General features: G+C 37.0%; 12 protein-coding genes, 3 long non-coding RNA genes and 1 other non-coding gene across 23 annotated transcripts; 8 read left to right on the top strand and 8 right to left on the bottom strand.

Annotated features, from left to right (window-relative positions):
- Positions 1-11,010: 11,010 nt before the first annotated feature.
- Positions 11,011-12,994, bottom strand: LOC105444235. Its single transcript, XM_011678197.2, has 4 exons — positions 12,928-12,994; positions 12,284-12,341; positions 11,463-11,696; positions 11,011-11,200 (listed from the first exon to the last, which is right to left on the bottom strand). Exons 1-4 carry the CDS (start codon positions 12,937-12,939, stop codon positions 11,130-11,132), a joined length of 375 nt encoding a protein of 124 aa, XP_011676499.1. The 5' UTR covers positions 12,940-12,994; the 3' UTR covers positions 11,011-11,129.
- Positions 12,995-24,140: 11,146 nt separating this feature from the next.
- Positions 24,141-32,471, bottom strand: LOC115926542. Of its 2 annotated transcripts, none has more exons than XM_030991332.1 (4): positions 32,450-32,471; positions 31,820-31,877; positions 30,982-31,215; positions 24,141-24,232 (listed from the first exon to the last, which is right to left on the bottom strand). In XM_030991332.1, the coding sequence occupies exons 1-4, from the start codon at positions 32,459-32,461 to the stop codon at positions 24,162-24,164; spliced, it is 375 nt and encodes a 124-aa protein (XP_030847192.1). In that variant the 5' UTR covers positions 32,462-32,471; the 3' UTR covers positions 24,141-24,161. The 2 variants fall into 2 exon arrangements, with proteins under 2 accessions (XP_030847192.1, XP_030847193.1); XM_030991333.1 differs by lacking the exon at positions 24,141-24,232 and adding an exon at positions 30,639-30,743.
- A 6,469-nt stretch (positions 32,472-38,940) lies between these two features.
- LOC115926541 lies at positions 38,941-40,608 on the bottom strand. The gene is made up of 3 exons (XR_004065074.1): positions 40,550-40,608; positions 39,873-39,930; positions 38,941-39,061 (listed from the first exon to the last, which is right to left on the bottom strand). It is a non-coding gene; the product is annotated as an uncharacterized LOC115926541 (long non-coding RNA).
- A 2,305-nt stretch (positions 40,609-42,913) lies between these two features.
- Positions 42,914-45,009, top strand: LOC115926540. The gene is made up of 3 exons (XR_004065073.1): positions 42,914-42,973; positions 43,540-43,597; positions 44,888-45,009. It is a non-coding gene; the product is annotated as an uncharacterized LOC115926540 (long non-coding RNA).
- Positions 45,010-111,656: 66,647 nt separating this feature from the next.
- On the top strand, positions 111,657-129,272 carry LOC763713. 5 transcript variants are annotated; one of them, XM_003725735.3, is made up of 6 exons: positions 111,657-111,766; positions 115,381-117,285; positions 118,104-118,250; positions 118,414-118,560; positions 122,422-122,575; positions 129,088-129,271. In XM_003725735.3, the coding sequence occupies exons 2-6, from the start codon at positions 115,407-115,409 to the stop codon at positions 129,233-129,235; spliced, it is 2,475 nt and encodes an 824-aa protein (XP_003725783.2). In that variant the 5' UTR covers positions 111,657-111,766; positions 115,381-115,406; the 3' UTR covers positions 129,236-129,271. The 5 variants fall into 5 exon arrangements, with proteins under 5 accessions (XP_003725783.2, XP_011672102.2, XP_011672103.2 ...); XM_011673800.2 differs by having other exon boundaries at positions 129,085-129,271; XM_030992179.1 differs by lacking the exon at positions 111,657-111,766 and adding an exon at positions 111,825-111,843 and having other exon boundaries at positions 129,085-129,272.
- A 4,599-nt stretch (positions 129,273-133,871) lies between these two features.
- Positions 133,872-138,596, bottom strand: LOC582389 (glycoprotein 3-alpha-L-fucosyltransferase A). Of its 2 annotated transcripts, none has more exons than XM_011673803.2 (2): positions 138,541-138,596; positions 133,872-135,251 (listed from the first exon to the last, which is right to left on the bottom strand). In XM_011673803.2, the coding sequence occupies exon 2, from the start codon at positions 135,147-135,149 to the stop codon at positions 133,980-133,982; it is 1,170 nt and encodes a 389-aa protein (XP_011672105.2). In that variant the 5' UTR covers positions 135,150-135,251; positions 138,541-138,596; the 3' UTR covers positions 133,872-133,979. The 2 variants fall into 2 exon arrangements, with proteins under 2 accessions (XP_011672105.2, XP_787434.3); XM_782341.5 differs by lacking the exon at positions 138,541-138,596 and adding an exon at positions 138,350-138,534.
- Positions 138,597-145,280: 6,684 nt separating this feature from the next.
- Positions 145,281-154,015, top strand: LOC115926801 (E3 ubiquitin-protein ligase RNF185-like). The gene is made up of 6 exons (XM_030992178.1): positions 145,281-145,366; positions 147,962-148,606; positions 150,318-150,449; positions 150,973-151,027; positions 152,375-152,495; positions 153,824-154,015. Exons 2-6 carry the CDS (start codon positions 148,347-148,349, stop codon positions 153,919-153,921), a joined length of 666 nt encoding a protein of 221 aa, XP_030848038.1. The 5' UTR covers positions 145,281-145,366; positions 147,962-148,346; the 3' UTR covers positions 153,922-154,015.
- An 8,507-nt stretch (positions 154,016-162,522) lies between these two features.
- Positions 162,523-212,086, bottom strand: LOC115918801 (probable E3 ubiquitin-protein ligase HECTD4). Its single transcript, XM_030991197.1, has 23 exons — positions 211,941-212,086; positions 186,834-186,949; positions 185,870-185,973; positions 185,126-185,287; positions 184,201-184,355; positions 183,641-183,884; positions 181,741-182,008; positions 180,776-181,045; positions 179,305-179,576; positions 177,668-177,834; positions 176,696-177,146; positions 175,772-175,899; positions 172,913-174,975; positions 172,280-172,382; positions 169,818-170,054; positions 169,156-169,346; positions 168,303-168,569; positions 166,497-166,649; positions 165,945-166,120; positions 164,465-164,617; positions 163,889-164,076; positions 163,087-163,282; positions 162,523-162,819 (listed from the first exon to the last, which is right to left on the bottom strand). The coding sequence occupies exons 1-23, from the start codon at positions 212,072-212,074 to the stop codon at positions 162,523-162,525; spliced, it is 6,495 nt and encodes a 2,164-aa protein (XP_030847057.1). The 5' UTR covers positions 212,075-212,086.
- Positions 212,087-213,654: 1,568 nt separating this feature from the next.
- LOC100890523 (probable E3 ubiquitin-protein ligase HECTD4) lies at positions 213,655-267,650 on the bottom strand. The gene is made up of 38 exons (XM_030991196.1): positions 266,777-267,650; positions 265,505-265,728; positions 264,877-264,985; positions 263,626-263,764; positions 261,462-261,623; positions 260,474-260,660; positions 259,393-259,551; positions 258,063-258,176; positions 256,858-257,007; positions 256,204-256,437; positions 253,709-253,784; positions 253,319-253,402; positions 252,344-252,514; positions 251,697-251,814; positions 250,648-250,851; positions 249,657-249,869; positions 248,898-249,007; positions 247,717-247,909; positions 245,662-245,781; positions 232,354-232,458; positions 231,744-231,907; positions 230,866-231,033; positions 229,437-229,632; positions 228,498-228,599; positions 227,723-227,811; positions 226,791-226,981; positions 225,565-225,682; positions 224,113-224,233; positions 222,900-223,066; positions 222,129-222,275; positions 220,231-220,378; positions 219,305-219,498; positions 218,394-218,680; positions 217,214-217,376; positions 216,648-216,726; positions 215,942-216,132; positions 214,688-214,823; positions 213,655-213,921 (listed from the first exon to the last, which is right to left on the bottom strand). The coding sequence occupies exons 1-38, from the start codon at positions 267,502-267,504 to the stop codon at positions 213,670-213,672; spliced, it is 6,513 nt and encodes a 2,170-aa protein (XP_030847056.1). The 5' UTR covers positions 267,505-267,650; the 3' UTR covers positions 213,655-213,669.
- Positions 267,651-267,914: 264 nt separating this feature from the next.
- Positions 267,915-267,986, top strand: TRNAE-CUC. The gene has a single exon. It is a non-coding gene; the product is annotated as a tRNA-Glu (tRNA).
- Positions 267,987-271,260: 3,274 nt separating this feature from the next.
- On the bottom strand, positions 271,261-303,085 carry LOC105439859 (ataxin-2-like). 2 transcript variants are annotated; one of them, XM_030992177.1, is made up of 21 exons: positions 302,782-303,085; positions 293,922-293,988; positions 291,206-291,262; positions 288,622-288,693; positions 287,384-287,540; positions 286,287-286,426; positions 285,139-285,227; positions 284,276-284,512; positions 283,211-283,555; positions 282,406-282,566; positions 281,326-281,448; positions 280,863-280,906; positions 280,004-280,308; positions 279,333-279,405; positions 278,527-278,704; positions 276,933-277,165; positions 276,229-276,349; positions 275,209-275,534; positions 274,296-274,743; positions 273,816-273,898; positions 271,261-273,348 (listed from the first exon to the last, which is right to left on the bottom strand). In XM_030992177.1, the coding sequence occupies exons 1-20, from the start codon at positions 302,829-302,831 to the stop codon at positions 273,852-273,854; spliced, it is 3,273 nt and encodes a 1,090-aa protein (XP_030848037.1). In that variant the 5' UTR covers positions 302,832-303,085; the 3' UTR covers positions 271,261-273,348; positions 273,816-273,851. The 2 variants fall into 2 exon arrangements, with proteins under 2 accessions (XP_030848037.1, XP_030848036.1); XM_030992176.1 differs by having other exon boundaries at positions 278,527-278,707; positions 302,782-303,084.
- Positions 303,086-310,575: 7,490 nt separating this feature from the next.
- On the top strand, positions 310,576-355,588 carry LOC115926800 (ecotropic viral integration site 5 protein homolog). Its single transcript, XM_030992175.1, has 9 exons — positions 310,576-310,728; positions 311,864-312,442; positions 317,100-317,199; positions 317,740-317,847; positions 329,712-329,933; positions 347,374-347,514; positions 349,832-349,946; positions 352,726-352,880; positions 353,336-355,588. Exons 2-9 carry the CDS (start codon positions 312,153-312,155, stop codon positions 354,884-354,886), a joined length of 2,682 nt encoding a protein of 893 aa, XP_030848035.1. The 5' UTR covers positions 310,576-310,728; positions 311,864-312,152; the 3' UTR covers positions 354,887-355,588.
- A 9,947-nt stretch (positions 355,589-365,535) lies between these two features.
- Positions 365,536-373,688, bottom strand: LOC754313 (RPA-interacting protein B). The gene is made up of 7 exons (XM_030992174.1): positions 373,302-373,688; positions 371,176-371,370; positions 369,188-369,245; positions 368,609-368,720; positions 367,536-367,599; positions 366,408-366,545; positions 365,536-365,763 (listed from the first exon to the last, which is right to left on the bottom strand). Exons 1-7 carry the CDS (start codon positions 373,386-373,388, stop codon positions 365,734-365,736), a joined length of 684 nt encoding a protein of 227 aa, XP_030848034.1. The 5' UTR covers positions 373,389-373,688; the 3' UTR covers positions 365,536-365,733.
- Positions 373,689-434,552: 60,864 nt separating this feature from the next.
- LOC105444500 (adhesion G-protein coupled receptor D1-like) lies at positions 434,553-441,760 on the top strand. The gene is made up of 5 exons (XM_030991195.1): positions 434,553-434,638; positions 436,029-436,182; positions 439,566-439,632; positions 439,840-439,906; positions 441,668-441,760. The coding sequence occupies exons 1-5, from the start codon at positions 434,576-434,578 to the stop codon at positions 441,758-441,760; spliced, it is 444 nt and encodes a 147-aa protein (XP_030847055.1). The 5' UTR covers positions 434,553-434,575.
- A 56,779-nt stretch (positions 441,761-498,539) lies between these two features.
- LOC115926539 lies at positions 498,540-500,463 on the top strand. Its single transcript, XR_004065072.1, has 4 exons — positions 498,540-498,567; positions 499,146-499,275; positions 499,915-499,956; positions 500,383-500,463. It is a non-coding gene; the product is annotated as an uncharacterized LOC115926539 (long non-coding RNA).
- A 40,546-nt stretch (positions 500,464-541,009) lies between these two features.
- Positions 541,010-552,329, top strand: LOC105438682 (adhesion G-protein coupled receptor D1-like). Its single transcript, XM_030991193.1, has 9 exons — positions 541,010-541,024; positions 541,753-541,906; positions 544,635-544,701; positions 544,892-544,958; positions 546,979-547,067; positions 547,684-547,813; positions 550,772-550,813; positions 551,247-551,333; positions 552,211-552,329. The coding sequence occupies exons 1-9, from the start codon at positions 541,010-541,012 to the stop codon at positions 552,307-552,309; spliced, it is 750 nt and encodes a 249-aa protein (XP_030847053.1). The 3' UTR covers positions 552,310-552,329.
- The last annotated feature ends 24,387 nt before the right edge of the window (positions 552,330-576,716 follow it).

Below are 576,716 nucleotides of genomic sequence, written 5' to 3'. Positions count from 1 at the left end.
AAGTGCGCCAAGCATCCAGAACTGAATCAAGGTGGTATTACCCACAACACATATCGCCATATATACTTCAGTGACAAGCACAAGCTTCTCTATTGTTTCATCCCGAAGGTCGGATGCAGCAACTGGAAGAGGGTGATGATGATTTTGAACGGGAGCAAGAACAAAATCAGCGAGATGCTACCTAACGAAGTCCACGAATTCAACGGCATGAAGCGCCTCGCCGAATTATCGCGCACAGAGCAACAGCAGAAGTTACAAACATACAAGAAATTCGTTTACGTGCGCAATCCGTTTGGGCGCTTGCTATCAGCCTTCAATAATAAATTCGGGGATGTTGTTGGGTATCGAAAATCCCAATACTTCCAGGGTTTTGCCAAAACTATTATGAAGCAATTCAGATCGCATGCAACAGCGACAGAGCTAAAAACGGGTGAAAACATAACTTGGACAGAATTTGTAGAGTTTTTGACACAGTCCGAGCGGCCGTTCTTTGACGACCATTGGGAAGAAATGTTCAAGATTTGTTCACCATGTACTATTAAATACGATTACGTAGGCCATTTAGAAACTGTTTCAGAAGACGCAAAGTATATGTTTACAGATTTGCAGGTAGACTGGTTGGTTGAATATCCATCTAAAAGCAATAGTCACCCAACGAACAGCAGCGCTAAAATGGAAAAAGCTTTTCAAGATTTACCCAAAGACAATTTACAAAAATTGTGGAAAATTTACGAAAAAGATTTCGAAATATTTGACTACCCAAAGCCAGATTTCATTGAAGAATATTAGGTAAAGACGGAACGACTTTACCAGCAGGGCGTGTCTTTTAATCCTTGGTTGTATTTTATTCACTTTGATAATTACATTTGTAAAGTAATATTTTTCCCTTTATAATTGGTACTACAGTGCGTCCCATAAAAAACTATACACTTTTGAAATGGATGCCGAATTAAAAAAAATATATGATTCTGGGGGAAAAGTTTGAGATGTATGTAAAGCTCATAAACCCAACTTTCATATGACAACAAAAGGTCCGAAGATAATTCATGCTTGGGTGAGCACTGCTCACTTTTGTAAAGGGTATGGAAATTAGGTTGCGCAGGAATTAGCCTTCCAATTTGTGAGAGGTAAATCCTTTGGAGCTTACAAAATTGAGGGTGATATGATACATTCATGATTTGCTGAGTGAATTCCATGGTTTATTTAACCAAACTTCAAAATTTTATGCATGATTGAACAGGAATTGCATTTTTTTGGTAGCATTGTAAATTTCCCTGGTAGATTCAGTGGTGTGGCCATGGGAGTCAGGATGGGGTGATGGTACATGTTGTAATTTCCATGTTACAAACTTTTTTTTTTCTCTTTTTTTTTCATCTGTGACTTTGAATAAAACCCTTCACCAAGATTGTGCATCGAAAGAGGAGGTGGACATGTGGGCCATTGAACTGGAAGACTTTGATTTTTAGTTTCCATTATCAGATATTTTCTCTTACAAGATGGATGAAACAGTTGTAAAATTGAAAACTGAATAGAAAGACTGACATGTTCATTTTACAAATGTGTGAATTTGTGTTAAACTTGTGCGAAACTCAAGTGCTAAAATGACTGGTTGGTTGGTTGATAGATTGAGTGATTGACTGAGTTATTGATTAATTATGATCGATTTGTTGAATAATTAAATTGATTGAAATACTGAATGGTGATTGAATGCTTGATTGAGAGAGCGAGAGAGAGAGAGGCATACATGTCCTCTTGCCCCTTATCTCATCTACCCAACAAAGTCCTACCTTACATTTCACCTCCCCTGCACCATGTACCATCACCCCGTCCTAACTTCCATGAACACACCACTGAGTCTACCATGGACAGTTACATTGCTATACGGTAATAACAAATGCAATTCATGTTCACTCATGCATAAAATGTTAATCCTATTAACCACAAATTTCACTCAGCAAACCCAAACTCATCACAATTGATCATAAAATTGGTCATATCATCCTCAATTCCGTACGCTCCAAAGGATTTTACCTCTCACAAATTGGAAGGCTAATTCCTGCGCAACCTAATTTTCATACCCTTTACAAAAGAGAGTAGTGCTCACCCAAGCATGAATTATTTTCGAACTTGTTGGTGTTATATGAAAGTTGAGTTTATGAGCTTTCCAGACATCAAAAAACCTTTTCTCCAAAGAATATTATATTTTTTATTCATGAGCCATTTGAAAAGTGTATAGTTTTTTGGGGACGCACTGTATATTATCGTACCAATCAAAGATAGAAAAGAGCTATGTAAATAAACATTTGCGTTACGGTGTAGCGACGAATTATTTAAATGTATTTGGACAAACACCACGTTCACCCCCGCCCCTGCCCTCCCTTTGATATCAACTTCATCAAATAGAAATCCTTAAATTTGTTTTGCATTTCATATCCATTGCATACAGGGGAAAACATATAATCGATGAATTGTTAAGACTATATTGCGTATCATAAAACTTGTACCCAACTTTGGTAGCTTCTAATTAACAAATTATAACCTGTGACCTTGAATCACATTTCATGATAATGGGCAACTAGTACAGTGCTTAAAGGTAATACAAAGTTTCGGCATGGGGTCATAAATTCGGTTCAAATGAACATATTGGAAGCATATGCGATCAGACAATATTCAATAAATGATGTCGCGGTTGAAATCGAGTCAAAAGTTATGAAATTGAAAATAATAAACGCTTTATGTTATAAAGCTCCCTCTCAAGGTCAAGATATTAATTAAGCTATAAAACAATGTTTCTTGACTAAAATCGACCGATTAGCTATTCCCGTTTGGGAGTTATATATCACAACTACATATCTAGAGATTGTTATGGTCGCAGCTACCATTGTACGGCCGTAGGCGCTATTTGAAATTTATCAAAATTTACCGGGAGCACCGGTAAATTATTATAATCAATTTTTCTCTAAAGCAGAAGTGTTTTAGGGGCTTACTTTTCGAGTGCTTATAATACATCACAGGGGCATCTAAATATATCAAAATTGTAAAGAATCACTATCCACCCAATTTTTGAAATTTCCCAAAACTTTGTATTACCTTTAATGGTACCATATTCATAATTGTGGATGACTGAGCACCAGGCTTCTCAAAAAGTATTGTCAAAATCCTCTTGCACCAAGTTTAGGCTGAAGCAATGAATGGGGGTTAAAAGCCATTAAGTGTTTTATATTATTGCAAAAACAATAGGTCATTTATTTACATTTACTATTAGGCAGTTATTTATTATATTTATTTATTTATTTATTTATTCATTCATAGCAACCAAAGGATTGGATTGATAATACATACATTTCAACATGATTATGAACATTATTAAATTGAGTACAATGAAATTGATAAATTATGAATATAAATACATATAGATCATTAATACAAAGAACATTACAAATCATTCAGGTATATCATATTACAAATAAATAATTACAAGAAAAAGGGAAACAACACAAACTTAAATAGACAAGAAAAGGGGGCAAGAGAGGGGAAAAGAAAAGAAAGTAAAGAAGTGAAAAAGCTGCAATGATCAATCAAGTAAACGCTACATCCAAATATCGAAATAAATAATATAATTATAAAGAAAGTCAACGTATGGGTATAAACTGAATAACTGCATGTACTGAATAATTATTTCAAATTGATACTCTAAAGCAAAGATAATATATATATATATGATTAAAAACCAGCTGCATGTGTCGGGGTACAAGTTCAAAAGAATATTGAATGGTTGAAAATGTATATTGCACTAATTACCTGCTTATTGTAAATTATACGCACACGAAGGGATGAAACTATTCTTCAATCGGTTTGTTTTACACCTGGGCAGACGCACTTGTTTACTTTTCCTAAGGTTATATCTTGTCTCTCGTTTTGGTGGAAGAAGGTCATTTAGTTTGTGTTCAGGTTTCTGTATTTGGTTGAGTAATTGCAAGCACATATTATTTCTACGATCAGCTAGGGAATCAATTTTCAGTACATTTAAAGCGTCAGTATAAGGTAGGTTGGGGTGATTATTCTCAGGGCACGTTTTTGTATTGATTCCAATAAATTAGATTGCTCTTTGGTTAGGCCCCCGTGAAAGACTTGACATGCATAGTCCAAAACAGACCTTATGCGAGCTTTGTAGTACCTGCACAAATCGTCTTGAACAAGACCGGCTCTACGTAATTGGACCAAGAGAAACAAACGACTTACAGCCCTTGCATAAACCTTTCCCACATGAGTATTCCAATTCAATTTGTCATTGATCCATAATCCTAGCAACTTTTTTTCTTGGACACAGTCTACGGGTTTGCCATCAATGGTAAGTGGATGAACAATCGCATCTTTAGTAAAATTTATTACCATTTTATTTGTTTTCTGTGGATTGATCTGCTTATCATTGGTCTTTGCCCATGTAAGTAATTCGTCTAATGCTCGTTGTAAGGAACACTGGGATTCTACCTTACAGATATCATACACAGTGGTATCATGAACATATCAGTTTGTGTTTGTATATAAGTGGGTGGCTCATGTGTTGATTGGTTGTCCGTTATTATCTGAGTTTTTGTCCCTTCAGTAGTTAATAGCTCTGATATGTTGGCTGTTGACGAGCTGTTGCTTCTGCAAATGTTTCTTGACCGTTTGTCGCAACAGGTATAGTGTCTGTTGATTCGTGGTTCTCTTAGATATTGTTCCTTCAGTAGTTGATGGTTCATTTGTTGTTTCTGGAATAGTCGTTTCTTCAGTGACCTTCTGTAGATTAGTGGTTGCATCAACTGATGTTGCTTTAGTAGATGTTAGACAAAGTAGTGAGTGCAACCTGGTCGATTGATGGACGAATAATGGCGGTGCTGACATTAACAGGGAAGAAAAAACAGATAAGATCACATTGTGACTTGAAACTTATTTAAATAACATTTTGTGTGCAGCCATGTAAGTTCATGGTGCAATAAATACTATCCAATGTATATGCTGATGATGCTAAACACTGATATATATTATTCATTGTAGGCTATCGGTCTCCTTTTTATCAAACTATATAAACTTTTGAACTCTTAAACGTATGTTCTTTTCATTGTGTTAATGTGTTTATTTACCCGTTTTTTTTATAAATATGTCTCTCCGTACGTTGTATCAAAGTGCAATTAATAGCTTAGATTTAAATGCAATATCAAATGTCTTATCACCAATGAATGATGAGGAAAATGGCCTTGGGATAAGTCAGTCTTTTTTCTTACCAAATGAATTAAACAAAAAACTTTCTTCCGATAAAATAAATTCCATTAATTTTTCAATGATGCATATTAATTGTAGAAGTATTTTGTAAAACATGGATGGTATTTCATCATTGTTGAATAATTTAGATTTTCAATTTTCTGTCCTGGGGATCACTGAGACTTGGTTGAATGAAACCTCATCAACAGGGCTGTGCAACGTTTAAGGTAATAATTTCATTAATATCAAGAGATAACACAGGAGAGGTGGAGGTATTGGAATCTATATGAGAGATACATTAGTTTATAAACGAAGAGATGATTTGAATATTGATAATGATTCATTTGAATGTTTATTTGTTGAAATTGAAAATGTATCTGATAAAAATGTAATATTGGGTGTAGTCTACAGACCTCCTGATCAGTCTATTGAATTATTTTTTGATCAATTATCTTCTGTTCTAAATATTGTAAATAATGAAAACAAAATAATTTATTTAATGGGGGATTTTAATATCAATTTGTTATCAACTGTCTCTTCCCAAAATGAAATTCCTTTTTGAACTTGTTTACTTATTTGTGTATGTACCCACTTATTCACAACCCTACTCGTATTACTGATCATTCCGCAACATTATTGGATAATATTTTTACAAATGATATGAAGAATAAATTTAGTTGTGTGATTTTGGTTGATATAAGTGACCATTTCCCTGTTTTCAGTATATCTTATTCCAATATAATTAGTGAAAAGAAAAAGCATATACTTAAACGAATCATGAATGAAAGAAATATTATTAGATTTAATGAACAAAATTTCAAAATTTCTACGTTTATATGATGAATGCTTTCCCTTGCAAGAAATAATAATTAAAAGTAAATGCATGAATAAGCCATGAATGAATAGAGATTTATTAATAAAGATAAGGAGAAAATGGCGTTTATACAAAAGGTACCTAAAGTCACCCACTGAATATAGGACAAATGTGTACAAACAATTTAGAAAAAAAATTACAAATGAAATTTCAAAAAATTAAGTATCAATATTATAAAAATATTATAAAAAATAAATTTAATAATGATAAGGGTAATATGAAAGCAACATGGAAAACTATAAACGAAGCTCTTGGTAGTCAAAATCATGTTCTAAACAATATATTGATGAAATTAATGTTGATGGTAGAAAAATTACAGATAAAGATGAAGTATCAGAAATATTTAATGAGTATTTTGTAAATACTGGTTACAATTTAACAAATAATGTTCAATATTCTAAATCATTTTATCATAAGAATCTTAAAAGAAATGATAAAACTGCGTTTTTTTTTTCTCCTGTTATTTGTAAAGAGATTATTGATATTGTTTGTTCTTTAAAAAATGGAACTAGTGCCGGATATGATGAAATCGATGTCGGTGTCATTAAAAAAGTCATTCATATAATTGCTCCACAATTAGTTCTATATTTAATTCTTGTATTTCATATGGTGTGTTCCCTACTCAATTAAAAATAGCAAAAGTGATCCCAGTTTTTAAATCAGGTGATGTTAGTGATACAAAAAAAATACCGCCCAATATCTGTCTTACCTTTATTTTATACAAACGTTTGAATGATTTTCTATTTTCATGTAATATTTTGTCTGATAATCAATATGGTTTTCGCTCCGGATACTCCGCATCGATGGCGCTTCTTGAATTTATTCACAAGCTTGTAAAGCTATTGATTCTAAAGAATACATGGTTGGATTGTTTCTTGATTTGAGCAAAGCCTTCGATAAGTTAGATCATTTTATTTTGTTAAGCAAATTGGAAGATTATGGAACTCGTGGAAATGTATTAATAATAATAATAATAATACATGAGATTTATATAAGGCCATTATTCTTGTTAATTAAATGCTCAAGGCGCTTCAAAATATTAGGGAACACATTACATCATGACAATGAATCGTGTACATTTACATAAGAAAGAAAATGCAAAAATGAAAGAATCAATGAATGTCTGTCTTCAAAACGCAAAATTAAACAAATGGGATTTAAGGTTGCTCTTAAAAGATATTATTATTATTTAAGAGTTATTTTTTGGACCGGTCTCAAAATGTAGTTATCAATAACCATAAATCTTCAAATAAGCAAATTCGATGCGGAGTGCCCAAGGGTCTATATTGGGTCCATTACTTTTCTTGGTTTATATAAACGATATCATTACTAATTCTAAACTCTTACAATTTATTCTTTTTGCAGATGACACCAGTGTGTTCATGTCTGGAAGGGATCTGAACATGTTATTAGATACATTTACTGTCGAATTACATAAATTAAATGATTGGTTGTTGAATAATAAATTAGTTATAAATATTGATAAAAACTCAATTTATGTTATTTACAAACAGAAAAGTTGAAGATGATAACTTGATTATTCATTTCAATGGACAAGCTATATTTCGTGTTTCTTTTACTAAATTTCTTGGTGTTTTATAGATTGACATGGCATGAGCACATTGGTGTCATATGTAATAGAGTTGCTAAGGGAGTTGGTATTATTTATCGATTAAGACAATTCCCGAGATATATTTTGATTATGTTGTACTATGCCTTGATAATTCCACACATTAATTATTGTAATATTACATGGTCAAATGATTCTGATTATTTTATGACGAAATTATTTGTATTACAAAAGAAGGCTGTTCGAATAATTTACGAAGCCCCGTTCAATGCAATTTTTTTAAAAACAATTAAAGCTTTTTAATTTTTATGATATAGTAATTGTAATATTGCTATTTTTATGTTTTATGTGTTCGAAGGGTTTACTGCCAAAGTCCATGTCATGTAAATTTACATTCAATTATCAAATACATTCTCATGAAACTCGTAATGCTGGTAATTTTCATTTTCCTAAAATCCGTACAAATGTTTCAAAAATACAATATTTTTCAAAGGACCAGTTTTATGGAAAAATATCCCGTTTAATATGAAAAACTCCAATTCAATTAATATTTTTAAACGATTGTATAAATCCCATCTTTTATCATTGTATTCAATCTCAAAATAAATGACGTCACGTTTCAGTTAATGCACTTTGTAATGTATTCCCCCTCCCCTTCCCTTCTCCCTTTTCCCCCCTTTTGTATTGGTGTTTAGGTTTTTGTTAAGGGGTTGACGTTCATAAGTCTAATTGCCCTTTTTGTTAACTCCAAATTCCCATGAAATTTTGTTTACTCCTTCCCTTTGTATTTTTCTTGTTATCGATTTTTATCTGTATATCATGTTTGTATGTTTTAATGTTTTTATGGAGAATGAAATAAATTAAATTAAATGAACATCCATGTTAACCTGAATGAAAATGTAAAGAAAATTGACTGTCAATTCGCGAACTTAAAGTGACTCGGTAACATTGTTGAAGGTTGAGGAAAGAATTGCGGAATTTTTTTAATGAAATGTTACTAATTATCTTCATTTTATTGTACTCATCCTCTAGTATGCAAACATTCCTGGAAAAATTCTCGAACCACAAAGATATTAATGTCAATGGTTTTCTAGGAAGGCGTCACTGTACAACACCCTCTATTTTAACAGTAAATTCTCCCGACCATTTTCGAATTTTCCCAACCGTTTTTCCAGAAAAATAAGACATGAGACAGGCTTGTAAAAATCTGTTAACACTTACATGTCTGGAATGGTATATACAGCCAATTCATTGCTTTGTGAGGATTTACATTCACCTAAAAATTAATAAAATTGTAATAATGTAGTTGGGATAATTAAGGTATCGATCAGATCAGTTTTGCCCGATATTTATCGTTAATAATGGACTGTTTTCACTCAAACTTTCAGATTATCTTTAATTGTACATCTAGCATTGACTTCTTTACCTTACCACCGGTGTCTTTCATCTTTACAATGTTACCAAGTCCCTTTGAATGCCCGGGTTCACCATTCGACATTTGACAACAAATTTGAACGAATCTTGGCACACGCGCTAGACGGAATGAATTTGAATAATAAAAGTGCAAAATTCCGTGCCAGATACTCTAAATGGAATGTCTGAAGTATATTTTGGAGTGTCTCCGCCGAAGATGTGGTTTGTGCTAAATTGAATAAAAGATTGAGTGAGTATATCTAAAAAATATCGTAAAAATATTTAATTACACCTGATAGTTAATTAAGATAAGGTGGACGATGTTGATGATAAATTAACATAGAAAATCACCAAACGGGGTAGTTGTCATTTGTTTTGGCACTGTCAAGTTTATAAACATCTGTAAAATCAAACCACTGCCAAGCTGTCAAAAGGATCATTGGTCGGCAGAACAAATGAAAATATGGAAACCAGAACCCTTGCCGTTGGAAATAAAGTCATAAACAATAAGATATTCATTCACAGTTTTTTATGTTTATAACATGAACAAGATTATTCGATACATGCTAGAATTTTTTTTTTTTTAATTCTCAATTATTTCCTGAGTTACAGTTATTAGGGTACAGACTTTCAACCCCAAACTTGTTCAGTATTTTACTCCCGCCATCCAGCTCTTCATAAATAAAAAAAAATGTTGTTGTTTCTTTAAGATAACAGTTGTATTCCTAATCACTATCATTAAATGAAACCATTTCTTTTGTATCCTTTAAACTGTAATTTGAAGCGATCGCAAAATGTCTCTCTTAATTCCCCTGCTCTGTCTATCTCTATCTTTCAACTCTCTCACTACCTCTCTCCTCTCCCTTTCTTTCTTTCTTTATCGACACTCTCATATTGCTTCGTTCTCTCTTCTCTAGGTGGTTTGTCCCATATCATTGCATGCTACGTTCCTCTCTTCCAAATCACTCTTCAATATTGGGCTGGTCGTAGAACAACTAAACTCTTGACGATTAAAAAGTATATATTCACGACAGTTCTTTCCTTTGGTTAGAATTTTATTTCAAAGAAGTAGTATATGCCCTCATATTAGTATATTGCTTTAGTTTACAACTTTGCTGTTATAACTATAGTAAAAAAAAATTATTAAAAAAGACTTGCCAAATTGAATATGTGCCATCGACTTATAATACAGATAGTACAAACTCAGAACAGGAAACGAGCCTGTATACAAATATGGTGTATTAAGTATACGTACGCATATCAAACTGTATAAATAATAACATATCCTTGAAACAAAACAAAATGCTGAACATCAGATTGAACAAAGATTGGAAATTAGCCAAAAAAGAATTTGATATTATCTGGCCTAGGTTACGATAATTATTGAAAGATAAAAAGATACCAGATATATATCGAAGATTGGTCAACCTTTATAGAACGATAATTCGAAAATCGTCATTTGGGACTGAGAAAATGAAATAACCCTTAATACTGCATAGTCTAAAAATGAATTACGTTGATTTTTAATTAAGATACTAACTAATGTTCTTTGGTAGTGCTACCCTGGATGCCTGCTTTTAATGTAAGATTAGAAAGAATAAGTTATCAGTTTAGACTGCTTGAAGCTGATGTCACTTTGTTGTAAATGACATAGCAACAAAGATTTGAATTTACTTGTCTTAAATTGAATGAATCACATAAATTGTGAATCTCTAATATATATTTTGATTAGGGCAGTATTATGTCAGTATTTAATCATATTGAGATTGCAAACAAAATTGAATTTATTATGCTGCTCAATGGCTGCCGGACTCATGATTAATTGGGCAAAAAGAATTTTCATTTTCAGTTTAACTTAATAAAATTTGGTGTGGACTTTAAAAGATTATTATTATTATAAATAAATAAAATTAGATTTACATAAATACAAATTCATATAACTAGCAGATGACAGAACAAGACTCTTTGATCTCCTTTCAAGACAATATTCAAGGTAACGACCTTTGACATGTCATGGAGATGGCCTTCTTAGTCTGTTTCACTAGACTCAACGGATGATTCAGCAGAGGCAGAGACGGAGGAGGAACGCCTAAAACGAGCTGTATAGGATGAGAAAACACATCAATTATTTCCTTGAATATACCGTAATCTATTAACAACTCATTATAATATCAATCCGGCAGATCGTTTGATAAAGTGACATCTGAGCAAAAGGTTTTAATACGACATTTAGCCCCTGCAACAATAATGGCTCCTAGATGAACCGAATGTCTAAATAAAATATAGCATCCCCCCCCAAAAAAAAAAAAAAAACAACAACAACAACAACAACAAAAAGGCTACTTCGGCGATGTTCCTTACCTGAAGCGGGACACGAGACAACTCGGATGCAAACGCTCTCCAAGATCTTACAAGCATCGGCAAAGTTCGTTTCACCTTCCTCTTCCAAACACACCTGATTATTATCGGCTGACTTCAGCAAAGCCTGCTCATCAGCAGTCACTAGCCCGGGAAGTCTTTCTTCACAGTCGTTCATCACTGTTCTGTATCTATCACAGAGGGCTTGAAACTCCGAAGTGCGATCGGTGGTTTGGGCTAAAATTAGGAGAAAGTAATGTGAATTTAGCAATCGCAATGACACTTTAAGCAAAATAACTTTATGTTTATAACCTGTTCTCCAATACTACCTCTTTTGAATAAATTTTTGTTTTATATCCACGTACAACGACTGAACATTCAATTGAGATGAAATATACAGTCACAAATTATATGAAATGTTTGCAAATCATCCCTCAATCATGTCAATTCATGGAAATAACATTTGAATCGCACAACCCCCCCCCCCAAACAAACAAAAAATCGTTAATCATTAACATGAATAGCAATACCAATTTAATCGTTTGAATTCATATCAAAAGTAACTTGGTGTCACCTTACATATTTACTGTGAGACGGAATATTTGATGAAATATGACTTCTGTCATAACCATAGAAAATTAGTGCACTCCATCCTCAAAAAAATATTTTTTATATTGAAATGTATTATTTCCATGTAGAATACATTTCACACTTTCCTATGAATGACGTTTGTACGCAAAGAGGCCGAAGTGGTATTATTTATTTCATCTTCGTTCTAAACTCATAATAAATCATGATAACATTTTAATAATAAGCGTTCCTACCTTTGATTTCCAGTGTAACAAATGCAATGAGGCACAGGCAAAGGGACAGAGTTTTTACCTGGAAATAAAGAAAGAGCCGCGTCAAAATCAATGATTTGTCTCGGATACATTCCGGGAGTATTTATTACTGCAACAAAGCGGTATAGAATTAAACAAAAAAGTGCAATGTAATCCACAGAGAATGTATTGCTTGCATGAAGATTTCATCCGTGCAAATAGGCAAAATAAGAAAACATCAGAACCTCCAAAACAATTTCGAAGTTTGCCGACAGATTGTATATATAATTTACACCTCCGTTCACACAAAGAAACCTCATCAACATCAATGCTGTTCTTCTTGATGTGCCTGCAATCATTATTACCCCAGCAACTGCTGGTATGGATTAATTTCTTACCAGAGGACGTAAGTATCTGGCTGGGATTCGAACCCTTAACCCTAGGATTGAGAGTATAGGTGAATGAACTATACCATGACACCATTGTAACAACACAAAACATAACAAATTTTTGTATTACTATATCACATGCCATCTCTTAAGTAAAATGCCCTTCCCGAATTGAGATATACTAGTTTGATATTGATAATGAAGCTAATATCAGAAACGAGATACGTTAGGTCTGTAAAAACCGAAAATTGTACTTACTACTGAAGCCATGTTAGAAGGTTCGTTGACTCGAATGCTTTGAATCTAGTGAAGTATCGAAGAATGATGAGTGAATGATGAAACAAATCATTTCGCCTCCTTTTATAGGATCTAAACAATAAATATTGTGATGAGTGCGGGTCAATTCATGCAAATTGAGACAAACTTTTCCATGAAAATAATGTATAATTGGTCAATTAAACTGTCATTTCATATTTTTATTATCAACTAATTTAAACTGTCATTTTGTTTTCATTAGTCAAGAGTTAAACTGTCATTCCACAATTCAAACCACCGATTAATCACGAAGCAATGACAGCTGAAGGATATACAAAATAATAACCATATCCACCTATTGAAATTCATAACGAATAATTAAGGATGTTCTACAAACACAAGAATCCCTAGATTGGCACGGTAATTGCTTCACCGATTTCGTCAACACTGTTATATTATAACATTGTCTGATCAGTTATACGTAATAGCTACCATTGAAGCTGAAATGATATTGAATACATGTAATTAATTGTTGTTCATATCAACCAACGTTTTTGTAAGGAAAAAATATCCAACTAAATGAAACATATGATGATATTGATAATAAAATAAATGGAAATAAAAATAGTAATATGATGATTATAGTAAAAAAATAATGATATCGATAAAATAATATTAACAATATTACTAAAATGTTAATAATAATATCAACAGTAATAACAATGATAATTAAAATATTTATTATGAAGATAATATATGGTGTAATTGGGGGGGGGGGGTGGGTGGACAGTCGGTCGTACTACGTTGATGAAATGCAATCGGGACAACAGTCCAGCAGGGGAATTAAGAGTGATTTTTTTGTGATTATTCCAATGACAGTTTAAAGGATACAAATAAGTTGTTTATTTAATGATATTAATTAAGAATAAAACTACTATTTTGTTTGGAAGCATTTATCATCATCATGAATTGGTTATTGTCGGGAGTAAAATAGTACATATTGTAAGAACATTTGGGGTTTGGGTTTACTGTTAAACCTGTAAGTCTGTACCCTCAGCTGTAACTAAGGAAATAAGTGGGATTTCAAGAAAAGGAAATAGAAATTATTATAAAAACAGGAAATTGAAAAGTATGTTAAGGTAAAAGCATCTTGTTCATGTTATTAATATAATAAACTGTGAATAAATATATTATTGTCTTTGACTATAATTCCAGCGACAACGGTTCTGGTTTCCATAATTACAATTGTTCTGCCAACCAATGATCCCTTTGACAGCTTGGCAGTGTTTTTACTTTACAGGTGTTTATAACATCCACTGTGCCAAAACAAACGACAACTAACTCGTTTGGTGATTTTCCAAGTTTGTTTATTATCAACATCGTCCGCCATATTTCGATTAACTGTCACGTGTAATTAAATCTATTTACGATATTTTTAAACAAATGTTCGCTCAAAGGTTCGTTCAATTAAGCGTAGACGTCATTTTTGGTGAAGACTTTTATTCAAACTATACTTCAGTCATTCAATATAGAGTTTCAAGCATGGGATTTTACCTCTTTTTTCATCCAAATTCATTCTGTCTAGTGTGTGTGCCAATATTCGTTCAAATTCGACGGTAATTGTCGAAAGGTGAACTCGGGCATTCGAGCTCACGAATGGGCAGTCAATTTCGTAACATGTTCATTCAAAGTAAGATTAAGATGTTGTTTATGTAGGCCCTATCATTTTTCAAATTTCTGAAAATTAAATAATGTAGATTCATTTTGTTACATTGTCGATATCAGATGCACTTTCGACAAGGCAGGCTTAAGGAAGACTTTTATATGTTATGTTTCCCCGTTTTTCTTCACTTCTCATACTGTACGTTAGATCAATTGCCTCAAAATTCTCTTCCCCCTAATTAAAAACAAACAAAACTAACTCTTTTTCGGGCAAGAATTGACGTTGTGCTCATGGTGGGCGTCAAATCGAGGATGGACATTTATCTCGATATTTTCACGGGGTGCACGGCAAAGTATCAGTCGTGTATACATGTAGCAAATTTTATGAGTTTCTTGATACCATGTTTATGCCACTGATAAAATCTGAGTGTGTTTTTTGTAATGAACTGAAGAAATGAAAGTAATGAAAAAAAGACTTTATCCAAGAGAAATAAAATGAATAGATCAATCAATACATAAATACAGCATAACATTTCCAAGACCAAAATCGTTATTATTACTTTCATGTTTTAATACTCAATTTATTTCAATAATTATCGTTTTGCTTTCCACCCGGGAGTATACAAATATGAATTTAATAAAGAAAATTGACTTCAAAATTAGGTTTAACATCAAGTCAAACTTTCTGAAAATTTCCTCTCTTTTTTTTAAAGGATCTTCTAATCATCATCGTTGTGCTTAGTTATGCCTCCTCAGGGATGCCAGTTAGAATTGATCAGAAGGCCTGAAAAACATACAATGAGCTATTTTGTACCCCCAACAAAATACTATGGCCTGAAAATAAATCACCAGGGCCTGAAATTAGGCTTTTGCCTGAAAACTGCCATCCCTGCCTTCTCTATTCTTCAACTTATAATTAAAACTGATTCATTCCCATGTAAAAATTTATAATACAAATGTACAATGTAACATTCGATTTCTGCATACATTGTCACATCCTCAGTTAACATACAATATCTGTATAATATTGTTTTATTATAGCTTGCCTCTCTTCTTAGATCTCTCTCTCTCTCTCGCTCTATCTCTCTCTCTCCCACCCACTCTTTCTCTTTTTTATCTCCCTCTGCATGTCTGTCTCTCTGTCTCTTTTTGTCTCTCTCTCTCTCTCTCTTTGTATCTGGTTGAACGACAGATGATCCGCGTAACACTGACCTCATCATAAATACAACGTTGTACCAAACACTAACCCTTACCCTAACCTTAACCCTAACCCTAAACCCAATAGCAACCCTAGTCATAAGTGACCCTATCTTTGAAGAAAAAAGTCAGGGCAGTTTTGTTGTACTCATGTTTTTATTGGACATCAAAAACAGAAACATGCAGCACAAAGATAACAAATAATGATTTACAATTGTCGCCAGAGCGTCGGAGCGCATCCTCATCATTTCTCTCTCTTTCATGATACCACCTCTTCTCTCTCTCTCTCTCTCTCTCTCTCTCTCACACACACACACACACTCTCTCTCTCTCTCTCTATCTCTCTCACACTCGCTCTGTCTCTCTTTCTTTCTCTAGCTCTCCCTCTCTCATGTTCTCTCTCTTTCTATCTCGCTCTCACCCTCCCCCTCTCTCTCTCTATTGTCCATACCATCTCCCCTTCTCCTCCTACCTGTCTCCTCTTCCTTTTTTTCTTTAACGACCCTCTCCTATCGCTTCGTTGTCTTTTCTCTAGTTTTGTCCCATCTCATTGCATGCTTCAATCCTCTCTTCCAAATCATTCTGCCATATCGGCCCGATCGTAGCACAACTAAAGTCTTGACGATCAAAAAGTATATATTCACGACAGTTCTTTCCTTTGGTTAGAATTTTATTTAACAAGAATAAGTATGCCCTCATATTAGTCAAAGACTTTAGTTTACCAGTTTGCTGTTATTAACAAGTTATTAAAATCAAACCAAATCAAGAAAGAACAAAATTAGTATGTTCATCAAAATAAAAAACAATAATATCTGCAATCAACTTATAATAAAAAAAAGTATCTATTCAGAACAGGACACTACTCTGTATAAAGCATGTTGTAAGTACGCAAATCTAATTTGTATAGAGAACAAACTAAAGTCAACACAGATTGTAAATTAGCCAGAAAAGAATTTGAAATTAACTGTAATAGATTACGATTAGTATTAAAGTATTAGATCATAAATAGGTACCAGATATATATCAAAGATTGGTGAACTATAGAACGATTAATTCGAAAAACCTAATTTGGGTCTGAGAAAATGAAATGATCCTAAATACTAAATAATTTACACAAAAAAAAAATAATATTGATGTAAGTAAATTCAAGTTTTAAATACCATCATAGATGCCTATTATAAATGTAAGATAAGGAAGAATAAGTTTATCATTTTAGTTTGCTAGGAGCTGTTTATCACTTTGTTTTATATTACATTAGAATTAAGAATTTAGAATTGTATTGACTCTTTGACCCCCTCTCGGGGTATGGGAGTACAAACAAACATTGAAGTATAAAAAGCAATGCATACAATTCTTAAACATTATACATAGATAATGACACATAGGTACAAACGATAATAGGTATATAGGGGATGAAAGTACTAACGTGAACAATGTAACCAACTAGTAAATACAATATATACATACAATGTAGATAGTAACAATTGATAATAGAATGTATAAGTATAATGCAGTCTATTTACAAGCTAAAGAGTAAAGAAAGAAGGCTATAGCAACACAGATGTTAATATACCAATCACGGATGATGAAGGCTTAGCTTGAATTAAATTAAAAACACTATTATGAAACTTTAATATCTATTTTGATGAGGGCAGTCCCGAGGGCATTACATTATATAGGCATCTAATCATCTCAAAATGGCGGAATTAATAGGCCTACATTATTGTTTAATCATAAATACGTAAAATTAAATAAAAATGAATAACAATAAATTAAACTTCATATAACTACTAGGTGCAGAAGAATGATCTCTAATCTTCTTCAAAGACGATATTTGGCGATGGCTTTCTTAGTCTGTTTCACTAGACTCAACAGATGATTCAGCAGAGGCAGAGACAGAGGAAGAACGTCTAAAACGAGCTGTATGAGATGAGAAAACACATAAATTATGAGATACTGTAATCTATCTAGGACTCACAACATGTACGATGAATACAATCAATCCGGCAGATAGTTTGATGAAGTAACATAGGAGCAAAAAGTTTTCGACATTTTTCCCCTGCGACAATTATTGCTCCTAGATGAATCGAATTCATAAAGAAAGTATACCACTCCCACCCCCCCCCCCTCCCCCAAAAAATAGTTACTTCAGTGATATTCCTTACCTGAAGCAGGACACGAGACAACTCGGATGCAAACGCTCTCCAAGATCTCACAAGCATCGGCAAAGTTCGTTTCACCTTCCTCTTCCAAACACACCTGATTATTATCGGCTGACTTCAACAAAGCCTGCTCATCAGCAGTCACTAGCCCGGGAAGTTTTTCTTCACAGTCGTTCATCACTGTTCTGTATCTATCACAGAGGGCTTGAAACTCCGAAGTGCGATCGGTCGTTTGGGCTATAATTAGGAGAAAGTAATGCGATTTTAGAGAACACAATGAGATTTTGTTTATAACTTGTTCTCCAATACTCCCTCTTTTGAATCAATATATCTTTTTATGAATCCACGTACAACGAAGGAATATTCAATTTAGATGAAATCACAGTTACAAATAATATAAATTTCTTGCAAAATCATCTCATCAATCAAAGTGCGATCGGTGGTTTGAGCCGTAATTAGGAGAAAGTAATGTGAATTTAGCGATTACAATGACATTTTAAGCAAAACAGAATTTTGCCTGTTTTCCAATGCAACCTCTTTTGAATCAATAGGTTTCTATATTTTTAATGCACGTACAACGACAGAATTTTCAATTTAGATGAAACGGATAGTCACAAAACACATAGTATCCCTGCGAAATCATCCCTCAATCATGTTTATAATATTGGAATCGCCGTAATAATGAAATCCGTTATGAAAAATATCATTAACATGAATAACAATACAAATGTATTCGTTTGACTTCATATCACAAACAAATGATTGCATAGTTAGTTACAGGCTTTACAAATAAACTTAATGTCCCCTGATATATTTAATATAAGACAGAATCTTTAATAACTATTGAAAATTATTGCATATTCCATCATAAACATGATATTCATTATATTGATATATATTATTTCCATGTGAAATGCATTGCACAGTTCCCCATGAATGACGTATGTACCCGAAGAGACACAAGTGGTATTATATGTCATCTTCGTTCTAAACTCATAACAAAACATGATAAAATATAAATAATAAAGATGCGTTCTTACCTTTAATTTCAAGTGTAACAATTGCAATGAGGCACAGGCAAAGGGACAGGGTTTTTACCTGGAAATAAAGAAAGAGCCGCGTTAAAATCAATGATTGGTCTCTGAAACATTCTGGGAGTATTTATCACTGCAACAAAGCGGTATAGAATTAAACAAAAAAGTTCAATGTAATCCACAGAGAATGTATTGCTTGCATGAAGATTTTATCTGTGCAAATAGGCAAAGTAGGAAAACATCAGAACCTCCAAAACAATTTTGAAGTTTGCCGACAGACTGTATATATAATTTACACCTCCGTTTACACAAGGAAACCTCATCAGCATCAATGAACTATACCATGACACCATTGTAACAAAACTAAACATAACAAATTGTTTTATTACTATGTCACATCCCATCTCTTAAGTAAAATGCCCTTCTCGAATTGAGATATACTAGTTTGATATTGATAATGAAGCTAATATCAGAAATGAGATACGTTAGGTCTGTAACCGAAATGTGTACTTACTACTGAAGCCATGTTAGAAGGTTCGTTGAATCGAATGCTTTGAATCTAGTGAAGTATCGAAGAATGATGAGTGAATGATTAAACAAATCATTTAACCTCCTTTTATAGGATCTAAAAAAATTAAATTTGTGATGAGGGCGGGTCAATTCATGCAAATTGAGACAAACTTTTTGTATGAAAACAATTTACCTTTGGATAATTAAACTGTAATCTCCTATTTCATTATCAACTAATTTAATCTGTCATTTTGTATTTCATTAGTAAATAGCTAAACTGTCATTTCACAATTCAAACCACCGATTAATCACGAAGCAATGACAGCTGAAGGATATACAAAATAATAACCATATCCAGCTATTGAAATTCATAACGAATAATTAAGGATGTTCTACAAACACAAGAATCCCTTGTCTGGCACGGTCATTGCTTCACCGATTTCGCCAACACTGTTATTATGACAATGTCTGATCAGTTATACGTAATAGCTATCATTGAAGGTGAAATGATATTGAGTACATGTAATTAACTGTTGTACATAGCGACCAACGTTTTTTTAAGGAAAAGATATCAACCTAAATGAACATGATATTGATGATACTAATAATTATAATAATAATAATAATCATAATAATAATATTAACAATAATACTAAAAATGAAACAAATAATAATAATAACAGTTCATAAATGATGATTTTGAGAATTATCATAATGAGCAGCAAAGCCTTGGCGGGGGGGGGGGGGGGCACTCAGTTGTACAATCAAGCAGGGAAATTAACAGTGAATATGTGGTAGTTTAAAGGATAAAAATACATGGTTTATTTAATGATGATATTTGAGAATAAAACTTTAAACTCTTTTTGAAGCATTTATTATGACAAATTATTTATTTTCGGGGGTAAAATAGTAAACATAATGTGCAAACCAGAACATTTTGGGTTTTGGGGTATCATGTGAAACTTGTAAAGCTCTACCCACAGCTGAATCTGATGAAATAAGTGGGATAAAAGAAAAAGGAATTACAAATAATTCAAAAAAGAGGAATTAAAGATTCAAGTATGTAAAATTATCTTGTTCATGTTATTCATAAAATAAACTGTAAATGGATTATTATCTTATACTTTAATTCCAGCAGCAACGGTTCCGGTTTCCGTGAGTGCATTTGTTTTGCCAACCAATGATCCCTTTGACAGCTTGGCAGTGTTTTTACTTTACAGGTGATTATAACATCAATCGTGCCAAAACAAATGACAACTATTCCGTTTGGTGATTTTCCAAGTTTGTTTATTATCAACATCGTCCGCCATATTTCGATTTACTGTCACGTGTTAATAAATTTATTTACGATATTTTGTAACAAATGGTCGCTCAAAGGTTCGTTCAATTAAGCGTAGACGTCATTTTTGGTGGAGACTGTTATTCAAACTATACTTCAGTCATTCAATATAGAGTTTCGAGCATGGGATTTTAACTCTTTTTCCATCCAAATTCATTCTGTCTTGTGCGTGTGCCAATATTCGTTCAAATTCGACGGTAATTGTCGAAAATTGAACTCGGGCATTCGAGTTCACGAATGGACCTTCAATTTCGTAACATGTTCTTTCAAATTAAGATTAAGATGTTGTTTATGTAAGCCCTATCATTTTACAAATTTCTGAAAATTAAATAATGTAGATTCATTTTTTTTCATTGCCGATATCAGATGCACTTTCGACAAGGCAGGCTTAAGGAAGACTTTTATATGTTATGTTTCCCCGTTTTTCTTCACTTCTCATACTGTACGTTAGATCAATTGCCTCAAAATTCTCCTCCCCCTAATTAAAAACAAACAAAACTGACCCTTTTGGGGGCAAGAATTGACGTTGTACTCATGGTGGGCGTCATTCGAGAATGGACATTTATCTCGATTTTTTCACGGGGTGCACAGCAAAGTATCAGTCGTGTATACATGTCGCAAATGTTATGAGTTTCTTGTTATCATGTTTATGCCACTTGATACAATCTGAGTGTGTTTTTTGTAATGAATTTATTAAAATAATAATTAAAAAAGACTTTATCCAAGAAAAATAAAATGAATAAATCAATCAATACATTGAAAACAGCGTAACATTTCCAAGACCAAAATCGTTATTATTACTTTCATGTTTTAATACTAAATTTATTGCAATAATTATCGTTTTGCTTTCCACCCGGGAGTATAAAAATATGAATTTAAATAAAGAAAATTGACTTCAAAATTAGGTTTAACATCAAGTCAAACTTTCTGGAAATTTCCTCTTTTTTCTTAAAGGATTGTCTAATCATCATCGTTGTGCTTAGTTATGCCTTTACAGGGATGCCAGTTAGAATTGATCAGAAGGCCTGAAAAACATACAATGAGCTATTTTGTACCCCTAAAAAACACCCGAACTATGGCCTGATCATAAATCACCAGGGCCTGAATTCAGGCTTTTGCCTGAAAACTGCCATCCCTGCCTTCTCTATTCTTCAACTTATAATTAAAACTGATTCGTTCCCATTTAAAAATTTATAATACAAACGTAACATTCGATTTCTGCATACATTGAAACATCCTCAGATAACATACAACATCTGTATAATATTGTTTTATTATTGCTTGCCTCTCTTCTTAGATATATATTGATCTCTCCCCCCCCCCCCCCCCTCTCTCTCTCTCTCTCTCTATCTCTCTCTCTCCCACCCACTCTTTCTCTATTTATCTCCCTCTGTACGTTTGTCTCTCCCCACTCTCTATGTCTGTCTGTCTGTCTGTCTCTTTTTGTCTCTCTCTCTCTCTCTCTGTTTCTGGTTGAACGACAGATGATCCGCGTAACACTGACCTCATCATAAATACAACGTTATACTAAACACTACACCTTACCCTAACTTTAACCCTAACCCTTAACCCAATAGCAACCCTAGCCATAAGTGACCCTATCTTTGAAGAAAAAAGTCAGTGCAGTTTTGTTGTACTCATGTTTTTATCGGACATCAAAAACAGAAACATGCAGCACAAGGATAACAAATAATGATTTACAATTGTCGCCAGAGCGTCGGAGCGCATCCTCATCATTTCTCTCTCTTTCATGATACCACCTCTTCTCTCTCTCTCTCTCTCTCTCTCACACACACACACTCTCTCTCTCTCTCTCTCTCTCTATCTCTCTCACACTCGCTCTGTCTCTCTTTCTTTCTCTAGCTCTCCCCTCTCTCCTGTTCTCTCTCTTTCTATCTCGCTCTCACCCTCCCCCTCTCTCTCTCTCTATTGTCCATACCATCTCCCCTTCTCTTCCTACCTGTCTCCTCTTCCTTTTTTCTTTAACGACCCTCTCCTATCGCTTCATTGTCTTTTCTCTAGTTTTGTCCCATCTCATTGCATGCTTCAATCCTCTCTTTCAAATCATTCTGCCATATTGGCCTGGTCGTAGCACAACTAAAGTCTTGACGATCAAAAAGTATTTATTCACGACAATTCTTTCGTTTGGTTAGAATTTTATTTCAAAGAAATAGTATGCCCTCATATCAATCATAGGCTTTAGTTTACAAGTTTGCTGTTATTAACAAGTTATTAAAATCAAACCAAATCAAGAAAGAACAAAATTAGTATGTTCATCAAAATAAAAAACAATAATATCTGCCATCAACTTATAATACAAATAGTACCTATTGAGAACAGGACACTAGCCTGTATAAAGCATATTGTAAGTACGCAACTCTAATTTGTATGAAGAACAAACTAAAGTCAACACAGATTGTAAATTAACCAGAACAGAATTTGAAATTAACTGTAATAGATTACGATTAGTATTAAAGTATTAGATCATAAATAGATACCAAATAAATATCAAAGATTGGTGAACCATAGAACGATTAATTCGAAAATCCTAATTTGGGTCTGAGAAAATGAAATGATACTAAATACTAAATAATCGACACAAAAAAAAATAATATTGATGTAAGTAAATTCAAGTTTTAAATACCACCATAGATGCCTATTATAAATGTAAGATAAGGAAGAATAAGTTTATCATTTTAGTTTGCTAGGAGCTGTTTATCACTTTGTTTTATATTACATTAGAATTAAGAATTTAGAATTTTATTGACTCTTTGACCCCCTCTCGGGGTACGGGAGTACAAACAAACATTAAAGTATAAAAAGCAATGCATACAATTCTTATACATTATACATAGATAATGACACATAGGTACAAACGATAATAGGTATATAGGGGATGAAAGTACTAACGTGAACAATGTAACCAACTGGTAAATACAATATATACATACAATGTAGATAGTAACAATTGATAATAGAATGTATAAGTATAATGCAGTCTATTTACAAGCTAAAGAGTAAACAAAGAAGGCTATAGCAACACAGATGTTGATTTACCAATCACGGATGATGAAGGCTTAGCTTGAATTGAATTAATCACACTATTATGAAACTTTAATATCTATTTTGATGAGGGCAGTCCCGAGGGCAGTACATTATGTAGGCATCTAATCACCTCAAAATGGCGGAATTAATAGGCCTACATTATTGTTTAATTATAAATACGTAAAATTAAATAAAAATGAATAACAATAAATTAAAATTCATATAACTACTAGGTGCAGAAGAATGATCTCTAATCTTCTTCAAAGGCGATATTTGGCGATGGCTTTCTTAGTCTGTTTCACTAGACTCAACGGATGATTCAGCAGAGGCAGAGACAGAGGAAGAACGCCTAAAACGAGCTGTATGGGGTGATAAAAACACATAAATTATGAGATACTGTAATCTATTTTACGACTCACAACATGTACGATGAATAAAATCAATCCGGCAGATTGTTTGATGAAGTGACATATGAGCAAAAAGTTTTCGACATTTTTTCCCCGCGACAATTATTGCTCCTAGATGAAACGATTTCATAAAGAAAGTATACCACTCCCCCTCCCCAATAAAAATAGTTACTTCAGTGATGTTCCTTACCTGAAGCAGGACACAAGACAACTCGGATGCAAACGCTCTCCAAGATCTCACAAGCATCGGCAAAGTTCGTTTCACCTTCCTCTTCCAAACACACCTGATTATTATCGGCTGACTTCAGCAAAGCCTGCTCATCAGCTGTCACTAGCCCGGGAAGTCTTTCTTCACAGTCGTTCATCACTGTTCTGTATCTATCACAGAGGGCTTGAAACTCCGAAGTGCGGTCGGTGGTTTGGGCTATAATTAGGAGAAATTGATGTGAATTTAGCGATCACAATGACACTTTAAGCAAAATAAAATGTTGCTTATAACCTGTTCTCCAATACTACCTCTTTTGAATCCATAGGTTTTTATTTTTTTAATGCACGTACAACGACAGAATATTTAATTTAGACGAAACGGATAGTCACAAAACATATGAAATTCCTGCGAAATCATCCCTCAATCATGAAGATAATATTTGAATCGCCGTACCAATGAAATTCGTTATGAACAATATCATTAAGTACATGAACAACAATAACAAATGTATTCATTTGACTTTATATCGTATACCAACAAATAATTTAATAGTTAATTAAAGATTTTACACAAAAAAAATTGGTGTCGCCTAATATATTTACGGTGAGACAGAATCTTTAATAACCATTGAAAATTATCGCATATTCCATCATAAACATGATATTCATTATATTGATATATATTATTTCCATGTAAAATACATTGCACAGTTCCCCATGAATGACGTATGTACCCGAAGAGACCCAAGTGGTATTATTTGTCATCTTCGTTCTAAACTCATAACAAAACATGATAAAATTTAAATAATAAAGATGCGTTCTTACCTTTGATTTCCAGTGTAACAAATGCAATTACGCTCAGGCAAAGGGACAGGGTTTTTACCTGGAAATAAAGAAATAGCCGCGTCAAAATCAATGATTGGTCTCGGATACATTCCGGGAGTATTTATCACTGCAACAAAGCGGTATAGAATTAAACAAAAAAGTGCAATGTAATCCACAGAGAATGTATTGCTTGCATGAAGATTTCATCTGTGCAAATAGGCAAAATAAGAAAACATCAGAACCTCCAAAACAATTTCGAAGTTTGCCGACAGATTGTATATATAATTTTACACCTCCGTTTACACAAGGAAACCTCATCAGCATCAATTTTGTTCGTCCTGAGGTACCTGCAACCATCATTACCCGAACAACTATCCCTGGGTAGAGAATGGCAAATATGGATTAATGTCTTACCAGAGGACGTTAGTATCTGGCTGGGATTCGAACCCTTAACCCTATAGGATTGAGAGTTAAGTGAATGAACTATACCATGACACCATTGTAACAAAACTAAACATAACAAATTCTTTTACTACTATGTCACAACCCATCTCTTATTAGTAAAATGCCCTTCTCGAATTGAGATATGCTACTTTGATTCTGATAACGAAGCTAATATCAGAAACGAGATACGTTAGGTCTGTAACCGAAATGTGTACTTACTACTGAAGCCATGTTAGAAGGTTCGTTGAGTCGAATGCTTTGAATCTAGTGAAGTATCGGAGAATGATGAGTGAATGATGAAACAAATCATTTAACCTCCTTTTATAGGATCTAAAAAAAATTGAATTTGTGATGAGGGCGGGTCAATTCATGCAAATTCAGACAAACTTTTTTATGAAAACAATTTACCTTTGGTTAATTAAACTGTAATCTCCTATTTCATTATCAACTAATTTAAACTGTCATTTTGTTTTTCATTAGTAAACAGCTAAACTGTCATTTCACAATTCAAACCACCGATTAATCATGAAGCAATGACAGCTGAAGGATATACAAAATAATAACCATATCCAGCTATTGAAAATCATAACGAATAATTATTGATGTTCTACGAACACAAGAATCCCTAGATTGGCACGGTAATTGGTTCATCGATTTCGTCAACACTGTCATATTAAGACATTGTCTGATCAGTTATACGTAATAGCTATCATTGAAGGTGAAATGATATTGAATACATGTAATTAACTGTTGTACATAGCGACCAACGTTTTTTTAAGGAAAAGATATCAACCTAAATGAACATATGATATTTATGATACTAATAATTATAATAATAATAATAATTATCTTAATAATAATATGTATTATCATAACAAATAATGATAATGATAAAACAAAATTAACAATAATACTAAAAATGAAAAAATAATAATTAAGGTAGTGATAAATGATGGTTTTGAAAATTATAATAATGATCAGCAAAGCCTTGGCGGGGGGGGGGGCACTCATTTGTACAATCAAGCAGGGAAATTAACAGTGAAAATGTGTGATTACTTCCAGTGATAGTTTAAAGTATATAAATACATGGTTTACTTAATGATGATAATTAAGAATAAAACTTTAAACTCTTTTTGAAGCATTTATTATGACAAATTGTTTATTTTCGGGAGTAAAATAGTAAACATAACGTGCAAACCAGAACATTTTGGGTTTTCGGGTATCATGTGAAAAGTGTAAAGCTCTACCCACAGCTGTAACTGACGAAATAAGTGGGATAAAAAAAAAGGAATTACAAATAATTAAAAAAAGAGGAATTAAAGATTCAAGTATGTTAAATTATCTTGTTCTTGTTATTTATAGAAGAAAACTGTGGATGGATTATTATTTAACACTTTAATTCCGGCAGCGACGGTTCTGGTTTCCATGAGTACATTTGTTCTGCCAACCAATGATCCCTTTGACAGCTTGGCAGTGTTTTTACTTTACAGGTGTTTATAACATCTACTGTGCCAAATCAAATGACAACTAATTCGTTTAGTGATTTTCCAAATTTGTTTACTATCACCATCGTCCGCCATATTTCGATTAACTGTCACGTGCAATTAAATCTATTTACGACTTATTTGAACGAAATGTTCGCTCAAAGGTTCGTTCAATTTAGCACAGACGTACTTTTTGGTGGAGACTGTTATTCAAACTATACTTCAGTCATTTAATATAGAGTTTCGAGCATGGGATTTTACCTCTTTTTTCATCCAAATTCATTCTGTCTAGTGTGTGTGCCAATATTCGTTCAAATTCGACGGTAATTGTCGAAAGGTGAACTCGGGCATTCGAGCTCTCGAATGGGCAGTCAATTTCGTAACATGTTCATTCAAAGTAAGATTAAGATGTTGTTTATGTAGGCCCTATCATTTTTCAAATTTCTGAAAATTAAAAAATGTAGATTCATTTTGTTACATTGTCGATATCAGATGCACTTTCGACAAAGCAGGCTTAAGGAAGGCTTTTATATGTTATGTTTCCCCGTTTTTCTTCACTTCTCATACTGTAATAGCTACGTTAGATCAATTGCCTCAAAATTCTCCTCCCTCTAATTAAATCAAACAAAACTGACCCTTTTGGGGGCAAGAATTGACGCTCATGGTGGGCGACATTCGAGGATGGAAATTTGTCTTGATGTTTTTCACGGGGTGCACGGCAAAGTATCAGTCGTGTATACATGTAGCAAATTTTATGAGTTTCTTGTTATCATGTTTATGTCACTTGATAAAATCTGAGTGTGTTTTTTGTAATGAACTTATTAAAATAATAATGAAATAAGACTTTATCCAAGAGAAATAAAATGAATAAATCGATCAATACATTGAAAACAGCATAACATTTCCAAGACCAAAATCGTTATTATTACTTTCATGTTTTAATACTCAATTTATTTCAATAATTATCGTTTTGCTTTCCACCCGGGAGTATAAAAATATGACTTTAAATAAAGAAAATTGACTTCAAAATTAGGTTTAACATCAAGTCAAACTTTCTGGAAATTTCCTCTTTTTTTAAAAGGATTGTCTAATCATCATCGTTGTGCTTAGTTATGCCTCCTCAGGGATGCCAGTTAGAATTGATCAGAAGGCCTGAAAAACATACAATGAGCTATTTTGTACCCTTAAAAAAACACCCGAACTATGGCCTGATCATAAATTACCAGGGCCTGAATTCAGGCTTTTGCCTGAAAACTGCCGTCCCTGCCTTCTCTATTCTTCAAATTAAAATTAAAATTGATTAATTCCCATGTAAAAATTTATAATACAAACGTAACATTCGATTTCTGCCTACATTGTCACATCCTCAGTTAACATAAAACATTTGTATAATATTGTTTTGTTATAGCTTGCCTTTCTTCTAAGATAGATATTGATCACCCCCTCTCTCTCTCTCTCTCTCTCTCCCACCCACTCTTTCTCTATTTATCTCCCTCTGTACGTTTGTCTCTCCACACTCTCTATGTATGTCTGTCTCTCTGGCTCTTTTTGTCTCTCTCTCTCTCTCTCTCTCTCTTTGTATCTGGTTGAACGACAGACGATCCGCGTAACACTGACCTCATCATGAATACAACGTTGGACCAAACACTACACCTTACCCTAACCTTAACCCTAACCCTAAACCCAATAGCAACCCTAGCCATAAGTTACCCTATCTTTGAAGAAAAAAGTCAGGGCAGTTTTGTTGTGCTCATGTTTTTATTGGACGTCAAAAACAGAAACATGCAGCACAAGGAAAACAAATAATGATATACAATTGTCGCCAGAGCGTCGGAGCGCATCCTCATCATTTCTCTCTCTTTCATGATACCACCTCTTCTCTCTCTCTCTCTCTCTCTCTCTTTCACACACACACTCCCTCTCTCTCTATCTATCTCTCTCACACTCGCTCTGTCTCTTTCTTTCTCTAGCTCTCCCCTCTCTCCTGTTCTCTCTCTTTCTATCTCGCTCTTACCCTCCCCTCTCTCTCTATTGTCCTTACCATCTCCCCTTCTCTTCTTACCTGTCTCCTCTTCCTTTTTTTCTTTAACGACCCTCTCCTATCGCTTCGTTGTCTTTTCTCTAGTTTTGTCCCATATCATTGCATGCTTCAATCCTCTCTTCCAAATCATTCTGCCATATCGGCCTGGTCGTAGCACAACTAAAGTCTTGACGATTAGAAAGGATATATTTACGACAGTTCTTTCCTTTGGTTAGAATTTTATTTAACAAGAATTAGTATGCCCTCATATTAGTCAAAGACTTTAGTTTACCAGTTTGCTGTTATTAACAAGTTATTAAAATCAAACCAAATCAAGAAAGAACAAAATTAGTATGTTCATCAAAATAAAAAACAATATTATCTGCCATCAACTTATAATACAAATAGTACCTATTCAGAACAGGACACTACTCTGTATAAAGCATGTTGTAAGTACGCAAATCTAATTTGTATAAAGAACAAACTAAAGTCAACACAGATTGTAAATTAGCCAGAAAAGAATTTGAAATTAACTGTAATAGATTACGATTAGTATTAAAGTATTAGATCATACATAGATACCAGATATATATCAAAGATTGGTGAACCATAGAACGATTAATTCGAAAATCCTAATTTGGGTCTGAGAAAATGAAATGATCCTAAATACTAAATAATCTACACAAAAAAAAATAATATTGATGTAAGTAAATTCAAGTTTTAAATACCTCATAGATGCCTATTATAAATGTAAGATAAGGAGGAATAAGTTTATCATTTTAGTTTGCTAGGAGCTGTTTATCTCTTTGTTTTATATTACATGAGAATTAAGAATTTAGAATTGTATTGACTCTTTGACCCCCTCTCGGGGTACAGGAGTACAAACAAACATTAAAGTATAAAAAGCAATGCATACAATTCTTATACATTATACATAGATAATGACACATAGGTACAAACGATAATAGGTATATAGGGGGTGAAAGTACTAACGTGAACAATGTAACCAACTAGTAAATACAATACATACATTGTAGATAGTAACAATTGATAATAGAATGTATAAGTATAATGCAGTCTATTTACAAGCTAAAGAGTAAACAAAGAAGGCTATAGCAACACAGATGTTAATATACCAATCACGGATGATGAAGGCTTAGCTTGAATTAAATTAAAAACACTATTAGGAAACTTTAATATCTATTTTGATGAGGGCAGTCCCGAGGGCAGTACATTATGTAGGCATCTAATCATCTCAAAATGGCGGAATTAATAAGCCTAAATTATTGCTTAATTATAAATACGTAAAATTAAATAAAAATGAATAACAATAAATTAAACTTCAGATAACTACTAGGTGCATAGGAATGATCTCTAATCTTCTTCAAAGACGATATTTGGCGATGGCTTTCTTAGTCTGTTTCACTAGACTCAACGGATGATTCAGCAGAGGCAGAGACAGAGGAAGAACGTCTAAAACGAGCTATATGGGGTGATAAAAACACATAAATTATGAGATACTGTAATCTATTTTACGACTCACAACATGTACGATGAATAAAATCAATCCGGCAGATTGTTTGATGAAGTGACATATGAGCAAAAAGTTTTCGACATTTTTTCCCCGCGACAATTATTGCTCCTAGATGAATCGAATTCATAAAGAAATTATACCACTCCCCCTCCCCAATAAAAATAGTTACTTCAGTGATGTTCCTTACCTGAAGCAGGACACGAGACAACTCGGATGCAAACGCTCTCCAAGATCTCACAAGCATCGGCAAAGTTTGTTTCACCTTCCTCTTCCAAACACACCTGATTATTATCGGCGGAATTCAGCAAAGCCTGCTCATCAGCAGTCACTAGCCCGGGAAGTTTTTCTTCACAGTCGTTCATCACCGTTCTGTATCTATCACAGAGGGCTTGAAACTCCGAAGTGCGATCGATGGTTTGGGCTAAGATTAGGAGAAAGTGATGTGAAGTTAGCGATCACGATGAGACTTTAAGCAAAATAAAATGTTGTTTATAACCTGATCTCCAATACTACCTCTTTTGAATTAATTTTTGTTTTAGATCCACGTACAACGACTGAATATTCAATTGAGATTAAATATACAGTCACAAATTATATGAAATGTTTGCAAATCATCCCTCAATCATGTCAATTCATGGACATGATATTTGAATCGCACTACCCCCCCCCCCGACAAAAACCATAAATAAATAATTTTTAAAATCGTTAATCATTAACATGAATAGCAATACCAATTTAATCGTTTGAATTCATATCAAAAGTAACTTGGTGTCACCTTACATATTCACTGTGAGACGGAATATTTGATGAAATATGACTTCTGTCATAACCATAAAAAATTATTGCACTCCATCCTCAAAAAAATATTTGTTATATTGAAATGTATTATTTCCATGTAGAATACATTTCACACTTTCCCATGAATGACGTTTGTACGCGAAGAGGCCCAAGTAGTATTATTTATTTCATCTTCGTTCTAAACTCATAATAAATCATGATAACATTTTAATAATAAGCGTTCCTACCTTTGATTTCCAGTGTAACAAATGCAATGAGGCACAGGCAAAGGGACAGAGTTTTTACCTGGAAAAAAAGAAAGAGCCGCGTCAAAATCAGTGATTGGTCTCGGATACATTCCGGGAGTATTTATCACTGCAACAAAGTGGTAAAGCATTAAACAAAAAAGTTCAATGTAATCCACAGAGAATGTATTGCTTGCATGAAGATTTCATCTGTGCAAATAGGCAAAATAAGAAAACATCAGAATCTCCAAAACAATTTCGAAGTTTGCCGAGAGATTGTATATATAATTTCACACCTCCGTTTACCCAAGGAAACCTCATCAGTATCGATGCTGTTCTTCCTGAATTGCCTGCAATCATTATTACCCCAGCAACTCCTGATATGGTTTAATGTCTTGCCATATCATAAGTATCTGGCTGGGATTCGAACCCTTAACCCTAGGATTGAGAGTTTAGTGAATGAACTATACCATGACACCATTGTAACAAAACTAAATATAACAAATTGTTTTATTTCTATGTCACATCCCATTTATTAAGTATTAAGATATACTAGTTTGATATTGATAATGAAGCTAGAAGCTAATATCAGAAACGAGATACGTTAGGTCTGTAATGGAAAATTGTACTTACTACTGAAGCCATGTTAGAAGGTTCGTTGACCCGAATGCTTTGAATCTAGTGAAGTATCGAAGAATAATGAGTGAATGATGAAACAAATCATTTAACCTCCTTTTATAGGATCTTTAAACGATAACATTTGTGATGAGGGCGGGTCAATTCATGCAAATTGAGACAAAGTTTTTTATGAAAACAATTTACCTTTGGCTAATTAAACTGTAATCTCCTATTTCATTATCAACTAACTTAAACTGTCATTTTGTATTTCATTAGTAAACAGCTAACTGTCATTTCACAATTCAAACCACCGATTAATCACGAAGCAATGACAGCTGAAGGATATATAAAATGATAACCATATTCAGCTATTGAAATTCATAACGAATAATTAAGGATGTTCTACAAACACAAGAATCCCTATATTGGCACGGTAATTGCTTCACCGATTTCGTCAACACTGTCATATTACGACATTGTCTGATCAGTTATACGTAATAGCTGTCATTGAAGGTGAAATGATATTGAATACATGTAATTAACTGTTGTACATAGCAAACAAGGTTTTTGTAAGGGAAAAATATCAACCTAAATGAAACATATTATGATATTGATAATAATATTAATAAGTATAATGAATGATGAAACAAACCATTTAACCTCCTTTTATAGGATCTAAACAATAACATTTGTGATGAGGGCGGGTCAATTCATGCAAATTGAGACAAATTTTTCCATGAAACCAATTTATCTTTGGTTAATTAAACTGTAATTTCGAATTTCATTATCAACTAATTTAAACTATCATTTTGTATTTCATTGGTAAACAGCTTAACTGTCATTTCACAATTCAAACCACCGATTAATAATGAAGCAATGACAGCTGAAGGATATAAGGCGATGATAATAACCATATTTAGCTATTGACGTTCATAATGAATAATTAAAGGTGAAATTCAAAGAAGATCACAATTATGTCAACTAATGTATCACTAGAAACTGGTAAGCTAACAGATGGCCATCGGACAAGTTTTAGGTCAACTACATATCGGGTGATTTATAAAAAATACAATAGCAGCTGGGATATACGAGAGATTCGCCGGAAAAATAACGATGTTTTAATGACGTCACTATATGGACCAACACTACCCAAGCAGACGACATCCCATAGAGAATGAACATAATTGCAAAGCTATTATTTCTTAAATTATAATGAGTTTAGTGTATATAAATGTAAGGCATGTCAAACCATTCAAAAGGGGATATGACCCGATTCTGATAACTAAAATCTTTTGCTTGTAAATACACAGGATAGGGGTTAATTAACAATCAAAGAAACCAGACTTTCAAATTGAAAAGCCCCGGAATGATATTAAGGACGGCATTTGTTCCCTCTTGAAACGCCGAACATACCCCGGTGTGTGCAGCTGAATATACAATGGCGTCTTTTTTTGTTTACAAGCGACAGATTCCTTTATTTTTGTATCGCTGCATTTGTCATCGAAATAAAACCATGCGCGGGGTTTAGAGTGAGGCCATAGATTATACATTTAGCCTGACGGTAGTGAAGTAAGAGAAAGAAGTCAAGAGAAGATGAAAACACAGGCACTAAAAATGTGTGAGATGTCATGGGACATCGTCTGCTTGTGCAAGTCATGTCCATACTGTGATCTCACATATGTCAGCAGCGTTCGGAGAGCTCTTCAGGTGCTATTCCGGGGCTGTATTTAAGCGTTTTGTATTAAATTTATAATAATAATTGCTTCGAATGTTTCCAAGCATTGGATTTTGATAACCTTGTCGAATCAAAGTTTCAACTTTGCAATAATGAAAATAAAGTTATTAGTTTTTAAAATCAATGAATATCTACTTTAAGGATGTTCTACAAACACAAGAATCCTTGATTGGCACGGTACTTGCTTCACCGATTTTGTCAACACTGTTATATTATAACATTGTCTGATCAGTTATACGTAGTAGCTACCATTGAAGGTGAGGTGATATAGAGTACATGTAATTAACTGTTGTACATAGCAACCAATGTTTTTTGTAAGTAAAAAATATCAACCTAAATGAAACATATGATAATATTGATGATAATAATAATAAGTATAATAATAATAATATTTATTGTCATAACAAATAATGATAATAATAAAAACAATAATAACAATAATATTTATTGTCATGACAAATAATGATAATAATAAAAACAATAATAACAATAATACTAAATATGAAAATAATAATAATAACAGTAGTGAAAAATAGAGATTTTGAACATTATTATGATGGACATGAAATAAAACGTGGTTTATTTCGGGGGGACAATCAGTTCTACAATAAAGCTGGGAAATTAACAGTGAAAATTTCTGATTACTTCCAATGATAGTTTAAATGATATAAATACATTGTTTACTTAATGATGATATTTGAGAATAAAACTTTAAACTCTTTTTGAAGCATTTAATATGACAAATTGGTTATTGTCGGGAGTAAAATGGTAATCATAACGTGCCAACAAGAACATTTCGGGTTTTGGGGTATCATGTGAAACGTGTAAGTCTCTACCCTCAGCTGAATCTGATGAAATAAGTGGGATTTTAAAAAAGGGGGAAATAAAGATTAAAGTTTTTCAAATTATCTTGTATATGTTATTAATATTATAAACTGCGAATGAATATGTTATTATCTTTGACTTTAATTCCAGCGGCAACGGTTCTGCCTTCCATAATTACATCTATTCCGCCAATCAATTGTCTTTTTGACAGCTCGGCAGTGGTTTTATTTTACATGTGTTTATAAACTCCACCGGTCCAAAACAAATGAAAACTAATCTGTTTGGTAATTTTCCTAGTTTGTTTTAAGATCGTCTGCCATATTTCAATTAACTGTCACGTGTAATTAAATTTATTTCCGATATTTTTTAACAAAGGTTCGCTCAAAGGTTCGTCTAATTTAGCACAGACGTCATTTTTGGCGGAGACTGTCATTCAAACTATACTTCAGTCATTCAATAAAGAGTCTCGTGAATGGGGTTTTACACTTTCATCATTCAAATGAATTCCGTCTAGCACGTGAGCCAAGAATCAATCAAACTCGCCGGCAATTATTGTTGGAAGATGGATTCGGGCATTCGAGTTCGCGTATTGGCAGTCAATTTCGTATAACATATATAACAATTACTTTGGATGTTGTTTTTGTAGGCCCTTGATGTTTTTTGTTCAATTCCCTGAAAATAAAACTATTTTGATCTATTCCGTTCCAATATCGATATCGGACCATTATATGCTAAATGAAGGCCTTGTAAATGCATTTTGTGTTTCAATATTTCTCCATTCTCACAGCCACATAAGATCAGATGTCTATCCCCCAACAACAAAAAATCAACAACAACAAAATAAAAAAATAAAAACATGCAGAATTTTTTGGGGGAGTAATTGACGTTGTGTTAATGATGGGCGTCATTCGATGGTGAAAATGAACGACAAAGTATCAATTATTAAACCATCGTGTAGATATTTTGTCTACATGTAGCAAATTATGAGTTTTCTATATTCATATTCATGTAACTTGATGAAATCAGAGGGTATTTTTAGTAATGAACTTATTCAAATAGCCGGGAAAAAGACTTTATCCAATTGAAATAAAATGAATAAATTAATCAATACATACATACAGCATAACATTTTCAAGACCAAAATCGTTATCATTACTTTCATGTTCATTACTAACTTTATTTAAATAATTATCATTTTGTCTTCTAACCATGAGACTAATTGAAATATGACCTTAAATTAAATATATTGACTTCAAATTAAGTTACAAAAAGTCGATCTTTCTGGAAATATCCTCTTTTGTTAAAGGATGTTCTAATCACCATCGTCGTTCTTATTTATGCCTTTTCTATTCATCAAATGATAATTCAAATCAAATGAATTCGCATGTAAAAATGTATATTACAAATGTAACATTCGACCTCTCGGTACATTTTCACATCCTTAGGCACTATACAATATCTGTATGATATTCTTTTATTTCAGCTTGCATCTCTTCTTTTTTAAGATAGACATTGATACCTCTCTCTCTCTATCATTCTCTCTATCTCTCCCTCCAACCCATTCTCTCTCTCTCTCTCTCTCTCTCTCTCTCGGTATGTCTATCTCTCCCCCTTTCTCTCTCTATCCGGTTGAACGACAGATGCTCCGCGTTACACTGACCTCTTCATATTAAATGCAACGCTGGACCAAACACTACACATGCATTACCCTAACCTTAACCCTAACCCTAACCCTGGACCCAATAGCAACCCTAGCCATAAGTAACCCTATCTTTGAAGAAATAAGCTCAGTACGATTTTGTTGTACTTACGTCTTTATTGCACGTGAAAAACAGAAACATAAACATACAACAGATGGATTAACAAATAGTGATGTACAATTGTCGCCAGAGCGTCGGAGAGCATCTCATTCTTTCTCTCTATTTCATGATACCACATCTTTTCTCTCTATCCCTTTCTCTCTGTCTGTCTATCTCTCTGTGTCTGTCTCTCTCTTCCTATCCCTTCTCTTCTTTTTTTTTTGTGCTCTCTCTCCACTTCTCTTTTACCCTTTATCCAGGCTCTTCCCTCTCTCTCTCCCATTCCTTCTCTTTCTCTCTCTTTCTATCTCGCTCTCCCCACCCCTCTCTCTCTTTTTTTCCACGCCAACTCCCCTTTTCTCCCTACCTCTCTCCTCTCCATTTCTTTCTCTATCGACCCTCTCATATTGCCTTGCTTTTCTATTCTCTAGTTTTGTATCATCTCATTGCATGCTACATTTCCTCTCTTCCAAATCACTCTTCAATATTGGTCGTAGCACAACTACATTCTTAAAGATCAACAAGTAAATATTCAAGACAGTTTTTTCGTTTGGTTAGAATTTTATTTCAAAGAAATAGTATGCCCTTATATCAATCATAGGCTTTAGTTTACAAGTTTCTTGTTATAAATAAGTTATTAAAATCTAATCAATTCAAGAAAGAAAAAAAATAGTATATTAATAAAAAAATAACATCAATAAAACTTGAATATGTGCCATCAACTTATAAATACAAATAGTACAAATTCAAAACAGGGCACTAGCCTGTATAAGTTATGTTTTTAACTACGCAAATCAAATTTGTATAAATAACAAAAATATCCTTGAAACTACAGTTAACACAAATTGAAAATTAGTCAGAAGAGAATTTGATATTAACTGTCATAGATTAGGATTATTATTAAAGGTTTTAGATCATAAATAGATATCAGGTATTTATCAAAGATTGTTGAGCCTTATAACAACAATTCGAAAATCGTTATTTGGGTCTGGGAAAATCATTCTAAATACTGCATAATCTACACAAAGAATAACATTGATGTAAGTAATTCAAGTATATGCCATCCCAGATGCCTGTTATAAATGTAAGATAATAAAGAATAAGTTTATCAGTTTAGTTTCCTTGGAGCTGAATATCACTTTCTTGTATATTACATTAGAATTTAGAATTTAGAATTGGATTGACTCTAAACCCCCTCCGGGGTATGAGAGTACAAACAAACATCAAAGTATAAAAAGCAATGCATGACTTGTGAATACAATTCTTATACATGATACATAGATAATAACACAAAGATACAAACGATGATAGGTATTTAGTGTATAAAAGTACTAACGTGAAAAATGTAACCAATTAGTAAACACAATGTACAATGCAGATAAAGGCGATAATAAAATGTTTAAGTATAATGCAGTCTATTTTAATATACAAGATAATCACGGATGATGAAGGCTTGACTTAAATTGAATGAATTACAGTATGTGTAAGACTCTAATACCTATTTTGATTAGGGCAGTACTATGTCACCATTTAATCATCTTGAAGTCGCAAAATGAATTGCATTTATAATGTGTAGGTGATTAATATATAGAAATAGATTGAAATGAATTACAATAAATAGAAAGTCAGATGTCTAGCAGATGACAGAACAAGACTCTTTGATCTCCTATAAAAACGATATTCTAGGTAACGACCTTTGACATGTCATGGAGATGGCCTTCTTAGTCTGTTTCACTAGACTCAACGGATGATTCAGCAGAAGCAGAGACAGAGGAAGAACGTCTAAAACGAGCTGTATGGGATGAGAAAACACATCAATTATTTCTTTGAATATACCGTAATCTATTAGCAACTAATTATAATATCAATCCGGCAGATCGTAAAGTGACATCTGAGCAAAAGTTTTTAATACGACATTTTGCCCCTGCAACATTAATGGCTCCTAGATGAACCGAATTCCTTAATAAAAATATACCAACCGCCCCCCCCCCCAAACTAACAACAAAAAATGGCTACTTCGGCGATGTTCCTTACCTGAAGCGGGACACGAGACAACTCGGATGCAAACGCTCTCCAAGATCTCACAAGCATCGGCAAAGTCCGTTTCACCTTCCTCTTCCAAACACACCTGATTATTATCGGCTGAATTCAGCAAAGCCTGCTCATCAGCAGTCACTAGCCCGGGAAGTCTTTCTTCACAGTCGTTCATCACTGTTCTGTATCTATCACAGAGGGCTTGAAACTCCGAAGTGCGATCGGTCGTTTGGGCTATAATTAGGAGAAAGTAATGCGATTTTAGAGAACACAATGAGATTTTGTTTATAACTTGTTCTCCAATACTCCCTCTTTTGAATCAATATATCTTTTTATGAATCCACGTAGAACGAAGGAATATTCAATTTAGATGAAATGAACAGTCACAAATAATATAAATTTCTTGCAAAATCATCTCATCAATCAAAGTGCGATCGGTGGTTTGAGCTGTATAATTAGGAGAAAGTAATGTGAATTTAGCGATTACAATGACATTTTAAGCAAAACAGAATTTTGCCTGTTCTCCAATGCAACCTCTTTTGAATCAATAGGTTTTTATATTTTTAATGCACGTACAACGACAGAATTTTCAATTTAGATGAAACGGATAGTCACAAAACACATAGAATTCCTGCGAAATCATCCCTCAATCATGTAAATAATATTCGAATCGCCGTACCAATGAAATTCGTTATGAACAATATCATTAAGCACATAAATAACAATAACAAATGTATTCGTTTGACTTCATATCACAAACAAATGATTTAAAAGTCAATTACAGGCTTTACAAAAACTACTCGATGTCCCCTAATATATTTACTGTAAGACAGAATCTTTAATAACCATTGAAAATTATTGCATATTCCATCATAAACATGATATTCATTATATTGATATATATTATTTCCATGTGAAATGCATTGCACAGTTCCCCATGAATGACGTATGTACCCGAAGAGACCCAAGTGGTATTTTTTGTCATCTTCGTTCTAAAATCATAACAAAACATGATAAAATTTAAATAATAAAGATGCGTTCTTACCTTTGATTTCCAGTGTAACAAATGCAATGAGGCACAGGCAAAGGGACAGGGTTTTTACCTGGAAATAAAGAAAGAGCCGCGTTAAAATCAATGATTGGTCTCTGATACATTCTGGGAGTATTCAACACTACAACAAAGCGGTATAAACTTTTAAAAATGAAAATCAATGTATTCCACAAAGAATGTATTGCTTACATAAAGATTTTTTTCTGTGCAATTATGAAAAATATGAAAACAGCAGAACTTCCTTAACAAAACAAAACAATTTTGAAGTTTGCCGACAGATTATATATATATATCATTTTACACCTCCGTTTACACAAGGAAACCTCATCAGCATCAATGTTGTTCGTCCTGAGGTACCTGCAATCATCATTACCCCAACAACTATCCCTGGGTAGAGAGTGGCAAATATGAATTAACGTCTTACCAGAGGACGTTAGTATCTGGCTGGGATTCGAACCCTTAACCCTAGGATTGAGAGTTAAGTGAATGAACTATACCATGACACCATTGTAACAAAACTAAACATAACAAATTATATTACTACTATGTCACAACCCATCTCTTATTAGTAAAATGCCCTTCTCGAATTGAGATATGCTACTTGGATTCTGATAACGAAGCTAATATCAGAAACGAGATACGTTAGGTCTGTAACCAAAATGTGTACTTACTACTGAAGCCATGTTAGAAGGTTCGTTGACTCGAATGCTTTGAATCTAGTGAAGTATCGAAGAATGATTAGTGAATGATGAAACAAATCATTTAACCTCCTTTTATAGGATCTAAAAAAATTAAATTTGTGATGAGGGCGGGTCAATTCATGCAAATTCAGACAAAGTTTTTTATGAAAACAATTTACCTTTGGTTAATTAAACTGTAATCTCCTATTTCATTATCAACTAATTTAAACTGTCATTTTGTATTTCATTAGTAAACAGCTAAACTGTCATTTCACAATTCAAACCACCGATTAATCACGAAGCAATGACAACTGAAGGATATACAAAATAATAACCATATCCAGCTATTGAAATTCATAACGAATAATTAAGGATGTTCTACAAACACAAGAATCCCTAGATTGGCACGGTAATTGCTTCACCGATTTCGTCAACACTGCCATATTACGACATTGTCTGATCAGTTATACGTAATAGCTATCATTGAAGGTGAAATGATATTGAATACATGTAATTAACTGTTGTACATAGCGACCAACGTTTTTTTAAGGAAAATATATCAACCTAAATGAACATATGATATTGATGATACTAATAATTATAATAATAATAATAATCTTAATAATAATACGTAATATCATAACAAATAATGATAATGATAAAACAATGTTAACAATATTACTAAAATGAAAAGAAAAAAATAATAACAGCTGATAAATGATTTTGAGAATTATCATAATGAGCAGCAAAGCCTTGGCGGGGGGGGGGGGGACACTCAGTTGTACAATCAAGCAGGGAAATTAACAGTGAAAATGTGTGATTACTTCCAATGATAGTTTAAAGGATATAAATACATGGTTTATTTAATGATGATAATTGAGAATAAAACTTTAAACTCTTTTTGAAGCATTTATTATGACAAATTGTTTATTTTCGGGAGTAAAATAGTAAACGTAATGTGCAAACCAGAAAATTTTTGGTTTTGGGGTTTCATGTGAAACGTGTAAAGCTCTACCCACAGCTGTAACTGACGAAATAAGTGGGATTAAAAAAAAAGGAATTACAAATAATCAAAAAAGAGGAATTAAAGATTCAAGTATGTTAAATTATCTTGTTCATTATATTCATAGAATAAACTGTAAATGGATTATTATCTTATACTTTAATTCCAGCAGCAACGGTTCCGGTTTCCGTGAGTGCATTTGTTTTGCCAACCAATGATCCCTTTGACAGCTTGGCAGTGTTTTTACTTTACAGGTGTTTATAACATCAATCGTGCCAAAACAAATGACAACTATTCCGTTTGGTGATTTTCCAAGTTTGTTTATTATCAACATCGTCCGCCATATTTCGATTAACTGTCACGTGTAATTAAATCTATTGACGATATTTTTGAACAAATGTTCGCTCAAAGGTTCGTTCAATTAAGCGCAGACGTCATTCAAAATAGAGTCTTGTGCGTGGGATTTTACCTTTTTATTATCCAAATTCATTCTGTCTAGTGCGTGTGCCAAGATTCGTTCAAATTCATCGGTAATTGTCAAAAGGTGAACTCGGGCATTCGAGTTTGCGTATTGGCAGTCAATTTCGTATAACATATTTCACAAATACTTTGGATATTGTTTTTGTAGGCCCCTGATGTTGTTTTTTCGATTCCCTAAAAATAAAATGATTTAGATTTATTCCGTTCTATTGTCGATATCAGACACGCCTTAAACATGGTAGTCTAAATGAAGACCTTGTAAATATATTTTGTGTTTCCCTGTTTTCTCCATTCTCACAGCCTAATTAGATCATATGTGTATATCGCTCATGCCAGTCAGATTTGACCCTCCTGGCGCTCCCGATTATTACCCTGGCTTTATCACGGCTGCCATACGGCGCTCTGCCAAATTTAAAAACTATTATGTAAAGAGGATCCTACTTGAATGAAATAACGGTGTGACGTAAAATTGGTAAGCAGTTGTAGTAACACTCAGAGGAAAGGAAGTCAATTAATTTGGGAATATCTTTTATCATTTTTTCCACACGGTCATAATATCATAGATATTATTACTTTTTATCCTTCAACTGTCAGCTTCTACCTAACGCAGAATGAAAAATAAATGGCCTTTAAAAAAAAAGGAAATTGCAGTTTAACTGTTCAATAATGAAATACAAAATAACAGTTTGATTATTCAATAATAAAATACGAAATGATAATTTAATTACTCAATTATAAGTTGTTTTCATGGAAGAAATATGATTTGACTTTGCATAAATTGCCCCCCCCCCCCCCCCCATCTCAGATTTGATTGTTTTAATATCCTTTAAAAGGAGAAGAAATGATTTGTTTCATCATTCAGTCATCATTCTTCGATACTTCACTTTACTCAAAGCATTCGACTCAACGAACTTTCTAAAATGGCTTCAGTAGTAAGTATAATTTTCTTTCGTTTTATACACATGTCAAACATGTCATTTCTTATGTAAAGATTGTGATAAACATTCTCAAACTAATGCATCTAAATTATGCTTGCGATTTGATGGCAATTTGTTAATAACAACTTTTTTTATTTGCATGCCTATCTGCTGGATTTGTTTTTGTTAATGTATTCGACAACGGTGACACGACATAGTGGCTCGTTTATTTAACCATTAATCCTTAGAGTTTAGGTTGCGAGTTAACGTTCTTTGCCAAGATATTAAACTACATTTGCCACCCTCCACCCAGGTGTTAATGAGTATCTGGCAATTGCTTGGGATATTTAATTGCAGGGTTCTCATGAATTACATCACTGTTCTTGTAAACTAATCTTTTATATTATTGAAATGTTTTCCCTCTTTGTTCAAGTAAAATCTAAATGTGAGCAATATAATACTCTATGAATTTCATTAAGATTTGTCGTTTCTATTTGTTTCTGCTGCGACTTGGAATACTCCAAGAACATGTTGCAGGCAAATTATGTTGATGCCTATTATTTGGTTTCTTTTTTATTTAGGTAAAAACTCTGTCCCTTTGCTTGTGCCTCTTTGCATTTGTTACACTGGAAATCAAAGGTAAGAATACATCTTCATAATTTCCTCTTTTTTTAAAGTCTGAAAAAGAGATGCAAATTAAAGTCACTTTAGTCTTTTCGGGTATAGACGTCATGCGATGAAAATAATTATTATATTTATTCTAGATAGAAATAATGCATACCAATAATGAACATTGCTTTGAGGATGGAATGAAGGAAATTTCATTCTTGATTATCATTTCACCATGATACAAATATGTATATGTATGTATTTGGTCTCGTTTAATTTACATAGAGCCCCAAGAGCAACCTTATTTTAATGGTTGCCGGTGTACTCTTTTAAAATAATTACTCAATAAATAAATAAACAATAACAAATCAATGGATGTTTAAGAGTAAATTAATCAATATAAAAATGGATAAATATGGAATATATACATGTATACTCAGGCGCGGATCTACGGGGGGGGGTTAGGGGGTTTAAACCCCCCCCCCCCTTGGGCGGCCCAAAAAAAAAAAAAAAAAAAAAAAAGGGAAAAAAAAGAGAAAAAAAAGAAAAAAAGAAAGAAAAAAGAACGCACGCTGGAGAGAAACCCTTTCAAGTGCAAATATTGTGAGAAGATATTCAACTCATCTGGTAACTTAACCAAACACATGATAACTCTGGATATAACTGTGTATTTAACTGTTACTTGATTTAAAAAGACGTTATCATGCACTGCTTTTTATGGTCTCCATTGTGTTAATAGATGCCAGGAAAACATCACTTACGGGGTTCAAATAAACACCCACAAAAAAATCGGCTTGCCGCTTCGCGGCTCGTGGACGATGCTCCGCATCGTCATTATTTTGGTCAAACCCCCCCTTAGCAAAAGGCTAGATCCGCCCCTGATACTTCATATTTGTACAAGGTCATTAGATTAGACATCGTTTGCTTACGTTCCGAAAGCCTGTAATCAAATTAAGCTTGTTTATTTTACTCTTTATGGGGTGCTTTCTCAATGTTATGAATTAACATGAATCTAACATGAATTCATTAGCGTTAACTTGACATTTTTAACTAATGTTTATTATATCGTTTGCCTACATTTCATTCGCTAGACGATTCGAAAATCATCATGAATAGAGGGACTATATTAACAGAACTGACAATATACTTGTGACTTTTCATGTATATAATTCAGATTGAATATCCCGTCGTTTTACGCAGAGCTTTGATTAATTTGTTAAATCAAATGAGGAAATAATTGAAGTACAGATTCTTTTAAAAACCTTGTTACTCTTTAAAAACCTCATTGCTTTTTCTAAAATACTTTTCCAATATTAACAGCCCAAACCACCGACCGCACTTCGGAGTTTCAAGCTCTCTGCGATAGATACAGAACAGTGATGAACGACTGTGAAGAAAAACTTCCCGGGCTAGTGACTGCTGATGAGCAGGCTTTGTTGAATTCCGCCGATAATAATCAGGTGTGTTTGGAAGAGGAAGGTGAAACGGACTTTGCCGATGCTTGTGAGATCTTGGAGAGCGTTTGCATCCGAGTGGTCTCGTGTCCCGCTTCAGGTAAGGAACATCACCGAAGTCCCAATTTTCTTGCCCTTTGGGAGGGGGTGTATTTTCTGAAACTAGACATTCCAAGTTTTCCAGTAATGAAATTCATTTTTAAATTCAGAAGAATCTTCTTAAATATCAGGTTATATACTAGGAGAAATCAATAATATCCATTGAGAAATAAAATACCCCTCTCCCTTCACTCTTTAAAGAGTAGAGTCAGATTGTAAAAAGTAATGCTTTTTTTTTTTTTGGAGAAAATCTAGGTCAAAAGTTTGCTTGTGAATATATAAAGTCACGAATTCTGTATGAAATAAAAGAAATGAATTCATGAAAACATTAGAAAAATAGCGGTCATATTTTTTTCTCAGATTGATCCGAAATTTTCCACAGCCATAGTTATTGTTTTTTGATTTATTTCATCATTATTTCAAGACATACTGGGCTAGGATTAGGGTTGTAATTAAGTTTTAGGTCCGGTGTAGAGTAAGGGTTAGGGGTATTCTTTTTCAGGATGGAATTCGTCTCGTGTGGAAAATCGTCTTAGGAGTAATTGTAGCCAGAGCATTTGTCGTAGATATTTTGCCTCATGGGTACATAGACGATAATATTTGATCCTTTAACACGTTAACACCTTGCATTATTCGCATAAGAATAGGGAAAAACCCTGGTGTAGTGGTCCACCTGCACACCTCCAATTAGCTATACCGGGAGGAGAGACCCGAGGGTTACAGTGATTTAGTTCGCTTTTCGCCTCCCAGGCACAGGTGACGCCAAACACTTAATTATAATAATGATAACAGATGTTATAGTAGTAATTTATGGGTTGCAGATGAGCTGTTGAACATCTTTAGGGTAAATAATTGATGTGTTTTCTCATCCTATACAGCTCGTTTTAGACGTTCTTCCTCCGTCTCTGCCTCTGCTGAATCATCTGTTGAGTCTAGTGAAACAGACTAAGAAGTTCATCGGCATGGCGTGTCAAAGGTCGTTACTTTATTGCCTTGGAAGGAGATCAGAGAACATTCTTCTGTTACCTGCTAGTTATCATCGCCACGTAATCTCAATAGTTGAACTTCAGAATTCCTCATAAATTACGATATTTCAGAGTAATTTTATGTATTTATTCATTAACTAGCCTTAGAAAATGAAATATGAACCTGAAATAAATCACATATCATAGTTTTTAACTTTGAAATGCTTCGATTCGAACAATAACCAATCAAGATTTGCTGATACTTGAATACATGAATAATTTGTATACTGAAACTATAAACGTTCATATCGTAATATGAACTTAAATATTTGTTCATTTATTTACTCTTTTCTTAAATAGATATTGAATCAGAGAGATACTGTCCGTAGCTGCATCGTGTATTTGTTAAAGTTTAATTACTATCGATTTGGTGTTTTTATTTATTTACCAAATATTTATCTGACAAAAATATTGTCAAAATGATACTTATTTTAATCATGTATTTGTACAAAGTCTTCTATATTTTGTCTATCAGGGTTATATTTCCAAATCGACTAATTTATAGTGTAAAATGTATTTTTAACTTCAAAGAAATCATGTTTTCATATTCTATGACTATGTCCGGTTTCTGCTGAAATAAACTATACACTTCAACCAAAGATCATTAACTTTCTTCTGTATCTATTCGACTGTTTCAAATGTGGAGAAGTGTTGTTTGTATACATCCTACTTCAAATAGTAGATTTAACATGAAATGAATCATAGCGTGTGAAAGCATACAACAAGAACATCAATATAAGTTTTAGATGAGAGAGATAAAAAAAAAATGTGGAGAACGAGACAATATCATGCATGGAGGATAAAGAGCGAAAGAAAGAAAGAAAGAAAGAAAGAAAGGGGAAGGGTGCAACAAAAGAAGAAGATACTAGTTGAAAGAGAAAGAGAGAGAAAGAGAAAAGGAGTTAAAAGAAACAACTGAGAACAATGGTACAGTAGAGCGAGAGAGAGAGAGAGAGGGGGGAACGAGATATCGATCGAGAGAGAGAGAGAGAGAGAGAGAGAAAGAGAAAGGAGTTAAGAGAAACAACTGAGAACAGTGGTACAGTGGAGCGAGAGAGAGAGAGGGGGGGGAACGAGATATCGAGAGAGAGAGAGAGAGAGAGAGAGACAGAGAGAGACAGAATGGAAGGTGATGAGTCATAGCGAAGTACCGTGATTCTCGCTGTACACTGGGCCTCTTTTCGGCTGCTACGCGTGATCTGTTCTGATCAAGCCTGTGAAGGAAATACTCCTGCATGCCAGCAGTTCAACCCAATGCTTCCACATGCTGCGTCAAATGAAAGCGCCAGTCGCTGACGCATTCATACGTTACGAAATTAGGCCTTGTGAGCTGCGTTGTGACTTGACGCCTAATGTGCAGCCGTCGTTAGACGAGGCGTCATACCAGTGCACCAAACGATTCCTTAGGAGTTTGTATTATTAGCGTACCGTCACAAAAGAATAGCCAAATCAGAAACTTCGCGCAAGACCAAGAGATGGACCTCAAGATCTGATACTATCTGATAGGATAACCACGATTACTCCACAATTAAGACCACGATTTCAAACGTGGCGCCAATCGTGATAGTGGGAACATAGCATTACTAACAAGCCTTTATGATTTCTTAGCAGCCAGGTAAAATAACCACTGCTAAAGCATCACTCCCACACCCATTTATACCCACTAACTGTTATGTGCAACAGAATTACGTACCAATGCAGACCCCCGCCCCTTCCCTTTTTTGTTTCCGGGTAGGTGAATTCGCGTGGTGAGCGCTAAAATGCACTCAAAGGTAAACTTTTTAAACTTGGGAAATAATTAATGCTCACATTCAAACCGTTATAACATTATCAGTATTATGAACTAACTGGTTTTCGAATAATTTGTTTAAAAGGTACTCTGTCCCATTTGCAGGCCAAAAATGAAAAGGTTAAATTCAATGGCATTTGAAAAATAATACTGATTTAGATAGAAATGAAAGGGCTTGAAAATGTCTTTAGGTGGACAAAAAACGACCATTAGTTGTCGGATCGACATAGTGATTACAATCACTAAAGTAATAGTCTGATTTTCAGATCTTTGTACCGAATGGTCGTACGTTTTGTGCTGCGCAAAGATTCAATCAGTTTCATTTTGGCCATTACAAGAATTGGATTATTGATGTAGACAAATGCTCATGTACCCTTCACAGCTCATTTTAAGTATGTTATTATATTAACAAACAAAAGAAAGTCAGTCAGTCCCTCAATAGTGTCTGACAGTAAAGTCTAGAGGGTAAGCAGGTTTCCTTACATGATTTGAATATTAGGACACTCCTAACATTTAAATTTCACAGATAGGACTTATGTGACATGTTAATGATTTCTGCAAAGTTCTACAGAATTTTATTTTTGCTGCAAATAGGACATAGTACCTTTTAAAGAACCAGTACCAACGTTCGGGAGAAATCGATGCCACCTACATGTATGTATCCTTCCAAATCTAGAGCCTCAAAGCTTGCCGCATTATTATAATTCAATTAAAAATGTATTCATAACATATTCAGACCTTTTTCATGCCGGAAATATTCATGAAGATAATGTGATGAAGCTCGATATAAAATTGTCTGACAGTGCATAACGGTCTTTTTAGATTTTAAAATCTATCATACCTCTTAATACCAGCTTATTTCTTTCGTAACGTGCATTTCAACGACAACAAACAAAGATTGACGTTATCAGTATCTATACGTTAATGCTATCCATAATTTAGATCCACTCAACATGTGTATTTTCCCCAAACAAAAAAAGTACAACCCACATCTTTAAAAATCAACGGCGCTGATAGATACCCCGATTTCATAATTTATAAATATCTCAAAATCAAAATTCATGTGTAGAATTACAAATTTAACTTCATTATAGTTTTCTTGTGAGCATTATAATAATTTGTTTGTTTATTTTTGAAGAAAGTTTCAGTCAGGACATAATGGTGACCAGAATGATGCTTAAAATTGCTCATTAATTTGGTAGGGGTGAATGTAACCTTGTCTGACAATTCACCTACTAAACCGAGCTTATTTCAATTGTTTTCGTAGGTTTGTAGTTCTAAAAATTTAATTATTTCGATGATACATAATTCCCAAGGTTCATAATTCCCCATTTTTATTGATCAGAGAGATTCTTTAACCCATCAGTTCATAATTCCGCCGTTCGTTTTTTTCTAATAACTTAATGATAAGTCGAAAGATAAAATAGGGTTCTCTCTTCCGAAAAGAAGAGAAAATATTTAATTATCACAATTGCAAACCTTGAGCAATGAACCCTTTTTCCTTTAGAAAATTCAAATAAACGAACCTTTGAAAGTACCAACCTTCGGGAGAAAACAATGCCATTCATTATTGTACAGAACCGTCGAGGGCATTAACGTGTGACGCGTTATTGGTTTTGTTTAATCAACGAAGGTAATGTGAAAAGTATCGATACCAATCAGGCTAATTGTCTATATATTACCTATCAATTTAATCAGCTTGTTTCTATGGTACCATGCATTTCAATTACACAAATTGTCGATGCTATTAATACCTATCCTCTTAATTCTATCCAATTATTTTGATCCATTCAACATGCTTCTTTTAAAGGTAAAGTCTGTTTTCCCCAAACAATTATAATAATACAACCCCATCCCTCTTAAAATCATTTGCGCTGATAGGTATTCCAAATCTCATAATTTCCTACCCACTTTTAGCATGTTATTAGCGTAACATGCATTTTCACAAACAAAATTATGTATTTTATTTTCCATTCCTCCAAACAAATTCATCGCCGCTAATACCTATCTAACAGAGCTATCCCTAAATTCGATCCAAAATGTTGATGTTTCTGAGATAAAGTGCGTTTCTCTCAACAAAAGCAAAAAATAAAATAAACAAACAAATATTATAGGGGCTAATAGTTATCTCAAAGAGCTATCCCCTCATTTGATCCAAAAGGTATAGTGTGTTCGCTCAAACAAAAGCCAAAACTAACTAACACAGAAACAACAATCATCGGCGTTAAAGGGAGTGTAGCATGGCAAATACTGGTAAACGCCATCTCTGTCTTCTTTTGGACAAGTGCACGTAAACGAAGTGACTTGGTTATTAACGGTAGCCAATGACTTAATCTCGACATGGTCAGCGTTCTCGAAACAGACCGACGTTCACCGCTAAATAATTGTGAGGATATAGCCGGATATACTTGGAAATTTATATTGAATTTTACATCAGCTAAAAGCGGTTCGTTCAACAATTCTAGTGAACTACATTATATCATTTGAATGTGGGAAACTGCGACGATTTTTGTCTGTAAGAACAACAAATTTCGTCAATTTGTTAGACTTTGATCTGTTTGAAAATCAAACCACGCGCATCAACATAAGGCGCATCCAAGAGGACGCAAGGACTTTGCGCTGAAGGGCATCTCTAAGGCGCATCTCTAAGGCATCTCTAAGGCGCGCCAAGCATCCATCTCCATCCATCTCCGCTATTAATCAGGTCGGGTCAGTCCTACGTCATCAATTTCTCGATTGTTTGCACCCAATCATCATGCCTCCTAAGAAATCCCAAACCATCACTAACGACGATTATATCGACATTAAGTCAGAACTACGAAAGTTAAACGAAACGCTAACCTCGCAACTGGCTGAGATCAAATCTGGCCAAGATGAGCTAACTAGGTCTGTTGAGTTCTTCAGTGGGAGAGTAGACGAACTGACAAACGACATTAAGACGCTGAAGGACGACAACAAGTCTGTAAAAAAGGAAAACGCGGATCTAAAGCAAAAGTTGTCAGCACTAGAGAATCAAGTGAATGACCTTGATCAGTATCATCGGAGAATTAATCTGGAAGTGGCGGGTGTATCAGAACAGGAAGGCGAAAATGTGAGGGAGTCGGTATTGAAAGTTTTGAAGGTGGTCGCACCAGAGGTGAACTACACCGACATTGATGTATCCCATCGTCTAGGCCGCAAGAGGGAAGGTGTTTCTGGTTCGAGTCCAAGACCAATCATAGTACGATTTACAACCAGGAGGGTGAGAGATGAAGTGTATGCTGGTCGAAAGAAGCTGCGGGAGACAACTACTCGGGAGCTGGGCTTCTCAAGAGATGAGAGGATGATTTTCATCAACGAAAATCTTGCCCCGGCAACGAGGTCACTACTGAGGAAGGTGAATGAGGAAAGGAAGAAGGCTGGCTGGAAATTCCTGTGGACTGTAAATGGCACCATCCTGGTGAGGAAGAACCCCAATATGCCACCGATAGCCATCCATCGAGAAGAGGATCTCAACAAATTAAGTAGGGCCTAGTATGCTTCTGCCTTGTTGTACATTCATAATTTTATCTGTAAATAATGATTGACTTTGACACGATGACGAACATTTCCAGTGATTCTGATAATGTCACACAGGATATATTATGTGCTAATAATGATGAATTGAAATGTGGATTGGATCCAAATGATAATGCTTCGGGTCTCATTTCCTCAAACTATTATACTGAGTCCTCGGCCAAAAATATTTTCAAAAGTATAACTGATTCTTGCTTGTCTATATTACATCTTAATGTTAGAAGTCTCAACAAGAATTATGAACAGTTTCGTTCGTTTATAGATAACACAGGAGTTCCCAAAAATACAGTATTAGGCGTAACTGAGACGTGGCTTTCAGATCAAAATAATACACTGTTTTCTCTCCCTGGATATGATATACTTACAAATAATCGTACAAACAAAATAGGTGGTGGTGTTGCATTCTTTGTGCCAAGTCAATTTGAATATGTTGTAATCGAAGACATGAAAGTGATGAATGAAATTGCAGAAACTTTGTTTATTGAAATTACTGATCGCAATAGAAGAAAAACTATCTTGGGAGTTGTTTATAAGCCACCTCAGAGCAACCATGCTGATTTTCTGGACACTTTGAATAATTTATTACACTATCACTCCGTTCAAAACAAAAAGTGTATCATAATGGGAGATTTCAACTATGATCTCTTAACGAGTGATGCTAATATTCATGCACATGATTTTTTAGAGACATTCCTCTCTGCCTCTTTCTTGCCACTTATTTCTAGACCCACTAGAATAACCAATACTTCGGCAACTCTTATTGACAACTTTTTTTCAAATGTACGCTCTGAATTTAAAGCTGGCATAGTTCTGTCAGATATTTCTGATCATTTCCCGATTTTCATGTATTATTCAGAACGATTTCAGGCAAATAACTCTCCTAGTGATGCACCTAAAAGACGTGTATATAATGACGAAAACCTATGTGGATTGAAACTAAGCCTAGAAGAAGAATCTTGGGATGACGTATTTAATACAGATGATGTTAACCAGTCGTATGAAATCTTTATTGGAATTTTTATGTCTCATGTAAATCGAAATATTCCTTTTTCTAAACCCAAGTCTAAAAATTATAAGAAGTCACCCAGACTACCTTGGATAACGAATTCGATTCTACGTTCAATAAATCGAAAAAATAAATTATACTATAAATATATATCTAAATTAACTGATCAAACACGGTTCCAGTATACTAATTATAAGAATAAACTTACAGGAGTGATACGTACTGCTAAACAAGATTATTATCATGATCAATTCAATCGTTGCAAAAATGATCTTAAAAGAACATGGAAGATCATCAATTCTACCATCAACAATGGATCAAAGCATTCTAAGATTACTAAGCTTAGACATAATGATGCAATAGTTGAAGATGAAGTTCAGTTGGCAGATATTTTCAACAATTATTTTTCTCAAGTTGGTTTTAATCTTGCTAGGCACATACCATCCACGTACCGTTCATTTCACCACTATTTGGGGGAGAGAAATGAAAGTTCTATATTTTTCTCTCCTACGTACCCACAAGAGATAATTAAGATTATATCTGGCCTAAAAATAAATAAGAGTGCAGGATTTGATGAAATTGATAACAACCTTTTACAGAAAACTATGAATTATATTGTTGATCCTCTCGTTTATATATTTAATTTGTCATTATTATCTGGACATATTCCAGAATCAATGAAAATTTCGAAAATAATCCCAATTTTCAAAAAGGGTGACAGTACATTAACAAGTAATTATAGACCAATCTCATTGCTTACAACCTTGTCTAAAATCCTTGAAAAGTTGGTCCACATACGGACCATGAGTTTCTTTAAAAAGCACAACATCCTCTCTGATACTCAATTTGGCTTCCGAGAAAAGAGTAGCACTACCCATGCCATACTTTCTTTAGTTCAAACGGTTGCCAAAGCTATTGATCAGTCTTCTAATACGGTTGGTTTGTTCATAGATTTTTCTAAAGCATTTGATACTGTTGATCATGATGTACTTCTTTACAAACTTTCTCACTATGGAATTAGGGGAAAACCGTTGACGTGGTTCAAGAATTATCTTAAAGGGCGCTCCCAGTTTGTTTCGCTGAATGGTAATTTCTCTGAAAGTAAACCTGTCCTTTGCGGAGTTCCGCAAGGAAGTATTCTTGGCCCACTTTTGTTTATTATTTATATAAACGACATCGAGAGGTCATCTTGTCTGCTTCAATTTATACTTTTTGCTGACGACTCAAATATTTTTTTGTCACATCGCGATCCAGAGCAATTGACGCAAATACTAAATAACGAACTTAAAAATGTGGCAAATTGGATAAAAGCAAACAAACTGTCACTTAACTTAGACAAAACTAGTTACATGCTATTTAGTAATAAGGTTGCAACTTTGCCTAATTGTATAATTTTTGATGGTACTGTCATTCAAAGGGCCCGAACAACTAAATTTTTGGGGCTAGTTATTGATGAAAAACTATCTTGGAAAGCGCACACTGACAATATCTGCAAAATCATTGCTCGCAACACTGGTATCCTTAGTAAATTAAGACACTTCCTACCCCATTATATTATGTTATCCTTGTATTCTACGCTTATTCTTCCTTACTTGAATTACGGACTTATTGCCTGGGGCAGTGCAGCAACTTCCCAAATTAATAGACTCTTTATATTACAAAAAAGAGCGATTCGTATTATTAATAATGCAGATTTCCGGGCACACACGAATAATCTTTTTCTGAATAATAACATTTTGAAAATTAAAGACTTGTATATTTTTCAGCTTGGACAGTTAATGTACAAGCTCAACACTAAACAATTACCTTTGCCTTTTAATGATATGTTCGTAAGAAATGATTCGATTCATAGTTACCTCACTCGCCAGGCGAGCTCTTTTCATTTACCATTAAATAGAACATCTTTTGCACAAAAGACATTTGTTTTTTACAGGTCCAAAACTGTGGAATTCTCTTTCAAATGATATTATACAGTGTAATTCGATACAAATTTTCAAAAGGAGACTTAAAAGCTTTCTTCTGAATAGTTACTAGGCTATTGCATTCCCCAATCAAATATAATTTGTAGTGTGACTTTATGCAACTTTGATTATTTCTCTTTATAAACATGTATGTATTTATCAATGTTTTGCGTTTAAAAGTTTTTTTTTTTTTTTGTATTACTGAATCAGTTACTGTTATTATTGTTGTTTTTGTTTTGTTTTCTCATAAAATGATAATTCATGATAATTACTTTTACAGGGGGGCTTACACCCTACAAGCTCTGCTTTTTAGTCGGCCCTCCTTCCCTTTCAATTTCATGTTTATTTTTTAATGTATTGTATTGTGCAAATTGATCTATATGTATATAAATATGTGAATATGTTAAAATATACCATCATTGTAAATATGAACGATTGAAAGAGGAAAAAATAAATGAATTGAATTGAAAATTGAATTGAAATAATAGGGACTTTTAGAGTAGGGGGTTTTCGTTTGTCACGTTGACATAGTCGACGTCTAATATGTGACGTCATTTCCGCGATCTGCGCATGCGTCGGGTCGTCTGGCGTCGTCAGGCCACATTTGCGAACCCGTTCATCGATGATTTGAGGTTCGTCAGAAAACTAGTGACCCGTCGTCAGAATGACGTCATCTTGCTACATCGCAGCGTAAATCAGAAAGTAAAAACAGAAAGAGAAATTGATAGAATGATTAAAAAACAAAGAATAACATAAGGAAAGACAGAAAAAAAGTGTGATAGAATGATAAAAACAAAGAATAACATAAGAGAAGATGATAGAAGGAAAAAACAAAGGCTAACATAAGGGAAGACAGAAAGAGAAGGTGAAAGAAGGGAAAAACAAAGAATAACATAAGGAAAGACTGAAGAGAAAGTGTAAGAAGGAAAAAACAAAGAATAACATAAGGAAAGGCAGAAAGAGAAGGTGAAAGAAGGAAAAAAAACAAAGAATAACATAAGGAAAGACAGAAAGAGAAGGTGAAAGAAGGGAAAAAACAAAGAATAACATAAGGAAAGACTGAAGAGAAAGTGAAAGAAGGAAAAAACAAAGAATAACATAAGGAAAGACAGAAAGAGAAGGTGAAAGAAGGAAAAAACAAAGAATAACATAAGGAAAGACAGAAAGAGAAGGTGAAAGAAGGAAAAAACAAAGAATAACATAAGGAAAGACAGAAAGAGAAGGTGAAAGAAGGAAAAAAACAAAGAATAACATAAGGAAAGACAGAAAGAGAAGGTGAAAGAAGGGAAAAAACAAAGAATAACATAAGGAAAGACTGAAGAGAAAGTGAAAGAAGGAAAAAACAAAGAATAACATAAGGAAAGACAGAAAGAGAAGGTGAAAGAAGGAAAAAACAAAGAATAACATAAGGAAAGACAGAAAGAGAAGGTGAAAGAAGGAAAAAACAAAGAATGACATAAGGAAAGACTGAAGGGAAAGTGAAAGAAGGAAAAAACAAAGAATAACATAAGGAAAGACAGAAAGAGAAGGTGAAAGAAGGAAAAATCAAAGAATAACGTAAGGAAATACAAAAAGAGAAAGTGATAGAATGATAAAAACAAAGAATAACTTAAGAGAAGATGATAGAAGGAAGAAACAAAGAATAATATGAGGAAAGATAGAAAGAAAAATGATAGAATGATAACAACAACAATAACATTAGGAAAGACAGAAAGAGAAAATGATAAAGAATAGACAATGGAAAGATCGAAGAGAAGATGGAAGAAGGAAAAACAAAGAATATCATAAGAAAAATAGAGAGAGTATAATAGAATAATAAACGAAGAACAAAATAAGAAGTGAAAGAAGGAGAAAATGAATAAGCGCGTGCGGGGCCATTACGTCATCGTGTAGAGAACGTGTGTCAACTTAAAACGAAAAGGGTTATAAGGTAGTGAACAGGACGGGTGTCTGACGTCAATTTGCATCGTTAGAGGACGTGAACGCCGTCCTCGTCCACACAAACGAAAAGCCCCTATTGAGTGGACGAGAACACGACGAACGCCGAATGATCATGCGTGTCAACGTACTCAACTGCCCATGTTGACTACAGTTAGAATTTTTTTATATTGCACTCGACGATATACATGCATGCAGGGAGTACCACTTTGAATATGACGGACAAAGAAAGAGGACAAAATATACAGTTCCTCATTCTACTCTCAACAATTGCTGTGGTAGACAAAAGAACATCCCTTCAGTGGTATTATGTAAAAATGTGTAGAACAACAGGTGAATATGCATGTGACACCTGTTCTACACATTTGTACATAATAGCAGGGAAGGGATGTTCCTTTGTCTACCTGAGGAACTGTATATTTTATGCGCACGCGGTATACTAGTACCTTGAGCATGTCTATGTAAAGGCGCTATATAAATATCGATATGTATGTATGCATGTACTAGATTTAGGAAAATCAAGGTTGACGCATTCTCGATCGCCGACTGAGACGACGTGACGCATGCGCAGTGCCTTAAAATGACGTCGCACGTTGCAGTCAAAGCTGTCGACGTGCAAATCTAAAAGTCCCTATTTTCTCACGAATTGGGCCCCCTCCCTCGCCGTCGCCTAGATCCGCCTCTGCATATCGATGTCGTTCTCATACGAGCTTACCGCCTGCACAGAAGGAAAAACGTTTCATTAACTATTTAATATTTATCGAAAGTAGATATCAAGTCATATGTCTCCTGCGATATAGCCTACAGTTTACACCTTACGATTATTATTTTCTGCCTTTCTGTAATTAAGCACCTGTATTCTTCGTTCCCGAATTTGTTATATGTTTTTCTCCAGAGAAAGATGTTAGGTTATCATCGTGCTATTTGATCATTTTTGGAAGCTTTTAGACATTGATCTGTAAAATGGTAAGTGTTTTTTCTCTCAATCGTAGTGTAATGGCCACCATTAATCTGATTTTAATTACTTGCCATTTAACTTGTTGTCTGTTTCAATACAGTGTGAGTCCAAAAAAAAGTTTACACCTAGGACATTGCTAATTATTTAAAAAATCCTCTACGAACAGTAAACTCTTATACATCTTATGAAAGAGTGTTTTATCCCAAATCATTTAGGGTCATTTGTGTGTGGTATGTGTTCACGCTTGGATGAACATGATACATTGTTTAGGAGAGTGCAAAAATCGACTTGCGCCAAAGTAATACATGTGATGTTTGAATATTGACAATTAAGATTTGAGTTTTAATTCCGTCTTTGCAGATCCAAATAACATCCCTAACAAAATTAATCATGCAACACATATCAAATGTCAAAGAAAATTTCTGCGCGCTTGTGCGTGTGCGTGTGACTTTGTTTCTGCAAAAAGGAAATGCAATGCATCTCATTTGATACATTTAATTCATACCTCACTCTGATACTTTGGCGCAAGTCGATTTTTGAACTGTCGCAAACAATGCCTCCTGTTCATCCAAGCGTGGACACATACCACACAAAAATGATATCAAACGATTCAGGATATAACACTCTCTCAAACATGTATGATAACCTTTCGTTTATAGCTGACTTTTATAATAAATGACAATTATCTGAGTGTTTACTTTTTTAGACTCACACGGATTACATGATGCATTAAAAAAATATAAATGTGGGCGACAAACAATAAAAAGAGAATAGAAAACACAAATTAAACATATCATTTATGACTTAACCAGAGGTAAGCAATGTTCGTTTGAAAAGGAGAATGACTGTGTGGTTCAAGTTTTTTTTGAAGAAATATAATTGTACATGCCACTTCAGCCAAAAACAGCCAAAGCTTAAGTTAGACTGGAGTCTTCGTAGTGACCTTTCTATACACATTTTATAATGTGCTAACTACGAACTTGTCTAGTGGGCAAATTCCATGCTCTCTTCAGTTAAACGTCCCAGTATGATCTTCATCAGGGCTATAAGAAGAAAGAAGAAGAAGGATGAACAAAACATAAAATAAAAACGAAGGAAGAGAAGGAAAAAACAGAAGAAAGTAAGAATATAAAAAAGAAAAGAAGAAAAGAGAAAGGTTTTCGTGGCCAACTTTGCAAAATTTTAAATCCATTCAATCAAAATTGATTTATCCAAGTCTTGCTATTCAAAATTTTATATACAATATTTGTGCATTCTAATTCGCGTTTGATTGAATCAAATTAGCTTGTTTCTCATTCGAATTCATGGGTTATGTACGCTTTTCGTCAAGCGTGCCTATATTTCAGAATGACATGATCTGATGATCACGTAATCATGCCCTTTATACATTCAAACCCAGTCTGAGCATCCAATTAAGCATTTTGTTCATTTAAATTACTTCCATTTCTCTGATGAATTTGAATGAATCCTGTATGGCACATGTGCAAGATGGTATTAACTGAATCATGAATAACCTAGGGGGCAAACCTCAATTTTCGGTTGTTTGTCAGCTGGGATGTTGAGTAAGTTTGTTCGGTTTGAACGCGTTCAGGGCACCTCCCTGCACAATTTCTAGGTGGACTACCTTGAAAATAGGCTGCTGGAAAAACTATTGTTGAAATCTTTTGGAGATTACTTTTTAACGGAACTTCATTTTACAATGTGTGACAAGTCATATGAAAGAAAATTTAATTCAATGCAAGATGATATAACATTTAATAGGATCGGAGATAATTTGCATTATAAATTTGAGCCCAAAATATAATTTATTTTTACAAACTTTCAAAAAATATGAATTGCCCTAAAATTTCTATGTGTACAATAAACAATTACTTACTTGGACATTCTTAAAAGATGTCCATTAATACTTTTAATATTATATTTAAATTTTTCAAGCTCATTGCTTTTGTAACAAAACAGTTATAGCGCTCGAAAGTTAACGCTTTGATATGACCTGAAATGACAATTTTGGTTAATAAGGGCTGTCTTCTCCTTAGCAATGGTAACATAGCTAGATGAAAATAAAATATATATCATAAAGCAGATGAATATTTCAATAGGAGGTATGATGTCAGGTGATGCAGTCTCTTCATATTTCAACGATATATATCTCTTAATTCCCGTTGGTATGGTGATAATATCCATATCAACCGATAAAATATGTGTTCTCAGAAAACAAATTTGACTATTTTGACTATCGGTTCAATAATACATAAAATAAGTTCCGATTCCAAGTGACAGACATGATTGCAGTCCGAAACATGTACATGGTGCATACCTGAACCTCCTCCCTCCTTTGAAATGCCCCCCCCCCCCCCCACTAAAAAAAAATTGGGTAGGGGGCAATATGTTTTCTAGGGCATGGTGTGTTTTCAACAAAGATGTAGGTTATCGGTTGAGTGATACATAAATAAGATCTGGATCTAGATGATAATCATGAATTTAAAGGGCTGTAGCATGACGAGACTACGTGTCCTATAATGCGGGGCCGCCATAGTGGGCACATTCAAAATGGCCGCCATCTGAGTTAAAGGTCAAGTGTCGTTCCACAAGGAAAAGGGCTAGTACGATAAAAGCTTATATATTTATGGGGGTTCCGGGGTCAGCGAATCTGATTGTAATGTTCTTGCATCCATTGAGGTCTCCTTTGGGCTGTCATACTGGTCATATTGATGAAAGTTCTTACCCACACCAAGCACTTTACCCGTTTCAGACTGCAGATCATGTCTCTCACCTGGAATGGTGATCCTCTGACCAACGACTATTTAAGCACATTGTGAAAAGTGGAAAAGGGAAATTCATGAGAAAAGTTCAAATGAGATCTCCTTCACGAATGCCACCAGCTGCTAAATGACCAGATACCACAATAAAGTAAAGATGGAAGAGAGAGATATATCATTATATGTGTTTTCATCGAAGATATTAAAGTATATATTTTGTTTATATTTTGACTTACAAATAAATAAATGAAATGATCTGAAATTAATTTCATCTATTAGTTTGACCGAAAGCCTAACATGGTTTCTGGGAACACATGAAATGTTATAAACCTCCATTACCTGACATCATACTTCCTATCGAAATAGTCATCTCGTCAATGATAACATCTATTCGCGATATATTCTGTTTTTCATCTAATTATGTTACCGTTGCTATTAGTAAAAGACATCCCTTATCAACCAAAATTGCCATTTCAGCTCATATCAAAGTGTCAACTAAATTTTTACAAAAGCAATAAACTTGAAATTTAAATATAATATTGAACATATTTATAGACAGTTTTTCAAAATATTTAAGTATTTAAAGTACTTTTCACAATTGGATTAATATGGGGCAATCTTATGCTCGAAAGTGTCATGCAAATTATCCGTTAACCTCTATCACGTGTTACATCATGTATAAAATTTAATTTCCTTTCATATGACACCTCACACCTGGTAAAATGAGGTTTCGTTGAAGAGTAATCTCCAAAATAGTTCAACAGTAATTTTAGAAAAGGGCCACATTTTTTTTCCAGCAGCATATTTGTAAGGTAGTCCACTTAGAAATTGTGCAGGGAGGTGTCCTGAACATGTTGAAACCCATCGACCTTTTACAACATTTAATTTTCAAAAACCTGCTTTGCCCCCTAATAACAAAAAATCCCTTGCCTGATCCCTTATATTACATGACAGTCTACACCAAAATATAGAATTGAATCAGCGTTAACCAAATTTGCTAGATAAATTCTGAAATAGGCCAAGAAAACCTATATAAAATACCGATGACAGATGTGATAGGCTCGACAATTATGTTACCTTTGGAAATACATGTATGTGTTGTTCAAAGTAACGGTAATTGCTCTTATACATTACTTCGTGATACTCATCATCATCATCATCATCATCATCATCATTATCATCATCATCATCATCATCATTATCATCATCATCATCATTATCATCACCATTATCACCATCATCATCATCATCGTCATCATCATCATCATCATCATCATCATTATCATCATCATCATCATTATCATCATCATCATCATTATCATCACCATCATCACCATCATCATCATCATCGTCATCATCATCATTATCATCATCATCATCATCACCATCATCACCATCATCACCATCATCATCATCATCATCATCATCATCACCATTATCAATATCACCATTATCTTTGTTGATGTCGTTGTTATTGTTGTTCTTGCTGTTATTCTAGTTTTCGTTCTACATGATTTAAAGCAATATCACTATTTATTTCTAATTACAGTCTAAAGACCAAAAGAAAGGTGTATTTTGGAAGTTGCTGTTTGGTACCGTCACATTTTTGTCCTTCGGTAAGTATTTTTCTATCCGGCATATTTTTGGGATTTCATGAATGTTGCTGAAAAATAGTTGGCTTTCAAAAGTAGCGAGGTACAAAACCTACGTTATTAGTCTGCAAGCAGAGTCTGTAATTTGACACTTTATAAAAATTCCTAAATCCGGGGCAGAGCCTAGATCTGCCTGTTTCTACTGTGTCAGACAAGCAGCTAAATTACAGAGCCAGTTTCTTTTTGCAGACATTATTACACAACAATTGACAAGGATTTTGTGCCCCCAACTAGACCTAGGTGGCATTTCAAACCAAATATCACATTCGAAAAAAGTCTCCCTAAAAAATGTTTCAAAATATATTACGAAAAACTGCATCCCCAAGATAGGGGAGAGGGTGGAAGGGAAGGAGTAAAATAACGGGAAGGATGAGGAGGAGAAGGAGGAATAGGAAGAGGAAGAGGAGGAGGATGAAGGTAGGGTGGTGACGATTAGGCTCGAGGAGGGCTATATGATGATGAGTAGAGGAAGGAGGGAATGAGCAGAGGAGGAGGAGGAGGAAGATTAGTAGGTGGAGGGGTGGAGAGAAATATCAGGGGGGGGTAGGGGAAGGAAGAGTAGCAAGAGGGGAGAGGTAGAGGAGGAAAACAGGAGGAGAAGAGGGGAGGCAGGAGGCGAAGATGCGTAGGAAGAACAGAACAACTATCAATTAATTGTCTAATATATTCTTCACAGCCTTGCCTGTGTTATCGGATCGATCCGAGATGGCGAAGACAACTTGTCCAGACGGGTTCGGCCTAAATTACACTTTGCCCATGTTCCACAAATGTGAGATGAAGCAACTCCAGGATGGCAGCATGGTGCAGAGCATTCCCAAACGTATACCTGTCCCTTCTGTCGCCGCCGGGTGCAACCGAAGGAAGAGTAAAGAAGGGATCCCGGGAGGGTATAATGTATGCAGAATGCCGGGTAGGTTTCATGCTTTATTTATTTTTTGTTCTCAAATATCAAATTAATTTCTCGGTTTAATCAATAAATCGACATGCAGATAACTTATTTTTTTCAATGGTATTTAAAGTTGATATCTACTCATAATTTTTACTACTACTACTACTACTACTACTACTACTACTACTGCTTCTACTACTACTACTGCTTCTATTACTACTACTACTGCTTAGTCTTCTACTACTACTACTACTACTACTACTACTACTACTACTACTACTATTACTACTGCTTCTACTACTACTACTACTGCTTAGTCTTCTACTACTACTACTACTACTACTGCTTCTACTACTACTACTACTATTCTATTACTAGTGCGGCGACGACTACTTCTACTACTACTACTACTACTACTACTACTACTACTACTACTAGTAGTAGTAGTAGTACTACCACTTTTATTACTACTACGACAACTACTACTACTAATTATAATAATAATTATAAAATGTAATAATAATTGTGATAATAATAAAAGCATCATGATTATATTAATACAAATAATAATTCCAATGACATGTTTAATATAGTATTGATACTTATTATTTTGATAACAATAAACATATATAAAACAAAAACAACATGAATAAAACATCTTTAGAAATATGTATGTCGCGAAATTATTGTCACATTATGACAAAAGGAATATTTCTTTTTCATACATAACAATTTTGTATATGTTCTTCCTGTTTTAACTCAATCGAAGGTCGAAGAGATTTCAGGGTACAAATTTTGTGTTCGACGCATTAACATTGCCATCCTAATTTTTCAAACCTATTTAGATAATGAAAGTGAATCGTTGCATCCGAAAAGTAACATATACTGTTTAATTAGAAAGCTGTTCAAACAGCGAGGAGACTTGACTATTAATCCATTAAAAGCAAATTCATTGATATTTAATTTCAGGCTACTAGGTGGTAGAGTATGTATTATAGATGGTGCATAATTATATTGGTTGGTATTTCGTTAGATGACGGTGGAATAGCTGACGAGTTTACTACAGCTGCTGCTGTTCATGATAGTACTATTCAGGCGCGTACGCAGGGGGGGGGGGGGGTGTGTGTTTTTGGAGTTGAACCACCCTCAATGTTTCTGTCAGCAGCGGTTCCAGGGGGAAAGGGGGCGGGATGCTGAAGGTGGGAGGGGGGGGGGGGTGAACATTTTAACGAATTGGGGGAAGAAAAAAAATAAGTATTCTTAATCCCCCTCCCCCTTCCCCCTCCCCCCCCCCCCCCCCCTCCAATGAGCGAAATATCGGTCGGTGCGATTTTTTAATTTGCGGGGCCAAGAAAATTATTAAAAAATGAGCTCACTACCCCTCCCCCCCCCCCATCGCCCACTGACTACTACTACTGCTACTTCTAATTATAATGAACCTACTACTTATACTACTACTCCTACTGCTATTACTATCTCTATTCCCCCCCCCCCCCCCTAAGGAAAAAAAATCGTTTCATTTAGGACAAGGCGACCTTTTATGTATCGCGTTTCATTTCATTAGAGTAGCGGCAGGACGCTCTTGATAGGGCAAGGTTAAACGGGTGTTGGTTCAAGCAAAAATTGTTCCACATCAAGTTGTAATTTGAGATCACTAAATCTATATAAATGTCCAATCGATTGTGACGTAGTCAGGGATAACTCTCCTGTTTGTCGTATACATAGACTAACAAATCATTTATTGCCGTTTTTCTCTTAAGGGCCCTCTTCCTTGGGGCACTACTCAAAATATAATTATTACGGATAGCATACTAGCATCGGTCCCCTAAAAAGAATTACTCTCGAACGTCAAACATTTCAGAGAATTTAACACCAATCTAAAAGTCGTCCGGTGCTACGTCACAGTAACATTACCGATTCAGCGAAATCGAAGTGTCGTACGTATAGTAATTACAACTTTAAAAAATCATAACTTTCTTTTTTTGTCCGATTTTATTCAAACTTTCACAAGTCTGCTTTTATGATTTTTTGATGTTGTTTGTTTTAATAAGTAGTCATCTTTAAAGGTTAGATTCGAGCCTAATCCTAACCATAACTCTAACCCTAACCTTAAAGCCAAATGCAACTCTAACCCAAACTATACAACTATGACAACAGCCAGAAACAATGGTCGTGGGAGAAAAACAATTTTAGGTCACCAAGGGCAGTGAAAATCACTAGGCAAAACTGTGAATTTTAGAAGGGGCACTGACACAAATTAAAGGGGTATAAAAAAAACTATGGAGTATGGTTTTCATGTCCTTTGACATATTCAAACCCTGGTAAAAATGCATAAGCATTAGTCTTGCTCAATTTCTAAAAAGCCCCAAAATATAACTCTTCACACCAAATAAACCAAAATGTAATGATAGTTGTTTTGATCAGTTTGGATTTTATCTCGTTTCTTACTTATTTCACAGATTGTGGCAAAAACCTCTGTAAAAACGGCTGGTGCGAGGAGACTATGGTAGGCTACAACTGTCACTGCTCAAGTGGGTTTCAAGGGAGACACTGCGATAAACGTAGGTGTAATATCATAGGCGTATCGGGGGGAGCGGAGGGGTGGCCAATTATTGAACAAAGAGCATGAAGAAACTTTATATAGGGGTAAACTAAAATTCCGTAGTTGCAAGATAGAAAAGAAGAAGAAGAAAAAAAAAGAATAAAATACCTCGCGATCCTCTTTCGCAACTTTAAGATAGAAATGGATTCCCACAGGAAAAGTATTTAGCGAATTTGATTTTTTTTCTTCCCCGATTGTTTTTTTTTTTAATGACTAGGCACTCCCAAAGATGTGAACCCCCCCCCCCCCCCACCACCGGGAAAATTATTTCAATGGTAATAATGTTATGCATCGTCATTACATCAGTTATGTTTCTTTTATTTTTAGAGGTGACAGTGTTAACGACCGAAAGGATGGCCAAGCCCACGGCGAGCCATGCGACAATGATACTGAAACGCTTAGACACAACGACTTCCCAAATCACCACTACCTCTAGTATGTATGAGTAATAGAAACATTGAAATGACGCCATGCTTGTGATTACCCAGGGACGTGATAGAGAAGGACTGGAATCAAGCCCCTCTCCTTTGACCCCATGCTCCACGCCACCGAAAAGTTATGCGCTAATATGCAACTGTTGACCAGGTGGTAAGATAAAAGAGCGCATCAAATTTCAGGATTTAGAATTCCTACAACAGAAAATGGTATCACAGCAACTGTTCGCTGCCCCCTTTCAATGATTTCTCATCAATTGTTAAATGTGTAATGAGTCGAACAAGCGAACACAAACTTGTGTAATTTCATCCTTTTTCCAACTTAAAAAATACAGAAAACACGCGAAAACACGCATTTGCCAACTTATAGTTAACGAAGATTGTATATCATGGATTAACTAACGGGACATTAAAACACGCACAAATTAGCGCATCATCCTTAAATATTGAGTTTTTGCCAGGATGTAATTTTTCTTTTACCAACTCTTGCACACAAATTATAGGAAGGACGGAGTTCTAAATTTGAAAATTTGTTTGATGCACTATTCCCAATACAATCCCCAACTTTTTGATTTACACTGACATTTTGCCGGTAATTTAATATTTTGTAATAAATGTAAAACTGGTGCCGGGCCTCCGAAATTCCCCGCAGTGGAAGCGCGGTTCAGAGCATGGAACTTCAAAGCCAAGTGGAATGTTACACATCCCATTGTTAGACTTTAGAACTCACGAATGCGTTGAATAAATTACAAGGGTTTCGCCGGCTTGATTCCAGTCCTTCTCTATCAGGTCCCTGGATTATCTAACCATTATAGCCCCCTCTCTCTCTCTCTCTCTCTCTCTCTCTTTTGCTCTCTCTCTCTCATTGTTTTGTACGTGTGCTTTAATTTTTCATAACTCTGAACCTTCAATTATATCATGATAATTTAACTCAGATATGTTTGATTAAAAAAAATGTTTCAGAGTTAACAGAATCATTGACTACGGACGCGACGACCAAGCCCACGAAGAGTCCTACGACCACGATGTCAGACACAACGGCATATGAAGAAACCACCACCTCCAGTAAGTAAAATAAACAATGAAATGACGTCATGCATTAATTTATTATGATGTGTCTAGTCACTACTCCTTGCCTCTCTCTCTCTCGCTTTCCCCCTCTCGCTCTCTCTCTCTCCACACCTCCTTTACCAGCAACCCCCTCCTTCTACTTTCTCACTTTCTCTCGCCCTCTCTCTCTCTCTCTCTCTCTCTTTCTCTCTCAGTCTTTATCTTACTTTTTTGTTGATCCTTTCCTATTACTGGCGTCGCTAAAAAAAGAAGATTTTTAAAGGGGGATGTACCCGTCTTATTCTTTGCTCACGAGTTTACCAACAGCAAGCACGCCACAGGAACACATTTAGATATTCCCTTCGAATATTGAAAAACAACACCGCTGTTAAACCTACACATTTGCTGGCACAATTCATACTTCATAGAAGAAATAAACTGATCGAATTTGTGTTTTAATAGAGCTAAATTTTCTTCGTTTTGGTCTTCAAACCCTGATCGGTCGTCATTCCTAGTCTCATTGTTTTGTAAGTGTGATTTCGTTTTTCAAAACCCTAGACCCTCAGTTAAATCAGGATTATTTAACTCAGTTATGTTTGTTTTAAAAAAATCAGAGTCAAGAGAATCATCGACTACGATCGCGACGACCAAGCCCACGACGAACCCTACGACCACGATTTCAGACACAACGACATATGAAGAAACCACCACCTCCAGTAAGTATATAGGAAACAATGAAATGACAGCATGCATTTGATCATTATCATAATTATGTCTAGCCACTCCCTCCCCCTCTCCCCCTCTCTCTCTCTCCCTATCTCACCCTCCACCCTCCACACTCTCTCTCTCTCTCTCTCTCTCTCTCTCTCTCTCTCTCTATCTCTCTATTTCTCTATTTCTTTATCCTTTCCTTCCAAGGGCATCGCTAAAAATTTCTTTTGAGAGGGGGGGGGGGGAGGAGTACCCGTCTACTTTTTTTAATGCCATGAGTTTAATGAAAACAAACACGATACAGGAACGCATTTAGATAAATGATTTGGCAAAAACGTCCTTTCGACTTTGACAAAGCACCACTAAATCTACAAACATGCTGACATAGTTTATACCTTACAAAATAAATTAGCTGTTAAAATTTATGTTTTTATGAAGTTAAATTTTCTTCGTTTTAGTCTTTTAAAATGACTCGATAACATTGTTGAAGGTTGATGAAAAAACTGCGTGATTTTTGTATGAAATGTTACTAATTATATTCCTTTTTCTGTTCTAACTCTCTTGCATGCAAACAATATCGAAAACAAATTCTCAAACCACAAGGATATTTATGGTTTTCTTTGAAGGCGTCACTGTCCAACACCCATTAACAGACAATTCTCCCTTCCCACCCATTTTTGAATTTTCCCAACCATTTTTCCATGAAAGCAAGACAGGCTTTTAAAAATCTTTCACCACTCAAATGTCTGGATGGTATAAATAGCCAATTCATTCTCTTGTGACGATTTACACTAACCTAAAATGTAAATAGATTGTAATAATATAGTCGGGAGAATTTAGAAATAATCATTTTCCCCAATTTGTATCAATTAATAATGGTCTGTTGTCACTCAAACTTTCAGATTATCTTTAATTATACATCTAGCATTGTAGTCACTACCTTAGCGCCATTTTCTCTCATCTGAACAATGTTAACAAGTCCTTTAAATCCTGTTTAGGTGTCATCAAGGGCATCGCTAAAAAATCTTTTGAGGAGGGGGGGGGGGGTGTGTCCGTCCTATTTTTTTTTGCCCATGAGTTTGATGAAAAAATAAACTCTGAACCCTGAATACGCCACAGGAACACATTTAGATAAATTATTTGGCAAAAACGTCCTTTCGACTTTGACAAAGCACCATTAATATTATCATTTCTAATCTGATTGCAGGTTACGTGTGCTTTCATTTGTTATAACCCTGCAGTGGCGTACACAGGATTTTTCAAAGGGGGGGGGGGGGGGTGGTTAACATTTTTAAATCGGGCCGAAAATTTCCCAACGCCTCAGCCAGCCGCTGAATAAACGGAGGGGGGGGGGGCGGGTAAGAGAACTTTTTCGTTGAATCAGGGGGGTGGTGAGGTCACTTTTGGGGGTCAACTTTTGGTACAATTTTTTTTTTTTTTTTTAAAATTACAACAAATAATGAGGGGGTGGGTTTCATCAAAAGTCACACACATACAAAAAGATTGAGAGGGGGTTCAACCTCAACCCCCCCCCCCCCCCCCCGCTGTGAACGCGCCTGTAACCCTGAACCATAAACTCTATCATGATCATTTAACTCAGTTATGTTTGTTACCAACTTTTCAGAGTCATCAAAATCATTGACTACGGACGCGACGACCAAGCCCACGACGAGCCACACGACCACGATATTAGACACAACGACATCGCAAGAAACCACCATATCCAGTAAGTAAGAGAAACAATGAAATGGCTTCATGCATCTGATTACTATTATAATAGATCTAACCACTACCCCCTTTCTTCTTCTTCTTCTCTCTCTCCTCCCCCCCCCCCCCCCACTCCTCCCCCTCTCTCCTTTATAATTGAAACAAATTCTCAAACCACAAGGATATTTATGTTTTTTTTAAGGCGTCACTGTCTGACACCCATTTACAGTAAATTCTCCCTTCCCAATCATTTCTGAATTTTCCCAAGCATTTTTCCATGGAAGTAAGACATAAGAAAGGGTTTAAAAAATCTTTCACCACTTAAATGTCTGGATGGTATAAATAGCTTATTCATTCTCTTGTGACGATTTACACTAACCTAAATGTAAATAGATTGTAATAATAAAGTTAGGAGAATTTAGAAATCGATCAGATCATTTTCCCCAATTTGTATCAATTAATAATGGTCTGTTGTCACTCAAACTTTAAGATTATCTTTAACTATACATCTAGCATTATAGTCACTACCTTAGCGCCATGTTCTCTCATCTGAACAATGTTAACAAGTCCTTTAAATCCTGTTTAGGTGTCATCAAGGGCATCGCTAAAAAAATCTTTTGTGGAGGGGGGGGGGGGTGTCCGTCTTCTTTTTTTGCCCATGAGTTTGATGAAAAAATAAACTCTGAACCCTCAATTATATCATGATATTTTAACACGAAATTATGTTTAATAAAAAAATGTTTCAGAGTTAACAGAATCATTGACTACGGACGCGACGACCAAGCCTATGACGAGTCCTACGACCACGATGTCAGACACAACGACATCGCAAGAAACAACCACCTCCAGTAAGTATGAGAAACAATGAAATGACGTCATGCATTCGATCATTATCATAATTATGTCTAGCTACTCCCCCTCACTCTCTCCCTCTCTCTCCTTCTCTCTCTCCCTATCTCTCCCCTCCACCCCTCCACACTCTCTCTTTCTCTCTCTCTCTATCTCTCTCTATCTCTCTCTCTCTCTCTCTATCTCTGTCTTTATTTGACTCACTATTTCTTTATCTTTTCATTTTCAAGGGCCTCGCAAAAAAAATAGTTCGAGAGGGGGAGGGGAGTACCCGTCTACTTGTTTGAGTTTAATGACAACATACACGCCACAGGAAAGCATTTATATACATTATTTGGCAAAACGTCCTTTCAACTTTGACAAAGCACCACTAAATCTACAAACATGCTGACTTAGTTTATACCTTACAAAATGAATTAGCTGTTAAAAATTATGTTTTCATGAAATTAAATTTTCTTCGTTTTAGTCTTTTAAAATGACTAGGTAACATTGTTGAGGGTTGATGAAAAAACTGCGTGATTTTTGTATGAAATGTTACAATTATATTCATTTTACTGTTCTAACTCTCTTACATGCAAAAAATATTGAAAAAAATTCTCAAACCACAAGTATATTCATGTTGTTTGTTAAGGCGTCACTGTCCAACACCCATTAACAGTAAATTCTCCCTTCCCAATCATTTTTGAATTTTCCCAACCATTTTTCCATGGCAGTAAGACATAAGACAGGCTTTTAAAAATCTTTCACCACTTAAATGTCTGGATGGTATAAATAGCCATTCATTCTCTTGTGACGATTTATACTAACCTAAAATGTAAATAGATTGTAATAATATAGTCGGGAGAATTTAGAAATAATCATTTTCCCCAATTTGTATCAATTAATAATGGTCTGTTGTCACTCAAACTTTAAGATTATTATTAACTATACATCTAGCATTATAGTCACTACCTTAGCGCCATTTTCTCTCATCTGAACAATGTTAACAAGTCCTTTAAATCCTGTTTAGGTGTCATCAAGGGCATCGCTAAAAAAATCTTTTGAAGAGGGGGGGGGGGGGGATGTCCGTCCATATTTTTTTTTGCCCATGAGTTTGATGAAAATATATACGCCACAGGAACACATTTACATAAATTATTTGGCAAAAACGTCCTTTCGACTTTGATAAAGCACCATTAATATTATCATTTCTAATCTGATTGCAGGTTACGTGTGCTTTCATTTGTTATAACCCTGCAGTGGCGTACACAGGTTTTTTCAAGGGGGGGGGGGGTTAAAATGTTTAAATCGGGCCGAAAATTTCCCAACGCCTCAGCCAGCCGCTGAATAAACGGGGGGGGGGGGTAAGAGCACTTTTTTGGTGAATCAGGGGGGTGGTAAGGTCACTTTTGGGGGGTCAACTTTTGGTACAAAATTTTTATTTTTTTAATTTTTTTTTTAATTACAACAAATAATGAGGGGGTGGGTTTCATCAAAAGTCACACACATACAAAAAGATTGAGAGGGGGTTCAACCTCAACCCCCCCCCCCCCCCCGCTGTGTAAGCGCCTGTAACCCTGAACCCTAAACTCTATCATGATCATTTAACTCAGTTATGTTTGTTACCAACTTTTCAGAGTCATCAAAATCATTGACTACCGACGCGACGACCAAGCCCACGACGAGCCACACGACCACGATATTAGACACAACGACATCGCAAGAAACCACCATATCCAGTAAGTAAGAGAAACAATGAAACGGCTTCTTCTCTCCCCCCCCCCACTCCTCCCCCTCTCTCCTTTATAATTGAAAGAAATAACATGGACATAACATGAATTTGCCTAAATTAGAGATGGTAGGCAAAATTTCTTTAGACATTGATTATTAAAGCTGTAATATTTGCCATGTCTTTGCATCTATCTTTATAATTTGTCTTCTATTGTCATCATCATCGTTCTTATCATCATCTTTTTTTTCTTTGAACCTTTCACTTTCTACCCCAATATTCAAATTTGTCTACTTCCTTAAAATTAAGAAATGTATATATTCTCTTCATCTTTTTAGCATGTTCTCGGAGTTCTCCGCTGAATTGTAAATTCGGCGGGTCGTTGTACAATTTCAGCACTTCGGAGATGACTCATGCTTCCGCGGTTTCAGCTTGTTCCCAATACGGATCCCATCTGGTCTTCATCGAGTCGCAAGAGGAACAGGACTTCATCGTAAGTTTTGCCAGCGAGGATTCCTGGATTGGGCTGACCGGACCAAGTGACAGCGATGCAAGGTGGCTAGACGGATCAAGTCTTAGCTATAGCAATTTCGAAAGTAGTTCCTTCAATGACAATGGAAATTGTTTTCGAATTACAAAATATCGTGAATATTGTTGGCATGATATGGATTGCTCCAGACAATATAGATTCATTTGCGAGAAAGAAGTGGGAATATAAAAATTGGATTTGTTTCGTTCAATTTTTCATACTACCTGGTTGCACCACTGATTGCATCTGAGCACTTGGATAGGGACAAGGGAATACCCCCACCCCCCCTCCCCCCCCCCAAAAAAAAAAAATAATAATAATAATAATAATAATAAATAAATAAATAAATAAATAAATAAATAAATAAATAAAAAATAAATAAATATTTTTTTTTTTTTTTTTTTAAACAGAGTTTCGTTCATTAATCACTTTTATAAAAGTCTATCGAAATTATAAAAATACTCGATTATGGTTTTTTGTCGTTCCATGCACTAATTTTCACATGAAGAGCAATACAAAAATTGTTAAAGAGATGTTAATTTATGATGTTTAAAAGACGGATCACTTTTTATCTTTACATTCAAGCAATTTATTTAAAAATGATAATCATATTGATTATTAGCATTTTTGACGTGATGTTCTTTTTGTGTTTTATGGATCTCATTTGTATTGCAAAGAGACTTATTTCAAACTGCATTGTATAATAATATTTAGTGCTTCACGAAATGATGAAACGTCAAAGATATTCGATTACAACATCAACGTGAAGTTTGTGTAGTAAAGTATTTCATCATCATGCTGTGGCCTTCACAAGAGCACGCCATGCAACTCTTTCACCTGTCATTTGTGTTGCACCTTTAATTCCTTGTCCAGACACTTTCTTGATATCATCAGTCCAAAATATTGGTGGACGACCTCTACCCCGTTTTCCTTCGACTGCTCCTTGCAGTATTTGCTTCTCAACACCTTCAGATCTGCTAACAATGTGCCCAAAATAGTTTAGTTTTCTTTCCATGATTCCCCTTCTTTTCCAGGACCCACACATTTCTCATTTTATCTTTCCATGACACCTGCAACAGCCTCCTGTAGCACCACATTTCAAAAGCATCAACTCTCTTTCTGTCATTCTTTGTTATGGCCCAGGACTCACTTCCGTAAGTATCAATAGAGAAAGAAGTTGCTTGAAGCAGACGAACCTTCAGACGGAGAGATAGGCCTCGGCTCTTCCAGATGTGGGACATATTCTGTACTGTTGATCTCGCCATTGCCATCCTTCTTCTTATCTCTGTGGTGCTTTATAGGGTCTAAACAATTGTATATACACGTATACATATCCTTACCTATACATATGCCTACTACATTAAATATACATATGCATTTAGATATACTATACGTAGACATAGACATAGACATAGAAATATACATTTAACAACTAAATTATTCATACCCTTACCGTGTTGTATATTTTGTTAAGTATATGTGAAAATTAATTTTGTCCAAATTTACATTTCTTAAGAAAGTGACATATTACAGTTTACATCTAAAAGCATTCAACCAAGGCCCTAATTTAACCTGTCCTATTATTATTGATTTAGGAAACACAGTCAAATTTACAAGGGGTATAAGTCATTTAGTTCAATTTGTTGACTGTACATATACAGTGAACAACTAAATTATTAATACCCTTACCAAGTTTTTGTTTAAGTATGTGAACAATTATTTTCCCGTTTATTTTTTTTTGAGAACGTGACATATTAAAAGCTTACATCTAAAAGTATTCAACACAGGCCCTAAGTCAACTAGTCCTCTTTTTATTCTTGAGTTATGAAACACAGACAAAACCATCAAATTTCCAAGGGGTGTAAATCATTCAAGATTCAAGATTCAAGATTATTTTATTGGTCTATGCATGCAAACATTACATAGAAATTTTGCTTCCAATAGCTTTTTTGAAAGTGAAAATACAAACGATAAACAATACAATATAACATTTACCAATAGAAAACGATGTACCTAAATATGAATAATTATTTATAATGTGCATGTGCCCCTCAATTTCATTTTGTCTATAATTGACATATACAGTAGGCTTGTGGATGCACCATGTGAGAGAGAGGGAGGATTGAGGAGTCCAATTAACATACGTCATAAATTAAAATGTCTCATAATATTTCCCGTCAGCTTCCACCCCCCCCCCCCACCCCCCCCCCCCCCCATCCGCTAGCTCTCCCTCCACAGTATCCAGCTATTAACTGTATACATATACATGTTAATACACATATAAACACACCCCCACACACATAATATACACACGCATAACATGTAAATACACATATACGTATATATATATATATATAATGAATTTGCATATCTGTCTGGGTCTCGAGTAATGAGCTCATGCGTAAGATACGACTAGAACCAGTGTGTAACGAACAAAGAAATACTAATTTCAATGTGTCAAAATACACGATAATTCATGACATTATTTTGCGTTCCAGTGATACATTGGCTACATCATTGTATACACACTTCATTGAGCAACATTGTTTAGAAATGGCATGTCAACATCCTTGTGACAGATTTGGGTTAAAGAGTGGAAACGTTGGTATCAAAGTATCAAACACGAACATGACCGAACATGACTTGAAAGAAACACACATTTTTAAAGCGAATGAGAAGATTACTTATGAGCTTTTTTGATAATGAGGGCATGAATGATACCATCTTTATCATAAAATAATGCATGGTGAAATATTGTCGATGTTGAGGGTAAAAGGGCATATTTTAGTTCGTGAATGTTCTGCAATTGTAATGAACAGTGCTTTTAGGACTGCCTGAGGTTTTTAAAAGAGCAAGTAGTGGACGTCTTTTTGATGATGGTTTTTATTGATTTTGGGGAATAGGCCTATCTGAGTTTGTATGCCCCTGTCATCCCGAATAGGGTTTTCGCCCCTGTTTTTTGCAACTGCTTATTTGAAAATTGCTAATCAGCACGCAATGAAAATATTGGATATTCGTCTTTAAAAGCTTACTTTTTTTCGGATGTGATACGAACGTAGACACTGTTTTACCAATATCACAAATGAATTTTACTTGGCATTTTTAAAACAATGTTACATGTTGAAGCGTGTGTGGATTAGTAAAATCCAAGTATAATAATTAAAAATATTACTTCTACTCTATAGAAAGGAAGAAAACATTTGTATACAGCTCATAGTTCGGACACAATAACCGTTTGTTTTTACTGGGACGAAATTCCAAAGGAAAGGCTGCCATGAATAGTAGCCTCTATTTTTTCTTAAAAATTGTATCATTCGCTATTATTATAAGTTTTATCAATATTATCATCATTGTTTTTATTATTATTATCTGTAGTATATTGTTACAATCATTATTTCTATTATCGTAATACGGATGAAGATTATTGCTATAAATATTATTATCATATTAATCATCATTAGTAGTATCATCATTATTGCTGTTATCATAATTATTAATCATTATTGTTATTGCTATTTTATTATCATTGTTATTATCGCTATTACTTTCCAAATCATTAATGATATGTATCGTTTGTAAAGTTGATGTAAATAGGCAATCTTGCTGCAATGGGTGTCGCCAATATTACAAGATTGTTCATAGAAATAGTAGCAATTAGTGATTAAATAATTATTGTCTGGCGCGTATTACCTTAATTGCAATTACTTTACTGTCAATTGTGTTTCATAAGAAGAAGAAGAGGGACACAAAGCACATTAGAATATGGGGGAAAGAGAAATTGAGATAATTTGTAATGAAAGAGATGTATAATTCAGTAAGAGTAATTAAAAGGGAGAGATAAGGAGTGAGAGGTTTAGAGATAATTGATTTAAAGTGATAGAAATTTGACTTGAAAGAAGGATATGATAGAGGGATAGAATATAAAAGGAAGACTCCGAGAAAGATTGCGAGAATATGAGAAGGTGATAAAGGGAAAGATTTATTTCATGGAAGAGAGATGGAATTTTTTTTAAAAGAGAGAATGTGAGACAACAATAAAAGTAAGACATTTCTTTAAAGATGAGTGGTATAAAAGAGTGAGCTGATTTCAATTAAACAGATAAAGAGTGAGAAATGTAAGAAGATGCTAAAGACAGAATCAATTTAGTTGAAAGAGAGGTATTAAATACAAAATAAAAATAGATCGAGAGAATGCGAGGATATAAAATGAAATTATATAATTTCTTCGAGTTATATACAGCCCCACATCGGGAAAAGATGTCATCATCAAATAGCTTATTCTACCATGAACTACTTAACAACTCCGTTTCTCCTCGTAATGCTTAAAATAGTTTTCTCCGCTTTAACTGCATGGGTTTGGATATTCATAAGAAGGCTAATAATAAAATATCGTTTACCATGTGCAATGTTTACCCAATCCGAACAATTTCTAACAACAATTTCTACCCCCTAGGGCAACTACCCTTTAGGACGACTACCCTCCCGGGACAACTACCCCCGGACAACTACTCCCAGACAACTACACCCTAGGACAATTTCCCCCGGACAACTACCCCCTAGGACAACTACCCTCAAGACAACTACCCCTACGACAACCATCCTCTAGGACGATTATACATAGGATAACTATCCTAGGGGTTGTTGTCTAGGGGTAGTTGTCCAGGGGTAGTTGTCTTAAGGGTTAGTTTTTCGGGGGTAGTGTCCGGGGTAGTTGTCCTAGGGAGTAGTTGTCTGGGGTAGTTGTCTGGGGATAGTTGTCCGGGGTAGTTGTCCTGGGAGGGTAGTCGTCCTAGAGGGTGGTTGCCCTAGGGGGTAGGTGTCCGGATACGGCTTGCGAGCAGTTACGTATTGTTACGAGCTATTTACGGACAAATCAATCCGCGGACACTCGTAAGAAGATTTTTGACATGTCAACAAATTTGCCTCTCCTTTCACGGATCCTTGAATGTCTGCGAGTTGTGTCTACTTTTCAATTTGTCTACTTGCATTCATTAGGTCTGATATATTTTGCCCTGCAAATTAGGTGTAACAAAATAGACAATGGATCAAATGGTAGTTTGTCATTAGGTTAGAGCCTGTAGGCCTACATCATACCGTATGAATTTTCATTTTAAATTTGGTGTATTAAACAAAACGGCTACTCTCTATGTTAAATATTCAAAGAAACCACACTTTCAAATCGAAAAACCCCGGAATGATAGCAATGACGGCATTTGTTCCCTCTTGAAATAATGCCATGCGCTAGGTGTTTAGAGTAAGGCAATAGATTAAACATTTAGCCTGACGGTAGCTAAGTAAGAGAAATAACTGAAGAGAAGATGACAATACAGGCACTAAAAATGTGTGAGATGTCATTGGACATCGTCTGCTTGTGCAAATCATGTTCAACATGTGACATCACACATCTCAGCAGCGATCGGAAAGCTCTTTAGGTCCTATGCCGGAGCTGTATTTAAGCGTTTTGTAATTTATAATAATCGTTACTTCGAATGTTTCCAAGCATTGAGTTTTGCTAACCTTAATTGTCCAATCAAAGTTTCACCTTTGCAATAATGACAATAAAGTTAGTTTTTAAAATCACTGAACCTTCTCTTTAAGTTGAAATATGTTGATATGATCTTTGTGCATGAATTTAGAGTGTATTGTGTGTGCGCGTTTGTGTGTATGTGTGTGTGTGTGTGAGAGAGAGAGAGAGAGAGAGAGAAAAAAAACCTCAATGCCATCCATTATCCTACAAAAGCCAGAGAATCCAAGCGTTACGCATGTTTAGAATTCAATTATATATGCATTCATGAAATATTCAGACTTTTTTCGTGCCGGAATTATCCATGAAGGTTAAATTTGGGGGTCGTCTTTTCTCTTGGCAACAAGACAACGCTATACATTGATTTGTAACCTACTACAAAACAATTTTTGTTCTCGCTGTGTCAGGGAGGATGAGGTAACCTTACTTTTACTGTTCTTCACATCAGCAACCTTACATTTTGTATTCATTCATTATAATCTTCTCCCCATCCATGGTAGGGTACCCGTGCTAGGTCATGATCAGTTTATCCAAAATCTGTATCAAATATATATATATATATATATATATATATATATATTCAATTGTCCAGCCAGTGAAAATTAGATAATTTTTCAAAAACAATAACTGAATGACAAACACATGTAAACCTTTGGTAATAATGTACATATTATAATAACGAACAAAACATTTCTATACAAAATTTTTATGAATTTTAAGTATTATCTTAACTATCTGCAAAAAAAAGTGCAGGAGACCGCTTTCATAAGCAACGCTTTACTAAGGATGGTGGCATTAACAATAAAAAATCTTAAGGTGCAATTTAAATGAAAATACGTTCATATGACCTTTTTCTATGTATGTGTGTGTGTGTAAAATAGAGAGAGAGAGGGGGGGGAGACAGAAACGATGATATTCATATCCTACCAAGCAAGAACATCCAAGCGTGACGCATTATTGGAATTCAATTACATGTATTCATGAAATATTCAGACTTGTTTCATGCCAGAAATATCCATCAAAGGTTATATGATATGATGAAGGTCAATATCAGAGTGGCTGACGGTGCACAAGGTCTCCTTTTTAAACAATTGTTAATGTTTCATGTCTCTTAATGCTTGTTTCCATCCTAACGTGCATTTCAATGACAACAAAATAACGGTCGACGCCATCAATTCTTTTCTCTAATAATGTCTCATAGTTACGATCCACTCATCATGTTTCTAAGGTATTACGTGTGTGGCCCCCCCCCCCCAAAAAAAAACAACAACAACAACAACAACAAACAAACAACAACCCCTATCTCTCTAAAAAAATCAATGGCGCTGATAGATATCCAAATCTCATAATTTCTAAAGGTCTGAAATTTCATTTCCATTAGTCTTCTTCTGAGCATGGTTATCATGTGTATGTTTATTTTGAAAAAGTTTCGGTCGGGACAATAATTATTACGATGAGCCAAATGATGTTCGAAATTACTCATTAATTTTGTTCGGCCGAATTGTCGGACAATTCACCAACTAAACCGAGTTTAGTTCATTTTTTGTCGATGTTTTATCATTCTTTCGAAGATACATAATTCCGAAGGTTCATATTTCCCAGAAAGATACTTTATTACGATCAATCTAATTCTGGGGTTCGTTTTTTCCAAATGCTCGTCATTTCAAAGGTTTATAATGAAAAGTCAGAAGATGAAATAGGGTTCTTTCTTCCGAAAAGAAGAGAGAATTTTTAATTTTTACAATTACCTCGTTCAGAGTTAGTGGTGAGCCCTGTTTAATTTAGAAAAATTCGAATAGTAGAACCTTTGAAGGTACCAACCTTTGATAGAAAACGATGCCATCCATTATTTTATCAGCGCAGGTGCATTAAAGTGTGACGCGTTATTGGTATTTGTTTAACCAGAAAAGATAATGTGATAAGGCTCGCTTTAGAATAGTCTGCTTGTCTTGTATCATATTAATTTAATCAGCTGGTTTCTATCGTAACGTGCATTTCAAGAACTCAAATGGTCGATGCTTTAAATATCTATCCTTTAAAACTATTTCATAATTTTTATCCATATGTTGACAACATGTTTCTAAGATAACGTGTTTTTTTTCCCCTAAACAAGATAATACAACCCCACCACTGTAAAAAAAATCATTGCGCTGATAGGAATTCCAAATTGTATAATTTCCTAACCACTAAAGCATGTTATTAGCATAAGATGCATTTTAAAAAACAAAACATGTATTTTCTGCTCCTCAATACAAGATCAATTCATACCTCAAGACTCTCATGATTTAGCTGAATCTTTTAATTCTTTTTTTGTTCAAATAGGGCCAAAGCTAGCTGAGAAAATACCCACATCTGGTAGACCCTTTCATTCGTTTCTCACACATTCCAACCAAAGTTCATTATTTTTAACTCCAACAGACTGTTCTGAACTAATTATTATTGTCAATAATTTTAAGAATAAAAAAAGTGCAGGTGCTGATGGGATAACTAATTTTCTTTTAAAAAAGGTAATCGGTGTGATTGCCCATCCTCTTGCTCATATTTTAAATTTATCTTTACTAAATGGTATTGTACCTCAAAAAATAAAAATTGCTAAGGTGGTTCTTATATTTAAATCTGGTAGTAAAGATGACTTGAGTAATTATCGCCCAATTTCCTTGCTTTCGTCGTTTTCAAAAATCTTAGAAAAGCTTATATATACTCGTACCTTTCAATTCATAACTAAATTTAATATATTATCGTCATCACAATATGGTTTCCGACGTAAACACTCCACAACTCATGCATTACTCATGTTCATTAATAAGATTGCATGTGCTATTGATAATATGTCCCATAGTTACTATTGGTATTTTCCTGGACTTCTCCAAGGCCTTCGACACAGTTAACCATGACATTCTCTTACATAACCTATCCCATTATGGGATCAGAGGGAAGGCCTTGGAGTGGTTCAGGAATTACCTCACAGATAGAATGCAATATGTTAATTTAAATGATCATGACTCATGTCTACGACACATCACTTGTGGTGTCCCGCAAGGATCCCTTCTTGGTCCGCTCTTGTTTCTACTTTACATTAATGATTTCCAATCTTCCTCCACCATTTTGTCATTCATACTTTTTGCCGATGATTCCAATATTTTCTTAAGTCATCCAAATCCAAATATTATTGCTGACGTTGTAAACAATGAATTACTATCTGTTTTGGAGTGGATAAATGCCAATAAATTATCTCTTAATGTGACTAAAACGAACTATATGCTTTTCAGTAACTCCATAACATCACTACCTGGTAACGTTTCCATTAATGACACAAACATTTTATTTGTTGAACACACAAAATTTCTTGGTCTTGTTATAGACTGTAAACTTAATTGGAAAATGTACGTTGGAAATTTATGTAAACTTTTATCACGAAATACTGGCGTCATCAACAGACTTAAACACTTCTTTCCTCTTGATGTCCTGTTAAATCTATACTCCACCTTATTTTTCCCTTATTTAAATTACGGTATTTTAGCCTGGGCAACTGCTCCAAGACTCAACTGCATAGTTTATTGGTCATTCAAAAAAGAGCCCTGAGAATAATTCACAATGTTGGTTTCCGGTCACATTCTAACATCTTATTTTTCAACAATAACCTTTTACATGATTGTGTCTGATATATTTCTCTATAATTTGGGTATTTTCATGTATCAACTTACAACAATTGATTTGCCTGATTCTATTGCTTCTCTTTTCTTTAAGAACTTGGATATTCATTCATACCCTACCAGGAAAAGTAATGATTTTCACATCCCCCTTTTACGCACTTCATTTTCTCAAAAAACAATTGTGTATACTGGTCCGTCTTTTTGGAACAATCTTCATCCTGATTTACTTCACTCTTCTTCTATTCATCAATTTAAATATAAACTCAAGTTACATTTGTTGAATGCATACAATAATAATGATGACTAGACATTTTATGTATAATGTTCTTTTTTTCTTATAACGTGTACCATTTTACAATTCATTTTACAATTCATTTGCAATTTTAGGCGTTCTTTTGCCTGTGTGACATAAGTTAAATTTTTTTCAGGAAAGGAATGAATAATTCATGATTTCTATTGTTCGGTTATTGTAAACGTTCAGGTGGTGCAAACATGTGTGGTAGAGATAGGTGCTTACTCTGCTATTTATTGGCTCGTTACTCCTCTTCGTTTTAATGGATTTCTTTTTCTTTCTTTTTTCTGTATTGTATTGTATTGAACTCGCAAACAATTATTTGTCAAATTACTGCCGTCTTAATTTTAATTGTGTACCTCTCGCTACAGTAAACATTTTCTGTCCCTGTTATTTTTCAAGTCTCCTAGGAACCTATTCTTTACAAGCTCTGCTTTTCTATAGGTTCCTGCACATTTCACAGTTTGTACTTTTGTCTGGGTTTCCTTTAAATGATATTAGTTGTCAAACAAATGTGATGATTACCTTGTCAATTAATATAATCATTTTTTTTCGTTAATTATGAACAATATGTATTTTATGTATGTTTTGTTATCTGTATTATTTCTGCATGTGAAATGTGAAATCAATAAAACTCAAAACTCAAACCTGTTTAACACAGCTATCCCCTAAAATTCGATCCTACACTATGGATGTTTCTTAAATAACGTGCATTTTCTTAAACAAAAGCAAAAGCAAATAAACAAACAAATATTAGCGGGACTAATACCTTTGTCAAGGAGTTATCCCCTTATTCTATCCAAAGGTATAATTTTCTGAGAAACCTTGCATTTTCTCAAGCAAAAGCACTCAAAAAGGAGCAAAGAAAAACCAATCATTGGCCTTTAAAGCTACCCCGTAACGTTTGTTCACTACACGTTGCTAAAGTAACGGGTACCTTTTCAAACAAAAGTAAAATAATAATAATAATAGCTAGTTCTTATATAGTGCTTTTCCGGACCGAAGGCCCTATCAAAGCGCTTTACAGATATATATTACTACCCCGGTCATTGGATTCAGGCTTACCCGCACACAATGTATACACATTCTCCACTCCCTGGGGAGCATTCCAGCCAGGCGTCATTTTTACAAGCGCACACTTGCAGAGCTATCCTTTAATATATCCCATAATTTCAATCCACCAATCGTCATCATCTCATAATTTGTATCTACCAGATGGCAGTATTTCCTTTAGAACCTATCTGTTCATATCGATTCCGTTTTCATACGAGCTTGACACCGGCAGAAAAGAAAGAAAACGTATTTTCCATTTACAATGGGCCGAGCGTAGATATCAAGTCATATGCCTCTCGCGAGTTACATTGATCTCCGTTGATCGATCTCATTAGCTTACAGTTTGAATCTTACGCTTAATAATTCCCGACTTTCTGTAATCAGACAACTGTATTCTTCGTTTCCGACTTTGATACTTTGTTATCCGAGAAAGACGTAAGGTTTTGATCGTGCTGTTTTATCATTTTGAGAAGCCCTTCAAGATAAGATGGTAAGTGCTTTAGCTTTTTTTCTTGATCGTAGTGAAATGGCCACCATGAGTCTAATTTGATTTCATTGCCATTGTACTTGTCAGTTTTAATATAAGCATATACATGACACATTTCGAAACAATACGATGTAATAAATGTGTACAGCAAACAAGAAAAAGAGAATAGAAAACAATTAAACAGAGGGTCATGCTATAAACAGAAATGTTTGTGTGATAAAAAGGAGAGTGACTCATGACTTAATGAATAATAGCTGTGCGGTTCAAAGTTAAAGAAATGTAATTGTACATGCGACTTCAGCCAAAGAAAGCAAAGTTTGAGTTAGACTGGAATCTTCGTAATGAAAATTCGATACACACTTTATCATGTGCTAACTACAAACTAGTCCATTGGGCAAATTTCATGCTCCCCTCAACTGTTCATCGTCCTCATTGGATCATAATAAGGCCGAGAAGAAGAAAGAAGAATAAGGATGCAGAAATTGAAAATAAACAGAGAGGAGGAAACGAACAATAGCAACGGAAGAAAACAAGACAATTCAAATTCATGTGTTATGTATGCTTTTCGTCAAGCTTACATACATTTCAAAATGACATGATCACGTAATCCTGCCCTTTATACATTTATGCAATGCAGAATGAATTGAATCATACATTACCTACGAGGCAAATCCCAATGTTGTAATATTTTGTTTAGGTTGACTCCATTTTTGTCGGTGTGAACGTTATAATGGCACCTCCCTGCACAATCCCTGCAAAAAATTCATAAAGATTAATATCATTCAGCAGGATCACGAATAATTGGCATTGGTTATTATTATAATTTTGAGCACAGAATGTGATTTTTTGTTATCCTTTTTTTTTTCTCCAAAAAATATGAATCGCCCCAAAATATATATATTTCCATATTCATACAATTATGCCGACTACCTACTGGGTATTTTTTTTTAACTGTCCATAAAAGAGTTTAATATTATACTTATGTTTTCATTTCATTGCATTTGTAAAAAAAACAATTAATGCATTCAAAAGGTGATCGATATAACTCTCTTAATTCCTGTTGCTACGATGATAATATTCATAGCAACCGATAAAATATGTGTTCTCAGAAACCAAATTTGGCTATCGGTTCAGTAATACATAAGATAAGACCTGATTCTATGTGACAGACATGATTTGAGTCTGAAACATGTGCATAGTTCATACCTACTCCCTCCCTCCTTTGAAATGCCCCCCCCCCCCACCCACCCACCTACTGACATGAAGAGAAATTTGTGATGGAGGCAATAATGATGCATGAAATCTTTTGAGTGGTACATAACTAAAATCTGGATCCAGGTGATACTCATGATTTCTAGTCTAAATAGGAAGATAATAATAATAATAATACATGAGATTTATATAGCGCCATTACCCATTTTAATTAAATGCTCAAGGCGCTTCAAAATATTAGGGAACACATTACATAATGACAAAGAATCGTGTACATTTACATAAGAAAGAAAATGCAAAAATGAAAGAATGAATGGATGGTAAAATGCATAGTTTACATTCTTTCCCCTTGTGTGACCTCATATCCAGGCAGCAAGTTGCCAAAAATTAACGTCATATCCGACTTTGCGGCTAAGTGCTTGAATACATCTTGTCTTGGGTGTTTTACATGACGAAATAACATGTTTCCATAACAAGGCGTAGATTTGTAGGGTCAAAAACTTGTCAAATTATTTGTTTTTTAAAACAACCTCAACTCGACCTTCTTTTCATATCTCGTAATTTATTCAGCCCTTCTATAGATCTAGGATCAGAAATGACACATTTCTATTTCAACTTTTGTTTATAACTCCAAAATATTTGTTCTTCTTCAACGTTTTACATATATTTTTATCATCACATACATAATTATATACAGTGAGAAGAAGACTTTATTATACCTGTTTCTATCTTACCAAGTATTTCTAAAGTCTTAGAAAGACTGACTTATGATTTTCTAACAATAAATAAACTGTTGTATGAAAATCAATATGGTTTTAAAAAATTTCATTCAAAGGAGTTAGCATTGTTACAATTATTTGATAGAGTGCAAATGCCTTAGCTGATCATAAGCATGTTATTGGAGTATTCATTGATCTGAGTAAGGCATTTGACACTCTTGACCATACAATACCTATACGTAAATTGGAATACTATGGATTGAGGGGTGTTGCTATACAATGGTTTAACAATTATTTAACAAATAGAAAACAATATGTATGTTATGATTCAAAAGAATCAGAATTAGTATCTATGAACGTGTGGAGTGCCACAGGGGTCAATCCTCGGCCCTTTGTTATTTTTGATATATGTAAATGATATTTATAATTCATCAAATGCACTACAGTATATTTAATTCGCTGATGACACCAATGCATTTTGTTCCAGTTCAGATTTTCAGATCCTTTTAAGAAATATTAACGCTGAATTACCAAAATTATCAAAATGGTTTAGAAGTAATAAACTATCTCTTAATTTAAAGAAAACAAACTATATATACTTTCAGAACAAAAAAATAACGGTATTCCTGATATTTAAAATTACTTTGGATAGTGGATTATTGGAAAAAAAGGATAGCACAAAATTCCTTGGTGTTTTGATCAATGAAAATCTGAGATGGAATAATCATGTAAAATATATTTCTAATACTATTTCACGTAATATTGGTATTCTCTGTAAATTGAAATATTATGTCCCTTCCAATATCTTGTTTATGTTATATAATTCATTAATACTGCCTTATATTTCATATTATAACATTATATGGGCAAATTCGAAAAGCAATGTTGACGCCATTTTACTGTTACAAAAGAAAGCCATGCGTATATGTACTGATTATTCCTATCGCGACCACACCAATCCCTTGTTTTCAAAACTAAAAACTCTAAAAGCTGATGATATAAATATTCTACAAATAGCACTTTTCATGTTTCGCTTACAAAATGGTCTACTACCTGCATACTTTCCCCCATTGTTTAATTTGAATAAAACCATCCACTCTTAACTACGAGGCAAACTGAAAAAAATCCATTTAAGAAATCCAAAAACCGCATTGGCTCTCAAATCCATTAGACACGCCGGCCCAGACATCTGGAACATTGTATTATTTTAAGAAGGCAGTTAAAACTATGTTATTGTCTAAGTATTGATCCTGTCGTGTGTAATTTTACTGTATTCATGTTCGTGTGCACATTGACTGTATATTCAACAATGATGGGAAATCGTCCGTGACCTAGCACCGTTTATCCATTCATGAATGAACCTGCATTCAATCAGCAGATGTATGAGATTTATAGTATTATTACCAACGCTCCTTCTCTCCCCTTTCCTTTTCTTCTCTGCAAGTCACACTCTTTTATATTTTATTTTGTATTGTTGTATCTTATGAAGCTCTCACACTCGTCGTGTAGGCCTACCGTCCACCTGCCGGGCTATTAAAAAAAACAGAGTCAGAACGTTGGGTTTGAGCGAACTTGTCCCCGGCCGCAAAAAAAAATTCATAAAATTAATCTTTTCACCGTTTCGTTGCCATCTTCTGACCGTTCTCACCGGGCGCATACGGGTGTTGAACGTGCTTCTACCGTCTTCACCGCCCAGATTGACTTTTGTTGAAAATGGCCGTTTCCATACCGGGCCCATACCGGGTCTCGAACGTGTGCACCGGTTTGTAGCAGCCACCTACCATCACTTAGCGTCCCTCACCGCTCGGAGCGTCCTGTGAGCGAGTCCCCGGACTGCTGACGTTCATGACACGTTCACAACCCGCTTACAACCCGTTGCAGACGGTGGATTTTTGTTTGCCCGTTCATCACCGTTCTGTAACGGGTTATGAGCGTGTTGTGAACGTGTTCATACAGTGTGACCGTTTTCATAACGTATTCATACCGTCCTCATACCGTTCAACACTGTCCGCTTGCCGCTTACTTGCGGCCGGTGCCAGCCGGCCAAAGTTTTGAACATGCCCAAAACTTTCGCCGGGTCCCACCGGGTGTAAATAAGCGCCAACGCCCTATTAACGTGTTGCCCGCTTTGATAACAAACCACCGTGTGCCCCCGCCGTTCTCCACCGTCCGCAGACATTTTCGCGCACGGTGGCACACGGTAGGCCTACACGGCATAGTGTGAGAGTCACTTTACTAAAAGTAGCCTGCTCTGCGGCCGGGCGGCGAGTTTATTTTCGCCCAGGCACCGAGCGGCGGCCGCCGGGGCACCGCTTGTTTTTAGGGCATCCCTCGGTCGCTGCTGAAGTTTTAGCGCGGAGTTAAAATTCGGGCGGCGCCTGCTCACTTTCACTCGCCGCCCAAAGTATGCTCGGTGCCCAGGCGGTCGTCGTCCAAGCACCGACCTAATCGAGCGATCGCCGTCGAACGATTTAGGTCAAAAATCGAAGCCGCTAGGTCAAAGGCTGCTGAGCGTTCTCCGCCCGGTCGCCGCCCGGTCGCAGCTGGGAGATCAGTCGGTCACTGGGCGGCGAGTTCAAAATCGGTCTACAGCCATAGCTGGTCACAAATCAGAGCAGCGACCGACCGATTAGTAGCCTGCTCGGTCGCCGCTGGAATTTAGGCATCGCCCAACGATTTTTGTTGTTTTTTGTTTTTTGGAGAAGTCGAGCAGGCTGTAGAACCCCAGCGATGCCTGGGCGATGCCCTGTCGATTTCCCGTCGGTCGCCGGTCAATTTTAGGTCAAAACTGGGCGACATCGGAGAGCTTCTCCGGGCGGCGTCCCGGCAGTGGCCGACCGGTGCCTGGGCGAAATTATGACCATAGCATAAATGCCAGCAGCGTCCGAGCAGGTTACTACTCGGTCGGTCGCTGCTCTGATTTGTGATCATAGCTTTAGTTGAGGGCTGCGGTCCGTCAAGCTACTTTGCTTATTTCTGTAGCCCTCCTGCATCTAATGTATGTTAATATGCATTCAATATATTTGTTTAATTTCGTTTATTATCTGTACAAATACACCTAAAATATTTGTATCAAACCATATTATGTTCAAGAAAGTGTATGATGAAGAAAAAAAAGATGCAGAAACGAATAATTCAAATCAAATCAAATACAATAACCATTAAAAGCCCATCGACATATTCACTTGATGAAATTCATGGGTAGCAACATAACAAATGCTTAGTGATAGCATGGGCCTACTTCGTAGTAGATCCATGGTTACAGCATCTTTCTGCCGACTTTCATGCGTCTCTTTGTAATGAGCAAGTCTATATACAAAAAATTTGCGTTCTCGATAGTTTATCACCGAATCGGCATGGTTGTTGCTTAGCAACCAAACGCTCCTCACAAAGCGATAGTGACTTTGATGAAATCCAATAAAGTCGGACGAACACAGCTCAGCAAAGTTTATAACTGAAAAATGAATTATATTATATAATGCTTTAACACAGCATCCTGTCTATTTCTTTAATTTAAGTCTCATATTATTTCAGTGATGTCCTGATAATTGGTTTCTTTCACATGCATGTAGATTAGATCTTGATGTAACATTTATTTATCCGGATTTAAGCCATATATCAGAGGGGAGAGCGGATAATGACGGAGCTTTCCCCGTATCGTTTGATTCTAATTATATTTTGAAGTATTTGTGATTGATTTATCCAATTTAATGTACTTTTAACATTAATAATGCTTTGCACCAGTTTATCTTATTCATTTTGAGAGTGTGTGTGTGCGTGTCTGAGAAGACGGGGGCATTGACATGTCACAGAAGCGGTAGTGGCGTAGGATTGCATTTTATGATGACTTTTACCAATGTCTTTCTCCTAAAAAACAAAATAAACAGGGAGGCGTACAACTTTTCAACCAAAACCGTCCAGTATATACATGCGCATATCGAATATGTCATTTTCTTTCTTTTGGTACGAAAACAATATCTGTAAGTATTGGATTGGCCACAGTTCTTATAATGTAGAGTGTGGAGGGGGCGGGGCGGAAAGAAGGAAAGCACACGTACTTACATATATTTTCACTATAGTCTATTAATTAAGTTTTCCAATGCCGTGTGAAGATTCTTTGATCTCTTTTTCGTTTGCAATTTAATTAATAAATATTGCTTCTCACAAAGTGCTCTATTTTTTTTCGCACGAGGGAGAGGGTCACATAAGGGAGGGGGGGGGTGCTAATAATGATCTCCACTATCCATTATCTTAATGATTTAGACTAAAACCCATAATTTTCATCTGGTTCCAGATTTTATTTTAATATGTATCACTCATTATATCGCCTACATTTCTAAACACACACAACATATTGCCCACATCCCAAAAATCTCTTGGTTTTAATGAAAGGGGGGGGGGCATTACAAAGGAGGCAGGGGTGAAAGTTCAGACCAACACCAAGCACTGTATGTTTTAGACTGCAAATCATGTCTGTCACTTGGAACGATATGATCGTCCGACCAAAGATTCTTTAAGCTCATTGTGAAATGAGGAAAAGGAAAATTCATGAAAAATTTCACATGAGATCTCCTTCACGATTGTCACCTGCTGCTAAATGACCAGATACCACAATAAAGTTAAGATGAAAGAGACTTGTATCTCATTATCTATGTTTTCATCGAATATTATATAGTATGAATATTGAATATTGAATATCTTGACGTACAAATAATAAATTAATGAAATGATCTGAAACTAATCAGGTCTAATTTTATATATTAGTCTGACCAAAAGCCTAATTTGGTTTCTGGGAACACATTATATATTCGTTGCAAGGTATATTATTTACATATCAGCCGGAACTAAGAGAGATATATCATTAATATAGTATGAAACTGCTTTACATTACATCATACTTTATATCGAAATAGCATTTCCTGTCTGATAGCATCTACTCGCGATATATTTAATTTTTAATTTAAATTCCAAATTTGCTGGAAAACTCCGCAATACGCCAAGAAAACCTATATGAAATACCGCTGACAGATGTGAAAGTCTCAACAATTATGTTACGTTAGTAATACATGAAAGTGCTGTAGAAGTAACGATAATTGCTCTTATACATACCATCGTGATAAGCATCATCATCGTCATCATCATCACCATTATCATTATCAGTATTACCATTATCATCCGTATCAATATCACAATCATTTTTTCTGTTGTTGTTATTGTTCTTGTTCTGGTTCTTGTTGATTTGAAACTACATCAATATGTCTTTCTAAATACAGGCTAAAGACCCAAAGAAAGGTGCATTTTGGAAGCTGCTATTTGGTACCATAACCTGTTCGTCTTTCGGTAGGTATTACAATTGTATTGTGACTTTACATATTCGTTATATTTTTATGATTTCACGAATGTTGCTGAAAAATACTTTGCTTTCAAAATTACCTAAATAAAGCAAGTTAGGAGTGATGTGTAGAACCTACGTTAGACCGCAAGCACAGATTGTTATTTCACAAGTTATCACAATTCTTAAAGCCTTGGGCAGAGCCTAGATCTGCCTGTTTCTGGCTGTGTCAAACAAGCAGCTTATATTTCAAACTATTTTAAGAAACACTGCATCTCCAAGATGGAGGAAAGGGTGGAAGGGAATGAGGAAAAGGACAAGGAGGAGGATGAGAAGGAGAAAGAGGAGGAGGAGGATGAATGGGAAATAGTGGGAAGATCAGGGATTAAACTCGCGGAGGGCTATATGAGGATGAGTAGGAGATGAAGAATGGGAATGAGAGGAAGGAGGGAAGGAGTAGAAGAGGAGAAGGAAGAAGAGGAGTAGGAGGAGAGGGATGTAGGTAGTAGGAGAAGGAGGATGTGGAGAAGGAGGCTCGGGTAGAACAGGCGTAGGAGAATAAGAGGACCACTAGCAATTAATTTGTATAATATATTCCTCACAGCCTTGCCTGTGTTATCGGATTGGTCCAAGATGGCTAAGACAACTTGTCCAGACGGGTTCGGCCTAAATTACACTTTGCCCATGTTCCACAAATGTGAGATGAAGCAACTCCAGGATGGCAGCATGGTGCAGAGCATCCCAAAACTTATTCCTTTCCCTTCTGCCATTGGCGGGTGCCACCGAAGGGAGAGTAAAGAAGAGATCACAGGCGGCAATAGAATATGCAGACTCCCGGGTAGGTTTCATTTGTTCTCAAATGTCAAATTCATTTCTTGGTTTAATCAATAAATACCTTGCTGATAACATGTTCTTCAATTATATTTTTAAAGTTTGATATCTACTCCTAACTTCTTCTTCTACTACTACTACTACTACTACTACTACTACTACTACTACTACTACTACTACTGCTGATACTACTACTACTGCTGCTGCCACTTCATAACTGAAGTGGCTACCCTGGGTAAATAAAAGTTATTATTATTTTTATTTATTACTAATATTACTACTTTTGCTGCTACTATACTCCTACTACTACTACTACTACTACTACTAATACAAGGCGCGGCGATTCGGGGGAGACGGGGGACAATTTTTGTTTTCAATTTCTCTTAGGGGGGATCGCTCCCCCCCCCCCCCCCGGAAAATTTGAAAAAGTGCGGGAAAAAAAGATGTATAGCAAATACTGACTAAAAGACTGCAACACACTGTTAGGCTCTGGAAGGCCCAAGAGAGCAGCGTTTAGACTAATATAAAAACTTTCTAAAATTTATCTACTAAATACTTACAACCGTTCGGACAGCGCACTAATTACCGGCAAGTAAAAGTACAGTGTGACAAAGGATATTGCTGGATTGTTTAATATAGTTTTGCTAAGGAATGTAATTTGACTCTTACTATATTTTCGTGCAGATTCTGCTAAAAGCACCAAATTTGGCCCAGAGGTGGCTTATACCAAAGTATCTCTTTGCTTTAATATAATACACTATTACGATTTTTGCCGGGCGCCAACAAGGGCGCCCTCTGGGACCGCCATTTTGGGCGAATCCAAAATGGACGCCATCTGAGCTAAAGGTCAAATGTAGTTTCAAAGGAAAAGTGCTAGTAGGATGAAAGTTGATATATATATATGGGGTTTTAAGGGTCAGTATCTGTAGGGTCGTAATTGTTGAGACTTTTACACCTGTCATCAGTATTTTATATAGGTTTTCTTGGCGTATTTCGGAGTTTTCCAGCAAATTTGGTAAAGGGTCATTCAATTTAGTGTAAACAATATTTTTGGTGGAGATTGTCTTCTAATTTAGGGGATGTTGTGAAAGGTCGGTGGGTATCAACGTGTTCAGGGAACCTCCCTGCACAATTACGAAGTGTACTACCTTAACAATATGCTGCTGGAAATAGATACGATAGATACGAAGTCGCGATGCATACGCCCCTAAAAGCAGGCTGCGGATACGAAGTTCGTATCTAGAGAGCTTGACATTTTGTGTGTGAAAGATTATGTCTGTTTAAACGTGTTTTAGACGTGTTTAAACACTGGATGAAGCGTGCGCTTTGAATGATATGGCATGACCTTCAATGCGCAATAATGGCACTACTGCGCATTTTACGAGCAGTAGTTAATCACGAAACGATTAACGATCGCACCGAAATTTCTGTGTGTGAAAGACTCGTGATTAGTTTAAACACGTTTCAAACACGTTTATACTAATCATGTTTATAGAATTTTAGCTGTGTGTGAAAAGGCTGTTAGTCAACTACTGCGTGCATGCCTATTTTATAGGCTTTCCCACCAGCGCACTTTTACGAGTATTACGGCAAAACTGGCCAGGCTAGCATGTGAAAAAAAATATTCGCCTCCAGGGGCTGTCATGCTGGTCATATTGGTCAAATCCAAAATGGCTGCCATCTGAGCTAAAGATCAAGTGTAGTTTCAAAAGGAAATGGGCTAGTACGATGAAATTTGATATTGGGTTTTCAGGGTCAGGGATTCTGATTGTCATGTTCTTTTATGTGAGTTCTCCTTGGGGCCGTCATGCTAGTCATACTGGTCAAATCCAAAATGGCCACCATCTGAGCTAAAAATCAAGTGTATAGTTTCAAAAGGAAATGGGCTAGTATAATAATTTATATTGGGTTTTAAGAATCAGAGAATCTGATTATTATGTTCTTTACTATGTGATGTCTCCTTGGGCCTGCATGGTGGTCAAATTGGTCAAATCCAAAATGGCCGCCATCTGAGCTAAAGATCAAGACTAGTGTAGTTTCAAAAGGATTTGGGCTAGTATGAAGAAAGTTTATATGTATATGGGGTTTTCAGAGTCAGGAAATCTGATTAGCATGTTCTTTTACCAATGTGAAGTCTCCTTGGGGCTTTCATGGTGGTCATATTGGTCAAATCCAAAATGGTCGCCATCTGAGCTAAAGATCAAGTGCATCAACCGTAATATTGTAGTAAAAGCTACCTCTGGGCCAAATTTGGTGCTTTTAGAAGAATCTGCACCAAACAACCCCTAAATATATATCCCTAATAGCCCCGACTACTACTAATGACTAGTGCGACGACGACTACTACTACCGCTTCTATTACTACTAATACTACGACGACAAATACTACTGATAATAGTAATCATGATAATAATTATGTAATAGTAATAATAAGGATGAAAAAATATGATAATAGCAATGAAGATAATAATTATATTAATACATAGGATTATAATAGTAATAATAATAACGACAACAAAGTAATGATAATTATAACAATTATAACACATCTTTAAAAGATTAAGCAACGAAATTATTGTCACATTATGACAAAGAAAAATATTTTCTTTTCATAACTATGTTTCATTAATTTTGTTTGAACTCAATCGAATGTCGAAAATATTTTAGGGTACAACAACTTTTCCCGACGCAATGACATTGCCATCCTATTTATTTAACCTAATAGATTATGAAATCGTTCCAGCCGAAAAGAAACAGCAATCGTTTAATTACAAAAACTAGTACTGCTGCTGCTACTGCTATTACTATCTTAATTTCCGAAACAAAAATCATTATATTTAGGACAGGGTCACCTTTTTCTGTATCGCAATTTATTTTATTAGCGTGCAGGCAGGAAATATCTAGATATGACCGGGATGTAAGATTCCTGCTTCTACCGGACATTGCTCCACGTCAAATTTTACTATACACTAACCAAGTTATTAAAAGGCGATACAATCTTTCTAATAAGTACACTTGTATGAAAGCAGAAAAGAAAAGAGAAACCGAATTGCTAAATTTTGAAACAACGCGTATTAATAATAAAGGAGTTATGAAAGATTGAAATTTGAGATCAATAAATCTATATAAATTTTAAATTGATTGTGGCGTAGTCAGGGACAAAAGTACTCTCCCGTTTATTTATTTATATTAATATCCGTTTTTCTCTTAAGTGCCTTCTCCCTTGGGGCATTACAAAAAACGGATAGCATACTATCATCGGTCCTCTAACAAAAGCTCTCTAAGGTCAAACAATTTGACAAAAAATGCGTGTTGACACAAATTTAAAAGTTGTCTGGCGCCACGTCAAATTGACAGTACCAATTCAGCGAATTCGAAGTGCCCGTATACGCATAGTGATTACAACTTTCAACAATTCAGAACTTTCTTATTTTTGGTCCGATTTTATTCAAACTTTGACGAGTGTCCTTTCTGATGTTTTCCTATTTTTTTAAAGAAGTGGTGTCTATAAAGGTTGGATTTTCCTGTAACTAGAAAACGTAATATATATAACCCTAACCCTAAATCCTGACTCTAACTCTAACCCTAACCTAAAAGCCTAACCTCTATCCCAAACTATACATTTATCTATGAAAAAATAAAGCCAGGAACCATTTGGTCTTCGCCTGTGATATTTAAGCCCTGGTAAAAATGCATTAAAATTAGTCTTGCTTGTTAATTTGTCAAAAGCCCGTAAATCTAACTTTTCACACCTAACAAATCACAGTTTAATGATAATTTGTTTATCAGTATTGAGTTTTATCCCGTTTATTACTTATTTCGCAGACTGTGGCAAAAACCTCTGTAAAAACGGCTGGTGTGAGGAGACTATGGTAGACTACAACTGTCACTGCTCAAGCGGGTTTCAAGGGAGACACTGCGATGAACGTAGGTGTATTATAGGTGTATCGGAGGAGGGATGGCCAAGTAATGCACGAAGAGCATGATTAGACTTTTTACAGGGGATAAACAAAATGTCCGTAGTTGTTTTACTTCCACAAAGCTGTTTTTACTTGCACGTAGTTTGCTGTATCTGTTATTAGACATTAAACATACAGTATACACTGAACCTCATCAGTACGACCAGGCGCGGATCCAGGATTTCTTAGGGGGGGGGGGGGGGGAGGGCCCAAATTTGAAATTATGCGAGCCAAATATTGGTACGTAATGGTGACCAGAAATCGCGTCATGAGCAAAAACGTTTATTTATTTATGTATTATATATATATATATTTTTTTTTGGGGGGGGGGGTGGACAGATTAAAAATCCGCATAACCCCACTCTTAAATACGGTCAGATGTGCATAATTAGATACCTGATTTGTGACACTGGCAGGTCAATAGTTAGCGTGGGGTCCAGGGGTGGAGCCCCCGGAAGCTTAAAGGTTTTAGGGAATAAAATACGGTCAGATGTGCATACAGGCGCCCGCCTTAGGGCCCCTCGTGGGGTCGACGAGGCGAAGCCCCCGGAAGCTCAGGTGTTTTAGGTATTAAATTACCGTCAGATGAGCATCTAGTAGGTTGGGTCCAGTTGGCAGAGCCCCCTCAAACTCAGGGGTTTAGGCATTTAATTACAGTAAGTTGAACATTTTGATACCTTATATGTGACACTGGCAGGACACTTGGTGTGGGGTCGAGGGGACGAAGCCCCCAGAAGCTCAGGGGTTTTAGGCATTTTATAACGGTCAGATAGGCATTCAGGGACTCGCCTTAAGGGGCCCCTGGTGGGGTCGAGGGGCGGAGCCCCCTGAAACTCAGGGGTTTTAGGCATTTAATTACAGTCAGATGAACATTTTGATACCTTATTTGTGACACTGGCAGGACAGTACAAGGGGAATCAAGCTTTTTGCCAAGGGGGGGGGGGGGGGGGCGGTTGACCCAATGACGATGCAGAACATCGTCCACGAGCCGCGAAGCGGAGAGGCGATTTTTTTTGATTTTTTTTTTTTTGGGGGGGGGGGGGGTGCTATTTTGAACCCTCGTTAGTAACGTTTTCCTGGCATCTACTAACATGCGGAGCATCGTCTACGAGCCGCGCATAGGCGAGGATATTTTTGTTGTTGCTATTTTGAACCCCCATAAGTGATGTTTTCCTGGCATCTACTAATACTGTGTGGGTGTGGACACATGATGCCGTTTTTCTATGCATATCACATTTTCACTTGTCAGCCCATAGGGGGGGGGGGGGGGGTTCAACCCCCTAACCCCCCCCCTCCCCCGTAAATCCGCCCCTGACTAATTGGCATGAGTTCCGCCCCAGAAGCTCAGGGGTTTTAGGCATTTAATCACGATCAGATCAGCATATTTTGATACCTCATTATTATGTGACATAGGCAAGTCACTTATTGTTTTCTTTCTTTCTCTCTTTCTTTCTATTTCTCAAAATTAATCAGGCCAAATATCAAATATCAAAGAACATTTGTGCGCGCGTGTGTGTGTGTGTAACTTTGTTTCTGCAATAAGCATATGCAATGCATCTCATTTGATACCTTCAATTCATTCTCTCACTTTAATACTTTTGCGCAAGTCGATTTTTGCACTCTCGCAAACAATGTCTCCTATTCATCCAAGCATGAACATATACCACACAAAAATGATACCAAACGATTCCGGACATAACACTCTTTCAAAACATGTATGACAACCTCGTTCATAGCTAACTTTTAAAATAAATGACAATTTTCTGAGTGTAAACATTTTTTGACTCACAAGGTATATCATGATCATTTAACTCAGCAATGTTTGTTAAAATCGTTTCAGACTTAAGAGAATCATCGACTACGAACGCGACGACCAAGCCCATGACGAGCCCTAAGACCACGATGTCAGACACATCCACATCACAAGAAACCACCACCTCCAGTAAGTAACAGAAATGATGAAATGACGTCATGCATTTGATCATTATGAAATGGGTCTAGCCCAGGCGCGTACGCAGGGGGGGGGGGGGGGGTTTGGGGGTTAAACCCCCCCCTTTGGAAATTTTTTGTGTGTAAACCCCCCCCCACAAAAACCCTAAAAACCCCCCCCCCCCCTTTCTTTTGGATTTTTTTTTTTTTTTTTTTTTTTTTAATATTAAAAAAAAAAAAAAAAAAAAAAAATTATTTCCCCATGGCCGACCTAAAAAAGGTGACCTACCCCCCCCCAACGGAGCAAAATGTCAAATTTCCAAATTCGAGACCAAAAAAAAAAAAAAAAAGTGTCTCTTTTACCCCCCCCACCCCCCCCCCCCCTCCACCCCCCCCCCCCCCCCCCCCCCCCCCCCCCCCCCCCCCCCCCCCCCCCCCCACCCCCCCCCCCCCCCCCCCCCCACCCCCCCCCCCCCCCCCCCCCCCCCCCCCCCCCCCCCCCCCCCCCCCCGCTTATTCAGCGGCTGGCTGAGTCGTTGCGAAATTTTCGGACCGATTTATAAATGTTAAAAAACCCCCCTTGAAAAAATCCTGCGTACGCGCCTGGTCTAGCCGCTACCCCTCTCCCAACCCACCCTCTCTCTCTCTCTCTCTCTCTCTCTCTATCTCTCTTTCATATTATAGGAGATGCGATAGCCCAGTAGTAGAGCAGTGGTCTCGTAACCGGGAAGTCCCGGGTTCGAAGCCAAATCGATACGCTAGTGCGCTTTGTAAGGCATTAATCATCATTACCAAGTCCTTCGAAAAGGACTTAACACCGTCGGTCCCCTTGTTGCTTAATCACAAGTATGCACGTGTTTTCTTTGCAGTCAGGTTAACCAACATAAAAATAAACAAACAATATTCACAAAAAAGAAACTTGTCAAAAAAGTGTGAATGAACCTAAATTTACGATGGTAAGCTGAAATTTATTTAGATTTCTATTTGTCTTTGCATTTAAAATAACAATAAAACCAATTATTATTATTATTATTATCATTATTATTGATTCATTATCATTTGTATGATCATTAGGAGTATTAGTATTATCATCAACATCATTATTAACCTTTGTATTATTTGTATGAGTATTATTATCATCCTCATTATTATCGTTTTTGTTGTCGTCATCATTATCGTCATTATTTCAGTTTTACCCAAAACAATTATTTGTCTACTTATTTAAAATTGAATAATTTACATATTACTCTCATCTTTTTAGAATGCTCATCTCCTCCGGTGGAAGTTGAATACGGTGGGTCGTTCTACAATTTCAGCACTTGCAGGATGAGTCATGCTTCCGCTGTTTCAGCTTGTTCCCAATACGGATCCCATCTGGTCTTCATCGAGTCGCAAGAGGAACAGGACTTCGTAGGTGGTGCTGGGAAGAACCGCTGGATCGGCCTGACCGGCTCAAGTCTCAGTGAGGCAAGGTGGCTAGACGGATCAAGTCTTACATATACAAATTTTGACAATCTTTCGTTCGAGAACAATGGAAACTGTTTTCGATTTGTATATTTGTATCCATATAGGTGGCTTGATAAGGAGTGCTCCAGACAATTTACATATATATGTGAGAAAGAAGTGGGGATATAAACATTGTATTAGTTTTGTTTCTTTCAATTTCCCTACAACCTCGTTGCACCACTGCTGATTGCATCTGAATATCTAGATGGGGGCGAGGGAAATTTAAATATATACTATATACATAATATATAATTATTATATATTTGTATTATTATTATATATGTATATAATTATGTATATAATGTGTGTGTATATATGACAGAGAACTCTCCCAATAATTTTTATTTAAATTTTAATTATTAATCATTATTTGTATATATATATATATATATATATAATCAGGGTTTATTGTTTTGTCATTGTTTGTAAATGTCTATCGGAGTTTGTGGTTTTTTGTCTTTTCATGCAGGCTTATTTTCACATGAAGAGCACTGGAAAAATTGTTAATTTATGATGTTTAAAAGACGGTGCACTTATCAACTTTACATTCAAGCAATCTAAAAATAGCATTAGTGGCGGTTTGTTCTTTTTGTTGCAAAGAGACTTTTTTCAAACTTCATTGTATAATAGTGCTTCATGAAATGATGAAACGTCAAAGCTTTGTTATTACAACATAAGTCCAGTTTGTGTAGTAAAGTTTTTATAGGTTCTATGATATAACTATACAAACCTGTACACATAAACATACCTGTACATACATACACCTAAAAATACATACACACAGGGGCGTACGCAGGATTTTTTCGAGGGGGGGGGGTTAAAATCTGGCCCAAAATATTTTGCTCCCGAAAATTTGAAAATCGCGCCGGCCGAAAAGTCGCTCAGTGGGGGGGGGGGGGGGGGGGGGGGGGGGGGGGGGGGGTAAGCGGACACTTTTTTTTTTTTTTTGGTAGTCCAAAAAAAAAATCGCAACGACTCAGTGTTTTTTTTTCGTTGGGGGGGGGGGGGGTAAGGTCACTTTACGTTAGCCGTGGGCATAATTAAAAAAAACAAACAACAGGGGGGGGGGGGTTTAGTTTTTTTTAGGGGGGTTTACACACATAAAAATACCAAGGGGGGTTTGAAACCCCAACCCCCCCCCCCCCCTGCGTACGCCCCTGCATACACATATACCTAAATACACATACGCATATACATATACATAGACGTACACACATACATAAACATATACATGTAAATACACTATTATACATTATGTAATAATGCATATAATATCTGTATGTGGTATCGAGTTTAATACAGATACGACTAGAACTAGTAAATAACTAGTGAAGCGTGTGTAGACTAATGCAATCAAAGTATAATTTAAAAAAATTACTCCTACTCTATAGATTGATTGATTGATTTTTATTCGACAAGCTTCCAACATACAACAATATAAAATAATAACAGATCAAAAATAAGTCAGCTTGAACAGGATAACCCACGAAAGCTCGAGAGCTTATTTCCAGTGGGGTCCCTTACAGACATGTATAAAAATTAATAAGTTAAGATAGTAATATTTACAGACAGATAAGAAAATTAAAAGAACTACTTATTAAAGATAATAATAATAATAACAACATTAAACTGATGATAGAAATGATATTTAGTACAAGAAGAAAAAGAAGAAGGAGAAGAAGAAAAAGAGGAGAAGGAAGAAGAGGAAAATAATGATGAATTTGTAGAATTTCTATAACGTACGAAAACATAAGTATATATACAACATGAAAAAGTATGAACCTACAGAAGAATAAAAATTTCAATCATATAACATGTCATTCACTTCTCTTGTCTGACTGTCAAGTATTAGGTATTCCTTTAATTTCCTCTTAAAATGATCATAGTTTCCTATTTCTTTTACACCATTGGGAAGGGAATTCCAATGTTTTATGGCATTGTAATAAAACGAATTTCCAATACTACCTACTTTTTCTGGTAAGTTAAAGTTGAATCGTCTATTTCTTGTATTATAATCATGTACGTCAGTAACAAGATCGAAGTTGGATCGAATATAATGATTCGACCTAGTATGATATATTTTATGCACATGATGCAATACGAGTTGTTTTGATCTTTGGTCGACTTCAAGAAAACCAGCTTTAGAAAGTTCGCTGTAGCCAACATGAGTTCTTGGACCAGAACAGTTGATAAATCTCACCATTTTGTTCTGTATAATCTTCAACTTCTTTTGATCTGACTTGTTTATGTTACTATACCATGCAGGGTTAGCATAGTCAAATAAACATTGAATAAGAGCAAAACAGAGTGTACGTCTTGCTTTTAAATCCATACAACTTTGATATCTGTACAAAAATTTCAGACGAGAATTTGCTTTTTTTACAACTGATTCTACTAAAGATGAAAATGAAATTGCGCTAGCCAACTCAATGCCTAAATACTTCACAGACTCTTTTCTCTTGATTGCTTGATTATTGTGTGTCACTTTGAATTCAAATGACTTTTTAGAACTACTTTTAGAACAAAATAAAATGCTTTCTGTTTTTCCCAAGTGTAGAGAAAGCTTATTATCAGTCATCCAATCGACACACGTAGACAGCTGTTCACTGAGCTTTTCCTCAATATATTTAGGATCAGGATTTGAATAGAGTAGTACGCTGTCATCTGCGTACAATAATAGTTTGAAGTCTTTTATACAAATACACATATCATTTATATAACTTGAAAATAGAATTGGGCCTAAAATGCTTCCCTGAGGAACACCGCAAGTTATAGGCATTAGTTTGGAACGAATATCATGAATGGCCACTACTTGGTGCCGATTAGATAAGTAGGATCTAAACCAATCTAAACTTGCCTTATCAAAACCCATTAGTTGTAACTTCTTCAATAAGACGCAATGATTAACTGTATCAAAAGCTTTTTGCAGATCAAGGAGCACCATACCAACAAAGCGCCCTTGGGAAGTTTCTCTCCTCAAATAATCAGTCAAATGAATTAGACATGTTTCAGTCGAATAATCATGTCGAAAACCAGATTGAAATTCATAAATTATATCATTTTCTTTGAAGTATCTTTCAATTTGAACACAGACCGATTTTTCTAGAATCTTTGATGCTACGCTTAAAACACTAATAGGTCTATAGTTGCTAACATCAGTTTTATCTTTCTTTTTATAAAGTGGAGTCACTTTTGCTATTTTCATATCCTCTGGAAAAGTACTCGTCAAGATAGATAGATTCATTAAGTAACTTAGAGGCTTAAATAAAACCTTCGCACCATCTTTTAGAAATTTAGCTGGAATCAAGTCTAACCCAGTACTTTTTGATACATTCAACTTACGTAACTCTTTGAAAACAAATTGTTCACTGATTGGTAATAACTCGAAGCTGTTTTCACGTACACCTTTCTTTCGTAAAAGTCACGAATACAATCATTGTCTGCGCTGAAAAAGTCTTTGGAAGGGGGGAGTTTGTCTACTAATTTGGCAGCCACATTTGTGAAGTGAGAATTGAATTCATCAGCGATGGCCATCTTATCATGACATAATTCCCCATCAATTTTAATGACAGATTCTTGTTCTTTTCGCTTCTTATTTTTCAATCCTAAGCTTTTTAGATTCTGCCAAAGTTTTTTCGAATCTTGTTTATTTTCTTCGATCTTGTTTTGTAAGTAAACGAGTTTAGCCTTTTTCACCTCTCTTTGGACCATATTTCTTAATACTCTGTATCTTTTATAGAGCTTCTCATCTTTTGCTCTTTTCCTCCATTTTTTGTATACTATATTTCTCTCTTGAATTAGGGAAAGAATATCTTTAGTCACCCAAGTTTCTGATCTTTGTTTTATTCTTATCCGTTTCAGTGGCGCTATCATATTCAAATTTGAGATAAAAACATGTTGAAATATTGACCATGCCTCATTTACATCTGTACAGTCAGTTATTCGTGACCAATCAACAACAGATAGTTGAAGATTGAAAGACTCTTCTGTATATTTTTTCATGGATCTGATATCATTAGTCCTGTGATGACCTATAGCCAGTCTAACATTTTTCCGTGTACAGAAAGTAAAATAATGGTCGCTAATACCTAGATCAATGACACCACTTTGACTTATTTTATTTTCTTTGGTACAACCAACATGATCCAATATAGAAGAACATGTAGGTGTAACGCGTGTTGCCTCTTTAATGAGTTGACTAAACCCATGAAGACTCAACAAGTCAATATATTTTTTAGCCAGTGGCGATTTGCGAAGAAGACAAATATTCATGTCTCCTAAAAGAATTATTTCGTCATCCTTCTTTAATGTATCAAGAATATTGGACAATTTCTCGATAAACAAATTGTTTTTCGGAGGTCGATACAGAACGCCAACAACAATTGGTTTTGATCTTGGTATAAGCAAATTTATCCACAGAGATTCCGTATCTCTAGTACTTATAGCATCCATAATATTAAATGCAATATCATTTCTGATATAGAAACATACACCACCTCCAGAGCCAGAGGATCGATCATGGCGTATGATTTTATATCCGTCTATTTCAATTTCTTCATCATTTATGGAATTGTTTAACCATGTTTCAGTGAAAGCAATAATAGACAGCCTTTTTCTTTTAAAAAGAATTCTAAGTTCCGATATCTTGTTTAGAATAGACCTCACATTAAGGTGCAAAAAATGAAGACCTTTAATTTTGAACTTTTCTTCAAATTCTTGATAAAGAGAAGTGTTTTCATCTCTGAGGTTTGGCTGAATTATTCTTGCTATCGCTTGCTTTTCAGGTGTAACGCGCGTTACCTTAAAATAGTTTTCTTTTAGTCTATCCTCGTTTTGGCTTTCTTTCTCTAAACAATCGTCAGTAAATATTGAGTCACAAAAAGATGGCAGACAACATGTTAAACAATTCCACTTCTCATCAGGGCATTCATAATATAACCTGCGGTACTCTGAAAAACTGATAGCTTGACAATTAGTGTGAAACCATTTTTTACAATAAGAACACAGAAGGCCGTGTTGATTACATTTGACTGGCTTATCACAGTTCCCACAAGGGAACTTATATTTTCGACCGTCAACTATAATTTTCGGATCATCACTAGATTTTGTCAAACTTTCATTTAATTCAATACCCTTCTTACAAATTGAAGATAATTCGCCCAGTCTTTCATGTCCACCTTGGATGGTCTGAAGGCTGGTTTCAGTCGTGACCTCTGTTTGACTGCACTGAAATCCAAAGATTTCCCAGAAACAGCTTCGGCGTAGGACTTTACGGGGCTGCTTTTTCCCTCATCAGAATGAAGACTCTGGTTTTCTCGGTAGATGGCTTGATGCCGCCTTGCTCCAGGTTCACTGCCTGTAACTTGATCGGACGACCGTTGAGTCCAGCCATGGCCTCGTGTTGTCGGTTGGTCAGCACTGTTGATGAGGTGTTTCAGGTTGCCTGCCAAGATTCGTTGACCGGCTCTGTTGAGGTGAACGCCATCACGCCCGAGATGCTGCTCGCTGATATCATTGTTGATGATGAGGCCCCATCTGTTCTCGCTGGCTGCCAACTCCATCAGATAGTTGATCTCATCAACCCGCTTCTTGTCCGCTTCACTCTCCCATCTACGATGGATGATCGTAGAGACTGAGACGTTAAACCCCTCGGCAGCAACAGACTTGCCGAGGTCTGTGATTTGGTGGCAAACTTCACCAGCACCCTCAGAGATGTTGTTGGTGCCAGCGTGGATGATCAGTTCTCCCCCTGGCTTGAGAAACTCGCAAGGTGAAGAGGTGAAGATGTCTCTCACTTTTGCACCGGGAAAAGAGACGCACTTCACGTTCTTGCTGCGGGAGAGATGTCTTCCGTCAATGTGTTTAATCATGGAATCACCGACCACAATTACATCTCGTTTGTTGCGGATCACACTATGTCGGTGGCGGTATCCCTCTATCTGCTCATGGTATGGTGGTGAAGTAGAAGTAGTACTAGTAGGTGTTGACAAAGATCGGCCTGAGCTGTCATCAGTTGCGTCGCTGTCAACAGTTGCGTCGCTGTCATCAGTTGCGTCATCAGAGAGAACTTCAGGATGGGTGATGTTGGTTTTGGAGAACAACTTCAGGTGCTTGGCCTTGTATTCATGAAGTTGATCTTTCATTGGCATTGATACACTCTTGGCACTGTTGTCTGATTTCGTGTTCTCGGATAATATTTGAAACCGGTTATGCGTAGCAATTGTCGGGAAATATTTGGTGGTAGGCCTAGATACTTGTTGTTGTGCCCTCAGATTCCCTTGCTCCTTCTCCTTCTTCTTCTCTGTCTCCTTCTCCTTCTCCCTGTCCTTCTCCTTCTCCCTTGCACTACATCCTGACTTATGGATCCTGCTGAGTATCGTCGTAGAAGTAGAAGTAGAAGTAGAAGTATGCTGTTCGAATAGATTGTTGAACTTCTTCTCGATAGTATCTAGCCTACTATTCAAGCCTTTCATTTCACTCAGTACATTATGCAGTAGTTGTCGGCAGTCTGCGTCATCATTGAAGACATCATCAGGCTTTTCATGTTTATCTTCATCTACATCACCAGCGGCATTAGTGTTCCTTATTTCGTCTAGGCCTACTGCATTTTCTAGTCTTTCAAGAAGGATCGCCTTTACTCCGTTTGTATGCATACCTCTTTTCTGTAACTCAGCACGTAGTTGCTTCACGCGGAGTCCACGTAAATTTGTTGGCAAAGTTTCCATGATTACGTCACAATAGAAAGGAAAATATTATTTGTATACAGCTCATAAGTCATAGTTAGGTCACAATAATTGTTTGTTTTTCGGGTTTCCTTTTTACTAGGACGAACTTCCAAACAGTTTCTATTACAAGAGAATACTATGAATATAGTAGCCTCACTGAAATTATATCTAAATTCGATTTATCTTCTCAAAAATTGTATTATTCATTATTTTATCAGTATTATTTGTATTATGAGTTTTTTTTATCATTATTATTGTTGTTTTGTTATTATGATAGTAATAATAACGGTTAGCATTATTTTTTTTATCATAATCAGTATTTTTACCATTATTATTTTTAGTGATAATTAGATTCATTATCATTATTATTGCTATTCTATTGCTATTATTTTCCAAATTAATAAGAATTTTTATTGTAAGTAAAGCTGATGTAAATAGGCAAGTTTGATAGGGTTACCATTATCGTATAGGATGATTAATTTTTTAAGTCGTTGAACTTTTAGTAACATTAGAAATTAAATATCTGTTTGCCGTGTATTAATACAGTTCATTAGTATTATCAATTGTGAGTTACAAGAAGAGATACACAACACATAAGAACGTGTTGACAGGAGAAATTGAGAGAGGTTTCCATGAAAGAGATGTCTAATTTAGCGAGAGAATTCGAAAAGAAGAGATAAAGAATGAAAAAATGTGAACTTGAGATATTGACTTTTCATGAAAGAAGGATATTAAAGAGTGATTGAATTTGAAAGGAAGACTCAATTAAAGATTGCAAGACTATGAGTAGGGTACGTGATAAAGGGAGCCCTTAATGGAAGGGATTGAGATCATTGCGAGAAGAAAAAATTAAGAGTGACCGAATGTGAGAAGATAATAAATAAGAGATTTATTACTTACCGTCTTACCTAGCCGGTGAATAACCGGGGTGAGGGGGGGGGGGGGGGGGGGGGGGGGTAAGAGCTCTATTTGTTTAGGCCTAATTCGTGAGAAAATCCGGTTTATAACAATTTAAAAAAATTATCGGGGGCCGGTGGCGGGGGCAGGCCCGTCAGGACCCCCCGTGGATCCGCCCCCGGCCCCTCTTGGCAAAAAGCTAGATCCGCCCATAGGAAGACCCAACAAATATACAAGTAGAGCACGTGTATCTTGGCTTTGTTGCTGACACTTTGCTCTGTTATTCATCTTTTTAGCATCAAATAATCAAAGCGATATGTAATTTGCCACAAGTTAATAGTGGTACCATGAGAGGAATGTGTTAAAAAACGAGGAAACTGAGGAATTAACGGACTGTTTCAACTTTTGTATTGAGCCATGTGGTAAGAATCTTATCTTCAGCCCCACTAACTCAATATTTTGTTGTAACTCGTGTGTAATGTGTGCAAAGTAGTGGATCTGTGACTCTACTCTGGGCTTTGTGTATGCAGTTATTGTATTTATACTTCAACCTCTACTTCACCTCTACTTCTACTTCTACCATCAATCTGTTACAACTATGGCTGACAAAACAAGATCGGCTAGGGAGAAGAAGGAAACTGCCTCTCTCATTCAGGCAGTCATGACCGATATACTTCATGATGAGAAATTTATGCAGCTAGTCTCAGCACATGTTGACTCAAGTCTAGCTAGATTTCAAAAACAGATTGATGAGCAAGCGGCCATGATTCTACATCTTCAGGATGCTTCCACCGAGAGGGAGAGAAAGCTCGAGGAGTCAATAGGAAGGCAGGAGGCAAGGATCCTTGACCTTGAGCTTTCTGAAGAAAGAAATAGAAAAGAAATTAAGCTGCTGAAGGAAAGCCATGATGGCACGGGTCAACGATTCAGTCTGCTGAGAAGGGATGTGAACTCCCAAGAGCAATACAGTAGGAGAAACTCTCTCAGATTTTTTGGTATCCCCGAGGTTGAAGGGGTGCCTTCAGAGGATGTAATAGTTGATCTGGTGAACACCTCCCTTGGCGTTCACCTCCAGAAGGGGGACATAGACCATATTCAACGGGTGAATTCCGCTATTAAGCCTGGTCCAAAGGGTCCAAGCACCATAATTGTCAAGTTCCTGTCGTTCAAGAAGAGGAACGAGGTCCTCGGGAGTCGACGCAAGCTCGCGGGTACGAGAAAATCCATCCAGGAGGACCTCACGCGCGATAACGCCAAGCTCCTCAAGATGACCCGTGACCATCAACGGGTGAAAGCTGCTTGGACACGGGATGGTCGAGTCATCGCCTTGTTGCCAGCAACCGATGGCAAAGAAATGAAGAAAACCATCTTTTCTGAAGCGGACTTGGCCAGGCTCTAAATTCAACCTTTGTCTATAAATAACTTGATAGCTCTTGCCACATGATATTTAAAACATCTCTTTTTATTTACTACACTATTGGTACTGTTGTTGTTTTGTTTTTTTCTTCATATGAATTGTCTTTTTACTTATCTGCGCAATGTATCCTGTGCGCAGTTATATATATGTTTTCCATTCTGTTCTTTTTTGTCTTCCTTTCCCTGTTTATACCTTCCTTTTTCCTCTCCAACTTGCTGTCTCATATTCTATATGTCTCAAGTGTTTATCTTTCTAGTTGTATTTAAGTTAGCTAGCCGTTTCCTTATGTCTATGTTATCAGTACTCGTGTTTATCCTGTCACCTATCTTGACCGATCATGGCTCAAATAGATGACCATAATATTTGCAATTTTCTTGAAGCTAGCTTGAGTGATATCAGTGACAGCATTGAAAATATTTCTTTAAGATGTAATTATTCTACAGAACAACAGTTCTTTGAGTCAGTTAAAAATGCCACAGATAAAGAGCTTTCCCTTCTTCATTTTAATATCCGCAGCATGAGTAGAAATTTTGAACATGTGACATCATTTGTGAACAAAATCAGCTCAGGCTTAACTGCCATTGGTGTCACTGAAACTTGGTTCACCAATGAAAATGATGCAAATTTGTTTGTTATTCCAGGTTATAACTTGTTAAGCAATAGTAGAGTAGACAGACGTGGTGGTGGTGTTGCCCTTTATGTTCCGTCTGGGCTCGATTATCGAGTATGTCACGAGCTTAATGTTATGACTGAAAATCTAGAAGCTTTATTTGTTGAAGTCTTTATTTCTGGTAAAAATAATATCGTAATTGGAGTCGTGTACAGACCTCCCAATGGTATTTTGAACATTTTTTTGGACGAAATGCAGAGAGTTTTGGAAAGCCAGTCACTTAACGGTAAATCCTTATTTTTGGTTGGAGATTATAATATAAACCTTTTACAGCACAATGTTGATGCTCATGTTGATGATTTCCTGAATTTGATGTTGTCGTTTTCTTTGTTGCCCTTGATAACAAAACCAACAAGAGTAACTGAATCCTCTGCTACTCTAATTGACAATATCTTTAGTAACTTACAACCTTTTCCCTTATCTACTATTGTTGTGTCGGACTTGTCTGACCATTTTCCTGTGTATACTGTAATTCCTTTGGGAAAAAAACTTGTAGTCACCCATAAGAACATTTATGTTAGAAGAAACACCCCAGAAAATATTAATCAGTTTAGAGAGGCGTTATTGGCGACAAACTGGAGTGATGTTCTTTTGAATCAGTGTGATGAGAGTGCCTTCGATATTTTCATGAATAGGTTTTTATTGTTGTATGATGCTAATATTCCAGTAGTAAAGAGTAAAAACAACCGTAGAAGAACTCCACGTATGCCGTGGGTCACCAATGCTATGCTGAAATCAATAAATAAGAAAAATGAGCTGTTTTATAAGTATAAGAAAGCAGGGACGGTAGCTCTAAAAAGGAAATATTCCGTTTACAGAAATACTCTGACTTCTGTGCTGCGTGCAGCCAAAAAACAATACTATTTAGCACAGTTTAAAGCAACTTACAATAATATCAAGGGCACGTGGAAGGTGATAAGAAATGTATTTCAAAAAGCATCTAAAGTAACAAGTATAATACAAATGAATATAGATGACCAAATGGTTGAAGATAAAAATATTATAGTGGAAAAGTTTAATGAATATTTTTGTAATATTGGTCCGAATCTGAAAAAAAATATTCCTAACAGTCAAACTGATTTTCATGATTACTTAGTAGAACCTAACATGCAAAGTTTATTTCTGGTGCCCACAAATGAAGAAGAATTGCTTGGTATTGTTAGAGCCCTCAAGAACAAGAAAAGTCCTGGGTATGATCATATTGGGAACGAACTTATTAAGCAAGTTATTGTCGGTATCCTTCAACCACTAGTTCATATTTTTAATTTGTCTATGTCAAGCGGAGTTGTACCGATAAACATGAAGATCGCAAAAGTTGTACCAATTTTTAAAAAAGGTGACTCTCAATTACTGACAAATTATCGTCCGATTTCTTTGTTAACCTGTTTTTCAAAAATTCTGGAAAAAATTATTTATGTAAGAACTATAACATTTTTAAACAAAACATGTGTCTTCAGTAATTATCAGTTTGGTTTTCGGGAGAAGCATACAACAACACATGCAATCTTACACCTTATAGATAAACTTGCTTCTGCCTTAGATAGTCGCTTACACACCATTGGTACATTTTTAGACTTTTCCAAGGCCTTTGATACTGTAGACCATGAAATTCTCTTAAGTAAATTATGTCATTATGGTGTCAGGGGAGTCGCCTTGGATTGGTTTAGAAGTTATCTAACTGAAAGAAAGCAATATGTGTCCTTAAATGGAATTGACTCTAGTCCCCAAAAAGTAACATGTGGTGTTCCCCAGGGATCCATTTTGGGACCACTTTTATTCATTTTGTATATTAATGATTTTCAACGCTCATCAAGTGTATTATCATTCATATTTTTTGCTGATGACTCAAGTGTATTTTTTTCTCATAGATGTCCACAAACATTGTTGAAAACTGTTAATGAAGAGTTTCGAAAAGTAATGAAGTGGATTAATGCTAATAAGTTATCCTTGAATCTTCAGAAAACTAATTATATACTGTTCAGTAATTCAGTTAATATTTTGCCAGGCGAAGTGGCATTCAATAATAACCCAATTGAGAGAGTAACTTCAACGAAATTTCTTGGAATATACATAGACGAGAAACTGAATTGGAAAACTCATGTGGACAAATTAAGTAAAGTGGTGTCAAAAAATACTGGTGTTATTTATAAGTTGAGATCATGTTTACCTCGAGAGGTATTGTTCATTTTGTACTCTACTCTTATTTTATCATATATCAATTATGGTATGTTGGCATGGGGCAAATCATCCAAAACTCAAATCCACAGGCTTTTTGTTGTGCAGAAGCGGGTTATTAGAATAATTTGTAAAGCAAATTATCGTGCACATACAAATCTACTTTATTATGAAAACAGTATTCTAAAACTAGAAGATCTATATTCAATGCAACTTGGAATGCTCATGTTTAGCATTCACTCTGGAGACCTCCCTCCTGCCCTTGCTCAAATCTTTAGAAGAAATAACCAAATTCACAGCTATAATACTAGACAGGCTTCTGCTCTCCATTTACCATATGCAAGGACAACCTTCACTTTGAATACACTAATGTCCACTGGCCCCAGGTTCTGGAATTCACTTGATACTACCATAACAAATGCTTCAAGTATCTCAGTTTTTAAACGTAGACTTAAGTCATATTTTCTTGACAAGTATGTCGATGACACATGAATGTGTTATCAAGCTTTATTGTTAGTGTACTGTAGCATATTTAACTCTACTCTTGATCTTTTTTTCGTTAATTCTTGACTTTGACATATAACCCCCTTTATCCCTTTTCTTTTTTCTTCTTCTTTCTCATCTGTACATACTACATATACCATATATTCCTACTTGACCTCTGCACTCAGAGAGCAATAACTCATTGATGTCTCGACTTGGTGTCGGCTTGGGTTTGTCCATATTAGATCATATTAGATGCAACGTTGGGTAGTTGTTCTCTGAGAGTATTTTGTAAATAGTTTTATATATTCCATATTTGTTGTTGTATTCATAAATAAGTTATCTTTGTCACATCATATGAGGGGGCCTTAACTTAACAAGCTGTGCTTCAACCAAGGTCTCCTCGTCTTCCTTTGTTCTACATTGTACTGTTATGATTATACTCTATTATATTTTGTCACATGTGTTTTCTGGAAGACAAATAAACTTGAAACTTGAAACTTGAATGAAAGGTGAGAGAGATCGGTGTCTATACATGTAAGTACGTTAAGTGCACGCGCAAACGTTGAAGGTTGTCTGCTGTACTTGTCGAGCTGGCGTCATACGTAAACGTGGGAGTGGATGTCCTGAAATAGTGTCTACCATCTGTACTTGTAACTTGTAAGGCTATTTATTACACATTCATTAAGAGATTCTAAATTAGTCAATGCCGAAGTCCTTTCTCACTCGCCAATAATGTCATTCTTTCAGTCGATAAGTCCAAATCTTAATCATGCAGTCCCATATGATGATAATTTTGTGTGCATGAAGCTAAGAATTTAGTGTAGCAGTGCAACGCAGACCCTATCCTGACTGTGTACAGACATAGACTAGGTCTATAGCTGCATTACTATCCTGGCTAGCTGTGTATTACCGGTAAAAGCCGTTTTTATCGATTCTCTACATTTCAAACACCACTGTATAGTGTACACAACCGATTTCACTCAAAATCGGTACTTTAATTGGGTCTAGATCTAGTCTAGATTACTACAATTGGATCTAGATCTAGATCTAGGGTCTACATCTAGACTAGATCTACATCTAGTGACAATAATTGATGACATGCACCTAAATTAGAGTCTAGCAGTAGACTCTAATACAATTTGTTCAACTTACCGAAGTATTAGAAAGAATAATTTAAAAATTCAATTAATGAATCTACTTATCTAGCCCTAGTCTAGGGTCTACTGTCAAACTTGCTGATCAGCCACATCGTCTTTCTTTGCGTGCATTTGTGTGTTAGGTCTATGTGTGTATTGACTATCATGAGTGCAATTCTTCTGCCTTTCAACATGTAGTGCAGTACCACTCCAGCAAAGCATGGATCTAGAGAGGCCATGCTAATGTGTATGGTGCAGTGCTAGACTCCTACTAGAGGTCAATACGCATTACTTAGCATTGACTCTATGCTTTGCTGGAGTGGCTGTGTACTATTAAAACCTGTTCTATTTTATTGTTCTCAACATTTTCAAACAACTCCACTGATTTCACTCAAAATCGGTGCTTAATTAAGTGACAATTGGTGACACCTAAATTATAAATAGCCGTAAAATGCAACTTTTTTCAACTCTAAGTTAGATGTGTGCATGTTCTCTTGAGCCAATAAAACAGCCAGGTCTCTCAAAGCAGTCAATAACTCAATTCTAATGCACACAATGAAACCGATGTGGCGCTGATCAGCAAATTTGACAATAGACTTACAATTTGAATTTTTATGCCTCCGCCACCGAAGGTGGTGCCGGAGGCATCATGTTTTCGGGTTGTCCGTCCGTACGTCCGTCCCGTTTGACCGTTATCACAATATCTCAAGAACCATTTAAGATTTAAACTTAAGACTCGGGAATAGTATTTATCACCATAGGAAGACGATCTGATTAGATTTTGGAGTACGTAGGTCACAGGTCAAAGAGGTCAACTTATGAAATTCCTTATATTGAGTTTGTTAGCGCGATATCTCAAGAACCATTGGAGATTTAAACTTCAAACTTAGTGATAGTGTGTATCACTATAGGAAAACAATCTGATTACATTTTGAAGCACGTAGGTCAAAGGTCAAGGGTCATAGAGGTCAACTTATGAAATTCCATACATTGAGATTGTTATCATGATATCTCAAGAACCACTGGAGATGTAAAAACTTCAAACTTAAGGATAGTATGTATCACCATAGGAAGACGATCTGATTAGATTTTGGAGCACGTAGGTCAAAGGTCAAGGGTCACAGAGGTCAAGTTGTGAAATTCCATACATTGAGATTGTTATCATAATATCTCAAGAACCACTGGAGATTTAAACTTCAAACTTAATGATAGTGTGTATCACCATAGGAAGACAATCTGATTAGATTTTGGAGCACGTAGGTCAAAGGTCAAGGGTCACAGAGGTCAACTTATGAAATTCCATACATTGAGATTGTTATCATGATATCTCAAGAACCACTGGAGATTTAAACTCCAAACTTGTTTAAATTGCTCTATGGCGGAGGCATCATTTTCGACTGCGCGCAGTCAAAATTCCATCTAGTTAAATTATTCTTTTTAACATTGATCAGTAAGTTGAAAAAATTGTATTTTACTGCTATTTAGGTGTCATCAATTGTCACTACCGATTTTAAGTGAAATCAGTTGAGTTTTGTACAGTGGTGCTGGAAATGTTGAGAATCAATAAAACAGCTTTTAAAACTCAGCCAGGATAGTAATGCAGCTATACATGTATGTGTGGGTGCATGCAGGACCATCCCATCGCATTACCGGCGATAGCCTGGCGCAGATAAACTTTAAAATGTCTGATGTTCATTCAAACATTTAATATACATTTCTTGTGGTACATTTTCGATGTCGCAAGTAGGCCTATTGTGAAAATATCGTGAAATAAAAGCCAGCTCTTTGTTTGTTATAATGATTAATAGCCCGGCAGGTCAGGCTTAATTATCCCAAAAATGTTTTGCCAATTTGCTCTTTTAATTACTTTTTAGTTTATTTTTAGTTTCATCAATTAGAGTGAAAGTTTTAGATTTGATGCTTGCCATGGGTATAATGTTATTTATGTTGTGAAGATTTGTAGGATGCACCATCATCATCAATTTGTGTCTTTTTCACACCTCACATGTAACAATTCATTGGGCCATTCCTAGTAGCTCGGCAGGCTTATCCCAAAAATATTTTGCTCTTTTATCAGACAGTTTTAGATTTGATGGTTGCTAGTATGGGTACATGTATATGTTATTTATGTTGTGAACGTTGGTAAGATGAACTAGTGCTGTAAGTCAGACGCTATGTTCGTGTTCGGTTCGGTTCGGCAGAGTTCGGCAATTTTTCACCCGAACTTGGTTCGGTTCGGGGTTCGGTAGAAATAGCAAGCAGCGTTATAGCCACGGCGGTCGGCACTGGGCGGGCTGGCCGCCCTGCCAAGGGCCGACCAGCACGGAGGACTTCTGCACACTGCTTCCGACTAGCACGAATTTCACATTAAAAAACTGCTCTAAACGTAATTATTTGTGAAGAAAAATACTACTTACATTCGTATTTACGTCTTGAATCGTGTTTTATTTTCAATTTTAAAAGAATCATGTTTTCAATTCGTCGATAAATGATATTTTTTAAAGATTTTCCGAGACGGTTCTTGTCTAATTTTAGAGTCATGAAAGCTGCTATCTTTAATAATAGAGACTCAGGCTCGTCAATAACTGTTTTTTATAAGTTTTTATTTTCAATAGGAAAAATATAAAAGCCCTATTTTTCCTAAATAAATAAATACCATACTATGATATATATTTATTTCATTATTTATATTGTAAAATTTGTCCGATATGGTTACAATTTTTTTTTTTTTGAATGGGTTTGAGCTGAACTTGTTTTGATCACGCACATGTATTCTTGTTTATGGCTTGCGATCGCGACGTAGCGTGGTTAGGATTTGGGATTTAAATGGTGCCAGTGAAGTTGCGCCCACCACTGGATAGGCATAAATCACAAAGGCGGAAAATGGGAAAAAAGTAAATATAAAATGAGCAATCATGACATGAAAATTAGATACAAAATGACAAGTTTATTAGCTTGCAAAATGGTTTACATTTTTCTGCCGAACATCTGAACCAGGCCTTTGCGTTCGGTTCGGTTCGGTTCGGTTCGGAAGTGCCATGTTCGGCGAACTTCCGTTCGGTTCGGCGGTTCGGCTACAGCACTAAGATGAACCATCATCATCATCAATTTGTGTCTTTTTTTCACACCTCAAAGGTAACAAGACCCTTCCTGGTTCTGCAATGAATATGATGGATAAGCATCAGAGGAGCAAGAAAGAAGATTCAAAGGGAGGGGAGAAGAAAAGTCGTCGCAAGTTGTACACCCAACCCCATGAGCCCCAAATTCCTTTTGCAAATGGTCAAGATGTCTCTGGGTCGATGAGGTCAGCAGGAGTGAAGGAAGCTAGCTGTAGCTCCTCGGCTGAACAAGCGTTGAGTAAAAAGAAGCAAGGGTCCACTAGGAAGTATGTTAAGGATGAAGACGATGTCTTGGGGAGCGATCGCGATGTCTTCGTCAAACCTCATATGTCGCCAAGGAGAATATTCTATGGAGCGAAGCCCAGTTCAGCTGAGAAAAAACGACGTCATACAATCTCCATGACAAGAGATATGAAGAAGCTTGAGGAGGCTATTGATCTGAAGCAACGAAGAAAGAAAAATAAGAAAAATGGAAACATCAAAGCACAGACAGATTGCAGTCCTTTCAAGGTACCTCTCAAAAAAATGGGAGGAAAGGAATCGGTTGACAGAGCAGGATGTCAAAGAAAGAAGTTGAACAAATTGAGTTGTAGAAAGAGGCACAACAACTTGGAAGAGGGAGAGACCTGTATGCAAGATGAAGCATTGACAATGACATCCAAGCGGAAAGAAGATGGACATTCCTCACATGCATCCAATCATGGCATGTTAGGAAAACATGGAGTTAAACCAGACAAGGGCTTTGAAAGTTTGGATGAATTGTACAACCCAAGTCAGGAACTCTTCACTGATACTGAGTCTGGAAATGAGACAGACACTCAAGCCAGCGTGCAGAGAACAGTATCGAGATTCCTCAGTTCCCAGGAAGCTCAGAATGACTTCAGGGCACCCGACTCCACCATGGTCCAAAGATCTTCCCTTTCTGCGGGTGCCGGTGACACAGAGTCAGACGTCAGTGAGAGCTCGGATGATGGTGAAGCAAATGAGACTGCCCTTGAGAAGGAGATACATAGCTTCTTCAAGAATGAGAAACAACAGTCTCCAAGAGGTCACAGAGAAGTTGTCCTTCCATCGGAAGTGTCACTGACTCCTATCCAACAGGGAACGGTTGATGGAATATCTGATGAAAGTGAGGTCATTTGTGCAGGACAAAAGATGCAGTCACATAATGAGCGTGATGATGTTATGGATAAAGATACTAATCATAGTACCCCAGACAGCATTGGTGAGCTTGAAGATGCTCAAAGACTCTCTGACGATTCTTCAAGTACCTGCAGCCAAGATGTGGCAGTAAGTAAAATTGTGTTAGGGCAAGATGATAGGGATAATAATAACAGTGGAGATATTGTTCCTAGAGGAAAGAAGTCACAGAACCAGAAACAGATTACTTCACAGAAATATGGGTCACAAACAAACCAGGACGTTGAAATGGCTGCCACAAGTGAGGACTCAGAAAACTCATCGTCGAGTGATATCGAAGTAGGAGAATCAAGTGATAGGAGTCGCACGCCATTCCACTCCACTCCTGCAGAACCTTCTCATTGTCCTCAATTGCCAAAAGAGCAAGCACACAGTGCAGTATCCCCATCTCTACCAGTGACAGAAATAGGAAAGCAGATGTTTAGGTTGTACTGCCACAGGAATACCACTCCCCGAATTCTGGAAGCCCTCAGGGCCTGCGGTAGCATCGATGGCAATACTCTGGCATCAGCAACTGTCGATAATGGGCCGACATGTAGGCCTATTGAGATGATACATGGCAAGATCTTTGAAGGGGCAGCTGAAAGGACATCATCTGAAGTATCACTCGATCTCTTTGAGGACAACTCTAATGGCATTGATGGGGATGTGGAGAAAAAGAAGGATGAACAGTTGACCAAGCCAGCAAGTCTGGATAGTGCTATTAAGAGAAAGAGATCAGGTAATTCACCATATATCACCATACCCTGCCACCATCATAATCTATTTGCTAGTCAGCTAATTGCATGCTCTTCTTTGTATTCAATTTTGCATTCAATTTTGCATGATTACTTTTACACAGTGTAATGTTCTGTGTCTCTCTTGTTAATAAGCGAGTTCGTAAATAGCTCTGGACCGCTTGACCCCAAATTATCCACAGATCTTAGACACGATGGATACTTCCCACCTGTGCATTATAGAATAATCACTGCCAAAGTGATGGAGGTGCTTCATAAATATCTTTTGTTTGCCTCTTGCCTCAATTATTAATTTCTATACTCTCTCTCTCTCTCTCTCTCTCTCTCTCTCTCTCTCTCTCTCTATCTCAGTCTCTCTACCCTTCCCCTTCCATACTCTCTTTCACCTCGATTGTTTATCTCTTTTTTTGTATAAAATACACAGATGAAATCTTTAGGTATTTCATTAATCCCAATGTTTGAAATTTGTATCTCTCAGCTCTTTAACATTTCAATAATTTCAATTTCATTTTGATTGCATCATTCCAATAAACCTGTTTGTCCTGTATATTTTACCCCTTATTTGCATATTTGTATATTCATATTTGTCAAATAAATCACATTTAATGGATTTTTTTAATTTGTATATTCCCTACAAGCCAATAACGTTTTTTCTTTTTTTTTCTCTCTTCTCTTCTTCGTCTCCTCTCTCTCACTCCCCCCTCACTCACCCTATCTCTCCCCGCTCTGTTTCTCTCTCTCTCTCTCTCTCTCTCTCTCTCTCTTTTTCTCTCTCTTTCTCTCTTTTGTTTGTCATATATAGCCAAAGATGATACAGAGACCAAACCAAAGAAGTCAAAGAAGAACAAGAAAAAAAGGAAAGTGACAGCTAAGCCAGGAGATAAAACTTTTAAAACTAGACTTAAAGTCATCAATGGACCAATCAAAGGAGATGCAAGAAAGAAAAATGGTATTTACTGTTTATTATTTATGTCTTGTGTCTAGCGCAGTGGCTATTAGATACATCAAGATGAGTATAGATGAGCCCCATAACACGCTCTGTTTCTCTCTCTCTCTCTCTCTCTCTCTCTCTCTCTCTCTCTCTCTTTCTCTCTTTTGTTTGTCATATATAGCCAAAGATGATGCAAAGACCAAACCAAAGAAGTCAAAGAAGAACAAGAAAAAAAGGAAAGTGACAGCTAAGCCAGGAGATAATACTTTTAAAACTAGACTTAAAGTCATCAATGGACCAATCAAAGGAGATGCAAGAAAGAAAAATGGTATTTACTGTTTATTATTTATGTCTTGTGTCTACCGCAGTGGCTAAAACATCAAGATGAGTATAGGGCCCCCATAACACAAAGCTTAAAGGAAGTGTAGCTTGGCAAATACTGGTTAACGCCATCTACGTCTTTTGGACAACTGCACGTATTAAACGAATGGACTTGAATAACGGTAGACAGCGACTTAATCTCTACATGGCCACGGGAAAGACACGTAGTCTCGTCAGGCTACTCTCCCTTTAACAATTGATTGTGGGACTGATTGATCAAACGTACATCAATTGACTGAGTTATGGTCAATTGCTGACATATCTTTTTGTTAGAGGGCCCTGGGGGGGGGGGGGATGTTTCACAGAGACTGAGATCGACTTAAGTTGGACTTGAACTATGGCAGGCCATTCATGCCATTAGTTCCTCTAACCATTCCTGGCATTCGTTTCTCAAAGGACATATTGTGGTCACAAATCTTCAGAATTTTTTCTTCAACATTGAAATATCAAACGTAATTTCTGTAGATTTGTGACGTCCCTTGCATACAATTAACATGTGAGCAAACATTTTGTTTTTGTGGAAATCAAATCAATAACTTTGGGTTGCTATAACTTTTTATTGAAATGAGATATAAACCTCTTTTTTACACAGGATATTTTCCTTGTACATGGGAGAATTCCTAAAAAGTTACAAAAAAATTCACCTCTCTGATTTTGATATGGAAAATAATGTTTTTTGGTAAAATTCGATATTTTGAAAAAAATCATGTTTTTACTGAAATTTGCGATTTGTTAATCAATCCCAAATTCGTTAAAATTGGTATTAAATGTAGGTAATTTCATTCTCTTTCATATGACACCAAACTTACGGTGGTTCAAGGTTTCCTTAAAATATTATTAACAAATACCTTTTTTCGTCCAAAGGGCCGCTTTTTTGGACACCCCCTCCGATCTAGGGGTGTTCACAACAAATTGAAAAAAAATACCTCTGAAATATTGTGTATCATGATAAAATCTTTCAAATAAACAATGTGTGCTTAGTTTATGCGGTAGTGGCAGGCAACTCAAAAACTAAGCATGATATTTGACTTTGGCCCTCCGCTTATATGGTGATTTTAAAGCTCATATAAAAAGAGAACGAGAACAATTATTTTAGACCTTTACCAGGGCTTGACCTTCTCTTTCAGAAAAAAAGAGTGCTTTGCTCAGAGGGTATTGATTGTTGGACACAGATGAAGAAGTAGATACCAGAATTTCCAAGTTGATTTGTGAAAGGATCATTAAGAAAAATAATTGCTCTCAAGTGGTTGATTGTCAAACTTACCTCATCACCCTATGGGCCATTCCATGAGAAGAAGGACATGACATAAAAAAAAGAAATGTACCTCTTATGTTAATTCTTTGATTTATCACTAACCTTATGCCATGGATGTTCATAAAACATTAGGGCCTTTCAAATTCAATACAATTTAGTTTTCATTTTTGTTGATTTCCTAAGATCTCAAACCATCATCAAAAACGCACATGTGGGACTGTAGATGAAAAAAAAACAATTTATTGCAGATTACACAGGATTCTTGTAATATTTTTTCCTGAAAATTTCGCTAAATGGAAAAGATGAATATATTTCCATATTCTAAGGGGTCCTGTGATATTTGATCTATTACATAGGGGTGAAAATGGCCTCCGGACAAAATGTAACGCGAGTTACCGTAACGTGAGTTACCGACATATTTGCTTCCTGCATTTTACTAGTCTATTCTTTCTTATCTTTAATATTGTGATCTTATACTAGTAAGTCACAACCTACTATCAAATTAAAGTAGGAAAGATTTTGTCAAGATTGTCTAGTATGAGGAGAAAAGAGGGTCTCATAGGATTGACCATGTCCTTTTTTTGTAACGCGAGTTACCGAAATTCAATAATCCAAGAATCTAAAAATGTTTGTTCTTCAATTTTCTTTTTTGTTTCATTCAGTTGTTCTATATCTACCCTGTCCATGTTTGAAAAAAGTATCTTGTAGATCCTAGCAGTTCTTAAGACATAGGCACATTATCGTGTCAATGTACCCATTAAGTGTAACGCGAGTTACCATGGAATGGCCCCTATTCAAAAGGGTTCGATTGCAGAGTTTCTATTATAAAAGCTCGCTTCGATTTAGATGTCAGGGTCAAGTGGTTTAAAGATACTATGGCCCTTTTGCTGCCAACATAAAATTCTGTAGAATGTTGCCAGAATTGTGAATATGTCATCTACAGTGTATGTCATATCTCTGAAATTTAAACATTAGCAGTGTCCTGTAGTATTCAAATTATGCAAGGAAAGCCGTTTACCTTCTAGACTTCACTGTCATACTATTGGGTGACTGACTGACATCTTTTTTTGGGGGGTAATAACATACATAAAATGAGCTGTAACGGGTACATGAGCATAATTTGTCTCCATCAATAACCCACTACTTGTAATGGCTAAAATCAAACTAATTGAATCTTTGCGCATTACAAAACTTACGACCATTTGATACAAGGGTCTGAAAATCAGACTATTACTAAGGTGATTACAATCACTTATGTCAATTCGACAACTAATGGTAGTTATTTTTCAACAAAAAGCTTTTTTCAAACTCTTTTATTTTGAGGGAAGCTCTAAATAGGTATTGTTTTTCAAATGCCATTGGAATTTAACCTTTTCATTTTTTGACTTGTAAATGGGACTAATTACCTTATGAAGCAAGGCATTTTATCTTAATTGCTTCTTTTTGTTTATGTGTATAAATGGGTCCCGGATAGGAATACATGCAAACGTTAATGTGGTTGGATTGGCATACCTGTATGTGCTCTTGTAAAATGGCTCCTGGCCAGAATAATCCCCAGGCTGTGGAGCATGTGCTCTTTCGTGTGTGGATTAGCAAATGAATCCAATGACCAGGGTAATAATAAATACAATCTAAAGCGTGTACAGTAGCAACTAGTATGAACTAATTAAAGGGCAATTCCAAACCAAAAATAACTTACTTTCAATATACATTGTATATCAATATAATATAATGATATCAGTATAAAGAAAACAATTTGTGGATAGTGAGGCAATGATGTCAAAGACTCATGAGTGAGTTGCCAATATGTCTTGTGATTTTCAAAGTTTTTCATGTCATTGAAAATTCATAACTTTCTTATAAGTTGTCCGATTTTGCTCAAACTTTTTTTGATTGGTTTGTTTGATTTTTCTGCTTCTATTGAAAGTAAGTTATTTTTGGAGTGGTCTTGCCCTTTTAATGCGTTACAAATGTCAAAAATAATTATATTATGTTCTTGCAGTTCATCAAGTTTTTAACAGGATTGTTTTGTAGCCTCCAAAAGGTTTTATTTTTAGCTTTCAAGAACTAAAATGCTCACAGCTCTGGTATGTGTTTTTTCTTCCTGAGTTTCGACTGTTTCAAGGTAAAGACCAGTTTTGGAAAGTCCCCCTCTCAAAAAGTGAAATGGAAGCTCTTATTACCAATCATGTGAAAGAATACGTTTTGGCTAATATACAGTACCAATTTTGCCGGGGAAACCGCCTACAATCCGCCTACTAATTGATATATTTGGTAAATTATTATATCTGTTTGGACCTGATAGATATCGCGCACGTGTCACGCACGTGACGCGTAGTCCCATATACATCTGTCTGTGTACAGTGCTTGTAACTTCACCAAGACTGGGCCAAATTTCTTATCATTTTGTGATTCCAGAACCTTACAGTACACACCAATACTTATATGCTAGATCATCAACCTTTTCTGATCGATTCCACAACGTTTCACACACAATGCAATCGCATGACCAGAACTGATCTTTACCTTTAATTTTTTTTTTCTTTTCTCCAGAGTACAGATGGAAGCGAGAAATGAGAGAACAGTCAAAGTGCCCTTGGAGTCCTATCACTTTGGAACCATCTTTGGAGTCTGACCTTGGCGTGCTACGATGTCTCAAGGCAGCAGCTAGGGCAGTACTGAATCAACGAGTAACTCACCTAGACAGGTACATGCATGATATTAATACTATATGCTGTGGAGTTCAGTATAGCAATAAAATATACCATGCACCGAGAGGCTCTGGTCGAAATTATGGACTATTGGAGATGAAGGACATTATAGCACTATGCCAGTCACTGTTTATCCATAATTTGACCAGGACCTCAAAAAGAGTACATTGTATATTTGAATTAAATTCTTCATCAAAAAATAAAAAACTGAAAATGTACTTTACAAAGAATGACTTCTGAAAATAAATATCTTACTTGCACCTTTGTCCAAAGTACACACATGCTACGCTTGCGATGAGCACTGCGCATGTCATATTGCTTGTAGTGGCGATATCGCAATAGGCCTATTGCTATAGCTTTGAATGATGACTTCAGGGTATAACCAGGATATACCCCATATTGACGTCACGCAATGTCTTCTTTTTTTCTTCTTCATGTTGGAAGTATTTCATGGCCAATCCTTGCACTGCAATTATTTTTTGATGTTTGGTACAATGGTACATGTATAAAAGGAAAAGCTTCAATGAAATCATATAGTGCTGTAGCCGAACTGACGAACCGGATGGAAGTTCGTCGAACATGGCACTTCCGAACTGAGCCGAACTGAACCGAACGCAAGGGCCTGGTTCGGATGTTCGGCAGAAAAATGTAAACGTTTTCGCAAGCTAATTAACCTGTGATTTTGTACCTACCTTTCATTTACTTTTTTCCCATTTTCCTCCTATGTGATTTATGCCTGTCTAGTGGTGGGCGCAACTTCACTGATGCCATTTTAATCCCAAATCCTGACCTCTGCAACGTCGCGATCGCAAGCTATAAACATGAATACACGTGCGTACGAGGCGCTGATCAAAACAAGTTCGGCTCATACCCAATCAATTAAAAAAATATGAATTTTATTTGTAACAATATCAGACAAATTTTAATGTAAATAATGAAATTAATATAATATATATTACAGTATATTTATTTATTTATTCAGGAAAATTTGGAATTTGTTTATTTACCCTATTAAAAATAAACATTTATAAGAATAGTAATCGAACGAGCCTGGGCTGCTATCTCTGTGTATTATAACATTTACATCGGTAAATTCAATATGGCAGCTTCCATGACTCGTAACATTAGACAACAACCATCTCGGCAAATCTTTAAAAAATATCTTTTATTGTCAAATTGAAAACATGATTCTTGTAAAATTGCATATAAAACACGATTAAAGACAGAAATATGAATGTATGTACTACTTTTCTTCACAAAGAGTAACGTTTAAAGCAGTTTTTTATGTGAAATTTGTGCCAGTCGGAAGCAGTGTTTTTCATCAGGAGTGGTGGGCAAAAGTCCTCCTTGCTGGTCGTGCCTGTCCGGCCGCGTCTTTTTTTAAACCTAACCTTGTCAAGCTGCTATGCATATTAATATTTGAATATATGAATATTTGCGTGGGTACGGTGTGTTGGAGATCAAAATTAAATTGGCCAGATTCTCGACTAAACCAGTATGTCGCAATAATAATGGACAACTTATGACCTGGGTAGTCGTTTGTTTACGGTAAGCCACCCAATTTTCTTGTAATGTCATTCATTTTAACTAAAAATAGCTTTGCACTTGTAATAATTGTATGAAATCTCATTATTTGATAAATTATCGCATCGGATCCTGTGTGCGTGCGTATCATGAATATTTATGACTAGCGCATGACGTATAGTTCCTATTGAGCCAATCAAATGCAGCGATAGGATGGCAAGGTTAGGTTAAAAAAAAGCTGCCGCTCGGCCCGAATATTTTTTATTTACATGCTAGCGAGGGGAATTTCTCGATTAATTCCAATGAAACAGCTCGCGAAGAGTCTAGACTGCATCGGAGAGCTCGCTAGTGCTAGTGTGAATTTACATCGAGGACAAAATTTGCTTAACTTTTTCTTGAAACACTTGAGTGGTTATGGAACCTGTCTGTATTTCTAATCTTCAAATATTAATATTATTCTGCATCAAATATAAAATATTTGATTTCTTCTGTGGTATGTAAAGGCATGAACTTATGTTAATACATATCACCATAGCCATTGTAAAATCATATATTGATTCAAACAATTTTATTTCTCATGCAATAGAGAAAAGAGGAACTAACTAGAAGCAGAGCTTGTTGAAGTGTTAGTTCCTCAGTTGCTGTTTTACAATATAACATGAACAAAGTATGCTTGGAAAATCAATAAATAGAAAAAGTATGTAGCTAAGAAATTATAGCTTTTTGGGGAAAAAAATAAAAGAGAGGAGAAAATGGAGGAAAATAGTAGAAGGCAAAAAGAAAGAAAGGTACAAAAAGGGAAAATAAATGATTGCACAAAGCTCTAGAAAAAGGAGGTTAGATCAGTAGAAAGTGGGAGAAAGAGATTGAGTCGAGAGTCAAACAAACCGATACATGTAAAATGATACATGTAAAATATAGATTGAAGCAATTCTCGTCAATTGGCTGTAACCTGAGTGTGATTTATATAATGGATTTTGAGTAATATTTGCATCTACCTGTAGTTGAAGAATAGATACAGTGCATAAACTGGAATATATGGAGATGTGGAGAAATCAATTGGAAGGAAGTAACGAGGAATATTTTAAGCAAGGGAGACTGGGAGATGAGGAAAGCAAGAAGTTATTGAAATTGCGAGATGACTCGTGAGATAGCCTTGCATTAATGAATCCTTTATATAATGTTGTCTTGAGAGAAAGTAGACAATTTTTTTTTAAATTGGAGATTAGTGTAAGTATTAGAAATATCGGAAATAGAATTAATGCGAAAGTTTTTTTTTTTTTAAATCGAGATCAATACATGTAATTAGATGGGGGGGGGGGGAATCTCCAACTGGCATTTATGTGCGATGTCACACGTACGCGTAACGCATGTCACACAAAGAAAAATGAGAAGAAAAGAGAGTATAATGTAAAAGAGAAGAGGATAGAGGATAGATTAGAGGAAAAGGAGAGAGACAGAGGGAGAGAGAGAGAGAGAGAGAGAGAGAAAGAAAGAAAGAAAAAAGGAAGAACATGACACTTAAATTTACACTTAGGCCTACAGATTACATTTTCAACTGATTTGGCTTGACATGTGCCTAAGAAGTCTGCGGACGAAAGTACAACAATACGAAAACAGAAGTTATATAAAATTGTCTTTAAGAGAGAAAGAGAGGTTACTGGTACCTATTTCTAAAATGAAATGAAAGGGGCTATGTGACTTTCAAGGAGGAAATTACAATTTCTGTAGCTCATGACGACTATTTAGAATTTCCTAATTTTTTTAAAATTCAAGACTCCTGGCATAGGCAAATTATTTACCCAATTTCTTGCCGTCTGCTGCCTCGAGATCACTGGAGCGAAGAAAGGTAACAATTTATAGCAAGAATCCCTACCGGTATTCAGTGAAGGATTTATCCTTTTTATTATTATGTTGTGTCCAGCACTAAGGGTTTGTTCCACTACTTGCTGCCTAATCTGAGGGCTCTTTGTGCTCTTCAAGGGATGTATTAGAGCGGTAAAAACTCTAATCCACCCTTGAAGTTTAAATTGCACTGCCCCTATTCAGTGTGCTCTTTTCAAAGAGCACCACAAGCCCTCAGATTGAGCATTCCATCTCATAAAATTGTCTTGAAGAGAGAAAGAGAGGTTACATTGTATTTCTAAAATGAAATGAAAGGGCTATTTGACAAGAGCCCTTTCATTTCATTTTAGAAATAACCTCTCTTTCTCTCTTCAAGACAATTTTCTCTCTTGAATGTCAAATAGCCCTTTCATTTCATTTGAGAAATAATCTCTTTTTCTCTCCTTAAAGCAATTTCTCTCTCGAAAAGGCTCTGCCAGGCCCCTCAAGCATAAAAACAATACAGCAATCAAAATAATTAAGACAGTGTCCTTAAAATAGGGTCAAGCTATGTTCACATATTGCACTGAGAGATATAGCAAAAAAGGAGAAAAGGAGATAGATAAGAGGGAATCGAGAGGAGGATAGTAGAAAGAATGAAGTAAAAGGTAAACAGGTAACCATGGGAGACTGAGAAGAGGGAGGGGGGGGGGGGGGGGTGGAGAAAGAGAGAGAGAGAGAGAGAGAGAATTAGAGGAAGTATAATTACTGTGTATGCAAAATTACAGTTCATAGTGTCACATTTACTGTCATTCATACAGAATAAAACAGTACAATCAATGAAGTTATACTTTTATGGGAATGGGAATGCGCATGCGGAAATTGTGAGTAATGCGTATACTATCAAAATATCGCACTAAAGATTTATACATACTATATTTCAAAACCAGACTTTGAACACGTAATGTGTGAACTGCAGTAATGGTATCTTACTGAAGAAGGTAAAAGATAAATTCAATCAGACAAGGGAGGAATCGAAATGAAAGAAGGAAAGAAAAAGGCAAGTGAGAGAGAGAGAGAGAGGGGGGGGGGGGGGGTCAAAGGTCATGGGGTCATTATATATGCAAAAATAGCCTGTGATCGCATTATCATAAGAACCGATGGACGGATTACCATCAAAGTCAGGACATGTATCTATCTTGCAAAGCAATGAAATGAATAGCTTTGGAGGTCATGAGGTCAAAGGTCATGGGGGTCATTATATATGCAAAAATAGCCTGTGATCGCATTATCATTAGAACCGATGGACGGATTACCATCAAACTCTGGACATGTATGTATCTTGCAAAGCCAATGAACTGAATAGATTTGTGGGGTCATGAGGTTAAAGGTCATTGGGCTCGTTCACATCCAAAATCAGCATGATATTAATGCTGATGATAGATACAGTTAACAACTAAATGATTATACCCCTTGTAAATTTGATGCTTTTTGTGTTTTTCATAAATCAAGAATGACAGATGGACTGGTTGAATTAGGGCTTCTGTTGAATACTTTCAAATGTAAGCTTTAATATGTCACATCTTTAAGAAACACAAAATTGGGACAAATCAATTTTTTTCTTACTTCAAAAGTCACAAAACTTGGTAAGGGTATGAATAATTTAGCTCACTGTAGATACAGTTCAGCTTTACATATGAGAAAGTACAACACACAGACTGATGTAGACAAGAAGTGAGTAGAGGAACTTGAATGTGAATATTTATATTTTGAGAATATGAGTGGATATGTGCAGTGCACCTTCAGTGCGATAATTCCAATGTCATTGATTGGCATGGTGTACTGTAAGTATCAGATCTCCAGGGACCCGTTTCACAAAGCTCTTTTTATGCCTCCGTTACGAAGTAACCGGAGGCATTATGTTTTCGGGTTGTCCGTCCGTACGTCCGTCCGTACGTCCCGTTCTCGTGATCGCGTTATCTGAAGAACCAATTGATGGATTCCTGCCAAACTTTGGTCATGTATGTATCTTACAGAGCCGATGAACTGAGTAGATTTTGGGGTCACGAGGTCAAAGGTCAAAGGTCACAGGGCTCATTATGTATGCAAAAACAGCTCGTGATCGCGTTATCTGAAGAACCGATTGATGGATTCCTGCCAAACTTTGGTCATGTATGTATCTTACAGAGCCGATGAACTGATTAGATTTTGGGGTCACGAGGTCAAAGGTCAAAGGTCACAGGGCTCATTATGTATGTAAAAACAGCTCGTGATCGCGTTATCTGAAGAACCGATCGATGGATTCCTGCCAAACTTTGGTCATGTATGTATCTTACAGAGCCGATGAACTGATTAGGTTTTGGGGTCACGAGGTCAAAGGTCAAAGGTCACAGGGCTCATTATGTATGCAAAAACAGCTTATGATCGCGTTATCTGAAGAACCAATAGATGGATTCCTGCCAAACTTAGGTCATGTTTGTTACTTGCAGAGCCGATGAACTGAGTAGATTTTGGGGTCATCAGGTCAAGGTCAAAGGTCATGCGGCTTATTATGTATTCAAAAATAGCTTGTGATCGCATTATCATTAGAACAGATTAATGGATTCCTGCCAAACTTAGTTTATGTATGTATCTTGCAGAGCCAATGAACTGAGTAGATTCTTGGATCATGAGGTCATAGGTCAAAGGTCATGGGCTCATAATGTATGCAAAAATAGCTTGTGAACGCATTCTCATTAGAACTGACAGAGGGATTACTATTTAACTCGGGACATCTTGCAGAGCCAATGAACTGAGTAGATTTTAGGGTCATGAGGTCAAAGATCAAAGGGTCATATATGTATATGAGAAATTGCTTGTAATCACGATATTCTGAGAACCTGTTAATGGATTACAATTGAACTTGAAATTGACAAATTTCTTCTGTTTTGGTTTGTTAAATTGCTCTATGACGGAGGCATCATTTCGACTGCGCGCAGTTGAAGTTCCATCTAGTTTCAATAACAAATGATAAAAATCAGTGACAAATCTGCTTATAACCAATCACAAGCAAGGATTTCAGTAGCTTATAACAAAAACTGTCATTTGTCACTGATGGCAAGTTTTGTGAAACAGGGCCCAGGTTACATTGCAATTTTGTTTGTTTCTCATGTCCTAGCAGGGATGCAAACCTAGAGGAAGAGGACCAGGACACTGGGACCTTCGTCAATCTTTTATCGTTTCCTGATGTGTTCATGACGAAGAAGAAAGACCAACCGTCCTTTCGCAAAGTACCACCAAGTGAAATACAAATTTTGCATGGGTTATAAGCACCAGTACAACTGTCTTTTTATGATTTTTAGTTGTCCTTGTAAGAATTCAGGGACCCGTTTCACAAAGCCTTTTTTCAATGACAAATGACTGAAATCAGTGACAAATCTGCTGATAACCAATCAGAAGCAAGGATTTCAGTAGCTTATAACTGAAACTGTCATTTGTCACTGATGACAAGTTTTGTGAAACGCCCCCTAGGTTGATGTGAATTTGATCAATACCTGAAAAGACTAAGAGTTTATCATTTCTAGCCAGTTAAAAAAGGGCAAAAAATACTCTATGTATCTGGGACACCCAGTAATTGCCACAGGAATGCATTCAGGGCCTGGCAAGTTATTTTCAGAGCATAGTTTAGACTTTTGTGTGTGTGTACAAAATAGCTCATTCTAGGTGATTTTCAGGCCCTCTGATCAATTCTAACTGGCATCCTTGTTGTCATACAAACAAGGATTTTGTGTGTGTGGAAAAGGAGGATTACGCTTCCTTGAATTTGAATAGGTTTCAAATAATGAAGTAGATGTGATTTTATATGTTTTGTAGATCATTTAATTATTATTTTAGATGATGCTGAAAAGACAGATTACATGTTCCTCTGGTGCTGTTTAATGATACATGTATAATAGAAGTGTATACAAGTAGATATTTTTGTAATGCTTTTTAATATATGAAGGAAAGAATCATGAATGAAAACGATTATATTTAACTGGAATTTACCATTTTAATTGTATGATTTTATTTTTTTGTCAACTTATTACAAAAATATAATAGGTGGTGAATGATTTGGTAAAAAGAAAGAAGAAAATAAATAATGGGAGGAAAAAGAATGTTCAGAAAGAAATTAGGAGAAAAGAGTAGTAGTGCACGTACAGAATGTCTGTCACACACTGAATACACTGCCTAACTTGAAAATCAAACTATTTACAACTCAAGAATTATAGACTTTCAAAGCTGGTAGGGGGCTTCGTTTTTTCACACAAAATAAGTAAATATTTTCAGCCAGGTATGTGTGAATTTTCAATTTTTACGAAAATATTTTACAATGTTTTTAAAAATATATACCACTTTCGAGTGCAGTGCCTTGTGCGTGTAGTGTCACCCCTGACAAAATTAAAAATGGACTTTCTTCATATGTTCCATTTAATGTAGACCGATGACCTTACCATACAGGTTAGCTGTGACCTTTCTCATGGACGTACATTGATATTAACGTTGCAGTATTTTTTCGTTTGGGAGATAGACCAAATCTACAAAATTTCAGAGAATGCTTCAAAAAGCGTTAAATAGTCATTGTTTTTTTGATAGCCACCAATTTTACATGCATGTAAAATTGGGAAAAGGTAATTTTTACCTTATTTTTCCATTATATGGCAGGTTTTTTTCCGGTGAATAATCAATATTGTTTTTGTTTTGTTTTCTCAAGAACCGCTTACTCGATCTTAAAAATGTTAGTAGCAATATAAAGGATTCAATGATATCTTTCATACAAAACCAAAATGTTGTTTGATGTATCCTTATTTTGGGGGTGCTCTACCTAATAGTTGGAACATGGGTTTGGAGGAAGAGAGAAGGACAGGAAAAACGATTTTTGGAAGCATAGAGGAGTTCATATACCAAAGTGAAGAGGATAAGAATGGAGAGTTGAGAGTGAAGAGGAAAATACAAGAAAGAGGACTTACAAGGAGTAAGGAGGGTGAGACAAGAAAGATGAGTTTGGGAAGTGAAACAAAGGGGAGAAAAGAAAGGATTCGGAAAGGAAGGAGCTAGGAGTGAAAGAGAAGAAGGTTAAAGAGAGGAGTTGCAGGAGGAAAGAGGGTATAACAAAATTTAAAAGGTGAAAAGACCATAGATTATAGTATGAAAGAGAAATTAAGGAACGAGAGTAAGAGGAGAATGAAAGAAAAGAACAGAAAAGGTAAGAGAAAAAAAATAAAGGCTGTTCAATATAGGGAAATTGGTTAAACAGCATCGAATGTAAAGAAAAGAAAATGTGACCACGGTAAACGATGGATTGTTTTTTTCTTCATCTGCAGTCTGAGGCTCTTTCCTGCTCGCCTCTGTTCTAGAAACCACTCGTTCTGTCTCATCTTTATTTCAACCTTTCTCTTTCCTATACACTATACATGCATCTCCCCCTTCCCAAACTCGCCTTACCCTTCCCCTTTTTCCTCCCTTTACATCCATCCTTCTTAATCTCTTTTATCTGTAATTCCTTCCAAATAGACTCTACAGAGGGATCAGACCGAAGTTCCAAATAACCCACCATTAGCCAGCTAATGTGCGTTTTCATCAGCCCGTAGATGCAATTAGCGGACTATTACCGTCCGCATAATGACTTTTTGGTAACCTCTCTCCAAATTGTTTTTAATCACTCATGCGTAAAATATACATCATAATTATGAGTTGCATCAAAAGAAAGAGGAGGATATAATAATTGTGATTAAGTTATGGTAAAACATCGATAATTCTCGGTTTCGTTTTTTTTGATAGGACGCACTATATTTGGGAAATATAGCGGGCTAATTTGCTCCCGTCCGAGCTAGTGAAAACGCAATTTCGAGCTTCGGGAAAACAGCAGATTATTTTGCAACTTCGGTCTGATGAAGATAGGCGTGATGTATTTCCAAAAAGTTGTTATCTCATAGCACCCTCCTTTAATGTGATTGTATACCTTCGATCTACCAACCAAACAGTAGAATCAATGATAGGCCTATATATAGGATTTTATTGAAATCATAACACATCAAAAACCAAGAACAAACAGTCCGGAGACTGACACCTAGCTGTTTTGGGTACAGAATAAAAATTAAATTAAATATACATAATAAAATTGCTATATTCTTCTTGCATTAATAATGGGTCATATCGTTAACCTTTATCATAATAGTACCTTTGTATACTTATGACAATATTATAACACTTCAGTATTCTAATCATTCTATTTCATGTGCCACGTACTATCGACCCAAAGTTAATAATCCCGCTTTCATTTAATGCCCTTTGCACACGAGACGCCATTTGCCTGACGAAGGATGGCTACACGAGTGACTCTTGCGGTTTTGATTGATTGATTTTATTCGCCAAGCTTCCAACGTATATTACAATATACAAGAATAACAGATCAAAATCAAGTCAGCTTGAACAGGATAACCCACGAAAGCTCCAGAGTCTATTTCCAGTGGGGTTTTGGGTACACCATGTACAAGTGATATCGTAAAAGACGTGAATGAAAAAGAAAAAAATAATAATACTCTTTTAAAGTCCACTCCAAATTTTATTAAGTTAAACCGAAAATGGAAATTCTTTTTGCCCAATTGATCGTGAACCCGGCAGCCACTGAGCAGCGCCAGATCGACGTTGCTCTAGAACGCGAAACAAGGTAGCAGCAACTCCCATCTTTTAACGTCTTTTAAATAATATTTAAAAACTAGACATATAATACTTGTTTGGAACAAGTATAGGTGGGCTGGTCATCTTAAATTTGAGACAAAATAGAGCAAAAATAAGCGAGATACTGCTTAAAAATGCTTAAAAAACAATATCATGTAGTTTCATGACGTGAACGAAATTGACCTTCTATAGGGATAACGCAAATTATGAAATGCTTGACATGAGGCCTTTAATCGAGATTTTCACTATGATGACGTCATCAAAATGAAAAATGGTTGTTACTGCGCTTGTAGAGAATTGTCTTAGCTACAACATATCGAAATTTCAAAGAAAATTGATCAATATTTACAGAGATACAATCAATTTTACATAAATATGCTGACGTCATAATATGCAAATTCGTATTTTGAGTTCCAAGGCCATTGTGATGATGTCACGATACACTTAATGGCCAAATGAGACACGAAATCATATCTCCGACTCATACTCTATCAGAATATGAAAAAACATTGAGGATCTCGGTGCATTCCAAAGAGCTACAATGGATTTTGTATAGGCATGTTTTTGCCCATATATGCTATGTATTATAAGAGCTCGCGCGCACGGACATTTATCTTGAATGGACGCTCATCTTAATATTAATAGTCATAAAGAGATGAACATAGTATCAAATTGTTTGAACAAATATGGGATTTATCATGAAAGAAAAAAAAATGGCGATTCTACGTTGTGTAATGGTGTTACGCGCGAAAACGCGCGCGCATGCGCGTGTGCGCGATTTTTTTATAAAATGCTTAAAATGATCTGAAACGTATGCAAAATAAATTAAAGACGATTTTGGGCATTTCAAAATTTTGCGCGCGCACTGACGCGCGGACGTACGCGCACGCGCGCGCTTTTTGTCCTGAAATTGACCGGACTGATATTGACCTTGATCATGATTAATATGAATGAGAAACGGCTTTCGGTTTTGAAGATATGACCATGAGTTGATTTTCAGAAAATTTCACAAAATGGCGCCTAGATGACGTCATCAGTCAAGGTCAAGGTTGACAATTTTCCTGTGCTTTGTTCTGATGCCTATACATATGTGTGCTAAATTTCAAGGTATTTGATTGAACCATTTTCAAGTTATCTTGCTCACAAAAAAGTGGGTCGAAATAAGAAAAATAAAGAAATAATAATAAAGGCAATTTTAACAACATTATAAGGTGGTCTGTATTAGATACAGCCCACCTGAAAACATTACTTTGGATTACTGGCGCGTGCCTCATTCAGTAGGTGATGACGTAATCGAAATGACACCTCATGCGCAAAGGTATACATTTAGAATTCATCCATATTGCATATTAATTAATACGAACATGAATTCCACCACCATTCATCCCAATCTGGCACCTTTCGATTTGTGGTTACGTCAGTACCTATCTTCATTTCGTCCTCATGCATTCGCAGGAAAATGGGACAAATGTTTTCTGTCGCGAAAAGATCCGCCATTTTGATACTGACCACTGTGCCAAGTTTCTTCCAATCGAAAAACCGGTTGTAGAGTTCATCGTTACCGTCTAGAAGTTTGATGTAGTCTGCTAGCTCGTGCACGGAAGTGAAATCATTGACGTGGATAAAAGAGTTCGGAGGCCCGACCCGCTCGTAATCCTCTCGGGCTGGTCCGTCCACGATGGGCACCGTTCCACTTGCTAGGCTTACGAAAAACTGTTCAGTGATGAAATCGCGACATCGGCTGATGTCCAAGGCAAGGGAAAACTTGTAAGATCTGACTTTCTCCTCGAATCCCTCTGACTCGGTGCATGGTTTGGAGTCAATGCATGCTTCATACGTGTCGATTGGTACGAATTCTTGTAATTCTTTGATGAAGTTGCCGCGCTGCCAAGTCGCGAACTGGTAGTCTGCAGCTGGTCCGATCACGATATTCTTTTTTTTCGTTGCCCAATTTCGATCGTCGTCTGCTCGTACTTCGGGTCTCGTTTCATCATAGTGACCAAACTCTACAAGGAAATCGGAACCTTGTCGATATGTCATGATGTAGTCGTAAGAGTCATTGTAGTATTTCTTAGGTGGGATAACACCAGGGCTGATCATCGAAGGGCTCTCTCGGCTGAAGAAGACCCACTTTTGTCCCCGCGGACGCGCAGAATGCATCTTCTTCCAGCTCCACTTCGCCTCAGGAAAGAAAACCACTCCATCGCTCACTTTGGTCGTGGAGATGTTGGTGTTAGCGATTATGGATGCTTCGCACGGCACGCCTGGGCAGTGGAATCGAATGGCGTCATCTGAATATCCGTTGACATTGCTGTTTGTCCAGAACTGCAGTTGCCTGGTGCACTTCGATGTCAGCACTGGTCTTTGGAAAAATGAATAGGATAGGATGTCGTCAGAGTAAATGTCTTTCGGCCGGGCTTTCGGCCTCCTAATTGGCTCGGTGGCCCAGATGACCAAACACCCTACGGTGGAGAGACAGATCATCCCCAGCGCAATGAACCTCCTAAGGGATATCGGCCTCATTTCGCGTTGAAATAGGCCGAAGCCGCCTATGAGAAGAACTGAGCAATTTAAAGAGTAAAAATGTGAGGATCTTTCCCTTCCTTTCCACACCACAGCCGCAGTCTAGATGAGAGTGAAGGATGAAGAAAGAAAAGAATACGTTTGTTAATCACAAGATACACATTCAACACGGTCGCAACGACTTTTAGTCATCAGGCGCGTACGCGGGAATTTTTCAAGGGGGGGGGGGGGGGGGGGTTAAAATTTAAAATCACGCCGAAAATTTCGCAACGATCAGCCAGCCGCTGAATAAGCGGGAGGGTGGGGGGGGGGGGGGGGGGGGTAAGAGACACATTTTTTTGTTTTTTGTCCCAAAATTTGGCCGATCGATATTTCGTTTCGGTGGGGGTTAAGGTTAGGTGTTTCGGGTCATCCATTATCTTTTTTATTTTTTTTTATTAAACAAAATCGCAAAAGGGGGGGGGGGGGGGGTCACTCCAAAACAGACATAAACAAAGTCAAAGGAGGGGGGGGGGGGGTCAACCCCCAAAACCTTCCCCCTGCGTACGCGCCTGCTTGCCATGCATTGTTATATTCCTTCCCTCCAGGGATCTCGAGACCGCAGAGAGCCAGAAATTGCATCATGACTTGTCTGGGAAAAAATCCTTCACACGGTTCCCTTATACCCTTGCTATACATTGCGTCCCAGAAAAAAACGTTTTATCATAACTTAATCACAATTGTCATTGATAAATGACACATATTTGTAAAGCTTAGAAAGAGAATTAAACTATCTACATTTTGATACCAATTTTAACGAATTTGAGATTAATTAACAACGCAAATTTAAGTAAAATGAATGAAAAACATGATTTTGTTTTGTTTGTGATTTTTTTTCGAAAACCATTATTTTCCATATATCAAAATCGGAGAGGTGCATTTTCGTAACTTTTCAGGAATTTGCCCATGTACAAGGACACTATCCTGTGTAAAGGGGAGGTTTACAATCTGTTCAATAAAAAGTTATATCACTCCAAAGTTATTGATTTGATTTCCACAAAAAAACAATAATTTTGCCCACATGAGTATTAACTGTCATATACGTGTATTAGTGTATTGAGGACCTGTTTGGTGTGTTTACATTTTAAGGTAAAACCTCTAATCACCATGGATTTGGTGTCAAAAGATGGATAATTAAAATATCTTCAATTTGATATCAATTCCATTGAGTTATATGTAGTGTGTGAAGTACATGTGTACATATTGAGCCAAAAAGGTGCTTTTTTTGTAAATATTTTGTTCGGGCCCTCTAAGTTTGGCCAGTATCTCGGTACATAAACTAAACAAAAGTGATTGGACATTTAGTAGTGCAGAAAGTTCAAAGGATTTGAAGCGCTGAGTCACTGAGTGTAATTGATAAATATTTCTTCTGTACTCTGGGATGTTTCAGGAAATGTGGGCATTGGCAGTTGACATTTATATTTGTTGATGTACATTGTACTCTTACAACTTCCTCTTTTACTTCATTTCTTCATGTTTCTCCTCTCCGTTTTTGTGACTTCATGTTATCTTCTGTTTTCTTATTTTTTGCTGCCCAAGCAATCTGACCATATACATTTCAATATTGACAAATCAGTTGTAACTGTATTTTATGTTTAACCCATTCTATTCGAAAAATGGACTTTCTATTTTAGTCTAAAAAAATTGACTGATTTTCATTAAAATAGGTATTTTGATAAATGTACTCCAATTGTTTCAATTTTCAAAACAAAATTTAAAAAAGTAATCACAAAGTGCGGCAGCTTTATTGCATTGCCCAAGTTATTGAATTGCAAGCTCGGCTTCTGCCGAACCTGCTAGAGCACGCCTGCCAAGATTTGGCTTCTGCCGAACCTGCCAGAGCACGCTACAAGGTTTGGCTTCTGCTGAACCTGCCAGAGCACGCTGCCAAAGTTCGGCTCCTGCCGATCCTGCCAGAGCATGCTGCCAAGATTCGGCTTCTGCCGAACCTGCCAGAGCATGCCGCCAAATTTTGGCTTCTGCCGAACCTGCCAGAGCACCCTGCCAAGATTTGGCTTCTGCCGAACCTGCCAGAGCACGCTGCCAAGATTCGGCTTCTGCCGAACCTGCCAGAGCGCATGCCGCCAAATTTTGGCTTCTGCCGAACCTGCCAGAGCACCCTGCCAAGGTTCGGCTTTTGCCGAACCTGCCAGAGTAGGCCGTCAAAGTTTGGCTTCTGCCGAACCTGCCAGCTAGAGCATACCGCCAAAGTTCGGCTTCTGCCGAACCTACCAGAGCACGCTGCCAAGGTTTAAACGTACAAAGGACTCAAGGTTTCAGATTTAAAAAGGACCAAAAGTGTGTCAAGTTGCATTTTACACATTCCTGCATGGGCATTCATATAGCATCATTCTTTCAGAGGAAGAGAGCTGCCTTTAATGGGAAGCTTCTCATCTTCCAAATTCTTTATTGTTTTATTGAAGATGATTTTTTGTGAGTTTGTTTTTTATTTCACTGGTTCCACAATCAATCTATTGCAGGATAAACAATCTAAAATGAATTATACAATTATCCACGTTCTCTCGACATACGATTCCCATACCAGAGCTCAAGTTTAAGCTTGAACTATGCTATGGCACATATAGGAGCATCACTATCCTGGTTGTGTAGTAAAAGCTGTGCTTTTGATTCTCAACATTTCAAACACCACTGTACAAAACTCAAATGATTTCACTCAAAATCGGTACTTTAGTGACAATTGATGACACCTAAATAGCAGTAAAATACATTTTTTTCAACTTACTGATGTTAAAAAGAATAATTTAAAAATTAAAATTGTAAGTCTAGTGTCAAACTTTGCTTACAGCTGCATCGACATGATTGTGTAGAGTCTATGCGAAATTGTGTGGTGTGTATATTTGTGTATAGACTTCTAGGTCCCTGCCTCACAGCATGTATGCAGTGCTAGAGGTCAATATGCATTAGCATTGACTATCTCCCTATATATGCTTTGCTGGAGTGTGCTATGGCAGAAACATTAGTGTGGTGCATTCATTCCAACTCCCTGATTATACTAAACGAAAAAAAAGGTTAATAGTGTTCTGACTTAAACACAGTCAACACAATGCATTACTGATACCACCTATACTTGAAAAAGTTATAAGTATGAAGTCTCTAGTTGCATGGTTTTCAAACTGCTTATACCATAATTAAAAGCTCACCTTCTCACTGCATGGCGACGTAAACAGCTGATGATTTTATGACCACCAAAGTACAAAAAATGTCTCAATATCCTGCCATCATTATTATTCTGATAGTAAACTTTCAACTCATCTTGCTCAGGCCACGGCCGCGACTCTACCTTAACCACAATTTTATTCATTCCTTCTCTTAAACCTAAATGCCAATTTACCTTTGTTGTGTACGTGGGTAAAGAAAAGCTTTCGATCGAGTTGTGTTGTCAAGACCTGACTATTATCACCAACGCCTTTCTTTTTGATCGAGGCTTTCGACCGTCCTTTTCACTTTTGTCGCTTCATCATTACGTAACTTAGCGAACGCATGAGGAAGCATTCGTACAAGTCGATATATTACAATATACCACGCGTGCAATATACAGTACACGTATACACTGTAAACAAATAATAGTCTAAATAACTCAATAAAATTGAGGAAAAGAATTGCCTTATTTTTATTAAGTAAATATTACCTACGGCATCTTAAGTAGAATTTACGTATTTTGCTGAATACATTTTTACTCAGTTAAATCGAGTTACATTAACGTAAATAATTTAAGACAGTATTGTAATCATTTTAGATAATTAAAAAAAAAGCTATGATGGGATTACATATGGCACGATTTGGTACCCATCTAATCTAACAAGTAACATCCACTAATCATTCACTACTTCTATTTAAGATTTAACCGTATATATATATCTACCACCATCACAAACTATTACATACGCTTCAAATCGACACATATTGAAAGGCTCCAAATTTTATATATACTTGATCGTAGCATCTTAAAAGGAAAATTGGTTAACAATTTCCTGAAATATCAAATTTTTATTTGTTTTGGACTGGGTAACAATTAAAAATTGTCTTGTCTTTGCTTAGCCATTTTAAATGAATTAGTAAATGTTTTAAAGTCCTTAAATTTTCATTTAATCACAAAAAAGAATTGTTTTATTTAAAAAAAGAGTTTAATTTGGTCTTAATGAATATTCATAAATTATGTAAATATTTCTATTACGCACTGCATCGGTCCTTACTTTAAAAAGATAAGAATAATCAACATAAATTGTTTGAGTAATACGTATAATTTCTGATTTTTAGTTAAAATTACTAAATTAATACAAGCTGAAATTACTTAAAGTTCTTATGTATTTTATTTTACTTAAATATTCCACGTATGTTCTACTAAATTGAAAGTTTGAGTTAGCAAGACTTAAATTTAGTGCGTAAGTGGCAAAACTAATGTTTACAAGTAAATTCTACATGGAAAAAATACGTAAAAATTAACAATGAACAAATTATTTTTTACAGTGTACAGATTTATCGTTGGCATTGCTAAACTTTCAAATGGAGGACCTAATAAGTAGTTTCTTTTATTTATTGTTTAATGTTGCTTGTATGTTTTCTTTGGAACATATCATACTTGCATCTCTCCTCTCTGAAGCGACACGTTAATTGTAAAACCATTTCATTTTCCCCTGTTCATCCTCCGTGTTCGTCATAATGCACCCCGGCAAAAATATGCATTTTCATCTTGAAGAGATTTTAAATGAATGACACATATAGTCTAAGCTATCTAGTCCCATTCGTAGTCGCCCATTTCAGTACATCTGATGACTATGGAGCTTGAATCAGATCAACATCAAACAAAATATCATTGTATAATTATGTCAACGATTCACAATTAGTTCCGGATATAATCCATTATTACTTGGTAATTAGGTATATATACATACTTTGGAAAGGTCTCAATGTCTCGTTTCCTTTTTTAAATTTTAAATGAAGGTACTATTTAAGAGGGGGATACAGCAGTATCTGTTGATTTATTGATTTATGTTATTTTCTGTATTTATATCTATTCATTTGATTTACATAACACGTAGATTTTCATTATTTATACGTCTCTTCTTTTGCTTTTTGTGTTCCTGTGATGGTGGCAAGAAAATATTTTCAACTGAATGAGCAGTAATAGCAGGCTTGACGGACGGCCATGGGTTTTGTACACGAATGTGTTCGTACCTATACTATTTCTAATTGACTCGTATAAATTATACAACAGTTTTGACAGTTTTTTTTATTTGCCTCTATAGTGTTTTTTTTCGAGCAAAAAATGACTTATAACACGTCACGTTTCAATGGGATTTTGACATTTTGAATTTTACTCGTGCGTTTTTAATGGAATTTTTTGACGTTTTGAATATGATATGTAGGCCTATTTGCTTGTAGGACTTAGATTTTTTTAACCGAAAAAAAAGTGACTTATAACACGTGTGTCTATGGAAAATTGACTCTTTGACTTTCTTTCTATACTTCGTGTTTGACTTTCAGAGGAATAAAAACACCGTTGGAGGTTGGACAATATCTATTGTTCGATCCTTGAACTAAGAGAAGGAACAAAGGGTATGTGTATTTACCCATACTATGATCCTTGCACAAAGTCATACGGTATGCAGATGATACTACTATGGGTGCGTTCAAGCGATTTTTTGAAGGTAGAATCACAAACATACTGCGGGAGAGCGTTCAAGCGATTTTCATCAACGCTGATTCTAGCTCATTTTAAGCCCAGCCACTGCGCATCACACTGCGCGCAGTTTGACCCAGGTAAAGGTCAACTTCGGCGCGCGCTTTCTGAAATTGTTTATGGCCGACTGTCGGCTGCTGTTTTAAAACAAAGAATAGCACAAGGAAAGAAAGAAAGAAAAAGTTGAAGAAAGATTAAAACAAGGAATACCATAAGAGAAAGTGATAGAAGGAAGAACAAAGAATAAAAAAAGGAGGGACAAAAAGAGAAAGTTGAAGAATGATTAAAACAAAGAATAACATAAGACTCAGGAGATAGAAGGAAGAAACAAAGAATAACATAAGGAAAGACAGAAAGAGAAGGTGATAGAAGGAAGAAACAAAGAATAACACAAGGAAAGACAGAAAGAGAAAGTGATAGAATGATTAAAAATACTTGAGAATAACATAAGAGAAGGAGATATAAGGAAGAAATAAGAAATAATATAAGGAAAGACAGAATTAAGAAAAGGTGATATAGCAGGAAAAAACAAAGAATAACATGAGGAAAAAAAGAAAGAGAAAGTTGAAGAATGATTAAAACAAAGAATAATATGAGAGAAAGTGATAGAAGGAAGAAACAAAGAATAACACACGGAAAGACAGAAAGGGAATTAAATTAATATCAGAATCAGAGAAGGACTTGCATCGACTTTTGGATGTTGTCGTGAGAGAAAGTGACAATTAGAGAGGACCGTCCAAGAAAACGGAATGAATGGTATACCATCATTACCATGCTCTCTTACAACAATCAAAACAAGCCACCTCTGCTAATTACCTCTGGACCACAATAAGAGGCTAGAGGCGAGCAAGAAATCAAGAGAAGGTTATTGCACTTCAGTGGCGGAGCAAGGGGGGAAACGGCCGCGCCCCCCTCCCTATTGGCGGCGCAAAAAAAAGGAAGGAAAAATAGAGGAAGAAAAGAAGAGAAAAAAAGAAAGGAACAGAGAAAAGACAGAATAGAAATCCTCCCCTCCCTCCCCCCCCCCCCCCCCCCCCCCCCCCCTCCCTCCCGCCCTCTCCGGCGTCGGAGGCAGGCACGTAGCCAGAGTTTGATGTTTTTTTTTTGGGGGGGGGGCACATACATGTAATCGATCGAGGTAAAAAAAAAAGGGGGTCTAAAAAAGTTCAACCGATCTTGGAAGAAAAAAAATGGGGGGGGGGGGGGGCCCACTCCCACCCCCATAGCTACGTGCCTGGTCGGAGGGACCGAATTCGTGTTCCCAAAATCTCCGGTAAAGGGATAACTTATCACGCAACAAAGTCCGGCCCGTACTGACTTAACACACCGGAGATAGAGGGGTGCTTTCAAAGAGAGGGAGCATGCATACGCGTACCCTATAGTGGGGGGGGGGGGGGGGGAAGGCCAAGTCGGGTGGGAAAGGGGGTAAGACAAGGAAATGTAGCTAAGTGACAGTAACGACGAATAAGGGAAAAACTTAATCGGGAGATTTGGGGACATTAGTGAAGGCTTGGGAAACGTTATTGAATAGAGGGGGCCGGCCGAATAAAATCTCGAGCCACGGATTCAAAGTTAAACGTTAGAAACAGCCCCTGCTCTACAAAGGTCATCACTCTTTGGTGAGAAATTTTAAAAGGGCACAATATTTTGGGTGTCTTTTAAATAGAAGCTGTATAATTATACTCAACAGTCTAATTTTAAATTAACGGTAGAGGGGCCGCTTCCCAACTCTTATTTTGCCCTTCATTATTTTGGCTTCAGCTCATACCAACTCGCTTGAGCTTGTATTTGAACTCATGTTGGTAGTAATAAATTATGGACAGGGGCTGCGATCCTGGGCCCGCTAGGAGAACAAGTCCCCCAGGAAATTTAGAAATAAAGCTAGAAAGAAATAATGGCGGAAATAGTGGGCTTCTAGAATGCATAATTTCAGCATTCAACATTGCAAAATCTCCCTTGGTCGCTAGTCGCTACACCCCTCGCCCAATAACACAACATTATGATATGACACTACGCCCACGCTGCCGGCCGTGATTTATCCATGGTTGGTGTAATAGATCGTTTTTTGTTTTTTTTTAAAGATGATTGGTAGTTTTTGGTACTACAACGTCGGAGAATAGCGTTGAAAAGAGACATAACTAACTAACTAGCTTTTCGTTTTGTACTCATCAGAGTAAAACGCAAGAATGAAACAGGAGGCCGAAATCGGTCACTTTTATAAACGAATTTAAAAGGAACAAGGCGCGAATATAACGAGCGCTGATTGACTGTCTAAAGTAACGGTAAATGAGGCTTATGCCAGCCGGTTATACCGGATTAAGAGTAGTTAATTAAGAGGATTAAGAGTCGAGAATGGAACAACGAATCATCTTCTTTCTCTAATAATTTTATTAAACTATGAAAGGTCAAAGCTTCCGCGCTTCGTGCGGGAGGGAGAAGGGGGGGGGGGGGAACTGAATTCAGACAAGGATTAAGAGTCGAGAATGGTAAAACGAATCCTCTTCTATCTCTTATAATGTAATGAAACATCAAAGCTTCCACGCTTCGCGCGGGAGGGGGAAACTGAATTCAGACAAGGATTACGAGTCGAGAATGGAACAACGAATCATCTTCTTAATAACTTCATTAAACTTTGAGAGGTCAAAGCTTCCGAGCTTCGCGCGGAGGGGGGGGGGGGGACTGAATTTAGACACGGATTAAGAGTCGATAATGGTACAACGAATCCTCTTCTTCCTCTGCTTCGTGCGTACGTAATGGGGGGGGGGGGGGTCGACAGCGAGCTCACGGTCCGAATAATGTTTGATATCTTTTCTCGTTTATCTTGGTGATAAATAACACTTTCACAAAATACATTATGCTTAATTTTTTGCTCGCTCTCTAGCCGAATTGTGAAACCAGAAAATTACTTTTTGAGGCAAGAGGCTTCAGCCACCCCCCCCCCCAGAAGAAAATGTCAAAAATTGTATAACTTAATTAAAACGGGGAACTTGATATCGGACAAGAGACGTGACGTGAGCCTGCCCCCTTTCCAAAATTGTGCCTGCTTGTATAGGTACCGGTATGGTGCTTCTAATATGACCTTGATCCGCGCCTGCACTTGCAAAATCAACTTTCTCCAAGTTAGAAAACATCTTAAAAGCATAAGAAGCTGAAGATGAAGACGAATAATACTCTCTAAATTTGAAAGTCTTATTTTTAAATCTTAAAGTCTTACTTTTAAATCTAACAGAGACTGATATTAGTGACGAACCCTTTGGGATTTAAAATAAGTCTAAGCTAAGACTTGAAATTTTAAGTCCCTGAAAAGGTTTAAAATTTAAGTCAATTGGATTTATATTTCAAGTCTTTTAATATTTATTTTAAACCTTTCTTGGATTCATTTCAAAAATAAATCTAAGCTAAGACTTAAAATTTTAAGTCCCTGAAAGATTTAAAGTTTAAGTCAATTGTATTTATATTTCAAGTCTTTTAGATTTACTGGTCTAGCTAAGCCATTAGAACCATTTGGTAAAACTTCCAACCAATTGAACGGCAACAACACTTCAACACTGGTACGTCTGTATTATCAATGTAAAGGCATCGGTAATAAGTAGACTTATACATAATTTAATCAATCGATTTTTTTCTTCATATACTTGTATTTTATTGAAATTATTTTAGTTTATAGTTAATGTTTCCCTTATTCATGTTTAATTAAATGGAATTCATACGAAGTAGCGAAATGTCCTAATAACTTGTAATTTATATTTGTAGTATTTTCGAAATGAATTGCATATACCTAAATCATCAGTAATTAAGAAATATGCTGTTAATTCAGAAAAATTGTTAAAAAAACATAGATCTGCACGCACCCCATATTCAATATGCAAATTAATTGGTGTCAGCTGGTTCAACTGGAAATATGCCAACAGTCAGTCATCAACAGGTGCAACTGGAAATATGCACATCTTATTGGCGAGAAGTTTAAGTCTTTCCAAGATTTATATCTAGAAGCTGGTTTCGATAAAACTTTTAGTCGAATTTCCAATTTATTAAGTCTCAAAGACTTGAAATATTTTAAGTCTCAAAATGGATTTAAAATTTAAGTCCTAGAAATTAAGAGAGTTTATAAGAGGTCGACAGCTCAGCTTCTCATGTTCTTGGGTCATGTTATTCTAAAGAATGGTTTGGAAAATCTTGCACTGACTGGTTTTCGACATATGGACTCTTTTTTTTTTGATGCTCTTTCGGAAAATGAAGTTCAAATTGAGAATTTCTAAAAACAGATATTTATGACCTCATAGCTTCGGTACTCTTTAGGTCATTGCACTTAGGCGCAGGTTTGACTGGTTTCTCCCTTAGCTTCGCTCTATATTCAGCCTAAAGAGGGCGTTTTCTCAAACACGTAATATCATGTACTGAGCAGCAACATAGTAGGTAAAGTCACTACGAAATATCTGTCTTTTGATCTGGAGTGTGTTCAGCACAAACGATTAGGGTAAGATAGTTTTCAAAATCATTGTTGGTAGTAATTCTTAAAATCTTTGTAGTGTTAATTTGAAAATAATATGAATAAGTAATCAATAAAGAGCGTACTAATGTAATGCCTATCGGCCTCCTTAGCTTTGAATGCAGTCAGCTGCCAGCCTGCTGCAGCCACTGCCTAAGCCCTAGGCTAGACTGCACAGAGCGCGCGTCGCGTCGGCCGGGGGTTGATGGTGAGACGGTATGGAGGTGGGCACTGCACACTCCATCAAAGCATATTCTAGAGAGTCATTGTGTGTGTGTCCATTGTGTTTTTTACAGACGTGTATCAATCAGATATGATTTTTTTACCTCTGGGGACCGATCTTTAAACGTCACCATCCGAAAGACGTGACTCTGACTCAGCTTCGAACCTGCGTCCTCGGCTGAATCAGTTTGTAACTTCCGCTTTTACTTAGCTGGATTACAGGCGCACGCCACAATGCCTAGACTAGTTGTGTATTGACCTTTATATCCAGCACATAGACCCTACAAAGAATCTTTTAATCTGATTGGTCTAAACGAGGTCACATGATCATTGATATATTTACCATCGTGAGTGAGCTAGGGGTGTGCAAAGCCAAAAGTACTATCACACTGCGATAGTACTTTTGTACAGTATTTTTTTGCTGCTGCCCCACTTGCCCATTGAATAAGCATAGCGAAGAAGGTTACGCTAAATGTCAGTGTTTTTGTTAAGGGTTAACTTAAGGCCAAACTACAAGTCAACGATGCTTAATTTAAGCGTTAAAAAAGTCAAATGCGCGTGCTTCTACTTTATTACATGTAGTCTATGCATGTTGTGCTTTGAACATAAATCATGTAAACTTGAAACAAATACGACTATACAACTGGTAAATAAGACCAATCGATGCATGTCATTAATGCGCGATAAAAGCAAAACCATAGCCATGTATGATGTTGTGTTGTGTGCTAAAATTCTTCCCATAGAGATTGCACGCATCCCTATGCAGTCTATGTGCATTGCGCGACCATGCAAAAACAGTCTTCTTTTTTTTTTTCAATTCGAGATTTAAACCTTTATCTGTTGTGATCCTGAAGGTGATACTCAATAAATAAGGTGTCATATGAAAGAGCAGGTGAATTCCAATATTTCCAAAGGGGGGTCATCTCGAAATTCTAAAAATATCTTGGTCAAAACGGCAATTTAAACATTGTGTCCTGGCTATCTTTGAGGTTTGCCACTTTTGAGATATGACGCCCCGATCGATAAGTATGCCCAGTCCTAAGGAACAATTCTATACGCTTATATTTTCGCTAGCCCCCAGGGATCACAAAGGATTACAGTTTAAAAATACCCTTCCCCCTATTTGGTGGATCAGCTAATTAGGGGGCGTGCTCTCCGCTCAGTCCAAACCATGGTTACATCGCGTAACATCTCCGCGTACAAACAAAACCTGACATTCAATTACACATTATAGTAAATTTAAGTATGGCTAGCCATTCGCGCAATAAAACCCGGAAGTGAATACACGTTATAGACAATGGCAATATCGCAGAGACAACGTGCACGTTGTCTCTGCGATATTGCCATTGACTATAACGTGTATTCACTTCCGGGTTTTTTGGTGCAAACGGCCAGCCATACTAGTCAATGGCAGGTATCGCAGAGACGACGTGGCTCAAGCTGAAAGTCGCGCATTCAGCTTAGCAACATGCGTACGATATGCATACGCTTGCATATCGCGCGATACAGCTGTTTGGCTTAATTTAGCAAAATAACATCACTCTGCGTGAACGTCTTTTTCGTCGATTCTGACCAAAAAGATATGAATTTACCAGCGTTTTGGAGGGGCTGTAATGTATCTTTTGATAGAAACATCGGTGAGACTTCAAATTTGAAATGTATTATTCTGATTACATTTTTTATTCAAATATCAAACAAAAATGGTGAAAAACGATCCCAAATTGAAAATTGAAAAATCGTTCAGACACCCTAGTATGATATGTTAATATGTGTCGACAAGTTCATTGTTCTTTCAAATTTTTACCACTTTTATTGACTTATTAACTGAATTGAAATGCTCACGGTTTTGAGCAATGTTGCCAAAATCATTCAGCATTATTGGAAGCTAATTATAAGTATTTGTAAAACAGACAATATCAGCCTTGAGCTCCATTTCATGTTTTTAATGAATTTAATTCAATTTATTTCAATAATAATAACAATGCAAAGGTCTAGAAATATACCATACAAATGTGATTGAATTACTATTAAACACTGCTCACAAATTTAAATGAATGGAACTACAGTCTGTATTTACTATGCAGTTAAAGCACATCTATATTCAGCATACCCCTTAAAAATATATTTCTGTTTATATATTTAATTTCATTTCATTTCATTTCTCATGTTGTTACATAGGCTATACATTGGAAAACAAAGTACAAGTTTTTTTTTTTTTTTCAATAATACATAATAAATAGCATGAAAATAAGTGGTCAATATAGAGTACTGATTTAACTGGTTATTCGTGTATTCATGTAACTTGCCTTTTAAATAATGAAGACCTTTTTTTCTCTGTCTTTCATACACTGTACATCACAGGTACATGTACTGAAGAAGGTCATAAATCGAGAAAGCAACTTCCTCACCAAACATTCAAGATTTTCTACTACATAGTGATAAATGAGATGACCTTTCTGTTTGCACGTCTGAGCATCAGAAAGAGCTCCTTTTGGATGGAACCCTCACTTTCTTCTTTAGTTTTGAGTGTGCTCTTCATTCAATGGATATCTAAGAGAACGCTAGCTTCCGAGAGATATACATAGGTTTCCACTGAGTTCTTCACTTCGGGTAAAGACGCCTCCGTTTTTCAACAAAGAGGGATAACATCGGCACAGGTGCCGTTAGCATATTAAAGTTAATCTTCCGATGAAAAACCATACTAGCAGTCATCAACATCAACATGGCGTTATAGTCTCCATTATGAATGATTCAACACTCAGTTGATGAGCAGCAGATAGATAATTCATCATTAATTACATTTATTGACAAAAATAGAGGAAAGGACTCTGCAATTTATAACCCAACCATGGCTAGTAACAGTACAGAGGACGGTAACCAAAAACCTAGCAACGGAGCATCGGCTTCCACGGAAGATTCCACTAGCCAAGAGAGCTTGTTTGAATGCAACATTTGTCTTGATACTGCCAAGGATGCAGTCGTCAGTAGATGCGGGCATTTATTCTGGTGAGTTTTTTACAGTCTTTTTTTGCTCCAACCGAATGGGAAATTAGATTGGAATAGATTAAAATCAAAGATAAGGTAGGATGATTTGTGACAAACTACGCTGAATCGCCATTTGCTCGGGGCTTTATTTTTTGTCCAAGATGGAGCGAGTTAGGGCTTGGTTTGTGACTGGGCGATAGGTTAGGTGTACAGGTATTGTTGGTCAAACAGTTTTTGAGCATCAAGTAACGCCTGGCTGGAAGCTCCCCAGGGAGTGGAGATTGTGCACACAGTGTGTGCGGCCAAGTATTGAATCCAATGACCGGGGTAATTCTGTAATTAAAGCGCTTAGAGACATCATAGATGTATTAAGCGCTATGTAAAAGCGGAATTATTATTTTTATTAAGGGTTTGGGTATTGATTGATTGATTGATCAATTTTTTTTCATTTCATATAACAATTGTTTGCACAATAAAGAACATAGTTTACAAAGTAAGTTCAAAATTATGAAATGAAACTGGAACCTACTGGAAAGCATAGGTAGCTTGTTTTTGTAGGTTCCCAATAATAATGTAATATAAATATTATTTTCATAAATCATTTCAAATTGTCTTAATAATCAGAGTAAAAATAGATATAATATAATAACATATTTTTATAAACCCTTTAAAAGTATTTAAATAGTTGAAATATACAAAAAGAACAGAATTACATGTACAAAACGGGACACGAAGGACAGGAAACTGACCTAATAAGATAAGACATGACGTGACAAAACAACTCATAACATTAAAATAGATCATGCAAAATTACAGTAGACCCTCCTGAATGTTGACATACTGTATAGTTTGATGATGATTGTTTTAATATACATGTACATGTACATGTACCTGATGATTGCTAAGAGTAAACAACCAGGGGAACGACTGCTGTAAGTCCTCTCTGAGGGACTTGGTAATGAGGATTTATGATTCACCAAAGGGTATGAGCGCATCGATTTGGTTTTGAGCCAGGGACCTCTCGATCGTTCGTTCATTCGTGTCTCCTTAGATCAAGATTAATGTAATCTTGATCTTTGGAGTAGTTGCTACAACCGGCCGTGTCAGACACGTTGCCCTGGGGTGCGAGATAATAAGACCAAAGCCATGGCACCTCCTATAGTGAAGTGACATTTTATACAAACACTGTATGATTGTTATGACTGTATATTTTGTATTTTTAGTTACCCTGTAAAAGATTTTGAAAATTTAGCCTTTGGCTGCAATGATATTGTATGAATTATTAAAAGGTATAGACCAGTTTTGGAAACGCCCCCCTCTCAAAAAATGAAATGAAAGTTCCTTTTACCAATCATGTGAAAGAATATGTTTTGACTAATACGTGAGGATACAAATTTTGCTGGGAAACCACCTACTAAGTGATATATTTGGTAAATTATTATAGCTATCCAGTCCGGATAGATCTAAAAATGTATCGCGTAGTATACATCTTTCTGTTTACAGTGCTTGTAACTCTACCAAGACTGGGCCAAATTTCTTATCGTTTTGATGATTCCAGAACCTTGCAGTACACACCAATACTTACATGTACACTACATGTATATGCTAAAGTAGATGATCAACCTTTTCTGATCGATTCCACAACATTTCTTTCACAATGCAATTGCATGACCAGAACTGGTCTTTACCTTTAACTTTAAAATACATGTATTTCAATATCATTCTCTTACAGTTGGCCCTGTCTATACCAGTGGCTTGAGACCAGACCAAACAGACAAGTGTGTCCAGTATGCAAAGCGGGCATCAGCAGAGACAAGGTCATTCCATTGTATGGACGGGGGAGTACAAATCAACAAGATCCCAGGTATTTAAGTGAAATTGGTTTCTTATTGTAAAAGCTTCAGCAGTTACAAGTCAAAAAGGGGGTAATTACATGTACATCTACAGATTTGCTTTATAGTGTTTGGATTGGGCATATAGTATTTTTTTAAAAGAATACCAACAAATACAGACATGTACTGAAGCTTTCGGTCTTGCATTCATCAAGCACTCACCAGAACTGTGCAGAATGAATCGCAAGATTAAATAGAAAGGGGAAATTGGAAGCTAAGGGAACACATAGTAATATAAATAGAAGCTAAAAGGATGATCTTAACGGGCTGTGTTATTTTCTCTTGTACTAGTTGGTCTCCGACATACTACTCAACCTCATGTCCGCTTGGTCATAGTTTGAAAGCAATAATCGTGAACTTGGCTGGTTGAATGTTGTTGACTTTCATTTGACTGCCACTTTAATGGTTTGGTTGCCGTTTGGTAGCAGGCAAGTGGGTTGAACTACCTTAGAAAGACCATGATCTTATTTTTTCTCTCTTTCTTTGCGACTTCAGAGAAAAGATGCCGCCAAGACCACAGGGGGAAAGACTCGAACCAGAAACACAAGGGGTAAGCACTGTCTTTGTATGTCCCCCCCCCCCTCGCCCTCTTTGCAATGTTACAACAGTTCTAAAGTGTACAAAGAACATGCTTTAGTGACGATGGCTTTGTGTTCAATATCTACACTAATGGGGCATTGCAAGAAAGTTGCCATTGATTGCAAGTTCCCAAATTTGCAATTGATGCAATGGATTGCAACTCAACTTTCTTGCAGCACCCCGCTAGTCTCCTAAATTTCCTAGGATTTTGTACGGATTAAAGATTTAACAATTAATTTAGCTAACAAGATCTAGCTTTTATCCCCCCCCCCCCCTCTCTCTCTCTCTCTCTCTCTCTTACTAATGGGGCGTTGCAAGAAAGTTGAGTTGCGATCAATTGCAAATTTGCAATTAATCGCAAATAAAAAATAAAAAGGCGACGCGTGCCTTGGGGATTTGCAATTGATTTCAACTTTCTTGCAACACCCCATAAGTGTCACAAACCCAATTTTCCAACTTCAACACCAGACCCATTCCTAACTGTTAAGCCTTTAAACCCTAGCTCTGTCTTTGATGAAATAAAGCCTGAGGCAACTATTGGATCACTGTACACAATATGCTAGTTCCATGATGTACAATCAAATCAAATTTAATGCATTCATTTTTGTTAAAGTGCCTTGTTACACATTAGTTCAGACACCTCGTCAGCTGGGTGGCTGAAGGGCGTTAGCGCGCAAGAGACTCGAAAACTACTTTTCAACTTATTCACATTTAAAGATTTGTTTTATATTTAAACTGCTTTCCGTCCCGAGACTAATATAAAGACTAATAGAAATGTTGTAGTAGAACACGGCCACAAGTTTTCCTCAGAAATAAGTCAGTTTTATAAAAGTTTGAGGTGATTTAGTGCTAACGCCCTTCTGCTTAAAGTTTCATTATTGACCTGAAATTCGGGCTAACGCCCTTCTGCCAGGCAAGCGACGACCTGTTATGAATAACTGTATTTCAATAATCAGAATACAAATTTCATACATGATGCATTGTCCAACCTATCAATAACTAATGTATGCCATTTGTATTTTGACTATTGAAATACAGTTACCGGTATTTGTAACAGGTGAATTTAATAACTCTTCAATTTTTCAAAAAATGCACAAATTTGAGTACATTTTGAAAAATGGTATATTGAGAACAAGTTCTAGAGCTCCATAGTCCTTATCTTATGTTTAAAACAAATTGAAGAAAATTAAACACCATGATTGTTTGTTCAAATATATATACATGTATGTAAGTAAGTTAAGTCACAGTATCAGTATCTTTGTTTCTCTTCTTGAAGAAGAATATTTATTCCATTTATTTTTTGTTGTTATCCATGCAGCCCTTCCAAGGTTTTGGTTTTGGAGACGGTGGTTTCCACATGTCCTTCGGTATTGGTGCCTTTCCTTTCGGTTTCTTTGCTTCAACATTCAATCTAGGAGACGGCAGAGTTGGTCATCCACGTAAGTATGAAATAGACGGGGGTCAGTCATGGTTCACACAAGAAATACAGTCAACCCTGTCTATTAAGACCACCACGGAAAACACAGAATGTGGCCACTATAAACAGGTGGCCTTCCTGGACAGGTTCTACAACACATATTTTCTCTCTCTCTTTCTCTTTCTCTTTCTCTTTCTCTCTTTCTTTCTTTCTCTTTCTCTCTCTCTCTCTCTCTCTCTCTCTCTTATGAGGGAGACAAAATGCATTGTCACTGTAGACTGGTGGCATTTATAGAGAGGTGGCCAGTATTAAAGGCAGGTTTGACTATATTTTATTGTAAAGATTTTGAAATCATTAAATTATTTGACCATGGGCAAATGGGGAAAATTTTCCTAGACAATCTCATGTTTCTTTTTGTATTTTTATGATATAAATGCACTCCATTTCATTGTTGTAAGTACATGTGCATTGTCCAAATGTTCTTTTGCATACTTTTATCAGTACATGACTGCCGCTAAATTTCTTTTTTCTTTGAATAATGTAAATAGTCATATATTGTTGAGTGGATTGTGCATCCTGACTTACATGGAAGTTGTACTGTATAAGTCATGGTTATGAAGAAAGTGAAAGTGCGAAATTTGTGAACATTTTAACTTCCTGTGTGCTTCCTGTAGAAGTATTGATAAAGTATTGATGAATGTTAATGGTCGTCTCATCATCACATAACAGTATATGATATTGTATGAAAGAGGATAACACTTTGTATTTTACCTGTTGTATACTTTGATATGTATTATGTTTGAGTCCTAAATAATGCAAACTTAAGACAGAAATTATGGTTTCAATAGTACGTTGAATACGGCGGCTCCAATCTACAATCAGGGGACTACGTCCTCAGTAAGCACGAGATATACAGTTTGGATTGCAAACACAACAATATGTGCAGATGTTTGGCTGTTTTTATTGTAAATATGACATTTGGCATTAGACTTTTCATTGTAATGTGTTTTATCGATAATGACCCACAGTTGACATTGAAATTTCAAGTGCGAAAATATGGAGTCTAGCACATGTACATGTACATGTAGTAAGCCGACTCCATTAATATAAGCAGTATTAAAAAAAAATGTCATTAACTTCTATTTTTCTCTGTTTGCTTCATCATCTCTGTATCCTCTCACTCTATTACCATGTCAATAACATATCAATACCCACACCGGCACAGAGCCTTTTTATAACATAACTCATTTATTGGCTTGCAGAGGGGCAAAATAGTTTTGTATAATTTTAAGTCCATTGCCAAGGTATAATTTCCAAGGAATCACTTCAATTTTTTTTCTTCTCTTGCAGCCCGTCCACAAGTTCCTAGCAACCCGGAAGAGCAGTTTTTATCCAAGGTGTTTCTGTGGGTTGCATTTCTCTTTGTATTCTGGTTGCTGGTCGCTTGATATTTGTTGAGCCTCGAGGGACCACCTCATTACTGCTTTGAGCCAAGCTTTCTTCAGGGACTCCTACGACTGCATCGATTTAGTGCAGTTAAAATTCATTGTATGTTTTCAGAAGGATGGCGTAGTCTGGCTGTAGATGGCGCTTCTCAAGAGCCTCACTCGACAGCACTGAAAATGGTTTGTGGGCAAAACACACACACACACACACATCTTCATGTTTTCGAGCAAGTACCTTGCATGGAAGGTGCGCTCTAGTGCAGCTTATGGGCGATTACATGCATTATGTCTTGTATGATATATATAAAGCCTCTTTTTCCCTTTTCATTATGTGAGGGGTATCAGAAATAACCATTTACAGTCAAACCTGTCTATAGCGACCACCCAAGGGAAACACAAAAAGTGGTCTTTGTAGACAGGTTCTTTTAGTACATGTTTCAATGAGAAACCATTTTCAAGGGAAACAAAAAGTGTGGTCTTTGTAGACAGGTGGTTACTAAAGCAGGTTTGACTGTAATAGTCGATAATCATGCCAAGAATTTCTGTGGATATTTTGATATTTCATTTCGGGTTGAAATTAATAAATGTCATACATGTACATGTATGTTGTATGGGACACAATGCATAGAATCTCCCATATGAAACATGTCACTGCCCAGTGAGAGTCTTGGAGGCCTGATCCTGACAACGTCATGACTTCAACATACATGTACATGTATATGGTATGGAAAGAGCAAAATTCTTACCAATAAAAAAGATTATTCCATGGCCAAAGAACACCCAAAGAGCACTCATCAACAATTAACTCATAGCCTGATTCTGTTGAAAGCATTAATATATTCCCATATACATATAACTGCAGTCTTGCAAATCCCTCATATTGACGGTGGCTACACATTTACTGTCATCTGTTTACATATAATTCTACTGCACTAAATACACAGTAGCCATTGTGGCTTGATGGCAGTCCTGGTGAAATTGGAATTGTATATTGGTTGTGTCAAATATTATTCTTAACGGTACAGTTGGAAAAAGCGTATCTAGGGGGTGCCCTGTCGAAGCTTGCTAACTGTCTATATATGTTGAATTTAGATTATATACTTTATTTTATATTCTGATTATATTGTAGTTTAATTAATATACAATTTCTTTTTCGTGGTATACTCAGGGTATGAATTGGCATGTCTATTGGTAAAAAAAAAAAAAATTGTGCATAAAGCTGGGGCATATTTTGCTCATGGTCCAGATTTGTAGCAACACTGAATTTTTGCTGTTCAATAAGTATTGCAAATATTTCTTGTCATCAAAATTCCTAAAAGGCCAATGCCTACAATTCATGAAAGTTGTCTGGGTATACCATGTGAAAATGGGTTACCACTTTGAAAAAGGTTGTGCAAAGAAAAGTAACCTGGAAGTATTTGGTATGTATGGAAACCATTATCTTAAGCATACATGTATATTTTGTTACTTTGTTGATATTTGATACAGTGAATTTTGCTTGTCGGTACAATATAGTCTCAGTATGCTATATACAATCTTAACTTTGTATTGTAGAGCTGTTCACAATTTCTTGACATATCACCAGGTGCAAAACCAATGGCAGCACATTTTGAAGAGCTAAAATGTAGTATGATTGTTATAATTTCTCAGATGTAATATATTCTTTCCCACATGTATGACATTGTTGAAATATGGTGCTGTTTAATTCCTCCTTTCCTGCAAACTGGTTGCCTTGGCCCCGTCTTATAAAGAGTTGTGATTGATCCAAATCAAGCGCAAGTCCTTCTAATCAGTCACATTTTTGCAGTCCCCTATCTCTCATGTACATAGTTTCAATTGATATCAGTCGCAAATAAGTTGCGATCAATATCAACTCTTTATAAGATGGGCCCTGGACTGCAAAACTATTCTGTAGACTCTGTATTTATTCGAAGGTCGACTCCAGGGGGGCGTTTCACAAAACTTGTCATCAGTGACAAATGACAATTTTCGTTATAAGCTACTGAAACTGCTTCTGATTGGTTATCAGCATATTTTGTCACTGATTTTTGTCATTTGTCATTGAAAAAAGGCTTTGTGAAATACTCCCCAGCAGTTCATTGCATGTTCCAGATTTCGTCCAAAGCAGGAACAAGTTGTAAGAAAAATGCTGATATGGGGCTTTGTGTAATGATTGGTGTTGCCTTAATATTCTATGGCTGTCATTATTTTGTCAAATTATTTCATGATTGGTGATAACGGTATTGTGTAATCATTGGGTTCCAAACCACGGACTGTTGTTGATAATGGGTTTTAAGTTATAATAGGTAATACGGTAACTACTTCTTCAACAATCATTATTTTGTCAAAGTATTTCTTGTGATAAAACACAGAAGAGGTTTAGGTTCTGCTTGGTGATGATCTCAGTAATTTGTTCTTTCTTCAAAAGCAGTGGAACATAAAGAGAGTAGTGCATATCATTGTCATCCATTTTGTTGTGATATTTCATGGAGACTTTGTTTGCCGACCCCTCAATTAAAAATGATGTATCAATTCCTGGCACTGATCAAATTGAAGGGCAAGACATGAAGAGTTCATGTATATATTCTGCCATTTCAATTCATCTTATCTATCAGCTAATGACAGAAAAGTGTTCAAGTTAAAAGCATTGTTTGCATAGCATATTATTTTGAGCCTTACATTTACTATTACAAGTAAGAATTTATGGTTATCCGACATTTGTTCCAACAAGGTTCCGGGCTTTATTCGTCAAATTATAGGGTTAGGGTTAGGGTTGCAATTGGGGTTTTTTAGATTACCCGGAAGAGTTTAGGGTTAGGTACAGTGTTGGGTCTAGGGTTGGAAGTCATTGGTAAGTGTGGGAAATGGACTTGAATCATTTGCCGCAGAAGCAAGCGTCGTAAAAGCATGTCAGGATGAAAGCTCAATATTTATCTCCTTAACTGCTCATCACTCGGCTATTATACTGTATGATTTATTACCTAAATATGATGTAGCAGATATGATTTCTTCTTAGTTTTCAATATTCAGTTGAAATTCCTGCTGTGATGTTGGATTTATCTTCTGTCATTACCAGAATTCAAGAGGATCTGTTTTTTTTAATTGATTTTATTTTGTTATTCTAGGATTTTAAACCCACGGATTACTGAATACTTTACTGGTCCCGTAGGTAAATAAATGGATTTATACATGTATGTATAATTGTCCTGCCATGGACCTAAAGCTTTACATGTATATCACATATTTTGGGTTGAGAGCCTAAATGGCATTTAATAGCTCGTGTCAAAAGTTGTTAAATTCTTCTGGTTCTCGGAAAGGGGGTGTTTCACAAAACTTGTCATCTGTGACAAATGACAGTTTTTGTTAATATAAGCTAGTGAAATCCTTGCTTCTGATTGGTTATCAGCAGATTTTCACAATTTTTTTTTTATTTGTCATTGAAAAAAAGGCTTTGTGAAACACCCCCCTGGTGTCACATTTTTATACCCCAGTCACAACCAACAAGTCTGACCCCAGACCGACCCCCATACCACACACAGGATTACATTTACCTCGAACGTCCAAGAATCGGTCAGTTTGGCGGTGTGACCGACCTTTTAGAATTGCATGTCGACCTTCAAATTGGCAACAATAATATTTAGATGAATATATTATAAATGTACATGTATGTTTATATCAGAGGAAGTTCTGTTCTATGTAATGTACATACATATTTATGTATGAGATGTTGATCAAAATAAAAAGAGAAATACATTATCTCACGGACATTAAACTTTTTGTACGTATAGCTTATTGTTTTGTGAGGCTCATGAAGTTAGCGAAAAAAGGGATAGTATGTAATCGAGGCATTACCATATGTACTCTACAACATAGCCACTGACCGCCCTTTGAAATTGAATGAGCATATGTACAGTACTGTATATGCAGATAATCAAATCTGATTGCAGTGATTAGCTGGGCAAAGATCTCATTTAAAAGATAATTTCAAAAAATTAATCAGGATCTGTTTGCTTAAAGGGATAGTTCAGTTCTGTTGCAGAGGGCACTACACAAATTTTTTTTTTTGAGAGAGATAATGAAAAACTGAGTGGCAAATTTGGAAGAACATAATATTTAAACGACAAAATCATCTTTGTTTGATCAAAATCGGTTTAGAGACGGCTGAAATATAACAATTTCTAATACTTGTGTACCACCACAAATATTAGATATTTTGAAAAATTTGAAAAAAACGTTGAAAAAAACGAAGTAACGCCTTTTACGTTGTATTTCAGCCAATGCCGATGTTGGCTTTTTTGTTGGCATTTTCGCGTTGCATATATTACCCACAATTAGCTGGCTCATGTTTTGTTATTTTTAATTAAAAAATTAGATAAGAATAAGAGCAATAACCATGCACTTTGAAGGCATTTGCGGTCTGAAAACAGAACTCAACTATCCCCTTAATTAGGCGTTGACAAAATATGAATTCTTCTATTGGGTGAATGTTTTATGGCTCTGAATCGAAATTTATTGTCCCAAACTACCCATACATGTATACACGTATGGAGCAATATTTGTTATGTTTGTTTAAAGGCAGTTTTCCCCGTCGATATGTGCTCAAGGCTCAGGCGTCCCAAAGCTTAAATGAAAGTACAAAATCAAGCCATATATCTTATGTGAAATTTCATTTATTATACACCTCTGACTACAGTCAACATACTGTGAATATATACATGTTGTACAAAGTTACAGCGCTCCACTATACTTCCAATATACCTCTTCTTCAATCCGTCCTACACCACACTACCAATACCTAGCACGTTACTGAAAGCAACGGGATAATCATAATTTCAAGTTAAACATTCCCACAACTGATATCAATAAAATATCTACCAACAAAAAAAATCAATTCCAAATGTAAACATGCAGTCTACATACATGTAATTATGATGTTTCATAGGAAATACATCTTGTCTAAAAAATAAGCAAACATAAATCAAATAACACTTGTTTGCAGTTCATACATTTCCAGGATTCTTAAAGAGCTAATTGGCTCTAAAAACAAAATTCATTGCATTCATACACGCAGACACAGTGCATATCACATCTATTTCAATAATTGACCAATCTCTCTTAATTGCTAATACACAAGTCTCTTGAGAGGCTAAATGCTCGATGCAAAACAAACACCTCAAAAAATTCACACATCACACAATAGATATACATGCATTTAAGTACTAATTACCCAAGTAATTTGATTTGATTGATTTTTGATGATTTATTCTCATCCACAAATTATCAAAAATCAATCCCTCAAATGTAAATAAATAGTCCTTCTGACAACCTACAAGGGTATTTCACTAACTATCTAGTACAAAACGGTCAAACAAAATACCAATTTTCTGTCCCCAAAACGGGCTTGTACCACAATGAGGGATGCATAAATAAATCGAGCTGTAAGTTGGTAAACATAATGTAACAAAGAAATATTCAAACTGAGACAGAAAACATCTTCTACAAAAAAACATCCCCTCCCCATTTACCAAATACTGCATACAATATCAACAATTGCCTCGTACATGTATCTTGCACACAAATCAAACAAATACATGTTCATGTAAATCTATGTTAACATTCCTGCACCGTTAATCACAAAATATATGTTTAATACACATTATCTAAATAATATTATCGTAATATTAAATGGCAATAAAATATTCACTATGAACAAAAAAAGAACTCTAGATATTAACATTTCAGACCATCATAAATGCAAAATCTAACTAGGTAATGAAACATATCAATCAACTATTAAAATACTATATTGCATGTATAGAAAATACAGAAATAATCAGATAAATCATTCAAAATATGCAAGCAGATTAATACCATTCATAACTATTGAGCTATTCTACTAGAAAATGCTAAATTTTGGGTTTCTTAATCCCTTCTCCGGCAACAGTTCTTATTCAATTATCATAAATGAACTTTCAAAAGTGTAATTCTGCTACGATTAATTCTTAAATTAGGCATAGAATCTATCTCGAGTACAATGTAAGTAATAAGTATTTGAAAGAAAAATATATAACGTGAATAAATAGAGGTAACAATAGGTGCATTTGCTTATGTACCATATAAAAGTTTGCAAGCCAATTAAAGGTTGAAAAACTTTAGGTTTTCAATTAAACCAATCAATTGTTTTTCCATAATCTATAATGTTAACATTACAGCTTTGGTCTACCTAGAACTCTATTGAGTTTGCAACACAAATATGTATATCAAACGCAATTTCAAGCTTTCTCCTCAGACGAATTGTGTTACCAACATCAAATTTCAGTACGATGGACTTTTAACAAGGTTCTAGCGTACATGTAATTCCAGTTATGGCAACTATTCACGTGTATAATTTTTGTGGAAGATTCAATTTTCTAGCCAAATAGCTACAATTTCATTATTATGTTTCACGTGCACACTCATTTTCTGCGCAGGCTATGAATAATCATACTTCAATAGCTGCTTTCATGTTAGTACAATCATAGCAAAACTTTTACTTAAATACCAAAAATTGTTTTCTTCAAAAATCCTTGTAACACACAAATCAATCTACATGTAAGAAAGTCACCCGTTATATATTCAAAATCCTGCTATACTTCATCTGCTCCCCCCCCCCCCTCCACTCAGTGTTATTTAGGGTATGCATATGCATGTTCCCAGCACCCCCTCCCCCCCTTTCAGTATACCGGTAAGTCGGGTGTGTAAAGTCAATACGGGTAGATCTTTTTCTTTGTTACGAGCCAGAGATTTTGGGAACATGCATGCAGTCCCTCCATTTTGTGTGTTGGAACAAATGGGAAAGTTGTCCACTACTACATCCCAGAGACCAATTTGAAGAGCCCATACCTGTAGTGATTACAACTTTAAAAAACCAGTAACTTTCTTTTTTTTTTGTCCGCTTTCATTCAAAATTTTATCAGTCTACTTCTCTGATTTTTCTGCTTTTGCCTACGGTAGTTTGAGATCAAGGCTGGATTTCCCTTTAAATATACATGTATGAATATGTAAATGTTTAAATGTTCATTTAGTAATTGGGCTAGCATTCAGAGTTGGATATCGAGTGTGGTATCTAGTATTACGCAGCTGAAAGCACAAGAGATACTAGAAAATATGATTGAAGTCACATAATACGAAAAGGGGATTACGATACACATAATTGTAGAAGTGGTCTGAATCCAAAAAGAAAGATTCAAATTCTATTTTGTTCTTATTGTGACTATATTGTGACTCTAAGCACAGACTTTGATTATTACAAGTACATGAACATTAAGTACTTCAAAGATTGATTTCAAATATCATCTTCAGCAAAGTATCTACATATTCAAGGATGATGACTAAGATCTCAATCTACAATTAAACACTAGCTCAGTAACTTGGTAAAAGATGTTTTTGTCTTGTACTGCTCTCTAAACAATTGCTACTGAAAGACATCAAACCTACATAGTACAGCTCTCAAAATGATGGATCATGAATGCATTCTGATGATGTACAATACATATTTTCATGATATACTTTGGATCATGATTGCATTCTCTTGATGAATGCATTCTGGTGATAATTGAATGCATTATGATAAAATTGTGAATCTTGAATGCATTCTGATAACGTGTGAATCATGAATGCATTCTGATGATAAAGTGTGAATCATGAATGCATTCTGCTGATAAAGCGCCTATACTATGAACACATTCTGATGAACTGTTGATTACGAAATGTAATGCATTCTGATGATAACGTGAGAATCATGAATAAAGGCTGATGATAAACTATGAAATCTTTTGCTGATCGCATTCTAATGACTAGCTGTGGATCATGAATGCCTAATGATGATGAAATGTAAAACACGGAAATCCAATCATTGACTCATTTCTCATATGATTAATCATGATGGCATTCTGATAGAAATCTGTCATCTCTGAATGCCAACCACTAAGAGAGACTGCGACATATCATCATCCACTGAGTGGGTCTTCCCTACAGTTGATGGCATACAGTAGCTTCTCTTTCATGACAGCCAGGGTTGAGTACTGTGGTAGCTTGATCATGAACATGCACGTCTCTACACGGATGAAGCGCTGGTCTGGTGATCCTGTAGAGACACAGGAAAAGAGGTTGAGAGAGAAAGAGAGGTTGAGGTTGAGAGAGAGAGAGAGAATGGTCAAACAATATTTTGAAGAATTTTCTAAAGTAAACAAAAAATGTGGACTAGAATAACAATTAAGTGGCCTCATCCTAAATAAAATATTGATGTCACATTCAAATTTCCACCTGAAAGCTTGGTAAGAGCAGAACAAAAAAACATAACAATGGGCAAATTTTCAAACTACACAGACTAATTTTGGAAAGAAGAAAATTCCAACATTTATGTGATTGAAAATAATACATATACATACTCTGATGAGGGCAAGATGAAAAGCTACTTTTTGATTTTGTACTACAACTTGAGATTTAAAAGTTAGAATACCATATTTGTTCATGTCCCTGTATATATACTATCCATAATAATCTTAAAATGTATATTTATGTATATTTTGACGTAGTAATAAAATATTTGATTCTTGTATAACATCACATATTAACAACATCTCTATGCATTTCCAAAGAGCTTTGGATTACTGAATGATTCCCATCAAAAGACTTACCACCAGGTCCATCGGGCGGGGCTATCTTCATGGGGTAGGGTGGCACATGGGCGGCGTCGTTGCCCCCCTGTCTGCAGGGACAGGTGCTGGGGATACGCTCCTGGTTGCAAGCAAACTTGATGAAGCGGCTGAGCTCCTCCTGGGAGAAACTCTCCAAGGCTTGCCAGAAGAACTCAATGTGTGTGTCTGTCTCCACCAAACCAACCTGGTACATGGTGTGAGCCTAGAAGCAATCAAGAGAAAAAATATGCATTTATGTTAAGTTCTAGATGAATGTACACGACGCAATGCAGCATCATTTACGAGAGGAAGGAACATCAGCGGGCCCAGCTTTGTCCCTTGCGGAACACCGCATGTCGTATGTTTCTCCTTGGAGATACAGGACAACTTGGGCACAATTAGTCAAACTGTATGAATTAGATGGCATTTTTGGGACACTTGTTCAATGGTTTACAACAAAGTGCTTGAGGATACAGAGGACAGTACTGACCTTGAGCATGGCCAGGTCCACATGTGGTCTTCCACACATCCTGAGCTCCATGTCCGCTGGGGTCATGATGGAGAGGAGACGGTGAGGGACGATGGACGCTAGCCCGCAGCGGATGGCCAACATCCTCTCGGGACAGACCAGCTCTCTCAGGCGAAGCTCCCGAACCTCAGCGATGTACTCTCTACGATTGCTCCAGCTGTTATTTGAAAGAAACAGAAACATTTATTCAAAATTGCTTTTGATGATTAACTAACTCTGTTCACTTTGATATTCCATATGTGTTGTAATTTGTAGGTATATTTGAACTTTTTTGTTCAGTTTAATATGTAATTATTTATCAGTTTATTTTGTTTGTTAAAGCGCTTAGAGACTTTGATGGTAAGCGCTTTATTATGATTAGTAACGTTTTTATTATTATTATTATCAAGAAATTGTGATAGATTTTCAACACACATAACTCAACATGCAAGAAAATGGAGCAGCAGGCTAGGGGGCACCCTTACAGAGGATTGTTATGTTTTTAGGATTGGCCGAATTTCACTCCATTTGAAAAACTACAGGGCTCAGTTAAACCACGCCTACACAATTGATCTCAAATTCATTTAACAAATCTAAAATCGGAGGACTTTTTCTTTTTTTCCGCATTGGGAACATTTTGGTTAACCTGTTGAAGAGAGTGGTACGACAAACACTCTCCCTTCAATACCATCTGGCAACAACCAAATTGAAACGTAAAATCATCAGGACAAAGCACTCGGAAGCAGGGATCTCAAGTACAAAATAAAAAGAAGTGAAACCTCACCTGACAGGAATCTCATGACCGTTGGGACAGAGTTCCACCAGATCTCCCATCATGTTAGGATACTCAAAATGAAGGCTCATTCCAGCGCACGCTGCTCCTGGACTGGAGAGGGAGTCCTGGTCATGATGATGGAGATAGGCAGCCACAATGACTGAACACACAGCTGAGAATTCCTCCTCAGTTTGTGCCTGTACAAAAGGGAAGGGAGTAAAGATTGCTTTTAACTCATAATAACCTAGCACAAGATTACCTGAAATGAAAGTAATCGGAAATGCATTTTTGAATAAAAATAAATGCTTCTCCGTCTCGATCAAGTGATGTCCAGACCTTGAAGTTTAAGTGCATTTCATTGATTTGGAAAGAAGGTTTCTGGTTATTAAGTTGACTCGTTGAGTACTTTGAGTTAACTCCAAACAATCTTATTTAGTTGAAATTAAGATGAGTAAATGTAACATGTGAAATGTAACATGCAGAAGAACTTGATAGTAATAATAAAAACTGAGCATTATTATTATTATGAACAAACTAATCTTCACAAGATTTTATCAAATACCAAACCTCATCTGATAAACTAACCTGCTCCATCTTCTGAAGGAATCTGTGAGTCGCAATATCAGCCTCGGCTAGGTCCTGGTCTGGGTCTAGCGGTTCTTGGACCAGGCACTTCCAGAAGCTAGGCAATAGGTCCAGGGCTAAGGGTATATCAGCCCTCATGGCTATACCAAGAAGCTGATACAATTAAAGGAGATCGAAGATGATGTAGATTCACAGCATTTATGTGGTGACAATGTGACATATTTCTGTTTCCAAAGTACATTCCTAAGGGCAAGCTCTTTCAAAGAAGGAGATTACAGATGAAGCCAATATTTTCCCATACATGTACATATATTTTTGCAGATGATAAGGACACACAAATTTGCAAACGTCTTGTTTTCAAAATAACCAACAAATCTACTTATATCCACTGCCAACCCCTTTTCCTGTATTGTTAACTCGTGACAACAGCAAAACATTTGCCAAAATACATCCTGGTTGGAAACTACGGTTTAATCGGGACCACGCAAGATATCAACAGCACTGTGTGCACATATTTGTATGAAAGTGCCACTTACTGGCATGCTTTCCCAGAGGAGTGGAGAGTTTACGCATTAAGTGCTGAACTTTAAAGTTGCTCATGAGTGGGTATATAGAGGGCAGCACATGGACGAACGCATAGGAGCGTAATACCTGTTGGCTCAGTGTTATGCAGTGATCGGCAAGTTGCCTACTTCACAAACGACTATTTACCCATGCATGAACATCTTTAACACAATCCAACGACAAGATAATAATACACTTAACGTTTTGTCTACCGGAGCATACATGTAGACAAATACATGTACATGTAGACGAAAATTAAACTAAGTCGTGGGTAAAAATATATCTATTGCCATACATATTTTACAGATCAAATATATTCATCAATTCACTTTTTAAACTGCAACATGTACAAGTTGCATTGAAATTTGTTTTTACACACATTTGCTGGAAGACATCTGAATGTTATGTGTCCTTCTTAATGAACAGAAATGTCTGATAAGGGTCATGTTTGTGAGATCTTAAATTTGTGATCACTTTTTTCATGACCATCATCAGGGACTGAAACATATGAATACAAAGGCGGTTACAGGGATAATAGTGAGCACCATCCCCCCTTGACTAAAATAAAAAAGAAGAGGATTAGGGGGTAAAAATGGCATCCAACAACATCCCCCCCCCCCCCCTTTTGAGTAAGAAAAGTTTGAAAAAATAGGGGGAATAGGGAAAAATAGGGGTAAAATTGGGAAAATAGGGGTAAAATCGGGGAAAAAAACAAAACAAAACAAAACAGGTAACAATCAGGAAGAAAAAGAAATCAGGAAAAAATTTAAATATCGGGAAGGCCTGAAGTTATTAATATATATATATTTCAGTACCCGACAAAGGTCATGAAATAAAGAGATCAAAAATGTGAGAACTTGCAAACAATGATTCTTTTCTATTTAGTACTGTATGAACTGTGGTAACATTGGGTTACCTGTCCAAAGAATAGAAGCATCCTCTCTTCTGGGTAGGTCATGGGGTCAGGTCGAAGGATATAGCGCCCTCTATATTTGTCCATTGCACCGCCACTTAGACATGGCATGAGGAGGCGGAGCCTGTCGCCGTGGAGCTCCTGCGTTACCTCCCCCAAGAAGTGGCGGAAAGAGCCGCCTGGAAGAAAGATGGAAACAGAAAAGATTTACTGATTGTTGAAAAAATAGGGGACCTTCGCCATATGTTGTATCTGAAAGGCGCCTGGACCAAGCTGCAAGCATTTGCTCTAGATTGAATATTTAACCATCTATTAAAGGGATTGTTTAACAATGTTAAATCTGAGATGCACGGCCCTACATGTTATCAGTGTCTGTGATATGGTATTATATTGAAGCCCTAAAAAAATTGTGCTTCAAAATGATCAAGAAGTGCCTCAAAACAGCAAAAACCTTTGAGTGACTGGTTTTACCATACTCGTTTTCCCCAATAGACTGTAGTGTTTTGAAAACAGTTTGGAAAACAAGACCAATGTGATTAGAAAATGATTTCTTACTTGTTCCATGGACTTCCTCTCCGACCAGCTTGACATTGAAAGCGTACGTAGGGTCGCCACCACTGGCTATCTTCACACACAGCTGAGAGGAGTACACATTGGCAAGGGCAGAAGCAGCTTGGCAGAAAGTGGGTGATTTATCCTTAGTTGATGCTGCAAAACAAGCAAATAATAACATAACAATTTATCATCATCTGAGCCCCCGTCTTAAAAAGAGTTGCGATTAATCAAAACTTGTTGTGATTGATATCAATCACAACTCGTCGCCTGGCTGGCAGAAGGGCGTTAGCTCAAATTTCAGGTCAGAAAGCAGAAGGGAGTTAGCACTAAATCGCCTCAAACTTTTATAAAACTGACTTATTTCCGAGAAAAAAATTGTGGCCGTGTTTTACTGTTTGTTGTTTATGTTTTAAACAAATTTTCGGGACGGAAAGTAGTTTAAATATAAAACAAATTTTTAAATCGAATAATTCGAAAAGTAGTTTTCGAGTCGCTCGCGCGCTAACGCCCTTCTGCCACCTGGCCGACGAACTACATACATAAGAGATAGGAGACTGTAAACTTGCGATTGATTTGGATCAATAGCAGCAATCGCAACTCTTTACAAGATGGGGCCCTGGATACTGTCAAAACACAAGACTTGGTTAAAAACTGTCAGCAGCTATATTACGACACTAATTTTTTAAAATGTGAAACGCAAAAGATCAAGGACTGTCATTTGTCTCCACTGATCCACTTTGTACAAGATTATAGTTACTTACACCTTCACACAATCTAAATTGCAGCAACATCTGGTATGAAACTTTTTATGTATATGTACAATACAGTAAGTACAATAAGAATATGTTACCTTCTATTTTCGATAATATGTTCAAAATAACAAAGGATGTTCATCCATATTACACAAGACATGCTAATGATTTATATATTCCATTGTTAAAATACCATACTTCACGTAGATCAGTTAAATATTCTGAATTAATTAGTTGGAATGCAATACCTACCGATATAAAAATGTACCCATCTGTTGCCTCATTTAAACGTAAATACAAGAACTATTTAATGAAGGAATTCCTATCGTATGTTTAATTTAATTAGCCTGTACTCATTTGTTTATTTATTTACTACCCATTGTTTCTTTTCTCTTTACTTTGTATTATTATCTGAGGACACTGGAGCACAGCCTTTGAAAGGCCAATGGCCTCTGCTGGCTCCTCCATATTCTTTGTATTATTTATATCTATATATTTGCTTATATGTATAATGTATTGTTAAATGTATTTTTTTTACGAGAAATGGAAATAAAAATGAACTTGAACTTGAACTTAAAATCAGGACCACTCACAAAATTCACAAATATTTCTGGTTTTACAATCAATTATGAGAACAAAACATATGTACATGTACCACTGATGTTGAAGAGCATTTTCCATCCCATGAAGAAAGATACAAGTACAACAATACCAAAGCTTCATTTTACAGAGGACTTTATAGCATTTGCATATTGCCTAGTACTTCGATACCCTAGCAAAGCCTTCAGAAATGCGATAGCTCAGTCGGTAAAGCAGTGGTCTCCTAATCCGGCGACCCGGGTTCGAAACCAAGGCGATGCACTAGTGCCCTTTGGTAAGGCATTAATCCTCATTACCAGGTCTCTCGGAGAGAACCTAAAGCAGTCGGTCCTCTGGTTGCTTACTAACGAGCATTTATGCTTTCTTAGCTGTCAGGTAAAATAACCACCACTGCACAAACACTTTTAACATAGCATAAGAAAATGGCCTTGTCTAAAATGGCTACAGGACTTACTTCCTATAACCTGCAGTGGGTCTAGGGAGACTTCGGGTGCCGCCGTCTCCACGTTCCTCTGTGCCGTGGCGTCCAGCAGCAGGTTGAAGAAGCGCACTTTGGTATCGTAGAACAGCCACTCCCGCGTCCGGGACAGCAGCGCTGCCGTGCTCTCCAGGAGAGACTGCGAGGGTCGAAGGTCAACCAGCGGCAGGAAGTGATGCTCCAGGTTGGCATTGAGGGACTGGAGAAAGGCGTAACGTAGTCTGATCGTGGCTATCGGGATGCCTGCATAGTGGAACACAAATTAGTAACATGTTAAGTACAATGTACGTCATGTAAAGTACAATGTACGTGTACCTGGCTTTTCCCCAGCTCATGCATTAACTGAATGTGAGCCACTAGTCGACTATCTTAAGAATAGATTCACATACGTACAGAGGGCAAGCCTGAGGTGTAATCAATGTTATAAGATGATGAAGCGGAACCTAATGAAATGATTGGTTGAGAGCGTACATGTGACCCTTTATTTTGCCTAACACTTACTTTTATTAATGACCGGTCATTAGTAAATACTTATGACCGGTCATTAGTAAAATCAAATTATAAAACAAATACAGTAAAAGAGCATTTTTAAAATTACCACACTCGGTACCTGTGATACAGTCCAAACACCCTCGGTTATTGCCTCAGGTGTGTTAGACTGTTCCTAAGGTACCTTACATGTATGTGGGTGATTCTTACTTATGCCCTCACTGCTGTGCATTATTTGTATAATAACCCACTCCTTATAACAGTTCACTAATGTAACTAAAAGAAACTGACATGAGTTATGAGGTTTTAAAAACCCACAAACAATACATAAACCCTGTACCTGTCAAACAGCTATACTGAGGCCTAGCTAGGTCGGCCTCCGAGAAGACCAGCTCATGGGGATGTAGTCGAGCTGGTGTGATGGCAAGTTTGAGACATAGCTCATTGGTGTAATGGACTAAGGCCTGGTCTTGCTGATAGGTCCAGGACTGTTGAGAGGCTACGGCCTTGTTCGGGTCCTCATATCTGGTCCTGCACAGACAAAGTCAAGAGATTTCATCAGAATGGTTTGGTTAAGGAAGAAACCTGAGTGACAGTTTCTGTGTTTTAGTCCAGGCACCTTCCTGAGATGAGAACTAGTAGCTGCCTATCTGAGGAAGGTGTCTAAACTTTGACACTGAAACTGTCACGGTTCAATAATTTGGCATGTGTCGAAGAACTCTTTCCTAATTCTTTACAGTAGATTGCTTTGATAACGTTGTGTATATCGAAATGATGAATAAAATCATACGGTCATTACTGAACAATAAATGTTAACAAAATTGATAAGTACTTGTAAAGGCACCTTCCTTAGATGTGTACTAATGGCTGCCATTTGAGGAAGGTGTCTAAACTTTGACACTGAATGCTGAACAATAATTTTTAAAGAACTGACGATTACTTGTACGTGTAACACATACAAGAGAAGGAAGCTAGCAGTCCATTTGGGAAACAAATTCCAACCTTTCAAAGTGAATATCAAATCCTGTCGCCAGTAGACCACGCCAGAGTGAGCACACATCTTCAGTGGCCTTATCCAGTCCCATGCATAACAATCCATGTAAGTTGAGTCCTTTCTTGAGCACCTTCTTCTGACTGCTAGTCTCCTCCATCAAGACTTTCTCCTTGCTACTCATGTCCTTCAGACTCGACCTTTTGTCCATGACCTTCACCTTTCTCTCCGCTGTAAATGATGGCGACCTATCATAAAGATAATGAAATGAAACAGTAGAAAAGATACCAATTGCAATACCAATACCGGATTACATCGAACCGAGGGAGCGAACTACAAGGAGGAGTCAACAACAACGATACATGAGACTAGGCTCTTCAATGGACACTTACAAGTTTAGTTATTTCCCCAGGACACTTAAGGACTGGGACGAGCTATACCTCAAATCATCGTCAAACTGCCTTCTTTGGAGCAGTTCAAGGTGGCTCTTGAAACAATTTAGTTCCCTTTTCAGGAACTGTACCACATAGAGCTGTATATAACAACTCTATGCTTTACCCTCATCTAGATGCTAAACAGGCGTTGATGAGTATTACCATAGAAGTAGAAAAGAGTTATTGCATTTTTAATACATGATTATCCTTATCCGGACATCTTGGATCTACATGTACATAAAGAAAAGTATATTTAAAACAGCCACATACAATCATGTGTACAGTTAACAACTATATTATTCATACCCTTAGCAAGTTTGGTAATTTTATTCGGTATGTGAAAAATTGTATTGTACCATTCTATGTTTCTTGAGAATATGACATGTTAAAGCTTACATCTAACAGTATTCAATAAAGGCCCTAATTCAACCAGTCCATCTTTCATTCTTGAGAAAAACACAAGAACATCAATTGTACAAGGAGTATGAACAATTTATTAGTTTTAATTCTGTATATAATCAGAGCTGCCAACCTTGTGCGACCCAAAAAGGAATCATGATGGCAAAAAAAAGGAATTTCAAGCAAAAAAAAGGAATTCATAAAAACGAAACTTACAATGTATAACCACGCGCGACACACTTCCAATGTAGAAATGTTCATTCATCATGCATTTGTTTCCATACAAGCAGGTAATTTTTTTGGTGGTTATTTTGGTATTATCAGCATTTCATTTTTTATTGAATTTGTGATCAAATCACTATTTTAGGGCAGTTGTTTGACGTGCGGTATGTACAAAAAGAAAATTTAAACAAAACAAAAATTAAATTAAAAAATTGTTAAAAAACATATTTTATGAACAAAAAAACTTAATACCGTAATTTGGAGGAAAAGACAGAGTAATTCCGGCAAAAACGGAATGGTTGGCAGCTCTGTTTAATCAGGAGAGCCAGGAGTGTCAAGTCTGACAGACATGAGCGCTTTACAAGAACCCACTATTGTTATTACTATTATTATCCATGTATATTCAAAACTTTTGTCAAGTGAGTGATGTTTTGAAGGGCCACAGACTATAATGGATCTTTCTCGGTTTCATACATTTACATCCACATGCGGGTATTTCATTCAAAATCGCTTCTCCCTACCGAGGTGAAGAAAAGCTAGTCTACAGGAAAAGGAGTCTTCTGTGAAGTCTGCTAAACCATCAACTTCAAAAAAGCTGATCCATTTGGGATATCAAAAAGTACAGAATTCTTTTTTTTCTTCATGAAAGTGAAAAAGTATCTTTCACTTAAATATATATTTATCAGAGATTTTATGGGCAATCAGGATATTTTTTCATATTCATTCCACTAACTGATTCTAAGAAATGTGCTATAGTGACCACCTGTCTACAAAGACCACAATTTTTGTTTCCCATGAAATGATTTCTCATTGAAACATGTACTCAAGGAACCTGTTTACAAAGACCACCTGTCTACAAAGACCACAATTTTGTTTCCCTTGAAATGATTTCTCATTGAAACATATACTAAAAAAACCTGTACATAAAGACCACCTGCCCATAAAGACCACTTTTCTTGTCTCCCTTGGGTGGTCTTCATAGACAGTTTTCACTGTATATTCAACTATGATAATGTAGCATAACTGGCCCAGTGAGTTAGTAAGATGTAGAGGGCGTTATAGTTAATTGTGAAATATATACATGTACATCATGATATGTCAGTCAGTCAGTCAGCGTTGACCTGTCGTTGCGTTGCGACAGGTCCGTTACAAGGAACAAGTAAAGTTACTTGAATTGCAGATACAGTGCAAGTGTTGTTTCTTTAGTCCTGTCAGACATTCAGTGATTGCGGGAGTAGGTGAATGAGAGCTAGTCCACGTTTTTCTTACACGATATACTTTTGTGAGAGCCCACTGAGAGATATAGTTGATGATTGATTGTCGAGAGCGTGGACCGGGTTTTGAGAGACTTCAAGGCAGAACGCTACCCCGGCAGAGCCTGGTTACGCCACAATAATTTAAGCACAGAGAATACTTACTTTCCCTTGGGTGAGGTGAATTCGGGACTATGTCTCTCTTTGGTCATGGTCTTGCTTGGTCTCTTACCAGAGCTCTTGCTGCTGTCTTTACTTGGTTTAGTGACTGCATGGATGGTATCATACAAGAGGGATCAATCAAGGGATTAAAAACACAATCAAGGGATTAAAAACACAATCTTCAGACCATCACATGCACTCAACTGCAAATTATGATTCTTAAGCAGTAACTTGGACCATGTAAAGAGAGAAACAAGTATTAAAATCATCCCTGCATGCAACTAGTATAAAAATGAATTCTTTAAAAAACAATTGTTTTGGAATGATATTTCATTCCTTTTTTGTAGTGTCATGGTGAATATCAAATAAATAAGCATCGACTGATAAGCACTGGTTCGCCATAACATCTCATCATTCCTTTCTAGATTTTTTTTCTGTAGAAACCACTTCCAAAATAGAGTTATAAGCACATTTGCACATGAAAGAAAGATTAATAACATCAATAATAAAGACATCACCATTTTCTTTCATATTGTAAAATCAATATATATATCAATGTACAAATCATTCAGCACTAATACATGTACATTACTAATCAGCACAATACGCATTTATGAGCAATAAATGTACACCAACCTGTTTTCTTCTCTTTGATTTCCGGCAGTAACACGCCATACTTCTGGATGATATCACAGACGAACTCCTCCACCGTCATCTTGGATGGATGCATGGTGCTGAAGAACTCTAGGAGCAGGTTTCCTGGACAGGTGGAGAGGATCTGTTCTTTGGAGAGGCAGATCTCAGGGTGGGCTGCATCCGAGTCCTGGCTGGGTTTGGATTTGAAGTGGGAGCACCTGACACAGCTGTTGAAGATGTCCTCTAAAGCTGCCGAAACCTGCTGGCCCAGGGATAGGTGCTCAGAGTGCTCGCGAGGCAAGAGCTTGTGTCTCAGGTAACCTACCAAGGCCTCCATTTCTGATGGTTCTGTGAGGAGGGAAGGAGTGACTGTTGCAATGGTGAGAACATCCTCTCCAGTGACACTCATCATGGAGTCATTGTCAAACGGAAGGGATTCATCCAGGATCCTACTATTTAAGAGAGCATGCTCGATATCCTCAACCTTGGCCTTGCTGCGCACTTCAATCACCGCATATCCCTGAACAAAATTCTTTTTACTGGTGGGTTCTGGCTCACTGCTGGGTTCTGGACTCGACTCTTCACCCTGTTTGGCATCTTGGTTTTCTGGAAGACTGGTTGAGGGTTCAGATTCAGTAGTCCTTTCAGGTTCATGATATTCCACAGCAGATGGGTCCTGGGGTGTTTGCTCAGAAGCACCCTCTTCAGTGGTGGTTGTTGTTGCACCAGCTGGTGGCAGCTCTGTGTCCTGTGCCTGTTGGTCTTTAGGGTCTGCATCAATGGCAGTTGGTGGCTTCACCTCTTCCTGGACAGGAATCCAGATTTCATCTCTGAAGAGACCACCAGCTTGATTACAGGCCTTCAGAAGTGCCCTCCTTGCTGCTGGTTCCTCCATGTTTGGTGGTAACCCTGAGATCACCACTAGCCTGGAGTATGCAGTCGGTGTCTTCACACTCTGGTGTGCATCCCTGATGGCTGTCCTCATGGATGACTCCCCCTGCGGATCCTGACTGTCAAGGTATCTCATGATAACATTCAAGGTAGAAGCGCGATGAAACCAAAGCATATCCTCTGGATTGTTCGCTCCATTGGATGATGCTTCACCACTGTCGCTCTCGCTGTTGTGGGGAGTCCTCTTCTGCTGTCCAGCTCTCTTCATCTTCGGTCGACGTTTGCGGGATGTGACCTGAGGGCTGGACCGTACCAGCTGCTTGGGGCTCACCATTGAGGCTGGTCGGAGAGAGGGAAGAGTAACCGTTACTGAGATAGAAGTCGAACCTGTCTGAGGCGCCGAAGGGAACTGATCAATCTCCGACATAGCCAGGCAGAGTTCCATGAGGGCTTGGAAGTAGGATGTGTGCTGTCCTGGAGTCACTGGGCCACTCCCAATCACAGCCAAAAGTGCTTCCTCATCGAACAGCTTCCCAAGCTCACTGCGGAACCTTCTCAACTCTGCCAGCACTGACTGCGGAACCATCGTGATGGGAGAGGCGCTTGCTCCATCCTCATCATCCACCTTGCGGATGAGCCTCAAGATCTGAGCCATAATGAGAAACAGGTGCTCCTTGATGACGGCCGGCACTGCTGCTCGACCAACATACCCACTGAGCAACTCCAGCACCCTGATATACACAGCCGTCGTAATCTTCATTGGCTTCTTCAGGATCTCCTCCCGTTCCCCGATGCTCTCTGCCGCAGGGCGCAACATCACATTGGCATGGCACTTGACCCGTTGGTCACCCATCTCCTGCCGACAGCCAATCAGTGACTCCACGAATACCATGGCCAGTGGGAACTCTGCAGGCAGCCCATGGAGGGTCATGACGTAGTTTGGAGCTGGGGACACGCCTGCTTTGACGTGGATCTTATTGCATGGTAGCACCACGGATGGATAGGGATCGACGACATGGGAAGACGGAGCTGTGAGTCCTCCTGAGGTGTTGAGGGTGGCATCGGCAGGATAGCTCACCACCTCTACCGGTGCCACACTGCCAGACTTCTTGACCCTCTGTCCCATGCCATAGCAGCTGACCCTTGCCCAAGGGGCTTGGTATAGAGATGACCTAGTCATGACAACAAGAAAGTAAGGAACATACAGTACATTATATTATAAACTTCAAACTTTTTTCATTTACATTACTGTTCTTAATGCAAAAATAGCTTACTATAAAAAAACGTCATCTAATTCAATTAATTTATTAAGAGCCAGCATTTCCATTTTTATTCATTTTATTAAATCAGAATTAGTGTGCTATTCAATATAAAACCATCTTTTAAAGCGGTACTTCACTACTTGTACATGTACATGTAGCTACTTGTGCCCTCTATACAGCCAACAATGCCTAAGCGGTACCCGTTGATCCCCCATGGTCCCCTTTTTCTTATCTTATTTGAGAGCTGATTTGATGAGATAACCACCTGCCAGTGACCAAACAAGAAGGTCTAATCCCTTCTGGGGGTGTTTCAGAAAGATCCTAAGTTGAACTTATCTCTAAGTTGGACTTAACATTTATGGAAAGCCGTTAGCATCTTTGAAAATATTTTGTAAAAGATATTTTAAAAGGCAGAAAATGTTGATTCAAATCATTCATGTACTGTATTCTATTATCATGGGAGATTTCATGTTCTTGATGTGGAATTTATAAAAAGTCTAAAATAATTCAATTTTTGCTTTTGAATGTATTTTTTTAAAGGCTACAAATGGCTCTACATAATATTTGAGTCGAACTTAGAGTTAAGTTCGACTTAGGATCTTTGTGAACCCCCCCCCCCCCCCCCCTCCCTGGTCAAACTAGTGCAGATAGGCTTTAATAAAAAGCAGAATGAAGACCTACAATGTACGAGCATGTCAAGACTTACTCTCTGTGAGATGAAAGGATATCTCTCTTACAGCTGACAACTAAACCCACGGCATTCTTGAAGAAAAAATTGTTGTTGATCTTTGCTCCAATGGTAATTGACTCTACATCGAAAGCTGGGAAGGGGTCCTGTGAAGAAATAGTCAGGTTGTGTGAATAAAAAAGGGTACAGATTTGTGGTCACAACAAATTACTTAAATTTGATTTATCTTCTGACTCTTCGATACTGTGAAAACTGGCCACCTTTACAAAGAGTAATTAAAGAATGGGTTCATTTTCAGCTACTTCAATCCAATTGACAAATATCTCTACAAAGAATTTTTTTTCTTCATAATATGAATATTGCACAGTTTGAATAATAACTAAAAACTAAAAATCCTTCAAAGTATGATTTATGGTTATGTTAAAGATAAAGGTGAGTTCTGGTCATGCGATTGTATTGTAACAGAAAAGGTGTGGAATGGATCAGAAAAAGTTGATCATGTAGCATGTAAGTATTGGTGTGCACTGCAAGGTTCTGGAGTCATCAAAATCAGTTATAAATTTGGCCCAGTCTTGGTAAAGTAAAAAGCATTTTACACAGATAGGATTACACAAATGGTGTCGGGGCTAGCTTACCTTGATGTCCTTATCTTTCTACGCTTATTACTCAGCCAGTATACATTTTCTTCCAAAACCGTTTGGCACACAACATTTATTTGTAATCTTAAACATTCAGTGTAAGTTTTGTTTGATTCTGTGAAAATTAATTTTCTTTTTTTTTACCAGAACTCAAGTTTATCTTTAAGTGACATACCTGTAACACAACTTGGGAATGTCAAACATCAGAAGAGTTTATCATTCTGCATTCAAGATCCATGCAGAAACATGACATTGTTGCAATACGTAGACTTGAAACACAATTTTACAAATCAAATACATTTACCTGAAAGATTCCACATATCTCATTTGTCAGCTCCACGAGATGCCTCTCTCCTTGCTGTGAAGCTGTTGCTATGGAGATAGCAAGCTCCCTCTTGAGGTGTGGCAGCTCTTCCGCTCCGTAGAAGACGGCGGTCAGACTCCTGGTGATGATCGGAGCCAGGCTGTGACCTACGCCGCACGAGGTCAGGAGGGAGCGGTCATGGAGTCGTCCATTCTGCTGCGATGACGTCAGCAGCTGGTTTGACAGGAGCTGGAGGTGTGAGATGTGTTGTCTGGCGCCACCATTGGCAGCGAGCGGAGAGGCAGAGGAGGGGTGTTGCTCGGTCGGTGAGAGTGAAAGGGTACATGGGATGGCTTCAATGACCTCGGGGCTTTGGCAGTGAGAGAGGAACTTGGTAAGGGCTGTTCGACAGTAGAGGCGGGCCAACGACGATTCCAGTTGCAGAAGTTCCCTGTGTTTCAAAAAAATTCAGATAGCACAGAATCAATATGGATTTGGTTTCAAGCATACAGTGCAACAGCTACTTCTTGTTCTTTTATACTCATCTCTAGAGCCCCTCAATATAAACGGTTGCATTTGTTTAAAGAAACTGACTTTGAAATGTTCAGAATTTCACTTTCAGGTCTTTAAATAAAATTATGGAGTTGGGATTTAAATTTACAAACGTTTATGCAAGAGGCCTATACATGCAGTTAGTAAATTTCAGTGTAGATATAAAAAGATTTACTGCTGGCTTTGGTTGGACATATTTTGAGATTATGAATCGTGATAAAATTGTAAAATTACAAATACAGGGTCCCGTCTTAAAAAGACTTATGATTGATCCAAATCAATCGCAGGTCCTCCAATCAATCGCAAGTTTGCAGTCTCCTATCTCTTATGTGCATAGTTGCGATTGATATCAACTCTTTGTAAGACGGGGCCCAGGTACATGTATGCACAATTACAGACTTGATGGTGCATCGATCATACCTGTGCAGCTGTATATTTGAGATGTCAATGGACGTTGTCCCGGTCAATGAGCTGCTGACCCGTCGCATGCCAGCTAGAGGGCGCTCTAACATGTCTAGCGGGTACCAGTATCTCACCAGCACACCCTCGCTCCTCAGGTAAGACTCCACCTGAACTAGTTCATGTTGCTGTATAAAAACGAAAGGATTTGTTTATTATTTATTTTCTTTCTAATTAACATACAGTGTATGTCCAGAGAACTTTCACTGCATTCTATTTAAAATAAATGTCTCAATAACAAATCCCCAAAATTAAGCGTAAGTCTAACTTACTCGCAAAGCCCCATTGGTAAGAGAGAGAGAGAAAGAAAGAGAGAAAGAGAGAGAGAGAGGTAGAATAAAAGCTAGATCTAGTTAAATTAATTTAACTGTTAAAACTTTCATCCTATCAAAATCCTAGAAAATTTAGGAGACTAGTGGGGCGTTGCAATCGATTGCAAATATCAGTTGCAAATTTTGCAACTTGCAATCAATTGCAACTTGTAATCAATCGCAACTTTCTTGCAATGCCCCATTATAGTAATGGTACAATGTATTATTTAGCCCATCAAAATACATTTACTGCAGGAGTATACAACAGGCATTCCTCCATAATGCGAGATGACCGCAAAAGAGGCTTCGAAAAGAAGGCATTTTTTATCAGGCTGATAATAAAATAAAACAAGAATATAATTATCATCCTGTATGACTGAAAGTTCTTCTTCATTATAACTGTCCTAAACCCTCTATAATTCTTCTCAAAATAAAAATGTACATGTATATAAGAAATTATTTTGATTTGCCTCTTCTAAATAAGTGTTTAAGAAAAAAAGTCAATTTTAAATGAAGCAGGTGATTAATTACCAAATCTAACCAAAAATGCAAATTTGTATGTGAAAATAGCGATTATAAATTGCATACTGCATTGCCAAGTCAGAGAATTAGTGAATATTATAGTATTAATGACTGCTTTGAGAGAAATAGTTGTTTTTATACGCTCAAGGGAAAGTTAGAATTGTGCTATTGCCCGAGGCGTGCCGAGGGCAATAGCCCAATTGCAACCTTCCCGAGAGCGTATAAAAACAACTATTTCTTGAATATTAAAGCAGTCATTAATACTTTTATATGCCGAAAACAAAAGAGTCAACTAATGACACCACCTTGGCCTTTCTCTAGTTTATCTGCACGGTTGTTTTTTATGAGTGTATCTCTGTATATTCTTCGCACACGTACGGTATCCTCGATCGCTCAAAACATAATTTTAACATGTAAACCTATGGGTAACCATGGTTACTGGGATTTTAGAACTATTTTTTAAAACTATTACATGGGTTTGGAATTTTACCGGGAAATTTACAGGAATAGTTAAAGTTTATGAATGCAATTTCGACCAATCAGATGGCTAGATTTCTTAAGTGAGGTATATAATTACAGTTACATCGTTCTTATTCATGAACAACCAATTGTACTGCTTTAGAAATGGAATTTAAAAAAATTCAGATTCTTTGCTCTTTCTACTTATGCACAATGTGGAACTCCTAGCATTCTGGATCAAAACATAATAAAAAATAACATCTCTAAAAGGAGACAACGAACTGCTACGCATCGATTGGCTCTTACCGAATCCACATTCAGGACGACCCCCGAAAGTCCTAGGGTCTTCAGCATGCTCCTGATGGCGTACTTGGGCACCAACGTCCCTCCTGCGACACTGGTGCTCTCCTCACCCAGAGGTCTGATCATCACCGTGGTACCCTTGCGCACCTTGTCGATGGTGAACTTGGCAGCCTCCTGTTTGACGTCGTCGATGGTCGGGAGGTGGAGGTCTCGGGGGATGCCGCCGTTCTCCTCGTACAGGAACTCCACAGTCTGACGGGCGATGTCCGTCATGCCTGGGAAGGTGAGCGAGACATTGGAATTGTCATTTTCATATAAATATAAAAAATACATATACATATATATATATATATATACAGCCAAACCTGCTTTAGTGACCACCTGTCTACAAAGACCACATTTTTTGTTTCCCTTGAAAATGGTTTCTCATTGAAACATGTACTATAGGAACCTGTACATAAAGACCACCTGCCTATAAAGACCACTTTTCTTGTCTCCCTTGGGTGGTCTTTATAGACAGGTTTCACTGTGTATATATATGTACATCCTCCTTCAATTTGACAAGGGTTCTAAGAAGGTGCATATCAGTTGTCTCACATTTGCAGCCATTGCTCTAACAGCATCCTTTGGCAATCGGAAAACTAGCAGCTAGCTTTAGTCTGCCAGTACAAGTCTGAGGAAGGTGTCTAAACCCTCAACATTGAAACTGTTTCACAGATAAAATGTCTCATAGAAGTCTTTTAGAATTATTCAAACCATTCCTTTTTAAACAGTCTCATACTGTATGTATAGAGAAGTAGATAATAAAGCATGGAATTATAGGGATTGGGTAACTTTGTCTCAGATTCTGAAACAAAATCCTGTATTTAGCTCATGCTGCAATGATAATGATAAACCTTTAGGTCAGTCAAGAATCCCATGACTTTTACAAGCCGATTGCTTGTCTGATTGTCGAGATATTTACGATTGGAAATCAAAATTCAATTTTCGTTTTCCTAACAGTTTTTATAACATTACAGTCTATTGGGGAAAATGAGTAAGGTAAAACCGGTCACTCAAAGATCTTTACTTTTTTGAAGCACTTCATGATCATTTTGAATGTTACACCATATCACAGACACTGATAACACGTAGGGCCATGCATCTAAGATTTAACATTGTTAAACGATCCCTTTAACAGTCTCATATGTATAGAGAAGTAGATCATAAAGCATGGAATTAAGGGTTGTTAAACATGACTAAGAGAGTCTTGTCAAGACAGTCCCCTTAAAGTTTGGCCAAGGGAGAATAGACCTCCCTGGAAGGTCACTGACAGGTGGTTATCTCATCAAATCAGCTCTCAATTAACATTAAAAAAAGGGGATCATGGGGGACCAACAGGCACCGATAAGGCATCGTTTGCTATATAGAGGGCGCAAGTAGCTATAAGTAGTGCAGTGGGGCTTTAAAGTAAACCAAGACTCTTGCTCCTCACCCAGCTGCAGAGCTCCTTTAATCTGTTCCAGACCGGACCTCCTTTCAGCCTCGTTCCTGAACCGTCTCCTGATGACAGGGAACACCTTGAGTTCCCAGGCCCGGACTAGGAGGGCCACGTGGTCCTGCTGGCCTTCCCCGTCCCTCTCCTCCTCATCAGAGTCATCCAGGGCAGAGGATAGGGCGGTCTGGTGGGGGGAGAGACCTGTCGTGGTGAAGTCAGCGTAAGCACCGGGTAAGCTGTAGAGCTGAGACTCAGTGATGTCATACTCTGTTTGAATAAATGAATGAAAGAAATACAATATTTGTTAATATAAAACATCTTTAATAATTTTCAGGTACTGTAAAAAAGTCTGCATCATCGCGAAAGGGAAAACTGTGACATAACACCCATCTAATTTGTGTCTCTGTTCATTTTCACCCTGCTTTTATGGCAATGTGCATTATTTTGACAACCTTGATCATACGTGATGATCAACGATGCTTCAGAAAACTGTTCACGGCCAAGTTCACGTATTTTTTTTTGTCTGATCATGGAATACAGGTGTACTTTGTTTACATTGATGATCCTAGCAACTCTCATGAAGCATAACTGCAAGTATCACTGAAATGAATGTCTGCTCATGGATTATAAACAAACTGCACCACCTAGAATCGAACTACAGACATGAGCGTCCGCCTCACATCTGGGAGGTCGTGGGTTTGAAACCGATGAACACGTCCCACTGGAAACTGGAGCCCTGCACGGGATGAGCGCGTCTTTGCCTTGGCTGAGATATAATCATCTGAATAAATATATTTCCTATGGGAACTCGGTGTTATATGCTCTGGCTCCTAATGGTTAACTTTTGATGCTCTTTCGGAAAATGAAGAAAAAATTGAGAAATTCTAAAAAAAGATTTTTATGACGTCACAGCTTCGGTACTCTATAGTAACAGTATGTGTAAGTCAGAAGCTAAAACCTACCTTTCTTTGGTTTCTGTGGTGTTGCCAATTTGAAGGAGATCCCTGCCACAGCACTGACGGTAGGAGACGCCTGGTCAGCGGATGGGGTCGTGGGAGGGGAACCCTCCTTGTCACTGTCACTCTCCGCCTCCAGATGGAATGGAAGAGCCCCAAAGTTGGCAGTGATCTCTTCCAGAGAGTCCGAGGACTCTAGGGTCGGCGTGTGGTGGCAGTGGCCATCCACGTAGGCGAAGGGTCGACTCCCAAAGTTGGCTCGAACCTGGGTGTTCTGCTCAAGAAGAGGTGGAATAATAATAATAACAATAAATAATACTCAGTTTTTATATAGTGCTTATTAGAATGACTAAGTCCTTCCAAACTTGGAGATTATTACCCCGGCTTTAGCTGTGCTGCCATTGTGGCGCTCTAGCATTTCAAAGAATTGATTCCTGCCAGGTACCCATTAACATCACCTGGGTTGAGTGTGGAAGGAAAACATATTGCAGGCAATCAATGTCATCTAAATGTCATAAATTTATATACCTGGGCCCTGTCTTACAAAGAGTTGCGATTGATCCAAATCGATCAAAACTCCTCTAATCAATCGCAAGTTTGCAGTCTCCTATCTCTTATGTACATAGTTGGATTGATATCAACTCTTTGTAAGACAGGGCCCTGTTGTCTATACCAGGGGGGTGTTTCACAAAGATCCTAAGTCGAACTTATCTCTAAGTTGGACTTAAAAATCATGGAAAGCCATAAGCATCTTTGAAAATATTTTCTAAAAGTTATTTTGAAAGGCATAAAATGTTGATTCAAATCATTCATATTTTCTATTATCTTGGGAGATTTCATGTTCTTGATGTGGAATTTATAAAAAGTCTAAAATACTTGAATTTTCCCTTTTGAATATATTTTATTTTAAGGCTACAAATGGCTCTCCATAATTTTTAAGTCCAACTTAGAGTTAAGTTTGACTTTGGATCTTTGTGAAACACCCCCAGGTGTTTTTTAGCAATTAAAACAATTATGGGTTACTTGAAAAAGATCAAGCAAGTTTATCTGTTATCACAGGTTATACCTGTGATACAGTGTATCTTTAGGGAAAAATCATTATATGTAGATGCTTCCTTCTCACCCAGCTTTGGAATGAACACAAATTCTCATAAATTACCCAAATAGCAGAAAGTCTACTTGCATGAAATGGACATGTACAGACAGCAGTTACCATTTTCTTGCAATTTCAAACAAAGACCACATTTTAAAGGGATTGGGTAACTTTTTCTAAGATTCTGAAACAAAATCCTTGATTCCATTCATGCTGCAATGATAATTATAAACCTTTAGGTCAGTAAGGAACCCTGTGACTTTTACAAGTTGAATACCTGTCTTATTATCAAGATATCTATGATTGGAAATCAAAATTTCATTTTTTCGTTTTCCTATGGTTTTGATATTTACTTTTTTGAAGCCCTTCATGATCTTTTTTTAAGGGCTTCAATAATACACCATATCACAGACACTGATAACACGTAGGGCCATGTACAGGTGTATCTCAGATTTAACATTGTTAAAGGATGCCCTAAAGCGACCACAATCTGACCAGACTTTGATTAGGGTTGTCTTACTCCTTCACTATTTTTCAATTCTGGAAAAACCACTTTGAGTTCTTCTTTTTTTAATTCCATGCCAACCTTGCCACACTTTAAAGCCCCACTGTACTACTTGTAGCTACTTGCTTCCTCTATTTAGAAAACAATGCCTAATCGGTGACCATTGGTTCCCCCCATGATCCTCTTTTTCTCATGTTAATTGAGAGCTGAGTTGATTAGATGGCCACCTGTCAGTGGCCACCCTGGGTGGTCTAATCCCTCCTAGCCAAACTTGTACGGACGGCCTTTAAATTCAACCCTAAACCTACCTTCTTCTGGACGTGTACCACCGGCCACAGCCCTCCGCTGACCTCCTCCAGGGTAGGGGCAAACTTGTGACCGTTCAAGGTCATAAAGATGTGACCTGCTCGACCCGACCCGTTCAGAGGTGGGGGGTCGTCGTTCTGCTGCCAGCCCATACCGATGACATCTCCGACCTTGAGAGTGATGTCCAGACGGACGCTCTTCCATCGCAGGAGACTCGCCCCGCTGTAATGGATGGCATGCCCACTCCTGTATGTAAGAGAAGAAGAATATTTCAATGGCTGACTGTTTTGTTTGTTAAAAAGAGAAGGTTGAGTTCTGGGAAGAGGTGAAAAATAATTTGCAAGCGTTATTGTTATTTTGCAAGTGTGGATGAACATCAGATACAAAGTGTTCCCTGAAAAGCATGGCTCTTCAAATGCCTTAATATTCTAGATATGTCATGTAACAGCATAAAAATTCCGTACTAGTTGGCAGCTCTGCCCTTCCAGTTTGACTTTTTAGGGCTTGTTGGGGCAGTTACTGCAATAAAGAAAGGTATAAAGAAAGCACATCTCCTACTCACACAGGGAAGAGTACAGTCCCAATAGGGTTGGTCCAATTGTTGGCACCATCCTTCTTTTCAGCGGGCGGGGCCAGGCCCATGGATACGTTAGGACCAGAGTCTTCGGCAGCATCGCCATAGGAACAGATCTCAAGCTCCCAGTAGAATGAGGTCGCCTGTATTGCAATTAAAGCAAAAAGTCAATCAAGAAGGATATTCTATGTACATGTTTAATCGCATGGTCCAAAGTACAGAATAAAATAATATGAAACACCTCGAGAATTTCTTGTACTGTACATGTAAGTTTTTAATTTTTTTTATGAAGGCCACAGACTAATTTTGACATACAATTGAAAAAGGCAAAATATTACTATGGAGGTGAAGATATGTTACATAGAACAAAGTCCATGTTTATATGCATTATTTATTAAATAAAATAAGGATATTTGGATGCAAGGCGAGAAGTTTTGACCATTCTTTAACTAAATCAAATCAACACTTTTTCAGTCCATACATTAAAAATAACAATATTCCCTTCTTGCAAAGCGCACGTCTCATTATGATGTAACGTCTCTACATGTTTCCAAAGAGCTTTAGGAAATTATTACCTCAGCTATAGCTCTGGCAGCGCAGAGTGCATATAAAGGAATAATCCTACCAGGTACCCATTTTTCATCACCTGGGTGGAGTGTGGCAAATGTAGTTTAACATCCTGCCAAAGGACGTTAGTGCTGTGGCAGGGATTTGAACCCGTACCTTGTCATTCACAGTCCAGAGACTTATTCACTGGACCATCCTACCTCTACATTGTCTAAATGTTTAGCAGTGATTTATAACTAATCTCTATCACTTCTTTACCCAGCCATTACAAAACTCCAAAATTGAAAATGTCAACAAAATTTGTGTTTTATCTCTTTCACCAGGCTCACACATTTCATAGGTTTACCTGATGAGGCACCGCCTGAGTCGCATAGCACATGACACCGGCCGGCAGACCACCTGAGGTCACAGGGTCACCCAGAAAGGTCAAGGAGGTCATGCACCGAGAGAAGAGACACGCCTTGACTGGTGGGTAGGAACGGCTGGGGTCGAGGGTCATGTCGTGGACCTGGAAACAGTGAGTTATGATGAAATGTATGAGTAGAAGTAAACCTTGAACCACAAAGATATTTTTTTTAACCCTTTGCCTATGGACACCACATGATCCCTGTATGAAGCCGATAGGAAAGAAGGAAATCAGTAGCCAATTGATTAATTAATCAATATTGTTTCTCCTGTACTCATTTACAATGCTGGTAATTAAAAAGATGAATTTCTAATCTTATATTTTAGGGTAGTAATATAGTGAATGACACAGACTTCTTCAGTAGCTTTCACAGTGTTTGCCAATCACCTTTGGTTACGTGAATAACCATGAAAGGATTCTGATCATAATCTGTTGTTCCTGGATTGCAGCAAACTAGAAAAGCTAAAATCGCTCTCTGCTCTTGAACTCCATAACTCCTGTATCGTTATCACTGTACAGGGACCCCTTTCACAAAGCCTTTTTTCAATGACAAATGACAAAAATCAGTGACAAATCTACTGATAGCCAATCAGAATCAAGGATTTCACTAGCTTATAACGAAAAATGTCATTAGTCAACGATGACAAGTTTTGTGAAATGGTGCCAGTATTACAATCAACTCACACTTGAGATGCTCTGCTTGGCTGGAGGTGTAGGGGGCCTGGCACAGTCTCTATACAGCATTCTCAGCTTCTCACACTGGGCTCCTAGTACCTTCTGCCTCTCCCCTGCCACGGAAACATAGAGATACGTGTGTCACAGGGCATGTACATGAAGATGGTACCGTATGAATACGTCTCTTTCCTGCCACAAGGGCGTTTCATGCTGCTTTACAGAATACATGTACATGTACTGTACATGTATGAGTAATAACATGCTTTTGGCTCTAAACAGACAAATTAGCCTTTCTTTACAGGAAATAAAAGGTATTTGAAACATTAGGAAGCTCTTATTGCACATCTATGGACTATTTTACATTTAGCATGATATTACATGTATGTAAAATTAATCACAAGGGTTTTGACAGCAAGATAAACAAGAAACTCCAAAAAGCCTAATTGTGATATATTTCTGCGCAATATGGATTTTTGTAGTAAAATTTGAAGATAGGCTTGGCCCAAGTTGGTATGAACTTTATCATTGATGAAGAAGGGTGTTTGTTATTTCAGAATAATCAATGGCTGTCAATTAACGTGTGCTAACTTCAGAGGCGTATTTTAGTTTATAAGATGATGAAGCAGATCCTAATCAAATGATTGGTTGCCAGCGTACACGTGACCAGGCATTTATTTTGCCTGACACGTAATTTTACTAATGACAGGTCATTTAGTAAATACTAATGACCTGTCATTAATAAAAACATGTTATACAAGATCATTTTATAAAACAAATAATACACATCATTTTGTTCAGGCATTAGTAAAATTACCCACACCCGGTACCTTTAAAACAGTCCAAACACCCTTGACAATTGTCTCGGGCGTGTCGGACTGTTCCAAAGGTACCTTGTATTGTGTGGGTTATACTTAGTAATGCCCTCACTGCTGTGTATTATTTGCCAGGAACTGCAGAAGGGATTTGAACAAACCTGTTCCGCATTGTTGAGAGAGTGACTTGAGCACCTCCAAGGGGCGGTTGGTCTGCATCACAAACTCCGAGGCAAAGTTGGAGTCATTCATATGATGGGCAAGAACAGCACAAGCTCTGTTGGTTGGCAAAAGACAGAGGTTCCAAATATAAGAAAAACATTTTCTCTACAAAGATTCTAGTTGCAGGGTGAGACATCACTAAGTCTGCCAATCAAATCAAACAATGATTTAGTAGTAGCCTGTAGAATAGTAATCTATACAATTCTACATCTTTAACTAAAATGTAGTATCTTTACTATTTAATTTCCAAATGAGAGATGTCCCCAAGTTATTCAGTTGCTAAAATATGTAACTATGTACACCTGTATAAATGAAAATTATCACTATACACCATGTACTTTTGTAAGTACAGTTCCGCCTGCGATCAACGTCACAGTGGATCGCGCGCATACGCGTGCACTTGCGCGCGAACGCGATTGATCGCGATCAGCTTAGAGCGTGGAAAACATTGCTAAAATGTAATGCAGTCCTTCCGTATGAAATGTCGCCCTCTGTTGGCGATAGTTTGCTTTTTTATTTTTGTCAGTTATTGTTGCTACTTACGCATAATGTTGCGGCGGGAATCTCAAAGTGAAATCTAATCGGCGGGGAAAAAATATATTAGACGTTCATTTTTTGACTAAATTGAAGGCGGATGACTTTTGAATTCGCTAAACCAAAATTAAATCGGTAGACTTGTTATCTAATGAGACGCAATATTTATCTATTTTTTCAAAAAGCTATTTGAGTTGCGGCGGGAACCTCAAAGTGATAACTAATCGGCGGTGAAAAAATATATTAGACGTTATCTTTCAATTTCGATTTAATTTAAGGCGGTTCCTTTTTTAATTCGCTAAACCAAAATTAAATAGGTGGACTTGTTATCTTATCAGACGCACTACTATTTTTCAAAAGACGATTTAAGTTTCGGCGGGAAACTAATCGGCGGACAAAAATGTATTAGACGTTATCTTTCTATTTTTATTAAATTGAAGGCGGATCCTTTTCAAAATATCTAAACCAAAATGAAATCGGCGAACTTATTTTCTTTTATGACGCAATATTTGTCTCTTTTTCCAAAAAACGATTTAAGTTGCGGCGGGTCTTTTGGGGGAATTTTAAAGTGAAAACTATTCACGTGACAGTTGATCGCGCGCATATGCGTGCACTTGCGATAGCAATCACTTTAATGCATGGAATTGCTAAATTGAATGCGGCACTTAAGTGAATACTAGGTTATCTTTCTTTAGGCTAGTTGATTAAATTGAAGGTGGATCCTTTTCGAACTCTCTAAACCACAATTAAATTGGTGGACTTGTTATCTTATCAGACGCAATACCTTTCTATTTTTCATAAGATGATTTAAGTTGCGGTGGGAATATGAAAGTGAAAACTAGTCGGTAACGAAAAAATATGTTAGACAATATCACTCTATTTTTTATTAAATTGAAGGTGGAACCTTTTCGAACTCTCTAAACCAAAATCGAATCGGCTGACTTGTTATCTTTTATGACGCAATATTTTGTCTCTTTTTTTTTTGGAAAAAAGATTCAAGTTGCGGTGGGTCTTTTGGGGAATTTTAAAGTGAAAACTATTCACGTGGCAGTTGATCGCGCGCATATGCGTGCACTTGCGATCGCAATCACTAACTTTAATGCATGGAAAACATTGCTAAAATTGAATGCGACAGTTTAGTGAAATCTATGTTATCTTTCTTTAGGCATATTGATTAAATTGTAAGTGGATCCTTTTTTAATTCGCTAAACCAAATTAATCGGTAGACTTGCTATCTTATAAAACGCAATATTTATCTATTTTTCAAAAGACGATTTAAGTTGCGGGGGAACCTCAAAGTGATAACTAATCGGCGGAGAAAAAATATATTAGACGCTATCTCTTTTTCAAAAAATGATTTAAGTTGCGGCGGGTCTTTTGGGGGACTTTTAAAGTGAAATATATTCACATCACAGTTGATCGCGCACATATGCGTGCACTTGCGAACGCAATTGATCGTAATAATTTTAATGCATGAAAACATTGCTAAAATTGAATGCGACAGTTAAGTAAAAACTATGTTATCCTACTTTATGCCTATTGATTGAATTGAAGGTGGGTCAAAAAATTGTATTTCTATACCCCCCATTCACATGAAATACTAGTAGCGGATCTGTATCTTACCGCGTAGCGCGGAAGCTCGGACGTTTCATTAAATTGTTAAAGAAAGAAGACGATTCGTTGTACCATTCTCGACTCTTAATCCTTGTCTAGATTCAGTTTCTTTTGATGTTTCATTAAATTATTAAAGAAAGAAGACGATTCGTTGTACCATTCTCGACTCTTAATCCTTGTCTGAAATCAGTTCCCCCACCTCCCCCCCCCCCCTTCCCGCGCGAAGCGCGGAAGCTTTGATATTTCATTAAATTATAAGAGAAAGAAGGCGATTCGTTGTACCGTTTTCAAATCTTAATCCTTGTTTGAATCAAGTTCCAATTCCTCCGCGCATATAGCGCGGAAACTCTGAAGTTTCATTAAATTATTAAAGAAAGAAGACGTTTAGTTGTACCATTCTCGACTCTTACTCAATGTTTGAATTCAGTTCCTCCCCCCCCCACCCCTTCCCGCGCGAAACGCGAAAGCTTTGACGTTTCACTAATAGAGAAAGAAGGCGATTCGTTGTACCGTTCCCGACTCTTAATCCTTGTCTAAATTCAGTTTCCTTTGGCGTTTCATTAAATTATTAAAGAGAGAAGACGTTTCGTTGTACCATTCTCGACTCTTTACCCTTGACTGAATTCAGTTTCTCCCCCCCCCCCCCCTTCCCGTGCAAAGCGCGGAAGCTTTGGCGTTTCGTTAAATTATTAGAGAAAGAAGATGTTTCGTTGTACCGTTTTCGACTCTTAATTTTGTTTGAATCAAGTTCCAATTCCTCCGCGCATAGCACAGAAACTCTGACGTTTCATTCAATTATTAAAGAAAGAAGACGTTTCGTTGTACCATTCTCGACTCTTTACCCTTGACTGAATTCAGTTTCTCCCCCCCCCCCCTTCCCGTGCAAAGCGCGGAAGCTTTGGCGTTTCGTTAAATTATTAGAGAAAGAAGATGTTTCGTTGTACCGTTTTCGACTCTTAATTTTGTTTGAATCAAGTTCCAATTCCTCCGCGCATAGCACAGAAACTCTGACGTTTCATTAAATTATTAGAGAAAGAAGACGATTCGTTGTACCGTTCTCGACTCTTAATCCTTTTTCTTCTTACGTCCTCTTCCTTTCTTCTTTTTTTTCTCTCTCTCTCTCTCTCTTTTTTTTGGGGGGGGGGGGGGCGGGCGACCGCCCCCACCGCCACACAACCCCATGGCTACGCGCCTGTATCCTCTCTGTTTCTTATTCCTACTCTCTACTTCTTTTTTTGCACTTTTGCGCTTCGCGCTTAACATTTAGCTTTTAGATTGAATAAATTGAATAAATTCATCAATTCCTGATGAAGCCGTATGAGCGAGAATTCAATTTATTTTTGTCTCATATACGGTTGTCTCATTTGCGTATGTATCATGAAAATGAGATAGCAAAATGTGTATATTGATGGTCATCTTGCGAGTATAATAACCGTTAACTACTCTCATCGGGCTCTCATTAATTTTTCTCTTCATTTTTTTTTGATGGTAATGTACAGGCCACCCCCACCTGAAATATTGGGGGAGGGGGGATATATCCCCCACCCCCACCCCCCCCCCCCCCGGGATCGACACCCATGCCCTATTTTGTATTAAATTGAAGGTGGATCCTTTTCGAACTCTCTAAACCAAAATCGAATGGGCGGACTTATTATCTTTTATGACGCAATATTTGTCTCTTTTTCAAAAAATGATTTAAGTTGCGGCGGGTCTTTTGGGGGGACTTTTAAAGTGGAATATATATATATTCACGTCACAGTAAGTTGATCGCGTGCATATGCGTGCACTTGCGAACGCAATCGATCGCAATCACTTTAATGCAACTTTAATCAACTAGGCTAGTTGATTAAATTGAAGGTGGATCCCTTTCGAACTCTCTATTAAAACCAAAATCAAATTGGCGGACTTGTTATCTTTTATGACATAATATTTTCTATTTTTTAAAAGATGATTTAAGTTGCGGCGGGAATCTCAAAGTAAAAGCTAATCGGTGGCGAAAAAATATATTAGACGTTATCTCTTTTTCAAAAAATTATTTAGAGTTGCGGCGGGTCTTTTGGGGGGACTTTTAAAGTGAAATATATTCACATCACAGTTGACCGCGCGCATATGCGTGCACTTGCGAACGCAATCGATCGCAATCACTTTAATGCATGAAAACATTGCTAAAATTGAATGCGACAGTTTAGTGAAAACTATGTTATCCTACTTTATGCCTATTGATTGAATTGAGGGTGGGTCAAAAATGTGTATGCCTATACCCCCCCCCCCCCCCATTCACCGTAAATCATAGCGGATCTGTATCTTACCCCTATACTGATATTTTCAAGCTCTCTTCATTTCCCAGGTTCCTCATATGATCTACATGTAGGCCTACTAGGTTTTTTTTTTTTAATTGTCACTTTTTATTGATAACAATTCAAAAGTTCTAAAGCCTAGTGCCCACTGTGCGATCTGAGCTTATTATTTATCCGATTTTTCTCAAACCTTCACTAATGTGCTTCTTTGATTTTTTTTCCATTTGTCCAAGCAATCTGCTTTATAAAAGGTTAATTCTCCTTTAATGATAATTCATTGTAGGCCGCCTACATGTGACGCCTGACAGAGTTGTTGTACCTGGATATTTCTACATCATAGTCGAGTGACCAATATGCTAATTTGAGATTCACATAGGTCTAGATGTATGTTTGTCTGTTTAAGGGCAAGGAGTTTTCTTATTATTTCCTTTGTCCGATTTGATAGTTCAAACTTTCAACTATATATTTCTTTGATTTTTCTGTTTTCGCACAATTACAATTGTTACTCGGGTTGGGTTCCCCTTGCATTTATGTAGCTAGTGTATTAAAACCAGAATTGGATCATTTACGTAAAACACACGTAGATCTATATATACACATCTCAATTATCAAGATTATACCTAATTACGTATGCACAGTTTGCTTTTCTAGTCGCATGCATATCATGCGCACATGCCGGACATAATTACACACACAAGTACTCAGAACATTTATAACACACGCGCTACATACACATACATACAGCATACGTATGTGAAAAATCCATAGAGATATATACTTAATAAGTAGTATAGTGTTTAGTAGTATATATCTCTATGGAAAAATCACACTTGCACACATACTAGACGCGCATTAGTACATAGTCGCACTGGGGTCAATGCATAGTCGGTCGTCAGTGCGCTATGCACACAAAATAGAGCACGCTGAGTAATGTTATGAATGAGGTCGCCTTTTCAGAGAGGTCAGGTCGTAGTCTATTTAAATGACGCGTTTGAGCTATATATTTCTGATATTTAGACAGGGTGGCTAATTTCCCTGATAGTGGTGGTTCCATGAGGCCCTGATTGGTAACAATAATATTCGATATCAATTATGAATATAAACTCGTAATAGCAAAAACTCAAAATACAGAACAAAATAAATATAGACCCGAGACCTGTACAAATACTTTGGTATCCTCGTATTTGAATATAATTTTTTGGGAAAGGAAATATTGTTGCGTATTTCTCAAATCTTAATATAGATCCTATTATTATAATATACATGAATTTAAACTAGACCGTAATTATTTTTTGTAATCCGATGAAAAGAAATCATGAGTATTTTTAGACTATCAACAAAAACTACAAGTAGGCCTATAGCCTAGGCCTGTAGATCATAGCGATAGATCTTTAGTTTTGGAAGCTCTTATACAAAGTATAGAGAGACGATTTTGACTGCACACATTTGGGGTACCAAATTTATTTAGGCCTATATACATAGAGTATTATCACAAGGTAGTATTGCCACTCAAATCACAAATTGACTATAATAGCAATTGATATATAAGCCTACATGTACGAAGTATAAATAGGCCTACAAATATCTTAAATAATAAGGCCCCTGAAACTCCGAGTCGATTGCGAGTTTCCCGTCACACCTTTTCAGCTCATAATGAGGCAACTATTTCATTATTCACTATTCATTATTTGAAAATTCTTTGAGTAGAACTTTTTACGTACCCTTTATTCAATTTTGTTGGTTCAACTTGTGTACTTCCTGTTTGTTAAATAATTTCATGCATGTATTAACATCTTATTAATGCACATTGTTAGTATTATCTTATTGTGGTAATTTGTATTGATATTAATACAAACATTAACAACAAAAAAACAAAAACCCACGTATACAAGCTATATAATAGAAGAGTACTTTTAATAGTGACATGTGTGAAAAACCTTTCTAATTCTACACTATAACATGTCACTTCCAAGATATACATGATGCACAGCATACATACATATGATTTACTTAAAACATAAACATAAATTGCGCTGTTTTAAATGTTTGATTTGATTTTTCCAATTTCTTTATCCTTTACTGACCTCAAATTTTGTTATTTTGGGGCTTATGTTTTAGAAGTAAATATCATTGTAAGGTTTATTAGTGCATGATGAAGTCATTGAACAATATGGTACATGGTATCGATATGTAATCGATCTCAAAACAAAAATTAAAAAATGTTAAGTAAAACAATAGCCCACAAATTTTAAGAAGATGTAGTTCTGTTGTGTTTGATTTGAGACAATTCAGAATGTGTCTCCCAGTGGAGGAGGTCGCGAAACTGTACTAAGGAATCACGACTTGTATTGCTGCAGTTGTTACCAGACCTTTTAATATCAATTATATTTATCGCACATTTGGTCAAACTGTTATTTAAAAAAATATAAATTCCAAGTACGGTCCTGGGGAACATTTGCTTTGTTCCTGTGTTTTAAGTTCACATTCTTCACCAATTTTAAATACCACTACAAGTCAGGCGAATAGCCGCGGGTGGGGGCAGTCGACCCCCCCCCCCCCCACAACAAAAAAGAGAGAGAGAAGAGAAGAAAAAAAGGGAGAGGACGTAGGAAGAAAAAGGAGCATACAAAGACAAGAGTTGAGAACGGTACAACGAATCGTCTTCTTTCTCTACTAATTTAATGAAACGTCAAAGCTTCCACGCTTCGCGCAGGAGGGGAGGGGGGGGGGGGGAACTGAATCCAGACAAGGATTAAGAGTCGAGAACAAATCGTCTTTTTTCTCTGATACATTTAATGAAACGTCAAGCTTTCGCGCAAAACAATGGATTCTGAGTGGGGCATTCTGGCTGCATTCCGAATGCCAATTGCATAAATCCGTGACGCCTCAGGTCAAAGGTTACCTGACAAAGTAATTAACTATTGGGTCTAAACAATTAAAAGATATCGTATTGCCTAAAACATCTAAAACATGGGTCGATCAAGGGGCGGATCTAGCTTTTTGCCAGGTGGGGGGGGGGGGGGGGGGGTGATTAAAAAAAAGTCCAAAAATCGCGCCGTTTTACTGTTTTTTTTCTGAGTGGGGCATTCTGGCGACATTCCGAATGCCAATTGTATAAATCCGTGACGTAATTAACTATTAGGCCTAAAAAATAAAAAGATGTTGTGCCTTAGGTGCTAAAACAGGGGTCGGTCGGAAATCTTTTTTTTTTCTTTCCTTTTTTTTTATCGCCCTTTTTGGGCTGATATTTTTCAGTTTTGTATGTTTGTTTTTTTTTTTTTCTTTTTTTGTTCTCGCCCTCTTTGGGTTGCTAATTTTCAATTTTAAATATTTTAATGCTTTAAAACATGTGTTTCAGCGACATCATTCCATTCATATCTTTTCACCTTATACTAATCCATGGTTTACAATGTTGTGTTGAGACAACACTCTCTGCTTCCCAAGCTGACGAAGTTGTTTTCAACTACCTGTAAAACTTGTTAGCAATGTGAAGATTGTTGACAAATTGTACAGGTGGTCCCGGGCAAAAAGTGGTCTCTTTACTAACCAAAGAAGGGACCGAAACTGACACAGGAAAAGACAGCCAGACAGTTTTGCATGCAAGAGGTTCAAATCATAGCCTATCACAAAATTTGTATCTAAACTGGCCCGCTTCATAAAATATGCTCTTCATTCCTGTTTCAGTCCTGGGGATTGTTCCAAGTGTATGTTTGTATCCGTTTTTTGAGTTTGAAATGAGTCAAATCTGACCCCCAAAAAATTAACAATTCATATACATTCATATACTGTATATCCATGTTTTAATCCGAGTTGTACAATATACAAAGTTACACACCAACTTACACTTTCTGGAAAACTTTAATAAAGAAACAATATTTGAATAAATAAACACAAATACATGTGTGTTTTCTTGCACACATGATTTCATCCACTTCTGCTACACACCGAATTGTACTTGTTTATGAAAGCACCAACATCTCTGGAAGTATAGTCTTCCTGTACACATTCTAGTTTTTACTGTCTATACTAAATGTCTGAATCAGGCGCGTACGCAAGGGGGGGGGGGTGGGGGGTCGGACCCCCTCAATCTTTTTCTTTTTATAAAAGAAAGAAATAATAATAATTATAAAAAACTTGTGCTTAAGGGTGACCAAAAAAGGTGACCCCCCCCCCCCCCGCTTATTCAGCGGCTGGCTGAGTCAAATCTTGGACTCCCCCCCCCCCCCCCCAACAAAAAAATGCTTCCCCCCCCCCTCTTCATTATATGGCTCTTCCTTTATGTTTAAAAAAAAAACTTTTTATTAAGCATTACTTCTCACGTCGGATATAATTATTTGACAAAATTATGCAAGGAATAGATCGCATACGATCCCATCTGATTGCAGCTGATCGCAGTTGATCGCAGACAATGACTGTGTGTTCTGGTAACATTGAGGCTTGTGGATAGTTCTCAATGTTGTAGGGTAGGTTTGAAGAAGAAAAAAAAAACAGAACCCTAACGTTTGAGATATGGGGAGACATTATGGGGATGTATGAGAAGTATCTGTTATGGGTGGAGATTCCTTTTCGAAAGGTTTACAAACGTAATAGTCGGGGGCTAGGTTAAGCCTCTCCAATGTATAGTTTAAATAAAACGACTATCGATCGATCTTTCCGTATTGTAGCTTTGTGCTTAAATTTCATTGGCATTTATATTCCCTTTTAAAGATTTATTTAATTTGACGAGACCCCTTCTCCTCCATTATGATGTAACTCCAAATTGTAATTTTTTTTAAGAAAGTACACTTAGTTTATATGGTAGAAATGTCATTTTGTCATGAAAAATACTCCAGGTAAGATGTATTCCGGCACCTAGCTGCATACTCGGGGGGGGGGGGGGGGGTCACAGAAGGGGGAGGGTGCACATTCTGAACCCCTCCATTCATTGTCTTAATGATTTGGACTGAAAATCATGACTATCACCTGGATCCACATCTCAATTTATGTGTCACTTAGTTATTGACAGACTCTTAGCCTGCATCATTTCCGATCACACATCATGTCCTACACAACATACTGCCCCATCCCAAAATTATTCTTGATTTTATTGGTGGTGGGGGGGGGGGGCATTTCAAGCGAGGGAGGGGGTAGGGCGAAAGTTCTGAACCACACCATGCACGAACATAATTATTTAAGACGGCAAAATATGTCTGTCACTTGGTACAGGTCTTATTTTATATAGTATTTGACCTATATCCTGATTTGACTCTGAGAACACAATATATCGGTTGTTAGGCATATTATTATCATAGCAACATGAACTAAACAATATATATCATTAAAGTATGATGAAAATGCATCATCTGACATCACACTTCCTATCAAAATATTCATCTGCTTGGTGATAGCATCTTCTCGCGATATATTCTATTTTTCACGGCACTATGTTACCGTTGCTAAGGAGAAGGCCCTTAGCAACCAAATTTGCTATTTTGGCTCACAACAAAGTGTCAACTTTAGAGCGCTATAACTTTTTAGTTACAAAAGCAATAGACTTAAAATTTGGATATGATATTAACCATCTGGTTTCTAAGCATTTTATCAGCAACTTCCAAGTCAGTCAAACCACGATCGATAATGTAGAAAACTCTCCATTAGAGAAAAATCAGTGAAATTATTGTCTCATTTTTAATTTGGGCTTTAGCACTTTGATAAAGTCATTATCATTAAGTACACCAACGGAAAGAAAGAAATAAATGAATGCCAATATCACAATACAGCGTTTGAGCAATATAAAGAGAGACAGATCGCGGGAGAGAGCGAAGCGAAAACTATTAAATATCGCTGATGTTACCGGCTATACAAAAAGTAAGCCAACGGAAAGAAAGAAATGAATTAAGAAAATGAAGGGGCCCGGCCCCGTTGCCCCCACCCCACTCCTCTATTGGAAAATCCTGGATCCGCCACTGCTTCCTCAATTTTGTTTATTTCCTATCTAAATGGTCCGTATGCTCTAACGATTGAACAATGCTGTTCTCATGCCACTCTGTATCGTTGTCCAGTCACAACAACGACTTACAAATAATGACAGATTTATTACATTCCAACCACAAGTATGTCCTGAGTCGGCGCTCTTAGAACAAAGGCGCGTATAATAATTATGCGATATTTTGAACTTTGGTGTTGATTGACATGACACCGCATTTCAGATAAGCTATCGGCCTATACAGTGCCTCCCAGAAAAAAAAACGATACTGCAATTAATTTTAATAGGCTTTGTCGGCCGGGCTTTCTACACAAAATGTATATTCATAGTCTGCTTGAGTTCGAATGCTCTCACAGAAATAGGGATATTCTTTAACGACAAGAATTGTGTTTGAAAGAAAAGGGGAATCTTTGGAGGATGCATGAATGTTTAACTCAACCCCGAAACACCTGGTACGGTGAGTGTACATTCTTCCGTTACGCTTTTCAAAGAGCTAGAGCCATGAGAATGATCTGTCGATTCATTTTCAAAGTACCCTTTAGCACTATAAAGTTTACAAAGAACATAATTTGTGTTTTATCTACCTGCTTGTAAAATTTGAATAGGCTTTGTCGACCGGGCTTTCTACACCAAAATTATAATTGTTGTGCCTTTTACCGCTAGACCCTTTTTTCTTCACGCGATTGCATCTGATCGCAAATGAATGCTGTTGCAATGAGACTATACACGTTTGTAAACCTTTCGAAAAGGAATCTCCGCCCATGACAGAATCTACTCATACATCCCCATATTATGTTTCCTCGAATCTCAAACGTTAGGGTTCTTTTTTTCTTCTTTCTGTTCTTCAAACTATTGAGAACCATCCACAAGCCCCTACGTAACCAGAACACACAGTTATTGTCTGCGATCAGCTGCGATCAGTTGCAATCAAATGGGATCGTATGCGCTCTGTTCCTTGTATAGAAGATTTTCAAGCTTTCCGCATCTCTCTCCCCAGCCACATTTATAATTTTTCATCTTTGCTGGGCCGGATTAAACTGTTTGGATGCGATAGCTGAACAGTGTGCTCTTAATATAAAGGCGCCAGTCGGATGGATAATTTAAATGAAATTTAAGCATAAAGCTACAGTACGGAAAGATCGATTGATAGTCGTTTTATTTAAACTATTATATACATTGGAGAGACATAACAAAATTAAGATTCATAAGTCTGCTTGAGTGCGAATGCTCTCACAGAAATAGGGATATTCCTTAACGTCAAGAATTGCGTTTGAAAGAAAAAGGGAATCTTTGGAGGATGCATAAAAATGTTTAACTCGACCCCGAAACACCTGGTACGGTGAGAGTACATTCTTCCGTTATGTCTTTTCAAAGAGGAGCCATGAGAATGATCCGTCGATTGATTTTCAAAGTACCCCATAGCACTATAAAATTTACAAAGAACATAATTTGTGTTTTATCTACCTGCTTGTAAAATTTGAATAGGCTTTGTCGACCGGGCTTTCTACACCAAAATTATAATTGTTGTGCCTTTTACCGCTAGACCCTTTTTTCTTCACGCGATTGCATCTGATCGCAAATGAATGCTGTTGCAATGAGACTATACACGTTTGTAAACCTTTCGAAAAGGAATCTCCGCCCATGACAGAATCTACTCATACATCCCCATATTATGTTTCCTCGAATCTCAAACGTTAGGGTTCTGTTTTTTTTCTTTTCTTCAAACTATTGAGAACTATCAACAAGCCTCTACGTAACCAGAACACACAGTTATTGTCTGCGATCAGCTGCGATCAGTTGCAATCAAATGGGATCGTATGCGCTCTGTTCCTTGTATAGAAGATTTTCAAGCTTTCCGCATCTCTCTCCCCAGCCATATTTATAATTTTTCATCTTTGCTGGGCTGGATTAAACTGTTTTGGATGCGATAGCTGAACAGTGTCCACTTAATAATATAGGCGGCGGTCGGGGTGGATAATTAAAATGAAATTCAAGCATAAAGCTACAGTACGGAAAGATCGATTGATAGTCGTTTTATTTAAACTATTATATACATTGGAGAGACATAACAAAATTAAGATTCATAGTCTGCTTGAGTGCGGATGCTCTCACAGAAATAGGGATATTGCTTAACGACAAGAATTATGTTTGGAAAAAAAAGGGAATCTTTTGAGGACGCATTTAATGTTTAACTTGCACCCGAAACACCTGCTACGGTGAGAGTACATTTTTCCGTTATGTCTTTTCAAAGAGGAGCCATGAGAATGATCCGTCGATTGATTTTCAAAGTACCCCATAGCACTATAAAGTTTACAAAGAACATAATTTGTGTTTTATCTACCTGCTTGTAAAATTTGAATAGGCTTTGTCGACCGGGCTTTCTACACCAAAATTATAATTGTTGTGCCTTTTACCGCTAGACCCTTTTTTCTTCACGCGATTGCATCTGATCGCAAATGAATGCTGTTGCAATGAGACTATACACGTTTGTAAACCTTTCGAAAAGGAATCTCCACCCATGACAGAATCTACTCATACATCCCCATATTATGTTTCCTCGAATCTCAAACGTTAAGGTTCTGTTTTTTTTTTCTTTTCTTCAAACTATTGAGAACTATCCACAAGCCTCTACGTAACCAGAACACACAGTTATTGTCTGCGATCAGCTGCGATCAGTTGCAATCAAATGGGATCGTATGCGCTCTGTTCCTTGTATAGAAGATTTTCAAGCTTTCCGCATCTCTCTCCCCAGCCACATTTATAATTTTTCATCTTTGCTGGGCCGGATTTAACTGTTTTGGATGCGATAGCTGAACAGTGTGCTCTTAATATAAAGGCGCCAGTCGGATGGATAATTTAAATGAAATTCAAGCATAATTGCGTTTGAAAGAAAAAGGGAATCTTTGGAGGATGCATAAAAATGTTTAACTCGACCCCGAAACACCTGGTACGATGAGAGTACATTCTTCCGTTATGTCTTTTCAAAGAGGAGCCATGAGAATGATCCGTCGATTGATTTTCAAAGTACCCCATAGCACTATAAAGTTTACAAAGAACATAATTTGTGTTTTATCTACCTGCTTGTAAAATTTGAATAGGCTTTGTCGACCGGGCTTTCTACACCAAAATTATAATTGTTGTGCCTTTTACCGCTAGACCCTTTTTTCTTCACGCGATTGCATCTGATCGCAAATGAATGCTGTTGCAATGAGACTATACACGTTTGTAAACCTTTCGAAAAGGAATCTCCGCCCATGACAGAATCTACTCATACATCCCCATATTATGTTTCCTCGAATCTCAAACGTTAGGGTTCTTTTTTTTTCTTTCTGTTCTTCAAACTATTGAGAACCATCCACAAGCCCCTACGTAACCAGAACACACAGTTATTGTCTGCGATCAGCTGCGATCAGTTGCAATCAAATGGGATCGTATGCGCTCTGTTCCTTGTATAGAAGATTTTCAAGCTTTCCGCATCTCTCTCCCCAGCCACATTTATAATTTTTCATCTTTGCTGGGCCGGATTAAACTGTTTTGGATGCGATAGCTGAACAGTGTGCTCTTAATATAAAGGCGCCAGTCGGATGGATAATTTAAATGAAATTCAAGCATAAAGCTACAGTACGGAAAGATCGATTGATAGTCGTTTTATTTAAACTATTATATACATTGGAGAGACATAACAAAATTAAGATTCATAGTCTGCTTAAGTGCGAATGCTCTCACAGAAATAGGGATATTCCTTAACGTCAAGAATTGTGTTTGAAAGAAAAAGGGAATCTTTGGAGGATGCATAAAATGTTTAACTCGACCCCGAAACACCTGGTACGGTGAGAGTACATTCTTCCGTTATGTCTTTTCAAAGAGGAGCCATGAGAATGATCCGTCGATTGATTTTCAAAGTACCCCATAGCACTATAAAATTTACAAAGAACATAATTTGTGTTTTATCTACCTGCTTGTAAAATTTGAATAGGCTTTGTCGACCGGGCTTTCTACACCAAAATTATAATTGTTGTGCCTTTTACCGCTAGACCCTTTTTTCTTCACGCGATTGCATCTGATCGCAAATGAATGCTGTTGCAATGAGACTATACACGTTTGTAAACCTTTCGAAAAGGAATCTCCGCCCATGACAGAATCTACTCATACATCCCCATATTATGTTTCCTCGAATCTCAAACGTTAGGGTTCTGTTTTTTTTCTTTTCTTCAAACTATTGAGAACTATCAACAAGCCTCTACGTAACCAGAACACACAGTTATTGTCTGCGATCAGCTGCGATCAGTTGCAATCAAATGGGATCGTATGCGCTCTGTTCCTTGTATAGAAGATTTTCAAGCTTTCCGCATCTCTCTCCCCAGCCACATTTATAATTTTTCATCTTTGCTGGGCTGGATTAAACTGTTTTGGATGCGATAGCTGAACAGTGTCCACTTAATAATATAGGCGGCGGTCGGGGTGGATAATTAAAATGAAATTCAAGCATAAAGCTACAGTACGGAAAGATCGATTGATAGTCGTTTTATTTAAACTATTATATACATTGGAGAGACATAACAAAATTAAGATTCATAGTCTGTTTGAGTGCGGATGCTCTCACAGAAATAGGGATATTGCTTAACGACAAGAATTATGTTTGGAAAAAAAAGGGAATCTTTTGAGGACGCATTTAATGTTTAACTTGCACCCGAAACACCTGCTACGGTGAGAGTACATTTTTCCGTTATGTCTTTTCAAAGAGGAGCCATGAGAATGATCCGTCGATTGATTTTCAAAGTACCCCATAGCACTATAAAGTTTACAAAGAACATAATTTGTGTTTTATCTACCTGCTTGTAAAATTTGAATAGGCTTTGTCGACCGGGCTTTCTACACCAAAATTATAATTGTTGTGCCTTTTACCGCTAGACCCTTTTTTCTTCACGCGATTGCATCTGATCGCAAATGAATGCTGTTGCAATGAGACTATACACGTTTGTAAACCTTTCGAAAAGGAATCTCCGCCCATGACAGAATCTACTCATACATCCCCATATTATGTTTCCTCGAATCTCAAACGTTAAGGTTCTGGTTTTTTTTCTTTTCTTCAAACTATTGAGAACTATCCACAAGCCTCTACGTAACCAGAACACACAGTTATTGTCTGCGATCAGCTGCGATCAGTTGCAATCAAATGGGATCGTATGCGCTCTGTTCCTTGTATAGAAGATTTTCAAGCTTTCCGCATCTCTCTCCCCAGCCACATTTATAATTTTTCATCTTTGCTGGGCCGGATTTAACTGTTTTGGATGCGATAGCTGAACAGTGTGCTCTTAATATAAAGGCGCCAGTCGGATGGATAATTTAAATGAAATTCAAGCATAATTGCGTTTGAAAGAAAAAGGGAATCTTTGGAGGATGCATAAAAATGTTTAACTCGACCCCGAAACACCTGGTACGATGAGAGTACATTCTTCCGTTATGTCTTTTCAAAGAGGAGCCATGAGAATGATCCGTCGATTGATTTTCAAAGTACCCCATAGCACTATAAAGTTTACAAAGAACATAATTTGTGTTTTATCTACCTGCTTGTAAAATTTGAATAGGCTTTGTCGACCGGGCTTTCTACACCAAAATTATAATTGTTGTGCCTTTTACCGCTAGACCCTTTTTTCTTCACGCGATTGCATCTGATCGCAAATGAATGCTGTTGCAATGAGACTATACACGTTTGTAAACCTTTCGAAAAGGAATCTCCGCCCATGACAGAATCTACTCATACATCCCCATATTATGTTTCCTCGAATCTCAAACGTTAGGGTTCTTTTTTTTCTTTCTGTTCTTCAAACTATTGAGAACCATCCACAAGCCCCTACGTAACCAGAACACACAGTTATTGTCTGCGATCAGCTGCGATCAGTTGCAATCAAATGGGATCGTATGCGCTCTGTTCCTTGTATAGAAGATTTTCAAGCTTTCCGCATCTCTCTCCCCAGCCACATTTATAATTTTTCATCTTTGCTGGGCCGGATTAAACTGTTTTGGATGCGATAGCTGAACAGTGTGCTCTTAATATAAAGGCGCCAGTCGGATGGATAATTTAAATGAAATTCAAGCATAAAGCTACAGTACGGAAAGATCGATTGATAGTCGTTTTATTTAAACTATTATATACATTGGAGAGACATAACAAAATTAAGATTCATAGTCTGCTTAAGTGCGAATGCTCTCACAGAAATAGGGATATTCCTTAACGTCAAGAATTGTGTTTGAAAGAAAAAGGGAATCTTTGGAGGATGCATAAAATGTTTAACTCGACCCCGAAACACCTGGTACGGTGAGAGTACATTCTTCCGTTATGTCTTTTCAAAGAGGAGCCATGAGAATGATCCGTCGATTGATTTTCAAAGTACCCCATAGCACTATAAAGTTTACAAAGAACATAATTTGTGTTTTATCTACCTGCTTGTAAAATTTGAAAAGGCTTTGTCGACCGGGCTTTCTACACCAAAATTATAATTGTTGTGCCTTTTACCGCTAGACCCTTTTTTCTTCACGCGATTGCATCTGATCGCAAATGAATGCTGTTGCAATGAGACTATACACGTTTGTAAACCTTTCGAAAAGGAATCTCCGCCCATGACAGAATCTACTCATACATCCCCATATTATGTTTCCTCGAATCTCAAACGTTAGGGTTCTGTTTTTTTTCTTTTCTTCAAACTATTGAGAACTATCAACAAGCCTCTACGTAACCAGAACACACAGTTATTGTCTGCGATCAGCTGCGATCAGTTGCAATCAAATGGGATCGTATGCGCTCTGTTCCTTGTATAGAAGATTTTCAAGCTTTCCGCATCTCTCTCCCCAGCCACATTTATAATTTTTCATCTTTGCTGGGCTGGATTAAACTGTTTTGGATGCGATAGCTGAACAGTGTCCACTTAATAATATAGGCGGCGGTCGGGGTGGATAATTAAAATGAAATTCAAGCATAAAGCTACAGTACGGAAAGATCGATTGATAGTCGTTTTATTTAAACTATTATATACATTGGAGAGACATAACAAAATTAAGATTCATAGTCTGCTTGAGTGCGGATGCTCTCACAGAAATAGGGATATTGCTTAACGACAAGAATTATGTTTGGAAAAAAAAGGGAATCTTTTGAGGACGCATTTAATGTTTAACTTGCACCCGAAACACCTGCTACGGTGAGAGTACATTTTTCCGTTATGTCTTTTCAAAGAGGAGCCATGAGAATGATCCGTCGATTGATTTTCAAAGTACCCCATAGCACTATAAAGTTTACAAAGAACATAATTTGTGTTTTATCTACCTGCTTGTAAAATTTGAAAAGGCTTTGTCGACCGGGCTTTCTACACCAAAATTATAATTGTTGTGCCTTTTACCGCTAGACCCTTTTTTCTTCACGCGATTGCATCTGATCGCAAATGAATGCTGTTGCAATGAGACTATACACGTTTGTAAACCTTTCGAAAAGGAATCTCCGCCCATGGCAGAATCTACTCATACATCCCCATATTATGTTTCCTCGAATCTCAAACGTTAAGGTTCTGGTTTTTTTTCTTTTCTTCAAACTATTGAGAACTATCCACAAGCCTCTACGTAACCAGAACACACAGTTATTGTCTGCGATCAGCTGCGATCAGTTGCAATCAAATGGGATCGTATGCGCTCTGTTCCTTGTATAGAAGATTTTCAAGCTTTCCGCATCTCTCTCCCCAGCCACATTTATAATTTTTCATCTTTGCTGGGCCGGATTTAACTGTTTTGGATGCGATAGCTGAACAGTGTGCTCTTAATATAAAGGCGCCAGTCGGATGGATAATTTAAATGAAATTCAAGCATAATTGCGTTTGAAAGAAAAAGGGAATCTTTGGAGGATGCATAAAAATGTTTAACTCGACCCCGAAACACCTGGTACGGTGAGAGTACATTCTTCCGTTATGTCTTTTCAAAGAGGAGCCATGAGAATGATCCGTCGATTGATTTTCAAAGTACCCCATAGCACTATAAAGTTTACAAAGAACATAATTTGTGTTTTATCTACCTGCTTGTAAAATTTGAATAGGCTTTGTCGACCGGGCTTTCTACACCAAAATTATAATTGTTGTGCCTTTTACCGCTAGACCCTTTTTTCTTCACGCGATTGCATCTGATCGCAAATGAATGCTGTTGCAATGAGACTATACACGTTTGTAAACCTTTCGAAAAGGAATCTCCGCCCATGACAGAATCTACTCATACATCCCCATATTATGTTTCCTCGAATCTCAAACGTTAGGGTTCTTTTTTTTTCTTTCTGTTCTTCAAACTATTGAGAACCATCCAGGGTTCTTGTTAATTTTTCTGATAGCAGGCTATTTATGATTTACAGGAGGCTACTAAAATTGCAAAAGAAAAATCTCTGTGCGCGTAGCGCACATCACCATGTGCGCGAAGCGCACATCACGAGCGCGAAGTCCCTTGCGGCCGGGGTCCAGGGCCCGCCCAAGGGCCCTGGAAGCTTTAGGGTTTAAGATGCTCTCTGTTGCTATCTTAGCCTTATTTTTGAAGATATGACCACACTGTATGAGCCATAGTTTAATGATAAAGATCATGAATATTTTGGCTGAATAACTTACTTTTCATATGATATACAATATGAAATGAAAATGCTCCATTATTGTTTCTGATAAATCAATCATATTTGTGATGAATCTACAATTTTGAATTACATGATAATGATACAAGGTAGTCCTGGGCAAAAACGGTTAACTGACGTTTACAGGACCTTGTCAGTGAAGAAAATTGTTTGCGATAAAAAATTAAAAAAATTGGAACACACATAAAAAAAATATGACAAAATTGGATTGGTAAATGGTTTGCAGGTATGTGACAGCTGTCACAGGGGTCTGGGGGTGTTACGCCCCCAGCAGGGTCCAGGTGCAGTGCCTCAGTCTGGAGGGGAGTCTCCCCTGAAGGCAAGCCCCTAGCATTTCAAGATCTCCCATTCAGATTCTAGAGACCTTAGAAGGAAAAATCTTGTCAATTCAATCAGAATGTATTAAACTTTTCTCGCATATTGAAATGTAATGTGACACATGTTTAATATTCATGTACCTGAGGCTGAAACTTTTTGCAATAATTACATAGTGAATGATCATTCCATTTCTGAATCTGAGGACTGGCTAAGAAGATCCTCATCCAGACCTAGGATGTCAAGGGTGGACTTCACCTCCTGGTCTTCAGCTTCATCTTGCTAAAACAACCAGCCCCCTTCTCTCTTTTCTCACCCTCTTTATTCCCTTCTCTCTGCAATGTGTTCATCGCTCATGTACCTTTTCTTATTACTGCACTCTCAGCTCACAACTTTCTAAATGTGTACACATTCGATGGTCAGTTCCTCTCACATCCCTTCTCCCCCGAGTCTCTCTCTCTCTCTCTCTCTCTCAATATTAATATCCATCCCTTGCCGACTCGCCCCCTAAAATAATGTTCATATATAAATAAAATACAAAAATATTGATAACAATAATAATTGAAGTTTTAGAAATATCAATCAAAAAAGTCTTGGATATTATTTGTGAGTAATTTAAGTTTTTGATCATTCTTCAATTCAGCCGATTAACACAGCCACCCTTTCTTACTTCGATTTTCACTCATGTCCCTGCCTCGTCCATGCAGGGACATGCAGGGACATGCTAGCCCATATGCTCTCTCAGTCACACACACATGTACACACAAACCTCCGGCGCCGAAATACACTGTACATACACACAGATGGAGAGCTCATGCTTGTCACATGCACACATGTGGGCGTGGCTTCTTGACCTCCCACTGAACTGAGTACGGTGAAAGCACGCGCGGTCACCAACCTGTAATTTATGCTGGTATCAAACTCCACCCACATAGCTAGAGAACCTTCCTGATTGGTCACTAACTTGGATCAGCTCATTGCAGGGTGTGTCTTGGGTGTTTATGTGATACACACTTCCACATAATTTCATATGGCAATGATATACATGCAGGGAGCTCTCTCCCTGACCGCCATGTGCAAACATTGCATTGCAAAGGCATATATAAACACGTCACAGATCAGCTAACTTCACAGAGTAACTTTGCAAGGTTAATCATGATATCAAATTCAGATGAGGAATAATAAGACATGTTTTATGTTGTTTATTACTGGTCTCTGTTTATCAGGATGACCCAATTTGTGCCATAGTCCGGGGCTGGGAATGCTCAGCCCGACAGTCTGAAGATCAGCAGGGTTCCGAGCTACAGCACTATTAAAAATACTGTATTTTCACTTTTTCAGATTATTATTAAACGGTTAAACGAAACCGCCCGTATACTTTTAAAGGTTAACCGTTTAGCACAAAAACCGTAATTACTCAGGCTTAGAAGACATCGATGTCTGCCGTTTCGATTCCATTTTAATTCGACTGGCGTGCGATCTCGGAGATAAATTCACTCAGCTAGCTCAGCTCGGCTCACAACGCGCGCTTTTCTTGCGTAAGCTAGCTTGCCGGCCTGCGCTTGGCTCTGGCGCACTGGGCATATACTAGATAGCTCTGCCCCCGCGTGCGCCGCGCCGCAAGTCCATATTTTAATAGGGTTTTATTTTACGATCGTTTCGGAGACGTTTCATCTCATTTCTTTACGACCGTTTTCACAACCCCGCGCTATGAAAGCGTGTCTTCGTGAAGCTTGTGATAACAGAAATTTGAGATAGCGACTTGACCGAATATGATGTGATTTTTGTATTATTATTTTTTTTTTTTGGAGAGGCTTACAGCCGGCTACGATTGCCGTTACAGCCGGAAAAAATAGCCGGTTGCCGGCTATTAACAAGAACCCTGCCATCCACAAGCCCCTACGTAACCAGAACACACAGTTATTGTCTGCGATCAGCTGCGATCAGTTGCAATCAAATGGGATCGTATGCGCTCTGTTCCTTGTATAGAAGATTTTCAAGCTTTCCGCATCTCTCTCCCCAGCCACATTTATAATTTTTCATCTTTGCTGGGCCGGATTAAACTGTTTTGGATGCGATAGCTGAACAGTGTGCTCTTAATATAAAGGCGCCGGTCGGATGGATAATTTAAATGAAATTCAAGCATAAAGCTACAGTACGGAAAGATCGATTGATAGTCGTTTTATTTAAACTATTATATACATTGGAGAGACATAACAAAATTAAGATTCATAAGTCTGCTTGAGTGCGAATGCTCTCACAGAAATAGGGATATTCCTTAACGTCAAGAATTGTGTTTGAAAGAAAAAGGGAATCTTTGGAGGATGCATAAAAATGTTTAACTCGACCCCGAAACACCTGGTACGGTGAGAGTACATTCTTCCGTTGTCTTTTCAAAGAGGAGCCATGAGAATGATCCGTCGATTGATTTTCAAAGTACCCCATAGCACTATAAAGTTTACAAAGAACATAATTTGTGTTTTATCTACCTGCTTGTGAAATTTGAATAGGCTTTGTCGACCGGGCTTTCTACACCAAAATTATAATTGTTGTGCCTTTTACCGCTAAAGACCTTTTTTTTCTTCACGCGATTGCATCTGATCGCAAATGAATGCTGTTGCTATGAGACTATACACGTTTGTTAACCTTTCGAAAAGGAATCTCTGCCCATGACAGAAACTACTCATACATCCCCATATTATGTTTCCTCGAATCTCAAACGTTAGAGTTTTGTCTTTTTCTTTCCTTCAAACTTACCCTACAACATTGAGAACTATCCACAAGCCTCTACGTTACCAGAACACGCAGTAATTGTCTGCGATCAGTTGCAATCAAATGGGATCGTATGCGCTCTGTTCCATGAAACTCATGTGAGCGAGAAAACACACATGTATTTGTGTTTATTTATTCAAATATTGTTTCTTTATTAAAGTTTTCCAGCAAGACAAAGTGTAAGTTGGTTTGTAACTTTGTAAATTGTACAACTCAGATTAAAACATGGAGATACAGTGAGTTCAAACATTCATGTATTTGATTATTGTTTGTTTTTTGGGGTCAGATTTGACTCATTTCAGACTCAACAAACGGATACAAACATACACTTGGAACAATCCCCAGGACTGAAACAGGAATGAAGAGCATATTTTATGAAGCGGGCCAGTTTAGATACAAATTTTGTGATAGGCTATGATTTGAACCTCTTGCATGCAAAACTGTCTGGCTGTCTTTTCCTGTGTCAGTTTCGGTCCCTTCTTTGGTTAGTAAAGAGACCACTTTGTGCCCGGGACTACCTGTACAATTTGTCAACAATCTTCACATTGCTAGCAAGTTTTACAGGCAGTTGAAAAACCTCATCAGCTGGGAAGCAGAGAGTGTTGTCTCAACACAACATTGTAAACCATGGATTAGTATAAGGTGAAAAGATATGAATGGAATGATGTCGCTGAAACACATGTATTAAAGCATTAAAAACTGAGAAATGCAGGCCAAAGAGGGCGAGAAAAAAAAGAAGAAAAAAAAACCATTAAAAACTGAAAAATATCAGCCCAAAAAGGGCGAGAAAAAAAAGAAAAGAAAAAAAAAAGATGATTATTTTCCGACCGACCCATGTTTTAGCACCTAAGGCACAATATATTTTTATTTTTTAGGCCTCATAGTTAATTACGTCACGGATTTATACAATTGGCATTCGGAATGTCGCCAGAATGCCCCACTCAGAATCCATTGTTTTGTTAGAACAGAATATAAAACAATGAAAATACACTTTACAAACAAATATGCAAGTTTTAATAAGTGAACCCATAATTATTTACAAAAAATTTAAGTACAAAATAGAATCATAGTGACAAAGTGAGGTGGAGAAGAAGAAAAAAATCTCACTTTTTATTTCTCTAGCGCAAGTGAGATTTTCTTTATTCGTTTCTTTCTCTCCGTCGGCTTAATTTTTGTCATGAAAGCCGGTAATATCAGCGACACTTCATTGTTTTCACCAATCTCTTTCTCTCACTTTTTATTTCTCTAGTGCCAGTGATATTGCAATTCATTTTCTTTATTTATTTCCAACGGCTTAAGTTTTATCATGAAAGCCGGTAAAATCAGCAATATTTAATCGTTTTCGCTTCTATCTCTCTCACTTTTTGTTTCTCTAGCGCAAGTGATATTTGAATTAATTTTCTTTATTCATTTCTTTCTTTCCGTCGGCTTAATTTTTGTCACAAAGCCGGTAATATCAGCGACAACTAATTGTCTCCGTAGGGGCAACAAAGTCTTGTCGATAATTATTGTTTTTAGATCTCCGTAGGGGCAACAAAACCTTGCCGATAATTATTGTTTTTAGATCTCCATAGGGGCAACAAAACGTTGCAGATAATTATTGTTTTTAGATCTCCGGAGGGGCAACTAAACCTTGCCGATAATTTTTGTTTTTAGATCTCCGGAGGGGCAACAAAACCTTGCCGAAAATTATTGTTTTTAGACCTCCGTAGGAGCAACAAAGTCTTGCCGATAATTATTGTTTTTAGATCTCCGTAGGGGCACCTAAGTCTTGCCGATTATTATTGTTTTTAGATGTCCGTAGGAGCAACAAAACCTTGCAGATAATTATTGTTTTTAGATCTCCGTAGGGGCAACAAAACCGTGCTGATAATTATTGTTTTTAGATCTCCGTAGGGGCCACAAAGTCTTGCCGATAATTATTGTTTTTAGATCTTCGTAGGGGCAACAAAACCTTGCCGATAATTATTGTTTTTAGATCTCCGTAGGGGCAACAAAACCGTGCTGATAATTATTGTTTTTAGATCTCCGTAGGGGCAACAAAGTATTGCCGATAATTATCGTTTTTAGATCTCCGTAAGGGCAACAAAACCTTGCTGATAATTATTGTTTTTAGAAGTAGAAAATTAAAAAAAGCAGGCATGCATGATCTAGATAATCTTCAAAAAGGGAAAACAATCAACGTATTAATGAGGAAAACAAAATTGAAAAGGGAGAGATATTTTTAAAACACCCCCGCTTTTTACTGCCGTTTTGAACGGAATCGAGCGCTTTTGTAATACTGCCGTACAGAATATCGCGCCTCTTTTCTGCCGTAGAGGACAGTATGCGCATTCAGTGATAACGCATAACAAGCGCGCGCGATCGCGCTCATAGTCGCGCATTTTGAGCGCGATCAATTGCGTGCGATCAGTGTGACGTTGATCGCAGGCGGAACTGTACATCTACTTTGAATTTCCAAAGGGCATAGTCTACCTTTTTTAACCTTCTTTTCATAACTGGACAACACGTAGAGCTGATCTCCGCCAGCACACGGCACGTGGCCATAGCCTGGCTGTTCCCATCATCTACAGCAGGGAGGGGTACAGTCAGATGGCACATCCCCTGACTGTTGAATGATACTATGCGTAGCATGGGGCACACCCCTGGCTATCAAAGGGGATGGTTACTAACATGGGACACCCTCCCTCTGTTACAAGCTTACCTTGAGCTGATCTCTGCCAGCACACGACACATGGCCATAGCCTGGCTGTTCCCATCATCTTCAGCAGGGAGGGGGACAGTCAGATGGCACATCCCCTGACTGTCGAATGATACTACGCGTAGCATGGGGCACACCCCTGGCTATCAAAGGGGATGGTTACTAACATTGGACACCCTCCCTCTGTTACAAGCTTACCTTGAGCTGATCTCTGCCAGCACACGACACGTGGCCATAGCCTGGCTGTTCCCATCATCTTCAGCAGGGAGGGGTACTAGCATGGGGCACACCCCCTGCCCATCCTGGGGGAGGAGGAGGCTGTGTAAGGCCATTACCAGTTTCTCAGTGATTGACAGCTGCTGTAGGGGAAGTACCTAGAGAAGAAAATAAAACATGGATGTAATTTTCAACTGCTTGGATTTTTCATAGTAGAGAGTTTCTTTAATGAAGATTCAAAAGGCAGTATATAATACAAATACTGACAGCCAGTTTTGTTGTTGTTTGTTTGTTTGTTTTACCTGACTTCTATTAAAGACAGCATGTGTATGTTTGTTTAGTAAGCAACCAGGGGATTGTCCTCTCCAAGGGACTTGGTAATGAGGATCAATGCCTTACCATAAGGGAGTAGCGTATCGACTCGGTGTTGGACCAGGGACCTCCCGGTTACAAGACCACTGCTCTACCACTGAGCCAAACCCGTCTCCTTCGGGGGGTCACAGGTAAAACTTTTGCCCTCTGTGATATCAAGACTGTACTAAGCCCCCTCAAAAATATCAATATTAAAGCCTATCTGCACTAGTTTTGCCAGGAGTGATTAGACCTCCCTGATTGGTCACTGGCAGGTGGTTATCTCAAAAATCAGCTCTCAATTGACATAAGAAAAAAAGGAACATAGGGGATCAATGGGTACCGCTTAGACATTGGTGGCTGTATAGAGGGCGCAAATAGCTACGAGTGGTGTAGCCCAGCTTTAATAAAAATGAAAATACTTACGATGTTCTTAGGTGGTTGAAGCCTGCTGACCGATACATCCATGGGGTTGCTTATCTTGGGGATGTCATCAGCCTCGACAGAAACAGAAGCAATGCCCTGATGTTCAGCTATACTCAAAACATGGGCCTCTAACGGTACACACCCATCTCCAATGATCTAGATAAGTGAAACACAAACAACTGTTGTTAATTTAAAAAAATAGATGATACACAATTCTATTCTATTCTACTCAATTCCATCAATGAAGAGGAGGACGCAAGAAACTTAAATATGAATAAATCGTAACAGTTTATCACTAACATAATCAACATAAATAAATCTATGAATTGAGGCAATTCATTGGGACTGTTTAACAATATATTCAATTTGATTTCATTTGTATTCTGATTCCCAAAACCATACTAAATCATGAGATAAAACATTGTCTCATTGTTGCAGCAAAAAAATAAAGGAGGTTAAAGATAAGCCTTCATCCAAACCAATCTGCCTGTTACACCAGGGAAATTGCCCCAAATTGTAATTTGTCAAAGATATACATTGTAGAGTAAGGCTTTTGGTGCAGTTTGGTTTTACCTTTTACTAAGATTTAGGATTATGGTTAGGGTTAGGTATAGTTTTGAGTCCAGAGTTGAAGTTAGGAACTTGATCAGTATAAGAGAATGATGCCGGGCAATTATCACTAAGCATATAGAGTGGTGAAGTGTGACGTCATCAAAAATCTATTTTGGGAATTTCTCATAACATTATGAGCCAGAGCAATATAACACTGAGTTCCTATAGCAAGTCTTTTTTTCTGATGGTCATATCTCAGCCAATACTTAACATCTTCAATTGGCTTTCGACATTTGGGCATTATCTTTGATGCTCTTTCTAGAATGAAGACAAATTGAGAAATTCCAAAAATAGATTTTTATGATGTCACAACTTCGGTAATCTACATGTATAAAGCACAATTCCTTCCAAGACACCCCCACCCCACTTCTCCCACATGACTAACCTGAGCTGTCGATCCCATCTTGACACAGTCCTGGAATCCACCCAGCGCGCAGAATGCTGCCACCACTTGACGGCAGGTGGAGAGGAGCTGATCGATGCCTGGACCTTGCGGCTGAGAGGCTAGGAGGGCCATGTGGCTTGCTTGCTGTGATACAAGCACAGGCACTTGACTCAAGGCATGTGATAACACCTGGGTTGAGAGAAAAAAAAAAATTCTTTCAGATATGCACTATTAAGACACAAACTTATATTTTTCGCAGAAAATGCAGTTATTAAAAAAAGTTTATGAATGGGGGAAGGATTAAGCGCCTAATAAATGTTATGTATTATTATTATTATTACTTCCATTTTTCCCAGATTAAAAGAAAACAGATCAAAATCATATCTGAACATAATGTAGTATCAATATTACAGAAGCAGATGAGGATGCAGGTGAAACTAATCAAATTTAAATAGGGGGGAAAAGATACGGAGCTTCAATGCATGTGTCTATTTTTATAAAAACTCATATTGTTATTCAAACGTATTGAAATAGGGTCTAGATGTGCACTAAACATATTGCAGAGGCATTAAAATTGCATTATTGTAGATCATTAAGTAGAGATGGTAGATTATTGGAAACATTTACATATGTACATGTTCATGTACATCAATACTTCCAACAACTACATGTACACATGTATTCTACAGACAAAATTCAATTCAATTCCATTCAATGTCCAATGTACATGTACTTTCAACATGGACATTTGTTTCCCTCATATGTAAAATAAAAGCATAGTTTTATAAGAACAGAAATACAAACAAAACATGGATACATGTTGTTCCTTAAATTACATCTTTTAGCTGTCTTCATGCATATTTATGTATTATAATTAAAAGCATGAAAATATGAAAATTGTGTGAATTCATACCAAAAAAATATTGAAATTAAAGGTGTAGAGTATAATACTGACCCTCTCCACAGCAGAGGCCCAGATTTGAGCCGTGTTACATTCTGGTGCTGTGAGCAGGCTGTGCATGAGAGCTATGACCTCGGACGCCATACTGTGGGCAACATGGCCGCTGATGAAAGGTCGCACAGGGTCAGTTCTACCAAAAAAAAACAGAAGAATGAGTTGATACAGTATATCAATATATGAAGAGTTTAATTCCAAGAGGAGCTAAATCCATTTGTGTAACTTGAGAGAAAAAAGAATTTGTTTACCAGATTTTGTACAGGTGCTATAGAAAAGTGACATTAGAAGGTGCATTTTTTCATAATTGTTCCCAAAATTTAGGTAAATACTTTTGTTGAAGGAGGTACCGAAGTAAACAATGTTCTGATACCAATAAATCAATTTTTATCAAAAGTGGATTTAGCTCCTTTTGGAATTAGACTCTTCATAAAGTCAGAACACAAAAATGACTACATACATGAAGCATACTAATTACCAGTAGGCATTTTCTATAACTTATAAAACTGGATTCAAAGCTGTGTTTTTAAAATGAATTTGAATGATGGAGGCAACAAAGCTCGTCACTACTACAGCAGTTTTGAAGGTAGTCTGAAGAAAGGATGAGAAATAAGAAAACCCATGATAATTATAAACTTTTAGGTCAATCAGGAACCCCATGTCTTTTTACGAGCCGATTGCCTGTCTTATTATCAAGATATTTATGATTGGAATCACAAATTTTGAAAACCGTTTGCCAAACGGTTTTCATAACACTACAGTCTATTGAGGAAAATGAGTATGGTAAAACCAGTCACTCAAAGGTGTTTACTTTTTTGAGGCACTTCTTGATCATTTTTAGGTGCAATTTTTTTAGGGCTTCAATATAACACCATATCACAGACACTGATAACACGTAGGGCCATGCATCTCAGATTTAACATTGTTAAACGATCCCTTTAAATATATTTTGTACTGAGCAAGAAGGGAAGCTTTGCCGGCAATTTGCTCAAACTTCCTCAAAGATGTCATTGACAAAGCTGTTCATGATGGTCATGGCCCGACTGGGTTAGGGTTAGGGTCAAAATATGACATATAATGCTGCTGAGAGCGAGTAGTTTAGTGTAACCTCCCATTCAAATCTCCATATTTCACAGACCAACTTTTCTTATCAACATACATGTAAAAACAAACAATCTATACTGCTCTGTAATAGTCATGATACATTTCTATGAAATTATGTGGAAGGGGGGGGGGGATTTGGGTCAATTCTACCTTGCAAGTTCAGCATTCTTTTCCCTGCAGACAGCTTCAGCAGTGACCTTCAGCTTTTCCTTGTTATTATTCTCATTATCGGTGGTCTCTGTCGGAGCTCCCACGCTCACCAAGAAGCCAGCTTGAGCCAGCTTGCCTGCTTTCTGGATAGCGGTAGCCGCGTCCTCGGTAAACAGCTCAGCCTTGCCATTCTAAATAAACAGAAACAATGACAAGATTCTTATTATTAGTGGTTTCTGTTGGAACTCCTACACCGACTACGAAGTCAGCTCTCTTGCTTTTTGTATAGCCATAGCCGCATCCTCTGTTAACAGCTCAGCCTTGCTGAGAAATTGAGGAGAATCAAATTGGTTCTAGGTTTTAAAACCTAATACCATGTTATTACACTGTATATTCTGACAGCTAATTGATTTTTACATTTCTTGCTAAAAGACAAAATCCATTTTTCTTGACAGATGTATCCAGGATTACAACCCATTTGCATGAACATGACAAAGAAGATTTGCTCTGAGAGGAAATTAAGATGGTGACCAGCTACTTGTAATCTTTATCATTTTCACCTCTTACATGTATGGTAATAGCTTTGAATGATTGAAACAAATTTCATAAGCTGTTTGGATAAAGGAGAACATACATGTATGGAGACTGTGTTCTGATATACTTCTAAAACTATACTCAATCAATTGCGGGTGAGAATTCTACTTACTGTATGCATGTTACGATCCATGCGCAGCACCTTTTCCATGTTAGCTCCACTTCCCAGCCTGAATGGACGACCCTCAGAACTGTAAAAAAATGATGATAATGCCTAAAGTAATCTTTCTAAATGTATGACCATTTGCTCAATATTACAGTAACAAGTATAACCATTTGCTCATCAAGGAAATAAACCTGATCATCATCATCATCATCATCTTAAAACCCCAATACAAAATAACTCACCTAAAAATTTTACATTTTAAAGTCAAACTTGAATTGAATTTGACATCATTCCACATCTCAATTTGAAGGGGAAAAATAATAAAATGTGTATTCAGAAAGGCAATACCAAGGTACAAAAAATTGTGCTATGGAGATTCTGATATAAATATAATAGGATCATTTAAGAGTTTCGTGGCACTTCTTGAAATGCAACCAATGATGAAATAAGGTTTTTGGGATTAATCACTTTAACAGTGATATTTTGCATATAATTTCATATGTTAAATAATTCATATTTCATGCCCCTTGGGCGAAGGTGAAAACAAACCAAAAACAAAATTCATCACATACCTCAGAAGAGCCTGAATGACTTCCCTAGATGACTGGTCTTCCCTCTTGTGAAGGAAGACAGATAGGCGGCCATCTTGGTCCTCCAGATCGTCCTCTCTATCAGGTATATAGCTCACTGATGACAGGTGGCCAAGCTGCTCTGGGGCTAGGATGGTCTGACATCCTGAGGGAGAATTAAAAAAAAATTAAATCTGAAATGAAATCTTTTTAATATTTCATTTATTTAATTTATTCATTTCACTCTCTTTTAAAAAATATCAAAAGTATATTCATGTTCGTTCATTATCAACATAAGATAAAAGGAAGTGGGAAATCATGAAAGCCAAAATTGGCTTGATGAGAATGATCCCCAAATAAATGCTAAGCATAAACAAGATACAAACTTATTATATATAAAATACATAGTACATAAATTCACAACAACAGAGGACAGAGGAAAGATAACAAGGTAAAGATAGTTACAGGAAGACAAGAAGAGAGAGAAGATAAGAAGAAAGGTGAGGGTTCAGTGACACACAGACGTAACTACATATTTTGCCAATATGAGTATTTGCTATCAAAATGTTTAGAAAAATGTGGGCTTTCCAGGAAACACAAAGACTTAACTCCACCCAACACCCCATTGAAGTCAATGGCAAGTGAAACATAGACATAGACTCCTTAAGGCCCAAATGCTCAGTGACACATAAACCACTTTTTTTTCTCAAAATGGCCAAAATGGAGTTACGTCTTTGTGTCACTAACCCTGTGAAAACATTCCTGGGATTTCTTTTTTCCATCCAATCTAACTTTTCTTCATTTACAATGTGTATTGTTTCTACAGATGGAGATGGATGGATTCTCAATTCAAGAAGAGGTGATTTTATTTTTCAAAAAGATAAACAACAGTTTTCATCAGGTTTATATGTTGCTTTAATATAACAGACGCATTTATGTGCCGTGCACATACTTTTGCTTCATGCAATTACCGATTGTGAAAATAATCTTCTAATCAACATTTACTTGGGAGATTACAGATAGCTTAAAAAAGAATACATGCTCTTTTTACATACTAAAACTAAATTATAAACACAAGAAAGACAAAAGTATCATCAATCGAGTTAACTTATCCTACCAAACACTATCAAATAATTATCAATGATGCAATGATTGGGTGAGTACCCCCATACTCTCGACATACCTGGGACTACACAATCCCCGAGCTTGGCTAGTAGTAGACTGGCGATACGAGCTGGGGGGTCGCTGGTAATGACGCCCCCTTCGCCACCGGTAGCCGAGGCCAGCTCCGCCCCCCACGCTGGGAGCTGGACATGGGCGCAGTCCTGGGCACTCATCAGGGGGAGGGCTACGCGACACAGCTGGAGGATGATGAGGACCAGTTTGGGGGAGGGGCGCTGATCAAGGAGGAGGGAGAGGAGCTTTGAGACGCAGGCTGGCTGGCTCAGGATAGCACGACCCATACGACTCCTAAATGGTGAAACACAAAGAGAGAGTTCAATGTTCACTTTTAGCAAATGTACATCTGCACAGCTAATCGCTATGCCCAGGATAGAATTTGTTGGAACGTCATCAACAATAGGGTCACAAAGGGTCCGTCATGACTCGTAGGACGACGACGACAGTCAAGAGAAGCAGTCATCACCTCTGCATGTCTTTGCATGATTTTGCTCAATTTCTGTACCAAACCATATTATACTTTGCTATTAAACACATGACAATGTGAAGCAATGTTGAACACCAGCTGTCTTTGATGAAAAATCTTGCTAAAAGGACGTTGGCATAAAAAAAACATGTTTAAAAAACAACAAATTCAAAACTTGTCAGAATTAAAATGATTGGACTTTGAAAGCAAAACTTTCACTTTTAGAAATGGTTACAATTAGAATATGAATACATGTATGTCATTCATGTGCCAACTTTACAAAGCAAAAGTTAGATGTCTGTTGAGCCAAAAGTACATGTAGGAACCCGATGTTATACAGGTGTACATATGTTTTCAGATTCAAAAAGAGAAATTGAGGGTTCATAACATGACTTTAAGGGCCATAAAAAAAATAAGAATGGTAGTCAAGCTCATATTTTTCAGCTCACCTTGAAAGATTATTGAGCAGACTTAGAACCTCCTGCAGAGCCTCGCTCCCTGCAGCCTCGTTGCCGCAGCTCTCCGTCGCTCGAGCAAGGTGATTGGTCAAGAGCAACGACACCTGACGAGCAAGACCAGCGTAGCCTAAAGCATCCTGGGATACCTCGTCAGTTTCCCATGATACACAGCGATTGGCAAGCACCTTCAATGAAATACAACATTAATTGTTATACAAAAAAGCTCCTGACATGAAAAGATGCAAACAGATTACCTACAAGATCTAATTATACCCTATACACCTTCTCGTAGTCTAAGATCATCACATCAACATCTTCTTCAGATTCCAAGAACAGGGGAGTGTTTCACAAAGCCTTTTTTCAATGACAAATTTAAAAAATCAGTGATAAATCTGCTGATAACCAATCAGAAGCAAGGATTTCACTAGCTTATAACAAACTGTCATTTGTCACTGATGACAAGTTTTGTGAAAGATCCCCCATGAGTCTCTTGGGACGAAAGGGCTTTCTCGGACACAGCAACTTTTCTGTGGAACAAATTTCCTTTGGAGTGGAGAACATAAACAATTAGAGAGTTTCAAATCACAGGAATACGGGCTTATCCAGACTCTCATTTCTTTTCTTGTGCACCTTTAAATAGAAGTTCGAAATAGGACTCGGTGGAATTTGACATTTTTATCTCCTACATTATATACCTTTGACATTTTTACCTCTGATATTTTTACCTCTGACATTATTACCTCTGAAACTTTTACTTCTGACATTTTCACGTCTGAAATTTTTACCTCTGAAATTTTTACCACTGACATTTTTACCTCTGACATTTTTACCTCTGACACTTTTACCTGGCACCCTAGATAAATGGTGCAATACAAATGCCTATTATCATTATTAGTGCTTTTGGCAAATGGCCTTACCTGAAAGCCTGCCCAAGCCAGAGCGGAGACCCTCTGACCGCTGGACTGAGATTCTGGCCTTGATGGTTGACCTGACGAATGACCAAGACTACATAGTCTGTCCAGTAAGCTGACCAACTGACTGTCCACAAGGCATTTCTCTTCACTCCTGTTTAATGTAGCATACAAAAGGAACAATGAGCACATAATTTCATATATTTTCTTGCAAAATGAATTGCATTTTAGTTCTAAAGACACTGCATAATTCTCTCATTCCCGTATTATAAATAGGCTTAACCCTATTTAGCCCGGGGGGGGGGGGGGCTTGAGAAGCCCCCCCCCCTCGACATTTTTCGCGATAATTTTTTAACGCAAGAAAATCTTGCACTGAAATTTTGTGACTTTTTTCTTTCGAGTCTTGCGCAACTTTTGAAAGAAATTTTTCGAAAATCGGACCTACCATTACAAAGTCACGTGTCCTTTTGTCTTCGCATGTCAGCCCGAAAATCGCTCATTTTTGTGATTTGTGTACAAAACATATGGAAATCTCATTTTTCAAATAAAGAGGTAAAACATTGGTTATTTGGTCTTGTTTAGATTTTAGGTGTTTATTTTGGGGTCAAAATAGTTGAATTATAGTTGGAAATGAAATAAAACAACAAAAACAATAAAATACATAAGTTAAAAAACAAAGAAATACATAAGAAATTATCAAAACAATAGATAACATAAGGAATAACCCTGGTTTTTCAAATTTTTGTGTTGTATTATTATTCCAAATGGTCTAACAAATATATGTAGTGAGAAAGAATGCTTAAATATGAATAATGTCTGATTTATGGGCAAAAATGTGAATTTAATGACCTTATTTGCATAAATTACCATAAATATGCAAATGAGTGAATTTTTCAAAAAAATTGAAATTACCATAGTATTCTTTACACTTCACTTGACATGTATGCAAATTTTCGCGGCGATCGGGCGTTTCACGGCCGAGATCACAGGGGGGGGGCCTGAGAAGCCCCCCCCTGGGCTATGCAGTTTCAAAATAGCCCGGGCTAAATAGGGTTAACACAAGGAACATCCAGTAGAGGAGTCGTTGTCTAGTGGATAACGTCATCCAACTGTGAATCACAGGGTTCATGATTCATGTCCCTCTGCCGCACTATTGCCCTTTAAGGCCCGGTCTCACCGCCAGAACTTTGCTGGAGCGTTCCTTGAACGGTAGGGAGAGGGGGCAGAATTTCGACAACGCTCGTCACCGCTCACAAAATTGGAAACAAATCAAAAACACGGGCGTCGTCTTAGCAGTGCACCGCTGAAGCCGGCGTTGCTTTAGCGTTGGTTTAACGGTAGCGAGCGTTGGTCCCGCTCCGACACCTCCATACCAACGCCAAACCAAAGTTCATCACCGCAATGGATCGCTGCTTCAACGCCCGACACCGTTCCAGCAATCCTGTGTCCGCTCGTAAAACGCTTACAACCGGAAAATTGCCCGCTCCTCACCGCTCGAAATATTTTGTGCAGCTCAAAACTTTCGGAGCGGTAGGAGGGACCATCAGCGGTGGCCGAGCGTATACGGCGTTGCCTTAACGGGGGCCAACTTCTGTTAAACGGTGGTGAACGTTTACGAGCGGTGATGAATTTTTTTCACCGCTCCAGGAACGCTCCAGCAAAGTTCTGGTGGTGAGACCGGGCCTTTAGCAAGAAATCAATCTCCATTCTCCACTCTCCAACCAGGTGTAGTAAATTGGTACCTGGTAAGGATTTATTTCTTGAATGCTTTTATCACTTTAGGGCAGCTGGGCTACAGCCAGGGTAATACCACTTATTTGTAGGCATGTATCTTGTGGCTTTTTAAAGATATGTTTATCACAACAGCTCATTTTTAAAACTTTTAATTCAATCTTTTCTCATACCTTGTGTATGGGATGGTACAGAGCAGCCCTATACTGTAGGCACAGTCTGTAGGATGATGTGTTGCTTGCTGGACGATGGCTGTCATCGCATCCGCAAAGGCTTGTCTGACGGTCTCAACGAAACCTCCGCACTTCAAGTCCTCTATCCTGTGGTGATAAGAGCGGATTAAGATTTGAGATTAATAACAGAACAAGAAAAATCTTGTATCTAGCAGTTTGAAGTTTCATCAATGGGGGTACACTGTGGAACATGTGAGCAAAGAAATCAGAGCTGATTACCTATGGGACTCAGGATTCTAAATGAAACAAGGCAAACGCCAAGCGCTGTCTCACCAGCGTCTGTAGGCTATGCAGGCAAGGCGAAAAAGTGATATTTCTATTTTATTTGAATTCTCATATATCAAATGATATTCTAGCCCATACTCAGACTGAGTCCTGAGCACACATGTATATACGCCTCTGTTTCTTTCCTATTCTTATCTTGTTTGGTGCTTGTGTGGTGTGTTGATATTATATTTGGATTAGTTTTGTGTTGTTTTGTTTTGATTTGTTTTTGTTATTGTTTTGTGTTTGATTTGTGTTTTGTTTGGTTTGATTATCTTCGTTTGTTTGATTTTGTTTTGTTTTGTTTTGTTTGGTTTTGTTTTGTGTTACAGGGATGTCAGATAGCATTAGAGGGAAGTTCAACAAACTTAAAATCACTATAAATATGTCTGGTCAAATCTAACACATGATTAGTCATCTTGACAAAGCACTCATGGTCTTAGTTACCTAGGCCCTTGTTGCAGGACAGATGTTATAGCGGTCACTAGATGAGCATAGCCCTCCGAGTGACCAGCAGTGGTCATCAGCTGATGGGCATGGACCAAGGCTTGCTGTCTTGACCATCCGCGCTGACGTCTTGCCTTGACCGCTGACAGAAACTCATCCTTCGATACCTAGAAATATGAAACCATAAAAATAGTTGATTTGATACTCATGTAGATTAATGCATTTATCATTCTTTCATAAGTAAATTCTAAGATAATAATTCTGTAAAGCCATAACAAGCATATTCCCCATATATACTTCATGTACAGTGAGACAGAGTTCACAGTTTGACAGAGTACATGATGAAACTATCTACCTACACTGTATATTCATATAGGCTACTGCGTTTTAAAACATTAGATGTTAAATGTACATACTGTGGTCCTCATTCTATTGTCTTTATGTTTTGTCAAAACTTCCAAGTATATTCCAAGAATTTGGTAGTTTTTAAAAGAAATATGTAACGAACAGGAGGAGTAGAAGGAAGTATGAAATGCAAAATTTTCTATCAAAGTTGGGACAAGGAGGTCTGAATAATGCTCATTATCATAAATAACCATCCCAAAGAAGAATCAGAGAGATTCTATGGTAGAAGACCTACAATAGCATCTTGGAAAATTTACAATAAGGCATGGACTAGAGGCAGCGTGGAGTATCAGAAAACAGCATGGCCTCAGAAGAAGAATACCAACAGAGTATTAATCATTATTATCTATATAAGGCTCCCAAGTGGTACAATAAATCAGTGTATTTAATATCTTTAGCACAGTACCCGGATGACTGATCAATATTGTTTTCATATTGCTCAGTCATCCTGAACTTCAACTATAGATATTGATGTCACACGAAAACAAAATCATATTTAGTAAGGTAAGTCAAATTTTGTTATTTCACTAGCCAGCCTTCTATAGATAATAATAATAATATTGTATGGCTTTGTTTTTGTGTGATAAAAGAATATATTGCTCTCGCTTTGAAAATATTGGACTCGTCTTCGGCTCATCCAATGTTGTCATAGCGAGAATTCAACTCGTCCAATATTGTCATAGAGAGAGCAATATATGCTTGTATCACACCCAAAGCCATTTCAATATTATATAATTATCACTGTCACTGTTACTACAGTTGTGTCATTTTATTTTTCACTACAAGATTTAGAAATGAAATTGCTTACAGCTTGAGTAAGTTTGGTTCCTATGAAGGCGAATATTTCATCTAGTAAGTTGGTGAGGTTCTGGTTGCGTTCTGGAGCGCCGCTGTATGCGCTGCTCCTGGATCGCCGCATCTGGTAAGGTCTGAAAAGATATTCAGGGTGAGGAAGAAAATGAAAGAAGAATGAACAATTTTGGACTAGAGCCCATCTTGAGCAGGGCCCAGATGCACAAAACTTACTATTGATGGTAACTTTGCCATCAACCGTAACTACCATGGAGACCTTGATTTTGATTGGCTGTTGAGCCCTGTTACCATGGTAGGTGCCATTGATGGCAAAGTTACCATCAATGGTAAGTTTTATGCAACGGGCCCTGGTTTCATTGAAGTACAATGCTATCTAGTGTATACTACTAATTGAAAAGATAGATACATGTATAGTGTAACAATTACATTTTTGATTGCATACATGTACATATTTTTAATAAGTAGACAAATACATTTTACAAAAAGAGTTGTAATACTTAACATATTGAAAATAATGTTCAGAGAAAATGAAATGAATAAAATAATTAAACAAAGAAGAAATAAATAAATGATAGGGTAGAATATGAAGGATACATTAATAAACAAAGGTTAAGGAATAACTGTATAAACAATTAAATTATTCATGATACCCCTTGTAAATTTGATGTTTTTGTGCTTTTTGTAACTCAAGAATAACGGGCTTAAAAAAAAAATTAATGGTAAGAATTTGTATTATGTCACATTCTAAAGAAGAACGTAAATCGAGACAAATACATTTTTCACATACTTCAAAGCTTGGTAAGGGTACAAATAATTTAGTTGCTAACTGTACACATACATATATGTAGCTACATGATGAGTAAATGTTATGTACATGTACCTTTATACCTTACATAATAATGAAATAAAACACTGTATCTGATGAATGAAAATGTCAAATATGTAGAGTTTACCATATTGCTACACCTCATGTAACAAGAGATACTTGTAATTGGAGAAATGTCGACAGGAAAAAAAAGATCGAGACAGAGAGAGAGAGAGAGGGAGAGGGGGAGATATAGAGTGGGGAAAGAGAAAGAGGGGAAGGAGGAAGAAAGAGGGGAGGAGGAAGAAAGAGGAGGAGAAAGAGAAGAGAGAGAGAGAGAGAGAGGGGGGATATATAGTGCGGGAAAGAGAGATAGGGAGAGAGAAAGAGGAGAAGAATGTAGAAAGAGAAAGAAGGGGGAGATGGGGGAGAGAGAGAGAGAGAGAGAGAGAAGAAGGGGAGGTGGGTAGAAGGTAGAGGTAGAGAGAGAGAGAGAGAAATAGAGAGGTAAACAAATATATGAAGAAAAAAAGGAAAAAAGAGAAAGGAAAAAACGGACAAAAGCCAAACAATACAGAGACATTGTACATGTACATTTGAAAGCATCATACAACATGCATTTCATTTTGAATAATTCTCTACCTGGTGGTCGATTTATCAGAAGCCGTTGGTCTAGCTTTTGTGAGATCGGCTGGCATGGACAGACTTCTGGAGAATTGACTAGTACTGGTAGAAGTTTGACCTCCATTGCCTCCATTCCCTGCATCGGTCACAAGAAGAATAATTGAACATTCATGCGTTACACGTACATGTGCATGAACTACGAATTCCTAAATCTTAAAGTACACAGTTGAACTAGTCTCCTAAATTTACTAGGATTTTGTTAAGATTAAAGTTTTAACAGTGTAATTAAGTTAACTAGATCTATATCTATATACCCTGAAATTGGAAGCCTCAAATGAAGGTTACCCAGATTACACTTCAGTTTATGAATAAATTGTGCACATTTTCTATAAATTCCACGGTAGACACATTCTACATTCCATAATCATTATTCAAATGATAGATTTCAGTTGCATTTTGTAATGCACTGTAATTACTACTAATGTACATGTACATGTATGCTCATTCTCACAAGCAATTAATGACATTGCCTGATTTATCTCAGGCTGAGGTCTGCGGTAACTTTGTGTTATATATGTACCAATATAAAGCTTGATGCCCTTAGTTAAAAATCAGTCAAGCAACCTAGATTTGAATCACGCAGAGGACATGGTGAATACTTTTAGAATCCTTACAATTGTTAGATTATTTCCGTTATCATTAACTCAAATATGTTCATATCATATTTGTTCTTGGGAACCTACAAACTCAAGCCATGCTTTCCAGTAGGTTCCTGTTTCATTTGATAATTTTGAACTTACAAACAATTGCTATATGTAGGGGTGATAGTGAGCACTACAAATAAAATAGGTTTTTTTGTTTTCCCCTCAACCACACCCCCCTTGAGTAAAAAAAGAGAAGAGGATTTGCGGGAAAAAATTGCATCTAATAACATTCCCCCCTTTCGAGTAAGAAAATTGGGTAAAAATAGGGCAAAATAGGGAAGAATAGAGAAAATAAGGGGTAAATCGGGAAAATCAGGATAAAATTGGGAAGAAAAAAAATCTTGTAAATAAAAAAATAAAAAATTTTAAAAATCTGGATTTTTTTTTTTTTTTTTTTTTTTAAATTGGGAAGAAAAAAAATTGGGGAAAAATCGGGAAAAAATAAAAAAAAATTGGGAAAGTGATTTAAATCAGGTTTTTATCAGGCCTGTTTATGAAATGGAATAAATTAGAATCAATCAATCAATCTACATGACTCACAAGGTAAGGTACCCAGCTCGTCACCGCCTTGAGATACGCTCCGACCGATGCTAGATGACCCATTTTCCGTTGCTATGGCAACCTCCAAGAGTGCGTTGGCTCTATCCAAGATGGCCGCCACCAGTGCCTTTGTCTTGGTCATCTTCAACGAGGCATCCTGCTCTGACTTGCTCTCTTCTTTCATTTTGTTCCTACAGAGGGAAATTTTAATTTTACATTGTGATGATACGCGGAACATACAGTACATCGTACATGTAGCTTTAGTAGGCTTAGTAGGAACTAGGTTCGACTAGCACTTGTGCTAACTTCTAGTTCCCATTAACAATTTCACATTAATATTAGCAATACACATAATTATGTGCATATCTTGTACATTAAATGGTATGTAGCTCTATCTCCAAATATATTTTTTAAGCCATAATTACTGTTCAATCAACATATGTTTTCCTTGTTGTATACATGCATCACTATTATTCTTTGCATTGTATGATTGTTCACATACTGTTATCATTGTGAAATGATGTTCTGGGAAAATTTAATTCGAGTATGTGACAGAAGTTAGAACTATAAAGAAACGGAACACACATATAATAAGTTATAAAACCCTTCTTGCAGTTGGTTTGTCTGAAAATCAAGGATCAATATGAAGATGATGCAGCCATTGCTATGGATATATTTCACAGTACAATGTATTTCCATTGTCATCAAATAGGAATGGGAAAACTGGACATTGCATCATCAAATAACATGTATGCTATATCTGATTGTTTCATCACATCAAGTTTTTTAACATTTTCGGCTCAAAATGGCTTTACCAAAACAAAAAAAACGCCATAAATGCACAACATTGGTTTGTTTTGCTCAAAACAATGATTTAAATGTAAATAACCTGTAAGAATTCTAAAATTAATTGATTGAGTATAAAACATTACCTTAGTAATTTGACAGCCTCTTCTCCACTGGTAGTTTCACAGTCAATACCCTTGATGAAGCAGAGTGTCTCAATATCCTTCTTTTTGTCCTGCAGAAAGGATGAAAAACAGACAGAAAATATGATTTACTACTTGAAAAATAAAGGCAAGTTCTTTCAATCTCAACTTCTCCACAAATACACGCACTTCTCACTGTCGACATACATGTCTATAGAATCCAGCATATTTTGAAAATATGAGATAAAGTTTTGCATGCATTGTTTTCTTCATTTTGTTTAGCAGGGGAGAATGAGCAGAGGGAAAAGAAATATTCCAACTATCACTTGCAAAACCATGCCCACCATAGACATTTTCTAACTGCAAAAGAAAATCCATGTTTATGGTAAAAAATATAGTATAATATCTTTCTACAGTAACAAACTGTTTAAATATTTAATTAAACAGGGAGATCCAAAGGATAACACACGTGATATCTCATTTCACACAATCTCACACTAAACACATACATGTACATGAATATTTGATCATATCTTTAAAACTTTATTACTTTCTAAGATCCATTATCAATAATGATCACATCACAAACTTGAATAGCACATTTAAAGTGACTCTGTAACATTGTTGAAGGTTGATGAAAAAACTGCGTAGTTTGTAACTCTCTAAAAGGCAACTTTCAGATGATCTTTAATTGTACATCTAGCATTAAAGTCACTATCCTTAGCACCATTTTCTCTCATCTGAACAATGTTACCAAGTCCCTTTAATATTGTCTCACCTCTTGAAGATGGTAATCATTGAAGAATGGTTGAGAAGCTTCCGTTTCAGTCTTCAGGTCATCAAGTTCTCTCTCCCAACGTTGCTCTAGCTCACCAATGAACTAAAAAAAAAACAGATAAGATACAAACTTATAGAACATTTTCTAGTATTGTATCATAATAACTATAATAACTATTACATAACTTTTGAAATATTTGATCCAAAGGTTTACAAGGACTCACTATTAGGGTTCTTTCCAGCTGTTCACTCAGTTGAACCCCTCTTCCACTGTCTTAACAACACTACCTTGCCCACAACTGCTGAAAGGGATATGTTGAGTTCTCGTTTCAGACCATGAATGCCTTCAAAGCGCATGGTTGTTACTCTTATTCTTATTTATGACATTTCTAGTGCTCTTTTAGGACCTAAAATTGCTATGAAGGTAAATTTAGACCCCAAAATGTGTGAAATTTGGCCAATACGATGATACCAATTCAACTCCACTTTCAACAAAAATATGGTGACTGTTAATTAATTAATGATAACAATACATAGGCCGGCTGATATTGAATATTATATCAACACGAAACAGCCAACAAAAAGCTAACATCAGCATTGGCTGGAATAAAACGTATAAGGCACTATCTTGTTTTTTCAACGGCTGGTTCAAATTATCAAATATTTGTGGGGCACCACAAATATTAGAAATTGTTATATTTATGGATATTTCAGCCATCTCTGAACCGATTTTGATCAAACAAAGATGATTTTGTCATTTAAATTGTATGCTCTTTTAACTTTGTCAATCAGTTTTTCATTATCTCACCAAAAAAATTATTTTGTGTAGCGCCCTCTGCAACAAAACTCAACTATCCCTATTACTATTACTATGGGCAATGGGACTTTTAGTACCCTTACACAGCAGTTGTTTCAATATTTTAACCTGGGCATAACTTACCATAAGTTGTCTTTCCAGGGTATTCACTCTGTTGAAGACCTCTGCCACCATCTTGACAAAGCTACTCTGGCCGGGGCTGCTTGCGGTAAGACCTCCCTCGGTACCGCTCAACGAGTTCAGCATGGGTTCAAGGTCAAGTAGTCTGATGGCTGCAGACACCAAGGTCTCTTCAAGGACAACAGGGTTGATGGCATCTCTGTGCACACACATACAAGTGGGGAAAAAATGAGGAGCCCATCAAGTTTTAGATGACATTTTGACAATCTTTGGATTTTTTTCATTTTTAAAAAAATTTCCTCAGTGATTCGCGAAGGAATAGCTTTGTTCCAGACAGGGTTTGTGTCAAAACAAAGGGACAGCAGGGTCGATAGCATCTCTGTGCACACACAAGAGTGGGAAAAGAAATAAGGAGCACAAGTTTTAAAGCCCCACTGCATTACTTATAGCTACATGTACTTGTGCACTCTATATAGCTAACAATGCCTAATCGTCGACCATTGGTCCCCCATGGTCCCCTTTTTCTTATGTTAATTGAGAGCTGTTTTGATAAAAAAAACACCTATCAGTGACCGTGCTGGGAGGTCTAATCCCTCCTGGCCAAACTAGTGCAGAGGGGCTTTAAATGAAATGTTGACAATCTTTGGATTTTTTCCAATTTTTTTGAATTTCCTCAGTGATTCACGAATGAATAGCTTTGTTCCATACAGGGTTTGTGTCCAAAAAATGTGTGCAATGATTACACCTAGGCTGTATATATCAATATGATTGAGATTGATAGACATTTATTAATTTTTTTTGTACATAGCGAATGAGAGAGGACCTCGAAGATAGATCACAGAGTCAGCAATGTAATCGATTGCAACTCCACAAATTTTAAACTTTCTTATTCTCTATCATAACTTGCTCAAACTTCCACTGATCTGTTTCTATTAAATCATTTTCCTCTTCTATAGTAGCCAACTTAATTTCATGGAAAACTTCTCCTTAAAGGGATTGTGTATCTTTGTCTCAGATTCTGAACCAAAATCCTGGATTAATAGCTCATGCTGCAATGATAATTATAAACCTTTAGGTCAGTCAGGAACCCCATGACTTTTACAAGCCAATCGTCTGTCTGATTATCAAGATATTTATGATTGGAAATCGAAATGTCAAAAACCGTTTTCTTAAAGGTTTATATAACAATACAGTCTATTAATATACAAATAAATATGGCATAACTGGTCACTCAAAGATTTTTTACTTTTTTGAGGCACTTCATGATCATTTTGAAGCGTAGTTTTTTGGGGGCTTCAATTTTACACCATATCACACACACTAATAATACATACATGTAGGGCCATGCATCTCATATTTAACATTGTTATATGTCTTTAGGACTTCATAACCACTGAAAACCATTGGGGAAATCACTGTAGCAGGGTCTTACTTGATACTAGGCCTGAGGAAGGGAGCAGCCCTGCCAGACATTGCCCTCAGTCTCTGCAGCTTGTCCTTAGAAAGCTTGAGCCTGGGTAGACTGGTGTCCGGTACCTTCTCTTTACTTCCAGAGGATGGACCTGTTGTAGGTTGCTGTACCATCTCATGCCAAGCACACCTGCAAGATGTAACAACAGTCTCGTTTATTGTAAGAGTTTACAATGTATAATGTTCACAAGTGTGTGCCAGTGCAGTAAGTGACACTTGGGGAACCAAAACCAAGAGCAGGGGAAAAACTTGTAATACCAACTATTTAGCATTATGATTTAGAGACAAGACCAAGACCAAAATGTCATCAAAAATCCTAGACAGAGACACTGCCTCTTGCTTCACCATCTAAAAATACACCTGTCAAATATACATGTATTCTAAAATATTCTTTGGCAATTCTTTTCAAGAAGACATTGCTGTCAACTCTAAATATCATCCACTGAAAGTCAGATGACATAACCCAAACATACTGATGAGACTGACACCTGACCAATAATTGACCCTCCCCCCCCCCCCCCCGAAAAAAAAAAAAAAAAAATATGGAAAATGAAAACCTCCCAAGTGTCTAAGATTTTGCCTATTGTCTTGGGAGTCAGTTTCTTGGTGTGACCAGGATTTTCAGTTATAAAAAGAAACATTTTATCTCTTTGCAAATGAGGTCAATGCTGTAGAAAGAAACAACTCTTCCTCATTTTCAACCATTTCAAAATGGAAAATGCAACAAATCTTGTGATATTCATGTATTCCAATTCTTAAACTGGCTGTTTATGTTTTCTTTTGATTATCTTGACTCAAACTAGAGCTAAAGAAACTCAAGAAAAATACTTTTCAAATTACCTCTGAATCAGCTTGGAAGACAGAAGGGCGTGACAGCGCTCCTCCGAACCTGTGACCTCTGGTCCTTCGTAGAGAACCTTGAGGAGGCTTGAACCTAGAACTGTCAGGCCTAGTGCCAAGTCAGCTACAAAGGGAAGTCCACTGGTGCAGTCCTCAGATGATTCCTGCATCCAGATTACATGAGGAAATACATCAGTAAGTGTTATGAAAGAAGCAGATTCAAAGCATTTAAAATAAGATATCATAATGGAGAGTCAACGCATAATGCATACGGATCAGTGCAGTTCACGGTATGCCAAATTATCAAAGATGAAGGAAAATCCCTTTTACTTTAGAGAATTTAAAAGCAAAAATAACTTTGTGTCAAGTATTCTTTTCATTTTGGACAAGAGAGATAAGATAGAATATTTAGTTGAAAAATAAAACAACACCAATGATAATCTGGGTACCCTACCTGAGCTCTGACGATGCAACTGAACCCCTACAGGGCCTTGTCTGGTGTGTTGTGCTCACGACCACTGCTCATCTCAATGTCAAATGTCACTTTATCCCCTTCAACCTTATGAATAAACCTTAAAACCTTAATACTGCACTCATCGTGGTACCCTACCTGAGCTCTGACGGTGCAACTGAACCCCCACAGGGCCTTGTCTGGTGTGTTGTGCTCACGACCACTTCTCATCTCAAAGTTAAATGTCACTGTATCCCCTTCAACCTATAAAATAGAAATACGGAAGAAGAAAAAATAATATTTACTGTGTCACACATCCAATGTATAATTAGACAAGTGTTTGACATATTTGTCAATATCTTTTTTCTTTTTTTTTCCTTTTTTTTCCCTTTTTTTTTTTTTTTTTTTTTTTTACTACAAAGCATTTCTTTTAGTGTGTAACAGTGTGAAGATCAAGTGCATAAATATTTCATAATGCTGACAAAACACCTATGAGACGTTTCACGAAATGATCTGCATTTAAGAATTAAGATACAAAAAAGGGGGGACATAATTGCGAAATGATCAGCATTATAAAGATGTTACAAAAAAGGGGGATATAATTGCTTTCAAATTACATTTACCGTAATTAACGGTGTATTAACCGCACCTTTTTGCTGCCGAAAAAAATTAAAAGTCGGGGGTGCGGTTTATACACACGGTACACCAAAAAAAAAAAGTTTCGATTTATGCCCCTCCACCTGGCGCTATGCCTGGCAATGTCTTACAGCTCAGTAATCGGTGTGTTGACTCACCACTTGGAAACTAGAACAACACTCAAATTTGTCTGTCATCTTGGTTTGAAAGTAATCTTTCTGATAGATTTCAATATGTAGTTTATAATAATAATTCCTCCAATTTTTCTTCTATTACACAGCGTATCACAAGGTTCTATCCTAGGTCCTCTACTGTTTTTTAAGTCGGCAAATTTTTTTTTTTTTTTTTTTTTTTTTTTTTTTTTTAGGGCGAAAAAAGAGGGGTGTGGTTAATACACGAGGGCGGTTTATACAACGTTAATTACGGTATATAGAAAAATATCATACAGTTTTTTAAAATTTTATTTATTTGATTTGTTGATTTGTATAATTACTGCTATTTGTATTTTACTTTGGACAGATATTCATCCTTTAAAACCAATACACTTTAGGAAATGCATTTTCCATGTACATACAGATAAAAAAGAACAAATTATGCAACAACATGCGGGCCTCTTTCCTAAATTATAAATTTACCTCTGTTTAGAATCTAAATATTAGTCTTTACTTGGCTGCACTGTTCTCATTCTAATCATATTTTCTATACCACAAACACAAACACAGATATACATACACACACATGGGCACAAACACACACACATTTAACTTCAAAGAAAATGAAAAAACGTGTTTTTCTCTGAATTCCACATCCAGGGACACAGAAACTAAGAAATAGGTTCTCCACCCCTGGATTGACAGTTTCACACAAAAACAAAATAAATAATATACATGGAATTCACACTTCCAAGAATGGAAATTCCACCGTGATGAATTTAATTATAAAAAATGAGAAAAAGTGGTCAGTGAAAGTTTTTTAAAAAATAGAGTAGAATTCCCCTTTAAAGATTATCATGTACATGTATAAAGTCAACTGAGAGTAAAAATTATTCATAAAGACTTAAAGTATTACTAAATACCATAAGTATCTTGTGAAACGACTGTTTAATAGATGAAATCATCAATTAGGAATTAATAATCACTTTGGTTTTTATTACCCACCCACCCACTCTTCCCCCCCCCCCCCAAAAAAAAAAAAAAAAAAATTAAAAAAATGGCTACATGCAGAAAATTAATCTGACCAATGTACAATGTACATACATTTAACATCTCTGGTATAATTTTTTTTTTGTGCGATCAAAAAGAACTACATGTATATACTTTGGTGAAAATGAGATCAGCAATATATATATATATATATATATATATATATATATATATATATATCATACATTATTTCATTGTCCCAAACAGCAAACAGTTGTATAATTCATGATGTAATTTTGTCTCGCCTGCGCAGCAAAAAGCGAGACATACAATTTAGGCGCCGCTTTTCCGATTGCGAAGGTGGCATCAACATGTATTTTTAGTATAATTTTGAAAATATAAGTTCTTATTCAATAAAAATTGGACTAAGGGGTTATCAAGTATCCCCAATCATGTCAGTAGAATTTCAGGTCACAAAGTCAAGGTCAAAGGTCATTTCAGGTCAACAAACTTAGACTATGTTGTGGCATCATCATCGAAGGTTAAGTTTTTGAATTTTTGATATAATTGTGAAAGTATAAGTTTTTATTCAATGAAACTTAGACTGAAGGATTATCAAGTATCCTCAAGAATGTGAGTAGAATATCAGGTCACTAAGGGTCAAAGGTCATTCCAGGTCAACAAACTTAGACTATGTTGTGGCATCAACATCAAATCTTAACCAAAGGTTAAGATTTTGAATTGTTATCATAATTTTGAAAGTATAAATTCCTATTCCATGAAACTTGAAGATAGCCCTAGCGGTTATCAAGTATCACAACTCATATGACACAAATTCCAGGTCACAAAGTCAAGGTCAAAGGTCATTTTAAGTCAGTAGACTTGGATTATGTTTTCACAACTTAAGATGAGAATTAATAAATCAATGTTCATATTCCATTAAAGTTCAAATTATAGTAAACAATTCTTCTGATGATTCTTAGTCAAGGATTTCATTTGGGGGGGGGGGCTGCTAATGGGCCACCCTGCCTATAAATAATGTCCCAACCTCAATTTCTCATCATATCGAATTTTGTAATGTTTCCCTTGTTATTTTATACAGAAATTTATCATCCCTTATATCAAGAATGGTTTTCTGTAGTAGCTTTTAGCGTGTTGGTAAAAAGGAAAGAGATAAGAACCAGTTCCAGTATACATACAATCATCTCCTATTGACTACTATTAAAACTACAGACAAGGAAGGAAACTGCGATTACACCAAAGGTCAAAAATATTTTGGTAGAAATTTAATCTGCCTCACTTGGTAATACAAACAATGTACACTGTAGTAGCCAATTCATTTTGGAAAGAGTGTACTTACAATGTGGTACATTAATAGCTAAATTACAATACATGCAAGACATAAAGTTTGAGGAGACTTTGTATCATATGAAGTGCAAATTGCTGTTCCATTTCCAAGGAGTGATCCTAATCAAAAGTGGATCATTATCAGCACCATTAATAGTCATATTAATTGCTTTGGGAAGCGCCCAAAATCCTGTCACAAAATTTCAATGATTTTGGGTAGTAGATAACTTAAAGATAGTCACCACTCGAAATTGATGTGAGATTTTGTGGAGGTGTAGAGGTGTTGTGGTTTAGTGGTTTAGTGGTTTGGTGACTTGACTCTCGATCTAAGGGTTAAGGGTTCAAATCCCAGCCTGACCCTAATGTCCTTTGGCAAAACATTAATGCACAATTGCCACTTTCCACCCAGATGTAAATGGGTATTTGATACGCCAGAGCACTACATTCTTGGCTGTCCGCTATGACTGGGGTAGTAAAGTGTCATGGCATGACAGACATGTGCGCTACATTTAGCATCCAACATGTTTTTTTCTCCTCCAGTTGTTTATCACATGAAAATCTGTTTGACACATGCTGTATAAAAAAAGAGAATAGCTGTGAGGTCAAAAATTTGTGCTAATAATAATAATAATATTAGGTGGTTCTTGTATAGCGCTCATGTGAGTCAGATTTGACCCTCCTGGCGCTCCCGATTATTACCCTGGCTTTAGCACTGATCACTGATGGATGAAATGCATAGAGCATTATCTTATTAAGACCCTATCCAATGAAAATACAACTTGATATAAATGGAAAACTGTAGAATGAATGTAGAATACAAATAAAAAGGAATAAAGATGTATGGAATTCTCTACCTAACAATATTTGAAATATATCACCAAACTCCTTTAAAAGAGCACTTAAATGTATTATTATTTCACAGAAGTAAGATATTACTTAATACATATACCAGTTCTCATTAGTTCTAACATAAATTTAATTCTCTTATAATCTATAAGACATTTTACTAGACTTAACAATATACTTTGTAAATATTGTACAGTAATAGTTCACAACCCTTTAGGAATTTTATTTGTCACATATTATATATTTGAAAGGCGTTGTAACGATTCAAGCTCTATGCTTATATGTTTCATAACCTCTGTGTGTTTATTCTTTAAACTGTATAACAGTTGCAACTTGTCTTTGATAAAACATTGTTATATTCTTTTTCATGTGAAATCAATTAAAATGGATTGTAAAATTGAAAATGATTTGTTATATTATTCTTTTTCATGTGATGTTAATAATTATAACAATAATAATAATCTTTTAAAGTCCACTGCAAATTTTATTAAACCGAACATGGAAATTCTTTTTGCCCAATTGATCGTGAGCCCGGCTCTATCCATTATACCGTAGCAGTAACTCCCGTCTTTTAACGTCTTTTGGTTTGAATTGTGAACATGCATAATAAAATTAATAAAATTATTGCACAAAAGCAAAGTAAAACCTCATTTTCCGCACCCCTCCAAATTACAGGTCAACAGGGGTCAAATTTGTTGAAGTTACAGTGACGACATAACATGTAGAGTTGTGGACCCCATACATGTAGGTTCACCTATGTAGCTGAGGCAATTCATGAGCCGTTCTTTATAATTAATGTAAAGCAATTGTGAATATACGTACTCCACATAAGATGATGTCATCGAGTCGAGATGTCTACATTAAACTGTAACCTGCAAAGTTCAATTACTAGAATTAGCAGGGATTTTTGTTGGCGGCCTTTCACTTTCCTACTGAGAAATTTTTGCCTCGATTCCATCATACTAATAACAGGAAAAATAAAGAATTTTGACAATGACTGCAATTTCTGTCGGCATGGTACTACTTAAAAAATGACTAGTTTCAAGGTAGGGCAAGATAAAATGCAATGTGTAGAATTCTGCCAGGAAATATGTAGAAATTGTGACGCAATGCCATAAAAGGTCTTTCCTGCCTTTATATAATTTCCTGAAGCACAATTTGAGCCAAAAAGATACCGGTAAGCAGAAACCCAAACCCACAGGAATTTCCCTTCGAAACCCACTTTTCCAAAAAAAATTACGTACCAGTAAAATCACCCACTTCAACAGGATATCAAATGAACTCATATAGTAGTCTGCAAATCTAAACCCACATTATCAAGTATACTCTATTCTGCAATGGATTATAAAAAATCCCTCAAAACCATTTAAAAAAGCTTCATAAAGAGACCACAATAAAGGATCTCAAAATGATCACTTTCTTTGCTTAAGGTTGTTTACAAATAAGTTTGACAGTATAATAGATTGTTTTCTTCATATAAATGTAGATTGTTTATTTGCAGAACATTAAGTGACAATACTAAAAAGTTTGTATGACAAGACTATCTCAATTACTTTCTGCTTTGTGGTGATTCCTGTTTCCCAGAGCAACATCCTTCCCCATAAAACAACCAGGAACCAAACTTGGTATATAAGTGGGGGTGAAATAAGCCACTGATCTAATGACATTTTGCATTGTGACACCAATTACACCAGCCCTTAGGTGCTCCCTCAAGCGTTCTGAATAACATCGACAGAATACTTGTCAATTGAGGCTCTGCTTGTCTACCCCCTATTAGAAAGCAGTTGACAAAAGTGAAGAGGTACTGGTAGCGAGCGGAGTGAACAGGGTGTTTATATGTAAAAGTGGACAAGTAGCAGAATTCAAGATGGATCTAGAGAGTGGTTTTGAAGAAGCTTTCGATGAGGACGTCTACTCGAACATGACGTCTCCCAACGGGACGAACTTTTATGTCAACTATCCGACGAGCGTGGTGCTGTCCATTGCCTTCTTGATCATGACCGTGGTGGGCATTGTGGGTAATGTCTTTGTCATAGGGGCTGTGATTTTGTCGAGGAGACTCCAGACGGCCATGAACGCCTTTGTGGTGAACCTTGCCGTAGCTGATCTCCTGGCCTGCATCACCTTCCCTACCCAGTCGATGGCGTTGCTTGGGGTGGGGTATATTCCCGTGGGGATATGTGTGACAACAGCTGTCTTTGACATTACCTCACTTGGATGCAGTCTCTTCACCGTTACGATGATCGCCGTCAATCGCTACATCCGCATCACCATGACGATGAACGTCTACCAGAAGATCTACACTCCTCAGAACATAGCCATCATGATCGTCATGTCGTGGATCATAGCCCCTATCTGCATGATCCTGGCCTCTGGGAAAATCTGCGGGATCTTCCTCGTAGAGCACAACGCCCCCTTCCTGAGCTGGCTGGTCCCAATCTTACTCGTCGCGTCCCTCGTCACCATCCTAACCTGCTACATCCTCATCTTTCTCTTCCTCAAGCGCCACGCGGCAACATGCATGGCAACGTCCAAGCGCCTCGACATCTCCATCACCAAGAACCTCCTCTACGTGGTCTGTGCGTTCTACGCCTGTGTCCTCCCTTACGTTGTAGTGGTCACGGTCACCAACTTCTATTACAGCAACGCTTTCCACAACGTCTATACCGTCTTCATCATCGTCTTGAACATGAACAGTGTGGTCAATCCGATCATCTATGCGGCGAGGCACCCCATCTTCAAACCAGTCTTTGGTTTCATGATCAAGTGCCAGTGGTATAACATACCAGAGCTGTCCCGATTTGCCAGGTCGATCGGGAAGGACCAGAGAGATGGTTCCTCCTTGGACAAGAGCTATTCCAGTGGTGTCAAAACAGAGCTTACTCAGGACATGGCATCAGCATCTGTGTGATGTACTGTACCCATCCTTCTTACTCTTATGTTATTATTCGATATCAAGGGGTCAGTGACACAAAGACGTAACTCCGTTTTGGCCATTCTGAGAAAAAGCGGTTTATGTGTCACTGAGCACTTGGGCCTTAAGGAGTTAAGTCTATGTTTCACTAGCCATTGACTTCAATGGGGTGATGAGTGGAGTTAAGTCTTTGTGTTTCCTGGAAAGCCCACATTTTTCTGGACATTTTGATATCAAATACTCATTTTGGCAAATATGGAGTTACGTCTTTGTGTCACTGAACCCTCGATATGCTCTGATTGGAGTATGATGTGCCCATTTTATTGACATTTCTTGCCTCTGTCATCTCTTTAACCATCTTCATATTTGGCATCAAATCATTTCCTATAAATAATAATAATTAACAACATTTGTATAGCGCTTATCACAAAATATGTCTCTAAGCGCTTAAGAAAAATAGAAATAGAAGGAATTACAGCCAAATATTAAGTTATACATAATAGATAGTGGACAATCGAGGGGGCTGCATGCATATGCAAATGAAAAAGGCTATTTAACCTCAAAGCTTTTGTATGACCGAGTATACCATCGAACCAGATATGTTTGCGACAACAAATTTCACTTAATGTTAATGATGGTTTTTCGGGAGGTAGGGGGAAGGGAGAGCTGCTATGAACTAATAATAATAATAATAATAATAATCCACATATACTTATTATGGGCTGCTAAATTTTTTGGTAAATTGCCAATGACTATGTGGTGATAAAGGAGATTCTACAATACCGCACCACTTGTAAAAATCAGGGCGGAAGATTTTGGTTACCGGTATTGGTATTTATGAACCTGTGTATATAATGTGCATGTAGCTTCTAATTTGTTGTTGAAATTTAAACATGCAATTATCATAGGCACATGCATGTATGGATTTATGTCTTCTAATCTGATGTTGAACATGAAAACTGCAACAATCTACATACTGTACAGGTGTATGCAGAAAGTGGAAATTATTATCATTTGTAAATACATCGATACCTACAGTATGTTCCATACAGCTCAGTATCACTATTAAACTAACTGTAGTTCAACTTCACATCAGATTTCGCTCCTTGTACCATCTATTTGGAGACAGAAGAGCGTTTAAGTCATACAATTTTACTCAGAATTAAAGAGAAGGTTGAGTTCTGGGAAGAGGTGAACAAATAATCTGTGAGCGTTATTATTCTTATTATGCAAGTGTGGAAGAACATCAGATGAGACATGTTCCCTGAAAAGCATGGCTCTTCAATTGCCTTCATATTCTAAATATGTCATGTACATGTACATCATAAAACTCAGGGGGAGGGGGGGTAGGTTTTTACGCCACGTGTTCGTGTAGTCCCATATACATCTTTCTGTGTACAGTGTTTGTAACTTTACCAAGACTTGGCCAATTTTTTATCATTTGATGATTCCAGAACCTTGCAATACACACAAATACTTATATGCTAGATGATCAACCTTTTCTGGTCGATTCCACAACATTTCTTTCACAATGCAATCGCATGACCAGGGAGGTGTTTCACAAAGATCCTAAGTCGAACTTATCTCTAAGTTGGACTTAAAAGTTATGGAAAGCCATTAGCATCCTTGAAAATATTTTGTAAAAGTTTTTTCAAAAGGCATAAAATGTTGATTCAAATCATTCATATTTTCTATTATCATGGGAGATTTCATGTTCTTGATGTGGAATTTATGGAAAGTCTAAAATACTTGATTTTTCGCTTTTGAATATATTTTATTTTAAGGCTACAAATGGCTCTCCATAACTTTTAAGTTCAACTTAGAGTTAAGTTCGACTTAGAATCTTTGTGAAACACCCCCCAGAACTCAACTTCATCTTTAATGCCTTCTGGCTCCCAACGGATGAAATGTAAAAGATATGAGATGAAGTTCAGACTACTGGTAAACAAATTATTTTCTAACTACAGGGGGGCGTTTCACAAAACTTGTCATCAGTGACAAATGACAATTTTTGTTATAAGCTACTGAAATCCTTACTTCCGATTGGTTATCAACAGATTTGTCACTGATTTTCGTCATTTGTCATTGAAAAAAGGTTTTGTGAAACTGGTCCCTGATTCCTTCAAAGGGATAACTTACAGGATGTAAGGACTATCGTATCTAATTGAACCTTTGGTCTGTTATATGTACTTCTGTGATCATATATCATTCATATCATCAACCCCAAGCCCGAAGGGTGTTAAGTGTCAACTCAAATCATTTTGAATAGAGTTAACATCCTTTTTCGGCTCTCAACAGAAAATACATAAATTTCTGGGTAGTTTGTTCTTTTTATAGTCAATCTAAGAGGGCAGAGAAAGAAAGGGGTTGGCCAGTTATTTTGTATTTTTTCTCTTTGTTAAATCCATTTGTACATTACTTACTGTATATCATAATAAGCTGTATCTAATAAAATATACAGTTTGAACATATATTCCGTACTCTCGATTTACTTCTTGTATTTGCAGGCTCTATACATGTACATGTACAGTACATGTACATGCATAGTAGTATACAAAATATATAAAGGATATTAAAGGCAAAAGCACTGTAGGTGTATAATGTATCATGCATTACCATCTGGACATGAAATTGATGACTTTCCCCTTGTTCATGACCCAGCAAAAATATGACAATAAATCTGTTTTGCCAGACCTTTACAGATGCTACTTGAAGTTATGAAATGGTTTGATAAAGCTAAATTGTAATATATTGCATATACATGTACTGTAGGACGCACTTTGAACCCCCCCCCCCCCCCCCCCTCCCCCGAGTAATTTGTCTGACAGGTAATCCAAAGCATGAACTAAATTTAGCCTGGGCGATAAATCAAATCATATAATGGTCTGCATTGGTCTCCTCTTTCAAGTTCCAACTCTTTACCTCATTTCAAATTTTCAATTTGACAATAAATCTTTAATGCCAGATCTTTACAGGTACTTTTAACAGTTTTGAAGTGGTTGAAAAGATTACTGAAATATTCATTACTATTTCTTTTTTTTTAATAAGTTTTTGTAAAATGGTCTAAGTATAGTTTTAGGACAAATGATGTTGATTTTCATTGAGAACAATGAGGATTACAGATTTACAGGACTGTATTATATTTTGTAAAATCGTTATTTTTAACTTCAGAAAGAGTGTGATTGCCTGGGTAATACTAGTAATTTGGGTTTATTATTTGTGTTAAAGTTTTTAGTACGTACATGGTAGTGTACATGAAACAAAAATTTTTGCATGAAAACAAATGTTTACTCTAAATTTAATACAACATTGCTACATGTACATACTTAACTGTCCCAAATGAAAAAAATGGTACGTACATGTACATGTATCACGTACGTGTATACTGCACAAAGAAACGATATAGATTTGTATATGTTAAAAGAGACTTACAATATGCTACTCACAGATCAATTAGACTTTAGTGAGTTTTATATCTAAAAGAAGTGTAATAGATGTGCTTGCTGTTTACAAACAGAAGACTCACTGGGGGATATGCATTAGAAAAAAAACTCTTTGTGTGAAAATAATTATTTCCTCTAAATATCATACAACAATGCTTCATACTTAACTATCCCAAATGAAACAGATCATATTGTTTGCAAACAAATTTGAACAAGTATGGTTTTAAGGGTTACAGTTGATAAAGCATGACAATTACATCAGAGAGTAGAAATATTCATAAGCTGAGTCACAAGGTATTGTGTGTCCATAGAATAATGAGTTTTCCTTCACAGGTTCTGACAAAGAAGCCACCACATCCTATTACACCTTTGTTTATTTGATTCAAATTCCTTGAATCTTAAAGCAGGTCAGACAGAGAATTGTCAAACAAACACAGCCAAACCTTTATATAAAGACAGCCCAAGGTAGTCAAGAAAAGTGGTTTCGATATGTGCGCTATATAAGAATCATATATTATTATTATGTTATATTAGGCAGGTGGTCTTTATGTAAAGGCTTGTGTACTACATGTACATGTTTCAAAGAGAAACCACTTTCAAGGGGGGAAAAATGTGGTCTTCATATCTAAACAGATGGTCTTTCTATGCAGGTGGTCTGAAGCATGTTGGACTGTACTGATATTTTGTTTACCATTGTCAATCAAAAATGAATTGTACAAGACTTGGCAGGAAACTTTTAATAGATATTAAGAGGCACCCCTGCTACCAGCCCCCCCCCCCCCTCCCCAAAAAGGGATAATTTACCTTACACATACAAATCTTACAATTGGTTTTGAAGGGATCATACACTGTAAGTCTATGGTACATTGTACATGTACATCTGTCACAATAGATGAAATTATACATGTACCATTAACATCAACTCTACAGATAAATATACTTGTACATTTTTTTGTGTGTAATGCATACTGTACATGATCCTTGCAGATAGAACAGGTAATTTGATCAAATATTTGTGATGTATTTACCGGGTAATAATTTCTATATTTCAGGCCTTAAATTTCAATATTTTTAGGGCAAGGCCACTTTTCTGTAGGGCACATTCCTATATTACAGCACAAATAGGAAGAATTGGAAAGGGCACAACAAATCTCCAAGGCCAATGAGAGGGGCATCTAAGGCCATGGCCTTGGTGGCCTTGGATTAATTTAAGACCTGATATTTATTTTATGCATATAAAAATCAAAAGATACAATTCGCAAATTGTGTACCATAGCCTCAACAGAGATCGAATAAAAATTGAACTTGAATCCCTCAATGTGTTGCCAATTTAAGGGTTTTGGCGCTAATGCTTCTTTTTTAAAATAATTTCTGACATCAATTGCAATTTAGTCATGAAACAAAAATGGAAGCAGTGTGTGCAGAAGTTTTTGCTCTATCTACTCATGCATGCATCATGATCTGGCATAATTTTGATGGGCTCTGAATCAAAATTTAATGCGCCAAATCACAAAATGTGGAAAGCCTGTCATAAAAAGGGGAAATCCCCCCTGATATCAACTTGATTTAACTAAAAGCAGACAAATAAGAGAAACAGGTCACAACAGTGTGATCAAAACCTGATAAAGGATTTAGAAAGTTATGAATTTTAAAAGTTGTAATCAATCCAATGGGAAATTTTGTAATCTTGCTAGCTAGCACCTCTGAACTGGTTTGTACAATAAATAAATGAATTAATGAATGAATAAATAAAAAAATAAAGAATCATTTTTCTTGAAATCTTTAGTAATTAAAGAAGAAATGGGAGCGTTTCACAAAAAATCTATTTGTGGGGTACCAACCAGCATTTGATTGATTTCAAATATTAAAATGCAAAGTTTTCCTATTCTTTACAGGACCCTCTTCTCGATCTTATACAGATACAATGTACCCGTATATGTGCCTTCCTAATAGCCTGCTATCGTCAAAACCAACCAAGGTGGATATTCCCTTTAAAGTGAAGGCCGAATGTGCTGGTATGATCAGTGCTACCAACACCGTAATAAAATAACTATTTGAAATAAATGAAGGGTCGGTGGGTCACTATTTAAACCTGTAATCATATCTTGAAATGTGTAAGCATTGTCGTATTTAATTTCACTGTAGATGTATACAAGGTTTATGCTTTCAAATGTCGCTGGAAAACCAATCTAGGTCTTCCTTTTCATGGCTTTCATCTTTATCAGTCAGGCTTTATCGTCACACTGAGAAACTTGAGAAACTTTCTATGAAATGTATAGGACATCCTGATATTTCCTAGATAGCAATAGCATGTCAAGCATTGCAATACTGAGACGTACCATCTTTTGTGTACATTACAATTCAATACCTTCCTAGAATTACCTGTAAAGAACCTATTCTTTAGAACACACCTACTGGTATAGAAAGTGAAATCTTAATCTTTTAGGTTCATGACAAAAAGTATTAAATAGATACTTCCGTGTAAAGCACAAGTTACAAATACTGAAAAATGTGCCAAAGGCCAACAGTTTCATGATGATGAGAATGGTGACAATGTATTCATTGATGATGAGCAAGTTTTATGATGAAGGGGGAGGAGGGGGAGGGGAGGAGGAGACGGAATAGTAGAAGGAAGAGTAGGGGTGGTGGAGGTGTAAAAGGAGGATGAGGAGGAGGGGAGAGGCAGAGGCAGAGGAAGAGTAGGAGACGGAGGCGGAGGGGAAGGAGGTGAGGGGGAGGTGGAGATACAAGAGGGGGGGGGAGAAGAAGAAGGGAGCAGAGGAGAATGTAGAGGAGGAGTAGGAGACTAGGAGGTGATGTGGAGATAGAGATGAAAGAGGAGGGTGCAGGTATTTTGTTTGCTGCACTCTGATGAGGATAATACATACCCATTTTTTTTTTTTTTAAAGCAATTTTGTTTTATTTCTCCAAATGTGTAATACAAACCATAACATACAATTTGAAAAACCTGATGCTCATACATCTGTTTTGTGATACACACTGTATATATATATTAATTTATCAATCAATCAATCAATCAATCAATCAATCAATCAATCAATCAAGCAATCAATCAGTCAAGCAATCTATTGGTTGATAATCTTGGACATTGGACGTTGTGTCGCCAGTATTTCCTTACCTTGACCAAGTCTTTGGGCCAGCCTGACCCAAGCACACTCCTGCTTCCGTACCCATAAGTGTTGCCTCCATACTCCACCACTTTCCTGGAATTGGTGTTGGGTCCAGCATAGATCACGACCTAAGTCGGAAAAAATGAGAAAGAAAAAAACGATGATTACATGTTCACTGACTCTTAGATTACTGCCTGGGTGGGTAAGCCTAACTCAAACCCAAGTTGTCCCAGCATACCCTAACCTTTACCCTAACCCTTATGCTAAACCCTACCCTAACCCTAAACCCCAAACCTAGACCTAACCCTAAAACCTAACCCTAACCCTAAAAGATTTCTTTAAAAATTCAATCATGCCAGAACAACTTGGCCCCGTATTTGCAACCTCCCCAGGTCCGAGTTAGCCCGACTCCCCCAAATCACATTGAGTGAGACCCTTAACTATATTTCATCTGTTGAGAGCTGAAAAGGCAGTGGGTGGTATTCTCATAAGTTAAGCCGGGACTAAGTCCAGACTAAATAATAATTTTAGTTCACACTTCAATGGAATGCTAGGTTTCATCTTCCTCCTTCAATATTCATGACAGAGATAATCTACCAAAGACTTGGTGGAAATTCAGTTCATACTCATATTATCTTTTTCTTCCCATTTCATTGCAAAATTATTTTTTTGGACACTTTTCATTGAAGGATTAAAATAATCTGTACAGGGTAAATGAGTTGGCAACAGGCACTCCATAAAAGTGTGGACCATTAAGTTTATTTCCTTGGAAGTAGAGGTACATGTATTAGCACCCTTCTGGCTCCCAAAGGACAATATTTGCTGAGACAACTCATTACATGTACATAGGAATAAGTCTGACATTTTCATAGTTTGGGGGGTTATCAAAAGAATTTTGCTTTGGATTTCAGTGATATCAAATGCAAACGGAGTTTCATTATATAGATAGATAGATAGTCAAAATTATTTCATTTGTCATAAAAAAAAACATTTAGATAAAATAACATATAGAATCGCATACATAAAAAGACAAAATAACATACATTACAAAGACAATCATACAAATATAATATACAGCATAAAGGTGCACGTAATCTGGACAAAATATAGGGAAAATTGAGTATTTATGAGAATGAGGAAACAGCAAGAAAGGAAATGCCTTATTAGTGCTGCCACCTACACAAAAACTAAAACTGAAACTGAAAATTAGAAATTAGGATAAGATGAGAGTATAATCGGAGTGTTGGCTCAGTCAGTAGAGCGTCCGCCTCACAACCGGGAGGTCGTAGGTTCGAACCCCGGCCGCGTCATACCAAAAGACGTTAAAAGATGGGAGTTGTTGCTACCTTGTTTGGCGTTCAACAATAAGGGATAGAGCAACGTCGATCTGGCGCTGCTCAGTGGCTGCCGGGCTCACGATCAATTGGGCAAAAAGAATTTCCGTTTCGGTTTAATAAAATTTGGAGTGGACTATTAGGCTATTATTATTATTATTATTAACAGGACCAGATTGAAAATTTACAGCATAAGAATAAGCATAGATAATAAAAACAAAAACAATTGTACAAATTGATCCTCAAAACTTGCAGTCAAAAGAGCTTTGCATCAAGTAATAAGAGAATAGATTCCTACTTGTATAGTTTGATTTCAGCGTTCTGTAAATTCTTGTATTTCATTCTCAGGAGTGGAGAATAAAAAGCTCTGTTACATGTATGTCTTTCTTTAGTGCTATTCTTTGACTTTGAAGTACTGGGAGTGTTTCACAAAGACTAAGATCGACTTTAAGTTGGACTTAAATATGGCAGGCTGTTCATGCCACTGGTTGCTTTCACCATTGGTCTCTCAATTATGATCTTTAGATAATTTGTTTTCCTTCAATAATGAACTATCAAAAAATGTAAATTCTGCAGATTTGTGACCACAATTGGTACGTCCCTTGAGAAACCAATGCCAGTAAAGGATGAGAGAAAATAGTCGCATTAACGGCTTGCCATAGTTAAGTCCAACTTAAAGTCGATCTCAGTCTTTGTGAAACACTCTCCTGATCCCCCCTTTTTATTTACCTTGTCATAGTCATACTGCGATGCACAGCGAGGCTCAAACCTCAGATACAGACATCTTGCACCAGGGATGTGTACAGTCTCTCTGAACTTGTAGTTATCCCTAACAGGGTGAATGGTCTCCACCGTCTTACCGGCAGCCCACGGGGCTGGGATTCGCAGCTTGGTCAGGTAGTTCTCACAATTCTTCTCACTCCTAAATATGTGAACAGTGTAATAATTAATAAGAACTTCAGGCAAACTGGTTTAGAAAGGTAATAATTACAGTATTCTGTACAGTAGGCTTACGATTGCACCATGTGGGAGAGGGGGAGGATTGGGGAGTCATGAAAAGGAATGTTGGTAATCTTTCTTGAGCTTATAGTTCTAAAGAGAACGATAGCGTCAGGTTGGAGAGGATGGTTAGTAGGAGTGGCTCGATGTTTCGAACAGGTTGACTATCCGTCATCAGATTACAGACTCCCCAATCCTCCCCCCTCTCTCACATGGTGCAACCGTAAGCCTACTGTATATCTACATCACCATGCAAGCCATTACGTATAAGCAGCATCTAACAGTATGTTCTTCTATAACCATATCACAATAAGATAGACACCTCTGTGCCCTTCCAAAGGGCTTTAGAGAGTACCCTCCTGCACACGGCCACTGTGCGTTAAAAAAATACCCACTTACAGCACCTGGGTAATGAGGGGCATATGTAGATTATCGTCTTGTCGTATGATATTAGTGCTGTGCTGGGGCTTGAATCCCTGACCTTCATATTACTGTGACACAGTCTGTTAGCCAATGGATGTTGTTATATAAATTTGTATCAAAAGGTATCTAACATCATCTGAGCACACTTACAGGGATGGCTGGTATGACCACCTGTCAAGAGTTACCAGTTGATACTAGGGACCTGTTTCACAAAGCCTTTTTTCAATGACAAATGACTAAAATCAGTGACAAATCTGCTGATAACCAATCAGAAGCAAGGATTTCAGTAGCTTACAACAAAAACTGTCATTTGTCACTGATGACAAGTTTTGTGAAAAGCTCCCCTGGAGTGTCTCGGGTTTGCAAAGGCACAATGTACACAAACAAAGAAGAAACAAAAAATTGTTTGGCAATACATATGTCATGGGGAACATTGGGGGGGGGGTACAAGCTTGTATCATGAGAATATTATGAAGATTGAAACTCACTTGTCTTTGATGTGACTGGCGAGAAGGTCTGTGACAACATCGTGAGGCTGAGAGCTGTTCTTATCCATCTTCTTCTCCTGATAAGAAGTGTTTCCTATTGCCATGGCAACCTGCCAAACAGAAGAGTACATTTAAATAAAAAATATATGGGTGAAATTTTGAGATCTCAACATGTCTATGAACAAGTTTATTTGCACATGAAGTGATATATCATTGCTTAAATTTGACCAAGTTTGGAGTAATTAATGACTTATCACCTGTTCTTTTATTTAGGACTATAACTTGCACATTCTTATCTTGTTATCTAAATCATTTTACACCTACATGTTCCTATATGCATGTGCATATACCTTTGTTTATAATTTTATTTAGGAGGGCGTATATTAACATGTTTTAGAAGTGATGTATAAATTACCACATAATTAAGACTGGACAAGCACAGCTTAAGAACTACGCAAAGGCTAATACTAATTCATTGCAGATGAAAAGTGCAGACATAAAATATTACACAACCGCAGAATCAAAATAAGACATGCATTACCATCATAACTGGGTGATATAGCCGTATTGCCTTTCATTATGAACAATAGTTAATGAAAAGTAGTTACCAATATGAATCATTAACATTCAAGTCTTCACTGATATGAACAATCCTTGTAGGAGTTGAACAGAAATAGCAAGTTTTTATCTACAATGTAGATAATGAAGTTGTGACTTCAAAACAAATTTAAACAGAATCTGTGATTACAGACTACTTACCTGACTGATGAGGACCACAAGTCTTACAACTTGCGGGACCAGGGCTTCAGCTAGGGCCAGACTGCGCAGGTTAGGATGACGTAGGGCTGTGACTAGACCCGGTAGGAGATAGCCCAGGATGGTTCCCTTCACTACACGGTCCAGGACCTGCATCTGACTGGCCTGACCAGAGTTCATCAGGTCATTGCAGATGCTCAGTAGAGTCTCAAGAATCTGAAAGTTGATCGAATGATACAGATTATATATGCTTCAGCATTAGGCAACCACGCATCCCCATCTTCACCATCATCACTACTATCATCACCATCATCACTACTATAATCACCACCATAATCATCATCATCATCATCATCATCATCATCATCATCATCATCATTACCATCATCATCATCATCATTACCATCATCTTCACCATCATCATCATCATCATCATCATCATCATCATTACCATCATCATCATCGTCATCATCATCATTACCATCATCATCATCATCATCACCATCATCATCACCATAACCATCATTACCACCATCTTCATCATCATTATCACCATCATCATCATCATCATCACCATCACTGTCATCACCACCGTCATCATCACCATCACCATCATTACCACCATCTTCATCACCATTATCACTATCATCATCATCATCATCACCATCACTGTCATCACCACCGTCATCATCACCATCACCATCATTACCACCATCTTCATCACCATTATCATAATTATTATCATCATCATCACTTTCACCGTCATCATCACCATCATCATCTTCATCATTATAATCATCATCTTAAGCAGCAGCAGTTTTATTATCAGCAGAAGCAGCAGTAGCAGCATAACCATCATCATCATCATCATCATCACCATTATTATCATCACCATCAATATCATCATTGTCACCATCATCCTCACTACCACCACCACCACCACCACCACCACCATCAACATCACCATCACATCATCATCATCACAAATTCTCACCTGTTCACATCCGTTGAAAATCTTAGTAGCCAGCTTGAGGACTGTGTTTTCTACATCCTTTGAACAGGGCTTGAGAGAGGTAGCCCCTTGAGGAGTACCACCGGTGGTGGTGGTCCCATCCTCCTCATTCTCATCACTCATGATAATGCCTTGCAAGGTGTGTATCTCCAGTGATGTTAGGAACTGCTGACAAGGGCTGGCAAGCTGTGCAAGCAATGAGATTATTATTATTATTATTATTAAGTATTTGGCGTCACCATTGCCTGGGAGGCGAAAAGCAAACTGAATCACTGTAACCCTTGAGTCTCTCCTCCTGGTATAACTATCAATGGGGGGGGGGATGCAGGGGTTTCCCCTACTCTTATACGAATAGTGCAGTGGGTTTTCAATGTGCAAGGGTGATGACTCTCCTCTACATAGGGCCTCAATTTAACGTCCTATCCGAGGGACGGTTTTCCCCTTAACATAGCCTGCGTCTATGAGACAATAGGAAGATAGGGATGGGATCCACTTTCCATTCAAAGTAGTTTTATATGTAAACATTAGATGTTAAGACATGTAGTATGCTCAATCTACACATACAATTACAGTATACAAAACAAATTTCTTAGGTCACATTAGAACTTGGGAGGTGGGTATCTAAAAAGAAATCTTTGGCAGGTGGCAGGAAAAGTTATCCCTCTATTACAAAGTGGAATGTTGTTTCTTCTTTTTGATCATGCTATAGTAAGAAAAAAATATTTCAGTTGACGATATTCTGGACTTGGCATTTCATTACTTATTCAGAAAAGATCATTACACATTGGCCCAGTAACATAACAAATTACAATTGATCAAATCTTCTTCAAATTATGTATCTCCTTCGATCAGTCGTAATTTTTTTTTAATGGTAACTTTTTATTAAGTTTCTTTTTCAGATGGACACAATGCATGGCAAGATGGGATTAATTACTACAAGATTGGAGATACAACAAATTTTCACAATTGATTGTAAGTTGATTTTTTCATTTTACAGGGCCCAGGATACATGTAAGTTAAGGTTTACTTACTGGTACATTAGATGTGATAGATTCAGCTGGTTTATTCCTGGTGAGGCACTGAGTGAGAAGTTGACGTGATTCCCTCTCTGATATATTCATGATCAACTGGACCAACCCTTCATCGAACCTGATGAAGAAAAGATTATCAAACTGTCAGACACCATGCATGTACATGTACATGATTTCCAAGTCCATTTTCTAATTTTTAACCTGGGAACAAAGAATATGATGAGTTTTCAAGTATGGCTACATGAATATAGCAGAAAGTAGGTGTTTTAGACATGACAAAGGCAATAAGTTTCTCCGACAAGAAAACAAAGATCTTTTATACATATTGAAATTTGAACAGACACTTTAATCCGTTTGAGATTTTACGAGGTACAGTTATTGGTAAAATTCAACTTGAAAAAAAAATCAATTATTCTGCACACATTACGTGTTCAACCTTCCACACAAAGTAATGCCTTGCAATTATTACCAAAAGACTGCAATGCAACTGGTACTTTTAGAATTCACATTTCAAATGAATATACACAAAATCAGTCCAAAGAGTTATTAGCTGCATCCTTCCCAATAGGAGGCTCGTGGGTCTCCATCACTCAAAGGAGACATATCATCATCAAAATCATCATATTTATCATAAAAGTGTTGCTTACTTGTGAATGGAGGTCTCCTTGCAGGGAGTCTGCCTCAGTTGACGAGCTAGCTCCATCAGGATCATGTCCCGAAGCTTACCCAAGGAGGCCCGAGAGTCTCCCTCACTCAGCAGCTGACGAAGGAGACCGTTCATCTGATCGGCACCATTGAAGAGCACCGAAAGGCCAGTCCTGTAAGATAATAATGAACAGTTAGAGCCAAAACATTCAAATGCTCATTAACTTGGTCAGTGGTACAGGCAATCTTGATATACATGTAATTTAAAAGTAAATGTATAAGGGGTAATAGTGCACACTAATCACCCCCCCCCCCCCCCCCCCCCCCCCCTCTTTGAGTAAAAAAATTGGGGAAAATATGGAAAATGGGGGAAAAATAGGGAAAATGAGGGAGAAATTGGGAAAATTGGAGTAAAATCAGGAAGGAAAAAAAATTGGGAAACCGATTTAAATCGGGCAATTATCAGGCCTGATGTATGCGATTAAGCAAGAGATATTTGGCCATTCATATTCATCATGCAGTACACTTCTTCTTTGGGGATTGGAATTTCATTATTGTGTGCAAATATACATTCATGACTTTCACTATGGTGAGCTCAGAATATCATCAGATCCAATCACGTAACAATACAGAGACATAAATCTTAATTGTCAACTGTGATAGACCAGAGGTAGACCAGTGATCTTCTAACTGGGATATCCAAAGTTTGAAAGTACATGAAGGTTGGTGCACAAATTTCTGATAAATGGTCAGACAACATAAATCACCAAACACTGACGATTAAGGCTGAGTACACTCCCAGGCTTACAGGCGAATACTTGAATACTCGGCGGCCATTTTTTTTTTTTTTTTTGATAATATTTTATAAATGATTTTTTCATAATTTTTTTTACAAACCCCTAATTTGTTTTACACGGCAGGAAAAGTATTTGAGTACTTTTCGCAGCCTTACTGACGATACCGATGCTGTAACTTACTTGATGACATTACAGGCTTCGGTTATCAGTCTCTCAGCCCTGAACTTCTCATCTGTGGATGTCAGAAGACCCCAGACCAGTTTCCTTGGAGGGAAGAGTAAGAACAACATGGTAAAGATTAAAGCTATAGCATATCGTGGCAAGGAAATTTGTATACAAAAACCCTGTAAATATAAGCCCTGCCTAAAACCATGAAACATACCTTGCATAGGAACAACACAAATACATCTACATTTAAAGATGAAAAAGAGAGGGCAAATATTCTATGACAATATACAAGTTAACAATATCATAACATAACTGAATTGTCCGACTAGAATTCAGGAAAGCTGTAAAATAATACAAATAATAAAAAGGAATGTGCTGTATTGATTTTTTTTAAAAGCTTACCTGGTCCTTTCCAAGATGTTTCTCTCATCCAAGTGTTCTGGATTGAATGCATGTGACTTGAAGACAACCTGAGGAATAGATCATTGAAACAGAGAATATAAAGTTACTCTGTATTAAACATTGCCTCAGATTCTGAAACAAAATACTGGATTTAGCTCATGCTGCAATCAAAATTATAAACCTTTAGGCCAGTCAGGAATCCCATGACTTTAACAAGCTGATCGCCTGTCTGATTATCAAGATTTTTAGGATTGAAATCGAAATGCCATTTTTTGTTTTCATCAAAGTTTTTATAACACTACAGTTTATTGGGGAAAATGAGTATGGTCAACACCGGTCACTCAAAGATTTTTTACTTTTTTGAGGCACTTCATGATCATTTGAAGTGCAATTTTTTGTAGGGCTTCAATATTACACATCACTGACATTGATAACCAAGTAGGGCCTTGCATCTCAGATTTAACATTGTTAAACGATGCCTTTAATCGCTATATCTTGTCAAAAAGTGACCATTCACTGGCATCAAAATATGATTTTGAACTTCCAAGAACCTCCTCTACATGTATATCCCATCAATTAACAACTAAATTAGGCATACCCATTGTAAACTTGAATTTGTTGTGTTTTTCATAACTCAAGAATGAAAGGTGGACTGGTTGAATATCGGCCTTTATTGAATAATTTTAGATGTAAGCTTTAATACGTCACATATTCAAGAAACGTAAATTGGGAGAAATAATTGTTTTCAAATACTTTGAAAAATAAAAAATCTTGGAAAGGGTGTGAATACTTTGTTAACTGTTTGTACATATGGTCAAGTAAACACCTCTCTGCAATCAAGTGATATACTGTTAGAAAAGATATGCCCTACAATTGTATTGACAAGCTGAATTTTGAAATACAATTGGTGGTATCATTTCTTTCAATCACTCATGAACGTTGGTCATCCCCTTCCAATAAATGTAAATCCGCTTCATGCAATCTTGACATTACATAATATGATGAAAGCTAACTAGAGTTGTAGCAATGGTAATAGTAGAGTCACGGAGATGAAAAGTAACTTGAAATAGAGACTCTGAAACAGAGCCGGAAAACCAATCGTTTATTAGCCTTTCAACTGGCAGTGATGGGTCACCTCTTGCTGGAAACCATGCAGTCTATTGCTCAATACTAGAACACATGGCTAGACATCCTGTAATTAATAGGCCCAAAGAGGAAGGCGACAGGTCAAAGAGGAAATGGAAACAACTCTTTCACTTCTTGGATGATAAGGACAGGTCAGCATGGTCATTCTAAAGCCTAAAAGGCTGAACCAAAATGTTTAATTGCAAAAAGACATGGCAATGTACCCTTGGGGGGGGGGGGTGGAGGGGGTAGGCACTGTAGGAAGTGAACAAATATAGGACAATAAAGTGAAATGTTATGTGGTCTCTAAAAATATTAAAATTCTGCATAGTAATGGGAAGGACTCAAAATACAGTACACATCTGTCGACAGAGACTATGGGAGACAGAAAAGATAGCCACTGTACAGTGGTGGCTTTTCTAAGCAGGTTCTGCAACACTCATTTCTTCTGAGAGAGAAACAATATAGGCCATCACTTTATAGAAAGTGGCCATTACATGTATGGCAGATTCAAATAGACAGTCAAACCTGTATATACGAAGACCACTCAATATACAGCCGTGCATAAAGTCTTCCGTCTACGGCTGATTGTCAACGAAACGGAGTTAAGCCTTTTGTCAATTCTGCTTGTTGCTACGGCAGGCAGCAAGTGAAAACAAATTTGTTTGATAAAATTATGGAAATGCAAGTACTACTTCAAACAAACAGAACTTTGTCATTCCTTGCTCATTTTTCCTGATTAACTTTCTAGAAATGTGATTTTCTCTTTGAAATTCAGATACCGTCCGCCAAATGACTTTTTGGTTTCCTCTCTTCAAATTCATTGTAATCACTCATGTGTGACATATGCATCATATGAGTTGCATCAAATGAAAGAGGAGGATCTAAGCTTTCCAAATATGTGTCATTTTTTAATTATAAATGTGACTAGGTTATGATAAAAGATCGATAATTCTCGGTTTCGTTTTTTCTGGGACGCACTGTACAGATGGCAACTATAGCACTTTTTTGATGACATGCGCATACTAATTGATATGTAACACCTTACAGGTATATCCGATTTTGACGAAAATGGTATCAAAATGTGCGTAAGACTCCGAAAATTTCGAGGGGCTCCCCCCCCCCCCCAGTACAGTAAGGGTTAAAGCCCCACTGCACTACTTATACATGTGTAGCTACTAGCGCTCTCTATATACATGTAGCAAACAATGCCTAATCGGTGCCTGCCAGTCCTCCATGATCCCCTTTTTCTTATGTGAATTGAGAGCTGATTTGATGAGATAACCACCTGTCAGTGACCTTGCAGGGAGGTCTAATCCCCCTGGCCAAACTAGTGCAGACGGGCTTTAAAACAGCTTCTACAAGAAAACATACCTGAAGAACAACCAGCATGCACTGGATGATAGGCAGGTTCCTTTCTTCCACAGCCTTCTCCAGTATAGCACACAGTCTCCTGAGATGGGTGATTGGGGGCGGGGTCGGGGCGGCCAGGAGCCTCCCCAGGGCGGGGCTCTGGTACATCTCGCTGTGTACGTTGTGACAGCTGGAGCTACCCACGTGGTGTAAGAGCAGACCCACCACCTCTGACACCTCCAGCATGTTATCTGTTGGGTGGGAATGGGTTAATAAAATTAGGAGATAAGAGATTGTGATTTCTTGAGAATGTTGCTACAATCTAACCTGCTTTAGTGACCACCTGTCTACAAAGACCACATTTTGTTTCCCCTTGAAAATGGTTTCTCATTGAAACATGTACTAAAGGAACCTGTACATAAAGACCACTTTTATCCCTTGGGTTTCACTGTATTACTATTCTGGTAAAATTGTTATTGGGAGAGATTTTTTTTTTTATCTTTAATAATATTAAAGCTAGAAATCCATGGAATAGAGAAATGATTCAAAATCATTCTGAATTGTTAATCTTGCCAAACGTATACCAGTAACTTGTAAAGTCATGTATATCTAACAAAACTTAATTAATGGCAATTGCATTCACTGGACAACTCTTGCGAGCACACGTTTACCTTGTGGTGCTCTGTCTGTGAGTGGAGGTTGCGGTACTCCAAGCTGTTTACAGACATGGTGAGTGGCTCTAAGCCCGGGATTCTGCCACTGATCCACCCAGTCTGGAGAACAAGTCCAGATTGCGTTGTTCAGCTCGTCATAGCAGATACCTAGAGAATGAATGAAACATGATAATAATATTCCGCTTTATAAAGCACTCAATACATCTACAATGTCTCTATGTGCTTTACAGATATACTGTTATTATGATGCAAACGGTCCCATATTGTTCTACTAATACATGGATCAATATGTGCGTGTGTATGTGTGACATGTTTTGAAATCCATGCATGATCTACATCAATTTAAGTGTGAATATCTAACAGGATGCGAAATGGAGGCAATCGTTAAAATCCCTCCACAGCAAATCTCAGATGTTTGAACAAATAGCAGAGAAACAACTTGGAACTTGGAATTTACATCCTGTAGATATCATCTTCGAGGGACAGGGGCACGTCCTTGACCCCTACCTTGACCTTCTAGGAAGCAGGTACGTCCATTCTATTACAAAGATGATGATAGTCCCCCCCCCCCCTTCCCCCATCCCCCTACCCATATTGGCGTTTCAGAGGAACTGAATCGCTTCCTTCACCCAAACACCTGTGTAATATTAAATATTTTAATTTTCTCTATTTCTCACTTGTTTAATATTCCAGTTGAGGAGAATCATTTTGTTTACTGCAGCAGTTAGCAGTGCCTTTATCTTGCTATTTATCAACTAAACTCAATGAAGAGAATTCTAAAAGTGCTTTCCAAAACAAGAAATGTGCTATAAATGTGTGAAAGATTCCACATGGTTCTCTCCAAGTAAAAGTATTATGTATGTACTTCCTAACAAAACATTCTGATGCTGTTAATGACCTGCCAGTCAACTCTGCATCAAATTTATAGAGGTTCGATGTTGTATTTTGTAGGGTTTCAAATTGTCTTTTTGTTTTGTTTAATACGTAATTGTTTATCATTGTATTTTTAGCATGTTATAGCATTTAGAGACTTTGGTGGTAAGCCCTTTATAAGCACCGTTTTTTTCATTATTTTATTATTATTATTACATCATACATCATCTGTCACTGAAGCTCATTAACGCTTCATATTTTTTTAAATCTGTAATTCCAAACAATACCTTCACCCCTTTGTGATTCCAAGGAGATTTTCTAGACCTTACCTAGACCTTGTACATTTGAACCCCTTGCAATAGCACATGCAGGGGCGTCCATCAGCTCTAGCTTGCTGGTCAGGAGACCGTTTGAAAGATTGAAACAGATGCTTGTCGCCAATGCTGCATCAAATTTGAAGAAGAAGCAAAAATGTGAATTAGCCCATGATAAAGCAGGTGAATAATGTTTGGTGAGCTATCAGATTATCTGAGGTTTCATAGTGTAAATTAGAATCATAGAGCACAAACATACCAAATTGTGATTTCCTTTATACTGCATATTCATCCGTTACCATTTTTGTAAATGAGACTGCTCTTGGATATTGCTAAATATAGGTTGTAACAAATACTGGTGATCAAAATACTAGGAGGTAAATCATTGCATCAATGTCATTACTTTATGCTGAAAATCAATTTGCTGGAAAGCTGCTGTAAAACCCAAATGGTATGCAACATGACTTGTTCTGCAAATTGTTACGAATGAGTTTTCTCTTTGGAGGATACTTTTTAGTCAACTGCAAAAATTTCAGTGTCATGTTTCACTTCTCTTGTGTGGCATGAGAATATGTCCCTCACCTCAAATAAGTAAAATTATCCTGTATGTGAGAGTTTCTGTTTCTAAAGTATACCATGTGAGTTAAAAAAAAGTTTACACCTAGAAAATTGCTAATTATTTTTAAAATCATCTATGAACAGTAAATTATTATACATCTTATGAAAGAGTGTTTTATCCCAAATCATTTGGTACCATTTTTGATTGGTATGTGTTCACGCTTGGATAAACAGGTGGCATTGTTTGCGAGAGTGCAAAAATCGACTTGCCCCAAAGTGATGCCTACAGTATGTATTATGTGGGGATTAGCGGAGTGAGAGAATGAATTGAATGTATCAAATGAAATGCATTGCATATATTTTTTGCTCAGGGCAAAGTCACACACACCCACACACACGCACACAAATGTTCTTTGATATTTGATATCCGATATGATTAATTTTGTTAGGGATGTTATTTGGATCTGCAAAGACCGAATTAATACCCAAATCCCAATTGTAATATTTAAACATCACATAGGCAACTTTGACGCAAGTCGATTTTTGCACTCTCGCAAACAATGTCTCCTGTTCATCCAAGCGTGAACACATACCACACAGAAATGGTACCAAATGATTTGGGATGAAACACTCTTTCATAAGATATATAACAATTTAATGTTCATCAATGATTTTTAAATAATTAGCAATTTTCTAGGTGTAATTTTTTTTTGACTCACACTATACTAGTAAATTGTCAGCCATGCCTTGACGGCAGAAATTAAAATATTCTTGTTTTCCAACTCACTTCTGAGCCCACTAAGGCCTGCGGTAGTACTGAAGAGAGACCGAGTAGCTGAGCTGCTACCACCTCCAGGGGGCGACGTCACAATCACCACGCTACTGCCGCAGCAGTAGATAGGTGACCTGCGCAGGAGTTTCAGGGTCAGGCCACAGCTGGTAGTAGCTGTATAGAGACAACGCAAGGAGCATATGAGTTCAGACACATGTAAACATGCTCTTCATGGATACCACAAATAAATTTAAATCTATTTTGTTCTATAACTCATGTAACAAAATTCAAAATAGGATGTCCAAACATTGCCAATGGCATTAATAATAATAATAATAATATTTCATTTTTATATAGCGCTTAAAGGCCCACTGCACTACTTGCAGCTACTTGCGCCCTCTATATAACAAACAATGCTTAATCGGTGACCATTGCTCCCCCATGATCCTCTTTTTCTTATGTTCACTGAGAGCTGAGTTGATCAGATAACCACCTGTCCAGTGACCTTGCAGGGCAGTCTAGTCCCTCCTATAAACTACGGCAGATAAGCTTTAATACAAATGTCTCTAAGCGCTTTACAAATATACTAATACCCTGGCAGTTTTCACTAAAAACTATATTACAGAATTCATATGCTCTAATTCTTGTTTTTTTTTTGTTGTTGAATATTGATTTTAAAGAAATTGGAATGACTGGGAGAAGGAAAGAAATACTTTGATATCTCCAACATTATATTTAGATTTTTAAGTTTTCTTAAATTTGGAAAGACAACAGGGAAGTGTTTCACAAAGTCTAAGGTCGCCTTTAAGTTGGACTTAACTATGGCAAGCCGTTCATGCCACTGTTTCCTCTCACCATTTACTGGCATTGGTCTCTCAAGGGACGTACAAATCGTGGTCACAAATCTTCAGAATTAACCTTTCTTGATAGTTCGTTATTGAAGGAAAAAATATTATCTAAAGATCATAATTGAGAGACCAATGGTGAGAGTAACCTGTGGCATGAATGGTCTGCCATAGTTAAGTCCAACTTAAAGTCGATCTTAGTCTTCGTGAAACACCCCCCTGGATACTGTTAAAGCTAAAGCAATACTTACAGATCTCTTCCCTGCCGCCTGCATTGCCGTTGGAGTTGGTGAGTTGGGCTAGGGCAGCAGCGTTACCCGGCCGAAATGTTCTCAGTCTTATGAGCAGAGGGTCCGTCACACCCCTCACTACGTCCTCGTTCCTTACTAGTACTACCGATGGTCTAAGTGGTTCAGCAACAACCACACCATCTTGCTCCTACAAAGATAGCATTAAATCAGTAGTGATTCATGATGCAAATTGGCAACAAATCTCAATTGTTTTACATATACATGTATGAGATCTTGGGCCAGTCGTGCAGTTTGAAGTCCTCCGATCAAACATAAATTTAAATGGCCTATCTATTATGTACAGAGTTGCAACTGACAACTGATATCATGTAACCATAGATTATTCATCACTATACACGTACATGTTAAACAAACTTGAAAATATGAGCAGTATATGATTCATCATGACTAAAAGAAAAGAAATACCTTAAAAGCGGATAGAGCCCACTCACGGAAAACAAGAAATATGGTCTTAATAAAGCAGCCAGTCTTCCAGTGCAGGTTTCAATGAGAAAACTTTTCAAATGAAACACAAAATGCGGTCATTTTAAACAGGTGGTCTTTCAAATAACCAGGTGGTCACTGAGGAAGGTTTACTTTCCCCTAATTTTCTTGCTCAAAAGGGGGGGGGGGGGGGGGGGGGGGGGTTCCCTCAACCACGCCCCATTGAGTAAACAAAAAAAAAGAGGATTCGGGGGGGGGGGGAATGACATCTAACAACATTCCCCTCTCCCTTTTGAGCAAGAAAATTAGAGGAAAATAGAGGAAAATAGAGAAAAATAGGGGAAAATAGGGAAGAATAGAGAAAATAAGGGGAAAATCAGGATATAATCAGGAAGAAAAGGAAAACAAACAAAATCAGATAAAAAAAAAGAAGGAAGAAAAAAAAAAGAAGGAAACTGATTTAAATCTGGTAATTATTAGGCCTGTTTATTACAAAGAATGTTACCTTCATGTTCAGAAGATCAGCCGTGACAGGTTGACCTTTGCCACTCTTGTCGGGACCAGGAGGGCACCAGACCCGATAGAAGTAGGTGCCGTCACTGCAAAGCGAGACGGTGACTTGAGATGCATTTACCAGAGACTCAGGCATCTTCACATTACCTTCCACCTGTATCAAAAGAAAAAATAATAAATAATAATCTTTTAAAATCTACTCCAAATTTTATTAAGTTAAACTGAAAATGGAAATTCTTTTTGCCCAATTGTTGGTGAGGCTGGCAGCCACTGAGCAGCACCATATCGACGTTGCTCTATCCCTTATTGTTGAACACCAAATAAGGTAGCAGCAACTCCCTTCTTTTAACGTCTTTTGGTATGACGTGGCCGGGGTTCGAACCCACGACCTCCCGGTTGTGAGGCGGACGTTCTACTGACTGAGCAAACAACACAGGGAGTATCTGAGATGTCACTAAGGGTCCTACTCATAACCAAGGATTTTCATTAGAGCATAATATCCTCTTTGTTAAAACCAAGAACAGGGATTTTAGAGGGGGGAAAATGGCATGGGAATATACTCCCCGACAAGGGTGAAGATAATTTGTTAATAAATCTGTCAATGCATACTTTCATCTCAATTGAAGTAGGTTCCAAGTCACCACAGTGAGATAGTGACTTGAAAAAAAACACTCATCATAGTCTCATACATCATTAGAAACTTGACTATTGCACTATAGTGATGGTAAACACTTTTGTTATTTACTCTTCTGGGCATTAATAAATATACTTTTTGATATTTTCCTCTATATTTGGTTACTCAGTACAAAAGGCAAAAATTGCTCAACCAACTTAACCATGATACCTCAACATCTAGAATCAAGTAGATGGTAGCTATTTTACAAAGTTATGTTGATAATACAGCCATTAAAGCGCCACTGCACTACTTATAGCTACTTGCGCCCTCTTTTTCTTATGTTAGTTAAGAACTGATTTGATGAGATAACCACCTGTGAGTGACCATGCAGGGAGGCCTAATCCCTCCTGGCCAAACTAGTGCAGATAGGCTTTAAGTGTCAGCTACCAGTATTTCAGAAACAGAAATGAGGCACTGAATATATCAGATTTTGTCTTTTTACTGCCAGAAAGGCGTTAAGTCTGCGTGGAAGTGTAGGAGTTAAAGGGGAAGTCCACCCTGAAATTAAGTTAGTTTTAATAGGAGTAGAAAAATGAGAGAAACAAGTCAGTGAAAGTTTGAGCAAATTCCGATTAAAAATAAGGAAGTTAGGATTTTTGAAGTTGTGATCAATCAAACACAAATTGGCAACTCTATGACGTATCATGCGAGCTCAACTTCCATTTGCTCAGTACTAAAAAAATCTAAAATTTTCATTTTCCCTCAAGAAAAATTTCAACCATACATGCACACTAAATATAATAATTGCAAATATGTTTCTATACTCCCCCTGCAAGGAACAAATATATATTCCGTCATCAATAACGAAGAAAACATGATTTTATGGAATATTATGCACAAAGCAAATGAAGGAGAGCTCGTATAATAAGTCACAGAGTTGCCAATTTGTATTTGATTGATCACAACTTTAATAATTCATAACTTTCTTATTTTCATTCAGAATTTGCTCAAACTTTCACTCACCTGATTTTCTTATTATTCTGCCTCTATCGAAACAAACTTATTTTGGGGGTGGACTTTCCCTTTAACGCCTTTCTAGCTCTCACAAGACGATATGTGAAGACATTATTAATTTAAGAATAAAGACTAAACTTGACCCTGTAACCGATCATCCCATCGTTGGCTGATCAGGTGAAATCGGATAGTAAATTCTGATCGCCGATCAATGAAAATGATCGGGGGAGAAAATGCTTTTTTTTTCTTTCCATTGTCATTATAATCCAAGATGGCGGCTCGCATGTTTTGCCTCTTCTCTTTATATTATCAATTTCAAAGTCATGAAAAGGCACTTGATATCAACAAACATGGTCTACAACAACTCCAAATGACAAATTAATCCCAGCTTTGCATGTTTTTTTAGTATTTGATAGCCCAAAACTTAAAATTTTCGGCATTAAAAAAATGTTTCTGATAAATTGAAAAATTGAACCGATACTTTTGGCCGATACCGATCAAAGGTGCTCAAACTAAACTCTATTACCTTGAGAGTGTCTCTGTTGATGACCGACCCTAGGGATTCTGTCTTAGAGTCTGCCTCCAGAGGGCGGTGCAGCAGTATCTTGTCCGTACACGCAATCCAGCCTACTGGAAGGTCAGGGTTACGAGTGTAGACAAAGCCTCTGAAGAAGAAAAAAAAACATGGGAAAAATTGAATTAGTGAAGAGCGCCAACAAGAAACTAAATAAAGACTACCATACTTCAATTGTGGCTCTAAAGCAAACAGATATGTTTCAGAATTATGCGAGATTTGTACAATAGAAAACATATTGTCATTGTCATTATTTTTGCCAACATCACTTGTCTTTTTCTGATTAACAGATAATATTTCATCTTTTTCAGTGCATTGCTGGAATTTTGAGCTCAAATGGCATAAGATTTGAGGAACTCTTTATCACATAATGTGCATTCTCATTTTAAATCATACAATCAAAAAATAAACATGAAGCACTTAAAATCTCTTCATACTAAACAAAATGGCTAAAATGTATTCATTATTGCATTGCAACAGACTTGCCACTGCTAGTTTTCTCTTTCTTTTCCAAGCTGAATTTATTTTCTGATATGGGAAAAGTGCAAATGAATAGGCCTACAAGTAAAGCAACAGGACTGACATGCCCTCAAATGATGAAAACCTGCGAGTAAATCTTTGTACCTCTGCAAGAGGATTTACAATGTGAAACATGTTATACCTTGTAAAACTGTTAAAATGTCACACAAATACTCATCAGACCTTTTTATTTTATATTATCCTCTTGTTTTCATGCGATATCAAGAAATACTCAACAATGTAAATTTCCTGAATGCAGATAGAGTCCCAATGACCCGTTTTCTGTAGTCTTTAATACTTGACAGACTGTTCACAAAACAATCAGTTATCATGTCTAGGGGGGTGTTTCACAAAGATCTTAAGTCGAACTTTAATAATGCTGAGTTGGACTTAAACATTATGGAGAGCCATTTGTAGCCTTAAAATAAAATACATTCAAAAGCAAAAATTGAAGTATTTTAGACTTTTCATAAATTCTACACCAAGAACATGAAATCTCCTTGATCATATAAATACGAAAATATGAATGATTTGAATTAAAATGTTATGCCTTTTACAATAACTTTTACAAAATATTTTCAAAGATGCTAACAGCTTTCCATAATTGTTAAGTCCAACTTAGAGATAAGTTCAATTTAGGATCTTTGTGAAACACCCCCCAGAAGTAAAACTGCCATGACTCACCTTAGCGTTCCATGTAATCCAGATCCAATCTTAGCAAGACCTTTCCCCCTTGCGTTCGTACAGTACAGAAAGACACCGTCACAGGCCAAGCTTCTACCGATACTGGATTCTACAAGCAAATCATTTAAAGATAAAATTGAGTTCCAGGCATGTGATGGCACATTGAAAGGTCTGCAGATATTTGTGGTCATTTGTAGATAATGATAATGGTAAATAATAGTAGAGTCTTGTATCATAACGCTCATGTGTGGCACATTGCCACTCCTGGTACTTCAATATTACGCAAGTACCCATTTACCTCATCTGGATGGAGATTGATGTAGATTTAAAGGGAGTTTAGCTTGGCAAATGCTGGTTAACGCCATCCACGTCTTCTTTTGGACAACTGCACGTAAACGAATGGACGTGATTAACGGTAGTCAGCGACTTAATCTCTCCATGGTCAGCGCTATAGTTCGCGAAACAGACCAAAGTTCTCCTCGTCATGCTACACTCCCTTTAATGTAGATTTAATGTTGCGACACATTACTAACTACAAACTGGTCTATTGGATTTTAGGTGGTCAATGGAAGTGGGGCAATCACTAATTTTGAACCTTGATTACAAGTATGGTGAATTAAACACCTACCTTTTTCTTTCTCTTTGTCCTCTGTTTTCTCCTCTTTCTCACCCAGCATATCCTCAAATCCCCAACACACGACGTGCCGGCTACCATGGAGGTAAGAGGGGGAGCCTGGCCCCCCTTCAAGCCTCAGGAGTCTCTGGAGGATGTCAGCTATGGGCAGTGGGCCTATGGATGGGGCAAGCTGTTGTAAGAGGTGGGTGGTGTGAATGAACGTTCCTGTAGAGCCCCTGTATTATCAAAGGCAAAGAAAAAATGAAATATTGTAAACAAAGTTGAAAACTGAAAAGCATGTAACTTGCCAACATTCAATGAGAAATTGTTGAGTATACAATTTCATTTTGTTGTATTAAAGGCCAAGAACAAATATTACTAGTTCCTTGTTCATTTCATTTTGATTGAGAAAATTTTTCTGGGTAGATTTGTATGTGACCACTATGAAAGACACTACACCACAATATCCTCTTTTAGTTGCTGAAAAGGCTTTTGACGAATACCAGCATAGACATACATTTCCGTTTAATTGACCTGCTATGGGAGAAATGTAAACACATTTTGGTCAATTAAATACATTCCTCCACATAAAACAAAGACACAAACAAAATGCATCATTGACTTTTGTGACTTAATTGCCCAGTTTCACATTAAATCATTATTTTATGTCTACACACAAAATATGCACTTTAAAGTCTGAAATTTGAAATTGAAATTTGAAATTCGCCACACCAACTCGGACGTCTATGCCAACTCATATTTCTCAAGGACTGTAAGACATGGAACAACCTACAACAAGCAACCATCAACCAAACCTCCCCGCTCTCATTTAAAAATGCAGTTGCTAAAGAACTTTTTTCAAAAATGTAATCGTCCACCCTCCACCACCTCCAGTCAAAACTCTTCTTCGGAGTATTTAGGAGGATAAGAATCCAAGATCCAAGATCCAATACAAAGTTTGATGAAAAAAACATGTGAACCCCTCTATAGGACCATAGCTATAAAACTTTGCATCGGAATGATCAGAAAGCCTGAGAAAGGTTATATTTTACAGAATCAGCATTATTGTAAAAATGTAAAGCCAAAGCCAAAGGTAGTCTTTTTTTAAACAGACTCATGAAGCATTACAAAAAATTTTAACTTTATTTTTAACATTAAGTCGACCTAAATAATGTAATACTAATAATAATGACTCATGAGAAAAGCAATCAAATCATGGCCGATGTTCCAAGTACCACAATCTGACCATATCTATTTTATCTTTTGTCCCTCTTAGATACAAACCTTGCGCAGGCAAATGCAACCAATGCAGAGGCAAGTAGCTGGCGTGGTAGTTGTTGAACATGTTGCTCTTCATGTGGTTCCACATTAGCTATTACATCAATCTCATCACTTTCACCAAGCCAGGAACTCAAAAGATTTTCCAGTCCATCTAAACAGTCCGCAGGTTCTTTAGCAAGGCTCAGTGGAAGACAATCTCGAAGGCAATTAAGAAGCAGAACAGCAGTTTCACTGCTTAGCTCTGGATTTATTCTCTGCTGTGACCGAAGAAGTGGAAACAGGAGGAGTAATCCAAGTCTGCTTGAAAAGGCTGCTGGTTCAGCACCGTGCCAAGTGACTTTCTTCAGCAAGCTCAGGCCGCCAAGGCCGGCGGCGCTGGCCACTTCCTCTTCACTGAATGTCTCTCTTTCCAGCTGCTCCACATTATTAGATATTTGGCGATGGGCATTCCATAACCCTTTCAGTGCATTTAACCGGTATTCAAGAAGTCTTGAGTAAGCATATATATTGTTGTGTCTCTCACAAACAGAAACTAGCCTGTGACTCAATTCAGTTGGATTTTTCGTGTCGAAGGAAACGACTTCGTCAGAGCTGTTTTGCGGGCTTGCGTTGTTGATATGTTTTGGCAAGTTAACAAGATCGCTTACCCGTAATAAACCGTCATGTAAAAACAACGATTCTTCGTTCACTGATAGCCATTGCGTTGTATCTGTTACACAGTTTGAAGACATATTGAACACAGACCCGCAGACCTTCTCAGAAATGCCTCCATCTAAATGGCAAAAGAAGATTATGCAGTTACATTCCGCCGAAGTCTAACAACAGTATTTTTCATTGCACTGGAGGCAGCCATTTTGCTATGTTGTGAAAAAGGGGTTAGACTATTCCATTATCGAGGGAGGAAATAAGAGTTATGAAGGAGGAATTCAAATAGACTAAAAGTGAAGAAATATGATAGCAAAGATCCATCAAAATGATAATTTACAACTTAGAGAATGTTTTTAATCATTTATTACGTTCTCCCATTTTTATCCTCCCTTAAATAATTAACACTGTTAACTCACCAATCTCCTCTGAAATGGAGTAGTCACCTTATTAAAAGAGTAATATTAAGAATATAATTCCTTCTCCAACATGGAAATCCCATATGGTCTAGTGGTTAGGATCCGGCGCTCTCACCGCCGTGGCCCGGGTTCGATTCCCGGTGTGGGAACATCTCACATTTTTGTTTTTTCAATACATAATGAAAGGACTTTTCCTGCCCCTCCACATAAAAATAAGCAAACACAATATATCTACATCGAGTAAGGTTGATCATTATGTGATTCCACATTATCCTATTTTAGCAAGCCAGTAAAACTCAAAAAGTTTACAGCTTTCCAGTCCTGCAATACATATTTAAGAGTAAGTAACAAGTAACAATTGTTAAGAGCCTTATTTAGGCAATATTTTGGTAGGTAAAAATACAATAATGTCTGTAAGCAACAAAATCTGCAGCTTATGAGGTCTATATCTCATATGTAATTTTGGTATTAACATATCGCATCACAGAATTATCCTACAGGCTACACTCACTGAATTCTAATCCTAGGCCTAATGTTATTCATAACCCTAATCTTAATCCTATCTTAGCTAAACACCCAATCACTATTACATCCAGTAATTTTAAGAAGTTTACGAGCAACATTTCATCAATCTGTTGGACAATATAATATAGGATGAATATTCATGATTGTATATATTTATGGTTTGTACAAGTCATGAGGATCTGTACATTTTAAAGCTAATTAATAGAAGGCTCATTACACATGTTTTTCACCTCATCTTTCCTGATATATTCCTCTTACTTACTCTTCCTTTCTTTTTCTTTCATTCTTTTCTCACCTTTTGTTGATTCTTGCTCCTTGCTCCTATTCCTCATTCACCCCTTCTTTCTTTCCATACTCATTGAATTGTGATGTAGAGTTTTTAATATGATATTTTTATATATATTATGTCATAGTCCTTAGACTATTGTAATAAAACCCTTCTATTTTATATGATGAGTGCTATTTAAATGATTTGTTTTTGTTAAATTCATAGGCAAAAGAGAATGCCTTAATTTTGCTCAGTGTCCGGACACAAGAAGCCTGAAGCCATTGTCACCAGAGCAAATGTCCAAGCACTGTAATTTCACCTCAGCGTAGCTTATACTTAAAGGTCCATAATCTAGCTACTAATTCACTATAATCCAACCCTGTGTCTATTCATGTCGAAGGAGAACTTAGACCTACATGCATATATTTCTCCTAGCCCACAGACCGAAACTGAAATAAAATGGCATGCTATATTTATTACACGTTTTGTGTATATAAAATTTAGGGTACCAGTATTTGCAATCTCATGCTTCTCTTCTCTCAAGTCAACCACATTGAATTTACCTTCCATGTCAAATGTGCATGTCTATAGAACATTGGAAACAATGGGTATGCCCAATTAAGTATGGACATGGTCTACTTACTTTTGAACGCAATATACCGTGCAACAAGATATGCTACATTGCATGTTTGTGCACATATCTTTCAAGTCATGTGATAGCTTTTCAGCCAATGGGATACTCTGAGTACTCTCTAACAAAGAACCTATTTTGTACAGTAAATCCTGCTTTAATAGTGACCACCTGTCTACAAAGACCACTTTTTGTGTTTCCTTTGGGCCGTCACGATAGACAGGTTTGACTGTATAACAAATTGTGAGTGTCATGTGACCCCATTTCAGCCGATAGGATACTCGCTAAACAAATCTATGGCTGCCTATGAGGCCATAAGGCCTATATGTATGTATTGTTGATGGCACTATTACAGCCTTTATGCGGGTGACCAATGAATGAATGAAATATCCCATTTCTATCAGCTACATATACAGCCTCTGATCTCCATTTTAATGACCTACAGATAACCCTGCATACCTCAATCGCAATTGTGTTGGACCAAATTATGTTAAACATGTTATTTGGTTATGCATAATTCAACTATTTATCGCGGTCCCAACAGATTCAACTCGTGCTTCACTCACTCACACTGCAATGAAATAGGGAGACTTTTATTCTTCATATTCTACAGTACATACAAACAAAAATAAATCTGAAGAAAGAATAACGAACAATCAAACAGCAAAGTAAGTCTCAGCTTGTTTTATTCGGTAATATTTTCTTGAGAGTAAATCAACAGCTTCGATAAGCTCCATTCACATGCTCTTATTCTACTGATAATTCCAAGTTTTAAAAAAAAATGAATAGAACCTTTTTTATATCAATCAAATCATCTTCTTTTTTCTTTGACCGACAGGTGCATAGATGAAATAAGCTAAAAAATGAAGATGGGAAGTGAAGTTACAACTTAAGGTTTGTAAATTCATCGTTGGCCATTCTACACATGGGATGTACATTTCCTTGTGTCTCAACCTTTAACCTCAAAATGGATCCTTGTAAATTGTAATCATTATCTAAGAAACAGCACACCTCTGACTGATTGATTGGCAATAATTCACGGCCTTCTTGTACCGAGAACACTACATATGCATGGGGGGCTAATACTATTTAATAACTGTTACTGAAGGGAATACATGTATTGTCTGTTTGTAGCCAGGAGGACCTACAATTCAGAACACAGACTTAATGCCCTTTTGGCTCTGAACGGACAATATATTTAAGTCATATTTGATTTCGGAATAAAGCTCCAGTGAATACACAGCATTTCCTTTCATGGACAGATCAGTATCCATTTTTTTTTCTCTCTTTACAGTCGAGTAATCTAATTTGTTATCCCCTTCCCACCTCACATCTGCTATGCATCACTAAATTGATTGAATTCCTACATGTTGTTGAAAGGTTTACAGTTGGAAATATTTGAAGAGACAGGAACAAATGCTGGAGAACATTGATACACATGGATAAATCATGAGTTTTCACCATATCTGTAGTCTTTTTAGGTTACTGGAGATTTGCAATTTAACAGAAATTCTCTCAATTTTCACAACAATCTTTAGTCTACATTCACAATTAATAAATCTAGGTCAGGTAAGCAACATTGCATGAACATCTTGGACTTTGGATTCTACAATCAACTTCAACATGCCATGGACCACCAAAACTACGTCTACACTGATTTTTGATTCTTCTTGTGAAATTGCCGTTTGAAAATATAAAATATTCCCTTAGAGTTAGAGCCTCCTTTAATACTAATGTTTATTCTACTTTATTCTTACTCTCATTATCTCTCTACTTTAGTGGGTGAGGATTTACAAAACACAAAGCCGTGTTCTGTGTGTGCCTTTACTTAAAAACAGAAAGTTATATCAACTCCAAAAAGAAATCCCAGTGCAAGGTACCAAGCACACTGGTCATGCAATAGATATAAGATTACCGCATCCTAATTGAAAACGTTACTTTACTGGGGGGGGGGGGGGGGATTTAAACCGAATGTTTAAAATTTACTATCTTGCATTAAGTATCATTAAAACTGTTATAAAAATATCGTAATTTCATTGAAAGATGCAGGATTCATATTTCCTTACTCAAAAAATCATTTTATCGCAAACCATTACTGACATATCTTGACAAAGGTAAGGGTAGAGGTGTGAAGCAAATCAGTCAAGGAACATGCACAACACATGTCCCTTTCAAATAAACAAAATATAAACAAAATAGTAGAATGGCAGAAATAGGACAATTAATTACTCCAACGATACAAAAAAAAAAACACATCAAAATGTGGTTAACTACACATTTGACAAACACAAAATATGTGTGATCAAAATGCTATAGAATATGGTCTTCCACATTTTTATTCCAAATTTTAACTTTCTATCATATCATGGCTTAGAACGTTCCAAACTGAACAAAATGAAATGAGACCAAGCTGAGACTGTACCGACCAACCCTACCCAAAAACGTCAAAACCCTTTGTGGTTTTCCTTTTTTTTTATAGAAAGAATACTTCTTCTCATCTTCCTAGCCAACATTCCTCCTCTCCCGATCCCCGAGGAGCATTTGGGGAAGTTGTAATGCCATGTGCACTGCAGTAGTTCATCCCAAAGAGGGTGTTTTTTTTTTGTATTGCACTACTGGTGCCAGGCAGTACTTTATGGTTCACTCTCCTCACTTGTGCAAAGTTTGGTCTTCATCTCCACATATTTAGTGACATCTTATACAAACTAGGATTGAGCAGGCAAATGCTAATCATCATCGCTTCGCATACCCCTTTCCCCATTTGATATTATGTCAGTGTTATTATCATCATCTCCCTGTATTAAATATTCTTTTATTTCCCTTTTTTTTATTTTTAAAGAGTCAAATAGATTAGTATCAGATATATAATGACCCATTTACTTTGGTTGTGGTTACACAATGTTAATCTTCACTCACAACCTGAACAGCTACAATCGCAGCATAAAAACACTTTTATAATAACACTTTATCATTTTTGTATCTTTTTCATAAGTGTACTTTTGTAATCTCTGTATATATCTGTCATGTCTGGGGATTGCATGCTATGATGTCAGTTGGTAAATCGATTATTCCCCAGATATTCTTTCAGGTAATTTAAAATGCCAAAATAAATATGAAAGTTTTATGAAATTTCATAATATTCCCCAATACCATACCAATGCAAAAGGGAATGATCCTTCGTTTATAAATACAAGAACTTCAACTTTACGTCATAAAATTTCTCCACATATTTAGTGACATCTTATACAAACTTGGTAGAGATTAAAATGTATCACTTTGCATCATCCTCTTAAAAGATCTCCTCTCTTCATCCTTTACTATCATCACATATTTAAGAGGAAGGCCAATTTAAAAGCATTCTCGGTAAATGCATTGTTTGGCTAAAAGGTATCATATATATCGTTATAATCTTTGAAAACAGGTTATTTTTTTTTCCTTTTATCATAGTTTTTTCTTTGCTCGTCTCCTCCTTCACCTGCAAGCACAGCCTCGAAGCAGAGTCTGGATGACTTTCGTCACCTCAACATCATCATCATGCAGTAAACTGCGTGTTCATTTTATATCTTGCATTATGTTCAATTCTCATCCAATGCGTGTCATTTCTTTCAAGTCAACTTTTAGCTGGTTGCAAGCAATCCCGTCCTTTTTTTTAATGAAAACATAGGGTTCTGAAGAAGTTCGCCTCCATTGAGCTTGACTCCTTTAGTCCCGCTACACTAATCCATCCAGTACTTCTTGGCATCTCACTCATTCCATAGCGACAGATGCTACTTGGCACTCCAGTCGGCAAACTGATCACAATTAAATGTCCTGTGGCAGCAGCAGCACATCGGAATCCTGTTCCGATCACACGATGCTGTCACAATTGCTACAGTTCACTTCGCGAAACGTCCTGGAATGCACAGCAATGAATAGAGACCAAAGCAAAGACAAGATCCACGAGCCAGCAATCATTTTGTTTGCTCGACCGGTAGTCTCGAATCACGTACAAGCAGCAATGTCAGCTGTCATACTCAAGTTTCAAATGCAGCATTCTTTTTTACTTGTCACAACTTGAAATCCTGGATCAAGTTTTAAACTGCATTTTCTGGAGAAAAAGAAAAAAATAAACAGAAAGACACGGTCAAAACTCAGAATCAAATATATGCAAAAACAAATGGCGAGTATTCAACATATCAAAAATGATGAAATGGGAGCAATGCAATTTCAAATATAATTTTTTTGATAGGATGAAATGGGTATTGCCTTTTTTCCTAGGATGTAAGTGACAGGTACACTTTTAGCAGTTACTTCATCTTATTTCTCAATGCTCTCCACTGTATATTCAATTTAACTCTTGATTTACTTCTAAACACTTTTTTCCTTTGCAGGCAAATAGGTTAGAATAAAGAAATGGGGTATTTAACGAGCATGTATTTGGCTCAGTTTCCTTAAACAAAAATTGTATCTTCAAACTTTTCATTCTTTTCTTGTATACTGATAAGTTTAGGACATGCAATGAATGGTGAGCAAGAATACTTGATTTATGGATTTAGATTTGAACACGTAACTTACATTGACTCGTTTCCATAAATAATGTCAAAAATCTCTTCAATTATTGGGCTGAAATTGTTGCACTTGAGCTTGTTGTATTTGACCTGGATAGAGAGAGAGACGAGAGAGTATAGGGGGATATTTTCAACATTCATGACAATCCAAAATATACTTTAATGAGGTGAAATATTATGATACAAAACATAACATACATACATGTTATTTCTCGAATAACTCATTTGCTGCCAGAAAACATTAAAAATTGACAATAATAAATTAAAAACAAGCTTTTTTCTTTCTATGATACATATATTGTATGCCTATACAGCTATTCACATTAAAAATAAAATAATTGATTAAAATGACATTTAGTTTAGATGCATTTTTTGTCACTGGAAAACATTAAATCACTTCAAATATGGCAAACAAATATTTGATTGAAATATTTTTGATGATCAGTTGTAGAAGTTGGTTTGTTTGGGCGATGTTCTTTCTACTGACCTGGTGGCGTCTGCATGTACGGGCCTTGGACCGGGGATGAGAGTATCGACTGCTGACCATGCTGACCATGGATGTTGATGGGTAGACTCTGCTGACCGCCTCCCCCATGCTGACTCTGGGAGTTGGTAAGGAAGACTGGCTTGGGGTGCGGGTGCGGCGCCGAGTGCACGGGGGTCACGTTGGTGATGTTGGTCACCGCGTGGGGCGTGTGGGCGTACTGGTGGAGGACCGGCTGGGGGTGCGGGTGCGCGTGCATTGGTTGCATCATGTTCTGCTGCTGGTTGTGGTTGTTGGTGCCGTGGGGGGTGCCGCCGGTGCCGCCACCCTGCTGCTGGTTGACAGCGGCCATGGCAGCCATCATCTGATGGTTCTGCTGCTGCGGCTGACCCATGGCCTGCAGGTTTTGTGGATGGAATTGCTGATGTTGCTGCTGATGAGGCTGTTGTTGCTGCAAAAAAACATATTGAGAAGTTTTGTTTGAAAGATAATGATTCCCACATGGACGTTTTATCTTTAGAAATGCTACCTCATATGGTGAACTGTCGACTATTACACAGGAGATACTACTTGGATTACAAATCAAAATACAAATTTACAACAAAATAAAATTTACAAAACATGGACTTCAACAAAAGGAGAAATCTCATATCTATGGCAAATCATAATTTTTTTTCACAAATTGACTTGAATATGGTATAAGGGTTCTCTTCCACTTCCAACGAAGAAATAACCGTCTTTCGTCTTTGTACTAAGCTTTTTGCCAACATAACATGAAAAGCATTTTCTTTCTTCCACGATTACAAGAGACCAATACTGTACAAGCTGCTTGATGTAGCCTTGAAGTTGAACCCTTGTGATATAGGGTTCTGGTAGGTGGGGACATACTAGCAACAGGTATGAAACCAGAACAAACCTGTTGGTTGGCCTGATGCATAGCTGCCGGATTGACAGGGCTTGGCGACGGCCTCCCCCCATGGGCGGGCTGAGGCTGCTGCATCACGTTGCCCTGGTTCTGCCCCTGAGGGGTGTGGGAGAGGGGAGGCGTGGTGTGCTGCTGGCTGTGGGGGTGCTGTTGATGGGACTGCTGATGGGGTTGATGGTGCTGGTATTGGACCGTGGGGTTCTGGTGATGCTGGGGCTGGGGTTGGGTGAACTGGTGGTACGGGGTGGGCATCTGAGTGGGCGTCTGCTGCGAGATGGGGATGTTTCCAGAGTGCTGGAAATTATTCATACCAGCAGCTGTCAAAAGAAAAAGAAACAATTCCCAAGTCTTTAGAGTCGCGGACGTATAACAACTGCTGGATGGAAAGGTATATCTTGTAAACAATATCAAATAAACGGGACTATGCTCTACCTCCTTTGAGACATTCACTATGCATCCATATGGTAGTGATATTGATAATTTCACTGCCCAACTTCAATTTCCAAATGATGTAAATATACTGTTTCTTCTGGAAGTAAACCTTTTTTTCTTCTGCAAGCTAAAAAAGAAATACTAATGAATGAAACTAATCAAATGAATGCTTCAGTCTTTCCGGCCAAAGCTAAATGAAAGAAAAAGTAGGATGCAATACACTTTTTTTTATTCTGTAGTTTTTAAACTTTGGAACTAATGAGCAATTTGAGCAATTTGAGAAATAGTGATGACAATAATGATGTAAAAAACTTACATTTTCCACAATTTCTTTTGCTTAATAATAAATAATAATAATGATAATAATATTGGGTTCTTGAATAGCGCTCATGTCAGTCAGTAATAGTGTATTTATTTATTTATCTATTGATTTATTATTATCTCAACAAGTCTGGTTTAATGACTAGGGTAAGGCATCAATCAGTGATAACATTAATCCTTACCACACAAGGATATAAGCTGTAGATTCCCTAGATCCTTACCTACTAAAACACAGGTAAAATTAGGAATGCTACTTACGAATCATCTGTGGAAAGACCATGACCGGTTGTGCATCCTGTGATAACTGATGCTGGTTATGACCCCCAGGTTGACCTGCTGCAACCATGTTCTGGGGGGTTGCTAACCTTGGACCCATCGCCTAGAAGAAGAAAAAAATAAAAATAAATGAAAGTCTACCACTCACAAGTTTGAGTTTAAAGCAAAGTGAGATCTTTCAATGCTTCTATGGCATGTATGGCATGTATGGCATATAGCCATTTATCATAACAATTGTCTAGGATGATGCCAAATCTTTAAAGTGACTCTGTAATATTGTTGAAGTTTGATTAAAAACTGCGTAAATTTTGCATGATATGTTACTTATTGTTTTCCTTTTACTGTACTAACCCTCTAACATGCAACAAATTTTCCCAACCTTTTTCTAAGACAATAAGACATAAGACAGGCTTTTAAAAATCTTTTAACGCTTAAATGACAGGAATGGTATATAGAGCCAATTTATTTCTTTTGTGACGATTTACATTCACCTCAAATTAAATTAAATGGTAATAATATAGTTGGGAGAATTTTGGAATCGATCAGATCAGTTTATCTTGATTTTTATCATAAATATTGGTCCGTTTTCACTCAAACTTTCAGATTATCTTTAATTGTATGTCTAGCGTTGAAGTCACTACCTTGGCACCATTTTCTCTCATCTAAACAATGTTACCAAGTCTCACCTTCTGTTGATGGACGTTGTAGACGTACGCGTTCGGATTGTGACTTATGACCTGGGCGTGATTGATGGGTTGAGCACTGGACACGGGACCACCAGGGCCGGCCTGGTGCGTAGCAAAGGGTAGCATGGTGGGGACCGGGGCCACCAAGGGCTGGCCAGCAGCCATCGACACCGGTAAGATATGTTGAATGTCTTGATGATTGTGCGCTCTCATCTGTGGTAGATTTGTGGCACCTAAATTCAAGATTCAAGATATAAGATAATTTATTGTCTGATTTAAAAAATACAGAAATTGGTCCTCCACTGGCGAGTGACATACTTATACAAGCAACATAAACAATATATGCATACATTTGAAGAAACAAAGAAAATATAACAATAATAATAATAACAATAATAGCATAATAGCAATAACAAAACTGACATGTAAATTTGAGAACTGGCATCAGAAATTGAATCTCGACAATGCACAGAATGCATGAAATAAAATTGCTCTCAAATTATAATAATGATAATATTCTGGATTTATGAAATGCCTCTTACATCTACATGTATGATGTCTCTAAATGCTTTACAGATGTAATGTTTGAAATCAATGAATAAATTAGTTGCACTTTTCAAAGAAAATATCTTTGTCATAATGAGTAGGGGAAACCCCTGTGGATGAAAACACAGTAATTCCAAGAGAGACAAGGGTCATCGTGATTCACTTCATTTTCCCACTAGCATGTACAGGTTATACTGCATGAATTGCACATTCTAAGAATGTATAAGAGTTATACTAATACTCAAGAGTGAGACTCATCAGTTCAAACTTAAATGTTAAAATTTGAGATAATTAATTTAAGAACAGGATTTGCACTTTGACCCTTTTAGAGTTAACCCCAAGTTTACAAAGGCTCAATCAAACTTAATTATGAAACACAAGGATCCTGGTTATTATTAAAGGTAATACAAAGTTTTGGGAAATTTTGAAAATTGGGTGGATAGTGATTCTTTACAATATTCTTTGATATATTTGGATGCCCCTGTGAATGTATTATAAGCACTAGAAATTTTAGCCCCTTAAACCCTTCTGCTTTCGAGAAAAATTGAATATTAAATATTTACCAGTGCTCCAGGTAAAGTTTGATATATTTCAAAATCCGCCTACATCTGTACAATGGTAGCTGCGACCATGAAAATCTCAGAATATGTAGTTGTGTTATATAATTTCCAAACAGGAATAGCTAGATGGTTGATTTTAGTCAAGAAACATTGTTTGATAGCTTAATTAATATCTTGACCTTGAGAGGGAGCTATACAACATAAAGAGTTTATTATTTAATAACTTAAGACTCGATTTCCACCGCGATAACTATCACTGACTATTGTAGGATCGCATATGCTTCCCATATGTTCATTTGAACCATATTCATGACCCCATACCAAAACTTTGTATAACCTTTAAGCTAACAGTTTATGAAAGAAGATTATGTTCACATAATGATTTTAAGCCATACATAGGCCTTGGCAAACTAGTATCCACTTCAAATGATCAAGTCAAGTCAATGAAACAATAATATAAATTAATAAAATTTGGTCCATAACGTTACCTTTCCTTGGTCCCACTCCCCTGAGTTGGGTGTAGTGTAAACCAGCTGGCGGGATTGATATCTGCTGGAAGATGGGTTGATTGAGCTGATGGGTATACTGGCCCGGAATGACCTGGGGTGCTGGGCTGGGCTGGGAGGGAGGGCGAGGAGGGGTAGGTGTCTTCTGCGGCTGCATCCTCTGCTGCAGGGAGGTAATGAGAAAGAAATATTTAAAAATTTTCAAGCTTGCTTGCTTGCATCAAAATAACGCTCTTTACCTTGTTTTGCATTGAACTCTATGCAAATTATGGGGGGCTCTTTTATGACTTTCAAGGGCTCTTTTTGGCGTTTCGGGGGCTAATTTGCCCAGAGCCCCTGTGTATTTTTTCTGTTTGATTTTTTTTTTTTAAATGTAAGAACGTGCTCTTCCTGAGACAAGATAACAGTATCTCTTGTTTTCAACACAACAAACGTGACATAGTCTTGCTTTGGATATAAAAATATCCTCTCTTTTTTTTTTTTTTTACTGTGAAATATATTCTGGTACTATTCATTAGAGGTGGAAGATATTTTCGATGGTGAATAAACCAAATGACTTAGAGACACTTAAAACCACTGCCATCACCTTAAAACCTTCGTATAAACAATTGAATCCAAACACAACTATGGATACATTATTCAAAAACAGATATACATGTACAACTTTCGGAAATCTTAAGCACTTGATCTATTTTTTTAATGAAATAATCCAGTTTCTTTTGTAGCTGGAACTATCCCTTGAAATAACACCCACACGAAAATGCAATAAAAAAAATAGCATCACTCACTGCAACTGGAACAAATGGTTTGGCCAATGGGTTGAATTCCTTTGCATTTGGATTGAGTGTCGACTTCTTGATCCTGTAATTTACACACATGTATAGATATTAGACTTAAATACCAAGTTAAATCATTGCACAGTCATCATCAACAATCCATTTGAAAGATTTTTTTTTTCTTTCAAATATCCACTCTCTCTCAGTTTATTGCAAGTTTCATTGAACACTTTCAGCCTTTATTTTAAGAATCGTTATCACGGCAATCCACAATCCAGAATTTCTTTGATAGTACTAACAATAGCAAGGGATTTTACAGAGCTTATCAGAATAAAATTTAACTTCCCAAAAGTAAATGAAGAGTAATTTAAAATTTAAAATCAAAACTTAGCTCTCGCAGGTACCATTTAAAACACCTGGGTAGAGAGATACAACAATAGACACAATGCATCGTCAAAGGACAATCTATTTTTGACCTTGAATAATACATCTGATCTACGCCTATATCATACATTGCATTCCTATGTACATTTTCATTATTATTATCATGCTTATTAAGTTATAAGTTGTTGATTTTCATTTCATGTAATGCGTTTAGAAACTATGTGTATATTAAGTGTTATATATGTTAATTACAATCATTATTATTCTAATTATACACTAGACTAAGGAGATAGACTTACGCCTCTGCCTCTTTCTTCTCTTCTGCAGTCAGTGGCGTTGAAGTTGTTATTTTGTCCAATGTGGCAGTTGCAGCCACTGCTGAGGTGGCAGGCTTCTGTGTTGCGGCAACAACAGGGGCACCTGAGGAACTGCCAGGGGCAGGCGTCACAGGTTCACCCGATGTTGCTGATGGTGGTGGTGCAGCAGCTACAACACCGGCTTTGGGTAGTTGTTGTTGTTGCTCTTGAGGTGGTTGGTTTGGTGTGGTAGCCCCCTGAGTGTTGGTTTGTGCCGTGGGTGTTGCTGCCTTGTCCTTGTCTTGCAGCTGTTGGGAAATAAAATGCTCATTTCTGTAGTTTTTTTTTTTGTACAATCAATTCGAGCTAACCTCTTAAAGATAGTATGTCCTTTTTGCAGCCAACATCAAATTCTGTAGAACTTTGCAGGAATTATGAATATGTCATGTTTGTCCTATCTGTGAAATGTAAACGTTAGCAGTGTCCTAATATTCAAATTATGCAAGGAAACCTGTTTACTTGCTAGACTTCACTGTCAGACACTGTTGAGTGACTGACTGGCTTTTTTTCTTCTTTGGTAAGAACATACATAAAATGAGCTGTAAAGGGTACATGACAATTTTGTCTACACCAATAACCCACTTCTTGTAATGGCCAAAAATTAAACTGATTGAATCTTTGGGCAGCACAAAACGTACGACCATTCGGTACAATGGTCTGAAAATCAGACTATTACTTATTGACTAGCACTTAAGTCGATTCGACAACTAATAGTCGTTATTTTCCAAAATGAAGACATTTTCAAGCCCTCTTTTTTTATAGAGAAGTTCTAAATTAGTATAACGGTCCTTTGATTACTCACCATAAAATTATCTCCAAACTCCTTCAAATGTTCTATCGTTTGCTCTAAAATAAAAAATAACAAGCAGAAGGAAAACATCAAATTATTGAATAGACAAATGCAAAGCAACCAAACCCCTACGCAGCTGTAAATTTGTTAGATAAGTTAGTAGCACTGAAGATGGATACGTGTATAAGAATGTGACTATATTCGTAAAGATTCCTTAAAATCCTTTTCTTAAGGTATGAAGAATGGTTAGAAAGTCATCACCTTCTTATTACCAATTCCACAAAGAAATAATACTTTTAATATACTTGTTTATTAAAATGATTATGTGCTTTTTCTATCATCATCTGCAATATATTTCAGGAAAAAAAGAGAGGTACCTGCGGTTCAAAACAGTACCATGAAGACCACAAAATAGGAAATTATTCCTACAAAATAGGGATGATGGGTAGTTACGTATAAGGGTAATATGACTCACTTTTACTTGAATCGTTAATGCTGGCCCTGGGACTCCTGTCCATGGGTGGAATAATCCTCTGAGCCTGAGATACTTCTGGTGTCTTCTTATCTACATCTTGAGGTCCAGCCCCTGTCTTATCAACTGAAGGTCACAACGAGAGAGGGGTAGTAGATGAATTCATTAGTTTCCATACCAGGGCTCCGTCTTACAAAGAGTTAATAGCAATTGCAACTTACTTGCGATTGATATCAATCGTAACTTTGTACATAGAGTTGATAGCAATCGCAACTTACTTGCGATTGATATCAGTCAATCGCAACTTTGTACAGAAGAGATAGGAAACTGCAAAGTTGTGATTGATTGAAGGACTTGCCATTGATTTGGATCAATTGTAACACTTTGTAAGACGGGTACATAAGAGATAGGACACTGCAAAGTTGCGATTAATTGGAGGACTTGCAATTGATTTGGATCAATCCTAAATCTTTGTAAGACGGGTACACACTACCAAAAAATAGTACAACTGTTTATTGTAGTTCAGTTCTGTGTTTGTAAAATGCTTCAGTGATGTGATAATCAATGCATTCTCGAATTCTTGGATAGCAATACATATTTATATTGAGAGTCACAGTGAGAGAATTGGTGACGCTAGAAATGGATGTTCAAAGAAATTTAGAAACAAAATCCAAGTTTCTGTATAGTATTCCAGAATCGACTACAAATTCTGCATTTTTTTCTAATATGACATAAGATTGATACTGCGTTAGAGTTCGAAAAAGTCCACCAGTCATATTATACTTAAAGAAGAGAATACTTAAAGAAGAGACATCACTCAGATTTCTAAAACTATTTATGTTAACTCTCACTAACACCTTTTTTTTTAAACTCTCACTATCACCCCTGAAATACAGGCAACCAAAAACCTCTCACAGGATTTTGGTTACAGATAACATTCACTTTACAAATTAATTAACTCTCATATCATTCAAGGCATCTTAACAGGGCCTCATGGAAGACCACCAAATTGGTGATATGTATGAATATCTGAAATAAATAAATAAATAAATAAATAAATCTTTAAGATTGGAAGGCACTCACTATTAGACTGCTTATCAGCCACGGCGGCCGGTATCGACGACGCTGGGGCTTGAGCAGTAGATTGCACTGGTGAGCGAATAATAGGATTGCTCATGTCAGGGACTGTCCGCCCCCTATTGGGGGGTATCCTCTGGGGGAGGGGCGGCTGCGTCCCTGGCGACCTGAACGAGTCAAGGAGAGGATAAAAGTCACCCGTAAAGAGAGAGAGAACTCTCAGATACAAACTACAAACTTTTTTTAAAAAGATGTACAATTACTGCTTCCATAGCCGACAGAAATTAGGTAGCTTTGAGGAAAGCGTTACAAAAATTGATGTTCATGTGTGGGTATATAATCGTTAGTGAAGTAGGCAAGTTGGCAACCACTACATAACACTGAGCCAACGGGTATTACGCTCATGTGCGTAAAAAGTTGTGCTGCCCTCTATGTACCGACCCATGAGCAAATTTAAATGTTCATAATTGACCAATGCAATTGTTGCTCAGGTATGTAAGTCACAATGTATGCAAATGTAAAGCCAAATAATGACTGCATGCCTTAAAACATCAAGTGCATCTGCTTCTTTTATTTGCATTCTGCAATATACTTTAGTAAATTGCAACACACTTTTGTAGTAATCCTCACTTGTCCAAAATGAGACAAACTTGTGCTCTTGTTGACCAAGCAAGAAACAAAACTTCCCTCTCAACTGCATGGATTCAGATTAGTCCCCCTCCCCCTCTCTCCTCTCTCCTCTCCCCCTCCCCCTCCCCCTCCCCCCCTCTCCCCCTCCCCCGGTCACCAACCGATTATCAAATCAACGAACCTTGGATTAGCACCCATATGAGATTGTTGAGGTGATTGCCGCATCTGCATGTTCATCTGCTGGTTAATGTGGTGTCCATGAGGGGGCGTCTGCACCCTCTGCTGCGGGGAGGGTAAGTTGTGTGGGGACGTCTGGTTGGCATAGGACTGCTGCTGCTGCTGGTGTGAGGGATGCATTTGAGGGGACTGCGCCCTGTTGCGGCCAGCCGCGCTGTTCAGGGGCAGTCCTCCAAGGGGTGGGGTGGCCCGCTGGTGGTTCCGATGGTGAACGGGGGGTCCTCCTCCGCTGCTGTTGGACGATGGGCCATCTTGCTTGTTTCTCAAGGCTGGAGGCACATACCTACCACTAGGAGGTGAAAAAGAGAAATGTTTGTTTAAAAAAAATGATTAAACTGTGGTGGTGGTTATTTCACCTGACTGCTAAGGAAGCAACAATGGTTGTTAGTAAGCAACCAGACGGCTTACGGCTTTAGGTCCTCTCTGAGGGACCTGGTAATGAGGATTAATGCCTTACCAAAAGGCACTAGCGCATTGACTTGGTGTCGAACCCGGGTCACCGGATTACGAGACCACTGCTCTACCGACTGAGCTATCGCGCCTCCACTGATCCATATATTGATTTGTATTTAGAAGCCAAATGATTAATCTGTCTCCAGACATTCGGAAAGTTTTGCAATGCCAGAAATACTATCTTTGTGAATGAGTGCATGAAACAAGTTGGAAAGGTTTCTGTGAACTACATTTCTTAAACTAAACCCTGTCGTATTGAAGGGAAAGGGAAAACATAAAAATGCCTCCTGTACATGGATGTACATGGATGTAAATGGAAGATAAACAAGATATTTTCACCAAAAATTAGTAAAAAATTTCACTGAATAAATCAATAAAATTAAAGCACATCAGCCAGGAAATTGTTTAAACCTATGCACAGATTGCTTTGACATTACATAAAGTGTTGGTTGGGGGACCTACATTTCGCATCACCACATCCACTGTCTTCCTGTGGCTCGGTTTGTTGCAGAAATACCAGTGTATCTCCTAATTCTGTCTGTAACACAATACTCACGTATTAAGGCTCTCTGCATTACTGGAAGCACTAACAGGAGAAGGGGAAGAACTATGGCCAGACGGCTGGGAGTTCATCGGACGTACTACTGCACTAAATCGGTCTTCTTCCGTATGCTCTTGTTCCTTGCTGGTTCGCACCATGTAATCACTGGAACCCTCGATCTTCTTGGCCAGGCGATCAGCCCGTATAATCTTCCTCTGATAATCGTCCGTGTCTTTCGGATCTAATGGAGTTCTGTATCACAAAAAGAAATAATTATGTTTTAGGTGTTGGTACTTTTCAGCAGTCATGAGTGTATTTAAACCTATCTGCACTAGTTTGGCCAGGAGAGATTAGACCTCCCTGCATGGTCACCGACAGGTGGTTATCTCATCGAATCAGCTCTCTATAAACGTAAGTTAAAAGGGACCATGGGGGACCAATGGTCACCGATTAGGCATAGTTTGCTACATAGAGGAAGCTACAAGTAGTGCAGTGGGGCTTTGAGGCTTCAGAGTGTAAGATCAGTAACTGGCAAATAAAAAGGGAAAAAGTATCACTCACGTGTAGAAATTCACCATAATACAGAATAGAAAAGAATAATTATGTTTTTCGGTGTTGGTACTTTTAAAGCCTATCTGCACTAGTTAGGCCAGGAGAGATTGGACCTCCCTGCATGGTCACCGACAGGTGGTTATCTCATCAAATCAGCTCTCAATTAACATAAGAAAAAGGGGACCACAGGGGACCAACGGGTACCAATTAGGCATAGTTTGCTATATAGAGGGCGCAAGTAGCTACAAGTAGTGCAGTGGGGCTTTAAGGCTTCAGAGTGTAAGATCAGTAACTGGCAAATGAAAAGGGGAAGAAGTATCTCTCACGTGTAGTCGCCAAGATTGCTGTCGTATGATGATTTGACACCCATTTGTTCATTCCTCCTAAACATGTCTTCTGCGCTCCAACCATTAGCCTGAAAAATATACAATAACAATAACAAATCATTAAAAATCACTGTTTCGTGTATAACAATTTGTGTGTGCTTTACATGGCAAACGGTGTAAACAAAAGCATTTGAAACCTATGCATGGCAAACAGCAATAAATACTTTTCATAGTCAGCCTTGTTCATAGTGTAATTAAAAAGTTAGATCCTTAGCTTGTTAATGTCAACAAACTTCAAGCAAATCATAAAGACAGCATAAACACTTTGATGAACAGTACTTTGAGATACATAAAGTCAAGCTATAGTGAAATCTCACAAATTTGCAAGGTACGCATATCAGCTCATTTACCTCAGTGTAAATGTTCATTTGGTTTTGTTTATCTTTGTTCCCTATATCTATTTGTGGTGCGAGGTGGTGCGAGGTGGCTGGGGGGGGGGGGGGGGGGGCTCCACTGTAACTCTTTTTCCTCAGGGGTCCGAATTGAAAATTTTAAAAACCTGTACGCATGAGCCCTATGTCAACATGTTGACGGGGGCAGACCTGACTTATAGTGGTAAATCCCGGGCGCATTTGAGTGTAGAGCCTGGGGTGGGGGGGGGGGGGGGGAGGTCTTTTACACTCAGTAGAACAATAATACTTGAGGGAACCATTGAGACACAATCAGCACGTCTTGACAGGATATTGTGTGTGACTATGTTGACTCACATTATCAAGTAGCTTTGTGAAAAGGCATTTAATTTGCATTATAATATGGTTCAAAATCAAACAAATGTTCAGTACTTAAACTGAATTAATCAGCCTCAATTTCTATTTAAAATATGAATATTCCTCACTTAACAATAATTCAAAAAATAATAATTATGATGAATTTATAATATTTGTAACTTCAAATTTTGTGCAAGTATGGAATAAGTTGAAATGTATTTTACTGTGTATTATTTGTAATTGTCTATTTCTAAGTTACATTGAAATGTTTTTTAAATCTGAGCTTGTAAAACTTGCAATGTAATTTAGCTCTCTGGCTACCATTTTGCAGTTGTTCTAATAAACTACTAATAAACTACTAATTAACTACTACAAACTCACGCTTCCTGTCGAGAGAGGGTCGTCTCCTAGACTTAGGTCGGTCAGATTGCCATCAGTTTCAAAGGCCTCGAGCTCCCGTTCTGAAACCTGTCCATTCTGCTTCCTTGCTGATATCTCGGCATCAGTCTGGAAAGCGTCGGCTATCGTGTGAGGAATGAAAGAGAGAGAGAGAGAGAGAGAGAGAGAGAGAGAAGGGGGAGGGGGAGAGGAAGCAAGAGAGGGGGACAGAGGGGGAGAAGGGGGAAGAGAGGAGGGGAGAGATAGAGAGAGTAGATTTGAATTTACTATACAACCTCATTGCTAGTGTTACAAACTGTAAATAATTAAAATAGTACTGTAACACATTGTCAATTCACAAATGAAATATGAGCATGGCATTATCAGTTGCAAGTCTTACTACATGTCACTACATCCTCATCTCAAAATTGAACCGCTTACACAAATTTAATACCATAACTTTTTAATGCCATACTGACAGGACAAATTAGTCATTTTTGTCTTCATAAAGCATTGTTATATAATTGAAATTGAATCCCCTAGATATGATACACGTATCTATGATTACAATTAATTCATACAATGGTACAAATATGGTTTTTATTATTCTGATAAATACTATGAATAATGAAACAGAAACTCTTCCCTTATTACCCACTGATTTTCTCTCTTATTCATTCATGGAGGACAAGTGAAAGTACTTTTTACACCTTAGGTAACATTATCAGAGGGGAAAGAAGAAAGTTCTGGGGGGTGTTTCACAAAGACTAAGATTTACTTTAAGTTTGACTTGACTATGGCAGGCCGTTCATGCCACTGTTTGCTCTCACCATTATGATCTTTAGATAATAATTATTGTAGTTTTGTGGCCATGATTTGTACGTCCTTTCAAAGACCAATGCCAGACAATGGTGAGAGCAATCAGTGGCATGAACGGCCTGCCATAGTTAAGTCCAACTTAAAAGTCAATCTTCGTCTTTGTGAAACACCCCCCAGCTACCTAACTTCAATGGAAAATGATGACATTTACAATACAAAATACTTTTCAGGATACCCCTCTTTCTCTCTCTCTCTCTCTCTTGGAAGATGAAGAAACTAACCTCCTCTACTTGCGTATTCCATGTCAACATCTTTAATGTTGATGCATACGATGCTGGAGGATTTGAAGAGCATTTTATCAGTGACTTGTTCAATCGTTGGAACCACGGTGTTATCGCTAGAATCTACAGGATGGGCCAGACGCAGCTCAACTTCGCCCTGAAAGAAACATTAATCGTTGATCATTAAACGTTACTCTACATTTGCCACTCTCCACACAAGGTGTTTTAAATGGGTACCTGGTAGCATTGATGTGGTTGGATTGGCATGCATGCATTTGTAAAATGGCTCCTAGGTGAAATACTCCCCAGGAAGCGGAGTGTGTGCACCATCTAAGTGCAAATTAGCAATCGAATCCAGTGACCGGAGTAATAATAATAATAAAAATATAAGCTACACTGTATAGAGTGTTTTTTGTTAAAACATTGGCTGAAACTCCACTGGGGTTTGCAGTGTAAATGCTCATTCTCAAACCACCAGTAAATTATTCAGGTATTAGGTCATGTGACTCTCCTGACATCTGGGCTAATTCATGTGCACAACTCAAAAGAAAACGCGAACAAATTATCAAACACCAACGTTTAAAAAAAAGTTTCCAATGGTGTAAATGCAGAGCTGCCAACCTTGTGCGACCAAAAAAAGGAATCATGATGGCAAAAAAAAAATGAATTTCAAGCAAAAAAAGGAATTCATGAAAACGAAACTTACAACCACGCGCGACACACTTCAAATGCAGAAATGTTCATTCTTCATGCTGTTTTTTCCATACAAGCAGGTTGTTTTGTTTTGGTTATTTTGGTATTATCGGCATTCATTCTTTTTGAGAATATTTTCCTCTTCAAGTATGTTTTAAAATTAGTTTTCTATTAAATTTGTGATCAAATCTCCATTTTAGGGCAGTTATTTGACGTGTGGTATGTAAAAAAAAAAAAAAAAAAATTTATAAAAAATTATTAAAAAATCGTATTTTATGAAGAAAAAACGTAATACCGTAATTTGGAGGAAAAATCGGAGTAATTCCGGCAAAACCAGGATGGTTGGCAGCTCTGTAAATGTACTTTTTAAAAAACATCAGTTTTTAAACATTTTTTTTCTGCAGTGTAAATGGGCCTAGTGAGAGTTCTCATGTCCAAATCCTACAATGAGAAACGACCTTTGAACCTTGAGTCTGATCTCCATTATCTTTGACACTCTGGGCCCTTGGGGTTAATAGGAATAAGGTCATTGTCCTTGAACTTACTTGCGGGGAGAATGTAGACAGGATTCCCTCAAACTTTTTACCATTCTTGACCTGAAGCTCTGCTGTACAGCCCTGAAAGACAGAAAGAAAGACAAAAACAAAGAAAGGAAGAAAAGACAAAAAGAAGAAAGAATGTGAGTTACAACCAAATAAACAAACAAACAAAGAAAGAAAGCAGGAAACAAAAGAAATACAGAAATGATAAAGAAAGAAAAAAAAAAAAAAAAAAAGAAGAAGAGGAGAAAAAGAAAGAAATGAAAGAAGAAAAAAAAAAGGAACAAAAAAAGAAAGGGGGAAAAAGCTATCAATAAGTTATTCCATAGATAACTATCTGGGCATGTGAAGATAAAGTTCATAAACCCATACAGGCAATTGCTGGAAAAAGTGTTCATGAAAGTTACGTTATCAATAGACATTTATGCACGGACTGTACAATGTACATTATATGATACACAGATGGAAGTATTATCTTCAAGAGGGCAAACCAACAAAGTACTGTATTACTGAAGCCCAACCACCACTTTAGCAGTGATTATTCTAAAATGCACAAAGTGGGACTTCTCCATGTTTAAAAGCTCTGTGGATATTTGGGGGTCATTTGTGTATGCTATCGCTATCGTAAGTGGTGCATTGAAATCAGCTGTCATTCACCATCACATAATAGGATCGCTGCCAAGACAGGCACATGAAGATGTAATTACAATCCTATCGTTTGGGATGATCTGATTCAGGCTACAGGACCAAGGTTACCAATTACGGTACAGTAAAACATGTCTTAAATAGAGGTTACCTCTCCATAAAGGCCACCGGTCTATAGAGGCCACTTACATGTATATTCTCTCCCTTAAGAAATAAACATGCCTTGTTAAACCTGTCTAGAAAGGCCACTTGTCTTTAGTGGTCACTTACATGTACAGGGTGTATATGCACATTGTCTCCATGGAGAAAGAAACATGTATTGTAAAACCTGTCTAGAAAGGCCACTTGTCTACATACTGGTCACTTTACATGTACATTGTCTCCCTTGAGAAAGAAACATATTTTGTAACACCTGTCTAGAAAGGCCACCCGTCTACCATAGCCAGTTTTTACCCCGTTACCCTTGGATGGCCTTAACAGATAGGTTTTTGACTGTGTTACAAATCAACTTGAATATATCGTTCCTATTTTCACAAAGTGACGGTAGTGAGGAAAATCTGCATGCAAATTGTATGCGATTTTCATTCACTACCGTCACTTCGTGAAAATAGGGATGATATATTGTCTCATGGCAACTGAAATTGTCAGTTGGGCAATTCACAAGTTATTCTTCATTTGCCCATGTATGCATTTTAAGATGGGGCAAGTGAATTTAGTACCTCAGCAAACAAGACTTACTTGTACGTGTACCTGTATTTGGGCAAGTACAAACTAGATGGAACTTCGACTGCGCGCAGTCGAAATGATGCCTCCGTCATAGAGCAATTTACAAACCAAAACAGAAGACATTTTTCAAATTCAAGTTCAATTGTAATCCATTAACAGGTTCTCAGAATATCGTGATTACAAGCAATTTCTCATATACATATATGACCCTTTGATCTTTGACCTCATGACCCTAACATCTACTCAGTTCATTGGCTCCGCAAGATGTCCCGAGTTAAATAGTAATCCATCTGTCAGTTCTAATGAGAATGCGTTCACAAGCTATTTTTGCATACATAATGAGCCCATGACCTTTGACCTTTGACCTCATGACCCAAGAATCTACTCAGTTCATTGGCTCTGCAAGATACATACATGATCTAAGTTTGGCAGGAATCCATCAATCTGTTCTAATGATAATGCGATCACAAGCTATTTTTGCATACATAATGAGCCGCATGACCTTTGACCTTGACCTCATGACCCCAAAATCTAATCAGTTCATCGGCTCTGCAAGTAACATACATGACCTAAGTTTGGCAGGAATCCATCAATCGGTTCTTGAGATAACGCGATCACAAGCTGTTTTTGCATACATAATGAGCCCTGTGACCTTTGACCTTTGACCTCGTGACCCCAAAATCTAATCAGTTCATCGGCTCTGCAAGATACATACATGACCAAAGTTTGGCAGGAATCCATCAATCGGTTCTTCAGATAACGCGATCACGAGCTGTTTTTGCATACATAATGAGCCCTGTGACCTTTGACCTTTGACCTCGTGACCCCCAAATCTAATCAGTTCATCGGCTCTGCAAGATACATACATGACCAAAGTTTGGCAGGAATCCATCAATCGGTTCTTCAGATAACGCGATCACGAGAACGGGACGTACGGACGGACGGACGTACGGACGTACGGACGGACGGACGGACAACCCGAAAACATAATGCCTCCGGCTACTTCGTAACGGAGGCATAAAAATATTACTTTTGAAATCTTACCTCTATATCGACAAACTTTTAAAGAATTCAAAATCTTGTACCCAAATGGGCATCAATCATTTATAAGACCTACAGAGGATCCAGTAATAAAGCAAAGGTATCCCCTTATCGTATTGGAAAACCCTCTGTAAAGATTATGATATATATATATTTTGTTTAAATCAATCATACTTACTTTTGCCACACTGGCCACATGGACAAAGTGTTGGTTGGCATATAAGCCTTGCAGACTCTGAAAAGAAATCAGTAAATATCTTAAAATTAGCAATAATAATATTTAAGATTTATATAGCGCTGGTATACAAGTACAGTTTCTAAGCGCTTTACAAAACAAGTGAAATGAAAAGTACGGTTAAACTAAATATGTGATAAGGATCAACAAGAAACATGAAATAAACAATGCGCTTAATTTGGACGAATTACTTAACTAACAATGTATAACAATAACATGATAATGAAAAATGAAAATGTAAATACAATAATTAAGTATCATTAATGAAACTGCAATAATTATGTACATTAGACAATAAATAGATTACAAGAAGATAGGACATGTGGTTATAAATACGGTATGATGATGGACAATTACTTCGTGTTGAATAGATAGGTCTTAAGTCTACGTTTAAAAGTGTCAAGAGTTGGGGATTCACTGACAGAGACGGGGAGATTATTCCAGAGTTTAGGAGCACATACAGAGAAGGCACGATCTCCATAGCGGGTGTGAGTTCGAGGACCAGATGATAGTTGAAGATGAACAGATGATGATGAGCGGAGCCTGATGGAGGAGGTTTGCACCTTTGGTGAAATGAGTCCATTGATGTATACTGGAGCAAGTCCATTACGGGCCTTGTAGGTGAGAAGCAGTACCTTGAATTGGATGCGCTGTGGAATGGGGAGCCAGTGAAGAGAACGAAGAATAGGTGTTATGTGTTCGTACTTTCTTGTGCGTGTGAGAAGACGGGCTGCAGTGTTCTGGATGTGTTGGAGTTTGGTCAGATGTGAGCTGGGTAGATTTATCAACAGGCTATTACAGTAATCAATGTGTGATGTCACAAATGCATTTATTAGGCGCCCAGTAGAACTTTGGTCTAGGTACTTTCGGAGTTTTCCGATCCGGTAAATTCCAAACGAAGCGGCTCTGCATGATTTCTGAACATGTTGCTTCATGGTAAGTTTGTCATCCACTCCGACTCCGAGATTAATAGACGATTTTGATGGATTGATTGTATTGCAGTCGACTTCGAAATCTGGCAGCTCACTGGCTTTTCGAAATGCTGACGTCATATGCATGAGTTCTGTCTTGGCACCATTAAGCATGAGGTTGTTATCACGAGCCCAGACTTTCACATCTGCGATGCACTGCTCCAGTCTCACCACCCCACTGGCGATTTCACTTTGCTTCAGTATCAGATACATTTGTGTGTCGTCGGCATACATCATGTGTTCAACACCCTTATGGGACCTTATGACGTCACTGAGGGGACCAGAGTAGAGTATAAAGTCCAACGGTCCCACAACGGATCCTTGTGGTACTCCCCAAGTTAGTGGAAATGCTTCGGACTGGACACCATTGAGAACGATGACCTGAGATCGATTTTCCAAGTAGGAGGCAAGCCACTGCAGGACGACTCCCTCAAATCCATATTTATTACAGAAACGTTGTATCATCATGCTATGATCGATCGTGTCGAACGCTGACGAGAAGTCTAGCAGAATAAGAATAGCTTCAAGTCCTTTGTCAATGGCTAACAAGAGATCGTTGGCAGCCTTCAAGAGGGCTGTTTCTGTCGAATGGAACTGACGGTATGCGGATTGCATGACAGGATATAAACCATTGTCTTCTAAGTGTGTCCTGAGCTGAGCAGCTACAATCCTCTCTAGAGTCTTGGCGATGAAAGGAAGATTCGCGATCGGTCTGTAGTTTTTAAACTCATTTCGATCCAAAGATGTTTTTTTCAAGAGAGGAGTGACGTGTGATGTCTTGTACGCTGTAGGTACCTCTCCAGAAGACAGGGACAGATTAACAAGTTCAGTTACAAATGGTACAAGCTCATTAATACAATCTTTCATGAGCCAAGTTGGTATTGGGTCAAGTCGGCACGATTTAGAAGAACTCTCACGGATCACCTTTTGCACCTCCAATTCTGATACAGGTTCAAAAGAAGAGAGTTTGTGCATCGTCACTCCATCCTCACAATCTGATGAGCGGCTAGTAATCCCCTGAAGATTGGTGACGATGTCTTGAATCTTGTTGTAGAAAAATTGTCCAAAATCATTAGCCAGATTTATGTCTGACTCATGACATGCAGCCAATACATTACTCTCAACTTATTGTTCGGCTTATTGTTCGGCCATTACAAAAAATATACATGTTTAGCGTCCCCGCCCGCTACCTTTTTGGGGGCCGCCTCCTATTTTTTTTTTTTTTTTTTTTTGAAATTTAAAAAAAAAAAAAATTCCAATTTTTTTTTTTTTTAAAGAAAAAAAACACGAAAAACACTGCTAAAATGGATCTATTTCTGATTAAAAAAAAAAAAAAAAAAAAATCGGCGGCCATCTTGAAAAATAACCCGACTGTCAGGAAAAATGTACCGAGCGGCCATTTTGAAAGAAAAAAAAAAAAAAAAAGAGGCAAAACCTGCGGGCCGCCATCTTGGATTATAATGCATGCCTCCAAATGACAAAATAATCCCAGCTATGCATTTTTTTGTTTTAAAGGCATTTGATAGACAAAAACTTTTTCGGCATTAATTTTTTTTAAAAAATAATTCATTTAAATCATTTTTATTGATCGCCGATCAGAAATTATTATCCGAGCTCAAGATCGGCCCCCGGTCCGATGATTGTTTACAGGCCTACATATAATGTACCATCACCTTAATATTTCTTACCTTTAGAGATGTGGTAGGAGGGGATGCATTCTGCGGTACAGAAGTCCTGCCAGGCCCCCGGCTTGCCCTGAATATACACACACAGGCAAAACAAATATTATAAATAAAACATGTACACAAGAACAAAAAGTACACATGGAGATAAAGTCTTGTGAGCACCTAAAAAATATGTACAGTGTACATGTAATTCAAAAGATAAGAAAATTGAATCAGAAAAAATTGACCTAGCTCCAAGTCTTTGGAAGATTTGGTTTAACTGTCCTTTCTATAAATCTTTAGATACATGTACACTGCAACGAAAAAAATACACGGTGGCGACGGGCGATTCGCCCCCTAAACCTCTGAAATCGCCACGGTAAAAATCAAGACGAGGGCGAAAAAAAATCAATATATCTTGAAAAATCGCCCCCGCCATAAATTGATATTCCCTATGAATTAATAAACCAATTTATTGATGTGTCTGAGTGAAATCTCCGTTCCAACTACCAACTCCAAAACTAGAAACTTCCATCAACATTTTAAAAGTTTTGTGAGTTGCAGCGGATCGGCGGTCGTAGTACCTACTGTAGCTAGATCTACAGCGGTATCCGCCTGCCTGCGCCTAAGCTCCCGGCGGCCGGACAGGCCACCGCGCCGGCCCCGATGTAGTTTCGTGCACAGCATGAATGCATACGCAGTTCGCACACGTTCACAATACACAGAAGCGTACTAGCTCAGCTCCAGCGCGCGCCCGCACGCTCCTTGTACAGTTGTATGAAGCAAATAAGTATTTGCGAGTGACGAGAGCTCAACTGCTAGCGACCAAATTGGTACGTAATATGTTTATTTAGTCTTTTTTCTGGCCCTAATTTTTATCATGGACAATGCAATCCCATTAAAAAAAATGTTATTCCGTCTAAAATTGTGTTATTTATAAGTTAAAACCATTAAATGCGAGTATATTTTTACTGTTGTCCCACATACTGATATATTTGTAATAACGAAACGTGCAAAATCAATGCCGGATTTTTTTCCTGTAAAATCGGTATAAAGCAAGTTTCGTACACAGAAATTGAATTTTGTTATAAAAAAACCGTAAATAAATATATAAAGGATGTTCCTACTCCTCAGAATCTTTCTTACAACTGTTTAATTAAATTAAATTATTTATATACGATCGATGCCAGGCCAATTGTCATGAGTGATGATGACATCAATTTCTGTCTACGAAATGAAACTAGCTTTGGCTTGACCTTTAGAATTAGAGTCTATAAAAAAAAATAAGGCCATGATTTTGCATGTTTCGGCATAACAAATAGACCCTACATCGGTATGTGGGACAACAGTAAAAATATTTACTCACATTTAATGGTTATAAATGGTCTAAATAACACAATTTTAAAGGGAGTTGGTCTAAAAAAAAATTTTAATGGGATTGCATTGTCCATGATAACAATTAAATTTGGGACAGAAAAAAAGACTAAATAACATATTACCTACCAATTTGGTTGCTAGTAGTATGATGGCTAAGGAAAAACACAACTTATTGTTACAGCTTACAATATGGCTTTAAGGAAGTAGCCCCCAGGGGCGGATCTAGCTTTTTGCTAAGGGGGGGGGGTTTGACCAAAATAATGACGATGCAGAGCATCGTCCACGAGCCGCAAAGCGGCGAGCCGATTTTTTTTGGGGTGTTTATTTGAACCCCGTAAGTGATGTTTTCCTGGCATCTATTAACACAATGGAGACCATAAAAAGCAGTGCATGATAACGTCTTTTTAAATCAAGTAACAGTTTAATACACAGTTATATCCAGAGTTATCATGTGTTTGGTTAAGTTACCAGATGAGTTGAATATCTTCTCACAATATTTGCACTTGAAAGGGTTTCTCTCCAGCGTGCGTTCTTTTTTCTTTCTTTTTTTTTTTTTTTTCCCTTTTTTTTTTTTTTTTTTTTTCTGGGCCGCCCAAGGGGGGGGGGGGGTTTAAACCCCCTAAACCCCCCCGTAGATCCGCGCCTGGCCCCTTGGTTTTTTTTAGGCAATGGGGAAAAGTAGCCCCCATATAAAAATTAATTCCTAGCCCGCGTGTCAGTGATAATATTTTCTTAGGATATGAAAAACGAACAGTTAAACAAAACAATCCTTTTGACAAGTTTTAGTTACATGTATATGTAAATCATAAAGCCACACATTTAACACAAAGTGAATAAATCATGGGTATCTGAATGTCTGCAATACTCTACATGACATATGTACGCTACAATTGTATCTATATTTGCCTTTGCTTGGAATTTAATTAGGTAAAACCGCGTTTAAAAAAAATACAACCTTTAAAAAAGAAAAAGCCCCCCTGAGCTCCAAAATAGCCACCGCAAAATAATTAAGGGGGGCTATTTTTTTAAGGGAAAATCTGAAAAGAGCCCCCGTAAAAAAAAAAGTAATTTTTTGGTTGGTACACTGTAGCTCATACAGTAAGTGTAATGGTCATGAATCGAAGTAGAGAATAGAAAATTAATTAATATATATGTAATATACATAATGTACATGTAAAGGAGCGCTAACAAACTTTGTTCAAATACAAGAATACAGGAAATGTAATGACGAAAATTATTTATAAATATTTATCACATGAAATTAAATAGATATTGCTTCAAGTTTCAAGGAAAATCCAACCATGTCTTGCTCTGAAGGTCTTCATAGGGATTAATATAATGGGGGAGGGGATATGTTTGTGAAAGATTTGAACAAAAACAGATTTGCAATTTAAAAAAAAGTTGTGAATAGTTTTGGTTATATGCAGAGTACTTGTTGTTTACATGAAGAGGAGGACTCTCATTTGCACCAACCAACAAAATGGCAAGAATAAAATTCTTGGAAATCCATTAGTACCAAGGAGAAATACTGTATAGTGTATAGGACAATTTACTATGGGTCATCTTTCAAATAACAGCAATCATGAAGTTGTTTAATAGCATGGAGTCTTTTCTAGACCTTGTTTTTTATAGACAAATTGTGATTTACTGTAGATTGTATATGCACAAGTACCTGTAGTCTAGACTAAGTGATACCCTTGATTTTCCATTTTAAAAAATGGCCTTTTCCGTTTCAGAAAATCTTGGCTATCATGTCAGCGATCGATCGATTTTAGGCGCACATGCCAGCCCCTTTTTTTTAACTGTACAACAGCCTGTGTACAATCTCGCTGCACTTTATAGCTCCTGCTGCTGGTGTGTGTGTGCCTAGTGTTACGTCTATGTAATACTAATTGTAGGCGCCTAGCTGGCATAATAGAATCGATTCGCTGCTATTTGTACTGTGTTTTGTGTCACGATCTCTATTGGTCCTTCGAAACAAAATGGCAGCGCCCTGTCTCATAAGAATCTGATGAATATCGCTAATTATACAACTCACTCCCAGATCCTAATCAAATGATTGGTCATGCCCGGTCACGTGTGATTCATTTACTGAGCCTATATTGCACTCGTTTTCATGAAAAGGAGTGCAATATTTACCAGTACTATTGAACTCGTTTTCAGAGCATGCAATAGTGCGCGTAGAGGTTAGACCGCCTAATATTGCGTGTGCATGGGCCTATTCTAGCGCAGCACTATGCGTAAATGGGTTCAGAGGTAAGTGCGCTTGCTATATCTTTACTTATGTGTGCGCACTAAATTGAGACTTATTATAACTTGAGATTTATTTGTCAGCCATATACTGTCACGAAACAATCTTGAATTAATTCTTTTTACATCAAAAAACAAGGATCTTGGAGTTTTGTTGTATAAAACAAATGATGCATGTTTTCATTCGTTCATTATACGATCTATCCGCCCTCGTTGATGCTGTGTGTATCTATCACACTCAGCCTAACAGCTTCATGCGATAGATACACACAGCCTCAACTCGAGTGCGGATAGATCGTATAATGAACTCATGCGCATGCATCATTTGTATAATATTCGGAGTTATTAACCATGATTTTAGGCCCGATATTTTTTCACTGCATAACAAATCGCAAAATAGCGTAAGTTTTACGATTTGCTTCTTGAAAAATGAAAAGTTTTGAGGTGAAAGGGGTTTTCTGCGACTTTCCGTTCGAAATTGCATTTTCCGTTTCAAATGGTCATTTCCGTGAATTCGGTCCGTTTTCCGTGATCGCGTAAAATCAGTGTCCGTCAACCAAAAAATTACTTTTTTTTTTACGAGAGCTCTTTTCAGATTTTCCCTTAAAAAAATAGCCCCCCTTAATTATTTTGCGGTGGCTATTTTGGAGCTCAGGGGGGCTTTTTTTTTTTAAAGGTTGTATTTTTTTCAAACGCGGTTTTACCTAATTAAATTCCAAGCAAAGGCAAATATAGATACAATTGTAGCGTACATATGTCATGTAGAGTATTGCAGACATTCAGATACCCATGATTTATTCTATTTGTGTTAAACGTGTGGCTTTATGATTTACATATACATGTAACTAAAACTTGTCAAAAGGAGTGTTTTGTTTAACTGTTCGTTTTTCATATCCTAAGAAAATATTATCACTGACACGCGGGCTAGGAATTAATTTTTTTATGGGGGCTACTTTTCCCCATTGCCTAAAAAAAACCAAGGGGCTACTTCCTTAAAGCCATATTGTAAGCTGTAACAATAAGTTGTGTTTTTCCTTAGCCATCATACTACTAGCAACCAAATTGGTAGGTAATATGTTATTTAGTCTTTTTTTCTGTCCCAAATTTAATTGTTATCATGGACAATGCAATCCCATTAAAAAAAAATGTAGACCAACTCCCTTTAAAATTGTGTTATTTAGACCATTTATAACCATTAAATGTGAGTAAATATGTTTACTGTTGTCCCACATACCGATGTAGGGTCTATTTGTTATGCCGAAACATGCAAAATCATGACCTTATTTTTTTTATAGACTCTAATTCTAAAGGCCAAGCCAAAGCTAGTTTCATTTCGTAGACATAAATTGATGTCATCATCACTCATCATGACAATTGGCCTGGCATCGATCGTATATAAATAATTTAATTTAATTAAACAGTTGTAAGAAAGATTCTGAGGAGTAGGAACATCCTTTATATATTTATTTACGGTTTTTTTATAACAAAATTCAATTTCTGTGTACGAAACTTGCTTTATACCGATTTTACAGGAAAAAAATCCGGCATTGATTTTGCACGTTTCGTTATTACAAATATATCAGTATGTGGGACAACAGTAAAAATATACTCGCATTTAATGGTTTTAACTTATAAATAACACAATTTTAGACGGAATAACATTTTTTTTAATGGGATTGCATTGTCCATGATAAAAATTAGGGCCAGAAAAAAGACTAAATAAACATATTACGTACCAATTTGGTCGCTAGCAGTTGAGCTCTCGTCACTCGCAAATACTTATTTGCTTCATACAAGGAGCGTGCGGGCGCGCGCTGGAGCTGAGCTAGTACGTTTCTGTGTATTGTGAACGTGTGCGAACTGCGTATGCATTCATGCTGTGCACGAAACTACATCGGGGCCGATGGCCTGTCCGGCCGCCGGGAGCTTAGGCGCAGGCAGGCGGATAACGCTGTAGATCTAGCTACAGTAGGTACGACCGCCGATCCGCTGCAACTCACAAAACTTTTAAAATGTTGATGGAAGTTTCTAGTTTTGGAGTTGGTAGTTGGAACGGAGATTTCACTCAGACACATCAATAAATTGGTTTATTAATTCATAGGGAATATCAATTTATGGCGGGGGCGATTTTTCAAGATATATTGATTTTTTTTCGCCCTCGTCTTGATTTTTACCGTGGCGATTTCAGAGGTTTAGGGGGCGAATCGCCCGTCGCCACCGTGTATTTTTTTCGTTGGTGTCCGTACATTATCAGTTTATCACTCCTACAATCTTTCCAATAAGAAATTTCCACATTCTTGGTTAAATTGCTGTAGATTCTAAAAAAAAAGTCCTGTGGCAAACTCGGAAGATAGTTTGCAATGTTCACTGTTTGCAGGAATTGGTGATTATGCATTTTTAGAGAACTTAGACTACCGTAGTCTAGGTTTGGTTTACATAACTCTTCAGACATGCAAAATTTGCAAATAGATGCCAATTAACGATTGGTGAAATTTAGCAATATCATATTTCATATTAGAATGTCTGATCGCATGCTGTTTGGTGTGCTAAAACCCTTCGCATATAAATTGCACGCATCCCTATTATTCTACGTGGATTATGCGCTCATGCAAAATTGATGAATGTTTTTATCACCAAATTGAGTTTCAAACCTTTATTCTTTGTGATCCTGAAGGCGATACACGATAAATGAGGTGTCATATGAAAGAGCAGGTTTTTCTACTTTTGCCCCAAAAGGCGTCATATCGGAACTCTAAAAATATCTTGATCAAAACAGTGATTTGAATATTGGTTCCATAGTAGCTCTGAGATTTGTCACTTTTGAGAAATGATACCCGAGCGATAAGTAGTTCCATTCATAAGGAATACACAGTATCAGCTTATTTTTTTGCTAGCCCCAAGAGATCTGATACGATGACAGTTTGAAAACGCCCTTCCCCCCACTTTTCGGATCAGCTAAGTGGGGAGGCGTGACTCCGCTCAGCCCATACGCATGATGACAACGCGTAGAATCTGCACATGCATGCATTTCACGCTCGGTAGCTGCGTGGCACGAAACAATCTTTGTACGTGCTACCTGCGTTGCACGCCTTTGTACATATACTGCGTGTGTACATGTACGTGTGCATTCAGATCGCTTGTGTGCGTTCGTGTATTCGGCGAAAGGACCCAAAGACAGATGCACATGGAAGACAACAGACGTGGAGCTTGCAATTGCGCTTAAGTAAGGCTGCATCTGGCAATACACGTACGCTTGCATTGCGCGATGCAGCTGTTTAGCAAGGTTTATAACTCGGCATGTACTGTACTTTTTAGTCCATTGTGGACAAAAAATCGGATGAATGTTACCTAGATTTGGGGGGGGGGCTGTATCTTTTGATAGAAACATCAATGAGTCTTGAAATTTGAAATGTGTTCTTGTGAGTGGTTGATTTTTTTCAATTATCCAACCATATTATTATATTAAGGCAAAAAGGAAAATTGTACAAACACCCTAGAGTAAAGGAGCCCGTAATCGGCCAGCTCCAGTTTTCGGCCGATTGGTTGGATGCAAGGTAAAATCACTCTAAAATACATTGCATAATAGCATAACACATATCCCACACATACCATACCATGCCAGTGTCACTGAAGAACCACATTTGCAATGGAAAATATATCCTAAAATATCACATTTTAGCGATGTAATCGCCGGTCCCGCTACCCAAATCTGAAAAATCGAGTATCTTACGCGTGTCTGTAAGAAATATGGGTACCATAAAATGAGCTTTATTTCAAGCATTTTTCAGATTTAAAGCCCGATTTTGTGCTAGTCGCAAGCTCAAAAGTATGTCATCGCATGTATTAAATCAAATGCAGCCGCACACCGCGACGCACACACGATATCTCTGTCTAATTCAGACTCCAACTTCCGATCACCGCTGTGCCTGTCTTCGGCCAGGCGAGCACCAGGGAGCTCCGGCGTGGGATACCTACTCCGCCCGCTTGTGCTGTACATCAGCGCGGAAATGCACGGCGCGCGCGAGCGCTTCCTATTGACTTTGTACATGCGGCCGTAAACTGAAACGCTCGGCCGATAACGGGCTCCAAAACAGTGAAAATTGAAATGAATATTGTCATGGCAATTCGTGATTTTTTTCTGGGATTCTTTTTTTGTTTAAATAATAATAATATTTGCTTCATGATTTGAACAAGAAATGATAATAAATAGGAAGTAAAGAGTCCTAAAAATAGGATTTTGTCTTAAGTGGCCGAAAACGGGCTCCTTTACTCTACTACAATGTGATGATTCAAAATCAGTAGGGGCGCTGGTCTGAAAATAAGGATCGTCTGCAGAAACGAAGATTGTCTTCTAAAACGCGGATAGTCTATTCTATGCGTCCGCCAAAATAAGGATTGTCCGCATTTTCGCTGACATTAAAGGCAATTCTGATTTCCGTTCCACGTGTTGGCGATGCAAAAAAATCGTTTATCACAATGATTTTCTTGATGCATTTCAAATTAACTTTGTACAGAGACTTTCACGTTATGAGCGATAAATCCTCGGGAAGACGGACAACTTATGAAAGTATAAAGTCAGTGAACTGTCTGGGGGTATTTTATTACACAGAATCCAATTTTTTTCCAGGCAGCGCGCAGATCGAGAACCCGAAAACCTGCAGAGCGCTGAAGAAGAAAAAAGAAACCGCGGACGATCCTTATTATTTGGATCCTTTTTGTCCGCGTTATGTGGACGATCCTCATTCTCGAACCAGCGCCCCTACGGGCTACCGACACTGTTTTGACAATGACAGTCACAGTGCAGATGGAATGGTGGTTTCCTAATCCTATGATAAATGCCGAGATCATTCAGTTTGGTGCTTGGTATTTGGTGAAAGTAAAAAAAAACTAGATTTGGGCAATGGATCCACCAACTATAGTCTCCCTGGCCGGGCCCTGCTTTATGTGTAAGTTGACACACACCCTCATCATTCATGCTCGCCGGTGCAGTGCCGTACCGGGGCCCACATGTATGCGCTTATCCATGCTCACTGCCATCTCTAGTGTCTTCATGAATTTCAGACTCGCTCACAGATCACATCACATTGACTTACAACGATCTGTTTACAAACAATCAGCGTGGCTAGTATGTTATTTTAGCACAGCAATAATAGTCGAATTCAATTTCATCTCCTTACAAATTTAACAAAGATCATTACAGTGTCCTACTTGTATCGTACAAATACACACTAATCGCAATTTGTAACGTTTTACTAACCTGCCGGTGCTCCTTTTAGCGACTTGTTCTCTAGGTCGCGGCCTATTCATGGTGATACCGGTAATCTAGCGCACGTACGCGGCTCTAATCTTTCAGGAGAAGGTATGATTCCGGAGAAACAAACGAAATCAGTCCCTCATATCGACAATTTTCCAATTGGTCAGGTGATATTGTTTACAATCCAACAATAATATTCCCAAAAGGATAAAGAGTCGACGTATAATATAGAAAATTGCCCTGAATTTCAGGTTCCACTGCGTGAAAGTTACTACGGCAGCTGGCGCACTAATTTCAAGTAGGATCGGGGACACCAGTGTAAAATTAAATATACAAAATATTCTTTATAACAAATAAAATACCTTACGATTATATTCATTAAAGTGCAACGTACTAACAAATTTATTTATGACTTGAACTTGAATTCACATTGTCATTAAAACAGAGCACAATGGATGTAAAATAGAACTATATTTCATAAGCGCACGTTATTACAATCGTATATTGTAATACGTCTCGGCGCGCAGTCAGACATATCAGGATGGGGTAACCCTAACCTATTTTAGGAAAGGGTACCCAATTCTATTGAATTCGTTGCAGTCAATGCTGTCTGGCCCGAAAAAGTGCCCATATTGGGTCTCTTTTTTTTTATAGTGGAGGATATACTCAAGATTTCAACAAGCTATAGCATCCATATTTTACCCCCCCCCCCCCCTCCGTTCCAATTCGATAATTTACAAATGAATAAATTGATTCAAATAAACAATTGATTCAGTTTGGAATATTGTAGCCCCTCCTGGCCAAAATATGATGTAAGGCCTAATGAAAACGGAAACTGTGCAAGTAATGTGTTGTTCTCTACGGGGTTCTCTACCTTCGATGGGATCCTATATATCTAGCAACATTATGAATTGAAAATCGTACGGGTGCAAGAGTGGCCGCTATACTTATGCAATGGGGGAGTGGTTAGTCTGACTTTAAGAACTGGGGCAAACTTTTAGGACTACTCTCATGCTTCTTCCTCAAGTTCACCATATAACTAAGTTCATTCAGTGGCGGATCTAGGGGGGGGGGGGGTACAGGGGGCCCCCTGCCAAAAAAAAAATTAGTGCTCACTATCCCCCCCCCCCACCAAAAAGCAAAAAACAAAAAACAAAATTAGTGCTGACTACCTAACCCCCCCCCCCTCCCCCTCCACCCCCCCCCCCCCCCCCCCCCCCCCCCCCCCCCCCCCCACTGAGCGAATTTTCGGCCGGCGCGATTTTCAAATTTGTACAAAAAGCACAACAAAAATAAATTGGGAACCCCCCCCCCCCCCCCCCCCCCGCATCCCCCTTACCGCCAGTGCCATAAACCCTATATTTCCGAGAGAAAAGATAAGGACGGAGACCAAAATTTCCTCGCCTCACCCTTTCTGGTGTACGAGCCTGGGAAGACCATAGCTAGAATTCGGAAATCGCCCATTCCCCCCTCCCCGACCTCACCTCCAGAGGTTGACTTACATGTAATGTTTATACCATGGTAAAAAAAATACCAAAATATCACGTACGCTCCTGGTGGAGGTGGTAGTGTTGGTGGTGGCGTTGGTGCAGTGGTGGTGGTGTGGTGGTGGTGGTGGTGTTGGCGGTAGTGGTGGTGGTGGCGGCCGCGGTGGTAGTAGTGGTGGTGGTGGCAGGATGGTGGTGGTAGTGGTGTTGGTAGTGGTGGTGGTGGTGGTGGTGATGGTGATGTTAGTGGTGGTGGTGATAATGGAGGTGGTGTGGTGGTGGTGGTTGTGGTGGTGGTGGTGGTGGTGGTGGTGGCGGCGGTAGTGGTGGTGGTGTTGGTGGTGGTAAGATGGTGGTGGTAGTGGTGTTGGTAGTGGTGGTGGTGGTGATGGTGGTGGTGGTGGTGGTGGTGGTGATGTTAGTGGTGGTGATGGATATGAAGATGAACTTACGCTCAATAATATTTAACGAGCCTCCTCTCGCCACACCTTTTCATAGCAGACTTAAAGGGCCCATGACATTGAAATACAAGCGTATTCATGTTGGTGTGCAGTCCTGTTTACAACTCATATTTTGATATGTAAACTTCTGAATTTGTTTCATAGATTTTTAAATATTTTTTGAAATATTTGTTTTTCAAACTTGCTAAGCTCCACCCCAAAAACCTCCAGATCTCATCCCCTTTGTGACATCATCTGTCCAATGAGCTAATTTGAGAAAGTGGCATGTAGCTTTGCCAAAGGTGACCACCTGTTACAATACCACAACCAATAGCAACATATAAGTTGCTATGTCAGACATGTCAGATTAAACTAATATTCTAGAATAGACAATGGTATGTAATGTCCCCCAGCTTAGCACACGTTCATCATAGAATTGCATGCTTCCATAATTATTATGTACAATACATCATCATTGCCTTTGTCTTCCTGGTGATGCTACAGCATGTCTGACATATTGTATTACGTATTGTAACAGGTGATCAACTTTAGCAAAGTTACATGCCACTTTCTCAAGTTTATAGCTCATTGATGACTGACAGATGATGACACAAGGGGAATGAGATCTGGAGAGTTTTGGGGTGGAGCTTAGCAAGTTTGAAGAAAAAAATATTTTCAAAAAATATTTAAAAATCTATGAAACAAATTCAGAAGTTTATATATATCAAAATATGAGATGTATGCAGGACTGCGCACTAACAGGAATACACTTGTATTTCGATGTCATGGGCCCTTTAGTCCATTATCTTCCTCTCCTTTCTCCCCCACCCCCCCCCCCTCAATCTCTCTCTGTCTCTCTCTCTCTCTCTCTTTCAGTTGACGTACAAGTTTTCTTTTGATCTTTGATTCTTCTTTGCTAGTTCTATTTTACAAGAAAACTTTTTGTACTGAGGGTAGAGTTTAAAGCAGAAAAAATGTCATGAACTCATCAGCAACAACCACACCGGCTTCTCACAACATGAGTTCTCCTTCTTGTGTTCTTCTTCTTCTTCAGTATTTGTCTTCTTCTTCTTCTTCTTCTTCTTCTTCTTCTTCTTCTTCTTCTTCTTCTCCTTCTTCTTCTTCTGTTTCTTCTCCTTCTCCTTTTTCTTCGTCTACTTTAATTTTCATTTTCCTTCGGTTCTGCTATATACACTGCGTTGTAAATTTATTTATATAATATATTTTTTACAAACAAAATATTCATTTGTTAAATTACATTGTAAATTGATTTATTCGATATATTTGTTTCCAAACAGAATATTGATTTGTTACATTGCATTGCAAATTGATTTATATGTTTATAAACAGAATATTGATGTACATCAATGAAATTTAAGAAATGCAATACAATACATGTTAGATTCTCCTCTGTTCCTCCCCTCTCTCTCTCTCTCTCTCTCTCTCTCTCTCTCTCTCTCTCTCTCTCTTTCTCTCTCTCTCTCTCCCTCTTTCTCTCTTTTCCTCTCTCTCTCAGACTGTCTTCAATCTTTTTCCCTCTGATTTTTTTCTCCAGCTCAGACCGTTTCTCAAATTTCCTATATGCTCTTCTATACCCGGCCCTCATTCACTCTCACTCTCCCTTCTCACACGATATAATTATGTGCTCATGAAAGATATAACATTATTCATTTATACGCAGGTGGAATTATTCTTTTCAAGAGGGCAAACAAAAGGTATTCATGAAGCACAAGGACTTTGGCAGTTATTATTCTAAGATGCTCAAAGTGGAACTTCTCCATGTGTAAAAGATCTGTGGATATTTGGGGTCATATTTTGTACCATGTGCTATCTGCTTTTCAAGCAATGTTCGCTCATTTCAAAAGGTGATGTATACCAACATAAAGCAATTTTCACCAGCGAAAATTGCTTTATGCTGATTTTTCGAAGTAGTTGCGTCACATTTTTTAAACAACAAGAAAAACAACAATACCATAACCTCATAACAAATCGAGTAATTGGGAAAGCGGATATATTTTTATAATAATGATATTCATGATCAATTTGTCCCTATTTTCACGAAGTGACGGTAGTGAGGAAAATCGTAACGCAAAGTGAATGCAATTTTTTTTCACTACCGTCACTTCGTGAAAACAGCGACGAATTTTTCAAGAGAAAATTGGTAGGATAAAATGAAATTGGGTACGTACCGCCCCCCCCCCCCCCTATTCCGGGGTCGGAGAGACCGCATGCGTGTTCCCAAAATGCCCGGTAAAGGGGGACTTTTCACGCACCAAAGTCCGGCTCGTGGTACACAAAAATCCAGCCCGTATTGACTTTACAAGGACTTAGGGGGGTGTTTTCAAAAGGAGGGAACTATACGCGTACCCTAAAGAACACTGAGTGGGGGGGGGGGGGGGGGGGGGTGTATGTATAGTGATCAGGGTTGAGTGTACAAGATAATAAGGGGGGATCAGAAACGGATCATTAAAGAATGGGGGTTGTGACAGTGTAAGGGGGGGGGATATCCTCTTCATCATTAGTACGGCGGATTATACAGTGGCGCAATGTTGTTCCAGACATTCATTAGGCACCGGTATCATGAGGCGGGGGGGGGGGGGGGGGGGCATCGATCTTTTATGATAGATGAAATGCGAACCAAGAAGGCCATTTTTTCAGGGGTAGGTATGGGAAGTTTTTTCTTTCTTTTTTCATTTTCATTTTCCACTCTCCCCTAATCTCTGTTTTTCCTATTTATTTATCTTCCGGCCTCATACCTTTCGAGAAGGGGGAGGGGAGGGGTGCCCCTGTGCCCCTGTGCTCCACTGAGACCGAGAGCGAGATTGTGTATCATGCTGGCGGTTGCCCACAGGTGCGGATCCAGGGGGCAGGGGGCCTCCCCCCCCCCCCCCGCTAAAAGAGAGAGAAAGAGAGAGAGAGAGAGAGAGAGAGAGAGAGAGAGAGAGAGAAGGAAAAGAAGGGAAAGGGAAATAGGAGAGAAAGGGAAAGAAAGAAGGTGAAGCAGAAAAGAAAAGGGAGGAAAGAAGGAGATCGGGGGGCCGAAAAGGCCTGCCTCCCAGGCTGTTGCCCCCCCCCCAGCAAAAAAAAAGAAGAGAGAAGGAAGGAAAGGGAAATTTAAAAAAAAAAGGAAAAGAGGAGATAAAGGGAAGAAAATGAAGAGGAAGGAGAAAAGAAAAGAATGATATCAGTTGCGATTTTCATGCCAAGAAGTTGTGGATCCGGGGAGAAGGCCGAAAGGCCCCCCCCCCGCCAAAAAAGGGGGAAGGGAAAGGAGAGCTAAAAGGGAACAACAAAGAGGAAGAAGAAAAACGGGATGAAAAGAAGGGGAGATCCGTTGCGTTTAATTCGACCAACAACGTCCAGATGGGGAGGGGACGAAACGCCCTTGCCCACCCCCCCCCCCCCCAGTAAACTTAAAAGAGAGAGAAATGAAGGTAAGGGAAAGGGGAACTCACGCCAATAAGTGACCTGCTAGTGTCACAAATAAGGTATAAAAATAAGCTCATCTGACCGTAATTAAATGCCTAAAACCCCTGAGCTTCCGGGGGCTCCGCCCCCTGGACCCCATGCAAAATAGTGACCTGCTAGTGTCACAAATAAGGTATCAAAATAAGCTCATCTGACCTTAATTAAATGCCTAAAACTCCTGAGCCTCCGGGGGCTCCACCCCCTGTGGACCCCATGTCAATTGGTTTCCTGCCAAGGTTACAAATAAGGTATAAAAATATGCTCATCTGACCATAATTAAATGCCCATACGCCCTGAGCTTCAGAGGCTCCGCTCCTTGACCCCCGCCGGGGCTTTGCCCCTAGACCCCACGCCAATTTACGCTACGCTCTATACCTGATCATAGCTACTTAAGCCGCTCCTCCGAACCACTTTGAAAAACGTTCAGCAGGGCCTTCATGTAAGAGTGGTAGTGATGCGGATTTTTTTCTGCCCCCCCCCCTCCAAAAAAAGATTTCGCTCATTACGCCCCCAAACTAGTGGTCACCAATATTTGGCTCGCACAACTTAAAAATTGGCCCCTCCCCCCCCCCCCCCCACTCCTAAGGAATCCTGGATCCGCGCCTGGTTGCCAAAAACATTGGTATGGACCCCGACCACCCCTGCCCAAATTTAGCACATTATTGTATCTGGACTTTTGTATTAGGGGGTGAAGGGGGGCCCGGGGGCAAAAACTCAAAGCCAATGATGATGCCTATGTTTCAGCACAGCAAGAAAATCACCTTATTTGTTTGGACAGGGTGTGGCGCAATTAAATCACTGTACTGGGAGGGGTGACTGGGGACCACCCCCTCCACATTTTCGGAGATTTATGCCTTTTCTCCCTTAAGTCTTACACACATTTTGATACCATTTTCGACGAAATCGATTAAGGTGTTAAAGCCCCACTTTCCTATGTAACTACTTACTCCCTCTATATAGAAAACTCCCCCAATCGGTGCCTGTTGGTCCCCCATGATCCTCCGAATTTCTCATGTTATTCGAGAGCTGAGTTGATGAGATAGCCACCTGTCAGTGACCTAGTGTGTGGTATAATCCCTCCTAGCCACACTAGTGTTGATAAGCTTTAAATAGCATTCTTAGTATGCGCATGTCATCAAAAAGTGTTATTCATGTATACACGCAGAAATGTGAATAGTCTACAGGTTTAGTTGTATAAGTTAGAGATATGAATTAACATCAAATTAATGAAAATGCTCGCTGCACCCCATACAGCAGAAAGTTACATACCGTATTCTGGCATCAGGTGCCCATAGGCCTAATTGTCTTTTGTATAGTTTTGATAGCAATATTACATCTCACTGAAGCCCCCCCCCCCTCCCATACTACATACGGGGGGGGGGGGGGGTGCCGCTCTAATGGGTAACTGTTTCGGGGGGAAAATCCCTTAACATGGGTCCCACTTTTAACAAAATGCCATTATAAATGCATGGGTCCCTTTTTTTTACATTTGCAAAATTTCGAATTTTGAGGGGTGTTTTCCCATGCAAACATCCGAAAACACCCGAAAATTGTGATTTTTTTCTTCTTTTTTTTCTCGAGAAAAGTATCCCCTCATAATGGGGTTTCGAGGCTTGAGCGGTACACCCCCGTCCACTGAACCAAAGATCCCCCGGGACACCGGACCCCTGGGACTGAAGCCTGTATTCCCTAGCTGTATTATTCTGAACAGACACTCTGGCCCGAAACGTAATGTTTTTCTTCATTTTAACCTGCTTTCTAATATTTCTTTTTCCAATTATTAGGAAGCTAAAGACGAGCCCAAACTGTATTTTATTCTTTTGTAGTTGAATATTTATAATTCATATATATACACTTTTTGTCGATCATTAAATCATGTGCAACCTATTTTTGATACTTAGATTCAATTTTAATATAATCGATTTAATGAAATTGGGCGTGGACCCGTACGCCTAAATACGTTTCCCTCTCCAGCAACCAACGAAATACTAAGCTATGTAGTATTTTGTGAGTCACAGACTGAAGCCAACAAGCCAAAAAGATACGGCGCATTCGATAGGTGTGTGTCCCCTCGGTGCACATTTGTCATACGGCTAGCTCGCTCAACCCAGCTCGTCTAGTCTGTCCATGTACAAGTGAATGCTTCACCATTTCCTGCGTGTACCGGTATGTCTGTGTAGTGCATCTACATTCATACAGTACATCTATGCATGGAAAACGTGGGTCGTCGATTTTGACTTACGTACACGTGTCTATGCATGGACTTTTCTTTTGTTGTTTTTGTTTTGGTCGAGCAGGCAGCGCAGGGCAGCTGCAGCGAATACAGTACGCGCGCGCGCGCAAATAGAGCCCGTTGTTTTGATCGAGCGAAGCGCGCGCTGCATGCCGCATCGCAGTTCGCGTAAATACTATTGCAAAATGCTCTTGGAATTTATACCTGCCCACTTTTACATGAGCGCCGGCTATGATGTTGTCGACTGAAACGGTATTTGTGCAATATAGTTCATGTAGTCTACAGTTAAGTTAGGATGTCTACGCTGCAGTGATTCTTTCAGGTGGGTATTGAGCTTCGGAATGAACAGCAGCTGAAACTAATCTTCATAAATCTTTTAATTCAACGTGTTGGTTTGAAAGGATTTAATTGTCACCAAGCTAAACTCGTCATGGTGCTGAGCTGAGACTGAGCTGAGACTGAGAGCGAGAGTGAGACCGTGGGATATATTTGCAATGCCAACGACAGTGCATGATATTGTTTTGATTTCTTTAATGTGACAGTTTGTTTGATATCTGACAATGTCTAATGCCGTGATTGTGTTGTGAGAATACTTCCGGGGTCTCATCCTTGTTTTGTTGACATTGTTCCGAAATCACCAGCTGTTATTGTTAATTGTCTTTCATTTGTTTATGGCATTATTTTTGTTATGCAAATTAGTCTAGATTCTACCTGTTGAAGTTGAAGTCTTTATTAATTTGAAGGATGTTTTAATATTTTTATTTGTAGACCTAATTGGTCTCCTATTCTATATTTAGCTCATTGTATCAACCCTTCAAACATGTAACCTCCAATCCACGTGCAAACAAAACCACCAAACATGTCAAAAGGGTTCTTAAATAAAAAAAAATTATGTTGGAAGTGGAACAAGCATAATGATATTTCTGACTCCTCTTGCAAGCGCACCAAGTACACGTACCGGTACTAACTTTCCCAAGTGACGATGCCTAGAAGTAATGACCAGAAATTACAGGCCAACGCCTACATGTACACTGTACATCCAGTATTCGATAATGATCATTATGACGATGCTCTTCCACTACATTGATTGTATTTTTTATGCGATAGATAATGGCTAGGCCCTACAAGATTATTTAAAATGTGTAAGGGTTTCAAGGGGTAAAGTATATTATAATGTACTCCCTAGCACAAGCGCACATTGCCATTGGTGTTGCAACTTTGTTGACTTGTGGTAGATGGTTTGTACATGTAGCTGCCTGATGATGATGACCTACAACTGTACATGTATGATGTACCGTACATGTACGTTGTAAGTAATACAGTACAGTACCAAATACGAGTACACGTACATGTATGCGGATGAGAAAACAATGATTTATTTTTCTTGAGATATTCTAGGTTACATGTACATGTACATGCTAAGTTACATGATTTCCCATAATTTTCTTTTCTTTCAGACTTCTTCTAGGCCTACAAAATCAATAAGGATACCAACATGAAATAACAAGATGTTGGAATTTACAAGCTGATTAAATTGAAGAGTCAGTACCAAATGGACCACTTCATTCAATCAACATCTTCCTGAGATCTCTAACGAAGCAGAGATTTATGAAATGGTACACACCAGCTTACTGCACTGTTTTTACCAATTGCCATTTCTATGACTCTGCAATCAATACTCTACTCTTCCAGCTGAATCCCCAAGCAATATAGCAACCCTGAACAGTGTCATTTTAAGAAGCGATCATGTCAATTGAAAATGACGCCGGCTCTTCCATCGGCCCGGGACCATCTAGTGAAGACGAGAATGGCATCGAGCCACTGCAGGGCGGGGCGTCATCTATAGGGAATGATTCCGCGACGGGTGGGGCTTCCTCGATAGGGAATGATTCCATGACGGGCGGGGCGTCGTCCTACGGTAACGGCTCGGCTACCGGTGGGATGGATTTGGTGGACAGTGATTTGAGCGAGGACGAGGAGGATGGTCCAAAAACGGATCGCTATGGATTTGTAGGAGGAAAGCAGTTCACAGGAGGGTAAGTATAAATGCCTTTGGTAACAATAGGGGTGTTGCTTGGCTCCAGAATTTAAGGGGGGGGGGGGGGGAGTGGGCGCTTGCATACATGTACATTGGATGGGAGCAATTCATGAAAGCCAGTGAAAACATTCTATTATTTATTGAAGTGGTACCTGTTTGTGGCAATTTGTTTCTTTCTTCTTATCAATTTTAATGTACATACAGGTGTACATGTATTGTATGTTTACATGTAATAATGTATTCAAGTGTACTTGCTTCCCCATTGTGTATGAAAAAAAGTAAGATTCATGTTTTTGATATCAATAAATTCAGTTTTTGATGTAGGCCCTAAAACAAAAGAAAGTCTGGGAAGACTTATATGTAGGAAAGACATATTTGTACATTATGCAAATTTGAATATGGGACAGAAATTTTGTTATTCTGTAAAATCTGAAAACTTGAAAAGTCATATTGCTACATGTAGATCCATGTACAGTGTACATGTAAAGTGCATAATGAATACATATTAAATAGCACATACCCACCCATTTAGGAAAACTGTTCATGTGTGCCTAAAGTACAGAGGATACAAACTATACACATGTACAGTACAGTACACACAGTAAATATATTTTTATTTGATATGGGATTATAGTACAAGGGAAATCTGCAGTTCCAGCAAGGAAATGAATTGTTGACCCTCGGAATCGGACTACACTGTAGGAACTGAGTCACTAACAAGTAAACAAACAAAAATACTGCACACATTAGGCCCGTCTTCACTATCTCGAGATTGCCAAATATCCAGCTATTTGAACTATTTCGATCGCAAACTATCCAGCTAATTGCGTCTTCATTAGAACGATGTAGCAAATTAGCCGGATAGTTGGTCAGGATAATATCCCAAGATATCTCGGTCTAGTTTGCAAAATATCCCACTATTTCCGAACTAGCGGGATAGTTTGCGACCGTCTTCATTAGACCGAAGAACGGAGTCAAATATCCCGATCCCATCATGCACCGCTGAGCGGTATAGATCGCATGTGCGCGCGCTAGTACAACTAGTTAACACGGAAAACCGGAAATCGTTGTGCATGATGGGATCGGGATATTTGACTCCGTACTTCGGTCTAATGAAGACGGTTCGCAAACTATCCCGCCAGTTCGGAAATAGTGGGATATTTTGCAATTTTGACCGAGATATCTTGGGATGTTATCCCGACCAACTATCCGGCTAATTTGCTACTTCGTTCTAATGAAGACGCAAATTGGCTGGATAGTTTGCGATTGGGATAGTTCAAATAGCTGGATATTTGGCAATCTCGAGATAGTGCAGACACGCCTTTTGTGTCTTCTACTGTACATCTCAAATCTCTACAGTCATAAACTGGGCCCCATTACTTGAAACCGTACTACTTATAAGTCTAAATTCTTGGACATCCCACTGAAACTTGTGTTAAAGCAGTGGCGTAGCTTAGGGGGTTAGGGGATACGTGTTCTACTCCAGTGGCATGGTAAAAAACAAATGAGAGAAAAGGAGAGAAAAAGGTGGAGGGGGAGGAAGGTTGACTCTCATCTTATACCCTCTCCTAGTTTGCCTTTTATCCAGTCATTCGACTACTCCTCCCAATCCCTCATGATACCAGTGCCCCTTCAATGATGGACCACTGCTATGCCACTGGTACATGTACAGTATGTAAATGTAATTACATCAGTCTCCAAGTAATACTCTGCAATGAAGCGGTGTATTTGACATGAAGATTAAGCAGTACATGTAGGTACATTACATCAGCCTGAGTGTAATGTGAAGTACATGAAGTACAGTACATGTACATACTATTATACATGATTGATGAACACATGAAGATGTAGAAGGGAGTAGAACATGATTCTATTTTTAGGGCCATGCACGCATACATTGTACTTGGCCACCAGAATTCTCTATGCATGGGACTATAAGGAGTGGAGGAGGTGATTCATCGGCTTGCGTACCTGATACATTTCCTATCTCGTGTCTCGAAAACATCACATGCCCTCCCCCACCAGTATCATGGGTGTTGCCGTGCCCCCCTAAACTATTCACATTAGGCCTGTCTTCACTATCTCGAGATTGCCAAATATCCAGCTATTCGAACTATCCTGATTGCAAACTATCCAGCTAATTTGCGACTTCATTAGAGCGAAGAAGCAATTCACGGATATTTGGTCGGGATTGTCATCCCACGATATCTTGGGATAGTTTGCAATTAAAATATCCCACTATTTGGCAAGATATCCAGGTATTTGTCCGGTGCGTATTCACCAGACCGAAGACTCGCACTATACAGTACGCTAACGCTGAGCAAAATATCTCAATCTAATTTCCCAAGGTCGAGTTTCAAGTTTCGAGGTCGAATCTCGAGCTGATGAAGGCGCGATTTGTAACTTCAGGATTATTTCCCAAATCAGAAATAGCGGGCTATTTGGCAATCTAGAGATGATGGAGACGTGCCTACATGTATTATCTTTCTTGGCCCGCTCTCCCTGATAATAGAAGTTAAGGTCATGAGGATAACTCTTTAGGAAGGGATAATGAATGACACAGACAGACCTTTTGTGCTCTATTTATACAGCATTGCCACAAGTATTGATTAAAGGTACAACATGTGTCGAGCCTGGTCTACCATACATCATACATAGACATGTACATATATACATTGTACATGTTTATTAAAAAGTGTGTGCAAAAATTTGACATGCATGCACAGTAGGTGTATTTTCATGCAGCTCATGTATTACATGTGTAGGTAAAGTGTATCACGTAATGTACATGTACATTTTTGTACATGATATATGTATGTACACCTGAACGTGTACACCTTGTGTATTTTTTATGTTACATACTGTGCCTAAAATCTAAAGAATACCATCATACAAGTCCAATATGTGTAGTCCATGTCGTCTTTCACAGCACTTACAGTAGGCCTAATATTAAATATTAATAACTAAAAACTCATGATTAAACATACCGCTCCTAAAAATAATCAAGATGTTATTGACTAAAAAAAGGAAAAGGAGAAAAAAAAGCAAGCATTCTAGTTGATGTTGCAGGGACTACACTGTACATGATGTTAAATATTTCATACTTAAAACACAAATTCTAGATCATTAAAGTGGAGCTTAGAGTGTCTTCTTCAGAGGGACTTTTTCAGGGATTCGATTCCTAGCTGTGCTTATTGAATTAAACTGCCTGGGACAACTCAAGATAAATAATTTGATTTCTTGTGAGATAATTCAATCTCCTAAGAAAATGAATCACTCGAGTTCAGTAACTGCAAGCCAAGAACAATTTTTACTTTTTAGATGGCGTTTTACTACATGTACATGTACATGTACATTGTATGTATACTACATTTTGGTTCTAGTTGCCTTAAAATTATATAATTACTGGTAATTTAATATACATGTACACCGTTGGAATATATATTTTTTCCTAGCGTTAGTGAAAAATGTTTCAAGTTTGACTCAAATGTGAGTCATCGAATGAAGGACAAATACACTTCAATACAGTGCATATGCTGCCATGCTGGTCTTAAGAAAATGTATGTGTCTAGATGTAGGTTTTTCATAATGCATATTATGTGACAATCATTATACATGCTACAATGCACAGTGTACACACACTAATACTGTAGACACAAAATGCCCTTAAACATATTTTTCTGTTCATGAATGTCTGTTTTTTGAGCTTTTCATTTTTTATTTGTAGAAGGCGGTACAATATGTTTGTACAACAAGGTGCCAAAATCAGTCAGTTTTTGCTTCATCATATCAATAGTACAAAACCTTTGATATATTGTACAGGAATATTAAATGTAATACAAAGTTTTTGTATGGGGTCATGAATTTGGTTCAAATGAACATATTGGAAGCATATGGGATCCTACAATATTCAGTGATCATTGTGGCGGTTGAAATGGAATTGAAAGTTATTGAATTGTAAATAATAAACTCTTTATGTTGTATAGCTCCCTCTCAAGCTCAAGATATTAATTAAGCTGTAAAACAATGTTTCTTGACTGAAATCGACCGATTAGCTATTCCCGTTTTGAAATTATATATCACAACTACATATTCTGAGATTTTCATGGTCGCAGCTACCGTTGAACGGCCGTAGGCGCTATTTGAAATTTATCAAAATTTACCGGGAGCACCGGTAAATTTTTATATTCAATTTTTCTCGAAAGCAGAAGTTTTTTAGGGGCTCAAGTTTCTAGTGCTTATAATACATCCACAAGGGCATCCAAATATAACAAAATTGTAAAGAATCACCATCCACCCAATTTTCAAAATTTCCCAAAACTTTGTATTACCTTTAATGTCAACATGCTTATTATTTTAATAGATGAAGTTGTAACTGTACATGTACCTGTATATTGTACATTGTTTAAATGCAATTAATGAATATTGACTCGAGTATAAATTCAATATGTAGACACACATCAGATGAACAGTATGTACATGTACATACATTGTACAGGGTAAGTCTATACACATTGCATACATCTACCTGGGCATTTTACGTGAACAAGTCCAAATATCGTGCATTTAATTTTGCCAAGTTCACTATTGTGCATGTTAAATATACATGTAGATGCAGAAGGAAATGGCTGATAAATTTTTTTGTTTCTGTGCAGTGAGCTGGGGCTACCGATCGAGATCTTGAGGAAACGAGAGCTGAAGTGGTTGGACATGATTGATGATTGGGACAAGTGGATGACTAAGAAACCAAAGAAGGTAAAATATAAAAAGAAAGAAAGATTAATTTACTTGGAAAGCAAGAGATTTTAAAAGTCCTTTCTGGGAATTATGAAGGGAATCACCCTCCCCGTCTAGATATTTGTGTGCATATTGTACTTGAAGGTAAAGCGAGGGGGGGGGGGGGGGGGAGTGTGTGGTAGATGAAATAGACCAATAATATACTAGACGAGCAATGTTCACAAAAAAGATGACAGATACAGAGGTACACTGATACATGCTTCCTGCCCCCTCCTCCCCCAATCTGGAGATTATGGGAAGCACAAGTGTTTATTTTGCAAGAAAAATTGAATAAATAAATAAATAAATGGAGATATGTGCCCTTCCTCGATGTTGGGTATCTAGTCATCAATTGGTAAAAACTTCTACATTTGGATGATGTTGCTCTGAGGGATGCTGAATGAATCTCCCTGCAGAAGTGCAGATCTACATGTACATGTAACTAGACATATATTTGTGCAGTTACATGTAAATATTGTTTTTGCCGTCTTTTCCTACTGATTGCCTGGCCGTATCTAGGTGAGAGAAAGATGTCGGAAAGGTATCCCGTCTTCGTTGAGAGGTCGGGCGTGGCAATTCTTGTGTGGCAGCAAGAAAATCGTCGAGCAAAACAAGGACAAATTCTTGGTGAGTTGAAATCTTTTCTGTTCTACTGTTGGTGTATACATATCAAGTCATATTCTTCCTGATGACAGTCCCAATTTGTGATAAGAATAGTTCTATCTAAATTGCAGGCTGTTGGGAGCCTTCTAGCCAGAGTAATAAATTGTGTAGTTACTGTTAGATCAACCGCAAACAATAGTGAGAGTATGTGGGACTGGGACGAATACCACATTTACTATGCAAATATTGAGTGGTGACCTCGTCCAGTTGCGCAAAGGACCATCAAATTCTTATTGATTTTGCTTTTCCTGTATTAAACTGGAAGGCTAAACTACTGTGCAACCCTGATACCGGTATGTTTATTTGAGACCTCAATCAATACAATTTACATTTTTGATATCCCATATCTTATGAATCCTATGGTATGGTAGTCTTTCAAACTCCAGTGTTGATTTGGGTCCTTTATAGGTGTGTGTTGAAAAACCCATTGGATAAGCTTTTAGACTCCTGCCCCAGGCTTTTGTTTTGCTTACATGTGGTTTATTCAACTACATGTAGTTAGACTTTTCTCAAATACACGTCATAGGCCTTATTTGAATCTGTACATTGTAGGTTCTACTCATATATTTCAGGATGTCACTAAAAAAGAATTGGATGCTTGAAATCCTATTTCTTGCTTGTCTTCCTTCCTGTATTAATGCGGACTTACGCTTTGCAAGTTCCTTCCTCTATCAATAAATGGTTAACTTCAAAACCATGGACCCTTCCACGTGGTCTATTTTCACCATGAATTAGTAATATACAGTACATGTAGTATCCTGTTTCAGATACCACAATACATTATACTGTTTGTAGTCCATCCCCAACAGTGAAGCCTACATTGTACATCTTGACAAGATAATCAAAATTACACATCGGGATATGGGCATACATGTACACACTTGTCGCAAGTTCCTTCCGTTATCAATCCATAGTCAACTTTAAAACCACGGACCCTCCCATAGTCTGTTTTCACCATGACCTTTAAATGTAGTATTTTGTTCAGATTACATCTAAGCCTCCATTTTAGTATTTTCATTCCAAGCTGTAAAAAAGTGTAAGGATGGTTCAACATTATGTGCTGCGATGACAATTGCTAGTTTGTTAAACCTACGTATAGGATAGTGGTTAGGGTTGCAAGAGTTTTAGGTCAGGTTTAGGGTTAGTATCGAGTATCTGAGGTCCAGGGTTCAGATTAGGACTTTTGTTAATGTTGGAAATTGACCAAGGAGCTTGCCAGAGGAGCAAAACTGCACTATAAGACATACTACTGTATACTGCAACCTGTACATGTACATGTAGACATGAAGTACTGGTTCATGTACTTGTAATTACACATACTGTACTAGTAGTACGTGTCGGATTGATATGGACTTAAATGCAATGTAGAATGTAGATGTATAGCTGTGTTGCAATTTCCTTCCCGTATTTATCAATGGTCAACTACAAAACCACAGACCATTTCCATGTGGTCCGTGTTCAATATGAGGCAATGAATGTGGTAGACATGTTCAGATATCGCATTTTAGTGTACTGTACATATTCACCTACTGTAGTTCATCCCCAATATTTATGGCTACACAAATGTACTTTACATTAGGGATTATGGACTTAACACACACACAGTACATACATGTACATGTATGTAATTTTCTTCCTAAATATCATTCAATGGTCAACTACTATACTACTATAGTACATGTACATTTTATGAAAGGATGACTTTATAAACACAGTATTCTACAATTATTACAGAGGCTTCGTTTTGCTCCATACTATAATAATAATATTAATACTTATGATAATATTGGATTCTTAAATAGCGCACGTATCGACCTTGCAAGGTCCTCAAGGCGCTCCAACATTACCCAGCTATGCTATGTATGTACAGTACATGTATTAAAGTTATTACATTTGGCTTCTCAGTTGCCATCCTCCCCCACTCCAACCCCCCCCCCCCCCCCCCCCCGCCCCATCACCATTGCATTTTTCTACCAGTACGCCTTTGTCCTTCGAGTTTGTTATTGCTGTCAATATCACAAATGATAATCAAATCTACAATGCATGAGACATTGACATACAATAACCTTGGCATTGTGTTTCCTCATCCAGGTTTTGCATTGTAGTTTAGATTGACAAACATAACCTTGTTCAAATCACTTACAGTTTGAATAAATCATACATAATTTACAAATTGTTTTCGTTTTAATTTTGTTTTCACTTATTTCTTAATTAATTATGATAAAAAATTGTCATGTGAATAAAGTGAAAGCGCTAATTTCCAAGTACAGTTCCATCTGGCTGGAAATGATCCAGAGAATTTGTAAACGAATTATGTGAGTCAAATGGTCGCTAATACAGGCCCTAGCAAATCTCTTTCATTTCCTGTACAACTATTTTTGTGATATTCTTTTCATGCAGTTTACATGTACATTACCTGATAATACCTGTATTGATGTAATTTTGAGCATTGATATGTGAATCGTGAATCGTCAGTATCTAGCAAATTTACATGTACATTTAAGAGCATTGATCACAAACCTGAATTCAGTTTCTTTGATTGTATTTATTACATACACATGTACAATGTACATGTTCACCTGTATACAGTACACTATAGGCAGTCTTGGTACATGTACATTTGCAGCTTTTACATAACATCTCCGCTGTCGATGCTTTGGCCTTTATCGCGGGGTTAAATCAAAGGCTTTCATATCATAATTAAGACATATTAATTTCTCATTTACGATTTTATTAAAATGTTTAACACCAGCACAGATTGTCAGCCAAATTTCAATTTTATCAATTTTGTTGGACAGCTATTTCTAGGCCAAAATAATTATGTCACCTACAATTAAATAAACGGTTCGGGAGTGAGCCAAAAATATGCTTTGCAACCTTTTACTTCAACTACTCTGAAGCTTTTTTGTAAAGTTTCCATCATCATTCATCGACTACATGAAACTGAAAGAATTATCAATAGTTCAGTTTGGGAATTGTCAAATAACGTTTGTTTGAAGCGAGAAGGGTGTTGCATACTTTGAAAAGGGCTCTACACTTTCTTTTTTTGGAAGGAGGTCCATATAAAAATGCTCCTGTTTTGCAGCGTCATATTCGGATGGGCCTAAAATCTCAGTATTGATACCTCGATTCCCTTAATACAACACTATCTATAATGAAACAATTGTTGAGTTTATAAATCTGGATTCTGACTCTGAATATGGGTAAGGGAAATAACTCATTTCCTATTGTGTTATGGGATCTCATCCTGTTTCATGTTCACTAAATACAGGTACATGTACATGTTCATTATCTGTTTGGCACAAAGAAGTACCAGTAGGGCATTAACTCATATATTTAAACATAGAGTTTAAGGTAAAGACCAATATTGGAAATGCCCCAATTTCAAAAAATGAAATGGAAGCTCTTATTACCTATTAAGTGAAAGAATATGTTTTAACTATTGAATATGTGATCATACAAATTTTGCAGAGAAATAATAATAATAATAATATTTAATTTTTATATAACGCTTAATTCAATGTCTCTGAGCGCTTTACAAATATACACAATGTACTATTACCCCGGTCATTGGATTCATTGCTTGCCCGCACACAACGTGTGCACAATCTCCACTCCCTGGGGAGCATTCCAGCCAGGCGTTACATGACGCTCAAAAACTGTTTGACCAACAATGGGCGCGTTCATGCTTGATTTTGACGGCCAGAATCAGGCATCTGTTACGCGTTTAGTTTAAAACATGATTGCGTTCATGCTCACTTTTGTAGAATCACCGAAAAACGGCGATCACGATCACCGATCGTAAACTCACAAAAAGATGCGTTTACAATTTGTAAATGGGGTCAACGCACTGACCTCTAGTGGGTCTACGTAGCATGCACAGTTGGAAGACCAATTAAGGCCACACACGGAGAATTGCCTGGGGGAGCCAGAGAAGTAAGCATGAACAGTACATCGTGGAACTGCGATCACGATGAGCGTTTACGATGAGCGTTTCAGATCGCTCATTCTGCCTTCAAAATTTAAGCATGAACACAGCCAATGACGGTCGCATCCTACCGGGTACCCATTTAACACCTGGGTGGAGAGTAGCAAGTGCAGGTTAATATCTTGCCAAAGGATATTAGTGCCGGTGTCGGGATTCGAACCCTCGACCTTCGTATCTCCAAGTCAAGCATCTTTCTGTGTACAGTGCTTGTAACTTTACCAAGACTGGGCCAAATTTCTTATCATTTTGATGATTCCAGAACCTTGCAGTACACACATTTGTACCAATACTTGATATGCTAGATGATCAACCTTTTCTGATCGATTCAAAGACGTTTCTTTTACAATGTGATCGCATGGCCATAACTGGTCTTTATCTTTAATAGCCTCGAGCAGAGCCCAGATCTGCCAGTTTCTGGCTGTGGCCAGAGCAGCATTAGTACAGAGCGCAGTGTAGTCTCATTTTGCATACACTGTTTTGCACACCGACAAGGGTTTTTGCCTGCAAGCTAACTGCCCCTTCCTTTTAATGTACAATGTCAATCAGAATATGGAGCATTGAGAACATACAATTTGATATACATGTAGGGTACTTTAAATCGAAGTGAGTACTCAGTAGGCATATTTGGGTGAAAAGAAAACAAAAAAAAGAAAAGCATTTTTTCCCGGAATGATGCTTGCAGACACAATTCATGTTTCATTTCATAACAAACAAATACAATGAATTGAAAAGATCTGCATCCTTCCCTGAGGAAGTATTATCTATACTTTTGTGGATATTTCTTTCACTTTCAGACTGCTATCCCTGATCACATGTCAAATGTTCCTATTGTGTTTAAAAAAAAAAAATTGTGGTACGTACCCCAAAAGGCCGGAAGTTTTAGGGTAGTACAATGTACTTCCCTCTGCAACCTCCTCTTTATGAGCTTGTAAACTAGTAAAAGAAACATTTTGAGAATATAAGTACATTGCTTCTATGTTGTCAGAACTATTCATTGTATTTGATATCCGGTATTTGACAAACGTGTATTTATGAAGTTCACTGCCATTCTACAAAAAAATATAAGGTGGTGTTTGTGAGCAGGCATTATGTATTTCTCTGTTGTCTGTCTGATGTGGTATTCCTGTGGGTTGGAGTTGAACTTGAAGCCAGTGGGCCCCTGTGTGGTTAGGCATGTTCGGAGCGAAGCGCTAGGTTAGACAAGTCATACACAGCCCATCCTCACTATACACTATACACTATACACTTCAGATCGTGTGAATATACATGTATACGTAGTAGATGCTGAAACTTATCTGGAAGATATATTGTAGTATGTACCACAGAAAATCGCTGGATTGTCTGCATCCCTCAAAGTATTAGAACATTCAGATTAATTGCCAAATATCCCTGCATCTCTGAATTTACTCTTAAATTCTGTATGTTGTAAGTAGACAGATGAGTACTGTGTTTATCTTTTGGAGATGAGTCGACAGTTTAAGTATACTTTTAAGTAAGTTATTACAACAACAACAACAACAAAACGGACTGGTAGGGCGCTACATAGAACAAAGCTTAATGTACATGCAGTTGCACAATAACAAACAAACAATTTGCAAGCTGACGCTACAAGGCAAGGTGGCGCTAAAGCTCAATAGTTATGAAATGATATGATTCGGTTTTTGAAGCAGTTTCATGTGGGAATGGTCTAAGTGCCGGCCCTGTTTTTGTGGCAGCTACATGTATGTTGTTCAAGATTGTTATCCCCTCGCCGACGAAGTCGGAGGGGATTAGTAGCGCTGCCGTCCGTCCTTCCTTCCTTCCTTCCGTCCGTCCGTAACAAATTTGGTTTCCGATCGATACCTTCAGCAGGGCGCGACAAACCCGCTTGCCCGACGTCCCGGGGCAACCAAATTGAGCCGTCGGGCAAGTAAATCAAATTATCACTTGCCCGATTCGGGCAAGTGATACTTTTACAGTAATTTCCTAGTGTCCAAGAACTCTACCATTCACCCGTCAACTTCTTACCCGTCGTCAAAATCCAGAAGCAAAAAAGCGATCGTTCCGATTTCGAAAAAACTTCACAGACAGCTAGCCAGCTCAGCTAGCTCAGCGCGCATGCAACAGTGACACTTCAAGCCATGAATGCCGCTCCGCCTCCACGCACGGCCGGCCGTGAGCTAGCTAGAGACAGCTAGCGCGATCGTACCAGCTGCGAGCTTATTCGCGCTCTCTCTCTCTAGCTCTGCAGGCCGCACCGACAGGCCTTTGCTATTCTCTGATTGCCGATTGGTTGAATCACGCCAAATATGACGTCATTATTCTAGGGAAATGAACACGTGCGAATCGGAATGGAATAAACAACAGGGATGTTCTAGTAAGTACAAAAAGTCAAATGTTTGATATTTATTCATAATGACTGTTAATGATTGTGAACATATTATTTAAAACTCGCTGCTCATATAAATCAGATGAATGTTTTTGTCTCGTTTTCAATTTATTACTGCGGTCTCAAGATCCGACCGAGCGAGTCATTTTGATAATAGTATCGAGACCCCCAGAATATAAGCCGTTGTTGTTTTGTTTTCATGGTTTTAGCGACGTTGTTTAGTCTAGTTTTCGCATACTTATCCGAGATTTATCGTAAAATATCTTCAATATTATTATTTAGTAAGAATTTACAAATTTTGGCATGATATTTATAGCAGTGAATGATGAAATAAAAATGTCCGTACTTTATTTAAAATAGTTGATTACCCATTATTTACATGACGTTTCTTGATGGAAGAGTTGACCCAAATTATTAACAGCTGAAAATTAGCCTACGTTTCCAAATGACAGCGGCTTGCACAGACACACACGTGCGTTGATCAGCTGTTTTTTCTCGATTGTGCTAGTAAACAAAAAGTTTTGGGCAAGTGGAAATATTGTTTGGGCAAGTAAATTGAAAACCCACTTGCCCGACAGGGCAAGTGGTGAAAAAAATTCTTGTAGCACCCTGCCTTCAGTAATGTTTGATATTTTAATGAAATTTGATATGAAGGTACATGAAATCAAAATACAGGCTAAGTTTGATTTTGGAGTACGTAGGTCAAAGGTCATCGCTCATTAAATATGCAAATCTGGTTTCCATTCGATAACTTGAGTAATGTTTGATGAATTTGAATGAAATTTAATAGGAAGGTTCATGGTATCAAAATACATGTACAGTCTACATGTAAGTTCGATTTCTGAGCATGTGGGTCAAAGGTCATAGCTCATCAACTATGCAAAAACACCTAACAATATGTGAAAATGTGGTTAACTTCCTTACCTAGTAATATAATAGTATAGTCCAATGGAGGTACTAGTAACTTGTTCTGACGTACCTGTATACTGTAGGCCATTTGTACCCTGCGAGGGGATGCTATGCTTTGCGTTGACTTGTTAGTAATGTACTAGCAGGACCCGTGGAAAATCCACGGGATTCTAGGGGAGGGGGCCAAATAGATAGATAGAGGCCTATGTGCTATCCAAAAAAAATTTAGTTTATCTTTATATAGAGAATTTTTATAATATATGCTGTTTGACCATGAATGGCGCATCGTAAAACAAGCTATGTCAGATAGGATCTCGATAATTACTATTTATTTGCATTATTATTGTTGTGATTTCAATGTAGTTTCATGAAAAGACTACATATGCAGAGGCTTGGATTATGATTATGTTGGCATTGTTCACAAAATGTGTATAATTATTTTCAAAGTAAAGATTTTACGCGAAAAATCAGACGGTTTGTGCACAAATTGACTCGACTGTGTGTGGGACTGTGAGCGTAGAATCCAGTGAAAGATTTTTTTTTTCGGGGACTCGATCTATATCAAATTTTGGGAAAATTTTGGGGGGCTACTTTTTTCTTGGGCTAATTTTTCATTAATTCATTTAAAGATGCAGTTTGTTTAGTTTAGTAGCGTAGTGTTACGTCAAGTTTCTACGCCGAAAGTACGCAAATTTTGTTAAACATATTAAATTGTTTGCGTCCATCTTGCGTACTTTTTTGCGTCCCTGAGGGTATAGTAATGTAGGCCAGCGTACTCTCAGCTCAGCGTAGTTGGTACGCAACTCTACTATGGACCCCACGCCAATTAGTGATCGACCTGCCAGTGTCACAAATAAGGCATTAAAAATATGCTCATCTGACCGTAATTAAATGCCTAAAACCCCTGAGCTTTCGGGGGTTCAGCCCTTTGTACCTGTGGACACCACGCCTGCACTCAAATCGCTTTGAGTTACCTGACCCTCCCCCCCTTTTTTAAAATTGATTTGATGCAAGAACTGTATCATACTAAAAGTATTATCATGTTTTTAAACGACCATGACGACCGTCTGATTTTCTTGTGAAAACTTTACTTTGAAAAATGATTATCAAAATTCAGTATACAACTTTACATGGCTAGAATAATCACAATAATTTCAAAGTGTTGTTTAGACTCTCCTCACACCACGGACAGACCTGGCTACTCCGGTCACCGCTACTCCACGCTCACACACTCAGCTCCGACAGCACCCCCGACAGCAGCGCTCAGCTGCCGTGGCAATACACTGTGGACTCAAGGCAGTTTGCAACTGAACTGTCACGTGAAGGCGTACTATCACAGATCTATTTGCGCTATTCTTGTTGTGATTTCGATGTAGTTTTCATGAAAAGACCAATAAAACAGAAGCTTGGACTATGATTATGTTGGCATAGATCACAGAATTTGTATAATTATTTTCAGAGTAAAGATTTTACGTGAAAGTAGGTCCATGGTTTGCGCCAGTTGTCGCAATCGCCTCGACTCGAATCGACTGTGGTGTGTGCATGTGTGTGACCTGAGAGCGTGTAATACACGTACACTGTGGGCGCCTGGCCTACAAAGCATATCCTATAGAAAGACGCATAGCACGGGTAAGCTCAACCCGTTGAGGATACATATTGGCTACATCCCCTCACCCGGGTGAGTCGTCTGTTGATGTGTATTTCTCTTACATGCTACAAAGCGAACCCTATAGCAAGAGGTCTTACTCGGGATACGCCGCAGCTTTTTCAATGAGACTTGCTACACCCGTTGACGCGAGTGGATTCTCGTCCATCGTGTGTCTCTTCGTCTCTCTTTGATAATTAGACAGAGGGCGGGTGCACGCCTTGCCGACTCGCTCTCGCGGGTTCGTCGCCTCCTCGCAATCCACGACGCCCGCCGTGCTCTCGTCCGCCCGTCCTCCCCGGCCGCCCCGAAACCGCGTTTAACGGCGTGGACGTCGATCGCGGGGTCGACGTGGCACGCGGGTTACGGGAGACAGACCTCGTGGAATTGTGCCGCCCTCCCCGCGCCACGGCGGAGGCGGGCGGGGTCGGGGAAAGACGTTTTTGAGGAACCGTTTTGTACCCGTTTGGACCCCCCGCGGCGATTTTGCGTATTAGTAATATAGATTACCTTCAAAACCATAATAAAATATTCAAATACATATTCCAACCACATGAGCAGTTTTAATTTGAAAGGATATTAGCTGGATTTCCTGTCTAAGGTCTTGAAAGCGACTACCGGTAGAAGACTAATTTCATTAACTTACAGTGATTACATGAAGACTTCCTGAAGTTAGGGGTAGTATGAACGAGCCTATCGACTTAGCTTGCCATCAGGAGCGAGACCTTTATTTAACCTTTACCAAACCAAGGTGCACCCTGTAAAAGACCCCTTGTATTCAAATCTTCCTTACAAATCCTAGTTTAGACAGCGTAAACCTGTAGAAGTCATGACAATGTCTCGGTGCTCGATTGGATATTGAGAAGAACATGATGTTCAACCGCATTGTGAGAACAGACTTGTCACAGTGAGATGACTCATTTATGTGTATGTGGCATTTATATAGCTAGATGCAGTCTGGAGAGACCCGTCATAAACATTCCTCCCTCGCTACATACAAACATGATATGGGCTGCAGTCTTTATGAGATACCAGTGTTACAAATAGATACATGTACAATTGTACATGCACCTATAGATGTGTTCAATTACATTATACATGAGATGTACAAAACAATGGCTAGTATTTGCATTATGTGCCTGTGCGGTACATATACTGTACATTTAAGTAAAGTTTGTAGACAAATAATGGTTATAATCTCATATCTTTGGAATATCACATGCTGTTTGGGTATTACCCGTATGTCCATAAATCTGCAGATATATTTCACATGATAACATAAAATATGTACATGACATGTAGGCCTATGTGCAGCTAAAAAATCGCCTGTAAAAGTTGTGTGCGCCCTTATATCTACAATGTATTTGTATAAATGGGTCACAAACCTCTATTCTGATATTTTAGGTCTGGGGAACTATTCATTTTTACACTTGTATACATGTATACATGTACTTGTAGCATTTTAATGTCCATGTACATTGCACGTTGGAAAATAGAGGGTGTCAGAATTAAAGCCTATAGCGGTATCTGAGTGTAATTTGTACAAATGAATGTTACTGACAAAGGATGCAGACAGCCGATTAATTTTATTTGATCAAGGGTAGTCTGCAAGCACAGACTGTAATAATTTGACACTATACTTCAAGTCCTAAAGCCTTGAGCAGAGCCTGGATATGCCAGTTTCTGGCTGTGCCAAACAGTCCAGAGCAGCTTATTGAAGTACAGAGCCTATTTGTAGGCTCATTTTGCAAACACTAATACACACCACGACTGACAAGGGTTTTTGCCTGCAAACTAGATTGAGGGCTACATCTACATCTCCCGCCCCCTTTCAGTGTCACCCACCTGTTACCGTCAGACTGTTATTACCATGGCAACCAATATTGATCTTTTGATTGACCTACTGTACATACATGTAAAATGTCTGTTCACAATACTACATTAATATTAGGACTACCGGTATAGAGCCATGCATGGTAGGCCAAGTACTCACATTTTGTTGGTATTTATTTGTAGAAATAAATGTACATGTACATGTACATGACCGTACATGTCATTGCGTACTTAGGGCGTGTTCATGCTTCACTTTTTCTGGCCAGAATCAGGCATCTGTTACGCGTTTAGTTTAAAACACGGTTGCGTTCATGCTCACTTTTGTAGAATCACCGAAAAACGGCGATCACGATCGCCGATCGTAAACTCACAAAAAGATGCGTTTACAATTTGTAAACGCGTTTAAATGGGGTCAACGCACTGACCTCTAATGGGTTTATGTAGCATGCGCACACAGGTTTGCGAATCCAGCTGAAGGCCACCCAAGGAGAATTGCCTGGAGAAGTGAGCATGAACAGTGCACTGTGGAACTGCGATTACGATGAGCGTTTACGATGAGCGTTACAAATCGCTCATTCTGCCTTCAAAATCAAGCATGAACGCGCCCTTACATGTATACACACATGCATTTTATTTATTTCATATCGTTGGGCTACATGTGCATGGTTCAAGGCTTCAAGCAGTTGATATTAATCACTTATTCTGAAGTCAGCCATGCCCATAATATTTAGATGTGATTTTGGCATTGAAACAAAGAGCTATTGTTGGCATGTGAATGATCTCAACATTTTTTTCTTTTTTAGGAACAAGATAATTTGAAAAGAGCCCCTTTTGAATTTGTATGCGTTTCGAGGGTGATGATGCACAATTTTATGCCAAAATAACTGTATTTTCCTCGAAATGGTAAATTGTAAATTGGTAAATTGTAGTTGTCTACCAGTAGTTGATGTAATTAAGAAATAAATTTTTGTGTGGAACCTGTGCAAATCTGATCCACTCTTAATATAATTTATGAAAATTTCTGGTTTTACATTAATTGACACTTTTAAATAATGTTCTTTCTTTTTATTTTCTCATGGCCATAGGAGCTTGATGGGCAAGCAGGAGACCGCAAGTGGTTGGATGTGATAGAGTTGGACCTTGATAGGCAGTTCCCGTTCCACGAGATGTTTGCCAAGAAAGGAGGCAACGGGCAACAGGACCTCTATCGCATCCTCAAGGCATACAGCATCTACAACCCTCGCGATGGATACTGCCAGGGCCAGGCACCGGTGGCAGCCGTTCTGCTCATGCATATGCCTGCTGAGGTACGTAATCTTGTGTGAATGAATTTTGGAATTAAAGCTTGTCTGCACTAGTTTGGCCAGGGGGGATGAGACCTCCCTGCAAGGTCACTGGCAGGTGGTTATCTCATCAAATCAGCTCTCAATTAACATAAGAAAAAGGGGATCATTGGGGACCAACAGACGCCGATTAAGCATTGTTTGCTACATGTATATAAAGTAGCTATCAGTAGTGCAGTAGGGCTTTGTCCTTTGTCGCCTTTCTGTTGAAATCATGACATGTTTCTGTCTTGCCTATAGATGTAACTAGAGAAAAATTAACATTGTACATTTAGGCACAGCTTTTCTGACAGGAGCAGTGACATTATCAACATTTAAAAATCAATCTCCTTTGGGAGTGTCGTGGTCGGGTGGTTAAAGGCGCTTGACTGTAGATGCGAAGGTCAAGGGTTCGAATCCCGACACGGCACTAATATCCTTTTGGCAAGATATTAACCTGCACTTGCTACTCTCCACCCAGGTGTTACAATGGGTAGGAAGCGACCGTCATTGTTGGTCGAACAGTTTATGTCGTCAAGTAACGCCTGGCTGGAATGCTCCCCAGGGAGTGGAGATTGTGCACACATTGTGTGTGGGCAAGAACTGAATCCAATGACAGGGGTAATAGTATCTGTAAATCGCTTTATAAAGATGTGCGAGATGTATTAAGTGCTATATAAAAGCTGAATATTATTATTATTAAAAGCATTTCTCAAAATTTCATGAAACCTTTACATGAGGGTTAATTAATATCAGAAAATAATCTGGAACAAATTTCAGGTCAAATGTCTTTGTCGTTGATAAAAAGGTCAAATGAGGTTATGGAATGCAAGGGACAGGCCTGACCTGTACTTTAATTTCCCAGTGATATAAAAATAGAACATTTAATGTCCTTTTTCATGTATGAAAGAGAGGAAACTTTGAGGAAAATTACCTACTGTAGGCTCTGGGGACAGCTGGAATTTCCTCTAATATTGGGCTAGAAGGCAGAAAATGAAGCTTTGGCAGGAAGTTTGATAGGAAGGAGAAATACTTTGCAATTGGATGATGCACGAGGGGAAGGGGGAAGGGGGAGGGGGGGAGGGGGGAGGGGGCAATGAAGAGAGGAACATGAGGTGATAAGAGTCAGATGAGCCTGATTCTATCATCTCCAATGACGGATGCTCCCAGTATTTCTACTAGCTGCAGTGAAATCCCAGCATATTTGACGATGCACTTCATTGTAAAACGACGACTGGCCGGAATGCTCCCCAGGGAGTGGAGAATGTGCACACTGCATACATTGTGTGCGGATAAGCCTGAATCCGATGACCGAGTAATAAGTGTTAGGCGCATTATAAATGTGAGCTATTGTTATTATTTTATCATTATTGTTTCCTTTGATGAGATCATCATGATTTCCTTGAATCTTGTTATGAGCGACAGTATAGTATTAATGACTGCTTTGAGAGAAATAGTTGTTTTATTACGCTCAAGGGAAGGTTAGAATTGTGCTATTCCCCGAGGCTTGCCGAGGGGAATAGCCCAATTGTAACCTTCCCGAGAGCGTATGAAAACAACTATTTCTCGAATATTAAAGCAGTCATTAATACTTTTATATGCCGAAAAAAAATAGACTAAAAAATAAAAAATAAAAAATACTTTTTTTTTTTGTCGAAGGTGAGAGTCGAACTCTTGCGTACAATCAGTGATAAATCTTACACCAACGCCTTACACCACTCGGCCATCGCGCGCTGTTCACATGCTTGGCAGTTTTGTACAATATATACATTAAAATGGATTGAAACCGGCTTCGGCGTGATGAATGCTTCGCAAAAGCACCCTTCTTTTACTTTTGCAATGCATATTGGCACGAACTTAGATCAAGATCTATCGGCAGATGTTGTTTTTTTGTTTTTGTAAGTTTATTTTCGTCTTCATGTCAACAATGCAAGATAAAATTGTCGGTAAGATCGATCGAGATTCAATTGTATTGAAATTACCGACCAATCCTTCGCACACATACGGTATCCTCGATCGCTCAAACCATTTTTTAACATGTAAACCTATGGGGTAACCATGGAGGCTGACCTATTTTTTTAATAACCATGGTTATTAAAAATATTAAATGTTTTATGCATGGTTACCGGGAATTTTACAGGAACAATTGAAGTTTATGAATGCAATTTCGACCAATCAGATGGCTGGATTACTTAAGTGAGGTATATAACACACTATAGACATTTGCGGCGATACGGATTATGAATATTTCAAGGGAAACTGAGTCAATATTATGCACCTTTTTCATTGAAAGAAGTTATACATTCACGTACTTCCCTCGGGTGACGTACATTGTGCATGTTTACACTGTCTTACCGCTTGAATAAACCCAGTAATGATTCCAGAACATGTTTTGTGTTATGGAAATGTGCTTTTCACTACATGTCGTCTCCAAAAATTGAAATATTTCTATAAAGCTTTAGATACAAAAATTCTGCATCATTTTAAAATCTCGAAAGGGAGAAATATGTGGATGTTTTAAAGTAAAGATATATTTATTAGTTATTCATTTATAGTTTTATTCATACAGGGTAGCCTTTTCAGTTTACAAAGTATCTTTCTACAACAGCCTTGTATGCCTACATTAAGTACAATGTACATATCCAATATGTTTTGAGATAGAAATTACAGGCAAAATAATTACTAACTACCACATAATGATCTACATGTACATGTACATGTGTACAGTATGTGTGCTTTTTCCCTAAAATTGGTTTCTTCATTAAACCCAACACCTCCCCACAGGTAACAATATCCCATTCACTGAATCCTTCTTGATACCCAAAGAATATTCAACAGCTCTGCCAATTTTATGGAAATAGCCAATTAAATCCCCAAATGGCTGTAAGCGCCATTTCCATGGACTAATTCCAGTAAATCTTGTGTTATTTTTAGTCACTGTACTGACTCAAGAGTCTTGAAAGCATGTCTCTGCCGCATACATGTACAGTATGTACATGTAGATGATATAAGACAGATGAGATATTCAGTAGCAGTATACTCATTTGTGTATCTACACTGTATATGTTCCCCAAGAGGATTTACATCAGTGTGCAGCTTACAATCACTTAAAGATAAACTTGAGTTCTGGTCATGCGATCATATTGTGAAATAAACGGTGTGGAATCGATCAGAAAAGGTTGATCATCTACATGTACATGTAGCATATAATATTGGTGTGTACTGCAAGGTTCGGGAATCATCAAAATGATAAGAAATTTGGCCCAGTCTTGGTAAAGTTACAAGCACTGTCAGAGAAAGATGTATATGGGACTACACAAACATGTGGCATAAAATCTCTCCCGATTTTTATGATGTTACATGCCATATTTAGAATATTAAGGCATTTGAAGAGCCAAGCTTTTCAGGGAACATTTTTCATCTGATGTTCTTCCATACTTGCATAATAACAATGATAACGCTCCCAAATTAATTTTTACCTCTTTCTCAGAACTCAACCTTCTCTTTAAAGGTATTGTCAGGATTCAGTAATGATAAACAATATAGTTCTTAAAGAATCAAACCAAACTTATCCTGGATATTCAAGACTGAATATTCAAGGAGGCGCGATGGCTCAGTGGTAGAGCACTGGTTTCATAACCGGGATGTCCCGGGTTGTCAATGCGCTAGTGCCCTTTGGTAAGGCATTAAAGGGACTTTGTAACATTGTTCAGATGAGAGATAGTGGCGCTAAGGTAGTGACTTCAATGCTAGATGTACCATGAAAGATAATCTGAAAATTTGAGTGAAAACGGATCATTATTCATGGTACAAATTGGGAAAAACTGATCTGATCGATCCCTTAATTCTCCCAACTATATTATTCTACTTCTATTCTGCTACTTGTCAAAGCCTGTTCAGCATCAAGACAAGGACAATTTAATTACATTTTAAGTGAATGTAAATCGTCACAAAGCAATAAAATGGCTCTACATTCCATTCCAGACAGTTAAGTGTTGACAGATTTTTATAGCCTGTTTTATGTATTTTCTCATGGAAAAACAGTTGGGAAAATTCAAAAATGGTTGGGAGAAATTACTGTTAATCACTGTTAGAGGGTGCCTCACATCGACGCCTTCATAGAAAACCATAGATTTCTTTGTGGTTTGAGAATTTGTTCAGGATTTTTTGCATGTCAGAGGGTTAGTATAGTAGAAGGAATAAAGTAACATTTTATACAAAAATTAAGCAATTTTTTTCATCAACCTTCAACAATGTTACCGAGTCACTTTACCCTGTAACACCTAGTCCCTTGAAGAGGACTTTAAAGCCGTTGATTCACTGGTTGCTTACTTACAGCAGTCGGGTATTAAAAACAAATAAACATACAAACAAGACTGAAAACATATGTAAGTACATGTAATATCTACCTATAAACGATAGTGGTAGAAAAGGTATCATCGCTGAGTAATAAGCAAAGTGAGATAAGGATATTGAACAAATTAAAGTAATTCTGACCCACATCTGCAACACCTGGTATGATATGAATCGTACACTTGGTTGTGATTGTGATTTCCACTTTTAGTGGAAGTTTTAGCCTGTTCATATTTGGTGTTACAAACAATCCATTTACTCAATTTAAATTGTTATATAATGAATTTTATCAGTGATTTTTTAAATATATATTTTAGTTTTATTTCAGTGTTGCCACAGCTATCTTTGAGCTTTCCAGAACCAAATTCCTAATCAATCCTGGATTTCCTGTTCTTTTTCTTTTCAATTCTTTCTTTTCAATTTTTTTCTTCTTTTCCCTCGTCTTCTTCTATCTTTTCTTCTCTTTTCTTCTCCTCTCCTCTACTCTCCTCTCCTCTGCCCTCTCCTCTTATCTCCCCTCCTCTTATCTCCCCTCCTCTTTGCCCTCTCCTCTTCTGCCCTCTCCTCTTCTGCCCTCTCTCTCTCTTCTCCTCTCCTCTCCTCTCCTCTCCTCTCTCCTCTTTTCTCCTCTCCTCTCCTCTCCTCTCCTCTCCTCTCCTCTCTCCTCTTTTCTCCTCTCCTCTCTCCTCTTTTCTCCTCTCCTCTCCTCTCCTCTCCTCTTTTCTCCTCTCCTCTCCTCTCCTCTCTCCTCTCCTCTTTTCTCCTCTCCTCTTTTCTCCTCTCCTCTCTCCTCTTTTCTCCTCTCCTCTCCTCTCCTCTCTCCTCTTTTCTCCTCTCCTCTCTCCTCTTTTCTCCTCTCCTCTTTTCTCCTCTCCTCTCTCCTCTTTTCTCCTCTCCTCTCCTCTCCTCTCCTCTTTTCTCCTCTCCTCTCCTCTCCTCTCTCCTCTCCTCTTTTCTCCTCTCCTCTTTTCTCCTCTCCTCTCTCCTCTTTTCTCCTCTCCTCTCCTCTCCTCTCCTCTCTCCTCTTTTCTCCTCTCCTCTCTCCTCTTTTCTCCTCTCCTCTCCTCTCCTCTCCTCTCCTCTCTCCTCTTTTCTCCTCTCCTCTCTCCTCTTTTCTCCTCTCCTCTCCTCTCCTCTCCTCTCTCCTCTCCTCTCCTCTTTTCTCCTCTCCTCTCCTCTTTTCTCCTCTCCTCTCCTCTCCTCTCCTCTCCTCTCCTCTCTCCTCTCTCCTCTCCTCTCCTCTCCTCTCCTCTCCTCTCCTCTCCTCTCCTTTCCTCTCATCACTTCTTCTCTCATCTCTTCTTCTCTCCCCTCCCCTCTCCTATCCTCTCCTCTCCTCTCCTCACCTTTCCTTTCCTGCATCGACTGCAGTACAAGCAAATCATAATCACTTGAAGCCAGTTTCTCTCCTCAAGAGTTGAAATCCAAATCCATTACCACCAGACCTCGATATGATGGGGAAAAGATATCATCAAATCCTGTCCCACGCTATCTGCCAAATACTGATGAACGTCTTCTTTCTGTTTGTCGGGGGAAATGTTAAAGTTCATCATCCCAACATGGATGTGTCTTTCCTGTTGTAATATTCCTGGCTGAGGTGCACTCACATGACAACACTTGCCTAATTTGAAGCCCTAATTGAACCTCGTTGGGAGGGGAAATGAATCCCGCTATATCGAGACTGGAGGTGGGTTGCCAACAGATGAAAGAAAGAAAGTTATTCCTTCCCATTCCTTGATATGAATTGTATGCATTGTAGCTGTTGGCAAATATTCACACGTGTCTATTTCGGTGAATCTAGCACTAACTAAGGGCGCGTTCATGCTTGATTTTGACGGCCAGAATCAGGCATCTGTTACGCGTTTAGTTTAAAACACGCTTGCGTTCATGCTCACTTTTGTAGAATCACCGAAAAACGGCGATCACGATCGCCGATCGTAAACTCACAAAAAGATGCGTTTACAATTTGTAAACGCGTTTAAATGGGGTTAACGCACTGACCTCTAGTGGGTCTACGTAGCATGCACAGTGAAGGTTTGCGAATCCAGCTGGAAGACCAATTAAGGCCACACACGGAGAATTGCCTGGGGAGCCAGAGAAGTAAGCATGAACACTACATCGTGGAACTGCGATCACGATGAGCGTTTACGATGAGCGTTTCAGATCGCTCATTCTGCCTTCAAAATTTAAGCATGAACGCAGCCTAAGAGAACATCCATGTAGTTTAGGTAGAAATCCCTTTGACCTGTACATGTACAGGTACATGTATATTGACAACTAAGGTAATATTCTTTAATTAATGAGATGCTTAATTTCCTTTTTCCCGAAGTGGTCAACAGGAGTTTTCAAATTCTATAAGTACATTTTTTGCTACATATAGGCTGCATTCGATCAAATACTTATTTTTAATCTGTCTTCCCATTTCTTTTCTCATATCTTTTGAGCATCGTCAGTGTATCTTGCCTGTGAACATGCATGTCTCTTCCTGTCTAACAGTATGTAGATATATCTCTGTAATGTTGTTACATGTACAGGTCTACAATTGTACATATTCACAAAAGTGCATGCAGGTATTAGGGGAGGAGGGTTTGGGGGTGGGGGGTGGGGGAGAGACTGAGCAAAGCAGCTGCCCCTATCAAATAAATGAGGGCATCTTGCTGGGAATCCCCCATCTCCGTAGTCTACAGAACCCTGTTTGCCACTAAACTCTGTCACTAGGCCTGCTTCATCAGCTCGAGATTGCCAAATAGCCCACTATTTCTGATTTGCGACATTAGCCAGGTCACAAAATAGCGGGATATTTGGCAGGTGAAGATTCAAATAGCGGGATATTTGCTTGGGAAATCATCCCAAGATAAATATCTTAGCCTAGTTTGCAAAATAGCACGCTATTTGTCCGGTCCGTCGTCACCAGCCCGAAGACTCACACTATGGACACTGAGCAAAATGTCTCGAGCTAAATTCTCGAGCTGATGAGGACGTGATTTTTAACTTTGGGCTAATTTCCCGAATCAGAAATAGCGGGCTATTTGGCAATCTGGAGCTGATGAGGACATAACTTATGTCTTTCTTCTCTTGCTGCGCAAATGTTCGACAAGATCCATCAGCGGCCGGGCCCGTGTGTTGCAGGGACAGTAGGGAGGGAAGCCAGCAACAAAAACAGGATGCCATCATTTACAGGCTCCCTCACCTTAATTCATCAAACTACATGGATATGCAAGGAATGGCAACAATTGCCTTGGATTAGTGTCTTAATGTGTTTGTGAAGGTATAGTGAATCATCCATTAAGTTTTTGCGCCAGGAGTGCTCCATTTTTGCCTTAGTACAATGTGCATTTGTACATACAGTAGTGAATAGTTTTCATCACTATTTAATTACCTAAATGTAAAATTAATAACATGGATGACCCAAGTTAGTTTTACTCCTGGAGATAGGAATGAGTAATGACGGGAACATACAGGGTAGTACATGAATAATAATAACAAAATAAAAACTGCTGTGCAGATATTTCAGGGGGGGGGGGGGACATGCTCTGCCCTCTCTAAATATGTGAGAAGTATTATGCAAATGTAATAGCCCTTTCCTTGTAAACACAATGATGAGTAGTATTAGAGAGTTAGTAATTGAATAAGGAAGCGGAAGCCATGTAACTTTTACATTTATACAGTAGGCTATTTTTCTAAATAAAACAATTCTAGATATGATTTAGAATACACATCTTTGCAAAATTCACTGCATAGGTGGCAGGTGCACACAATATGAACCGAACATCATGCCCAGCCATTCATAGTTTTGTAAATGGTTGTCACACTTTCCAATGTCATCGTTCCCCATGAAGGAAAGCATCAGACGTACCAGTATATGATAATTGTAGCATTTTGTGATGAATATGACATATGCATTAAAGGTAATACAAAGTTTTGGTATTGGGTCATGAATTTGGTTCGAATGAACATATTGGAAGCAAATACGATCCTACAATATTGAGTGATCGTTGTCGCGGTTGAAAACGAGTCTAAAGTTTTGAAATTGTAAATAATAAACTCTTAATGTTGTATAGCTCCCTCTCAAGGTCAAGATATTAAGCTATAAAACAATGTTTAATGACTAAAATCGACCGATTAAGCTATTCCCGTTTGGAAATTATATATCACAACTACATATTCTGAGATTTTCATTGTCGCAGCTAACATTGTACGGCCGTAGGCGCTATTTGAATTTATCAAAATTTACCTGGAGCACCGGTAAATTTGTATATTCAATTTTTCTCGAAAGCAGAAGTGTTTTAGGGGCTAATTTTTCTAGTGCTTATAATACATCCACAGGGGCATCCAAATATATCAAAATGGTAAAGAATCACTATCCACCCAATTTTCAAAATTTCCCAAAACTTTGTATTGCCTTTAAAGGAACGTCTGTTATTGTTGAATATTGTCTGTGCTAATGGCTTGGAGCCCAAAGTACAGTGTTATGAGTCAGTATGTATCACTGGCCAAGACAAACCTTTGCCAAGAGGATGCTGTCTTGGGATCAGGCTTCTTCAAGCCGTGTCCTCTCTTTCTCAATGAAATTTCAACAAAAATAATACTCCACATCCTTGCCAAGATTGATCAAAACTCTTGTTGCATACTGCATATATATACATGTATATATATATCGTGGGTGGGGTGACAAAACCTTGTATCTCAAAAATCATGAATTTTCAGGAGAGCGCAAAAACCTTTCCTGTCTCAACAGATTTAATGCTGTGACAAATTATGCAAAAAAATCAAAATCTCAAAAAATTGAGTTACGAGGTTTTGTCACCCCACCGACGATATGTTCATGTATACAAGTGTGCATTTTCAGTAAAGTCATGTTTTTGTACATGAAAATGATGATTTATTCATTTATTACTATTATGATCATCCGTGTTCCCTAGATGCAAACCATTGACATAATTTTTCAGTTTTCCTGTAGTATTCCCCTGACCTTCCATGACTTTACATATGATTTTTTTTAAAGTCCTACCAGGTTTTGTACTGGTAGGACTCACTGCACCTGGGTAGAGAGAGTCAACTACATAAAATGCATTCTTTACAGACTGCCACATACATGTCCATGTACATGTTGTACATTGGGAAGGCTTTGTGGTGGAGCTGCACACTGAGTCAGTATGTATCACGCCTCAAGCCAGTCTGAGCCAAAAAGGATTTCATCGTGAAGCAGTGTCTCCTCTAGCCGTCTACATGTACTCCGACCTGGAATGTCAACAAAATATTCTCCATCATCGGAGCCTAGATTATTGACAATTTTTGTGTCGTACACCTGTAGCAAATGTAAACATGATGGGTATTCCTGCTACATGTACATGTAACTACTTATTTATTCATACCCTTACCGAGTTTTTGTCTCGCCTGCGTAGCAAAAAGCGAGACATAGGCGCCGCTTTTCCGGTGACGGCGGCGGCGACGGCGACGGCGACGGCGACGGCGACGGCGACGGCGACGGCGACGGCGTCAACATCAAAAACTTAACCTAAGGTTAAGTTTTTGAATTTTTGGTATAATTTTTAAAGTGTAAGTTCTTAGTCAATGAAACTTTGACTATAGGGTAATCAAGTATCCCCAATCATGTGAGTAGAATTTCAGATCACAAAGTCAAGGTCAAAGGTCATTTCAGGTCAACAGACTTGGACTATGTTGTAGCATCATCATCGAAAACTTAACCTAAGGTTAAGTTTTTGAATTTTTGATATAATTTTGAAAGTATAAGTTCTTAGTCAATGAAACTTAAACTATAGGGTTATCAAGTCTCCCCAATCATGTGAGAAGAATTTCAGATCACTAAGTTAAGGTCAAAGGCCATTTAAGGTCAACAAACTTAGACTTTGTTGTGGCATCAACATTAAGATTTTCAAAATGCTTCTTCTTCGTTATTTTTCAACCGATTTTGATTCTGATTGTTTCATATGATAGGGCTAGGAGGGGATTTAAAATTCTACACAGAATCGTGAAATTCATTATCTATGCTAATTTATGCAAATTTATTCGAAATCACAAAAAAGGCTTCTTCTCCTTCATTTCTTGACCGATTTTGATTTGGTTTGCTTTATATCGTAGAGCTAACTTTGGTACACTAAACTTCTACCCAGAATTTTGAAATTGTTCTCCATTAATTAATTATGGTAATTTATGCAAATTTATTCCAAAAATAACAAAAATTGCTTCTTTTCCCTCATTTCTTGACCGATTTTGCCTTATCTGGTAGAGCTAAATTTGGAACAATAAACTTCTACACAGAATTGTGAGATTTTGCTCCATTGATTATTTATGGTACTTTAAATGCAAATGAAATGAAATTATGTCCCTTCCAGGGCATCAAATTTCTATTTTTTGACCAGTTCAAAAGTGTACCATATAAAATTTACGATATTTGTTGTTGTGAGATGCGGATGAGCGCTACGTCATTGACGTTCTGGTTTATCATATTGAATTGCGTTATGCAGGCGAGACCGCCGAGAGCGTTTCCCTTGTTTAATTTTGTAATTATGAGAAAAATTTATTTGTCCAATTTAGAATGTGACGTACATGTACACTGTACACTGAAAGTATTCAACAAAGGCCCTTATTCAACCAGTCTACCTTTCAGTCTGTACTTACAGGTGTACTTAAAAGACACACAGAAAAACATAAACTGTACATGGGATACAAATAATTGGGGACACAAATAATTCAGTTGTTATGGTAACTATATCTTTAATTGCATGGATAATGTAGTAAAATTAATAGTAAATGACAACAACCTGTTAGTGCACTGGATGTTGAAACAAGATATTGTTTTAGAATTACCCTGATTTAACTATTTGTTGGAGCTATTTGTGTTGTACTTGGAATGTACAGTATACTGTACCATCAGGTTTTCTATTGGTAGAATTCACTCCACCTGGATTGAGAGAGTCAGCTGTACATAAAATGCATCAAGGGACTTAAAATTTAATCTTCAGGGTTATATATTTAATATTGGGGAGATGTGGGAATTGTTACTGTCATTCCTAGTCAGAATTTATCACCCTATATTTGCTTTCTATAGCAAGGGAAATCCATATTGAAGTCACGTCATGTGTCCGCTTTCCATTGCTGTGTCAACAGAACGCTCCAAATCATCGTAGCCAAGATTATTAGAAATCTTGTCTGTCATAACTTATGAATATGTACATGTACATTGGATGAAGATGAACATGCATAATGCTCAGACGTTCAAGCTCAGGAGATTGTGTATCATAGGAAATGCGGGGGGCCCTGTGGTTTTTTCACTTGGCTTTCATTCAAGTGGTTAAGAGTTCAAATCCTCCCCCTGCTTATCTTGTCAGACACAACATTGTATTTGTTGTTATTTCTCTGGACCCTGGTGTACTGAAAAAGGTATCATTCATGAAAATGATTCCCTGGATATTTTAATCACAATGAACACAGCCATGTTAAAGGTACTATGTCCCTTTTGCAGCCAACCTCAAATGGTGTAGAACTTTGCAGGAATTATGAATGTGTCATGTATGTCCTATCTGTAAAATTTAAACATTAGCAGTGTCCTAATATTCAAATTATGCTAAGAAATCCGTTTACTTGCTAGACTTCACTGTCAGACACTTTTGAGTGAGTGACTGGCTTTTTTTCTTCTTTGGTAATAACATACTGTACATAACATGAGCTGTAAAGGGTACATGTACATGAGCATTTGTCTACATCAATAACCCACTTCTTGTGATGGCCAAAATTAAACTGATTGAATCTTTGCGCAGCATAAAACGTATGACCATTCGGTACAATGGTCTGAAAATCAAGACCATTACTTATTCGCTCTATAGCTTCTACCGTAAGTTGATTTGACAACTAATAGTCGTTATTTTCCCACTTGAAGACATTTTCAAGCCCCACCTTTTTTTTTAGGGAAGTTCTGAATTAGTATTGTCTTTCCAATGCCGTTGGAATTTAACATTTTTATTTTTTGGGCCTGCAAATGGGACATAGTACCTTTAAAGCTAGTTTGTCTTTGTCCTGAAGATACATGTATGGAGTGCAGTGTCAGGATTCTACTATTTCTAGCACATCACAATTTTTTGTGGTGCTCTCCAAATGTCACGTACATGTAGCGTAGACCTTTCCATAGACGTTACAGTTTAGGTCTATCCACATGCTGAATGACACTCGTGGTTTCCTGTCGTAATCAGTAAACCTCATCAGAAGGGAAGGTCCCAAATTGGCAGCGTTGGAGCACGAGGCTGAAACCAAGCAAATCAGTCATTGTAAAGGTTGACCTGTCATGTGGAACATGGGGAGGGGGTTCTGTATGTTTGGCTATACTTGGAAGTGTAGCTGAAAATTATGAAACTATTGGTCGAGGATTATAGATGCTTTGATTTTGCAAGCGTAGACATAATAATACTATGCTTTATTTTGAAGTGTACCAATCGCTAAAGAAAATCAAATCTGTGAATAGCTAGAATTTGTAAAATCAACATCCAAATACTTCACCTGGCATTTTAAAGGTAAACTGATAAAGACTTTTCTGACTACTGCTACTGCTGCTGGAGCGCATTGCCACTACTGGTGTTCCATTATGATTACCCTACAGCGCTCAAGCATTTTAATTCCTGCCAGGTTCCCATTTTCCTCACCTGGGTGGAGTGTGGCAAATGTAGATTAATGTTTTGCCAAAGGAAATTAGTGCTGCAACAATGATTCAAACCCGTACCTTGTGGTTTACAGTCCAGAGACTACCACTACCACTGCCACCAACACTGCCACCAACACTGCCACCAACATCGCCACTACCACTGATGCTACCACTACTACTGCCACCACCACCATTCCCACCGCGAATATCACTACTTCTACCACTTTATATACAAGTGGAATGATACTTCCTTATTCTGCATCTGGACCTAGCATCATGTTGATGATGTTGCCAGAGGCAACGTATCCCATGACGTGGCCGAGTTAGTGATGCAAGTCCCTTCCTTGCCAGTACCACATTAGAGAGCAGTAGAAGATAAACGTGACCTGACAGCCTCATCGCTCATTCATCGCCCTCATCATCATGAAGAGGGGGATGATTAACAGACCACTCACACTAGAGAAAAATTATCAACAATTTGTATACTGGTAAAGAAACATCAATGAATTAAAGGGATTGGGTAACTTTGTCTCAGATTCTGAAACAAAATCCTTGATTTAGCTCATGCTGCAATGATAATTATAAACCTTTAGGTCAGTCAAGAACCCCATGACTTTTACAAGCCTGTCGCCTGTCTGATTATCAAGAAAATTATGATTGGAAATTGAAATTTAAAAATTTGTTTTCCTAACGGTTTTTATAACACTACAGTCTATTGGGGAAAATGAGTATGGTAAAACTGGTCATGCAAAGATTTGTACTGTTTTGAGGCACTTCATGATCATTGTGAAGCGCCATTTTGTTCAGGGCTTCAATATTACACCATATCCCAGACACTGATAACACCTAGGGCCATGCATCTCAGATTTAACATTGTTAAACGATGCCTTTAAGAATTAAAAGAAACACCAATGCATTAATGAATGATTGCATACATGCAGTAATAAAGGCATGAACAAGAACATCATAATGTAGCTTAGGGAAGGTCAGCTCTCATTAGTGTCAGCTATTGTCAATGGCATTGTTAAAAGGTGAAAACTAGAGTTGACCTGTCTTATCAGTACGCAGTCACAACAAGCCCCCACCTATAATCGTTTGTTATAATGTTCACACAGGCGGTTGACCCTGTTCCTTTGAACAATGCTTAAAAGTGCATCATTTACCGGTACTAATTTTGTGATATACATGTACATGTACTGTACTACATTCAGATGAGGGAAAAAAATGAATTACTTATAACTTTTGCTAGTCCAAACAGTAATTTGACATTTTCTCCTGACAAAATTGCTCCAGGCGTCATTTTGGTTACAATAAATTCAGGTTAGGTCAAGAACAACCTTTGTTTAAATAGTATGCATAAAATTTGAATATGTTAAAGTAAACTGGTCTAATGTCTCTCAGCATGAGTTGCTACAGGTACTTGCTAGAGCATGTGTTGCTACTTGCTAGAGCAAGTGTTGTACAATCGAGGTACCAGATAACCAGTCCGAGGTACCCGATGACCAGTCCGAGGTACCCGATGACCAGTCCAAGGTACCCGATGACCAGTCCCAGGTACATGTACCGATGACCAGTCTGAACGGGGGTAGAATTGCCCGATTGTCTCACCATCTGGCTGGTGTACATGTACCCTATCCTGGGAGAGTGCAAACATGATCAGGCTTTTAATATTACCCCCACCATACTCATAGCCTTGATCATGACAACCTCAATTAATACAGGAATGCTGCTTGAACCATAGGCCAAGTTCATGCAGTGCCTAACACTACATCCATCCATGCAAAGTTATTTACAATGTTGAATTAATCCTAGTTTGTTGCAGTTATATGCACTTCTAGATTAATACCTGACTAGATCATTCTCGACAGCTGTTCCTTTTATTTTATTACTATTTATAGTTAGTATGTGTCCACCATGTGTATGTTAATGGTAGGTTTCTTGACTGTAACGAGTGTAACGAGTATCCATATTGGCCTACATACTGGATATACATGTACACTTGTACCAGAGTATGATATGTCTTTGACTATTACACAGTGTACTGTACACTGTACTATGAAAAAGTATTGATGTACATGTATGCCCTTTTGTGCTAAGACCTTCAAACAGATATCATGATAAATGTGGTAAATATGATACAGCGAACAGAATTTTGGTTTTGAAAGCAACTTAAACCAGTGGTGTTCTATATTTTGAAAGTGTTGAGGGTTAAAAATCAAAACAAAACAAAACCAATTATAAGTTGATGTAGATTTCTGAGCGAAACATGAACGTGGGTGTTACAAAACTGCAGGATCAAGAGCACTTTTACTTTGGAACAAACCAAATATGGGCACCATTTATCAATGTGTACCGGTACTCTTGAATTATTTAGAGAACTCAATACACCAATTTATATCTATTTACACTTGTACTGTCATTACGGTAGTAACAATGTTAAAATGTTGGAGAATCCCAATAACGAAAGAGAGAAAGGAAATCTGGAAAACAGGAATGTAAGAGAAGGGGAGAGGGAAAGAGATAGAGAAGAAAAGGAGTGGGATATACAGTGAGTGAGAGAGAAGGAGAGAGAGAGAGAGAGAGAAGGAGAAGAGGGTGAGAGTGACGGACTCGTACAATACAAGGATCAATCGTTGAAACGCACTGTGCATGACTGCATGGCTAATGCAGTTTAAAACTGGGGTAAATCCCCAAACAATGCACTATGATGTGAAGGAAATAATATCACCACTGCACATGGTTGGGTTTTTGATTGGTACCGGTAGACCAATTGACTTGTTGACAATGGTATTTCTGAGCTGAATCGTGAACTCTACTATTTTAAATTTCTGTTGATTTTGTTTTGTTTTGTTCACCCTGGTGAAAATGTCAAGTTAAATGGTATTTATCAATGGTTGAATTGATTTAGTTGTCCTAATTATAGGTGATATTGGTATTTGAGGAATTTTACTTTTGTTTGGAAAATGTATACAATTTCAGTATTTTATTGTCTTCTATGATAATAGGAATTTGGGTGAAAACAATACTACTTTTAAGTAATACTTTGGTAATTTTGGCATAGGCATATTATATTTGTAGATTGTGTCAAAAAGCAGCTTTAAAGAATATTAAAGATATTGCTTCAATTACCATAATCAAGGAGAGGCATCTTCTTTCATTTTGTTCAATTCTTTGTAATATCACTCCAAGAAACTATCAACTTAAAGATGGACAATCCAATCACCTTACCATGACCCCCACCTTTATACTGACTAACGGTATACCACTGACCATAGACACTCTGGGTGGATGTCAAATTTAGAGTGGAAATTCAACAAGGATATCATTAATTCCTGCCGACTTGGGGGAGAGAGACAGAGACACAGAGACAGAGAGAGAGATATATATATAGAGAGAGAGAGACACAGAGAGAGAGATAGGATTTGATATGATGGACGGGCTTGTTGGCATTCTGACCTCTGCAGTGGCAAAGGCCTTTCCTTACAGTAGCAAGATAAAGACAAGATATCATGAAGGTTTTCATGTTTGTTTATACTTGTTGTTTATAAACAAATTGTATTCACAAGATTTGCAGTGGAGCTCTTTGTTGTTTGGATCCACTGTATGTGACAGATATGAATACATGTACATGTAATACTGTACTGTAGAAGGGTTTATAGACATTTGGTCTACAACCAGTTACCAGTTCGTCTACTACCCAATTAGTATATTCCTATATGATCTATACCCAGCCCGTCTACTATCCACATGGTCCAATAATCATTGGTCTACTTATCATTTGGTATAATGACCATGTAGGCTAAAGTCATTTGGTCTATTGTCCATTTGGTCTAATCTCCAATAAGTATATTACCCATTTGATCTATCACTCATTTGGTATTGATGCCAGTTGGTCCAGAGCCATCTATACACAGAGTTTGGCCAACCCGGACACAATATGGGGACTACTGCTTTGTTGGGCAAGCACAAAACAAAAGAATATACACCATGTTATGACCCATTGAAACCAAGTTGGCCAAACTCTGTGTATAGATGGCTCTGAGTTCGTCTATTCCCAGTTTGTGTAATGCCCATTATGTCTACCATCCATAACACTAGTTCTTATACTGGTAATCATTTGATGATTGTTATTATTAATGATTACATGTAAATGATTATGCTCTCAAATTCATATCAGTTTCCGCCATATTTCAACCCTTTCCTTTCATTGTAGGAGGCATTTTGGTCTAAATTCCATTTGGTCTATCACTCATTTGGTCTAAATGCCAGTCGGTCTAATTCCCAGTTTGTGTAATGCGTCTACCAGCCATTAGTTCTAATAATCATTTGATGATTATTATAATTTATGATTGAATGATTATGCTCTCAAATTCATATCAGTTTCCATCATATTTCAACCCCTTTCTCTCTTTGTAGGAGGCATTTTGGTGCATGGTCCAGATCTGTGAACGCTACTTGACGGGTTACTACAGCCCTGGGTTAGAGGCTGTTCAGGTGGATGGTGAAGTCCTGTTTGGTCTCGTCAAGAAAGTTCTACCTTCGACACACAAACATATGGTGAGTAACGCTAGATGAGATGTAATGGTCACTTTGGACAGAAGAAAATTGAATTAAATTAATAGCTTTACTCACAATCAGCAGTTCATTTAAAATTTTCACTACTTTATGTCAGAAAAATTTGTGAATTGCAAATAACGGTAAATGACGTAAAATGACAGCCACAGAAATAACTTATTTGAAGAAAAAAAGTCATTTGAGATTCAGTTTTTGTTAATTATTTAATTATTCATTTTTTTATTTATTCATTTATTCAATTCTCATATTTATTCCCTTTTTTTTTTTGTCATTAACATTTTAACATTACATTTCATGTAAAGAAAATGTTTTGGTTTAACAATTAAGGCTGATATGTTGCTCTTGATAATACTTATTTAAAGTCTAGTACTATCTTCGCTATGATACATGTAGTCTAGGCAAAGTGATCCGTTACAGTCTGAGACCAATTCCAAACAAGTGCATACTGTCTTGTTCTCTTTCTTCATTAATATTCATTTCTTCATTTTGTTCAAAGACTTGAGATTGTCTTGACGCTGACCTCGAATCTGTTTCTATTTTTCTCCTTTGTTCTTGAAATGATTAAAAACTATTCCACCCACATATTCTCTCTAATTACAAATAGAAACCAATACTGAAAAGAAACCTGTAATTATCATTTTTAAATCTCTTCCTCTACTCGTATTACAATGCCTTATGTTCTGAAAGCTTTCTTCTTAATGGCCAGCAAATGTATGCAAAAACATCTACTATAATTCTACACTTTTCATTTTCTCTTTAGGGATCGGAAGCAAAACATGAGGGGTCCATCGACCCTTTTATATTTTGTCAGATCTCTGATAGTATAGAGCTCTGTATAACACATGCATTTTGTAATGCTCTATTGGTTCACTTTCTACAATCTTTTTTAAGATAACATCATCATCAGATATCAGAAAATGGGACATTTTCTAGCCTACAAGCTATAGAAACGATCACTGAATAAATCTTTTGTGGTCATCACATAAATGTATACTGTATGAATTTCTATGAATTTCATCAGATATCATGAATTACTTTAAATGATCAAGCTTTTGCTGGACATTTAAAGAAGCAAGTTTCAATGCCCCATTAATAGATGGTAACTGTTGATTTCATTTCCATCTGGTTTTGATCTAGATATCCAGGAAATATCTGATCAACTTGTCAGTTTCAGATAGATCTGCCATACTCATCTTATTTTGCATTTCCCTATTTTGTCTTCTTTGAAACAAGCTATTTTGCTTACATCATTCCATTCCGTGTTTACATGAGTATGCACTTTATGCTCCTTTCATATGGAAAAAAGAGGAATAGTTGCGTTACTCTCAACAATGATCGGTGGACTTTGCTATTAAAATGACATTATACCCTTATTCTTTACCATACCATAAAAGGTTCTGCAAAACTGTCTCATGTTGCCTTACATGAACAAAAAGAACGAGGGATAGTTACTTAACTCTTAACGATAATCAGCGGTCTTCGGTTACTGACATACTATACTGCTATTACTTGGTTTTGAATCAGAAGAAACTCAATCTGAACCATGTCTGATTCAGAATGAATCATAAAAGGGCGATGTTGTATTTTTTTTTAAAGAGAGATTGATACTTAGATATATCTTAATAGCAAAGATAATCTTTCATATGTCCCTACAATCATGTTGCATTTAGTACATTACTTCAAAATGGTAATGTTGGGAATTTGCAAAGTGCAACTTCATTGAGATTTTAGAAATAACCGAATAAAACAAAAAACTTTTATAGAAGCCTTTAATTCCTTAGCCAAGAAAGAAGCCTGAAAAATGGAAATAAATTATAGCGCATATAAATCTATCTGGAATTTAAATGTAAATGTACATTGTGTACACTTGCTGGACTTTGTGTCTTGCCACCATTATCTTATCATTGTTTTGCTCTTTTCTCATCTTGTTTCTCCCCCCCCCCCTCCCCCTCCCTCCATCCTCTCTTCTTTCTCTTTCTCTCTCTCCCCCTCCTCCCCTCCCCCTCAACTCTCTACGTTTCTCTTCTTTTCTGTCCATTTGTCCCCCCTCTGACACACACACACTCTCCCTCCCTCCCTCCCTCCCTCCCTCCCCACCCATCTCTCCCTCCCCACCCATCTCTCCCTCCCCACCCATCTCTCCCTTCCCCCTCTCTCCCTTCCCCCTCTCCCTTCCCCCTCTCCCTTCCCCCTCTCCCTTCCCCCTCTCCCTCCCTCCTTCCCTTCCTCCCTCCCTCCCTCCCTCCCTCCCTCCCTCCCTCCTTCTCTTTCTGTCTATCTCTGCTTGAACCCTAAACAGAAGAAGCACCGTATAGAGCCCATCCTGTACATGACAGAGTGGTTCATGTGTCTCTTCGCCAGGACGTTACCTTGGACGTCGGTTCTCAGAGTCTGGGATATGATCTTCTGTGAAGGTGAGCACATTAACCCATTCACTGATTCTCAGGGTGGTCCTTTCGAAAGCGGACTAACCTTAGTCCTTGGTTTAATTCTCGACTAAGTATGGAATGCCAAGTGTTCATATTAATATGTTTTTGAATAATTTAATTTGTCACTAAATTTAAAATAAAATGTAATAACATGATTAATAAACAACAATATAACTGATATAATTATGTTATCATGGTTTAATTTGGGGACATTTCAAATTATTCAAAAATATATTCATATGGACACTTGGCATTCCATACTTAGTCGGTGGATTAAACCAAGGACTAAAGTTAGTCCGCTTTCGAGAATACCACCCTCAATCCCATTAATGTTATGCAGCCACCACCCCAGTTCCCACACTCGGGCAATATAGTCTTCATTGCCCCAGTAACTTGGTACAAACCACCCATATGTGAATATGTATTGTGGGCACGATGGTTATGATTGGGACACTTCTGAGTAGTTGTTATTCACAGATAGCCCCAGCATATGAGGTTTTCACCATCAACTTCAATTTCTTTAGAAATTAATCTGCTTTTCCTACATGTACATGTACTTCGCATTTCCGCTCTCAAAGTTTGACAGAATTGGGGGTACACATGCTTGGAAGTCAATAATTTTTATCATACATATATTTTTGTGGACTACAGGGATACAGATATTTTTGGTAGTTATAGTTTTGGTTAATTCACACAGGCTACTTACAGTACATGTTCGCATATGTATGCATTGCCAGTTCGTTAAAACAAATTGCAAAATTTGTGACCTTACAACAATTGGGAAATTTGCAAAAGCGAAACCCTCATGAAAATAAAAGCTCATACTACACTGCACTGATGATGCATACTATCTCATGTCACATTATCCAACAAGACACAGATCTCTAAAAATACATTCATGAAACGGATGAGACCTTTGATTAGATTGTCTTTCAGATTATTGAGTGACTTCCAGATTTGGGATTTTATAGCAAGGAAAGGGATATCCCAACCTAATACCAAGTTTGGCATATCATTTCCATTTTTTGATCAAATCTTCCGTAATAGGCCTACTAGATGTGTCACACAAACGAGTTTAGTTACTTTTGTATCAAACTTGTAGGATAGGATTACTGATAGTAATCTGTCTATGGTAGATAATGAAAGTGAAAGCCGGCAAAAATATGAAATATATTAATTATGTGCTTCAATTGGTTTAAGGGCTTGTCACATTGGACTGAAACAAAATGGCTTTTTAATTTTTTTTCTTCAAATAAGTCTCCTGGAATGTGTTTGAAAAAGGTATCCATTATTGGTTTGCAATGCCAACAATCAGAGAAATTAGTGTTGAGTTCTCAGCATATATTTGTGAAAATGGAACATGAAGCACCAATATCAAACCCCTTTTCCATATTGCATTTAAGCTTCAGGAGAGCGATTTGGGAACAATTTCATACTTTATCATAGTTATCTTTTAATTTTCAACTCTTTTCTTTACAGTTTTAAAGAAAACAGCACTTTTCTTCTGTAAAGTGCCAAGAATTACAACAAAGTCTAATGCTTATTGAATTAGATGAAGTCTCAGCCCAAAACAAGAATATTTCTCAACTAATTTCATATTTGTCTCTCACTGTTTAAAAAGCCACATACATTGTATTGATTTGATTGTACATGTAGGTCGTGTTTATAAATGACCCTGTACAACAAAAGCTTGAAATCAAACTGTACTTTGTCACAATTGCACTTCTGCCTGTACGGAGATAATGATAGGTTTGTTGGACTTCCATTTGATGATGAGCTATCAATTTAGCTTAAAGAGAAGGTTGAGTTCTGTGAAGAGGTGAAAAATATTTTGTGAGCATTACTCATTCTTATTATGCAAGTGTGGAAGAACATCAGTTAAGACATGTTCCCTGAAAAGCATGGCTCTTCAAATGCCTTCATATTCTAAATATGCATGTAACATCGTAAAAATCGGGGGGCCGGCTTTTTACGCCACGTGTTCGTGTAGTCCCATATACATCTTTCTGTTCAAGTGTTTGTAACTTTACCAAAACTTGGTCAAATTTGTTATCATTTTGATGATTCCAGAACCTTGCAATACACACAAATTCTTATATACTAGATGATCAACCTTTTCTGGTGGGTTCCACACCGTTTCTTTCACAATGCAATCGCATGACCAGAACTTTACTTCATCTTTAAAGTGACTCGGTATCATTGCTTCTGATTCTGAAACAAAATCCTGCATTTAGCTCATGCTGCAATCATAATTACAAACCTTTAGGTCGGTGAAAATCCCATGACTTGTACAAGCCGATCGCCTGTCTGATTATCAAGATATTTATGAATGGAAATCAAAATTTCATTTATAACACTACAGTCTATTGGGGAAATGAGTATGGTAAAAACGGTCACTCAAAGATTTTTTTACTTTTTTGAAGCAGTTCATGATCATTTTGAAGCTCAATTTTTTTTTTGGCTTCAATATTACATTATATTTCAGACACTGATAAGAGGTAGGGTCATGCATCTCAGATTTAACATTATTAAACGATGCCTTTAAAGGCCCTAACAGAGATTTGCAAGCCCTCATAAACTTATCTCAAATGTTATCTGTAGCAGCAAGATGAGCTTATTAAAGTATTTCTCGCTATGAGTCAAAAATTAAACCCTCATCAAATATTGGACTAAATACTGGCCCAAGTTTGTAAGGCAATTGCAAGAAGATGGTAATTGAACCTTGAGCTGTGATTTTTGTTTCTATTCTGTTTGGTCCTACCAGGTGTAAAGATCTTGTTCCGGGTAGCCCTGGTCCTACTGAAGCATACGTTAGGTAGCTCACAGCAGCTAGCAGACAGTCCTGGACTCTACGAGACCCTGGAGAAGCTCAAGCACATTCCAGACTCAGTCGTGCAGGAGGACTTTCTAGCTGCAGAGGTAAGAACTTTCAAGCTCAAGAATAAAGTGCTCCAAATACAATTGGTTGTTTGAAGTTGTTCCTAGTATTTATTTCTAAACTTTTTCTCTGTCCTATTTGTCTCTATTGGGTGGTATTCTAAAAAATGGACTAACTTTAGTCCCTGGTTTAATTTACTGACTAAGTATGGAATGCCAAGTGTCCTATGTATATACTTCTGAATAATTTTTTATGTCCCTAAATTACCATGATAACATAATTATATCATAATTATATTGTTGTTTATTAATCATGTTATTACATTTTATTTTAATTTAGTGACATTTTAAATTATTCAAAAACATATTCATATGGACACTAAGCTATGTACATGTAAGGGTCATAATAAGGGTGAGGGTTAGGTGTTCAGGTTAAGAACTTATAGTTCAGATGTATAACACATGAAATTGCATTTATCCTGTTTGATCCGTTGCAGATGATGAAGTTGCGTGTCTTTGAGAAGGACCTGGAGGTGGAGCACTCGCTGTCCCTGGCCAGACGGAAGGCCATACGGGAGAGGCAGCTGTCCTCCGACAAGGCCGCCGCCAACGCCCGCGACATAGAGGTCAAGAAGAAGTCCTCCAAGACGAAGAACCCCGCCAAGGAGTGGGAGAAGGAGAAGAAGAAGAAAGAGAAGGAGCGGCTGAAGCAGGCGGACACTGATTCTATGATTAGTGTGCCTCATTCGCTGGGAGAGGATGAGGCCGAAGGGGTTAGGAATGGCGTGGAAGGCGAGGGGACGTTACACAAGGACGACAAGAAGAAGAAAAAGAAGGACAAGAAACAGAAGAGTAAAGAGAAGTTGTCGATCAATACGAAGGAAGCGATGCACAGAAACTGGAGCGATGACTTGCATAGTCCGGACATTGAAAGGGACTATGAGATTGTGGATAGGTTAAGTTCTTACTCGGCAAGCCCTACCAAGAGTGTGAAGAGCAGGAGTACTACAGGCTACTCCGAAAAGGACTATACCAGCGAGGACGGGCTGGAGGCGCAGGGCAGCAAGAAGAAGAAGAAAGATAAGAAAAAGAAGAGCAAAGGGAAGGAAACCGATGTGATATCCATAGGGGATGATGCCGCTAGTATGGTTATTTCAACAGAAGGACTTACGGACACAATCGATAGGAAAAAGAAGAAGGATAAGAAAAAGAAAAGGGGCAAGAGTAAAGAGAAGGCTTCGTCGGGTGAGGAGAAGGGTGACGATGTAATCAGTATCATGACAGTGCCGGACAATATGATTTTTGCAGTTGGGAAGGACAAAAAGAAAGAAAAAAAGAAGGAGAAGAAGAGGACAAAAAGTAAAGATGTGGAGGTCGGAATGGATCTTCCCGGGATGGTAGGAGGACGAGATGATGGAAGTGTGGACAAGCTCTCACAAGCAGATACAGAATCGATTAGGTCCTTCTCCAAGAAAGACAAGAAAAAGGAGAAGAAGGAGAAGCAAAAGAAGGGGAATGACTTGGAAAGAGAGGTGCAGGCAATTAAGGGGAACGGTGTGATACGTAATGAGCATGCGAGCGACGGCAGTACCTCCTCTCCCGCTAACCTGAGTGACTATGAAGTTGTGGAGAGGTGGAAGCCGCCGTCCGACAGCTCAAAGCGTGGGTCAGACAAAAGGAAGGGTTTGATATACAGCGAGGAAGACATCCAGAGCCAGTGGGCCGGACTGGCCAACCTGGGCCCCCTGCCCGAGATACCCAGCTTCAGTGAAATCAAAGAGCGGAGGAGGAGTCGAGAGCAGGACGAGGAGAGGAGGGTACAACAGAGGCTGTCCCCTCAGTCTGAACCCAGTTCGCAGATCGGCGACAACACGACGCGGGAAGCAGGGAGTGGGACCGGGATGCCCCATTCATACTCTAATGGGATGGAGCCCGAGAGTGGGCTGTCTCGGGTGAACAATGGAAACAGGGATACGGACAGTGGTGAAAAGGTGAAGAAAGGTCCCACGAGAGACTATCACAGTTTTGACTATGGCACCACAGTATGATACTGATACAAGAGAAAAAGCACTGGATAGTTGATTGATGATGAATGTGTGCTATTTGAAAATTGGGACGCGTCTTGCCCTGGATATGCATGCATCATTGGACAAAGTTTTGGCAAGTCTTCTGTGTTTGTACAGGATGTAGGTAATGGCCTCACATGTGCAAAGAGTGATGAGTTTAACATGTACATTTTATGTGTACTGGATGTATATGTACATGCAGTTTAAGTAGGTCTGAATACCACAAAGTTCTCATTTTTTAGGCCTCTACGAGAGCTCTAGAGATAGATTACGTGGTTAGAAAATTACGAGTTAAACTAATGGGTTAGAAACAACTTCATCAAGTTTTATTCTAATTTGTTGATCTGGGCCAGTCATTACAAAGAGTTGTTCTGAATTGTTCGCTTTTCACTCGAGTTTGAAATTGGCGGTAAATCTAAGTCACTCTGTTGCAATATGAAGAGAAATTCACACTTTCTGTCATATTTTCCCTCAATAGCCCAGGGGTTGCATTTGCATTTTTCTCCATAAATGAGGGGGAAACAGGAAAAAATGAGAATTCCTTGAACAAATTTGCATCATTAATTAGACAAAAATTCAGAACACAGTAGATATCATAAATTTGACTATGCATTATTGTAAAATACATGATGGGACAAAGACACACCAATTTTGGTCAAAATCGGTCAATAAATAGCAAAGATCTGAGGGGGAGGGGGGGGGGGGGGTGCAGGAAAGGGGGAGGGCAAAAAAATTGTACAGAAGCTATACAGATGTTGAATTTAATGTTCCCTAAAGCAATATGAACATTTAAGTGATTCCCATTCTTGTTTTGTTTGTCATCTTTCTGCATACAGTTTAATTCAAATTTCTCATTACTACATAATTTGATGAAATGATATAAAATGCAAGTTGCCCACAAGATATTTTATTTGTGTCAACTTCCCTTCCTATTGCAACTGTTTTTATAGGGGAAGGGAATCGTACTAACGGTATTAAAAACTGGCTTACTAGATTTTTTATTTCGAACTTAATCCCAAGAATTGGTCTATATCAGTATATGTTTCTTCTAGAGCCATACATTGGCAGTATATCATTTATCAGAAATACAATGCTCACAAATTTATGTTGTGAAATATTATTTGTAAGGCTTCTTCTTCATATTTATATTATTTAAAGAAAAATTATATTCGTTTTATTCTATCATAATCGTACTGTTTCTTGGTCCGTGCATGGTGCATATGTAGTGTAGAGTTACAAGTAAATGGTGCTATGTTTGAATGAGTATGTTGATATTTTCCTGTTGAGATGACACTCTCACAGACACCATGCCTATCTGTTTTTTGCAAACTTTTGATGATTATCTGGCTTTTAAAAAAAAGACAATGTTCTGTATTCACAAACACCACGCTCACCCTTTTTGTCAAAATGTTTATAATTGACTAACCTTAGTCCAGGATTCAGGGAGTAAATGTAATTTTGTTGCATTGATGTATGAAATGCCAAGTGTGAATCTCTGCATCCTATTGAAAACCAAATTTAAATCTGTCTGTTGAGGAAACCAAGAAGTTGGCCACAGTAGACGGGTGACCTTGCGAGAGAGAGGTTCTACAACACACATTCCTTTCTCGAGGGAGAGACAATACATGATCACTTACGGAGAGGTGGCCACTAAGCCAGCTTGACTGTTCATGGTAGAAGTCTAAATTAAAATACATGAACAAACAGAAGTCACTGACATTTAAAATCCATTTCCTATTTCATTTCATGACTAGATTCATTACGTGACTGTAGTCATTGGATTTTTTATTTAGAATAATAGTAATTCTATGAAAATAAAAAGATTTCGACACGTGGCACTTCATAAACCAATGGACTAAGTTCAACCAGGTTTTAACTTTGACCTTTTGTATGCCTGGTCAGCTGTTATGAACGTGGGCCCATTTTACCGAGGTGTTTGAATTCTACCCTCACTTCACGTAACTGATGCTTGCCAAACATAGCAACAACTAATTCATGCACGCAATCAGATTCTCTCCTTAGTGATGCTCTCATACGTGAATTTAATAGTTTCTCATCCATAGTTCAGGAAGAAACATTCATTAATTGGGAATAAAATAGTAAAGTTGTGCATGGTGGATAGAATACCTTCGACTGTGGTACGTGTAATTGCTCATTTTGCCTCCGACGTATCTGGCTATGAACGCGTGCAGATTCTATTTATGTAGGTTTTAATTGAACAACAACAGCACCAACACCTTCATCATCTCAGAGATTTATATTTGGAATTGTGCAATCATATTGAGATGTGTGATGGGGATTAAAGAACTCATTGTTCAAGGTTACTGATTCCCTAGCCACTCTGTTGAAACGAAGACAAGACTAACAATAGACAGCAAAGAATTTTGTAGATAAGTGGTCTGTGTGGAGTAAGCAAGGTTTCTTTTTCTTGCCAATTATTTTGATTAAACGTAAATTCTAGGGTTGTGGGGTTCTCATGGGGGATCGCCATCACTTGGTTATTCAAGGAGATGCGTTTAATGTCTAACATGCTGCAAAAAGACAAAGGAAAAAAGCAATTTCACAAAGAAAGCCAACCAGGTTGTCAAAAAGATGTTTGCTTCACGAAAGCCATTCATTTAGATAAACTTCCCTCACGGGTGAATCTTTTGAAGTCTAATGGGGGTGTTACAAGAAAGTTGCGATTGATTGCAAGTTGCACAATTTGCAACTGATATTTGCAATGGATTGCAACTCAACTTTCTTGCAACACCCCACTATCTCCTAAATTTCCTAGGATTTTGTTAGGATTCTTTAACAATTAAATTTAAAGTTAACTAGATCTAGCTTTTATTCTCTACCCCCCCCCCTCTCTCTCCTACTAATGGGGCGTTGTAAGAAAGGTGAGTTGCGATCAATTGCAAATTTGCAATTAATCGTAAGACTTACGCTTGATTTTGGGGATTTGCAATTGATTGCAACTTCTTTAAGACACCCCATTAGGGTAGTAGCTGCATTACTGCATAATAAGACCTGCGGGTCTTAAAAGTAAGATATCAATTACTCTCAGCAATGTGTATAACATCTGGGGGGTACTTCACAAAATCCTAGGTTGAACTTATCTCTAAGTTGGACTTAACACTTATGGAAAGCGGTTGGCATCTATGAACATATTTGGTAAAAGTTATTTCAAAAGGCATAAAATGTTGATTCAAATCATTTATATTTTCTGTTAACAAGGAGATTTCATGTTCTGTATGTGGAATTTATAAAAAGTTTAAAGTACTTGAATTTTTGCTTTTGAATTCATTTTAAGGCTACAAATGGCTCTCCATGATTTTAAAGGCCAACTTAGAGTTGAGTTAAACTTAGGATCTTTGTGAAACACCCCCTAGTATCCTGTGAATAAGCGAGTTCACGGTTGCAGTCTGAGCATGAGCAGATCAAGGTCATTGCAGAACAAATTGTGAAATACACGGAGACGAAATACTGGATACGTGCTCATGAAAGTTATGTAATCGTTATTCATTCTTGCACATTCAGTGCAATCCATGATACACAGGTGGATGTATTCTTTCAAAGGGGAAAACAAAGGCTATGTTATATAGCACCTTCATCGCTGTAGGAATGATTATTTCACAATGTACAAAGTGGGACCTCTTCATGTTTTGAAGATCTGTGGATATTCGGGGTCATTGCAGTAATGTGCTAACCGTGAACTGGTCTATACCCGAGTGGTGTCAAATTCCCTGTCAAAACCTTTGATCATACAGGTGTATGTCTTTAATATTTTGTCACTATTGATTCAATTCTAATTGCATGTGTCTGTAAAATAATGGAACGTACATTGTATTGTCTGTTTGGAGCCAGAAGGGCGTTATTCTGTGTTAGTGTGAACCTTCGTTCCAAGCAGTCAATATAAAGCTGGTCATCTCATTCATTACCTTTACCTACTTACTCCTTTGGGTACTTAATCCACCAGTACAAAACTAAAACTGTGTATTCCTTTTGTTTTTGATAATGTGATGCATTGCAACTTACATCTCCAAGAACAGAAAGATCAAACGTCACTGCACAACACGATATCTTACATATCTCTATATCTTATTGCAATTTTGATGTTCTCGATTTTCATTAAAGAAAACTAATGTTTACATACATTTATATTGGCAATTACTTGTAATGCACTTTGTAATACAATGTTTTGTATTTTTGCTGCATTCTGGTATTGTCTGTGTGTGTACTTGGGTTCTTACAGATGCATATCAATCAGATATTATTCGAATCTGGGAAAGATGTGACTCAGTTTCAAACCTTGGACACCAGACCAACTCATATCCCCCTATTTTATTCATACATCTTTGTTACAGATGTGTTACTGATGTGTTACTTTTTGTCAGGATTTGTGAAAGAGAATTAACAATAGCCAAGGTTAAAAAGCTAAAGCTAATTGTTAATCTTGTCCTTAAAACAGCGAAACTGAAAATGGTAATCAGCTTTACAGATAAATATGATGTTTGTTAATGGCAGTTTTAAACTGATATCCGACTTTTATTCACTCAGGCCTGATAATTCCCTGATTTAAATTGGTTTCCTGATTTTTTCATTTTTTTCCTGATTTTTGTTTTCTTCCTGTTTTTTTTTTTTTTTTTTCTTCCTGATTTTATCCCTTTTTTTCTAGATTTGTCATTATTTTCTTACTCAAAGGGGGGAATGTTGTAATAGATGCCATTTTTTTCCCCCGCGAATTGTCTTCTTCTTTTTTTTTACTCAAGGGGGGCGTGGTTGAGGGAAAAAGAATCTTTTTTTAGTGCTCACTATCGCCCCTGTTCACTTCATGGGAGTGGCTGTGTCATTATTGCCGGAGGCTGTCAGAAACTTTGAAGATTTCTCTATTTGTTATTTTACCCCATGTGTGAGTGTTTTTTTGACTGTAAGGAAAATCATTTGTTAATAGAGGTTATATAATATCATTTGTTCTGTTTAAGTATGAAGATTAATTGTACATTTAATGTACCACGTGATATATACAATAATGTGAGAATAGCAGAGGAATATAGAACAACGTACAGTTTCATTTACAATCTAATAACAACACTGTATGAAAGGAAACATTCCTAAATGAAATTATCAGTTTTAATATAACAAAATGAATGCCATCTCCAGGTGTGTGTTTTATGTTGGGTGTTTTATATCGTTATCAATGTACAGAAAAACAGAAGCATTGTGTATTTCATTTGCAATATAATCTGCACATTTATTTAATATATTGTTTGTATGATTGTGTGTATAGCCAAAGTGAATTGCTAAGAAGTATACCATTTATTTACATATTTGTGTTATATACTAGATATTCATTCACTTCTTGGTACACATACAGGTATGTCTGCATATGTATGCGGAGAGGCTGTGTTTATAATAAAGGCCCATTATGTTATGTTTTATTCATCTTTTTTTTAGAGGGAAATTAATTTTCTTTTGACGGAGCATCCTACAAGCTTCCAAAGATAGTGAGGTAAATCAATTATTTCTTCGTCAGTTTATCCTTGAACTGAGGAGCAATTTCAGTGGTATTAATCCTTTTTTTTCCTTCAAATTCTTGATTGGGGGGGGGGGGGGGCTATAATTTCTATGGAATGGGATAATGAAAGTCCTCAACTGATTGAATTGGTATTTATAGGGTCAGATGATATTCTTGATATTAAAAATATTTATAATGATTATATATAATGTATGAGGTATGTAGGTTCAATATTTTTTTTTTCTTTTTTCCAATCAATAGCCACCCAGAGCAGATTATTTTATTCATTAAAAAAAAAAAAAAAAAAATCCCTTTATGATTTGTAACCCCCCCCCCCCCCCCCCCCCCCCCACACTGACCCTATGTGTAAAACAAGAAATATTGCCTCCTTTCTACTTAACTTTCGTTTGGTATTCTCAACCATATTTTCAAAATAGAAATATTCTCTGATTATAACCGTCGTCTTGTAAACCTATGAGGCTAGATGAAGTTCATCTTTTTGTGTTATCGTTTGCATGTTGTATCCCCAATCTTCACAACAATCCGTGAACCAACAGCAGGCAGCAATCCTTGAACCATGCTATTAGAAATTAAATTAAATTTATGTTTTGCACTGATACTTGTATTTTATAAAGAATTATAAAACTTCATACCCCATTCACTCTGTCAAACTCCCTCCAAACAGGTCAATTATCAACAAAATCTGGGCCATCTATGTGAATTACTGTGTGTGGTTGGTCCATTAGCGGTAGAGTTCTCTTTGATAAAGTGGCTAATTTGTGTCAGTTCAAGAGTTTGTTATGCTCTGATCTTTAGAAGATCGTACAGTGATTTTATTTTGTTCAGGGGGGGGGGGGAGGGGTTGCAGATTGTAAATGGGTCTAGGATTTGTAAGGTTATTGTTTGCACTACAACTGCCCTTACATCAACCCCTCCCCCACCCCCCCTCAAATAAAAAAAAAATGGATTCCAATAATCTTTTGTCATGTTAGTTTGACTGGGATATTAACCTTTTCGCGACAGTTCCTCCCCAATTTTAGAATCGGCTAAATAACATTTGATTCAGAGCCCCCCAAAAAAATATACCAGATACACTGTATACACAAACTGCATCCATTTTTGTTTCTTGACTATAATTGCATTTGATGCTCAGAATTTTGAAAAGGAAAATAAGTTTTTAAATTCCTTGAATTGGCAACATGTGGGAGATTAAAAATCTTTGATTTTCAATAAAAACTTTTCAAGAACATTCTCGTCTGTGACTCGTGTTCAGAGACAGGGCAGTTTATTTTTATCATTGTAGTGATGAAAGACATATTATTGTTGCCAATTTGAATAACAATATGTGATCAATTTATCCCCCCAAAATAAATCCTGTCCTGAAAGGATTAAACTGGTCGAAACCCAATAGCTACTATTAATTTGTAGGTTGCCATGAAAAAAAGTAAAATTATAATGATGTTGTTATACATGTGCATTACATTTTATTATTTGAATGACTTCATTTTGTAAGATATGTATAAAGAAATGAATGCAGCAATACATCTCGCAGTGATTTGTCGGACATTTATAAAATGCGGTTTTTAATTACAATTTGCATAAATTTGATTTCACGTTCATATGAAATGAAAAAAATTGTACATTAAAGATATAAGGATATTATGAGAAATAAATCAGTTTATAAAGTAAATTATTTACTTGGTTATGTTGTTATTCACTGTGGCCTCATTTGTCTTTCTTAATGTGTGTACTCACATTTTCTTTTCAATCTTCCTCTTTCACCATTATTATCTATTCCTCCCCAACCCATTTTTTTTCTCCCGCTCTCTCTCTCTCTCTCTCTCTTGCTCCCATCTCCCAAATTTCCATTACTTTTAAAATTTTCCCTTTACTTTGTGTATTACCCAAGTTCCCTGAATCGATTGCACCTTAACCAAGAACTACTCTAAAAGAAAGCAGAAACATCAGAGAAGTAGACTTGTAAAAGTATGAATAAAATCGGATAAGAAATAAGAAAGTTTTGAATTTTTAAAAGTTGCATACCTACTTATTGGCACTTCAAATTGGCTAGTTTGGTAATGTCATTGTGACAAAGTGCCCCCCCCCCCCAAGTGAGAAGGCACTTGGGAGAAAAAGGAGATATTAATATGTTTATACACAACAAACAGGAGAGTGACTACGTCAGTGTCACAGACCATCAAATGAAATTGCCAATTTGAGATTTGCATGAATTTAGTGATCTCACATTTCAAACATTCATAACTCCCTTCTTATTGGCCTGATTTATTTCAAACTTTCGTCACTCCATTTCTCTTATTTTTCTGTTTCCATACAAATGAAGTTATTACAAGGGTTGGATTGCCCTTTGAGAACAGCTTGTACAATAACACATGCTGACCAAGACATCTTCTGCTTATAAAAATATTCTTTAATTGAAACAAACATTTCAGGCACATAATTAATACAAACAAAATAATTTTTTTCAAATCTTCATCTATAAACCCATATCTGAAAATATTTTGAAATTAAATAAATCATATTCTTCTCTGGCACGTGTGTTATTGAACAACAAAAAATAAATTCATAGACATACACTCTTAGTTTACCATTTGGAGTGTGTTAGGATGATCAAACGACTCATGACTTCATAATCAAGTTCAACTATATTCAATCATATATACAGTGTACATGAACTTTCATGATGGTATTAAAGAAATATACATACATACCCAGCTTCAATGAAAACACAAATAGGGTTTGAAAATTGAACAATTATATTTATGAGAAATTTAGCCAGTAGTCGGGTAGTTTGCTAGTAGGGTATGATTTTCCTTTCATATCTTCCAAAGAACATCGGTGCTATGGCAGGGATATTAATAGTTTGTTCTTATATAGCGCTTTTCAGGTGCGGAGGCCCTCTCAAAGCGCTTTACAGATGTATATTATTACCCAGGTCATCGGATTTAGGAGGCGACCCAGGTTCGAAACCAATTCAATGCGCTAGTGCCCTTTGGTGAGGCATTAATTTTTTAATACCAGGTCCCTCGGAATGGACTTAAAGCTGTTGGCCGTCTGGTTGCTAATCCTAACAAGCATTTATGCTTTATTAGCAGTCAGGTAAAATAACCACTACCACTATCACTACTACCAGGCTTACGCACACAATGTATGCACATTCTCCTCTCCCTGGGGAGTATTCCAGCCAAACGTCATTTTTACAAGCGCACACTTGCTAATCTAACGACATTGGCTTTTGCATCCTATCGGGTAACCATTTAACACCTGGGTGGAGAGTGGCAAATGTAGATCAATGTCTTACCAAAGGCAATAGTGCCACGGCGGGACTTGAACCGCGGACCTTGGGATCTACAGTCCGATGAGATATCCACTTCACCACGACACGTCTACATTGAAGTAATTTTTGGTAGCAATGAAACCAGCCCTGTTCATAGCACTTGAAAACTGGGACCTGTTTCACAAAACTTGTCATCAGTGACAAATGACAGCAGACTTGTCACTGATTTTTGCCATTTGTCATTGAAAAAAGGCTTTGTGAAACAGGTCCCAGGTCAACCTCTCTTGATACAAAAAGTCATATTATAAACATGAATATTCAAAATTTCCATTTTTTTTAAGGTTACAAAGAACACGGATGTACAGTGCAATTCATTACAAGCACACACAAACGTACTGAGAGGATATTAAGGAAACTTTCAGTTATATTCACAATTCTATGACCCAACACATAGTATACAAATGATTCTGATTAGGAACAGCGTAGCGTTTCCTTTAAACCACAAACACGATGACCAAGTCAAACATATATCTGAAGTTTGAACACACCACAAACGTAATCACAGTGTAGTTTTCCCACTACTCGTGTCAGATGGCTTGCATCAGTCTTGTTTCAGCATAATGTACATAATATGGCAAGTGGAATGATAGTTTTATATATATATTAGCCAACAAAAAATAAATAAAATAAGTCAAGAGGCAAGTCAAGATGGTATGGTCTTCGACTATAGCGTTGAGAAGGATGACGCAACAGGTGCCATTTATGACAAATGAATTTGAAGCGATACCACCTACATGTATACTACCTTCCGATTTTTATGTCAAACTCATTTACACCTTGAACGTTTCTTCTTCAATTTAATAAGTTTTATTATTTTTTTTTACGGATCTATGCAAAGTTAGAACCTACTTCAGATTCCCTCCAGCAATCATGACCCATTCTAAATGAACTTGATCATCATGAAAATACAGTGTAATTCCCACTGACAATTGCAGTTTCATGCTGGAATACATTGTATGTATTACCATATCTGACTGATTCAAGGGGAAATAATCGTTAATTTGCACAACAAACACATTCATTAGAATCTAAACAATTCTGGCATTACTGTGTAAGTTGTTTAACCCAAGGTAAAAGCCTATCTCTAGTATTTTTTAAATATTTATTTTACAATCTTACCAAATTTTGAGGCATAATTTTGGCATGTGATAATGAACTAGAAAAGTCTTGTTCTCTATCCGATCCCTACTTAACCAGCATGCAGTGCATATTAACTAAAGCACTTGCAAACATGAATTATTTCTATTTTAGAATGTGGTTCATTTTTCATATAATCAAAGCAATTTTCATGACGCCACAACATTGCAAATCAACACCATCAACATAATCAACACATATCTGATACTCATTACCACCTCAAAAAAACATGCTGCAATGCGTTTCTCCACATGTAGTACTGTTTCTAACAGGTACATCGCTAATAGATATAAATACCAATGTCAAGGTCAGTCCATCGATTATTCACAATATATTTACAAGATATTACTCTGTTGAATGCCAAAAGGGTGTCAAAGGTATAGGCCAGTTCTGGTGATGCGATTGAATTGTGAAAGAAACGTTGTGGAATCGATCAGAAAAGGTTGATCATCTAGCATATTGCAAGGTTCTGGAATCATCAAAATGATAAGAAATTTGGGCCAGTCTTGGTAAAGTTACAAGCACTGTACACAGAAAGATGTATATGGGACTACGCTATATCCATCCAGGCCGGATAGATATGATAATTTACCAACTTGACAATCATAGGCGGTTTCCCGGCAAAATTTGTATCATCACGTATTAGTCGAAACATATTCTTTCACATGATTTGTAATAGGAACTTCCATTTCATTTTTGAGAGGGGGCGTTTTCAAAACTGGTCTATACCTTTAAGGCTGTATTAAATGATCCCATTCAATGCCCTTCTGGCTCTCAGCAGATGTAATACTAGCTGCAGACAGTTGTCTTGTCCATCCCTCTCGCCAGGATGCTATGCTATATTACAATATGCAGGAATCCGCATGTCTGTAGAAAGGAAAAAGAAAGAGGGAAATAAGTTGATTAGTTCGTCGTTAGTTTTTTGTGTGGAACGAACTACTTAGCCAGAGCTGCCAACCTTGTGCGACCAAAAAAGGAATTTCGAGCAAAAAAAAGAAGGAATTCCTTAAAACGAAATTTACAACCACGCGAGACACACTTCCAATGCAGAAATGTCCATTCCTCATGCTGTTTTTTCCATATTAGGACCTATAGTTTAGTTACAAGTAGGTTTTTTTTGTTGATATTTTGGTATTATCAGTGTTTCATTCTTTTTGAGAATATTTTTCTCTCCAAGTATGTTTTAACCTTTGTTTTCTATTCAATTTGTGATCAAATCATCATTTTAGGGCATTTGTTAGATGTGCGATAGTTGACGCATGTCTGTAGAAAAGAAAAAGAAAGAGGATAACAAGTAGATTAGTCAGTCGTTAGTGTTTTGTGTGGAACGTTTAAATCCCAAAAGCCACCTTTTTCACTCCCTGATCTATCTTGTGTCGACCCTCAAGGATCATTCTTTGCACCTTACATGGTTTTCTAGGTTCACTCACTTTACTAGCCATTGTGTCGACCCCCAAGGATCATACATTGCGCCTTACATGTTTTTTGAGGGACCCTTAAAATGCACTCACCTCACATGACATGACAAGGTTCTGTAGTCTCTCCAGTTCCAACAGAGCAAAGACAGGCGTTACTGGACAGAGGGTGCTGTGTTGACTGACCCCTAGCTCAAGAGTCTGACCAATGTTCTCGAGATTCAGACCATCTTGCTATTAGCAAAAAAAAAGACAACATGGACAACTTAAGCTCAGTTCTAATTACATTTAGGTTCAATACAAACCACAACTCAATCTTTTATGTTCTACATGTCATTCACTTTACAGTATCATAAAGTCGATAGAGCCTATACCAGATTTTTAAAATCCTTTTCTTTTAATTCCTTAAGTTCCACCCATGGAACTAGAGCACTGGCTTTAATTCATTCCAAGAGTTTGTTGCTTGGACTAAAAATATATATAAACAGAAACCTCAATGGAGGTTATATTCCCTCAATGCACATTGTGAGCCCGCTTGCTGCGCACAACACAAGGGTGGGAAGAGCTGGATTTTAATACAGATATTTCTTTCTGCCCAACACTCAGCTGTACATTTCTAACAAAGTCATCTGGCAGGTGCTTCCTCAATTATTCAATGAAACTCATTTTTCATTAAAGATAAAGGCGAGTTCCGGTCATCCGATTGCATTGTGAAAGAAAAGGTGTGGAATGGATCCAAAAAATTGATCATGTAGCATGTAAGTATTGGTGTGTACTGCAAAGTTCTGGAGTCATCAAAATTATAATACATTTGGCCCAGTCTTGGTAAAGTAACAAGCACTGTACACAGAAAGATGTATATGGGACTACACAAATGATGTCGGGGGCTACTAACCTTGATTTCCTAATCTTTCTATGCTCATTACTCAGCCAGTATACATTTTCTACCAAAATTGTTTGGCAAATGACATTTATTTGTAATCTTGAACATTCAGTGTAAGTTTTGTTTGATTCTGTGAGAATTCATTTTTTTTTTTTTTTACCAGAACTCACCTTTATCTTTAATGTGCAATTATGTTTGGTGAAAACTCAGAAGAAGGTCCAAGTTAATAAGCCAGTTGAAGATTGAGCCAAGAATAATGAAAGTTAATTTTTAATTTTGGACCCCCCAAGAAATCATGATTTGATGATGATGATGAAAGTAATAATTTGATGATAACTTACAGCTGTGTCAATTCTCAACCCACAGGAACAGAAGACGATACCCTTATTCATGAGCAACCAGTTTCTAAATAGAGAGGAAAAAAAAATAGAGATTGATGGGAAGGGGGAGTGGGCAGATAAGAGAGGAGAGATATATGCATACAAGGGGTGAGGTCAGAATTGGTTGCATGATGCTTGCTCCCTGGGTCAATTGTAACATGATAATTTCCTACACCTAAATTCAACCCTAGACCCGATACTATACTTAACCCAGGTGACCTAACCTCAAAACTAACCTAGAACCAAATAGCAATACACCAAAGTCTCTATTAACAAACAAAATACATGAAATATATACATCAATGTGAACAGAGTATTTAAGTTAATCATCAAAAGCAATTTTGAATAAATGTGTCTTGAGACAAGTTTTGAATTGGTTGACAGTCTGACAGTTTTTATGCCAGGAGCAGATGTCGAAGCATCATCAAAAATATTTTGAAGGAAAAGACAACTACTGATATGAGAACACACAACTATGATATTAACTGTTAGTTGCATTTGCCTGTCCACTAATTGAAATGGTTTTGAACCAGGATCTTCCCTATGCCAAGACCACTATTGACTGATATTATTTCCTACCATTTGAAGGACTCTAAACCAACCTTTGACAGAGAGGGCATGCGATGGAGCCTACAGGGAAATGGTTGACAGTGGTTTGTAACTGTTATTCCTACATTCCTTACGATGGTAGTCTCTATTGATATTTTTGAATGATTCTACATTTATAAGCCTTTGAGAGAAAGGGCTCACAAGGGAACCTCTAATGAAGTGGTGATGGTAGATTGTAAAAGTTCTGCTCTTCCTAATACCTCAGAATGGCATCATACTTATGCTCAACTATACTAGTTTGTAATGTTTGAATGGCTCCACAGAGTCCACTCAAAACTCTGACAGATAGGGCACACAACAGAGCCAGCAGTGAAATAGATAACTGTAGCTTGTGACTGCTCTACCTATAACCTCAAACTACTGTAGCTTTATATTCCTTGCTTATCTCTACTAGTTCTTAATTATTTGAATAATTCTACACAAACCTTTGGCAGAGAGGGCATACGACTGAGCCTTCAGTGAAATGGTTGACAGTATCTTGTAACTGTTCTTCCTCCAACCTCAGGCTAGTTTCGTACTCGGATATGATGCTCATTTCTAGAAGGATAAATTCAAATAAAGTTCAAATATTTTATTTGGCTTAGATATGCCTGACTTGACAAAATTCTGCGATCTTATTTTCCCTGAGTATAAGGCACACAATCAATCCATAGTCGTTGAAGTCTAGTGTGACAATAAACGGCTTGTAACATTTATATGCTGCGGTAAAATGCAGCAGTTTAACAGCAAGCATCATTAAGCATACTGTTTTGTATCTTACAAAAAAAAAGTGAATATACCTGGACTTTTGTTGCGAGCTAGTCCTCTCCTCTCCCTCCAGTCTTTGTATACAAACGTGTAGAGTACATTTATGCAGTCTCGTGTATCTAGTTTTAGCTATGGTAGCATTCAATGTATTTCAAAGCGATTAGAAATGCAAGTTAGAATAAAATACAAATGTTTACAATGAGTCAGCATGTCAACAACAAAAAATTGAATAATGCTTGGCAAGAGATCATTCCTACCTTCTTTCATGAGTTCTTCTTGGAGCTCCTCCCTCAGGTCCAATTCATCTTCTATGAGCTGAAGAATGAAAATATAGATAAATATATTGGCACATGTAACAAGAGGCTGTGAGTAACCGTCATTATGTAGGTACACGACTTGGATGCACACAGATCTCCTTGCATGAAGACAAGAGGGAGGGTAGTTAAATGTTGCAATTATCTCAAACATCCAAGATAAATTTTACGGTATGCTTCAACCATCCAGCATAGTGCAGGGCAGGTGAAAAATAAAAGAGAGTCTGTTGTACATTATTAGTATTAAAGGTGAAATTCAAAGAAGATCACAAATGTGTCAACTTATGTATCACTAGAAACTGGTAAGCTAACAGATGGCCATCGGACAAGTTTTAGGTCAATTACATATCGGGTGATTTATGGAAATACAAATACAACCACCTCCATAGCAGGTGGGATATACGAGAGATTCGCCGGAAAATAACGATGTTTTAATGACGTCATTATATGGACCAACACTGCCCAAGCAGACGACATACCATAGAGAATGAATATAATTGCAAGCTATTATTTCTCAAATTATAATGAGTTTAGTGCATATAAATGTAATGGCATGTCAAACCATTCAAAAGGGGATATGATCCGATTCTGATAACTAAAATCTTTTGCTTGTAAATACACAGGATAGGGGTTAATTAGCAATCAAAGAAACCAGACTTTCGAATTGAAAAGCCCCGGAATGATAATAAGGACGGCATTTGTTCCTTCTTGAAACGCCGAACATACCCCCGGTGTGTGCAGCTGAATATACAATGGCGTCTTATTTTGTTAACAAGCGACAGATTCCTTTATTTTTGTATCGCTGCATTTGTCATCAAAATAAAACCATGCGCGGGGTTTAGAGTGAGGCCATAGATTATACATTTAGCCTGACGGTAGTGAAGTACAGAGAAAAAACTCAAGAGAAGATGAAAACACAGGCACTGAAAATGTGTGAAATGTCATGGGACATCGTCTGCTTGTGCAAGTCATGTCCATACTGTGATCTCACACATCTCAGCAGCGTTCGGAGAGCACTGCAGGTGCTATGCCGGGGCTGTATTTAAGCGTTTTGTAATTTATAATAATCATTACTTCGAATGTTTCCAAGCATTGAATTTTGATAACCTTGTCGATTCAAAGTTTCAACTCTGCAATAATGAAAAAAAAGTTAGTTTTTAAAATCAATGAATATCTACTTTAAAGTCTGCAGTATTGAGCTAAATAACATAGCACAGTTTGCGTATTATAACGCAAGTTATACATTGTATTTTGTTCCACAAGTCACCTAGTACAGTACTTGGAAGAAATATTAATCTATTATAGCAGATTTGGTATGAATTGATAAGATTCTAAATTGGAATAAAAATGAAAGTTGACTATCTTGTATTGATGGCTAAGCTTCAAGAATACAAGTCTGCTGGATATCTTTACAATTTATCAGAACTTTAGACTGCTGATGGTTGCCAAAATACATAATGTAAGTTCTTGCACACGTAGCATTTCATACATCTGAATCTTTTTCTTGGGAGTAGGCGGGATGGTGGGGGAGAAGTGGGGATAGTGAGGGGGAGGTCAAGGGGTATACATGTTTAGAGGTGCCGTGGTCAAGTTGTTAAGTCGCCGAACTGTCAATCACAAGGTCCGCGATTCGAGACCCGCCGCGGCAATAAGGTCCTTTGGCAAGACATTGATCTACATTTGTCACACTTAGCCCAGGTGATGTCTACGTCTATGCTGGTACTCGTCAAAAGCCTTTTCAGCAACTAAACGAGGATATTGTGAATGTAAATGAGTACCTGGCAGGAATTAATATTTAAAATGCTAGAGCGCTGTAATGGCAGCACAGCTAAAGCGGGGTTATAATCTCCAAGTTTGGAAGTGCTTAGTGATTGAAATAAGCGCTATATAAAAACTGAGTATTATTAATATAAGAAATAGATAGCACCTACTGCAAAAGATGGATCCTCCCTTGTCAGGAGCCTCCATTCCTCCTCCATGACCCGTGTGACCATCAGACTGGGACTGCCGGGACTACTCCCGATTCTAGACGACGGGCTTGCGGTAGACGGTGAAGAACCAGGCGAGGTACCTCTGAACCTCTGGAGGAGACTCTCCCTGCTCCCTCGCAGCCTGTCAAAGCATCTCTGGCAAGACAGAAGGGGTCAAGAAGATGATCAATATTAAAGATAAACTTTAGTACTGGTAATGCGATTGCATTGTGAAAGAAAAGGTGTGGAAAGGATCAGAAACAGTTGATCATGTAGCATGAAAGTATTGGTGTGCACTGCAAGGTTCTGGAGTCATCATAATCATAATAAATTTGACCGAGTCTTGGTAAAGTAACAAGCACTCACATAGAAAGCTATATATGGGACAACACACATGGTGTCGGGGCTAGTACTACCTTGATTTCCTTGTCTTTCTATGCTCATTTCTCAGCCAGTATACATTTTCTTCCAAAATTGTTTGGCACATGTCATTTATTTGTAATCTTGAACATTCAGTGTAAGTTTCGTTTGATTCTGTGAGAATTATTATTTTTTTTTTACCAATACTGGAGTTTATCTATAAAGATAAACTTGAGTTCTGGTAACAAAAAAAAAAGAATTCTAGGTACTAGGCCCGACAACATTTGTGTAGTCCCATATAAAATGCCTGTGATATGCATTTTGTTTAAACAGCTTCTGAAGTGACACAAATCATTTGTTTTTTCATAGATCTACTCACATAGCACAATATCTGTGAATAAATAGGCTTGGCCAGCTATAATTAGCATGGCAGCCATCTTGGAGTTAAAAGTTGTTATGTTAATTAACTGTATCGTGTCAATTTTCTTGTTTTTGGGGGGAGCATTTTTCGATAAACTTTGATATTAGTATACACTTTTTCACAGGTTTCACCTCATTACGGTAGATAACTTTACACAGCGTCCGCCTGTCGAACCAAAGATCCCAGTTTGACTCCCAACGAGGCGGATGACTGAAGCCTGCGTTGTGTGTTAACGTGCCCCTTCCCTTGTTCATAGACCCAGGTTATGTTAAGTGGAAAACACTCCGTCCCTCGGATAGGACGTTAAATGGAGGCCCCGTGTAGAGAAGAGTCATTACCTTTGCACGATAAGGACCCACTGCGCCTGTCAAACCAAAGATCCCAGTTCGACTCCCACCGAGGCGGATGACTGAAGCCTGCGTTGTGTGTTAACGTGCCCCTTCCCTTGTTCATAGACCCAGGTTATGTTAAGTGGAAAACACTCCGTCCCTTGGATAGGAAGTTAAATGGAGGCCCCGTGTAGAGAAGAGTCACTACCTTTGCACGATAAGGACCCACTGCGCTATTCGTATAAAGAGTAGGGGGAAACCCCGGTGTAGTGGTCCACCTGCACACACCCCCAGTATAGTACGATAATACTCTGTAAAGAGGTCTGTACTCAAAAGGAAAAAGAAGAAGAAACCTGTGAAAAAGTGTATCTAGATTCTATACTAATATCAACGTTTATCCGAAAAATACGCCAAAAATAACAAGAAAGTTGACACGAAACAGGTAATAAACATAAACATAATAAACAAATTTAAACTCATCATCTTTATTTGGACATTTAATGAATAATTAATTCATTTTGGGTATGTTTTAGTAGGGAATCTCCACGCCGGAGTTACAGGTCAAATTTTGGATGGTCTAGGCGAGTAGTACTAGATCTAGATCTAGATCTAGTAGGTGTCTGAACAAGCGCCCATTTTGTTACCCCCCCCCCCCCACCCCCCGATTTTGAGGCAATCTGCATCTGTCATGCCGTATTCATAATTTGTATTTCTAAGATTTACAACAAACAACAAGAAATACAGACAACGACTGCAAAAAAACAATAACATTTAGCAATAATGAATAATGAGGGCAAGGCCCAAGTAAATGCGATGCCGACCCTTGGCCATGCTTCCCCGTCGGGACGAAGGCAGCGTAAACGGAAGATCAAATCCGCTGGCCACTCACGCTCCAAGCAGTGCCATATAAATTATTCATAGAGCGAGGACAAGCCGTTCTAATTCTACACTCACTTTCCATCTCCGTACATATTTACCTTTCTATAGGCATCTTTCCAGGATGGAGTTGTCTTCTTGTACATATCTCGACGTTTTGAACTTGGTGTAAAGGGAGAATCTGCCATAGAGTCTAGGTGTCACTTTGACCTTTCTAATTAATTTTCCCCGAGTTTCAGCTGTAAGCAAAATAAAAGCACAACTTCACAACTTAGCCTTTTAAAAATGTCTGCCGTGGCTTTAAAATATTTAACACTGTGCTGTGCTTCGTCCTACAGCATATGCGGAAATGAAGTGATAAATATTTATGAAGCTCACTTCATAAGTGAAATCAAAACTTAATCAGTTCAAACACTAACAAATTATTCTACCAATGAGATCCCAGCGGAAAGAAGACCACTTGACAAAAACAACTCAGATTTTGAAAGATTAATGATTAATTAAATGATATGAAGTAGTTTGAGCGATAGATGGCGCTCTTTATCTTCGTGTTATGAGCGGCAGCACATTCACCTTATACTTTTTGTATGAGAAAATCTTTAGTCAGATAGCTTAATTATATTGAACCAATTAAATTGCATATAAGACATGTTTACACTGTAAAATTGTTCCTTTATATCATTTTGAATCCGAAAATATTGATATGAAGTTTTACCGTCACCTTATCCTTTTTTATATTGACAAAATTATTTTTACCTCCTAAATTGCAGATTGTATTGATACTATTAGTTTGGATACTTATGGAAAATATTTCAAAAAATATTTCTGTGTCTATAATCAGACCCGTGGGCACGGGTGGGGGGGGGGGGGGGACGTGCCCCCCAACATTTCCAAGATCGGTTGAACTTTTTTAAATCCCTCCCCAGGACGTCGATCAATTACATGTATGTGCCCCCCCCTCCCCTACCCCCCCCAAAAAAAAAAACAACAAACAAACAAACAAACAAACAAACAAACATCAAACTCTGGCTACGGCCCTATCAATGAATGAGACAATGTACTATGTTTATACTGTAAGAACATTTATGTTCCTCTTAATCATTTTGTATAATTATGAAAATATGAATAAAAGCAAAAAAGCTTTAAAAAAAAAGAATCTCTTTGTTCGTGAATTCTTCTTCGATCTTCTTCTTCTTCGGTTCTTTTCTCCTTTTTCTTTTCCTTTTTTTCCTTCTTCATAGCCAGGTGATTTCGGTACATATTGGAAATGCCCGTCATAGATTTCAATTCCTATTCCTGCCCCATGCATCTCCACTATATAAATAGAAGAAACAAATATTGTATGTGCGTGTGCGCGCGTGTGTATGTGTGTCTGTGTCTGTGTAATAGTAATGGTAATTGTTTTATTGAAAATTCATTTGCAGCCAGATGGCTGAAATGCAAAATTGTGTACATTGCGTAAAAACATGAAATAATTAAAGAAAATAAATGAACTAAAGTTAAATTATCCCCCCTCCCCTATCTGTACATTTTTTTCTTTCACGTAACAGTTAATAATCAAAATAACCATAGAGGAAGGTATGAATTTTACAGTCCGACCCAATCACACACTAGCTCGCCCAACCTCAACTCACACCACACAAACTCTTCACACCCCCCCCCCCCCCCTGTGGCTCACCCACCTCACACCCCTTCACGCCGACACACACACTGCAACCTGTTCAGGTTTGTCCACCTGTACATGAGAGAATTAAAATACAATAAAAACAATAATAATACCCGCATCCATTAACTCTTATCGTAAAAATGCATCGATTTGTTCCCATTTCTGTAAGTGCATCCCCAGTTTCCCCTTTTTGAAGGCTATTTTGTATTCCTCGTTTATGTAATCTTTTAGGATATGTAGTACTACTTCATGTAAAGATGGCAGAGTTCCTTGTTTTCAAGAAATAAGAATGACATACTTCACTAAAAATATGATACAATTTATTACAAATATTCTAGCAGTATTGCCGGATATTCCCATAAAATGAGTTCCCAATCATCACTGTGAATTTCGATAAAATGTAACTTTTGAAATACCTCCTGCCATAATCGTTTAACTTTAAGACAATCTAAAAATAAATGTTGGTATGTCTCTACTATGTCTCTACTTCTTGTCTACAAAAGGAACAAAAATGGTCTGACTCAAAACCAAATTTAAAGAGCTCTCTTTTCGTACATACAGCCCCTTTGTAACTGTTTGTATTGAAACTCTCTTTGTTTATTAATAGAATTGCACATTTCATCCTTGTGAATGTTTCTTTCAACTCCGTCATTCCAAGATCAAATTGACAGTTACCGTATGTAACAATATTCTTTTTGAAGTTCTTCAATGAAGTAATCAAATAATCTCCTAGACTTTATATCACATAGTTTCTGTAAACGTCCAAATATCATCAATTCTATTTCAAAATTTTCAGTGTCCACTTCCATAAAATCACTTTGTATCCATTCTTTTCTGATTGCTGAAAAGATCATTTGAATTCTAAGCAAGCTTTCAGTTGCAAAACCCAAATTAAAAAAGTGTAAGATCGGTTTTAAACGACCTCTGACAATTATATCTGATGCTTGAAGTATACTGTTCTGAAATAGTTCGACATCAAAAAAAAAAAAAAATTTATTGCTGAGACATATACACTAAATATAATCGGATTATTCTTATTTTCTCCAAAGTGTCTGCATTTATTTAATTCTTGCCATGCTTTCAACATGTCTTTATAAAACAATGGTATACCCTTCAAGTCCATTTTATTTATATCATAATTACAAAGAAATATAATTCGACCCCCCCAGTGATCTGAAAAAGTGGTCAAAGGTAACTTTCCAACCTGAATACTTTTCTCCATAGAGCAACCGTTTGATCCACATTATTCTCTGAGTCTTGACAAATACCTTAAAACCTTGCATGCGTTCTGTAGCTGTATGGTTGCATAGATGTATGGATGTATGATTGTATGGATGTACGATTTCCTACGTTCTGATTGGTTAAAACCTTATATCCATTCGATGGATGTATGGTTGTATAATTGTCATGTTTATGGCACGTTCCGCCCGTCATAAGCGTGAGTACGGCGATTCACGGCGCACTTACTTTTACTTTCTCTTCGTCTCTTTTATTACTCATAGATTTCTCCTTATCCCCTGCATCTCTTTTCTTCACTCAGCCTCTCTTGTCTTGTCTCGCCTTTTATCTAGCCACCCTTCTATACCATACGTATTCATACACTGGAGTCATGCTAACATATCCCTTTGCCTCACACCTTCTTCCCAGATCACTTCCCCTCTCTTTCATCACACCCCTCTTTCCATACTCTCACCCCCTTCTCTCTTTCTCTCTAACCCAACCGTCATGTGCACTTTGAAAGAGAGTAAAACTTTTATAGCAAAAGAAAACTAGTTATGAAACAGTTTATGTGAAAGGGATAGTACCAAGTGTAAGTTTATTGTTAGACATTTAGAAAACCGCATGAGATGTAAATGAATATCCAACCTTTATAATGAGTTCATTTATTTGAAAGCAGAAAAAACATAAGAACATTATTTTGAAATAAATCGGATCAATCATAAGAGAGTTATACATGATTGTTTGAAATAGGAGATCATTAGATATTTGCGAATCTCAAATTGCCAATAAGGTTAGAGGACTCTCCCTTTGGGCACTTCATCAATTTATTAGGTTATTATAGGTCCTCTCAAAAAGAAAATACCCTCCTGGGTCATACATTTTGGAAAAATGACATTTTAGCCCTTTGTGTTTAAAAACAATTGGGAAAGTTGTCCGCCGGAATTACATCACAGTGACTTTCAGCCAATTTAAAGTGCCCATACATAGTTATACAAAACCGATTTTTATCAAATCATTCTTTTTTTAATTATTTATGTTAAGATATTGCTCATGGGTGTCGATCCCGGAGGGGAAGGGGGGGGGGATATACCCCCCAATATTTCAGGTGGGGGGATGGCATCCCCCCCCCCAATAATTCACCATAACAATGTTTTTTTTTAAATGAAGAGAAAAATTAATGATGAGAGTCCGATGAGAGTAGTTATTGGTTATTACTCGCAAGATGACCATCAATAAACACATTTTGCTATCTCATTTTCATAATACATACATATATACGAAGTAAATAAGACAACCGTTTATGAGACAAGAATAAATTGAATTCTCGCTCATACGGCTTCATCAGGAATTGATGAATTTATTCAATATTTATTTGTTCAATCAACAGCATCATAGAAATGCAGTGCGCCAAAATGCAAAGACGCAGCATCAAAAGCAACGAGCTAAATGTTAAGCGCTAAGCACAAAAGTAGCAATCTGCAATGCACATCAGACAATCCTGGACAGTGTAAACATAGATGAACTCTGTGACGATTTCGTGATGAGATCGGAGACAAGGAGAAAGATTTTCGGACATTAGTATGACTTATAAAACTATAGTTCACTAGTTGTTATGTTGTTTCCGTGCACCCTTTTTAAAATTCACGTCATTGTATCTTTATTTTTTAATTTTTTTCACTCATTTTATTTCCTGATATTTCCTAAAACATTTTTCATTTTTGGAGAATTATTATGTCACAACTTATTTGTGACACAACTTATTTTCAGTGGGGAAACTGAATTCAGACAAGGATTAATACAGAGAACAGTACAACGAATCGTCTTCTTTCTCTAATAATTTAGCGAACAGGGCAAAGCTGTTAGGGGGGCAATTGAATTCAGACGTGGATTAAGAGTAATAATCAAATGAAACGTCAAAGTACACGATACAACTAATCGTCTTCTTTTACTAATAATTTAATGAAACGTGAAAGCTTCCGCGCTACGCGCGGAATGGGCAAAAATGAATACAGACAAGGATTAAGAGTAATAATTTATTGAAACATTAAAGCTTCCGCGCTTCGCGCGGTAGGGGGAAACTGAATTCATGAAGGACACGATAAAACAAATCGTCTTCTTTCTCTAATAATGTAATAAATGTAAAAGCTTCCGCGCTTCGCGCAGGAATGGGCAAAAATGAATTCAGACAAGGATTAAGAGTCAAGAATGGTACATAGAATCGTCTTCTTTCTTGAATAATCTAATGAAACGTCAGAGCTTCCGCTCTACGCGCGGGGAAGGGGAACTTGATTCAAACAAGGATTAAGAGTCGAGAATGGTACATAGAATCGTCTTCTTTCTTTAATAATCTAATGAAACGTCAGAGCTTCCACGCTACGCGCGGAGGAAGGGGAACTTGATTCAAACAAGGATTAAGAGTCGAGAATGGTACATCGAATCGTCTTCTTTCTTTAATAATCTAATGAAACGTCAGAGCTACCGCGCTACGCGCGAAGGAAGGGGAATTTGATTCAAACAAGGATTAAGAGTCGAGAACGGTTTAACGAATCGTCTTCTTTCTCTAATAATTTAGTGAAACGTCAAAGCTTCCGCGCTTTGCGCGGGGGGGGGGGGGGGGGGGAGGAACTCCCCCTCCCTGCACCCAACCCCCTAGGAACCGCGCTTCGCGTGCTCACTACCGCCCCCCTAAAATTAAATCCTGGCTACGCGCTTGGGAGGGGTGCAACTTTCCACACGCTTCTACCACTTTGGTTGCTTTGATCCATTGCCGAAAATATTTTGGCACCTATCATCCCCCCCCCCAACCACGAATACAAATCGACACCCTTGATATTGCTTCATAATTTTATTATGATGGGGGTTGTGTGTCCGGACAATAAAGCCTTCTCTTTTCCATTGGTGCTGGAATGAGATGGGGAGTGACAAGAAAATTTGACGTGTGAATAAAGTTGTCGGAACGAACGAGGGGTAGTTTAAGGACTTTCGGAAGTTGTGTTGATGCGAAAATCGTCATAAATCCTCAAATGTGACATCTTTTAAATAACCAAATATACTGTAATGTAGCTGAAAATCGGCAAATTCTTATCATGTGATCGGTTTTTCTGAATAATTTGTGAAACACATAAGGAAATAACTGTGACGGTGATCCAAGTAATTTCCATCGCCATATTTTATTGGCATTGCAAAAATATTTGAAATCTAAGGTTAATATTTGGTGAAAATATGATCTATGAATATAGGATTATAAAAATGCCCCCAAAATGAACGGTTTGACTTTCCTAATTTGCATAATGAGTGCGCGAAAATATAATTAGCTGAAATTACCTAATTTGCATATTTGATGAATATTCATGATTTTTTTTATTTCAAATGAAATATATTTCAATACCTGTCTGATATACATAGGTTTCACCAATGTATCATGTTCGGTTTTGATTTGATTACATATGCGCATATTAATTAGGCGGACTTAGTTATTTTCACAACTTTTTCATAATATGAAAAAGTTGTGAAAATAATATCTGCAGATTCTCAAAAATGGCAAAAATGACTTATTTTGTTGGCTTCTGTTTTCAAAACAGTAATAGATATATGAATTTTTTTTGTTGTATTTTTTTACCACAAAGATGATATTTTAGTGTCTGATAATTTTATTTATTATCTGTGTCAAAAAAAGTGATGAATTAAGTTGTCAACTTTGTCGAATCTTGCCATTTTTGCCAATTTTACCATTTCTGCCTGGTTTGTCGGTAATTTTGCGATATAAAAAAAATGGTATAAAATCACAACGCATTGACCGATTTCAATTCTGTTTTTTGTTTTTTGAAGCTTTTATAAAGCTTGATCATTTGCAATCATCAGATAATTTGACTTGTCACCAGCAACCATTATCACCGCACCGTGAATTCAAGAAATAAATCCTTCCAGGTTCCCACTTAGTACATCCGGATCTTGAGTGGCAAATGTAAATTAATGTCTTTCGAGAGGATATCGTTGTTGTGTAGGTGTCCGTACCCATTACCTTCCCATGCTAGTGTTCAAGTGTTCAAGGTATTTACTAAAGAATATCTATAAATATCTCTTAAATTTGATTTGTTTATGCGTAGCGTTCGATTGTATTCCACTGTTGGGTTTGGTATGTTTTTATTTTGTAATCTTTTCATCTGTAATGTTGTTGTGTTATTATTTTAAGGCATTGATATTAAATGTCCCATAAAGCTCAGCGTTTAAGGCATTTAATTATGGTCAGATGAGCATTCAGGGATCCATTATTAGGGCCCTTGGTGAGGTCCAGGGTGTGGAGCCCCCGGAAGTTCAGGGGTTTTAGCAGGCGCGGATCCAGGATTTTCCAATAGGGGGGGGGGGGGCCCGGAAATTTGAAATTTTTTGAAGCTTTGACGTTTCATTAAATCATTAGAGGAAAAGTACCGTTCTCGACTCTTAATCCTTGTCTGAATTGAGTCCCCCCCCTTTCCTCTCCCGCGCGAAGCGCAGAAGCTTTGACGTTTCATTAAATTATTAGAGAAAGAAGACGATTCGTTGTACCGTTCTCGATTCTTAATCATTGTCTGAATCCAGTTTCTATACCCCCTCCCGCGCGAAGCGCGGAAGCTTTGACGTTTCATTAAATCATTAAAGAAGAGTACCGTTCTCGACTCTTAATCCTTGTCTGAATTGAGTTCCCCCCTCTCCCGCGTGAAGCGCAAAAGTTTAACGTTTCATTAAATTATTAGAGAAAGAAGACGATTCGTTGTACCGTTCTCGATTCTTAATCATTGTCTGAATTCAGTTTCCATACCCCCTCCCGCGCGAAGCGCGGAAGCTTTGACGTTTCATTAAATCATTAGAGAAAGAAGAGGATTCGTTGTACTATTCTCGACTCTTAATCATTGTCTGAATTCAGTTTCCCCCCTCCGCGCAAAGCGCGGAAGCTTTGACGTTTAATGGAATTATTAGAGAAAGAAGAAGATTTGTTGTACCATTCTCGACTCTTATTCCTTGTCTGAATTCAGATTACCCCCTCCAGCGCAAATCGCAGAAGCTTAACGTTTCATTGAATTATTAGAGAAAGAAGACGATTCGTTGTACCGTTCTCGATTCTTAATCATTGTCTGAATTGAGTTTCCCCCTCTCCCGCGTGAAGCGCAAAAGTTTAACGTTTCATTAAATTATTAGAGAAAGAAGACGATTCGTTGTACCGTTCTCGATTCTTAATCATTGTCTGAATTCAGTTTCCATACCCCCTCCCGCGCGAAGCGCGGAAGATTTGAAGTTTCATTAAATCATTAGAGAAAGAAGACGATTCGTTGTACCATTCTCGACTCTCATTCCTTGTCTGAATTCAGTTTTCCCCCTCCAGCGCAAATCGCAGAAGCTTAACGTTTCATTAAGTTATTAGAGAAAGAAGACGATTCGTTGTACCGTTCTCGGTTCTTAATCATTGTCTGAATTCAGTTTCCCACCCTCCGCGCAAAGCGCGGAAGCTTTGACGTTTAATGGAATTATTAGAGTAAGAAGAAGATTTGTTGTACCATTCTCGACTCTTATTCCTTGTCTGAATTCAGATTACTCCCTCCAGCGCAAATCGCAGAAGCTTAACGTTTCATTAAATTATTAGAGAAAGAAGACGATTCGTTGTACCGTTCTCGATTCTTAATCATTGTCTGAATTCAGTTTCCATACCCCCTCCCGCGCGAAGCGCGGAAGCTTTGACGTTCATTAAATCATTAGAGAAAGAGTACCGTTCTCGACTCTTAATCCTTGTCTGAATTGAGTCCCCCCCCCCCTCTCCCGCGCGAAGCGCGGAAGCTTTGACGTTTCAATGAATTATTAGAGAAAGAAGACGATTCGTTGTACCGTTCTCGGTTGTTAATGTCTGAAATCAGTTTCCCCCCTCCGCGCGAGGCGCGGAAGCTTTGACGTTTCATTGAATTATTAGAGAAAGAAGATGATTCGTTGTTTCATTCTCGACTCTAAATCCTTGTTTGAATTCATTTTCCACCTTCCGCGCGAGGCGCGGAAGCTCTGACCTTTCATAGTTTAATGAAATTATTAGAGAAAGAAGATAATTCGTTGTTCCATTCCCGACTCTTAATCCTTCTCTAAATTCAGTTTTTCCCTCCAGCGCAAAGCGCAGAAGCTTAACGTTTCATTAAATTATTAGAAAAAGAAGATGATTTGTTGTCCCGTTTTAGACTTGTCAAAAATGTTTCTTTGTCTGCTCCTTTTTTCGTCCTATGTCCTCTTACTGCCCCTACCGACCCTAGCTACGCATGCTTTAAAGGGAAAATGAAACAATCATGATTGTGATAGCATACAATTAGGTCAGTAGAAATGAAAGAGGAAAAAAGATCTATGTATACACCAACCATGAAATAATCGCGACCGGGAGCGTCATATCTTAGTTTTGTGTTATCGGGCGAGGGTCGGAGCGGAGCGACCAAGCGAGATTTTGCAATGTAGAATGCTGAAATTATGCATTCTAGAAAATCCTTTAGTCCAATATGTACGTTCTTTCCGCTACATGTATATTTCTTTCTAGCTATATATCTAAATTTCCGGGGGGACGTGTCTCTCTATCGGGCCCAGGATCGCCGCCGATGTCCATTATCACTACCTACATGAGTTCAACTGTTCAAATATAAGCACAGGCGAGTTGGTATGAGCTGAATCCAAATGAAGGGCAAAATAAGAGTTGTGATGCGGCCCTACCGTTAATTTAAAATTTGACTGTTTAGTATATAGCTTCTATTTGAAAGACATCCAAAACATTGTGCCCTTTTCAATTTTTTTTCAAAAAGCAGGGGCTGTTTGTAACGTTTAACTTTGAATCCGGCTCGAGATTTTATGCGGCCGGCCCGGCCCCCTCTATTCAATAACGTTTCCCAAGCCTTCTGGAATGACCCCAAATCTCCCGATTACAGTTTTTCCCTTATTCGTCGTTACTGTCACTTAGCGCCATTTCCTTGTCTTTCCCCCTTTCTCACCCGACTTTTCTCTTCCCCTTCCCATCCCCCCCCCCACCCACTCAGTGTTATCTAGGGTATGCGCATGTATGTTCCCTCTCTTAGTTTGAAAGCACCCCTTTATCTTCGGTGTGTAGAGTCAGTGCGAGCCGGATTTGTGTGTATTACGGGCCGGACTTTGTTGCGTGAAAAGTAACCCTTTATCGGAAATGTTGGGAACACAAAATCGGTCCCTCCGACCCCGGAGTGGGAGTGAGGTGGGGGGGGGGGGGGGATCTTCTTTTTTTTTCTTTCTCTCTCTCTCTCTCTTCTTTCTTTTCTCTTCTCTTTTCTTTTCTCTTCTCCTTTCTTTTCTCTTCTCCTTTTTTTCTTCTCTTCTCCTTTCTTCTTTTTTTCTCTTTTTTTTTTGCGCCGCCAATAGGGGGGGCCGCGGCCGTTTCGGCCCCCCCCTGGATCCGCCACTGGTTTTAGGTATTTAATTACGGTCAGAAGAGCATTCTTTCTTTCTCTCTTTCTTTCTTTTTCATAAAGGTGAGGAGGGCTCGAGCCCTACCGTTTTGCAGGCCCTGACATGAAGGCTTCTAAATAAGCACATTTTTGCGTAATTGTTGGGAGACTTGTCATTTTCCAACAAAGGCATACAAAAGTATTTACCTCCCAAAAAGAGATAAAATCACAGAAAATCATGTCATTTCAGCAACATGTTCAAAAAGACCATATGATTTATGCAATTTTTTTTTTTTTTTTTTTGTTTTTGGGGGGGGGGGGGGGAACTGCCAATGTCCACATTTCCTGAAACATCCCAGAGTACAGGAGAAGATCTTATCAATTGCACTCAGCGCTCTAAATCCTTTGAACTTTCTGCACTACTAAATGTCTAATCAGTTTTGTCCAGTTGATATACCGATATACTGGCAAAAATCAGAGGAATATCTACAATAAAGCACCTTTTTGGCTCAAAATTTATATTTCACACACTACATCACTCATTGAAATTGATATCAGAATGAAGGTATTCTAATTATCCATCTTTTTTACACCAAATACATGGTGATTAGAGGTTTTAGTTCAAAGTTATCTTAAAAACTCGATGTAAACGCACCAAACAGGTCCTTAATACACTAATGCACGTATATGCATACAGTTAATACACATGTAGGCAAAAATGTTGTTTATGTGGAAATCAAATCAATAAATTTGGATTGCTATAACTTTTTATTGAAACGATATATACACCTCTCCCTCGCACAGGATATTGTCGTTGTACATAAGCAAATTCCTGGAAAGTAATGAAAAAATGCAATTCTCCGACTTTGATGTATGGAAAATAATGTTTTTTGATAAAAATTCAATTTTTCGAAAAAATCACAAAAATCATGTTTTTTACTTGAATTTGCTATGTTAATTAATCCCAAATTCTTTGAATTTAGTATCAAAATTTAGATAATTTAACTCTTTTATATGACACCAAACTAATGGTGATTCAAGGTTTCCTTAAAATATTATTTACATAATACTATTTTGTCGTCAAAAGGGCCACTTTTTCGGTGGGGGCGTCCCCTTGCGGCGGTATTCTGAACCCTGTGTTATCTCTAATATTGTTGTATCTTTGGAGATAAGATAAAGTTGGTAGTCTGAACATTGTTGTAAGTTTTGTGTTATCTTTGGTTGTATCTTTTCTCTCATCTCATCGGCAGCGCCTGCGCTCATAGTTTGGTGCGCTTGTAATTGTCCTTATTAGTAATAAAATGGTGCTTAATCCTCATTTGCATATGCGCACGAGAGATAATATGACAAGATAATACACCAGTTTACAGTTGTATCAGTGCGCATGCGCAGACATTTGACCTCGGGTCATTGGCCCCGGAATGGGGCCAATAACCTCTGACCTCTGGTATTTATGCGTAAATTAAGATTGCGCCCATGCAAATGATGATGTGCGCGCACAACGCAGCGCATAGGCAGTGATATCATCAAAATTTGCAGGGGCGCAATCTTAATTTACGCATAAATATCATGACCTCTAGGTCATTGGCTTTGTTTAAAATGGCGCACACAACTGTAAACTGGTGTATTGGTATTCTGAAATCTTTTATCTTATCTTATCTTGCATGGTATTTACAACAATATTTACAACAGGTAGGGGGTTGTTGTATCTTTCGTGGTGATATAATTGGGGCAATATTTCTTGCCCAGAACCAACTTCGTGCCATTAGACGACTTAGAAGAAGAATGTGTGTTGACCGGAAACATCACAGATGAGAACTTTCTAAGAAATTTCATGCCAGGATATGACGATTTTAATGCTCTCATCTTAAGCAATATAGTGAAGGCGTAACTTGTCTTCATGATTCACATGCCACATCCCAGCGCATAATGACGACGCGCGTAATAAGCGCTCAAATAACTAATTACGCCCAAGATTAGTATGCGCTAGGCGCATCTTCAGATATGGCATAGTGTATTCCTATTGGTTGACCTACTTATCATGCTTATATAAAACAGATTTTGATTGGTAGAGTCCATACAAATGGGCGTGTCAACAGTGTTAAAAGATAAGATAGAGGCGGTCCTTCAAGAGATAACACAGGGATAAAATGATGTTCTGGGGTGGAATTCTGAACATTGTTGTAAGTTTTGTGTTATCTTTTGTTGTATCTCACAGAGATAACACAGCGCTAATATTGTTGTAAGTTGGTATTCTGAACATCATTTTATCCCTGTGTTATCTCTTGAAGGACCGCCTCTATCTTATCTTTGACCACTGTTGACACGCCCATTTGTATGGACCCTACCAATCAAAATCTGTGTTATATAAGCATGATGAGTAGGTCAACCAATAGGAATACTTTAAGCCATATCTGAAGATGCGCCTAGTACATACTAATCTTGGGCGTAATTAGTTATTTGAGCGCTTATTACGCGCGTCATCATGCGCTGTGGCATGTGGATCATGAAAACAAATCACGCTTTCACTATATTGGTTTAGATGAGAGCATTAAAATAGTCTTATCCTAGCATGTAATTTCTTAGAAAGTTCTCATCTGTGATGTTTCCGGTCAACACACAATCTTCTTCTAACTCGTCTATTGGCACGAAGTTGGTTCTGGGCAAGAAATATTGCCGCCATTATATCACCACGAAAGTTACAACAACCCCCTACCTGTTGTAAATATTGTTGTAAATACCATGCAAGATAAGATAAGATAAAAGATACAACAACTTTCAGAATACCAATTATCTCGACATATTATCTCTCGTGCGCATATGCAAATGAGGATTAGGCGCCATTTTATACCTAAAATAAGCACAATTACAAGCGCACCAAACTATAAGCGCAGGCGCGGCCAATGAGATGAGAGAAAAGATACAACAAAAGATAACACAAAAGTTACAACAATGTTCAGAATACCAACTTTATCTTATCTCCAAAGATACAACAATATTAGAGATAACACTGGGTTCAGAATACCGCCCCAGAATACCAACTTACAACAATATTAGCGCTGTGTTATCTCTGGGAGATACAACAAAAGATAACACAAAACTTACAACAATGTTCAGAATACCGCCCCTGGCCACACCCACCACTTAGAACATGTCAGACGGTCAATTTGTTATGTGGAGCTATGCGATCTTTACATCTGTGCACGTGAAAATTGGTTTCCTTCCCAGCTAGGTTGACCCCCCCCTCCCCCTCCCCCCTCCCCCCTCCCCCCTGCGCTCCCGGTCTATAGGACACCCAGGAAATGAAAGAGGGGTCTGAAAATTTGCACCCCATCATTTTTTGCCAATTAGGACCCTTTTGAAGCCAAAACAGCTACAAAATTAACTTTGGCACAAAAATACTACGGGATTACAATGCGCATAAAAGAAAGCTATGCGCGCATATCAATACTACCATTTTCATTGGCTGCTCACGTCGGCCCACATCTTCAGCTAATGAATAATACATGAATTATTGTGCTAGCTAGCAGGCTACAACCCTCGAGGCGGATCAGATCCCGTTTACACGACATCAAATTGCCGGGTTGTAGCCGCGAGGCGGGTTGAGACCTGCAATTCTGGTGGATTCAAAAGCCGGCTTCAACCCTCGAGGCGTATCACTGGGATCCCGTTTACACACATAAAATTGCCGGCTTCAACCCGCTTTCAACCCACCTCGCGGCTTCAACCTGGCTTTAAACCTCGAGGCGGATCACTGTGTAAACACGGTAGGTAATGATTGCCACAGCGAATGATATGAGCGCATAGCTTTCTTTTATGCGCAACCTTAAAGGGAAAGTCCACCCCCAAAATAAGTTTGTTTCGATAGAGGCAGAATAATAAGAAAATCAGGTGAGTGAAAGTTTGAGCAAATTCTGAATGAAAATAAGAAAGTTATGAATTATTGAAGTTGTGATCAATCAAATACAAATTGGCAACTCTGTGACTTATTATACGAGCTCACCTTCATTTGCTTTGTGCATAATATTCCATAAAATCATGTTTTCTTCGTTATTGATGACGAAATATATATTTGTTCCTTGCAGGGGGAGTATAGAAACATATTTGCAATTATTATATTTAGGGTGCATGTATGGTTGAAATTTTTCTTGAGGGAAAATGAAAATTTTAGATTTTTTTAGTACTGAGCAAATGGAAGTTGAGCTCGCATGATACGTCATAGAGTTGCCAATTTGTGTTTGATTGATCACAACTTCAAAAATCCTAACTTCCTTATTTTTAATCGGAATTTGCTCAAACTTTCACTGACTTGTTTCTCTCATTTTTCTACTCCTATTAAAGCTAACTTAATTTCAGGGTGGACTTCCCCTTAAAAGTATAAATAATAGGCCGGGTTGAAGCCGCGAGGGGTTGAAGCCGGGTTGAAGCCTGCAGTTTTATGTGTGTAAACGGGATCCCAGTGAGGATTGTAGGATCGCATATGCTTCCAATATGTTCATTTGAACCAAATTCATGACCCAATACCAAACATTTGTATTACCTTTAATGTACTTTAATTTTTAACAGAAACAAGATAAAATACAATTACATAGTAAGCATCGTTGTTTTATGGTTTGTAGCTGTTTAAACAGTTTCCCACTTTGAAACATGTGTATTAATACTATTGAAAATGAATCAGGAAAGATTGAAACAAAAATAGGGGGTTATCTTAATATAACCTATAGTAAACAAAATTAATACAACATGGATATCCAATTAATAAAGAAAGAATTTAAAGATCCAATGGAAAAGTCCATGATAGGCAAGAGGGCTAGAGAAACTAGAGAAAGAGAGGCAGAAAGAAATCAAGCAAAGAAAAAATGAGAGAGAGGAGAGGGAAGGGAAAAGGAGAAGGAGGATGAAATGATCACTGTATAAATATACTGGATAAATTATGATAAATTACAAGATAAAAACTTGCAAACAGGAATAGTTTGGAAGCTACGTACTCAACACCTAAGGGAAGAAGCTAAACCCCCTTTTCCGGACTATTTTAAGTAACCTTTTTGTTAACTTGCTGTATTTCATCCACCTACTCTATAACGTACAAGCCACTAGTTTTATATACATATTCTCTCACTATTCAGGTTCTAGATTTTATTTAGGCTTAAATTAATATTCTATCTACGCGAACATGACAAATACAAAGATTTTATATAAACTAATACAATTGTTTCAAACGTTAAACAACGATTTCACTTTTTAGGCTATCCTTTTTTATTGAAAGCTAACTACTCACAGATATAAACTAATAATATATGTTGGTTTAAGCCTACTATAACAGACACCCTCTAAACATTTAAAAGAAATTAAAAGAAATATATGATCAAACCTCGTTATGACAATATCCTTACTCACACACCAAAAGAAAAAAAAAAACCTGATGTACAGTTAATGAAAATGTTATCGAATTACCACTATACGTCCTTGATGTCCTATATTAAGGATTCTGATGAAACGTCTCACCGATGTATGCCTACTGTTACATGAGTTTACATATGAAAGTATATAACCTATTTGATGAATATAACCTGAATATGTTTAGGCATAATTTATAACCATCGATTGAGCAATAAGGACCTCATCTCAAAATTTTAAAAGAAACAAAGAAAGAAACAAACAAACCTTTCTTATCCTGATTATTATGTAGATTCCTCATTGAATCAGGTTAAAGAGATTCAAATACCACTAGAAATAGACACTATTATAGGTAGGTCAATTTGCAAAATACCATCTTATTTTTTAGGATCTAGAAATCAGAGCATCATGATATCCTAAATTGATATGTTACATTTTCTGTATATACACTCTTTTTTTCAACCAAAATTTCACCTTAGATTAGTGATATCAAAAACATAATTCATTTGTATCGTTAAGACAGATGACATGTTAGCTTATGAGTATCCAGAAACAGAGCAAGTCGTATGGACAAAAACAGAAGTAAATAAATTCGTCTTTCTTGTCGCTAAGGAATTTTCTTCAATGAAATATACAAAAAATAAAAATTGTATAGTACAATGACTGTGGTTTCCATTTATTTGGAAACAGCTAAAACTGACTGATACATCGGTATGGAGCTACCGTAAAGAATGACGACTGCTAATAAAAGTCGTCTTCTAAAGTACGGAGACCTTTACCATAACACTTACTTTTGTAATCAACTTGACGGTCATACAATTCTCTATTGTACAACTTTTAAGTACATAGATTGTAAAGTAATAAAAACACGAATATCAATTAAAAGCGTAATGACCCATGTTCCAAAAAAAAAAGCATATGAAAAAACTTTGGAAATCATTCAATTCTGTACGTCGTTTTGATCCATTTCATTCAGAAGTATGACAAATAAATAATTGATTAGAAAAAAAACTGCACTTTTCTCTTTTTTTCTCTCGATTGCCCTCTCACCCGAAGCTATGCCACCGGTTTTCTTGATTGATATGTTTTAAACAAAAACATTGAAAGTACCATTAGTAGGTATAGATTAAAAAAACAACTTTATCAATATAAACATATGATATTGTCGTGTGTTATCAATTTGAGAAAAAAATGGGATTGCGTTGAAAAGAATACTTTGAAAGTGAATCCGAAACGTTGTAAAATTGAAATGCATGAAAGCCAAACAAATACAAAACAGGTACACACAGAAAAAACGGAACTAAGTATGGTGAGTAAAAATCGTAGCTCACTCATTCAGTCAAGAGAATATATCTAATAAATGCATTATTTTACACATTTGGTGAATACACCACCTTTCTCTAAGTGAAATGTTACACACATGATATTTAAAACGAGTATGTGACCCGATTATTTTCTCGACGAGTCCTTTTACTCATTAAATTACATGTAGGTTAATATTGGATGAGTATTTTCCAGCTTTAGTGGCCGAATGAGTAAAAATATTCACAAGTGTGTAGAGTGCCTTTTTGCTCCCTAATATGTCACAGACTCTTTATTCGTTGGATGAGTAAAAAAAACCAAAAAAAACTCAGACTCTTCGGAGCTGTTTTCGTCTTAGGAGCTATCTCACCAATTATCACAATTTTTTTATTTTTTTATTATTATATAATTTTTTTGGGTACTTTCTAATTTTCATTTTTGGCTGTCGGCTGTGTGATTATTTTGTAAGCGAGGCATATAATGATAAACATTAAATATATCATACCGAAAAAAATTGCAGGGGGTGCTGTGCCCCCCCCTCCCCCCTGGAAAAATTCCGGGGGTGCTGCAGCACCCCCAGCACCCCCGCTTCCCAGGGCCATGACATTTGGTTAAATAATTCACTAATTTAGATTACTCATTTGCCATATAATCACATGTGATGAGCCTAATAACCTGACTGACTGAGTAATTGAAGCATTACTAGTAATAATTACATGCATACACACACAAAAATATATGGGTAAACTTACTTAAATAGTGAAATAAACTTTGACACTTCAGTGACACACTTAACTGAATGCATTAACTCATTAAGTTAAGATTGATAACGCACAGGAATGAGTTTTGTTGATTTGACATTATAGTGACATGGCAAATGAGTATTTTAAATTAGTAAGTTGTGAGTAAATCGCTTCATCTTAAGTAGTGTACTACACTTAAAGGTATAGACCAGTTCTGGTTATGCGATTGCATTGTGAAAGAAACGTTGTGGAATCGATCAGAAAAGGTTGATCATCAAGCATATACATATTTGGAAAATTGCATTGTGTCGTTAATATGTTAAAGGTAATACAAAGTTTTGGTATGTGGTCAGGAATTTGGTTCACATGAACATTATTGGGAGCATAACGATTTTACAATATTCAATGATCGGTGTCGCGGTTGAAAACGAGTCTAAAGGCCCGGTCACACAGAGGGTACGCATGGGGGAGGCACGGCCGGCGCATTGAAAATCGGAAAAAGTTGTGAGCCCTACTTTTTCAGGATTTGGGAGAAGCTATCGAGCTGACACCTAATGCATAGCGTGTTGCTAGCGCGCTGCGCGTATACAGGGCGTACTGTGCTCCACGTATGTCTGGCGTTGTTCTAGCGCGCTCCGAGCATGTCTGGCGTCCTTTGGCGTGTACATTCATGCGTCGAGCTTCGCGCAAACTTTTGAGCATGCTCAAAAAATTACCAACGCACACAGCGAAATGCGACGAATGCATAGCGTAGGTCCAGCGTTGGTCCAGCGCACTCGACGAACGAGTAACGAAGGATGACGCACGACAACGCACTGGCAAAAATTGCAAATTTGCGATGCGCGGGTCGTGCGTCCCCCATGCGTCCCCTATGTGTGAAATTCGTTAGTCGTTCGTCGAGCGCGCTAGACCAACGCTGGACCCACGCTATGCATTCGTTGCTATTCGCTGTGTCCGTCGGGATTTTTTGAGCATGCTCAAAAGTGTGCGCGGAGCTCGACGGATCAATGTACACGCCAAAAGGACGCCAGACACGCGCAGAGCGCGCTAGACCAACGCCAGACATGCGCGGGGCACATGCCCTGTATACGCGCAGCGCGCTAGCAACACGCTATGCGTTCGGTGTCAGCTCGCTAGCTTCTACCAAATCCTGACAAAAGTCGGGTTCACGACTTTTTTCGATTTACAATGCGCCGGCCGTGCGTCGTCTATGTGTGATCGGCGGAGCCGGGCCATTAAGTGATGACATTGTAAATAATAAGCGTTTTATGTTGCATAGCTCCCTCTCAAGACTGATATTACTTTAGCTTTAAAACAATGTTTCTTGACTACAATCGATCGATTTGCTATTCCCGTTTGGAAATTATATAAAAGAAATACATATTCTGAGATTTTCATGATCGCAGCTACCATGGAATGCCCCTTAGGGGCTATTTGAAATATATTTGACATTTACCGCGGGAGCACCGGTAATTTGTTTTTAATTCAATTTTTGAAAGCGGAAGTGTTTTAGGGGCTAAATTTCTTAGTGCTTATAAAACATCAACATGATCATCCAAATATATCAACATTTTAAGGAATTACTATCCATCCAGTTTTCAAAATGTCCCAAAACTGTGCATTACCTTTAAAGTGAAAGATGCAAGAATGCTATCATCGATACACTTGTTGATATTTAATGCACAATCAGAAACCCAATTTAATGGTTTAAGGGCATATGAGGTATTGATCTTATATATATTAGGTAATGTAATAATGCATGATAGTTAGGAGAACGATCTGTTGAATATAGTTTCCTTGAATGTTAAGGGTCTTAGAGACGTTACCAAAAGGAACGCTACAGTAAAGCGGAGTAAACAGAGAGTAATGTATATTTTTATTGACAGCAGGAACAAATAGATTTTTTTAATCATTTAGGTGTTGGCTTAAATAAATTCAATTGAAACAAATCCCTTATGATAGTTGGTGGCACTTTTAATATGATTCGAAATCTTAAATTGGATATTTGAAGTAAAGGGAATATTAGTCACATGTTTAATTCAGAATTCGAGGATTTCCTTGGAAGGTTTGATATGTTGGATATATGGAGAAAAATTTAACCTAGATACGATTTAATTTACTTACAGACAAAATAATGGCATGATTAATTTTGTTAGGGATGATATTTGGATCTGCAAAGACCGAATTAATACCCAAATCCCGATAGTTTTATTTAAACATCACATAGGCATCACTTTGGCGCAAGTCGATATGTTCCAAGCGTGATCACATACCACACAAAAATGATACCAAATGATTTGGGATAAAACACTCTTTCATAAGATGTATAATAATTTACTGTTCTTAAATGATTTTTAAAATAATTAGCAATTTTCTAGGTGTAAACCTTTTTTAATTTTTTTTTTACTCATACTGTATTATAATGCCTTAATTCACAGTTGTGTCAATGAAAATAGTGATAAACCAGCTGTGGGAAATACATTAAGGTATAGTGTACTAAATAGTGCTGGAGAGAGGCGGTGGGAGGGTGGGGCAGACAGAGAGAGAGAGCTTGACAATGAGAGCGAGGGAGACAAAAAAATGAAAATCGGTAGAAGACCCAGGGAGGGATAAAGAGGGAGAGAGAGAGAGAGAGAGAGAGGGGGGGGGGGGAGGGGGGGGGGGGGGGGGGGGTAGAGTGAAATTAAGTGTGGATGAGAGATACAGAAAGAATTTACATGGAAGTGAGAAGCAGAAAGAGAGGCCAATAAGATTCAAACTGATTCCGACCGACTAGAACCGACCGATTCTTGGCCGGTGGGGTATAAGGTAACTATTTTTCCTTGTGTCGGACTCGTTACCAGGATATCAATTAGAGCTAAACCATTTTTTGCATCATTACATCGCAGGCAGTCAGGTTCTACATCAAACAAAAACGTAACAAAATGTGTGTTTGATACCATGGTGATAAACGCCTCACGTGATTTCAGCAGGCTGCATCTATTAAACTCTTGTATATTTGTCTCTCATTCGCCTCTCGCTCTCATTGAGCATTTTGCAAACTAACGTACCAAGATAACAGCGTTTTCTTGCAAAATCACATTCCTCTTTAGTGATTTCTAGATTCCCGCCTTTGAATTTTCATGCTTCAAATGAGCAGATTATTGGAAGAAGACTTTCAAAGTTGAGTTGAGTACAACGAGTTCAGTCTGCGAAAAATGGAGAAAACACTGGTTACTTACATTTTGAGAAAAGAAGGAGATTCTAAATGGGAAAAAAATATACGAAGGTTCAGGATTTGTCTCAATATTCGTCATAAATCTTTATCGATCAAAGACAGCGATTTGAGAAAGAAATTCATCGTCATGGTTGATTTACCTTTGAAAGGGTTCAGGAGGTTACTTGCCTTGTGCGGTGGATTTTCTCTGGTAAGTAAATGAAAGAAGAAAAAATCCTTTTATCTTTTCAAAATAATCGTCAAATGCTTAATGATATATCGTCTATTAATGACGTCTGTCCTTATTCAGGGGTATTTTAACGTTAAAGCAGCTTACTTCTTCTACTCTACTGTTCTTTTAATACCAATTCCTCCGTTTTTAATAACGTCCTCTCATTAAATTCATATCTTATGCGAAATCTTTTGTTTGCTAATTCTCTCTGCTTTCTATTTCGATATCGGTTTGCGAATTCATTTTGGGTAATATCTATCTCGATTTTAAGATTGAAAGCATGTAAAACTAAGTCCTTTAAATATTCAAAGAAGGTTTCGTTTTCCTTACTTGAATTGAAAGCATGAAGCATATCTTCAGTCTCTTTGCATTTTAAACAAAGATCATCGTATGAAAGAACCCACTAGTACAGATGTTTACAAACTGGTAGCATATTATATAAAAGCTTGAAAATTAAATACACGAGACGAAATTCTTCAATCCCAATCAAATTTCTATTAAAAACAGTGGACTATTTAACGACCATCTGCAAGACATCTTCCCAATACAAACAACGTTTATTTATTTTAATTTGTTCAAAACTTATCATATTATACCACTGTTTACTACTCAAAAGACTAACAGGCTTAACTAATTTTCCAAATACAATGTGGGGGATAAAGGAATTATGATCTTCGAAACCCAAGGGTACCCTATGTTTATCATTTATCCAAATTTTAGGAATTGATTTTCGTAGCTTTGTATAGTCAAAAATCAAAACATTGTTTACTTCGTCTAGTTTTAAGGCGGATAAATAATCCATTTACTGAAACAAAAATACAATTTTTAAAGATATCATTGAAGTATATAATAACAATTTTATACCAGTCTTCATAAAATCACATTTTCTTTTCAAAAACAATATCTTGATTATACTATAAAATATTTTCGTCGACCTGTTCTGTGCCTGACATTCAACTGATGCGTATTTTTATGTGAGGTACCATGCATGTAATACATCTATGTAAAAATGTGGCACATTTCTAAGTTTTAAGAGATTTAAAGTATAATCAGTATAAATGCAATTCAGCATTAAATGCAGCCCTCCCAAACAGTCAAACCAACGTTTACACATATCTTTCCAATCTCCTTTTGTATTATCTAAAAAAATCTCAAGCCACTTCAGCCTAAAACTAAACATTTGCCTTTTAACATCGATCATTCTTATTCCTGCTTCGCAATAATCCTGAGTAACAATACATCGTTTGACCTTTTCAAATTTACTTTTCCAAAGAAATTTAAATATCAAGCTATTAAGTTTTATCCAAAAAAAATAGACGTTTTTTTATCAACAATCATTTAATGAATAACTTGACTAATTCGAAGTGATTTAATAATAGTCAGTCTTCCAAGTCAGGTTTCTTTTTCTCCAATTTTAATATGATTCCAAAATTGGATATTTCAAATAAAGGGAGTATTAGAGGTCACATGTTTGATTTAGAATTCGATGATTTCCTTGGAAGGTTGGATATGTTAGGGATAATATTTGGATTTGCAAAGACCGAATCCTAATTGTTTTATTAAAACATCAAATGGGCATTTTTTGGCGCATTTCGATTTGTTGCACCCTCTTAAACAATGTCTCCCGTTCATCCAAGCGTGATCACATACCACACAAAAATAATACCAATGATTTAGGATAAAACAGTCTTTCATAAGATGTATAATAATTGAGTATTCATCAATGATATTTAAAATAATTAGTAAATTTCTAGGTGATAACATTGTTTTGACTCACACTGTATACGGACTGCCTTTAAAGTGTTTTCATTGAAAATAGTGCTGAACTAACTGTGGGAAAGGCATTAACGTATATAGTGTACTAGGTAGCGGTAGAGAGAGGCGGCGGGAGGGCGTGGCAGACAGAGAGAGCTTGGCAATGAGAGCGAGTGAGAAAAAATGAAATAAAGACAAAGATATAACATAAAATCGGTAGAGGACCCAGAGAGGGATAAAGAGGGAGAGAAAGAGAGAGTAAACGTGTGCGTATGTGTGTTTTTGTAATGGCGTGTGTATGTGTTTGTCCACGCGCGAGGGGGGGGGGGGGTGAGTATCAGAGAGAGAGAGAGAGAGAGAGAAAGAGGGGGGGGGGAGGAGGTAGAATGAAATTAAGTATGGAGGAGAGGTAAGGAAAAGACTTTACATGGAAGTGAGACGCAAAAATAGAAAGAAGGGGAAAGAATAAAAGAATAAACGACAATGAATGGTCAAATTCCCATCACAGCTTGATTTGAATGAAAAAGAAGAACACAATTAATATGATTGATAACAAAGTAACCAATAGAGAACATGTAAGATTGAAAATAAGAGTTGTATATAGACAGAGAGTGGGGGAGGGGTGATTGAAAACAAAGTACTGATATGTTAGTCAAACCACCAAACTGATTCCGACCGACTCGAACCGACCGATTCTTGGCCGGTGGGGTAAGGTAACTATTTTTCCTTGTTACCAGGATATCGATTAGAGCTAAACCATTTTTCGCATCAGTACATCGCAGGCAGTCAGGTTCTACATCAAACAAAAACGTAACAAAATGCGTGTTTGATACCATGGTGATAAACGCCTCACGTGATTTCAGCAGGCTGCATCTATTAAACTCTTGTATATTTGTCTCTGCTCTTATTGAGCATTTTGCAAACTAAACGTACCAAGGTAACGGCGTTTTCTTCAGGAGAGCGTGCAAAATCAAATTCCTCTTTAGTGATTTCTAGATTCCCGTCTTTGAATTTTCATGCTTCAAATGAGCAGATTATTGGAAGAAGACTTTCAAAGTTGAGTTGAGTACAACGAGTTCAGTCTGCGAAAAAGGGAGAAAAACACTGGTTACTTACATTTTGATAAAAGAAGGAGATTCTAAATGGGAAAAAAATATACGAAGGTTCAGGATTTGTCTCAATATTCGTCATAAATCTTTATCGATCAAAGACAGCGATTTGAGAAGGAAATTCATCGTCATGGTTGATTTACCTTTGAAAGGGTTCAGGAGGTTACTTGCCTTGTGCGGTGGATTTTCTCTGGTAAGTAAATGAAAGAAGAAAAAATCCTTTTATCTTTTCAAAATAATCGTCAAATGCTTAATGATATATCGTCTATTAATGACGTCTGTCCTTATTCAGGGGTATTTTAACGTTAAAGCAGCTTACTTCTTCTACTCTACTGTTCTTTTAATACCAATTCCTCCGTTTTTAATAACGTCCTCTCATTAAATTCATATCTTATGCGAAATCTTTTGTTTGCTAATTCTCTCTGCTTTCTATTTGTGCTTGTTTGTTTTCTTTCTCTCTCTCTCTTCTTTCTTTTCTTCCACCCTCCTACTTTTTACCTTTATATTTCAAATTGTATCTCTCATTTTATCTGAACATTCTTTCGTAACTGAAAAAATGAAGATGCTAAAAGTGTAACGGGCATTTATGAATTTTCTCATCTTTTGTTGTATTCGAAATGCTAATAAAGATGTATATTCTTAATCAGGACATAGATACAAACAAATATAGCGTTGCTGATGTTTTATCCTGAATAAGTGGGTTTCAATTGTCAAATTAATAAATGAGTAAACTAATGAAAGTATTCACAAGTTGAGGGTTTCGGTAACCCCCATGTCGTACCCTATTGTTGGTATTATTCTTTCGTCAAAATCCCTCATGTGGGGCCAAATAGAGGAATTGAGAATGACATATAATGGAAAGGAAAAGAATGGACGAGTTGAAATGGAGCTTCATTTAACACTTACACGACACTATATTTTGTGAGATCGGTTTTTGTGTGTACATCTTTATCAGACAGATGTCTGGACATACTGTTGTGCCACGAGCGCTTCTCTACAATGCTATTGGTTTGGACGTAACTCGCAAACAATTCTAGACTTGACAATAAAATATGCTAGGAAACTAGCAATTGTCATTTGCAAAGATATTTTGAATGATTTTACTCCGATATGTGATTAGTTCATTGAGACATAGGTTAGTCCATTTTTATAAGGTGGTTCCTGATGAAGTGTAGTGTTTGTATTCTATCGCTAATTCAGAGAAGATCAGATTTCATATAGATCAGTTTTGAACTAGGGTGTCTAGTTGCCGAGGGTGCTCCTCAAACTATTTCAGTTATGTTGTATATTGTCGTTATGGGACACAAATTAGTAATCACTGTTAAACCTAGCTTATGTAAACATAATGTGACTACTAGTATTATATTTGTTCACAATATTTCTTAACTTTCTATCACTGAAAAAGGTACATGTCTGACGAAACTTTGCTTGTTTCAAAGTATTGGGTTTTCATTACATTCAAAATTATTTTAGATAATACACAATTATTATTCATATCATTCAAAGTAAGATGTATTAGATCCCAATATAGAAGAAAAGGGGTATTCTGTTGGTTGGAGGGCAAAAGTTGATATAATAAATTCCATCAAGAAAACATATATTTCTGCTCAAGAAGAATCTGATTGGTTAGAAGAATGGCAGAGGAGATTTCTTTTGTTATGAAATGGTGCAACCATTCATGCGGAGTAATGATACTCTGTCGACCGGGTTTAGATTGCAATGAACCATACATCGATTAGTGAATCAGATCGTTTTATATGTACAGCCATAACCATTAAAGATAATGATTATACCATGGTGAATATCTATGGTTATATAGTCTTGTTTAGGCGATGGCAATTTTGGTCGGGGCAAAGGTCGTGTTAAAAGCTAGTCGGCGTAAAAATGGTGAGGTCGGCGTAAAGGTCGGGGTAGTGATCGTCTGAACGATGGTCGTGTTCGCTACTCCTACTTTTACCCCGACCGACTCCTGGATTTATCCAGGAGTAACGCGTTGACACGTCTAGAGGGTAGCGTATTAAATTTTACCATGTGGATGCTCTCACTTTGCACTCGGAGTATCTTCGACCTGTCACGAGGGTTGTTTGTTTACAATCGAAAATTAGAATTCGAACGGTTTAGATGCGGACGGTGGATTGAGGTCAACTAGTGCGGACGCCACCACTTCCAGGGGTGGATCCAGGATCCACTTTTACCTTAAAAAAAAAATCACATAAATAATGTTTAGTTTACTTATTTGAAAATGTATCAGAATGTTCCATAGAGCATCTTAAAATACACGGCCCTACCCCCAAAATCCCCCCTCCCCTGAATCCGCCACTGCCCCCTCCCCCTTTTTTAAATCCTGGATCCGCCCCTGACTTCTGGAAGTTACACTGAGTAACACTGGGTCGGTGGAAGGTCGTGTTAACTTAATCGAGGCTAGTTGGTACGAGTAAGAGGGTGTGGACAACTAATGGTGTAAGTCAAATATTCATGAGGTATTTAATGCTGCAGAGATTAACTTACGCTTACTATGAAGCCCCGGTTTGAACCTGGCTTATATCAAGCAGACCTAAAAAACAGTGTTCATTTTAAAAGGACATATAACTTTCTTCGTGTAAATGGCACCAGTTATTCGAGGTGTGGATTAAAATACTTAGTTTATTTCACAGTTAAACAGAGAAGGAAACCTTTTTTTTTTAGATAGCATTACTCTCATTATCATGAACAGGATTATTTATGGTAAATTCATTACCCCTCATTACGGAGATATATACGGTGTTCAATAAGTTCGTTCCCTCCCCCTACATAAAAGTATTTTATTGTGTTTAAAACTTAATTTGCACCATGCATTTCAGGTTATTTTGTTAATTTTCTCATTTCTAAACATTATTAGAGTTGTCACTTCCCATTTTATTAAAATTTGTATCTCTCCTTGGTGGTCGATCACCTGTGAAACACGCTTGGTCCAGTTATCGTCCACTAATGACGCAAGGAGGTCCTTATTCATGTCTAGGCTTTTCTCTGCTCGCCGGATCCCCTCTTTAAGCTGAGTTATTGTTCTGCAGTATTGAGTTTCAATATTTTTTCTTTCATAATAGACCATAGTTTCTCTATGGGGTTCATTTCTGTCAAATTTTCTGGCCAGTTCTCTTTCCTTCTTCAAGCTACTGTTGGTCTTGTTGGGCGCCATCTGTAAATGTCTGAGGTTTACAGACCTTTAAAATCCTCCTTTTCAATGTTTGACCTCGTATCTCAGCCCAGCAAAAGGTGTGGTCAATTTCTGCAGGCTGGATGCATTAGTATACATCCAGTACAGGTACATTTGGTTGGTAACAGACTGCGCTATTACTAAAGTAGTCATATGAGCAGTTGAGTTGGCAGATAGGGGCGGAACGAACTTTTTGAACACGGTATATATGGCGTCAAGTCCATCCCATGATTCAAGGTAGATTAGATTTACGGTTGATATCAGATGCACTTCAATATTTTATCAACAGAGTAGATATTTCCAAACGTGGGTAGTGGTCATTCAGCAATATATACGAGCTGGCAATCGGAAGAAGATATCCGAATATATCAATTGGAAATTTAATGATTCGTTTTGTAAAGATGGATAATTTTGCAAGAAATGCCAACTAATATGAATGAATCGGAGAATGATACAAAGTTTCAGCAGCGGATCCAAGATTTTCAGAAAGAGGGAGGCGAAGCCATGGTGCACGCGAGCCTACTAGGGAGAGCCGCTTGCTTCTCCTCTCAAGTCTCTCTTCAAAGTCACTGCATCACTCTCTTCTTTCGTTTGTATTATTTCAACGACACAAATTAATTTTTCCGTGACATGAATTCAAAACATTTTCATTACATAGATTGTACAATGGAGGAAAACAAAAATGAAATCAGTTGTAACATAAACAAATTACCCCATCCAACCAAACACACTACTACCCCCCCCCCCCTCCCCACCATGCGACAAAAACACCATCCGACCACACTTCCACTACACACTGTTCCTAGCTTCCTCAGAATAACCCAAATTATGTTATCTCTTAACTGCCATATTTCCCTCTCTCTCCCACATACACAAACAAACACTCCTCTCTCCCTCTCTATGTCTCTCTCTCCCGCAAACACACACACACACACACACACACACACACACACACACACACTATCTCTCTCTCTCTCTATCTCACTCTCTTTCTATAACTCTCTCTCTCTGTCTCTCTTTTTTTCTCTCTCTCCATACCCTGTGTAGCTTTTCGAGAAATGAGTTTCTGTTTCCTATGACTGGCTAGGACAAATAATTCTTACTTGGGATCCTTGAAATTGAAAGTGGAAACTATATTCAGTTTTAATTTACTAATGGATTAGTAATGACAAAATACAATATATATATCGAATCGTCACGACCGATTAGAAATTCATTATCAATCATTCATATTCAGGTAATACACCGACTGCAGTATACTGTAACGTGATCCACAATCATACTTAGAATTACCGTGGTGCATAAAGATAGCATTAAATTGAAATGAATTGAAGTCGAGATATACGGGAAAAGGAAGGATGTCATTAGCATGTTGCGTGCGGTTATTGAAGCAACTATGTGCGCAGACGCAAGGCGTTTCTTGGCGTTGAAGATTCTACTTACTTGTAACATGGAGGTGAAAGGGAAGGAGTGGACTGAAGCCGCTCTCTTTTTACCCCATGATCCAAGCCGCAGGAAAGTTATGCGCTAATCTGCTACTGTTGACCAGGTGGTGAGATAAACGAGAGCATGAAATATCAGGGTTTAGAATTCCTACATCAGAAAATGGTATCCCAGCAAATGTTCGCTATCCCTTTCAATGATATCTCATCAATTTATTGTTGAATGTGTAATGGGTAGAACAAGCGAACATAAACTTGTGTAATTTCATCCTTTTTTCCAACTTCAAAAATACAAAAATCACGCGAAAACACGCATTAGTAAACTTATAGTTACTTACTTACAAGCTCATGCATTCAAGTTCTTAGCGCGGTCAGGTAAAACAAACGAACCAACCATCTCTGATTAATTTAATACTAAAGTTGCCTAGCATGTCATAGCTGAGAAGATGAAGATCACTTAAGATGACCTAATTTACCCAGATCAAGTAACTTTCTTGAAGAAACGACATGTCAGAGAAGTACTTTGATCAATCATGAATATGTTATTTACCATACTGCAAAATCTGCCTGCTATCATTCTCAGTTTGGATTAAAAAAAAAAAGATTCATAGTCATCCTATTGTCCTACAAATATTGGCCTTTTAAGAATTTCGGTTCTAACTTTATGAATCATATTAAGGTGCTCTATACAGACTTAGAAAGTTTAGAGAGTTGTTAGACAAGGTTACCCCCTATTACATTTTCTATTTTAAAATACTTCCCAGTAGTTACGATCAAAGATCATGAAGACACTCAACTCATATTGACCGTTTAGATAGAACGCAAAAATTATCCAGCCTTATTTACCGTATAAATGAAGAAAAAAAGTGAAATTAATAATTATTTGGAAAATCCATACATTGACTTTATAAGGTTAATTAAATTACTTTAATTAAAACGAACATTTTTTTTGTTGTATCTTGCTATCGTGTTACCTACGCCTCAAGGAGTATACCCGTTTATTTCGTTTTGTGTGGGGCGGCCCTGATATAATAAAGAGGGAAATATCAGTTAAAAATCATAACAGTGGTAGATTGAAAATGGATACAAGCCCAAAATTATTAAAAGATAATACTTATTTAGAACTTCCCTAAAAAAAGGTGGGGCATGAAAATGTCTTCAAGTACACTGTCGCTCATAAAGTTTGAATATTTTTGTTCTACCCCAATTTATGGAATTATTTTAAAAATGATTTAAAAATAATAGATGTAAATAATAGTATACATTCTTAGAATTTATTGAATAATAATTTGACAATGTGTATTTTGCGTGACTGCTAAAGCATGTGTATGCTACTATGCTTATCAACTAGGGGACCTACGCTCTCAAGTCATAAATGACAGTAGTGACGATTAATGCCCCACAAAAGGGCCATAATATAGCACATCGACACGGTTTTGATGTCGGGGCCTCACAGTTACGAGGCCATTGCTTTGTCACTGAACCATGACTGTACGCAGCGGGGGCTAGGGTAGGGGGCAGTTTCAAAAAAAAAAATGAAAAAAAAAATGCAATAACTTTTCAATAATGTATTGCATTTTACCCCGGTTCCCAACATAACAAAATCCTCTGTGTGCCCATGCCTTGAGGCATAATGCATGGCCTTCCAGAAGATTTTTTTCTCATAATTTGGGGACCGGGGTAAAATGCAATAAATTATTAAAAATTTATTGCATTTTTTTTGTTTTTTTATATTTATGGAAACTGCCCCCTACCCTATGCCCCGCTGCGTACAGTCATGGTTCAGTGACAAAGCAATGGCCTCGTAACTGTGAGGCCCCAGGACCAAAACCGTGTCGATGTGCTATATTAGTGCCCTTTTGTGGGGCATCAATCCTCATTACTGTCATTTATGACTTAAGGGCGTAGGTACCCTAGTTGATAAGCATAGTAGCATACACATGCTTTAGCAGTCACGCAAAACACACATTGTCAAATTATTATTCAATAAAATCTGAGAATGTATACTATTATCTAGATCTATTATTTTTAAATTATTTTTAAAACAATTCCATAAATTAGGGTAAAACAAAAATATTCCAACATTATGAGCGACAGTGTAGGAAAACAACGACTATTAGTTGTCAAATCGACTTTAGGGCTATAGAGCCCAAAAGTAATAGTCTTGATTTTCAGACAATTGTACCGAATGGTCATACGTTTTATGCTGCGCAAAGATTCAATCTTGGCCATCACAAGAAGTGGGTTATTGATGTAGACAAATGATCATGCACCCTATACATCTCTTTTCATTTATGTTATTACCAAAGAAGAAAAAAGTCAGTCAGTCACTCAATAGTGTCTGACAGTGAAGTCTAGCAAGTAAACGGGTTTCCTTGCATAATTTGAATATGAGGACACTGCTAACGTTTAAATTTCACAGATAGGACATACATGACATATTCATAATTCCTGCAAAGTTCTACAGAATTTGTGGTTGGCTGCAAAAGGGACATAGTACCTTTAAAGGGATTGAGTATCTTTGTCTCAAATTCTAAACGAAATCCTGGATTTAGCTCATGCACAAGCATAATTATATACCTTTATGTCAGTAAGGAATCCCATGACGTTGAGAAGCCGATCGCCAGTCTGATTGTCAAGATATTTATGATTGGAATTCGAAATTTCAAAAACCGTTTTCCCAACTGTTTTTGTTTATAACAATACAGTCTATTGGGGGGGGGGGGGGTGGGTATGGTCAAACCGTTCACTCAAAGATGTTTACTATTTGAGGCACTTCATGATCATTTTAAAGCGTTTTTAGCGCTTCAACATTACACCAAAGCACAGACGATGATAACACGCAGGGCCACGTATCTCAGAGTTGACATTGTTAAACAATGCCTTTTAATGTATTTCTAGAATGTCTTTGCAATTGTGTCAAGATACTTTGAAACATACTAAGAATTGAGGAGATGCAAAAGCTCAGTGGTAGATCAATGGTCTCCCTATTGGGAGGTCCCAGGCCCGAAACCGAGTCAATGTGCTCGTGCCTTTGTTAAAATAGCCATTGATTAAAATCGACATTGCTTGTCAAATAAAGGCTTATGACAGAAAGAAAGTGAAACGTGTCATATATTTTCACTAAAAATATATGTGACCACAATCAGAAAATTCAAATTGAATATTGGCACCCCCTCCCCAATAAACGAAACCAATATCATACAAACTTGGCGCTTCGATGATACGTAGGCTATTGAAGCAATGCCACTTCCAGTTTAACATAACGACGTATAAACACACGCTTGACGATCAATAGCAGCAATATTATCATCGCTCTTAATGATTTATTATCCATAGGATGAGTGAATTTAGGCCAGACAGTAACAGATAAATGATAAATACCGGAGTGTTGATACATATATGATTCAAGTAACATTTATTTTCCAATTTTTTTACAAACTGTTTATGTCGTAATACGGATAAGGCAGCAATAAAGAATCTTGAGAGCAGCTTGATGGTAGGTGGGGTGGTGAGCCCATTTATTTGCAGATCATCAGCATAATATCAGCGGTAAAAGAAAACCCTGCAAATCAATCAGATGTGCCAAACATAAATACAAGACAATTTTAGATTCTTATCAACATATATCTGATAGTATACAACAATGTGAGCGAGGTAAACAAACAGTAAATTATCACGCTGTTGGTTTACATTATTACATAAACTGGCATTAAAGGGATATGGTAACTTTGTCTCAGATTCTGAAATAAAATTCTGGATTTAGCTCATGATGCAATGATAATTATAAACCTTTAGGTCAGTCAGGAACCCCATGACATTTACATGCCGATCGCCTGTCTGATTATCAAGATATATTTATGATTAAAATTACAAATTTTGAAAACCGTTCGCCTGACGGTTTTCATAACACTAAAGTCTATTGGGGAAAACGAGTATGGTAAAACCGGTCACTCAAAGATTTTTACTTTTTTGAGGCCTTTCTTGATCATTTTGAAGCGCAATTTTTTTAGGGCTTCAATATTACACCATATCACAGACACTGATAACAAGGCCGTGTATCTCAGATTTAACATTGTTAAACGATCCCTTTAATGTATTCTACATCAATGATAATATAATAATTAAGACAATATCATTGTCTTTAATTAACACATATTATATGAAATTACATATTCAAAATGCATTAATAAACAGCATAATACCAATTAAACAATGTGTGTATTAAATCATATCCTACCCAAGGTCTCTGAAGCAACAAGCCGGAGCAGCTCCCGGCTCCCAAAAGACAACACAGTCCCAGCTAGACCAAACTACAGCTTCCAGCAAACCTCGCTAGCATGTCGTCTATAACAAATCATTAAAACATCCTTGTATTATACTAATAACATATTATATAAAGTAACTCACCAATTAAATTATCATACTAATATTCCATGGGCGCCGCCATCTTTATCACAATATTAACATCATACGCCCTCAACGGTGAAATCATTACAATCAATAATTCACGCATTAAATACAGGTAGGCGTTAACCACTAACCATTTAAATGACAATTTATCTAAACATCATATAGAATAAATGTAATAACATTTATTTAAAAGATCAATTGATTTACTGGATACAATATCCCTATGAAGACATACTATTCTGACTAACGGAAGTTGTCAAGTACAAAATCAAATACATTCTCCTTCCAAAATAATCCTTAATTTCCTCTCCTGAAGGACATAAAAACATTTCATAGACACGTATCAAAGCTTACAATCTTTACTATCAAAGTGACATTTAAAGAAAACAACTTACTTCTTTCAAAGGTGTAAAAACGTAACAAGGGCGTTGCACACTAATATACGGCCCGACACACGCACAACCTCCTTCGCCCATGACAAGATGCAATGTGTACCTACGTATCTGCTATGTCAGGCAGATTCCCGCGCCCACGTATAAAGACCTATCACAATTCTATAAAGAAAAATCCTTCCTCTTTTTGCTATTCTTGTACAAACACCTTTTGAATGAAGTAAAAATTAGTTATTACACATTATAAGCAATCTTATTCCTTTTTTACATAGACTCACAATATATCAATTGTTCCTCAAGATAACAAAACAAACTTATAAATCGAGGAACTACATTTCATTCACCGTATTTTTAAACGGCAGTTTTATGCAAATTATACAAAGTCATTTGCATAAGAAAAACACGTATAAATCCAATTTCCTACATTTATATCTTGTAGTTTATTTTACTATGCTCCCAAAATTGTTCAAATGTTCATTTCCTTCTTTTTTTGTCACCATGATTTTGCTCCTCTTATATTTCATAAATTGGTGTAAATACGGATTCAGCTCTTACCTATCACAAATGAAGAGCTTCTGTGTTACCAAACACGCCTAGGTAAGACGGCTTATATATTTCAATATAAATGAATTTTGAGAAAAAGTGTTTGCGAGATAAGAGACCAAAAGGTCAAAAGCTCGAAGTTTACGGTCTCTTGGACAGTCATGGTTGGACCTCTTGGTAATATTTAGAGCGTAAATGAGTCAAATATTTTGAGGGGTGGGGCAATAAATTGGTATCATCAACCGTTTCCAGAAGACTGTGGAGTGACAGGGGGTATCCATGTAAAAATCTTCGATATTGTCATGACTCCATTCCCCGTGAAAACTGAAATGCCCTGCCGATGAGTATTTAGGAAATGAACTCCTATATTGAAGTGAAGGTACCGTCAAGTTGTTTATTTTAACGCAATACTTAAACTTTTATGGCATAATTTTCCTACGATGTCAATATAAGATTAAACTATTTTGCAACCCATAATAAGGATTCGTCAGAAAGGCATTTGCTGCACTCACTCTTTAATTATGTTTTTGTAGTATTGTAAATAACGCATATTTACTATTCTACGGCTTTTCTTTTCAATTTCTTTTTTTTCTTTTTCGTAAAAGCATATTATACAAAGTGATCGTATAGGAGCCTAATATATTTGTTTGTTTAATTCGCTACAAAGAAACTGCACAGTATCTATGCGATCCAATATTCCCTGCGTGTCCAAAAGGCTCACTGGACACCATCCAGGTTACACATGCTAACGTGACGGTAAAATCAGATGACGAGAATGGAGGGACTATTACATCGACTGTGGATGCCACGGAGGCAGCTAACAACAATCACTGTGGTGACACCTATACCTGTCGGAGTCTGGCCTATATCCTACTAGCTAACTACTCTACCCAGTACTGCTTGGGGGCTTTACCAGGGTCAATCCCCCCTTATTACATCGGGATCGATGCAGTCGTGTCTGTAGAATACACAGGTGATGTATCCATTAATGACAAAAGTGCATGGGTTGTTTAATGTTATGCCTACTTGATTGCCTAGCTAATCTGATTAACTACTCTTCTCAGCTCTTATTGATTGTTAAACCAAGGCGAAGCTATATTGGTGGACGTTGGAATCGTTTTTATCGATGCAGTCCTGTCTGTAGAATACGCATGTGATGTATCCATTCATGAAAATAAATGGATGGGTTTGTTCATGTAAGGAATTTTTGAATGGGTTTGACCTTAGCCTTTTAAGGCTAACGAACTTGTTTGTTTCGTATGAATACTAGCCTTCCTATATAATATGGAGTAACAATTTCAGTATTTTGCCCGATACAGATGTAGCAAGTAGGCCTATAATTAAAAAATATTTCATCAATAGCATAACACTTGTTTTACCATTGCTGTTGATGTTGTTACTGTTATTTAAAAAAATATTTATCATGTTTATTATTATATTATTTTTTAGTATTATCGTAATTTTGTTCATTGCTATATTTATATTAACTGTTATAATTACTACTGCTACTATCATTAAAGTAGATATTCAATGATTTTAAAAACTAACTTTATTTTCATTATTGCAAAGTTAAAACTTTGAATCGACAAGGTTATCAAAATTCAATGCTTGGAAACATTCGAAGTAACGATTATTAGAAATTACAAAACGCTTAAATACAGCCCCGGCATAACACCTGAAGAGCTCTCCGAACGCTGCTGAGATGTGTGAGATCACAGTATGGACATGATTTGCACAAGCAGACGATGTCCCATGACATCTTACACATTTTCAGTGCCTGTGTTTTCATCTTCTCTTGAGTTCTTTCTCTTACTTCACTACCGTCAGGCTAAATGTATAATCTATTACCTCACTCTAAACCCCGCGCATGGTTTTATTTTGATGACAAATGCAGCGATACAAAAATAAAGGAATCTGTCGCTTGTAAAAAAAAATAAGACGCCATTGTATATTCAGCTGCACACACCGCGGTATGTTCGGCGTTTCAAGAGGGAGCAAATGCCGTCCTTAATATCATTCCGGGGGGTTTTCAATTTGAAAGTCTGGTTTCTTTGATTGTTAATTAACTCATATCCTGTGTATTTACAAACAAAAGATTTTAGTTATCAGAATCGGGTCATATCCCCTTTTGAACAGTTTGACATGCCATTACAGTTATATACACTAAACTCATCATAATTTGACAAATAATAGCTTTGCAATTATGTGCATTCTTTATAGGATATCGTCTGCTTGGGCAGTATTGGTCCATATAGTGACGTCATTAAAACATCGTTATTTTTCCGGCGAATCTCTCGTATATCCCAGCTGCTATGGAGGTGGTTGTATTTGTATTTTTATAAATCACTCGATATGTAGTTGACCTCAAACTTGTACGATGGCCATCTGTTAGCTTACTAGTTTGTAGTGATACATTAGTTGACATATTTGTGATTTTCTTTGAATTTCACCTTTAACAATACTGTTATTACTGTGATAGTTATCATCATCATGATCATCATCATAATAATCATTTAAAAACTTTTGATCATAATATTTTTCATCTTGGCTATGCGTGTCTTGAGCTTTGTCGAATTCAGCTACCTGGTCCCCTATTTTGTTCAACCCCACCCATTTACAAAGGCCTAGCAACGCCCCAGTATGAAATGTAGGCCTACAGTTTTGTAGTATGGTGGAGGTGAAGGAAATGGAGTTTGACATATCTTGATTCATCAAATTAAATGGAAAGATATTCAAGAAGCTAGGAGCATGGTCCTCCGTGGTAGAGTTGTATACAAACCTATACTCAAAGCAGTTTGAACAAGAGAAACCAAACTATATATGCATTATTGACGACAACTATCTTCATATGATTTATCGGTGCTGTTTATTGTTTTGGGGTTTATTTCTAATATTCAGGAGGTTCTTTGTTCAATGCGGACTTCCACGGATATTTTTTAGCGGGTTTATACCAGGGTTCACCTTCTTGCCCTAGCTTTTTCATCGATATCGCATCGACAGCGCTCCCGAACCCATCAAATGGATCTACGCTATCAACATTTACTGAATGCACGTCTACAGACTCACCAACTTATGAACCCACCACGAGTGTACCGTTGGAAACGACCTTTCCATCCCTCACCTCCTCATCTTTGCCGTCATCCGACTACACCTTGACCGCATCAGTTAGTTCTACTCCATATAGCACTGCAGTGTCAACGCATACATTTACATTGTCTACACCTGGTCTGAATGCTTCATCTACACAGCTGACTGAGGTAACAATTATCAAAAGCCACTCTACTATGACAAAAGAGCTTTAATTAGGGAAGAGTCGCGAGTCCCTACTCTAAGCACGACAGCACATAGTGTACAGAAGGCTTGTGGGTGCACCATGTGAGAGAGAGGGAGGATTGAGGAGTCCTGAAAAGGACTCTCGGTAATCTTTCTTGAGGGTTTGTTAGTCCTGAAAAAGGACTGTTGGTATAGTTTTGAAAAAGACTGTTGGTTATCTTTCTTAGCTTATAGTTCTAAGAAGAACTATAGCGCTTCGAGAGGATGAGAATAGCGGGAGTGGCTTGACGTTTCGAACAGGTTGACTATCCGTCCTCAATCCTCCCTCTCTCTCTCACATGGTGCACCAGCAAGCCTACTGTATATCTACATCACCATGCAAGCCAACACTTACAAGCAGCATAAAGTGGTACCAGGGGCGTAAATCCGTACCAAGGAGTGGGGGGGGGGGGGGTGATCGGCGATAGTCATCACATACTAGCACAAGCACACGCCCACACTAATTTACGCAAGCACGCTCGATCGCGCACGCACAAACACACAACACTCACACACACACAAACACACACACAAACACGCACACACACAAACGAACAAACAACAAACACTATTGGAGAAAGAAGACGATTCGTTGTACCGTTCTCGAAAATAATCCTCGTCTAAATTCAGTTCCCCCCCCCCCTCCCGCGCAAAGCGCGGAAGCTTTTACGTTTCATAAAATCATTAGAGAAAGAAGACGATTCGTTGTACCGTTCTCGACTCTTAATCCTCGTCTGAATTCAGCCCCCCCCCCTCCCGCGAGAAGCGCTGAAGCTTTCACGTTTCATAAAATCATTAGAGAAAGAAGACGATTCGTTGTACCGTTTTCGACTTTTAATCCTCGTCTGAATTCAGTTCCCCCCTCCCCTCCCGCGCGAAGCGCGGAAGCTTTTACGTTTCCTTAAATCATTAGAGAAAGAAGACGATTCGTTGTACCGTTCTCGACTTTTAATCCTCATCTAAATTCAGTTTTTTCCCTTCCTCCCTCCTGCGCGAAGCGCGGAAGCTTTTACGTTTCATTCAATCATTATAGAAAGAAGACGATTCGTTGTAACGTTTCCGACTCTTAATCCTCATCTGAATTCAGTTCCCCCCTCCCCTCCCGAGCAAAGCGCGAAAGCTTTTACGTTTCATTAAATCATTAGAGAAAGAAGACGATTCGTTGTACCGTTCTCGACTTTTAATCCTCATCTAAATTCAGTTTTTTCCCTTCCTCCCTCCTGCGCGAAGCGCGGAAGCTTTTACGTTTCATTCAATCATTAGAGAAAGAAGACGATTCGTTGTAACGTTTTCGACTCTTAATCCTTATCTGAATTCAGTTCCCCCCTCCCCTCCCGCGCGAAGCGCGGAAGCTTTTACGTTTCATTAGATCATTAGAGAAAGAAGACGATTCGTTGTACCGTTCTCGACTTTTAATCCTCATCTAAATTCAGTTTTTTCCCTACCCCCCTCCTGCGCGAAGCGCGGAAGCTTTTACGTTTCACTAAATCATTAGAGAAAGAAGACGATTCGTTGTACCGTTTTCGACTCTTAATCCTCATCTGAATTCAGTTTTTCCCTTCCCCCCCCCCTCCCTCCCGCGCGAAGCGCGGAAGCTATTACGTTTTATTAAATCATTAGAGAAAGAAGACGATTCGTTGTACCGTTCTCGACTTTTAATCCTCATCTGATTTCAGTTTTTCCCTTCCCCCGCCCGCGCGAAGCGCGGAAGCTTTTACGTTTGTATTGTATTTGTATTTATTAACATTTATTTCCTTCTCAACAGCACAATATAAAACACAATGTATATATACATGATTTATGTAACAATTATTTCAAGATACGGAAGGAGGCGAAAACCCGGAAAGCGTAGCTTGAGTTGGGAACGCCCATAATAAATTAACACAGTTACCGAAAGAACATTATAGATATTATTGTGAAAATTACATTGTATATAACAGAACGTTGATAGGAAAGAAAAAATCATTAGAGAAAGAAGACGATTCGTTGTACCATTCTCGACTCTTATTTTCTTTAAAAAGGGGCTGGTTTTTTTTCTCTCTCTCTTTGGACTCCTGAGAAATGTAAAAAGGAGGTTATAAAATATCTTGAATATCAGAGAAAAATTGATCAAAACCCGGGATCAAATTCCTGAAATTCCTGCTAGCTTTGAAAGCTCATTCAGAATTATTTCATTTTGAAAAGTAAAAGCATTGGCCCCAGTCCCCCTCGATCGACTAGAGCTCACTTGAAATTGGGGGAGGGGGGGGGGGGGGGTCACTAAGGCAGGAAAAGCCAGCGAAAAGCCGGCGAAAGGGGGATTCAGAAATGTTGGCATTCCTGAGATAAGGTGGGTGGGGGGGGGGGGGGGGGGGGTGGGGGGTGCTTTCAAAGGGAGGGAACGAGCATACGCGTACCCTAAATAACACTAAGTGGGGGGGGGGGGGGGGGAGAGCCGGGCATCTACTGTACATGATTGCACTTTTTAAGTGCTCGCACGCTGGCGCACTTTACGTCTGAATTATAACAATACCTTGCAAAATAACGAAAAATTATTCTAAAGTTTATGAAGTGCTTGTTCGCGCACGTCGCGCAACTACTCTTAATGATCGTGACATATTGTATACGTGTAGGCTATACAGTTATACATACATTAAAAAAAATAACTCATTTCTCATGGATTATGCTAATCACATTTTTCAGGTGGGCTGTATAACGTACAGACCACCTTATAATTTCGTTAGAATTGCCTTTATTTATTTATTTATTAAATATTTTTCTTATTTCTAACCACTTTTTTGTTAGCAAGATAACTTGAAAATGGCTCGATCAAATGCCTTGAAATTTGACACACATATGTATAGGCATATGTACAAAGCACAATAACGTTTTCAACATTGACCTTCACTGATGACGTCATCTAGGCGCCATTTTGTAAAAATCAACTCATGATCATATCTTCATAACCAAAAGCTATTTCTCATTCATATTTATCATGATCGAGGTCAATATCCGTCCGGTCAATTTCAGGTCAAATAACGCGCACGTGCGCGTACGTCCGCGCGTCAATGCGCGCGCAAAATTTTAAAATGCTCAAAATCGTCTCAAAATCATTTTGCATATGTTTTAGGCCATTCTAAGCATTTTATAAAAAAATCGCGCGCGCATTTTCGCGCGTTAAAATAATACACAACATAGAATCGCCATTTCTTTACTTTCATAATATTGCACATATTTTTACAAACAAATTGATACCATGTTTACTATTAATAACGGAATGATCACCCGTTAAATTTCCGTGCGCGCGAGCTCTTGTAATACATATCATAAATGGGCAAAAAGATGCCTATACAAAATCCATTGTAGCTCTTTAGGATGCAAGGTGACCCGAATTTTGTTCTTCTTATTGTGATAGAATATGAATTGGAGATATGATTTCAAGTCTCATTTGACCCTTACTTTTCTCATGACGTCTTCATAATGGCATCCGAACTCATAATTTCAATTTGCATATTATGATGTCAGCATATTTTTCAAAAATTGATTGCATCGCTGTAAATATTGATCGATTTTCTTCCAAATTTCGATATGTTCTAGCTGAGACAATTCATTACAAATGTAGTTAACAACATTTTTCATTTTTGACAAAGGAATCATGGCGTATTTTTGCGATTAAAGGAGGCATGTCAATTTTTCACTTTTTGCGTGTATTCTCTATGGGACATGACTTTTTCTCAAAACTGGATTCTACATTCCCGTCTTTCGCGAGCAATATCTCCGTCGTTTTAGCTTCGTTTACGCTGAACTTTGAGTATGATGTAGCTGAGACAATTAGCTATCTCAAATGTGCTCTTCATTTTGTCTAAAATTTTAGTTGGACCAGCCCACCTATACTTGTTCCAAACATGTATTACAAATCTAGTTATTTTTATTATTCTGCCATGAATTTGTTCGCAGGATATCTCAAGAATGAAAAAAGCCATAATCATGAATCTTTCAATGATGATAGATCTTAGTCTAACTTAGAACTGTGTGACTTTTCAAAGACTCAAAGTCACCGTGACGTCATCCAGGCGCCATTTTGTGAAAATCAACTCATGATCATATCTTCATAAAAGAAAGCCATTTCTCATTCATATTTATCACGATCAAGGTCAATATCTGTCCCGTCAATTTCAGGTCAATAAATGCGTTCAAAAATGCGCGTACGCGTACGTGCGCGCGTTAATGCGCGCGTAAAATTTTATATTGCTCAAAATCGTCTTAAATTTTTTTTGCATACGTTTCAGGCCATTATAAGCATTCATAAAAAATCGCGCAAAACACGCATTTTTGCGCGTTTGCGTTCGTCACGGCCGAACGAAAAATAATACCTCGCAAAAACTTTTGACAGGATATTCCTCATAATTTTCCGAACAATTTGATACCAAGTTTATCTCTTTATCACTATTAATAACGGAATGAGCGTCCGTTCAAGATAACCGTCCGCACTCGCGATTTTTGTAATACATAGCATATACGGGCAAAAACATGCCTATAAAAAGTCCATTGGGATGAATAAGGATTGCCAATTTTTTTTTCATATTTAGATAGAGTATGAGTCGAAGGTATGATTTCATATCTCATTTGGCCATTAAGTACATCTTGACGTCATCATAATGGCCTTGGAAGTCAAAAATACAAAAATGCATATTATGACGTCATTATGTTTATGGGAAATTTAGTGTATTTCTCTTAATATTTATCGATTCTCTTCTAGATTTTAATATGTTGTAGTCGAGGCAATCGTCTTTGAGATCAGTCTACACCAATTTTCATTTAATTGATGTCATCATAGTACAAAATTCAATTAAAGGCCACATGTCAGAATTTTCTTAATTTGCGTGTTATGTCTATGGAAGGTGAATTTTGTTCACATCATGAATATTCATGACATTGATCTTTGAGCACTATCTAGCTTATGAGTACTCTATGTTCTCCCAAATTTTGATACGGTGTAGCTAATAAATTATCTTCAATATTGACGTACATCATTTATCATTTTGATGACATCATCTTAGTGAAAATTTCAATTAAAGGCGACATGTCAGAATTTTCTTAGTTAGCGTGTTAGGCGACTTTTTCTGAAATCCTGAATCTACAAATCTCTATCGAATACCTGAAGTGGGCGCTATACCACTCTTAATCATGGTCTTTATCGTATTTATGATCATTATCATTAGATCATCATCGGCACAATTTCATGATAACAAAATAGCACGTATCACCTAATTCGTCAAAGTGACGAATTAAAGTCTAGTTTATTTATTATTATCAGGTGGGCTGTATAACGTACAGACCACCTTATAATTTCGTTAGAATTGCCTTTATTTATTTATTTATTAAATATTTTTCTTATTTCTAACCACTTTTTTGTTAGCAAGATAACTTGAAAATGGCTCAATCAAATGCCTTGAAATTTGGCACACACATGTATAGGCATATGTACAAAGCACAATAACGTTTTCAACATTGACCTTCACTGATGACGTCATCTAGGCGCCATTTTGTAAAAATCAACTCATGATCATATTTTCATAACCAAAAGCTATTTCTCATTCATATTTATCATGATCGAGGTCAATATCCGTCCGGTTAATTTCAGGTCAAATAACGCGCACGTGCGCGTACGTCCGCGCGTCAGTGAGCGCGCAAAATGTTAAAATGCTCAAAATCGTCTCAAAATCATTTTGCATACGTTTTAGGCCATTTTAAGCATTTTATAAAAAATCGCGCATGCGCGCATGCGCGCGCGTTTTCGCGCGTAAAACTATTACACAACATAGAATCGCCATTTTTTTTCTTTCATAATATTGCACATATTTTTACAAACAAATTGATACCATGTTTATCTCTTTATGACTATTAATAACGGAATGATCACCCGTTTAACATAAATTTCCGTGCGCGCGAGCTCTTGTATTACATATCATAAATGGGCAAAAAGATGCCTATACAAAATCCATTGTAGCTCTTTAGGATGCAAGGTGACCCCAATTCTTTTCTTCTCATTGTGATAGAATATGAATTGGAGAAATGATTTCAAGTCTCATTTGACCCTTACTTTTCTCATGACGTCATCATAATGGCCTCCGAACTCATAATTTCAATTTGCATATTATGATGTCAGCATATTTTCAAAAATTGATTGCATCTCTGTAAATATTGATCGATTTTCTTCCAAATTTCGATATGTTCTAGCTGAGACAATTCATTACAAATGTAGTTCAAAACATTTTTCATTTTTGACAAAGGAATCATGGCGTATTTTTGCGATTAAAGGAGGCATGTCAATTTTTCACTTTTTGCGTGTATTCTCTATGGGACATGACTTTTTCTCAAAACTGGATTCTACATTCCCGTCTTTCGCGAGCAATATCTCCGTCGTTTTAGCTTCGTTTACGCTGAACTTTGAGTATGATGTAGCTGAGACAATTAGCTATCTCAAATGTGCCCTTCATTTTGTCTAAAATTTTAGTTGGACCAGCCCACCTATACTTGTTCCAAACAAGTATTACAAATCTAGTTCTTCCTCGAATTTGTTCGCAGGATATCTCAAGACTGAATAAAGCCATTGTTATGAATCTTTCAATGATGATAGATCTTAGTCTAACTTAGAACTGCGTGACTTTTCAAAGACTCAAAGTCATCGTGACGTCATCCAGGCGCCATTTTGTGAAAATGAACTAATGATCATATCTTTATAACGAATAATAATTTTTCATTCATATTTATCATGATTAAGATCAATTTCCGTCCGGTCAAGTTGAGGTCAATAAACGTGCGTAAATGCGCGCGTGCGCGCAAAAATTAAAAATGCTCTAAATCATCCCAATTTTTTTTTGCATACGTTTCAGGCCATATGGAGCATTTCATAAAAAATTACGCACACGCGCATGCGCGCGCGTTTTCGCGCGTACTGGCATTTTGCAACATAGAATCGCCGATTTTTTTCTGTCATCATATTCGGTACATTTTTCCAAGCATTTTGATAATTTGTTCACCTTTTATTAACGCAATGAGCGTCCGTCAAAGTTGACAGCACGCGCGGATTTGCGTTATCTTTATCCACAATACATGGGCAAAAACATGCCTATATAAAATTCATTGTAACTCTTTAGAATAGATAGAAACTCCTAATATTTTGTCATATTTGGATAGATTATGAGTCGGAAATATGATTTCATGTCTCATTTGATCCTCAATTAACTCATGACGTCATCATAATGGCCTCCAAACTCAAAATTTTAATTTGCATATTATGACGTCAGCATATTTTTGGAAAATTGATTGTATCTCTGTAAATATGGATTAATTTTCTTTTTAATTCTGATATGTTCTAGCTGAGACAATTTTCTACAAATGTAATATTCACAATTTTTATTTTTGACAAAAGTATCATGGTGTATTTTTGCGATTAAAGGAGGCATGTCAATTTTTCGCATTTTGCGTGTATTCTCTATGGGACATGACTTTTTCTCAAAACTGGATTCTACACTCCTGTCTTTCGCGAGCAAAATCTCCGTTGTTTTAGCTTCGTTTTCGCTGAGCTTCGGATATGTTGTAGCTGAGACAATGAGCTATCACTAATGTGCCCTTTATTTTTCGATTAGATGCCGGGATCATGCTCATCTTTCACTTGCAAAGTAGGATTTCTGAATTCCATTTCCTGTTTACGTGTAATCGCTATGGGAGATGTTTTGGTATATCGGTAACGCACTTGACTTCCAACCTCGAGATCCCTGGTTCGAGTCCGGGTGTCTCCAACACTTTTTTTTTCACTTTTTTTTCCTTTTGACCTTCACTGTACCATCTCCTTTGATTATTTAAACACGTAGATTCGCAAATAATGTCATAAATAACCCTTTTTACTTTATTTTTACCCTATTTTCACTTAATCCATTACTTTTTGCGTGTAATCCCTATGGGAGATGACTTTTTCTCAAATCTGGAGTCTACATTCCTGTCTTTTGCGAGCAATATCGCCGTTATTTCTGCTTGGATTTTGTTTATTTTTGAGTATGTGGTAGCTGAGACTATATGCTTTCTAAATCAACCCTCATTTTTTTCAATAAGATGTCATGATCGCGCTCATGATCATGATCATCATGATCATCATTATCATAATGATGATAATCATTTATCAATTACATTTTCATTTCTTTGAATAAGATAAAAATCGTCAAAAGGTGTTCTTCATGATGTAAATTAGAGTCAAATTTGTAACTGGTTACTGCACAGGGTCAAAGGTCATATATTGTTTCAATCTATCTTCCCTAGATCCATGATGATCAAGGAGACACAATTTAATCTTGACATATGAATAGATCATAATGGGAGAAGCATATAAATGGGAGAAGCATTTTACAAAATAATATATCGTGTAATGCATTATTCGTTATGTAAACCATTTTCATACGTATCACCTAATTCGTCTAAGTGACGAATTAAAGTCTAGTTATTATTATTATTCTTTATTTTTATTTATTTCTCCCCCCTTTTTTTGTTCAGAGGATAACTCAAGATCAGTTCAGTCAAAGTCGTTCAATTTTGACACAGTCATAGGTCATTGTCATAAGACGCGCAAATTTTTCAAATGCTCAAAATCGTCTCAAATTATTTTGCATACGTTTTAGGCCATTCTAAGCATTATATAAAAAATCGCGCACACGCGCATGCGCGCGCGTTTTCGCGCGTTAAACTATTACACAATCGCCATACAATCGCCATTTTTTTTCTTCATAATATTCCACATATTTTTACAAACAAATTGATACCATGTTTGTCTCTTTATGACTATTAATAACGGAATAATCAACCGTTTAACATAAATTTCAGTGCGCGCGAGCTCTTGTAATACATAGCATATATGGGCAAAAACATGCCTATACAAAATCCATTGTAGCTCTTTAGGATGCAAGGTGACCCCAATTTTGTTTCATATTTTATTAGAGTATGATTCAGAGATATTGTCCCTTTTGACCCTCAGCTAACTCATTACGTCATCATAATGGCCTCCGAACTCAAAATTCCAATCTGCATATTATGACGTCAGCATAATTCTATCTCTGTAAATATTGTTCGATTTCTTCCAAATTTTAATATGTTCTAGCTGAGACAATTTACTACAAATGTAGTTTTTTTTTATTCTTCATTTTGACAAAGGCATCATGGCGTATTTTTGCGATTAAAGGAGGCATGTCAATTTGTTAACATTTTACGTGTATTCTCTATTGGACATGACTTTTTCTCAAAACTCGATTCTACATTCCCGTCTTTCGCGAGTAATATCCACGCCGTTTTAGCTTCGTGTACGCTGAACTTTGAGTATGTTGTAGCTGAGACAAAAAGCTATCTCAAATGTGCCCTTTATTTTGTCTCAAACTTTAGTTGGACCAGCCCACCTATACTTGTTCCAAACAAGTATTCCAAATCTAGTTTCTTCATCTTCTTCCTTTTTTTCCCTCTCTTTTTTTGGTAATATCAGGGGGGATGTTTGTACAGGCCATCCCCCTACTTCAGGCCAGGGGGGGGGGGGGGTGCAGCCCCCCATCCCCCGGGATTTACGCCCCTGAGTGGTACATATGCAGTAGACTCGATGCGTAGCACGAAGCGCGTACAGGTCCACATCCCGTCAAAAATAACAGCAAACGTTTTCACATGTAACAACATCTGGTCTGCCCTCCCCTTCTTTTTGTCAAATCATGCATGTTCCCTGTGATTTATGCGGTGTCTCTTCCACTTTTGGAGACTTCGTATTTCTTCTGTAAATTTAAGTAAGTCATATGTTAATGAATTTGAAGGAAATACTAGGAAAGTTAACAATAATTGAATCCATGTTTTACGTGTTAATCTATGGCAGGGGGTTCTGTCAAAAGCATGCATAGTCCTTGTGATTTATGATGACAACCATTGAAAATAATAAATTTTTCGAGAAAAGAAATCGTTTGTTTGTTTTGTAAAGCTCTGCATTATCGCTCTCGTGTAAAAATTAAACTTAAAGAAAAAGATTGACACGTTTTCACGAATTCTTTAACAGCGATTATAACATTTCGTGCCTTTTTTGTGTGTGTATTATTCACACAGCAATCTCCACCTGCCGAGCGCACTGAGAAAGTAAGTCAGGGTAGACTGTCTTGATACTATTAAAGGTCTAAAGCCCCTTTCACAACGGATCTGCGTAGAGTTGCGTAGTGTTGCGTACCGACTACGCCGAAGTTAAGCTGCGTACTCATGAATAAATTGATGCTTCGGCGTAGTCCCTGCGCAGGTTATGCGTAGGCTTGCGTACGATGGCGTATAGTTACGTACCCTGTGCGACGGCACCGCGTACCTACGGCGTATGCAATTGGCGTAGGGTTACATACGGTTCCGTAGGCCTTGCGTAGGGTTACTTACGGTTGCGTAGGCCTGGCATAGAGTTGCTTACGGTTGCGTACGGTTGCCTACTGTGTGTCAAAACGCCGTGTAAAAATGCGATAGATGCTCGTAGGAGCTGCTAGTGGCGTCATTGGCGCTTTATAAACTAATAATTGTGTTCCCGTTGCCAAATCACGTCCCATTATTTGAATTTTTAAAGATCATATTCGAGTTTGGGTAATATTCTGTGAATAACTTATCTCTTGAATTATATAACAAGAGATTTTTCGCGAGTTATTTTGAGATCCTTGGAATGCGAAAAAGGAAATATAAGATATGTATTATGCACCATACATCCCTACCTCGTATTTCCTTAACTAGAATGAGCATTAATAACACTTCCGTTGCTTTCTTCGTCTTTTGCCACAAGTGTAATTTTGCACAAAACAGCATAGGAACAAATAAAATGAATGATTGTTCTTTGCAACCCAATGGCTTTGCAAAATGACCCGTTTCCAGTCTTGATTTCCTCTATGATAAGCCTTTTTCCACCGGTACAGAGTATATCTTGCACTGGAAACTTTTAATTTTAATAACCATGAAGCGTTTGGCATATCAATCCCACGATAAGGACATTGTGGCACAGGGATATCATTTGTGTAACATGTAAAGAGTCAATAGCCAGCTAATTAGAAAAGACTTAACTGAAAGTCGTCTTTGTGATGGAACACCCAGTGATGTCACTGAATTAGCGATGTTATATGACACAACTCTCAATGACCTCTTAGACAAGCATGCGCCAAAGGCAACAAAAACTTTTGTTTTGCGACCTAAGGCGCCATGGTTGACCGATAGTATATTAGAAGAAAAGAGAAAAAAGAGGAAAGCTGAAAAAATTTGGATGAAATCAAAAACAGACAAAGACTGGAAAGCATTTAAGTCAATTCGTAACTCTTACTCCTTTTCATTGTATGAGGCATGGAAGAGTCACCATAAAGATTTAGTGTCTGAACATAAAGAAAACACAAAAGCGTTGTTCAATATTGTAAAGGGTTTGCTAAACATGTCAAATAAACAACCCATTGTACCTTGTAACGTTGATTCAAAATCATTTGTCAACAACTTGGGCAAGTTTTTCTTGGATAAAGTTCAGAAAATTCATAACGATATAGATTTAAAACTTGGCAATGTACACATAGACAAACTGATCAATGATGACGTTCCAGTCGATTCGCAGATAGTGACGCTGACAAGCTTTAAATCACTGTCCGAACAAGACGTCGGAAAATTGATAATGAAGCTCAGTAAGAAGTCCTGTCCATTGGACCCAATGCCCACAAAAATATTGCTGCAATGTCTCGATGAATTGATACCTGTTATTACTTCTATGCTGAACTTGTCTCTATCAGCAGGGCAATTCCCTGCATTGTGGAAGGTCGCTCTAGTGAAACCACTATTGAAAAAGCCAGGCCTCGAAACAGAATTGAGTAATTTAAGGCCCATTAGTAATCTTCAGTATATTTCTAAGTTGGTAGAAGGTGCTGCTACCCAACAGATTCTTGAGCACATTGAACATCATTCACTGTTGCCGCTCAATCAATCAGCATACCGAAAATTTCACAGTACTGAAACAGCACTTCTTAGGATAAAAAGTGATCTTCTTATGTCAATGGACAACCAGAAAATAAGTCTGCTGCTTCTCCTTGATATGAGCAGTGCTTTCGACACAATAGATCACTCATTTTTACTGAAAACTCTAAGAAGCCATTTTAGGGTTGATGGCAAGGTTATCGAATGGATTGAATCCTACTTGTCAGATAGAAAACAGAAAATTGAAATTGATAACGTTGTCTCTGATGTATTCAATGTGCCTTTTGGCGTTCCTCAAGGGTCGCGATTAGGCCCTCTGTTGTTTACCTTGTATACAAGCAGACTCCTCTCAAATATCCATACAGAGTTTCCTAGTATTAGTTGTCACTGCTACGCAGACGACACCCAACTATACCTATCTTTCTGTCCTAACACACCGGCTGAAGATCATTGTATTTCTGAATTAGAATCATGTGTTGTTTATATTAAGATTTGGATGTTGCAAAACAAGTTGATATTAAATGATAACAAAACAGAACTTTTGGTCATTGGTACCCCACGCCAGGTTTCTAAATTTAGGTCGCGTAGTGTATCAGTTGGTGACTCAACCATAACCCCATCTGATACTGTTAGAAACTTGGGTGTGTCTTTTGATACCCACCTGAATATGGATTCACATATCACTAAAATATGCAAATCAGCCTATTTCATGATTTATAATTTGAGACGCATTCGAAAATACTTTGATCAGGACAGCATGAAAACTATCATGCATGCATGTGTTACTAGTAAACTAGATTACTGTAATAGTTTATTGTATGGATTGCCAGACTCACAAATTTCCAAGTTGCAGAGGGTCCAAAATACATGTGCACGACTAATTTACAGCCTCCCAAAATTCTCTCGAATAACCCCACTTCTAAAGGAACTACATTGGTTGCCAATTCGCCAGAGAATTACATTTAAAATATTAATGATAGTCTACAAAGCTCTAAATGGTCAAACTCCTAGTTACGTTACTGAATTGTTGCACATCAAGTCTCAAACCCATGGTCGTAACCTTCGTAGTACACAAGACACATTTATGTTGCAAATACCCCCATATAAAACCAAAGTAACCCTCGGGGACCGGTCATTTCTCTGTGCTGCCCATAGATTATGGAATAAATTACCACTAGAAATAAGGAAAGCCCCATCACTAGATAATTTTAAATCAAAACTGAAAACTCACTTGTTCATATAGTATGTATAGCACAGCATTTACGAGCTCTTGCAGCGCAATAGAATATATCCACATAGTTATTGCGCTTTACAAATGAATATTATTATTATTATTATAATTCTTGATGTTCTCATTACTTTCCTGCACATTATGTAACCGAGAATGATCAGCTACGCGAATCTCAGATATTATAAAAACAGTGATAATGATAATAATAACAACAACAATAATACTAGTTTGTTGTTTTATAGCGGTCATGTCTGCTATACTATACCTCCCTGGTGTTTCACAATTATCAAAATAGATCATGATATAAGATAGAGAATATAGCGGGTTTACCATACTGCATGCGAAATTAAGTTGAGCGTAATCATCATTGCTAGTTTGCTAAGATACATACCCCACCCCACTTTCAACAATCATGACAACTATATATATATATATATAGGAATCGTAATATGAATAAAGGCGAAATATTTTGGTTATATTAAAAGACATCAGACTCTCTTGAGGGATTTCTAAGAAGGATAATTACAAGGTACTAGACCCAGAGGAAAGCAGCGAACCGACTCGCATTTGCGTTGAATTTAAAAATCCGTAAATTTATCACAACATTATTACTTTTAATTTTTTTCGAACGATCTCGTATACACCGCAATTTAGAGTGTTGTGTCAGAAACTGACAAATTAAAACAAATCATAATAATGGCGTACATCTGTTTGATATAGGAGTATCTTCAGCTTCTTCTGAACCCTGACATCATAGAGCAGATGGTCTTCGATATTGGAATGAATCTCAGTACAGGACAATCAATTGAAGTCAATAGTAAGTTGATAAGCATTGTATTTTACTTACTTGGGTATACTTGGGTGTAGAGACTGGAAGCTAAAGCTTATTTGTCCCTCTTTACTGTTGCATCCCGTCTCAAGTATGGTTCAAACTTAATTGGATTGTTTCTCCAATACCTTTCTAGGGATGACTTGAATTGGTTAATGGTGGCAGCATTGACTACTTCCTTAGGCAGTGCATTCCAATTATTTACACTCCTTATTGAGAAACTATACTGCCTAAGTCTTGTGTTGAAACGTTGTTTGACAATCTTGAAATCATGGCCTCTTGTTGTTGAGCCAGTGGCTAGTTGGAAGAATTTTGAAGGATTCACTCTGTCAATGCCTTTCAGGATTTTGAATATCTGTATCTGATCTGCTCTGATTTTTGTGCCTAAAGATAAAGAAAACAGTCAAGAACTCTAGAATTATGAGGCTTGAATTTTCATAATCGTGGTAGGTATTATTAGCATGCAGGGTGCCTCAAAGAATGAAAATACAGCGAGATGTTACTTGCGAAAATCTCAAAACGCGTTTTTTTTTTTTATCCAATGAAACTTTTTAAGTCATGATTTATTAGTATTTTTAAACCATTATGTAAATGTGTCAGTGATATACGCTAAACTGCATAATTTTCACATGAATGCATGTCTTGTGAAGAGTTGATATCAGTGGCAACTTATTTAGGATTGATATCAATGGCAACTATGTACTCAAAAGAAAACAAACTGCAAATTGGCGATTGATTATAGGACTTCCGAATGATTTGGATCAGCGCAACTCTTTATAAGACGGGACCCTAGTAACTTTCAATGTTATACATGTAGATTAAGAAAGTGCATCCAAAAGCATCGTTTACAATAAGCGTATCATTGTTCCTCAAGATTTTATGGCAAGCTCACAAGTTGACTGTAACGAACCAGCTCTTGTTTTAAACATGTCAACGTATCAATTATAATAAAGGTCATTATAATTATTGTAAAATTAATAAATGTTCAATTTGTATTTAATGAGTTTCATGTAAAAATTCATTCTTAATTGTAATATATTTTTGGCATGTTGTTGATGTTATACAATACCAATTGAAACTTTAAATGAAATCTGAATCTAAATCTGAAATGCGATCTTAATCATAACATGGATGTTTACGGATTTTTACAATCTCTATTTTATACAAAAGTGACGGATTCGGTAAATTTGATTGAGATAATCAGATAATGTTAATCAGCTTCTCTACATCGATCCCTCAAGAGTTCCATTCTTTTAATATGTTTTCTTCGTAATATGTCATATTTGATCAGTTATTTATTTTCAAGTTCATACCATTATATAGCTAAACATTTTGTATTCTTTTGTCACTTTTTTTTAAAATTTGTATTCATTCTGTTCTCCGTTCCCATAACATTGTTTCCTCTTTTCTAATGATTTTCTTTTATTCAACCACTTCTCTTTCTCTACATTATATCTAGTTCTTCTCCCTGGAAACACTTTCACGCTAGATATCTATGTATACCGATCTGTACTCAAAGATTTGTGTGCTACTGAATGGACGGACACCAGCCTGAACGGAAATCAGTTTTCTTTGCCCGTAAACTATTTCTGTGAAAGGAATGATCAATTCAAAGGTAGGGTGTCATGAAGACATGGGTGAAAATATATGCTTTTAATCATTCGATTCATGTCACTAAAATACTATTTTCAGTTGACGTTCATAAATTCTCCTATGATCGAACCCGCGCACACCCTCATTTCCACCCACACTACGTTTTCAAGTCCTTCGCATTGCAATTATCATTACCTCGGTCACTGGATTTGCTAATCCATACATTCCAATTTATACCCCCTTCACATAACAACAAAACCATCGGTGGAATATTGTGTTCTGAAGTGTCGGATCACCTACCCATATTTTTAACTTGTGAATGCAAACTATCTGGCCGTAAATCATTTGATGAGCTTATATATCGCAAAGAATCCAAACGTAATATAGAATTGCTGAAACAGGATTTATTTTTCGAGGGATGGGCTGAGGTATATAGTGTAAATGATGTCAATACTGCATATAAACATTTTAGTAACAAATTGCAATATTATTATGAAAAGAATATTCCTTTAGGCAAAATGAGTAATAAGCGAAATAAACCCAGGAATCCTTGGATAACTAAAGGTTTATTGAAATCAATACAAACACGCAATCGCCTCTACAAATTACATTTACACAATCCAACTGACACTAACCTAAACACATATAAAATTTATCGAAACAAATTAACAAAACTTATCCGTACATCCCGTAGATTGCATTTTTCTAATAAAATAAAAAAGGCCAGTTCAAACACAACTGCAACTTGGAAAATTATCAAAGAGGTAATGGGGAAAAAAATGAATCCCCCACCCACGGATAATATCACATTAAATGGCACTAAAATACATGATCCTAGTCTTCATGCAAATTCATTTAACTCATTTTTTACGAATATCGGCCCTGAACTCGCCAGCAAAATTAATAGAACTCACGCTCACTTTAAAGACTATCTTTCCAATCAAAACCAAGAGTCTCTCTTTTTAAATCCGACAAATCCTAGCGAAATTATTAACATTACCCAATCTCTTAACAACTCAAAATCGCACGGTTTTGATAAAATAAGTATGTCTCTCCTAAAAGAAATAATGTATCCACTTGCAAAGCCTTTAACTCACATATTTAATCACTCGTTATCGCAAGGTGTTTTCCCTGATCTATTAAAAGTAGCTAAAGTCAACCCCATTCTCAAAAAAGATGATCCTCACGAAATTAGTAACTATCGTCCAATTTCCCTACTCCCAAGTATATCTAAAGTCTTAGAAAAGATCGTTCATAATAGGCTACACAAATTTATCACTAAACACAAAATACTCAATTCAAATCAATATGGCTTCAGAAAAAATTACTCAACTGACTTAGCATTAATTCAAATTTATGACAAAATTACAAGTGCCATAGCTAACAAAGAGCATGTTATAGGTATATTCTGTGACTTGAGTAAAGCATTTGATACGCTCAATCACGCTATTCTACTCTCCAAACTCAGTCATTACGGAATTCGGGGTCAGCCACTCTTATGGTTTAAAGATTATTTAACAAACAGAAGACAATATGTTACATTTAATAGTTGTGATTCTGATCCTCTTTTAATTCAATGCGGTGTTCCTCAAGGCTCCATCTTAGGTCCACTGTTATTTCTTCTTTATGTAAATGATATTATCAATACATCCCCCCTTCTTTCTGTTATCTTATTTGCCGATGATACAAATATCTTTTATTCCCATAAAGACCTTAATTCGTTAAACAATACTTTGAATTATGAAATTAACAAAGTATCAGATTGGTTTAAATCCAATAAACTTTCACTTAATACAAAAAAGACTCATTTCATGTATTTTAAACATCATTCTCATAATACAGAAACACCTATATATATTAAAATCGATGGTATGCTACTAGAGAAGAAAACTAATTCCAAGTTTTTGGGTGTTCTTATAGATGAAACCTTGACTTGGAATGATCATTTACACCAAGTTACAATGTGCATTTCCAAAAGTATTGGAATAATCTCCAAGTTAAAGTTTCTTCTACCCCATGCAACCTTATTCCTACTATATAATTCGCTAGTTCTCCCGTATATAACATATTGTAATAGTGTATGGGCAAATTGTGGTTCGACAAAAATCAATTCTATTTTCAAACTGCAAAAGAAAGCCATACGTATTTGTACAGGTTCGCATTTCTTAGCTCACACTGATCCTTTATTCTATAAACTTAAAACACTAAAAATTTTCGATCTGAACACTACTCAAGTAGCAGTTATTATGTTTAAGTACATTAATAATCTGCTTCCACCATCCTTTGATAACATGTTTAGGTTTAATAATTCCGTTCATTCATACTCTACTCGCATATCTGGAAACTTCCATCTTACAAACCCCAAATTATCAATAACACACAAATCTGTTAGACATTCTGGCCCGGACATTTGGAATGATTTACCCGACAACATAAAGTCTTGTTCAACCATCTACTCCTTAAAAGCTACACTTAAACGACAAATAATACAATCATATGCTCCCCCTCTCTAAATTAGTATAACAAAACCGTGACTTATTTATTCTTTATCATGCAACTGCTCACTGCACCTGCACTTGCACCGCACCCTCTTGGTCACTCAGTTTTTCGAAGAGAGTTATGTCGCCAATTCTTTTTACGAGGCCGCCATCCATCTCCAGCCTAACCGCTCACGATGGTGGTCTCCTGCGTTCCGAATTACCTCTCTAATTTATTGAAAATATTTCATATTTCTTATGTTATTGTATGCTTCGTACATGTTTATCGAATGATATAATTGAACATTATTTTTTCATTTAATTACTTTTGTAAACATTGTGTTCATTGTATTTGTTATTGTTCGAAATTTTGTACTTTGACTTTGAATTTGTATATTTTTGAACGCAGAAATAAAATCAATCAAACAAACAAACAAACATACACGAATTTTTCTTACGAGTCCTTACGGATCGCACAAATTCACGGATCTTTCACGGATCCTTACGATTTGGCCACTTTTACGGCCGGTTTAAGAGTTATTACGAGCTGTTGGCGGTTTATAACGGATTATTACGAGTTATTACGATGTAATTATGGCAACAGTCCACGATTTGTTACGAGTTGTCACGGATAACTAAGTGCAACTAACGTGTTAGTTACGACCTGCTTACGTGTTGTTGCAAGTAAGTTACGAGTATTTACGAGTCCTTACGATTTTTAGACATAAAAAACAACAACTGTAAATGAAGTGTTCAAATTTGCAGCTTTCATACCTTTCCCTAAATCATAAACAGTTCGTAAGCATACGTAAAGTATACGTATCTGTTCGTAAATTACTCATAACTTCACGTAAAATGCTCGTAATAACCCGTATCATTCTATAAAGCTATCGTAAAATGACCCGAATAAAATCGTAAACAACACGTAAGCACACGAAACCATCCGTAAACTGCTCGCAATAATCCGTAAATAATCCGTAGACAAATCGTAAACTAACTGTAACGAATCGTTAGAAATATCTGTTACGAGTCATTTACGGATTCTTGCGAGCAGTTTCTGGATGGTTACGTGTTGTTGCGAGCGGTTTACGGATGGTTACGGTTGGTTACGAGCTTTTTACGAGCTATTTACGGACAAATCAATCCGTGGACAATCGTAAGAAGATTTTTGACATGTCAAAAAATTTGCCTCTTCTTTCACGGATCCTTGAGTGTCTACGAGTTGTTGCGAGTTCTGACGAGTTATTTACGGATACCAGCGAGTTTTTTACGAATGCTTCCGACTGACTACGAGTTGGCGATCCGTAAGGACTCGTAAGAAAAATCCGTGAATGTGAAGGGGGTATTAACCAATCCAACCACATTAACGTTCGCATCATACCGATACCCATTTTTAACAACTAGCTGGAGAGTGACAAATGTAGATTATATTTAAACCTCCAGCCAGCTACCTTCTTTGAAACATATTGCCACTTTATATACGAACCTGTAATAACTTTTTGTTATTTAAAAGAAGCTGAAGGAATTATTTCTCTCCAAATATTTATTATCATTTTTGAAGTCAACTATCATAGTGTTAATTTTGTCAAGAAGAGGTAATGATGTGTATTCCTTTGTTTTGCTCGTTATTTAAATACTTTAAGGGGGATACTTTTTATTTAAACGTTAATTTTTATTTTTGTAACGGCAGAATGTCTTGTTTAAGCCATGTTCTATATCAATCTAATAATTACCAGCTATGTTATCTAAGCGACGTTGCGCTTCAAACATGTTTTGTTTATGCACTGTTCCTACTATGTTTTATATCTTGATGTTACCCACTGAATTGTATTATCTGTAAACATTTATTTTACATGGTGATTAAATGAAACAAACAAACATTAGTTCAGTATCAATTACAAAAATGGAAAAAATAAACGCATTTTCAATATCATAATTGTTTGTGTTGACGGCATGACCATTCTGTACTCTTTTGTCTTCTCCTTAATTGGGTCAATTAAAAAAGTTGAAATCCTAAATAAAATTAAGGAATATTAGAATATTTATAGAAAGACGATATAAATAACCTTGCTATCGATTTGAGTGGACTTAAATTGATTAGAAATGGATTCTACACCCTCTGCAGATGGAAATGACCAGCGGCCTGTCACTATAGGGATTGCTACGTCCGCACGTCTTGCTGACCTCCTTAATAACAATACAGCTAACAACGCCACCACCGGCAATAATGATGTCAACCTTCGAGTTGCAAGTAATGTCATAACGGCAACTCTATTCATTGGTCACGAGTTGGTGTCTATTCCCATCAGCTTTACTCTTATCCACTCTACAGTGAGTACCTTGGGATCTTTAATCTATTCAGTCTCGCTGAAGAAAAAAAAAATCTGTCATGTCATGTCAACCCTCTGTCATGCATTTCCGTACAATCGTGATTGGTACCTTAAAACCCTCATTTCGATTGAAAATAATCATTCATATCTAGACATTTGTTTTGTATTTTGGTTATATTCAGATACCTAAACATTTATATTTTTCCAAAATATAACCTAGAACAATCCAGTTCATAATGGTAATCAAACATTTGGAATAAAATGAATATATTTCCACAGTTCTACATATTTTTTCATTATTATAAATTTGTTATTTTCTAAAAATACAGGCGTTACCATGGCAACCGTATAACTATGATCTGGGAAGACTCATATTGTTTATTAATTACAAAAGGGTAGCTGGAAATATATATACATAGGCACTTATTGAAAATTGAATTGAAATATAAGTCATGTTAATGAATCTAATGCTTTAATATGGCAACGGCTGAAGACGTCATTTAGAAAAATGACAACAGGTAGATTTGTGTTCAGGACCCCCAAAATTGGGGGAATATCACATGAACTCATATTCTACAGGAAATTCTTTATACAATCGCAACTTGCCAGTGTAATATTAGCATTTATTTATCACTTTTCCTCCTATTTCACTGCAGATGATCGGTCAGAAATACTTTTCACCAACATGCAGCTTCTGGGATATAAAGACCAGGTATTATTTTGAAGGCAATAATATCATGTTATTTGATTTGACTTTGATTTGATTTATTGGTTTCTGCATTTTTTTTCTTTTTTCATCATAAATTTTCATGAACATAATATGGTTTGATACAGTATTTTAAATGTATATAATTTTATACAGATAATAAACAAATTTAAACAAATATATTGAATGCATAATTAACATAAATTATATGCAGGAGGGCTACAGAAATAAGCAAAGTAGCTTGACGTGCCCGCAGCCCTCAACTTAGATACAACAACAATAACAAATACAAATAGAAAAGACTGACTTGCAGAGCAGAAAAGGAAAGGGGAGAGAAGGAGCATTGGTAATAATACAATAAATCTCGTACATCTACTGATTGAATGCAGGTTCATTCATTAATGGCTATCACAAATAATTTTCGAAAATATTTTTCATTTGATTTCTATATGTACTTGTTGCATTAATAAATTGATATTTTCACACTTCATATATTTATCATTCCTCATTGTTTCATGAAATGGAGATCACTTTGTTGCTAAAAGATAATAACATACGTAGGCTAGGGCAAATATAATCTCCAGATTATATAAGGAATGTAAAATTGATACCAAAAGATTTGATTGATCGTAATTCTTTCTCTTCTTCATCATATTTTACATTCTCAAAAGTGTTTGCGATTATGGTGCGAATATGACTTGTATCATCCTTTTACAAGTTAAACAACAATAAAGCAATAAATAACATTAATAAATTGATATCTTCACATTTCATATAATAATTATTCCTCATTGTTTCATGAAGTGGAGATCTCTATGTTGCTAACATATAATAAAATACGTACGATAGGGCAAAATAATCTCCTGAATATTTAGGGAATGTGAAATTGATATCATATGATTTGATAGATCGTATTTCTTTTTCTTCTTCATCATGTTTTTACATTCTCAAAGGTTCTTGCGATTATGTTGAAAATATGACTTGTATTTTCTTTTACGAGCTAAACAACAATAAATCAAATATGTTAACACAAATGCAACTGAATTTTTTTTTACCAAAACGCAAATATAATCATATTTTCTTCAAGTTATTTTTTAATTTTGAAATGAAGTAAAATGTAATACGACAAAAATGTACATTGTCCCTTTCCACATCGTTATCCTTGATTTGTATATAAGCTAAATACAAAGATGATTTTTGTTTCTGTAGAATAAACAAAATAATGCTTCAGAAAATGAAATAAAGTGTTATTTTTGCTCTAATAATAACACCCAATTACTATAGCCACGTATGGAGTTGCAAGAATTACATCTATTCCTATCGATGTGTTTACTTTGGCACTTTCGTGCATTTTGTTCTTCTGTGAACCCCAAAATACCAGGTTATAAAATGTGCTTCTTATATTGGAGCGGAATAGATTATGACTCTATTTTTGGGAAAACGTTACAGAGAACAAAATTCAAAACTGTATCCAAGCAAAATAAAGTAAAATGTTTTATCTGGTCACATTACTCGTGTGCTATGTTTTTTTTTAAAGAAAATGGAGTTCCACCGGCTGTCGAGAAACCTCGACGGAGAACGTGAATATGACGTCATGCTACTGTGATCACATGACCAGCTTCGCCATTCTCGTGAGTTTGCTGCCGAGTGAGCTGGTAAGATATAATCATAATGTATTATATTTGAGCTTATCATTTCACAAACGTGTATGAAATTTAATTATAATTCTCCACAGTTGGTTAGCAATTAATATCTTATGCACTATTTGAATTAATGATTTTCATCATTAATCGTTTAAATGTTATATTGGCGAGTTAATTGTGAGAATATTCATATATTTTAATAAGAAAATAATCGAAATGATCCCTTAAGATGCAACGATATTTCAAAAGTTTGAAATATTTCCCATTTTCCTTGAATGTGCTTCTCCTACAAGCCTCTTTCTCATGATAATATTTTTTTGTAATGGGAGTGAATTAGACTTACAGATATAAAGTCCGTTATAATATTTTTGTTTTTAAACATGTTCATATGATTTCTATACCAAGAATATTAATAATGGTTAAAGCAATTTGTTAAACAATACGTTTTAGGATGGAGATATCATCAGTGATATTCTAACCTGGGTTGGCCTTGGATTATCTGTGACGTCACTCGTTATCAGTCTGATTACGTTCTTTATTCTCAGGTAAAAATATCAAGGAATTTATAGTTTTAAATGGTTGACAACCCAGTATAACTTGGGCGATTTTAACAATTTATGTATCATTTTTTCATGCAATTCAAATTTAAGATGGATAGTGGTTTATTTTCTGTTAAAATATACATATTAGACAAAAATAAATTACGTAGCATGTTTCCCGATTAAGCAAGAAGAAAAAATAAACCCAATGCATATTCATTTATTCATTCTAATATACTTTTTTGTTGTTGTTGTGATATTTGTATTCTGTTTGAAATGAAAACAATTACGTGTAATGAAATGAAATGATCGGGCACTGACCGTAAATTCCCACATACTATAAAAGGTACGTTTTTTGCACTCATTGTGTGCACTTTGCGCATGCTCAGAATCAAAGGTGCAAGGCATGATACGTTCATAATATATTTTCCTCAAAGTAATATATTTGACCAGAGGTCGAAATTATACATAGTTGTTTTGTAACCCTATAACACAGTAGGTCCAAAAAATTAAATTTACATTTCAAATCTATAACTGAAAAAAGGTGAATTGAACACTTTTTTCCTTCTCTGTGCCATGGATATAATATGAATAACATGCTTTGTAAACCAATAAACAATCATACATTTCTTTAAATCGAATAAATACTTTCTGTAAATCATCGGGTCTAATTTTCACTTTATACATAGACGATCGTTGACAGCTGACCGAGTAATAATTCATGCAAACTTGATGGTCGCCATTCTGTTTGTCGATATCATCTTCTTTGCCGGCATCAATCCTATTGAAATTGAGGTAATCTTGATTATTTTGTATTCTGAGGTTTCTGGAAGGCTATCCATTTCCCTTGTTTTCCTTATTAAAGCCATGTGCTACATTCAACTATAATATTAAACAAATACCAGAAATGGACACTCTTTCATCTTAAACATGTATAAAAGTATATTTCAAATTAAAGAAATATCAATACTCTACCAACATTTATTAAAATCAAGCTTCGAGTTTTCACGCTTGGATCGCCACATTCATTTAACGGTTAGTAGGTCTGATTAAGAAGAATGCAACAGCACAAAATAGAGCAAGTAGCCATTCAAATACTAATGAACATGTGCATCTGTAAGACAGTCTTGCTCAACAGTTTAAAGGGGGAAAAGAATGAGAAACGATGAGGAGGGTCGAGCTCTTGATGTCAGATGTAGTCTAAGGACTGCATGGTTTTGACAAGCACGGTCAAGATGCCTCTCCTTTCCACCCGAGATCGTGGACGAGCCGTGTGATACTTCCAATGCTCATCACAATTTGAGTGGTCAGATGCCCCATTTTTGAAATTATCTTTCAGATACTCACTCAAGCGTGAGTTGTATGAATCCAATTGCATATCATCTAAACTGGGAATAATTTACATTCATTTATATTTATTTGAAAATCTTAACTACAAATAGTGTACAATTTCTTTTTTGTGTGGATATATACATGTATATATATATATATATATGCTGAGTGTGTCAAAATGGTTGTATCTGGTGTAGCCGAAAAAAAAACCACTTTTTTTTTTTTACCTGTCTCCGTGGTCAAGCTGTTAAAGGATTTGGTGTACGCAACCAAAGACCTTGGTGTTATTCCCGGAAGAGACTGTTTTTGAAACCTTTGTAGTTAATTTCATCAAAGGAAGGCATTAAACGAAGAACAACAAAAACGCGACGCAAAATATTTATCTCACGTTTTTTGTGTACATTTTCAGTATTATATATTGAACAAATAAATCACTTTCATTGGATAATCTTTCGTCACGTCTTCACTATCTAAAGAATGAATATGAAACCAATCAAAGTTAAGAAGTGAACACTCAAGAAAGGTTATTAATATTGTTTTAATCAGTGTATATATGTTACACTTTTATAAACCTTTACAGAACTATACAAAAAGGTAGGACATAGTATACATTTTGGAAAAAAATACACTTGTCTATTTCATCATCGCTATATTGCTCCCAACGATTCCTTGAAGAAAGGGACGTCATGGCCATGGGTTTCGTTACAGCCCTTATGACTCCTCCTTGCAATCATTTTCTAGTTTATTCAAATGATTCAAGGAATTTAACAAATCTAGGATAGTTTTGTACATATGTATGCGTCTCAATTCTGCCCGCATTATATCTTATCTCTTATGTGAACCCCTTGTATAGTATGCATGCAAGGCATATGCCTTCATCCTGCACTACTTCTCCCTAGCAATGATGTTCTGGATGCTCGTCGAAGGTGTACACCTCTATCGTCAGATCATCCAAGTTTTTGACTCTGGTAATCCTCGAACTTGGGTTTATGGAATCTTAGGATGGGGTAAGTTGATGATTACACTCACATCATTTATATGGTGCCATATTTCTGCATCAAGAACTGCATTCTCCGTTTCGTTGACGATCAGCCATGCACGAAAAAGACGAAAAAATTGATGCGTGGCTGATGGTTAAGGAAACGGAGTTAAGTCCTTTGTCAACTCTGTTTGTTGCTACGGCAGGGAGCCAGTAAAAAATGAATTCGTTCAATCAAATCATGGAAATGCAAGCAATACTTTAAAGTCAACTGGTAAACGCTACGTTTACACTATGTTCCCGGCGGCCACGGCAACCACGTTTCAGGCCACCGTGGACGAAACGGGATTGACGTGACACAACGCGGGGGACCGTATGGGCAAACGTGACAGGCCGTGATTGCCGTGGATACCGTGTCAGATTTTAAACTGTCAAAAAAATTGCCACGGCAGTCACGGTGCCGATGGGAAACATAGTAGGCCGTAAAAAAACTTGGAGGTGGTCCGTAGTGGGACGGGAGGCCCGCATATTCCCTGGCATCTTACGGTCTTTTCAAGTTTTGCCACGTTCTGCCACGTTTGGTGCACGTTTTGTCACAGTTCCTTCATAGTTGCTGCGCATTTCGTCCCGTTTTGCCACGTTTTGCCACGGTTTGCCACGGTTTTCCAGGATTCTCACGGCAGGCCAGTGTGTAGGGTAGCCTTTTTATCGCGTTTAATCACTGCGCAGCCCGGCGTCTGACGGTTTACGGGCGTGGCGCGTTGCGTTCGATCTGACACGGCGCACGCGGTCGGGAGGCAGTATATACAATACTAGCGCGGCAGGAGCTCCATTCAAGCCTGAGCAATCGACGACACATTACTGCATCTACAAAACGAAGAAACAAGGTCAAGCTATGCCACCAAAGAAGCCAAGACGTTCGAAGGCCCTCCGTCCTGCACCACCACCACCACCAGTAGTGCTTCTTTTTATACCGTGGGCACAATCGTGCTCCAAAGCTGCCAGGCGTCCACGTTTCATCCGTAGAAAGCCTTGACAGAACGTGAACAATGTGTCAGAACTTGATCAGAAAGTGAGAAACGTAGAGACCCCATCAGAACGTGACGAGCCGGGAGGGAACGGTCTGGCATCCGTTGTAGAACGCGGGCCGAACTGTAGTACCCTTGGAGCCTCCGGGACTCAGCATCCCCTTCCCCCCCCCCCCCCCCCACGGCCCTTCACGGATACCGTGGTAGACCGTGAGAAAACTTGGCTGACGCACGGCCAGCGCATTGGAAATTTGCAATTTGGGCCAGTGCGTTGTCGTTCGCTAGGCGTGCGTCATCATTCGTTACTGGTTCGTCGAGCGCGTGGACCCATGCTATGCATTCGTCGTCATTCGCTGTGTGCGTCGGGATTTGTACACGCCAAAGGCACGCCAGACATGCGTGGAGCGCGCTAGACCAGCGCCAGACATACGTGGAGCACACGCCCTGTATACGCACAGCGCGCTAGCTACACGCTGTGCATTTTGTCTCAGCTGGCTAGCTTTTCCAAAATCATGACAAAAGTTAGGCACACAGCCTTTTTCGATTTCCAATGCGCGGGCCGTGCGTCGCCTATGTGTGACCACCTCTGTTGAGAACGCGGTGCATGCGTGGACCATTCGTCCAGCGCGCTAGCAACAAGGTGTGCATTTGTGGAAGTTGTTATCATGTGCGCTCTGTGTACGGTCTGTATGCGCACTGTATGCGCCCTGTTTCCGCTCAGCGCGCTAGCAACACGCTATGCATTTGGTGTCAGTTCGCAGTAGCTTCGACAAAAGTTGGCCAGTGCGTTGTCGTTCGCTAGGCGTGCGTCATCACTCGTTACTCGTTCGTCGAGCGCGCTGGACCAACGCTGGACCAGCGCTATGCATTCGTCGTCATTCGCTGTGTGCGTCGGGATTTTTTGAGCATGCTCAAAAGTGTGCGCGGAGCTCGACGCATGAATGTACACGCCAAAGGCACGCCAGACGTGCGTTGAGCGCGCTAGACCAGCGCCAGACATACGCGGAGCACACGCCCTGTATACGCACAGCGCGCTAGCTACACGCTGTGCATTTTGTGTCAGCTCGCTAGCTTTTCCAAAATCATGACAAAAGTTAGGCACACGGCCTTTTCCGATTTCCAATGCGCTGGCCGTGCGTCGTAGAACGCGGTGCATGCGTGGACCATTCATCCAGCGCGCTAGCAACACGCTGTGCATTCGTGGAAGTTATTATCATGTGCGCTCTGGGTACGGTCTGTATGCGCACTATATGCGCCCTGTATGCGCTCAGCGCGCTAACAACACGCTATGAATTTGGTGTCAGCTACGAAAAAAGTTGGGCGCACGACAACGCACTGGCCAAAATTGCAAATTTCCAATGCGCTGGCCGTGCGTTCCCCATGCGTCCCCTCTGTGTGACCGGGCCTTTAGGCACGCGGCCTTTTTCCGATTTCCAATGCGCCGGCCGTGCGTCGTCTATGTGTGACCACCTCTGTTGAGAACGCGGTGCATGCGTGGACCATTCGTCCAGCGCGCTAGCAACACGCTGTGCATTCGTGGAAGTCATTATCATGTGCGCTGTGTGTACGGTCTGTATGCGCCCTGTATGCGTTCAGCGCGCTAGCAACACGCTATGCATTTGGTGTCAAGCTCGTTGTAGCTTCGAGAAAAGTTGGGTGCACGACAACGCACTGGCCAAAATTGCAAATTTCCAATGCGCTGGCCGTGCGTTCTCCATGCGTCTCCTCTGAGTGACCGGGCCTTAACAAAACTTGAATCCAGAGATAAAATTGGTCCCACGGCGCACTACGTTTCGGGCAAACGGGGCTGCCGTGGCCGCCGGAAACATAGTGTAAACGTAGCATAACTTCTTCCGATCGAGGTGTCATTTTAAAAAACAGATAATGAACTTTCTAGAGAATGATTTTCTCTTTGGAATTCAGATACCGCCCGCCAAACGACCTTTTGGTACTCTCTGTCTTTAAATTGTTTTAATCCCTCATGCGTGAAATATGCATCATATGAGTTGCATCAAAAGAAAGAGGAAGGTCTTAACTTTACAAATATGTGTCGTTTATTTAATATAATTGTCATTACTTTATGATAAAACATTGATAACTCTCGGTTTCATTTCTTCTGGGACGCACTGTACAGTTCAGATATTCGAATCTGTTTTATGGCATTTTACGGTGGGGTAAGTTCAAATGAAGGACGGTTTTACTAGACAACGCTGCTAGAGGCAAATCAATACCCACTGCTACTGAAAACTAAGCTAATAATGAATCTTTACAGTGATTTGGTTGTTAAAGTAATATAGTTTGGCTTTAATTTAACCTACATGTATATAATCAAAGTATCACATCCGCCATTTGCAATATACCATACTATTTCCTTCTTTTGAAGGTGGTCCAGCCGTGATACTCATCATAACTGGAGGCGCAAAGCATCAAAGCTATGGCTATGAACGAAGGTGAGTATAATTTATTGAAAAAATTATTATTATCAATATATATATATATATATATATATATATATTAGTCCACGGAAATCAGTTGCCTTGTAATATTATAGTTCAAGTGACAAATATTTACAAAGGTACCCAAAATGAATGCAATCAATTTAAACTTTGCATAATTGAAGTAAAAGTTTTATCTTTATCTTCCAATTTAAAATACAGTTGCTGGCTGAATCCAACAGATGGGACAATCTGGGCATTCACTGGCCCGGCTATTGCAATCGTACTCGTAAGAAACTCGTAATAGTGTGCGATCTGTTAATTTGTTTTTGTTTGTTTTGTTTTTGTTTTTGTTTTTGTTTGTTTGTTTTGTTTTGTTTTTTTTTTTTTTTTTTGGGGGGGGGGGGGTTTAGTATGCGGTGTTTTTATTCTTTATTTTTTGGGGGTCGTACGGAAGCTTGAAAAGCCTAGATATTAGTATTATGATTAACCTTTAAATATGATTTGGGTAATTTCCTCCAAAATAGCGATAAGAGAAGATTAGAATAATGTTTTCCACATTATCTTGTTGTCTGGCACCACGTTCTTCACTATAGATTTTAAAGAAAAATCCAACCTCAACATACAACTAGTATAACGTAATGGAAACATATCAGAGATCCAGACCGGCAAAAGTTTGTAAGAAATCGAACGAAAAAGAAGAAAGTCTTGATATTTTAAAGTTGTTATCGCTAGACGCATTGGAAGTTTAAAATGGCCAAAGCAGTCATGTCACTGTGGTGTAGTGGCGGATAATTTTCCTCTATTTTTTCAATACGAAAAGTTTCTAAAGTGTCAATTTATTTCATTAGTGTATGATAAAGAGTATGTAACCCGTGATAAGGCATGAACCCATGAAAAGGCACCTGACACACACACAAAAAAAAACAGAAATTGATTTTAATTTTGTTTACACGACTAATGAGTGCGTTTTTTAATGCTACGTCACAATCCAGGGAAGAAATATCGAATTTGAGATTTGAATAGATTGATTAATATCATATTTCATACATTAATAATTCCTATCTTATTGGTTTAATTTATATCACTTTAGCCATTCAGTTTCTCATATTTTCTGTCATTATACAAGTAAAGTTATTACAAGGGTTGGTTGTCCTTTTACGTTTCAAACGAACATATAGCAGCTGCACTCTCAAATAGGGCTCACGTTTCAGTTCAGTTCAGTTCATTTTATTCAAAACCACACAAAGCATGACATAATCTGTTACATAAAAAGAGACTGGTAATAGTACATCAATCAACATATTCTAACTTGATTACATCATTAACTGAATGGTTTTAGGACCCCTTTAGAAGCTAAGCTTGTGAGCGGGGCCCTATAACAGTTTGCACTCCAACATAAAATAGCAGCTAATAAATCGTAAAATTATGGCTCCCTTTTATATTGGTTCAACTTTGCATTTTAAAGTGTACAAATACAGCACTCTTAAACAAAGTCTACAATTTTCCTCTCAATTGAAACTAAGCAGCTCTTTCAATCACCAGCTGCAACTTTTCAAATAACAATTTTTTAAATATTTTACCCCGCCTTTTTTTTATATGTACTACGTAAAAAACAAACTGTGGAAGTACTGCAAATGCGCACTTGAAACCATGAGTTTACATTATGAAATAGAAGTTCAATGTAGCAAAATGCTCGTTATCTCTGTTATCTCTGATTGCAACACTTATTGCTCAGTGAGTAAAGGAGATTTTTCAAAGGAAAAAAGGCATATATTTAATCGAAATATAAATCTCGTTCATTTTTATATTTTATGCATGTTTTGAATTTTGAGGCCTACGTTTTTTTATAACGTCGCATCGTGATATCTGAATACAATTTTATCCTAAGCATGATCGTCGGCAAAAGAAAAACAAGTTAACAGTCCTTAATACTAAAAATTCAACGTTAGAAGCTTGCCTTGTGTCTGCAATAATACATATATATTTATTATAATTTTATCATTAGCAGGAAAGTTATTTAAAATGTATAATTTATTTCCACTTCTAGGTCAACGTAGTTATTCTTCTACTGGTTGTAAAGACAGTTGTGTCTGCATCTCGAGGTCAACTTGACAATGATAAGATCAAGCAAATCAAGTAATAACCTAATTACATTTTAAGAAATGTTTTCATTTACGATATGTTCTTGGGTTACCTTTTGTCTCGATTACGTAAATGTTTTTTTTCGGAGTAAATCCTCTAAATTATGTATACTTACTTATGAATTATTATGAACGCAGGCTTACGCCTCTATATTCAGTTCTAAATTCTTTCTTTCATGTAATTTTGCCAAATCATTTTGTTTTTATTCAGAGCTGATCTTTGGAGCCCTCCGTTTCTTCTCGGATTGCTTGATATATATAGGATATTGGCTCATTAGGGGTTGACGAATGTGTGCGAGTGTGTTTGTAGATTCATGTGGGTTTGGAAGGGTGTGAGTCGGTTTGTGTGTGTGAGTGTGTGTATAAGGCACGTACCCACGGGGGCACGGGGGGGGGGGGCACGTGCCCCTTAAATTTCCAAGATCGGTTGAACTTTTTTTAGATCCTTTTTTTTTTTTACCTCGATCGATTACATGTATGTGCCCCCCAAACATCGAACTCTGGCTACGTACCTGGTGTGTATGTGTGTGTGTGGTTTTGGATATATTTGTGTGGGTTAGCATATGTGTGTATGCGTGGGTTTCGATAGGTGTGTGTGGGTACTATTTGAAAGAACTTATCCGATGAAAATACAACTTGATATAAACGGAAAACTGAATGAATGTAGAATATAAACTTATCTTTCATTATTGCACAAAAGTAAATTATAACCTCATTTTTCACACCCCTCCAAATTAAGGGTCAACAGGGGTCAAATTTTCCGAAATTACAGTGACGACATAACATGTGCAACCCATCTGTTCACCTTTATTGCTGAGGCTTAATTAATGCAAAGCCATTGTGAATAGGCGTACTCTGCATAAAATGATGTCATCAAGTCGATGGCAAGTTTTTTAGGTCGATATCTTCCGATTTTCAAAGCTTTAGTTTTCGAGTTTTCAGAGAGCTCATACTCATCTGACAGACACTAAAATTGCATATAATTGATATTATTGTAATCTGTGGCTCATAAGTTTTCCGCTGATATATAATTCATCCATTTCATTTTTCAGTTCGGATATGGTCTTAAACTTGTGTCTCGATTTGGATAGGTGGGTTCCGATGGTTTTTTGTAATATATATGTAAAATCACTGTGTAAATTATTTTGTCACTACTTTGCAGAGCTGGACTTCGGAGCACTTTGTTGCTCTTCCCCCTGCTTGGTATCGCTTGGATATTGACACCTGTAGTGGCAGTTTTTCCTCACGTCAAGGCGTTGGAATACACCTTCAACCTGCTCAATTCTCTTCAGGTATCTTATATAGGTTATCAGAGATAACTTGGCGTAGTAATCACTATGATGTCAGTGTATGATGATTTTGATTTCTAATGTAAAAAAAATGGGCACTAAAAGAAAGAGAGAGAGGGCGGGGCCGATGAAACGAAGATAACCCTACCTTTTTCTTTAAAGAGAAGGTTGAGCTCTTTGGCTCTTTAGAAGTAAAAACAAAAAATTTGAAATATTTAACATACCATTTCACAATAAGGGAAAATATCATGTTGAAAATGTTACGTCATTTCTCTCAAATTCCAAATAACCAAATATATCATATCTTTGGACCAAAGTTTGATCCTACTAATTTCTGTAGTGCCGTACCATGTTTGTGTGCAATGATTGTCCATCTGACAAGAATTTTTCGTTTGTTATTTTCAAAAGCCGCACAGGCAATCAACGCACATTATGTCCTAGATAATTTCTGCCTTCTTGATGTAATGGTCTTATCAGTACTCAAATATGATTTTAACCATGCACGGGCATATGTGTCTTCAACATTTTTACTTGTATTTTTCAATTTTGTTTTACTACTACGAGACGTTCATATCTAAGTTAAGGGTTGTGCATGTATCGTACTAACGTAGATAATTTCTGTTGTATCCTTGCAGGGGTTCTTCGTCGCATGGCTCTATTGCTTTCTAAATTCGGAGGTATGTAATGAAATCATAGCTGGCATCAGACATTCAAGACAATTTTATTTCGGGGAATTTGCTCTGTAAAGAAGTAAAGATGGGCCTTATCGTAGAGAAAGGATAGCTATGATGCAACAGGCAAAAGTGTAAACCTTACGCCCCACAATATGCTGCTTGTAATTCGTGTTTAGTGTATAAAGGCAAGTTAATTTCATCGTGGATTTTGTATTATAAGTAGGCTATATAAAAAATAATATTCGAATATTGATCTCCCAACCGCCTATTTAAAGAAAGAAATTCTTCAAAACTGCAAGTGTCCGATAGTCTACAGTAAATATGTGCAACTCCTCGAAACAGGCAAGACAGACAGTGCACACGATATGGCGCTTCCAATTTAGGCTTTAACATGAAATCAAACAGAGAGTCTCTATTATTGTGATTTTGTATTATTACAACAGGTTCGAAACGCCATCAGAGAGCATGTTCGCAAATCTCGTGAAAGCAGGGCTTCGATCACCCATCCCAGTACAGTTTCAACAACTGAAGTAAATGAAGTTTAATTTTACACTTTATCTAATTATGCAATAATTATATTTTTTTCTTTTTATTGCAATAATAGCATATATCTGCCAAGTGTTTTTGTACGCGCATGTGTGTAACCGCTCGATTCTGATTCGAACATAATTTGTATTTATTTTTGTCTGGGGGGGGGGGGGAGGCGTCTGTTATACGTGATGATGCTAGCAAGAGGGAAATAATACTGGGAAAATTTTAGTCTGATTAATGTTTTTCATGAGCCTCAAAATGTTATTTTTCGCGTGAATCAGTGTGCTGGTATGAGAATCATTGTTTTTACAGTGTTAACTGAAAGTGCAAGAAAGAGGGGAAAAATATTGGGAAATTTAAAGTCTCATTAATCTTATTCATGAGCCTCGAAATGTTATCTTTCGCGTGAATTATTATTGTGCTGGTATGAGAATCTTTGTTTGTACAATGTTAACTGAAATGACACGGCCACATTGTCTTATGACACTTCTCTCATGAGTTTGTTGGGGCGAATGAATAACGACGTTTTGTATAACAAAGGCGTTTGTCCAGTGAAATGCTGCTCCCCAAATTGAATGTGTGAAAATTGGCATTGTATGGTTGATTCATATGAAAAAATATGTTGGCTACATTCAAATGTAAAATTGTTATATTCACAAACAAACGTGTGTAGAGGTGTCGTGTTCTTTTATAGTATTATTATTGTTTTAGTATTCAGGATCTAATAATATGCATTTTTATTTTTATTGCAATCATATATGGTTACTTTCTACCTCTCTTCTTCTTCTTCTTTTTTTGGCGGGGGGGGGGGGGAGATATTACTTTTTTATTTTATTTATGTTTTCTACCATTTTGTTTTGTTATCTACCATTTTGTTTTGTTTTCTACCATTTTTGTTTTGTTATCTACCATCTTGTTTTGTCAGGGAAGTGCAGCTAAGCCTGGTATGAGGTTGATCCGAGTCGCTCCAGCTCCAGTAGGTCCAACACAAAACCAAGCCGGTGTCTCTAGTCACTCAACCTAAGGCCTAAGCAGTAACACCACGTCCTTATAAGAGGTGCCCTAAATGAGTACCTCAAATACGTGATTGAGCATATGAAGGTTGCGGGTACGAGCTCCTACAAAGCAATGATGTCCTCTTTAAAGACATTGATCTACATTTGTCACGCAACACCCGGATTTACTATATAAGTTGGTAGGCCTACCTAAAAGGATTTGTTTAATTAAATTCACTATGCGGTGATGATGCTTACTGGTGACAATATTTCCAAAGTCTTTAGAAAGCGAATAAAGACATTGTATCATAAAAAACAACATATTTGTTGCAATTAGTGTTATGCAGTAGTTGTTTGTACGGTAATCTTTTCATGATTTTGATTGGAGGTTTAATTATTTAGCGTTTTTATTCAGTTTGAGTTCTTTGATTAACTTTTTCTTTTGAACTTGTTGTTTAATTCAATTTACGAAAGGTTAATGTAATAATTACGGTATGTTTTGTAATCATTTATTTGTCTACTTCTCTATAACATTTCTGAGCCGAAACTATAATTTTGATTTAATCATTGTTATGTCTCTGGAGTCTTTTTTTTCTCCAGTCTTTAAACATCTTCTGGATATTTTCAACGGAGTTTCTTTATAAATTATTTGTATACTATAATATAAAATATGAAGTATTTTTTCTTTAATGTATTCGTTCTCCTAGTGTCTTTAATTACTCGCCTGAAGCCTACGAAGCCTATGTTTATATTTACTTCCTATACCATGTTTTTTAAACTTCTATATACCGGTCAACCTGTATGATTTTAGACATTCTTGTCATTGCGCTCCTACATGTTCTCATATTTTGTTCTTTTCTCAGTTTTATACTACATGGTTTCAGTTTACCTACTTGACATTTCATGCAATAGTTTTTAAGTCAGAATTAATTCCTCATGTTTATGTTTAGTATCGTGTCATGACCGAGTGTCATCAAAAATCAAAAAATAAATAAAACAATTGATTTCCTCCTTGTGCCCTGTCTTTGTTAGCTGTTTTTAATGAAATGCAATACATTCTATTACCTTCATGCTATATTTTTCAGGTCTTCTGGGTGCACCAGTTGGTCGGGAAGAGGGACTATTAGGTTACAGTGATTAAGTTTGCTTTCCTCTTCCCCGGCAGCCAACTGATGCACTCAATGGACCTCCAGCCTAGATTGTGCATTTATAATTGACATTATCTTAATGTTTGTTTTCTCTTATTCACATCGTTATATTTCTTGTGAATTGCCGAATAAATAATAATAATAATAATAATAATAATAAAACATGGAATCTTATTACCATGACAATAAAACATTTGATATATAGTTTTATAGTTAGCTATGTAAAGCGATATTGATATGAGATTCGATGGTGTGGTGTTATTTATGTTGTTGAGGTAAAATCGGATTATTTATATTTTTTGGCTGTCTAAAATGTTGTGCTAGGGGGAACCGAACAAAATAACAATCGCGTTATGCAAAAATATTGAAAAATCCTTGTTAATGAAAATTTTTGTTTTCTCCTTGTGCATGTTGTGCCTACGTGTATAAAAGGTTGCTAATTATATCATGGGTTTTCCGGCCAATTTCGTAAATTTACCTATCTAATTGATTGTCCTATTTCGTGTTGTTAGGTAAGGCAAGTCAACATTTGTCCTACATAGCAAAGACTTATGTATGCAGTTTGAATTCTGGCTCTTCAAACACATTTTTTCGTAACAGTTGAATGAATTAATTCGTAATGAGACAACTAACCAAGACTTATGCCTTAATTTGATGACATTACGAAAATGACCTTTTGAATGAACGTTTTATCAAATAGACTGAAAAGGCATCGAAATTAGCCGGAAAACCTGTAATAAAAATAACAGCTTTTTTCAAAAAAGTATGAACATTATAGTTCTATTTTGCAAATCACCATATTTTGCCCAACATGTTAGTGTATATAAAAGGGATGTGAAGTAAAATTGTAGTCTAATAGTTCTGTTAGGAAAAAGTAAAGAAGTAAATAAAAAGTTCGTTTCTTTGAATGCTGAGTGTTTTGATGCTTATTGTTAGATTGTTGTTAATGATTGAAGTTGTTATTTTTACGATGCTAATGGGTAGCTTAGCGTGCCATACGTAATGAAGCTAACAATAGAATTGAAGTGAGGAAATTTTATTATCGAATTTTCATTAACAATTACTGTATCATTGCATTAATAATAAACCGAATTTTGATTTATTTCTTAAAGTCGAAATTCAAAGAAAATCACAAATATGTCAAATAATGTATCACTAGAAACTGGTAAGCTAACAGATGGCCATCGTACAAGTTTTAGGTAAACTACACATCGGGTAATTTATAAAAATACAAATACAACCACCTCCATAGCATCTTGGATATACGAGAGACTCGTCGGAAAAATAACGATGTTTTAATGACATCACTATATGGACCAATACTGCCCAAGCAGACGACATCCCATAAAGAATGAACATAATTGCAAAGCTATTATTTCTCAAAATATAATGAGTTTAGTGTAGTTAAATGTAATGGCATTTCAAACCATGCAAAAGGGGTTATGACCCGATTCTGATAACTAAAATATTTTGCTTCTAAATACACAGGATAGGGGTTAATGAATAATCAAAGAAATCAGACTTTCAAATTGAAAAAAAAAACCGAAATGATATTAAGGATGGCATTTGTTCCCTCTTAAAACACGGAGAACATACCGCGGTGTGTGCAGCTGAATATAAAATGGCGTCTTTTTTTGTTTACGAGCGACAGATTCCTTTATTTTTGTATCGCTGCATTTGTCATCAAAATAAAACCATGCGCGGCATTTAGAGTGAGGCAGTAGATTATACATTTAGCTTGACGGTAGTGAAGTAAGAGAAAGAACTCAAGAGAAGATGACAAACAGGCGCTGAAAATGTGCCAGTTGTCATGGGACATCGTCTGCTTGTGCAAATCATTCAAATTCAAATTCAAATTTATTCATGTCAATTAACAATTGATATAAATCAATTATAAGCATTTAAAACAAATGTAAGAAATACATGTTGGAAACAGAGGGGTCCACTAAAAAGCAATGCTTGTACAAGTGTGAACACCTCAAATGATACTTAGCAGCGTTCGGAGAGCTCTTCGGGTGCTATGCCGGGGCTATATTTAGGCGTTTTGTAATTTATAATAAGCATTACTTCGAATGTTTCCAAGCATTGAATTTTGATAACCTTTTCGAATCAAAGTTTCAACTTTGCAATAATGAAAATGAAATTTGTTTTTAAAATCAAAGAATATCTACTTTAAATGTATATGCAACAAAAATTTCGAAGTGGTTTATGTATAAACAATGCTTATTAGAAATTATGCAGTCCCGTTTTCAGGATCTTTTCATGTCGGAAATATCTAAAACGTTTAGTTTGCAAATGTTTTTTTTCTCGAAGTAATCAGAGGGTAAAAGTTACGTACACATTTAAGAAAAAATGCACAATTTCTTTTCGATCGTCATTTTTAAGATACTATGTCCCTTTTGCAGCCAACATCAAATTCTGTAGAACTCTGCAGGAATTATGAATATGTCATGTACATACATGTATATCCTATCTGTGAAATTTAAACATTAGCAGTGTCCTAATATTCAAATTATGCAAGGAAACCGTTTACTTGATAGACTTCATTGTCAGACACTATTGAGTGACTGACTGGCTTGTTTTCTTCTTTGGTAATAACATACATAAAATGAGTAAAAGGGTAAACAAATTTGTGGCTTACACCCAGTAATAAAACACCCAGTGATAAAAGGGTACATGAGCATTTGTCTACATCAATAACCCACTTCTTGTAAATCAGACTATTACTTACTGGCTCTATAGCTCTTAAGTCGATTTAACAACTAATAGTCGTTATTATCCCACTTAAAGACATTTTCAAGCCCCCTTTCTTAGGGAAGTTCTAAATTAATATTATCTTTCAAATGCCGTTGGAATTTAACCTTTTCATTTGTCTAGCCTGCAAATGGTACATAGTACCTATAAGGACTATCTAGACAAATTTGGGAGAAGTAATAATTATCACCTACAATAGCAGAGACAAGTAGGCTGAAAGAAAGGCATGGAAATGGACCAATAATTGACAAAATGGCTCCTGAACGGGCATGCATGAGTGATTTTTTGAGGAAGACAAAGAGTTTTGTGGGATGCTATGACGCTACGTTTTTTTCTGCTTTCACACTAAAGAACTTATTATAGAGGTTGGATAAGCAAATCAGTTTCGTGATTCATATTTTATGTCATATGTGGTGTTCTCAATGTCCAGCAATAAACTTACACTTAGTACTATCCCATTCACATGAACTGTTTCATAACTAGTTTTTTATTTGCTATTAAAACTGGCCTCTCTTTCAAAGTATGCATGGCGACTGTGTTAGACACGGAGAGAGGGGTGTGGGAGAGAGAGTATGAGGATGGAAAGAGGGGTGCTGGAATGAGATGGGGAGTGAGAAGAAAGTTTGACGTGTGAATAAACTTGTTGGAACGAACGAGGGGTAGTTTAAGGACTTTCGGAAGTTGTGTTGATGCAAAAATCGTCATAAATCCTCAAATCTGACATCTTTTAAATAGCCAAATATACTGTAATGTAGCTGAAAATCGGCAAATTCTTATCATGTGATCGGTTTTTCTAAATAATTTGTGAAACACATAAGGAAATAACTGTGACGGTGATCCAAGTAATTTCCATCGCCATATTTTATTGGCATTGCAAAAATATTTGAAATTTAAGGTTAATATTTGGTGAAAATATGATCTATGAATATATGATTAAAAAAATGCCCCCAAAATGAACGGTTTGACTTTCCTAATTTGCGTAATGAGTGCGCGGATATACAGTGCGTTCCAGAAAAAAACGAAACCGAGAAGTATCGATGTTCTATCATAACTTAATCACAACTATATTTCACGCGTGAGTGATTAAAAGCAATTTGAAGGAAGGAAACCAAAAAGACATTTGGCGGGCGGTATCTGAATTTCGAAGAAAAACAAAAAAACATTTTTGGTAAGTTGAGTTTCTATCCTTTCATATGACACCTCAATCAGGAAAAATGAGCGAGGAATGACAAAGTTCTGTTTGTTAAAAGTAGTGCTTGCATTTAAATAATTTTATTAAACGAATTCGTTTTCACTGGCTGCCTGCCGTATCAATAAACGAAATTAACAAAGGACTTAACTCCGTTTCGTTGACAATCAGCCGTAGACGAGAGTCTTCATGCATGGCTGATTGTTAACGAAACGGAGTTAAGTCTTTTGTTAATTTCGTTTATTGATACGGCAGGCAGCCAGTTACAACGAATTCGATTAATACAATTATGGAAATGCAAGCACTACTTTAAACAAACAGAACTTTGTTATTCCTGGCTCATTTTTCTTGATTGAGGTATCATATGAAAGAGCAGAAAATGAACTTTTTTGAAATATGAATTTTTCTTTGAAATTCAGATACCACCCGCCAAATTACTTTTTGGTTTCCTTCCTTCAAATTGCTTTAAATCACTTATGTGTGAAATATGCATCACGTGAGTAGCATCAACTGAAGGAGGAGACTCTAAGCTTTCCAAATATGTATCATTCATTTATTATGGTTGTGATTAAGTTATGATAAAACATCGATACTTCTCGGTTTCGTTTTTTCTGGGACGCACTGTATAATTAGCTGAAATTACCTAATTTGCATGTTTGATGAATATTCATGATTTTTTAATATTTCAAATGAAATATATTTCCATACCTGTCTGATATACATAGGTTTCACTAATGTATCATGTTCAGTTTTGATTTGATTACATATGCGCATATTAATTAGGCGGACTTAGTTATTTTCACAACTTTTTCATATCTGCAGATTCTCAAAAATGGCAAAAATGACTTATTTTGTTGGCTTCTGTTTTCAAAACGGTAATAGATATATGAATTTTCTTTTTTGTATTTTTACCACAAAGATGATATTTTAGTATCTGATAAGTGATGAATTAAGTTGTCAACTTTGTCGAATCTTGCCATTTTTGCCAATTTTACCATTTCTGGCAGGTTTGTTGGTAATTTTGCGATATCAAAAAAATGGTATAAAATCACAACGCATTGACCGATTTTAATTCTGTTTTTTGTTTGTTGAAGCTTTTATAGAGCTTGATCATTTGCAATCATTAGATAACATGTGTTTGTTGTACTTATTTTTGGTGTGCTATACCTACTCTTATCCAAATCCCTTCAAACTTTGTAGGCATAGTCTCTAGCATCCCTTCAAGGTCACTGTATTATAAGTTCTCCGGAATCGTCCAAGCGCCATTCTGTCCATTCGAGCCGTTTTGGTGGCATTTCTTTCGCCTTACCTAGCTCCACTATTACAGAAGCTACATACTTCTTACAAATTGATCTGGATAGTCCGAGAAAAGCTCTTTAGTTTGAACTATATAAACACGTGCGTCATTGTACGCACCTCGCTGTGACACGATTGCATGTCTAGTTTTACATTTCTTTATGTTATCTACCATTTTGTATTTTCAGGGAAGTGCAGCTAAGCCTAGTACGAGAATGATTCGTGTCGCCCCAGCTCCAGTTGGTCTAACACAAAACAAAGCCGGAGTCTTTAATTACTCAACCAAAGCAGGTGCCCTAAATAACTACCTTGAACACTTGAACACTAGCATGGGAAGGTAATGGGTACGGACACCTACACAACAACGATATCCTCTCGAAAGACATTAATCTACATTTGCCACTCAAGATCCGGATGTACTAAGTGGGAACCTGAAAGGATTTATTTCTTGAATTCACGGTGCGGTGATGATGGTTGCTGGGGACAAGTCAAAGTATTTAAAAAGCGATTAAAGACATTGTATAATAAAGTAAAAAATATTGTTGCAATTAGTGCTATACCTGTATACTAGATGTTTCTACGGTAACCCTGTCATGTGTTCGATTGGATTCCTTTTTATTAAGCTTTTCTATTCACTCCTCAAGACATGGAATTTCATTAATATTGACACTAAAATATTTGATATTTCGTTCGGTAGTTAGATCTGTATAGCACTATTGATATGAATGTCGTTGGTGTGATTTCTTGGTGGTATTTTTTTCTCGGATTATCTTACCTCCTATTCCCAACTTTTTACCGCCTTACTCAAGTAGCGAATTCATCTCATGTAGGCCTTTTTTTTTGCAGTAGAAATGCCATGACATTCTGAAGGCTTTTCGGCATTGCAATGTGTTATTCTCTGCTAAATATCACGATGTATAATAATAGTAATCATAACGTTCTATTTACCCAGGGTAGCCACATTAGTTATGAAACTGCTCTTTCAGCGGGCCCTGCGTAACATAATATGTTATTACTACCCTTCTCCAATCTAATATGCTGAGCGCCTAGCTAGAAGGCAGAAGGTCCCATTGATATAAGTCTTTGGTATGACTCGGTCGGGGTTCGAACCCACGACTTCCCGTTCATGCGGCGGGCGCTCTAACCACTGAGCCACCATGGATACACTTGATAATGAAGGGTAATCTCACGGCGTAATACCTATATCATACTTCACAGGCTTTCACTACTACTTGTTGATGTCAGAGTATGCAATTTGTTTTATTATTGATCCTGCATAAATAAAAAATACATCATGTTCCAGATTTCTGGAATGCACTCACAGACTCAATAAAATCATGAAAACCCTAATTTCATTTAAATTCGATACGAAGATATTATTTCTGTCAGAGTACATTGTTTGATCTTTTTACTCGTACTGAATTAATATATACTATTTCAAGATTTCTATAAAAAAACATTACTTTATATTATAACTCCCACATACTCATACAGGTTTTTTGTTTCAGACATATTTACATCAGCATATTTTCATTTTTATTTTCAGTACCCTCACCAACACCACCATCATCATCACCATCACCATCACCATCACCACTTTATCATCAACCCCCTACCCCCTCCCCCACCCCAACCCCGATGTATCACGCTATCAAGCAACCTGTTACTGTTAAAGCCCTCCTTAATCTGCGGATTTCTTAATTAATAATTCTTGGTATTGTGTTCTCATTAACATATCGTTTTAATGTTATCTACTATTATTTGTATTGTTATTATATTTTGTACACGTTCACAAAAAAATATTATATTTTGTATATGTTGTATGCTGAAATGTGATTTGATTTCTACATCGCTGAAGAAAATAAATACATTTCAATTAGATTCAATCTCTATTATCACCATCTTCATCATCAAAATCACCATCATCACCAGCATCATCTCCATAATCATCACAATCACCACTATCATCATCATCAGCAGCAGCAGCATCATCATCTCGATCGCCATAACCACCATCACAATCATCATCACCGCTATCATCAACATCATCATCACCATCATGATTGTCAACATCATCATCATTATCATCACCAGTAACACCAGCAGCATGGACACATAGCATTCCTCTTTTATCTTCCAGTTATCAATTCTCAGTCCAATAATTACATATAAAGTCTGATAATTGATTAATAATTTTTATTTAATATCTAAGTTTAGTGACTTACAAAAATGGCAAAAAGAATTGAAAAGAACGTATCATTGCGTCAGTAATCAGTTAATCAATAATCATTTCCCATTTCACATTTAAACTGTCTACGTCTTAGATGATTATATACATTCGTAATCTTACAACAGACAGAAGAGTATACACTACCAGCAATATCAGTAACTTGAAAACTAAAATATACTCAGATGGAAGAAGCTCGCTATTTGTGATTGAATGTCAAATTAATACTTCAAACAGTTATTCTTTCTTTAGTCTGCCAGGTTGCTACGTTCACTAACAAAGTAATATGTCAGCCTGTACTACTACGGCTAATTTACTATTCTATTTAGCATCTCGTTTCTGATTACAAACATAATACAAGGAACTGTATCATTTGATATCATCATTTTAATCATCGGAAAATTTACCGTTTTCCGATGATGAAAATGATATCGGCATAAATTCAATCCTAAGTTCAAGAGAGTTAAAAAGATGAAGAGAGTTAAAAAGATATACAACTACTAATAAAACTAATATTGTATTGATATAGAAATATAATAGGTAAAACTTCCACCAAAAGCTTAGGAGAAAGTCCTGCAATGCCGCCCCGCTTTTATAGGCGGCATGTGGCGCCGAATGGCGGGCAATCAGGTGGCATTTGGCGCGAAGTAGTCACCAATCGGGTGCTGTTTGGCTCGCGTAGTGGCGCAAACAAGGTGCCCCTTGGCGCCAAGTGGCGCCATGTGGCGCGAAATCTCATTGGCGCAACTTGGCGCGCGCCATTACATTCCAGTGGATTCCAATAGGCGGATTGTTTGCGCCAAAGGGCGATATGTTCGCGCCATTTGGTGCCACTTGGCGGACACTTGGCGCTGATTGCTCGATGCAAGTGGCGCGACGAAAATTTCAATTTCTTGCCGCCACATTCAAATTTGGTGCCGTAGTGCTGTGCATGTATCGTACAAAAGTAGATTATTTATGTTGTTTCCTTGCAGGGGTTCTTCGTCGCATGGCTCTATTGCTTTCTCAATTCGGAGGTATGTAATGAAATCATAGCTGGCATCAGACATTCAAAACAATTTTATTTCGAGGAATTTGCTTTGTAAAGAAGTAAAGATGGCCTTATCGTAGAGAAAGGATAGCTATGATGCAACAGGCAAAAATGTAAATCTTACGCCCCACAATATGCTGCTTGTAATTCGTGTTTAGTGTATAAAGGCAAGTTAATTTCATCGTGGATTTTGTATTAGAAGTAGGCTATATAAAAAATGATATTCGAATATTGATCTCCCAACCGCCTATTTAAGGAAAGAAATTCTTCAAAACTGCGAGTGTCCGATAGTCCACAGTAAATATGTGCAACTCCTCGAAACAGGCAAGACAGACAGTGCACACGATATGGCGTTTCCGATTTAGCCTTTAACATGAAATCAAACAGAACGTCTCTATTATTGTGATTTTGTATTATTACAACAGGTTCGAAACGCCATTAGAGAACATGTTCGCGAATCTCGTGAAAGCAGGGCTTCGATCACCAATCCCAGTACAGTTTCAACAACTGAAGTAAATGAAGTTTAATTTTACACTTTATCTAATTATGCAATAATTATATTTTTTCTTTCTAGCATATATCTGCCCAGTGTTTTTGTACGCGCATGTGTGTAACCGCTCGATTCTGATTCGAACAAATCGCGCATCGAACATATATTTTTTTTCTGGGGGGGGGGGGGGGCGCGTCTGTTATACGTGATGATGCTAGAAAGAGGGAAACAATACTGGGAACATTTTAGTCTAATTAATGTTTCTCATGAGCCTTAAAATATTATCTTTCGCGTGAATTAGTGTGCTGGTATGAGAATCTTTGTTTTTACAGTGTAAACTGAAAATGCAAGAAAGAGGGGAGAAATATTGGAAATTTAAAGTCTCATTAATCTTATTTATAAGCCTCGAAATGTTATCTTTCGCTTGAATTATTGTGCTGGTATGAGAATCTTTGTTTGTACAATGTTAACTGAAATGACACGGCCACATTGTCTTGTGGCACTTTTCTCATGAGTTTGTTGGGGCGAATGAATAACGACGTTTTGTATAACAAAGGCGTTTGTCAAGTGAAATGCTGCTCCCCAAATTGAATGTGTGGAAATTGGCATTGTATGGTTGATTCATATGAAAAAATATGTTGGCTATATTCAAATGTAAAATTGTTATATTCACAAACAAACGTGTGTGGAGGTGTCGTGTTCTTTTATAGTATTATTATTGTTTTATTATTCAGGATCTAATAATATGCATTTTTATTTTTATTGCAATCATATAGTGTTACTTTCTACTTCTCTTCTTCTTTTTTTTTGGGGGGGGGGGATATTTCTTTGTTATTTTATTTGTGTTATCTACCATTTTGTTTTGTTATCTACCATTTTGTTTTGTTATCTATCATTTTTGTTTTGTTATCTACCATTTTGTTTTGTCAGGGAAGTGCAGCTAAGCCTGGTATGAGGTTGATCCGAGTCGCTCCAGCTCCAGTAGGTCCAACACAAAACCAAGCCGTTGTCTCTAGTCACTCAACCTAAGGCCTAAGCAGTAACACCACATCCTTATAAGAGGTGCCCTAAATGAGTACCTCGAATACGGGATTGAGCATATGAAGGTTGCGGGTACGAGCTCCTACAAAGCAACGATGTCCTCTCGAAAGACATTGATCTACATTTGTCACGCAACACCCGTATGTACTATATAAGTGGGTAGGCCTACCTAGAAGGATTTATTTTTTGAATTCACTGTGCGGTGGTGATGGTTACTGGTGACAATATTTCCAAAGTCTTTAGAAAGCGAATAAAGACATTGTATCATAAAATACAAAATATTTGTTGCAATAAGTGTTATGCAGTAGTTGTTTGTACGGTAATCTTTTCATGATTTTGATTGGAGGTTTAATTATTTAACGTTTTTATTCAGTTTGAGTTCTTTGATTAAGTTTTTCTTTTGAACTTGTTTTTTAATTCAATTTACGAGAGGTTAATGTAATAATTACGGTATGTTTTGTAATCATTTATTTGTCTACTTCTCTATAATATTTCTGAGCCGAAGCTATAATTTTGATTTTATCATTGTTATGTCTCTGGGGTCTTTTTTTTTCTTCTCGCTTCTTTAAACATCTTCTGAATATTTTCAACGGAGCTCCTTTATATATTGTTTGTATAATATAAATTGTTCTTTAATGTATTCGTTCTCCTAGTTTCTTTAATTACTCGTCTGAAGCCTACTAAGCACTTCCTTTACCATGTTTTTTTAAACTTCTATATACCGGTAAACTTGTATGATTTTAGACATTCTTGTCATTGCGCTGCTACATGTTCTCATATTTGTGTTCTTTTCTCAGTTTTATACTTCATGGTTTCAGTTTACCTACTTGGCATTTTATGCAATAGTTTTTAGGTCAGAATTAATTCCTCATGTTTATGTTCAGTATCGTTTCATGACCTAGTGTCATCAAAAAACAAAAAACAAAAACAAAAATTAAATATAAAATTTGATTTCCTCCTTGTGCCTTGCCTTTGTTAGCTGGTTTTTATGAAATGCAATACATTCTATTTACCTTCATGCTATATTTTGCAGGTCTTCTGGCTGGACCAGTTGGTCGGGAAGAGGGACCATTAGGTTACAGGGATTAAGTTTGCTAACCTCTTCCCTGGCAGCCAACTGATGCACTCAATGGACCTCCAGGAAGATTGTGCATTTAAAATTGACATTATCTTAATGGTTGTTTTATACTCATATTCACATCGTTATATTTGTTGTGAATTGCCGAATAAATTGTAATTATAATAATAATAATAAATCATGGAATCTTATTGCCATGACAATAAAACATTTGATATATAGTTTTATAGTTAGCTATGTAAAGCGATATTGATATGAGAGTCGATGGTGTGGTGTTGTTTATGTTGTTGAGGTTAAATCGGATTATTTATAACTTTGAAGATTTTGTTTTCTCCTTGTGCATGTTGTGCCAACGTGTATAAAAGGTTGCTAATTATATCATGGGTTTTCCGGCCAATTTCGCAAATTTACCTATCTAATTTATTGTCCTATTTAGTGTTGTTAGGTAGGGCAAGTCAACATTTGTCCTACCTGGCTCTTGAAACACATTTGTTTGTAACAGGTGAGTGAAATAATTCGTAATGAGGCAACTGACCAAGACTTATGCATTAAATTTGATCACATTACGAAAATGGCCTATTATATGAACGTTTTATCAAATGGACTGAAAGAGCATCGAAATTAGCCGGAAAACCTGTAATAAAAATAACAGCTTTTTCTAAGAAAGTATGAAAATTAAACTTCTATTTTTCCAAGCGCCATATTTTGCTTAACATGTAAAATTTTAGTATGATAGTTTTGTTAGGAAGAAATAAAGAAGTAAAAAAGTTCGTTTCTTATAATGCTGTGCGGTTGATGCTTATTGTTAGATTGATGTTAATTATTGAAAATGTTATTTTTACCATGCTAATATGTAGCTTAGCATGTTATACGTAATGAAGCTAACAATAGAATTGAAGTGAGGAAATTTAATTATCTAATTTGCATTAATAATTACTGTACAGGTATATTATTGCATTAATAATAAACCGAATGTTGATTTATTTCTTAATGAATAACAAAAATGTCATAGTGGTTCATGTATAAACAATGCTTATAAGAAATAATGCAGTCCAGTTTTCAGGATCTGTTCATGTCGGAAATGACTGAAAATTGAGTTTGCAAATGTGATTTTTCGAAGTAATCAGAGGGTAGAAGTTACGTACAAATTTACGGAAGTATGCACAATTTCTTTTTGATTGCTATTTTAAGGACTATCTAGACAAATTTGGGAGAAGTAATAATTATCACGTAGGATAGCAGAGATAGGTAGGCTGAAAGAAAGGCATTAAAATGGACCAAGAGTTGACAAAATGGCTCCTGAACGGGCATGCATGAGTGATTTTTTGAGGAAAACGAAGAGTTCTGTGGGACGCTATGACGCTACTTTTTTCTGCTTTCACACTAAAGAAATCATTATAAAGTTTGGATAAGCAAATCAGTTTCATGATTCAGATTTTATGTCCTATGTGGTGTTCAATGTCCAGCAATAAACTTACACTTAGTACTATCCCATTCACATGAACTGTTTCATAACTAGTTTTTGTATTTGCTATTAAACCTCGCCTCTCTTTCAAAGTATGCATGGCGGCTAGTTTAGACACGGAAAGAGGGGTGTGGGTGAGAGCCCAATAAACAGAACACCAAAAAGTAACCTCTTTTGGGAGTGTATTTTAAGTGATTTTAAAGTATAGTGCCTTTTGAACTAGATTTAAACGTTATCGACACGTGCCTTCATTTAAACAAAAAAAGGTACTCCTGTTCACGTTTTCATCGAACCTAAAAACCACCAGTTTATCACGCGACTGGAGTAACGTGATTCCACTTACCTCTGTAAATCAAGTGTTTATGACCAAATAACCACTTGACCAAGCAACGAGTTTTTTGTCAGTTAACCGATGGTGGCGATAAATACGTAATTATTTGGTCTTGTAAGCACCTTTATCGATTGGTTTCACAGGTTATCCAAGGTTGATGGTAATAATCACGTTACTTACACCGGCTAATCGTCTTATTGTTCTGTCCGTGAATCTCTGGTTATATTCAACTAGTAATTCTGAGGTGTCTTACACACCTCTTCAAAAGGTTTCAAAGTTACCATAAATGTCTTGGTTATGATAACGTGGCTCAAGCTGATTACTAATCTAAGCTGTGAAAACGTGATATGTAGGTGTGAAAATTAGTAATTATTAAGTGTTTTAAAACACCTTTTTAAATGGTAGTCAAAGTTGCCATAAGTTCCGCGGTGATGATCTCGTGACGCAAACGGATTATTGATCTAAGCTTGTCATACGTGACTTTTAGGAGTGAAAAATTAGTCATTATTAGGTGTCTTAAAACACCTATTTAAATCGTAGTCAAAGTTGCCATAAGTTCCGCGGTGATGATCTCGTGACACAAACGGATTATTGATCTAAGCTTGTCATACGTGACTTTTAGGAGTGAAAAATTAGTCATTATTAGGTGTCTTAAAACACCTATTTAAATGGTTTCAAAGTAACCATAACTTTCTTGGTGATGATCACGTAGTTAAAACTGATTACTAATCTAAGCTGTGAATCCGTGATATTTAGGTGTGAAAAATTAGTCATTATTAGGTGTATTAAAACACCTATTTAAATGGAAGTCAAAGTTGCCATAAGTTCCGCGGTGATGATCTCGTGACTCAAACGGATTATTAATCTAAGCTGGGCATACGTGACTTTTAGGTGTGAAAAATTAGTCATGATTAGGTGTCTTAAAACACCTATTTAAATCGTAGTCAAAGTTGCCAGCAGTTCCGCGGTGATGATCGCGTGACTCAAACGGATTATTAATATAAGCTGGGTATTCCGTGTTTTCCATGTGTGAAAATGAGTTATTCTTGGGTGTCTTGATGGTTTCACAGTTACTATTTAAGTTCCGTGGTGATAATCCCGTGACTGTTGGCATATTTCTATGTTCACCAGTTGATAACTGACTGTTGGCATATTTTCATTGCACCAGTTGATAACTGGAGTGTGCACATTTCCAGTTGCACCAGTTGATGACTGAGCGTTGGCATATTTCGAGTTGACCCAGCTGACACCAATTCATTTGCATATTGAATATGGGGTGCGTGCAGATCTATGATTTTTAAACAATTTATCTGAATTTTCAGCATATTTCTTAATTACTCATGATTTAGTTATATGCAATTCATTTCGAAAATACTACAAATATAAATTACCAGTTATTAGGACATTTCGCTACTTCGTATAAATAGTTAAACATGAATAAGGGAAACATTAACTGTGAACTAAAATAATTTCAATAAAGTACAAGTATACGAATTTTTTTCGATTAATTCAATTATGTAAGTCTACTTATTACCAATGCCCTTACATTGGAAATACAGACGTACCAGTATTGAAGTATTGTTGCTGTTCAACTGGTTGGAAGTTTTACCAAATGGTTCTAATGGCTCAGCTAGACCAGTTGAATTATAACTGGCCTGGATCAACTGGATCATTTAGCCCATTTCAATTTCCAGGGTTACCAGTTGGCATTAAAAATGGTTCATCAACTGGACCAGTTGCAACTAGCTTTCTCTTCTGGGATGTTTGCACCCCCCCCCACCCAACCCCCTCTAATCCCAAACTGCTTCCGGCGCGCCTGGACGTAAATTATGGAAGATCCAAGACACGATGTTCAGAAACGGGATGAGAACGTCATTATTTTGGTTCATTTATTGTGTAACATTTGCGTAATTATTGGGTTGAACGCGGGTTACAGTAATATACTTCCTCTTCGACGTAAATTTCACGTGAATGAAGAACATGATTCATCTCAAGTCAGCCTCGTAATATTCACGTGAATTTCACGCAGATATTTTGACTAAAACTATCATTAACGCTTCACGTGTTTCTGTGACGCGATAATTTCGTGTATGAAGATGTAATTTCATAACCAAACAAACACGGGAGTATTAGGTTTACAAACCATGGTCTCCAAGGTAGGGATAATGGTGATATTGCAGTGACAATTGCGTGATTTAGTGTACGTGTGTTTTAAGTTACCTAATGCAATAAACGTATTAACACATTTACGTAAATGTACGGTGTTTGAAGAACGTAACTCTCCTCAAGTCGATACCTTGATATTGACGTGATTTTCACGTGATTTTGTTTATTGGGAGAGAGTATGAGGGTGGAAAGAGGGGTGCTGGAATGAGATGGGGAGTGAGAAGAAAGTGTGACGTGTGAATAAAGTTGTTGAAACGAACGAGGGGTAGTTTAAGGACTTTCGGAAGTTGTGTGGATGCGCACCTTAGCTTGTAGGGCCAGCTTATTACGTATTTACTTTTATAGTCCATATCGATCCTGAACTAATCTCAATAGACTGTTGCTCTTAAAATTTATTATATCCTGTATCAAAAATATATTGGTTTTTGGTTGGCTGAGGGCTCGTCACGTGACTGGAAATATTTCAACTCTCTTTTAAGGTTGTTCTGAAAAAGTACTATTTAGGAGTTGCTTTTTCTTTTTCTTTTTTTTCGAATCTTAATTTAGTAATTTGTTGTATTATTATTTAAAAAAATATATAGAAATTGTAATTTTTTTTAAATTTATTTATTTATTTATTGATTTTTTTTAATTTTTTTTTTAGGGGGGGGGGGGGGCTTTTTTAAAATGTTGATATAAGATTTAAAACAAATATACCATGCAACTCCCAATATATGTCACAGCGCTCACGCCGTGCAACCTAACTGGGCCGCAGTCAAATAAACTGTGCTGCACTACTGCCGTACCTGTATAGCGCCAGCTTTCATTTGTCAACATTTGTCAAGCCGCTGGTTGCACAAAGCACAACATCAAACACTCCTTGCGGGCAAAACAAGTTTTACTTTGCTGGATCATGCAGGCGGCATGCAGGGCAAGCATCGAGGGACATCATGTCCGTTTCAGGCCATTGTTCCGAAACATCAATCACAAACTATGTTCGTACGCCTACTATTAAGCAAACAAGGCGTGACAATTTGTAACTCTTTCTAAATTCATCTTCGACTTCACAGATAGTCAGCTTCAGCGTGTTTTAAAAGTTTAGCCCTTCCTTTGCAAGAAATCCCACCAGCGATTTCCGAAATGACAGCAGCATCAAGACATGATCTTTGGAACTATGAAGATTGATATGAACCAGCAAAATCTTTATTCACAACAGTATCATTTTAATGGCTGTGTTGTGATTTTTTTTACCAGAAGATCGAAATGGATATATACATGAATATATTTGAAAACCTGTTGGAAACCTCCAGTCAGGAGCAAATACAAAGGTGAGTTATTCCACTTGATTATAAATTGTTGATGTTGATATAAAACAAATATATTTTGCCTTCTGTTCGAGGTATTGATAAAAACTATGGGTCTCAGTGACTCCGGCGATGGCATAGTTTGAACCAGAACCTCTCAAGTAATACTCCTGTACATATTTAAAGCTCATGTATGAGCGGGTGCGCACGCCGCTAGGGCGTACGAATGAGCACTTTTTGAAATGTAATCACATTTGATGAATACGTCTTTATTCAGTACCTCAATAACAGTTATTCCATTCACTTGTTACAATTTTTTGTTTTGTGAAAAAATGTCTAATTTGTTTTCTTGAGATTATGATTCTTACATGAGCTAAAGCGAGAATGCAGAGCTTTAGAAGTTAATCAAGAACAATTGTGTAAACTTTATTTCAAATTGATGTCACCATAAATCACATAATTGCATGCTTTTGACGGATCCCCTGCCATATATCAACGCGTAAAAAATGTATTATTATGATTGATTCGACTTCTATGATATTTCCTTCAAATTGTTTAAAATGTGACATACATGAAATTAAAGAAGAAAAATTCAGGCTCCAAAAGTGGAAGAGACCCCGCATAAATCACAGGGACTATGCCTGCTTTTACCAAAAAAGGGGGAGGGCAGGTCAGATGTTTTTTTTTACATTTGAAAACGTTTGCTATTATTTTTGACGGGATGTATACTTGGGCCTGCACGTGCTACGCATCGATTCTTGTTAACCACTACATGCTCTCGTGCTACTAAGTAGAGACTCATGCCTCGTCGCTAATTAGAGCTCTGTTGCCATAGTAGTCGTGTGTGGCCCTCGAGAGATGTTACCTTTAATAGTCAGCTGTGTAGAAGAAGCATTCAACATTAATGCACTTTCGTATCCAGCCCGGCTATGATTAGAGTAAGGGTTTGCTTTAGGCTAACTCATACCCTAACCCTTACCCTTGCCCTAACCTTAATCCCATTCCTAATCCTAAACCCTAAATAACCCAAAACCGTAACCGTAACTATTATCGTTATCCTAACCCTAAATAATCCCGTGCGAAAGTGCACTCTGGATACGAAAGTGAATTAGCGCCAATCCTACATACCAGGTGTACTAAGATGTAGATGCGATATCTGGAAGAGACCTCGCTGATGCGATCACGGTGTGGTCGGATGAAGGCACAAATACGGAGGTGAAGGATAGAGAAGTCGTTTCTAACGGTACACTCTTGGTGGGTTCAGTGGTCGGTGAGTCTGTAGGCGTGCATTCAGGAAATGCCAATAGCGTAGATCCATCTGGTGGGTTCGTGAGCATAGTCGGCGTGTTACCGATGCCAGAGTGATATCAAGCAGTCGGACCTCCATAAGAAGACTAAAAGAAGTATCCATTAAAGCTTACTTTGAACAGAGAATCTCCTAGACCTCATGAACCCAAAACAATAAAGAGCACCGATAAATCATATGAAGATAGAAATTGTCGTCAATAACGCATACTTCGCTTTGTTCAAACTGATTTGACTTTGCTTTGATTAGAGTTTTGTCTACAACTCTATCACGGAGGACTATGCGCCTAGCTTCTATTCCTGAATAATTAACCATGACTTTGAATTAACTTGATGAAACAAGAAATTGCGGACCAGGGGCCCGTTTCATAAAACTTGTTATCTATAACAAATGCTAAATTTCTATGACAAATTTGCTCTCAGCCAATCGGATGCCAGGATTTCAGTAGCTTATAACAGTAGCTTGTAACATGTTATTGATATCAAGTTTTATGAAACAGGGCCCAGGTAGCAGAAGTCCACACATCTCGAAATACGCAAAAACCACAATGAAAGATATTATGATCAAATGTTGCAAAATTATTATAAAGATGTTGATCATGGTGATGATAATCACAGTAATAAAAAATAATGTTAATGAAAGAAGTAGTAGTAAAAATATTATCAACAAAGAAAAAGAGGATAATGAAAATAAAATTAATCATGAAAAATGTTGCAATAATAAGTGTAATACGTCATCAGCAATGGTAGAATAAGTCATCTTGTGTAATGCTATTGATTTCATATCGAGCAAAATACCCGAATTTTACTTCACATTTATATAGAAAGGCTAGTATTCAAACGCAACAAATAAATTCGTATAAAAGCATACAAGGCTATGGTCATGACCATTCAAAAGGGCCTTACATCACCCAAACCGTGCAATTATTTTAATTAATAGATACATCACATGTGTATTCTACAGACTGGACTGCATCGATAAAGACTATTTCAACGTCAACCAATATAGCTTCACCTAGGTTAAACCACCAAGAGAAACTGGGTATATGGAGAAGTTAATAAGATTAGCTAGGCAATCAAGAACACCTTACATCAAACAACCAATGGATTTTTTCATTAATGGATACATCACCTGTGAATTCCACAGACACCACTGCATTGATAGAGATGAAATCGAAATAGCATTATCATGAATAAGGCTGCAAGATATGCAACGAGGTCTTAATGCTTTTACTTGAAAGATTTTAGGAATATTGATATATTGCGTTATCTGAGGCCGTTATAAATACCTTAAGATTGTTTGCTTCCTCTGACAAAAATCAGATTTTGTAGAGATATATTTTATTGTTCGATGCAGTTATCAATCATATATTTCGTTATCTGAGACTGTTTGAATTGAATTGAACTGCATTTCTTTATTGCCATGCACAAAATAAAATGAAGGCATAAAAATCGTCTTACGGCTCACATTTGTATAAAAAATATAACAATACCTTAACATATCATAGACAATAACTACAAATAACATAAATAAAATAACAATGTAATATAATTTAACCTCTCTGTTGAGAACCAGGGGAATTGTTTGATTATTTGTACTCCCTAGCTCCCAACAGACAATACTAACTTAAATAAATTGCAGAAAATGTACATGATAACAATCAATGTCATATAACATATAAATAGAAAAGTCACAGCAAAGATCTAAAATCAATTATTCATCAATTGTTAAAAATTCCAGATAAAAACTGTTTATTTTTGGTAGCAGACAAAAACTAAATGTACATCATACTGGATGGCAAAGAGGAAAGACAAGAGAGAAAACGGGAGAGAGAAAGGGAGAAAGGAAAAGGGAAAGAGAGAGAGAGAGAGAGAGAGAGAGTGAGGAAGAGGGGAACAGTTCAGTGTGAGATGATGCATATACAATTTCATTCAAAACATCGCTTTATAATAGACATTATTAGGTGGTCTGTCAACGACAGACCACCTATTGTTTTCGTCAGAATTTTCTTTCTTTCTTTCTTTAATTATTTATTCTTTATTTTTATTTATTTCTTCGCTTTTTTGTGACCAGGATAATTCAAGATCAGTTTAGTCAATTTCTTTCAATTTTGGCACAGTCATAGGTCATTGTCATGAGACGTGACAGTAACATTTTCAAGGTCATCAAGTCTTTATGACGTCATCCAGGCGCCATTTTGTGAAATCACATTATCCATCGTAAATTCATGATGCATCAGCAAAGGTCATTCATATTCATATCACATTTACTTCAGGTCAAGGATCAACAGGTCATGTCATCAAAGTTCACATAAAGGTCATGACGCGCACGTACGCGTGCGTTAAAATGTAAAAATGCTCAAAATCACTTAACTACTAAACGAGAGTATGAATCAGGTCATTTTAAGCATTTGAAAAATCTGCTCTCGCGCACTTATGCGTGTGCGTTTCCGCGCGTACCCGATCGTATGGCATTTTGCAACATAGAATCGCCGATTTCTTGTGTCATCATATTTGGCACATTTTTCCAAGCATTTTGATAACTTGTTCACCTTTTTCTGACCATTAATAACGGAATGAGCGTCCGTTTAAGATACATGTCCGTGCGTGCGAGCTCTTGTAATACATAGCATTTATGGGCAAAAACATGCCTGTACAAAATCCATTGTAGCTCTTTAGGATGCCTGGTAACCCTTAATTTTTTTCTCCATATTTTGATAGAGATTGAATCGTAGATATGATTTCATGTCTTATTTGACCCTCAATTACCTCATGACGTCATCATAATGGCCTCCGAACTCAAAATTTCAATTTGCATATAATGACTACAGCATATTCTTCGAAAATTGATTGTATCTCTGTAAATATTGATCGATTTTCTTCCAAATTTTGATAGGTTCTAGCTGAGATAAGTTTCTACGAATACATTAACAGAATTTTATATTTTGACAAGGGCATCATGGCGTATATTTGCGAGTAAAGGAGGCATGTCAATTTTTCACATTTTGCGTGTATTTTCTACGGGACATGACTTTTCCTCAAAATTGGATTCTACATTCCCGTCTTTCGCGAGCAATATCATCATAATCATCATTGTTTACATGTCTATATAACTTCTCCCTTCTCTATATAGTTTCTGCTTGGTTTTTGTTGCTTTTTGTGTATGTTATAGCTGAGACTATATGCTATCTAAAGGTCCCCTCATTTTTTCAATCAGCTGCGGGAACATGCTCATCATCATGATCATGATCATCAATATCATTAACATTATCGTTATTATCATCATCTAACATTATCATTATCGTCATCATCATTACCCTTACTATCATGATCATCATCATGCTCATCATGATCATGATATGCTAGTACATGTACATATAGATGGTAGATACACTGTACAGTAAGTTGAAAGAAGACAATTGATGTCAGATAGAAGAGGCTAGAAGAGAGACAAGAAAGAAAGAAGAAGAAAGAAGAAAGAAAGAAAAGTGGAGAAAAGGAAAGAGGAAAAGGAGGAAAAGAGCAGTGTGAGATATTGAAAATATTGTTGAATTGAATTGAATTGATGAGTCCACATGTCATTTACAAACTACCAACCACCCAGCCATAACAGCAGGGAGGACCCCCTCCCCCTTGACCTAATACAAGCCGACCCATCTTCACCCCCTGTACTTCCAGGATATGAAGAGAGAGAGAGAGAGAGAGACAGACAGACAGAAAGAGAGAGACAGAAAGAGAGAGATAAAGAGAGAGAGAGAGAGAGAGGGAGAGATATATGTAGGATAGAGAGAGAGAGAGAGAGAGAGCAGAAGAAGAAAGAGGAGAGAGAGAGAGAGAGAGAGAATGAGTGGGTAGGGGGTCGTACTCGGGGTGGACAGGGTCATTCATCTACAGAAATTGTTGTTAAACACTTTCATTGTATTTGGGAGAAAGGACCTGTCGAACCTATCAGTTATTATTCAAGGTAACCTAATTCTTCCTGATCTATTAAAAACCACTTCATTATGTAGAGGGTGATTAGAATCCTTCACAATCACTTGCAGCTTAGCCAATAATGCTCTTTCTGCAACATCTTCCAGCCGTTTCACAGAGACCCAATTACCCTGCTGGAATGTTTCACTATCCTATTCAACTTTGCTCTGTTTTTCCCACTAAGGCTGTTATGCTTCATTCCCAATTCCAGTTTGTTTGGGTAATATCTGTAGAAAGAACAACATTTGCTTTACTGAGTTGTTGTTAGAGTTTAAAATACCCATTGGAGAAATTGCACGTTTCTCTCACATTGACCAACCAACCATCTGGCAAAGTGCCTTTTTCCTAATGCCTTTAGGTAAAAGTTGATGCCGAACGTGAATGTCTTAGAGATCCTGGTGAAGATCTGTGGTTAATGTTTTTGCTTTTCACTGTTCCACGTTCCTGGTATGCTATCCTTGAACAGAATACAACAACACTAGTCTTCCCTTTTCTCTTTCTGTTATTATTTTTGTTATTCCGTAATGTCCGTCTATCAGGATTGTTCATTCCAATCTGCCCCTTCTCTCTCTCTCTCTCCTTCTCTCTCTCACTCTCACCCGCGCACACACACACACACACACACACACAGACACTCCCTCTCTCACCCTCTCTGTCTCTATCTGTCTCTCTCACACACACACACACACACACTCTCTCTCTCACTCCCTTTCTCTCGCTCTCTCTCTCATTATGTCTCTCTCTATCTCTCTCCACACCCCATTTATCGTTCCGAGGAATGAGATTTTGTTTTCTATGACGGCGAGGAAAAATAATTCCTACCTGGCATCCTTGTAAATTGTAAAGCGGAATCCCCATTTATTTTCAATTTACTACTGCATTGGTAATGAACAAAATATAATGTATATCGAAACGCCACGACCGATTAGAAATTCATTATTAATAAATGCTTGCAGCGAGGAGCCATTGCGGTCCTTCAACTCGGTGATTGCTGTAGTTAACTCCGTTAACACACTAAATTATACTGTAACGTGATACAAAATAAAATACGAAATAAAATTGAAATGAATATGCAGGAAAAGTAAGGGTATTATTAGCATGTTGTGAGCATTTGTTGATGCAGCCGTGTGCGTGGACAGGGGCGTTTGTTAGCGTTGAAGATTTTACTTACTTGAAAAGATTTCCCTCGGATACCTCCTTTCTGAAAATGACACTAATATCGAAAAGAATCGAAGAGTAACCTGCCAAAGGGGCAGCTGTTTAAACAGCTAAAAACCTTTAAACAACAGTGCTCATAATGCAAATGTTTTATATATTGTTTCTTTTGAAAATCAAAGTACATTTAATAAGACCTTTAAACTATTCTTCTTCTACTACTACTAATACTACTGCCAATACTACTACTACCACTACTACTACTACTACTACTACTACTACTACTACTACTGTCGATACTACTACTACAAATACTGCTGCTGCGCTGCTTCTAGTACGGTTACCATCACTTCTGATCATACTACCACTACAATCTGTGCCACCACAACTACCATCGCCAATGCAATCTCTATTATACGGAATGCACTTAAAGTTATTTCATAACAATAGTGATGAACTAACTGTGGGAAAGGTAATAGCGTTTAGTTCACGATAAAGCTAGCGAAAGAGAGAGAGAAGGGGAAGTGAGACAAAGGGGGAGAGAGAGAAAGAGAGAGAGAGAGAGTTATTGAGAGCGAGGGAGAAAAAATGAAATAAAAACAAAGTTATAGAACAAAATCGGTAGAAGACCTAAATAAAGATATATAGAGAGAGAAAACAAAAAAGAGAGAGTGTGTGTGTATGTGTATTCGTGTGCGTGTGTATGAAGGACGAGTGTATGTGTCTTTGCAGGCGTGCGCGTATGTGAGTATGAGAGAGCGAGGGGAGAAGAGTGAAATGGAGTGTGGAGGAGAGACAATGAAAAGACTTTACATCGAAGTGACACGCAGAAAGAGAGGCCGATAGAAAGATCGAGGGGAAGAATAAAAGGAAACAAGAGTTTGAAATACCTATTTAATAAAGCTTGATTTGAATTAGAAAGAAGAACACAAAGTAATATGACTGATAGCAAAGTAAACCTATAGAGAACATGAAAGACTGAAATAAAGAATTGTATATAGAGACAGAGAATGGGGTGGGGGGTGATAGAAAAGAAAGTATTGATTTGTTAGTCAGACCATCAAACTGATTCCGACTCCAACCGACCGATTCTTGGCCGGTGTGGGGGTAGCCTCTTGTCGATGGCCCTCGCTTTGTTGGAGTCCGTAAATTCTGGCGAGCGAAGCGAGTCAGAACCGAGCGCGAGCGAGGGCCTCTTGACAAGTGATCTGAATTATATATTCATGAGACCCGATTTCCTACTGAATTATGCATGTCTAGACCGCAGCGATTGTGTGTGTGTATGTGTGTGTTTCGGGATTGCCCAACTAGGGTAGTCTGCAAGCACAGACCCTAATTTGACTTTTTATCAAAAAATCATTGTGCCTTGAGAGAAGCCTAGCCCAGCTACCTACTGGTACCTACTGGTTGTACCAATATAGGTCAGGAGCAGCTATAGTACATGGCCTATGGTAGTTTTATAGTGCAGGCTCTCTTTTACGACAGACCAGGGTTTGTGCTTGCAGACTACAACTAGGCGGCCAGTCTCGCTCTCACGGAGGGAATTCGCACAGAGCTGTAGATATTACGTCATAGTAGCTCTCTCTGATTGGATGACTTTCACTGACTTTTCTTGGGTCGGAATATTCGCCAAACAATGTAGAACATAAGAAATTCAGATCACTTGTCAAGAGGCCCTCGCTCGCGCTCGGTTTCTCTGACTCGCTTCGCTCGCCAGAATTTACGGACTCCAACAACGCGAGGGCCATCGACAAGAGGCTAGTGTGGGGGTAATGTAACTATTTGTTCTGGTGTCAGACTTGTTGGTGTGGGCGGGATAGCAATTAGAGATATATCATTTATCGCATCAATACGTCGCATGCAGTCAGGCACTGCGTTAAAGGAAAACATAAAAATGCGAGTTTGATACCATGGTGATAAGCGCCACACATCATTTCAGCGGGCTGCATCTTTAATCTCATGTATTTTTTTCTCTCATTTTCCTCATGCTCTCATTGAGCATTTTGCAAATTAAACGCGCCAAGAAAACAGCGTTTTTAAAGCAGAGCGAGCTAAATCACCTTCATCTTGAGTCATTCCTGGGTTCTTCTGATTTGATTTTCAATTGTATGCGTTAAATGAGCAGATTATTAGAAGGAAACTTCCAAATTAAATACAACGACTTCAGTCTGTGAAAAGGGGAGAAAAACACTAGTGACTTATACATTGTGAGAGGGAAGGAGATGACCTCCCTTGACTATAAAGGTTCAAGATTTTTCTCAATATTCTTCATAACTCTTTAACTCTATTGACAATACCGATCTAATCTTTGGATTTGTGAAAGATAATCATCATCATGGCTGATTTACCTTTGAGTGGACTAAGGATATTCCTTGCCTTGTGTTGGGTTTTTTCTGTGGTGAGTAAATAAATAAAAAAATCCTTTTATCTCTTCAAAAACTGAAATTCAGATGTCATTCCTTAAAACAGAAACGACTGAAAATAAAGAATATAATGTTAAACATGTGTTAAATTTGATTACTTTCTGTTTTGAATAATCGTTAAATGCATTTTTTAAATATTGCATTTTGTAAGGAATTTAAATCCCTATTAATTGTGTATATCCTTATTCACGAGTATTTTCATGGTAAAACATTTAACTATTTCTATTCTACTGTTTTTTTAAAAATTATCCCACATGTCGTCATCCTGTCGTTGGTATTATTCTTTCCTCAAAAATCTCTTATATGTGGCCGATTATAAGAATTGAGAAAGACATATAATAGAAAGGAAAAGGATGGACGAGATGATGATGGAATTGAGCTTTATACAACACTTACACTACACTATATTTGGTTTGGTTTTTATATGTACACCATATATGAGGTATTATAAGACACTGATGTCTGGACACACTGTTGTGCCACGAGCACTTCTGTAAAATGCTATTGGTTTCGACTTTCGACACAACTCTCAAAAAGTTCTAGACTAGAGTAAAATATGCCTACAAAACTAACAATCATACTTTGCAAAGATATTTTGATTGATGTTACTGCGGTATGTGAATAGTTTATTGAGACATAGGTAAGTCCATTTGTATAAGATGGTCTTAAATTGTCTTTTTTCCTGATAAAGTGCAGTGTTTGTATTCTGTCGTTAATTCAGAGAAGATCAAATTTCATATAGATCAGTTTTGAACTAGGATTTCTAGTTGCCGAGGGTGCTCCTCAAACTACATAATGATATTTCAGTCATGTTGTATATTTTCGTTATGGGACATAAATTAGTAATCACTGTTAAACCTAGCTCATGTTAAAAAAATTTGACTACTAGTATTATATTTGTTCACAATATATCTAAACTTCCTATCACTGAAGAAGGTACATGTCTGACGACACTTTTCTTGTTTCAAAGTATTGGGTTTTCATTACATTTAAAATTATTTTTTTAGATAATATACAATTATTATTCATATCATTCAAAGTAAGATGTATTCGATCCCAATATAGAAGAAAAATGGGTATTTTGTTGGTTGGAGGCAAAAATTGATATTATACATTCCATCAAGAAAACATATATTTCTGCTAAAAAAGAACCTGATTGGTTAGAAGAATGGCAGAGGAATTTTCTTTTTTATGAAACAGTGCAAACCATTCATGCGGAGTAATGATACTCTGTCGACCGGGTTTAGATTATGCAATGAACCATACATCGATTAGTGATTCACATAGTTTTATATGTACAGCCATAACCATTAAAGATAATGATTATACCATGGTGAGTATCTATGGTCATATAGTCTTGTTTAGGCAATGGCAATTTTGGTCGGGGCAAAGGTTGTGTTAAGAGCTAGTCTGCGTGTAAATGGTGAGGTCGGCTTAAAGGTCGGGGTAGTCATCGTCTGAACGATGGTCGTGCTCGCTACGCCTACCTTTACCCCGACCGATTTACTCCTGGATTTATCCAGGAGTAACGCGCTGACACGTCTGGAGGGTAGCGTATTAAATTTGACCATGTGGATGCTCTCACTTTGCACTCGGAGTATCTCCGACCTGTCACGAGGGTTTTTGTTTACAATCGAACATTAGAATTGGAACGGTTTAGATGCGGAAGGTAGGTTGAGGTCGACTAGTGCGGACGCCACCACTTCCAGGGGTGGATCCAGGATCGCTTTTACCTTTGAAAAAATATCACATAAATAATGTTCAGTTTACTCAGAAATGTATCAGAATGTACCATAGAGCATCTTAAAATGCACGGCCCTAACCCCAAACCGTAAAGACTTATTGTTTGCAATTTCATACAAATCACGCCACACCCCCTCCCCCACCCCTTGTAAAATCCTGGATCCGCCCCTGACTTCTGGAAGTTACACTAAGTAAGACTGGGTCGGTGGAAGGTCGTGTTAACTTAATCGAGGCTAGTTGGTCCGAGTAAAAGAGTGTGGACAACTAATGGTGTAAGTTAAATATTCATGAGGTATTTACTGCTGCAGAGATTAACTAATACGCTGACTAGGAAGCCCCGGTATGAGCCTGGCTTATATAAAGCAAACCTAAAGAACTGTGTTCATTTTAAAAGGACATATAGCTTTCTTTGTGTAAATGGCACCAGTTATTCGAGGTGTGGATTAAAATACTTACTCTATTTCACAGTTAAACAAAGAAGGAAACCGTCTTTAGATAGCATTACTCTCATTATCATGAACAGGATTATTTATGAACATGAAGGAATAGATATATGGTGAATTCATAACCCCTCATTACGGAGATATATATACGGCGTCAAGTCCTTCCCATGATTCAAGGTAGATTAGATTTACGGTTGATATCAGATACACTTCAAGATTTAATCAACAGAGTAGATATTTCCAAATGTGGGTAGTGGTCATTCAGCAATAGTGTTGTATATACGAGCTGACAATAGGAAGAAGATATCCGAATACATCAATTGGAAATTTAATAATTCGTTTTGTAAAGATGGATAATTTTGCAAGAAATGCCAACTAATATGATTGAATCGGAGAATGATACACAGTTTCAGCAGCGGATCCAAGATTTTCAGAAAAAGGGAGGCGAAGCCATGGTGCACGCGAGGCTACTGGGGAGAGCCGCTTGATCCTCCTCTCAACTCTCTCTCTTCAAAGTCACTGCATCTCCCTCTTCTTTCGTTTGTATCTTTACCCTTTTCTCAATCTAAAATTTTATTTGCTTCTCAGATCCATGTACCTAACTATACTCATCCCTCTTCTCATTCTGTTCTCATTTCCGTTGTTTCGAAATTTTAGTCTATGAGGTGGTGCATAATATTTTTTTCTTCTTCAATATTTTTTTTTTTATTGATTTCAACGACAAAATTAATTTTAGAAATAAAATACAGTTGTTTTTCCTTGACATGAATTCAAAGCATTTTCATAACATAGATTGTACAATTGATGAAAACAAAAATGAAATCAGTTGCAACATAAAACAAATAACCCCATCCAACCAAACACACTACTACCCCCTCCTCCCCCCCTCCTCCCCACCATGCGACACACACACACCACCCGACCACACTTCCACTACACACTGTTCCTAGCCTCCTCAGAATAACCCAAATACATATGTTATCTCTTAACTGCCCTATCTCTCTCTATCTCTCTCTCCCACAAACACACACACACACACACTCTCTCTCTCTCTCTATCTCACTCTCTTTCTCTAACTCTCTCTCTCTCTCTATTTCTCCCCCTCCATACCCTGTGTAGCTTTTCGAGTTTCTGTTTTCTATGACTAGCTAGGACAAATAATTCTTACTTGGGATCCTTGAAATTGAAAGTGGAAACTACATTCAGTTTTAATTTACTAATGGATTAGTAATGACAAAATACAATAGATATATCGAATCGTCACGACCGATTAGAAATTCATTATCAATCATTCATATTCAGGTAATACACCGACTGCAGTATACTGTAACGTGATACACAATCATACTTAGAATTACCGTGGTGCATAAAGAAATAATTGAATTGAAATGAATTGCAGTCCGAGATATGCGGGAAAAGAGAGGGTTTCATTGGCGTGTTGCGTGCAGTTATTATGGACTTTTAGATTTGCACAACGACAACGTGGATTGCTACGATCGACATCCTTTTAATGCACTGCCTTGAATGGACGTCATACGTATCAGTCCACGCAAATCTAAAAGTCCCTATTGATGCAGCTATGTGCGCAGACGCAAGGCGTTTCTTGGCGTTGAAGATTTTTACTTACTTGTAACAGGGAGGTGATAGGGAAGGAGTCGAATGAAGCCGCTCTCTTTTTAACCCATGCTCCAAGCCGCAGGAAAGTTATGCGCTAATTTAACTGTTGACCAGGTGGTGAGATAAAAGAGCGCATGAAATATCAGGGTTTAGAATTCCTACATCTGAAAATGGTATCCCAGCAAATGTTCGCTGTCCTCTTCAATGATGTCTCATCAATTTATTGTTGAATGTGTAATGGGTTGAACAAGCGAACATAAACTTGTGTAATTTCATCCTTTTTTCCAACTACAAAAATACAAAAAACACGCGAAAACACGCATTAGCAAACTTATAGTTTCTTACTTACAAGCTCATGCATTCTTAGTGCGGTCAGGTAAAACAAACGAACCAACCATCTCTGGTTAATTTAATACTAAAGTTGTCTCGAATGTCATAGCTGAGAAGATGAAGATCACTTTAAGATGACCTAATTTACCCAGATCAAGTAACTTTCTTAAAGAAACGACATGTCGGAGAGGTACTTTGATCAATCATTGATATGTTATTTACCACACTGCTATATCTGCCTGCTATCATTCTCAGTTTGGATTTAAAAAAAACAATTTGATTAACTTAGTCATCCTTTTGTCCTAAAAATATTTGCGTTTAAAAAATCTCGGTCCTAACTTTATAAATCATATTAAGGTGCTCTATACAGACTTAGAAAGTTTAGAGAGTTGTTAGACAAGGTTACCCCTATTACATTTTCTATTTTAAAATACTTCCCAGTAGTTACGATCAAAGGTCATGAAGACACTCAACTTATATTGACCGTTTAGATAGAACGCAAAAATTCTCCAGCCTTATTAACCGTATAAATGAAGAAAAAAGTGAAATTAATAATTCTTTGGAAAATCCATACATTGACTTTGTAAGGTTAATTAAATTACTTTAATTAAAACGAACGCTATTTCCCATTTTTGTTGTATCTTGCTATCGTGTTACCTACGCCTCAAGGAGTATACCCGTTTATTTCGTTTTGTGTGGGGGCTGCCCTGATATAATAAAGAGGGAAATATCAGTTAAAAATCATGACAGTGGTAGATTGAAAATGACTACAAGCCCAAAACGTGAACAGGGTTACAAAATACTTTTCTTCCCAATACATAGGCTAGGATTATTGTGTCGTATCTATTAGGTTCTTTCGGTAAGCATTTAGTTTATTTTGCAACTATGATGTTGACGCTCTCCATATAAAACCAAACTACCAATTCCAAGTTAAGAGCAGCTGCCACCTGGCCATATATGTGACTGGAAGATGTGAAAGTCCCTCAATTTGCTTCGCACAGGGGTTGGGCGATGCAAATACAACGCATAAATGGGGATACACAGATGACACACGCACTAACTGTGAGAGTGGAACATTCTTGCAATATATGCCATACCTTTTAAGATGCCTATTCTCCTAGATGACAAATGCTGCCTGGAAGACCTAGTGGCAGCAAATGAGAAGGCTCTTCAGTGTACAGGAGCCTGGAAGAACATTTGAGCTCAGATGATGGACACGAAACAAGACCTACATTCTACGAAGGTTCATGACCCCTTAAAAACCGGTTGTTAAGAGCAGGAAAAAAAATACACTATCGAAAAAGCCTCCCTAAAACAACTTATAGGCAATTTCCATATAGCCATGGAGAACGTTTGAAATGTGCGGATATGTGCGGATATGACTATGAAATGTTAAACAAATTAGCCTTAAAGGTACTATGTTCCATTTGCAGGCCAAAAAATGAAAAAGTTAAATTCCAACTGCATTTGAAAGATAATACTAATTTAGAACTTCCCTTAAAAAGGTGGGGCTTGAAAATGTCTTCAAGTAGGAAAATAACGACTATCAGTTGTCAAATCGACTTAAGGGCTATAGAGCCCAAAAGTAATAGTCTTGATTTTCAGACAATTGTACCGAATGGTCATACGTTTTATGCTGCGCAAAGATTCAATCAATTTAATCTTGGCTATCACAAGAAGTTGGTTATTGATGTAGACAAATGATCATGCACCATTTACAACTCTTTTCATGTATGTTATTACCAAAGAAGAAAAAAAGCCAATCAGTCACTCAATAGTGTCTGACAGTGAAGTCTAGCACGTAAACAGGTTTCCTTGCATAATTTGAATATTAATAAATTTCACAGATAGGACATACATGGCATATTCATAATTCCTGCAAAGTTCTACAGAATTTGAGGTTGGCTGCAAAAGGGACATAGTACCTTTAAAGGGATTGAGTATCTTTGTCTCAAATTCTAAACGAAATCCTGGATCTAGCTCATGCACAAGCATAATTATTTACCTTTATGTCAGTAAGGAATCCCATGACGTTGAGAAGCCGATCGCCTGTCTGATTGTCAAGATATTTATGATTAGAATTCGAAATTTCAAAACCCGTTTTCCCAACTGTTTTTTTATGACAATACAGTCTATTGGGGAGGAAATGGGTATGGTCAAACCGTTCACTCAAAGATGTTTACTATTTGAGGCACTTCATGATCATTTTAAAGCGTTTTTAGCGCTTCAACATTACACCAAAGCACAGACGATGATAACACGCAGGGCCACGTATCTCAGAGTTGGCATTGTTAAACAATGCCTTTAAATGTATTTCTAGAATGTCTTTGCAATTGTGTCAAGATACTTTGAAACATGCTAAGAGTTGAGGAGATGCAAAAGCTCAGTGGTAGATCAATGGTCTCCCTATTGGGAGGTCCCAGGCCCGAAACCGAGTCAATGTGCTCGTGCCTTTGTAAAAATAGACATTGATTAAAATCGACATTGCTTGTCAAATAAAGGCTTATGACAGAAAGAAAGTGAAACGTGTCATTTATTTTCACTAAAAATATATATGACCACAATCAGAAAATTCAAATTGAATATTGGCACCCCCTCCCCAATAAACGAAACCAATACCATACAAACTGGGCGCTTCGATATAAATAGGCTATTGAAGCAATGCCACTTCCAGATTCACATAACGACGTATAAACACACACTTGACGATCAATAGCAGCAATATTATCATCGCTCTTAATGATTTATTATCCATAGGATGAGTGAATTTAGGCCAGACAGTAACAGATAAATGATAAATAGGCCTACCGGAGTGTTGATACATATATGATTCAAGTAACATTTATTTTCCAATTTTTTTTACAAACTGTTGATATCTTGTAGTTTATTTTACTATGCTCCCAAAATTGTTCACATGTTCATTTCCTTATTTTTTTGTAACCATGATTTTTCTCCTCTTATATTTCATAAATTGGTGTAAATACGGATTCAGCTCTTACCTATCACAAGTGAAGAGCTTCTGTGTTACCAAACACGCCTGGGTAAGATGGCTTATATATTTCAATATAAATGAATTTTGAGAAAAAGTGTTTGCGAGATAAGAGACCAAAAGGTCAAAAGCTCGAAGTTTACGGTCTCTTGGACAGTCATGGTTGGACCTCTTGGTAATATTCAGAGCGTAAATGAGTCAAATATTTTGAGGGGTGGGGCATTAAATTGGTATCATCAACCGTTTCCAGAAGCCTGTGGAATGACAGGGGATATCCTTGTAAAAATCTTCGATATTGTCATGACTCCATTCCCCGTGAAAACTGAAATGCCCTGCCGATGAGTATTTAGGAAATTAACTCCTATATTGAAGTGAAGGTACCGTCAAGTTGTTTATTGTAACGCAATACTTAAACTTTTATGGTATAATTTTCCTACGATGTCAATTTAAGATTAAACTATTTTGCACCCCATAATAAGGATTCGTCAGATAGGCATTTGCTGCACTCACTCTTTAATTATGTAATTGTAGTATTGTAAATAACGCATATATTTACTATTCTACGGCTTTTCTTTTCTTTCTTTTTTAATTTCGTAAAAGCATATTATACAAAGTGATTGTATAGGAGCCATATATATTTGTTTGTTTGATTCGCTACAAAGAACTCAGTCATTGTCCATGCGATCCAGCATTCCCTGCGTGTCAAGGCTCACGAGACCTCCTGTTAATCCAAGCATAAACACATACCACACAAAATTGATACCAACAGATTTGGAATAAAACACTTTTTCATAAGATGTATAATAATTTACTGTTCATAGATGATTTTTTTGAATAATTAGCAATTTTCTAGGTGTAAACTTTGTTTTGACTCACACGGTATAGGCAAGTACTTTCTTGTAATGTTTGATTCGCTGCAAAGATACCTTCACGAATCCATGCTCTCCAAGATTCCCTGCGTGTCCAGAAGGCTCACTGAACACCACCCCGGTTACCCATGCTAACATGACGGTCAAATCAGATGACGGGAATGGAGGGACTATTACAACGACCGTGGATGCCACGGAGGCAGCTAACAACATTGTTCACTGTCGTGACACCTATACCTGTGAGAGTCTGGCCTATATCCTACTAGCTAACTACTCTAACCAGTACTGCTTAGGGGTTGCACCAGGCCGAGGTGATGCGGCGGCCGCTGGTTACATCTCTTTCGATGTAGTCGTGTCTGTAGAATACGCAGGTGATGTATCCAATCATAAAAATAAGTGCATTTTTTGTTTGATGTAATGCCTCCTTGATTGTCTAGATAATCTGATTAACTAATCTACTCAGTTCTCTTTTATTGTTGAACCAAGGCGAAGCTATTTTGATGGACGTTGGAATAGCCTTTATCGATGCAGTCCTGTCTGTACAATACGCATGTGATGTATCCATTCATAAAATTAAGTGCACGGGTTTGTTGATGTAAGGCCTTTTTGAATGGGGATGACCTTAGCCCTTTAAGCTAATGAACGTTTATGTTGCGTATAAATACTAGCCTTCCTATATAATGTTAAGGACAATTTTAGTTTTTTGCTATAAATGAATGTAGCAGGTAGGCCTTTAATTAAAAAAAATATCAGTAGCATTACACTTATGGCTACTTGTTATACCATTGCTGTTGATGTCATTACTCGTATTATTTTAATATTGTTCATGATCATTATTATTATCAATATTATCATTATCATTATGATTATCTATATATTTATTGTTATAATGACTACTACTACTACTACTACTACTACTGCATTAACAATACTGTTATTAGTGTGATATTCATCATCATCATCATCATCATTTTATAACATTTGATTATAATTTTTCATCTTGACTAGGCGTATCTTGGAATTTGTCGACTTCAGCTACCTGGTCCGCCTTTTTGTTAAACCACACCTACTTGTAAAAGGTGTGCAAAGCCAGCGTATGAAGTGTACAGTTTCGTAGGATGTTTGAGGTGAAAGAGATGGAGTTTGACATATTTTGATTCAACAAGTTAATTCAAATTCATGGTTAATTATTTAAAAATGGAAGGTAGGACCAAGTCCTCCGTGATAGAGTTGGTGAATATAGCTGTACTCAAAGCAAAGACAAATCAGTTTTAACTTAACGAAATATGCGTTATTGACAAGTTCTATCTATGATTTATTGGTGCTCTTTATTGTTTTAAATTCAGGAAGTTCAGGAAGTTCTCTGTTCGAAGAAAGCTTCGCCTACTATTTTCTTCCGACGTCTGACTACGATGTTTGCGAATTCTTTAGGATCAGTAACACGACGACTATGCTCTTTTACCCACGAAATGGATCTACGCTATCGACATTTCCTGACTGCACGTCATATACAGACTCACCAACCAATGAACCCATCACGAGTGTACCGTTGGAAATGACTTCTCCATCCCTCACCTCCTCATCTTCGCCTCCATCCGACCACACCTTGACCGCATCAATGAGTTCTCCTCCAGATATCACTGCAGTGTCAACGCATACATTTACAACTTCTACACCTGGTCTGAATGCTTCATCAACACAGCAGACTGAGGTATTATCTATCAAAAACCACGCTACTATGATAAAAGAGCTTTAATTATGAAAGGGTCGTGAGTACCTACTTTAAGCACGACAGCATATAGTGGTACATGCAGAAGAATCGATGCGTAGCACGAAGCGCGTACAGGTCCACATCCCGTCAAAAATAACAGCAAACGTTTTCACATGTACATCTGACCTGCCCTCCCCTTCTTTTTGTCAAAGCATGCATATTCCCTGTGATTTATGCGGTGTCTCTTCCACTGTTGGAGACTTCATATGTCTTCGTTAATTTTAAGTAAGTCACATGTAAACAAAAAATTGATGGAAATACTAAGACAGAATCACTAAATCCATGTTTTACGTGTTAATCTATGGCAGGGTTTTTTGTCAAAAGCATGCATAGACTTTGTGATTTATGACGACATCCATTGAAAAAAATATAGGTTCCGAGAAGAAAAAAATTGTTGTTACTTTTATAAGCTGTCCATTCTCGCTCTCGTGTAAAAATAATACTTTCAAGAAAAAGATTAACACATTTTCACGAATTTTTTAACAGCGATTGTAACATTTCGTGCCTTTTTTATTTTGTTATGTTTCTTACACACAGCAATCTCCTCCAGCCAAGGGTACTACAGAAGTAAGTCAGAGCAAAATGTATTGATATTAAGGGTCTTTGCTACAGGTCAAAGGGATTACATCGTCTTTATTGATTATCTCCGACATTTCCGTACATTTCATGGTTAATTATTTTAAATTCTTTTAAATTAAACAAAGGCTCAATATTGAAGCTAATATACAGACAAAGTCATTAAAACAAAATCATCATGATGTATGAGATCTAATTAGAAATATTTTGTTTGAAACTGGTTTCTGGAAATCCTGAAGGATAATAGTTAGCGAAAGGATGCCCGTTACCCATTAAGACTGGCTGTCTAATTGGGAAAGAGAAATTTAAAGTGACCTGTATGGGTAGCACTTGAATTTATTAAACCGAGTTAACATCTTCTCGAGATTACGAAACTACTTAACCATTATTTAAAAAATATATGTACAACATTTGTACCAATATAAAGATGTCGTGGTTTTCAATCCAAGGTTTATGGTTCTAATTCCAGCCCGGCACAGACCTCTTTGGCAAGACATTAATCCACATTTGCCCTTCTCCACCCTGGCGAAAATAGGTCCCCGCAAATCACTTGGGTGGTGGTAGGAGGAGGGCCCTTGAGATTAACAGTGTCGATGCTAATGACGCTGTGTCTGTAAATAAATATGAGTATATGTATAATAATAATATTCGCTTTTATTTAGCGCTTAATACATCAACGACGTGTCTAAGCGCTCTACAGATATAGTATTACCCCTGTCATCGGATTGAGGCTTGCCCGCACACAATGTATACACATTCTCCATCCCCTGGGGAGCATTCCAGCAATGCGTCATTTGTGCAAGCGCACACTTGCTCATCTAACTACATTAAATTTCGCATCCTACCGAGTACCCATTGAAAACATGGGTGGAGAGTGGCAAATGTAGATTAACATCTTGCAAAAGGACATTAGTGCCGCGGCGGGACTTAAAACCCGTATTTGTGATCTGGAGTCAGGTGACTAATATCCACTCTGCCAAAACACAACATATATATATATATATATATAAATATTTAAATGTATATATACCTTTTGCTCACACCTTCAAAATTTGCAAATCCAGTTAACAAATATTTATGCATTAAATTCCTTTTGCTAATCCAACCACATTGAACACGATCGAAAGGACTTTTGTAAAAATTACCTTTGTCCATTATTGTTCTTAAAGAATTAGCAATTTTTACAGACAATATTCGAGTTTGGGAAATATTCTGTAATTTACTTATCTTTTGAATTATAAATTTAGAATTATATAACAAGAGATTTTCTGCGAGTTATTTTGAGATCCTGAGAATCCAAAAAGGGAATTATAAGATATATATTATACACCATAAATCCCTACCTCGTGTATTTCTTTTACTATATTGAGCATTAAAACTTCTGTTGCTTTCCTCGTCTTTTGCCACAAGTGTAATTTTGCACAACACAATATAGGGACAAATGAAATAAATGGTTGTTCGTCGCAACCCTATGGCCCGAATTCACAAAGGAGGTTTGTCGACAAACCTTGGTTTTCGTACGTCATATGACGCGTTTTACGCGTTTTTTACAAACCTGGCTTGTAAAGAACAAAAGGAGGTTTGGCGAAACAAAAGGAGGTTTGAGCTCAAACCTTGGTCTGAGCTCAACCTTGCTTTGTGAATTCGGGCCAATGGCTTTGCACAATTAATCGTTTCTGGTCTTGATTACCTCCATGATGAGTTTTCCCCACCGGTACAGAGTATATCTTGCACTGGAAACTTTTAATTTTAATAACCATGAAGCGTTTGGTATATCAATTCCATGATAAAGACATTGTAGCACAGGAATTTCATTTTTGTAGCATGTAAAGCGTTAATAACCAGCTAAATCTTGATGTTATCATGACTTTCGTACACATTATGTAACCGATAATGGTCTGCTAGACGAATCTCAGATATTATAATAAAAATAATAATTATAATAATTACAACAACAATGATAAAAGTGGGTTGTGTATAGCACCCATGTCTGCTATACTTTACCTCCCTGGTTATCATGACTTTCGTACACATTATGTAACCGATAATGGTCTGCTAGACGAGTCTCAGATATTATAATAACAATAATAATAATAATAACAATAATTACAACAACAATGATAAAAGTGGGTTGTGTATAGCACCCATGTCTGCTATACTTTACCTCCCTGGTGCTTCACAACTAGAAATAGATCATTAGAACATAGCCGGGTACCATATTTCATGCGAAATCCATTTTAGCATGATAACTTTGCTAAGATACATACCCCATCCCACTTTCAACAATCATGAAGGCTATACCGTGTGAGTCAAAAAACAGTTTACACCTAGAAAATTGCTAGTTATTGTTAAAATCATCTATGAACAGTACATTATTAAACATCTGATGAAAGAGTGTTTTATCCCAGATCATTTGGTATCATTTTTGTGTAGTATGTATTCACGCTTGTATAAACAGGAGGCATTGTTTGCGAGAGTGCAATAATCGACATGCGCGAAAGTGATGCCTATACAGCATGTATTATGTTGGGATCAGCGGAGTGGGAGAATGAATTGAATGTATCAAATAAAATGCATTGCATATGCTTTTTGCAAAGGGCGAAGTCACACACACCCATACACACGCGCACAAATGTTCGTTGATATTTGATATTCGATATTTGATATGTGTGGCATGATTAATTTTGTTAGGGATGTTATTTAGATCTGCAAAGACCGAATTAATACCAAAAAACCCAATTGTTTTATGCAAACATCACAAAAGCAACTTTGGCGCAAGTCCATTTTTGCACTCTCGCAAACAATGCCTCCTGTTTATCCAAGCGTGAACACATAACACACACAAATAGTACCAAACGATTTGGGATAAAACACTCTTTCATAAGGAGTATACTTACTTACTTTTCATAAATGATTTAAAAAATAATTAGCCATTTTCTAGGTGTAAACTTTTTTTTGACTCACATTGTATATATATAGGAATCGTAATAGCAATAAAGGCGAAATATTTTGGTTATATTAAAAGACATCAGACTCTCTTATGGGATTTAAGTATAATTAGAAGGTACCAGACCAAGATGGAAGCCGGGAACCGACTCAAATTTGCATTGAACTTAAGAATCCGTAAATATATCACAACATTATTAGTTTTCAACTTTTTCAAACGATCTCGTATACACCGCATTTTAGAGTGTTGGGTCAGAAACTGACAAATAAAAAAAAAAAAAAAAAAATCATGATTATAGCGTCCATTTGTTTGATATAGGATAATCTTCAGCTTCTTCTGAACCCTGACATCATAGAGCAGAAGGTCTTCGATATTGGAATGAATCTCAGTACAGGACAATCAATCGAAGTCAATAGTAAGTTGATCAGAATTGTATTCTTGTGCCTAAAGAGAAAGAAGACAAGAGCTTTAGAATTATGAGGTTGGAACTTGCCATAATCTTGGTCGGTGTTATTAATGTGCATCGATATTTCAATTGCGAAAATCTCAAAACGTGTTGTTTCAATGAAACTTTCGAAGTAATGATTTATTAGTATTTTTAAACCTTCATGTGATCTACGATATACTGCATAATTTTCACGCAAATGCACGTCTTATAAAGAGTTGATATCAATGGCAACTTATTTAGGATTTATATCAATGGCAACTACGTACTCAAAAGAAAACGAACTGCTATAGTTGGCGATTGATTGGAGGACTTGCGATTGATTTGGATCAGTCGCAACTCTTTATAAGACGGGGCCCTAGTAACTTTCAATGTTATAGATCAAGAAAGTGCATTCAAAAGCATCCTTTACAATAAGCGTATTATTGACTGTAATGAACCAGCTCTTGTTTTAAACATGTCTGCATATCAATTATAATAAAGGTCATTATAATTATTGTAAAATCAAAAAATGTTCAATTTGCATTTAATGAGATTCATGTAAAAATTCATTCTTAATTGTAATATATTTTTGGCATGTTGTTGATGTTATTCACTACCAATTGAAACTATAAATGAAATCTGAATCTAAATCCGAACTGCGATCGTAATCATAAAAAGGATGTTTACGGATTTTTACAATCTCTACTATATACAAAAAGTCAGCTTCTCTACATCCCTCAAGAGTTTCCATTATTTTAATATGTTTTCTTCGTAATATGTCATAGTTGATGGGAGAACTTGCTCAGTTATTTATATTCAAGTTTCATACCATTATATAGCTAAACATTTTGTGTTCTTTTGTTACTTAAAAAAAAAAAACTTCATTCATTCTGTTTTCCGTTCCCATAATATTGTTTCCTCTTTTCCAATTATTTTCCTTTATACAACCACTTCTCTTTCTCCACATGATATCTATTTCTCCTACCTGGCAACACTTTCACGCTAGATATCTATGTATACCGATCTGTACTCGAAGATTTGTGTGCTACTAAATGGACGGACACCAGCCTGAATGGAAATCAGTTTTCTTTGCCCGCAAACTATTTCTGTGAAAGGAATGACCAATCCAAAGGTAGGGAGTCATGAAGACATTCAATTAGTGTCATTAGTGCTCATTAAGTGCTCTTCCCACTTGACGTTCATACACTATTCAGTTATCAATCCCGCGCACACCCTCATTCTCGCTCACTCAACCCACCCACACCTGTAGAGATGAGTTCAGTATCAATAGTTATACAAAAAGGAATGCTTATACACTGTCAATGATGATAACAGTTACATCTGTCTACCGCTTATGCCTAATGCCGAGGTCACATTTGCTCCACGGCTAGGATACAGCGGCTGTAGGCCACCGAAATCGAGAGATACCTGCGGCGCCCGCAGAGAATCTGCGGTTGCCTCAGGGTCACCCTAGGGCGTATCTCTATCGTTACAGGCCGTACAGGTCGCCGTGGGATTATAGCGTGGAGTTATAACTATTTTCATTTCTAGATTCGCCGTCGCAATAAGACAATAAGACACACCGTAGCCATGCCGTAGAAAGGTTCCACGGCGACCATACGGGCGTACGGTGTACGATGTACGGTGGCATTATGGCTACCTTGCGTCTGCCTTGGTATTTGTCAATAACCTATGGCCGCCGCAGGGACGCCCTTAAACGACCATGCGTCATCACTTGAAAGGCCGTACGGCAGCCGGAGGTTTTCTGTCTCCGAAAAATTCAAAATACGCCGTGCCGCTACCCTAACATATGTGACTGCTACCGTATGTGACCGTGGGAATGCTGCGGCGGCCTTATAATTGCTATTGGCCGTAGATATCTTGTAGACCCCACAGCCGCCTCGGCAAATGTGACTAATACCTATCCTAAAAACCAACGAATATTATAAAATTTCTAGGGAGAAGATATGATAACCTTGTTACGATTTGAGTGCACTAAAATGGAATTTAATTTAAATGGATTTCTCACCCTCTGCAGATGGAAATGACCAGCGGCCTGTCACTTTAGGGATTGTTACGTCCGCACGTATTGCTGAGCTCCTTAACAACAAGACAGCCAACAACGCCACCACCAGTAATAATGATGTCAACCTTCAAGTTGCGAGTAATGTCATAACGGCAGCTGTATTCATTGGTCACGAGTTGGTGTCTATTCCATTCAGCTTTACTCTTATCCACTCTACAGTGAGTACCGTCGGAATCTACCTATTGCCATTTGTTAATAATGGCGACTTTGGCCGTTGCCATGGTAATGATTTTTGAAAATGAAATATGTTTCTCATTAGACAACCAAAAAATACAATGTAAGTGGCTAGGTAGATATATTTCCTTCCAGCTACCCATTTCATTTTAACAAAAATCTCAGTCTACACAGGTCAAGGTAATGCTCGAATATGGCCGTTGACATGGTATTGCATGTAATTTAAAAAAATACCATATAGATCCAGTTGAAATCCTTTTTTTAAACATATTAATCGTGACGTCTATGTATATCTATTTCATGCTAAGAGTTTGATTGCTATCAAAATCCTGAACATTCAAAGTTATATTTCTTTTGCCAGAACTTTGTCGTTGCTGTGGTAACGATATGGCAGCGTTTTATATTTAAAGAAAAAAACAACTGTATTTCTTAATCCGAAATCCAAACAAAATATGAAACAATTATGTAAGTGCAAAAATTCGAATGTCTATTTTCAATCAGTGAGGATATTCGGTGTAGATGTATTGAAATTAGTAGAATATCTCATTCCACATGGAGATAGGAAAGTGCGAAGAGATAGCCTTCAAATTCGGAACTGTAATTAACAAATTCCTTGTATTTGACAACATCATATTGCATAAGTCAAAGTAGGTATACTTTTCTTTAACAAATGATAATGTGCAAGGATTAATTTCATTGCAAAAGTACCCTATCCCTTTGGAAAAATGCTACTTTATTTTCATGTCCTGTTTGTTTCTTTATTATTATTTTGTTGGTAATCCAGAAGACTCGGCAATCCTTATGAGCGTTTTGCAATTAAATTGTTGGTGGGTGCAATTGCCAGAAACGCTGACATGTCAAAGATTTATTTGCAAAAAAATAGATAGAAGCATATTGTAAGTGTTAACAATTCACATCTATATGACGTTGTATTTAAGGTTTCAATTAACAATAGAATTATCCACGGTCACTTCAATTATATTTTACGTTGTTTCATTAAAAAATTACATAAATTTTTGTTCAAAATTCGAATGTTACCTTGAATAACTTATATTGCCATCAAACATGATGCTTGAAATAAGACACATATATTTGTAATATCATACTGATATGGTTACTAATTTCTATATGTCTATAAATATATAAATTTATTTATTTGTATATCAGCTAATCCTTTACCATGGCAATGCCACTGTCATTTTCAAACATAAAACAGTTTATTTGTCAAGAAGCAGAGTAGGATGGCCAAGACTTCTTGTTGTATAAGAACATTCGATTAAACCATATCGTTTGGAGGGGTACGGTTCTTTTTTTCGTTTTTTTTTACACTGGTACGTATTAGATCATACTCTTTCGTTGTTGATTTCATAAGTGAGGCATACCTCGTTTTTTTTTTATAGAGTTTTGCTGTCATGGCAACCCTTCTGTCAAGAGTGTCCGTAAGCCATCGTGACAGGTACCTTAAAACCCTCATCGAGATTGAAACAATTTGTTTTGTAATCTAGTTATGTTCAGAAACATAAATGTTTTTTCTCCTACACTATGACTTAGAATGATCATTATCATGAAGGTTATCAAACTTTTAGAAAGAAAAATGAATATATTTTGACACTTCTATTTGTTTTTTCTTCATTAAAGAACTGTTATTTTCTAAGATTACAAGCGTTACCATGGCAACCGCAATGTTTAATCATAACTTTTAGCTGAGAAGACTGATATTTGTTATTAATGTCAAAAGGATAGCTGGAAATAGATCTATTTCACCACTTACATTACTTATGTTGTGGTTGTTTGATAATGACTATCCTAATGTTAATTACAATAATTCGTTACCATGCAACAGCCGAAGACGTCATTTAGAAAAATGACGACAGGTATATTAATTTTCAGGACCTTCGGAATTGGGGGAATAGCACATTAAATCAGATTCTACAGAAAGTTATAAGTACACTGGCAACTTGCAACGTTTGTTCATCACTTTTCCTCCTACTTTACTGTAGATGATCGGTCAGAAATACTTTTCACCAACATGCAGCTTCTGGGATATAAAGACCAGGTAATATTTTGCCTTTCATTTGATATCTATATGTACATGTTTTATTAATATATTGATATTTTCACATTTCATACAACTATCATTCCTCATTGTTTCATTCATTTAGAAGTGGAGATCTCTTTGTTGCTTGTATTCACCCTTTTCGCAAGTTAAACAACAATAAACCAAATATGTTTATACAAATGCAACTGAAGTTTTGTTTGTACAATAAGGCAAATTTATTCATGCTTTCTTCACACTATTTTAAATTTTAAAACAAAGTAAAATGGTATACAACAAAAACGTACATTGTCCCTGTCCGTATCGTTATCCTTCAATAATAAACGAAATACTGCTTCAGAAAATGAAACAGAGTGTTATTTTTGCTCTAATAATAATACACAATTACTCAAGTCATGTAATGACTTGCTGGAATTACATCAATTTCTAGCGATGCGTTTACTTAGGCACTTTCATGCATTTTGTTCTGCTGGTAACCCCTCAACGTCCCTCCTAATATTGGTGCGGAATAGACTATGACTTTATTTAGAAAACGTTACAGAGAACAAATTCATAATTTTATCCAAACAAAAAAAAAGAATATGTTTTTATCTGGACACATATCTCATCTGCTATGTTTTTTAAAGGAAGTGGAGTTCTACCGGCTGTCGAGAAACCTCGACGGACAACGTGAATATGACGTCATGCTACTGTGATCACATGACCAGCTTTGCCATTCTCGTGAGTTTGCTGCCGAGTGAGCTGGTAAGAAATAATCATGATGTATATATTTGAGCTCATCATTTCACAAACGTGTATGAAATTCAACTATAATTATCGATAATTTGGTTAGCTTAATTAGAAAGCTGTTAATTAAAGAGAAATTATGATATCTTATGAGCTATTTGAATGAATGATTTTAATCATTATAACGTTTAAATGTTATGTTGGCAAGTTAATTGTGAGAATATTCATATCTTTTAATAAGAAAATAATCGAAATGATCCCTTAAAATGCAACGATATTTCAAAAGTTTGAAATATTTCCCATTTTCCTTGAATGTGCTTCTCCTAAAAGCCTCTTTCTCAAGATAAAAATCTTTGGTAATGGGATACATTTTGACAAAATGAATGAATTGGACTAACAGATATAAAGTCCATTATAATATTTTGTCTTCAAAAAATATAAATATAAATTCTATACCAAGAGTATTTATATTGTTGAAAGCTATTTGTTAAACAATACGTTTCAGGATGGAGATATCATCAGTGATATTCTAACCTGGGTTGGCCTTGGATTATCTGTAACGTCACTCGTTATCGGTCTGATTACGTTCTTTATTTTCAGGTAAAAATATCAAGGAATTTATAATTTAAAATTGTTGACAACCCAGTATAACTTGGGCGATTTTGATAATTTATGTATAATTTCTTCATGTTATTCAAGTCTAAAATGGATAGTGCTTTATTTTTGTTAAAATATACTTATAAGACAAAAAGAAATTACTTAGCATATGTCCCGAATAAGCAAGAATATAATATAAGCACAATGAAGATTACTTTATTCATTCTAAAATCTTTTTTCTTTGTTGTTGTGATATTTGTATTTTGTTTGAAATGAAAACAATTACGTGTAATGAAATGAAATGATCGGCCACTGACCGTGGATTCCCACATACTATAGAAGGTAGGTTTTTTGCACTCACTGCGTGCACTGTGCGTATGGTAAATCCGAATTTAGGGTGCAAGGCACGATAAATTTATAATATATTTTCCTCAAAGTAATATATTTAACCATAGGTCGAAATTCTACAGAGTTGTTTTGTAATCCTATAACACAGTAGGTCCAAGGAACAAATTTACATTTCAAATCCATAACTAAAAAAAGGTGAATTGAAAATCTTTCTTTTTCTTTGTGCCATGGATATGATATGAATAACATGCTTTGTAAACCAATATACGGACATAAATTTCTTTCACTTGGATACAAACTGTAACTCTTTAACTCTTCGGGTCTAATTTTCACTTTATACATAGACGATCGTTGACAGCTGACCGGGTTATAATTCATGCCAACTTGATGGTCGCCATTCTGTTTGTTGATATCACTTTCTTTGCCGGGATCAATCCTTTTGAAATTGAGGTAATCTTGATTATTTTGTATTCTGAGGTTTCTGGAAGGCTATCCATTTCCCTTGTTTTCATATTGAAGCCCTGTACTACAGGTAGTATATATATACATTCAAGAATGATATTGAACAAATACAAAAATGGACACTCTTTCATCTTTAAAATGTTCATATCAACCATCAATAAAATATATTAAAGTATATTTCATATTAAAGAAATATCAATACTCTACCAACATCAATTAAAATCAAGTTTCGAATTCTAACGCTTGGATGGGCACATTCATTTAACGGTTATTAGGTCTGATTCAGAAAAATGCAACGGCACAAAATAGAACAAGTAGCCATTCAAATGCTAATGAACATGTACATCATCTAGAAGACAGTCTTGCTCAACAGTTTAAAGGAAAAAAGAATGAGAAACGATGAGGGGGGGGGGGTTAAGCTCTGGCGTATCCATTCCACCCGAGATCGTGGACGAGCCATGGAATACCTCCAAAGCCCATCACAATTTGAGTGGTCAGATGCCCCATTTTTGACATTTTCTTTCAGGTACTCATTCATTGTTAAATTTCTAAATCCTAGGGGGTAGTTGTCCGAGGGTTGGTGTCCGGGGGTAGTTATCCGGGGGTAGTTGTCCTAGGGGTAGTTGTCTGAGGGTAGTTGTCCGAGGGTAGTTGTTCGAAAGTGTAGTTGTCCTAGGAGGTAGTTGTTCACGGGGTAATTGTCCGGGGTTAGTTGTTCCGGGGGTAGTCATCTGAGAGGGTGGTTGCCCTCGGGGGTAGTTGTCCTAGGGGGTAGTTGTCCTAAGGGGTAGTTGACTGGGGTGGTTATTCGGGGGTAGATGTCCAATTGGGTAGGTGAGCTCTGGATGTCAGAAGTAGTTCCAGGAATGCATGGTTTTGACAAGCACAGTCACGATGCCTCTCCTTTCCACCCAAGATCGTGGACGAGCCATGGAATACCTCCAATGCTCATCAACATTTGAGTGGTCAGATGCCCCATTTTTGAAATTTTCTTTCAGATACTCATTCATTGTTAAATTTTTATACCCTCTCATGCATGAGTGATATGAATCCAGTTACAAAACATCTTAAAGCTTATCAACACAAGTGGCTAGGAGTGAGTAGACCACACAGCGAGGTCACTGACAGGTGGCTTTCCCATTAACTCAGCTCTCAACTAACATTAAAAAAAGAGGATCATGGGGGACCAACAGGCACCGATTGGGGAAGTTTTCTATATAAAGGGAGCAAGTAGCTACAAGTAGGACAGTGGGGCTTTAAATAATTTAAATTAATTTATGTTTATTTTGGTATATAAAAGGTAAGTTTATTATATAAAGTACATATTTGAAATCTTAACTACAAATTGTGTTCACTTTCTTTTTTGGTGGATATATAAATGCTGAGTGTGCCAATATGGTTGTTTCTGGTGTCTGTCTCCGTGGTCCATTAGAAGTGCCAAAATAAAAAGAATTGTTAGTTGAAGTGCCAACCTGTATGTTTGATTTTGCTGCGAGGGAGCGTAGCGACCAAGCTGACAACGGGCGGGATGCAGGGGGCAGAGCCCCTCAAGCTGATGTATTTTAGGGCTTTCCAAAGGCCCAGATGTGGAATTTTTAACAACTTTTTATTCCAAAATAATTGTTATATCAATCATAATTTCATACAATTCCTGGATACATTCACACTGGAGGTAAATTTATATGTAGTTATTTTGGCCGATAAACACGGGAATTGTCCAATTTAAGTGAAAATCAAACAAACAGAAACAAGACGTTCCCAGAGATTGGCAATGTTAAAATTGGTAGCACATTGTAAGCTTATTGTTTAGAGTCTAGAGCTCAAGTTAATTAAAAGTCGTAGAGTCTATATAGTACAAAAGGTTAAATAACCATTTTTCCTGTTTGTTAAGCGGACATTTGGGGTTCAACTTCGACTGGGTCTTTTTGATTTTGTTGACTTTTTAATTCCAAAATTCGTTGTTTTAATTTTTGTATTTGGAACATTCGCGCGCCACTCCGACTGACTGCAAGCGCCACAAGTGGCGCACGCGCCTCCAGTTGAGAAAGCTTGTATTAAAGGATTTGGCATACGCAACCAAAAGGCCTTGGTTTGATTCCCGGCAGAGACTGTTTTTGAAACCTTTGCAGTTGATTCCTTTAAAGGAAGGCAACAACGAAAACGCGACGCAAAATATGTATGTCATGTAATTTGTTTATATGTTCAGTATATATACATAATTATATACCTTACAGCGTCATTAGACGGACATATTATGTAATGACAAAAATGAGTCATTATTAAAATAGACATGGTCAAAAGCAGGACATTTTCATGTCCTGTTTATGATTGAACGATATAATTACTGCCCTCTCTTAAAGCACGTTTGCAGGCAGAGGACATATATAGGCCTCCCAAGAAACAATAGGTGCATTCATTTAATATTCATTAGTTTGATTAGTTATATTGTTTTTTGAATTAAGGGTTAGGGTTAGGTTATGATTAGGGTTAGGGAAATATGCCAGTTTTTATGATGTACTGTTAATTTAGCACTAAGGTTTATACATGTATATAGATATGCTGTTTATACAAGATGTAAAGTCATATATATATATGTACATGAATACATTTATATATTGAACAAATAATATATTTTCATTGGATAATCTTTCGTCACGGTAATATAAAAATAATGGTTAAAAGCAAACCTAGAAATTTCACTTCTACACTATTTGAACAATAGATACGAAACCATTCAAAGCTAAGAAGTGAACTCTCAAGAAAGGTTATTTCAATTGTTAGGATCAGTGTTTATACGTTACACTTTTCTAAGCCTTAACAGAACTATACACAATGACATAGGATACATTTTTGTAAAAAACACTTGTCCATTTTATCATCGCTATATTGCTCCCAACCATTCCTTGAAGACAGGGCCGCATGGCCATGGGTTTCGTTACAGCCCTTATGATTTCTCCTTGCAGTCTTTTTCTAGTTTATTTAAATGATTAAAGGACTTAAACAATTAAAAATGTCATTTAACATTATATAATATAATATCTTATCATTTTTGTGGACCTCTTGCATAGTCTGCATGCAAGGCATATGCCTTCATCCTGCACTACTTCTCCCTAGCAATGATGTTTTGGATGCTCGTCGAGGGTGTACACCTCTATCGTCAGATCATCCAAGTTTTTGACTCTGGTAATCCTCGAACTTGGGTTTATGGAATCTTAGGATGGGGTAAGATAATCACTCATAGCATTTATATGGTGCCATATTTCTGAATATTAAAAAAACTGCATTCTGCATTACAAATTGAATTCCGTTTCGTTAACGATCAGCCATGCAAAAACAAAACGAAAGATTTGATGCATGGCTGATCGTCCACGAAACGGAGTTAAGTCCTTTGTTTACTCTGTTGTTGCTACGTCAGACAGCCAGTGAAAACGAATTCGTTTAATAAAATTATGGAAATGCAAGCATTACTTTAAATAAACCGAACGTTGTTATTCCTTGCTCGTTTCTCCTGATCGAGGTGTCATATTAAAAGGCAGAAAATGAACTTTCTAGAAATTAGATTTTCTCTTTGAAATTCAGATACCGCCCGACAAACATATTTTTGGTACCCTCTCTTCAATTGTTTTAATCACTCATGCGTGAAATATGCATCATATGAGTTGCATCAAAAGAAGGAGTAGGATCTAAGCTTTAAAAATATGTGTCTTTTAATAAATATGATTGTCATTAATTTATGATAAAACATTGATAATTCTCGGTTTCGTTTTTTGGGGACGCACTGTACAATCCAGATATTAAATCTGTTTAATGGCATTTTACGGTAGGCTGAGTTCAGGTGAAAGACGGTTTTATTAGACAACGCTGCTAGAGGCAAATCTTAATATTAAGCTAATGATCAATCTTTACAGTGATTGGCTTGTTAAAGTAATATAGTTTGGCTTTAATTTAACCTATACAGTGCGTCCCAGAAAAAACGAAACCGAGAATTATCGATGTTTTATCTAAACTTAATTATAATTGATAAATGACACATCTTTGTAAAGCTTAGATCCGCCTCTTTCATTTGAAGCAACTCGTATAATCCATATTTCACGCATAATAGATTTAAATGAATTTGAAGAGAGGAAAACAAAAAGTCATTTGGCGGACGGTATCTGAATTTCAAAGAGAAAAGTACATTTCTAAAAATTGAGTTTCTGCCCTTTCATATGACACCTCTTTCTCTTCACTGGCCTGTCTGATGCGATTCAACAAATCCATCAGCTCTTCTCTGCTGCTGCAAACGAGAGTAGTGTCGTCAGCATACCTTAGATTCGTGATCTTTTTACCTCCAAACTTGACTCCCCATTGAATCCTTCCAGAGCATTTCTCATAATGTCCTCAGAATAAGTGTTAAAAAGGTTCGGAGACAGTATGCATCCTTGACGTACTCTCATACCAATTTCAAACCACTCCGTATTGCCGTTACTGGTTCTTATTGTTGCTTCTTGGTCATGATAGAGGTTTTTGATTATTTCGATGATCTGACTTGGGAACCCCATCTTTACCATTGTATTCCACAATTGAGAGTGGCTCACACAGTCAATTGCTTTGTTATAATCTATAAAGCACAAATAGAGGGATGTCTGGGTTCTCTGCATTTCTCTATTATGTTTCTAATGTTGACGATCTGTTCTCTTGTCCCTCTACCTTCACGGAACCCTGCTTGCTCATGTGAGATCTCGGCTTGCAGTTTGATTTTCATTCTTCTGCTAAATACCTTAAGAAGTATTTTGCTTGCATGACAAATCAAGCTGATCGTTCGGTGATTTGCACATTCTTTCAGATCTCCCTTCTTTGGCAATGGTATAAAAACAGCTGTACACCAGTCCTTAGGCCATTCCCTACTATTCCATATATTGCAACAGAGACGCCACATCAGGCCAGTACCTTCTTCACCTGCAGCCTTCCACATTTCGGAAGTCAACTTGTCAAAGCCAGGGGATTTGCCATCCTTCAGTTGTTTCATTGCAAGCTCCATTTCTGATCTTAATGGAGGGGGCTCCATTTCATTACTTTCCTCCCACTGAGTGTCAACTTGTTTCTGTGCAGCAAACATGTCTTAATTTTTCGTCGATGTTTTGCCATTGTCATCAATAATTACATCCAGTCTTGGGATTCTTTTCTTTGTGATTTCTTTCACAATTACAAATGCTGCCTTTGAGTTGTTCTTGTGACTCTCTAGGTCTTCACACTTCCCCTCGATGTATTTCCTGTTGTCCTCCTTCACACTACTTGTAACTGCCTTATTGAGTCTCGACCATTCTCCACTATTGTGTTTTGCTTGTGTTTTGCTTTTGCTCTCTTCCTGTCATCCCACAACTCATTCGGTGTTTGCTCTGCTTCATCGTTTCTCAACAGCCGCTTAAACTTGTTCTTCACTTCCACTACGAATTGAGAAGGGATATTTTCAACATCACATTTCTTAGCTTTCAGTCTTAGTCTCAGTCTAGCTACACGCAGCTGATGATCAAAACACTACTCTAATTTGCAATATATCATACTATTTCCTTCTTTCGAAGGTGGTCCAGCCGTGATACTCATCATAACTGGAGGCGTAAAGTATCAAAGCTATGGCTATGAACAAAGGTGAGTATAATTTTATTTAAAAAACTATCATTATCAATATATATGATAGTCCACGGAAATCAGTTGCATTGTAATATCATAGTTCAAGTGTTAAATATTTGCAATGGTACCCAATATTTAATGCAATGAATTTAAATTTTTGCATAATTGAAGTAAATGTTTTATCTTTATCAATCGGATTTAAAATACAGTTGCTGGCTGAATCCAACAGATGGGACAATCTGGGCATTCACCGGGCCGGCTATGGCAATCGTACTCGTAAGAAACTCGTAATTAATATTGTGCGATTTGTTTATTTGTTATTTGGGGGGTTTTAGTATGCGGTGTTTTAATTTTTTTTTTTTTTTGGTCTTACGGAAGCTTGGAAAGCCTGGATGTTAGTCTGATGTCTCATTTCTGACGAGTTGGGTAATTTCCTCCAAAATACTGATATGAGAAGATTAGAGTAGTGTTTTGTGCATTATCTTGTTGTTTGACACCACCTTTTATAATGGTTCAAATTTTGCATTTTAAATTGTACAATAGCAGCACTCTTAAACAAAGTCTACAATTTTCCTCTCAATTGAAACTAAGCAGCTCTTTCAATTCACAAGCTGCAACTTTTCAAAAATAAAAAATCTGCCGTATTTTGATATATACTACGTAAGATTCAAACGATGGAAATACTGCAAATGCGCACTTGAAAAAATGAGTTTACATTATGAAATAGAAGTTCACTGTTGCAAATGCTCGTTATATCTGTTTGATTGCAACTCCTATTGCTCAGTGAGTAAAGCAGATTTTTCAAAGGAAAATAGGCATATATTTAATCGAAATATAAATCTCGTTAAGTTTCATATTTTATGCTTATCTTAAATGTTAAGACCTACGTTTTTATATCGTCGCATCGTGATATCTGAAAACATTTGTTATCCTACGCATGATTGCCGGCAAAAGAAAAACAAGTGAACGATCGACAATTCCTTATTACCGAAATGTCAACGTTTGAAGCTTGCCTTGTATCTGCGATAATATATATATATTGATTAGAATCTCATCATTAGCAGGAAAATTATCAAAAATGTTTAATTTATTTTACACTTCTAGGTCAACGTAGTTATTCTCCTACTGGTTGTAAAGACAGTTGTGTCTGCATCTCGAGGTCAAGTTGACAACGATAAGATCAAGCAAATCAAGTAATAACCTAATTACTTTTTAAGAAATGTTTTCAATTACGATATGTTCTTGCTTTACCCTTTGTCTCGATTACGTAAATGTTCAGAAAGTTTGTTTTTTTCGGAGTTAATCATGTACATTATGTATACTTACTTATGACTTATTATGAACGCAGGTTTACGCCTCTATATTCAGTTCCAAATTCTTTCTTCATGTAAATTTTGTCAAATCATTTTGTATTTATTAAGAGCTGATCTTTGGAGCCCTCCGTTTCTCCTCGTATTGCTTGATATACATTGGCTATCGACTAATTAGTGGTTGAGGAATGTATGTGAGTGTGTATGTAGATTTGTGTGGTTTGGAAGGGTGTGTGCGTGTTCGTGTGTGTATGTATGTGTGTGCGCGTTTTTTTTGTGTGTGTGTGTGTGTGTGTGCGTGTGCGCGCGTGTGTTTGTGTGTGTGGTTTTGGATAGGTGTGTGTGGGTTTGGGTATGTGTGTGTATGTTTGGGTTTGGATAGTTGTGTATATGGGTTCCAATGTTTTTGTATATGTTTGTAAAAAATCACTGTGTTAATTCTCGTTGTCACTGCTTTGCAGAGCTGGACTTCGGAGCACTTTGTTGCTCTTCCCCCTGCTTGGTATCGCTTGGCTATTGACACCTGTAGTGGCAGTTTTCCCTCACGTCAAGGCTTTGGAATACACCTTCAACCTGCTCAATTCTCTTCAGGTAATCTTCTAATATCAGTGCTAACTTGACGTTGCAATCCAACATTATGATGTCAGTGTTATGATGATTTTGATTTCCATTGTAAACAAAATGAAAAATAAAAGAAAGAGAGAGAGAGAGAGTGAGCCGATGAAACGAAGATAATCCTACCTTTCTTTAAAGAGAAGGTTAAGACTCTGTAGAAGTGAAAAGATATAATTTGAAATATTTAACATACTCTTTCATAATAAGGGAAAATATCATATTGATAATTTTACGTCATTTCTCTTGAAAAAACATCAAATTTCAAATAACTAAATATATCATATCTTTGGACCAAAGTTTGATCCTACTAATTTCTGTAGTGCCGTACCATGTTTGTGTGCAATGATTTTCCATCTGACAAGAATTCTTCGTTTGTTATTTTCAAAAACCTCACAGGCAATCAACGCACATTATGTCCTAGATAATTTCTGCCTTCTTAATATAATGGTCTTATCAGTACTCAAATATGATTTTAACCATGCACGTGCATATGTGTCTTCAACATTTTTACTTGTATTTTTCAATTTTGTTTTACTACTACGAGACGTTCATATCTAAGTTGAGGGTTGTGCATGTATCGTACTAACGTAGATAATTTCTATTGTATCCTTGCAGGGGTTCTTCGTCGCATGGCTCTATTGCTTTCTCAATTCGGAGGTATGTAATGAAATCATAGCTGGCATCAGACATTCAAGACAATTTTATTTCGGGGAGTTTGCTCTGTAAAGAAGTAAAGATGGGCCGTATCGTAGAGAAAGGATAGCTATGATGCAACAGGCAAAAGTGTAAACCTTACGCCCCACAATATGCTGCTTGTAATTCGTGTTTAGTGTATAAAGGCAAGTTAATTTCATCGTGGATTTTGTATTATAAGTAGGCTATATAAAAAATAATATTCGAATATTGATCTCCCAACCGCCTATTTAAAGAAAGAAATTCTTCAAAACTGCAAGTGTCCGATAGTCTACAGTAAATATGTGCAACTCCTCGAAACAGGCAAGACAGACAGTGCAGACGATATGGCGCTTCCGATTTAGGCTTTAACATGAAATCAATTATTGTGATTTTGTATTATTACAACAGGTTCGAAACGCCATCAGAGAGCATGTTCGCAAATCTCGTGAAAGCAGGGCTTCGATCACCAATCCCAGTACAGTTTCAACAACTGAAGTAAATGAAGTTTAATTTTACACTTTATCTAATTATGCAATAATTATATTTTTTCTTTCTATTGCAATAATAGCATATATCTGCCAAGTGTTTTTGTACGCGCATGTGTGTAACCGCTCGATTCTGATTCTAACAAATCGCGCATCGAACATAATTTGCATTTATTTTTTTCTGGGGGGGGGGGGGCGTCTGTTATACGTGATGATGCTAGCAAGAGGGAAATAATACTGGGAAAATTTTAGTCTGATTTATGTTTTTCATGAGCCTCGAAATGTTATCTTTCGCGTGAATTATTATTGTGCTGGTATGAGAATCTTTGTTTGTACAATGTTAACTGAAATGACACGGCCACATTGTCTTATGCCACTTCTTTCATGATTTTGTCGGGGCGAATGAATAACGACGTTTTGTTTAACAAAGGCGTTTGTCGAGTGAAATGCTGCTCCCCAAATTGAATGTGTGAAAATTGGCATTGTATGGTTGATTCATATGAAAAAATATGTTGGCTACATTCAAATGTAAAATTGTTATATTCACAAACAAACGTGTGTAGAGGTGTCGTGTTCTTTTATAGTATTATTATTGTTTTAGTATTCAGGATCTAATAATATGCATTTTTATTTTTATTGCAATCATATATGGTTACTTTCTACCTCTCTTCTTCTTCTTCTTCTTTTTTTTGGCGGGGGAGGGGGGGGGGGAGATATTTTTTTTTTATTTTATTCATGTTTTCTACCATTTTGTTTTGTTATCTACAATTTTGTTTTGTTTTCTACCATTTTTGTTTTGTTATCTACCATCTTGTTTTGTCAGGGAAGTGCAGCTAAGCCTGGCATGAGGTTGATCCGAGTCGCTCCAGCTCCAGTAGGTCCAACACAAAACCAAGCCGGTGTCTCTAGTCACTCAACCTAAGGCCTAAGCAGTAACACCACGTCCTTATAAGAGGTGCCCTAAATGAGTACCTCAAATACGTGATTGAGCATATGAAGGTTGCGGGTACGAGCTCCTACCAAGCTATGATGTCCTCTTTAAAGACGTTGATCTACATTTGTCACGCAACACCCGGATTTACTATATAAGTTGGTAGGCCTACCTAAAAGGATTTGTTTAATTAAATTCACTATGCGGTGATGATGCTTACTTGTGACAATATTTCCAAAGTCTTTAGAAAGCGAATAAAGACATTGTATCATAAAGAACATCATATTTGTTGCAATTAGTGTTATGCAGTAGTTGTTTGTACGGTAATCTTTTCATGATTTTGATTGGAGGTTTAATTATTTAGCGTTTTTATTCAGTTTGAGTTCTTCGATTAACTTTTTCTTTTGAACTTGTTGTTTAATTCAATTTACGAAAGGTTAATGTAATAATTACGGGATGTTTTGTAACATATGGAAACGTTTGCTTGTATTTGTCTCATAAAAGAAATTGATCACAAACTGACTCCCACACGGTGTTGAGTGCTCAGGGGTCACAGGCCACTGGCTTCATCGGGCAGGTAGCTTCATTATGTGAATGGGTAAATTAACTATTACAAAATGAGGGGACACATTACATTGTACAATAGGGACACACATTGTTTTATTGTGCAGAACATACTCTTTTATTGACTTACTTATTGCATGAAACCATAAAACCAAAATGCATTTTGTATTCTAACAATTGGAGTACAAAGAATAATAACAGGTGAATGAAATGCATAAACACCACAAACACCTGGGGAGGAAGCATTCATAAATTTGAATACATATAGTTGATAAACGACTCCGATGAAACTATAAAACCAAAATGAAATTTGTGTTCTGGCAAATGGAGTACAAAGAATGATAGCAGTTGAATGCAATGCTTCAACAGCAACACAAATACCTGGGAAGCTAGGAAGCATCCATAAATTTGAATAATTTAGTTGATAAACGACTCCGCATGTGAACGTTTGTTGGAGCAAAAAGCAGTGGATTCTTAACAACACGAACCCATTAAAGGTAAAGACCAGTTATGGTCATGCGATTGCATTGTGAAAGAAACGTTGTGGAATCGATCAGAAAAGATTGATCATCTAGCATCTAGCATCTGCAAGGTTCTGAAATCATCAAAATGATAAGAAATTTGGCCCATTCTTCGTTAAGTTACAAGCACTGTACACAGAAAGATGTATATGGGACTACCCTATATCTCTCACAGACTATGAGAGAAACAAATTTACCAAATATATGAATTAGTAGGCGGTTTCCCGGCAAATTTTGTATCATCATGTATTGGTTAAAACATATTCTTTCACATGATTGGTAATGAGAGCTTCCATTTCATTTTTTGAAATAGGGGCGTTTCCAATACTGGTCTTTACCTTTAAACAGAATGTCGGAATGTAAATTAAATTTGGCGCGGTTGGAAAATGCAGCTTTCTACCCTGCGACTTTTATGGTACGATCTAGTAAATTAAAACAGTAAAATGGCTCTCATTTTAAAATAAATCATTAAATAAAAACCCAAAACTTCATTGATATCCGAAAAAATATGTTAAATCTCACTAATAGTTAAAAAAAAAAGATGTATAAACATTGTGAAAGTGTCACATTTTACGATAAAAGACGCCGATTTAGCGAAGATGACGTCATTAGTGCGCCTGCATCAGGGAATTCAAGGTCAAAAGGTCAATTCAGACACTGATAAGTTATTGGTCGAGCCTTTTTGTTTCCTTTATTCCGACAAAATTATACAATCAATCAAAACAAGTTTAATACCAGAAGAAAGCTAACGATTACTATTTTCATTAACCGCTTGCCCCAAAGTCGTTTGACCACAGTGAAACCAGTGAGAGCTTGCGAGAGAGGCCAAAGTGTGATTGAAACTCGCTATTTGCTCTTTTCCAACGCAAAAAGAGACGACATTGTGCTGGATAAATGTATTTTTTCCGACAAAAGTACAGAAAATTTGCATATGGTCTTTTTATATTATACTTTATGAAATGTTACCCGAGTGACTTCCGGGCGCCCCAATGCTGGAAAGAAACGCACATTTTAGAAAACTTCACTTTTTCATGGAAAAATGCTTATTTGTTCTATGCACGCAAGTTAGATTGAGCGGATGATACAACGTTTCCATATGCATTTATTTGTCTACTTCTCTATAACATTTCTGAGCCGAAACTATAATTTTGATTTAATCATTGTTTTGTCTCTGGAGTCTTTTTTTTCTCCAGTCTTTAAACATCTTCTGGATATTTTCAACGGAGTTTCTTTATAAATTGTTTGTATACTATAATATAAAATATGAAGTATTTTTTCTTTAATGTATTCGTTCTCCTAGTGTCTTTAATTATTCGCCTGAAGCCTACTAAGCCTATGTTTATATTTACTTCCTATACCATGTTTTTTAAACTTCTATATACCGGTCATCCTGTATGATTTTAGACATTCTTGTCATTGCGCTACTACATGTTCTCATATTTTGTTCTTTTCTCAGTTTTATACTACATGGTTTCAGTTTACCAACTTGACATTTCATGCAATAGTTTTTAAGTCAGAATTAATTCCTCATGTTTATGTTTAGTATCGTGTCATGACCTAGTGTCATCAAAAAACAAAAAATAAATAAAACAATTGATTTCCTCTTGTGCCTTGTCTTTGTTAGCTGTTTTTAATGAAATGCAATACATTCTATTACCTTCATGCTATATTTTGCAGGTCTTCTGGGTGCACCAGTTGGTCGGGAAGAGGAACCATTAGGTTACAGTGATTAAGTTTGCTTTCCTCTTCCCCGGCAGCCAACTGATACACTCAATAGACCTCCAGGTAGATTGTGCATTTATAATTGACATTCTCGTAATGTTTGTTTACTCATATTCACATCGTTATATTTCTTGTGAATTGCCGAATAAATAATGATAATAATAATAATAAAACGTGGAGTCTTATTACCATGACAATAAAAATAGTGATAACGTACGTTCATTTCATTTTCAGTTTAGTTTATTAATTTTCGTACGGCACCACCTTCAGCCAAAGGCTGTTCTTCTGTAGGTCCATGCGCAATATAAAAATTACATGTACAATTATAACATAACACATATCATAACATATGAAATATAAAAAAAACACAAAAAAAAAAAAACAAGAACACAAGTATACAAAAAAAATGAATATGTACGAACCAAGATACCACTATCTCCACCCCCCCCCCCCCGTCGGCAATAATTCTTCCCAAACAGCGTTTATTTAAGATTTTATAGTTATATAAGTAGATATTTAAGCGTCGAGGTGGATGTCGAGGTGGATGTCGAGGTGGATGTGCTTTCGTTTAAACAAAAAAAGAATTGTTAACGATTTTTTTTGTGTGAGTAAAAGTCCATACGCTAAAGTACATGTTAGGCAGCTGGACTCTGCCGCTAGGGGGCGTTCTCAAATGAGACTAAACGGAGCTATATGTACGTGTATAAAAGGTTGCTAATTATGTCATGGGTTTTCCGGCCAATTTCGCAAATTTACCTATCTAATTTATTGTCCTATTTTGTGTTGTTAGGTAGGTCAGCAAGTCAACATTTGTCCTACCTAGTAACGACTTATGTATGAAGTTTGAATTCTGGCTCTTGAAACACATTTGTTTGTAACAGGTAAATGCAATAATTCGTAATGAGGCACCTAACCAAAACTTATGCATTAAATCTGATGACATTACGAAAATGGCCTATTGAATGAACGTTTTATCAAATGGACTGAAAAAGCATCGAAATTAGTCGGAAAACCTGTAATAAAAATAGCAGCTTTTTCTAAGAAAGTATGAAAATTAAAGTTCTATTTTCCAAAGCACCATATTTTGCTTAACATGTAAAATTGTAGTCTAATAGTTTTGTTAGGAAGGAATAAAGAAGTAAACAAATTCGTTTCTTTGAATGCTGTGTGGTTGATGCTTATTATTAGATCGGTGTTAATGATTGAAATTTTTATTTTTACCATGATAGTGGGTAGCCATGTCATACGTAATGAAGCTAACAAGAGAAATTTAATTACCGAATTGTCATTAATAATTACTGTACAGGTATATCATTGCATTAATAATAAACCGAATTTTGATTTATTTCTTAATGAATAACAAAAATGTCATAGTGGTTCATGTTTAAACAATGCTTATAAGAAATAATGCAGTTTCCAGGATCTGTTCATGTCGGAAATGACTGAAAATTGAGTTTGCAAATGTGTTTTTTCGAAGTAATCAGAGGGTAGAAGTTACGTACAAATCTACGAAAGTATGTACAATTTCTTTTCGATTGTTATTTTAAGGACTATCTAGACAAATTTGGAAGAAGTAATAATTATCACCTAGGATAGCAGAGACAGGTAGGCTGAAAGAAAGGCATGGAAATGGACCAAGAATTGACAAAATGGCTCCTGAACGGACATGCATGAGTGATTTTTGAGGAAAAACAAGTTTTGTGGGATGCTATGACGCTACGTATTTCTGCTTTTACACTAAAGAACTTATTATAGAGGTTTGATAAGCAAATCAGTTTCATGATTCATATTTTATTTCCCATGTGGTGTTCTCAATGTCCAGCAATAAAATTACACTTAGTCCTATCCCATCCACATGAACTGTTTCATAACTAGTTTTTTATTTGCTATTAAAACTCGCCTCTCTTTCAAAGTATGCATGGCGGCTGTGTTAGACACGGAGAAAGGGGTGTGGGAGAGAGAGAGTATGAGGGTGGAAAGAGGGGTGCTGGAATGAAATGGAAGTAAGAGGAAAGTGTGACGTGTGAGTGAAGTTGTTGGAACGAACGAGGGGTAGTTTAAGGACTTTCGGAAGTTGTGTTGATGCTCATCTTAGCTTGTAGGGCCAGCTTATTACGTATTTACTTTAATAGTCGATATCGATCCTGAACTAATCTCAATAGACTGTTGCTCTTAAAATGTATTATATCATGTATCAAAACAATATTGGCTTTTGGTTGGCTGAGAGCTCGTCACGTGACCAGAAGTATTCAACTATTTTAAGGTTGCTCTGAAAAAGTACTTTTTGGGAGAAAAGTATTATTTGTAAATTGTAATTTTTGAAATTTTATTTTTTTGAAATTTCAATACATTTTTTCTTTGTGTGTGTGTGTGTCTTTTTTTTTTACAATTTCGATGCAGGGTTTAAAACAAATATGCCATGCCCTTTTTTCGAGGAACTGATTGAAACTGTGGGCCTCGGCGACTTCGATATTACCATTTGCTTCGGGACTACGCCCCTCAGCAAAGAGTACTATGGGATTCACCTCTTGCGCATACTTTTAACCAGAACCTCTCAAGACAGTGTTGAAGGCAGTTGAAAATTCAACGATAGTATTTCATATAGGATTTCAGATGCCTCCAGCGGGCAACTCCCAAGATATGTCACAGCGCTCACGCCGTGCAATCTAGCTGAGCCGCAGTCAAATAAACTGTGCTGCACTACTGCCGTTCCTGTATAGCGCCAGCTTTCATTTGTCAATATTTGTCAAGCCGCTGGTTGCACAAAGCACAGCATCAACCACTCCTTGCGGGCAACTAGTTTTACTTTGCTTGATCAAGCAGGGCAAGCATCGAGGGACATCATGTCCGTTTCAGGCCATCGTTCCGAAACATCAATCAAAAACTATGTTTGTACGTGTACTATCAAGCAACCAAGGCGTGAACATTTGAAACTCTTTCTAAATTCATCTTCGACTCATTATTGCACATAGCCATGCCAAATTTCACGCTCCAATGTCTATGCAAAATATAAATAGCGCCCTGTAAAGTTCTGGGAATCGGCTTTCTTTCTGTGGTCGTATCTCAATTGTGTCTTGGCAAACCCGTACCCTTTTTTGGATTTAGATACTTAAAGATATGCCCTTTCCAGCCATATACACAATTATATACCCTAACACTGATCAAATTTGAGAAAATTACTCTCCAAATTCGCCATTTTCAAGAAAATTCCGAAATAACTTCAACTTGTTTAAAATTACGATCCTTATAAAGTACGTCAATGAAACTTTGCAGATACATGTATCCATATACGTAATTATCATGCACGAAATCTCATTGGATTTTGCACGCAGTGCTTGCGAGCCCTGCCTTGGTCCCTTCCTCTAATCCAAATCCCTTCAACTTCGTAGGCATAGTCTCTAGCTTCCCTTTAAGGTCACTGTATTCTACGTTCTCCAGAATCTCTCATGCGTGACCGTCCAGGCGCCATTTTGTCCATTCGGGCCGTTTTGGTGCCATTTCTTTCGCCCTACCTATCTCCACTACTACAGAAGCTACCTACTTCTTACAAATTGCTCTGGATAGTCCGAGAAAAGCTCTTAAGTTTGAACTATATAAACACGTGTGTCATTGCACGCACATCGCTGTAACACGATTGCATGTCTAGTTTTACTTTTCTTTATGCTATCTACCATTTTGTAATGTCAGGGAAGTGCAGCTAAGCCTAGTATGAGAGTCTCTAATTACTCAACCTAAGCAGGTGCCCTAAATAAGTACCTTGAACACTTGAACACTAGCATGGGAAGGTAATGGGTACGGACACCTACACAACAACGATATCCTCTCGAAAGACATTAATTTACATTTGCCACTCAAGATCCGGATGTACTAAGTGGGAACCTGGAAGGATTTATTTCTTGAATTCACGGTGCGGCGATGATGGTTGCTGGTGACAAGTCAAAGTATTTAATATTTCCATTATTTTATTACACGAATTCGTTTTCACTGGCTGTCTGCTGTAGCAAGAAACGGAATTAACAAAAGGCTTAACTCCGTTTCGTTGACAATCCGCAGCCGTAGACGAAAGACTTCATGCATGGCTGATTGTCAACGAAACGGAGGTAAGTCTTTTGTCAATTTTGCTTTTTGCTAAGGGAGGGAGCCAGTGAAAACGAATTTGTTTGATAAAATTATGGAAATGCAAGCACTACTTTATACAAACAGAACTTTGTCATTCCTTGCTAACTTTTCATGATTGAAGTGTCATATGAAAGGGCAGAAACTCAACTTGTTATAAATGTGATTTTCTCTTCGAAATTCAGATACCGCCCGCCAAATGACTTTTTGTTTCCCTCTCTTCATATTCATTTTAATCACTCATGCATGAACTATGCATAATATGGGTTGCATCAAATGAAAGAAGAGCATCTAAGCTTTCCAAATATGTGTCATTTATTAATTATAAATGTGACTAAGCTATGATAAAACATCGATAGTTCTCGGTTTCGTTTTTTCTGCGACGCACTGTACAACAAAATATAAGAAACCAAAATAAAATGCCATGCAATCGAAGACTATGCAAAAACTAGCCAAACTGACAATGAACATAAAACTTAAGAGATGATTACAAATATTTTCCAGTACATATTTCTTGTATTGAGACTCGTGAATGTCGGAGGTTTTTGTATCTCTATACATGGTATAAGTGATTGATAACATGCATCACGACAGGTTAATTCCCATTTTATCTAGCTTCAAACACTGTCATAATAATTGGTTTAATTACATGTATACGTTTGCTTTATCCATTTGTTTTGTATCTGTTTGTCTTTCATTCATTTCAATTTTACAACGTTTCGGTATCACTTTCAAAGAATTTATATTAAAGCAATCCCATTTTTCACAGTGATAACACACGACAATAACATACTTTTACATTGATAAAGTTGTTTTATATTCAGACCCAATGATTGTACTTTGCATTTAGTATGCGTAAACCAAAATAATCTTGCAAATTTGGTCATGGAGTTGATAAGAATTAATATGATAATTTGTTTGCTATTTCAATAGTGTAGAGTAGAAATACAGGGGTGCGTATTGTTCGGTATATAGGATAGCTTAGTGAGCAACAAATAAAATAAATCAAGAAAACTGGTGGCATAGCTACGGGTTAGGGGGTAATCGAGACAAAAAAGAAGAGAAAAGTGCAATTTTGGACAATTAAATTATTTTTATTTTTCATTCTTCTGAATTAAATCGATGAAAGCGTCGTCATGAAGAAATAGAATATGGGTCATTACGCTTTTAATTGGTTTTCGTGTTCTTATTACTATACAATTTTTACGTACTTAAAATAGTTGTACTATAGAGAATTGTATGACCGTGAAATAGATTATTTTTTAAAAGTGTTATGCTCCAGTAAAGGTCTCCGTACTTTAGAAGACGACTTTTATTAGCAGTCGTCTTTCTTGACCGTGAAATTGATTACAAAAGAGTAAGTGTTATGGTCCGGTAAAGGTCTCCGTACTTTAGAAGACGATTTTTATTAGCAATCGCCTTTCTTGACGGTAGCTCCATACCGGTGCCTCAGTCAGTATTAGCTGTTTCCCAATAAATGGAAACCACAATCATTATACTACACTTAAACACTTTTTATTTGTATATATCTCAATATAAAAGATTCCTTAGCGACAACAAAGTTGTTTACTTCTGTTTTTGTCCATACGACTTGCTCTGTTTCTGGATGCGTATAAGCTAAACTGTAATTTGTCGACACAAATTTATTATATTTTTGATATCACTAATGTTGGGTGAAATTTCGGTAAAATATAGAGTGGATAAACAGAACTTGTTAAATGTAATTTTAGGACATCATGATGTTCTGATTTCTAGATTCTATAAAGTAAGGTGGTAATTTGCAGATTGAACTGTCTATAAAAGTGTCTATTTCTGATTTTGGTATTTGATTCTCTTTAACCTGATTTCAATTATTATTTTGTTCAATTTATTTTATTTTCACATTCTGATAATAAACTCACGATAACAAACATTTACAATATAAAGTCAATTCAAACAAATAAAACAACAGCACATAAGTATCAAAATGTGGGGGGGGGGGGAGGGGGGCAAACAAAGGCCAAAAGACCTATCAAAGGCTTGTCCCCAAACTATATAAATAATTAAATATAAATTAAGCGATACAACAGAAACACAGAAAAACAAGGCAAACGCACCGCTTTGCAGACTCAGGGGGTGTATGATTGAAAAAGGTTAGATTAATATATTCTTTTAAAAGTAGATAAGGAAGGGCGGTTCTTTATATCCGGCCCAAGGCTATTCCACCATTGAGGACCACTACATTCGATTGTGGTACGGGAAAATTCATACTTATATTTTGGAATTCAAATGTGGTTGGAATGTCTAGTAGAGTATGGTACAAAATATCAATTTACGGGAAAACAATCATTTAAAAACATTGGCAGCAGACCGTGCAAGTACGAAAACACAAAAATGGCTAATTGCAAGTGGTGTATATCTTGTACTTTAAACTGTTTAATTTAATAAGGAATCTACATAATAATCAGGATGATAAAGGGTCTGTTTGTTTGTTTGTTTGTTTATTTGTTTGTTTCTTTTTCATTTTGAAATTAGGTCCTTACTGCTTAATCGATGGTTGTAAACTATGCCTAAACATATTCAGGTTATATTCATCAAAATGGTTATATACTTTCAAATGTAAACTCATGTGCCACTAGGCATACATAATGTATCGGCGAGACGTTTCATCAGAATCCTCAATATAGGACATCAAGGACGTAGTGGTAATTCACTGTACGTCAGGTTAATGTTGTTGTTGTTGTTGTAGTTTTTTGTTTTTGTTTTGTTTGTTGTTTGTTTGTTGTTGTTGTTTTTTTTTGGGGGGGGAGATGTGAGTATGGGGTGTTGTTATAACGAGGTTTGATTATATATATATATATCTTTCTTTTTCTTAAATAATTAGCCGGATGTCTGTTGTTGGCCTTAATCCACTATATATTATTGGTTTATATCCGGGAGTAGTTTCCTTTCAATAAAAAAGGATAGCCTAAAAAGCTAAATCGTTGTTAAACGTTGAAACAATAGTATTTGTTTATATAAAATCTTTCTATTTGTCAAGGTCGCGTGATCAATAAGTGGTCACTTAAATGAATTCAATTTAAACGAATTCCTTATGATAGTTGGTGTCAATTTTGATATTGTTTTCAATCTTTGCCTCTTAGAAGGGGTTATCCAATATTCAAACAATAACATAATTTCGCTTACAATTTAGCAAATCAATGGAACATCAATAATACACAAATTATTTATTCAAATATAACAAAGCAAATTCGCAGGAAATTTCATAATTTGTACTTCCAAATGTTCGTTTATTATTATTCTGCTAGTCATTTCTCTCTTAAATAAATCAATCAAATTAGAATCTCTATTATCATACTCATACTTATTACGAAAAAAATAATCATTTTATAAAGAGACCAACAAGGAATCGTCATTATCAAATCGATATCGGTTTGCGAATTCATTTTAAGTAATAAAACAATATCTATCTCTATTTTAAGATTAAAAGCATGTGTAACTAAGTCCTTTAAATATTCAAAGAAGGTTTCGTTTGCCTTACTTGAATTGAAAGCATGAAGCATATCTTCAGTCTCTTTGCATTTTAAACAAAGGTCATCGTATAAAAGAACCCACTAGTACAGATGTTTACAAACTGGTAGCATATTATATAAAAGCTTGAAAATTAAATACACGAGACGAAATGCTTCAATCCCAATCAAATTCCTATTAAAAACACTGGACTATTTAACGTCCTTCTGCAAGACATCTTCCCATTACAAACAACTTTTATTTATTTTGATTTGTTCAAAACTTATCATATTAATCACTGTTTACTACTCAAAAGACTAACAGCCTTAACTAATTTTCCAAATACAATGTGGGGGATAAAGGAATTATGATCTTTGAAACCCAAGGGTACCCTATGCTTATCATTTATCCAAATTTTAGGAATTGATTTTCGTAGCTTTGTATAGTCAAAAATCAAAAATTGTTTACTTCGTCTAGTTTTAAGGTGGATAAATAATCCATTTACTGAAACAAAAATACAATTTTTAAAGATATCACTGAACTATATAATAGCAATTTTATACCAGTCTTCATAAAATAACATTTTCTTTTCAAAAACAATATCTTGATTATACCATAAAATATTTTCGTCGACATGTTCTGTGCCTGACATTCAACTGATGTGTATTTTTATGTGAGGTACCATGCATGTAATACATCTATGTTAAAATGTGGCACATTTCTAAGTTTTAAGAGATTTAAAGTATAATCAGTATAAATGCAATTCAGCAGTAAATGCAGCCCTCCCAAACAGTCAAACCAACGTTTACACATATCTTTCCAATCTCCTTTTGTATTATCTAAAAAAAATCTCAAGCCACTTCAGCCTAAAACTAAACATTTGCCTTTTAACATCGATCATTCTTATTCCTGCTTCGCAATAATCCTGAGTACAATACATCGTTTGACCTTTTCAAATTAACTTTTCCAAAGAAATTTAAATATCAAGCTATTAAGTTTTATCCAAAAAAAAAATAGACGGTTTTTTTTATCAACAATCATTTAATGAATAACTTGTCTAATTGGAAGTGATTTAATAATAGTCAGTCTTCCAAGTCAGGTTCCTTTTCTCGAATTTTAATATGATTCGAAATTTTTATTATTATTATTATTATTATTTATTCGACCATAAAAACACATTCAGCATGTACAGTGTATATAGGTGTATACAGAGTGAAATAGGAAAAATACAAAGTAAGATAAAGAAGGAATAGCATGTGGGTCAGGGTGCACAAAAGCGAAATTCTTCCCTGTTGCCCGGGGGCATGTGCACCCTCACATGAATTGGATATTTCAAATAAAGGGAGTATTAGAGGTCACATTCGAATTCGATGATTTCCTTGGAAGGTTGGATATGTTAGGGATAATATTTGGATTTGCAAAGACCGAATTGATGCCCAAATCCTAATTGTTTTATTAAAACATCACATGGGCATTTTTTTGGCGCATTTCGATTTGTTGCACCCTCTTAAACAACGTCTCCCGTTCATCCAAGCGTGATCACATACCACACAAAAATATTACCAATGATTTAGAATAAAACAGTCTTCCATAAGATTTATAATAATTGAGTTTTCATCAATGATTTTTAAAATAATTAGTAAATTTCTAGGTGTAAACATTGCTTTGACTCACAGTGTATACGGACTGCCTTTAAAGTGTTTTCATTGAAAATAGTGATAAACTAACTGTGGGAAAGGCATTAACGTATATAGTGTAGTAGGTAGCGGTAGAGAGAGGCAGCGGGAGGGCGGGGCAGATAGAGAGAGCTTGGCAATGAGAGCGAGTGAGAAAAAATGAAATAAAGACAAAGATATAACATAAAATCGGTAGAGGACCCAGAGAGGGATAAAGAGGGAGAGAAAGAGAGAGTAAACGTGTGCGTATGTGTGTTTATGTAATGGCGTGTGTATGTGTTTGTCCACGCGCGCGCGGGGGTGAGTATCAGAGAGAGAGAGAGAGAGAGAAAGAGGGGGGGGGGAGGTAGAATGGAATTAAGTATGGAGGAGAGGTAAGGAAAAGACTTTACATGGAAGTGAGACGCAGAAAGAGAGGCCAATAGAAAGAAGGGGAAGAATAAAAGAATAAACGACAGTGAATGGTCAAATTCCCATCACAGCTTGATTTGAATGAAAAAGAAGAACACAAGTAATATGATTGATAACAAAGTAAACCAATAGAGAACATGTAAGATTGAAAATAAGAGTTGTATATAGACAGAGAGTGGGGGAGGGGAGACTGAAAACAAAGTACTGATATATTAGTCAAATCACCAAACTGATTCCGACCGACTCGAACCGACCGATTCTTGGCCGGTGGGGGTAAGGTAACTATTTTTCCTTGTGTCGAACTTGTTACCAGGATATCAATTAGAGCTAAACCATTTTTCGCATCATTACATCGCAGGCAGTCAGGTTCTACATCAAACAAAAACGTAACAAAATGCGTGTTTGATACCATGGTGATAAACGCCTCACGTGATTTCAGCAGGCTGCGTCTATTAAACTCTTGTATATTTGTCTCTCATTTGCCTCATGCTCTCATTGAGCAACTAAACGTACCAAGATAACGGCGTTTTCTTCAGGAGAGCGTGCAAAATCAAATTCCTCTTTAGTGATTTCTAGATTGAGGTCTTTGAATTTTCATGCTTCAAATGAGCAGATTATTGGAAGAAGACTTTCAAAGTTGAGTTGAGTACAACGAGTTCAGTCTGCGAAAAAGGGAGAAAAACACTGGTTACTTACATTTTGAGAAAAGAAGGAGATTCTAAATGAGAAAAAAATATACGAAGGTTCAGGATTTGTCTCAATATTCGTCATAAATCTTTATCGATCAAAGACAGCGATTTGAGAAAGAAATTCATCGTCATGGTTGATTTACCTTTGAAAGGGTTCAGGATGTTACTTGCCTTGTGCGGTGGATTTTCTCTGGTAAGTAAATGAAAGAAGAACAAATCCTTTTATCTCTTCAAAATAATCGTCAAATGCTTAATGATATATCGTCTATCAATGACGTCTGTCCTTATTCAGGGGTATTTTAACGTTAAAGCAGCTTACTTCTTCTACTCTACTGTTCTTTTAATACCAATTCCTCCGTTTTTAATAACGTCCTCTCATTAAATTCATATCTTATGCGAAATCTTTTGTTCGTTAATTTTCTCTGCTTTCTATTTGTTCTTGTTTGTTTTCCTTCTCTCTCTCTCTCTTCTTTCTTTTCTTCCACCCTCCTACTGTTTACCTTTTTATTTCAAATTGTATCTCTCATTATATCTGAACATTCTTTCGTAACTCAAACAATAAAGATGCGTTAAAGCAGCTTACTTCTTCTACTCTACTGTTCTTTTAATACCAATTCCTCCGTTTTTAATAACGTCCTCTCATTAAATTCATATCTTATGCGAAATCTTTTGTTCGTTAATTTTCTCTGCTTTCTATTTGTGCTTGTTTGTTTTCTTTCTCTCTCTCTCTCTTCTTTCTTTTCTTCCACCCTCCTACTGTTTACCTTTATATTTCAAATTGTATCTCTCATTTTATCTGAACATTCTTTCGTAACTGAAAAAGTAAAGATGCTAAACGTGTAACGGGCATTTATGAATTTTCTCATCTTTTGTTGTATTCGAAATGCTAATAAAGATGTATATCCTTAATCAGGACATAGATACAAATAAGTATAGCGTTGCTGATGTTTTATCCTGAATAAGTGGGTTTCAATTGTCAAATTAATAAATGAGTAAATTAATGAAAGTATTCACAAGTTAAGGGTTTCGGTAACCCCCATGTCGTACCCTATTGTTGGTATTATTCTTTGGTCAAAATCCCTCATGTGGGGCCGATTAGAGGAATTGAGAATGACATATAATGGAAAGGAAAAGAATGGACGAGTTGAAATGGAGCTTCATTTAACACTTACACGACACTATATTTTGTGAGATCGGTTTTTGTGTGTACATCATTATTAGACAGATGTCTGGACATACTGTTGTGCCACGAGCGCTTCTCTACAATGCTATTGGTTTGGACGCAACTCTTAAACAATTCTAGACTTGACAATAAAATATGCTAGGAAACTAGCAATCGTCATTTGCAAAGATATTTTGAATGATTTTACTCCGATATGTGATTAGTTCATTGAGACATAGGTTAGTCCATTTGTATAAGGTGGTTCCTGATGAAGTGTAGTGTTTGTATTCTATCACTAATTCAGAGAAGATCAGATTTCATATAGATCAGTTTTGAACTAGGGTGTCTAGTTGCCGAGGGTGCTCCTCACACTACATAATGGTATTTCAGTTATGTTGTATATTGTCGTTATGGGACACAAATTAGTAATCACTGTTAAACCTAGCTTATGTAAACATAACGTGACTACTAGTATTATATTTGTTCACAATATTTGATTTGATTTGATTTGATTTGATTTGATTTTATTTATTCATCATCAATAACATCAGTGATTAAACATTTGAATACATCGTGAATGGTACATGTTCATAAATGAATATTATAGATCATATTAAAGAAAAACCTAACAAAGTATTGATATGCTAGACATATGTCTTTTCTCATAGAATATAGAAGGTGATGAAAAGGAGCCAAATAATAGCACATGTGCTAGTCGAGTCTGGCCCCTGTTCTTAGCACACACTTGGCAAAAATAAATATATCATTATCAAAAAATAAAACTTGACAGTAGAAGTATACATGTTGAGTAATACCGTAGCACAATTTCTACACTCCAAATATAATTATGAAGAGGATATACCAGGTTAAAAAGTCATAGATACATGTATCTACAGATTATTTATACAAAAAATTGCATTTTTTTGACAAAAAAAAACAACAAAAATGTAATATGGAGATTATTTACAATATATACATGTGTACTTGCATAATTCAATCACTTATTCATCAGGTAATCGTTGAGATGTTTACGAAAAGTGTTTCTAGACCCTTTGTTTTTGATTTCATCGGGAAGTTCATTCCATAATCGGGTTCCTACACAAGTTACTGAAAATTTGCCTTGTGTTGTTTTATACAGTGGTATACGTAGATGGCCCTTTTCTCTTTTTCTTGTATTGTATCTATGCTCAATTTTATCACAATAATCCGTCAAACAGTGAGGTAAATTATTATGTACTAGGTCATACATAAATGTACATAGAGACAACTCATAGAACTTGTTAATATCTAAGATTTTCAATTCGTAAAACAATGGTGCTGAACGACTCATAAAATGGCTAAATGTGATTGTCCGTATGGCCATCTTCTGTGTATACAGTATGCAATTTAAGTGAGACTTGTAAGTGCTCCCCCACACTTCAATTCCGTATGATATATGAGGTTGAATAAAGGTTTTATACAACAACACTAGGATATTTCTAGGCACAAAATGCCGTAAGCGGAAGAGGATTCCTACTTTTTGTCTGATGCATTTATTAACCATTTGTATGTGGGGTTTCCAAGTCAAGTGTTTATCAATCTTTATCCCAACAAAGAGCGAAGAATCAACTTCTATTATTTCAGCTTCTGATATAGCCAGTTGCCCTTGAACATTAATCTGCCGTCTCTGGTTTCTTATTAGCATATAACTCGTCTTTTGTAAATTAATTGTCAGTTTATTAGCATTACACCAGTCTGAAACAATTTGAAGATTTGTGTTCACTTCAGTCATATCAATTTCTTTTTGCCCTTCAGGAAATGTATGGAATAAGTTTGAGTCATCCGCAAAGAGTCGAAAGTTAAAGTAACGTGTAGCAAATGGCATATCATTAATATAAAGTAGGAAAAGCGTTGGGCCTAGGACAGAGCCTTGCGGTACACCACATGTTTAAGGCAGCATGGGAGATGTTACATTTCCGTACTGTACAAATTGAAATCTTCTATAAAAATAGTCCTTAAACCACTGTAATGCTATTCCTCGTATTCCATAGTGTGAAAGTTTGCTGTATAAAATATCATGATTAATTGTATCAAATGCTTTCTTAAAGTCTACAAATATCCCAAGTGTGATTCTTCCCTCATCCATTGAATTCCTCAAAGTGTTAACTAAATTTATCATTGACAATTTTGTACTGTATTTTTTACGGAAGCCATACTGGTGCTCATATAATACATGATTTTTTTCAAGAAAGTCAAGAAGCCTATTATTTACAATTTTTTCAAAAACCTTCCCAAGAACAGGTAATACTGAAATAGGTCTATAATTTCCTGCTTCATCTTTAGGTCCTTTCTTATAAACAGGTGTCACTTTTGCTATTTTAAAGGCATCTGGGAATTTACCAGAGGTGAAAGACAGATTGAAAATAAATGTAAGGGGAGAAGTTACATAGTGCACAGCATCTTTTATCAGCTTGATTGGCATATTATCATACCCACTAGCTTTCTTTACATTCAAGGCTATTAAATGGTTGTTAACCTCAGTCTCAGTAACTGGTTTCCAGAAGAAAGATTTGTCTACACCATCGTCTAAAACTTTCTCTGTATTACGATTTGTGTTTGGTATGGCATTCGCCAAATTTGGACCAACATTAACAAAGAAGTCATTAAATGCATTTGCAATATCTTGTTCATTACACAGGGTTTCATTAGTACCAGTATCATTCACACACAATTTATCCACCACTGTTGGCTTAAACGAATTGTTTCCACCACTTAAAATCTCGTTTACAGTCTTCCATGTTTTGCTAGTATCACCCTTATTTTCAAGGAATATCCTACTATAGTAATTTCTCTTTGAGTTTCTGATTATTGTAGTTAACATATTCCTGTACTTCTTGTATGTTGTTAAATAGACAGGATTGTGGTTGGTGGCAAGAACCTGTGAATACATTGTATGTTTCTTTTTTATGGAATTCATTATAGCTTTTGTAATCCAAGGTTTCTTAGGTTCGTTCTTTCTCCTTTTACCGTGTTGAGCTACAACTGGTGCATGCTCATCACACACTTCTGTCATGATTTCACAAAAACGGGAGTATGCGAGATCAGCATCATCCGCTGCATAAACTGATTCCCATGTTATATTGGCAAGCTCAGCATGGAATTTTGTAACATCATAGTTCTTGTAAGAACGAGACATTAATTTTCCTCGGCAAGACTTTTTCTTAAATTGTATATTAGACTTAAAAATGGTAAAGATCGGAAAGTGGTCTGTAACGTCAGATTCAATTATTCCTGCATGAATACTGGGAACATTCATATTGGTATATATATGATCAATCAAAGAGAAGCCATGTTGCGTTACTCTAGTAGGAAAATTAATCAATTGATGCATGCCGATACATTGCATGGAGGTGAGAAAGTTATCAGCTGCCATTTCATCGCCTAGAAGATTGATATTGAAGTCTCCAGTTAGCACACATTGACTTTTGTCTAATTTCAGATCATGTACAATACTTAACAGACTATCCTGAAACTCATGAATATCTGTATTTGGCTTGCGATAGATGACACCAATAATGATCTTCTTTTCATTAATTACTACTTCCAACCAAAGTGATTCAGCATGTGCTACTTCAAAATTTCCCAAAAGCCTGTATTTAAGGGAAGAGTGAATGTATGCACCAACACCTCCACCTCTTAAAGTATGATTGCGGCATTTCACCTCTAAAGTATAGCCTTGTATGCCCAAGATGGATGTGTCTGGTACGCTCCACACTTCAGATAAACATATTATATCAAATTTTGATTTGATACTACATTCGTATAACAGTTTTAGGTTTTCTATATTTCTATTCAAAGATCTGATATTGACATGTGTAAGAGAAAATGCATTTTCAGTTTTGGTTTGCAGAACATCATCAAAATTAACAGGAGTTAATTTGTGTGAACTAAGACACAGATTGAGTTCACTGTCCTCCATTTTAAAGTCATTTTTCTATTAATGACTTAAAATTACTCAGATAAAAAGAAAATCAAGCAATGACAAATAGCTTGAAGCGAGCGTAATCCATATCATCAAGTCCAAGATCAAAAAGGTCATCAGGGTTGCGAATTGTTTTAAAATCGCCATCATCCATCTTGCAGACAATTGTTCCTGACCTTGTCGCCACACTCTTGACTCCATCTATCTTTTTGGCCGCCATCATCACCGAGTACCCCAGCCTGGTTAGGTCCTCATTCACATACACCCTCGTGAAGTTGTCCTTGTCTTTCAGACCAAAACGTGCCTGGTACAGGGCATCCCTCCTCCTCCTTGTTGTGAAGCGCACAACAGACTGACGAATCTTCTCCTTATCTGGTGACCACTTCCCTATACGATAACAGGACGAGATGTCAGATGGTTGAATTTCAACATCCACTGCTTTTGCCAATCCAATGACCTTTCTTATTAGGTCATCTTCAGACTCTTCGCCTTCTTCTTCTTCACCATTTTCTGCTAAGCCGCTAATGCGCAGATTTTCTCTTTTTGTTTCCTGCTCCATCTCATCCATGCGAAATTGTGACCGCAGGATCACAGGATTGACAGATTCTTTTACATTGACCATAAAAGCATCTCTCACTGCTTGAACAATGGCTGGTATTGCAGTTTTAATTGCTGCCTCCACTGCACTGGTTATAACCTGTGCCATATTACCATCACCTCCGTAATTCATGTTCCCTAGCTGGTCAGAGAGATCATCAAAATTTATGAAGACCCCCTTGTCCTTCGATGATTCATCTCTGCTTGTGGTGGCTGTCATACCTTGCTGCCTTATTACCTCTTGGTTTACCCCCTCATGAGCGTTAAAAGGACGTTTAGGTGTTGGCATTTGTCCTTGGCTGGCAGACTGGATTTTGCCTGTGGTTTTGGCTTTTTTATTGCTAGCTGGGCGGAGCTTGGGTGGCATAATGAGGTTCTCTTATCGCTGTGGATATACACGAAATAAAGTATGTGGGGCTGAACTTACAGTTTTGCGCTCGATGTCAGATTTCAGGAACTGGTTTCTGCTCAAAATACCGTTTTCTGTTTCTACTGAAAACTGTGCATTATCTCCAGATTGTTCTATGCGATGAAAAGATGATGGTCATATAAGTCCAAGATGAGTAAAAAACTATAATAAACTATATCAACTGTCCTGTCTCTAAAGCATGACTTGAGGTCCGTCCACCGTCCCAAAAAAAAAAACTTCTAAACTTCTAAACTTTCTATCACTGAAAAAGGTACATGTCTGACAAAACTTTGCTTGTTTCAAAGTATTGGGTTTTCATTACATTCAAAATTATTTTAGATAATACACAATTATTATTCATATCATTCAAAGTAAGATGTATTCGATCCCAATAAAGAAGAAAAGGAGTATTCTGTTGGTTGTAGGGCAAAAATTGATATAATAAATTCCATCAAGAAAACATATATTTCTGCTAAAGGCCCGGTCACACAGAGGGGACGCATGGGGAACGCACGGCCAGCGTATTGGATATTTGCAATTTTGGCCAGTGCGTTGTCGTGCGCCCAACTTTTGTCGAAGCTACAGCGAGCTGACACCAAATGCATAGCGTATTGCTAGCGAGCTGGGCGCATACAGACCGCACACAGGGCGCACATGATAACAACTTCCACCAATGCACAGCGTGTTGCTAGCGCACTGGACGAATGGTCCACGCATGCACCGCGTTCTCAACAGAGGTGGTCACACACAGACGACGCACGGCCCGCGCATTGGAAATCGGAAAAGGCCGTGTGCCTAACTTTTGTCATGATTTTGGAAAAGCTAGCGAGCTGACACAAAATGCACAGCGTGTAGCTAGCGCGCTGTGCGTATACAGGGCGTGTGCTCCGCGTATGTCTGGCGCTGGTCTAGCGCGCTCCGCGCATGTCTGGCGTGCTATTGGCGTGTACATTCATGCGACGAGCTCCGTGCACACTTTTGAGCATGCTCAAAAATCCCGACGCACACAGCGAAGACGACGAATGCATAGCGTGGGTCAAGCGCGCTCGACGATCGAGTAACGATTGATGACGCACGCCTAGCGAACGACAACGCACTGGCCCAAATTGCAAATTTCCAATGCGCTGGCCGTGCGTCCCCCATGCGTCCCCTCTGTGTGACCGGGCCTTAAAGAAGAATCTGATTGGTTAGAAGAATGGCAGAGGAGATTTCTTTTGTTATGAAATGGTGCAAACCATTCATGCGGAGTAATGATACTCTGTCGACCGGGTTTAGATTATGCAATGAACCATACATCGATTAGTGAATCAGATCATTTTATATGTACAGCCATAACCATTAAAGATAATGATTATACCATGGTGAATATATATGGTCATATAGTCTTGTTTAGGCGATGCCAATTTTGGTCGGGGCAAAGGTCGTGTTAAAAGCTAGTCGGCGTAAAAATGGTGAGGTCGGCGTAAAGGTCCGGGTAGTGATCGTCTGAACAATGGTTGTGTTCGCTACGCCTACCTTTACCCCGACCGATTTACTCCTGGATTTATCCACAGGGGTTGAGCGATGCAAATACAACGCATAAATGGGGATACACAGATGACACACACACACACACACACAGACTGTGAGTGTGGAACATTCGTGCAATATATGCCACACCTTTTAAGATGCCCACTCTCCTAGATGACCAATCCTGCCTGGAAGACCTAGTGGCAGCAAATGAGAAGACTCTTCGGTGTGCAAGAGCCTGGAAGAACATTTGAACTCAGATGATGGACACGAAAGAAGATCTACTTTTTACGAAAGTTCATGACCCCTTAAAAGCCGGTTGTTTAGAGAAGGAAACAAAAGAACACTATCGCAAAAGTCTTCCTAAATCAACCAATTTCCATATAGCCTTAGAGAACTTTTGAAATGTACGGTTATGACAATCAAACAAATAATCCTTAAATGTATTTCTAGAAAGTCTGTGAAACTGTGTCAAGATACTTTTGAGACACACTCAGACTTGAGGAGGTGCAATAGCTCAGTGGTAGATCAATGGTCTCCCAGGCTCGAAATCAAGTCAATTTGCCCGTGCCCATTGTTAAAATAGACATTGATTAAAATAGACATTGCTTGTCAATTGAAAGCTTACGATCGAAAGAAAGTGAAACGTGTCATATCTTTTCACTAAAAATAACTATGTGACCACAATCAGAAATTTAGAATTGAATCTTGGCACCCCTCCCCAATAAACGAAACTAATATCATACAAACTGGGCGCTTCGATGATACGTAGGCGATTGAAGCAATGCCATTTCCGGATTCACATAACGACGTATAAACATATGCTTGACGATCGATAGCAGCCATATTATCATCAACTTTAATGAGTTATTATCCATACAGAATGAGTGAATTTAGGCCAGACAGTAACTTGAAACTGCAGTATTCATCGTCTGAATCCAGTAACGATGATATTGATGGTATAGATGGGCCAATTTTCAATTTAGTATAATTTCTGAATAAAAAATACGTGTTTACATGTCGACTATGTTTGATCGTGAGTGAGTAGATTTCAACGACGTGGATCATCGCGAATTACGAACTTGCTAAGGCGAGGCGTCAAAAATATCGATACCAGCAGGCTGCCGCCTCACGTATTGGCGCATCGAGGCTGCAATTACGGCCGAAGCCTGGCTGGGGCAATTATTTTTCACTTATTAGCCCAGCCGGCTTGCGCCAGGCTGGGATCTGAGGCTCGGTTTCCATTCGAAAGGCGGCAGCCGGCGCATGCTTTTGAATGCCATTTCCTACCGCCAGCGGTAGCCGGCTGAGCTAATTTAAAAAATGCAGCCAGGACGCACAAGTGCAGTTAGCTGCCGCTGGCTGGTATATTTATTTTTGACGCCTCGCCTAACCAGACTAGACGGCAAAGATTGCAGTCGGAAGCCGGCGAAGAAAACGAGTGTTTAGGAGTAATTTCAATCGAGAAAAGGGTAAAATATGTAATATTTACAACAAAGAGTGTTGGGAAATTTGTTTCAATTAGCCTACACTCACCAATATACGACAAACACTGTCCTTGAATCTTGAGCAAATTAATAATAACACCCCTTGAAATGACGGTTTGTCTTTAGAATTCTGTTTACGAAAACCCGGTTTAGGAATAAGCTTGGTGGTATACTAATACTGAAGTTTTGAAATAAATCTTTTTTTAAAGCCAACTAGCTACCAACATCTCACGGTCATGTTTGATTTGATGTCATTTTGTTGGTCAGTGTGATTTGAGCACGAATGATATACATATTGTTGTCAATTAGGTGATCTAAAGAAGTTTTTTTTTTTTTTACTGATGCGTGACGTCATCTAGGCGCCATTTCGCTGTTTTCTGATTTTGGCCATATTTCATTTATACATTGCCATTTCTGAATGATCAAGTTTAAACAATTTTTTGTTCTTCTTCTAGATATCTGAGGTCATTAGCTTTCCATTATATATAGTTATATTTGTATACGGTGGCTGCTTTAAGATATTAATCAAACAAACATTAAAATACGAAAACCACACTCTCAGGCCCGAATTCACAAAGGAGGTTTGTCGACGAACCTCCTTTGTGAATTCGGGCCAATAAGTCTGAAGGAAGATGCGAAGGCGAAGGCGAAGGAGTGTTGATACATATATGATTAAAGTAACATTTATCTTCCAATTTTTTTACAAACTTTTTATATTTTGTAGTTTATGTTACTGTGGTCCCAAAATTGTTCACATCTTCATTTCCTTATTTTGTTGTAACCATGATTTGTTTCCTTTTTTATTTCATACTTTGATGAAAATACGGATTCAGCTCTTTCCTAGCACAAGTGGAGAGCCACAGTGTTACCAAACACGTCTAGGTAAGATGGCTTCTATATCTCAATATGAATGAATTTTGAGGGAAAGTGTATGCCAGATAAAAGACCAAAAAGCCCCAGAAGGTAGAAGATTACGGTCTCTTAGAGGTTGAAGGTTGGATCTCTATTACATGTTCAGAGTGTAAGTATTTGAGGGGCGGGGCAATTAAAAGGTATCAACAGTTTCCAGAAGACGGTGCAGTGACAGCTGATATTAAAGTATTAATGACTGCTTTGAGAGAAATAGTTGTTTTTATACGCTCAAGGGAAAGTTAGAATTGTGCTATTGCCCGAGGCGTGCCGAGGGCAATAGCCCAAATTGTAACCTTCCCGAGAGCGTATAAAAACAACTATTTCTCGAATATTAAAGCAGTCATTAATACTTTTATATGCCGAAAGCAAAAGAGTCAACTAATGACACCACCTTGGCCTTTCTCTAGTTTATCTGCACGGTTGTTTTTTATTTTGTGTATCTTTGAGAGTAGACTAGATCTAGATTCTAGTCTAAGCAAGATATTTTTACAATTTTGGGGGTAGGCCGGCCCCGTGGGAAATATTGAGAAGAACCTGAGCTTTCATATGACACCTCACTTATTGAGTATCACCTTCAGGATCACAATAGATAAAGGTTTGAATCTCGAATTTAAAAAAAAATTGACTTTTTTTGCATGGTCGCGCAATGCACGTAGACTGCATAGAGACTGCATTGCGTGCAAGCTCTATCGAGTCTATAGGAAGAATTTCAGCACACAACATCGGGTGCGCGATCAGACACAGATCTATTTTCGTCTACGTCTATGCTGGTACTCCATTTTCAGCAACTAAACGAACATGTTTATGGATAATTTCACGTACCCTTTTTGTTGTTCTTGCTGTCAGCGAGTCTTGCATTTGATAAGTTGAAATCTTGGGAGAGTTTCTTTAGCCATTTTTGTTAGTTTGGAATTGTCTTGTCTTGTATGAAAATACCGACCAATTCTTTGCACACGTACGGTATCCTCGATCGCTCAAACCATTTTTTAACATGTAAACCTATGGGTAACCATGGTTACTGGGATTTTAGAACTATTTTTTAAAACTATTACATGGGTTTGGAATTTTACCGGGAATTTTACAGGAATAGTTAAAGTTTATGAATGCAATTTCGACCAATCAGATGGCTGGATTTCTTAAGTGAAGTATATAATTATGTTTATGAAATCCTCGATATTTTCATGAGTCTCTCACATGAAAACTGAAATGCCCCGGTCGATCAGTATTCATGAAAAGAATTCCTACTTTGAAGTGAGAGTGCAAAGTTTATTGTGAACATAATTTCCCTACGATGACAATGGAAGATTAAACTATTTTGTACGCTTTTGTTCCTTAGAGAGACATTTGTTGCACTCACGCTTTCATCATGAAGTGTTATACCTATTTAATACAAACTTACTATTCTCGGGTTTTTCTTTCCTTTTTTTCTGTCGTAAAACCATATTATACCATGGGAATATATACTATATAGGCACGTTCTCTTTTGTTATGTTTGATTCGCTACAAAGATACCATCACGCTTACATGCCATCCAAGATTCCCTGCATGTCCAGAAGGCTCACGGGACACCATCCAGGTCACAGATGCTACCGTGACGGTCAACTCAGATGACGGGAATGGAGAGGCTGTTAAATCGACTGTGGACGCCACGGAGGCAGCTAACAGCATTGTTCACTGTAGTGACACCTATACCTGTGGGAGTCTGGCCTATATCCTACTAGCTAACTACTCTACCCAGTTCTGCTTGGGGTTTGCACCAGGCAAAGATGACTGGGTGGTCGGTGGTTACATCCCTATCGATGCAGACGTGTCTGTAGAGTACACAGGTGATGTATCCAATCATACAAATAAGTGCATGATTTGTTTGATGTAATGCCTTCTTGATTGTCTAGATAATTTGATTAACTAATCTACTCAGCTCGTTTTTATTGTTAAACCAAGGCGAAGCTATTTTGGTGGACGTTGAAATAGCCTTTATTGATGCAGTCCTGTCTGTAGAATACGCATGTGATATATCCATTCATAAAGAATAGTGTATGTGATGTAAGGCCTTTTTGAATGGGGATGACCTGAGCCATTTAAGGCTAACGAACGTATTTGTTGCGTATGAATACTAAGCCTTTCTATAAAATGTGATTCAAAATTTTAGTATTAGGCCTGATATGAATGTAGCAAGTAGGCCTATAAGTAAAAACTAATCAATAGCATCACACTTACGGCTGCTTGTTCTACCATTGTTGTTGATGTCATTACTCTTATTATTGTAGTATTTATCATGATCATTTTTATTATTATTATCCTCATTATTATCGATATCTTTATTGTCATAAATACTACTACTAATATTGTTATTACTGTGATTATGATCATCGTGACCATCATCAGCTTCAGCTACCGGGTCATTATTTTCTTTTAACCACACCCGCTTGAAAAGGGCTAGCAAATCCTGCGTATGAAATGAACAGTTTCGTAGGATGTTGGAAGTGAAAGAGATGGAGTTTGACAAATCTTGATTCATCGAGTTAATTCAAATTTATGGTTAATAACTTAGGAATAGAAGCTAGGACAATAGTCCCCCGTGATAGAATTGTAGCCAAAACTGTAATCAAAGGAAAGTCAATTCAGTTTGAACGAAACGAAATATGCATAATTTACAGGTTCTATCTTCATTATTTATCGGTGCTCTTCATTGTTTTAGATTCAGGAGGTTCAGGAAGATCTCTGTTCGAAGCAAGCTTCGACGGATATTTTTGGGGGTCTAAGTATATCGGTACCCCCAGCTGCACTTTCTTTGACATCGTTAACACGCCGACTATACTCACAGATCCACCAGATGGATCTACGCTATCAACATTTACTGACTGCACGTCATCTACAGACTCACCCGCCAATGAACCCACCACGAGTGTACCGTTAGAAACGACTTCTCCATCCCCCACCTCCTCATCTTCGCCTCCATCCGACCACACCTTGACCGCAACAGTGAGTTTTCCTTCAGATATCAATGCAGTGTCTATGTATACTTTTACATCTTATACACCTGGTCTGAATGATTCATCTACACAGCGGACTGAGATAATATCTCTCAAGAGCCACGCTACTATGGCAAAAGAGCTTTAATTAGGGACGAGTCGTGAGTCCCTACTCTAAGCACAAGAGCATATACTGGTACATGCAGAAGAATCGATGCGTAGCACGAAGCGCGTACAGGTCCATATCCAGTCAAAAATAACACCAAACGTTTTCACATGTAACAACAACATCTGGCCTGCCCTCTCCTTCTTTTTTTTAATGCATGCACATTCCCTGTGATTTATGCGGTGTCTCATCAAATTCGGGAGACTTCATATTGCTTCTTTATTTTAAGTAAGTCACATATTATTAATTTTGAAATAAATACTAGGAAATTTAACAATCATTAAATCCATGTTTTACGTGTTAATCTATGGCAGGGGGTTCTGTCAAAAGCATGCATAGTCCATGTGCATTATGATGACACCCATTGAACAAATAAAGGTTTCGAGAAAAAGAAATTGTTGTTAGTTTGTAAAGCTCTGCATTCTCGCTCTCGTGTAAAAATCATACTTTCAAGAAAAAGATTGACAATTTTCACAAATTCTTTAACAGCGATTGAAACATTTTTTGCCTTTTGTAATTGTTATGTTTTATACACACATCAATCTCCTCCAGCCGAGCGTACTACAGAAGTAAGTCAGAGCAAATTGTCTTGATATTAAAGGTCTTTGCTATAGGTCAAAGGGATTACATCGTCTTAATTAATTATCTCCGAAAAAGAGAACCCCTCAAAATGACTGCATTGGTGATCATTGCCGAATATGCATTAAAGTTATACACTTTTTTTTTTTTGGGGGGGGGGGAATATTTATAGCTGTAATGGATAAGATGTACCGTTTATGGTTCTTTTAGATTCGTAAGAGAAAATGAACAAATTAATTAAAGGCTCAATATTGAATCTAATATACAGACAAAGTCATTAAAACAAAAACACCATGACGAATGAGATCTAGTTAGAAATATTTTGTTTGAAACTGGTTTCTAGAAATCCTGAAGGATAATAGTTAGCGAAAGGATACCCGCTTTCCATTTAGACTCCTGGCTGTCTAATTTGGAAAGAGAAATGTAAAGTAACCTGTATGAGTAGCACTTGCCTTTATTTAACCGAGTTAACATCTTCTCGAGATAACGAAACTACTTAATCTATATTTAAAATAATATATATAAAACATTTGTACCAATATAAAGGTGTCCTGGTTTTCAATCCAAGGTTTATGGTTCTAATTCCAGCCCGGCACAGACCTCTTTTGCAAGACATTAAACCTCATTTGCCCTTCTCCACCCTGGTGAAAATAGGTCCTCGGAAATCACTGGGGCAATGGTAATAGAAGGGCCCTCGTGATGAACAGTGTCGATGTTGATGACGCTGAGTTTTTATGTATAATAATAACATTCGGCTTTTATATAGTGCTTAATACATCAACGACGTGTCTAAGTGCTTTACAGATATAATATTACCCCTGTCATCAGATTCAGGCTTACCCGCACACCCTGGGGAGCATTCAGCCAGGCGTCATTTTTACAAGCGCACTCTTGCTCATCTAACCACATTCAATTTCGCATCCTACCCGCTGCCCATTTAACACCTGGGTGGAGAGTGGCAAATTTATATTAACATCTGGCAAAAGGACATTAGTGCCGCGGCGGGACTCGGAAACCGTATCTTGTGATCTGCAGTCGGGTGACTTTCCACTAGGCCACAACACAACATATATATATATACATATATATCTTTAAATGTATATAATTTTTTCTCACAGCTTCAAAGTTTGCGAATCCAGTCAACAAATATTTATGTTCCCGTTGCCAAATCATGTTCCGTTATTTGCAAAATTAGCAATTTTTACAGATAATATTCGAGTTTGGGAAATATTCTGTGATTAACTTATATTTTATTTTATAAATTTAGAATTATATAACAAGAGATTTTTCTGCGAGTTATTTTGAGATCCTGGGAATGCGAAAAAGGAAATATAAGATACGTATTATACACTATACATCACTACCTCGTATTTCCTTAACTAGAATGAGCATTAACACTTCCATTGGTTTCTTCGTCTTTTGCCACAAGTGTAATTTTGCACACAAAAATGTGGGAACAAATGAAATAATAGTAATAATAATAATAATAATAATATTTTAAAGTCCACTCCAAATTGTATTAATTTTAACCGAAAATGAAAATTCTTTTTGCCCAATTGATAGTGAGCCCGGCAGCCATTGAGCAGCGCCAGATCGACGTTGCTCAATCTCTTTTTTGTTGAACGCCATGATAAGCCTTTCCCAACAGTATATCTTGCACTTGAAAAATGTAATCTTAATAACCATGAAGCGTGTGGTATATCAGTCCCATGATAAAGACATTGTGGCACAGGGATATCATCTGTGTAGCATGTAAAGAGTTAATAGCCAGCTGTTATGACTTCCCTGCACATTATGTAACCGAGAATGGTCAGATAGACTAATCTCAGATATTATAACAACAATGATAATGATAATAATTAAAACAATAATAATAAAAGTGGGTTGTGTATAGCGCTCGTTCCTGCTACACCTGACCTTCCTGACGCTTCAAAACTAGAAAGAGTTCTTTAGAAGATAAAGAACATAGCCGGGTACCATATTTCATGCGAAATCCAGTTGAGCGTGATAAATTTGCGAAGTTACATACCCCATTCCACTTTCATCAATCTATAATATATAAAGGAATCGTAATACAAATAAAGGCAAAATATTTTGGTTATTTTAAAAGACATCGGACTCTCTTGAGGGATTTCTTAAAAGGAAAATTAGAAGATACTAGACCAAGATGGAAGTCGGGAACCAACTCCCATTTGCATTGATCTTAAAAATCCGTATATATCACAACATTATAAGTTTTGAACAAAAATCATAATAATGGCGTTCATCTGTTTGATATAGAAGGATCTTCAGTTTCTTCTGAACCCTGACATCATAGAGCAGAAGGTCTTCGATATTGGAATGAATCTCAGTACAGGACAATCAATCGAAGTCAATAGTAAGTTGATCAGAATTGTATTTTGTCCCGCCCCCCACCCCACTCACTGTTATTTAGGGTACGCATATGCTTGTTCCCTCTTTTTGAAAGCACCCCCTATCTGAGGACTGCCAACATTTCTGGACCCCCCTTTCGCGGGCTTTTCGCGGGCTTTTCCTGCCTTGGAGACCCCCCTAAATCCAGAACACTGCTCAATGAACCCCCTATCTCAGGACATGCAGACCCCCCCCCCCTTTATCTCAGATAAGCTGTCATTACCGGTTAGCTCACACACCCAGGGAATACCCCAAAGAACTCAGCCTGCATTACGTACAGACATTTAGCACATGAAATACATACAACATTTCTGTGCTCGTGTTTTCATTTTTACCACTTAAGAATAAACAAAGTCTGCAAAATAGTTATATGCTTACTTATCTGCCTAATATATCACCACCGAATAATTACTTTAGTGTCTGATATTGAGACTTAGTTAGAAATAAACCTTCCATTAATCTTAACTGACATCACCTGTCCCTGCATGATGTGTCCTTTCACATACTAATGTACTTGTCATAATAAATGACTTATGTAATCAAGCTCTGTAACTAAGTACTTTATCCTCTTAAAGATACTCTTTAGATATAACGAATCAGTAAGTTGAAGAAGAAAAGATTTGTTTTACTGCTATTTAATTTTAGGTGTCACCAATTGTCACTAAACTAAAGTACTGATTTTGAGTGAAAAAAATTGAGTTTTGTACAGTGTTGTTTGAAATGTTGAGAAGTAATAGAATAGGTTCAATACACAGGACACAGCCAGGATAGTATTGCAGCTGTGTGTGAATTAGGGTAGACTATAGTACAAAACTAGTCTACATCAGTACCGGGATTTGATCAATTTTTCTATGTTCAAGATATTTCATAATCCCCTTGATGAGAGAATAAGAAAAAACACCCCCTTTTAAAGAAATCTCCGGGTGCAAAGTCAAATACACCCCTTTTTTTCTCGGGCCGGACTTTGTCGCACGAAAAGTACCCCTTTACCGGACATTTTGGTAACTCGCATGGTATACCTCCGTTCTCGGAGTAGGGGGGGGGGGGAGAATTTTTGTGCCTAAAGATAAAGAAAACAGGAACTTTAGAATTAGGAGGTTGGGATTTGCCATAATCTTGGGAGGTGTTATAACATGCAGGGTGCCTCAAAATAAGAAAATACATCGATATTTTAATTGCGAAAATCTCAAAACGTGTTTTTGTCAATGAAACTTTCGAAGTAATGATTAATTAGTGTTTTTAAACATTCATGTAAATGTCCCTGTGATCTACGCTATAACTGCATAATTTTCGCGCGAATGCACGTCTTATAAAGAGTTTGATATCGATGACAACTTTTTTAGGATTGATATCAATGGCAACTATGTTCTCAAAAGAAAACGAACTGCAAGTTGGCGATTGATTGGAGGACTTGCGATTTATTTGGATCAGTCGGAACTCTACATAAGTAACTTTCAATGTTATAGATCAAGAAAGTGCATTCAAACCATCATTTACAATAAGCGTATTTAAACGATTCGAAACTTCCCCAAGTCCACAAGCCGGAGACTCCAGCCCAGACGGACAGCCAGACGCACGAGCAGACCATCCATATCCACTCCCCGATGACTCAAGCCCACACGGTCATGTATTTTCCCCGACATCCGCATCCCGGTGACTTAAGCTCACGCCAGCTATTATGGACATTTAGATTTGCACGAAGACAATGTGGACTGCTACGGTCGACGTCCTTCTAATGCCCTGCCTTGAATGGACGTCACGCGTATCAGTCCATGCAAATCTAAAAGTCCCTATTCTCCACTCCTGACGATGGATAGTCAACCTGTTCGAAACGTCGAGCCACACCCCCACTGATCCTCCCCAAGCGCTATAGTTCGCCTTAGAAATATAAGCTAAATAAAATAACCAACAGTCTTTTCAAGACTATACCAACAGTTCTTTTCAGGACTACAAACCCTCAAGAATTATTACCGAGAGTCCTTTTCAGGATTCCTTAACCCTCCCTCTCTCTCACACATGGTGCACCCACAAGCCTACTGTATAGCTACATCACCATGCAAGCCGACACTTTCAAGCAGCATCTAAAGCATATTTATGTTTCTCAAGATTTTATGGCAAGCTCACAAGTTGACTGTAATGAACCAGCTTTCGTTTTAAACATGTCAACATATTAATTATAATAAAGGTCGTTTTAATTATTGTAAAATTAATAAATGTTCAATTTGTATTTAACGAGATTTATATTAAAAATCATTCTAAATTGTAATATATTTTTGGCATAATCTTGATGATATACATTACCAGTTAAGACTTTAAATAAAATCTGAATCTGAATCTGAACTGCGATCTTAATCATAAAAGGGATATTTTTTAAAATCTATACTTTATACAAAAAAAGTGATGGATTCGGTAAATTTGATTGTGATAATCAGATAATGTGAATCAGCTTCTCTACATCGATCCCTCAAGAGTTCCATTCTTTTAATATGTTTTCTTCGTAATATGTCATATTTGATCAGTTATTTATTTTCGAGTTCATACCATTATATAGCTAGACATTTTGTATTCTTTTGTCACTTTTTTTTTATTTGTATTCATTCTGTTCTCCGTTCCCATAATATTGTTTCCTATTTTCTAATGATTTTCTTTTATTCAACCACTTCTCTTTCTCTACATTATATCTAGTTCTTCTCCCTGGAAACACTTTCACGCTAGATATCTATGTATACCGATCTGTACTCGAAGATTTGTGTGCTACTGAATGGACGGACACCAGCCTGAACGGAAATCAGTTTTCTTTGCCCGTAAACTATTTCTGTGAAAGGAATGATCAATTCAAAGGTAGGGTGTCATGAAGACATGGGTGAAAATATACGATTTTAATCATTCGATTCATGTCACTAAAATACTCTTTTCAGTTGACGTTCATACATTCTCCTATGATCGAACCCGCACACACCCTCATTTCCACCCACACTAGGTTTTCAAGTCCTTCGCATTGCAATTATCATTACCTCGGTCACTGGATTTGCAAATCCATACATTCCAATTTATACCCCCTTCACATACACGGATTTGTCTTACTAGTCCTTACGGATCGCACAAATTCACGGATCTTTCACGGATCCTTACGATTTGGCCACTTTAACGACCGGTTTAAGAGTTATTACGAGCTGTTTGCGGTTTATAACGGATTATTACGAGTTATTACGATGTAATTATTACAACAGTCCACGATTTGTTACGAGTTGTCACGGAAAACTACGAGCAACTAACGTGTTAGTTACGACCTGCTTACGTGTTGTTACAAGTAAGTTACGAGTATTTACGAGTCCTTACGATTTTTAGACCAAAAAAAAAAAAACTGTAAATGAAGTGTTCAAATTTGCAGCTTTTATACCTTTCCCTAAATCGTAAACAGTTCGTAAGCATACGTAAAGTATACGTATCTGTTCGTAAAGTATTTATAACTACACGTAAAATGCTCGTAATAACCCGTATCATTCTATAAAGCTATCGTAAAATGACCCGAAAAAAATCGTAAACAACACGTAAGCACACGTAACCATCCGTAAACTGCTCGCAATAATCCGTAAATAATCCGTAGACAAATCGTAAACTAACTGTCACGAATCGTTAGAAATATCTGTTACGAGTCATTTACGGATTCTTGCGAGCAGTTTATGGATGGTTACGTGTTGTTTCGAGCGGTTTACGGATGGTTACGGTTGGTTACGAGCTTTTTACGAGCTATATACGGACAAATCAATCCGTGGACAATCGTAAGAAGATTTTTGACATGGCAAATAATTTGCCTCTTCTTTCATGGATCATTGAGTGTCTACGAGTTGTTGCGAGTTCTGACGAGTTATTTACGGATACCAGCGAGTTTTTTACGAATGCTTCCGACTGACTACGAGTTGGCGATCCGTAAGGACTCGTAAGAAAAATCCGTGTATGTGAAGGGAGTATTAACCAATCCAACCACATTAACGTTCGCATCCTACCGATACCCATTTTTAACAACTAGCTGGAGAGTGGCAAATGTAGATTATATTTAAACCTCCAGCCAGCTGCCTTCTTTGAAACATATTGCCACTTTATATACGAACCTGTAATAACTTTTTGTTATTTAAAAGAAGCTGAAGGAATTATTTCTCTCCAAATATGTATTATCATTTTTGAAGTCATCTATCATAGTGTTATTTTTGTCAAGAAGGGGTAATGATGTGTTTTCCTTTGTTTTGCTCGTTATTTAAATACTTTAAGGGGGATACTTTTTATTTAAACGTTAATTTTTATTTTTGTAACGGCAGAATGTCTTATTTTAAGCCATGTTCTATATCAACCTAATAAATACCAGCTATGTTATCTAAGCGACGTTGCGCTTCAAACATGTTTTGTTTATGCACTGTTCCTACTATGTTTTATATGTTGATGTTACCCACTGAATTGTATTATCTGTAAACATTTATTTTACATGGTGATTAAATGAAACAAACAAACAAACATTAGTTCAGTATCAATTACAAAAATGAAAAAAATAAACGCATTTTCAATATCATAATTGTTTATGTTGACGGCATGACCATTCTGTACTCTTTTGTCCTCTCCTTAATTGGGTCAATTAAAAAAGTTGAAATCCTAAATAAAATTAAGGAATATTAGAATATTTATAGAAAGACGATATAAATAACCTTGCTATCCATTTGAGTGGAATTAAATGGATTAGAAATGGATTCTACACGCTCTGCAGATGGAAATGACCGGCGGCCTGTCACTATAGGGATTGCTACGTCCGCACGTGTTGCTGACCTCCTTAATAACAATACAGCTAACAACGCCACTACCGGCAATAATGATGTCAACCTTCGAGTTGCAAGTAATGTCATAACGGCAGCTGTATTCATTGGTCACGAGTTGGTGTCTATTCCCGTCAGCTTTACTCTTATCCACTCTACAGTGAGTACCTTGGGATCTTTCATCTATTCAGTCTCGCTGAAGAAAAAAAAATCTGTCATGTCATGTCAACCCTTCTGTCATGCATTTCCGTACAATCGTGATTGGTACCTTAAAACCCTCATCTCGATTGAAAATAATCATTCATATCTAGACATTTGTTTTGTATTTTGGTTATGTTCAGATACCTAAACATATATTTTTCCAAAATATAACCTAGAATAATCCAGTTCATAATGGTAATCAAACATTTGGAATAAAATGAATATATTTCCACAGTTCTACATGTTTTTTCATTATTATAAATTTGTTATTTTCTAAAAATACAGGCGTGACCATGGAAACCGTAATATTTGAGTATAACTATGATCTGGGAAGACTTCTATTGTTTATCAATGTGAAAAGGGTAGCTGGAAATAGATAAACATATAAAGGCACTTATTAAAAATTGAATTGAAATATAAGTCATGCTAATGAATATAATGCTTTATTACGGCAACGACCGAAGACGTCATTTAGAAAAATGACAACAGCTAATTTGTGTTCAGGACCCCCAAAATTGGGGAAATATCACATGAACTCATATTCAACTTGCCAGTGTAATATTAGCATTTATTTATCACTTTTCCTCCTATTTCACTGCAGATGATCGGTCAGAAATATTTTTCACCAACATGCAGTTTCTGGGATATAAAGACCAGGTATTATTTTGAAGGCAATAATATCATGTTATCAGAAACGATTTTCGAAAATATTTTTCCTTTCATTTGATTTCTATATGTACATTTTACATTAATAAATTGATATCTTCACACTTCATATAAGTATTATTCCTCATTGTTTCATGAAGTAGAGATTTCTTTGTTGCTAACATATAATAAAATACGTACGATAGGGCAAAATAATCTCTAGAATATATAGGGAATGTGGAATTGATATCATAAGATTTGATAGATAGTAATTCTTTTTCTTTTTCTTTTTCTTCTTTTTCTTTTTTTCTTCTTCGTCATGTTTTTACATTCTCAAAGGTTCTTGCGATTATGTTGAGAATATGACTTGTAATTTCTTTTACGAGCTAAACAACAATAAACCAAATATGTTAACACAAATGCAACTGAATTTTTTTTTGTTTACCAAAACTCAAATATAATCATATTTTCTATAAGTTATCTTTTAATTTTGAAATGAAGTAAAATAATACGACACACATGTACATTGTCCCTTTCCACATCGTTATCCTTGATTTGTTCATATGCTAAATACAAAGATGATTTTTGTTTCTGTAGAATAAACAAAATACTGCTTCAGAAAATGAAATAAAGTGTTATTTTTGCTCTAATAATAACACCCAATTACTATAGCCACGTATGGAGTTGCAAGAATTACATCTATTCCTATCGATGTGTTTACTTTGGCACTTTCGTTCCTTTTTGTTCTTCTGTGAACCCCAAAATACCAGGTTATATAATGTGCTTCTTATATTGGAGCGGAATAGATTATGACTCTATTTTTGGGAAAACGTTACAGAGAACAAAATTCATAACTGTATTCAAGCAAAATAAAGTAAAATGTTTTATCTGGTCACATTACTCGTGTGCTATGTTTTTTAAAGAAAATGGAGTTCCACCGGCTGTCGAGAAACCTCGACGGAGAACGTGAATATGACGTCATGCTACTGTGATCACATGACCAGCTTCGCCATTCTCGTGAGTTTGCTGCCGAGTGAGCTGGTAAGATATAATCATGATGTATATATTAGAGCTTATCATTTCACAAGCGTGTATAAAATGTAACTATTACTCCACAGTTGGTTAGCTCTCAATTAAAGAGAGATTCTGATATGTTATGCTCTATTTGAATAAATGATTGCTATCATTATAACCTTTCAATGTTATATTGACGAGTTAATTGTGAGAATATATTTATATCTTTTTATAAGAAAATTATCGAGATGATCCCTTAAGATGCGATGAGATTTTTAAGGTTTGAAATACATCCCATTTCCTTGAATGTGCTTCTCCTAAAAGCCTTTTTTCAGGATAATAATTTTGGTAATGGGATACATTTTGACAAAACGAGTGAATTAGACTTAAAGATATAAAGCCCATTATAATATTTTGTCTTCGAAAAATATAAATACAAATTCTATACCAAGAGTATTACTAACTTTGAAAGCTATGTGTTGAACATTACGTTTCAGGACGGAGATATCATCAGTGATATTCTAACCTGGGTTGGCCTTGGATTATCTGTGACGTCACTCGTTATCGGTCTGATTACGTTTTTTATTCTCAGGTATAAATGTCAAGGAATTAAAATGGTTGACAACCCAGTATAACTTGGGCGATTTTGATAATATATGTATCATTTTTCATACAATTCAAGTCTAAAATGGATAGTGCTTTATTTTTGTTTAACATATTGCTCCGGTTGTCTCATTTTCGCTCGCTGGACGTATATAGCAGACGGCAATCGGCGGATTAGACGACACTTGGTAGTGAATTTGTATGTGATATTGCTTGCTAAATACAAAATACAAGAACAATTTCCATATCTTTTAACTATCATTGATATCTGATAATTAAACAGTTATTAAAATAAACCTATCAAACTACATAATATAATGAAATACTTGACTTAAAGTAGAGGATTTTGATGTGGTGCACAATTGAACCCCTCTGTAAATAATCGAATAGTCCATGGTGATCATGAATATTCATGTTTTTGCTTACCTCGGCAAAATGTTTGCTTTTACTAAATGGAAAAATGACGGTGGGGGGGGGGGGGGGTCGGATGAAATGGACATAACGAACCAAGCAGAAGTGATCTATGATAATTCATGCTTCTTATCCTTCGTGTGCTTGAGCTATAATAACCTAACAATCCCGTGGCAAATTGCGTCCAAAGTTTGACTTGTTTCACATGTGTTATATAGGCAATGGCGAGCTAGCGACCTATTTTGACCAAATTACGGTGGGTAAACTTTCAAAAGTCAATGGGACATGAGGGTTCCAGTGAGAGAGCTAGTGTCAACGTACGTCGGGTGGAAAATGAATTTTTAACGATTTTTGTTGTTGTAAAAGTCAGTAGGCTAACATGTTAGGCTGCTGACTCTGACGATAGGGGGCGTTGTCAAATGAGACTAAACGGAGCTATATGATAACCTTATTAGGCAAAACAAAATTACGTAGCATGTTTCCCGAATGAGCAAGAAGAAAATATAAACACAATGAATATTCTTGTATTCATTCTAATATCTTTTTTCTTTGTTGTTGTGATATTTGTATTCTGTTTGAAATGAAATAATGAATAGTGTAATGAATTTAAATGATCGGGCACTGACCGTGGATTCCAACATAATATAGAAGGTAGGGTTTTTGCACTCACTGTGTACACTATGCGTATGGAAAATCAGAATTTAGGGTGCAAGGCATGATAGGTCCATACTATATTTTCCTTAAAGTAATATATTAAACCTAAGGTCGAAATTCGTCAGAGTTGTTTTGTAAAATACGTGAATTGAAATTTGTTAACGCTTTGAAACGTATATACAACAAATATTTGATGGATCTATACTGATATTAGCTACAGATTTAAACGGTTGTTAAATTCATTATATTTACATGTAACTGTATTTTTTAAACTTGTTAATAAAGCTTAAATTAAATCATAAGACTTTTTATATTTGATAAATTGGTCAGCCGTATATAAGGACCACTTCCTATCTGGCTGCTTCCAGCCTTAGCAATTTCCTTTGTGTTATTCATGTTTGTAGATTAATTCTGTGTATTTCTGTGTTAACCTTTGTTAGTAATTGTAATTGTGTGAAACTTTGTATACTGCTTTTGTTTTACCCTGTATGTTTACTTTCATTGCTAGGCAAATTAAATTGAATTGAATTAATCCTATAACATAGGTCCCAAAGGTAAATTTACATTTCAAATCTATAACTGATAAAGGTGAATTGAACATTTTGTTTCTTTCTGTGCCATGGATATAATATATATAAATAACATGATTTGTAAACCAATAAACGAACATAAATTTATTTAAATTGGCTAAAAAAACTCTCTGTAAATCTTCGGGTCTAATTTTTACTTTATACCTAGACGATCGTTGACAGCTGACCGGGTTATAATTCATGCCAACCTGATGGTCGCCATTCTGTTTTTCGATATCACCTTCTTTGCCGGCATCAATCCTATTGAAATTGAGGTAATCTTGATTATTTTGTATTCTGAGGTTTCTAGAAGGCTATTCATTTCCCTTGTTTTCCTTATTGAAGCCCTGTGCTACCAGTAGTAGGTATATATTCAACTATAATATTGAACAAATACAAAAAATAGACACTCTTTCATCTTAAAAATGTTCATATAAACCATCAATAGAATGTATTAAAGTATATTTCAAATTAAAGAAATATCAATACTCTACAAACATCAATTGAAATCAAGTTTCGAATTTTCACGCTTGGATCGGCACATAGTAGGTCTGATTCAGAAAAATGCAATCGCACAAAATAGAGCAAGTAGCCATTCAAATGCTAATGAACAAGTGCATCATCTAGAAGACAGTCTACCTTAACAGTTTAAAGGAAAACAAGAATGAGAAACGATGAAGAGGGTTAAGCTCTGGCGTATCCTTTCCACACGTGATTGTGGACGAGTCATGGGTTACCTCCAATGCCCATTACAATTTGAGTGGTCAGATGCTTTATTTTTGACATTTTCTTTCAGATACTCATTCATTGTTAAATTTTTAATTCTTATGTGGTAGTTGTCCGAGGGTTGGTGTCCGGGGGTAATTATTAGGGGGTATTTTTCCTAGGGGTAGTTGTCTGGGGGTAGTTGTCCGGGGGTAGTTGTCTTAGGGGGTAGTTGTCCTAGGGGGTAGTTGACTGGGGGTGGTTATTCGGGGGTAGATGTCCAGGGGGCAGGTGAGCTCTGGATGTCAGATGTAGTCTCGGGACTGCATGGATTGGACAAGCACGGTAAAGATGCCTCTCCTTTCCACCCGAGATCGTGGACGGGCCATGGGATACCTCCAATGCTCATCAAAAGTTGAGTGGTCAGATGCCCCATTTTTGAAATTTTCTTTCAGATACTCATTCATTGTTAAATTTCTATACTCGCTCAAGCATCAGTGGTATGAATCCAATTGCATAACATCTCTAAAATAGGATTAATTTATGTTCATTTTGGTATATGAAAGGTAAGTTATATAAAAAAAAAATATTTGAAATCTTAACTACAAATAGTGTTCACTTTTTTTGTGTGTGTGGATATATAAATGCTGAATGTACCAATATGGTTGTCTCTGGTGTAACCGAAAAAAAAAATTCAACCTGTCTCCGTGTTCTAGCTGTTAAAGGATTTGGCGTACGCAACCAAAGACCTTGGTTTGACTCCCACGGAGACTGTTTTTGCGACCTTTGCAGTTATTTCCATCAAAGGAAGGAATTAAGGAAGAGCAACGAAAACGCGACGCAAAATATTTCTCTCATGTTATTTGTTTACTTTTTCAGTATATATACATATATGTTGAACAAATAAAACGCTTCCATTAAAATAATCTTTCGTCACGGTAATACAAAAATGATGGTTAAAAGAATTGAAAAGGAAATCCTTGAAATTAGATTTCACGTCTTCACTATCTGAAGAATGAATATGAAACCAATCAAAGTTAAAAAGTGAACACTCAAGAAAGGTTATTAATATTGTTTTAATCAGTGTATATATGTTACACTTTATAAACCTTTAGAGAACTATAAAAAAGGTCGGAAATAGTATACATTTTGGAAAAAACACACTTGTCCATTTTATCATCGCTATATTGCTCCCAACGATTCCTTGAAGAAAGGGACGTCATGGCCATGGGTTTAGTTACAGCCCTTATGATTTTTTTATTGCAGTCATTTTTTAGTTTGTTTAAATGATTTAAGGAATTTAAGAAATCTAAGAAATTTTTGTTCATGTATATATATATATAACATTATGCATCTCAATTCCCCCGCATTATATCTTATCTTTTATGTGAACCCCTTGTATAGTCTGCATGCAAGGCATTTTCCTTCATCCTGCACTACTTCTCACTAGCAATGATGTTTTGGATGCTCGTCGAGGGTGTACACCTCTATCGTCAGATCATCCAAGTTTTTTACTCTGGTAATCCTCGAACTTGGGTTTATGGAATCTTAGGATGGGGTAAGTTGATGATAATCACTCAAAGCATTTATGTGATGCCATATTTCAGTCTCGAAACAAAAGTTAAGTCCATAATCGTTTTTCATGACAACAGTGATTATGGTTAACCATCGATTTACATTGAACGCTGAGGGCTTACCACTCAATCGTGAGATCATCCAAGTTTTTGACTCTGGCAATCCACAATTATTTGTTTTGCATCATATATGACAGCGGTAAGCTAAAATACAAGATTAATTAGTGGACACTGCTAATATTTGAAAACATTGATTAACATTGATCGAAGAGGGCGTACATCTCTATCGTTATATCATCCAGATCAATTCTACTAACATTGAGAAGTTTCAAGAAGCTGTAAGGCGGCAACTAACTGGAGTTTAGTTTTACTCGAAAAGGATGTTAATATTTCATTCAACAATTTCTTTAAAAAGTTCATGCTACTCTATGATGACATTTTCGATTTCCAAATGTAATACTGGGAATCGTAAGAAAATTACACGCTTGCCATGGGCCAGTGTTTCCTTGTTAAAGTCTGTCAATAAAAAAGTAAGTTGTATTCTTTTTATAAAGTTAATGGAACAAAAATCATCACGTGAACGATATGTTGATTATAAAATACCCTTACTTCAGTTATGCGTACAGCAAAGAAAACATATTATTTTCAAGCATCTTTAAACGATATCAGGGGAACTTGGAAAGTGATTTTTGAAAATGTGTTCAAGTCATAGAAAAAACGTTTGATATAAAGAATATTGAAATGATGGACGTTTAGTGGAAGATAAAATATTATTGTGGACAAATTCAATGATTATTTTTGCAGTATTGGTACAAACCTGTCACGCACAGTCCCTTCCTGTCAACAATGTTTTAACGACTTCCTGAAATAATCTAATAAGAAAAGTTAATTCCTTTTCCCAGTAGTTAGGGAAGAGTTGCTTACTATTGTGGATTCGCTGAAAGGCTTGGAAAATTCCTGGATACGATAGTGTCAATAATGACATAATTACAGAGGTTATCTTAGGGATAATTCAACCCCTTATTCATGGTTTTAGTTTATCAATGTTATATGGAATAGTCCCTGAAAACATGAAAATTGCAAAAGTCGTACACGGTATAAAAATGGAGATCCCAAATCTTTCTCAGAATACCGTTCTATTTCCCTTTTAAATTCCTTCTCAAAGATCCTTGAGAAAGTGATTTATTTTAGAACATTATAGTTGTTTAACAAAAGTAAAATATTCTGAAACTTTCAGTTTGAGTTTCGAGAGAAACATACTACCTCCCATGCCTCACTGCACTTCAAAGATAAGATTTCACAAGCAATAGACAAAAAGCTGCCCACAATCACTATATTTCTTGATTTTCCCAAGGCATTTGAATCTATAGACATGTCAGGGGCACAGCTCTGGACTCGTTGAAGAGCTATTTAAACGGTTTTGAATCAGGGTTACAGAATTTCACAAGCGGCGTTCCTCAGGAATCTCACCTTGGTCCGCTCTTGTTTATTGTATATATCAATGACTTTCATTTCTCTTCTGATGTTTTGTCATTCATTTTATTTGCTGATGATTCCAGCCTGTAGTACTCACACAAAAAGCCACAAAAAAACGATTAATTTGGACCTAAGTAAAGTTACTTTGTCGATTCAAGCAAATAAACTGTCTTTAATTCTGCAAAAGACAAATTATATTTTTTTTAGTAATACAGTTAAAGTGCTATCAGAAGATGTATGATTCAATAATGTATTGAATTCCCTGGTTTGCACATTGATGAGCAAATGAGTTGGAAAATTCATGTAAATCATTTCTGTAAGATATTGACAAAAAAGAGTTGCGTAATCCATAAATTGAAATTAATTTTTCCTAAAGACATTATCCTGACAATGTATTCAGCATTAATATTTCCCCATCTTAATTATGGTGTTCTTGCTCGGGATAACTCTCTTAAAACCAACCTTGAAAAATTAAACTTGATTCAAAAGGTGATTTTAAGATTTATTTGTAACATTAGCGGTCGTACGCACATTATCCACTTTTGTATACGCATAGGATTTAAAAGGTGCAAAATATTTATCACCTTCCACTGGTTTCTCTAATGTAGGACTTCAATTCTAATGTCCTACCACAGGCTCTTGTCGGCATTTTAGGAAAAAAGTTAAGTTCATGACCATGCTATACGAAATGCCTCTGCACTTCACTTACCCCAAGTACGGACAAGGTGTATTTGTAAAACTGTAATTTGGTTTGTACTGGACCTAGGTTCCGGAACATTCTTGGCTCTAGCGTTAAAGCCACCATCACACCAAACTAGTTCTCACTATGATCTGGAACTATTCTAGAAAAGCGTAAAACGGGTTGTGGACGGGGCAAATTGTGTAAATAATGTCTATAATTCGATCCTAGTTCGTTCATAAACAATCCTCAATACGTCCATCTCGTCTGTACCCCGTCCACAGTCAGTTCATATCAAGTTCAGATCGGGTAATTTTGCCATTTCCATCCAGTCCAAGCCAGTCCGTAGTCAGTTTAAACCCATTTAAAGTAGTTCCACCTCGTTCCCAATACGTCCAAACCCATTCTTACTAGATCACCACTAGTTTTTAACCCGACCATCCGTTCAAAGACAGTTCAACTCATCCTCATCTCGTACTTAGTGCGTTCGAACGCGCTCCTAAAGCGTGTGCAATCCCGCCATTCGCAATATATCATATTATTTCTTTCTTTCGCAGGTGGTCCAGCCGTGATACTCATCATAACTGGAGGCGTAAACCATCAAAGCTATGGCTATGAACGAAGGTGAGCATGATTTTATTGAAACAAACTTTTATTATCAATATATATGATATTCCACGGAAATCAGTTGCATTGAAATAGCATAGTTTAAATGTCAAATCTTTACAAAGGCTCCCAAAACGAGTGCAAACAATTTAAACTTTTGCATAGTTGAAGTAAATGTTTTATCTTTATCTTCCAATTTAAAATACAGTTGCTGGCTGAATCCAACAGATGGGACAATCTGGGCATTCACCGGCCCGGCTATAGCAATCGTACTCGTAAGAAACTTGTAAAAGTGTGCGATTTGTTATTTTTGGGGTATTAGGTGTTTGTTTGTTTTTGTTTTTGTTTTTGTTTTTTTTTTTGGGGGGGGGGTCGTACGGAAGCTTGGAAAGCCTGGATATTTGTATCATGATTACCCTTTACTGATTAGTTGGGTAATTTCCCCCAAAATATTGATAAGAGAAGATTAGAATAATGTTTTGCACATTATCTTGTTGTTTGACACCTCGTTCTTCAATACAGATTTGAAAGAAAAATATCTAACCTCAACATACAACTAGTAAAAGGTAATGGAAACATATCAGAGATCCAGACCGGTATACGAAATCGGATGAAAAAGAAGAAAGTTCTGGTATTTAAAAGTTGTTATCGTTAGACGTATAGGAACTTTGAAGGTAATACAAAGTTTTGGAAAATATTGAAAATTGGGTGGATAGTGATTCTTTACAATTTTGATTGGTTTGGATGCCCCTGTGGATGTACCATAAGCACTAGAAAATTTAGCCCCTAAAACACTTCTGCCTTCGAGAAAAATTGAACATAAAAATTTATCGGTGCTCCCGGTAAATTTTAATAAATTTCAAATAGCGCCTACGGCCGTACAATGGTAGCTGCGACCATGAAAATCTGAGAATAGATAGTTGTGATGTATAATTTCCAAACGGGAATAGCTAATCGGTCGATTTTAGTCAGGAAACATTGTTTTATAGCTTAATTAATATCTTGACCTTGAGAGGGAGCTACACAACAAAAATAGTGTGTTATTTACAATTTCATAAGTTAAACTCGATTTCAACCGCGACAACGATCATTGAATATTGTCGGATCGCATATGCTTCCAATATGTTCATTTGAACCAAATTCATAACCTCATTCCAAACTTTGTGTTACCCTTAAAATGACTAAAGCGGTCATGTCATGTTGTGTAGTGGCGGACAATTTCCGTCTATGTTTGTCAATACAAAACAAATGTCTAAAGTGTCAATATATTGTATGATAGAGAGTATGTCACTCATAATATATTTTGACTAGTGCCCCAAAGGAAAAGGCACCTGTTACAACAACAAAAAAACAGAAATTGATTTTAATTTTGTTTCAAGACTAATGAGAGAGTTTTTAATTGCTACGTCACAATCCAATGAAGAAATATCAAATTTGAGATTTGTATAGATTAATTAATCTCATGTTTCAAACATTTATAATTCCCATCTTATTGGTTCGATTTTTTCCAACTTTAGCCATGCAGTTTCTCCCATTTGTTGCCATTATACAAGTAAACGTATAACAAGGATTGGTTGTCCTTTTAAGTTTCGAACGAACATAGTAAAATAGCAGCTACACTCTCAAATAAGGCCCATGTTTGCGCTCCAATATAAAATAGCAGCAAATAAATCGTAAAATTAAAGCTTCCTTTTAAAATGTTTAAATATTGCTTTTTAACTTGTATAATAGCAGCACTCTGAAACAAATCCAACAGTTTTCCTCTAAATTAAAATTAAGCAGCTCTTTCAATCACCAGCTGCAACTTTTCAAATATAAAAAATCTTAATATCTTACCCTGCCGTATTTTGATAAATACCATGTAAAATTCAAATTGTGGAAGTACTAATGCGCACTTGAAACCATGAGTTTACAGAAGTTTAATGTTGCAAAATGCTCGTTATATCTGTTTGATTGCAACTCCTATCGCCCAGTGACTAAAGGAGATTTTTAAAAGGATAATATGCATATATGTAATCGAAATATAAACCTCATTAAGTTAAGTTTCATATTTTATAAATATTTTAAATGTTAGGCCTACGATTTTGTATCGTCGCATCGCGATATCTAAATACAATGTTACCCTAAGCATGATCACCGGCAACGGAAAACAAGATAACAGTCGAAAATTCCTTATTACGGAAGTTTTAACGTTAGAAGCTTGCCTTGTGTCTGCGATAATACATATATATTCATTAGATTCTCATCATTAGCAGGAAAATTATAAAATATGTATACATTTATTTCCGCTTCTAGGTCAACGTAGTTATTCTCCTACTGGTTGTAAAGACAGTTGTATCTGCATCTCGAGGTCAACTTGACAACGATAAGATCAAGCAAATCAAGTAATAAACTAATTACTCTTTAAGAATTTTTCCATTTACAACATGTTCTTGCTTAACCTTTTTTCTCGATTACGTAAATGTTTAGAAAGTACTTTTTTAAAGAGTAAATCATATAAATTATTTATACTTACTTATGACTTATTATGAACGCAGGCCTCTATTGTCAGTTTCGAATTCCTTCTTCATGTAAATTTTGTAAAATCATTTTGTTTTTATTCAGAGCTGATCTTTAAAGCCCTCCGTTTCTCCTCATATCGCTTGCTATACATTGGTTATTGACTCAGTAATGGTTGAGGAATACATGTGAGTGTGTATGTATATCTTTGTGGGTTTGGAAGGGTGTGTGCGTATTTGGATGTATGTGTCTCTGTGTGTGTGCGTGATTGTGTGTGCGTGTGTGTGCGTGCGTGTGTGTGCGTGTGCGCGTGTGTTTGTGTGTGTGGTTTAGGATAGTTGTGTGTGGGTTTGGATATGTGTGTATGTTTGGGTTTGGATAGTTGTGTGTGTGGGTATTTTGCTAAACTTGTGTATAGATTTGGATAGGTGCGTGTGGGTTCGTGTTTTTGTATATGTTCCTAAAAAATCACTGTCAATTCTCTTTGTCACCGCTTCCCAGAGCTGGACTTCGGAGCACTTTGTTGCTCTTCCCCTTGCTTGGTATCGCTTGGTTATTGACACCTGTAGTGGCAGTTTTCCCTCACGTCAAGGCGTTGGAATACACCTTCAACCTGCTCAATTCTCTTCAGGTATCTTTATAGGTTATCAGAGATAACTTCGCGAAGTAATCACTATGATGTCAGTATTATGATGACTTTGATTTCCATTGTAAACAAAATGAAAAAATAAAAGAAAGAGAGAGAGAGTGGGGCCAATGAAACGAAGATAATCCTACCTTTTCTTTAAAGGTTGAGCTCTGTAGAAGTGAAAAATATAATTTGAAATATTTAACATACCCTTTCACAATAAGGACAAATATCATATTGATAATTTTACGTAATTTCTCTTGAAAAACCATCAAATTCCAAATAACTAGATATATCATATCTTTGGACCAAAGTTTAATCCCACTAAGAGTCCACTGGGCCAGCGCCAGTTGGTACCAGTTTGCGCCAATGCAATTTACTGTGGCGCCTAGTGTCGCCAATAAGGTGCCTAGTGGCGTGTAGTGGCTCAAACTGCCTCCCAACTGGCTCGTGGTGGCTCGTAACGGCACCAAATTTGAATGTGGCGGCAAGAAAATTTCAAGATGTTTGAAATTTTCGTCGCGCCACTTGCATCGAGCAATCAGCGCCAAGTCCGCCAAGTGGCACCAAATGGCGCGAACATATTGCCTTTTGGCGCAAACAATCCGCCTATTGGAATCGACTGGAATGTAATGGCGCGCGCCAAGTTGCGCCAATGAGATTTCGCGCCACATGGCCAAATAGTCAGTGGCCACCTCAGCATCTCTCATCATCTTCTGATGGAGCAGCATCATCACTCCAACATTATCAAAAGCCTCAGACATACCAACATTGTAAATATTTAGTAGAGATGTTGTTCATGCTAGGAGTCCACTGGGCCGGCGCCAGTTGGCGCCAGTTTGCGCCAATGCAATTTACTGTGGCGCCTAGTGTCGCCAATAAGGTGCCTAGTGGCGTGTAGTGGCTCAAACTGCCTCCCAACTGTGGTGGCGCATAACGGCACCAAATTTGAATGTGGCGGCAAGAAAATTTCAAAATGTTTGAAATTTTCGTCGCGCCACTTGCATCGAGCAATCAGCGCCAAGTGTCCGCCAAGTGGCACCAAATGGCGCGAACATATCGCCCTTTGGCGCAAACAATCCGCCTATTGGAATCCACTGGAATGTAATGGCGCGCGCCATGAGTATGAATATGAGGATGAGTATGCTGCAGAAGTCATCTCCCTCCCCACAACCAATGAAGGCTGGCTTGAGGTTGCAGGTGATTTTGAAGCCAGATGGAATCTTCCTCACTGTCTTGGAGGCTATGATGGAAAGCACATCCGTCTCCAGAAGCCCAACAAATCAGGCAGCCTTTACTTCAACTACAAGCAGTTCTTCTCGGTTGTCCTGATGGCTCTGGTAGATTAAAAGTACCAGTTCCTGTGGATCGATGTGGGTGGGGTTGGCCATCAGTCTGATGCCCAGATCTACAACAACAGTGAACTGAAGGAGTGCATTGAAGCTGGCACTTTAGGCATCCCAGATCCAGCTCCTCTTCCCCATGATGATGAAGAGCACCCTATGCCGTACTTCTTCGTGGGAGACTATGCCTTCGCCATGAGGACGTACATGATGAAGCCTTATGGCCGTCGTAACATGGACCAACAGCAGAAGATCTTCAACTACAGGCTGTCCAGGGCAAGGCGTGTGGTTGAAAATGCCTTTGGTATTCTGGCTCTGCGGTTCCAGTGCTTCCTTGGCCAGATGAGACAGGAACCAGACACAGTCCGCTTGCTCATTGAAGCTGCCGTCATGCTGCACAACCTCATCAGGAAGCACTATCAGGCATGGGACGTCCTAGAGCTTGAAGAACTGCCGCCATCACTGTGAGAAAGTCCTGCGATGCCGCCCTGCTGTTATAGGCGGCAAGTGGCGCCGAATGGCGGGCAATCAGGTGGCATTTGGCGCGAAGTAGTCACCAATCGGGTGCCGTTTGGCTCGCGTAGTGGCGCAAACAAGGTGCCCCTTGGCGCCAAGTGGCGCCATGTGGCGCGAAATCTCATTGGCGCAACTTGGCGCTCGCCATTACATTCCAGTGGATTCCAATAGGCGGATTGTTTGCACCAAAGGGCGATATGTTCGCGCCATTTGGTGCCACTTGGCGGACACTTGGCGCTGATTGCTCGATGCAAGTGGCGCGACGAAAATTTCAAACATTTTGAAATTTTCTTGCCGCCACATTCAAATTTGGTGCCGTTACGGGCCACCACGAGCCAGTTGGGAGGCAGTTTGAGCCACTACACGCCACTAGGCACCTTATTGGCGACATTAGGCGCCACAGTAAATTGCATTGGCGCAAACTGGCGCCAACTGGCGCGGCCCAGTGGACTCCTAGCATGAACCAGGTAGCCGATGGCCGGTATTTGTATAGTCGGCAAGTAGCGCCAAGCGGCGGCAAGTTCAAACCAATTTGGCGACCTTTGGCACAAACTAATCACCAAGTGGCGCAAAGTAGACGTCTATTGGCACGAATGGCGCCAACAGGGTGAATTTTGGAATCAAATGGCCGTGTAATAGCGCGAACTGGCGCAAACTGGCGCAACATTTTGGAACAAGCCGGGTGGCATTTGGCGCACGCCATATGGCACCCGGCTTGTTCCACTCGGCGACACATGCCGAGCGGACATTAATTCGGCGCCACAGCGAGCCACTACGCGCCAATCACATAATCTTTGGCGCGAACTGGCACCAACTGGCGCTGGCCCAGTGGACTCCTAGCATAACAAGAATTTTCGTTTTTTTATTTTCAAATACCTCACAGGCAATCAACGCACATTAGGTCCTAGACAATTTCTGTCTTCTTGATGTAATGGTCTGATCAGTACTCAAATTTGATTTTAACCATGCACGGGCATATGTGCCCTAACATTTTTTCTTGTATTTTTCATTTTTGTTTTACTACTACGAGACGTTCATATCTAAGTTTAGTGCTGTGCATGTATCGTACAAAATGTAGATTATTTATGTTGTTTCCTTGCAGGGGTTCTTCGTCGCATGGCTCTATTGCTTTCTCAATTCGGAGGTACGTAATGAAATCATTGCTGGCATCAGACATTCAAAACAATTTTATTTCGGGGAATTTGCTCTGTAAAGAAGTAAAGATTATCGTAGAGAAAGGATAGCTATGATGCAACAGGCAAAAATGTAAATCTTACGCCCCACAATATGCTGCTTGTAATTCGTGTTTAGTGTATAAAGGCAAGTTAATTTCATCGTGGATTTTGTATTAGAAATAGGCTATATAAAAATTATATTCGAATATTGATCTCCCAACCGCCTATTTAAGGAAAGAAATTCTTCAAAACTGCGAGTGTCCGATAGTCCACAGTAAAATTGTGCAACTCCTCGAAACAGGCAAGACAGACAGTGCACACGATATGGCGTTTCCGATTTAGCCTTTAACATGAAATCAAACAGAAAGTCTCTATTATTGTGATTTGTTATTATTACAACAGGTTCGAAACGCCATCAGAGAACATGTTCGCAAATCTCGTGAAAGCAGGGCTTCGATCACCAATCCCAGTACAGTTTCAACAACTGAAGTAAATGAAGTTTAATTTTACACTTTATCTAATTATGCAATAATTATATTTTTCTTTCTAGCGCAATAATAGCATATATCTGCCCAGTGTGTAACCGCTCGATTCTGATTCGAACAAATCGCGCATCGAACATAATTTTTTTTTCGGGGGGGGGGGGCGTCTGTTATACATGACGATGCTAGAAATAGGGAAACAATACTGGGAAAATTTTAGTCTGATTAATGTTTTTCATGAGCCTCAAAATATTATATTTCGCGTGAATTAGTGTGCTGGTATGAGAATCTTTGTTTTTACAGTGTTACTGAAAATGCAAGAAAGAGGAGAGAAATATTGGGAAATTTAAGCCTCGAAATGTTATCTTTCGCGTGAATTGTTGTGCTGGTATGAGAATCTTTGTTTGTACAATGTTAACTGAAATGACACGGCCACATTGTCTTGTGGCACTTCTCTCATGAGTTTGTTGGGGCGAATGAATAACGACGTTTTGTATAACAAAGGCGTTTGTCAAGTGAAATGCTGCTCCCCAAATTGAATGTGTGAAAATTGGCATTGTATGGTTGATTCATATGAAAAAATATGTTGGCTATATTCAAATGTAAAATTGTTATATTCACAAACAAACGTGTGTGGAGGTGTCGTGTTCTTTTATAGTATTATTATTGTTTTATTATTCAGGATCTAATAATATGCACTTTTATTTTTATTGCAATCATATATTGTTACTTTCTACTTCTCTTCTTCTTTTTTTTGGGGGGGGGGGCGGGGGATATTTCTTTGTTATTTTATTTGTGTTATCTATCATTTTGTTTTGTTATCTTCCATTTTGTTTTGTTATCTATCATTGTTTGTTTTGTTATCTACCATTTTGTTTTGTCAGGGAAGTGCAGCTAAGCCTGGTATGAGGTTGATCCGAGTCGCTCCAGCTCCAGTAGGTCCAACACAAAACCAAGCCGTTGTCTCTAGTCACTCAACCTAAGGCCTAAGCAGTAACACCACGTCCTTATAAGAGGTACCCTATTTAAAATGAGTACCTGGAATACGTGATTGAGCATAATGAAGGTTTCGGGTACGAGCTCCTACAAAGCAACGATGTCCTCTAGAAAGACATTGATCTACATTTGTCACGCAACACCCGGATGTACTATAATAGTGGGTAGGCCTAATTAGACGGATTTATTTATTGAATTCACTGTGCGGTGATGATGGTTACTGGTGACAATATTTCCAAAGCGAATAAAGACATTGTATCATAAAATACAAAACATTTGTTGCAATTAGTGTTATGCAGTAGTTGTTTCTACGTATCCTTTCATGAGTTTGATTGGAGATTTAATTATTTAGCCTTTTTATTTAGTATGAGTTCTTTGATTAAATTTTCTTTTTGTGAAGTCGTTGTTTAATTTAATTTACGAGAGGTCAATGTAATAAATACGGTATATTTTGTAATCATTTATTCGTCTACTTCTCTATAACATTTCTGAGCCGAAACTTTAATTTTGATTTTATCATTGTTATGTCTCTGAATTTTTTTCTTCTTCTCCCTTCTTTAAACATCTTCTGGATATTTTCAACGGAGCTTCTTTATATATTGTTTGTATAATATAATATAAATTATTCTTTAATGTATTCGTTCTCCTAGTTTCTTTAATTACTCGCCTGAAGGCTCCTAAGCACTTCCTTTACCATGTTGTTTTTAACTTCTATATAGCGGTCAACCTGTATGATTTTAGACATTCTTGTCATTGCGCTACTACATGTTCTCATATTTTGTTCTTTTCTCAGTTTTATACTTCATGGTTTCAGTTTACCTACTTGGCTTTGCATGCAATAGTTTTTAAGTCAGAATTAATTCCTCATGTTTATGTTCAGTGTCGTGTCATGACCTATTGTCATAAAAAACATTAAAAAAAAAATGATTTCCTCCTTGTGCCTTGTCTTTGTTAGCTGGTTTTTATGAAATGCAATACATTCTATTTACATTCATGCTATATTTTGCAGGTCTTCTAGGAGCACCAGTTGGTCGGGAAGAGGGACCATTAGGTTACAGTGATTAAGTTTGCTTTCCTCTTCCCCGGCAGCCAACTGATGCACTCAATGGACCTCCAGGAAGATTGTGCATTTATAATTGACATTCTCTTAATGTTTGTTTACTCATATTCACGTCGTTATATTTCTTGTGAATTGCCGGATAAATAATAATAATAATAAAAATAAAACATGGAATCTTATTACCATGAAAATAAAACAGTTGATATATAGTTTTATAGTTAGCTATGTAAAGCGATATCGATATGAGAGTCGATGGTGTGGTGTTGTTTATGTTGTTGAGGTTAAATCGGATTATTTATATTTTTTGGCTGTTTAAAATGTAGTACTAGGGGAAACCGAACAAAATAACAATCGAGTTATGCAAAAATATTGAAAAATCCTTGTTAATGAAGATTTCGTTTTCTCCTTGTGCATGTTGTGCCTACGTGTATGAAAGGTTGCTAATAATATCATGGGTTTTTCCCGCCAATTTCGCAAATTTACCTATCTAATTTATTGTCCTATTTTGTGTTGTTAGGTAGGGCAAGTCAACATTTGTCCTACCTGGCTCTTGAAACACATTTGTTTGTAACAGGTGAATGAAATAATTCCTAATGAGGCAACTAACCAACACTTATGCATTAAATTTGATCACATTACAAAAATGGCCTATTGAATGAAAGTTTTATCAAATGGACTGAAAAAGCATCCAAAATAGCGGGAAAACCTGTAATAAAAATAGCAGCTTTTTCTAAGAAAGTATGAAAATTAAAGTTCTATTTTCCAAAGCACCATATTTTCCTTAACATGTTAGTGTATATAAAAAAAGTATGTGAAGTAAAATTGTAGTCTAATAGTTTTGTTAGGAAGACGTAAAGAAGTAAAAAGATTCGTTTTTTGTAATGCTGAGTGTTCTGATGCATATTGTTAGATTATCGTTAATGAACGAAATTTGTTATTTTAAGTCATAATAGTTACGTTGCTAATGGATAAATAAGCATGTCGCACGTAATGAAGCGTACAATAGAATTGAAATGAGAAAATTATATTATCGAATTTTCATTAATAATTACTGTACAGGTATATCATTGCATTAATAATAAAACGAATTTTGATTCATTTCTTAATGTATATGCAACAAAAAAATGTCATGGTAGGTTATATGTAAACAATGCTTATTAGAAATTATGCAGTCCCGTTTTCAGGATCTGTTCATGTCGGAAATGTCTAAAAAAAATTAGTTTGCAAATGTGTTTTTTCGAAGTAATCAGAGGATAGTTGCGGAAAAATGTAATATACGAAAATATGCACAATTTTTTTTCGATTGATGTTAGGACTATCTAGACGAGTTTGTGAGAAGTATGTAGCATATAGGAAAGCGGAGATATATTGGTTGAAAGAAAGGTATGAAAATGAACCTAAAGTTGACAAAATGGCTCCTGAACGGGCATGCATGAGTGATTTTCTGAGGAAAACGAAGAGCTCCGTTAGGATGCTATAGTATAAGCCTTTCTTTATAATTATAATGGTATTTTCAGTCATATATGTATATAGATGGTTCATTTAAATTCGATTAGCATACGGCATGATCGTAGGATACGTAAACATCAGTGATGTAAATAGTACAGCAAAACCTGGTTCAGGTGGCGCTTTTTTCTTCTTTTTGTTGTTGTAATGACTTGAAATGCTATACGCTTCGCAGTTATGTATCTTTCTTATGTCATTCAATTTGGATGACTTTCAAAAGCGATTTTATGTTTTATGTCAATTGGCAATACAGAAACCAAGAAAAACTAATAAGTAGTATCAGGATGAATCTTTCTTACACTGTCGCTCATATAGTTGGAATATTTTTGTTTTACCCCAATTTATGGAATTACTTTAAAAATAATTTATTCGTAATAGATCTAGATAATAGTATACATTCTCAGATAATTGAATAATAATTTGTCAATGTGTGTTTTCCGTGACTGCTAAAGCATGTGTATGCTACCATGCTTATCAACCAAGGTATCTACGCCCTTAATTAATGAGGATTAATGCCCCACAAAAGGGCACTAATATAGCATATCGACACGGTTTTCATCCTGGGGGCTCACAGTTACGAAGCCGTTGCTTTGTCACTGAACCGCAGCGGGGGCTTGGGTAGGGGGCAGTTCCCACAGATAAAAAAATAATTTTAAAAATGCAATAAATTTTCAATAATTCGTTGAATTTCCCCCCGGTCCCCAACATAAAAAATCCTCTGTACGGCCATGCATTATGGCTCAAGGTTCATTTTCTGCCCTTTCATAATTAGGAAATATTTATTTTATTTTTTATTTATTATTAACATTTATTTCCTTCTCAACAGTACAATATGAAACACAATGTATATATACATGATATATGTAACAAACGTTTCAACATAGAGTATACAGTAAATAATTCAGTTCTGTTTGTTTAAAGTATGAAAGGGCAGAAAATGAACTTTCTGGAAACGTGATTTTTCTCTTTGAAATTCAGATACCGTCCGCCAAATGACTTTTTTGTTTCCTCTCTTCAAATTGCCCGTAATCAATCATGCGTAAAAAATGCATCATATGAGTTGCATCACATTAAAGAGGAGGATCTAAGCTTTGTGAATATGTGTCATTTATTAATTATAATTATGATAAAGTTATAATAAAACATCATTAATTTTCAGCTTTGTGTTTTCTGGGACGCACTGTTTAGTGACAAAATGTCTTTATGTGAAGTTTACTATCTGAACTTTGAATTGAAAAAGAGATTCCCTTCATCTCTTTTAAGTTATGTTTAGCACTTATTCGTATTCCTCCAGCATCCAGAGAAACACGAATTATTGTCGATCTTGTGAACCTTCTGACATTTTTTAATGGTTCACCCAGACCGACATTCGGTTTGTTGTTGTTGTTGTTGTTGTTGGGTTTTAAGGCTGACCAATCAAAAAGATTATTTCTGCCTGGCTGTGCTGTTGTCTTTTTAGTTGTTCATCACTGATGATTAGATGGCGCTGTTTCTTTTCCTCTTCAGTGGGTATTATGTACTGTGCAGCTTCCGTTTATTCGATGGTGCGGGTTTCGCGGGCTGGCGGTCTTTTATGGGATGTCCAGTACTTTCAAAGTTTCCGGACAATATACCTTTGCGTCGCGGGTGGGGTCAGGTTCGTTATCCCAAAAGGCGATATAAAAAAATGTCATTTGAAGAGGTTTAAAAGCAATACTTCATATATATTTATAAAGATTTATGATCGACAATATTGTAAGGGATAAAAAAAATCATGATTAATATATTTTTCGTTGAGTCCAATGGAAAAGAGAAGGCTTTATTTTTGTTAAGTGTCCGGACACACAACCCCCATCATAATAGAATTATGAAGCAATATCTTAACATAAATAATTAAAAAAGAATGATTTGATCGAAATCGGTTTTGTATAACTATGTATGGGCAATTCAAATGGGCTGAAAGTCACTGTGATGTAATTCCGGCGGACAACTTTCCCAATTGTTTTTACACACAAAGGCCTAAAATGTCACTTTTCCAAAATGTATGTCTCAGGAGGGTATTTTCTTTTAGAGGACCTATAACAACCTATTAAATTGGTGAAGTGCTCAAAGGGAGAATCCTCTGACCTTATTGCCAATTTGAGATTCGCAAATATCTAATGATCTCCTATTTCAAACATTTATAACTCTCTTAGGATTGATCCGATTTATTTCAAAATAATGTTCTTCTGTTTTTCTGCTTTCAAACAAATGCACTTCTTATAAGGGTTGGATAAGCAAATCAGTTTAATGATTCATTTAAATTTTATGTGGTTTTCTAAATTTCCAACAATAAACTTGGTACTATCCCTTTCACATAAACTGTTTCATAACTAGTTTTCTTTTGCTATTAAAACTCGCCTCTCTTTTAAAGAGCGCATGGCGGCTGTGTTAGACAGAGAGAGAGGGATAGAAAGATAGAGAGAGAGAGAGAGAGGGGGGGAGAGAAATAGAGAGAGTGAGAGAGAAGGGAGACTACGGGGATGGAAAGAGGGGTGCGGTGAGAAAGAGGAGAAGTGAGAAGAAGGTGTGACGCAAAGGGATTACAAAAATATATGTTAGTACGACTCCAGTGTAGGAATACGTATGGGAGAGAGGGGTTGGATAGATAAAGGCCGAGAAAAAGAGAGGGGGGGGGGGAGAAGGAACAAAATGCAGGAAATAAAGATAATCTATGAGGAATAAAAGAGAAGAAGAAAAGGGAAAGGGTGGAAACAGAGGGGGAGGGAGGACGATTCCCCCCTCCCCGAATCAGTGCGCCGCCAATAACCGCACACACGCTACGCCACTGATTAATCCTTCCTATCCACCGCTGTAATTCATGGCATCGTTTTATTTACTAGAAATCGGAATAAATTGAGTTAGTTCTAGGAAATTAGTCAATTTGGATTGACCGCTGTTTGGGAAACAAGTTTATCAATTCTTATTTTTGTCATTCCGTAATTTCCGTCTATCAGGTGGTCCATATGTTCTCTTTAATCTGCCCCTTCTCTCCCTCTCTCCCCCTCTCTATCTCTCTCTCTCTCTCCCTCTCTCTCCCTCTCACTTTCACCCACACCCACACACACACACATACACGTTTACTCTCTCTTTCTCTCCCTCTTTATCCCTCTCTGGGTCCTCTACCGATTTTATGTTATATCTTTGTCTTTATTTCATTTTTTCTCACTCGTTCACATTGCCAAGCTCTCTCTGTCTGCCCAACCGTCCCGCCGCCTCTCTCTACCGCTACCTAGTACATTATATACGTTAATGCCTTTCCCACAGTTAGTTTATCACTATTTTCAATGAAAACATTTTAAAGGCAGTCCGTATACAGTGTGAGTCAAAACAATGTTTACACCTAGAAATTTACTAATTATTTGAAAAATCATTGATGAAAACTCAATTATACATCTTATGGAATACTGTTTTATTCTAAATCATTGGTATTATTTTTGTGTGGTATTTGATCACGCTTGGATGAACGGGAGACATTGTTTGAGAGGGTGCAACAAATCGACTTGCGCCAAAAAATGCCCATGTGATGTTTTAATAAAACAATTACACTGTAAAAAATATCTGTATTTTTACAGGAAAAAAATACAGATTTGTAACGTTTTAACTAAATACAGCAATTCGGATGTATTTTTTACATATATCCCGTAAAAGTACTTCATTGTTATTGTGAGACTGATTTACATCAGAAATGTGTAATTTTAAGGCAAAATACAGGTACTAATACAGTTTGCCTGTAATTTTACAGATCTATCTCGTAAAAATACTTCATTTTTATTGTGAGACTCACTTACATCAGAAATTTGTAATTTTAAGGCAAAATAGGGTTACTAATACAGTTTGCCTGTAATTTTAAGGCAAAATAGAGTTACTAATACAGTTTGCCTGTAATTTTTACAGATGTCTGTATTCGTAAAACGATTTCTTAAATTGAATGGATATGGTGCAGTTTTACTTCGATGTGATTTAATTTGAATGCAATTACTAGATTTTTTAACAAAATCCTGTTTTTATAATGTCGTTTTGATTGGACAGCATTTTACATTTCATGAAACTTATTTCACATATACTGTAGCATATTTACAGATTCCGTTTTCCAACTTTAAAATCCCAGACATGATTTCGAATAATTAGGCTTTACGAAGTAGAATAATTAAATTAAACGAGATTTAAAAGAAATTTAATATTGAAGTTTAATTTATATTCTACGAAGTATAAGCCTAATATGAGGAATCATGTCCCTCCCTGATTGAATGTTCTGTCAGTGTGACTATTAATACAATTGATTTTGTTGTCTTTTTCCCGCCCTTCTTTGCATGATTGAATGAGCCTTTTGTCTTTGAATACTGATGCACGTGGCTTTGAGTGGGCTTCTTATACATGATGCGGAGGATGCTCATTTGCATATGAATGAAGTCCCAGAGACTTTGAATGTGTACTATATTATTACATTTATGCTATAAAATTACATGGTGGTGTAAAATAAATAAAACAAAATTGGGTCAAATACAAATACACAAAAAGGTACTTCCACACCAAAGGGAGGCGAGTTGGGTCAGTCGGTAAAGCGTCCGTCTGTCGAACCAAAGATCCCGGGTTCGACTCCCACCCAAGCGGATGACTGAAACCTGCGTTGTGAAGGGAAAGCTGTTAACCAAATTAACAAACATTTGTATTTATACAACGTTTTTGTACTATATTTTTACATTAATTCTGTAAAATTACATGGTGGTGTAAACAAATAAAACAAAATTGCTTCAAATACAAATACACAAAAAGGTACTTCCATACCAAAGCTGTAAACGAAATTAACAAATATATGTATTTATACAACATTTTTGTATTGTGTTTTTACATTCTTTCTGGTGTAATTTTAATCAACATACAATTTGTAAAAGAAAATACATGAAATGTTTGTAGGAGAAAATAACAACCAATCTGAATTTTTACAACATAATTTATGGCGACTCTGCTGACAGCAGATTTGCGGTAAAATTACAGAGATTTTTTTTACAGTGTAGGATTTGGGTATCAATTAGGTCTTTGCAAATCCAAACATTATCCCTAACATATCCAACCTTCCAAGGAAATCATCGAATTCTAAATTAAACATGCGACCTCTAATACTCCCTTTATTTGAAATATCCAATTCGAAATTTCGAATTATATTAAAATTGGAGAAAAAAAAACCTGACTTGGAAGACTGACTATTATTAAATCACTTCCAATTAGTCAAGTTATTCATTAAATGATTGTTGATAAAAACCATCTATTTTTTTTAATAAAACTTAATAGCTTGATATTTAAATTTCTTTGGAAAAGTAAATTTGAAAAGGTCAAACGATGTTTTGTTACTCAGGATTATTGCGAAGCAGGAATAAGAATGATCGATGTTAAAAGGCAAATGTTTAGTTTTAGGCTGAAGTGGCTTGAGATTATTTTTTAGATAATACAAAAGGAGATTGGAAAGATATGTGTAAACATTGTTTTGACTGTTTGGGAGGGCTGCATTTACTGCTGAATTGCATTTATACTGATTATACTTTAAATCTCTTAAAACTTAGAAATGTGCCAAATTTTTACATAGATGTATTACATGCATGGTACCTCACATAAAAATACGCAACAGTTAAATGTCAGGCACAGAAACATATCGACGAAAATATCTGATGGTATAATCAAGATATTGTTTTTGAAAAAAAAATGTTATTTTATGAAGACTGGTATAAAATTGCTATTATATACTTCAATGATATCTTTACAAATTGTATTTTTTTTTCAGTAAATGGATTATTTATCCGCCTTAAAACTAGACGAAGTAAAAAGTTTTTGATGTTTGACTATACAAAGCTACAAAAATCAATTCCTAAAATTTGGATAAATGATAAGCATAGGGTACCTTTGGGTTTCGAAGATCATAATTCCTTTATCCCCCACATTGTATTTGGAAAATCAGTTAAGCCTGTTAGTCTTTTGAGTAGTAAACAATAGTATAATATGATAAGTTTTGAACAAATTAAAATAAATAAACGTTGTTTGTATTGGGAAGATGTCTTGCAGAAGGACGTTAAATAGTCCACTGTTTTAATTGGAATTTGATTAGGATTAAAGAATTTCGTCTCGTGTATTTAATTTTCAAGCATTTATATAATATGCTACCAGTTTGTAAACATCTGTACTAGAGGGTTCTTTCATACGATGACCTTTGTTTAAAATGCAAGGAGACTGAAGATATGCTTCATGCTTTCAATTCAAGTAAGGCAAACGAAACCTTCTTTGAATATTTAACGGGCTTATTTTTCTTAAAATAGAGATAGATATTGTTTTATTATTCAACATGAATTCGCAAACCGATATCGATTTGAAAATGACGATTCCTTTTTGGTCTCTTTAAAAAATGATTATTTTTTTCGTAATAAGTATGGGTATGATAATAGAGATTCTAATTTGATTTATTTATTTAAGAGAGAAGTGACTAGCAGAATAATAATAAACGAACATTTGAAAGTACAAAATATGAAATTTCCTGCGAATTTGCTTTGTTATATTTGAATAAATAATTTGTGTATTATTGATGTTCCATTGATTTGCTAAATTGTAAGCGAAATTATGTTATTGTTTGAATATTGAATAACCACTTCTAAGAGGCAAAGATTGAAAACAATATCAAAATTGACACCAACTATCATAAGGAATTCGTTTAAATTGAATTCATTTAAGTGACCACTTATTGACCACGCGACCTTGACAAATAGAAAGATTTTATATAAACAAATACTATTGTTTCAACGTTTAACAACGATTTAGTTTTTTAGCCTATCCTTTTTTATTGAAAGGAAACTACTCCCGGATATAAACCAAAAAGATATGGTGGATTAACGCCAACAACAGACATCCGGCTAATTATTTAAGAAAAATAAAGATATATATATATAATCAAACGTCGTTACGACAATATCCCATACTCACATCTCCCCCCCCCCAAAAAAAAAAACAAAAAACAAAACAAAAAAAAACCTGACGTACAGTGAATTACCACTACTCCCTTGATGTCCTATATTGAGGATTCTAATTAAACGTCTCGCCGATACATTATGTATGCCTAGTGGCACATGAGTTTACATTTGAAAGTATATAACCTCTTTGATGAATATAACCTGAATATGTTTAGGCATAGTTTACAACCATCGATTGAGCAGTAAGGACCTAATCTCAAAATGAAAAAGAAAGAAACAAACAAACAAACAAACAGACCCTTTCTCATCCTGATTATTATGTAGATTCCTAATTAAATTAAACAGTTGAAAGTACAAGATATACACAACTTGCAATTAGCCATTTGTGTGTTTTCGTACTTGCACGGTCTGCTGCCAATGTTTTTTAATGATTGTTTTCCAGTAAATTGATATTTTGTACCATACTCTACTAGACAGTCCAACCATATTCAAATTCCAAAATATATGTATGAATTTTCCCGAACCACAATCGAATGTAGTGGTCCTCAATTGTGGAATAGCCTTGGGTCGGATATAAAGAACCGCCCTTCCTTATCTACTTTTAAAAGAATATATAAATCTAACCTTTTTCAATCATACACCCCCTGAGTCTGCAAAGCGGTGCGTTTGCCTTGTTTTTCTGTCTTCCTGTTGTATCGCTTAATTTTTATTTAATTATTTATATAGTTTGTAACAAGCCTTTGATAGGTCGTTTAAGGTCTTTTTTTAAATACTATAAGAACTTGTATAACTTTCATGACTGTTTGCATTTTGAAAACTACTGATAGAATGTCATTCGTGAAGCTACTTTTTTCTAATGCGTCACTCAAATTACTCAAATGTCCTAGAGTGTATAAAATCTGAACCAACTTGCAAAAGAATGCCTCTTTGGGGGTAAAAACAGTTTATTATACTTCCACAAAACAGTACAAGGTACATCATTTGAGTGCGTACATTCTAAAAAAATTGACTGTACTTGAATATCAGTGCATGTTTTATTGTACGAATGATATTACAAACGTGCCTATAAATAGGACCTGCATATAATCAGATCGGTATTATGTTCTAGTCTGAGTATGAAAGTGTGGAAATACAAGTGTGAGTACATTTTTGTGTTATTTTGTAATCATTTTACTGGGGAAATAATTGCAAAAACAGGAGAACGAGCGGAAAATGAAATGATGCATGTAGTGGATACCCGACTGAGCATGTTTATAAAGCTTCACATAGTTAACAATATATATATATATATATATATATATATATATATATATATATATATATATTGTACAGTGTGTATTTATGTTCATGGTACCTCTCTGACAAAACAAAAATAAATTAGATTAGATTGTAGCTCATTTGAAGGTGATGCCTATTAAAAAGGAAATATCTTATCATAACATTGTCAAGATATTTTAAACCATGAATCTCAAAGTTGCACTGATAACTCACTACTAACAATCAAATACTGTTGACAATGCAGACCTGTGCAAAAACAGAAACAAAACAGGGAGATAAAGAAAAACGTATATGGAGTTAAACAATAGTTATGAAAGTGTTTAAAGCTGGAACAAATTCAAATAAACTTGTCGTGCTACATGCTATATATATAAATCACTTCTAAAATGTAGACGGATTAAAAAAAAAATCCCAATACAGCAAACGTTTTACTAAAGAATATCTATAAATATATCTTAAGTTAGATTTGTTCATGCGTAGCCTTTGATTGTATTCCACTGTAGGGTTTGGTATGTTTTGTTTTGTAATCTTTTTATCTCTAATGTTGTTGTGTTATTATTTTAAGGCATTGATATTATTTACTAAGATGAAATGCGCTAATGAAGCATAGGTTATTATTTTGTTACGTGTTAAATTATATGTAATCATCATTATTATCATATTGTAAATTGCTATCAATATTTTGTTTGCATATTACTATGTAATGACCCTACTCAATATAGATAAGCCTCATAGGAGGTAATTTTCCTTCATGTTGTCATTTATTCATGCAGTGTTATGTCATTGTTATTTTTCCGGACTTGTCGATCTTAAGCTATCGCCACAACTTAAAGCGGCCACTGACCAATTTGTAGCCTGCTCGGTCCCCGCTGGAATTTAGGCATCGCCCAACGATTTTTGGAGAGGACGAGGAGGCTGTAGAGCCCCAGCGATGCCTGGGCGATGACCTGTCGATTTCCCGTCGGTCGCCGGTAGATTTAAGGTCAAAACTAGGCGAAATCGGGGAGCTTCTTTGGGCGGCGTCCGGCAGTGACCGACTGATGGCCAACCGATTCCCTAGCGGTCTCCAACTGGCCACTGACTGATTTCAAAGAAATTGCCCGGCGGCCGGCCGGTGATCGGCGGGGCACCAACATACGCTCGGTGACCGGGCAGTCGCCGTCCGGGCACCGACATAATTGAGCGTTCGCCGTCGAGCGATTTAGGTCAAAAATCAAAGCGGCCGACCGATTTGGAACTCGCCGCCCAGTGACAGACTGATCTTCCAGCGGCGACCGGGCGGCGACCGCTCGACAGCCTTTGACCCAGCAGCTTCGATTTTTGACCTGAAACGCTCGACGGCAAACGGCGAGTGAAAAGTGAGCAGGCTTCGCCGAATTTTAACGCTAAAACCTCAGCGGCGACCGAGCAATGCCCTAACGGGCGACATTGGCAAAAAGATCGCCGCCCGGCCGCCGAGCAGGCTACTTTTGGTGGTTGTGACCATAGCTTAAACGTAAGGCTTCATCACTGAGGTGAAATCAACCATTGAACTTTTTGGACATCAGTCTAAAACATTAATTCCTGACTACAAGTTCACTGGTAAGAACAATTATAAAATATTTGTCATCGTTCAAACACATCTTTTGGTTTCACAAAACTGAACAGGTTGTTCAGAGACTAAAACATATTATAGCATGCATGCTAAACTCTCTTCATCTTTTTAACTCTCTTGAACTTAGTATTGAATTTATGCCAATATCGTTTTCATCACCGCAGAGCGGTAAATTTACCGATGATCAAAATTATGATATCAAATGATACAGTTCCTTGTATTATGTTTGTAATCAGAAACCAGATGCTAAAAAGAATAGTAAATTAGCCGTAGTAGTACAAGCTGACATATTACTTTGTTAGTGAACGTAGCAACCTGGCAGACTAAAGAAAGAATAACTGTTTGAAGTATTAATTTGACATTCAATCACAAATAGCGAGCTTCTTCCATCTGAGTATATTTTAGTTTTCAAGTTACTGATATTGCTGGTAGTGTATACTCTTCTGTCTGTTGTAAGACGTAGACAGTTTAAATGTGAAATGGGAAATGATTATTGATTAACTGATTAATGACGCAATGGTACGTTCTTTTTAATTCTTTTTGCCATGTTTGTAAGTCACTAAACTTAGATATTAAATATAAATTATCAATCAATTATCAGACTTTATATGTAATTATTGGACTGAGAATTGGTAACTGGAAAATAAAATAGGAATGCTTTGTGTCCATGCTGCTGGTGTTACTGGTGATGATGATGATGAAGTTGACAATGATGATGGTGATGATGTTGTTGATGATAGCGGTGATGATGATTGTGATGGTGGTTATGGCGATCGAGGTGATGATGCTGCTGCTGCTGATGGTGATGATTGTGGTGATTGTGATGATTATGGAGATGATGCTGGTGATGATGGTGATTTTGATGATGAAGATGGTGATAATAGAAATTGAATCTAATTGAAATGTATCTATTTTCTTCTGCGATGTAGAAATCAAATCACATTTCAGCTTACAACATATACAAAATAGAATATTTTTTTGTGAACGTGTACAAAATATAATAACAATACAAATAATAGTAGATGACATTAAAACGAAATGTAAATGAGAACACAATACCAAGAATTATTCATTAAGAAATCCGCAGATTAAGGAGGGCTTTAACAGTAACAGCTTGCTTGATAGCGTGATACATCGGAGTTGGGGTTGGGGGAGGGGGGGTTGATGATAAAGTGGTGATGGTGATGGTGATGATGATGATGATGATGGAGATGGTGATGGTGATGGAACTGAAAATAAAAATGAAAATATGCTGATGTAAATATGTCTGAAACAAAAAACCTGTATGAGTATACGGGAGTTATAATTTATAGTAATGTTTTTTTTTTTTATAGAAATCTTGAAATAATATATATCAATTCAGTACTAGTAAAAAGATCAAACAATGTACTCTGACAGAAATAATATCTTCGTATCGAATTTAAATGAATTCAGGGTTTTACATGATTTTATTGAGTCTGTGAGTGCATTCCAGAAATCTGGAACATGATGTCTTTTTGATTTATGCAGGATCAATCATAAAACAAATTGCATACTCTGACATTAACGAGTAGTAGTGGATGCCTGTGTAGTATGATATAGGTATTACTCCGTGAGATTACCCTTCACTGTCAAGTGTATCCATGGTGGATCAGTGGTTAGAGCGCCCGCCGCATGAACGGGAAGTCGTGGGTTCGAACCCCGGCCGAGTCATACCAAAGACTTATATCAATGGGACCTTCTGCCTTCTAGCTAGGCGCTCAGCATATTAGATTGGAGAAGGGTAGTAATAACCTATTATGTTACGCAGGGCCCGCTGGAAGAGCAGTTTTATAACTGAAGTGGCTACCCTGGGTAAATAAAACGTTATTATTACTATTATTATACATCGTGATATCTAGCAGAGAATAACACAATGCAATGCCGAAAAGCCCTCAGAATGTCATGGCATTTCTACTGCAAAAAACAAATGCCTATATAAGATGAATTCGCTACTTGAGTAAGGCGGTAAAGAGTTGGGAATAGGAGGTAAGATAATCCGAGAAAAAAATATACTACCAAGAAATCACACCAACGACATTCATATCAATAGCGCTATACAGATCTAACTACCGAACGAAATATCAAATATTTTAGTGTCAATATTAATGAAATTCCATGTCTTGAAGAGTGAATAGAAAAGCTTAATAAAAAGGAATCCAATCAAACACATGACAGGGTTACCGTAGAAACATCTAGTATACACTGTTGGTCATAATGGTGGAATATTTATTTTTACCCCAGTTTAGGGAAGGATTTTTAAAAATTATTTATTTCTAATAGATCTAAATAATGGCATACATTCTCAGATTTTATTGAATATTAATTTGCGAGTGTTTGTTTTGCGTGACTGCTTAATCATATGTGTGCTACTATGCTAATCAGCTAAGGGACCTACGTCCTTAAGTCATAATTGACAGTAATGAGGATTAATGCCTCACAAAAGGGCACTAATATATAGCTGATCGATACGATTTTTATCCTGGGGCCTCACAGTAACGAGGCCACTGCTTAGCCCCTGAATCATGACTGTACGCAGTGTTTGCTAGGGTACGCGGCCCCTTCCACAAATCCCCCAAAACGAAGAAAATGCAATAAATTGTCAAAAATTCATTGCATTTTCCCCCGGCCCCCTACAGGAAAAATTCCTCTGTAGGGCCATGCATTATGGTTCAAGGCATGGCCACACAGAGGAATTTTTCCTGTAGGGGGCCGGGGGAAAATGCATAATTGTGATTTAAGGACGTAGGTTCCCTAGCTGATTAGCATAGTAGCACACATATGATATAGCAGTCACGCAAAACAAACACTCGCAATTTAATATTCAATAAAATCTGAGAATGTATGCCATTATTTAGATCTATTAGAAATAAATAATTTTTAAAAATCCTTCCCTAAACTGTGGTAAAAATAAATATTCCACCATTATGACCAACAGTGTACATGTATAGCACTAATTGCAACAATATTTCGTACTTTATTATACAATGTCTTTATTCGCTTTTTAAATACTTTGACTTGTCACCAGCAACCATCATCACAACACCGTGAATTCAAGATATAAATCCTTCCAGGTTCCCACTTAGTACATCCGGATCTTGAGTGGCAAATGTAGATTAATGTATTTCGAGAGGATATCGTTGTTGTCTAGGTGTCCGTACTCAATACCTTCCCTTGCTAGTGTTTAAGTGTTCAAGGTACTTATTTAGGGCACCTGCTTAGGTTGAGTAGTTAGAGACTCCGGCTTGGTTTTGTGTTAGATACGATAAATTAAAAATATGAAAGAAAATGCAATAAATTTTCAATAATTGATTGCATTTTGCCCCGGTCCTCAACATAAACAAATCCTCTGGATGGCAATGCATTATGGCTCAAGGCATGGGCACACAGAGGATTTTTTTATGTTGGGAATCGGGGTAAAATGCAATAAATTATTGGAAAAACATTGCATTTTCTGTGTTTTCTTTTATTTATGGAAACTGCCCCCTACCCTAGCCCCCGCTGCGTACAGTCATGGTTCAGTGACAAAGCAATGGCCTCGTAACTGTGAGGCCCCAGGATCAAAACCGTGTCGATGTGCTATATTAGTGCCCTTTCGTAGGGCATTAATCCTCATTACTGTCATTTATGACTTAAGGGCGTAGGTCCCCTATGTGATAAGCATAGTAGCATACACATGCTTTAGCAGTCACGTAAAACACACATTTACAAATTATTATTCAAAAAAAATTGAGAATGCATACTTTTATCTAGATCTATTATTTTTTAATTATTTTTAAAATAATTCCATAAATTGGGGTAAAACTAATTGGGGTAAAAATATTCTAACTATATGAGCGACAGTGTATATAAGGATCGTAATTTTAGAGCAAGTTGAAGTTATTTCGGAATTTTCTTGAAAATGACGAATTTGGAGAGCAATTTTCTCAAATTTGATTAGTGTTAGGGTATATAATTTTGTATATGGCTGGAAAGGGCATATCTTCAAGTATCTAAATCCAAAAAAGGAACGGGTTTGCCAAGACACAATAGAGATACGACCACAGAAAGAAAGCCGATTCCCAGAAATTTGGCATGGCTATGTGCAATAATGAGTCGAAGATGAATTTAGAAAGAGTTTCAAGTTTTCACGCCTTGTTTGCTATAATAGTAGGCGTACGAACATAGTTTTTGATTGATGTTTCGGAACGATGGCCTGAAACGGCACGGCGTGAGCGCTGTGAAATATCTTGGGAGTTGCCCGCTGGAGGCATCTGAAATCCCGTACTATCGTTGAATCTTCAACTGCCTTCAACACTGTCTTGAGAGGTTCTGGTTAAAAGTATGCGCAAGAGGTGACTCCCATAGTACTCTTTGCTGAGGGGCGTAGTCCCGAAGCAAATGGTACTATCGGAGTCGCCGAGGCCCACAGTTTTAACCAGTTCCTCGAAAAAAGGGCATGGCATATTTGTTTTTAATCCTGCATCAAAATTGTAAAAAAAAAAGACAAACACACACACACACACACAAAATGTGTATTGAAATTTCAAAAATTTCTATTAAAAAAGAATTTAAAAATATAAGAAAATTACTAAATTAAGATTATGAAAAAGGGCAACTCCCAAATAGTACTTTTCTCCCAAATAGTACTTTTTCTCCTAAATAGCTCTCAGCCAACCAAAAGCCAATAATTTTTTATACATGATATAATACATTTTAAGAGCAACAGTCTATTGAGATTAGTTCAGGATCGATATCGACTATTAAAGTAAATACGTAATAAGCTGGCCCTACAAGCTAAGATGAGCATCAACACAACTTCTGAAAGTCCTTAAACCTACCCCTCGTTCGTTCCAACAACTTCACTCACACGTCACACTTTCCTTTCACTTTCCATCTCGTTCCAGCACCCCTCTTTCCACCCTCATACTCTCTCTCCCACACCCCTTTCTCCGTGTCTAACACAGCCGCCATGCATACTTTGAAAGAGAGGCGAGTTTTATTAGCAAATAAAAAACTAGTTATGAAACAGTTCATGTGGATGGGATAGGACTAAGTGTAAGTTTATTGCTGGACATTGAGAACACCACATAGGACATAAAATATGAATCAGGAAACTGATTTGCTCATCCAACCTCTATAATAAGTTCTTTAGTGTGAAAGCAGAACAACGTAGCGTCATAGCATCCCACAAAACTTGTTTTCCTCAAAGGTCACTCATGCATGTCCGTTCAGGAGCCATTTTGTCAATTCTTGGTCCATTTCCATGCCTTTCTTTCAGCCTACCTGTCTCTGCTATCCTAGGTGATACTTATTACTTCTCCCAAATTTGTCTAGATAGTCCTTAAAATAAGCAGAACAACGTAGCGTCATAGCATCCCACAAAACTTGTTTTCCTCAAAGGTCACTCATGCATGTCCGTTCAGGAGCCATTTTGTCAATTCTTGGTCCATTTCCATGCCTTTCTTTCAGCCTACCTGTCTCTGCTATCCTAGGTGATACTTATTACTTCTCCCAAATTTGTCTAGATAGTCCTTAAAATAACAATCGAAAAGAAATTGTGCATACTTTCGTAGATTTGTACGTTACTTCTACCCTCTGATTACTTCGAAAAAACACATTTGCAAACTCAATTGTCAGACATTTCCGACATGAACAGATCCTGAAAACGGGACTGCATTATTTCTTATAAGCATTGTTTAAACATGAACCACTATGACATTTTTGTTATTCATTAAGAAATAAATCAAAATTCGGTTTATTATTAATGCAATAATATACCTGTACAGTAATTATTAATGACAATTCGGTAATTAAATTTCTATTGTTAGCTTCATTACGCATGCCATGGCTACCCACTATCATGGTAAAAATAAAAAAATTCAATCATTAACACCAATCTAACAATAACCATCAACCACACAGTATTCAAAGAAACGAATTTGTTTACTTCTTTATTTCTTCCTAACAAAACTATTAGACTACAATTTTACATGTTAAACAAAATATGGTGCTTTGGAAAATAGAACTTTAATTGTCATACTTTCTTAGAAAAAGCTACTATTTTTATTACAGGGTTTCCAACTAATTTCGATGCTTTTTCAGTCCATTTGATAAAACGTTCATTCAATAGGCCATTTTTCAATGCATAAGTGTTGGTTAGGTGCCTCATTACGAATTATTCCATTTACCTGTTACAAACAAATGTGTTTCAAGAGCCAGAATTCAAACTTCATACATAAGTCGTTACTAGGTAGGACAAATGTTGACTTGCTGACCTACCTAATAACACGAAATAGGACAATAAATTAGATAGGTAAATTTGCGAAATTGGCCGGAAAACCCATGACATAATTAGCAACCTTTTATACACGTACATATAGCTCCGTTTAGTCTCATTTGAGAACACCCCCTAGCGGCAGAGTCCAGCTGCCTAACATGTACGTTAGCGTATGGACTTTTACACAAAAAATCGTTAACAATTCATTTTTTGTTTAAACGAAAAGCACATCCACCCCAACGCTTAAATATCTACTTATAACTATAAAATCTTAAATAAACGCTGTTTGGGAAGAATTATTGCCGACGGGGGGGGGGGGGGGGGGGGGAGGTAGTGGTATCTTGGTTCGTACATATTCCTTTTTTTTTGTATACTTGTGTTATGTTATAATTGTACATGTAATTTTCATATTGCGCATGGACCTACAGAAGAATAGCCTTTGGCTGAAGTTGGTGCCGTACGAAAATGAATAAACTGAACTGAAAATGAAATGAACGTACGTTATCACTAGCTCTTTCATTGGAACCGTCATGTCCAATTGACTTTTGAAAGTTCACCCACCGTAAATTGATCAAAATAGGTTGCAAGCTCGCCATTGCCTATATAACACATGTACAACAAGTCGAACTTTGGACTCAATTTGCCATGCGATTGTAAGGTTATAAGTGAAGCACACGAAGGATAAGAAGCATCAATTATCATAGATCAGTTCTGATTTGTTCATTATGTCCATTTCATCAACCCCCACCGTAATTTTTCCATTTAGTATAGGCATGCATTTTGCCGAGGTAAGCAAAAACATGAATATTCATGAACACCATGGACTATTCGATTATTAACTGAGGGATGCAATTTGGCACCACATCAAACTACCCTACTTTCAGTCAAGTATTTCATTGTATTATGTAGTTTGGTAGGTTTATTTTACTAACTGTTTAATTATCAGATATCAATGATAGTTTAAAGATATGGAAAGATTCTTGTATTTTATATTTAGCAAAGCAATCTCACATACAAAATCACTATCAAGTGTAGTCTGAGCCTACGTTTGTGCTGGCAAAAATGAGACAACCGAAGCAATATGGGCACAAGATGCACAAGGAGAAAACAAAATCTTCATTAACAAGGATTTTTCAATATGTTTGCATAACGCGATTGTTATTTTGTTCGGTTCCATCTAGCACAACATTTTAAACAGCCAAAAAGTATAAACTAGAATTTAATTCGTCACGAGGACGAATAAGGTGGTCTGTCTTCAAGTCTTATGATAGATTATAATATTTACTATATTGAGAAAGGGAGAAGTTATAAAGACATGTAAACAATGACGATCATCATGATGATCATGATGATGATGATCTTGATAGTAATGGTGATGACGATAATGATGATGATGATGATCATGATGATTTTGATGATTATCATCAACAGACCATGATAACATCAGACTGAACAAAATGAGAGAACATTTAGATAATATATAGTCTCAGCTACAACATACTCAAAAATCAACAAAAATCAAGCCGAAATAACGGCGATATTGCTCGCAAAAGACAAGAATGTAGAATCCAGATTTGAGAAAAAGTCATCTCCCATAAGAATTACACGCAAAAATTGATGGATCAAGTGATAATAGGGGAATAATAAAGTAAATAATATGGTTGTTTATAACATTATTTGTGATTCTACATGTTTTAATAAGCAAAGGAAAAGGTACAGTGAAAGGTCAAAAAGAAAAAAAAAGTGAAGAAAAAATTGTTAGAGACGCCCGGACTCAAACCAGGGACCTCGAGGTCGGAAGTCATAGTCCGGCAGCCATCTCGATATACCTTGTTTTAGGGTCTATAGTTTTTTTTTCTTCGGATTATAGTTCCTTAGACCATCAATTTGAAGAATTCGATTGCTGACACTCTGTCAGCATTGAGCAATTTGAGATATGTGACGTCATACAAAATGGCCGCCAAAATCCCCTTTTTAACCAAAATTAATGATATAAAAAGTTTTAACAGCATTTTACTACATTAAATGGCAGTCAAATATCTTAATTTTTTTCTAGAATCATCACTAAATAAAAATTGCGATGCTGTATGATCACAAATGATATGCAAATTTGCATAATTCGGAATGGCGCCCTCTATAGACACATTAACTTGAATAGTTCAAAATGATGGCCAAATACCAATTTCTAACATGAGATTATCATATGTCATGAGTCAGATGCACTGGATACAGTGAGTAAAAATTGTGCTGCACATTTCTTTTTATTTTGTAATTTTATACTCGAAGAAAACATGGTTGAATTTTATGCTCTCTGTCCCATAGATATGAGGTGGCATATGGTGATAAATGCCCATTTTCAGTGACAGCGTTAAGAAACTAGATTTGTATTCTAAGGTACTAGATTCTTTTAAATTAACCTACAAATTACGAACTACCGATACGATACAGGACTATATCCGTTTATAAGTTTGCTTCAAAATCTTGAAATTTGTTTAAAAGCCCTCTAAAGTGTTGGGAGCCCTAAAATATTCCATGCGGAAGAGGGTGTCATTTAACACTTAATTCTGCAAAGTGAGGTCGTGACTGTAATGCGTGCTTCCACACGCATGTTTGCAAATGAGCTCTCTTTTAATAACATTTTCTACAAACGCTTGAGGTAGTTTGAGGTAGTGAGGCAAGGTTTGGGGGTATTTGGAGCTCCTAGTCTTCGGACCCTTGATAGCCACACGTTGATACGAGCCTATGACATTCAGTTGGTTGTTGACTGTCCATAACATGAAGCAAAGCATTGAGTAGGTTGAGTGATGACATATGACCATGCTGCATCAACATTGCCAACTGAGCCCTAAGGGAGTCGAATCTTCTGCTTCATCACTTTCAGCATTGTACCCTATCCAATGCCAAAGTATGCCCCAAGAGTGTCGCATCCCGTCAACGCATGTCCTGCCAACATCGATGGAATGATATCTCCTAACTTGTCTACATTAGCAGGAACATCAATAACAGTTCAATTTGTGAAGGGGCGTCTCCATGGTCATTGGCGTTTTATAAGTCCGTCATTTTTTTTTTTTTATGGTCAGTTTTTATTCTTTTCTCTCTTGAAACAAATTATAATCATAGTACAAATTACAATCATCATAATATTTATGTAACTCTCACTGAAAATGTGATGACATTATAAATCAGTATAAATTTTTGTCTTACAAACGGCTTCAAAACGGTTTTCAAAGAAAACATATGCAATTGTATAATCCACATTTTTTTTGTTTTAACAATGTAGCAACTTATACTTCTTTTTATACTGTTGTCCTGAGAGAAAAGTTTTCTCTTTTTGTTAACCCTACCCTACCCGACCTCTCCCTTATCCCCATCCCCCCCCCCCTCTTAACCGGTGGACGACTGGCTCTGGGTTCCAATTGTTTGTCTAATACTCAGGTTTTCCCATTTAGAAAAATGAATAGTGAGAGTTCCCCTCATTGCTGCCAATTTCCTTTCTTCTACTTTATCCCCTATTATACTATTCTTTATTTCATTAAAAGAGGGTGGTTTTTTAAGTTCTCTATTTCTATAAATCAGATATTTAACAAGAATTAAAACATGATTCATTAATTGATATTTTCCTTTATTTCTCTCCTCTTTCCCATACAGAATTTCCTCCAAACTACAGTTATGTATTTCAAAGTCTAAAAATCTCGTGCACATTTCCCACACTGATTGTGCAAATTCACAAGTATAGAATTAATGTTTATATGTTTCTTCATCTTTTTCGCAAAATGAGCATAAGTTAGTCGAGACAAGACCAAAACGGAAGAGGTGATGGTTTGTATATAATATATTATGTATAAGTTTGAACTGAAACTCTCTTAATCGACTGTTAAGTGTACACTGTCTGAGTCTTAAAAATATGTTTTCTATTTCCTCACAGGAAAAACCATAGTTCCTTCCAATTCTCTCAAAAACCAAAGGTTTAAAATCATTTTTCTTTATTAATTGTACATAAATTTGTTTTGATTTTAAATCAGCTATATTAGTTGTTTTCTTCCCCAAAGTGAAATCAGTTCCAGAATTATTTTTTTCTTCTCCCTTTCTAAAATTATTTTTCCAACAAACTGGTAAACAGGCATAAAAGTGCTTGATCTTTTCAATTTCATTTATTTCAACACCTACATCGATAAAATGCCCGTCACTTTTTAGTTTACCATCGTTTTCCAGAATATGTTTTAATTTGTAAATTCCTTTGTCATACAACCTCTTATCGTATATACAACTTCCTTTATATCGAATAAGTTTATTATTAAAAATTACCACATCACCAATGTCTATACTCCTTATATGTCTCGTATTCACCCAATCTTCTAATAAATCCATATAAAATTGTGGAGCTGTCACTTTTAATAAACTTGGTATATAGTCACATGAAAATATCAAATCTCCACCCACGTGTTCAGTGACAAAGTTAAAATATTGTTTCCATTTCATGTCTTCATCTTTGTTTAGAAGTTTTTGAATCCACATAATTCGCTGCGATTTAACTTGTGCAGAAAAATTTAACATCTTTAACCCCCCCTTGGTTGTAGTCTAAGAACATGGTGTTTCTATTGATTTTATCTGTTTTTCCTTTCCATATGAAATTAAAAGTTAATTCATCCAGTGAATCATAAACCCATTTTGGAACAGGAGTAAGTGACGCCCGATAAAGAACTTTAGAATAAATGTGCACTTTCAATAGTTGAATCTTACCCATAAGTGTTAAATCCCTTTGCTTCCAAAAATTTAAAAGTGTTTTTATTTTACTTAAGATTTCTTTATAATTTAGATCTTCTTTCTTGTGTTCATCGAGGGAAAAGAAAATCCCTAAAACCTTAAGAAAGTCAACTATTTCGCCAAAAGCAAAATCACAATCTAAACGTTGACATGAACCTAACCTTAATATTTTAGTCTTGTCGTTGTTTATTTTCAGTCCAGAAATTTTTTCGAAATCTGCAAATAATACTTTTAACCTATTAATTGATTTTTTATTGCGAACAAAAATTGTAATATCATCCGCATAAAGTACTAGTTTAGTTTCCTTATCTCCAAAATTAATTCCGTCCACCAATTTATCTATTCGTAATTATGTAGATAATGATCGATGCAAAAGTAGTACGTAGACGTCTGTGTCATCCACTAGGACCCTAACATACATCTTCTCATTAGCATCAATTCAAATCGCTTGCTGTACTTCGATGTTGCCTGCTTCATCATAACTATGTTGTGGACAGACCTTTCCTTGGCATGACATCACTGCCTGGCATCACTTCAACAGGAACCTCATCTTGACGGTAAAGGCCTGCTTGTGCTTTTGCCTATTTCTGAGCACCCAATCATCCTGCAGACTCGCGCATATAATTACGATGTCGATCAACTGTAGTTTGTTGTCATGAAAAGATAGTGAAGTTAGCAACACTAGAGACACGTTTCAACAACTTCTCTCCCTAGCTTTATTGATCTCTCCCTAGCTTTATTGATCTTTCCAAAGCTTTTGACTGCGTACAACATAAACGCCTATGAGAAAGGCATTTTATGGTCAAGTTTCTGTTGGTGGACGAACGATCACCAACCTAAGATACGCCGACAATACAACACTCTCTGGCGTATTGATGGGGAAGGGTTGGGGGGGGGGGTTGGGGACAGTTAAACCCCCAAACAAAATTCAAACTGTTTTTTCT

The sequence above is a fragment of the Strongylocentrotus purpuratus genome, unplaced genomic scaffold (genome assembly GCF_000002235.5).
Source record: "Strongylocentrotus purpuratus isolate Spur 01 unplaced genomic scaffold, Spur_5.0 spur5_scaffold_2, whole genome shotgun sequence".
Lineage (NCBI taxonomy): Eukaryota > Metazoa > Echinodermata > Echinoidea > Camarodonta > Strongylocentrotidae > Strongylocentrotus > Strongylocentrotus purpuratus.
Note: the sequence above shows the minus strand (reverse complement) of the source record. Positions and strands in the feature narration are given on the sequence as shown.

Bases quoted from the DNA above. Each gene is read 5' to 3' on its own strand.
- LOC105444235 (XM_011678197.2), bottom strand. The intron at 11,697-12,283 runs GTAGGAACGCTT...TCCTAATTTTAG, and splicing joins TGTTACACTGGAAATCAAAG to CCCAAACCACCGATCGCACT. The intron at 11,201-11,462 runs GTAAGGAACATC...CATCCTATACAG, and splicing joins TGTCTCGTGTCCCGCTTCAG to CTCGTTTTAGGCGTTCCTCC.
- LOC115926542 (XM_030991332.1), bottom strand. The intron at 31,216-31,819 runs GTAGGAACGCTT...TCCTAATCTTAG, and splicing joins TGTTACACTGGAAATCAAAG to CCCAAACCATCGATCGCACT. The intron at 24,233-30,981 runs GTAAGGAACATC...CACCCCATACAG, and splicing joins TGTCTCGTGTCCTGCTTCAG to CTCGTTTTAGGCGTTCTTCC.
- LOC763713 (XM_030992179.1), top strand. From the start codon at position 115,407: ATGAATATGATGGATAAGCATCAGAGGAGCAAGAAAGAAGATTCAAAG. The intron at 118,561-122,421 runs GTATTTACTGTT...TCTTTTCTCCAG, and splicing joins AGATGCAAGAAAGAAAAATG to AGTACAGATGGAAGCGAGAA. The intron at 122,576-129,084 runs GTACATGCATGA...CTCATGTCCTAG, and splicing joins CGAGTAACTCACCTAGACAG to CAGGGATGCAAACCTAGAGG.
- LOC582389 (XM_011673803.2), bottom strand. From the start codon at position 135,149: ATGAGGCCGATATCCCTTAGGAGGTTCATTGCGCTGGGGATGATCTGT.
- LOC115926801 (XM_030992178.1), top strand. From the start codon at position 148,347: ATGATTCAACACTCAGTTGATGAGCAGCAGATAGATAATTCATCATTA. The intron at 148,607-150,317 runs GTGAGTTTTTTA...ATTCTCTTACAG, and splicing joins AGATGCGGGCATTTATTCTG to TTGGCCCTGTCTATACCAGT. The intron at 150,450-150,972 runs GTATTTAAGTGA...TTGCGACTTCAG, and splicing joins ACAAATCAACAAGATCCCAG to AGAAAAGATGCCGCCAAGAC.
- LOC115918801 (XM_030991197.1), bottom strand. From the start codon at position 212,074: ATGGCCTTACACAGCCTCCTCCTCCCCCAGGATGGGCAGGGGGTGTGC. The intron at 170,055-172,279 runs GTAAGTATTCTC...TCTTTATGATAG, and splicing joins TTCACCTCACCCAAGGGAAA to GTCGCCATCATTTACAGCGG. The intron at 163,283-163,888 runs GTGAGGTTTCAC...TTCAAATAACAG, and splicing joins GGTCATGAGATTCCTGTCAG to CTGGAGCAATCGTAGAGAGT.
- LOC100890523 (XM_030991196.1), bottom strand. From the start codon at position 267,504: ATGTCTTCAAACTGTGTAACAGATACAACGCAATGGCTATCAGTGAAC. The intron at 263,765-264,876 runs GTGAGTCATGGC...TTTCTTCTTCAG, and splicing joins GGATTACATGGAACGCTAAG to AGGCTTTGTCTACACTCGTA. The intron at 218,681-219,304 runs GTGAGCTGAAAA...TTCACCATTTAG, and splicing joins CTGCTCAATAATCTTTCAAG to GAGTCGTATGGGTCGTGCTA.
- LOC105439859 (XM_030992176.1), bottom strand. From the start codon at position 302,831: ATGAATAGGCCGCGACCTAGAGAACAAGTCGCTAAAAGGAGCACCGGC. The intron at 285,228-286,286 runs GTGAGTTTGTAG...TATATTTTTCAG, and splicing joins ACCCTCTCTCGACAGGAAGC to GCTAATGGTTGGAGCGCAGA. The intron at 276,350-276,932 runs GTGAGACTTGGT...TTCTTCTTCTAG, and splicing joins ACAACGTCCATCAACAGAAG to GCGATGGGTCCAAGGTTAGC.
- LOC115926800 (XM_030992175.1), top strand. From the start codon at position 312,153: ATGTCAATTGAAAATGACGCCGGCTCTTCCATCGGCCCGGGACCATCT. The intron at 312,443-317,099 runs GTAAGTATAAAT...GTTTCTGTGCAG, and splicing joins GGAAAGCAGTTCACAGGAGG to TGAGCTGGGGCTACCGATCG. The intron at 317,848-329,711 runs GTGAGTTGAAAT...TCATGGCCATAG, and splicing joins AAAACAAGGACAAATTCTTG to GAGCTTGATGGGCAAGCAGG.
- LOC754313 (XM_030992174.1), bottom strand. From the start codon at position 373,388: ATGGCAGATTCTCCCTTTACACCAAGTTCAAAACGTCGAGATATGTAC. The intron at 368,721-369,187 runs GTAGGAATGATC...TTATCCTTCTAG, and splicing joins AGAAGAACTCATGAAAGAAG to AAATGAGCATCATATCCGAG. The intron at 365,764-366,407 runs GTGAGTGCATTT...TCCTTTCTACAG, and splicing joins ACCTTGTCATGTCATGTGAG to ACATGCGGATTCCTGCATAT.
- LOC105444500 (XM_030991195.1), top strand. From the start codon at position 434,576: ATGGTCGCCATTCTGTTTGTCGATATCATCTTCTTTGCCGGCATCAAT. The intron at 436,183-439,565 runs GTAAGTTGATGA...CTTCTTTTGAAG, and splicing joins TTATGGAATCTTAGGATGGG to GTGGTCCAGCCGTGATACTC. The intron at 439,633-439,839 runs GTGAGTATAATT...TTTAAAATACAG, and splicing joins AGCTATGGCTATGAACGAAG to TTGCTGGCTGAATCCAACAG.
- LOC105438682 (XM_030991193.1), top strand. The intron at 544,959-546,978 runs GTAAGAAACTTG...TTCCGCTTCTAG, and splicing joins CGGCTATAGCAATCGTACTC to GTCAACGTAGTTATTCTCCT. The intron at 547,814-550,771 runs GTATCTTTATAG...GTTTCCTTGCAG, and splicing joins ACCTGCTCAATTCTCTTCAG to GGGTTCTTCGTCGCATGGCT.